General features: G+C 45.1%; 37 protein-coding genes, 2 long non-coding RNA genes, 4 other non-coding genes and 1 pseudogene across 66 annotated transcripts in view; 21 read left to right on the top strand and 23 right to left on the bottom strand.

Annotated features, from left to right (window-relative positions):
• Positions 1 to 3,799: 3,799 nt before the first annotated feature.
• On the bottom strand, positions 3,800 to 12,035 carry adnpb (activity-dependent neuroprotector homeobox b). Its single transcript, XM_076163404.1, has 4 exons — positions 11,603 to 12,035; positions 8,757 to 8,865; positions 8,082 to 8,174; positions 3,800 to 7,949 (listed from the first exon to the last, which is right to left on the bottom strand). The coding sequence occupies exons 2-4, from the start codon at positions 8,862 to 8,864 to the stop codon at positions 4,959 to 4,961; spliced, it is 3,192 nt and encodes a 1,063-aa protein (XP_076019519.1). The 5' UTR covers position 8,865; positions 11,603 to 12,035; the 3' UTR covers positions 3,800 to 4,958.
• An 845-nt stretch (positions 12,036 to 12,880) lies between these two features.
• dpm1 (dolichyl-phosphate mannosyltransferase subunit 1, catalytic) lies at positions 12,881 to 14,933 on the bottom strand. Its single transcript, XM_076163405.1, has 9 exons — positions 14,750 to 14,933; positions 14,495 to 14,594; positions 14,277 to 14,310; positions 14,074 to 14,150; positions 13,931 to 13,956; positions 13,725 to 13,820; positions 13,530 to 13,598; positions 13,317 to 13,431; positions 12,881 to 13,151 (listed from the first exon to the last, which is right to left on the bottom strand). The coding sequence occupies exons 1-9, from the start codon at positions 14,878 to 14,880 to the stop codon at positions 13,047 to 13,049; spliced, it is 753 nt and encodes a 250-aa protein (XP_076019520.1). The 5' UTR covers positions 14,881 to 14,933; the 3' UTR covers positions 12,881 to 13,046.
• Positions 14,934 to 15,752: 819 nt separating this feature from the next.
• LOC143010797 (collagen alpha-1(XX) chain-like) lies at positions 15,753 to 38,027 on the bottom strand. Its single transcript, XM_076163326.1, has 42 exons — positions 37,900 to 38,027; positions 35,025 to 35,153; positions 33,473 to 33,577; positions 31,378 to 31,521; positions 29,056 to 29,229; positions 28,043 to 28,270; positions 27,120 to 27,287; positions 26,311 to 26,430; positions 26,042 to 26,206; positions 25,736 to 25,900; positions 25,343 to 25,518; positions 24,928 to 25,057; positions 24,643 to 24,788; positions 23,823 to 23,952; positions 23,375 to 23,514; positions 23,119 to 23,245; positions 22,860 to 22,999; positions 22,586 to 22,718; positions 22,309 to 22,454; positions 21,982 to 22,111; positions 21,734 to 21,850; positions 21,478 to 21,624; positions 21,094 to 21,147; positions 20,767 to 20,805; positions 20,535 to 20,673; positions 20,244 to 20,386; positions 19,860 to 19,969; positions 19,434 to 19,592; positions 19,150 to 19,227; positions 18,845 to 18,931; positions 18,695 to 18,748; positions 18,489 to 18,584; positions 18,307 to 18,360; positions 18,158 to 18,211; positions 18,012 to 18,065; positions 17,733 to 17,804; positions 17,614 to 17,649; positions 17,465 to 17,531; positions 17,130 to 17,318; positions 16,894 to 16,971; positions 16,586 to 16,747; positions 15,753 to 16,461 (listed from the first exon to the last, which is right to left on the bottom strand). The coding sequence occupies exons 2-42, from the start codon at positions 35,131 to 35,133 to the stop codon at positions 16,430 to 16,432; spliced, it is 4,797 nt and encodes a 1,598-aa protein (XP_076019441.1). The 5' UTR covers positions 35,134 to 35,153; positions 37,900 to 38,027; the 3' UTR covers positions 15,753 to 16,429.
• LOC143010802 (uncharacterized) lies at positions 29,953 to 33,090 on the top strand. Its single transcript, XR_012964868.1, has 3 exons — positions 29,953 to 30,062; positions 30,430 to 30,486; positions 32,898 to 33,090. It is a non-coding gene; the product is annotated as an uncharacterized LOC143010802 (long non-coding RNA).
• A 1,487-nt stretch (positions 38,028 to 39,514) lies between the features above and the next one.
• On the bottom strand, positions 39,515 to 43,890 carry LOC143010798 (solute carrier family 35 member C2-like). The gene is made up of 10 exons (XM_076163328.1): positions 43,550 to 43,890; positions 43,095 to 43,290; positions 42,770 to 42,920; positions 42,230 to 42,293; positions 41,885 to 41,957; positions 41,578 to 41,746; positions 41,376 to 41,459; positions 41,080 to 41,255; positions 40,856 to 40,985; positions 39,515 to 40,677 (listed from the first exon to the last, which is right to left on the bottom strand). The coding sequence occupies exons 2-10, from the start codon at positions 43,203 to 43,205 to the stop codon at positions 40,532 to 40,534; spliced, it is 1,104 nt and encodes a 367-aa protein (XP_076019443.1). The 5' UTR covers positions 43,206 to 43,290; positions 43,550 to 43,890; the 3' UTR covers positions 39,515 to 40,531.
• A 164-nt stretch (positions 43,891 to 44,054) lies between these two features.
• taf13 (TATA-box binding protein associated factor 13) lies at positions 44,055 to 45,017 on the top strand. The gene is made up of 2 exons (XM_076163331.1): positions 44,055 to 44,293; positions 44,420 to 45,017. The coding sequence occupies exon 2, from the start codon at positions 44,421 to 44,423 to the stop codon at positions 44,793 to 44,795; it is 375 nt and encodes a 124-aa protein (XP_076019446.1). The 5' UTR covers positions 44,055 to 44,293; position 44,420; the 3' UTR covers positions 44,796 to 45,017.
• A 438-nt stretch (positions 45,018 to 45,455) lies between these two features.
• On the bottom strand, positions 45,456 to 47,904 carry LOC143010800 (troponin C, skeletal muscle). Its single transcript, XM_076163330.1, has 6 exons — positions 47,819 to 47,904; positions 46,900 to 46,951; positions 46,532 to 46,675; positions 46,308 to 46,422; positions 46,079 to 46,215; positions 45,456 to 45,972 (listed from the first exon to the last, which is right to left on the bottom strand). The coding sequence occupies exons 1-6, from the start codon at positions 47,819 to 47,821 to the stop codon at positions 45,941 to 45,943; spliced, it is 483 nt and encodes a 160-aa protein (XP_076019445.1). The 5' UTR covers positions 47,822 to 47,904; the 3' UTR covers positions 45,456 to 45,940.
• Positions 47,905 to 49,680: 1,776 nt separating this feature from the next.
• LOC143010799 (troponin C, skeletal muscle-like) lies at positions 49,681 to 54,124 on the bottom strand. The gene is made up of 6 exons (XM_076163329.1): positions 54,045 to 54,124; positions 52,557 to 52,611; positions 52,251 to 52,394; positions 51,501 to 51,615; positions 51,049 to 51,185; positions 49,681 to 50,017 (listed from the first exon to the last, which is right to left on the bottom strand). The coding sequence occupies exons 1-6, from the start codon at positions 54,045 to 54,047 to the stop codon at positions 49,986 to 49,988; spliced, it is 486 nt and encodes a 161-aa protein (XP_076019444.1). The 5' UTR covers positions 54,048 to 54,124; the 3' UTR covers positions 49,681 to 49,985.
• An 8,185-nt stretch (positions 54,125 to 62,309) lies between these two features.
• LOC143010859 (troponin C, skeletal muscle-like) lies at positions 62,310 to 68,585 on the bottom strand. The gene is made up of 6 exons (XM_076163425.1): positions 68,364 to 68,585; positions 65,263 to 65,317; positions 64,921 to 65,064; positions 64,074 to 64,188; positions 63,621 to 63,757; positions 62,310 to 62,592 (listed from the first exon to the last, which is right to left on the bottom strand). The coding sequence occupies exons 1-6, from the start codon at positions 68,418 to 68,420 to the stop codon at positions 62,561 to 62,563; spliced, it is 540 nt and encodes a 179-aa protein (XP_076019540.1). The 5' UTR covers positions 68,421 to 68,585; the 3' UTR covers positions 62,310 to 62,560.
• A 2,598-nt stretch (positions 68,586 to 71,183) lies between these two features.
• On the top strand, positions 71,184 to 77,757 carry LOC143010858 (phosphatidylinositol 4,5-bisphosphate 3-kinase catalytic subunit gamma isoform). The gene is made up of 12 exons (XM_076163424.1): positions 71,184 to 71,522; positions 72,316 to 73,505; positions 73,602 to 74,283; positions 74,545 to 74,610; positions 74,727 to 74,952; positions 75,399 to 75,487; positions 75,741 to 75,884; positions 75,965 to 76,055; positions 76,129 to 76,259; positions 76,385 to 76,496; positions 76,630 to 76,787; positions 76,908 to 77,757. The coding sequence occupies exons 1-12, from the start codon at positions 71,295 to 71,297 to the stop codon at positions 77,163 to 77,165; spliced, it is 3,375 nt and encodes a 1,124-aa protein (XP_076019539.1). The 5' UTR covers positions 71,184 to 71,294; the 3' UTR covers positions 77,166 to 77,757.
• Positions 77,758 to 78,764: 1,007 nt separating this feature from the next.
• LOC143010880 (uncharacterized) lies at positions 78,765 to 81,040 on the top strand. Its single transcript, XR_012964872.1, has 4 exons — positions 78,765 to 78,989; positions 79,265 to 79,362; positions 79,787 to 79,875; positions 80,224 to 81,040. It is a non-coding gene; the product is annotated as an uncharacterized LOC143010880 (long non-coding RNA).
• A 2,410-nt stretch (positions 81,041 to 83,450) lies between these two features.
• On the top strand, positions 83,451 to 112,361 carry lamb2l (laminin, beta 2-like). The gene is made up of 35 exons (XM_076163389.1): positions 83,451 to 83,607; positions 90,870 to 90,945; positions 95,795 to 95,964; positions 99,128 to 99,263; positions 99,502 to 99,575; positions 99,658 to 99,846; positions 100,057 to 100,120; positions 100,420 to 100,622; positions 100,894 to 101,014; positions 101,310 to 101,498; positions 101,631 to 101,810; positions 101,958 to 102,070; positions 102,227 to 102,306; positions 102,533 to 102,689; positions 104,115 to 104,255; positions 104,792 to 104,953; positions 105,060 to 105,181; positions 106,337 to 106,457; positions 106,668 to 106,860; positions 106,971 to 107,114; positions 107,249 to 107,480; positions 107,591 to 107,754; positions 107,940 to 108,164; positions 108,300 to 108,514; positions 108,610 to 108,706; positions 108,842 to 109,214; positions 109,320 to 109,504; positions 109,675 to 109,922; positions 110,002 to 110,217; positions 110,430 to 110,574; positions 110,689 to 110,896; positions 110,993 to 111,134; positions 111,299 to 111,475; positions 111,600 to 111,765; positions 112,075 to 112,361. The coding sequence occupies exons 2-35, from the start codon at positions 90,915 to 90,917 to the stop codon at positions 112,206 to 112,208; spliced, it is 5,517 nt and encodes a 1,838-aa protein (XP_076019504.1). The 5' UTR covers positions 83,451 to 83,607; positions 90,870 to 90,914; the 3' UTR covers positions 112,209 to 112,361.
• A 1,258-nt stretch (positions 112,362 to 113,619) lies between these two features.
• lamb2 (laminin, beta 2 (laminin S)) lies at positions 113,620 to 142,819 on the top strand. The gene is made up of 35 exons (XM_076163442.1): positions 113,620 to 113,785; positions 114,199 to 114,256; positions 123,502 to 123,671; positions 123,809 to 123,944; positions 127,099 to 127,172; positions 127,280 to 127,468; positions 127,601 to 127,664; positions 130,618 to 130,817; positions 130,970 to 131,090; positions 131,244 to 131,432; positions 131,553 to 131,732; positions 131,851 to 131,963; positions 132,564 to 132,643; positions 133,055 to 133,190; positions 133,290 to 133,448; positions 133,708 to 133,835; positions 133,920 to 134,052; positions 134,145 to 134,337; positions 134,712 to 134,855; positions 135,229 to 135,460; positions 135,546 to 135,709; positions 137,677 to 137,901; positions 138,219 to 138,436; positions 138,558 to 138,654; positions 138,849 to 139,030; positions 139,263 to 139,453; positions 139,532 to 139,716; positions 139,931 to 140,172; positions 140,268 to 140,471; positions 140,619 to 140,763; positions 140,909 to 141,116; positions 141,205 to 141,346; positions 141,605 to 141,781; positions 141,874 to 142,033; positions 142,190 to 142,819. Exons 2-35 carry the CDS (start codon positions 114,226 to 114,228, stop codon positions 142,324 to 142,326), a joined length of 5,349 nt encoding a protein of 1,782 aa, XP_076019557.1. The 5' UTR covers positions 113,620 to 113,785; positions 114,199 to 114,225; the 3' UTR covers positions 142,327 to 142,819.
• Positions 142,820 to 143,852: 1,033 nt separating this feature from the next.
• Positions 143,853 to 163,954, top strand: usp19 (ubiquitin specific peptidase 19). Of its 4 annotated transcripts, none has more exons than XM_076163343.1 (26): positions 143,853 to 144,164; positions 145,174 to 145,540; positions 147,702 to 147,830; positions 148,022 to 148,158; positions 148,308 to 148,910; positions 149,458 to 149,860; positions 150,244 to 150,400; positions 150,513 to 150,584; positions 150,900 to 151,015; positions 152,582 to 152,814; positions 153,279 to 153,471; positions 153,626 to 153,759; positions 153,938 to 154,096; positions 154,294 to 154,404; positions 154,530 to 154,640; positions 154,775 to 154,876; positions 155,077 to 155,217; positions 155,310 to 155,428; positions 155,829 to 155,972; positions 156,110 to 156,480; positions 156,578 to 156,688; positions 156,793 to 157,009; positions 157,147 to 157,299; positions 157,405 to 157,571; positions 157,796 to 157,965; positions 162,676 to 163,954. In XM_076163343.1, exons 2-26 carry the CDS (start codon positions 145,333 to 145,335, stop codon positions 162,808 to 162,810), a joined length of 4,596 nt encoding a protein of 1,531 aa, XP_076019458.1. In that variant the 5' UTR covers positions 143,853 to 144,164; positions 145,174 to 145,332; the 3' UTR covers positions 162,811 to 163,954. The 4 variants fall into 4 exon arrangements, with proteins under 4 accessions (XP_076019458.1, XP_076019457.1, XP_076019456.1 ...); XM_076163342.1 differs by having other exon boundaries at positions 152,576 to 152,814; XM_076163341.1 differs by lacking the exon at positions 162,676 to 163,954 and adding an exon at positions 159,607 to 162,669.
• A 780-nt stretch (positions 163,955 to 164,734) lies between these two features.
• On the bottom strand, positions 164,735 to 164,806 carry trnad-guc (transfer RNA aspartic acid (anticodon GUC)). The gene has a single exon. It is a non-coding gene; the product is annotated as a tRNA-Asp (tRNA).
• A 2,027-nt stretch (positions 164,807 to 166,833) lies between these two features.
• LOC143010893 (transcription factor HES-5-like) lies at positions 166,834 to 167,401 on the top strand. The gene is made up of 2 exons (XM_076163480.1): positions 166,834 to 166,899; positions 166,991 to 167,401. Exons 1-2 carry the CDS (start codon positions 166,834 to 166,836, stop codon positions 167,399 to 167,401), a joined length of 477 nt encoding a protein of 158 aa, XP_076019595.1.
• A 1,403-nt stretch (positions 167,402 to 168,804) lies between these two features.
• Positions 168,805 to 169,612, bottom strand: LOC143010890 (transcription factor HES-5-like). The gene is made up of 2 exons (XM_076163477.1): positions 169,550 to 169,612; positions 168,805 to 169,215 (listed from the first exon to the last, which is right to left on the bottom strand). Exons 1-2 carry the CDS (start codon positions 169,610 to 169,612, stop codon positions 168,805 to 168,807), a joined length of 474 nt encoding a protein of 157 aa, XP_076019592.1.
• Positions 169,613 to 174,141: 4,529 nt separating this feature from the next.
• LOC143010881 (transcription factor HES-5-like) lies at positions 174,142 to 174,839 on the bottom strand (annotated as a pseudogene).
• A 4,224-nt stretch (positions 174,840 to 179,063) lies between these two features.
• On the bottom strand, positions 179,064 to 179,171 carry LOC143010904 (U6 spliceosomal RNA). Its single transcript, XR_012964873.1, has one exon. It is a non-coding gene; the product is annotated as a U6 spliceosomal RNA (small nuclear RNA).
• Positions 179,172 to 180,642: 1,471 nt separating this feature from the next.
• On the bottom strand, positions 180,643 to 217,990 carry ubr4 (ubiquitin protein ligase E3 component n-recognin 4). 7 transcript variants are annotated; one of them, XM_076163415.1, is made up of 105 exons: positions 217,849 to 217,990; positions 215,320 to 215,417; positions 215,036 to 215,139; positions 214,655 to 214,784; positions 214,418 to 214,563; positions 214,192 to 214,291; positions 213,958 to 214,099; positions 213,452 to 213,576; positions 213,157 to 213,281; positions 212,956 to 213,015; positions 212,639 to 212,829; positions 212,152 to 212,251; positions 211,844 to 211,981; positions 211,604 to 211,721; positions 211,014 to 211,055; positions 209,460 to 209,647; positions 209,220 to 209,376; positions 208,875 to 208,960; positions 208,601 to 208,770; positions 207,928 to 208,207; positions 207,619 to 207,751; positions 207,447 to 207,526; positions 207,224 to 207,352; positions 206,839 to 207,021; positions 206,526 to 206,648; positions 206,204 to 206,433; positions 205,843 to 205,961; positions 205,634 to 205,731; positions 205,337 to 205,494; positions 205,025 to 205,231; positions 204,830 to 204,931; positions 204,648 to 204,748; positions 204,151 to 204,538; positions 203,974 to 204,037; positions 203,700 to 203,891; positions 203,452 to 203,522; positions 202,844 to 203,036; positions 201,921 to 202,154; positions 201,594 to 201,764; positions 201,203 to 201,385; positions 200,925 to 201,083; positions 200,645 to 200,797; positions 200,215 to 200,442; positions 199,909 to 200,066; positions 199,570 to 199,744; positions 199,270 to 199,471; positions 198,838 to 199,001; positions 198,377 to 198,593; positions 198,007 to 198,223; positions 197,166 to 197,229; positions 196,945 to 197,079; positions 196,645 to 196,819; positions 196,205 to 196,333; positions 195,954 to 196,075; positions 195,756 to 195,867; positions 195,471 to 195,601; positions 195,180 to 195,357; positions 194,950 to 195,054; positions 194,632 to 194,787; positions 194,373 to 194,541; positions 194,080 to 194,284; positions 193,864 to 193,977; positions 193,562 to 193,771; positions 193,323 to 193,472; positions 192,888 to 193,115; positions 192,706 to 192,784; positions 192,359 to 192,589; positions 192,019 to 192,187; positions 191,597 to 191,741; positions 191,340 to 191,425; positions 191,152 to 191,239; positions 190,853 to 191,046; positions 190,493 to 190,732; positions 190,144 to 190,282; positions 189,893 to 190,018; positions 189,622 to 189,750; positions 189,040 to 189,389; positions 188,845 to 188,935; positions 188,639 to 188,723; positions 188,372 to 188,499; positions 187,975 to 188,104; positions 187,694 to 187,854; positions 187,407 to 187,516; positions 187,145 to 187,286; positions 186,951 to 187,032; positions 186,676 to 186,849; positions 186,443 to 186,564; positions 186,034 to 186,231; positions 185,846 to 185,926; positions 185,602 to 185,689; positions 185,329 to 185,456; positions 185,096 to 185,203; positions 184,902 to 185,018; positions 184,621 to 184,811; positions 184,300 to 184,473; positions 184,106 to 184,205; positions 183,673 to 183,891; positions 183,461 to 183,574; positions 183,214 to 183,356; positions 182,999 to 183,124; positions 182,675 to 182,869; positions 182,326 to 182,550; positions 182,135 to 182,225; positions 181,836 to 181,998; positions 180,643 to 181,690 (listed from the first exon to the last, which is right to left on the bottom strand). In XM_076163415.1, exons 1-105 carry the CDS (start codon positions 217,968 to 217,970, stop codon positions 181,626 to 181,628), a joined length of 15,564 nt encoding a protein of 5,187 aa, XP_076019530.1. In that variant the 5' UTR covers positions 217,971 to 217,990; the 3' UTR covers positions 180,643 to 181,625. The 7 variants fall into 7 exon arrangements, with proteins under 7 accessions (XP_076019530.1, XP_076019533.1, XP_076019531.1 ...); XM_076163418.1 differs by having other exon boundaries at positions 194,632 to 194,769; XM_076163416.1 differs by having other exon boundaries at positions 195,474 to 195,601.
• Positions 217,991 to 218,443: 453 nt separating this feature from the next.
• emc1 (ER membrane protein complex subunit 1) lies at positions 218,444 to 226,673 on the top strand. Its single transcript, XM_076163423.1, has 22 exons — positions 218,444 to 218,579; positions 219,238 to 219,365; positions 219,483 to 219,548; positions 219,636 to 219,729; positions 219,813 to 219,941; positions 220,122 to 220,248; positions 220,374 to 220,529; positions 220,656 to 220,823; positions 220,931 to 221,002; positions 221,107 to 221,205; positions 221,355 to 221,451; positions 221,599 to 221,715; positions 222,228 to 222,427; positions 222,540 to 222,689; positions 223,143 to 223,304; positions 223,532 to 223,651; positions 223,768 to 223,905; positions 224,315 to 224,488; positions 224,652 to 224,862; positions 225,091 to 225,175; positions 225,252 to 225,381; positions 225,687 to 226,673. Exons 1-22 carry the CDS (start codon positions 218,488 to 218,490, stop codon positions 225,864 to 225,866), a joined length of 2,895 nt encoding a protein of 964 aa, XP_076019538.1. The 5' UTR covers positions 218,444 to 218,487; the 3' UTR covers positions 225,867 to 226,673.
• Positions 226,674 to 226,829: 156 nt separating this feature from the next.
• errfi1b (ERBB receptor feedback inhibitor 1b) lies at positions 226,830 to 234,533 on the bottom strand. Of its 2 annotated transcripts, XM_076163391.1 has the most exons (5): positions 234,380 to 234,533; positions 232,574 to 232,684; positions 230,400 to 230,568; positions 229,863 to 229,930; positions 226,830 to 228,864 (listed from the first exon to the last, which is right to left on the bottom strand). In XM_076163391.1, the coding sequence occupies exons 3-5, from the start codon at positions 230,444 to 230,446 to the stop codon at positions 227,930 to 227,932; spliced, it is 1,050 nt and encodes a 349-aa protein (XP_076019506.1). In that variant the 5' UTR covers positions 230,447 to 230,568; positions 232,574 to 232,684; positions 234,380 to 234,533; the 3' UTR covers positions 226,830 to 227,929. The 2 variants fall into 2 exon arrangements, with proteins under 2 accessions (XP_076019506.1, XP_076019505.1); XM_076163390.1 differs by lacking the exon at positions 232,574 to 232,684 and having other exon boundaries at positions 234,380 to 234,532.
• An 8,162-nt stretch (positions 234,534 to 242,695) lies between these two features.
• LOC143010840 (putative oxidoreductase YteT) lies at positions 242,696 to 247,644 on the bottom strand. 2 transcript variants are annotated; one of them, XM_076163393.1, is made up of 15 exons: positions 247,572 to 247,644; positions 247,073 to 247,158; positions 246,503 to 246,611; positions 246,160 to 246,244; positions 245,998 to 246,071; positions 245,843 to 245,902; positions 245,583 to 245,690; positions 245,394 to 245,450; positions 245,179 to 245,309; positions 244,815 to 244,869; positions 244,344 to 244,494; positions 244,158 to 244,243; positions 243,939 to 244,040; positions 243,550 to 243,708; positions 242,696 to 243,426 (listed from the first exon to the last, which is right to left on the bottom strand). In XM_076163393.1, exons 1-15 carry the CDS (start codon positions 247,587 to 247,589, stop codon positions 243,265 to 243,267), a joined length of 1,443 nt encoding a protein of 480 aa, XP_076019508.1. In that variant the 5' UTR covers positions 247,590 to 247,644; the 3' UTR covers positions 242,696 to 243,264. The 2 variants fall into 2 exon arrangements, with proteins under 2 accessions (XP_076019508.1, XP_076019509.1); XM_076163394.1 differs by having other exon boundaries at positions 242,697 to 243,426; positions 244,158 to 244,292; positions 244,402 to 244,494.
• A 216-nt stretch (positions 247,645 to 247,860) lies between these two features.
• Positions 247,861 to 249,929, top strand: taf10 (TAF10 RNA polymerase II, TATA box binding protein (TBP)-associated factor). The gene is made up of 5 exons (XM_076163395.1): positions 247,861 to 248,064; positions 248,874 to 249,031; positions 249,187 to 249,251; positions 249,373 to 249,487; positions 249,602 to 249,929. Exons 1-5 carry the CDS (start codon positions 247,938 to 247,940, stop codon positions 249,689 to 249,691), a joined length of 555 nt encoding a protein of 184 aa, XP_076019510.1. The 5' UTR covers positions 247,861 to 247,937; the 3' UTR covers positions 249,692 to 249,929.
• Positions 249,930 to 250,447: 518 nt separating this feature from the next.
• Positions 250,448 to 260,802, top strand: ppih (peptidylprolyl isomerase H (cyclophilin H)). Its single transcript, XM_076163402.1, has 9 exons — positions 250,448 to 250,648; positions 258,042 to 258,106; positions 258,265 to 258,288; positions 258,743 to 258,787; positions 258,964 to 259,006; positions 259,496 to 259,588; positions 259,781 to 259,868; positions 259,969 to 260,009; positions 260,393 to 260,802. Exons 1-9 carry the CDS (start codon positions 250,583 to 250,585, stop codon positions 260,459 to 260,461), a joined length of 534 nt encoding a protein of 177 aa, XP_076019517.1. The 5' UTR covers positions 250,448 to 250,582; the 3' UTR covers positions 260,462 to 260,802.
• Positions 252,890 to 255,210, bottom strand: LOC143010844 (putative G-protein coupled receptor 160). The gene is made up of 2 exons (XM_076163400.1): positions 255,074 to 255,210; positions 252,890 to 254,146 (listed from the first exon to the last, which is right to left on the bottom strand). Exon 2 carries the CDS (start codon positions 254,103 to 254,105, stop codon positions 253,005 to 253,007), a length of 1,101 nt encoding a protein of 366 aa, XP_076019515.1. The 5' UTR covers positions 254,106 to 254,146; positions 255,074 to 255,210; the 3' UTR covers positions 252,890 to 253,004.
• Positions 260,803 to 262,909: 2,107 nt separating the features above from the next.
• On the top strand, positions 262,910 to 267,462 carry ybx1 (Y box binding protein 1). 2 transcript variants are annotated; one of them, XM_076163334.1, is made up of 8 exons: positions 262,910 to 263,185; positions 264,867 to 264,930; positions 265,183 to 265,216; positions 265,310 to 265,399; positions 265,500 to 265,775; positions 266,129 to 266,214; positions 266,482 to 266,771; positions 267,128 to 267,462. In XM_076163334.1, exons 1-7 carry the CDS (start codon positions 263,080 to 263,082, stop codon positions 266,723 to 266,725), a joined length of 900 nt encoding a protein of 299 aa, XP_076019449.1. In that variant the 5' UTR covers positions 262,910 to 263,079; the 3' UTR covers positions 266,726 to 266,771; positions 267,128 to 267,462. The 2 variants fall into 2 exon arrangements, with proteins under 2 accessions (XP_076019449.1, XP_076019448.1); XM_076163333.1 differs by having other exon boundaries at positions 262,910 to 263,215.
• Positions 267,463 to 268,142: 680 nt separating this feature from the next.
• arhgef16 (Rho guanine nucleotide exchange factor (GEF) 16) lies at positions 268,143 to 277,868 on the bottom strand. The gene is made up of 15 exons (XM_076163332.1): positions 277,646 to 277,868; positions 275,283 to 275,883; positions 274,895 to 274,946; positions 274,156 to 274,322; positions 273,692 to 273,748; positions 272,779 to 272,939; positions 271,024 to 271,176; positions 270,792 to 270,921; positions 270,618 to 270,692; positions 270,432 to 270,524; positions 270,076 to 270,227; positions 269,017 to 269,202; positions 268,650 to 268,720; positions 268,380 to 268,481; positions 268,143 to 268,301 (listed from the first exon to the last, which is right to left on the bottom strand). The coding sequence occupies exons 2-15, from the start codon at positions 275,832 to 275,834 to the stop codon at positions 268,162 to 268,164; spliced, it is 2,091 nt and encodes a 696-aa protein (XP_076019447.1). The 5' UTR covers positions 275,835 to 275,883; positions 277,646 to 277,868; the 3' UTR covers positions 268,143 to 268,161.
• Positions 275,996 to 276,077, top strand: trnas-gcu (transfer RNA serine (anticodon GCU)). Its single transcript has one exon. It is a non-coding gene; the product is annotated as a tRNA-Ser (tRNA).
• trnas-gcu (transfer RNA serine (anticodon GCU)) lies at positions 276,588 to 276,669 on the top strand. Its single transcript has one exon. It is a non-coding gene; the product is annotated as a tRNA-Ser (tRNA).
• Positions 277,869 to 279,634: 1,766 nt separating the features above from the next.
• Positions 279,635 to 312,056, bottom strand: espn (espin). Its single transcript, XM_076163489.1, has 14 exons — positions 311,286 to 312,056; positions 309,042 to 309,235; positions 303,683 to 303,869; positions 303,200 to 303,382; positions 302,603 to 302,734; positions 301,698 to 301,937; positions 300,875 to 301,138; positions 296,368 to 296,526; positions 293,522 to 293,745; positions 288,795 to 288,913; positions 288,147 to 288,442; positions 281,663 to 281,746; positions 280,858 to 280,865; positions 279,635 to 280,561 (listed from the first exon to the last, which is right to left on the bottom strand). Exons 1-14 carry the CDS (start codon positions 311,583 to 311,585, stop codon positions 280,417 to 280,419), a joined length of 2,535 nt encoding a protein of 844 aa, XP_076019604.1. The 5' UTR covers positions 311,586 to 312,056; the 3' UTR covers positions 279,635 to 280,416.
• A 12,767-nt stretch (positions 312,057 to 324,823) lies between these two features.
• On the top strand, positions 324,824 to 325,657 carry LOC143010897 (transcription factor HES-2-like). The gene is made up of 3 exons (XM_076163486.1): positions 324,824 to 324,913; positions 325,024 to 325,207; positions 325,314 to 325,657. Exons 1-3 carry the CDS (start codon positions 324,824 to 324,826, stop codon positions 325,655 to 325,657), a joined length of 618 nt encoding a protein of 205 aa, XP_076019601.1.
• A 5,857-nt stretch (positions 325,658 to 331,514) lies between these two features.
• On the top strand, positions 331,515 to 332,455 carry LOC143010899 (transcription factor HES-2-like). Its single transcript, XM_076163488.1, has 4 exons — positions 331,515 to 331,604; positions 331,719 to 331,814; positions 331,926 to 332,013; positions 332,118 to 332,455. The coding sequence occupies exons 1-4, from the start codon at positions 331,515 to 331,517 to the stop codon at positions 332,453 to 332,455; spliced, it is 612 nt and encodes a 203-aa protein (XP_076019603.1).
• Positions 332,456 to 333,491: 1,036 nt separating this feature from the next.
• Positions 333,492 to 367,162, top strand: acot7 (acyl-CoA thioesterase 7). 5 transcript variants are annotated; one of them, XM_076163434.1, is made up of 9 exons: positions 333,492 to 333,960; positions 337,812 to 337,929; positions 338,974 to 339,130; positions 345,186 to 345,280; positions 345,380 to 345,494; positions 345,730 to 345,816; positions 353,905 to 354,021; positions 358,678 to 358,862; positions 366,778 to 367,162. In XM_076163434.1, exons 1-9 carry the CDS (start codon positions 333,917 to 333,919, stop codon positions 366,868 to 366,870), a joined length of 1,011 nt encoding a protein of 336 aa, XP_076019549.1. In that variant the 5' UTR covers positions 333,492 to 333,916; the 3' UTR covers positions 366,871 to 367,162. The 5 variants fall into 5 exon arrangements, with proteins under 5 accessions (XP_076019549.1, XP_076019550.1, XP_076019551.1 ...); XM_076163435.1 differs by having other exon boundaries at positions 333,493 to 333,960; positions 345,189 to 345,280; XM_076163436.1 differs by lacking the exon at positions 333,492 to 333,960 and adding an exon at positions 334,759 to 334,910.
• A 14,870-nt stretch (positions 367,163 to 382,032) lies between these two features.
• On the top strand, positions 382,033 to 408,764 carry gpr153 (G protein-coupled receptor 153). The gene is made up of 6 exons (XM_076163325.1): positions 382,033 to 382,397; positions 395,155 to 395,740; positions 398,991 to 399,420; positions 402,513 to 402,702; positions 405,383 to 405,567; positions 407,618 to 408,764. Exons 2-6 carry the CDS (start codon positions 395,370 to 395,372, stop codon positions 408,443 to 408,445), a joined length of 2,004 nt encoding a protein of 667 aa, XP_076019440.1. The 5' UTR covers positions 382,033 to 382,397; positions 395,155 to 395,369; the 3' UTR covers positions 408,446 to 408,764.
• A 5,339-nt stretch (positions 408,765 to 414,103) lies between these two features.
• her3 (hairy-related 3) lies at positions 414,104 to 415,072 on the bottom strand. Its single transcript, XM_076163366.1, has 4 exons — positions 415,022 to 415,072; positions 414,835 to 414,930; positions 414,661 to 414,742; positions 414,104 to 414,570 (listed from the first exon to the last, which is right to left on the bottom strand). The coding sequence occupies exons 1-4, from the start codon at positions 415,070 to 415,072 to the stop codon at positions 414,104 to 414,106; spliced, it is 696 nt and encodes a 231-aa protein (XP_076019481.1).
• Positions 415,073 to 421,114: 6,042 nt separating this feature from the next.
• On the bottom strand, positions 421,115 to 424,793 carry LOC143010902 (taste receptor type 1 member 1-like). The gene is made up of 6 exons (XM_076163492.1): positions 424,612 to 424,793; positions 424,043 to 424,340; positions 423,121 to 423,846; positions 422,497 to 422,700; positions 422,231 to 422,351; positions 421,115 to 422,046 (listed from the first exon to the last, which is right to left on the bottom strand). Exons 1-6 carry the CDS (start codon positions 424,791 to 424,793, stop codon positions 421,115 to 421,117), a joined length of 2,463 nt encoding a protein of 820 aa, XP_076019607.1.
• A 741-nt stretch (positions 424,794 to 425,534) lies between these two features.
• On the bottom strand, positions 425,535 to 430,824 carry rer1 (retention in endoplasmic reticulum sorting receptor 1). Of its 2 annotated transcripts, XM_076163411.1 has the most exons (8): positions 430,716 to 430,824; positions 429,319 to 429,400; positions 428,644 to 428,748; positions 428,451 to 428,547; positions 428,242 to 428,320; positions 427,539 to 427,674; positions 427,279 to 427,333; positions 425,535 to 426,060 (listed from the first exon to the last, which is right to left on the bottom strand). In XM_076163411.1, the coding sequence occupies exons 2-8, from the start codon at positions 429,397 to 429,399 to the stop codon at positions 426,050 to 426,052; spliced, it is 564 nt and encodes a 187-aa protein (XP_076019526.1). In that variant the 5' UTR covers position 429,400; positions 430,716 to 430,824; the 3' UTR covers positions 425,535 to 426,049. The 2 variants fall into 2 exon arrangements, with proteins under 2 accessions (XP_076019526.1, XP_076019525.1); XM_076163410.1 differs by having other exon boundaries at positions 425,535 to 427,333.
• Positions 430,825 to 431,129: 305 nt separating this feature from the next.
• On the bottom strand, positions 431,130 to 445,668 carry tp73 (tumor protein p73). 2 transcript variants are annotated; one of them, XM_076163344.1, is made up of 12 exons: positions 445,379 to 445,668; positions 444,256 to 444,504; positions 437,093 to 437,279; positions 436,832 to 436,947; positions 436,128 to 436,237; positions 435,887 to 436,029; positions 435,634 to 435,722; positions 435,394 to 435,521; positions 435,094 to 435,248; positions 434,862 to 434,994; positions 433,239 to 433,332; positions 431,130 to 432,997 (listed from the first exon to the last, which is right to left on the bottom strand). In XM_076163344.1, the coding sequence occupies exons 1-12, from the start codon at positions 445,397 to 445,399 to the stop codon at positions 432,578 to 432,580; spliced, it is 1,845 nt and encodes a 614-aa protein (XP_076019459.1). In that variant the 5' UTR covers positions 445,400 to 445,668; the 3' UTR covers positions 431,130 to 432,577. The 2 variants fall into 2 exon arrangements, with proteins under 2 accessions (XP_076019459.1, XP_076019460.1); XM_076163345.1 differs by having other exon boundaries at positions 435,890 to 436,029.
• Positions 445,669 to 453,885: 8,217 nt separating this feature from the next.
• wrap73 (WD repeat containing, antisense to TP73) lies at positions 453,886 to 465,014 on the top strand. Its single transcript, XM_076163346.1, has 13 exons — positions 453,886 to 454,012; positions 455,073 to 455,161; positions 455,342 to 455,494; positions 456,443 to 456,559; positions 461,911 to 461,983; positions 462,710 to 462,813; positions 463,026 to 463,112; positions 463,209 to 463,343; positions 463,439 to 463,516; positions 463,605 to 463,707; positions 463,836 to 463,961; positions 464,088 to 464,279; positions 464,638 to 465,014. Exons 2-13 carry the CDS (start codon positions 455,093 to 455,095, stop codon positions 464,748 to 464,750), a joined length of 1,350 nt encoding a protein of 449 aa, XP_076019461.1. The 5' UTR covers positions 453,886 to 454,012; positions 455,073 to 455,092; the 3' UTR covers positions 464,751 to 465,014.
• Positions 465,015 to 465,331: 317 nt separating this feature from the next.
• On the bottom strand, positions 465,332 to 468,680 carry tprg1l (tumor protein p63 regulated 1-like). The gene is made up of 6 exons (XM_076163348.1): positions 468,270 to 468,680; positions 467,639 to 467,730; positions 467,420 to 467,470; positions 467,193 to 467,318; positions 466,865 to 467,018; positions 465,332 to 466,618 (listed from the first exon to the last, which is right to left on the bottom strand). The coding sequence occupies exons 1-6, from the start codon at positions 468,489 to 468,491 to the stop codon at positions 466,424 to 466,426; spliced, it is 840 nt and encodes a 279-aa protein (XP_076019463.1). The 5' UTR covers positions 468,492 to 468,680; the 3' UTR covers positions 465,332 to 466,423.
• Positions 468,681 to 469,466: 786 nt separating this feature from the next.
• LOC143010872 (uncharacterized) lies at positions 469,467 to 471,046 on the top strand. Its single transcript, XM_076163444.1, has 5 exons — positions 469,467 to 469,755; positions 470,008 to 470,079; positions 470,225 to 470,308; positions 470,473 to 470,604; positions 470,683 to 471,046. Exons 1-5 carry the CDS (start codon positions 469,494 to 469,496, stop codon positions 470,955 to 470,957), a joined length of 825 nt encoding a protein of 274 aa, XP_076019559.1. The 5' UTR covers positions 469,467 to 469,493; the 3' UTR covers positions 470,958 to 471,046.
• Positions 471,047 to 472,321: 1,275 nt separating this feature from the next.
• On the top strand, positions 472,322 to 473,866 carry LOC143010873 (caprin-2-like). Of its 2 annotated transcripts, XM_076163445.1 has the most exons (5): positions 472,322 to 472,622; positions 472,875 to 472,925; positions 473,027 to 473,110; positions 473,293 to 473,424; positions 473,503 to 473,866. In XM_076163445.1, the coding sequence occupies exons 1-5, from the start codon at positions 472,361 to 472,363 to the stop codon at positions 473,775 to 473,777; spliced, it is 804 nt and encodes a 267-aa protein (XP_076019560.1). In that variant the 5' UTR covers positions 472,322 to 472,360; the 3' UTR covers positions 473,778 to 473,866. The 2 variants fall into 2 exon arrangements, with proteins under 2 accessions (XP_076019560.1, XP_076019561.1); XM_076163446.1 differs by lacking the exon at positions 472,875 to 472,925.
• Positions 473,867 to 474,654: 788 nt separating this feature from the next.
• prdm16 (PR domain containing 16) overlaps positions 474,655 to 502,170 on the bottom strand; it is a 161,958-nt gene continuing 134,442 nt past the window's right edge. Inside the window, exons 4-17 of one of the 5 annotated variants that reach the window (XM_076163463.1) lie at positions 496,822 to 496,962; positions 491,662 to 491,764; positions 488,090 to 488,291; positions 487,843 to 487,990; positions 487,472 to 487,625; positions 485,258 to 486,860; positions 485,051 to 485,138; positions 483,048 to 483,220; positions 482,864 to 482,941; positions 482,543 to 482,712; positions 480,612 to 480,783; positions 478,470 to 478,715; positions 477,872 to 478,052; positions 474,655 to 477,514 (exon numbers count right to left, since the gene is read on the bottom strand). In XM_076163463.1, the coding sequence (XP_076019578.1) occupies positions 477,380 to 477,514; positions 477,872 to 478,052; positions 478,470 to 478,715; positions 480,612 to 480,783; positions 482,543 to 482,712; positions 482,864 to 482,941; positions 483,048 to 483,220; positions 485,051 to 485,138; positions 485,258 to 486,860; positions 487,472 to 487,625; positions 487,843 to 487,990; positions 488,090 to 488,291; positions 491,662 to 491,764; positions 496,822 to 496,962 (3,594 nt within the window). In that variant the 3' untranslated portion in view covers positions 474,655 to 477,379. Of the gene's footprint in view, positions 477,515 to 477,871; positions 478,053 to 478,469; positions 478,716 to 480,611; positions 480,784 to 482,542; positions 482,713 to 482,863; positions 482,942 to 483,047; positions 483,221 to 485,050; positions 485,139 to 485,257; positions 486,861 to 487,471; positions 487,626 to 487,824; positions 487,991 to 488,089; positions 488,292 to 491,661; positions 491,765 to 496,821; positions 496,963 to 502,170 lie in introns of all 5 variants that reach the window. The other 4 variants (XM_076163460.1, XM_076163461.1, XM_076163462.1 and 1 more) reach the window with 4 other exon arrangements.

The following is a 502,170-nucleotide window of genomic DNA, read 5'->3' as shown; positions in this document are numbered from 1 at the left end:
TCCCTCTCCCTCTCTCTCTCTCCCTCTCTCTCTCTCCCTCTCTCTCTCTCTCTCTCTGTCTCCCCTCTCTCTCCCTCTCTCTCTCCCTCTCTCTCTCTCTCTCTCTCTCTCTCCCTCTCTCTCTCTCTCTCTCTCTCTCTCTCTCTCTCTCTCTCTCTCTCTCTCTCTCTCTCTCTATCTCTCTACCCCTCTGTGTCTCTGTACTGATGTTGTGGTCCCAGTTTACGTGGCACCCTGATCTTGATGACCTCTAGCTACATGCAGTACGCAGAGGAACTGAGGCACCTGATGACATTTCCTACCACACCATCACAGCTCTGAACACACACACACATACACATATTCAAATCTCATTATTTATCATTACCCATGAGGAATCTCACTCTGACTCCTGCCACTTTCCTACAGGGGGCGCCATTAGTAACTCCACTGCATTCATTATTAGATTACAACTTATACGCAACCCCCTCCATCAATCTGCTCTCCCTTTCTCTCATCACCCTCCCCTATTGCTGTGTGTCCCCCCCCTTCCCCCATCTCCCTTGACTCACCCTCCTCTTCCTCCACCCTGTCTCTCCCTTTCTCCCCCTCCCAGCCTCCCAGCCTCCCAGCCTCCCAGCCTCCCAGCCTCCCAGCCTCCCAGCCTCCCAGCCTCCCAGCCTCCTCCCCCTCCTCTCCTCCCCATTGTCCTGTGTCTCTCCCCTCTCTGCAGCTGGTGCTGTCATTGTCTATTGGTTGGTTGGGGGCTTTGATCAGCGTATGATCACCATCAGATCAGGTGTGTGAGTGTGAGTGTGGGTGGCTGCTCACGTGGGGGCAAATGCTAAATTGACCTGTGGTTGGTTCAGGCAATTAGTCTTTTCCCAATTAAGAACAGGGGCTGTTTTGTCACAACAGCCTGTACCTCTTTGTGTCTGACAGCAGGGAGAGAGACCAGGGCCTCTCTCTCTCTCTCTCTCTCTCCCTCCCTCCCTCCCTCTCCCTCCCTCTCCCTCTCTCTTCCAGCTACAGGGGGCGCCAGTCGCTATTCCGCTGCTGCCATGGCAAAGCTTCTCTCCCCTCCTCTCCTGTCTTCCTCTCTTGCTCTCTCGCTCTCTCTCGCTCTCTCTCTCTCGCTCTCTCTCTCTCGCCTCTTCCCCTCCCCCCAAGCTCCACTCCTCCTCTCCCTACCCCTCTCTCTCCCCTCTCCTCTCTCCCTCCCTCTCCCTCCCTCGCTCCCTCTCCCCCCCTCTCCCTCCCTCTCCCCTTGCCTCCCTTCCCCCAACACCCCTCCTCTGTCTGCCCCTACCCACTTCCTCCCTTCTGTCCTCCTTGCCACTCGCTCTCTTTTCTGCCCTCTTCTCTTGTCCAGCCTCTCCCCCCTATCCTGTCTTTCGTGCGCTGTCTTTCGTTCTTTCTGTCTCCCTCTCCTCCTCTCTATTCCCCCTCTCCTCTCTGCTTTTCCTGTTTCTCTCCTTTCTTACTGGATCTCCTCTCTTACTCCCCTTTCCCACTCCTCCCCTCCCCTCCCCCAGCGCCTTTTGCCACCCCTTCCTTCCATCTCTCTCCCTGTCTCTCTCCCTGTCTCTCTCTCCCTCTCTCACTTTCCTCCCCTCCTCTTGCCTCCCCTCCCTTCCCCCCTTTGAAAGGCTGTTAAGCGCTCCTTCTGCACACAGCACTGCAGATGAGGCCTCCGCCTCCCCCACAATGTGCCAGGCCTCTCTCTCCTCCAACCTCCCCCACCACTCCTTCCCTCCCTTCCTCCCTCTCTCGCTCCTTACAACAGCATAGCAACACTGTGTAGCCAGCCAGGGAGAGTATTTTCTTGCTCTCTCTCTCCCTGTCTCTCTCTCTCACTCCCTCCCTGTCTCTCTCTCTCTCTCTCTCACTCCCTCCCTGTCTCTCTCTCTCTCTCTCTCTCTCTCTCAATCTCTCCCTGTCTCTCTCTCTCTCTCTCTCTCTCTCTCTCCCTCCCTCTCATAAGAGGGGTAATTTCCCTCCATTTTAGATTTCTCATCCCAGGGCAGCAAAGGAAGGGATTAGAATGAAATAATTGGATGTAAAAATACATGTATTGAGCAAACACAGCGGATCTCATTCAATTTGTCTAGATTGGTTGGAACAGTGCAACTCAGTGGCTCCATCTTAGCGAGCTTTGATTCATACCTATTCTGGGAGAGTGTATTTCATCTAATGGTGCATCTCAGGAAAGGGTTAATAATGTAGAGTTCTATTTCTAACCAAGGCTTTTCCACACCAGCTATCTAATCATGGGAGTCCATTTGGTGTAGCCGTCTAACGTGGCTGCAGGAACACGTGTGGTAGCTCTCTCACAAACACATCATGTATTCTGTTTCATCTTCACTCAAAGCCCCTCAAATCCACTCTTTGTGCACCTGGAAAATGGGGATGTTCATACGTGGTTTTCAGGTTGTCAAAGGTTACGGCAACTACCTGGTCACGGAGAATGCACAGTATTTACATAAGGTCGGGCAGGTAAAGCCATACAAGCACGGTCATACTAAATAGAAAACTTAGAGGCACAATCTGTGACTCAAAGGGGTTAAATCACTGCCAACATTAAAATTTGTGGATTAGACAATGGAATTCATCTGAACGGAGAGATAGTCTAACAAAGACGACACCACAAGACAACTAAACGTTTTCTATTGTTGCTCTTTACAGGCGTGAGGCCGTTAGTATATAATCCAAACATAGTAATTGTATTCTCAATTGGCAGTACAATTTCCACCTCATCATTGTCTCGTCTCAGCAGTACAATATGGCCCTGACCTTGTGGGGTTACATTGTAAATGCAACATGGGGTATCCCTGGAGCTATTTTAGGCTTTGCAAGAAACAAATCTTTCATGACAAGCCTAACCTTGATACCGGCACAATGAAGGGTCAAGGTGCGTGTACATTCTGTCTGTGGAAGGAGAGTACTTTATGTGATGAGGTGATAAACTGTAGGTGAGGCACACTGCACACATGGACTATATGGCAGTCTGAAGACTTTTTAAAATGGACTGACAGGAAAGGAAAGGGAAATTCAGCCGTACAAGAAGGCTTCTCCAAATCAATCCTGAGCCCAACGCACTAACAGCATCTTCAGGCTGAGATGATCTTAGCCCATAAACTTACACGTCCACTAAGATCATCTAAATGGACATAAAATGCTTTTGCAAAATGAATCCTGACCTCTGAAATGAAATGGTCTATCTAGGTACACCATTAATCAGCCTGAATTAATAAGTTATGTATGTGGTGGAAATTAAAAAACATTAAACCTTTTTATCACTATATACAGCAAATTACAATAAACCACAAAGAAATACAAATTAAATTGAAACGCCATGAAAGCTAGCTTACCAAATTAGACGCCTTTGGGGCATTCTAAATTTAAAATTGATTCCTTCCTTGCAGTACCCGTCGTGGCTCTTTACATCGCTGGCTGCTGGCCAGGCTTTAGCGTCCCTGAACACAGAAATTATTCCTGCAGCTAAACACTACAGAATGCAGTGCATTTCATTAAATTCAGTATCCGGTGCCAACACGTCAGGGTGAACTGACACATGGGAAGTGTACTTTGCTATATTCCCTATAGGAATACTGATGGGCCACGGTTTTGACAGGGAAAACACGTTTAGGCAGTAAAATGCTTGTGAAGTGTGTTTTCACAGGAAGGAATCATGATCATCATCATCTTATTGATCAGCACCAGGAATTCCAAGAACATCCACCCATTCAATCTTTAAATTAAGCTCGTCAGTCCCTTAAACAAAGTGCACGTGTTTAGCTTGAATAATAACGAGGCCTGGTCATGGTTCTGTGAGAAGCACAATTACAGCACTTTATTGTTCAGAAATGCTTAAGTGAAAAATGAAACCATAAATCAAATACACACAATTCAAAGATCACAAATTAAACACAATGGTCTTTTTTTCTTTTTTTTGTTGTTGGAAAAAAAACCAAAAACAGCTTTCAGTTGTGTTTCAGTATTCGGTTGTTGTCCAGTCTTGTGGGGCAAAGTTAGATCAAGTTAAAACTCTAAGAAGAGACAAAGCAAGTACAGTCCAGGCTCCTAAGCACAGGGCTGTGTATCGGTTGGTGAAATGCTCCTTTACACCCACAGAGTGAGCGGTCAGGCGTAGGGGGGAGCCATTCTTCCTTCAGCGGAACGGAACTTATTAACTAAAAAGGAAAATAAAAATCTAAACAAGTTAACAGCAAAAACCAAAAAGATCAAATCTGTTATTTCATTTTCATTTATATAGATATATTATTTAGCAAAAAAACTAGGTTTTTGTTAAAAAATAAACTTAAATATACAGGGAAAATACCAGCCACCAAAGCGACACCTATCGTTAAGCATACCAATGTAGAACATATGAGGCTACCTTACACACAGGTAATAGCAAATATTTAATGGTACATGAAGGGCAACGTCTGTCCAAACATGTCTAAAAGACTGTACAAATTTACAAGACCTATACCAGTATAACTGCATGAAAAAATGAAGGATTATCTGGTCAGCTTAAAAGCTCGTTAACTCACAATTCAATGTTTTAAGCCACATGTTCATTTTTCAGTGGCAAACTCAACATTAATAACTCCTTATTTCAATGTAATAAAGTACGTAGAAGGCAAAAACAAAACATTTTCTATTGTTTGGTGTAACTTCACGTCCCTCTTGTATCGGTAACCCCATCCCTCCCCCCTTCTGATCGGGGGAGGAAAACTCAAACTTTGTTCGCAAATCTTTACATCCATCCCGACTGCGGCTCGTGCCAAACACCTGGAAATGTCACTGGATGGCTTGTTTTGAGTGAGAGGTCAGAGGTCCTTCCTCATCGCTCCCCCCTTCAGAGATGCCCAATGCAAATGGGCAGAGTCCTTCAGATGAGGAGAGGCAGATTTGTTGGCATGGATCAAAACTTCGTCTTTGTCCAACTTTGTAAGTCTATTTGCCATTTTCAGTCAGACTTGCTGTTTGCCCAGTTGGGCTGCGTCTCTCCCCCTCCGTGCAGACGATGGTACAAATTTAGGAATAATGATGGGCAGAGTGTCTCTTGCTTCAGCGGTCTGCCTTCCTGAGGTCTCTGTGGGCCCAAAGCCGTTCTCTACGTGCGCGCCCTCTTCCTCGTCATCCTCGTCGTCTTCATCGTCATCATCCTCGTCGTCTTCATCGTCCTCGTCGTCCTCATCGTCGTCGTCTGAAATGTCGTCTAGATCTGAAACGATCTTGGCCTCCATCCTCAGCTCCACTGTCTTCTTAGATCCAATAAACCGTTCGTTTCCGTGTAGACGCACCTCTCCCTCTTCCTCCGTCTGCTCGTCCTCGTCGCTGTCAGAGTCAATGGCAATAGGTTCAGAAAGGTCTAGAGGCATTTTCTGTGGTAAGGTGCTGTTGATTGTCTTGGTTTGGTCTCTGCTGACCCTGTTAGGTTTGGTGACGGGTCGTGTCTTTCTCTTTGGCGGCGGGGCCACACCGCCGTTAGCAGCTATGAGCTCCCTGCGTCTCCCCAGAGCCTGCTCTGACACACCTATACAGGTCCTAGATGTCCTTGTTCTGCCTTGTCTGCCCTCAGACACCCCGTCCTGGGTGAAAGACAGGTTGTGACTCAGTTTGCAGAGCTCATGCATACTGAACCCGAGCAATATGCTGGCGCTTTGCGTTTCGCATTCCTGTGCGCATTTCCTCCTCCTATTGACAAAGTGGCTGGAGATGTCAGACTTCCACAGCCACAGATTGGCTGCCAGCTTCTCTATTTCCTGCCGTTTGGGGTATGGCTCTCGGTTGAAGTATTTTGTTAGAAATCCCTTCCTGGATTCATACGACTCGTTCTCGTGACCTTTGGGGTCAAGAGCCAGGACAACCGGCTCGTCTGGATTTTCTACAAATGCAGAAGAACCGTTGCTACCAAGGGGGTACGCTCTTTCCCCAGGGGGCCCGGGCCTCCTGCGTTTTGGTGGACTCGTGTCAGAGCCGTCAGAATTGGCCCTTTTGAGGGCGCTGGTCTGGCCCTGGCCGGCCCGAGAAGTATGTGCTGTCCGGCTCTCCTGTCCGTTCTGGGTTTTCCCAACACCTCGGCAATGCACCAAGTGCAGGGTGATGGTGGAGGCCGTCATGTTACTGGTATAGACCCCTAAGCAGTGAATACACTTATAGGTCAGTTTCTTTTCTACAGGATGGACAGTCTGAATCACCTGGTGCCTCTCTCTCAGGTGGTGGGCCAGTGAGTCTGATATGGGGCCCTTGAGGATGGAGAAGCAGAGAGGACAGAGGGTCTTGCCCACGTCTCTTTTGTAGGGCACAGTTGCCTGTGGGAGATTCTTGTTAGGAGCACTGTCAGCCGCCCCTGAAGGCATCTTGGCAGGGCGCTGAGGCAGTAACCTCTTGCCTGATATTGGGGAGGCAGACATGGACGATGACACAGAGGTGTTGTTGTTCTGGGCATGAAACGCCACCGACTCCTCCGGGGCGTCTCTCATGTTGTAGGTAGTAACAATCAATTGAACATTCTTAGGGTTACCCTGCTGCAAAGTGAGGTCAAAGGTCAAGGGGGAATCCGTACGCGGGCCGACGGTCTCGTCCGGATGAGAGAGCCGCATGTGCGTCACCATCTTCTCGACGTCATTGAAGGTAGCGCGGCAATGCGGGCAGGACAGCCCGTGAATCAGCATGTGATTTAGCAGCGTGTCACTGGGGAGATATCTGTTGCAGTAGAGACACTTGCTGGTGAAGTTGTGTATTTTCATGATGTAGTTGGCTACAGCAGGCACCTTCTCTGCTTTGTGCTCCTTCTCAAAGTGAGAACTATACACATTCTCTGGGAAGAGCTCATTACAAATAGTGCAAATTTTCCACTTTTGTGTGTACGATGTGCCAAGGACTGAGGAGCCACTTTTCTTAACTGAGGCAACAGTAGTGGCTGCTGCCTGGACGCGAGAGCCCAGGGGGTTGGATTTAAGTGAGGAGGAGATTGAACTCCGCAGGCTGCCAGAAATTAGCTGCTTTGCTGCATGCGACTGCTGGGGCACTGAGACCTGGGCGTTCCCCGGTAAATTAACCCTCACCTGCTGACCGCCGATGGAGAACGGCTGCGTTGTCCCCGACTTTAAACTTAGTCCTTCGTGTTTGATTCCTGCCAGGAGACCTTGGGAGTTGAAGCCCGTCTTCGAAGGAACGACAACCCGACCCAGCTGCTGTGAGGCCGGAGACCTGGTGGTGGCCATGACCGCTCCTTTAGGGCCCATCCCGATGATGGTTTTGTCTCCTAGAATTTTGGGAGGAACCATGATGATGGGTTTGGGACGGGGAACGACCACGCTCGTATGCCCGATCATGGCGGTGACCTGGTAGCCGATCCGCTCGTGGTCCTCGATGACGTGTTGTACAAGAGCCTCATAGGTCCTTGGCACAAATAAACACTTCTTGCAGTGAATCTGGTTACTGGTGCCACTGTTGACATTGTTTGTGTTGTTACTCTCTGTACTCCCCGGGCCGTTCCCTGTGGCTGCTGCTGTGCCGCCATTTTGAGTATTTGTTTTTTCTCCTGGTTTCACCAGATATGGCTGTGCCACGTGCTGGAAGTGTTCCCTGTAGATGTGCTTTCGCACAACATTGTACAAGGGGTCCCTGTATGTGCACTTCTTACAGTAGTACACCGCCTGCTCCACGTTGTCCCCGCTCCTCTTCAGCATCCCATCCTTCATCATCATCATCCCCCCGCTCCCGGCCGCCATCCCGCCGTGGCCCTGCCGCACGGCGGTGTTAGGCATGTGAAAGAGTTTAATGTGCGTCTCCAGAGTCTTCTTGTTGCCATTGTAAGTGCAGTAGGGGCAGTTGAGCAGGATGTTGTTCTCAAAGTCCTCACTGTGGACATTGCGAAAGTGGCTCTTGTAAGCAGAGAAGTACTTGGATGAGAACACACAGCCGGAGCAGCAGAAAGGCTTTGATCTATAGTCCTGCAAACACACAAGAAGTAAGGTCAGACTTTTTTTCGGTGCATTTTCTCCATACAACAAAACAGATCATTCCCTACACATAATAAAACCAACAATAGTGTGTGTGTGTGTGTGTGTGCGTGTGAGTCTCACCTGGACTTTGGTATGTGACGGTTCCCACATGCACACATCATCCCATGTGGTGTGCTTAATGTACACTTCTGGGGGGTTGTAGTCTTTATAGTCCTATTGAAAACAACAAGAATCAATATTTGATGACAAAACAAAGCAAGAATAAGCCAACAGCACGCTCGTTGAAAGATGAACCAAAGTGTTCACTGTGCTCTGCTTGTGAAGTGGATGTCCCACTCTCTGCTCTGTGGCCCCTGATAGAGGGGAAACAGCTTTCTGGTGAGGTGTTGTGCATGTAAACCGGTTTCCATAGGGAGACAGAGAGTTGCTAATAAGCATGTTTCAACATTAAGACATGTCATTTCATTATTATTTTAGACTTTAGAGTCCAAACACTAAATGGTTCTGCAGGCAACAAGACAGAAACACCGTCCTCTACATCTGCTCTGTTCTCTGCATCCATCTGCCAAAGTTATTCAGAGAGCAAAGTGCCAGAGCCATTTGAAGAACTGGACTGCACTGCTCACTTTGTGCCGAATTTGCTCCCAAATTTGCATAAATAGCCATGTGCTGACATGACACATATCCAAGAGTCATTCTGAAACCTCCACAGTGTTTATTTGAGCGGAGCCATTAGCAGAGAGGCAGAGAGATGCAGTCATGGTGATCTACATGCAGAAGTCTGTGCACGCTCACCTCTAGGTGATCTCTACAGAACTCCAGGCCGATGTCTCCCAGGACCCTCTTGACATTTTTCCTAGCTTTCCGCAGACTGCCCAGGTTATTGACAGGGAGCTGGAACATTCTGTCCACGTGGTGAGAAGAGACACATAAAGCATAGCATCAACAGGTGTTATGGTTACACAGCAGGAACAGTGTGACGTGAGAGGGAAGCCGTATCTGTGGTTTGCCAGGCGGCGCTGTTTAGATACAGCAGCCTTGGCTCAGCTCGGCTGTCCCGGCACAGCCAGATGTGTGCAACAGGTTCGCACACATCTGTGGCTCGTCAGTCGTTCACATCAGTAGCAGAAAACACTAATGTTCTGGTTTACCTTATTGAGCCTAAATGACTCTTTTACTACAGGACGGAGATCTGCAGCAACTGAGGGATCAGACATTTACAAAGCTTCCATCTCCATAGAGGTTTATGTCATACATGCAAGCAAAGACTGGGCTTCCAAAAGAAAATCACAAGCAACATTCCATAGATCCATGATGACGTCAATTTAGATACAAAGATTTGGTTAAAGCCAAACGGACTCAAGCTCATTTAGGCGACCATATACTAAACAGCCAAAAGAGGCAAGACATTCAAATCTACTGCTCATCATTTCATTCATTAAATTATTTTGGGGATCATTTGTGCATTTTGAACCTCTCTTTACTGTTTGTTTTGATTTGTCCTGACCAGACCTCACTTTGTTCTTGAGCTAAACAAAAGGTGACAAACAGACACTATAGAGATCTGTGTCTCAAACTAAAATGCAACTTCAACATCCTTCAATTGACGCGTCTGTGTCAGCTTAATTAAGAATTTCATTTACTAGTCAAAAGAGGTTGGCCCGACATCTTTACTAAGCTTCATTTGGTAAGGTCAAAGGTCATTGAGCCATGATGACCTAGAAGCAGTTCAGTGACAACAGTCCTCCACCAGCACGCCTCACTGTCGCTCTAGAAAACAAATATGTGTTGTTCTACCAACTGTTGGCCTACTGAAGAGCCACACGCACGCACACACACTGAACCTGACTCTCGTTCTCACTTCCCTGCCTGCCTGCCTGCTGTCTCACATCAGGGTGGGCTGGTTGGCCGTGCACATGGCAAAGAGACACAACACACTTCCCCTCTCCATTCAATCCCTTTCCTGCTTCCTCCCATTTCTTGTAGATGGCGCTAGAGAGAAGGGCTACTCCATTATGTAAGCTTCCCTTTACTCTGCCTGCCCCCTTTTTCTCCCTGCCTCGCAATACCATCACAGAATGGCGCCTCCTATTGAGTCAGCAGCAGCCCCTACAATATGTCTGCAGTGGAGAAGAGGGGAGGGAGGGAGAGATGTTGAAAGGGAGGAAGGGGAGGGACGAAGGGGAGGGAGAGTGAGGAAGGGGGAGGGTGAGGGTGAGTGAGTTAAAGGAGAGGATGGGGGGGTAGATGGGAGGAAGAGGGGGGGTGGAGGGGAAGGGAGCAAGGAGTGTGAGAGGATAAATGAGAGGAAAGGAGAGGGCAGCGAGTGAAGGAAGTGGAGGGGGAGGGGATGGGGAGACGGGGAGGTAGGACAGACAGACAGGCTCAGAGGGGAGGGGAGGGAGGGGGGAGCAGACTGGGTGGGGGGGGGGGGAGAGAGAGAGACAGAGGGTGAGAGAAAGAGGGGGCGAGGGATCCACACAGAGGGATAGGGGGTGGGAGGGAGGAAAGGAGAGAGAAAAGAAGAGCCATGCGAGGCCGAGTGAGAGGAAAGGGAGGGAGAGAAGGAAGGAGAGGGAGGAAAGGCAAGAAGGAGGCTTTGCTCAGCCCTTCATCTCAGGCATAAATAAGGAAAAAGAGACTAAATGAAGGCCCAGAAAACCTTAAACACCTCCAAACACAGATGATGTCCTCCACGGGGACATGATGACCTGTGTGATCAGAGAGCTGCTCCTGTCTACATGTATGCATCCTGCTGCACAATAGTGATGTTACAGCTGGTGGGGGGAGGGGGGCGGGGGGCTTCTGTGGACATTCACGTTGCTATCTTAAAAGTTTGAGATGTGTAAAACGAGTTGAAAAGTGTGTGTGTGTATACGTTTCCACACAGATTCGTACTGTGTGTGTGTGTGTCACTGATTGAGTGGGTGTGTGGTTGTTATTGTTGTTGCTGCTGCTGCTGACCAGGTGACAACCCCCTCATCACGACACCGGGCTGCCAGACGATTATAGTTTACAAACTTCATATCTGATGATCGCCATTGTTGTATTTGAGGTTTATAAACCCGTGGTTGTGAACAAGTGGAAGCTTCGGACTAAACTCGCTGCACTTTCACGTTTACTGCATTTCTCTCAATGAAAACGTGAGCTCGTAAATGTACGTAGTCGTGGTTACAGATGTGCACCAGCAAACATACCCGGCGGAATTATTGTTGCTGCGAGTCTCATCTCCGATCAACATCTGGAAAGATCCGGATCGATAGCTTTAGTGTGAAGCTGCTGCCACTGACAAAGAACTGGGGACACACCGCGCTACGTTAGCATGCTAGGCTAGCCGAGTCGCACCACCAACAACATGGCTTTAACAAGACTATGGCTGCTGTATGTGTTCACTTACAACACGTGAGAACGGCTCGAAACATGATAATTCCACCGCACGTTTGGAAAAAAAAGATGTCACCGATATTCCGGTTACGCTGAAGCCTCTTAGACGAGACAAACACATCGTTTAGCTCCCACGGCTGCTAAGTTACCTCGGTTGTAGTTCACCGTCACCCAGCGCATCACCGCAGGTAGCCGAAGCTAACACCGCCCCGCTTGCTTTGAGTCTTATTCCGAACATTAATGACAGACAAGTTTACCTGCTTTCACATCCAGCGCTCCCCGTCCGAGTCAAACGTGTCCCCTCAGAGTGACACTTTCACTTCTTTTTCCGGGCAGGTTTCTCTCCGTTATGTCGGTCCAGGTGACGACGAGCTCCGGTGGTGGAGAAACAGACCGAACAGACCCGTCTCTCCTAACGCAACTCTTCCTCGCCGACTCGGGCTACGCTTTCCTCTCTCCGGTCGGCAAACGAGAGGGGGGGTGGAACAGGGAGCCACAGCGTCTTACCGGACCATTTAAACCTCCATTCCGTGTGGTGTTGGCGGCGGACGCGGCTCCAGACGCTGTGAAGTACTACCGGCGTCCCTCCTCTGTCAAATAATTTGCCTAAACTCTGCCTGTGTGTGCGGTTGACGCGCTGCCCATTCTTTTCCTCCTGACAGACAATACACACATCCAGCCTAGAAACTGCCCTATCCAAAATGGCGCAAATAAAAGGAGCGGAAGTGACATCTACTTGATTAGCATAAATAATCTCATTGTGAGACCCTCGCGCGCTACAATACAAGTCTTGATTGGTCTGTTTACCAATTTGCCCAATTAATTCGCGTTCTAATAAAAAAATTAAAAAAACACCGTCCCTTCTCTGAATGGCTTCGTGTCTCTCGTTTTCTGTGTCAGTCTGTGGGGTAAACAAGACGGCGGAGCAGTTTACACATTTGGCCGACAGCGGGCGTCCTCCTGGAATGGGATGCTCAGCTTTACGCGCATGCGCCGTGTGGCTGCATCTGGTGGCCCCTCAGCCCAGCCCACTCCACTTCGCTCCGCAGAGGGGTCGGAGGCACACACTGCCTCAGTCAGCGTGGTGTCTGCTGTTAGACAGGTAGGGGGCGCTACACCGGGGCTGTTTAAAGGGCCAGTAGTGTGTTTTGACTGATAGACATTGTTGAACAGCTTCTTCTTTTGATTGATGTCTGCAACATCGTCGTCATCAATAGAGGCTATCTTCATCTTGTGTATGTGAGCTGCTTTTATTATCCTCAGATGGATAAACCTAAAATCTGAGGCGACCCTCGTCATCATCATGAGACAGGGATGCCCTATGTCACCCTAGAAGCCCTCAAAGGTCAGCTTCCTTGTCAATGACAAATCACCTGAGAAAAGCGGAACGTGGACTTTGTGTTTTGCACATTTTGCACGTTTTTTGTTCAATTTCTCCTTTGATGCTAACAGATTGAAACATGGCGTCCTATCTTTTGCATATCAACAGCAAAAAAATGTACTATCTGACAAAATAGAGCCAACAACTGCACATGTAAGCAAACATTTTAAACAGTTTATTCTATACAAAAACAATCACAGGCCTAACAGTTGAATGTGTTAATGCTGAATTCAGTCGACTCTCTGACACTATGCACTGTTCTAACTACATACAGGAGGATGACGGGAATGTAAATCACTGGATTCGGCAGCTTTCCCCCGTTATGTCGTCGCAAAGAGTGTGATCAGTCCTTTCACAAATGATACAATCTCATTCCCTCCCAGTTTGGACTCTCCATAGACTCGATCCACAAAGGTGATTGGTACCTGTTAGAGGAAGAAGTAGAAGATGACTTAGTCTACTGCCATTACACTCAGGTGAAGAACGCTGTAATACTACTAACAGTATAATACCACTACAATAACAGATATGACGAAGAAGTAACCAACAAAGGAACAAATGAATGAATGAATGAATGAATGAGGCCTCACTTCTCCGATGGAGTAATTGAGCTGCCTGGCACGGACGATCATCTCCATCTGAAAGACGTAGCCTTTGGATACGCACCGCTCCACCAGGCTCTCCAACACCTTCTTCTTGTATAGCCTGGTGTTAGTGAGACATGACAGCAGGTGTGAAAAAGCAGAAGCATACAAATACGTCTCAGCGTCACCGGCAATGATTTTGCTGTGAGAGCCTCTTACCTGAAGCTCCCCGTGAGGTCTGAGGCAGCAGGTCTCAACAACACTTGAGTCAGAAAGTTGGCTCCCCGGCTGTGAGTTAGACAGGGAGACAGATGAGAGAAAGGAAACTGTAGCCTCTATCTCCGGCCTGTTGTCGTCAAAACAGACAGTGGATGGACAAGTGTAAATTGGAGTACAGTGTTGGTTTGTAGTCACCTGATGAGTTTCCTGCGCAGGTCCCAGCCGTATACGCCTCCGTTCCCTCCGTATCGAGTGCCAGACACCAGATCATAATCACCTTCCTTCTGCATTCTATCAACAAGAGGAAACACGCTTCATTCAGTCAAATCAATCAAAGTTTAATCACTTTGAGAAACAGAGATATCCACAAAATCAGAAGAAAAGAAACTTAAGAGACTTACGCTATAAATTCTGGAATGAATTTCGGCTGAAAGCAAAAACACAAAGCAGCATTAATTACCATGGTGACAAAATCTACAATAATATTTTGCTGTTTGAATTGCAATCCAGCCATCCAGCATCCAAACAGTGACGCTCCACTTACATGATGAGAAAGATCGGCGTCCATTATGATGATGAAGTTCCCTGTGGCGTGTTTGATGCCGTGGACGTAGGCGGTGCCTTTGATGAGAAACAAGAGGTCATCAGCAGCCATAGGACCTTCATTACACCGGTGGTTATCAATACTAGTGAAGATCACAAGAACAAGATACTTCACCTGCTCTGATTACACTCTCAGACACTTACCTAAACCTAATTTCTTTGCTCTTGGTCGCAGAATCTGAAACACGAGAAAAAGAAATGGAGCTCAAGATCTGCTCTGCAAAGACCTACGGTAGTATATATGACATTATCGATAGCTGTGATTGGCTATCAACAGTTAGTGAAACTGATTTTGCTTTAAATGTGCCTGATTGTTATTAAGTAGCAGTACTTTGTGGGATTATTACTGTTTCTTGACTTACAATCTTGTCCCCTCCATAAATCTTCTGCAGTTGTTCTGCCACCTCAAGGGTTCCATCTGGGCTTCCGTCATCGATGACTATTATTTCGTAATTGTATCCACTGTAAACAACAACAATAATAAATAAGATAAATCTTGTTATTGCCGGCCTGTCACTCTCTGAGTCCGGAGGTTTAGTGACAGCTCATCGTTGGCTCCCATCGGAACACAAGCTAACGTTAGCTCAACAGTTTCGATAGTGTCTAAAAGGACAAACCTTTCGCCGAAATATTTCACCAAAAGCCAGATTATCAGAGGCAGGTTCTCCCGCTCATTGTAGGTGGGCAATAACACGGAGTATTTGTCCTCTTTGTCCCGGTTTGGTGGTGAAGTTTTCCGGCTTGCCATGTCTGCGTGAATCCGATGAATTCGGCGTGAAGCGACAACTCGATTCAGGTGACTTCCTGTTCATTTTTTTCAAAATAAAAGTCTTCCTTGTTTAGGGACATTGACGAATACTACTATATTAACATTCTGTAAATTCTCCAAAATGTTCCTATGAAGATATCGTTATTCTTGGGACCCCAAAGAATATGGGACTTTGAGGTTAACAAATATCTATCGGGAAGAGAAGAAATAATTAGATTAATGTAATTGATCAATATTTGTTTTGAACGCATCATCTATTTTGAGTAAGGACTCTTCTAATCAGGCTATCTGTGTTGTGTTGAGACAAATGCATCTTGCTTTTAATTTATATAAATGTAACTAACTATTTCTACAACTACTGCTACTAATAATTATAATAATAATCAGGGGCATTCGAACTTTAATTCGGAAAACAAACAGATGTTGTAAGTAAAACCGGAAATGCTAACTTTAACTTTACAAAATTGGAGTACTCTCCAAAATAGACATTAGTGGAAACAATTCTCCCTCCAGCAAGGTTCCGCCAAAAGATTGTACACAAGTAATCATTGTCATTACCGGCTTCAGCCTGTCTGAGTTAGAAGAAATTGCCCAAGGGCACTCCAGTACAAAGCAGATGTTTGCTGTCATTACCCTCCATTGTGAACACATTGTTACAAAAACTGAAACTCCATTTGACACATTAAATTGAATTTTATTAACAATGTTTTTGACACAATATCACAAAGCTCTCGCTCTCTCTCACACACACAGAAACAGACACACAAACACACACACACACACAGACAGACACCTCAAGATACACCATGTAATGCTTGTCACCTAAACCCCAGGGTATCAGAAAATGTAAACGTGAATTATCTGTAAGAATGCATATAAAAATATAATAAACAAACAGCTGCATACTATAAATGTAATCATAATTAATAATATACAAATCATCATACACATGTACTAACAAACATTCTCACAGTATCATTTATATTATGGAAAACAATGGTTTTTACACCGTGGATGACACATTTCCATTATTCTTGAGGCAGTTAAGGTTAGAAGAGCAAATAAAATAGGTAGAAATTCAACTCTGAAAAAAGAAAGTTATAGGCTATTTGGCATTGATACAGTGCATGGATATATAAATATAGTAACAAAGATTTTCAGTGCGGAAATGGCATAAAAAGATAAGATAGCACTTAATTAATCCCAGTGGGGAAATGTTTTACTATATCTCATTAATTTTATTATTTAATATAAACTTTATTAAGTTTATATCTCAGTCATTTTGATGTCAAAGACAGAACACTGCTCCTTTTCTCTAACCCACAGGTGGTGGAGTTGATGAAGCTCCACATCAGTCACTGGTGAGTACAACACACTCATCTTCTTCAGCTGTGCTTTCTGAGCTCCATCCCCAGTCTATCGTTCAGCTCCAAAGGAACCATAGTCACTTCAAACAGACGAGGAACATGATGGGAGATGCACCTTACTGTCATCACTTCACCATCACTCCCTGTGTATCAAAACACACTCATGGCTGGTAGCCATAATAAGGATCTTCAGCTAGAACACAACACACATGACATGTAATCAACCTCAGTGTGAGTTGTCTCCTCATCATAACATTTCTGGCAGTCTTTGTGAAATGGGCACATTTTTCGATTTTCACTGATTTATACATGCGTACCTGTTTGCTGGGGAACTCTCTGGCAACCTCCACTGCTATCACACACACCAGGGGGTCCACTTTCACCTGGCTGTCCAGAAGTTCCAGGGATCCCTAATGGTCCTAACTTACCATCCTCTCCTATGGAACCCGGGGCTCCCAGTTTAGACTCACCTGGAAGACCTACACACACACACACGCACACGCACACACACACACACACAGTACAAACATACTTTAAATGCACATTTTCACTGAGTACTGTGTAGATATGCTTATGTTGTTGCCATTATGTCATCATTTCAGTATAGATGCAAAAAGAGAAGTACCTGCATATCCTTTGATCCCAGGAGGTCCGTGGACATTGACCCCTGCCTCGCCTTTCCCCCCTGCCATACCTCTCCTTCCTGTAGAGGAGCAAGAGTTAAACATTTGGAAGCTGTTTTATTCATTATAATGGGATATAACATTTGAAGATAGACTCATTCATAAGGAAGTATTTTCAAAACAAGTGGAAATCAAGTGACGTCTCAACCAGTACAAATGCTGCAGGATGTAGTCTTACCTTGTTCTCCTGGATATCCAGGCCTCCCTGTTCTCCCTCTTGTGCCAAGACGCCCCTGGGTGCCCCTTTGGCCTGGTGGGCCCTTGGGTCCTGGTATACCAGGCTCCCCTGGGGGCCCCACTGGCTCCTCAATGGGAGCAGGCTTGCGACTCATCTCATTTATGAACATGTCCAGCTTCAACACCTCCTCTGAAAGACACACACAGTACTGGATAAAGTGTGTGTAGGAGATTGTGCTGACATTTGCTAAACCGAGAATATACAGATGTGATTACTGCCGTCCAGCTTGTTCCCTTGCTTGCTTCAGGAGAGAGAGAGAGAGAGCCAGTACTTACTGTGCACTAGCTGCTCACAGGCCTGGGTAACCAGTTGGTAGATCATGGCCATAGACTGAGGCTCCCCCTGTTAGACAGTCACAGTTGATTTTGCACTCTGCTGTCAGAACATTAAATGGACTCTTACACTGGCTCAAACTGTAACTCACCTTCTCCCCTCTTTCCCCTTTGTTCCCTGACAGACCCTGTTAAAGTGAATCATACAAATGTGATAAATATCACGTGAGACAAATACAGCTTATCCTATGGTGAGTCCCTCTTGCCTTACCAAAGGTCCCACTGGCCCAAAGGGGCCCCTCTCCCCCGTAGGCCCTGGGTGTCCTGGCATTCCTTGGAAACCCTGAATGAGACATTCACAGAAGTCAAGAGAGAGAAAAACAACAACAGACATTATGATGCTTTAAACAACAAGTATCTAATCTGAAATTCCATAACTCATCATCAGTGAGAAGCCCAACATTCTTATCACACCAAACAAACACACTTCCATTTCTCACTATTATTCAACATTTCAAATTAAATCTGATGTGCAGCTTTGGCTCCTTACCCTGGTCCCTGTAAGGCCTGGTGGACCAATGCTACCTTCAGAACCCCGAATCCCCTGTGAAACACATGTTGTTGTGAGAGTTGAGAGCAGAAGAGGGGGAAAGGGGGCGACTGCTTTTGTCAGACCAACAGGATTAAAAATTTTACCTTGGGACCTGGAATCCCAACCTCCCCTTTTGGACCTGGAGGTCCTGGTAAACCCTACAGAGATACAGTGAGAAACAGTGACAGGCAAGTTGGAGAGACAGAAGTGAGAGGCCGATATCCAAAACCTTGTGTGCTTTCTTTCGACTCACCTGGACTCCAGGTCTGCCAGGGTCTCCCTTATCCCCCCTTCCACCTGGTGGACCCTTAAAATGGATAAATCCAGGCACTCAGAAACGAGTAGATTCAACAAAACAGACACTCTTTGAGCTTGATATCTACAAAAGTTGCTCTGACTCTTATTTTCAGGTCATCATGTTAAATGGTTACACACCACTTTTCCCTGCACTGTCATCCCTCGAGGACCTCTGTTACCCAAAGGTCCCAGGCTGCCCTCAGTCCCAGGCTTCCCTGGAGGACCCACTTCTCCCTGAAATACAGAAATTACCCAAAGGCTTAGAGGCAGAAGGTGAGGTGTTTAGTGAAATGAAAGAAAGTCAGATATTCATGAACGCTCCTGTGTCAACACAGACGTCTCACCTTTTCTCCTAGCTCTCCCTTCTCACCTTTCTCACCACGAGGACCTGGCTTCCCCTGAGATAGAAAAGGAAATTAAAAATCAACAAGATATGGAACTTTTTAACCACACAAACTTGTACTTCATCTATATACTATACTATATGTCCGTACTATAGGTCCGGGGGGTCCAGGGGCTCCGGGGATGTCAGACGAACAGGTACAGGCGTAGGCTGGAGCAGGACAGCTCTCCTCATCTCTCTGAGGCACACGGGAGGATTACAACAATAGGATTGAAATTACGATGTGAACCCTTATTAAACATACAAGACAGTTTATAAAGTTGCAATCCAAATTTTTGACTGTGAACAGTTTTACAATGAATCCCTTCATGGTCAACAGTCATAGTACACAATACAATCACGCAGCTCACTGTACTTTGTATTTAGATAGAGAAAGAAAGGGAATCTAAGACGGACCAGTCCAGGCAGGTCACAGCAGGTGTCCTCTGAAGCCCACGTAGTGTTACAGATGATCTCAAATGACTGCAGCTGGAACTGAATATGATATGGAACAAAGGACACTGATTAACAACAGCAGGGTGTTAGTGACACTGCAGCTGAAGGTTTCTATAGATCCATGGAGATATTCTGAAATAAATGCTTTTATTTATATGGTGTTATGATGTTAAGTTTATATTTGGCCTCCTCATGTCCTTTTTGAGTATAAACTAGTATTAGAATAGATCTGGTGTGGATCGTACCGGGGCAGATCCACTGTTGGGTCCTCTGGTCTTCACTAGCTTTCCCAGCATCTCAAAGCCGTCGGTGGGTACATTGCCCAGAGGACGTGCCGGCCTCTCACCCGCATGCTGGCAGTCCACAGACAGGGACACGCTCACCTGGCTGACTGACAGGTGAACCTACCAATCACAACACAAGGAGAACTCATCGGTTTATAAACACAACATGCAGTGACCGGTGATAAACTCTGGCATCAAATCCAAAATTGAGAAAGCATTTGGGATCATATATCACGATACCCAAGTGCCCATGTGCAACACAGCTTGGGCCACATTCCTAGGTATTAGATCTACATATACATCTCTCCTTTTTCAACTGTGAGTGAGTGATGGCAAATTTGTGAAACTTTACTTTTGTTCAGCCGTGCTCAGCATAAATGATCTCACCTTGTGGAAACTCCCATAGAAGAGCCTGCGGACCTGCGGCTGGTCGAAGGTCAACTCCTGCACCTCCCCCCTGTAGTCCAGACTGAAGTACACCAGGTGCTTGGTGGTGGCTAGAGTGAGCACAAACACAGAGCATATCTGTGCCTGGCAGATGCATAGTAAAACACATTCCTTCCTTCATTCACTCCCTCATAGTCCATTTGCCCTTTTGCTCAAACAAAAGCTAGACAATACAAGGATTTTAAACGGTGCTTTAATGCTCATCAGTTAACTCCTGTTGGGAGTTATTTCAGGGGGCCCTCATGGCACAATAAGATCTTATAATTGAACATGAGAACCATCAGAACATGTGGGAGATGGAGTGAAAGCTGAAGTGTTACTCACGGTCCAGCACCACTCCCATCTTGGGCTGGAAGTCGTTGTCGGTGAGCTGCCAGAGGGCAAAGGGTTCCCTGGGTGTGTCCTGTAGCACGCGGAAGGCAATGCCGATGGTGTGCTCCGGAGAAAAACCTACTGGATGGATGAACCTGCAAGGAGAGAGGGAAACCTTGAAAAATGAGCAGGACAATCTGAAGGGGAGACGAGGAGGCAGTGCTCTGTGGAGATTTATGCACGTTTTTGCAAAGGAAAGATGCAAAAAAAGAAGATAGTAAATTAAAAACCGGAGTTTCTTACCTAGTGCTCTGTGTCAGCTGGACGTCTTTATACAGAGTGTAGGTGGGTGCGGTGTTGAAGATGAAGGGTTCTGCTGCTACTCCTTCTACTGTGGAGTGAGCTTTCTGGGTTAGACCAAAAGCTTCCATCATGTTAAAACCTGATTGAAACACACACACGGAACATAAGTAAAATCCCTCCAAGGCAACATGGTTTATTTCTTTATCTTATATGGTGACCTGGTTTACTTCACCTTTCACAATACTGTTTCTGATGGTGACCTCGGGACACGCTGAACACAAGAGGGCAGCGTGGAATCATTAGAAACATGGCAGACAATGCGTGAAGCCATTTCCTGTTAGTATTCTTTGGTTTTATTAAGTAGGTATTTTGACATTATGATGTACAGTAATTAACTTATCCTTCATTTAGATAAAAGAAGTGGGAACCATGATTCATTGATTTTGCCACGATCAATCATCATCATCATCAATCATCATCCAATCAATATAAGAAAAACACCCTAATGATTGCTGAGAAACACATAATATACAGTCAATATGGTATGCTGATGAGTTACCTTCGTTATGGATCGAGTACAGATGGGGGTGGATGGGGATTCTGGCCTGAGTGGCTGTGAAGCAACAAATAAAAACACTCCTGACATTAATGCATAGAAGTTGTGAATCTGTACATCTAGAAAACACACTTTTTATGTAAATTTAGAGGATTTGTTCCACTTTTTATGACACCAACTACCTCAATATCGATCAGGCTCATTTCTAAATTGAACAGTGTTGTAGATTTTTATATCGGTGTTGTGTGAGAGAATCTAGAAGAATAAAGAAAACACTGCCCCCAACCTTAATGTTAATCATAACCCTTATTCTAAAAATGTGTGCACTTTTTGGGGAATGGAGGTTTGAAATGTCCTTCCAGACTCTCCGGTGTGATCCTGTCAAACCTGTTGGATGGAGAATGGAGACAGCAGCGCCCTCTGCTGAGCCAAGAAGGGAATGCACACTGATGCGATACACAGTCTCTGCTTCCAGATCAGTCAAACAGATACTGCTGCTGGACTCATCTACTGTTTCTTCTTTTGTTTGCTTATCTAAACACACAAACACACAATACTTGAACAATATGCGCTTTATGACTGAGACTAAAAGTATCAATTACATATTGCTTTAAAACAACAGCTGCCAGTTACTGTGACTGACCTTTGACAGATTGTATGACGATGCGGTATCCATCAACGGCCGATACGGGCCTCCAGGACACACAGATGCTGGAGTCGTCCGACCTGACCACGCTCACACTGCTCACCCTCAGACTGGCTGGAAAGAGAGAGAGTGAGACACACACATGGGTGGATTTCACTCTGCACAGTTTGGGACTAATGTGTTAGAATCTAAAGAGTAAAGAGAATTTGTTTGAGTTTTCCAGCAGGCCAGTATGTTTGGCTCACTTGTTTTTCCTTGAGCTGATCCGCTGCCTCCCTCTCTGTTCCGATACTCGGCAGTCACCAGGATGCTGTACCGTGTATCTGGCAGCAGAGACTGTAGCACCACCCTCTTTTCACCGCCGGTAACCAACACCTGAAAAGGATAAAGCCAGAAAAGTGACACAAGGCCTTCAGGTCATCAACTATCCATCACTTCATCTATGATCCAGGGTTACAAATGAGGGCAGAGACCTCGTTTCCTTAAAGATCTTTGTATTGAGGGATGTTTTACTGTTTTACTGTCCAGCTAAAAGAAGATATTTATGATGATGATGATGAAAGCCGACTCACTGAGCTTTCCTGGGCTTCAGCTCCAGTCAGTGCAGAGTAAGAGACACGATACTGAAGAACGTGAGCGTTGGGGGGAACCCAGCTGACCAACATGCTGACTGCTGTCTCCTCAGAGACAGACACGCTAGACGGGCCTCCACCAGAGACTGAAGAGACAAAAGAGTGTTTTAGTATAAACAATATACAGGTAAACTATCTACTGATGGTGATAGTGTAGAGATGTTCAATTCAATGCATTAGATGTGCATTTACTGGTTCTTGTGTGTGTGTGACTCACGGGTGCTGTATCGTATTGCCACAGCTTCACTCTGAGCTCCATCTCCATACAGAGCAGACAGGGAGATCTGGTATTCCTTGTCCTCCTCCACACCCTCCAGGATTGCGCCCTCACTCTGACCACTCACCCTCAACTAAAATATACACAGAGGGAAACACTTCACTCACATTGACACTGATTTAATAAAAGATCAAATAGAATTCATACTCTTAGAGCAGCTGATCATTATTTGGCAGCATGACGATAAACAATGCAAACATCTCTGCTGTCCCACCTGTCTCAGGTCTCCTCCACTGAGGGAGATCCACTTGATGAGGTAGGAGACGATGTCATCAGCTGCTGCCTCCCAGCGCACTGTGATATCACTGCCTGAGAAATTAGCCACCCTGAGGTCTGACGGGGAAGGCACCTTCACTAGGGTTGATTGGAGAGGAGGAAGAGGAAGAGGAAGGGGTTAGTTTCAGCTTGTTCCTTCTATTCGCTGTCAGACATCCATTTGTAACAATGGCGCAGTGTTTGCTTGTGCGTCTTACATGTGGTGGCATTGCTGGTGAGCGCTGCAGAGAGGCCTTGTGGGTAATGAGACTGAACTGAAACCAGGTACTTGGACAAGGAGGACAGGTTCTGTACCAACACTGAGTTCAGACCCGTCACCTCCACCTGGAAAGTGGGAGAGAATGAGAAGAGATGAGCTTCACACAATGTAAATGAGTGTGTGAAGAAATGGGTGTGTGTTTCCCTCTAATCACTGCTCTCATTTGAAACCATGTAAGCGCCTTTTTCCTGTACCTGCTTGATGTCACTGCCATGATTCGTGCTGTAGGTGATTCTGTGACCGGGGACGTCCACAGCGCCGGGCACCCAACTCACCCTCATCACGCTGTGGGTAACCACTGGGAACTGAACACTCACTGGTGGTGGGAGAGGGACTGCAAGGAGGTAGAAAGGAGGGAATGTGAGAGAGGAATTATGAGGGAGTTGACTCCAGTTGTGGTGATAGAGGAGAAGATGGAGGGATAGATGAGAAAGAAAAGGACAGGAAATGAATGGAAGGAGAAAGGGGGAGATGAAAAGAAAAATGGAGAGAAAGGAAAGAGTTAAGAGGGTGGATTTAAGAGAAAAAGGAAGGCAGAGGAACGTAACAAAGAATAAGAAGGAAAGTGGAAACACAACAGAAACGACAAATGTAAAAGGAAAAAGGAAAAAGGGATGAGAAAGGTTTAAAAATTGCCCTTACAAGTGGCGGCAACGGTGGTGACGGGATCACTGGGATCTTCATCGTAGAGGGCGTAAAGTGTGACAGAGTAGTCTGTGTCTGGGATTAACCCTGCCAGCTCCACCAATGTCTGATCGGCACCAAATTTCTCCTAGAGCAGCAAAGGAAAACATGCAAAGGTGGGAAAAGCTGTCTTTGTCCAAATAACAAAACCACACATCTCTCTTATATATTAGCAGTAACAGGCCTGTGGTTATACTGGGTGTGACTCTACATTTCTATTCTACATTAGATCAAAATGTGTTATATTTCACGTTGAGTAGAAGTTTTGTTTTCCAGCAAAACAGTGATGTCTTGTTTAATATTTAATCAGATTAATGAGGTGCATGAGCGCGATTACACACACACACAGGCGGTCACCACTGAAAGGACAGCCAGCTGGATGCATCATACATCACATTCTGATGACTGTATCAAGGGTTCATCATCAGAGAACATCGGTTTGATTTTTCTTTAAACAAACTGAGTGTGTTTGTAGAAGTGTTGGACTGTGTTCCAGGTCGATCTCACTGTGGAACCAAAAGGCTGCACTGGATACTGTGGTGACGAGGCTGCTTTATTTGTAGGAGCCCTTGACCTGTTGTGACATATTGAGGTGACAGCATGACAGTTGGGACACAGCTGTTGTTCCCTCAAGCTGTCATTAGATGGACTCAACCCTTATTTACAATGCAGTGTCTTGTCACAGTACATTTGATGCAGCCCATCAGCTGCTGAACGGCTGCCTAAACTCTCAATTGGTAATCATACCATAAGGTAAATGTGTGTAATCCATTCTCACCTCCTTGGCATCATCAGGCTCCCCGTGGTTCAGAGCAGAGTACAGGATCATGTACTGTGTGGCACCGCTCACTGCGTCCCAGCTCACCTGCAGCGAGCTGTAAGAGGAGGGCGTCACCTCCAGGTTAGCAGGCATGGCCAGAGGCACTGAGGGGCAGACACACAAAAGGAACTTTTATCATACATTTATTATAAACAGCTCACCATTCCATCTATACAGTACAGTCCACAGAATATATCAAAGACCGGGACGTGTCTTCTAATGTACAGTGCTTGTGTGTCTTACATGTTGTGACAGTTCCCCTGAGTGGCAGGCCAACATTGTCTTCATAAACAGGAAAGATGGACACATGGTAAAGTGTCTGAGAGGAGAGACCTGGGAGCAACACGCTGGACTCTGCCCCACTCACTACCACCTGCACAAACACAATCAGTCAGACAACAACACCCAGACCTTGTTTTCCTTTGGTGGGGAAATGTAAACACATGATTTAGTCCCACTGCTTGTGTTGACATTCCACTTGTTTTCTGTAGCTTATCTCTCCCTTTATGTAAAACATTTAGATGAAGTTAAATGAAGAAAAACACAATGGAAAACAAGAAACTGTACTGAGATCGTTTCCTCTTTAAAGCAACTTTATAATAACTGTGTATGTCTTATTTTACACATTTCAATACACCTATTAGTAAACATGTCAGACCTCCTGTGGACTTTGACCCTCAGCACTGTGGAAAACCACTCTGTACTGCTGAACCGGCCAGCCTGGACTCGAGGGGCCGCTCCAGTGGAGCTTCACCTCCCTAGAGCCCAGTTCAGAGAACCGCAGGTCGGTAGGACTGGGGTAGGAGAGAGCCGGGTCGACTGTGGGCTCCATTCCTGCAGACACAGCAACATGGGATAGGTATGTTTGAGTCCTCCAATCCAACGGCAGTAAACTGATGTACTCCACTTTCTACTCAAGCAGTGACAGAGCCTCCTGTTTCAGCCACATCTCACTCAGAGGTGAATCGGGGTCACAATAGAACCTTTGCCAATGAAACACTGCGTCTGAGGGTGGATGATGAGTAGTGAGACAAACAAACAGACCAACAACTCTTACTTTTTGCGATGTTGCGGTCCTCTATCCTTCCACAGAGGATGTGCACCAGCCGTGCCACCAGCTTGCTGAGCAGAGGGAAGTCATTCACGTTATATACATTCAACTCCACTGGCTCAGAGGCAACTTGCCTTAACTCGGCCTCGTCAGCATTCTTTACTCCTGAATAACAAACACAAGAATTTGAAAGGCGTAAGACACTTTGACAGCCAGAGTGTGGCTAGAAATTCAGCAGATGGATGTGATTGGATAAAGGGAGGATATTGCAGCGTAAAAGTCTTCTCCTTTATGAAATTATCTCACCTACAGCGATGATCTCCACACCCGCATTCTTGAGCCGGGTGGCCGCAGCGATGGCATCATCCTGAGATTTCCCATCAGTCAACAGGACCAGGAAAAGCGGCGTGTTTGGCCTGGCTCCTGACTCGGCCCTCATGTTTTCCTCCATGACATGGAGCAGTGCCTGGCCTGGGAGACACACACACACACACAGGGGAGCACATGGATAGATATATGCACGCACCCACGCACCCACACACCAACACAGTATGAATGGAATCACGTGTGTTTACCTGTAAACGTGTTGCCACCCTTATATCGGAAGTTCCTGACTGCCTCCAGTAACTGGTCTTTGGTGGTGAAGTTATTGAGCTGCCATTCTGTACGGGGGTCTCCACTGTACTGGGTCAGACCTAACACACACACACACACACACACACACACACACACACACACACACACATCATGAGAGAATGGATCCTTACTCGATGCAGGAGAGATGAGACTAAGGGAGGAGAGATTGTTGTCTTAGTTTGAGAAATTGACAAAGTTTCATTGGAATTGGTTGATTGGAGCATTGATGGATGAATTCACTGTTTAAGTTAGAGTTAGTAAAGTGTAGGACAGTGTGATGGTCTTGTGGGGACATCAGTCTAAACAGCATTGTGGTTCTTATTGTAATTCCAATGCAGGTATTTCGTTCGCATGGGATCAGATCTTTTTATATTACTCACTACTACATTTTATATCAGTTTGATTATTTGATAGTGGCCCATCTGTCACACGCTCCACTTCTGACAATATAAGACACAGAGTTTAACCTCCACATCCATCTTGTCAACAGCAGGTCGATGTAGCGGGGGGTAGGCTTTGTGAGAATAATGGAAGCGAGCGAGAGAGAGAGAGCAAGAGAGAGTGAGAGAGAGGAAATGAAAGAAGTGATGGATGGACCTTTATGATATAGAACATGGTGTCATATACAGTATATATATATATCACTTCACTTTAGATTTAGTGTGTGTGTGGAATGATAGAAAGAAGAAACGCGATGACATCATACAAGAGTTCAACCCAGACCGGCTTCATCGCCTCAGGCCCTCACCGATCTGAACACGTTTGGGCCCGATGTGGAAGGGGGTCATCAGACCCTCCAAGAAATCCCGGACCCGTCTGAAGTTGGTGCGTCCGATGCTCCAGGATCCGTCCACCAGCAACACGATGTCAGCCGCCGCGTTGCTGTCACACTCAAATGGTTTCCGGGGGGACATTCCTGGATACGTACAGAGAAACACACACACACACACACACACACACACACACACACACACAGTCCAAATGTTTGATAAGATCTTGCATCTTCTTTCTCTTACAGTCAGGTGGGGTTTTGATTTCTCTCAAGCTCTCACATGTTTCTCTTCACATACGCTAGGCCAATCAGCAACTGTGTGCTACACCATACGTACCTTCGAGGTGAGAAATGCAAGCCACAGATGTATAGATGTGTATGTGTGTGTCTACGCGTGTCTGATGTATCATATGGCTGTAGCATATTACAGTTTATTAGAAAGGGAAACAGGATATAGGAGGGCACTCGTGAATGTGAAGAAACAGATGGCTCTGTACCTTAGGCATGCAGAGGATGTGTAGCTGTGCAAATGTGAAGTGTACATGTGTTGGCATGGTACATACGTGTTCAGGTGGTCTGTGTGTTTGTGGATTATGAGAGACGGAGAGAGGACTCATGTACCCTGCAGCTGAACAGGACGCCCTGTCATTATCTTTTACTTTACCTGTTCCTCCCTTTGTAAACACTGTCATCACACATGCAACCGGCACTTACTGCTCTAAAGCCACTTGGTCCTTGTCTAGGAAGAAGAGGTGAAGATGAGGGGGGGGGGGGGGGGGGGGGGGGGGAATTCTTAAGGATAACCTGCATACCTTCCTGCTTAAAGGAAGGATTACCTGGACTGCGTGTAGACCTGAAGTCAGCTTTAGGTTGATGTGGCTGTTTCTCTGGGAGCTTACCTGTGACTGGCGGCGTGTTGAAGGGTGTCTTCCGGGGTGTATCGTCCGCCGGGTTATCGTCCGCTGGTTTATTGTCCGCTGGTTTCCCCTGCGTCGTCCCCTGCTCCTCCTTATTATCGGCTTTGGCGCGATCTCGGTCTTTCTCTTTCTTCCTCCTCCTCTTCTCCTTGGTGATTCTCTCCGGTACATCATCTGGGGGCTGAGACGCAGCTTCTACAGCCGGGGGCTCTAAAGGCCGGAGGTGGAGGCACGTCGGCGAGTTGACACAAGAAAAACTCAGTTGAGAACGGAAATCAGTCATTACAGTCACTGTAAACACATCATCGTCATTTTATCACATTTTAATGACTAATATGCTTCTTCTTCTATACTTCTTGACATTTGCTTGACTGACAGGGAAGACAGACACCTGTGACTCATGATGCCTCAGTGATTGTCACATTCCTTCTCCCTCTCCCTCTCTTTTGCTTCCTACGTTCCCTCTCATTTGTCTGAACTACTCCACCTACTCCGCCTCCTATATTGGAGCTGTCAGTGTGTGTGTTTGTGTGTGTAGGCATGTACTCTTCACATACACTATACCGCAAGCTGAGACGTTTACAATCTAGCCAGTGACTGCAGTTCTACCAGGCAGGTGACGGTAGGAAATGCAATCATGTTGCTATGAGCGTTTTAGTTCAGACCCTGGAGTGTTGCCATGACAACAACGTCGTCTTATTAGCCATTGTCGGATTCATGATATCTGTGTTAAGTGGCTGCTGCTGCTGTGAGACTCTTGGATCAGTAAACACACTCTCTATCTACCAAATACACATTTAGCTCCAATACCACAAACACACACTCACACACAGGTGCCTTATATGACCTGACAGGCCTGCAGACTATAAGGAAAGATGTGCATTGCCTCTTAGACTGCACAAACACACAAAAGGCCATCTTACCGTGATGATTTGAAGGTGTGTGTGTGTGTGTGTGAGCCTGTGTGAATACAGTGTGGTGTTATTATCCATTACCTGGAGTAGGAGCGGCTGTGGTGTGTATGGGGTCCTGGAATAGGACGGTTGGAAGGCCCATGAGAGCCTCCGTCACATCGTCCAGTTCTCCCGATCCCGACCCTCCGGGCAACGTTTTCTTCTTCTGCTCTCGGCTGCCGCTGCGGATCATCTCTTCCTCCCGCAGACTCGCCACTGCAAGAGAGAAAGACTTGGAATGATATTGTAAAGGACTGCAGACACAGAAAGAAATAATCAGGAGGATGCTGATTAAAATGGATGGTATGCAAGTAGTAGGAGAAAAGGAGAAGCTAGAAATAACGAGTTGTGAAAGACAGTGTGCAGGTGTTAGACTGGGTGGGAGCCTTTAATATCTACTCCAGCATGAGGATAACTTAGCTTCCAACGCAAAACTATCATTTGTGCTTTAACTATAATAACTGCGAGGAAGATGCACTTTGACGTAACCACCAGAACATCACCAGTGGAAGAAGTATCGTCCAGGCAGATTCATCTATCAAAGGTCTCGCCAAACACTCTATTCTATTCTAAAGCACAGATTTCAGTGATGTTATCTGTCCTATTTGATACAGTTGACAACATCAGAACTTGCCACTTTCTTAAAGAATAGTTAGATCACAGCGTTGTCTGTAGTATTTAAGACAGCGATTACATTAAACACACGAAGAAGAAATCAGCTGTTCAGCAAAATGTCATCAGCTTAACAGGTTTGTAGGGCCTGGAGTTAAAAGATGCGCTCAACCTCAACAAACGTAAAATTTCCATGGAAATAAGACGTGGCCCTGGAGGGGCTGAAATCAAGGTGGAAATCTGAAGACACACCAGGAAGGAATTCCCAGACTGCAATCATTCCAGTATGACAGCCTGTGTTACAAACTTCCAAGTCGGCGTGTTTTTCCAACCTGCCCGGACACGAAGGACTCGACACAGTAACCTACTATCACCAGGTCGGCCTCGCAAGCAACCACAGGCGACGCCGCGCACGGAACGGATTCATATCCTCCTCGGTAAATACCAGGGGGGCTTAGATGGCAGATGGTAAAACAATAGTTTGTCAAAAGTGAAGGGGGCTCACAAATCTGGAGTAAACAAGAGATGGATTATCAGCATTGGGTTTCATTGTCATAGCTTTAGGGAGTAAGAGAGACGGATGCAGAGACACGGAGGACAACCGGAGGGACGAGGAGGGGGGCAGATTATTTATCCCTGCAGAGTCAAATCCTCAACAAACGCATCCAGATTTACAACCCAGGAAGGCAACTGAGTTCAAACACACACCAATTGTAGCCTGTAAGCCATATAGAGCAGTGTGTAAACTGACCCGTGATATGTGTGTGTGTGTGTTTGTGCTTGGATTTGATCTCATCTAAACAGGATGGAGCTTGTAGCCAGTCGCCCCTCACCCCGGAGAAAGCAAACAAGTACAGTGTGGTGAGTACATAAAAGAGAAACAGCAGGTTGCTCCAGTGTGTAGAGAGGGAGAAGTGTGTGTTGGTTTGGCTTTGAGGCCACATTCACACTGCAGGTGTTGCGGCCCGTCTGAGAGTTTTATCATGACCTCAAAGCACACCGCGGTCTTTAATTCAAGACATGTGATGGACGCAAATGAGACAGGAGTTATTAGACGAGCCTTTGAGGGCAATTCATAAAACATTACACCCAATCTAAGATGTCAGTGAGGCCCGACGACATCACACATGCACCCCGGATCATAAACATCTGCTGGGTGTTGGCTGGTTGCGGGTGGAGACGGAACCATTTTGCACAGTGGCCCACAGGGAGATGTAAGTTCGCCAACCCAGCAAAACTAACGTCGCCATGACACCAGAGGGAGCCGTATAAGGAGCGCCTAAATACGGAGCCAGGCCTCATTAACCTGCTGATTTTCATTGACTTTTCACTGTTCAAGGGACACCAGTGTGCTAATGAATGCAACAGCCGCTACAAAATGAGCTCCAGTCTTTGTGCTGATTTAATGTGGTGCAGTGTAGTTAGGGTGGATTCCTCATGAATACACACACACACACACTTTCCAAAGCATCCGAGTCAGCAAATGTTTGTCTTAAGATGCTTGTTGAAGTTTGGGGTGTGTGTAGCAATGATCACTCACTGACTTTGGCTGTGTGTAAGAGACCAAGTTACATCTTATAACGTGAGTCAGACTAGAACTTAAACTCTTATTGTTGCTGAGTATGAACTTCAGTTGCGTTGCCTCACGCTGATCCGTCTCATCTAATCTCTCGGCATGATCGGTGAACATCAATGGGTCTTTTGTTCCTTCTGTTATCAATTTGATTCTTTCAACTTGGCCGTGATTCTTACTGGTGAATCGCCTCTTTGCAAGGAGTTTCTCTGTGGTGCCGTTGAGCACGAGGACTTGGAGGGCGTATTCCTGACTGGAGTCCAGTCCGGCCACCGTGGCCCGGCCTCGTGTGGTCGTCAGCATCAGCTCGGGCTGTGGCACATCTGGAAAACACAGAGACAAGCAGCATTGATTGGTTCAGAGTTGGCCAGTTAATTGGGTTGCGTAAGTGGGACTGCTGAAATCAAAACAATCTAATTCTGGGTGGCAGATTCAGGTTAGTAAAACCAGTCCAATCCAGTCCATGCCTGAGGACGTCAGGATCATCTAGTGTTGACTGTAGCTTTCTGAAGGGAGTTTTCCACAATATCAAGTCTGATCCTTTAGAAACAAGCACCTGCCTTTAATCTTCTCAAACACTGGACGACAGGAAAGGCGCATGATCAAAGAGACAGACGATGGACAGACATACAGAGACAGAGAGATGTCTTGTGCTTTCCCTTCTGTGGAAATATCCTGTAGTCATGGATACCTTCATGTTTCCAACAGAGAAAGCACCCTAGCATCCTTAACAAAAGTAATTTTCTATAGCGAGTCTGTGTTACAATACAACCAAGCGTCTCCCCTCCTCTCCTCTCTGTGACCTCATTCACTCCAGAGTGGATGAAAAGGTAGAGACACATTTTCCCTCAGACGTGGACGGGCTGTGTCTGTAGATGCATACTGCGACCTTGAGTCACAGCCTCAAGGGCTCAGGCTGCAGACATCAGCATGGAAGCAGTAAATGAATGAACAATGCGTCATAAAAACATTCTGAAGGTCTTACTGGAACTACTACTAATGTACAGTACTATAACAGTAAATTGAACATTTTTTTACAAAGACAGCCAAGATTTGCTGTTGAACAACCTTCTCTGACAGCCTCTGGGTTACCTGCTGCCTCATTAAATCAAACTACTTGTTGACATGGTGATACACAGAGCGCATCAATCCCTCCTTCACCTACTTATGAGTACATTTACTTCACTTTAACATCAGGTGAACTTTGAGCACATCTCCTGTCAGGTCAGATTTATGCATGCTGGCGCAAACACGAGCACGCATGCACAGACACACACACACACACACACACACACACACAGGCAGGTAAAAAGCTCGGGGCCCAGGTGTGCTCTTGCAGCAACAGCCAACACGACAGGATGAGCTCTTATCCCTCACTTCAAACCCCCCGAGCAAACTCAGGGGAGGTCTCAGCGACTCCATGTCAGCTCCCCCCTTCCTCCCTCTCTCTCTCTCTCTGTCCCATCCTCTTCTGCACCCTGACAACATCTTTTCCACCACTTCCTCCTCTTCTGTCATTTTGCAAAGCTCTTGCTAATGTATTTTCCAGAGCTGTACTTTCCTCCTCTATCACATCTACACCACTTCCTTCACGCTCTAACAGCCCCAAACCTCTGAGATCTGCAATTCAAAGACGTTCTCAGCATCTCTCCTCTCCTCTCTCTCTCTCTCTCTCTCTCTCTCTCTCTATCTCTCTCAGACTTGCCTGGGCGCAGTGGCTCTATGTGGAATGGCAGATAAGAGGGTGAGAAAAGGAAGAGGAGGAAGAGCACAAAGAGAGGGAGCTGGCTGTCTTCCTATGAAACCAATCACCTGTGAAGCAAGAGAGCTGACACATTCCTGTGTTTCCCATGTTCCTATTACCCAGAGTGCTGTGTGTGTGTGAGTGTATGTCAGTCAGTAACAGATTAGAGGTCTATGATGGCATGCATCACTCCAACAGCAAAGAGCAAGAGAGCACAGAGACGGATGAAAGTAGGAGATTACAGGGGCATGGAGGATCAGAAACTCTAAAAGCCTACTTTCCTAACTTAGCAAAGTCTTCCACCGGGATTTGGGAGAGCCGCAACGCTGTTCTGACCTGTTTGGAGTTATCATCAAGCAGAAAACATTGGGACAAACATGCATACACAGTGTGGTAGGTGGGAAACTATCAAATGAGCTTCTTCAGATGGAAACTAGAATAAAACTTCACAAAACTAAAGTAACAATTTACACTTGATTGCCTCACGATCAGTAGGAATACAGAGTTTCTTTCACACACATCAGCCTCACCTGAGATGGGTCTCACTCGGACCTTGTAGCCCTGAACAGGTCCGTCAGCCTCCTTCCATTTCATTTGCAATCTGTCCTCAGACAAAACTGTCAGCTTCAGACGTCCTTAACACACACAGAGACAAAGGAGAGAGAGTGTGAAAGTGAATATTCAGCAGGACATACAGCATGTGTGGACGTGTGTGTGTGTGTCTAGTATGTGAGTTGTCTAGGCAAAGGATGGGGTCACGGGAAGAACCGAGGGGTCGGGACAGTCGCGGGCTTTTCAGAGATCAGAGAAACACAACTAAATGTGGAAAAAGCGAGTCTTTCTCTTGAAGCTGAGCAACGTTCTCTAGATGATGGCCTCATCCCATCTCGCTTCCTTCTCCTCAAATCAAATCCATCTCTTGTTTTGGCCCTCATCTACATAATTTCCAGCAGGGGTTTCCCAACAAGCGCTGCCTTTCATGTCTCCATCCTCCCACCCTCCATCCATCCCTCTCTCCAGCTGCCCATTCATCCATCAAAGCACACCCTGTCCTCTCTTCTGCTATAGAGAAGGATAGAAACAGGAACAGGAAGCTGGTCTGGGGCTATAGGGTCAAAGGTCATGTCAAAGGAACCTCACAGTGTTACAGTACGTCATGGTTCTGTATGTATGTGTGTTCCTGGGTGAGATATGTCAGAGGGGAGAGGAAGCAGAGAAGACAGAGGACAACGGGAAACACAGAACTTTGTCTTCATCGCTTCTGTTAGCGTATGACCCACATGCATTTATGTATGTATGTATGTATGTATGTGTATATGCGCATATATGTGTGTTTATGCGTGCGTGTGTGTTCAGCGAAGGGGCCTGTGGAGGGTCCTCATCTTCATGGGTGCCTGGCAGAGGATCAGATAGAGTCTGATGGGATTTAGTGTGTCTGAGGTCAAGGTCAGACAGACCCTCTAACATCAACAACAGGCCCTCTGCCAGAAGCGCACGCACGCACGCACGCGCGCACGCGCACACACACACACACACACACACACACACACACACACACACACACACACACACGTGCACACACACATACACAGACAGACAGACAACACCTCTGCTCCCTGCCTTGTGGGTAAAAGCAGCTGCCTGTGGCCACTTAGTTCACTTTGGAGACAATTATGTGCTCTCAGTTTGTGCTACAGAGCAATTTGGAAGCAGTTAAAACGAGCAGTTAGGTAGTCAAACAGGCTGAGTGGCTTCTTGCTTTTAGAAAATTAGGTCAAACGTAATGTACCTTAAAAAAGAAACAAAAAAAAAACACATCTAAAATGGTAAAATGAATAAGAAGCAGCGAAATTACACACAAAGATTCTTATTAATTAGTAATAATGAATTGATTATAACAGTAATCACTTATTTGGTAGGTATCAGAGTATGTACCACTATAGAATAAAGTATGTATTAACTACTACACCTGACTTGTTGTCCTTTGTGCCACATTTGTCTACAAATCGTACACGATTGTTGCCAGTCCCCAGTAATTACAGTAGTATTGAAAGTGTGTATGGGTCATGTTGTTCACGGTACCTTGGCCATGGACGCCTGAGGCCAGCAGCAGGAGGAAACTGAGCAGGAAACTCAACATTAGCGAGAAGGATGAAGATGGTGATGATGAGGGGATGAAGGGTGGAGACATGGAGAGCAGCGCCCGGAGTCCTGAAAAACAACAACAACATTGTCAGCGTTTGATCTAACCTTATATAGATTCTTAGAGAGAAATATATTCCTTGTGCCTTAGAAGCACAAAGTTCCTGTATGTGGACTTTTCCTTTGACCTTGTGTCCCGTCTCCTTTTCCCACGGGAACACTTTTATGGCTGACAGAGCACAGGTGCTTCAGGTGCTTGTCTCCATTACAGAGCTACAAACTTCACACAGCTAATGACACACACACACAAACACGCACACACACAGGGCTGTCATATTAACAGTCGCACACCATTCTAAGAGACCATAAAGCTAACACGCCTCTGTCTGAGAGGACAAGCACTGAAAGCACGACCGGGTGCTGCGTTTACACTCTTTTTAGTGAGCGCTTGTAATTTTGGTGCTCCAGGAATTTCAGTTATTCTGTCGTTACATCCATTTTACTGTCACTGAATCCAAAAAACACAATCTGATGAATCACAGATACTGTTTGTTCTCTGTCTCCTGCTACTTTCCCCATGTTTTCAAAGAAAGAATAACAATTCCTCCACGGAGTCGACTTTGTGCAGATATCACAGTGTAAACGGCATGATGCTGTTGTACTGGGCCGCTTCCAAGTGTTTGTGCAGTGTGTGCACATGTTTCAGCTTTCTCTCTAGCTGTAAAGACTTTTGGTCTGGTTTAAATAAAAAATCTGCAACTTCTGAAACAGTTAAAGGAGCACTGCTGGTGTAGTGGTAGCATACAAGAGTCCCATTCTTGTGACCCTGTTTCAATTCCTGGGCAGTGCACTCAACTTCCCTCTGGAATAAATGAAATTTTATCTTATAACCTAATTAATAAGAAATAGCCTCATTTGCAGGGGGAGTGGATATAAAAGGCTATGGATTGTTGTTCTGCCAGAGGTCATGAATCAAAACATAATGACCACAGTTGACAGTCGTACCAGTCATCCAAAGCTGGGTACAAACTGTGTGGGCAGGTGCCGCTTACTCTGACATTCTGCTCTTTGTGAATAAGAACATTGTTGAAGAAAAGGCAAGCTAGACGGAGCTCCAATTAACTGTGTGGTTGCTCAGTGATTGTAGAGAGAGAACTGTAGTACACATCAGAAATAAGCTCATGAATTTCCCATATGGGAGAATGGAGGTCAGCGGGTTGAGTTCAGAGTGATGACATGTTTCAGTGTTATAGAGAAAATGCAAAAGATAATAAAATAAATAAAAAAGGAAAAATGCAATACACAATGTATATATATGAAATGAATTTATATGAGTTTTTATTTCAATTTGTATCTATTAGTATATGTTACAGTTCTTGGTCATGCCTACACAGATGCCTTCCTCATGACTAAGCCCCACCTGACACACACCTCACATGTACAGTATGTGATGGGACCATGATGCTCTCATTGTGTTTGAATTTCATGCTTCACATGTATCTGCTTGTCCAATTGTTACAAAGTCTAAGTTTATACTTGAGTCCTATGTTACACATTCCTGTCTGCTAGCCTGCCTGTCAGACACAGAGGAGAGATGGGAACTGTTATGTAATGTTGATGGATCTCCATGTAAACCTGCCAGGGGCATTGTGGAGTTTCCTCTTTGCTGGATCCCCTTTAAAATGTACAAGAGAACTGATTACTTTTACCGCAAATGAGGTCAGAAAAATGTAGAAATGTAGATATTCATAGCACTATAATTAGCACCAGAATTAGATGTGAAGTTTAATCTAATCTCATCTTTACTTTGAGTGAAGATAAGCAAGCACAATACTACAAACGATAAGCATCATTGCCAATTTCACTATTTTGTTTTCCCAATCCACAGGTTCTTCTGTTCTCCTAAGCAAACACATCTCAGACATGCGCCACTTGCTCAATCCCAATCAGATGGGGATGAGAAAATCTTTACTTTGTACCTCTTATTATCTTAAATGTGTAGGGTGTGGTGTGTCATTACGGAATGTTAACAATTATCCATAAAAATGAAAGGGTTTGATTTACTAGGCGTTGTTTATCACACTAGAATAGGGTCAAAGTGGTCTAGTGAAGTTATTTATGGTCGTATAGTTTATCGTTCCACTGATCTCACCTGCAAAGAATGACACCTGCACAAAACTACTTGATTTCCAAAATAAAATGAAATAAAAAACATAAAGAGATTTACGTATGAATGTATTTTAAATAACAACCCGAGGGGACACAGCAGATATAGAAATAGATTTGACCATTATCTGACTAAATCCTCATTATAGCTACACAAATACTTAATAAGCGGAAATTAGAATAACAACTAATTATAGGTGTTGCTTCAAATTCTCATAAAAGCATATAGCCTCTGGAGTCAGTGTGTCAAAGTTATTACAGTTATAATCCGCAAACTACACTGCACTGATTTAAATCACGGTGAATTAAGTCACTTGTTGCTTAAGAAACATGATGTGTTTTTAATTTGAGTAAAAAATTAATGAAAAGTTTTGAATTGAATGTATGGACAATAAAAGTCTAATAATCTGAATAAATGGCATTTGCGGTGCGTTATTGTCGGCGCATTGATCCATCCTGCCCTCACTGAGTGCTGCGGTCACAGGTGAGCCCTCCCAGGGACTTTTCACAAATTTAACAACCACACGAGCCAATAGGAATGCAGCGCGAGACTACACTTTCTTTCATACCTGAACGGAGTCGAATCAATATACGGGCTACAAAACGCTTCGTAATGGCTTTCTCCGCTGCGGCAAGGTGAGGTCCTTACCTGGCAGTTTGTCGCGTCCAGGTGGTTCCTTCAGGACTCTCCACGGAGAATTCCAGAGGTGGGATGTCAACACGCACAAGTTCCGCTTAACTGTGAAGCGGCTCCCCCCATCACGTCCTATCTGAGGAGGTCTGCGGGGTGAAACCCGAGACGTGGCCGAGACAAAGAACCGCCCGCCGGCCCGACATGGGCGTGGTACCCCGCAGAAAACTATAAAGCCCTCTCAGCGCAAATAGTTCCAGAACAAGCAGGCGAGAGAAGGATATGTGATGGTGACGCATGATAGAGCTTCACAGTTTCTCTTTTTTGTTTGTTTGTCTGTTTGTTGTTGTTTTTTTAATTTTAAGTTAAGTTTGAATTGAGGTTTAACATGTTCATATTCTTCCTACCATCTTCTCTTATCCACAAAGGAGAACAAACGTGGCAAAACTAGGCGCAAAGATATTGAAATATTTGCAACATAAAGGTCAACATAAACCCTTTTATAATGATTTTCTGCAAATACAACTGAACTCAACAACCTCCATCTGTCATGTAATTGAACATCATTAGCATAAATGTTTCAAAAAATGTTGCTGTAGTAGACTTATCTCGCAGTAGTTGCTTCATTTTGTATGGCGCATCTGTCTAACTGCAGCGCATCTGTCATCTGTTAGCTTGAACCCGCTGCTGACATGTGGCAGATGATTAAAGAGGGTTTTATTTACAACATTTATCTGCAGGGGATGAAAGCATCGGCCTGCAGAGAATGTTGGTGTATATCATGTCGATCGCTGCATTAGTCTCTGCTGAAATAATTAGCAAACAGCTGCGTTGGAACAGGACCATAGTCTCTGAGGCTAAACTATGCGAGTGCAGGCTGGAAAATCTACCAGGTGCACAGATAGTAATTATGAAATTATGAAGCAACTTGTGTCATAAAATCTTAGCAATCCAATTACAGATACTTTGGAGGTCACACCAGCACTGATGGGGGGCTGCAGGACTTTGAGCTGCGCATTGGCTTTGATCCAGGCTTTCAAAAACCACTGATCCACGCGTGTAAGACAAATGTAAACCAACATCGGCAAACTGCAGAAGTCAGTCTGCGCATTACAAGCACCCTAAACAGTATAAAGTACCCGACTGTCTCAGCACTAGACTGGATGAGGCCCATCCTTCTGTGGGAAAGTGGGTAATAAGGTTAATAGTAAATAAACTCAATTAAAACAACGAGCGCTCGTGTTATCAAGGCATCTTAACTCCTAATGGGTAAATCTAGTGGGCAAGAGTTCACCAGAAATCCAATTACATTAGAGAGGAAGCAGGAGACACGCGCAGAATGAACAAGTGTTACACACATTATGTAGTGATTCATTCAACTTAGGCCAAAGAGGCTACTGCAAGTCTCAGCATTGATTTTTCCACTTTATTTATTAATATATTCAAACAGTGCTGTTTTGCATTTAAAAAAAGACATTTGGATGATTGATTTAAACATACAAAAACAGTTTATTTTTCTTAAATAGCTTTTTAATTGAAGCAGGTAAACAATTATGACATTAACCATTATTGATAATGAAAATAGCACTTAAGAGGAGTCATCATGATGTTCCTCTGCTATGAAATTAACAAGGCACATTAAGGTAAAGTCATTTTGTGTCCTAACATAATTAAATCACAGACCATTCATTTCATATTTAAGGAATGGTCTCAAGCCACAGCCCACTGAGAAATTAATGAAACGCATTCAAGCGTAATGATATCTATTGCAGAATTACCGTCATAAAACATTTAAAAAAAAAAAAAAAAAAAAATCACATTCAGACATGAAAAGAGAACGATGTGCACAAGCAGGTAATTTGTGCCCCTAAACGGTCTCATGGAGGACAGTAATGTGCTTATTATCTTCACAATAATGTCTATTCAGAGGTCTGACCCATATATATGATTACTCTTATTGTAATACGTTAGATTTCAAACTTCGTGATTACTGAATTCAAATCAAATCAGCAGATGCACCTGCAAAATATGAATATGAGCATGAATGTCAACGTGTAATGTTGAAGTCGTTAGTTTTGTTGGTATGTTTATTTCTCTGGGTGCCCTTTTCTTTAAATTCAAACGAAAGAACCCATGTGGTCTGGAATGACTTTAACACTGCTGCAACTGTGCAATAAAGGGGTAATTATACGTTTAAGAAAATACTTTATTTTTGGCCAACCTGAAACGTATCTTTGTGAAAAGAGCTTCCTATTGGTCCTTATTCTCTACAAGGATTACATCATGTAACCGAGAAAGCTATTTCCATACTTAAATCCGTCTCACAAAGAACTACAACTACACTACAACTCAAAGTGCCAAGGTGCCTCTTAACACCACAACACCCTTCCTATTTCCATACATCATATTTTCTTGATACTTGCATGTATTAGCTACATATTGCAAATTTTCATAAACAGCGTCATGTTCAAAGACCTCCCCAGACTGAGGGAGCAGAACTGATGACATCGTTTGCAGATGAGGAAAAACCCAAAGAGGCTTTTCCTGCTTTTCATGGCAGCAGGTCTCAAATACAAACAGGAGACTGAAGCACATCCTTCCTTCTGTGTGAAGGAGGGGATCCAAAACTACTGGTTCACATCTTGTGTTGTCAGTGCAGAGTGATTTCGTGTTCCTCATCTTCGTCAAGGTATTCGTCGGTAGCTGAACCTTCATCCTCCTTTCCGCTCTGCCCCAGTAACGGCAACTCCAGCTCCGGGCTTTTACTGTGGAGCTGTCTCAAAGAGGGGCCCTTATCTAAGGGGACAAGATCAAACATGGGTACTAGCTTTTACATCAAAACACACAAATGTATCAACTGTAATATACCTACGTGTGGGTTAATATTATATTCAGAAATTTCCAACTTTTTTTTTAAAAAGATATTTTTTAAAAACTTAAAAAAAATAAAAAATAAAAAAAATAAAAAACTTACTTTTGGCATAATAAGCCTTAAGCCCCACATGCAAGGAAATCCCTGACAGACACACCGCGAATCCCAGCCAGTTAAAAATGCTCATCTGGTCTCCCATCAAGTGTGCTGCCAAAAGCATAGTACAAATCTCCTGTGAATAGAAAAGAGGAAAGAATTCAGTCAGTTACCCAAGTATGCAAAAGTGAAGATACAGCAGATGCTACATTATCACCTTCATAGATTACCTTAAAGATCCCTGATATGGATAAAGTGAGGCTGGAAGTTCGGGAAACGAGCAGGAATTCTGAAAATCCAAGTCCAAAGGCCAGACAGCCGCCAATACTCAGTGTGAAAAGTGAACTCAGGAGAGGGGAGAACTCTGTCACCCTGAATAACTTTTCGGAGGTGCTGAGGCTCACCGCTGGAGACGGACACACGGCAGAGAATGAGGACAGAGATGACAGAAGCTTCTTGCAATAAAGATACTGTGCATAATAAAGGCTGCAGGCTTTTGCCAACTGCAGTGACTTCTATGTCTTACCTTCATTAAACATGAAAAGGGGGAAGAGGCCCAGGAACATGACAGGTTGTAGGTGGTACATGGTGTCTATTGGATTCTGAAGACCTGAGGAGGAGAACAATGTGCAAAGAGAATGCTCACATGGATGAAAATGTCAAACAAATGACAGCGAAAACAGACGTAAACTTTAATTTAACCTCCTTTAACTACTTTAAATACTCACCCAGCTCTGCTTTCTGCATGAGGACCTGAGTGAGGGTCCAGCGGATTCCCCCTATGAAGGACGCCATCAGTACCATGATAAAGCCCTCCAGGTTGAACTGGGTGGACTTGAACGTAGACATGAACAGACCGCTGGAGATCAGCCCAACCACCACGATCAGGAAGGGATTCTGGTCCAAAGACAGAAGGACAAAGAGTAGAAGATAAGAAAAGAAGGAGAAGAGAAAATAAATTTGTATCAGCCTAGTTTCTTGTATCATTAAACATGTATTTGATTAATTTTCAAGTTGAAACGTGTCGCCACTCACCGGCTCCTCTAGTTTAAAGACCAGGGAGAAGAAGAGAATAAAGAGCACTGCTGAGGACTTGGTCATGGTGTACCTCGGGACACAAATACAAAACATCTTCACTACGTTGCACAGAACATGAGGTGAGTTAAGTGAAACACAATCTTATGGAGCCATTACACGCTTTCACATAGACGACACGGAGCAGCTCACACAGATATAGAAGTGCTATTAATTGGGGGAAACTTACAGCACTAATGGTTTTAGGTTTGGCAGTTCCGCCTCTAATACAACCTTTTACACTCAAACCCACACTCATTATCATTCTAAGATCTACTCACATGCCTTATATATGCAGAAACTTACAAGCTGATGGTGATGAAAAGGAAGCTCCAGTTGGAAAGCCCAATATCCAGCGCTGTTGCTAAAGCTGGAGGACAAGGACAGAGTTCATGTCTCTATAAGGCACAACAACCTGATCCAAACTAGGACTTCTAAAACTTACAACACTATGAACAATAAAGATGAGCTTAAATGACTGAAGTATGGTGCATGTTTTACTATAAACTGCGACTAAGGCAGTATTATGTAAAGGTGAAAGGAGAGATTTGACAGATTTAAGGCTGTAATGTGAAGAACTAGATGGGACATTTTGACATATAGATGAACAGAAATAACAGGAAATGTGCAATCACATCCAAACTGTCTGCAATCGTTCAAACCCGGCTATATAAAATCAAATGTGCAGCTTTAAGACCAACACACATGTGATGTAATTGGTACTATCTCTATGGACTTCAGTCAGTCGATGCTTCACCAAGTACGTGAGTATGATATGAGCTGATTATCAGTGTCTGTTTGCTGTGTTTGCAGGTCGATTCTGGGTACTTTATGTGAAGATCTCACCTGTTGGAGCGACTTTACGGAGGTAGTCCCTCCAGCTCAGGAGGACACGGGGCTTCCCTGTCCAACACTGCATGGCCTGCCGGGTCAGAGCCGACAGGAAGAAGATGATGGTGAGATGCACCATCGTCATGAAGAGGGGATAGTGGAAACCCTGAGGAACACAATGTCACCATGAATCACTGAGTGTTAATGTGACAACACCAACAGCACCATGTGGCTCAGCAAAACACCCGATTGATCTTTTTTTAAATCATCATTAACTTACAGCAAGTTACTGGACAGCCAATGCACATTTATTTGCAGTGCTTTTGGAACTATCACTTACCTTCATCAGCCATTTGTTATAGAAGGTGATGCCTATAGAGAAGACATAGTAGAGAAGAACTAAGCCAACAGTGCAAAGACTCCGGCAGATGAACTGGACAGGACACGCCATCCATACAGCTGTCCAGAGAAGACAGCTACTGGAGTGAGACCATCTCCGAACCCAACCTCCACACCTCCCTGACCTCCATTGATCACTGATCGATATCGGAGAAAGAGAGAGAGAGAGAGAGTGAGAGCGAGACGATTCACTCATAATAGACATTTGCCGATATATGTAGCATGTTAGCATAAACTGAAGTAAACGACAACCACCACTTTAATACTATAGCTACAAAGCTAACGATAGATATAGAATAAGCGTCTTTGTGAAAGCATCAGAAGGTAAATGGGTTAGTTTTTTTTAACTTCCTCTGTTTGTAAACCAGCACGTCCATTATCAGCCCGTGAACTCACCCGTTTGCTCGCTGAAGTTTGACAGGTCTGGTGCTTTGGTTCGTTAAGTTAGTTGACGTCAACCTTTCACTGCCCGCCCGTAGTTTCTGTTGTTTCTCCGGCAATGTGCGAATATAAATAAATCGCTGTGTTGGACAGTGACAAAGTGCCACGTACCGGCGACTTCGTTAGTATCCGTAGTTACACATTACCCAGTAATCTTTAAGCCCTCAACGTGTTGCTGTCCTATGAGACACACAGAGGCAGAACTCCATCAAATGATCGCACAATTCAGCTTAATCATTCTTATTTATTAGCGAAATGTCCCATATAATACCTCAAGTAAATCTGTGTGAAATATATGTAAATTCGGCATTCTCATTATCCACTAAGAAGTAATCTAATTAAATTAAATTAAAACTTTTATTTTTGGTTCATATTGCTCACTACCGCCCCCATGGAGCAAACCGTTATAATAATATGGATAAAGTTTGCGCAAAGTTTAGCGTACTAATTTAATTAACATTTTGGCATGTATATTTTGTCAATGTTAAAGCGTCGTATTATGGTTTTGGTTGTGAGTTTATTTGAGTTAAATCGGCATGGTCGCATGTATTCTGAGGGCAGCGGAGTTTAAACAGCAGCCACTAGGGGGCGGTATGTCTTTTCCTCACTAACAATCGTGCAGACTTAAGGAGAGAGGAAGAAAGGCGGAAGTCAACAGAAAGCGTTGCTTGTTGTTGTTATCCACACCGAAGCTACAAGGTAAATTCACCATCTTTAACTACAGCTTTTATTTGGAACATACTACAACGTGACTAATGTAGCATGTACGCACTACCAAGTCGCGCTGCGTGTTGTTAAATGCAGGTTTATTGTGTTTGTGAGCAGAATGGCGGACGAGGAGGACGAGACCGGCTACGACGAGGAGCTGGATGACGGAACCAGCGGGGTGGATGTCGGCCACGGGAGGAGAAAGCGGCTGTTCTCCAAAGAGCTCCGCTGCATGATGTACGGCTTCGGAGACGACCAGAACCCGTACACGGAGTCGGTGGATATTCTGGAGGACCTCGTGATCGAGTTTATCACCGAAATGACCCACAAAGCCATGTCGATAGGGCGCCAGGGCCGCGTCCAGGTGGAGGACATTGTCTTCCTAATCAGGAAAGACCCCCGGAAGTTCGCCAGAGTAAAAGATCTGCTGACGATGAATGAAGAGCTGAAGAGAGCCCGCAAGGCCTTCGATGAAGCGAATTATGGCTCCTAAAGTCACACTGGAACACTTTTCATCAGCTACATTTCTTTGAGTACCGAGATACAAAATGCAAAGACGTATGTTTTGAAATCAGATTGCATTTCAAAATAAGTGTCCATGTCCAGACTACAATTTTCTGTATGTATATGTTTTATAGAACGAAGAGCAATGATAACAGTGCCATACAAGCATGATACTGTTCAGAACTCTTTAAATAAAGTTCCTATCATTATACTATAACGTCCTATTAATTTTATTATCATTATATGCACAGTCAAATGTGAAATAATCTAGAATTCAAACACTCAAAAGACAGAACTGGAGACACTTAACAGACCTAAGCCACTGAATCTTCAAACCAGGATCATATGTTTATAATTTGATGCCTTCTGATTGTCCAGGACATGTAATTGTTTACGTGGCCCCTGAAGTGTGTGTGTCCCTCAAACTATCAGATCAAATATAACTACAATACTGTGTGTGTGTGTGTGTGTGTGTGTGTGTGTGTGTGTGTGTGAATTCCGAAGGTATGAAAACGATCAAACCTCGATGTCATGATTTACATAAAGTGGCTTAAACAAAATGGACAAAAAGAAGAAACAAACAGACTTTATTTATTTATCCTCAAAACAAAATTTTATACAGACCATAAATATTTCAGACCAACTACAAGTGAGTTTATTCATTTATTCTGTTCAAGCAAATTACTTCTTTGTACAGTGAAGTGGTTGATTAGATTGGTCTATGCAGCAGGTAACAGGCTGCAGATCCTTATCTCTATCTCTAGATTAGAGCTTCACCAGCAGAGTGTGTATGTGTGGGGGGTCGCTGATGACCAGTGCCTGTTGCCGTAGCGTCCTCGCCGTCCTGTCGCCAGGAACAGTTTGAGCGCAGCATCAGTGTGCATCTGCATTCACAAGAGAGCCGGGGGGGAGGAAGTGTAGCCCGGTCAGCGACTCCCATCGGGTGCCCTAGCTGTCTGTCTGAGGATGTTTGTAAAGATGGAGAAGAGAGGCTGTGAACCAGGTGGACAAGTGGACAAGGAGGGGAGGATGAAGGTGGGGAGGGGAGAGAAGAGTGCATGGATCAGTGGAGGATCAGATGGATTCAGCAGGAGGTTCATGAGGGAGGAGGAATGTCCATGAGTCTTTCTGGTTTTACTGCACATTCTCCATCATCTTGAGGAATTCTGGGAAATCGAGACAAGCAGGGAAAAAGTTTAAGGTAGGACTTCAGGCAGCAGCAGTCATCATCATCATCATTAATCATCATCATCATCATCATCATTCACGTACCGTCAAAGTCCAGCATGCCGTCGCTGTTTTTGTCTCCATCCTTCATCAGCTCATCGATCTCGTCCTCTGTGATTGGCTCGCCGGTGCTGCGGATGATGATGGCGAACTCCTCTCTGTCGATGTAGCCGTCGCCGTTCCTGCGCAGAACGCGAAGAAGAGTGTAAATTTTAAAGAATACATACAGACGCATGAAAACACTTCATGACGTAAACCACACACGTGAACCTACTTGTCGAACACACGGAAGCACTCTGCCAACTCTTCCTCGCTCTTGCCGGCCTGGTCCTCCTTTAGCAGCCTCACCATCATGACCAAGAACTCCTCGAAGTCAATGGTACCGCTACCTGAGAGTAAACAACAGTCGGACATCATCAATATTTCGCGAGAACTTTCACATACAGATCCCTAAATTTCCGTGACAAACTCCACATGTTTTCCTTGTCCGTTGCTCACCATCCTCATCGACCTCCTCGATGATCTCATCCAACTCCTCTCTTGTTGGATTCTGGCCCAGCATCCTCATCACGGTACCTAACTCCTTGGTGCTGATATCACCGCCACCGTCAGTGTCGAACATGTCGAAGGCGGCTTTGAACTCTGGAGACAACAGAGAGGTAAAGTTACTATTAAGCCCCTTTTTACAAGTTGTAACACAGTGTTTGTATGGGACTTCTGTGTTGATCTGTTGGGGAATCTGATGGACATGTTCTAATCTGAAGCTTTGAGAGGGACATTGGTGTCTGTGTGTGTGTGTGTGTGTGGGGAGGGGGGCGGGGGGGGGGGGGGGGGCACATATGTAACATATACTGTGATCCACTTACCAGCCAACATCTCCTCGCTCAGGTAGGAGCGGGCCTCTTGTTGCGCGTCAGTCTGGAATCAAACAGCATTTTATCATTGATCATCATATCATATCATATAATGATTAATAATGTATAAATTCAGTGTTGACGAAATTAACTGCTAAAATCTATACATAAAATTGTAAAAAAAAAAAAAAAATGTAAAAAAATTGAGAATTCTAAAAACAAAACCCACAGATAATATCATGTAAGCAACACAGATCCATCATTTTATTATTATTTTATTTTAAAAATATTAATAATTCAATAGGGTATTAATCTATTCCTGCCATAGTGCACAATTAAGTCATCACTTCCAATGCTAAATGTGTTCTTCCCTATAGGAAATGGTTAATGTTTGTGATCAGTTGTAAAGAAATTCAGAGGCAGTAATGCAGGGAATGCGTATCAAAGAGCTCTTGAGCTGAGTGAAAATGAGCCCGGCTATTTCAGGCTCAACGCATTAGGCTGGCTGTATATGGCCATGCAGGCATCCAATCCCAGGGAATTTGACGCCCAAGCAGAATCTTCATCTCACCTGCTGCCATGCACCCGGCTTCCTATCGCCACTCAAACGGGACTTTCGTCAAAGTATTTGCAGTATAAATAACAGATAAAAACAGCCATACATTTTCAAATTATATTATGGATGCTCGGCAAATGTAAAGCAATTTTATTAAAGGCTTAATGCAAAAATATTCTTCTACCGGACAAACAAGCTCATATTTGTTGTATGTTTCAATGGAAGTCAACAGTGAACTTCATGCTTCTCAGACACTTTCTGACTTGAACATGCTTTTATTTTTTAAACACTGAAATAACAACTGTCATTATGGATTAATTGACCAAACATCTTGGAATATTTCAATGGCTCCTGTGCCTGAGTGAGTTTTCTTACCATGTTTGTGGATTAGTTTCCCCCCTTAATATCCACTGAAAAAAAAAGCCCAAAGGAGTGGTCAATCCGTGTGCACCCCAACAGAGAGACTAGACGTCAAGAGAAGGTTCAGACACACTTTAAACGGGACAGCCAGGTCCCGCCCCCTAACTCTCACAGGCCTTCCAGATTTAGTATCCTGAACTTTTAGGGTTCTGGGGCCATGACAAGCCAATCACACTTTGCGCTGGAACACTCTTGTTTTCTCAAAGTTGCAGGGATGAAAGCGTAAAAGAAGTAAAGCTTGAGTTTTGAGCATTTTCACTGTAGGAGTAGAAGTATGATGTTGGGTGAAAAGATAAAGATTTGAAAGGGATAAAGCAAAATGATATGGAATGCAAAGGTGCTGTATAGGATTTCACCGTGCGCTTCACCTTAACTCAGAGATTAGCAGGGTCAAGATGAAAGCAACTAGTGTCAGTTTAGATAATTACTCAAAATCAGAATATATCCTTGGAATAAAACCATTATTCATTCATGCAGACATGTTTCTCTCTCCATTCAAATGTTTTATAATGACTCTTAAGAAGACAGAAGTAAACAACGCACTCATAAACACTGGAACCTTTGAGGGTACACAGTGGATTTTGAGCAAAATGTTCAGATGTAGGATGTAAACTCTTAGTGCCTTGTAAATATGAGATAGTGGAAGAGGAGAGGGAGCCAAAGACGGGCGCTTTCTTAAAGTAGGTTATGGGTGTTGTGATGATGGTGTTTCAATCTGGGTGTGAAACTCAAACCGGGTGAAAAATGCTGCAGGGCTGGACCCTAGCTAGCCCCCACCGGACCCCCCCGCCCCCCACACACAACCCTCCGCACATCCACCCCTTTGGCTGTGCCCTGAATAGCAGGCAGGTTTCAGGCTGAGTGGACGCAGGCAGAGACTGCAGCACCATCGTCCTGGCGTCTCGCTGCTGATAAACACCACCTGATACTCCTTATATGGCAGGCGATTCCTGAAGGGAGGGCCGAGGTGAGGGAGAGAAGAGGTGGGATGGGTGAAGGGATGCCCAGAGGAGAGTATAAGGGGTGGGATGTTGTTTTTGAGTGGTTGTGGGGGGGTTACAGGCTATATACTCGGGGACAGAACGGCATTTTCCAAAGGAAGAATTTACTGGTCTGACTGCATGGTTCAAGACTCTGTGATCTCATACTGGGTGGCTGCAACTTGCTGGTCTTCACCTCCCACAAAGGGCCGAGCCGCTGGGGGGCATTGATGTCTCTGCTTGGATCCAGCTGCAAGAAGACCCCTGATATATGAGGGCAACATCTAGCTCGATAGCCTTTAAGACAGGCGGAGATTGAATTGAAAACGACAGAACAAAAGCTTTTTCAGATGTCCAGCATAAAGAACCGGCCTGAGATTGAACTAGAATAGGGAGATAAGAAGAGATCTAAATGAAAATGTGTGCGCAAGTGTGTGTGTGTGTGTGTGTCTGCTGAATGTGTATAAGAAGCGCTGGTAAGTATGAGAGCAGCAGCACATATACCTTTGATGCTTGTGCGTTGAAGTGCTGTTGGTGTACGTCAGTGTATGTGTGTGTGTGTATGTGTGTGTTATGATAACAAAGAGAGAAATAGTCCAATAAAGGGGACTGAAAGACTACTAAAGATGGGAAGCATGGCAAGGATGAGCAACAAGTGGAAGGAGATAGATTTATTTAGAAAGCACAGCACTCGGTGGAGGAGAGGAGAGAGATTCAGCCTCGAGGAGGGGTGGGGTGGGGGCCGGGGGGGGTCAAGGTGGTGTAGCGTTTCTGGAGGAGCAGCAGCTGCCAAGGGGGGACAGCTGCACGGCCAACGCAAGGAGGCGGCCCGGGGGAAAGTGCCTTCGTCTTAAAAGGTTTGAATGGATATTTATAGCATCCTAACCACGTCCCTGGACTTAATATGAGACGGGGTGGGAAGAGGGAGGGGGTGGGGGTGAAAAAGTTGAACTTCCATTTATTTTGATGCCTCCCATACTATACAATATTCATTATTTTATAGTATCTTCTCTCAGTTGGCAGTAGACGCTTCCTCAGTGAAGTTGAAGGAGATTTCCTTTAGGGGGCGTGCTTCATTTAAAAACATTTCATCCTGAGAAGAAGTCAGCAGGAAGGTCACAAGGAATGTTGAGCTGGTTTCATTACTGGACGTTCTCCATCATCTTAAGAAACTCTACAAACACAAAACAGGCAAAGGTAGAAATAGACATTAAATAAACAAACAAACCACCTGCAGTGTGCAATTTATCCAAGGACAAATGGATAAATTGATTGAGTTCATACATTTATATGAGGTGATTCAGTTGAAGTTGGTTGAACCGAACAGGCAGACACATGGTTGGAATGTATTTAATGTTGGTAAACACCTCATATCATCTAGTTTGCACAATAAAAATCACTGTCTTTATATAAACTATTTACCGTATCTTCTCATAAGATATCAGTAATAGCAGCAAAGTAACACATCACACACAGTATATACATTAATAGCCCTGAAGTCCAAATATTACAGAAGCTGGAATCTTGTGATATAGAGAATGCATTATTTTGTGTTATTTAGACATTTATCTTTACTAATCTAAAGATGATGATGAATATGAATATGATATTGGGATTAGTATTGATGACTGATTACAATAAAGTTTAATCTCTTGTGCAATTTGTATTTGCATCCCTTTGACGCAACACAACATACTGTGTGATTTGTGTTTAGGTGGGCAAAATCATTAAAAAAGTAATTTCCTTCCTGTCCTCCACTGATATCAATAATCATCTTGCTCATCCAAAACTTGTAATTTACAGCAATTCAAAATGTTTTCACAATAATGTACGGCTTGTTGATCAGTAAGCGCTACAGCTCACTAATGCAGATGTATGTATACATCACATTTTAGATGATTTGATTTGATTTTTTGACCCTGTTGTCACCCACCTCATTTCTTTTTGTAGGAAAAGCGCAATGCAAATAAAATGAGATTGATTGCACTAGAAGTGACCAGAATGTGCTCCTAAGAACACATCACATAGTCAGTCAGTCTATTTGTCTTGATCCATGTTAGGTTTAAGTGACTGTTGGCCTCACACAGTGATGGCTTGTGGCTTCAGTGGCCACAAGAGGGCCCCCTTAGGGTCCCTTAAAAGCCGGAGCCGGCCACTGGGCAGCCACCACTCCTCTCAGTATGAATATATGAAGCTTAATCTTACCATCAAAATCAATCTTTCCATCTTTGTTTGTGTCAGATTCCCCAAACATCTCATCAATATCTTCTTCTGTGACTGCTTCTCCAGTCATGTGGAGGATGTCTCCAAACTCCTGGCGGTCGACGAAACCATCGCAGTTCCTGTGGCCATGAAATAAGATTTAGCTCATTATGTGAAGACTCATCTTCATCCACCACACAAATTCACAGAACCATAGATGTTTGTGAAAAGCTCTGCTGTTGTTTTCTAAAAGCCGTTTGACCATTTGGCCCAAATTGCAACAACTGATGTTCTATGATGGGACTGTCGGCCTTTGAAATGACTGTATTCATTTTCTAGATTTTTCTTGATATGATTTCCTGATAATATTCCATCATCAACGTATGACTTCAATTCATCAATACACGTTGAAATCTTCAAAACATGTGTATGAGGTTTTCTTTCAGGTGTCATACTTGTCAAAAATGCGAAAGACTTCTGATAGCTCTTCTTCTGACTTTCCATCTGCATCTTCTTTTAGCTGTTGCACCATCATGACCAAGAACTCCTCAAAGTCTATGGTACCGCTACCTGAGGAGGTGGGAGGCAAGGAAAGAGGATGAGAAGTGAAACAAGGTGAAGTGACGAGCAGATGCTTGAGTGTGAGTTGATAGATTGGGAGGAGGCAGCATGCAGGGTGACTGTAAAGGAAAGTTTCTGCTGTTTATTTTGTGGAGCTCCCCGACAGCCTTCATATAAGCCAAATACTGAATAACGCAGAACAATAAACTCAGTCTGACGTGTAAAGCCTTTAAAATTGTCTTAAAACTATAAGATATGTCTGTATTTGAAACATCAGTGAAATAAATAAATCCACCTGATCATCTTAATAATGCTTAAGCCACATTGATAATAATGAGAAAATCATTAATGATACAATAGCCGTCTATGGGAAAGACAGGGCTGCGATCACTCAGTGTCTATGGGCTTAGGAAGCACCTGATTGATCACGACACGGTCAATATGTAATGACCTGCGTACATTAAACTCCAACTTAAACCTCAAATAGCTTTGTGTACTGGCCTGACTTGATGTGTGATGATGGGACAAGAGGCCCAACAGAGAAATGTGCTCTGTGCCCATGACAGAGTTACACCCCTGTAATCTTATACATGACACACATTTTATTGCAAGATTATATGTCTGCTTTGCAAAAAAGATCTTACCATCTTCATCCACCTCTATGATGATGGCATCCAACTCCTCCCTTGTTGGATTCTGGCCCAACATCCTCATCACGGTACCCAACTCCTTGGTGCTGATGTCACCGCCTCCGTCAGTGTCGAACATGTCGAACGCAGCCTTGAATTCTGGATGAGACAGACAAAACAATCAGAGAATCAAATAGAATACAATAGAATTTCCGTGTGATAATACAGCACAAAGCAATTATTCAGATGCTTGTTCAGTACAAATGATGAACCTTCAGATATGATTAGGTCATCATGTTTAGTGATTGATGGACGGCTGACCTGAAATCATCTCCTCTGTCAGGAAGGAGCGGGCATCGCTCTGGGCGTCAGTGGGCTTAATAAAGGTGAGTGGAAGAACATTGTGGGAGCAGCGATGTAGGAGTGGGAGGACAGAAACAGAACGAGAAACAATCAAATTCAGAATTTGCACAAACTGATTTTCATATCATAGGGACAGCATACTATAGAGGTTGGTGGTTTAGCAATCGCTGGTCTGACCTAAATAAACCTGTTAAAACGCGCTATGGTCCTTTAACAAGCAGTATTACATTTCCAGTCTATCTCTTTATAGTTAAGCCCGGTCCCTCCAGAGAAAACCAAAGAAATCTAATGCCCGAGAGAGAGAGAGAACTATCATTGACCAAGGGACAGCCAAGGAGTGGAAATAGCCTTACGTCAGGTAAGAATGCATGTTTAATCCTCTGCCAACTGGCTGCACTTGTAAGTAAAAACACTTGTCAGTGACAACCTTTTAAAGGGCAATGATGCCAAAATTTTGAAGGATTAGATCTGACCTTATGGTGAGGTCAACATACTGAAACTTGTTGTGGTTGTTGTGTTTCAGTGCGAAACCACCAAAGTGGGTAATGCAGCTGGGGGTTCTGCTCTCCTTTCTTTCTCTCTTTGTAGTTTATTCTTATTAGACCATAGCCACAGAGAAGAGAGAATATTTGCTAGTTTGGATATATGAATCCCCATTGGAAGCCATTGGAAGCATTGCTATGTGTTTACAAATGAGAGTTGTTGACAGTCGTAGAGTAACTACATAATTTAAGTTCTGGAGCATGGTCATATTTTCGTTTTTACTTTTTCTCTCTCACTGTCACGACAAACCTGCTATAGTAACAGTTTTAGCTTAACATTAGAACGTCAACTTTAAATAGCTTTTAAACTCATTTAAAAGCTATTTTTAAAGTGGGATTTAGGGGAGAATTTGTGGGTGGATTTTCCCAAGGTTAATGTCCCAAGTAAGGACACACACAACATGTCTTCTCACTTTACTCAGCTGTGTGCTCTCTATCTTTAGTATTGCTCCCTCCAATCGTAACATCGATCCTATTTGGTTTCATTCCAAAGTGTGAGAGTTTCCAAAGGAACTTAAAACACCCCAATATGCAAGGAAAGAACGATGTAGAGGAGGTGCAGAAGTCGGTCTAAAATGATCTTCCTACAGCCAGGAGAGTAAACTTTCCCTCCTGTAGCCAGCATCACTTTAGACAGAGCAATACATCCAATCATTTTAGGAATTCCAGCAAAGTATAGAAATCCAGCTGTGACTCCAGCTGTGCTGCAGAACAGCGCTTGCTGGCTAAGTGTAGATGAGCAGAAGTCCGTATTCATATCAGAAAATAGTCTCCATCTTCTGCCAGATTGTCTTTTTCTCCCTCATTCATTGAAAATGACAAAGAAAGTAAAAACAATCCACAAAGATGAACTCAGGTATGGTGGTTTTCTTCTCTTTTTCTTTCCTTTCACCATTTCTCTTACCATGGTGGCTGACTTTGCTTCACAATAGACACCAGTGGAAACGATGGACAGCTGGGGATGAAAGTGTCTCTACTAACAGGAAGCTCTAGTTCAGGAGGCTCTGTGGCATTGTCCCCTCCATAAGTACCCTCTCATCCTAACTCACTTTTACTGAAAATGATCAGGATTGGGTAAGAGGCTCCCTGCTCGGATATACGATGGCCAATCAAATCCCCTCTTACGTTCTCTGCCATCTCCTGATGGACACCCCCTTGTGTGTCACCCCTCCAACCCCCATATTTAGATAAAGGACAAGCGGTGGACTCTGGGTGACATTTATTACAAAAAAAAAAAAGACGGGGTTATTTTGGCACAGGATCAACAAGGCATCTCAGTGTAGATGGACAGTCTTGATGTCACATACTGTACATGAGCCATCGCGCGCGCACACACACACACACACACACAACGCACTCTTTTCCACACACATATCACATGCACAAACACACACACACAGCTTAGCACCTCCCTGTATGCAGATTCTCAACCACCACAGTGTCTGTTGACCCATCTATCCGCCTGTCTCCATGTCCACACTGCCTATGAGTTGTCCTTGCACTTGTGACATCTGTAACTTAAGAGGAGTGCAAAGAGACCTATGATAGTTCTCACACAGCTGTCGCCTCTGTAACCATTATACCCATCGTTTTCTCACTTCATAAATAAAAGCCTCATGGAGCCACAAACAGGACCTGCGTCATTGAATTAGAAGAGCATCAATGAAAACTATATCTCATGCAGTGCAGGTCTTTAAACTCTCCTGCAAGAGACAAACTATCACACACACTACTGAAATAAAGTGTGATGATTCAACATATGGACATTAAAGCACAGCTTATGCATCGCAGCCAAAAGCCTGCTGCATTTGTACCCATGATGCATTTGTCCCTTTAAATCCAACAGTCAGCTGATGGAAACAAGCAAGTTTAATCCAGTGAATTGAACTGGACAAAGGTCTGTCAATCTTTGTCTGGACACAGTCTATGACCTTTTTTGCTAGGAAATCTATTTATGAACAGTTTGTGTACAGAGAGCAGCTGGAGTAGCTCATAACTTTATTACCTTGAGATTACAAGTCACATGATGCCTCACTGTGCTATGTATGTGGTATTTGTGTTGTTTCCATTAGATATTACAAATATATATCCATATAACACATTTCCTGTGCACATAAGTAGTAAAGTAGTGTGTAGTATATGCAGACAGCTGTTGCTACACTGCCCTCTATGGGTTGAACCACTCGCTGGCTCTGACGTCACTGATTAGGGTCGTTTAAAAAGGTTCAGTGTGAGATGATTGCTGAAGTCCTGATCTCAGGAAAGCAGATCAAGAAGTTATAAGAAACTTTGGCCAGTTTTGTAAAAGAGCGGAAAACAATCAGTTCTTCAGTTGTGCAGTCGTGGCACACACCACACAAATGGTACAGGCCTTAATGCTTGACCCCAATAGTGACCCTCTACCATGAGCTAACATGTTCTGGTGGCTTTATCCTATGATCCTTTCTGTCCTGATGGGCGGGGTCTTCTGTAGGATGACATCACAGCTCCAGTTTACTTATTTACCTGTGATGAGGATGTGAAGCATACATGTACAGGTGCATTAGACACAGTAAAATAGAATATGGTAGTGTTCCCCATGTGGCCTACTGTGCAGGTGATTTTAGTTAATTAGCTGATTGAGTGTGACAACGTGAGTCTATAATATTGAACTTTATCACAATATTAAAATTTTTCTGAGATACTGAACTTGTTTTCATGAGCTATAAGCCATAATCATCAAAATTATTAATAACAAATAAAGGCGTGAAATAACTTTGTGTAATGAATCTAAAATATATGAGAGTTTCACTTTTCCACAATATTCTAATTCATTGAGCTGCACCTGTATGTATGAACTGTGATGGGCCAAAGGGAACAGAACTTCTCCACTTCACAATTGTTCAGCTTTGATAGAAATAACATCCCCCAACAAAAACAACACCATTTTTCAAAAGTTTTCTTTATTGTAGTTCTATAATTTCATAAATGCAAGAAAACATGGTATTATTGTAATGGAATTGCAAAGTTTAAGTACCAAACGATCATATGTAGCCCGCTGCAAAGTCGTCACATGTGGTAAAACTCTCTGGACCCTGTTCCCTCCTCTCTCCTTCAGTCTGCTGCACCGGATCTTCTTCCCTACCTGACCCACGTCATCAACACGTCTCTGGCCTCTGGCTCTTTCCCCTCTGCTTTCAAGACTGCTAAAGTCACTCCGCTTCTAAAGAAACCAACTCTTGACCCTTCAGACATCAAGAACTACAGACCGGTATCCCTTCTACCCTTCCTATCTAAAACTCTTGAACGTGCTGTCTTCAATCAACTGTCCCTGTACCTCCACCAGAACAACCGTTTGGACCCCCACCAGTCCGGCTTCAAGGTGGGCCACTCGACCGAGACGGCCCTCCTGGCAGTGACCGAGTCACTCCAAACTGCTAGAGCGAACTCTCTCTCATCTGTCCTGATTCTCCTGGACCTGTCTGCAGCATTCGACACGGTGAACCACCAGATCCTTCTCTCTACCCTTGAGGGAATGGGTGTCTCTGGCTCTGCGCTCTCCATGTTCGCGTCCTACCTGACAGGTCGCTCCTACCAGGTGACACTGAGAGGTTCTGTTTTGAAGCCACGTAGGCTCACCACTGGGGTTCCGCAAGGTTCAGTCTTGGGCCCTCTTCTTTTCTCCCTCTACACAACATCTCTTGGTTCGGTTATCCACTCCCATAACTTCTCCTACCACTGCTATGCTGATGACACCCAGCTGATTCTGTCGTTTCCTCCTTCTGACGCCCAAGTGGAGGCGCGCATCGCTGCTTGCCTGGCAGACATCTCGGGGTGGATGTCGAAGCACCACCTGAAGCTCAACCTGGACAAGACTGAGATGGTGTTTCTCCCAGGGAAGGGCTGCCCGCACCGAGACCTGGCCATCACCATAGATGACTCCGTGGTGACGTCTACTCGGACCGCGAGGAATCTGGGTGTGACCCTGGACGACCAACTGTCGTTCTCGGCAAACATCGCTTCGGTGACGCGTTCCTGCAGATTCCTCCTCTACAACATCCGGAGGATTCGTCCCTTCCTCACCGACAAGGCAGCGCAGGTGCTGATCCAGGCTCTTGTCATCTCCCGCCTGGACTTCTGCAACTTTCTCCTTGCTGGCGCCCCAGCTTCCGCCATCAGACCTCTGGAGCTCGTCCAGAAAGCTGCTGCTCGTCTGGTGTTCAACCTTCCCAAGTTCTCCCACACAACTTGCCTTCTCCGTTCTCTACACTGGCTCCCCGTAGCTGCTCGCATCCAGTTTAAAACTCTGGTGCTAGCCTACAGGGCAGTGAAAGGAACAGCTCCTTCATACCTCCAGGCTATGGTCAAGCCCTACACCCCCGGCCGACCACTTCGCTCTGCTGCCTCCAGGCGACTGGCTGCCCCGGCGCTCAGCGGCCCCTGCTTGCGATCGATGCGGTCACGGCTTTTCTCTGTTCTGGCACCTCAGTGGTGGAATGATCTCCCGACTGATGTCAGGACAGCGGAGTCGCTGCCCATCTTTCGCCGCAGGCTGAAGACCCATCTCTTCAAGAAACACTACCCGGATCCTCCCTCTTAGGACATCACCTACTCTGTCCTAGCTCTTCTGATGCTCTTGTTTTCTAATCTTTCATTTCTAATCTGTCCTTTTTTCTCATTCATCATAGTACCTTACTTATTGCACTTCTACTCTAGCTCTAGTTATGCTCTTAGCTGTTGGTTTAGGAAGGAAATGCGCTTACGATTTCTTGTGACCTGAAGTTCTTTTATCTACCTTTGTTGAACACACTTATTGTAAGTCGCTTTGGATAAAAGCGTCTGCTAAATGATCGTAATGTAATGTAATGTAATGTAATGTAAAACATTGTATTGAATGCTCATTTACAATGATTATTAATGTTGATAGGCTAATTTAGACTTAATAGGCTGTGATACCTTCATTAAGAGGCTCAATATCAATATATTTTGTGGCTCCAGACAGATTTCATTTGGCCAAATTGACTAAATTTGTCTCTTTTGATAGTAAAGGTTGCTGACCCCTGGGAAGGGGGATACTGACATCGTCCAGAGACAGTGCCTCCCTGCAGACATCAACCTCACCACCACCAGTGGTGGTTGCTTGATACTAGGCTTCTAGGTTGCTTGATACTAGACTTCATCTGCGTATCAAGCACCCAGAAATAGCACTTCAAAGGCTGAACAGAGCACAAGGACAGCAAAATGTTTTATCTCTGGGTGGTAAGTCGACGTGCTGTCAAACATATCATGTTCTTGATGACTGGAGAATTTGTTCCTTCTTCAACAGAATGAGGGATATGCAGACGTCCTTGTGTATGTAAATCCATATGCTAATCTCCCCCTCTGCCTCACTCTCACAAGGAAGAGGCAAGGCAGATCTGATTTCATCTTTTAAGCCCTGAAGTACTAATGTTTCGTCTGCTTTGCAAGTATAAATATTCCTAAGGCCCTACACGGTCTCGAGTGGCAATCAACAACTAACATATATGCAGACCCCATTTTAACAAGTGTGTGTCTGTGTGTGTGTGTGGGGAGGGGGTTCCATATATTCCATGTATTTTCCATACATTGCTCGAATGAATGGAAACCCCCCTGAAAACATGTCATTCAAGGTCAATTCTGAGTATTCTGTATTTTAGTGTTTAGAATCAAACAATCCCACAGAATCTGACCAGACACAATAAAGGGCAACACAGCAGGGCATGTAAATGTTGACATCCATGTTTCCATGTCAACATTCTCTCAGCTAGAATACTGCTAGAATATGGAATAATTTGCACACTCACCGGACCAGGCTCACCCTCATCCTCACCCTCACCCTCACCCGCCTCACCCTCACGTGTCAAACCACATCCAGAAGCACAGTACGGTACAGAACGATCCACTCTATGGTCGACCCATGGTCCCGCACTCAACTCTTAAACAGCTGACTGACTGACTGACTGAGAAACACTGACCAATCTCTTTGCTTAAATATTACTCTCTCCACCTACAATAATTTGATCACTGTCAGTGTCATCCAATAGTAGATCTTCTAAGCTTTTGATTAACATCTCGTTTGCTCCTATCAGGCCTTGTTTCCTGGACTCAGCAAGTTTGACTGACCACCCAAATTTAAAGGGCCAGCGGTCGGGCCTTTCTGAAGCCAGTCAACGGGGGCAAATGATTGTTCCATCTTCAAAAAGGAGTTACAAATGCAGGTTTTCTGCATTGATTTGGTAAAAATATGAATTTTGAAACACATTTAACCTTTCTGAAGAGTATTCACCACAAACTCTCAGAAAATGACCACACAGTCTACATTGCTCAAATCTGGTACCAACTTAGACAGGAGCATTTGGAGCACAGGTGCATTGTTTCAAGGGAGAAATACGACTCCTGTGGGAAGTTATTGATATAAAAGTGCAAAAATTACATGTGTTTATTGAAAAACTTGTACCTGTATTTTGAGTTATAATGATACGTTTTGTGATTCAACACATGGAATCACATGGTGAAGGTGTCTACTTCCTGTGTTTGGCTGTTAATGCTTCTCTGATGTGTTTTATGAAGAGTAATAACCATAAAAAAAAATTACTAAAATTACTTCTTTAACAGGTTAACTAAGCATGAAAGTGATGAAAATAAATCTCTGGGCTCTATGCATATTAACCAAAGTATAATAATGGGAGACATGAAAGGAAGCATCATGTTACAGTTGTTAATGACATCATGATTGGAGTGCACATGACATGGAGAGACATGAATGGAATGCCATTGTGTCTCCCATAATGACATCATGAATGATGTCACAGTTGTTAATCACATCGGGGGTCAGGGGAGGATAGGGATGTGGGGTTGAAGGTGATTAAATATCATGGGGGAGATGTTACTGGAGGGTGCTTGGTTTCTATCACCCTTCCTGCCTCCATGTTTTCAGCTCCAGTTCAACTTCCATGCTGTACGACTGATGTCTCCTCCTTCATCAAATGTCTGACTGACAGCAACAGCTGATGGGCGGCGTTAGGAGAGATCTTTCAGCAACACTCCTCGTGTCATTGGGTGAGAAAAGATGTGTGAGGGGTGAGAAAAGGTAGAGCACGATGAGCGAAACAAACCAAGGAAACATCATGCTGCTAACCCTAACCCGTAAGAGAATTATGGATACGTAGAGCAGAAAGGAAGATGACCAAAATAACACGCTTGTTTCTCTCTCCCCCCCCCCCCCCCCTTCCCCTCCCCCTCCCTTCACCAATCTTCTCTTCTGCCTCCAATTTTCCTCCTTCTATTCCTGGACATTCCCTCGTGGAGCAGCTGGACCCCTAGACAAACACACCCTATAAAAGGCTGGAGGCATGCCATCACTCCTCCCCCTGCTGCCTTCTGCCCTTCTATCCTCACACCTCCATTTCAATGATCCCTCCTTTAATCCGTCCTTTTTCTCTCCAATGTCAGGAATGGTATCATTTCATTTGACCTCTGGACACAGGTGCTATAAACAAAACTGCTTAGTGCTCATGCTGATTAAGAATGCTCATTGTGTACATATTTGTGTACTAAATTTAAATGTTTTAACAAAACACAAGGAACTTGGAGTTTGTATGATATAACCTGGAACACAGCAAAAAAATAAAAAATAAACCCCATATAATTATAAATGATCTATTTTCAACATGAACTCTTACTGTTTAATGTAAATCTAACTTTTATTTGCATTTTTATATATATATAAATATATATTGATGAAAACTGTTGGAATGTCAGAAATCTATTAAGAAAGCCTGGAATATTGATAAACTGTGTGAGAAGGAAAATTTGCCTTCATGTCTCAGCTTGCACACAAATGCCCAAAATAACCTCCAGCCGATAAAAAATAAATCTTTATCATGTCATTGCCAGCTTCTGCAGCAAGTGATATGGGTGTGGTCAAGCATTTAACCGAGACAACAAACCAGCACATGACAGAGCCCTGGGTAACATCTGCTCCCATCTTCACCTTCAGTGTTGCAGCAAACAAGCCCAGTCACAACGCTGGGGTGACATGTTTGTTTGTGACATAGTTTATTACTATCATTATTATTATTAATTCAGTTTGTTTACGGCTGATAACCTGTCGGCGCTATCACTCAACACACATGCAGGTGCAAATGAGTGGGAAGTTTCACATTAATTGTAGCCTACTGCGCCCATAAAACTGTTTCATTCAATTGTATCGTGTCAATAAAATGTATACAGGAGATGACAGGGGTTCTCAAAGTGTGGTGGGTGTACCACCGGTGGTACGGCACTTGACTCTGAGATTTCTGGTTAAAATTGATGGAAATGCACTGATTGTGGAAAATTGTTCATAAATAAGATGTGTGTCATTAAGAAACACATTGAAGTTTGATTGTTATGGTGTTTTTATTGGTGAATATTATTATTATATTACATATTTTTTTCATTTTTCCTCTTAATATTAATATTTATTTTTCTCTACATATCTTTACTGCACCAAACACCAAAGCAAATTCCTTGTAAGTCAAAACCTACTTGAAAACAAGTATAATGAAGTGGCTTGTTGTTGAGGTGGTACTTTGCTGTCCTTAGCAACAGTAAAGTGCTTTTTCATTGATGAACATTTAGCAGTAATTTAGCAAATAATGAAAAAAAGCAGTGCAATGCTTCACTTGATTACCAAGTCTAAGGACAGAGAGGGTAAAAGTTTGCCAAGGCCTGCGGTAAACTACAAGACTACAATTGAAGTTGAAAGGTTTTCAGGATGAGGTAATCCTCCTAAGGTGACTTGTGGTTTTATGCGTGTGGACACCACTGGTGCTTACTTGTAGATAAACGTTCCCATGGCCCTTGCAGGCTTAGTCTAGCATTAATCTGCTCAAGGACCTGGCCTCTCGCCCTACTGCTGAAGATCAACTCTAACCTGAAGGGTTAACAGGATCCGCAAGTCAATCAGACCTCAAATGGCAGAACTGATGATGTGGGAAGGTAGGAGAATTGTTCACGACAGCCATGTCTTAGCAATCATTGACTATAGATAGATCAGGTAATTGATTTTGCTGATAAACTGTATATAATTGGAATTTGTAAAAGTACTGAGTGCTGAGTACTTCATAATCAAGTTTCAAGTTTCAAGTTTATTTGTCATGTGCACAGTTAAACACAGGTCATACTGAGCATTGAAATTCTTTATGACGTGACAACAGCAGCCTAGGACTTCCTTGAAAAAGTTGAACTTCCATTTACTTTGATGACTCCCATACTATACAATATTCATTATTTTATAGTATCTTCTCTCAGTTGGCAGTAGACGCTTCCTCAGTGAAGTTGAAGGAGATTTCCTTTAGGGGGCGTGCTTCATTTAAAAACATTTCATCCTGAGAAGAAGTCAGCAGGAAGGTCACAAGGAATGTTGAGCTGGTTTCATTACTGGACGTTCTCCATCATCTTAAGAAACTCTACAAACACAAAACAGGCAAAGGTAGAAATAGACATTAAATAAACAAACAAACCACCTGCAGTGTGCAATTTATCCAAGGACAAATGGATAAATTGATTGAGTTCATATATTTGTATGAGGTGATTCAGTTGAAGTTGGTTGAACAGAACAGGCAGACACATGGTTGGAATGTATTTAATGTTGGTAAACACCTCATATCATCTAGTTTGCACAATAAAAATCACTTTCTTTGTATAAACTATTTACCGTATCTTCTCATAAGATATCAGTAATAGCAGCAAAGTAACACATCACACACAGTATATACATTAATAGCCCTGAAGTCCAAATATTATAGAAGCTGGAATCTTGTGGTAAAGAGAATGCGTTATTTTGTGTTATTTAGACTTCTAATATCTTTACTAATCTAAAGATGATGATGAATATGATATTAGGATTAGTATTGATGACTGAAGTTTAATCTCTTGTGCAATTTGCATTTGCATCCCTCTGACGCAACACAATCACTGTGTGATTTGTGTTTAGGTGGGCAAACTTCCTGTCCTCCACTGATATCAATAATCATCTTGCTCATACAAAACATGTAATTTACAGCAATTCAAAATGTTTTCACAATAATGTACGGCTTGTTGATCAGTAAGCGCTACAGCTCGCTAATGCAAATATATGTAAACATCACCTTTTAGATGATTTGATTTGATTTTTTGACCCTGTTGTCACCCACCTCATTTCTTGTTTTTTGACTCATTCAGTTGTTTTGTTTCCATGTAGGAAAAGCGCAATGCAAATAAAATGAGATTGATTGCACTAGAAGTGACCAGAATGTGCTCCTAAGAACACATCACATAGTCAGTCAGTCTATTTGTCTTGATCCATGTTAGGTCTAAGTGACTGTTGGCCTCACACAGTGATGGCTTGTGGCTTCAGTGGCCACAAGAGGGCCCCCTTAGGGTCCCTTAAAAGCCGGAGCCGGCCACTGGGCAGCCACCACTCCTCTCAGTATGAATATATGAAGCTTAATCTTACCATCAAAATCAATCTTTCCATCTTTGTTTGTGTCAGATTCCTCAAACAGCTCATCAATATCTCCTTCAGTGACTGCTTCTCCAGTCATGTGGAGGATGTCTCCAAACTCCCGGCGGTCGACGTAACCATCGCAGTTCCTGTGGCCATGAAATAAGATTTAGCTCATTATGTGAAGACTCATCTTCATCCACCACACAAATTCACAGAACCATAGATGTTTGTGAAAAGCTCTGCTGTTGTTTTCTAAAAGCCGTTTGACCATTTGGCCCAAATTGCAACAACTGATGTTCTATGATGGGACTGTCGGCCTTTGAAATGACTGTATTCATTTTCTCGATTTTTCTAGATATGATTTCCAGATAATTTTCCAGAATCAACGTATGACTTCAATTCATCAATACACGTATTAATCTTGAAATGTATGTGTATGAGGTTTTCTTTCAGGTGTCATACTTGTCAAAAATGCGAAAGACTTCTGATAGCTCTTCTTCTGACTTTCCAGTCGTGTCTTCTTTTAACTGATGCACCATCATCACCAAGAACTCCTCAAAGTCTATGGAACCGCTACCTGAGGAGGTGGGAGGCGAGGAAAGAGGATGAGAAGTGAAACAAGGCGAAGTGACGAGCAGATGCTTGAGTGTGAGTTGATAGATTGGGAGGAGGCAGCATGCAGGGTGACTGTAAAGGAAAGTTTCTTTTGTGAAGTTCAGTTTAATTTAGTAAAAGCAATTTACGTTTAGTCCTTCCTGTTTATGCCTACCAGTCATGTCCAAAATGAGACCCAAAATGCAATTGCGAACATTATTTAAAGGAGCACTCCACTAATTCAGCAAGCAAAATGCTGAATAACGCAGAGTAATAAACTCAGTCTGATGTGTAAAGCCTTTAAAATTGTCTTAAAACTATAAGATATGTCTGTATTTGAAACATCAGTGAAATAAATAAATCCACCTGATCATCTTAATAATGCTTAAGCCACATTGATAATAATGAGAAAATCATTAATGATACAATAGCCGTCTATGGGAAAGACAGGGCTGCGATCAGTCAGTGTCTATGGGCTTAGGAAGCACCTGATTGATCACGACACGGTCAATATGTAATGACCTGCGTACATTAAACTCCAACTTAAACCTCAAATAGCTTTGTGTACTGGCCTGACTTGATGTGTGATGATGGGACAAGAGGCCCAACAGAGAAATGTGCTCTGTGCCCATGACAGAGTTACACCCCTGTAATCTTATACATGACACACATTTTATTGCAAGATTATATGTCTGCTTTGCAAAGAAGATCTTACCATCTTCATCCACCTCTAGGACGATGGCAGCCAACTCCTCCCTTGATGGATTCTGGCCCAACATCTTCATGAGGTTACCCAACTCCCTGGTGCTGATGTCACCGCCTCCGTCACTGTCGAACATGTCGAATGCAGCCTTGAAATCTGGATGAGACAGACAAAACAATCAGAGAATCACATTGAATACAATGGAATTTCTGTGCGAGAATACAGCACAAAGCAATAATAGCAATCCATTCATTGTCTTTCTGAATGAATCAATTTCAGATGCTTGTTCAGTACAAATGATGAACCTTCAGATATGATAAGGTCATCATGAAAAGTGATTGATGGACGGCTAACCTCTAATCACGTCCTCTGACAGGTAGGAGCGGGCATCGCTCTGGGCTTCACTGGGCTTAATAGAGGCAGGTGAAAGAACATTGTGGGAGCAGCGATGTAGGAGTGGGAGAAAAGGAGGACAGAGACAGAACGAGAAACAATCAAATTCAGAATTTGCACAAGCTGATTTTCATATCATAGGGACAGCATACTATAGAGGTTGGTGGTTTGGCAATCGCTGGTCTGACCTAAATGAACCTGTTAAAACGCGCTATGGTCCTTTAACAAGCAGTATTACATTTCCAGTATATCTCTTTATAGTTAAGCCCGGTCCATCTAGAGAAAACTAAAGAAATCTAATGCCCGAGAGAGAGAGAGAACTATCATTGACCAAGTGACAGCCAAGGAGTGGAAATAGCCTTACGTCAGGTAAGAATGCATGTTTAATCCTCTGCCAACTGGCTGCACTTGTCAGTAAAAACACTTGTCATTAAATCACTTGTCAGTGACAACCTTTAAAGGCCAATGAAGCCAGAATTTTGAAGGATTAGATCTGACCTTATGGTGAGGTCAACATACTGAAACTTGTTGTGGTTGTTGTGTTTCAGTGCGAAACCACCAAAGTGGGTAATGCAGCTGGGGGTTCTGCTCTCCTTTCTTTCTCTCTTTGTAGTTTATTCTTATTAGACCATAGCCACAGAGAAGAGAGAATATCTGCTAGTTTGGATATATGAATCCCCATTGGAAGCCATTGGAAGCATTGCTATGTGTTTACAAGTGAGAGTTGTTGACAGTCTTAGAGTAACTGCATAAATTAAGTTTAAATAAGTACCCTCTCATCCTAACTCACTTTTACTGAAAATGATCAGGATTGGGTAAGAGGCTCCCTGCTCGGATATACGATGGCCAATCAAATCCCCCCTTACGTTCTCTCCCATCTCCTGATGGACACCCCCTTGTGTGTCACCCCTCTAACCCCCATATTTGGGGGTTGGAGGCACATACTGTACATGAGCCATCGTACACACACACACACACACACACACACAACGCACTCTTTTCCACACACATATCACATGCAAAATGAAAACAATCAGTTCTTCAGTTGTGCAGTCGTGGCACACACCACGCAAATGGTACAGGCCTTAATGCTCGACCCCCAATAGTGACCCTCTACCAAGAGCCAACGTGTTCTGGTGGCTTTATCCTATGGTCCTTTCTATCCTGATGGGCGGGGTCTTCTGTGGGATGACATCAACCCTATGGGAATGATATAAATCATGTTGGTGTGTGTGCAATCACCACATCTCAGCTCAGTTGAACTCTTGAGTGATTTTCGACAAAACACAGCTCCAGTTTCCTTAGTTACCTGTGATGAGGATGTGAAGGATATTGAGCAGACATATACAGGTGTATTAGACGCAGTAATGTAGAATATGGTAGTGTTCCCCATGTTGTGTGGCCTACTGTGCAGGTGATTTTAGTTAATTAGCTGATTGAGTGTGACAACGTGAGTCTATAATATTGAACCTTTTCACAATATCAAATTTTCTGAGATACTGAACTTGTTTTCATGAGCTATAGACCATAATCATCACAATTGTTAATAACAAATAAAGGCTTGAAATAACTTTGTGTGTAATGAATCTAAAATATATGAGAGTTTCACTTATGATGTTTTAATTCATTGAGCTGCACCTGTATGTATGAACTCTGATGGGCCAAAGGGAACAGAACTTCTCCACTTCACAATTGTTCAGCTTTGATAGAAATAACATCCCCCAACAAAAACAACACCATTTTTCAAAAGTCTTCTTTATTGTAGTTCTATTATTTCATAAATGCAAGAAAACATGGTATTATTGTAATGGAATTGCAAAGTTTAAGTACCAAACGATCATATGTAGCCCGCTGCAAAGTCATCACATGTGGTATTGAATGCTCATTTACTATGATAAGTAATGTTAATAGGCTAATCTTGACTTAATTGGCTGTGATACCTTCATTAGGAGGCTCAATGTCAAAATGTTTTGTGGCTCCAGACAAATTTCTTTTGGCCAAATTGACTAAAATGTGTCTCTTTTGATAGTAAAGGTTGCTGACCCCTGGGAAGGGGGATACTGACATCGCCCAGAGACTGTGCCTCCCTGCAGACATCAACCTCACCACCACCAGTGGTGGTTGCTTGATACAGGCTTCATCTGCATATCTAGCACCCAGAAATAGCGCTTCAAAGGCTGAACAGAGCACAAGGACAGCAAAATGTTTTATCTCTGGGTGGTAAGTCGACGTGTTGTCAAACATATCATGTTCTTGATGACTGGAGAATTTGTTCCTTCTTCAACAGAATGAGGGATATGCAGACGTCCTTGTGTATGTAAATCCATATGCTAATCTCCCCCTCTGCCTCACTCTCACAAGGAAGAGGCAAGGCAGATCTGATTTCATCTTTTAAGCCCTGAAGTACTAATGTTTCGTCTGCTTTGCAAGTATAAATATTCCTAAGGCCCTACACGGTCTCGAGTGGCAATCAACAACTAACATATATGCAGACCCCATTTTAACAAGTGTGTGTGTTGGGGGTGGTGGTGGTGGGAGGGGGTTCCATATATTCCATGTATTTTCCATACATTGCTGGAATGTATGGAAACCCCCCTAAAATTCATTCAAGGTCAATTCTGAGTATTCTGTTACTGGTAAGACAGTACTGTCCCAAACCAGACAATTGGATCAAGAATGTAATTGACCCACTGGAAATGGCGCTTTCAAACTACTACAATGCTACAAACACATGGCAGAAGTTTCAACCTTATACCTGCCAGGGTTCTGTTGTAAAGACCCTATATAGAACCACTTCTTTTTACACACCCTATGACAACACACACACACCAACTTCCAAACAACAGCCATAAAAGTGTTTGGACATGTTATTTTACAACAGAAACTTAGCATCCTAGACGAGCAGGCTAAGTAGCGTTTAGAGTCAAACAATCCCACAGAATCTGACCAGAAAAGGCCAACACAGCAGGGCATGTAAACGTTGACATGGAGATAACTCCATGTTTCCATGTCAACATTCTCTCAGCTATAATACTAAAATATGGAATAAATTGCACACTCACCGGACCTGGCTCACCCTGTTCCTCACCCTCAGCCGCCACCTCACCGTCTTCACTCATTTTCCCAAATGTCGTGAAACTAAATTCAGAAGCACAGTACGGTACAGAACGATGCACTCTATGGTCGACCCATGGTCCCGCACTCAACTCTTAAACAGCTGACTGACTGACTGACAGAATTACTGACCAATCTCTTTGCTTAAATATTACTCTCTCCACCTATAATATTTTGATCAATGTCAGTGTCATCCAATAGTAGATCTTCTAAGCTTTTGATTAACACCTCGTTTGCTCCTATCAGGCCTTGTTTCCTGGACTCAGCAAGTTTGACTGACCACCCAAATTTAAAGGGCCAGCGGTCGGGCCTTTCTGAAGCCAGTCAACAGGGGCAAGGAGTTACAAATGCAGGTTTTCTGCATTGATTTGGTAAAAATATGAATTTTGAAACACATTTAACCTTTCTGAAGAGTATTCACCACAAACTCTCAGAAAATGACCACACAGTCTACATTGCTCAAATCTGGTACCAACTTAGACAGGAGCATTTAGAGCACAGGTGCATTGTTTCAAGGGAGAAATACGACTCCTGTGGGAAGTTATTGATATAAAAGTGCAAAAATTACGTGTGAGTTTATTGAAAAACTTGTACCTGTTTTTTGAGTTATAATGATACGTTTTGTGATTCAACACATGGAATCACATAGTGAAGGTGTCTACTTCCTGTGTTTGGCGGTTTATGCTTCTCTGATGTGTTTATGAAGAGTTATAAACATAAAATAAGAAAAAATTACTAAAATTACTTCTTTAACAGGTTAACTAAGCATGAAAGTGATGAAAATAAATCTCTGGGCTCTATGCATATTAACCAAAGTATAATAATGGGAGACATGAAAGGAAGCATCATGTTACAGTTGTTAATGACATCATGATTGGAGTGCACATGACATGGAGGGACATGAATGGAATGCCATTGTGTCTCCCATAATGACATCATGAATGATGTCACAGTTGTTAATCACATCGGGGGTCAGGGGAGGATAGGGATGTGGGGTTGAAGGTGATTAAATATCATGGGGGAGATGTTACTGGAGGGTGCTTGGTTTCTATCACCCTTCCTGCCTCCATGTTTTCAGCTCCAGTTCAACTTCCATGCTGTACGACTGATGTCTCCTCCTTCATCAAATGTCTGACTGACAGCAACAGCTGATGGGCGGCGTTAGGAGAGATCTTTCAGCAACACTCCTCGTGTCATTGGGTGAGAAAAGATGTGTGAGGGGTGAGAAAAGGTAGAGCACGATGAGCGAAACAAACCAAGGAAACATCATGCTGCTAACCCTAACCCGTAAGAGAATTATGGATACTTCGCCAATCTCCTTCTCTTCTGCCTCCAATTTTCCTCCTTCTATTCCTGGACATTCCCGCGTGGAGCAGCTGGACCCCTAGACAAACACACCCTATATAAGGCTGGAGGCATGCCATCACTCCTCCCCCCTGCTGCCTTCTGCCCTTCTATCCTCACACCTCCATTTCAATGATCCCTCCTTTAATCCGTCCTTTTTCTCTCCAATGTCAGGAATCGTATCATTTCATCTGGACCTCTGGACACAGGAGCTATAAAGAAACTGCTTAGTGCTCATGCTGATTAAGAATGCTCATTGTGTACATATTTGTGTACTAAATCTAAATGTTTTAACAAAACACAAGGAACTTGGAGTTTGACTGATATAACCTGGTACACAGCAAAAAAAATAAAAAAATAAACCCCATATAATTATAAATGATCTGTTTTCAACATGAACTCTTACTGTTTAAAGTAAATCTAACTTTTATTTGCATTTTTATATATATATAAATATATATTGATGAAAACTGTTGGAATGTCAGAAATCTAAAAGCCTGGAATATTGATAAACTGTGTGAGAGGGAAAATTTGTCTCAGCTTGCACACACGTCCCAAAATTTAACCAAGACAACAAACCAGCACAAGAGTCCAGAAACACCCAGAGGGATGCAACGAAAGACAAAAGTCAACATGCCCAGGGAGACAGACAGGACAGCGGCAGGAGACAACACAAACAAGGCGGAAGCAAAGTAGGATTTGAATGGAAATAAAATACCTAAAATATCAAAAAGCCCCTTAATGGCTGTGAGGTCTTCACATCTCACAAGTCAGGATATTGTTATGGTCCTTATATTTGTTTGCAGATAAAAGGATATCAGTCTCTTCCAGAAATAAAGTTGGATTTGAAGATGAGTGAAACAGCGCAGTCAAGTGTCATGAGCAAGTTGAATGAGTTACAATTAAAATATGCACAACAAACTATCACCTACACCTTCTGTTACCTACATGTACAACATAGTAGAGATGTGAATGGCATGGAATTATTGAATGAGGATCAATCTAATGGCTCCAACTCAAAGTGCAAAGAACCAGTACGACGTTGTCTGCTCCATAACATGAACACTGGGATGAATTTAATAAGAGCCAACATTCTGTTCTGCAATGTCTTTGCTGACTGTCTCTTTCATTCACAAGCCAAAGAAGTCAAACCGGTTTTGCTGTGAGACATAAAAACACCCACATCTTCCACCTGTTTATGACCATCACCTGTGACTACATCACAAACATTCACTGGCACCTCATCAGAAATTCCTTTCCATGTCAACTTAATTCTCTGTTACTGGAAATTATGCAGCAACTGCAAAAGGGGAACATGGATGTAAAAAGCCATAACAATGTCATTATAAGCTTTGTATGTGTTTCTTTCTACTCTGGTATGTCAACCAGTTACAAAAGAATGAGGAAGTCCCTGAGGAGTCAAAAGGGAACACATTTGTGTACTCATACAGTCAAACAGGTATAGATTCACACACTCTCTGTCTTAGTGTTAGAGAGCAGTAACAAGAAACTAGTCCAGTTCTAAGAGAGAATCAATGGATCCCAGATTGTTCCGGTATCAGCCTGCTGGATCAAATGCAGCAGGGCTCCTAAGCTGCTCTGAGAACAGCCTGAGGTTTACCTGTGAGTTTCAGCCCGGTCCTGGACCGCCACAGGGGCCTGGCGATGAGGGTTACAGTGTTGACACGGACTACGACTCTGTGTGTGTCGTCCTCCCTGCACAGTGCAGCGTCCACCAGCTGCGGCTACGCATCTGCATGCAGGTAATCAAACCAATGTGGAAGTATGTTCTACTGAGGTATTGCTTGAATGTTTGATTGAGCCTTAAAGATCATATGAAACAATTCAGAGAAGTTTCCCTATCTCGACACCCTTCTGTTGTTAGTACATACACTAGAGCCGTCATTCTTTGAATACTTTGGTAGAGGTACTTTTGTAATTGCTTTGAAAGTGGTGCAAGGTCATTGTAAGGTTGAACATGGTCGTTAACTAAATCTGCAATTAAAACTATAAGAAAACATTTACTTGTACTGAAAGTGTGATTGAAATGCAAAAAAACTAAATAGCAATTAAAGTAACACACCCATAACTCATCAAAATGAAATTGGTAGAATTAAAAATCTGTCCTTTCTATTTTTGAATTTTACACCCAACAACCTGTTTTATTATTGCACATGAGTTGGCTGTGCCATATTTGGAACCAGAAGTGGAAAAACTGCTTTGCAGACAACAGGGCTTTCATATCAGGTTTTAGGTTTTAAATTAGAATGTTCCCTTCCAGTCTAAATACTTCCTGATTTCAGGGCTGTAGAAAGCGGCTCCACTGTTGCCTGCTTTGTGTCATATAATGAGATTGATTGTTCAACATTGGACTCAGTGTTGTTGTTCAAGTACAACTATCTATCCCTCTAATACTCATCGCTAATCCAACAAAATCTAATGAAATAGTTTTGAATTACCTTGAGGTGGTGGTAGTTGGGTGTTATGAATCAAAGTTGCAGAGGCTCAGGAAAAGTCTTATTTAGAGGTGTCCAATCTTTCTATCGATGCTTGCAGGCCCAGGAGACCAAGTGCCACCCAGACCTACTGGCAATACTTGACCCGAAGAAATACACTCTGCTGTATGCTCGGGGGGAAGACTGGTATGAGGCCTATGATGACTGTCAGGTCATCAGGACTTTAGACATCCCATGGTCATCTGATGACACGGGACGTCTGTCAGCTCAGATAGTGGCCAAACCGCAGGTGATGGTTGAGTCAGAGGAGACGCAAAAACAGTGGCAGACTCTGGCTTACCTGATCGGACACGACCTGGACAAGGAAGCATCCGACAGACTTGGCGAGGTCACCTTCACCCGCAGGAAACTGGCTTCTCCAAGAAGACAAGAACTAAGGAATCGGGATGAAGAGCTTTATGTGACAGAGCCCTGGGTAACATCTGCTCCCATGCCAAAGGACCTACAGGACCAGCTAAATAGAAAGTTGTCTGTCAACCTCCATTACATGAGCATGATCAGCTTCAGCGTACAGGTTGATCTCAGTGTGACCCCAAATGTTCTCTTCAGGGTTTTTGGAAGGGTGATGGCTGACCAGGAGCTTGAATTTGACACTTCTGACAGACTAGTTTTAAAGGTTTCAGGAAGGGAGGAGTTTCTATTTGGAGATTTACCTCTACATGATTTCTGCTGGGTCCGTCAGTGTTTGGAAACCGGTGAAGACCTCCACCTGTCTGTGGTCCCTGTGTCACAGCTTGTGGAAAAGGCGGTGAATATTACAGACTTGTTGCCGCTTGTTGATGATTTCACTGGTCAGTTCAGCTCCCATGAAGATCTACGCCTGGAAGGGAAGGACCTGGACGACATCTTCATGATATCTTTGTTGGATTGCAACAGGAAATTCAGAGTCAAACTCCTTGGCTTTGACATCCCAAAACTTCCAAGCAAATACCTTCAGTCTGTTTTTGTAGAAATCTCAATACTTCATGGTAACAAGGTTCTCTCATCAGTTTCCTCCACCTCCAAGGCTTTCACAGATGAAGTACTGTGGAACGAGTGGCTGGAGTTTGATGTCCTCCTCAGGGATTTGCCACGTGGAACCAAGCTGGGTTTCAGTGTTAACGCCTGTACTAATGACAGCTCCCCAGTGACCAAAGACTCAAAGCCCACAGCCTCTTCTAAAGCTCCAGATCCACAGAAAGGGAAGGGGAAGGTGCTCTGGTTTGTGAATCTGCTCCTCATAGATCACAGGTCAGTTTTTGACAACTCTATTCTATATTAAAATTCTTGTCAAACTATGCAAAGGTTGGAAGCAAAGATGAGACTGAGCACTTATTCCCTCTGCAGGTCTGTCCTAAGCCAAGGCTCCTACACACTCAACATGTGGTCCCACCCTGATCAGGAGGATGAGGCCTTCACCTACCAAGCAGACAAGCTGTCATCTGCTACCAACCCAGACATCGCTGAATCCATGGCCATCAGCTTCCTCCTGGACAGCTACAGCTTCCCTGTGGTCCTCCCAAACAGCTTTAGGATGCCTGAAAATTCTTGTAGTCCCACTTCCAACCCTTCTCCCACCAAGGGTAGTCCTTCCTCTCTCTCACCAATTCCAGCCTGCTCCGTGTCATCCTCACCCCCTTCTTTACCGATCAAACCCAAGCCCCCCACTCCGACTGAAACCCCAGGCAAACCCCTCCATGGCCAGTCTCCTGACTCTGTGACCTTCAGATCTCAGTCACGTGTGTTAGGCAAAAACTTCAATTCCCTTCAAAATTTTCGGGACAAGAGTGTCCGTTACGCCTCCATGTTACCCCAGTTCCTACGTAGCGTTGAATGGATGAACAGTAGCGTAGTTGATGAAATCCACTGGCTGCTGTCACAATGGGATGCTGGGGAACTGGACCTCACAGTGGCCTTGGAGCTACTCAGCTTGGATTTTGCAGATGAGGCAGTGAGGAGACTTGCTGTCCAAAGACTGGAGAGCCTGTCAAATGATGAAGTTTTGAAGTATTTGCTGCAGCTGGTGCAGGTATGTATGTTTCTATTGAAGCAGACTTGTGTTGAAATAAGACGAGGAACTGTTTGCTCCAGGTAAAATGTTTCTTTGTGCACAAACCCATATTTCCCCAATGCACAGCTTCACTCATCAGTCAGTAGGATGAATAAGTTCTATTCAGATGCTCAAACACATTACGATTTCAATTGGTATTAACGCTGTTCTTTCTGTGTAGATGTTATTGTGATTGTATGTTGGTATGTTTTTTCTCTATCCTGTTTCTTATTCCCACAGACGCTCAAAGTGGAGCCCTATCATGATAGTTACCTGGCTCGGTACCTCATTCAGAGAGCTCTCAGAGTGAGTCATCCAATATGGAGGCATCCAAGTATACGTGCAGTCATTCATTATTAACAATTTAAGATTAACAATGAGAATAAGAGTACATGTCTTCCTCACTGACTCACTCATTACAGAGCAAGAGAATTGGCCACTTCTTCTTCTGGTACATTCGCAGCGAGGTGGCAGGGTGTCCATATTTCCGTCAGCGCATGGCTGTGCTCCTGGAGGCCTACCTGCTGGGCTGTGGTCAGGCCATGCTGGACAGTTTCACCCTGCAGGTCCAGGCCGTGGAGGCTCTACAGGGTGTGGCCTGTGAGATTAAGAGGCTGTACCCTGAAAGGGCAGACATCCCTCCAGCAGGTAGCTCATCCAGAGAACATTTAATTAAGGAGTTTACAGCTCATGGAAAGTCCAGGCTAAAGGAAAGAAGTATAAGAGATGGGGGTGTAAACTAATGATGTCCCTCTGTAGTATCATGGATAGGATGAGTATAGTGCAAGACTTTACTGAAAGAAACAACAACAAAGAAACAAACTAGAGACAAAAAACTGAGGGCACCTGGTGGACATGTGCAGTATGGCTGCTTCTGGGAAAAGCCCAGTGAGGAGGAAGAGGAATGAAATCCAGACACAATAGCTGTAAAAGCTAACATGTATGTTTGGAACTTGAGTCATTTGAAAATTGTGGATTATTTGTTGTCCTGTCCAGAGAAGGAAGGGCTGTTACGTTGTCACCCTGACCTAATTGAGTAACCCTGGCAACATGCTGAATGAGAGATCTTTTCTCTGTTATGTATTTGTTTTTAGCTGTAGTGCAAGAGCTGCTACGAAATTGTGACCTGCCAAATGAATTCCTGCTGCCCCTTAACCCTCGCATTAAATGTGGAAGGATCCTGGTAGGCTTAATTAATTGCCTGATTGTGTATGTGTGTGTGTGTGTGTGTGTGTGTGTGTGTGTGTGTGTGTGTGTGTGTTTGAAGCATAATGTATTCAAAACAAACTGTTTCTTGGATGTATAGTTTTTCTGTGTAGTACTCATATTACTCTATATGTTGTCTTGGTAGTCACATAGTATTATTGATAGAAAATACCTGGAAAGCAGCTCAAACTAAATAGATTTCCATTTCATTCCTTATCTCTCTCATCCAGATTGAAAAATGCAAAGTGATGGCGTCTAAGAAGAAGCCTCTGTGGCTGGAGTTCGTTCCCATGCCGTCGCCCACCTCCACTACACCTGTAGGAATAATCTTCAAACAGGGGGACGACCTCAGACAGGACATGCTGATCATTCAGGTCAGAGAGATCTCTTGAGTTGGCTTAGTTATTGGCGCTGACTGGTGTTTAATTTGTGTCGTTTGTGTCTCTGCCATTAGACCTTGGTGGTGATGGAGTCCATTTGGCAGGAGATGGACCTGGACCTTAATCTCGTGCCCTATGGCTGCATCTCCACAGGACATAACATCGGTACACTCAGCTCACACTCACGGAAGTACTTTTTTAAATCCATTGTAATCTTAAATGACTTCATATTGATCAGGTATGATAGAGATTGTGAGGAATGCTGCTACCATTGCAACGGTCCAGAGGAGTCAGGGAGGAACATCTGGAGCCTTCAAAAATGACGCCCTGTTTGTGTGGCTCAAGTCCAAATGTCTACTGCAGGAAATTGTAAGTAATGTCACAATGGACAGAAATGCTTTGATTCAAAGCCAAGAAGGGCTTTAACATTATGGTCTCCATAAAGTCTTTCAGCTGTAATACTGCTCATCCATGATGCACTCATCTGATTACAGCACTACGAGACTGTGGAGAGGTTTGTGAAGTCCTGTGCTGGTTATTGTGTGGCCACCTATGTGTTAGGAATAGGAGATCGCCACAATGACAACATCATGATCACAGACCAAGGTACGCAACCCCTGTATGTCATCCATCACAGACTGCACTGGCTGGTTATACAGTATATCAACATAAGTTAAGGAATATGTAATTATAAACCCTGATGGACAGAATAAACATTATTTCTCTTGGTGGCTCTTAGGAAACCTGTTTCACATCGACTTTGGCCACATCCTGGGTAACAGGAAGCACTTCCTTGGTGTAAACAGGGAGCGCGTACCGTTCGTCCTCACACCTGACTTCCTTTATGTCATGGGGAGGGTCAAAGGTCGCAACAGCCTCTACTTCCAGCGGTTCATTGTAAGAAGGACTCATACTTATAAGAAGGACTGATTCATATTTGTAAATATTTGAATTTCTATGATCCCATTCATCTTTTCTCTACCCTTCTGCTCTTCCTTTATTTTCACCCACATTCAGGACACTTGCACTCAAGCATACCTCGCCCTGCGCTCCCACTCTCGTCTGCTGGTCACCCTCTTCTCCCTCATGCTGGTCACCGGCATCCCAGAGCTGAGCGCCGCAGAGGACATGCGTTACCTGCGGGAGGTGCTCCAGACGGAAGTGGGTGAAAATCAAGCCCGAGAGCACTTCCTGCAGCAGATCGGGGTGTGTGAGAAACAAGGTTGGCAGGTACAGGCCAACTGGTGGATCCACATGCATTTAGGCATTCATTAACTCTTTTGTTCACAATGAGACTGTGACACTGATAAATCACTCCTAATTACAGATATTAATCGCTCGGCAATCCCATTTGGTGCCATTTTTTTCCAGTATGCTTTTTGTTTGTCTCCTCTGTCAATTGTTGCTCCTTTAGATTTCTGTATCACAGATTTAAATGTTACTTATAAGAATTATCAAAACCTCCTAGATAACAACATTCATTACTGGCAGCCAGTGTGTGAGTTATGGAAAGATGATGAAATTACTTTACATTATGAGCACAGCAACAGAAAATGCCAGAGCAGAGCAATACTATTAGGAGAAGTAATTGGGTAACATATTCAAGTGCAATTCTGAAACCACATCAGACAATAAAGATGGACAAATTAAGTAAAATAATAGAAGAATTTGTGTCTTTATTTGTATCCTTGGCCCAAAAATACACAATACCAGGTGTTTTCACACACATTCACACACACAGGGGCAGAGAGTGACTCTAAAATGATCAATCAGACACACTGGTAGATGTGTGCGTGTTTGCCATGTCATGCTGTTAATTCATTAAAGCAATCATGATCAAGACAAAAATGAACTTGAACAATCATTTGGGAATTTTACTTTCTTTCTTGTTGTGTTCTTCTCATGTCTGATATTTTCCCACAGCACAGGTCTATGTCGTCACATTTACATTAATAGCTCAGCCATCATCAATACAGTTGTGCTTTCGCTACTATGACAACAAACTGTCCATTGTGAGAAGGTCTGTTTTCTGTTTGGTTGAGTGGTTGATTATAATTAGAATAGTTTCTAGTTAATTATTGCAGCAGCACCCCCCAATCCACTCTGTTATTTTGGGACCAGCTTTTGTCCTCTGCCTTGACATAGCTGTTTGGCACTGGGAGTAGCTGAGCAACCTTCACCCTGAGGTGCCACCTTTCACCCTAGTGGGATTGATCACATGACACCCATGGTCTCTGTATAGTCCATGGTTAAAATGTTACACAAGTAGAAGCTGAGCCAAAGCAGTTATTCTTTCCAGAATAATTGGCCTCTTTCCTCACTTCGCCTCAGCTCCATGCAGACAGGTAAGGATTATATTAGTATTTCCACCAGAGACAGCTACTGGGCTCCAGTTTACCTTTTAAGTCACTCGGATGAAATAATTCAGTGAATTCTCTTATTTTTTACCAGTCTAAGTGCTGAAGTGTTCTTATTCTTATGGTGTCGAAGCGCATTTCAAATTCAGATGTTTTCATTTGGGCAAAATACATCAAATACAACATTTGCAATACTTCAGATTATAGAAAGTGTATCCGTTCAAATTAGAAAACAGGAGAAATGGAACACAATTTTCCACTTAATATCCATCAACAGAACAGAATGTGACATATTACTTCAACTACTAACAAACCAGCCCTCAGATATTCAATGAATGCTAGATGTCTTATAACGTTACTCATATTTTGTCATTTTTTAATAGAAATAGTGTGTCCCCTGCACATGTAGTGTTATTTTTAAATATTTGGCAATGCATGTCACGTGTCAATTGTTTTTCAGAACATGACGACTGTATTTATTTGTCTATGTGTTTCCACCTCCTATAGAGACGATGAGCTCAGCTGATGCCTTGCAGTGTAGGAGTGAGTGGTCTGAAGTGAACGGACAGGCAGACTTACCTGAGCCTGTCTCATCTGAACCCATCTTATCTGAACCATCTCTGCCCAGTCTGATCTCAAACACTAATTCATCAGAATCAGATGTATTGGACTCTGAACAGTACAAACCTGATGGTCAGGCTGTGAATGAAACTGAAAAAGACTATCGTCAATACCTACACAGGTAAGTCTCAATGTGCTGGGATAAAACTAAATGTCTGCCTGTCACATACAATTCATGTAGGTTTGTATCCTGTGTCTTAAATCTAATTACCACAGCTGTATAACACTATCAGATAGACATTAAATGATATGTACAAGTAAAAAGAGAATGAGACTTTTTAACCATACAGCAGTGTGTGTGTGTGTGTGTGTGTGTGTGTGTGTGTGTGTGTGTGTGTTTGTGTGTGTGTGTGTGTGTGTGTGTGTGTGTGTGTGTGTGTGTGTGTGTGTATGTAGGTTGTTTGGGAAGGAGGCAGCTGAATCCTTCCTCACCCCTTCTCATGTTCACACAGAGGTTTCCGACTGGTATGACCAGGTGATCGAACTCATGGGAGGTAAATCACAAGCAGTGCTGATCAAATGTCTGCTTGTGGAGTTACGTAGGTCTTGTATGGCTACATAATTGGTGTAAAGATCAATCACGTATTACGAACATGATCTGGATTGAGATCTATAATGATTGACTGGCTTTACCACCAAAATGTTAAGTGGTCCTCACTGAATCACACTCAACCTACCTGCCAAGCTTCATGGAAATCCTTCTAGAACGTTCTGCTCTCTTCCTGCTAACAAACACTCTAACAAGCAAACACGAAACCTGTGAAGTGAAAGTACTCACCACTGAGAAACTGAGCCACACTTAGTTTTGCTCAGCTCATTATCAGCAAAGAGTTCCAGTATGGAAAATTTCCAGCAGTTGTAAACTTTTGCTCCTATCTAACTAAAATAAGATTTAATAAGAATGTTGTTTGACTTTAGATAAGGTCAGTGCTGTGGCATTGTGGGAGGTGCTGAGAGAACAATCTAGACTTGCTGAACTTGAAGAGAGCGGCCCGTGCTGCAGTGAGGTCAGTGCCGAGCACACACACACACACACACACACACACACACACAGACACAGCAATATGCACACCTGGGGAACCGGGCAGATTTTTCCCTCTCCCACTCTCTGTTATGCTGCCGAAGTGCATAGCTCCATCTGCCAGACTGTGCTCCATCTCTTCATTGTATAATATAACTGTTACAAATACACTGCGTACACATACACACACAATGTAGAGGGGCAGTAAGTACACAGGAGTTAGTACACAGGAACTCTAACAGGAAGTCTAACCCGATGTATTTGGTTTTGTCTTCATTCCACCGTCCCCAGTTTGAATCCAAAGTCTGTTTTTGCTTTGTGTTTTCTCTCTCAGGTCTTAAAGGCATGTGATGACGCTGAATGCCAGAGTAAAAAGCATCGCCTACGCCGCCTTGCAGGGATTAAGAAAATGTTTCATCTGGCTCAGCTTCGCCAGGTTTCCTCAGTACAACTACTTGCATCAAAATCCTTATCCCTACCAAAGGAATCATTGTAAATACACCTTAATCAGAGCACCTTTTCTTTTTAACTTTAGGTTAGAATTGTATTGAGAGGTGTTCCTAATATTTCACCAAATATAATACTGATTTATATAACAGCACCGCTGACTATGGCCACATTAACTACCCTTGGGTGAAATCAACACCTGCTCTCAGTATATTCTGACTGTAGAAGTACACCTGTCTGCTCACTAGGGGGCAGGCCTTGATCATCCTGTGCCAGTGGTGGTGTGTGGTTTAGGGTTGACTTTTGCCCCGTGAGGTGTAACGAATGCTAATGGAGTTTGTGAATTATAAACTATGTGTGTGAGACCCTCGGTTAGACTCTAGATTAGCTTTCAGCTCTAAATGGAACAGTCAGTGTGTCACCATGAAGGATCTGACATGTTCGTATGAGAGAAAAGTGTTGAAATGTGGCTATGTGTACTAGAATGAAACTGGAATATGAGTTAGAACTATGAAAGGTCAAAAGAATTAACCTCTGACCTGTGTTACTGTGTATTATAATGTATTGCGCTACTCAGTGTTGCTACTCCCACCAAAGTCCACAGATTTAAGGGGATAAAATAGTTTGTTTTTTAAAGTAAAGTGTAATTTTTTCAGCAGTGTATTGTGGAACGTCACCAAATGAAGTCAGTTAACAGAACAGTTTAAATCACAGCAAAATAATCAAATAAAAGTATCTATATCCACAATGAAGTCGATGTTTGATGTATCTGACACCTTCAGAAGTGTCTGAAAACAGTTCCCCCCCCTGTAGAGAATTCCTCCTGTTCAGAGAGGTTGTAATAGCTCCACCGGGCCTTTAACTAAATACACACGTGCACACTCACACACAGGAAATTACACGAAAGCACTTGTAGTATGTAAAGAAGAGGGTAACGTTGCTTTTCAACTGTTCATTTTCGCTTTCGGAGTGTGTGTACCATCCAGATGTTTCCCTGTCCAGAGTATAGCCTGCACCTGTCAAATTATACCCTTCACCTCTATTCTCCTCTGACTTGGCGTGTCCCTCTTTCCAAGTTCCTTTGGTCAGTTTATTTTTATTTATGAGAATCTTGTCTCTTATTGGTAGATTTCCATGTTCCAATGCTTACATTCAGCTATGACCTACAGCAGGTGTGCAGTTTTTGACCTGTTCATGCTGTTTACTTTATGTGTTTGCAGTACATGAGAATTGTGCTGCACAAAGGGATAATTATGAATTCCAGCCATTCCTGGGCTTCACCTTACACAATCTACACTGACTCCTGACACTGGGCTTTATTGATATTCCACTCTTGTGTTTTCTTTCAATCATCCCTCTTGCTCTCATTGCAGTTTGCGCCGACAAATACATTCAAAGCCCCACTCACTTTCATGTCTCTACTCAGCATGTTCTCCATATTGCACCACAAGATAATCAGATACTCACAGATCATGTCACACTGCAAAGATACACCGATGCACTTCCATCAACCCCTCTACAAAGGAGACTGTCCCCTTGTTAAGCGGCTGCTGGGTGGGGATATGTGATAGGTATCTGTTGGCTGGCACCAAATAATGAGCTTGCTGAATGAGATTGTCATCATCTCTTGATAACTCCCATGCGACAACAGCCATCAGTGAGGAGCCATCCTGCTACCTTCCCCTCATACCTGCTGTCATCCTCCAGTGAGAGCCACGGGTTCGAAGAAGCAATGCGGGAAGAGTACTATAAAGTACTACTACACTGTAAAATGTGTAGGAATCACATGGTAGGAGTTATGGTATGCACACGTTGCACCAAAACAATCACATGGGCTCAGTGGACAGGAAGAATAAGATTATCCTGCTGTGTTCACCTCTCGGTTTACATGAAGCCTGGAGAACAGACAGGTCCTGAGAGTCCTACAGTCCTGAGACCTCAGACCATTACCAGGTCTTAAAATCTCAACTAGAAATGCATTTAGTATAAGAGAGGAGCATCAAGGTCCCATGATGGCATCTACCATATATTTATTTATAATTCTGTAAATGCTATTTGGTATGTGAATTCATGAATAAGAATATTGATCTTTCTCTGTTGGGCCTTGAGTGCAGTGTACTGTGCTTCAATGCTGGTGGGGACGGGGGAGTGTTAGTATAAAAGCTCAGAGTAAATCCAAAGTCTCTCTCTCTCTCTCTCTTCTCTCTCTCTCTCTCTCTCTCTCTCTCTCTCTCTCTCTCTCTCTCTCTCTCTCTCTCTCTCTCTGCACTGCCTATGCTGAGTGAGGCACACAATCACTGCATTATCAAAAGCCATGACAATGCATGAATGGGCAGGCGAGTTAATGTTTCAAGATAAAAAAAAATGGAAGTGTGTGTGCTCAGTCAGTAGTAATCTGCATTTTTGGACACTTGTGTTGTGACCTGATAAATGCTGTGATGAAACAAAACAATATATTCACTGACTATGTGCATATAAACGGAATGTAATTTTGTCCTTCGATCTACAAATTAAGCTTTGAACAAACCAAAACATCTACCACTTAATTATAAGGCCACCAACTGTGAGGCAGATCAGGTGTGCATGTAAGCCGCATTAGTACGCATTCAGGAAGGAAAATACTGAAACCTGTGTCCTCTCAAACCCTGCTCTATGGCAGAGGGGATCAATCCTCTCACCAATGACTATGAGCCCTTCTGTCCTGTGTGCAACTCCCTCTCTGTGCACATCGCCAAGTGGGCAGCTTATCAACTTCAGTTTGTGATTTACAAAGTCGTCCATTCTTATTAAAACACCTGAATAAGTTGTTTCCATATACTTCAGTGCCACCAGAGGGCACTTTAAGAGGAACATGAACCACCGTTTGAGAACCACTGAATTAAGCCAAATTATGATGCAAACTTAGAAAGTTATTCTGAAATAACACTTATTTTGTAGGTGGATGTCTGTTTACGGTTCATTCAACAGTTTAGTGGACGTGTGGCGTGATTCACATTACAACTTTTCTTCTCCAGAGCAGCAGTAAGAGAGAGCCAGGGCGGCAGTGGGCTGGCCCAGGCGGGACTGGGTGGGTCCAGCAGCGCGGCGGTGGGGCCTACCTGACCCCGTTTCACTCCCAGGACTCGCTTCACCTCCGCCCGGTCTGAACACGGCGGCATCCGCTGCACACCGGGGAGCGAGCTCACACAGGCGGGGGAGCCGGTGTGCGACGGACGGCGTGTGTTAGTGACAGAGAGAGAGAGCGCGCGGGGAGAGGAAAAGTACCGAGCAGGTGAGCTCCATCTTTATTCCTCCGTCTTTTCAAACATTTATCGCCGGTAAATCGAAAGTAGAGCGCTTTATCACCATTTGATTACAGCTGTAATACACACAGGCGGAGTTTTTCCCCGGACAGTTACTTTGTATGGAATTTGTGTCTGGCAGTATTTTTCCAGTATAAGTACCTCAATTGTTACTTTAAAGAGACTTTACAGCAATGCCTAATGTTTTGCTGTAATTTAATGCTAGGCTAAGTGCTGTTAGCTATATATATTTATTTTTTTTGCCGGCATGTTTTAGTAATGACCTAAGTTTCCATGAGTAAACTTCACCTTCAGTGTTGCAGCAAACAAGCCCAGTCACAACGCTGGGGTGACATGTTTGTTTGTGACATAGTTTATTACTATCATTATTATTATTAATTCAGTTTGTTTACTGCTGATAACCTGTCGGCGCTATCACTCAACACACATGCAGGTGCAAATGTGTGGGAAGTTTCACATTAATTGTAGCCTACTGCGCCCATAAAACTGTTTCATTCAATTGTATCGCGTCAATAAAATGTATACAGGAGATGACAGGGGTTCTCAAAGTGTGGTGGGTGTACCACCGGTGGTACGGCACTTGACTCTGAGATTTCTGGATCAACAGTTAAAATGGATGGAAATACTGTGATTGTGGAAAAGTGTTTATAAAAAAGATGGGGTTCATTAAGAAACACATTGAAGTTTGATTTTTTATTATAACAGGTGTTTTTCATGATGAATATTATTATTATATTATATCATTTTTTAATTTTTCCTCTTAATATTTATTTTTCTCTACATATCTTTATTGCACCAAACACCAAAGCAAATTCCTTTTAAGTCAAAACCTACTTGAAAACAAGTATAATGAAGTGGCTTGTTGTTGAGGTGGTACTTTGCTGTCCTTAGCAACCGAAAGTGCTTTTTCATTGATGAACATTTAGCAGTAATTTAGCAAATAATGAGGAGAAGCAGTGCAATGCTTCACTTGATTACCAAGTCTAAGGACAGAGAGGGTAAAAGCTTGCCAAGGCCTGCGGTAAACTACAAGACTACAATTGAAGTTGAAAGGTTTTTAGGATGAGGTAATCCTCCTAAGGTGACTTGTGGTTTTATGTGTGTGGACCTCCTCTCTGACTGGCACCACTGGCTGCTGGAGGGCAGATTTCTTAGTTACAGTCATACCAGACTTTCTAACAACTACTTTAATGTGGAGAGAAGGAATAGTGTCATCGATCAGTGAAAAGGATGAGAGTAGTTGTAGAAGGCGTACGCACAGTGATGCACAATGATTTTCAGATGTTTTGCTTAACAGTGGTGTTCTAAGTTAAAGGGAGGTTGTATTTGTCTGACTGCCTATTTTGTCCTGTCTGCCATCTTTCTTCCATTGATAGACGGGTGCTTACTTGTAGATAAACGTTCCCATGGCCCTTGCAGGCTTAGTCTAGCATTAATCTGCTCAAGGACCTGGCCTTTTGCCCCACTGCTGAAGATCAACTCTAACCTGAAGGGTTAACAGGATCCACAAGTCAATCAGACCTCAAATGGCTGAACTGAGGATGTGGGAAGGAAGGAGAATTGTTCACGACAGCCATGTCTTAGCAATAATTGACTATAGATAGATAGATCAGGTAATTGATTTTGCTGATAAACTGTATATAATTGGAATTTGTAAAATATCTGGTGCACTCTATTGACTACAGGACAGGCAGGGAAAGAGACTGGTTTGATGGATAGATAATGGGGGTGTGTCGAAATTAGCATTAGCAGTTATTAGTGCAGATTAGTGCCACAGTGTTCTTCATTTCCTCCTGTCATACTTTGCTTTTCCTCCCTTCCTCTTGTCTCTTAACTTGTCAGCACTAAAGGCCTCTCCAAAGACTTGTGGCATCCATTGGTGACCTAGCACTGTAACGGTGTGTCTTTGATATGTGAGCCTCTCTCTGGGCCTCTGCGGGCTGAGTTCCTCATAATCATGTCCCCAGATATCAATCAAACCCTTGTTCGCAGCCCTGTGACAGAGGGACTGATTACCTCTGCACCCCCTCTTCATCTCTTTGTCTCTTTGTGTGTCTCTCACTCGTCTCTTTCACTGCTTTCTCCCCGTCTGTCTTTCTGTTCAAGCAAGTGTCATGACAGTTAATCAACTATTACTATTATGATTTTCTGTTAGCCCGAAATTGTTTTAACATTAGAAATAAGAATAACTTGTGTAACATTTGTGACCTCGTTTCACATCAGTACAGGACTTCAACAGGACTTCCATATAACTGTGGAGGTTTGAAATTCAGTACATCGTCATTTTGCGGACACTTTGGTTCACTCTTTCTGTGACTCCTTACTCTGTCAGCTTTGAACCTCAAGGAGATCATCGAGACTCAGACTAAGTGATAAGCACTGACAGTCAGTTTCTCTGACTGTCTGAAAATCATCAAAGGTTCATCTGCTTCTCAAAACGTGATCATATCAGACATTTTCTTCCCCCAGAATCTGATGACTTACAGTTACTTCCAATTATCTGGATAAGGATGAAAGAATCAGCTCACTCCTCCACCCGCCCTCCCACACACACACACACACACCCTCACACAGTAAACATTTACAGGGGAAATTGGTGATTGCATTTGTCGTTTGACCACTAACAGGAACTGCAATTTCCTCAGATGTGCTATTCTAGGCCAAATTTCCCACTGATCTAGTATGTCATTGGAAAAATATTCTAAGCACTGATTTCCCATCATGCTGGGCCATAAACCCAAAGTTGTCCTATTTGCCTTCACCTAATGACTCTTTGGCTTTCTAGTCCAAACATGAACTTGGTGAGTGTGTTGGTCTGAGTCTGAGTGTGTGTGCATGTATACACTAGATATAATCACCTCAATGGTTTCCCACTGGCTACTGTCTGGTCATGCCCTCCCTCACATGGGGTTTTGTAGGTTTTTCAGGTGTGCCGCTGTGTGTTTGGTTAAAGATTAATTTCTCAGAGATTTCACCTGAAGACTTCAATGGCACCGCTGACGTCAGACTGGATCTGATACAGAGCGCTGTAGATTGGTTGAGTGGGCAAAATGAATACATATAGGAAACTACATAGAACACGTGTAGGAATGTAGAACACACACACACATACACACCCATTCATTTGTACCATATATGTTTGTGTATGTAAACACAGCAGCACATGTCATATCATTTGTGCTTCATTGAAAATCAAGGTCAATAACATGACACATCCCATAAAAGGAGCTTCAACCCTATACTTTCTCAAAATGGACAGTTCCTGTACCTGTCAGGTTAATCTTGCTTCTAACTTGTCAGTAGAAAGAAGGTGAAGAGCCAAACTGTATTATGAGATTTCCTTTGACTCCATAGGAGATGATCTGGCGACGTCTGTAGCGGATTAGTTGTTTTTGTTTGAAGGGTTGTTTCATTGTTAGACACTATCGTTAAATGTAATCCTCTGGGTTGAAGTTGTTGTATGTGGGTGGTCTGATTTCTATTAAATTAAGCATGTTCGGATTGTTGACTGGTAGAATGTTGATAGTAGATCATCTCATCTGCAGAGGCTTTTGATGAAATGAACAAACAGTATATTTAATAGATTATATTGCAACTCCAACATGTTGCTGTCTGAGTGTTCACTTTATAAGAACTGGCATTGGAGCTACAAGTTCTCTGTACCTTGTTGACTTGAGACGGCAAATGAAAGTCTAATAGACCATTTGTGTGAATGTTGTAGCTCCAGGAGCACGTGTTTTCTTTGTGTACTGTGTATAGATGCCAGAAGCTCTTTATAGTGAGTCACCTGCATGAACAAAAAAGCAAACTTCCTCCATGATCTCACCTCAATGATCAGATCCCATCTCCAGCCCAGCCCAGCCCTATTGCACAATACCTCACCAACAGTGTGTCCGTTTGACATGTACACACACACGCACACGCACACACACACACACACACACAGTCAGGCTTATCATGTTATTATGTTCATGGATATGGGAGCCAAGGATTGTTTGGACTAGAGTCTTGAGATTCCTTGGCTTTGTCTGACACAAGAGATATATATACGGGCGGCGCTGTACTTTCTGCACAATTCCTCTTATCTTTGTATTCCTGACTGTGTGTGTGTTTGTGTCTTTGCTCAAGGTCTTAGCTTCTCCATTCATTCACCAAACCTGTAAACTTTGCAAGGCTTGAATTCCTGCACACAGACATGAGCTTAAGACACCAAAGAGTCTGGAGAGAGAGAGAGAGAAGTGTTGTGAATCGAGCATGTGAATTACACCCTTTGATTTGAGTTTGTATCATTTGTATGAATTGCCTCTTGCCACGTAGGACAGTGGGCAGTGACCCTACATTCCCACAGTGAGCTCAGCTGACGACAGCGTGAGAAAACCTCACTGTGGTTTATTTCTGCGACATGTGCGATGAGACGACTGAGCTTGAACTTTCACCAGTAGCTCCGCTGGTCTCCCCGCTGTGGTTCCTGTGTCTTGTGCGGAGCCCCGGTCTGTTCCTCCAGTCTCCCTCTTTAGCAGAGGTCAAAGGTCACATCATGAGAGGGCTGTGGGACTTTGTTCTCTCCTGTGGTTTTTGTTGTCTTGGTCTGGGTCACACATAATTGTGCATGAACCATGCTCGCAGAGACACACTGAAAAATGTTTGTGTGCACGAAGCAGAAACACACACACACACCTTCTCACTGCTTTCTCTTTCTTTTTCCCCCCCATCTCCCTTTCTCTAAGCGGTTAGCTGTCAAAGACTTAATCACAGCACAACAGCTCCATCTCTGATCACTTCATTCTGAGGGTAAGGAGGGAGTATCAAAGAGGGGAAATATGGACTTCCTACATAATCACACCTCACATTGTGTGCTGTTTATCTACCTACATCTTTTACATTTTCCTAAGCTAGCATGAAGACACTATTGCTTTCTGTTTGAGAGTGGAGCTGGCGGCCAGTGGTCATTTCCCCGGTGGTCATAGAGCCTGTAAAGTATGTTTATATGATGGTGGTGGCTGTGCATTGTACTGAAGCTCTGTGACCTAGTTTACCTCAAAGGTCTCCCCCCCTCCACGTCACTGTTTCTCCCCCTCTCATTACTTCTTCATTCCTATCTCCAACATCATTTTCTCCTTTTCTCCTCGGTGCTCCATCCTCCTTTCTTTTCTCTTCTTCTCCTTCCTTCCCTCCCTCTCTCTCTATCTCTCTCGCTTCCTCCGGCCTCCTCTCTCCCTCGCTCTCCCTCAGTGTCCAGAATAAAGGGGTGGTGCATTCCACCAGCCTAGAGACCGTTCCCCTCTTTCAGCCAGTGGCTCACAGAGTGACAGAGGAATTAGAATAAGAAAAGCTGTCCTTTCACCCCAGTGCCCCAGTGACGAGGCAGGGGAGGGATAGAGGGAGTGAGGGAGGGAGAAATTGAGGTAGCCAGAGAGGCATTGAGGGAGGAGAGGAATGAAGGGGGTCCCGCACATACTCTGTCTTCTGATTGGCTATTAGTATTCCCTCTGTTTTTACATCGTCGCCGTCAGTTGTGCTCTGAAGTTTGTTTTACACACGCTGGCTCACATAGATGCGACGCATGTGCATGCACGCGTAAATACACACATTGGGGTCCAGGCCGGCACACGTGCACAGTCGATTATGCACACACACATGCACTGTCAAACCAAACTGGCCCGCAGAGACGCTGAGTGACTGATTCAGACCACGCAGAGCAGAGGAGAGTGTGGTGACCTGTGGCTGTGTGAGTACCAACCAAAGCTTAAATCAGCCTTTGTTAACTCTGGATTAATGTTGGTTATGTCATTGCTATTTTACTGACCTACGGATTAGCATTCATTGATGTCTGGCAGTCTGTTTGTTCGGTATTTTGGACTACTTGCTATTGCTTTTGTATGAAGTATTCTGCTGTGTTGTGCTACTTCTTTGCTGAGGATGCATATTTATGCCTTGTATCATATTATTGGCTGTTTGGTGGATTAGAAAGCTGCAGATTTAGTTCTAGAATCTGACCTTGTGCTGTCACCACCATGCATGCTGTAAACTTTCTTCTCTGTTAAGCTGTTAAACTGTAACAATAGTGCAGTAGTTCAGCATTGCAGCAGTTGGTATTTTCACTTTGAGAGGCCATAGCTTGTGTTGTTGTGGTGTATTGTAGTGTAACCTAGATAGAAGTAAACACTTCTGAGCAGCTGATCTAGATTTCTCAACCCGTTTCCTCTGCAGAAGCACTTTCAGATAGCGCTAAGTCCATGTTAGGCAGGTCCTCTTTGCGGTCCTCTTCACTCCACAGACAGGGCAGATTGCACACTGCGGGGCCCTCAGCACCCTCTTGAAGACGATCAGCCCCCATCCAACCAGCCAACCTGCTCTGTCAAACAGCAAATATGACATCAGTAATCTAAAACCAAGCTCATAACACAGTTCTATATATTTTTGTTATCTTGTGAATGCACTAACAGCACTAAACAGCACTGAAGCTGCTGCAGAAACACTGAGGCCCCTCCTGGGTGCTTATGCCTGAGCAGCATGAGTGCTGCACCACGTGGGCCTCTTATTGCCATGCTGAGTATGAAAAATGCCTTTGAATACATAGCAACTTAAGATCACCATGTCATTAACTTGAATCAGAGTCTTAGGTTGAGTCTAAAGACGTCAGTTTAGGCATTTTAACACAACAAATGTTGAGCTTATTGACACAGCCAGTAGTAGTGCTTGCTTTGGAGTGCTCTCAAACTACGGCCTTTTCATTCCCTTGTGTTCTTTTTTCTTCATGTACCTACATTTATTTGTTTGAGAGGTCACATCGACTCAGTGCACGACATGAATGATGTGTGTTCTTGCCCAACAATGTATGAGCGTATAGACACACACACACGCACACACATACTGCCCATTCAGTGAACAGATCTGGATGTTTGTGGAGCCTGAGTAAACAGCAGATCTTTCTTCTCCTCTTTGTGGAGGTAAAGCCCCGAGGCCACTGTACCACAGTATTCATTTCATTATGTGTGTATCATATAAAGGCTCAGTGTGTAGCATTGTACTGGACAATTACATCGGAGAGATTAGAACGTCCACTGTAAACAAATCTTCAACATGAATCTGAAGGCTCACCTTTGTAGGTGATTGAATGAGATTGGGCAAGAAATTAAAATCAAATGTGTCAAGCTTTTTGTGGGTTAAAGTAATCAACAATTGGAGAATTGTAGATTCCTTCGAGCTGACAAACTTTTCTGCTTTACAGCCAGAGAGACAGACAGACAGACAGACAGCCAGGCTGGTGACCGTCATGGCCGTGTATCTGATCCTCCTGCTGCAAGGTGAGTCAAAGTCTCTTGTGTCTGTTTGTCTCTTTTATTCATTCATTTAGTTTTATTTCATGAATGTGCCCCAGCTGTAAACATTGCAAGCACACATTCTGTAAGCGTTCACACATAACAAGAATAATGTGAGCTGTAAAAGGAGCCTAAAAGATATTATTGCTTTTGATGTGAAACCTGTGTGACACTTCAGACAGTGTTGAGAGTGTGTGCATGTGTGTGAAACCAACTGGCCAGAAACCGTTAAAACAGCAAACCTCCAACCCTGTGATGTACGACATGTTGGTGTTGATTTTGCCTTTGGAGAAATCCTCCCACACACATGGAGCCAGTGTACATTGTCATTAGGTAATCCATTATTATTTGATCCATTCTAATCATAGGATTGCGTTCTAACCACAGATGTTTACGCTGGATTGTGTTTAGTGAACAGAATGTAGCAGGAAATGGAGCTGGCAAATAGGTGCCACCCGACCACCATGTTAAAATGATTGGGTCGCACCAATAAAGCCTCATATGGTGATAAATATAAATGATTGTGCTTTGCTCAATGACAATTCAGATTTTAATAAGTTCCCCTGCAAGCCTGCCAATTCTTTGAATATCAATATACATTATTAGATTCACATGATGGAAATACTTAATGATATCTGATCTGTCATATTTAAAAGTAATTATTCTGAAAGATGTGTTCAAAAAAGTATTCACAAACTCCTTTCTGTCTGAAATAAATAATAATAATCATAGATAAGTCGGTGGTTGCAGAAAAGAGGCAGAAACAGACAGACACAGTGAGCTGGAGCTGGTTGACCTTCAGCCGTCAACATCCACAGTTATAAAAATGTAAAACAGTAATTCATATTGTGATAATGGGATGTTGAGCAAGAGACAATTAGCAGAGAGATTCCTGTCTGTAGAGAAGATGCATGTGTGTGTGTGTGGGTGTCTGTCCGTCTGCTGTGGGAAGCCCGGTCCTGCCACCTTGGATCTGGAAGCTTATCAGGTCAACTATCAGGATTTGGAAAATTGTAAGGATTGTGCTGAAAATCTGCTATTTAAGTCCATCAGAATCTGGAGTATTTGTGGAATGTGCAGAAAATGATGGGTCCACTGACAGCAGGGCTGGATCTGAGACCAAACGGGCCACGGGGTTAATTGATGACTGAGGGGTATTTTCAAAAAGGGCCACACACACACCCACGCACACACACACGCACACACACAGTCACGCACACACACACACGCACACACACACACACGCACACACGCACACACGCACACACGCACCGCCACTGTTTAAAAGGCTTAACAGGAAGGGGTCCTGCTGTGGTCACCCACCTTGGTTTAGGACTTTTGGAGGACTGAACAGGGATTTCATTTAATTCTTCTACTTTGAGCCACTTCACTTATCGGTACCTGGGTCATTCAGTGTGTTAATGATTAAGCCCGGGAGATGTATTCAGGTGTGTGTGTGTGCTGATTATGCTGATACAAAAGCTAGAGATACATGCCTAGCTGCACATACACAGATTTTGTTGACGGACTGAAACACACTCTGATGGTGCTGATTCAACAGGTTCAATCAAATGTCTGAAGTACAGTAAGTGCTTCAAACACACAGATACTACACTGATACTACTACTACAGTAGTTTGCAGAGAACACTCATTCAATGGAGTGTGTGTTTGCATCCATTGTGTCCGCACGGACACCTGGAATGTTTTCATAATGAATAACATTTTCCTCCTTGTCCCTGCATTCCTGTCATAGCACATAGTACAGAGATCGGATACGACACACCGCTAAACCAGCTGGTGTCAACAACAGCTGTACAAGCCACTTTACAACACACATTTGCTCATGTTGTGGTCTTTGTTTTTGACATGAAGGAGTGTTGTGCAAGGAGGAGAGTAATTGACTGCTGGGCCGTCACAAAAGTGTACAGGTACACCATCTTAGCACGTAATTGGTCGCTTTTCATAGTGGAAGATGAACACGTTAACAGTCTTTACCCCTTTTTCATCCAATTCTCCTTTTCAAGCCGGATAGAAACGCCACAAAACTGATTTTCCAAATGCAGTCTCACAATGTAATGAGACATAATCCATCCTCTGCTCCTCTGTCTGCCTCGCTGAGTGACACTTCTCTGCTACTTGTTAGTCATTGAGAGTGATTACTGGATTTTCCCAGTCTGATTAAAGAGATTGGTTACTTTGCCCTTAGGCTACTTTTCCGTACTACATTACACAATTGAGAAGGTCTGAGATCATATTGCCTTATTGTTGTTTTAGTCGTGTCTGCTGAAAAATGAGGAATGTCCCAAAAAAGAAGGCAGCAGTTCCTCACAAGGATCAGAATATGTGAAGAACACACCTGGGGACGCAACAGACTGCAGCTACAAAATACAAAGGCAAAATACTAAGATCTTTATGATACTTCAATGCTAAATACACAAGACATACAGTGAAAATGCACATTCTCTATGCTAGTCGGGGCAGGTGGAAACAGAGTAAACGATCCGTTAACCACAGCCCACACAGAGTGAAAGATGGACAGGGCCCCTGTCGAAAGCATGTTTTGAAAAATGAGGTTCTTTCACATGTCTTTTACTCTGTGTGTGTGTTTGTGTGTGTGTGTGTAGATGATGGTGTTGCCTTGTAATTATCAAGACAAGCACCAGTCTTTTTTTTTGTTTCTGTCTCAACACACACTGGCAGACAGCAGAAAGCCTTTCCATAGAGGGATTCTGTTCGTGGCTAATTTTACAGGAGGAAAATTGCGTGTGGGTGTGGTCTGTTTCCAAACACAACCTCAGTCATCAATTAAAACTCTAAAAAAAGAGGGTCATTGAGCCGTACTTGGTGGTACATGTCTTGAGAAGTATGACTAAGGTGAACATGTCCTACCACAGCTGGATCTGAAATATTGCCCTAAAAATATTGGAAAATAAAACAAATATTGTGGGAAAATGAGGCTGTAATCTGCTGCTTAATAACAATTGTACAGTGGATTATAGTATGATGAGCTGAACCACCGCTCCGTGTGTTGCTTCCCATGCTGGAGACAGTGCAGTATCCTTATTTGAGTAGTAGGGTGTGAACACATGTACTGTCATACCTGTAACATGAGGTCAGATGGAACACAGACACCGTTTCTATGGATCTTTATTCTTGCAGGGTTTGTTTGAGTAGAGGTGTGGTGGATTTGGGTTGGTGCAGTTTTAACAAAGGCAAACATTGGAAGGCTTATAAATGTTCTACTTTTCCTGTGTTACATAAAGAGGATGTGTCTTCTTTAAATGGACCTAAACACGGCTTTGTGCCCCGTCTTTCCTGCGCCGGAGTCGGTTGAGTGGAATTGTCGCGGCCTTGCTTTTTATATGTCATGTTCAGTCGAGGTGTGTTTGATTGTAATCTACAGTCCAAAGGTTCACATTCACCCATTTATTGTATATGGGTGTGTGTCCACCTGCCTACGCAATATTGTGTGTTTTACCTTGGTGTACCTCTTCCTGCCCATTGACTGTGTATGTTGTAGAAGGTTCTAGAGAAGATAACTTTCGAGACGTTTGTGTAATCATAAATGAATTTAGGATTTTGTGTAGCCATTCATGTGTCCAGTTACATTTTGTCATTGCTGAAGGAGCCAGAGGCAGAAGACTGTGGCTGTAGTGGGCAGAATGCAGGCATGAATGTATAGAAAAGTGAGAACATACGGCGACAAAAAAGAACACTTGTACAGTTGAAAGGATTAAACTGTAATCGTCTGTAACTGTAAACACATTAGCTGTATCTTATCCCCTCTGAAAACTAACTACATCACTGAAGTCGGCTCAGAGCAACCAATATTTCACTTGTAGTATAACATAAGTCAGTGCTGCAGAACTCCCCTGAGTCTGTTTAGTGGAGATATGTTGTTTTGCAAACAGGATGCTTATGATTCCATTTCACAACCTCCATTTTGCTCCCATCGTGCCTCGACATGCAGCTGCTGTGTTGTTTTCTGGAGCTCTACAAGGATGAAAGGATCCCAGACATCTCTCTCAGTATCTCCCATCTCTTCTCCCTTTCCCCTGCCAAGTCTGTGTCTTCTCTGCCCAACACGCTCTTGTTCTCAATGATTTTCAGTCTTGTATAAATTTGGGGTTTAAGAGAGAGAAAGGGAGCAACAGAGCAGAGCCACAACATTTTGAAATCTACTTATGTGGTTCTGGTCTTTTGTTATTTCTTCATTTCATTCTCCTCCATGACATACGTACGACAAGATTGTGCCTTGTGAATTGTGACGCTCAAAAAAGTCCAAAGTAGCATAACCTCTGAGTGTTGTTAGACAGTTAGCACTCTGCCCACATGCTTAGAATTCCAATAAGGGAAATAATTGCCAGGATGTCACACATTGTCTAAAAGCTGCCAGTAGTTTAGTTACTACAGCCTAACAGCAAAGGATTGAAAAATGATTAACATTGAAAGTCTCCTTTAAAAGTGTGTATTTTTTGGTTTGCCATCTGCGCTTCAGTTCTTTGTGCACCATGTTCCATTGGTTCACTACACAAGCATCCATCCACCTTTACTCCAATATATACATTCATCTATTCATCCATTCTCTATCTACTGTACATGGTCACACACCCTAATCCAGCATGTTGATGAGATAGCCAATTCCCACTGTCCTGCCCACTCAGTACATCAGTATGTCAGTATGCGTTGTGACACACACTTGTAATGGCACCAGGGAATGTTGGTGACAAACTGTTATGTGTTTCTACATTGGTGCTAGTGTCTTACAAGTCTGCTGTGTGGGACCACTTACTGAGTAATTTCTCCATCTTCCCTCCATCCTCCCATCTTTAGCACTCAGTGTGTTTGCACAAGAACTCCCATCTGGTCCTCATGGCTGTACGGAGGGAAGCTGTTACCCGGCGACAGGGAACCTTTTGATCGGACGAGCCGTTAACCTCACTGCCACTTCCACCTGTGGCCTAGAGGGGCCGGAGCACTACTGCATCGTCAGCCACCTGCAGGTCAGCTCACACATCTGTCTCTCACTCCCATTCACAAAAAGGTTTTTTGTCGTCATCAGCTCTAATGGCATAAACTTGTCAAGCTCAAAAACATCTAATAAAACATGTTTTTGCATACCTTCTGACTCATTCTAACTAATCTGATAATGGTCTCAAGATACATTTTCCACCTGGTCTTATCCATATTGACTTTACTACAGTTTGGATTTGGAATTTTTGCTACAATGCCACTCATTTCCACATCTTCAAAAAGTGTTGTGTGTATATTCAGCTTCACGCTCCCGCCTCATATCTCTCACCACCCGACCCCACCCTGCTCAATGCATGGCATGGCAGGGTAAGGCTTATTTGTTCCCCCCTCTCTTGTGCGTTCATCCATCTTCGCCTCTCAATCCCTCCTCTTCCACTGTCATGTATGCATCTGTCTGTTTGTTTGGAGCCTGGTTTCCATGAGTAAGGCCCCCCACAAGCCTATCCTGCTGTCGAACATCAGGCCCCAAGTGTAGACACATTGTCAACCCTCAGCCCCCTCTCACTCTCGCCCTTTGGGAGCGCAGAGAGAGAGAGAGAGACTGTGAACATAATACACTTATCATTGTTCTGTTCCTGTGAAGAATACAACAAAGACTGCGTACATTTGTTTAGCTTAGAGCTGGGTCAGGTGCACTGATCACGTCGATGAAAGCTGACCACAAGATAAACTGTACAACAGGAAGGAAGCACTCTTGTTCTGTGTAATCTAGTAAAGGAGAGCTTCTTTGTTATTTCCATATTCAGTTAAGAACAGGAACTCTTCTACAGAAACTTCTACTCCAACTCACTTCTCTCTTGTCTCCCTCTTGTCCTTACTGACATGATTCTTGACATGTTCCCCATCATGTTGACCTGCTCGCATCCCTTACACTACATCGATTTCTGTGCATCTACATGTATGTGCCTGCACCTCCATGCCTTAGGGCTGGGATGTCCCACAGGCTGAACTTCCAGGTGAAACGTGATTGACACCTGGTGATTGGTGACAGGCTCTCTACCACTGTAGAGAGCAGGATAGGGTAACAAGCTGTCAGTTTGTAAATCCAGGTGCAAACCATCACCAGTCACTCAGCAACTACTTTCCACACCAAACTCTCTCCCATCAATCTTAGAACTTTAGTTTTTCATCAATCATTGGTGTTTGACTTCTCTAAGGTAGCTTTTGTCCTTGTGAGATCGTATTGCATCGCTTCCATGCGTGTCCAAGGAGAAGCAGTTGGTAGGTGGCAGCAGTCAAGCCGATTGTTTTGAAGACCTTTAAAAGGAGCCCTGGTTTGGCCCTTAGACCCGCCCGGTAGAGTGGAACCAAAGCTGTAACTCTAGACGAGCTGCGGCGATGAGAGCGAGGAAGCAAGGACGGACGAGCAGTCAAGGGCAAGTGAAGGAGAAGAATGAAGTGAAAGACATTGGATGAGCTAAAGATTAAGAGAAGGGGAGAGAAAGGCAAGGAAACGAGGAGGGAGGGCGGAAATTTGAATTAGAACAGGACAAATTTGATTCAGAGGTGGAATTGAGGGAGGAAAGGGAAGTGGATTAGGGAAGTAAGGGGGTGTGCTTTTTGTCCAGCCACCATCGTAGTGTGACATCTTACATCAGTGTATTGTCGCAGCAGAAAGCTTTATAGTCGGGCTTACCAGGCTTGACTAATGGGAGATAAATAAGACCTCGGAGGGGGGAGGGACTTATGTCCACGGGCCTCATTTCTCGCAAGTTCAAGCACCAAATGAACCTTTACAGTAGCAATCCTGGAGAGAAAGACACACTTTTCTTGTACTCGATCAGGAATCCTTTATTATATCAAGATGTTTCATATACTCTTTTATAATTGGGTTATGTTTGTACCAATGAATGCCTTATTGGAATTGCAGCACAGTAACAAATAGGACAAGAAACAAGCACCAACCATAAATGTGTTGCTGCTGATGATGATGTTGATTCACTTTTGACAAATCTCTTACAGTTACAGAGATAAATAGGATGTTAAATGATACTGTAAAGCTGTGGTGTATTGCTGTATTGCTGCTGACCTTCCAGGCGTTTTGTGATGGCACACGCCTTTAAAATGGATGGGCTACTGTGCATGAAGGAATGCTGGGGGTTTTTTCAGCAACTGGGCTCTGAGATGAGTGTGTGATCAGATTTATGCCTGGATTAGGGAGGGTAGGTGAAAAAGCTAAGTGTGCACGAATAAACACACACACTAGATTTAAACACACATTCACACTTGTACAAATGGCCGTATGTGCACATGTGGTGGTGTTTGTGCAAACACACATTGAGCACAGCCACACACACACTGCACTTGTAACATGCTGTTGGCATTTCTCTTTAACAGCCATGTCCTTTTTAGCAGCTTAGTCACCCTTGACAACAACCTAGTTAAGAAATACTGCGCTGGAATCCACTTTTACTCTGTGCCAACTCACCCTCATCTGACTGGTTAGCCCTCCTTACCCTCCCTGGTCCCCTCTTCTAATGCGCCCCCTCATCACGCCCCTCTCCCTCCCCGGCCTCCTCGCCATGCCACTGTTTCATTGTACCCTGACAATTGCTGTGCCATAGTTCCTTCTTTACTGCGAGCTCTTCACATTCCCTTACCTGGGCCTTCCTTTCTCCTCCTTTTTTCTATCTTTTCTAGCACACTGCTTCATTCAATTCTCTTGGCCTTGATCCCTACATTGTTGTCTTATCCACATTCCCATGCCCTCTCCCTTCACAGTTTCGCTTTCTTTCCTTCCCTGCCTGCCCGCCTGTCTTCTGCCACAGCCATGTCATGTTTCTACCAACCAATTGTTATATCTACATCTCATAACCTCCCTCTTAGTCATGAAGATGTTGATGAATTAAGACTTCATTTACATCCAGACCTCAGTCTTGAGCCAAGATCCTGTTACAAGATGTAATAGATGGCATACCATGCTGCCTCCTCCTGCCTCTCTCCCCCTTTTTTAATCTTTTCATCCCGTGGAGATAAAGTCCAGTCCCCTCTGGCTTTCTTTCACGAGTCAGATAATCTTAACTCATCTGTATCATAAGTACAGATGGTGAAGTGTCAGCCATGTATAATGGATATCACAACATTTCTGCTACTTGTATAATCTGTAAAAGTTTGTATTTTCTTCCGTGACAGGAATCAGACAAATGTTTCCAGTGTAACTCCCAGCATCGCTACGACCCACACCGCCACAGAAACAGCCACCGTGTTGAAAATGTGATCTACCTCAAGGACAGAAATGGAGACTACACCTGGTGGCAGTCTGTTAATGGTGTGTAAATGCATGTACAGTATGTAGTGTATGTCTGTTATTTACATATACAGTATATATAAAACACATACTGTAGAAATTGCATTATACAAACAAAATTTGTAAGTGAATGTTAGAATGGGGATACAACTTTATAGTCTTACCGAAAAGGAGGCAAAACAAAGCCAAAAACAGGCAGAGAGACGTTTTGTGTTGCTTTGACACTGCGTGACTGTGACCTGACTTATTTCCTCCACAGGACAGGAGACCGTCAGCATCAGACTGAACCTGGAAGCTGAGTTCCACTTTACTCATCTCATCATGAAATTCAAGGTGTGTGCCTGTGTGTGTGTGTGTGTGTGTGTGTGTGTGGGGGGGGGATACATTTCAACATTGAATTCTCTCTGTCTCTCAGACATTTCGACCTGCAGCCATGATCATCGAGCGTTCCGCAGATTTTGGCCGCACATGGCGCCCATATCGATACTTTGCGTATAACTGTACGCGGACGTTCCCAAGCATCCCCGCCAATGGCCTGCATCACATCAACGATGTCATTTGCGAAGAACGCTACTCTGACATTGAACCCTCCACTGAGGGAGAGGTAGGAAGCTGACTTTTGCGTCGAGTTGACTTCTGCTTAATAAGGTCATCTTACTTATACGATTCTAGCTGCAGACATCAATATGGTGACCAACCTGAAGTCCTAAAATTGACTTGGCTGACTGAAGTCTCCCAGTCTCTCCTTTATTTGTCTGTTTAGGTTTCTTTAATCTGTATTTTCATATTCATCTGTATGTTTTTTGCATTGTAGGTGATTTATAAAGTCTTGGATCCTGCCATTCATGTGAACGACCCCTACAGCTTAGATATTCAAGGTCAGTGAAATATTCTCTAGAGTTTTTATCATGACAGAAACCCACTCACAGACAAGAGAGGTTTTTTTGCAGACAAAAACACAACATCACATGTTTTTCTATGTCCGTCATAAAACCATATTCAACAGAATCATGCTAGAGTGAATTTCAATAGCTGCTGTAGCTAAAGTCATTCAGATTCTTTTCATATAAGTTGCATTGACAAGTCCATACTAAAGCTTTTGAAGTGTTTGATATTCATGTAAACACACCCTCAGAAAGGGCCTGAAGCGTTTCTTCCCCTGTCATCTCCGTTGCAGAACTCCTTCGCATCACTAACCTGCGGATCAACTTCACCAAGCTTCACACTCTGGGTGACGACCTGTTGGACCGACGCTCTGACGTCCTGCAGAAATATTACTTCTCCATCTATGAGTTGGTTGTCAGAGGGAGCTGTTTCTGTTACGGACACGCCTCTGAATGTGCCCCGGTGCCAGGGGTCAACATCCGGGAGAGTGGCATGGTGAGGGTCATTTCTTGTGTTGTCATTTAAGATAATATAAACTCATGATACTGAAACCTTTTGTCATAAATTATTTCAAATTCTTATGTAAAACACAGCTTAAAGCAACAATGTGTAGATTCTCAGCAGATATTCAGTAGATGCACTATTACACATCTGACCTTGACACACTACTTCATGTTGATGAGTGTGTTCTGTTACTTGTTTACATATCTGCCTGCTGTGAACTGCAGTGGTCTCTCATTCATTTTGGTGTCTTGTGATTGGACAGATTCACGGACGTTGTGTCTGCAAACACAATACAGAAGGTCTGAACTGTGAGCGCTGCCGAGATTTCCACCACGACCTGCCATGGAGACCAGCTGAGGCAGACAACCCACACACATGTAGAGGTTAGACACCATGAAGACCCCCCCACACACACATACACATCATCACCTTTCAAAGTCATCTCTGACAAATAAGTGTCAACTCTGAAAGAAAGGTCAATTGGTAAAAGCAAAAAGGTAATAAAAAGGGATTATTTACAGAATATTTACCTCTTACTTTTTACTTAAAAGGCTACAAATCAATTTTAATGACATTTGTTGGGCCGGCCGTAACTGGAAGACTGCTGGGCCTTGGCAGAGGTACAGTTACACTCATGAGCGCACCTCTAGTTTACCTTGTATCTTTCTGTTTCTCCAGAGTGTAACTGTAACAGCCACTCCAACGTGTGCCACTTTGACATGGCGGTGTATTTGGCCACGGGCAACATTAGCGGAGGAGTGTGTGACGACTGTGAGCACAACACCATGGGACGCAACTGTGAGCTGTGCAAACCTTTCTACTACAATGATCCCGCCAAGGATATCAGGGACCCACGGGTCTGTGTTGGTGAGTTATAATGAAACCTTTGATAAACCTGTCAGTAGAATTTGATCAATTTCATCTCTCATCTCATATCTCCATTCATCTTTTATTCACTTTGTCGTCTCTTACATTATCCATCTGACCTCTGACCCCTAGCCTGTGACTGTGACCCGGTGGGATCATTGGATGGGGGAGTGTGTGACAGTCACACCGACCTGGACATGAGGATGATCGCTGGGCAGTGTCGCTGCAAAGCAAACGTCAAAGGCACACGCTGTGACGACTGTAAGGAGGGTTACTACGGGCTCAGCCAGAATGACCCACTGGGTTGCCAGCGTAAGTGTGTGTGTGTGTTTCCTGCTGAAAGGTTTTTGCGTTAGAACAGGGATTGGAGTATAAAACATTCAGATCTGCACCTATGACCCATAAACAGCACATCCACCATCACCTTGTCCTGTATGTGTGTGTCTTTGTCGTTATTAGCATGCAACTGTGACCCTCGTGGCATTATTATGATGGGAGCTCCCTGTGACCAGATCAGTGGGGATTGTTCCTGCAAAAGATACGTCACTGGGCGCTACTGCAACCAGTGTCTGGTTAGTACTAACTGTTCTTCCTTCATGAGCTGATGCAAGAGAATACTGTTAGTTGAGTTCGTCGTCTTCTTTTGTTAAAATGAAGATTTGTGAAATTTTAATCTGATAATATTCACAAAATGCAATGAAATTTAAAACAAATGTCCATCCCTGTAGCCTGAATACTGGGGACTCAGCAATGACCTGGCTGGCTGCAGATCATGTGACTGTGACTTTGGGGGAGCCTACAACAATAGGTGTGTTAACATTCACTTTTACATTTACTGTGATTGATGATTCACGGTGACAGTCTATTCTCATGCACGCTGATTCATGCACAAAGCACATGTTGAGTCTAGTGAGCTATAAAGTCGAGCTGTGAATGATTCAGTCTTTTTTCACTGTGTGATTGCATGACTGAGCGTGAAAAGTTCTTGATTCATCAAAAACAGACATTTGAAGTTCCTGTTTCTCTTACTACAGGTGCATGATGGAGAACGGCCAGTGTGACTGTAGGAGACATCTGATCGGTCGACAGTGTTCCGAGGTGCAGCCTGGGTATTTCTGCGCTCCGTTGGACTACTATAAACATGAAGCTGAGGATGCTACTGGGCGCTCCCCTGATGACTCAGCACTGCCGGTGAGGATACAGAAGTGACTCAGTGTTACTCAAACTCATGAGCAGCTCTTTCACATAATGATGGTGAGCGTTGCAGCAGTTCCCTGATTATGTTACTGGGAGCTGAGCGGTGACTCCCACCCTCACAGAGCGCTGTGAGCATCAAACGTCAACCACATCCAACTTTGATCCATCTGCTTGTTACCTTTAAAAAAAAAGAAATAAGTAGCAGGCACTCTGAATAAAACTGCAGTCTTGTAAGAAAAATCATGTTGGGAAAAATAGGTAGAGGTAACAACTCCACTCAAACTGCCTCTAACAAACCCAGGACTTCTGAGTGAGGCTAAGGTCAAGGAGTTGTGTAAGATCAGGAAAATTCTTCTCAGATTAAAAAGGAATGTGTTATGAAGGAAAACAGCCACTGCATTCTTGGAGACTTGTGATGTCTTTGTGTCCTTTGATAGTGAACTGTTTGCAAGTTTTTGCAATGCCAGAAGTTTAACGTAAAGTAATCGGCTGATACCTCCCTCTTAAAGAGCTCCCATCACGTTACAAAAAGATCTGCCTGGTTGCGTCTGTAAACACTTTGTAGGCTTTGTTACAGATAAATCCATCTCAAAGAAGTGTCTCTGAAAATGGAATGACCTACAACAATCCCATCAAGTTTGTAGTTGATACAAAGTCATGCTGACAGGTCCATTCTCAAGTTCAAAAAAATAGAAAGTGATTGACCAACTAGAATTAAACGGTATAGAGAGCTGTATAATAAATATCCATCCCTCCCTCCCTCTATCCTTTCCTGTAGCCCTGATTTATTCCACAGTGGTATAGTTCTGAGCTCTGACCTCACTAACATGGGTCAAAGTGTGTAAGTCAGTAATAAAGGAAAAAACTGTCTCCTCCCCTCCCTGGGGAGGGGAGTTTCTAACGCCTTTCAGCCCAGTGGCAAGCTCAGGCAGTCCTTCACGACTACAGGAATGTGGAAGTAAGGGACATATTGAAACAGAATGTTTTAGGAAGAAAAGCACGACAGGTAGACATGAGGCTTTGTGGTTTTGACATGTGAGGCTGCTGGCTTCAGGGGTTTGCTTGAATTGACACTGAACATGCCTTTGAAATGCTGTGTTGTTTCCTGCGTGGAGCTGACCCTCAATGTAAACTGGCTTTGCGTTATTTGCCACAGTGATTTTCACCGAGACACTGCAGCGATTAGAAGGACAGAATATGGACGGTACAGTCAAGGGCATCTGTTAGTGCACAGTCCACAGCTGAAGTGACCCATAAACACCCCACACAGTGCCAGATACCACCGTGTCATGATGCCTTAGTGCTGCTTGATACATACGCCCACACATACCAACACTAAAACACACGCTCACACTTTTATCACAACATTGGCGATATGAACGATATCAATGTGTGATCTCCTCTCCTCTCCTCTCCCAGGGCAAAGCTAGGCCTCAGGCAGAGACTGAGTGTGTCCAGCATCTCAGCAACCAGCTGAGGAGGCAAAGACGTCACCGCCGCATTGCCAATACACAGCAAGAGAGGGCAGCACTGAGACGCATCCGTCAGCTTCAACAAACAGTGCGATAATCCCTTTGATTGATGGCTTGAGTTTATGTATAATCCTGCTTTTATTTTACTTTATACAGGGTTTGCCTGGTTTGACTTAGTCCACATTTGAGGGGTACGGATACATTGAAGCTGATGAAAATAAAGAAACTCAAATATTGTTTTGTAGTTGGACAGCAACAGTTGCCAACAGCTTTAAATGTGCTGTGTAGAGCCAAGTGGTCTTGTGATGCACGCACCATTGAGTAATGTGAAGCTTACTTAGCCAATTAAAGGGGGCGCTGTCCATGGAAATTAAGTCAAGTCAAACTAGTCAAGTTGAAAAAGACCTGAGAATATGAACTGTGAACTGAGAAGCGAGAAGCGTCATAAATAGCAACAGTGCAGGATTATAATGATATAATTAATTGTGTAGCTTGAGCAATCAAATATCAGTGTTGTTGAAGTTGAAATCATCATTACTTTTCTCTTTCTCTCTGTCTCTGTCTCTCTCTCTCTCTCTCTCTCTCTCTCTCTCTCTCTCTCTCTCTCTCTCTCTCTCTCTCCAGCCCGACGTGACGACTGTGCACAGAGAGCACAGTCCCAGCCACATGGTGACGTGGACCGGTCCTGGTTTTGCCCGTGTCAAAGACGGCGCCGGACTAGTGTTCACTGTGGACAACATTCCCTATGCCATGGAATATGACATTATGTTACGCTATGAACCTGAGGTGGGTATGTGTGTGTGTGGAGCAGGATTTTCACTTCAAAGTTGTTCACCTCCTCGTTGAAACAGATGCAGGTTGTATACGTGTGTGTTTCTGTGTGTGTGCGTAGTCCACAGAGGACTGGGAGGCCATTGTCAGTATCACCTCTGTCCTGCTGCCCTCCAGTCTCAGATGTGGAAACCTGCTGCCAACTGAACAGCTCTACACAGTTACCCTCCCACACCACAACAGGTAATAAACTAGAGTGTGTGTGTGTGTGTGTGTGTGTGTGTGTGTGTGTGTGTGTGTGTGTGTGTGTGTGTGTGTGTGTGTGTGTGTGTGTGTGTGTGTGTGTGTGTGTGTGTGTGAGTGTGTGTGTTTTTCTTTTCTTCTTTAATTGAAGAGCCATTGTTTCAACGTTGTTAGTTCAAGTCCTTAAAGGATTTGTTCAGGTACCCCAGGATTTGACATGGTTTCCTCAGGAAGAATGACATCATTGCATTGTTGTAGCTCAAACCTGCCCTGGCTTGCATGTACAACGTGAGCCAGGTCTGTGTTTGGATTCTCATTTCACCGTACCCTGAGGAATTGTTTATTATTGATGCAATGATAGGAAGGCAAATGGAACATACCAGACGCCATTGTTTTTAGATCGCACTCAAGTGATAAGAAGGAAAGGTAGCAGTTCTGTTGACTGTAGATCTGTCCGAGACGAGCAGAGAAAAGCACAGATATGGCAGAGAAGCTGTATGTATAAATACATACAGTACATGTGGTCTTGGTTGATTGATTGTGTTTACTTTCCCTAGTATCTTTTAAAGGTTAATGGATATACGAGTGTGCCAAAAATCACACCGGTGGAAAGATTCCATAGTGTGTTGCGACACAGAAGGAAAAGGAGGGACAGATGAAGAAAAAACCCAATGACTTAAGACTTCTGGAATTGCAAAAGATCAATCAGTGAAGTTTCATGTAACACTGCTTTGACACCTATTGATACCCAGTTGCAGAAAATTGGTGGACTAAAAGTTAATGCTGCGTAAAATGTGGAAAATTAGGCAGCAGAGAAAAGGTTTTTCGATTTAAAGATATCAGGGAACTTAACCCAAGCTAACTGCACCGACAATACAAACCTATTGAAAAGCCTTTCAGATTCTGAACTCATTCGGAACCAAGAGGTCACCCAGCCCACTGGCTGTCTCAGCAGACCATGACTCACCCTCTGCTCCTTTTCTGTGATTGGTCTGTCAGCCACAACCAATTAGCAAAGTGAGCCCAGAACACAGACAGAGGCTGGGTGGGGGGTGATGGGGGGGGGTTTGCTACACAGTTATAGAGGAGATGCTTAATGCCTTTTCTTTTTTAAATTTATGATGGTTATGAATGTCTCATGTTGTTTGTTTGTAGGTATGTCCAGATGCCCAGGCCGTTCTGTTTTGAGCCCAGCAACCGTTATGTGGTTGCGATCAGGTTCCAGCGTCATGGAGTCTCACACAGACATCTCACTGCCTTTATCCATATTGATTCGGTGAGATAACACACTCCTCCTCTCTCAGCCTGCCATTGTCATTTCTGATCTCTCAGTCTCTTCAAACATTTGCAATTGTTAGTGATATCTTTGGAAACACTTGTACTTCTACTACAAAGTTCAGGAAGTGATTGTGCTGATTGTACAGTTTATAATCCCTTGCCATTAAACTTTAATTCATAATTTTATTTTCTATTTTGTCCCCAACAGCTGGTTCTGATCCCCAAGTACACTGAGCTTCCTGGTTTCCAAGGTAACGAACCGGAGGCAGAACACCGACGTGAAGAAATGATTCGCTACATGTGTCTGGATTCTTTTATGATCACGCCGATGCCTGCCTTGGCTGAGATGTGCTCTAAACTCATCTGTAGCATTTCTGGCATCATTCATGACGGTGCTTTGTGTGAGTAGGAAGACGAACACACAACAACATTCCGCAGTGATGTAATCATTATATCTCCTTCATTTCTTTAATTTTGCTCAGCTTCCTGTATTTGTGTCTCTTGTGTGCAGCCTGTCAGTGTGACCCCCAGGGCTCCCTCAGTGCTGAGTGTGATAAGATCGGAGGTCAGTGTCGTTGTAAGCCCAATGTGATTGGACGGCGCTGTGACCAGTGTGCACCAGGAACTTATGGCTTTGGACCTTATGGCTGCACTGGTGAGTCTGTTTGGGCAACGATAAAGTGTTCCACCTCATTGTGACATTTCATAGAAAAAAGGAAGACATTTCATTTAATTTCATATTGACTCGTTCAATATTTTAATACCAAACCCTGTCTTTCACCTGCCCAGCCTGTGACTGCCATTCCCAGGGCTCCTTGAGTCACCAGTGTGACCCAGTTACAGGACTTTGCCCTTGCCGGCCCGGTGCCACTGGCCGCCAATGCTCAGACTGCCAGCCGGGCCAATGGGGCTTCCCCACCTGCAGCCCCTGCCAGTGTAACGGCCATACAGACAGTTGTGACCCTCACACCGGGCAGTGCAGAGAGTGCAGGGACTACACAGCAGGTCACTTCTGTGAACGGTAAGGATCACTGAAGGTATCAGGAAGACAGGAAGGGACAGAGACAAGTTCATGTCAAGTTTCCTCCCCTGGATATCACAATGATGATGAATTTATCTCCTTTTGTCAAGTTGTATGGATGGATTCTTTGGAAACCCAGTGCTCGGCTCAGGAGAGCACTGTCGGCCCTGTCCCTGTCCCGGGAACCCAGGGTCAGACCACTTCAACGGGCTCTCCTGCTTCTCTGACCACTCCTCTAACCAGATCATCTGTAACTGCAAGCAAGGCTACACAGGTGAGAAGTTGAACTACAGCGGAATTTAATACAGAGACATGATTGTGTCCGGAACGCTGCAACCTGCCATTCATTTTGTTTTGTGCATTGTCTATCAATTATTTGACCTTTCAACTGACCTTCACAAAGGGAAATACATAGCAGACTTGAATATCTAACATCACAGCCGTCCCTTTGCACGCCAGGATCCCGCTGCGACCAGTGTGCCCCTGGTCACTATGGTAACCCAGCCCAACCTGGAGGGCAGTGCCTCCGGTGTGAGTGCAACGGCAACATTGACACCCAGGACTCTGAGGCGTGTGATCCAAGGACGGGTCAGTGCCTTAAGTGCCTGTACCACACTGACGGCCCCTCCTGTGCCCACTGTCAAAATGGTTACTACGGCAATGCTTTGTCCCAGGATTGCAGACGTGAGTGATTGCATTGGAGTTTCGTTTAATGTCTATTTAAATTTATTTAAGCACAATATTCACATGTAATTGATGGTCTGACCTGTCAGTGTAGTTGTAGAACCTTAATGTCTTCTGTTTGTTTCCCCTCTGTAGGTTGTACCTGTGTGACTGCTGGTAGCATCCAGTCTGCTTGTAGTGATGGACAGTGTCAGTGTGACAGGCAGACCGGGGCCTGTCCTTGTAGGGAGAACGTTGTCGGCCACAACTGTGACCAGTGTGCTCCTAATCACTGGAATTATGGTTTGGACCGGGGCTGTGAGCCCTGTGGCTGTGACCCACATCATGCCCTTGGCACTCACTGCAACATGGTGAGAGAGCACAAAGGAATCAGAAAGTGTTTACTCATGTTTTATATCTGTCTGTCCCTATATGTCTGTCAATCTGTCTTTTGTGTCTCTCATAGTTCACAGGTCAGTGTCACTGTCGACCAGGCTTCGGGGGTCAACATTGCACTGAGTGTGAGCAGTTCCACTGGGGTGACCCACAGGTGCAGTGTCAAGGTAACAACACATTCCATTCTACATACTGTATATACTGTATATCAACGGGCTTCTTCTACTCTGACAAGCATTGACCTCTACTGGTGACTCGGCGTATTGCAAAAACACAGACCTGTTGTTTTGGGTTTTTTGCAGAGTGTAACTGCCACCGTCTGGGCTCTGAGACGGCCCAGTGTGACAGGTTAACAGGGGCGTGTGTGTGCATGGAGGGAGCAGCAGGAAAGCACTGCGATAAATGCGCTCGCGGCTTCACCGGCGTCTTCCCAAAGTGCAACCAGTGTCATCCCTGCTTCCAGCTGTGGGACGACGCGGTGTGCCAGATTAAAAGAGACCTGGAACACATCCAGTACTCTGTGCAGAAGATCCAGGAGAGCGGCGTCACGCCAGGAGTTGGTGATACACGCATTCAGGAACTGGAGAAGAAGCTGAAACAGGTTCAGGATCTGATCAGTGGAGAGAACAGTGACAGAATCCACCAGCTGATTGGACAGAGCATCGATGACCTCAGGTGAATGTCTGCATTGTGTCAGGACTCCTGCCAGCAATCAGATCTTTCACAGTTTATGTATGATAGACCGCATCGCTCTCACCGCGCTCCGTTTGGGTTTTCCAGGGCTGAGATTGCCTTGACTGACGGGCGGCTGATGGGCATCACTCGAGAGCTAAATACGACCGCAGCACGGGACGGAACACTGCGTAGCACACTGAGTGACCTGGAGAGAGAGCTGAGGGACATCAACACCACTGTGGCTCACAAACGGAGCCAGCTAGAGAACTACCTCAGCTCAGGATTTATAGGTAGGAATCTGTCAAATCACTCCAGATAAGCTGTCATGTTCCGCTATGCATGACACTTCGTTTGGTTACGCTCCTTTGGCCGGGACAGTTAAATTTAAAACTGATTCATGTAAGACTCAATGTTAGAATGTGTTGTTTCTTAGCCCATCGTTTGTGTTTTTCCCACACAGATCAGTATGAGAGTGTGAAGAAGTACTACGGGCAGTCGACAGAGGCTGAAGCAAAGTGCAACGCTTCAGTGTCTGGTCCCTCCAGCCCGGTGGAACAGTCCAAACTCACACGCACAACCACTGAAAACCTCCTCAAGGTCAAGAAAGACAAATTCCTCCGCACAGTGGCGGCCCAGAAGAAATCGTTTGACGAGCTGAAGCATAAAGCTCACGACATGGATAAGAAGGTCCATCACCTCAGTCACAAGGTGGGCAATGTTGAATATGTTGCCTTTAACGTGTATGGTTTTAATTTGGTTGCGTAACTGAACATCCTGTGTTTTCTAGGTATGTGGAGGCCACAACAACGCCAGCGCTAATGGCAGTTGCCCAGACCGCCCATGTGGTGGTGCTGGTTGCCTTGATGATGAGGGCAAGCGTGTCTGTGGCGGAGAAGGATGTAACGGCACTGTGAGCGCGTCTGTGGCAGCTCTGAAACATGCCAAGGACGCCACCAACAATCTGACTGCTGTCAGTGAAGATCTGCAGGGCGTGACCAGAAAGGTGAGGCCATTATAGGGTTAAGATGACCGTATTGGTGTTGAATATAAGAGTGATGGTGCTACATTTTGTATAGTTGTATTAGTCGGTCCACTTGTAACGGCCTAAATTGCTTTAATTCGTTTGTTAATTAGTGCTGCTACCTTCTTCCTGGTTCAATTCTATAAATTGTACCATTTGGAAGTTTCTTACATACATTGGTTCCCTGTGTTCAGCTCCAGGATATAGCCTCTCTGACCCTGGATGTGAAGAACCAGGCAATGAACACCCTGGAGAAAGCACAGAGGAAAAAGGACCACTTTGAAAACTCCAACAAGAAGCTGAAGGATTTCATTAAAAAAATCAGAGACTTCCTCACTGGTAGGTTGATATTGGTTCGCTTTGAACCAGCGTTATTCCTGTTTGCCGTTCTTCTGCCTGTTCCACTGCATCTCGCCTTCAATTGTCACCCTGTCGCCCTCTTTTGTTGTCCAGAGGAGGGAGCCGATCCAGAGAGCATAGAGAAGGTGGCTCTGCAGGTCTTGTCCATCACTCTACCAGTCAACAGGACGAGTCTGGACAAATTGGTCCGGGAGATAAAGGACAGCCTCGCCAATCTCACCAACATCCAGGGGATCGTCAACCAGACCTCACAACATCTCAGCAAAGCCAAAGATCTGCTGGACAAAGCTAAAGATGCCAAGTGAGTGGGATGAAGAAGAACTCACTGCATAGCACCATTAAAATAACATCATTTAGCTCCAGTATGAGCATGCTGATCTGTGGTGCCTCCTTTCAGGATCCGAGCGGAGGAAGTGAAGGATACAGCCAACGATACCAAGCGGGCACTGGATGTGTCGGAGAAGGCCATAGAGAAAGCAAGAAAAGCCCTCGAGGATGCACTTAAGAACCTTAACAACACAAGGAATGCTACTTTCACGGTACAGTAAAGGTTTGATGTCTGTGTGTGTGTGTGTTACTGTGTTAGCTGTGATGTGTAAAACTGCACTTTTCACACTCACATGGTTGAGTTATTTCCAGAATATGTAGAGCAGTTGTATCTGTGTGTCTGTGTGTCACCTTTGCATACCACTCTTTTCTCCAGGTGGAAGAGAATCTGCAGCAGCTGGGGGACAAGCAGGACGAGGTCATGATGCGCCTCGCCAACCTCACCATGGGCGTGGAAGCCCTCAGGAATAAGACAGCGATGAACAGGGCGATGGCTAAGGATGCCAAGGCCGTGGCGAACAATGCCACGCTGTTAGCATCCACCCTGCAGAATGTGAGTATGAGTATTTTAAAGGACAATCAGAGTGTAGACAATGTACTGAGTAGAGTAGACGTCCTAAGTGAGCATAAGAATAAGATTTAGTTGAACACTCGCCTGCAATCGTGTCTTTTCCCAGAGCCTTAACAAGACGGAGGAGGAGTACCGTAAGCTGCAGAAGAAGGTGAAATCTCTGGGTGAGGAATCTGGAGGCCTGGGCAACATCAACCAGAAGGCAAAGGATATGAAGAAAGAGGCAGAAGACCTCCTCAGCAAAGCCAACAAGGGGATAGAACAGCTGAAGAGTGAGTACAGCAGGACATAAAGATAAAAGGATAAAAGACTGAGCTGCATTTTCACAGTCGTTAAACTTGGAAAGTTTTTGAGGGCAAATAAAAAGTTAAGTTTTGAAATGTTAACCTTTTGGAAGTTATATGCCATCCAAGACTTAAAGTAAAACAACACATTACACTTTATGATGCCTGAGACGCACATGAACTTTGATGGGATGCAGCTGTCGACGTGTCTCTGCTCTTACCCTCTCTGACTCTCTGTCTCACTCTCTCTGCTCTTACCGTCTCTGACTCTGTCTCACTCTCTCTGCCGGGTTGCAGAACTGGAGAAAAAATTCCGGAATAACGAGCAGCGGATGCAGAGGCAGCGCGACGAGCTGACGGAGCTGGAGAGGAACGCCACCCTGGTACGGGAGGAGATTCGAGATCAAGTGCACAAATACAGCAACTGCTAGTGAGGACGCTTCGGTGAAGGTGTTTACTGTTTGTTGCTGTAGTTCTTAAATATGAGTCTGAGTTATGACTGATGCTGTGATTGGGTTAGGACAACATCTCCCCCAGGAAAAGAAAAACACTCCATACCTCCGTTATTTCACTGGTTATTAAAGTTTTACACATTTACCTGTCACTGTGCTCCGTTCTGTCACACAAATGAACTTCTCTATCCATGTACTGTACTACTGTTTGACCCAAGGATATCATCATTATAGCTGTGGTGTATATGTCTTTAAGCTATTGTAAATGGTTGATGAGAAATGGGACCTGTTTTTTTTTACTGTATAGTTATTGATGATTGATTTCCTAAACAATAACAGAAGAAATATAATAGTATAAATATGTTAATCCCAAATCTATTTGGACCAACAGTACGTTGATTTTGACTACGATTCTGTAACTTGACCAGATAAGTATCGTATTTACAAGATGTGTTCAGAAATCCATGTGAAACTGATTTGAGAAATTGAATATGATGTTTATTTTTGTTACATAATGTGGTCTTGATTGAATATATATGAATGTGTATGCAAATATTATCCCATTCTGATGTGTTATTACCAGTTTGGTAAACAAATAAATCGGATCCCTTTTATGTAAATGTATAATAGTGCTGTCCTGGATTTGTGCTGTCTTGTTATTTCAGATCATCGCCACTAGGGGGCGCCGTAAACTCAACAAGGCAGGATGAGAAGCGTTCCCTGTCTTTCTAGCCACTGTGTTTAATCTAATCATACATAATTAACAATACTTTTACTACTTATGGATTCTATATTGGCGTTCATATTTTAAGAATTTTATTAGTTTTTTTAGTTTTTTCCTTGTGTCATTTCCCTGTGAGTGTGATGTATTTCTACAGTGAATCAACAGTGAATTAACTGTGTCTGCTTCCATTCACTGCTCTGGTGACCATCAGTCTGAAGGAGCTCTGCTATTATCTGATGCATTCTGGCAGCGGATGGTGGAGCCTTAACAAAGAGAGGCTGTCCTGCTGCGGCACAGGGAATGTGTAACATGACAGAGGTTTACAGCAGGCCGTGTTCTCCAGGAAGGGAAACACCTGTTTCATATATTAGAGAGTGACGGGGGTGAAATGTACTTGTTTAATATTACTGATAGACAGATAAGGACCCCAGGCCTTTTTCAACCTAAGGAATGATGTAAACTGGCTTTCCGTTATGATTTATTCAAGACTCCAAACTCAAACTGTAGGATTTGAGTGGCTTAATTTAGAACGAGGGAAAACAATGACCTCTGCCATCCAAATGGAGTACTCTCACCATGTCACCCATCCGGGGATTCGATCCCACGCACCTCCTGTCTCCTCCTCCAGCTCCGCTCCGTGAATCCAGCTCGGGCTTTCCAGAAGAGACGCGCAGGAGTTTGAGGACTCCTCGTTGCGGGAACACTGAGCTCCAGCAACTCCGGCAGCAAGTGGAGCAGGAGGAGGAGGGAGACTCATTGATAGAAAACACAGGCGCGAACATCCCAACAGATTCATAATAAGAAAGAAAGAAAAGGGAGCCAGACGGTGAGTGTTTCCCACTTTACGAACCTTTTCACGGCTCAAACTACGCATGTGGACTGTGTTTGAAGAGCTCTCGCCCTCTGTGTGACTCTAATGCTGGCTTTCAGGAGAGAGCACAGAGGCTTTATGTAATTCTATACCTTTGGAAACGTTTTGCGAGCAGGAGTAAGACTCATATCTCCTCAGTCCTCCACCAGGTCCGCTTTTTGTCCCCAAACTAACTTTAAACCCCCCTAACCGACGAAAAGACGCAGACTGGACTTTAGAAACTGAAATCAATTGTTACACCATCTGTTTAAATACACTTGAGGGTTTGTTTTGTTTTATTTTCAAATCTCAAAGTTCCATAATTTGTCAATGTTTGCTCAATACTTGTGTGTTGTGTGTGTGTGTGTGTGTCACTTGTACACAACAGGTTGCAGGTTCAGCTTGTGGATGTGCGCACAGTCATGCTCGCATCGCTTCTAACACTCGTCTGTGGTGAGTAGAACTGGAACTCTTTGATGTCCATTCATGTTTTCTGCTCCATAACAAATCCTTAGAAGTGATTTAATGGGCGAGTGTGACAGCTGAGAGCCTTCTTCAGGTCACTGGGCTTTCTCCTGCAAAACACAAGGCGCATATTCAGCTTAAGCCATGAATCCTGAAACATATTCCCCCCTTAAACTCGGTGAAAATTCCATTGAGGTGAGATAATTCGACATGTTTGAGGTGAATCAAGAGTCATTTTCTGGGTAATTGTTTCAAGATACAGAGAGGGGAATCATATATGAAGGGGGAATGTTTTGGGGAGGAGGTAGCCTGTATTCTTTCCATTTGATTGGTAGAAATAAAGGTAAAATAAAGCTTTGACGACTCTTTGCAAAACTTTACTTATACTTATATAATATGCATGAGGTTGTAATGAGGCAGTATATAGGGTTTTACCTGCAGATGGAATAATATGGTGTAAACAGGAGCCTGAGTGTGATGGATGTGTGTGATGGGAGCACTGGTCCCCCTCCTCTGCACAGATAAAATAACCAATGATTCTTTTTTAGGGCCCCTGGTGCCCTTCAGCTTATAGGCTTCTGAGGTCATCCTTCTCTCTCTTGCGCTCTCTTGCGCTCTCTCTCTCTCTCTCTCTCTCTCTCTCTCTCTCTCTCTGTGGGTGGTGTGGCTGTGTTTATGGTCCTCCTAAAACAGCCCAGCTGAATCCGCAAATAGAGACACCCACTTTGCTCCCATCTACAGCACTGCTGAAGACCCTTCGTGTCGTGTGTGTGTGGGTGTGAGTGTGTGTGTGTGCCCACTGTTGCACACTCACATACAATCTACAACAGTATATACTCAATAGTAGAATACATAGAAGCAGACACAGAAGGACAGAGAGGTGTGACATCATTAGTTGTAATAACATAAACAGAAAATAACCAAAAGTATATGAATGCGTTGCAATGGTTGCTCTCTGGATGTTTGCCACCTTGAAGCAACAGTCACTACTGTCCGTGAACTGATGATTCATCTGCTAAATGGGCTCCAATGAAAGGATCCCTAATGCATTGTTCCCCTGAAGTGAGGAGACAATGGGCTCATTGCTCCAGTAAAAGTCTATTAGTGCCTGCTGTTATCACTCAGGGTGTCCCGTCTATCTCAGCCGGTGTCATTTTCACACCTGCAGCTCTTTATGGGGGCCAGCGGAGCGTTCTGCTGGTTTTCAGGATACGCCGTACTTGCAGAATGTTCTTAGACGATAAATCTCTCTCAAGGTTTCTCCCCCGAGTGAGTTTGACTTTTCCTCCGCTCGTTACGCAATCGTGTCACAATCTGGGCTTAGAAGAAATGTAAGAAAGTAAAGAGTAAAAATAGGCCGGAGCGAGGAGATCAAAGGTCAGAGACGCAGATTGAAAGGAGAGGTGTTTCAGGAAAGGAAGTGAAGTGAAGTGTGTGTGTGTGTCTATAAACCTGCCACATGTCATTATAGAGATAGGAGCTGTCTTTTCAGCCTCCTGAGGTCTCTTGGGACACACTGCAAGGTCAAGGGTCACTTCCATACCAGAGATGGGGTAATTGGCATGCGTACAAATTGTCTGTGCGTGCGTGTGTGTGTGTTAGTGTGTGTGTGTGCATATGAGTGAAAAAAGGGAGAAAGTGAAAGGACCTAGACTGATTACAGGGACAAAGAACCACTAGTGCCTCTCTCTCTCTCTCTCTCTCTCTCTCTCTCTCTCTCTCTCTCTCTCTCTCTCTCTCTCTCTCTCTCTCTCTCTCTCTCTCTCTCTTCCTTTTCAATTTCCATTTCCATTCTTCTTTTTTGGGGGTGGGGGTGGAAGAAGGACCTGTATGAATCCACTATGCATACTTGTAGTTTGTGTGTGTGTGTGTGTGTGTTCGCAAATATCTGACACTAGATTCCTGTGCTTTAGAGCAGAAACCTTTCAGGACAAAACAGCGACCTTAGCAGATAAAAACAGATCAAAGATTGTCCTGCGTGTGATCACATCGTGCGTCGCCCGGCTCGTTGCTTTTCCTGAAGTGATGCGATTGAAGTCAGCCGAGGAAGAAACCACATCTTAATTATTTCAGAGGCAGGAAGGAAGGAAGGAAAACTGAACATGAAAGAGGATCAGGTTTGCCTCGTGCAGTAAATCCTCTGTAATTCACCTTTCTTGCAGGCTTCTGTGAGTCCAAACAGGGATTTACTTTACTACTGACGACCTCCCCCAGATGTGTGTGTGTGTGTGTGTGTGTGTGTGTGTGTGTGTGTGTGTGCGCGTGGGTGCGTGTGGGTGCAGGTAATGGCTGGTATTAGGCAGGCAGAGTGAGAGAGTGTGTTCCCGGGGCCTTTGTAAGCGACAGCCTCCGGAAATGTGCGGATACCAGAACAATGGCGCAATAAAGCCTGCTAACCACCAGCACTCGGCAGAGAGAGAGAGAGAGAGAGAGAGAGCGAAAGAGAGAGAGAGAGAGAGAGAGAGAGAGAGAGAGAGAGAGAGAGAGAGAGAGAGAGAGAGAGACATTAGAAAGCAGAGAAATGCTTGGTTAATATAGGGACAAAGAAAATAGAGTAAGAGAGACGGAGGCACAAGAGAAGAGGTGGTGGGGGGACAGAGAGAGAGAGAGAGAGAGAGAGAGAGAGAGGGAACAGGTTTGTTTATATGAAAGGATGGTGAGTTAGGTTTCCCATCCTGTAGGTAGGGGCTTTTCTGGATGAAAAGAGGAGGTGGAGATTAAGGAGGAGTAAAGGGCGGGTGGGCTGAAAGTGGAGGAACTGGAGATGGTCTCATTAAAAACAATGGGGAGACTCATACAGTGGTAAACCTGGCTGATGCTCTCAAATCTACACACTTCACCCTGAAACACAATTCTGACACTCTTAGTAACTTTATTGACTTCCCATCTTGAGCAAGGCAGCCTGAGTCATAAAGGAAGAAGCACAAACACAACACTGCAGCCATTCAGTGCGTTTCCATGCAGGATGAAGCTCATTAGATCTTTGGCGATAAGTGGAATAAACACCGCAATCAAGAGCTTTTCGCAATTGCACATTGTTATACTGATTGCACACACACTCTGCGTTCTCATTCTACGCCTGCATTCCCCCACCTGCTGCACTGATAAAGCACAGAGTCATGTTTATTCATCCAAGGCTCATTCTGCATCTTTGCCTTAATGGCAGCGCAGGCAGAAATCTGCAGCGTGAGAGAGAATGTGCTGACTCTTCATGCACAGGCGGTCAAATTTGATCAAAGTGTGTCAGAGCGATTCATCCAAGGAACTTATTGTGTCATTTAGTGTGCAGTGTATCAAGTTACATCAATAATTCAGCTGATGTGGTCTTGATGAACGGTTGCATTAAATCAAAACAAGTCCCAGCAAGAAGAGGAGACGGGTTTAAAAGTTCTATGCTATTGCAGTAAATCCTTTCTCACTTCTTTTGGTGATTTTTCTATAAACGGTATTAGAGTTTTATTCCCCTCTGACATTTGCATTTCCTCCCCACTTTATTGCCTGCTGCCCTAATAACAGGTTGGGCTGTGCAGCTTGTTAAAAAGCACTCTAAGACACCTTCCGCTCCTCTAATTACCTTATTGTAGACAAGGATAAATTACAGGGAATGGAGGTGAAGATGATGAGAGAAGGAGAAGAAAAAAAAGATAGGAAATGACAGGAAAGATAATGGAGAATTGCTTCCAACGTGTCGTGTGAACTCATAAGTTGCTCATATGTATTTTAAAATACAAGGGAAGAACGTTCGCCTTGTTTGATGACTTGAGCTTGATTGTCCTGTAATTACACATGCACACACACACACACACGCACACACACACAGATCCATAATGACTGCAGTATAACGGAACAATACACCATTACTTATACAGTATTATGAAGCAGGAAGTGACAGAAACCCTATGATGCAATTAATTCTAAACAGTCCCAGCGGTGCGGTTGTTTCTGTGAGCTTTCCCTCTTAAGTGGAGCCAGATTTGCGGTGTGAGAGGTTCCGATTAGCACCTACAGGGAGCACATCTGGCCCCCGCAGCTCCGTGAGTCCCCGAGCAGCTGCTGAGCTTCACTGCAAACACCGCAATCACTGCGTAGATCAGACCCACAGCGACTCACCCTCGCTGGCCGGCTTGCTGATGGGCCAAGCTGGTTGACCGACCGGGTGCATGCAACATCTGTCGGCCATGTGTGCCCCTCATCTGGTGGGGTCAGCGGTTTAGTGGTTTAGAGTTTGTGACCGGTAGCTGGAGATCATTTTGGAGATGTAATCCATATAATCACTCATAATGAAGTCCCGTTGCATTCCACCATCAGATGGAGTGAAACTATGACTTTTGACAGCACTTTAGGTGAAAAACTGCACCTAATTAGATTGAACAAATGTGGATTGAGGTCTGGCACTGGACTTAAAGTTTCCTTAGAATGTGCCGGAGCATCGGGGGCTTAAAGGTTCATGTGTGTGAGAGGTAAAACCAGCAGGATGAGGCTGGGGTAAGAGGCGACGGTGTTCCACGTGCTTGTCGCGTTCTTCCCTTCTGTGTGCGTTCCATCCAACACCACTCTCCCCTGCCCACCTGTTGCTTGTCCCCTCTTTCCTCTTTCGTTCTCCAGGACAGAACAGGAATGCGAACGCGTCTCCTGTAGCAGAGACCAGCTGCTTCCCAGTGCCGTGCCTTGTTAATCTAACAGGCTGTGTAATGGGGAGCGTCTGGCCTCGCTCTTGTCTCTGTTTGACAGCCGGGCAATCGGTCAGTAAAATACCCAGAGACAGCTGAGCGGCAGTCTGAGATCCTGTCAGACCAGGTCAGAGTAGCAGAAGGAAACAGTCAGAGTATATGAAGAATGACAAGAGTTACAGTGTATCTATGGCGATGAAATGTGTTTCCCTACCAAGGTGAGAAAGGGATTAAAGGATCTTGTTGTGGAGCCTCTTTTAACACAGTAATCTGACCGGATCTTTTTCTGGAAGGCCTCTCCAGCTGTGAGCACCGGTATCACCAGTACTGATCCATGACGCTGAGGTCAGAGGTCATTCTTATAAGCCAGGGTTTTGGGCTCCCGTGGAAGAAAGGAGGATGAAATAAGGGAGGAATGCGAATAGAGAGGGGGAGTGAGAGACGGGAGAAGGGAGACGGGAGGCACGAGAAGATAATTAGGAGTGGAGGAGGTCGGAGAACAGCTGGATGTTTGGTGGTGGGAGTCCATCGTCCATCATCTTCATCACACAGAGAGAGATGAAGAGGGAGAAAATGTAAACTAATTGGCTTAGAGGAGCTAAAAATACAAGGACGTTGACATTTCGGACGGAGCTGTCGGGTGGCGAGCTCTAAACATATCAGCCCTGCCTCCCGGTCCCAGACTCACTCAGGTCAGGTATGCACGGCAGTGAGGAGTCTTTAAACCAAGCTATTCCAGTCTGCAGTCTGCTGCTGGCCAGCTGATATTAGATCTCACTATGCTGTCACTTTAATATTCCTGCCAGTGTGTTTTGTTAATGGAAAAACAGAAGAACTACTCAGTCAGTCTGGCCTCCTCCGTGTCCTTGTCCAAATGTGTGTGTGTGTGTGTGTGTGTGTGTGTGTGTGTGTGTGTTTGTCCACTTTGTCCACGTGGGCCTTCGATGTCCATCTGTTGCTTGTTTGTCTTGGCAATTACTGTCTTTGTTTACGCTGATAGATGTGGCGGCAAACCTTTCTGTTGTCTCTGTCCTCCTCGGGTCTTTGTGAAATGTGTCGCGTCGGTGCCACATCCGCCAACACTACACACACACACGCCCGCACACACACAGCCACACACACACACCCACACACACACACACACTCAAACTACACACAAACAAACTACTACCAGCTTCATGTCCACAAATTGCATTACAATCAGTGTCACAGCTTATATTTCTCAAACCATTTCCAGAAAGCAGAGAGTTAGAAGAAAAGCAAGCATGTGAAGACTTTGACATTCAGGTAGAATAAAGCGACGGGGCCTGAAAGAAGCATTATCTCTCCCCGACCTGCGCCTCATGCATTACACATCGCGTTTGGCAGAGATGAAAGAAAAGCACTCAGTCTGACCCGTGATGGCCGCCGTGGCAGCTTGGGCCGCCCTTACAGAGTGAAGTGCGGCCTTGTGCGGCGGCGGCGGCTCGTACATTCTATTCACCGATGCCGTTAGAAAGCAGAGAGGGAATCAAAGGCGCAGATCAAAGGCGGGAGTGAAGGCGTAGTTCACCTGAGGGGATGACGCGGGGGTGGATTTCATTTTGTGATGTTTTGCAGACTCTTTTTCATCTCCCCCAGAGCACAGTTACTTCACGTGGACGACCTGTTGGCTCCGGGTTTTGTTGTGTTTACCATCTTGCAAAATGCTTAGAAGCATCTCACAGGTTCACTTTACACACGGTGAAAGCGTTCTTCGTTGTTAATGGAGGTTTGTGATCTAAAAGGCTGTGCGGTGTGTGTGTGTGTGTGTGTGTGTGTGTGTGTGTGTGTGTGGGGGTGCAGAGGCCAGGCAAGCTGAACAGCGCACTGCGATGAAGACTTACCGTACATAGCTTCCTCTTACAGGTTAATGGCTTGTTGAACAGCGGTGCTTTGTGAGATGAGACCCCAGCCTCAACGCACAGACACACACACACACACACACACACACATACACACACCCACACACACCGCTGCCTACACCGACCCCCCCTATCCCTTTCTCCTCTCTCAGCTGTCAGACTGCATTCCTCCCTGCCTCTCCATTTATGGCGAGAGAAGAGAGAAAGAGAAGAAGAGGAGGATGGAATCGTTACTCTATCACACCTGTGCTCAAACCTGACAGGATGAGTTAAATCAACTTCCTGTCGCCTACCGCTACCTCAAAACAGACTCTATACACTCACAGCACTGTAAGGCGCTTTGGATACAAACATCCACCTAATGGCAGATGACGTCACCTTTCATTTATCTCCTCTGCGCCCTCGCCGCCCCTTCTGCTTCCTTCCCTGCCTCGCATCAGACGGCGTCCTGATCCCTGTGAGCTGTGCGACGCGTGAACGCGCTCACGTCAGGCCTGTTTGTCTTCAGCCTGATATTAACAAGAACCGAATCCTCACGCTCACCGTTTACAGCGAGGCATCATTTCTAGGCGTGACTGTTTATTTGACGTGGTTCTGAATGAACGTCGGCTCTTCTCTCTTGGCAAACGGGCAGAGATGTAGTGAGGTTTATATTTAGCTCAGCATGCCTCACTGTTTACAGAAGCCTCTTTGTAAACTACACTCGTATTACTCGCCTCAGTAACGATTAAAATGAAGTTAAACCCAAATTAAAACTCTGATTTAATAGTGCGGTTGTTTACGTAACGAACAGAAACGATGATTGCCGCCGTCTTTCCCCTTTGCTGCTGCACCCTGGGTGTTAATGAGAAGCAGAGATGTGAAGCCTGGATCGCTGCTCGCAGACAAACAAACACAGGCAGACACACGGAGATAAAAGATGACAAGAAACCTAGTGATTATGTGATACATCAGACGTCTGTATCTCCCCTCCGCCGTGTCCCCCACCCCTACACACACACACACACACACACAGACCTTTGAGTGTGTGCCAGTAGTTCCCCGAGTGGATATCAAGTTGTGTCTGGATGGGTTTTCTCTCTCTCTGTCTATGCAGAGGCTCTGTACAGCGTCACAGCACTTCTTTGTCTTTCTCCCTCCATCTTCTTTCACGGTTTTGAAGTTGTCGAACCTTCTTCCTCTCTCTATTTGTGTTTCTTGACAATCTCCTCCCCTCCCTGCCAGGGAAGATAAAAGATAAAGAAACGGCTTCAGACAGTTTTATCATCGTCTGTTAAGTCAATCACTATCTGCTGACTGATGCTGATGCGAAACGTGAAGGAAACGCTGCGATTGCTCCTATGAGAGTTTCCCTGAGCTCATGTGTGTGTTTGTTGTCTAGATGCCTGCACGCTCACTTGGCTGGCACCGACGTGAGACTTGTGCGGATGCCAGGCAAACACAGGTTTCCAGAGTGTGTGTCAGTTTAGTGTCCATGTGAAATCCTCCTCTGCACTGTTCCCAGCAAGCAATGGGAATATTCAGCTGGCCTCTTCACAGCAGCGTCACAGTGAGAATGCAACGTCCCTGAATGCAACATCCCTGTCTGCTGTAACCAGGCAGGCTGACACTGGCAGGTACAGCAACAAAGCTCTCCTCAGTCCTGGCAGCATCTGGATTTAGGAAATATTACTGTTATATCATCTGTAGAGACTCCCAATCATAGAAAAGACTCACAAATACTCATCACCAAACTGAAGATGAACACAAATTAACTCAACACACAAATTCTCTCCCCCTCTCTCTCTCTCTCTCTCTCTCTCCCTCATACACACATGAACACAGACACACTGCACAGGCATGTAGGAGGAGAAATCCACATAAAGATGTCTCCTGGAATGTGATGGCTGCTGGTTGTCATGAAGTTTTATAGAAGGTTTATTTTAACTCCCACATAACTCAGTTACTCAGTCACAGCGAGGCTCGGGTGCTGCAGAACCTCGGCTGTCACTGACGTCAAAGAGCGCAGCCAAAAATATGATATACAGTATATACACGCAGAATACACACTTAGACTTTATATACATTTGGCTTTGCTATAATTTAATGTGGCGGTGTAGATTTGGATGTTTTATGGTCAACATCCGTCCATTGCTCGTCTTGGTTGACCTCGGTATGACCAAGAGGGCTTAGTCTTCCAAATGTAGCCCCGTAGCTGGGGCCTCTGGTCAGGTCGGCCGCCTGTTAACCAGCAGGATGGCACAGAGTTAATCCTCCTCCCGATGGATGTTTTCTCAACACTGAATTGGCTCTCGACTGAGCAGCAGCAGTCTGATCGCTGGAGGTCCGGCGGTCCGGCGGTCCGGCGGTCAGCACAATGGCAATCCCTCTGTCCCCGATTTAAGCTGTACAGACATGACTGTAAACTGAAACTAAGTTAGACAGTTTGGTGAGCAGAGCACTGAGATAAAGCAACATAATAAATAAATATGAAACTAAATAAATCAAAGACCTGGTTAAGATACACACTTTCTACCAAATTTCTAACCGTGGACTTTTGTCCTGGACAGAAAAAGAGTTAATGATCGTCAAACTGTTAGCAAGCACAAATGAATGAGTGTGTCCTCTATTCAGGAGCAGTGCCACTTTACAATGTTGTTTCCTGTCCTGTGTAGTCAACCTCCCGTTTCTCCTCTTCCAGCCCTGGCTGCCGCTGCCGGCCAGGAGCCTGACCACGCCCACGGTTGTGCCCATGGCAGCTGTTACCCAGCAACAGGGGACCTACTGGTCGGACGAGAGAAGAACCTGAAGGCCTCGTCCACATGTGGCATGAGGAGGAAAGAGTCCTATTGCATCGTCAGTCATCTGCAGGTCAGCGTGCGTGTGTGTGTGTGTGTGTGTGTGTGTGTGTGTGTGTGTGTGTGTGTGTGTGTGTGTGTGTGTGTATCATTCCCTCGTGTGGATTCCCATTTAACCCTGGACCCTGACCCTGATTTGTTCCGCTGCAGGATGAGAAGAAATGTTTCTACTGTGACTCTCGGCGGCCGTATGACCCCGTCTACAACACTATCAATCATCGCATCGAGAACGTGATCACCACCTTCAAACCTCACCGCAAGAAGTCCTGGTGGCAGTCAGAGAATGGTGAGATGTTTACTGACCACTATTTCCTGTGTGCAGAGTCGAGCCACAGAGCTTTGATAGACTTCAGCTCATATTAAAGAATTCGGCTTTGTCATATTCAGGGGAAATTTGAGGTCAGACGAAGGATTGATTAAATTCCTAGAAGATGAGTTGGTGGCTGATTGCAGATTGCAGTTAATTCCTTTCCCTCTGCTTAACTCCGATTGGATGCTTTTCCAAGTATCTATGAAGCTTAAATGAATGGCATTCTGCTTACCCCGTAGATTTTTGTAACGAAAACAAGAATCAGAATTGCCTCTCAGTCTGGGCTCCACCCTGCTCTAGCCAAATCATATTTAATACAGCTGCAAATGAGTTTCAGGAGCTTTTTGTTCAAATTCAAACGGCCGGATTCTCCTCTCTTTCATAATCACAACAAATCAGCATGAAGAGAAGAGGCTTTGTAGATCCTCTGTGGCCATGACCTTCCGTGTTTTGATTTGAAGTTCTACGTGCGTCACGCTACTCCATGTTCGTGTCAGGTCTTTATTTAAAGATAATTGCTTGGCAACCATAAGAGCAACACATATACTGTGTGAACAGCCTGTATATAAAATGTCACCTGCAGGTTTGATTGAGCCTTCAGCTAAACGCATTTGCAGTAACAAATACACTGATGTTTCACACTGTGAGCTAATTTTTGCTTGGCAACCGCCTCCACCTGTGGTATGACCTCAGACTCAGAGGCATGATGGGGCTAATGTTAGTTGAGCTATTAGTGTTTAAGGGAGAGGAATGGATTGATGGCTGTGCAGTGTGAGGGGACAGTGGATTCAACTGGAAAGAAAATGTTAAAAAAAAGAGAAAATATGCCCCAATGTTATTAAAACCACAGGCAGTAACCATCTGGGAGATCAGGAGCACTATAAAGTACAAACACACACTCACACACACTCAACGGGCTTAATAACAGAGTAGGAACTGCTGCGGCATTTCAGCAGAGGGAGAGGGGGATCACAGCTCAAACAAGTAAGAGGATCCAAGTGAAAGTTGAGGGAACTGTTTGGATGAAGGTAGAAACAGTGTCGGAGTATAAACTGCTGTGTTTCCACTCACTCCTGTCACAATGACTCACTGTAAACACAGACGGAGACTCGTGAGGCTTATTTCAACCCTGTTTGTGAGCCATATGACCAAAATGGAGTGTTGTGGGTGACAGCACTGTTCAGCATCACCGGACCCAGAATAGAACAGTGAGAAAGAGGAGAGGGAAGAAGAAGATGAAGAAGGGGGACAGCAAGTCTGAGGACTATTTTTAGTCCCGGTTCCCGTTGTGTTTCCATGGCATCTTACTGGCATTTCCATGGTGTTGGTGACAGGGTGTACAGTAGGCCTATTGGATTTGGAGCACAGAGGTTTAGTTGTGTGTTAATGCATGCATCAATGGCAAAAAGGTCAACGTCTAGGACTGCATGCAAACAAGCATGCAACAAGACCCCTGAGTGCAGGAACAGGTGTGTGTTTGTTGTTGGTTGTGTGTGTGTGTGTGAGTTGTTGACATTATATTTGAGTAGTCTTAACTGCTTATGAGTAATTGTGTTCTGTTAGTCAGGCTCTCTCTCTCTCTCTCTCTCTCTCTCTCTCTCTCTCTCTCTCTCTCTCTCTCTCTCTCTCTCTCTCTCTCCATCTCCCTCTGTTTCCCCCCCTGCTCTTGCCATGTCACACCCTTCCTCTTGTTTTCCTGCTTTTTCCTTCCTGTCCGTTGTCCAGCTTCGGACTTGTGAGAGATTGTGTGTATGCATGGATTTCTTGGGAACAAACAGACATCAGCAGACATAGAAACTCCTCACCAAAGTCACCCATGCTCTGTGAGAGCCCAGACTCACTGAATGTGATGAGAAGCCGTGTGCTTGAAAGGCTCCTCATGTCATTTGTGTAGGGAACAGATGATCACCCTGGGGCCTTTGGGTACACTCTACTTTGCTTACTGATTAGATTTGATGTCGCGGCTGCTTTATTTTTAGTGTTTTGTTTTATTTATGAGTTTGCACTGCACCTGTCCTCTCTGCTCTGCCCTCACCTTGACTCTCTGGCTCATCTGCAACAAAGCATCTGCAGAGCAACGGAGAGAGAGAGAGGGGGAGAGAGAAGAAGAGATACAACAGAAAGAAATGCTGCCTGATTTATGTAGAACCTTTATCTGCACACTATACTCTAATTACTGCCTGTGCTGTGATTATGGTGAAAATTCAGAACAGGACAGTAATTCATTAATGTAGGGATAGAATTCTGTCTGCTGACTTGATGCCTGAGCGGATTGTGTGAGGAAACTCGCCAAATGAGGAAATGCATTCACTCTGATTACAAGATGGGATTTGTTACATAAATGGACTTAAAGTCTATGAGTTGGACTGAGACAGTGTAGATTTATGCAGCTTTGAGTGGGTTTGAAAAAGTTCCCTGTTGAGTTCTACATTGAAAGAAGTGATTATGGAGGATGCATGGATGACAGGAATATATTTTTCTTTCACTTCGCTTTTCTTGGAGTAGATGAAAGAAATGTTTTGGTTTTTGCTTTGATCTGCTGTGGGACGTCTGATCACCAACAGTTTCACTTCCTCTTGCAAGTTGAGTGTTAAATTCTTTAAATATATAAAGTGAACCACAGCTCAGCACACACACACACACACACACGAAGAGAGACGACAGAGGTCATTGAGTTGAATAGTTGCTGCTCCACTGTACATTAATAAACTGAACATGGAATGATTTTTGCATGTCCTTGGAAAAATATCAGGAATTGAGAAACAGCCCAATTTCCCAATTCTCTATTTGAAGGTTTTTGCTGTAGTAATCACAAAGTTATGGTGAGGGATCCAGGAAGTGTGTGGGCTTTTCAACATGCTTTCTACCTCTCTCCTGCCAAGACATGAGGCCTTTTCCCATTAAGAAGCCATTTCTCCTGCCAAACACGTGGCTGCTACTTTACTTACTCACTGCTGCTGCTGTTACACTCTGGTGAATTTATGAGGGAATTTGATGACATACATGAAAATAGAGTGCAAGTGGTGGTGTACGAATTATTAGAAGCCTACAATCCTAGTGTGAATTGACCCAAGCTCTCTCTCTCTCTCTCTCTTTCTCGCTCTCTCTCTCCCACACACACACACTGTAGGAAAGTCGGAGGTCTTCATCCAGCTGGACCTGGAAGCAGAGTTTCATTTCACTCATCTGATCATGACCTTCAAGGTGAGTTTATAAAACGTTTTGCACTTGCTGGCACAGTAAAGGTGTCTCTAATGTCTACACAGTGATCTTCCTCACATGCCCAAATCGTCATCATTCTTGTCTCGCAGACTTTCCGTCCAGCAGCCATGCTGATCGAGCGCTCAGCTGATTTTGGTCGCACATGGCAGATCTACCGCTACTTCGGCTATGACTGTGCTTCTGCCTTCCCCGGAGTCTCCCAGGGGCATTTGCGTAAGGTTGATGATGTCATCTGCGAGTCCCGCTACTCCGACATCGAGCCCTCCACCGAGGGAGAGGTGAGTGATGACCTGAGAGACAATAAGCCAAACTGAAGAGGAGTCGTTCAATTCATCTGTTTTAATCAGTATTTTTGATATCACCACTCAATCGATCGGTGTGTGTCTGTGTGTGTGTGTGTCTTTACTCAGGCGATCTACAGAGTGTTGGATCCAGCCATTAGTATTGAGGACCCATACAGCCCCAACATCCAGAGTACGTCTCATGCACACACACACACACACACACACACACACACCTAAACACAGCAGGATGATTTACGGCTCTACATGTTGACACCCTCCCTGCAAGATGCAAAGGTCACAATATACCAACGTGATATCTTATTCTGATTATCTGGGTATCCACTGTGCTGCAAAGACAAATATCAAACCCCAGCCAGGCCTGTTCCGCCTTTCAGTCAGGGGGATTCCCATTGGTCTCTATAAATCACCTTCTAACGGACACAGTAGGCTCATTCCCTCCAGCTGTGACAGACTATGGCAGCCTTTGTCTCTGGGGTGTGAAACATGGCCCTGCTGTGTGGAAGACAGGGACGGATGTGAAAAGCAGCTGTTTGTCTCCCACACAGCTCCACTGTCCAGGCCCTAGTGTTTAGACTGGCAGGCCATGAGAGCTTTTACCAGAAATGGGAGCTCAGTTCACGACGCAGCAGCAGAGGTCGCCTTGTGCCTGGATATAGCCGAGTCACATAAAGATGCTGTCATAGCAGGGCGAGCCGTATTTATTACTGTCTTTGTGTCGGGGTTCTAAGCAGTTCTTCTTGGGGCCTTTTTTCATTTTTGTGTCACATTTATGGTTTCATTGGCCTTAAATGCTCACCCAGAGAGAGTTTGTGCCTCGAGACAATCCTCCTCCTGGGATGTCTCCTCTTCTTCACCCTCATTGCTATGAAACAAAATGGGAAGAAGTGACTTGTGGTAAAACATCCATTGAACTGGGGCAGGAGAGTCGTTCAAATCTAACTCAGGCCTTTTCTGTGTGTGTCCCTGTGAGTGTGAATAAGTTTCTCTGTCTCCCTGCATTCTGGTCCTGTGATGGACATGTGACCTGTCCAAGGTATACAGTCCAAGGTTTACAGGTCTCCATCAGCTTTACAAGACTGTTAGGTGGTGAATTATGATAATAAACATGGATTTCGTTGTTTCTTTCCTTGTATTACTGAATGGAAAGTCAAAATGATCTGAGTTAGTCAGCATTTTAGTTGTGGCTCCATCCTCACTTCAGTCTATCTGATAGAAATGCACTAAAGCCTGCTGGAAGCTGCTGTTGCCCCCCTGCTGTGAGCTGCTGCCTGAGTTTACAGACTGTTGGCCAGTCTTCTCTTAAAGCGTCCGCAAAGACCGACAGCGTTAGTGTTGTGAAGCTGGACGCATTAGCTTGTGTCTGTTAGAGTGGGGTGGGGTCAGACCTCAGAATAAAGTCAAGATTCCACTTTAAGTGCAAATGCCTTAGGGTTTAACATGCTGGAGATTTGGTGGCTGCTTTTGAAATGCTGATCGACCACAACAGCCAAAACAGCAGCGCTGAGATAAATTGGGACATTTTGTGCTTTATACTCTCTGCAGCTGTATTATGATGTCTTCATGTTTATGTTGCTCATGCTGCTCATTCACTTCACATTATAGATACCTAATACTTATAAAGCCATAAAGAAATAGTTTGTCTAAGTACAATTAATTGGTGGAACTTGAAACCCCCTCTAGAAATTTGATTATGGTAGCAAATCAGTCACAGGTTGGTTCAAAAACACGAAGAACCACTAATCCAGAGATTTACTCAGTGTACCTCTGTCTGCTAAATGCTAAATGACACATGTATGATGATAATTAGTTCCAAATACTTCTTCTGTCTTCTACTGTTAACTTTGCACCCCGGTGTCAGAAGTGTGTGTGTGCGTACGTGTTGATAACTAGGAGTGAACAGCTGTACTGAACAGCTGGAGTGTAACAGCGAAGGATGTCACGGCCGTTAACGAGGAAGCAGAGTGAACAGATTGTTCAGGTCTTGACGGGCTAAAAGAAGGTTATCGTCCCTCCCCTATGTGAACTCCCTCTAAATCGTTTGGATAAAGCGATAGGATGCGGCCAGATCTGCTTCAACCCCACATTCCATAACTGACCATCATTTTCCACATCATCCTCAGCAGGGAATTACATCTAGATTGTGTCCTGCATCTGTTTTTCATCTTTTCTCAGTAGAAAGATGGAGCTGAGACGCACACTAATAAATTAAGCCGATGGATTTGACTGGAATTCACTTTAAAAGTGACTCATCACTCAGTATCTTTAGGCCGTTTTTCTTTGCCTTGGTTGATTCTTACAGAACATTCCTCTTTCAAAATTGAGAAACCACTCACTGATTTGAGACTCTGTTTGCTCAGCTGGTAGAAAGAAAGTTTGGTAACCCAGATATCACGAGTTCAAATGCTGCTTTATCCCAGATGTTTGTAGACTCGTCACCCCTGCTGATCAATAATGCATTGTGACATGCAGTGACTTCTATATTTTTATGTTTTTAAGACCGAAATAATATTAATAACAAGCCAGACTGGAGACTAGAAGCAAGAGTCCTCTATTGGAAAATCTGGCACTGCACCAACTGAACTCTGCACGAGGCCTGTACATGAAGATGTAATCATGTAATTACTTTGCCACAATAACAGAGTTTCCACATGATGGAATAGTTTTGATTCTCATGATTCTATGTAGAAATCCCAAGTCAATAGGGGGGAGGGGCTTCAAGTAACATGGGTGCCTCAGTTTGAGAACCACTGCCTCAGACCACCCGAGAGCTGCTCATGGTCATCCATAATGCCCTGCCATACACACACACACACACACACACACATACACACACATACACACACACACACACACACACACACACATACACACACACACACACACACACACACACACGTGCTGTGTCATGCTCCATTAGCACAGAATTCCTCTTTTGGAGCAAAGGAGCTTTTGTACTTTTGTGTATGCATGTGTGTGAGCCCGTGTGTGTTTGTGTGTTTGGAAAGGGTGGTTATCTGTAACAGTCAAGTCTCTTTCTGTTTGTTCCTATGAGGCTTTTGTATCCTCCTCCATCATCATCACCTCTCTTATTCCGACCCTTTATCCTTCTTGTTTCCCTTCAGACCAGCTAAAGATCACTAACTTGAGAGTGAACTTCACTAAGCTCCACACACTGGGAGACAACCTGCTGGACACCAGAGCTGAAATCAAAGAGAAGTATTACTACGCCATGTACGAGCTCGTCATACGTGGAAACTGCTTTTGCTACGGCCACGCCTCCGAGTGCGCCCCCATCGACGGGATCAGGGACATTGAAGGAATGGTGGGCGATGACACTTAAAACATTTACCAACTGACTCTAACATGAAGTGGCTGCTGTGATCGTGATCAAACATACAGGGAGATCTCTCTGTCAGTGCCACGCAGCTGCACGTCCCTCTAATTAGACCGTACACCTCCCTTCTGTCTGTCCAGGTTCATGGCAGGTGTGTGTGTAACCACCATACCAAGGGTTTGAACTGTGAGCAGTGTGACAACTTCCACAACGACCTGCCCTGGAGACCAGCAGAGGGACGCAACACAAACGCCTGCAAGCGTGAGTACAGAGCAGGAAGTGCGGGACAATCAGAATGCAAAACATCACAGTATTGCTGCTGAAAGTACTTCCCAATAAATACCAGTGTAATAGATCAATCATTGTACTTCATGGAGCGATGGAAAGTAAAATGTTGACTCTCACTATCTCCAGAGTGTAAGTGTAACAGCCACTCCAACGTGTGCCACTTTGACATGGCGGTGTATTTGGCCATGGGCAACGTAAGTGGAGGAGTGTGTGACGACTGTCAGCACAACACCATGGGACGCAACTGTGAGCTGTGCAAACCTTTCTACTACAAGGATCCCACCAAGGATATCAGGGACCCACGGGTCTGCATACGTGAGTGTGTGCGTGTCTGTGTGTGTTTATGTGTTTTGTTGTACGTTTCAGTCAATTGCATTTCCGTGTTCATGTCCTGTTCATGTGCATCAAAACACTTTTCCTCTCTCACTCCCCCAGCTTGTGATTGCGACCCGGATGGTTCAGAGAATGGAGGGACGTGCGACATCCACAGCGACACGTTCCTCGGCACGGTGGCGGGCCAGTGCCGCTGCAAGGCCAACGTGGAAGGGCCGCGCTGTGACAAGTGCAAGGCCGGTACCTTCGGCCTGAGCGCCGACGACCCTCAAGGCTGCCAACGTGAGCGCAGACACCAACACACTAACCGCACACCAAATCATCAGAATGTGATAGTGATAACTGCATCAATCTGACCTCATGAACTTTGCCTTCTCTGTCCCTGCTGCCCCTCCCCCAGCATGTCGATGTGACCGCAGAGGGACGGTGTCAGGGAACTCTCAGTGCGACCCAGTCAGCGGAGACTGCTTCTGTAAGCGCCTCGTCACCGGCCGCAGTTGTGATCAGTGTCTGGTAAGGCAAACACAAATCCCATGAAGAACTCCCTCTCTGTTATTATTCCCTCTCTTAACCTACCAAGCAACCCAGGGAAGTCACATTGTGGTCAGCTTCCTGTTATAATTTAACCTTAGCCAGGAATAGTGCCCAGGAATGGGAGCTCCTGCCTGAGCTCTGTGTCTAAATTTAGCACAGGGTGTTTTGGTTGTATGTGTGTGTGTGTGGTTGGTGTGGGTGACAGCAGGCCTAAAATGGTCAGGCCAGGACCAGGTCTCAAAGTGGATCCTGACATTAGATAAGCTTTGTGAAGTCCCCTTTTTACAACAATGAGGTGTCAAAAAGAAAAAGAAAATGAAACTTTCCCTAATGCTCAAATTCAATTTTGTTGGTACAAAAAGTCTCCTTGAGTGGAAGTTCCCCCTCATGTCTAATAACATGAAAACTGATACATCATGTCTGTCTGGGGCTAACTGTCTATCTTCTTGGTGGTTGCCTCTGTCTCTGTCTCTGTCTCTGTCTCTGTCTCTGTCTCTGTCTCTCTCTCTCTCTCTCTCTCTCTCTCTCTCTCTCTCTCTCTCTCTCTCTCTCTCTCTCTCTCTCTCTCTCTCTCTACAGCCTGAACACTGGGCCCTGAGCAACGACCTGCACGGCTGCAGAGGCTGTGAGTGTGATGTTGGAGGGGCTCTGGACAACCAGTGAGTCACGGTTTAGTCTTAGTCACATTATACATGAAATGACAATATGGAGCATACAAGCCCCTTTAAAGAGAGTCTATGTGTGTGTTAAACACAATATTTCAAAGCTGTATTATTTCCTTTTGAGGCTGGCTTACACACCCACACTAAGATTGAAGACGTCCAGTGTTCTTGGCGTCCTAGTTGCACTACTGGAGAATGTTGTTTTCTAAGAGAGCTTTGAAATGAATTTTTGAATAAAGTGCCACAATAATTAAATTTCAGTTGTGTCACTTATCTGCAGAGATGTCCTCATCTCCATTTTGAGAAGTAGTGCTTTCAAAGCGCTCAGCATCTCCAGCTGGGCGATATGTCAGTGTCACATGTTAGCAGAGTAATAACTGAAGTATTTTTTCATTCATTTTTCTGTAGGTGCTCCGTGGAGACCGGCCAGTGTCGCTGTCACAGTCACATGACAGGACGTCAGTGTGCACAGGTGGAGTCTGGCTATTTCTTCATGGCTCTGGATCATTTCCTATACGAGGCTGAGCTGGCCAAGATGGGACAGGTGAGAGCACCCGCAAGATGGAGTAAGATATGTACACGTTTGACTCAAATATGGAAGGTACGCATGTAATGAAAGCACATCTATGCTGTATATTCTCAGGGTTGTACAGTGGAGACCAGGGAGCACCAGCCGGGTCGCCCTGCCACCTGGACGGGCCTTGGCTTCGCACGCGTACCTGAGGGGGGAACCTTGGAGTTCCACATCAGTAACGTCCCTTACTCGATGGAATATGACCTGCTTATCCGCTTTGAGTCACAGGTCTGTATGTTTGAAGCTCACTCTGTTGTATCCGTGTTTGACAGGAAATCAAAGTCATGGGAGTGTTATTTGACCTCAGAATGATATTTTAATCCTAAATGATGGAATTTAAAGCAGAATGGTTAGAATGTACTGAAGCGCTTTCTCTTCTCTGCGGCCTAAGTTTCAGTTTCTATCTTCCACGTAGCCATGATGGTGTTATATTCTTTACAACCTTTAATATAAAGTGCATATAAAACTCACTTTCATGTCCGCCTAGATGCCCCGAGACTGGGAGGAGGTGAGAGTAACATTGATCCGCCCCGGGCAGATTCCTACCAGCAGCCCCTGTGGAAACACCATTCCAGCTGACGACAGACTCACTGTCTCCCTGCCTGCCGGGGCCAGGTCTATATACACACACATGCATATACACACACACGCCCACAACACACTTCAAAGCTGAAATAGTGTTCATGTTGTCTGCTCCAGGTTTATGGTCCCACCTCAGCCCGTGTGTCTGGAGAAAGGCGTGTCCTACACCCTCCGCTTTGAGTTCACTCGATATCAAGATGCCAACTACATCCTGAATGGTGCCGCCAACGCTGTCCTCCTTGTTGACTCTGTGAGAAGAGATTTTGTTCTCCACACTATGTAATACAACACCTGTCTACAGTCGTACACTGTGTTCAAACATCTCCTCTCCTTTTTGTCCAGATTGCTTTGATGCCACGCCACTCGTCCCTGGAGATGTACAATGCAGGCGATTCTGCCTCCAACACCAGGAAACAGACTTATGAGCGGTACCGCTGCCACGAGGGGGCTAAGAGTGTGACCCGCGCTCTGATGAGTGACACCTGTGCCAAGCTGATCACCAGCATGTCGGCCATCATTAACGACGGGGCTCTGCGTGAGTGCTATAGCCTAAACTATGTTTGAGTGTCCTCCGCCTTTTGGAAGGTCCTTAGGATGTTTAGAATGTGGTGGATTGCAGGGTGACATGACCCTGAGTTTGACCTCTGACCTCCCTATGGAAGGGAGCAGGAGAAAAGAAAATATTTCATTTTGGCATCTGCAATTTTGTGAGACATTTTAGCCCACAGAATAGTTTTGGAACTTAAGTATTAAAGTGAGTAACTGAGTGTTACATTCAGTGCTTCATCATTTACTTCTCCAGTCAAAGCCCACTTAACTTTTGGATGACTATTGTAGTTTTCAGTACAATGGTGCTGTCATACTTGAGGTTACATTGTGTTGATGTTTATGTTTCTTCTCCTCCTCCAGCTTGTATCTGCGACCCCCAGGGTTCCGTCAGCTCAGTGTGTGATGTCCGTGGAGGTCAGTGTCGCTGCAGGCCCAATGTGATTGGTCGACGCTGTGAGCAGTGTGCTACAGGAATGTACGGCTTTGGACCCTCAGGCTGCATAGGTGAGATGAAAAACAGAGACGAACACTCAAATGGAACTGCGTTTGCACCGAGGTTCATACTTTCATTATCCTGCTTTGATGGGACTTTATATCCATTATATCCACTGTTTTTGTTCTGATGCTTTAAACTAAATTTCAGTTTTCCCTACAAGGCTTAATTTCATTTTTGTTGTTCTTATGCTGTTCAGTGGATTAGTTAGACTGTACGTTATGCTGCTGGCGCCCTCTACTGTCTCTCAGTGCACTCACATTCATGTCCCTCTTTCTAAATTTCATTATGTTCCCTCTCTGACTCTGTCTTTGATTGTCTTCCTCCTTAAATGTCTCCCAATGATCTCGACCCTGTCCTCTATCGTCTTCCATGTCCTTACAGCCTGCGGTTGCAGCTTGGAGGGTTCTGTAACTCGGCTTTGTGATAAGTTTACCGGTCAGTGTCAGTGCCGCCCGGGTGCGTTTGGTCAGCAGTGTGACAGGTGCCAGTCGGGATACTGGGGCTTCCCCAATTGCCGACCCTGCCAGTGTAACGGACACACTGAGGAGTGCGACCAGAGGACAGGAGCCTGTGTTAACTGCAGGGACAACACTGGAGGAGAGAAGTGTGACAGGTTGGCCGCTGTCATTGTTTATTACCCATTTTAAGTGGACGCTGTCTATTGACCACTTGAGGTAACATCTTTGTTGAATGTGTAGGTGTGCCAATGGTTACTATGGTAACCCAGTCTTGGGCTCCAGCGGTCAGTGTCGGCCATGTCCCTGCCCAGAAGGGCCCAGCAGTGGACGCCACTTTGCGGCATCTTGCTACCAAGACAATCGTAACGGACAGATTGTCTGCAACTGTAACCAGGGTTACACAGGTAATGTTCATGTGATGGATTTACTCTTTCCTCGTTTTCTCTTCCTCTTCCTCAGTCCCTGCTTTTCTCCTATGTTTCCCCTCTGTCCCCTCCTTTTTTAGTGAGAGCAAGAAGCAAGCAATCATTACTTTCATAAATGAAAGTTTGGTGCTCGGGTGGCAAAGGGAACAAGCACATTTGGTTTGGTTTGGCCCCTCGAGGCATGAATATGTTCAGGAAATGTTATTGCAACTTTCGTATTGAAAACTTCTCAGATTGAATCCAACCTTTGGTATTACCGAGTGCAGTTCTACCTTTGAGAAATGTTCTGTACAGTATAATTTATTTCAAAAGAGGTATGATTCATGTTTGGAGTGGGTTGCTGGTGAATGGTAACCTCTTTCATTTCCTCCTCCACTGTATAACTGGCACAGGGATTGTTAAACGCTCCGGGGCAACCATTTTTAAGCGTGAGTAATGATGATGATGACCCCCATGGCTCCACCCACTCCTCCACCCTTCCCCCATTCTACCCACCCACTTCACCAGTCCTACCCGTGCATGACTCCAGCATTCCATCAATGCTGCTGTGCCACAGAGCGCCCCTGCCTGTAGAGACCTGGCTCAAAAGAATAATGTTTGGCATCAAATTCTTTTCTGCTGCTGAACTCAATACCCATTGAGACCTAAAATTTTTTTTTTAAAGTTTTGTTTAGTAATATCCAAAGCCAACTCGAACCAGGTCTGTTCAAATGTTCCCCATTCAAGGACCTGACTCAGAATCATTTGTGTCTCATACTGCACATCCTAACCTCACATACTTGGCTGACCGTGTTGTTTAATACTCAAAACACACGTTTGTCTACAGGTGTTGGTTGATTCTGAGTTTGAGTCAGGTTCCCTCTCCTGTGTGTAGTAGATTTTACTGTAGATAGAGCTTTAGTATAATATTACAGCTGGTATAAGAACATTGATGTCACACTTGGAGCAAAGCTGAAGCTGAAGCCTACTGGTTCTTTAACAGGCCCTGTCAAACTTTAATGTGAAAAATAAAAGAAGACATAGAGAGTAAGGGTGTGGACAGATAAGTGCCAAGCTGCAACAATCTGATAGAGAGACACTGCTTTAGGCTAGTTGACTACATTTATTATCTACCCTACATTCGCCCTTCCTTCTATTCCCCTCTGCTTCTACTTTGGCCTCTCTCTTGCTCCTTTTGCCCTCCCAACCTTGTAATACCTCCTTTTCTCCTTTCTCTCTCTCCACCCTTTCCCCCCCTATCACCTCATTCCAGCAGGACTTAGCTGTGCTCAAGTATTCCAAGTATTTCTTCCTTTGAGTCCAACTTAATCAGTCCAAAAAAGAGTGACAACTGTGACAAGACACGCCTCACAACCAAATGGAATGGTTGGCTGGCAAAGGGCCTCAGTACTACACTTGACCTTGTATGGTATATATACAGTACCATACACATAGCATAACATGAACTAAAGCTACTGTATATACTGCATACTTGGTTAAGTAGTTAAGTTAAGTAGCATATAATACACTGATGAAGGGTGTGAAAGCTTAACTAATAATGGCTTGTTAACCAACACACTGAACACTGAACACTGACTAAGAATAGAAATAACATACAGTAACTGTATTTCAAGTAACATTTTAATGTTAAGTGATGCTTCACAGAGATGAGTATAACCAAGTCCTAGACGAGTATGTTACTCAGGGGAGATGTCCAATAGAAAATTGATCCTTTCCAGTTCAGGACTTGAAAGGATTTGGCTCTATGATAAGGGTCGTGTAGTGATTGATGATACCTGAGATGGGTCTTCATTATTGTGACAAACCAGGTTGACTCTGCTGCTGTTATGCGGTTAGGATTCCTGAAAACAACTTGGTTAATTCATGGAGCACTTCACTTCACACTCTCCCAATCCATCCAAGTCTAATTCTCAATTTTGTTTTCTGTTTTTTGTTTCCCAACGTAGGCGCCCGATGTGAGGAATGTGCCCCGGGCTATTATGGCAACCCCGCTCAGCCAGGCGGGCGCTGCCAGCCGTGCCAGTGCAATAACAACATTGACATGTCAGACATGGACGCCTGCAACAGGCATACTGGACAGTGCAAGAAATGTCTCTACAACACAGAGGGTCCCAACTGTGGCATCTGCAAGAGCGGCTACCACGGTGATGCTTCCCGACGCAACTGCAGGAGTAAGTAACGTCCTAGTTGAAACTAAAATCTAAAATTCTTATTTTCCAAATTTTAATGTAAATGCTGAAAATCACAAATCAAACCATAATGTGTGAATCATTAAAGTTCTGTTATCTGTATGATTCAAAAATGGTCTCAGAGCCACATTTAATTTTTCAACACGTAGAAACGTTTCCAAACGACACAATGGAAGTTTAGGTTTGGAGGTCATGGAACAGTCATGGCAATCCATTGATCAGACTCTGTTTGAACCCTATGTGGAGTCTTTGACCTTGGAATAACTGTGACTTACTTCCTACACCTATTTCTTCTTCAGAGTGCACATGTAACTTCCTGGGTACGGAAAACAGCCAGTGTATAGAGCGTGAGGAGTGTGTGTGCCAGCGTTCTACAGGGCAGTGCCAGTGTCTACCTAATGTCATTGGCCTCACGTGTCACCACTGTGCCCCCAATCACTGGAACCTGGCCGGCGGAAGAGGCTGCGATACTTGCGGCTGCGATCCCAATAATTCTGTTACTTCGTCATGTAACGAGGTGGGGGACTCGATCAAATTGCATTGGAATGATCATTTGTCACATAATGTAAATATGTTTGTGTGTGTCATAGGTCTGATTATCCAGATTGGCAATTCCTTTCTTCCTGTCTTCCCCACAGTTTACTGGCCAGTGTCAGTGTCGTGATGGCTTTGGAGGGAAAACGTGTACAGACTGTCAGGAAAACTACTGGGGGGATCCCAGAACTCAATGCAGAGGTTCGGAACATAAATACCTTAGTAACTTTAGGCTACTTAATGCTGCTTCTGGGAACAATCACTGTATGCCACGCAGACTGCAAAAGTACCCAACTCTTGTTATGGGAATATGAGAGGTGACCAGATGTGTGAATAAATGTACTTTCCCTGATACAAACAACGCTCTGCCTCTCTCTACCCTTTTTACCTTCCAGCCTGTGACTGTGATTGGCGCGGCATTGAGACGTCTCAGTGCAACCGGCTGACTGGCCACTGTGTCTGCCAGCAGGGGGTGTCGGGAGTCCGCTGTGATCAGTGTGCCAGGGGCTTCTCGGGCCTTTTCCCCAACTGCCAGCCCTGTCACCAGTGCTTTGGAGACTGGGATCGTATTGTGCAGGTACAGTTGCATATGATGTCAATCTTTGATCAAGGATTCAAGGATTTGGATTCTTTTACTCAATAGGGGTAATTCATAAAAACGTTTTTAGAGAGGGTGTACAGAATTTAAATTTACATTATCTATAGATACTAAATCAGAAATGTGTGCAGTTGCAATATTTTGTACAACCAAAAGAGTCAATACATTGATTTTCCATGTTGACGGTGAGTTCTATTTGTCTCCTTACCAGGACCTAGCAGTGCGTACCAAGGTTCTTGCAGAGCGGGCTCATGAGATTCAGACCACAGGGCTCACTGGGGCTTATGAGAAGGCCTTCAAAGACCTTGAGGAGAAGCTGGCACAGGCTCAGGGCATCGTCAATGCCCGCAATGCCACTGCTGCAGCTGTTGCCACACTGATGGAGCTTATTGAAGAACTTAGGTAGAGAACAACACAACACATATGTACAAATTACTTTGAGCAATTTACTAACCAAAAACTGCTCATCTTGCCCTGCAGAGCAGAGATTGGCGAGACCACCGACACCCTGAACCGTCTGGAAGGAGACCTAACTGTTGTCCAGGACAGCAACTCTGAGGCAAGCAAGGAGCTGAGTGCCCTGGAGAGGGAGGCCAAAGAACTAAACCTCACCTCAGAGCAGCTGCACCGGCAACTGGACATCCTAAAGAACTCCAACTTCCTAGGTGAGAAACAAAGAGATAAGATGGAGTCCAAGCAACTTAATTAGTCATTCTATCCAATCCAACTTGCTTAACATCCTCCTCCAAGGCTCAGTACAGTTAAACTTCAGATTCTGGCTATTTTATCCCTGATTCTCCTGTCCCAGACTTCTGGTCACTTCCACTTCACCTCAAAACAGTGAGTGAATCTTTACATTTCCTCCTCTCTTTTCTCTAGGTGCATACGATAGCATCCGGACCTCCTACAACAAGTCTCGCGATGCAGAGTTGCGAGCTAATCAGTCAACAACCACCAGGCCCAGTACAGTCAGCCAATCGGCAGACACTCGCCGACGCACTGAGCGCCTCATTATTGCCAAGAAGGATGACTTCAACCGCAAAAACGCTGCCAACAAGCGTGCCCTGGGAGAACTCAACACCAGAGCACAAGGCCTGGATATGAGGAAGATCAATGAGATGGTTTGACGTTATTCCTCTACTTACTCTCAGTTACTCCCTGTCCTCATACACATGATAGCATGAATAATCGAGTGCATGTGTACCTGTCCCATCAGGTTTGTGGAGTCCCAGGTGATGCTCCCTGTGGGGAAAGCCCTTGTGGTGGAGCAGGTTGCCGTGACGATGAAGGGAACCGCCACTGTGGAGGCTTGAATTGCAAAGGTGCAACAGCAGTGGCCGACAATGCCCTGGAGAGGGCCAAGCATGCCGAGAAGGAGCTGAACAAAGCTATGGGCGAGGTGGAGGGACTCTTTATTAAGGTAAATATAGAGACAATTCTTGGTACACACTGTGGTTTCTGAAGTGAACTTAATGGTGTTATACTATATACCCAAAGCAGGGACAGTAGGAGGAGAGTTTCTTTAGGCTTCCAGGCTCCTTTGTAAACTGTTCTGCGTTTCACTCAGGTGGCAGAGGCAAAAACCAAGGCAGAGGAAGCGAAGGGTAAAGCACAGGCAGCTCTCGACAAAGCAACAGCCACCAAGAACCAAGTGGAGCGTTCCAACAATGACCTGAGAGATCTCATCAAACAGATCAGAGAGTTCCTCACTCGTGAGTGTCGCATACATTTTTCCACTGACAGGCAACTGGATTTTTACAATAGAGGATTCTGTCGTTGTATTTGCCCTTTTCTCATTTTTATCAAGGCATCATGTGCACACAAACCCAATGCTTCGCCTGTGTGTCTTTCTCTCAGAGGACGGTGCAGACCCAGACAGCATTGAGGCCGTGGCAAATCGCGTGCTGGAGCTCTCCATCCCCGCGTCGCCACTCCAGATCAGACACCTTGCCGATGAAATCAAAGATCGCGTTCGAAGCCTCTCCAATGTGGATTCTATCTTAGCGCAGACACAGGATGATGTCCGAAAGGCCGAGAAACTGCTGCTTGCTGCCAAGAGGGCCAGGTAGTCTGCCTGGTAGTCTAGACTAGCTACTCACCACCTAAAATGTCCTCCCTCTGATTCTCTTTTTTTGTATTCTCTTTCTATTCAGGCACCGTGCTGAGGGGGTGAAGACCACAGCAGAGACGGTGAAACAGGCCTTAGTTGATGCAAAAACTGCTCAGACATCCGCAGAGAAGGCCATAGCAAGAGCCAAAGTTGACATTGGGGAGACCGAGAATCGACTGGCACAGGTAAGCAACCAAAGGAAAGTCTTAATTAATTTGTGTGCTGAAATTCCTGTTAACAATGAACAATTAGTGAGATCTAGGTGGTGAGAGGGATTCTGGGGAGGCATCGGTTTTACAATTCCTAATAGTCAGCTATGGTAGTTGAAGTTGAAGTAGTTCAGAAGTACATTTAGGTTATTACATCAAAGTTCGGCTCCCATGTAGGCCATCAGTTTAGAAGACTTAGAATTCACCCATTGTTGATTGTGTAATGTCCCTCAGATTGAGTCGGAGACATCCAACAGTGAGAAGAATCTGAATGATGCCATGGAACGTCTGGGAACCCTGGGGAGGGAGATCAATGCCCTGAAGACCAAACGTGCTAACAACAGCATGGCAGCAGCAAGGGCAGAAGAGACGGCTACCATGGCACGAGACAAGGCAAACGAGGCCAAGCAGGTGTGTGTGTGTCTGAATGTCTGTGTGGGTGTGTCTGTGTGTGCATGAAATATATTTCTATCGATGAACTTTTCACCTGTCTTGACCTTCAGATCCTGGATGGCCAGCTGACAGATAAATACCACGAGGTGAAGCAGCGAGTTGACACCAAAGCCAAGGCCGTGCAGGAAGCCAAGAAAAAAGCGGAGAGCCTCAGAGACGAAGCCAAAGAACTACTGAGAGATGCCCAGAACAAGCTGCAGAGACTTGCAGGTATGTAACACTCTCTGTTTGTCTGTCTGTCTTTGGAAGTGTGTGTGTCTGCGTGTTATTTCAAATAGGAAGATATTATACCAGGCGTTGCAATCACAATGATTAACAATTGTAGGAATTAGTTGGAATGCCTGTGTAACTGTTTGGTTTCCACAGAGCTGGAGAAAAACTATGAGACGAACCAGAAGAAGTTAGAGGGGAAGGCTCGTCAGCTGGATGGCCTGGAGGACAAGATGAAAGCTATTCTCAGTGACATCAACAAGCAGATACAGATCTACAACACCTGCCAGTAAGTTCACTGGGATCCAGAGCCCTCAGAACGTCTTCAGAAACAATAACCTGGCAATAGACTTGCAGGGAAAAAGGACTGGGTCTGGATTTTGTCGCTGCAAGTGATCTTTATTTAGTGAAATGTGTAAATGTCATGTACTGTAAGTATTTAAAATTGTATGGCAATCCTAGTAAAACTTTACTTTGCAACAATGTGATTAATTTCAAGCCAAAATTCAGAGGAAATTATTACTTATTACAGAACTGACACTTGAACAGGGTTAAAGTAAAGCCACAGTAGTTGCTCTGGTGCTGCGAATTTAAGGATTTTTCTTTTCACTTTTGTAGTGTTTGTATCTACCCTTACACAAATTAGAGAGCAACTACATGATAAGTACATAAAACTCATGAACTGTTTGACCTTGCCCACAAAACCACCTCTACCTGGAGTACGAGGATGACTGTATGATGTAATGTTGGCACTCTGGGTCTCTTTTTTTTATCATCTTTGTGAATGTTCATGTGCAAAACCAAAGGTCTATAAAACAAATGATTGTGAATGTTGTAATTATGGTGTTACACATTTCAAATGAATATGGAAGAAGCGGCATACTGCATAGTATTCTACATTTATATACAATACAGTGTTTCATTGTGCCTTAAATTTGTCAGTGTCTTGAACATTTAATCATGTACTGTTTGCATGACAATGTGTGTGACAAGTTTCAGAAACAATCACAAAAAAACACATTTCCCTGCTGAGCTGATATCAGTTGGTGGTCACCTGATTTTGATAACTAATTGCCAAATACAGAATACCGAAGAAACCATTTGTAAAAGTTTTACCATGTACAACTTTGTCAATAAAGCTTGGCTCACTTAACATGTCTCCATGAAGATTCAATGTCCTTTCTTGAAGTCTCATGGATGGAATGTACCTGTATCTAAAAATGATGTCACATTTCTGTTTTTGCCCTCTGCAATGGTGGTATTGACCACCATTATACGCGTTTCTTATGACCTTTAATAAATCCTGCATCTATGCGAATTCCACCGCAGCAAATTCCACAATGTCAAAGCACCGATGACCAAGTGTAGCAGGTGGAAGTATTAACAGCAGAATGGGACCAAAGAGCAACAAGCACCATAAGAAAGAATCACACTCCATTTCCACAGACTAAGTTTTACTTTTGGATGTACATTTTCATTTATCAAAAATAAATCATTAAATGTGATATCAATAGACGTAACGTAACACATCCACACAAGTAAATTGAGTTTTTAGTCTTTTTTAATATCAATGTTACAGAGCCATGATTGTTATTTGATACACCTGTGCTGTTTCCATATACAAATGAGTGAATTAATTTCTCTGTAACTTCAAGGTAGATACCCGTATTGTCGAGACGAGAGTAATATATAACCACTAAATAAGTGAGCATTTGTCGAATACATGAATGCAGTGATGTATTCGGAGGGACGCGAGGTAGAGAAAGAGAAAGAGGAAGAGCTACTTGTCACGTGAACGCGCCAGGAAGCCTACCGCGCGCACTCGTTTCAGGTTTGGCAGCACTTTTTTTTCCCAAACAAAGTGCGAGTCACCTCACGGAGGCTCCGTGACTCAGACCGACTGAACACTTTGTCACTGGGTGTCTTAGAAACGACACATTGGCGTACATTGATCATCTCTGTCAGAAATGGGTCCCGGATAACAGAAAGAAAACAGAAACAGACTACAGGGTCTCAAGAGCGGAGAGAAGCGGCCCGCAGCCCGAGAAGGAGCTTAGCAGCCGGTGATAGCAGACGCCGTCGCCGGCCATTGTGTGTCGGGACCGGGCTTCTTGCGCCTAAGTAGAGCCTCGTAAGTCTCCCATTCCAGTGCTTTTGCTTAATTGGCGTTATAATTAGAAACGACCGTCTTGTTCTGCGAGGTGTCACGGTGTATTTTGTAAAACCTCTGGTTGTATCAAGCCATTGCGTGTCGGTTAGCCATAGCCCGGTTGCGGCTAATGTCATTAGCATTAGCTGGGAGCGTTTTATTTCCAAACCTGCCCCGCACTCTGCACATAGATGTGGTTTGGCAATGAATGCACCGATAACCTCATTATCTTAAGTCGTCTGTGTATCTGCCGAGACTAGACAATATGTAAAGTAACGTCGTAATTTCCGCATTATATGACCGAATTGTTGTAGCTTCACTAAGTAACCGTCTATAATATTATAGGGATAAACGGTGCTTATTCTAAAAACAACTAAGCAATAGAGGAAAGTGTGAACACAGTTGTACGCTGATGTAAACTTGTAAATGTAGCGTTACGAGCAGATAGTGTGTGTTCGTGTTCCTCGTATCTGCTGGCACATGACGGTTCAAACACTTGTGCCGTAACACAAACGAGCCTCCGCATCACCGGGAGAACATAACACTTCACCTAGTCCGAGCAGTTAAACGCTCAATTGTTGCTAGTCAACTAACCGACTGCCACACTAATCGATACGTAATAATCTGTACTCATTACCAAACAAAATGGCTGTTGTTGTTTTGTTGGCCTTTGTTTGACATTTGATTGTCTAAGCTAGCTAGCGCACTGACCGGAGCTATGCTAAGGAAAGGCTAAAGCTATTGTGTTGTTACAGCTGTGAGAGCGGTCAACTTTCTTTTGAGACATTTATTTACATGTTGTATTTGGCGTTGTTGTGGATATTTCAACCATATCCAGCAACTGTATGTATGTGTTGTCAAATACCTTACTGACCAACATGACTTGGTAACAGTTGTTTAAGACAATGAACATTCAGTGCTATAGATTGTTGTCACACACTCATCAGGTTCTTGTCCTAATTACTGCCTTTGTCCTTGCCCTCTCCTTTAGATCTCCTCCCCCAATCAACCATCCTGATTCTGTTCTGGGAGAGTTCAGACCAGTATTATTGCCAAGATAGCCAGGCCAGGCAGGAAGAGGCACACCTCAGACCCCATCAGCGGCAGTGACTCCGGCGACGGACGGCCCGTCAGTGCCAAGTGCTTTAAGATGGCCAGCAGCAGTGGCAGCGGCGAGGCGGCGGGTCGTCGCAATGGGACTCAGCAGCAGCAGAGAGGAGGTGGCCGGCGAGACAATAGCTCGGAGCAGTCCTCCAGCACCAGCAAGAAGAAGCAGAAGGATAGGGCCAACCAAGAGAGCAGAGAGGCCAAGAGGGCGGCTGCAGCAGCAGACGGGACCATCACAGAGGCCAAGAAAGGTTTGTACGGCTAACAGGCTGTTTCCTTTCTTGTTGATGCATTTCCTGCACATATGTTGGGTTTGGTATAGCATATAATCCAGATAAAGCAGTGAGTTTTAGAGGTTGCTGTGTCGTTTATTAAGGCTTATTTGTGTAGAAAATGTTTGGTGTCGGTCACAATGTTTGACATCCGGTCATGCTCTGCATAATCCTTGAAAAAGGTTAATGCAATTCAATTGGCTGTATCTGCTTCTTCAGTGATCTATCGTGGTTGGGTCCTAAAAGGTTTTGTTGTTGTTGTCAAACGGTTCAAAGTCCGTCTCTAAGTCTGTTCATTCAAACCACTTCCTCAATCTTTATCTTTTACACTGGGAAGCCATTACATTTTTTTGGTAGCAGTGTAAAAGCTGCAGTAGGCTTGTTCTGACACAGCCCGTCTGACTCGGTTAGAGAGCCAGGAGTCAGGAGGTCATTTGTTTTTACTTTTCTGGAGTAAAAATTGTGTCTTTGTAATCTGTAAAAAAAAAAAAAAGCTTTCACTTCTTTGGGGGGGTTAAAGGTGATCACGTGTCCAGGGTTATATCAGCACAGAGTTTCAGTTTCATTTCTTCACAAAGTGTAGGGCGGAGTGTTGTAAAGAAAACAAAGCACTTGAGAGAGAAACTTAGCCTTTCCTAGTTTTCACACCATGCCACAACCTTTCACACCTTGAGTTATAGATTTAGTTTTGCACAGACCCCTTGATTAGTCTCTGTCTCTCTCTCGCTCTCTCTCACACACCTTCTCCACCCGTCCTTTCACTCACCTTTTAAGCTTTTTCGCACTGATTGCAACCCTTTGCTGTCCCTGGTACCCTGTTCACTCTCATCCATGCTTTGAATGAATTTCCACACCGTGTACAAAACATCCTCCATGACCTTGGCCAACATTGTTGCTTGGGACAACTCCAGTATCTCAGGCCCCCCTCTGGGACACTTGACTGACCTCTACTGGCTCATGTCATATACATACAGCCGAAACAGTTGTATTTCTCCTATTTGTCCGTCTTCACCTACTAACATTGCTTTCTGTTTTCAAATCTCTCGCAAAATTCTAATGCAGAGTCTCCCATTCCGAATTATAATCGTCATCTGTTTGTGGACTGGGCGAGGCCGCTGTTTAATGACTTGTAGTTATGTTGGTTTTCTTGTATGATGGAGAATATGAAAAACAAAGCATGATCAGGCTTTATTGGTATAAGTGATGTCAGCATAAGACTCCTTGTGGACATAGAAATTTAAGCATTGCATTTCTGCCGAGGCGATGATGAATGTCAACGTGATATTTTACACGAGATCATTCAAGTTTGCTGTTGCGCGGCTGCGGTGGGAATAGAACACTCCAGCTGTAAGGGATTGGGTGTTGCTCGTGACCTTTCTAGAGAAGGAGAGTCTCTGCTTGAAGGGTGGGAAAGTTGAGTCTCTGTCGCTGTTTGACTAGACTGAAACAGATTGGAGTTACCAAGATCCACGTGTTACTTCTCCGAAAGCAGGGGATCAAATATTTCCTTTTTACGTCACTGCTGAATCTTTGAGGTCACTATGGAAAATGGTACACGTCTTTTGCTGTTGTTTTTAGGCTGTTTAGTATTGTAGGGTAAGATACGGAGTTGGGACTTGTTTAGCCGTAAATGTTTAGCTCTGTCAATGTTTTTAGTTTTAGGCATTGATTAGTTTTATTTGGCTTGGACTTTGTGTGTCAGAGATAATTTTAGATGCTTAGATTTGCTGAGTTCACTACTCTGTCAGCTTCAGTTTGCCTGTTTGCTCTTGACTGACCTACTTACATTTAGAAGTGCACTGGTATGAGCAGGTGGACAGAGTTTGAATGTGAGCAGGTGCATTTAAATGTGTGTGTTTAAGTCCGCTGTACCTTAGTCGTCCCTGCTTTTGCTAAGGGTGTTTTCAGATCTGAATTTTGTTTGCATTGTTGCAAATTGAGGAAAAAATTGCCTTGTCTGCAATTGCTTGTCTGATTGGCACGCTGTTTGTTGTGTTGGTTCAGTTTTATGTTTTCTTCATTGAAAGATCTATTCATTCAGTAGCGTCTGATTGTGTTTGAATGTATCATGATTGTGGTCACAGAGTTCCTTCTTTAATTTTGGCTCTAAGTGTGTGTTCCTTCCTTTGCGGTTTTCCAGATGCGTTTTTCGACTGGAAGCAGAATGCTAATGAGGTGATTGTCCGATTGCGCTGTGGGGAGGGTGTGCAGAGGGCAGATGATGTCAACACAACCTTCACCGATACACATTGCCATGTGTGCTTCCCAGGTAAGGCATATTAAAGCCATTATCATTCATTGAAATATCAGGTGTCAGTGTGTTAACTACTGCCTAGGTTAAGGTCAAACTAAATATTCAAATGTTTATATTCTCTCTTTGCATATTACCTTTTTTTCTGTAGTGTGGCCATTTGTTTTTCTGCTTTTGTCCTTAGTGTGTGTGTGTGTGTACATTTTCAGATGGGCGGCAGTGGAGCTGTCATTTGCAGGAGGAAATTGAGGGATCTTGTAGCAGAATCCAGCACAAGGAGAAGGGAGGCTTCCTGCTGCTCGTTATGCAAAAGAAAATTCCCTTTCACACCTGGCCTACACTTAAGGTGAGTCATGCACTACTAAGTACTAACATCACTTAATTATTGCAGCCCAGATATCTTATAAGATGACCCCCTTTTTTGCAACAGCAGTAGGAGTAGAAGTAGGAAAGAAGATTTTGTTTTTTTATTGTCATTTTTTCTGTCTGCTGCAGTCGAATAAGAAGGAGAAGGTGCCAGTAACCATAGAGACCAAAAATGAAAAGGAGTCGCTCCCTCTTCCTGCGACAAAGACAGAGACGAGACGTGTTCCCTTGGAGTCTGCGGAGGAACCTAAACTGTCCTCGCAGCCCCATCTCCAACCCCAGCCCGCCTCCTCACCAGCGCCCAGCGAGTCAAGGCGAGGGGGTGGCAAAGGTGACCGGGGAGTCAAGCGCTCCCTGAAAAGCAAACAAGCAGTTGACAAAGCCCCTGCAGATACGACAGAGGTGAAAAGTGCGCCCGGAGAGGTGTCGATCACCACCAGCAAGCCTCCTAATGTCACAAGGAGTGACCAACTGGGTCTGGAACCCAGTGCCAAGCGCACAACCGGACGGCAGACCAAGACCCCCAAGGATGTTGCACCTTTGGTCAATAGGGACACTTGCTCCGTCAAGTCTGCTGTAGCCAGTGATAAAACTCCACACGGACACCTACCTAGTGGACAGAACCCACAGACACAATGCACAGATGGAGACATTGCAGAGAGACTAGACAATGGACAGGAAATTGAAGTTGGACCTTCTGTTATCGCTGCCAGCCATACTATCAAAGCTCAGGTGAGAACAGCTGGTGTGCGAATATCAATATCATACTAGAGAATGCTGGATGGAAGTGCTCAAGCAGAGGAAGTTGAGACTTTTTACTTTACATTCTAATGTGGTTGCTTTTACTTTGATGTCTGAAAGGTTTTTTTAACATCTAAAATAGGATTAAAGCTATTGAAGTAACTTTCTGTTTGATGGTATCCAACCGCCACAGCAGTAGTACATGTGAAAAATACCTGTGACACATTCAGGAATGCAGACTAACCTGCCAACAGAACACAGACTGCTCAGTGACCTTCCTTCATGAAGGGAGGATCACATGTTTGTATTGATCATTATGTTCGTCAGATCCCAGCCACTGATGCTGTTATCATACCTTCACAAGCCTTGAGAAAACAACTAATTAGCTGTTTTTCATATAATAACAATTAATTGTAACATTTTCCACTTAAATCTATGTGTCTTATTGCCTGCAATGGAACTGGCTCTTTGTATTGTACACCTTAAAGTCTTCTTGGCATGATATATTTATAATTTCTCATGCCCTTTCCTGATTCAGGTGGAGGAGAAGCAAGACCAGTCTTCAGACACAGAGCACAAGTCTGGGACGACGACAAATGGCAGTGGTAGCCAATCAGGAGCTACCGTTAGCACTAATGACTCTCTCATTTCCGTCACCTCTAACGATGGAGTTGCAGTTGCTCCAGAAAGGCTGGGAGAGATCCACACGGACAGGACTGAATCCGAGCCAGAGAAAATGCCTGTTGAGCAGGACTCAGCACAGGATACTCTGATCCGCCAACAGATGGGATCAGAAGAAACTGCTTCATTACCAGATGCTGGTGCGGCCACCACGCAAGGACTTTCACCTGGTCTTGTCCAGAGGCTTGGTAGCTGTGATGGGGAAGAGAAGAGGGACCAGTCCAAAGAGGAGCCCCCTCTGGAAATTACGCCACAGGAAGGTTGGTGTCCGTCTATATTATATATGATTCACGTTGTTGAATTGTAAGGAGGATAGACTTTCAAAATCAAGATACCTGCCTTGTATTGAATGTCATGTTTTGCCAGAAAGCCGTTGTAGGCGGGTTAAAACAACCATGCACGTCCCGGCTTGTACACTTGTAAACTCAGTACCTACCAGACTCGTGGCACTTTTTTGGCACTCATTTTTATTCATTCTGACCTTTGCTTACAGATCTTTACTATTTAGTTCATTTTGGCATTCGTTTCTTTATTGCTAAATCTTTCTACTGTTACAATCGTGTTTGCTGCTCTTTAAGCAGGGAGTGCAAACATGCTCCAGTACCTAAATCAAGCTTTGTTGTGACCTGTGAATGTCCTGCAGCCCCAGAACCTATGATCAATCTGCAGTCGGTGAAGAAGGATTCGTACGAGAAGGGCACAGACCTGGTGGTGGTTAATGTTTACATGAAGGGGATATGCAGGGACACCGCCAGAGTCATCTTCAGGGAACAGGATTTCACCCTCATTTTTCAGACAAGGTAGTGCACATGACTATACTACAGAATACTGTCAGAATATAATTGTGGTAATGTTATGGTGAGATAACATTGCTGTACATGATGGTGATGTTTCTGTCTGATCTTTTTGCAGTGATACAAACTTTCTGCGGCTTCATTCAGATAGTGGAACAAACACGGTCTTTAAGTGGCAAGTCAAACTCAGGTAAGAGATGCGCAAATACATTACATTACATTACATTACGGTCATTTAGCAGACGCTTTTATCCAAAGCGACTTACAATAAGAAATAGAGAAGAGATTGCATACTTCATACATAACAAAGTCTATAATCAGGTGCCACGAAGGATAACATTAAGATAAATTAACTGCTCGCTAGCAGCACCTGCAGGCATTGAGATGTTCAGTCTTGATGTACACTTTGTGGGGTAAATTGCAACATTGATGCTGAGAGGCACCATTAATTTGGTCCCTTTGTCTTTGAGTTTGACCTGATTGTATTTCTCCTCTTGTGCTTCAGGAACCTGATCCAGCCTGAGCACTGCAGCTACTCCTTTACTCCATCGAAACTAGACATTACACTGAAGAAGAGACACAGCCAGCGTTGGGGGGGCCTGGAGGCCCCAGCAACACAAGGTCTGCTTCATGGCTCCTGCAGGAAACCCTACAACAAAATTGGCTTGAATGCACACATGAACATAGATATCCAAACAAATGATATGAAAATCTATATGCACTCATTTTATGGGCATAACACAACAATTGTGTATAAAATCTACCGTCATTTTCAGACTATAAGACGCACCTGACTATAAGCCGCAGAAGCTAAATTGAATGATGTGTACATATATAAGCCGCACTGGACTAAAAGCCGCCGTTTTTTTAATGTTTAATTACCATATGTAAGGGTTCGTGCACATAGGGGATTATCGGGAAAGAGGCGGCTGTTTGAGGAAGCTCCCATTTATTAACATTTCAACAAACAAGTTGCATATTTGCATAACATTTTCAAGTGTTACCATTTAGTGCAATAGTAGCTACAGAACATGTACTATGCTGTGTAAACTGTACTGTATCACATAGCGTTTCAGACACAAACTTTTCAACTTTCAAACTTAAAACGGTGCGCTCCCAGCGCACGTACCGGCAGTGATCTACAGCAGTGGTCCTTGGCATGAAAAAGATTGAAAACCACTGATCTACATTATAGCCTACAGTAGTACCATAACAAAAAACAAAGCTTACAGCGCTTGACGAGGCAACATCAATGGCTAAATTAAAAGTTTATTCAAAAGTGCAAAATAAAGTGCCTGTAACACGACAGTAAGCGCGTAAGCCTAAAGTTGCAGTAACACGGCTGCTTAAAATATACGGTAATCAGCCTACCAGAAAAGTCATTAATCCTCATCTTCATCTTTTAGGCTAAGGTGCAGTACACGGCCGCCTTCCGGAGGACTGTAAACCTGTAAAATCCATAGATTTAGGAATTCCCCTAGTGGCCGTTAGCTGTAAAAATCCATTGATTAGCCGTACCGTTATATAAGCCGCAGGGTCGAAAAATGGGGAAAAAGCCGCGGCTTATAGTCCGAAAATTACGGTATTTAAATTATTAAATTCTGTTTCAATATATTGATTGGCTGTCCTCGCATGTATGTGTATCTATTATCTGTATTTGTATGTGTGTCTATGAATTTGAGAACAAGATTGAGAAAAGATATACAAATAGTACCAAATTGGGTTGTTTTTCCTTCACACCTATTAGGCTGACACGTCAGGGTAACGTCCATGGATTACATAATGTTGGAACTGAGATTGAGGCAAATGTATGTGTGTCGTTAGGGTAGCTGTCAATGACAGGAATAAGACTGTAACTAAGCCAGTAAGTTGATATGGGTGCCACATTTGGCCGTCCTTACATGGCTTGCTCACTGTATGTCCTCCAGGCTCGATACTTGTGAGAATCCATGTACTGGTTGAAAATTAAATATCAAAACATTTCTTTTTAACTCGGCAAAAATGGGAAAATAAGTGTTAAGTGAATGACAAAGGAACAGTGTAATTAAATCTCACTGTCCTTATTGTATGATATGGTTCAATACTAAGTCAAATTTTCTGAACTTACTCATATTCACAATCCAGGAAAGTTAGGGTGAGCATCTAACTTCTAACCTCAAGGTCCATTCTCCTCTGTTTAAGGTGCAGTGGGTGGTGCCAAGGTTGCTGTGCCCTCCGGTCCTGCCTGCATGGAAAAGAGCCAGCCAGGCAGCAGCCAACACAACCTCCCAGTCAAAGAGGAGCCTCCTCGGGTTGGAGAAGAGAAACCCAAGCCTCCTAAGGCATCGTCCAGAGTGGAGGATGGCGGTATTGATACAGTAGCGCCTCGGTCCGTCTCTGAGCACGTTGCCATTACCAAGCCAGAGCCCGCCCTTACATCTGTGAGTGAAAAAAATGAATTAAAGAATTATTTGAACTGAAGAGGTGATGCAAAGGAAAAAGACAGTCTTAAAGAGTGGTTTGTGAACATATCATGCTCACTTATTCCATCTCAGATGTAGGGAAATCTGCACCTTTTGCTAAATTGCTGTACATACACACATACAAAATGTTCTTCTAAGGAGGCACCCTGCAATAACAAGCTGAGAATACAGTAGCGTCGACTGAGATAGTTGTGTAAACATCAGAAGAGGTAGTTCACTCAAAGGTGGATGAGCAATCACTGCTGGGTGCTGTCAAAGTGTAATTACACCCAATTCACATCACAATTTACTGAATACTTCCCTTAGTATGCTACAACACTGCAGCAGCCACTGGGAGTCTGACGGCTGCTAGATACAAGTGAGGATGAAAATGAACTTGGTCTAATTAGTAATTGCATTTGTGTCCCTCTGTCCCGCCTCAGCCTAAGCCCACCTGCATGGTACAGCCCATGACCCATGCACCGCCTGCCAGCAATGAACGGCATGAGGAAGAGGAGGAGAAGAAGGTGTGCCTGCCTGGTTTTACAGGATTGGTCAATCTCGGTAACACCTGCTTTATGAACAGTGTCATCCAATCCTTGTCCAACACCAGAGAACTCAGGGACTACTTCCATGGTAAGTGGGATGATTGACACATTTGTTTGGGACTGTTTCTTAATAAATGTTTTGAATTAGCATTATTAGCTCTTGTTGTAGGGGTTGTGTCATTTGGAATGCAATATGCTGAGATATGTTGTATTCTGCTTATATTTTCTTTTTCCCCCTACAGATCGAGCATTTGAGGCAGAGATCAACTGCAATAATCCCCTTGGAACAGGGGGCAGGCTGGCCATTGGCTTTGCTGTGCTACTCAGGGCCCTCTGGAAAGGAACTCACCATGCCTTCCAACCCTCAAAACTCAAGGTAGGCTCACAGCACGACGTAGATTTTCTCTGTAAGAGATATCCTACATCCTCTTCTTTGTCTTCCTTTCACTTTCTTTGTTTTTTATTAGCATTGCTTGAGTCTATGTTGTTTGAATCTTTACTTTCACTCTTTGCCAACACCCATTCCTTTCTCTGTTATTGTTCTACCTGAACAGGCAATTGTTGCTAGTAAAGCCAGTCAGTTTACTGGTTATGCCCAGCATGATGCCCAGGAGTTCATGGCTTTTTTGCTGGATGGGCTCCATGAGGACTTGAACCGCATCCAGAACAAACCCTACACTGAGACAGTCGACTCGGATGGACGGCTGGATGAGGTATGCCTTTTTCTTATTGATGAAGTCAACAACGTCGCATGAGTGCATCCTTTGTTGTTGTCAAATGTTCACGATCAGGTCAGATCAGTTTTGGGAACAAAATTGAATACTTTGACTTTTGAAATTTCACCTATTTACTTAAGTGAAGTGATTTACTGAATTCATCTTCGGCATGTTGTTGTGTTTTGTCTGTGCAGGTGGTGGCAGAGGAAGCGTGGCAGAGGCATAAGATGAGAAATGACTCCTTTATAGTGGACCTCTTCCAGGGCCAGTTCAAATCCAAGCTCGTCTGCCCCATGTGTTCAAAGGTAACACTTTATTTTCAAGACATCTCCTGTTAATTCTATTTATTTTCATTGTTTATTCATATCTAATGTTCTTTTCCTTTTTTCCATCCCATCACTTCCCCCTCTATTCTCATGTCCTGCCTCAGGTGTCCATCACCTTCGACCCCTTCCTCTACCTGCCCGTCCCCTTGCCCCAGAAACAAAAGGTTCTCACCGTTTTCTACTTTGCTAAAGAACCTCACAAGAAACCCGTCAAGGTATGGTGAACTAACTGGCTTCATTTCACAATCAAAATGGTCGTTCGGTAAAATATAGTATTGTTTCTGCATCTATTTGAGATTATGTAAATACTTATTCCACATAATCCAACCTCTAATGTTGTGTGTTTTAGTTTCTAGTGAGCGTGAGCAAAGACAACTCCAGCGCTGCTGAAATCCTGGACTCCGTCTCTAGGAGTGTGAGGGTGAAACCAGAAAATCTCAGACTGACTGAGGTCAGTGGAAAAGAGATTTATGACAAAGAAGGCTCAATTGAACCTTTTTCTGATCAACTTTTACTTTCTGCATGTCAGTTCCCTTTGCCAGGGAATCTTCAATAGAATTAATTCTTGCTCTCACAGTTGTGGTGCTGCAAGATGAGTGCTACACACTCTGATACATACTTGACCTCCACACATCTTTCTGTTTCCCACAGGTGTTGAAGGGTCGTTTCCAACAAATCTTCCTGCCATCCCAATCTCTGGACGCAGTGTCCCCATCTGATATGTTGTTCTGCTTTGAGGTGCTATCCAAAGACTTGGCCAAGGAGAGAGTGGTGCTGCTCCGAGTGCAGCAGGTAATGACCACAGTTCAGTCTTGGAGACGTTTTATTGGTTTATGAACATGCTTATTAACATTGTTTCTCTCATCTGTGTGTTTGCCTTTCAGAGGCTCCAGGTCCCCAATATCCCCATCTCAAAATGTTCCGCCTGCCTGAAGCCCCCTGTGTCAGAGGAAGACAAGCTGAAACGGTGCACTCGCTGCTACCGTGTGGGCTACTGCAATCAGTAAGATCTCACAGACAAAGCTTTTTCAGTTCTGCACACAATAGCCTCATTTTATCCACTTTTTTTTCTTTGCGACAAAAAATGCATGGAAAGCATCTGTGCGTTGTGCTGCCTCCAGCTCGTTTCCATCCAGTTTTAGATATAGTGGTGTCAGCTTTTGCATTACTTCCTGAAAAAAATCTGTCACATTTAGTTTATTTAGTCTAATAATTGAACGGATCGCAACCATTGCAAATATACAATGGTGACCATATTGAATGGAGCAATTGCGTGGCTGATAGGGCTGCAAAGTGTTTCCAACCATCAGTAATCCAGAATTTTTTGAGGCAACTATCTTTTATTTGTAAATAAACAGTTTAGTTCTTAAGTGTGTTTTTTTTTTTTTTTTTTTTTTTTCCAGAGCATGTCAGAGGAACCACTGGCCCAACCACAAAGGGTTGTGTCGACCCAACATGGACAATGTGGGTCTTCCCTTCCTGGTCAGCGTGCCAGAGTCCCGACTCTCCTATGCACGCCTCACCCAGCTACTGGAGGGTTACTCCAGGTAACGTACACTTCTTTTTTAGCATGAAGTAGACGTATAGCAAATTATTTTGTACACCAGTTTAAAGTAAATCATATCAGGCCTGTCTGAGCTGTATAAAGCAAAATGTAACTTCCCCTTTGTTTCTCTCTTTGCAGGTTTTCTGTCAATGTTTTCCAGCCCCCTTTCCAGTCAGGCAGGACATCCCCTGAGACATCACAGTGCAGGGCAGACATCCCCCCAGTATCGACTGTATCCCCTGAGGGTCATGGTGCAGGGGAGCAGGCCATTGGGGGCAGCAGTGCTGTGGGAGCAGGTGATTCTGAACAGGAGAGCCACTCTCTGGTGCCTGAGTCCCAGGCAGAGGCTTCAGCCCTTCACTGTGGGGATTCCGACTCCCAGACCTCTCTCTCCACTACCCGAACTACAGATTCAGGATTCTCTGAGGCGTTCTCCTCCACTTCGAGTAGTTCCCTCGACCCCCATGCTGAAAAAGAGACGTCTTGTGAGAAGGCGGTACGGCCAGAAGGTAACATCAAAATGATGATGCACTGCGGCCTCACAACAGGGCAATGCTTGAATATTTCTGATTGTTTACTTCATTCCTCTATATCTCCTTTTTGCAGCTGCTGTAACAGGGTATCAGCATTCAAGTGAGTCAGCATCAGGCCATGCCAGTCAGTTCTATATCGCTCAGCTGGACTCTAACAACAAAGAACAGAGGCTGGATGAAAAGGGTACAATCAGAACTCTCATAATATGCATGCATAATATATATATGATGTCATGTCCTTGTTGTCCTTTTTCAACATTCAAACATTTCATCATAACCCCTCTGCAGATGACTCCCTCGTGGAATCTCCTGAAGATGCCACGCTGGAGCTCGTGTGGAAAAATAATGAGCGTCTGAAGGAGTATGTCCTGGTGAGCTCCAAGGAGCTGGAGTACGAGGAGGACCCCGGCTCTTTGAGTGAGACAGCCAGAGCAGGACACTTCACCCTGGAGCAGTGCCTCAACCTCTTCACAAAGCCAGAGGTGCTGGCACCAGAGGAGGCATGGTAAGGATATACTGAATATCATTTATACGTATGTCATCTGTGAGAACAATGGCAAAAACTAGGAAATGGCCAGCGTTATCATTTATTATATAATGAAAGCAGGAGCTAACGGTCCTTGTTTATGCTCTGTTATCCAGGTATTGTCCAAAGTGCCAGCAGCACCGCGAGGCCTCCAAGCAGCTCCTACTGTGGCGTCTGCCCAATGTTTTGATCATCCAGCTGAAACGTTTCTCCTTCAGAAGCTTCATCTGGAGGGATAAGATCAATGACATGGTCGACTTCCCTGCCAGGTAAACATTTTAAACGCTCTAACTTATGTTTCACATTATTTTATTTCAGAAGCGTAACTTTTAGTCGTAGCATAGCATAACCACTGATGTCATGTTGTCCTCTAGGAATCTGGACTTAAGTAAGTTCTGCATTGGCCAGAAGGATGAAATGCAGCACCCGCCTATATATGACCTGTATGCAGTCATCAACCACTATGGAGGAATGATAGGAGGTCACTACACAGCCTACGCTCGCCTGCCCAGTGACAAGAACAGCCAGCGCAGTGATGTTGGTGAGTCTGAAAGCAATGAGCTTCATTCAGACAGGTTTTGACTTTCAACCTCCTTTTCCGTCCACTTTCAACCTTGCCTTATGCTTTTCATTTCTCGCCTGTCTGTCTTCTCTTGTGTCTTATTACCCTTTTCTCCCATTCACCCCCCTCCCCCTTTTTTCCCTCTTTTCCTTATCGCCATGTTGTCAACATCTCTCCCCTTGTCCATTCTTCCTGTCCGGCAGGCTGGCGTCTGTTTGATGACAGCACAGTGACGATGGTTGAAGAGAGCCAGGTGGTCACCCGCTATGCCTACGTCCTGTTCTATCGCAGGCGAAACTCCCCTGTGGAGCGGCCACCGCGCTTCCTCAACCCTCATCAAGCGGAGTCGACCGCCGGCGCTGCCGCCAGTCAGGTGAGAGTGCCGCTATGTTAAGAAACTTGCAATCTCCCTTCTGTAACATTTCACACCAGCAAATTGTTTAACCTATGGAAGAAAAATTGACCCCAGGCAGTTTTCTGGATATTTATTTTTTCCTCTATCTTTGTGAAATATGCAAGTGTGAAATGTTCCTCAGCCCAGGGTTTAAAGGAGTTTGTAATAAGGTTCATCTGGGGTGTAAACGCCATAAAATACATCAATAGCAGTGCCATAATGCCCCAAATGTTAGGAAAATATTTAAAATGAGGATCTTTGTGTGGGTGCATCCACCATCAGCGATGGTTCAGTTTGTGTCTGACAGAAGCTCAGATTTATGCTTTTATGCTACTTTGTCTGCTGCATTGTTAAATACATTCCTCCATATATTTCAGCAGCCGTTGTGAATTGTTTGCACCTGACATGTACTGTGTATGTTTGAATGAAAAGGAGGTTCCATAGATTTTAAATGCAGATCACTAGCCCAGCAAAGTGTCTCCATTATGAGCCAAGAAGCCGTTCTCCTTCTTGGTTAGTCTTGATGAAGCCCCGTTGGAATACAGCCAAGTTCTTGATTTAACCACGAGCCGCTGTCGGGCTTCAGTAGTATTTGTGACGTCCTTTATAAATGTGTTCTTTGTCATAAGTGTTTTTTATTTGGTTTTGTTGTTAAGATCTCCATGCCTGCAGTCAAACCATGTGTAGATGTCGGCCTCTATTGCCCCACCTTAAAGAGTAATTTAACACCAAGCTGAAAATGAGTTAGCTCCTCTGCTCTGTTGCACCTCTGTGTAACACCACCACTTACACCACAAGGATTCTTCTCAGGAGTCTCAGCACCTTTTCAGGATGACAGGAATGCCTCATGCCATGGATACAGACTTAATTTGGAACAAAACTATTTTGTAGCCTCTATTCCAGGATAGTTACTCTGATGGTCCAGGAAGTGCTGGGTGAAGCTCATGAGACTGAACATTGCTGATTGTTTGGATGCAAACTTCCCCTTTCCCATTTCTAAATGTTTGGGTTGAGCTTGGGAAGGAACGACTTTGGATGACGATGAAAAGTGAAAAGGGAGTGGCCAGGATGAAGAAGCTCTTCTATTGGAGTTGGTGGCGATCCAGAGAGATTTTCAGTTTTTCACTCAAAATGTCCAGCACAGTAAAAGTGAAGTGGCTCATGCAGACGATCGATCTAATGCACTCATTCTAATTTCCATCATCTTCATGATACTTGAAGCTCTGTGTGAACGTGAGCAGAAGGAGTCGTGTTCTTACTCGGGTTAGCACTGCTTAATGTAGTTCAGTCTAAAGCTCCTAATGATCAGCATCACTGCCCCAAAATGAATAAAACATCACTTAGAGGTCGGGGAAACCAAAAGTTTTCAGCTGGTGTTAACTTACATTTTACATTTGAACTTCTCTCCTGACCTGGGCCTTATTGTTCAGTGTTCAGTGAAGTAACCTCCCAGAGTACATCTCTAAAAAGCGTCTTATATTGCCTTCAACCTGAATATCAGGGGAAAAACTGTTAAATCTGGAAAAGTAGAGGTAGATATGCTGAAAGTTTAATTTATTCATAGTACTTGTTAGACCACGCCTTTTCCCAGAAGCTGACACCGGTTTCCGCCAATCGCAGGCCTCCCTAATATGGCAGGAACTGGAGGAAGAAGCGGAAGGGCAAGAAGCCCGTGGCGGACTGTTCCGCACTGGTCTGTGGAGGCGACCAACGCAGAGGATGGCAAACAGAAATGCGGGAGAGGAAGACAGAGTTGAGGTGCCGGTGCGGCGGCGCCCCAGGCAGAGGGTGTCGGATTATCCTGACGATGACTGTGTGCGATACTTTATTGTGGGCATCTTGGCAGCTATGCTGGCTCTTTTCGTCAATCTGGTTTACCTCCTGGTTTACAAAGCTAAATGGGTCTGAGCTCAGTCCCTCCAGCTTTACACCGCTCAGCAGTCTCTGGGTTTTATGCAAATTCAACAAAATGCAGCAATTTCTTCAAGATGCTGCATAATTTACAAAGATTATCAAATGATCTGTTTTATTTTCACATTGCGTACAGGGAGAGTGGAGAGCAGCGGAGTGTGAACGCTGTGCGCTGGTCTCTTAAAGTAACGGGTGCTATTTAAACTTTGTGAATATAAATAAAAAGTGTAGACGAGTGTCATAGAAACTTTGGCTTTATGGGAAACAAACTACAAAATTGGCCACAAAATGAGTGATTTCGATTGCAAAAAAATCACAAAAGTGAGGAGGGAGAACTGTGATCGGTGGCAGGCCGGGGCCTTAAGTGTATAAATATGAGATCAGTCAAACAGAGTCCTGATATGATCAAGAGCAAAAGAATTTAGTATTTTTAATGAAGGCAGCACGGGTATGAGGAAGAGCTGTCAGTCATCCAGTGGTCTTCAATTGGTAAAATGTGTGTCAGTTGTACTCAAAGCTTCACAGCACTACAAGTGTGAATAACAGATAAGTAAGATGCTCGGTAACAGCTTCGGTCATAATTACTGATAGAATTGTAATAAAATACTCTTGAGTGCCAGTTAACGCACAATATCAGCACATTAAATCTTCTTGTTCACTCTGGGCCCTGATTCAGAGGTGAGATATGCACGTGTAAGTCAGAGTTGATACCAAAAATACAAAACCATTAAACCATTCTTAACTCTGACATGCGACTGAAAACCTTTCTCACTGCCTCAAAACTCTGATTACTGCTACAACATCACTGCCACCGCCTCTATGGTGCTGTGTCCTCAGCCTGTTAACCTGAGTCAAACGGTGTGTTATATCATTATTGATATTGGGAAAACAAAATAACTCAGCATTTAGGTCAAAGGTCACAGCTTAGAAAGGTGAATTTGGGTCTAATTGCTTTATTCTTTGCTCTGGAGGACACAGGAGCAGCCACACTCTGATCAATCCATCCCTGATCTGTCCGTCCCTGCAGCATTTGTTTTTGATGCCTAGGCGCCACTCTAAAGTCAACACTATCATCTAAACAGTAGAATCAAATCAATAGGCTACACCAAATGGACTTAACCGTTTAGTGTCAGATACTTGTGAGCTGTGGAGAAGCTAAATTGAAGCCCCAGATGAAGACAGGAGCACAAAGATGAGCTGGATGTAGAGCCTCTGGTCAGACTCCTCTTCCTCTGCATGCCTGCTGCACTGCTGCAGCGTTGTTGCTCTTCACTTTAAAGTGATTTGACTACAACATTTCTGCTCTACTAATGCAAGACAGATGAATGTGTAATAATATTCCTTGCATGACCAAATTGTTGCCTTTCTGTGTCCTGAAACACAAATGATGGGCCTTGAAATCAGTTTCTGTCTGACCATAATGTGTGTGTATGGATCCTCTACTGAAGGTCACTTTGAGATTTGGTGTCTTTATTCATCTGATTCATAATATTTGTTGGTTTTATTTAAATGTATGTTGCTGTGTTTAGTTTCTATTGAATGTTTGTTTTTTTAAGCCGCAGCCCGGTGGGGATTTTTAAATACTCAGGATAAATTATTGTAAAACTGACCATGTTTTTGTTTCCTTCTCTGTAAACTGAGGTACAACCTGTAGTGACGGTGCGTTTAGAGCAGAGCTGAGGTACAACAGGAAACCTTTAATGATGGAGAATCCTGCCCACCTCTTCATCTGATAACGCTTAGTGAAGTGTCTGAATGTCAAAGCTCTTAGAAGTTAAACATCAGCACTTCTGAAGGCTGGAGCATTGAATCTGGATGTTTCTTGGTTGACTGACTAGAGTAGTAACATTTCCACACAGGATTCATTTTAATATTTCCATCCTGTCTCGTAGAAACACACTCACGATGCTGTAACATATTAGGCCGGTCGGCTGCATGGTGGTAAACGCTTCATTGTGTCCCTGCAAACCCAATCTGGGAAAACGGTGCCATCTCATTTTGCATGCACTTCTACTACCGACTTTTATCGCTGTGCTTTGTTGCGACTCCAGACCGCTGGAGGGGAATCCTGTCTGGACTCTGGTGCTGTGGTGACTGTTAGCAGCCTCAGGGAACTCCCAATGCTTTATCTAGTTTGACTGCAGTGCGTAGTGACCAAACTGTACACACTATGTTCAGAGATATGCAATCCTTCCTTTCACCTTGTTTTCATAAGAACTGTAGTGAAGACCTTGAAAATGTTAAATCACCAGATGGCCCATAGAAAGAGCAGAAGTGGGCAAGACGGGGTTAAACTGTCATCAAAACCATAACTTCAACAGTGTAAATCAAACTATTAAATGTAATTAGCTGTAAGATGTGGGCAGGTGGTTGATGGGACAGAAGAACCTTGGCCTGATTCTATGTGTGAAGGTAATGAAAGATGTTTAAGATGTTAAATGTGTGCTGTATATTTAAATAACCTGTTTAATGACATTGCAATAATGTATCAGATACCTCTGTTCAGATGCTGCTCTCTTCTGTGTAAGGCGCTGTACTGTTGGGGAAATAAATTATCAAACTAGTATTGTAACAGATCGTTGAAGTTATTCAGCCAGAGAAACCTTTTTTGTTTGTTTGTTTCCATTGCCCCGTTCTCCATAATGTATGAGATGAATGTTGATCCTTGAGAGAAGAAAGAATCCAGGCAGTTTCACAGCGACATGCTTCACTCTTCTCTCCAAACAGGCATCATTTAGCATCTAGCATGATTTACTGCAACACTGGTTTATTTTACAGGCCTCTAGCCAGGCACTATATGGGACAGACCTGGATCCTGAAGGACCAACCACATTGACCCAGGAGGTGCCCTCTGACCTCTTCCACTCTGGAGAGTGTGCGCCGTCCTACAGCAACATGGAGGAGGTGGACTAGTCCGGTCACGACCGACAGACGGGCGATATGCAGAAGAGTGGAAGTGAACCCAGGAGGTTCCAGACGATGGAGACCAACCAGCAGCTCCACATGAGACCATTCAGTGGCCTCAGCTAAAGACACATCAGTGCTTATTGATCACACTGACATCAGCAGGGTGTCAGGGTAACGGTGCAATGTGAGACCATCTCGAGGTGTGAAACTTGACTGCACTCACTTTTGAAAGACCTTCAAATTGACAGTTAAATGTGGATCCAAATGTAAGTAAACGCTACAAACCCATGATGCTTAGCTCATTCAGTGATATTGGTGTTCTGGCCTCTTGAGCTATACTGTACTCAGTATGTTCTCCCATTCATCCAGTGCATTTAGAGACGCACACACACATAGAAGCTAAAACTTTTCTGTAAATCTCAGAGCTCCTATTGGCAGCTCACGCTCTACGCTGCTGCTGCTGCTAATGAGATTCATCCTCGGCCACCTGATTGAGTTGGATAGTGCACTTGTTTGGTTTCAAGCTAAACCCTCACTGCTAACATTGGGAGAGATCTCTTAATGTCCCTGTTGAGTGATCTATGGTTGGTGATCAGGCGTATAGAGCCACATTTGGGAGGTTTTGAGTGAAGACTTCCTATGTGTGTATTTTTAAGGTATTTTCTGGTCTGGCGTGTTTGTGGCAGGCGATCCTGGAACTTGGATTGGAATTGTAGCAACTGATGTAAAGAGAAAAATGTGAGACAGGTTCTGACCTGCTTTTTTTTTTTCTTTTTTTTTTTATACAGAGGGCACATACTTTCTGTCTTTTGTCTGCTTTATAAGTCTCATTTTGCTTTTCATGCTTTAGTTAACTCTTTAATTTTTGTACTTCTTTAGATATTCAATCCTGTGGATGCAATTGTCAAAGACCTCAGTAGAAACAGAAATCTGCATGATTGCATGTTCATACAGTCTGTAAACCCAAACCAACCCCTGTCAGATAACAGCTTCTGCTGCATATTTTCTTTTGTTGTTTTGCGTGGGTTGTCTCGTCCTGCCCCTCCTTTGTAACGGACTGCCTACATAAAGTTGGGATGATTAAGAATGCTGCTGTGGATACATTATAAATGGTTAATATAAATAAAAAGGTTTTTGAGAATTGCTCAAATGATTGTGTTACCGTTTTAGTGGGTTTGGATGATAAGATGCTCCGCTCAAAGAAGACTGAAGACCCCAGTATGATGTCATCGGCCCAGTGATGTTACAGGAGGTTGGGCAAGAGGCGAGCTCTAGCCATCACCATGAACTAAGGACGAGGTGAATGGCAGCACGTCGGAGAGCAGCTCCCTCTTCTTCACCTCGCCGCACCTCACCTGCGATGACTGCGTGGTCATATTAAGCCTTTTTATAAGTAGTTATTATGGGATTTGAACTTTTCCTTTTCCTGTTGTTGTACTTGTACTAAAGAAATGTTTAGTCCACAATTATAAACTTATTTAAACCTAAAGTGGTTTGAATGTTCCCTCCATGTAATAGTTATAATCACTAAATAAATGTAGTTGTGTAACAGTCCAGTTCATGCCACTTTAAACCATGTGGCAGGATATGCTAGTAGTAACAACTGTGCTACTTAATGAATTAAACACTGTCCCTGCAATACAACAAACAATTGGCATTGGCTTGGCAGCAGCACGGACGAAGAATAGTGTCCAGAGTATCGATTAAGTGGAGCAGAACCAAGTCAAAAGCCAACACGGGCTCATGACCACAAGGGGGCGACGTTGTCCACACAATTCAGAGCAAAACCAACTGACCGCATCTGGACCGCAGGCAGGAAGCCATCTGATTACTGAAAGTCTCAGCTGATGTTGATACCGTATATGTTCGATCGATCGTTTTAGGTTGTGGGATCGATCGTCATTGAAGGGGAAATTCCTGTAAAATTGATCTCCCCGTCGGGGAATCGAACCCCGGTCTTCCGCGTGACAGGCGGAGATACTGTCCACTATACTAACGAGGAAGGCTGGTGTGGTGGTCGTTGTCAAACTCTTTCACATAGAGAGGAAAGGAGTTTACTTAGTATTTCCCCGTGCCTTCTTGTGCCTTCCCTGTGCAGGTAAGTTTTGGAGGCCTGGTCAGTGGCGTCTGTGCTACTGAAGAGTTCCACAAGGGGGCGATACAACCTCGGTAGATGAGCGTGTGAAACATGGCGGTTTAATTAAGAAGGTTCTTCACTGTGAACACAAGCTTCCTCTTCCTCCTCTTGTGTCTGTCTTCTCTTCTCTCTCCTGTCTCCTGGTCAAAAACAGATCAGATGCTCAGTAACATCTCATGTTTGTACTTTATGCTTATGGATCAGACTTCCATGGGAATAAAGAATGATGTCATGTAGTGAGCATAACGACGTTTCAGTGCACAATTAAAGTCACATTTAGTTTGTGTGTGTGTGGAGGAATTTCCTTTGCGGTGGACCTCCATCCGGAAGGTCAGAGGTCACACAGCCACAATGCAGCAGCCCCGCCACTGTGAGGGTCTGTGTGTCTGTGTGCAGATTTAAGGGCATGAACCAAAGACCTTTGTCTGCAGAGAGGTCATCCTCAGTGTTCCTGCATTGGATTGGAGCAGTTTGAATGATTTAAGATGATTGTATTTCACTTTTACACATTTAATCGTAAAGAAAAGAGAACATAATAAAGGGAAATATTTGAAATAAAGAAAATGAAAGTAGTCAATTTTACTGTTTAGAACAATAAGACTGATTAAGTAATTTAATGAAATGACTTGTGTGTGAGTGTGTGAGTGTTTTAGTTCAGTGCCTGAAAAATCAACTTTTAAAGATTCCACATGGAGTGGCAGATGGTCACATAAAAAGTTTCAGAACTGCTGCATGACATAATATCTCATTGCATATCAAATAAGCATACACACTCACACACGCACACACACACACACACACTCACACACACAGGGGGATGAAAGGGCCTTTTGTGGCTGTAGGTCGTCCCTATTGACCAGTAGATGTGTGAGTAGAGTCCGAGTCTGGCTTTCCCACAGTCCCTCTGTCCACTCACGGCTTAATACCCTCAGTCAACAATAGACGTGTGCCACGGGTGAACAAGCGGGAAGACTGAGCACCCAAAGGCCCACAGCCAGGGCCAGCGGGAAGACTTCAAGAGTTTCATTTCCCAAGAATTTTTCATAAATGATTCATATTCATCCTCATTTGAAATATAGTGTTCATGAAATGTCTGCAAACGAAACGTAAACAATCAGAAACAAAACACAGAAGTGGAAGTGGTTATCATTCTATCTATCTATCTATTTCTGGTGACTTTTAGGCAACTGTGACATTTTTATCAGTCATGCATGTGCCTGGGACTGAACCCCATCAGCTGAGGTCTGTATTTTTAATTAGATCCATCTCATGTGGTCTGATTTCAATAAAGCGCCCCCTAGAGACTGTTTGAGTCACATGACCACTCATGAATGCAGTAGACTGGAATGGATTCATCACAATTTCAATAATATCGCACTTTATCATATAACTCATCGCAAATGTTGTGGTTAAGTGAGTTTCTGCGGTTAATTGCAATGTGTTATTGATATCTTGAGAAGATCACACTGACAAATTGAAAAGTGTGGCTGCTATCAGTCCATGCATGTAATCTCTAGGAACCAGGCTATTGCTGTTAACACATTTTCCCATGATGCCACAGATGTGATGATCCCAGAGTCCTGCTTCAATATTCCCTGGATGCCCATCAGGTATCACCGCCTGTGTCCCCTGTGGACCTGGAGTGGGACAGATAAGAGACCATCAGATAAGAGCTTGACAGCCTCTAATTCACAGTCTGATTGATGTTTTTATCTCTCCTGCTCAGTCTGCGGCCGCTCCACCTCTCTGTTATTGATGCATTTTCTCATTGATGCAAACCGCAGCTTCACCTCTTGTTATGGTAATGTGACACTATAAGAGGAGCTGCTCCTCCAGTCACATCAGAGCAGAAGCATCCACAGAAGGAGCTGATCACTTCACCTGAAACACACATGGCTCCCTGCTCATCCAAACACTCCTGGCTTCCTATCAAGAAACTTGAGAAGGACAACATGAGGGTGAGTCCTTTTGATACAGTTATAAATGAAGTTAGTGATGTAGAATGTAAATTCTCTTCTTGTGCTTACTCACTTGTTTCCTCTTCCTCAGTTAAGAAAGCCTCTGGTGGAGAAAATGCGCAGAGATCGCATCAACACCTGCATCGAGCAACTCAAGCTCATCCTGGAGAAGGAGTTCCACCAGCAGGAGCCCAACTCCAAGCTGGAGAAAGCCGACATCCTGGAGATGACCGTGAGCTTCCTGAGGCAGCAGCTGCAGCCTGGCCCCAGTCAGAGGGACTACAGCCGAGGCTACTCTCAGTGCTGGACGGACTCTCTGCACTTCCTCTCTGCGAGCTCCAACGCTGAGGACTCCGTCTCCCCACTGCAGAGCCTCCAGCAGCAGGAGCAGCAGCTCCACCAGGCCCAAAGAACCAGGAGCTCCTCCCCAGTCTGCTCCACCCTCAGGCCCCTCACCCTGCAGGACAGCAGCAGCAAAGGGCCTGTGTGGAGGCCCTGGTAGAGACTCAGACTAACAGACTCTCTGAACCCTGAGGGGACTCAGACGCTCCCTCACTGAGCGGGACGTTGTTTCTCCTTCTTTCATCATATTGATGAGACGATGTGTGTATCAGGTATCCTGTCCTGTACTGGAGATCTCTCAGCACAGACGTGCAGAATGCTTTTTCTAGTAACTCATTCTATTTACTCCTCACACTGGGGCTTGTTTCATTATTTTAGACTAACAATGTTAGTGGTTATAAATGTATTTACTGAGTGAAGCTGCTTTGGTATTAAAGATTTATGTCACAATGAATCTCAATGTAGTTATTTAGTAGAAGTTTATAGATCCTACATGTTGTGACTTATTTGACTGCACATTGCATGTAAACAATGACAACAATTTGAATTCAGTCTCAAATGTCTGTAAAACATTAAGTCAAAAGTTGATATCTTTGCTTTCGTCACTGTTTAATAAACATATTTCTAGATTTCTGTCTAAACTGTGTTTGACTCATGGATCTGTTTCACACACTCAGAATGTGTTGTTTCAGTAACATGACCTCAGAGTTAATTATTGTAATTTAGTGAGATGCTTGTTAAATGTTTCCGAATTAGTAATGTTGAAGTACACAAGGAAAATGCGTTAGGAAGAATAATGATAAACTGGTGATCATAACCGTTTACCAAAGACATCCTGGTGCCTGTTGCTACATGACCTCTGCTGACATCACATGACCTCACAGGCAAGACAAACTGTGTCAGAGTGGAGAACTGGATTCATGTTCGGGTAGTAACACTGACTTCATTTCATCAGCTTACTATAAAAACATTTTCAAGTTTCTATGACGACACACACATTTATGTTGTTTTTTATGATTGTAGTTTTTATTAATTGTCTTACAAAGTACGGCTGAGTTTTAAGAGCAAGAGAATGTGACAGCGACACAGCAATAGCAACATCACATCTCAAGGGACAAACATGGACACACACACACACGCTCATGCACACACACAATCATGATCATCATCTTCATCATTCATAACTTTAAACATTTGGCATAGTTAAATCAAAACAGGAGAAATATTCTCAAAGACAGCTGTCAGTAAATGTCAGTATACACAAACATCAAGCAAACAAACATGAACTCCACTGGAGTAAAGAATCACTTAACAATACATCCGAGACTTGACAACATCAATCAAAAGCAGTTTCCAGTTTAAAGACAGTGGAGACAAACATATGAGATCAAAACTAAAGTCAAACAGGAACATCTTAAAAAAAAGTGAGAGCCGTCGCTTTAAGTACAACTACGTGTCCATCAATGTGATGAGACTTCAACCCAACACCTAATGCACATTTCCTACACAGTGAGGGAGCATCTGAGTCCCCTCAGGGTTCAGAGAGTCTGTTAGTCTGAGTCTCTACCAGGGCCTCCACACAGGCCCTTTGCTGCTGCTGTCCTGCAGCGTTAGGGGCTTGAGGGTGGAGCAGACTGGGGAGGAGCTCCTGGTTCTTTGGGCCTGGTGGAGCTGCTGCTCCTGCTGCTGGAGGCTCTGCAGTGGGGAGACGAAGTCCTCGGCGTTGGAGCTCGCAGAGAGGAAGTGCAGAGAGTCCGTCCAGCACTGAGAGTAGCCTCGGCTGTAGTCCCTCTGACTGGGGCCAGGCTGCAGCTGCTGCCTCAGGAAGCTCACGGTCATCTCCAGGATGTCGGCTTTCTCCAGCTTGGAGTTGGGCTCCTGCTGGTGGAACTCCTTCTCCAGGATGAGCTTGAGTTGCTCGATGCAGGTGTTGATGCGATCTCTGCGCATTTTCTCCACCAGAGGCTTTCTTAACTGAGGAAGAGAAGACAAGTGGGTAAGTTTGTGGTTCTCATCAGCGATACACAAATACAGGTAGACACTACACCAGACCTAAGATCTATAAAAGACTGGATTTGTTTTGTAAAAGCTATTTGTGTAATTTTTTGTCCTTCATACAAACTACTCAACTGATTTCCACGGGTTTAAGGTGGCAGCAAGTTTCAATTCAATCAGCACACGTTTCATAAAAACGAGTGGTTCAATATTTAAAAGTGCTGCAAAATCAGTAATAAATCAGAAATGCTACAAAAGCTACACTGATATCAACCACACAACCTAAACCCCTTCCGACCGAGGCTGCGCTCACCTTAATGTTGTCTTTCTCTGGGATCCTGATGTGAACAGAGTAGTTGGAGGAGCAGGGAGCCATGTCTGTGTGAGGTAAAGTTAGTAGCTCCTTCTGGGTGACAGCAGTGTTTAGATCTGACCCTGAGCAGAGGAGCAGCTCCTGTTTTATACCCAAGCATTAGCATAACAAAGCCATGTGGTGCAGACCAGGCTGGGGTTCCCACACTCTGAGAGCAGTGGGGCTCCCAGGACAACAATAGCAGACACGTCCATAATAACTCATGGCTAAGTGTCAGTGCACGGGAGGTTTCCCAAGATAAGCAACAGGTAATTAACCCTGAAGGTTATCTGGAGCTCCATCATACACAGGGAATCGGAATTAAACCGATCTGGAATGAAAAATGTGGAAGTGTGAATCTTCAAAGGTGCCATCAGCCGCTAAGAGCCAAATGCTGATCTGCAATAAGACAATATAAGTTGAAGCCTTTCATGGCCTCTCAAAGGACAACTGTGTTTCCTCCTTAAAGCAGCGCCGGGGGCATTTGGATGAATGAAAACGTGTTTGGATCAATGTTTACATTATAATTGACTTTTTACAAATTTGGTCACAGCGTCAAAGTGAAATGAACAGAGGAAGATTACAAACGATAATGAGTCACAGAGTAGAGAAGAACATTAAGGATATAACACTGAGCAGTTTAAAACATAAAAATAAAACAAAACATATCAACAGGCTGCAGCTAGACACCATGTACACTTTCAACCTGTTGCTTCCACTGTAAATTAAAAGTCTGAGTGTAAACGAATGAATTGAGCGATACAAATGAAGTAACATAATAACATAAGCTATAAATATGAACGTTTTTAAATCATATTATTGTTGTTATTAATACTCCGATCGGTTTATCTTATGTTGACTTTGAGGTGATGACGTAAAAACGGCAACATCTCCCTCTGAAATGTAAACATACTGAAATAGATCTCAGACAGTGAACGCAGCACGACAGTGTGCGGAAGTTGCGCCTCCGTGGGTTCGTTTCCCTCCCGCGTGCTCCGGTGCTGAGGCGTGAACGTGGGAGCGGCGCGTGAGCGTGGGAGCAGTCAACGAGTTAACGAGCTGATGGGACCACGCGGCACGGGGCCCAGGCGCGTGTCTCTCAGGTGCGACTTCCGGCATGTGGCGCAAGTGGCGCATGTGGCTCGCGCATCAAAGGGCAGCGCGGTGCAATTAAACTCGCGCGACAAACGGCCTCCAATTACCAGCGTGTGTGTGAGTCAACGTGTGAGAGAGAGAGTGTGTGTGTTTACTTCACTGTGCTGTTTCCTTTATGAGCTCAGACATTGTAAAGGTGATTTCACTGCACGTGTTCAACTCCCTAAAATACCCATAATGTGTCAACAACTCCTATGATGTCATCGTTTCATATAACACAGGTGGACAGCAGGTTAGACTCACGTTAGGTTAAAGCTCCTGCCCTTGCCCTTGAGCAAGGCTTTAGGCTGCAGAGTCGCTGCACTGTGGCTGCTGTGATAGTTACAATGAGTCAGATTCCACTCTTGGAAACACCCCTGGAAAATACTCAGTGTGCTTGGTAGTGATGCCCGGCCCTGTTAACAAGAGAAATTGACTTGTTGATTATTATGATAGATATTTCCAACTGAAATGAGTCCTCGTTCTTATCTGCGTTAGTCACACTCAGTGTGTGAGTCGTGCTGAGAAGCTGTCATCACGATGGCCGCCTGTGGTCTGTCCTCCCCCCGGGGTCCCGCAGCCTCTCGCTGGACGCACCGCGCCTCGTTAGTGTCAAGTTAATGGCATTAGTGGCGAGCTGGCAGCGAGCCTCTGAGGGCCCCCGTCGCTCGCTGGCCCCAGATGTGACGCCGGCCCTGTGGGTCGGGTGTGAGTCCTGCCGACCGGCCGGTTTCCCACCAGTACCCAACAAACATCAGGCTGAATGAGCCGGCCGCTCCTCGGCGCTCCGCTGGGAATGTTAATTGATCTTTTGTGGAGGGGACAAACAGAAACTCAGTGTGCGGATCCATCTGGGAAAAATCAAGTGGAGCGGCTCCAGAGGCCGTCTGCCTTTAGTCCGTGTCCACTGTTTACTTTTACATTTAATGCAGCTTGTGACGTCTCTGTTGTCCCGTCCGAAGCAGTCTAGTTGATCGCCATGCCAACCAGCGCCAGCCAGAGGGAAATGGACATGACAGCAAAGAATAAACATCACTTTGTCCTCACTTTCTTTGGTGTTATTAAGAATCAGAATCAAGTTCACCCAGGTTTCCTCTGATGTAAAAGCAATCTGACTCCAGCTCATCATATTTGGATTCTGGATATAAAAACACAAACAAAACTGTATTATTTATGTTTTTACAGCAGAACTTATGATGCTTTGTGACTTTTTAACTTTTATATTTACGTTATTTAGCTTTTGTCTCTTTTTGTTATGTTTCACATCCGTCCCTGTGTCTCTATTGTCTCTCTGTGTATACTCGCTGTCTCAAAGTCTCCAAATAAAGGAGGACTGTAAGAGAAACTCCCTCGGCTGCTTTCATGCTCTCCTCTCTATTGACTTCATTGTGGGCACGTTGGTGTGAATCTGTGCCTCCTCCTGAACGCTTGTGTCCCTACGCATGGCTGCTGGGGGCTTTTGTCTCCGTGTGTGTGCGTGTGTGTGTGTGTGTGTGTGTGTGTGTGTGTGTGTGAAGACGAGCGACCCACCCACCCACCCACAGGCAGCTCTGAATTCCTGCCATAAAGTCTCGTCCGCCGCTCAGACCTGCGGCGGGGCAGAGCGCCTTCCCATCAGCCATCTCTCTGTGAGTTTGGTATCTCCCGTTTCCCACACTCTCTGCCTATTCACCGGCCTCCAGACGGGGACAATGGAAGTGTGTCTTGTTACACATCACATTAGCCACGGTGTTTGATCTCTTGTTTGGGGGGTTAGGGTAGGGGGGGCAGCCTCAGCTAGACCATCTGGCCTGGCCCAGCAGACCCTGAGAAACTCCCAGGCACGCCGCATTCCCCTGCAACTTTTACACACACTACATAGTTGTGAACGACTTTGGCGGCACTTGGTGATAGAATTCAGACGCTGAGCAGTGAGGAGACACACGGTGACACACAGCCACTCTAAGCCAAACTGAGATTTGACTAAATTTCATGCGATTCTATTCGCGTTTAAGTCTCTGAAATAGTTTTTTGTTAATTGTATCTGGAGACTTGACTTGAATTGATTCACCTCTGACCTTTGACCCGCCTCCTCTATATGTAGTCATGGATCTCCATCCTGTAGTCTGTGCGATGTCGCCTCAGAACGTCAAGTAGCTGAGAGAATGTTGTACAGGTGTACATGCAGGGTGTCGTGAGGACAAATAGTAGAAGAAGAACATGGATGTGACGAGGTGTTAGCATCATTACATCACAGGCTGAGGTTCACTGGACTGCAACATGTCTCAACATGTCCACAGATGGACAGAGGAGCCGTTTCCCTTTTCCTCCATGGAATTCTATCAGTATTTAAGATCTGTGATCATCTTCCTCCTTCTATCTCACAGTTAGACTTCAAAATGTGAACATTAACGTTCATGATGAGTCTTACATGATGTGAATGTGTTTATGTTTTAGCAGATCAAAAGTGATAGTTTAGTGACATGTTGGACGCCCAGGAATCAAACCTCTTCACTTCTATCAAAACGCTCCTGCCAGTGTGCCCATGAGCAATGAACCTACAGTGAAGTTTCTGTGTGTTCTCACAGGTGTGTGTGAGCTTTTGTGTGTTGTTCCTCTGCTGAGCCTCAGTGCAACTCGGCTCCACCTGTCACAGTGTGTTTACATGCAGGAGGACACTGACTTCCCTCTGATTCCACTCTGATTAATCTCCTTAATCAGAATGAAATCAAAGTTTTAAAGGGCTGAAGTTTTACTCACAGTAAGAAGAAAAAGCATCAACATAGTTTATATTTGCAAAACTTCATGAGAAGTTTTCCATTTATTTTTCAGACATCTGAACTCTTCACAGTGAAGAAGTAAACACGATTCTTTCAGCAAAGATGTGAACACATGATCCCTTTATGAAAGGGGAAGAACTTAGAGATGAAGAACATCTACTTAACATTCAAACTGAATAATCATCATGTTACAGTGATGTACTCACACACAGACAAGCCAAATAATGGTTACAATGTAGTCATAATAAAGTATAATCATAATTAGATTTACAGAGACATTAGATCCATTGGATCCATGGATGGGATGATGGATCAGTCGGTGATACACAGTATCAAAGGTATAAACAGTGTCACAGACACTTAAAGAGTTAAGACTCAGTCTGAGTCAAACAACTGCAGGAACTTTCAGAAATATTTGCATAACAAACATATTCAGATTTCCTGCAGGAACACACACTCCTGTTACTCAGAGTGTGTGAGCTGAACACACACAGTGTAAATACGAGAGAATCTAGTAGAATCTGAATCAAGTCAGTTCTTCCAGAGGAATCCAGTGAGCAGATCTGCTCTCCTGGGCTGAAGGATCACACTCCTTCCACTTAGTGTCCATGACGTTCACAGACGTGTTTGTCTTAATGAGGAGGAGACGGCGTCTCCGTCCTACCAGGGCCTCCACAGGCCGCCTCTGGCCGGGCTCAGGCCCTTACTGGAGCTGAGGTGGGAAACAGGTGAACCAGGAGGAGAGAGGCTGCTCCTGCTGGAAGGCTGCTGGTTCTGGAAGTGGCTGATGAGCCTCCTGTGGGCATGAGTCTGGACCTCACAGTGGGACAGGAAGCTGATGGCTTCCTGCACGCAGTGAGAGTAGCCGTCGCCGGCTGTCATCAATGCGGAGGTGGCGGCCTGGTGCTTCTGCTGCTGCCAGCACCTCATGTATGAGACGGCCATCTCCAGAATGTCGGCCTTCTCCTGCTTTGAGTCGGGCTGCTGCCGGAGGAACTCGGGGCCCAGCAGGGACTTGAGCTGCTCGATGCAGGTGTTGATGCGATCACGACGCAGTTTCTCCACCATCGGCTTTCTCAGCTGAGAGGGAAAAGAGGAAGAAAAACATTTAGTATACTTGAAATCAAAGTGTTCTACAGTGCATGAAGTGGGTCTCAACCTAACAGAGCTAAAGTTTGGAGTCTGTGTTTACCTTATGAGCAGGGGTCAGGTGGTCCTTGGAGTAGTTTGAGTGTCCAAACACAGTGGGTGCCATGGTTGCAGAGTCAGAGCGTTCCTGCCTGAGTGTCTCAGTGAAGAGCCAGTTGGATCTGTGCTGCCTCTGCCTCGGCCCTCTATTTATACGCCCACATCACCATATGAATGTGTGGGTCTTGGGCTTGTTGGAGTTTCTCACAGTCATCAGCCAATCAGAGCGCTGGGAAGGGCTTTGAGGAACGCAGGGCTGCCACATGCTCAATGAAGTGTTTATAGCCGTGGGGACAATGAGTGTGTCTCCGGGGAGCAGGTGGAGGAATAGACCGGCGGGAGAAAGAGAGCGGGGAGGGGCTGCGTAGGGGGGGGGGGGGGGGGGGGGGGTGGCGGGAGACTGACCCGCCGCTTGTGTGATCTGGGAAAGTGGTGACCCCAGAGGGAAGCACGCCGCTGGCTCATGTCATCTCCACCGCAACGTAATTGAGCACAAAGTGGTTCGGCCACCAGGCACACGTGGGTGTTAACAGAGGGCCAACACACAGAAGGGAGCAACATACAGCCACTTACACACACACACAGCCGGACACGCAGACGTTTCCTCATGCAACAGTTGGGAAAGTAGCAGATGATCACATTTGGGAGCAGATATGTGCTGGATGAGAGAGAGTGTGAGAATGTTGAGGTTTGTCTCCGCACAGCAGGACGCTTAAAGATCAAATAAGATAGATTAAGACATATATGATAAGATAAAGCTTGGTTGATCTCCACATTGAGCTCATTCGGGTTCCAGCATGTGACTCAACAAGCTGACAGACATACAAAATAAAAGATTTAAAAAAAGATGATTTCATAGATTTCATATTTTTATCTTGTGGCCCTTTGATGGGTCCTCAAGCCACGGGTTGGGAACCACTGATTGAACAACCCCATATTATAAAGCTGTCCTACTTGGATACTTGAAGTACAAATTTACTGCTAATTGTTTTGTAACCGTGGAGAGTTGTGGACATTAAGTTATTTGCAGTTTTGAGATTTTGACTTCAGGTTTATTTTCATCCATGAATGTTTGAAGTCGTAAACTGCATCCTGCTGGCTTCATCCACACACGCAGACAAACCTCCACATACCCATACACACTGCCACACTCTCACCTTTTCCCACCCTCACACACGCAGACACAGACACACACACAGCTGGCCGCCCTGCCTGCCTGCCGCTGGCCACGTCTCAGTCACACGCTCTCTTCCTGCCTCAGTGGAACGTGGGAGCCTCTGTGGTCCCGGGCTTCCCACACTTCACTGTTAATGACACTGAGGGCGGCTGCACAAAGGAAGTGTGCCCCATCCAACAAAGACGGAGTGACCAACACCCCGCCCCCCCCTCAGACACACACACACACACACACACACACACACACACACACACTCAGGGCTTCCAGGCTCACCATCTGGACAGATCGGACGCTATTGTCAGCCAATCAACCGTGGGAGACGCTCACCGTGAGAATTGGAGATGCTGAAATAGAGACAGAAAGTTAAAGAAGAAGAACAGGGAGTGTGTGTGTGCGTGTGTGTGCGTGTGTAACAAGTAGGGCGTGTGTGAGAGAATTTGGGGAAATTTTGGGTCTGAGTTTGTTGGTCCAAGTAATCTGAAGAAAAAGGGAAAGAAATTGAAGAGGATAAGTTAGAACAGAAGTAACGTGTGTGATGAAGAGACGATAAAATATAAGTGAGAACAAACAAACACACAAAATAAAACGAGACTCAGGACATGAAGCTCTGTAACTACTGTTTAAAGCCACAATCTGTGATCCGGGTGTAAACAGGAAGTACAGAGAAACATGACATCAAAGTTATTCTCGTTTTCCGATGCAACTAAAGATTTGTTGACACCAGTAGTGTGTGTAAACAGGCCTGTGTGTACAATGAGGATTATTCAGCACGTCTTTACTTGTGTGTGTGTGTGTGTGTGTGTGTGTGTGTGTGTTTGGCACATATTTACAGGTCCAGACATTGAGGATCTGGACTTAAACTATTCATTTAAGGCCACTAAATTGATTTCTGTCCTCTAATTTAACGTCTTAGTCAGCATTTCTCCTCATGTGGAGGTCCGTCTTCAACCTGCTGGACGTATTCAGGCAGATGTCTTCCTCCGTGTTCCCACCACATATCACTCCCTGCTCACACAATCACCAGGAGACTTCACATCAGGACAGCGAGGGGCCCCTCCCACCTGTTTGTTTGGATTGCGGCCATTGTGCCCCATGAATCCCACTAATTCATCTGCATCCCATTGTCATAACGGAGCTTTGCGATTGGCCGAACACTGTGAGAACCTGCGTGGCATCGAATCGACGCGAGAGATGCCGCGGATATATAAGCGGGTGATTGTCGGGTGGAGTTGTAAACCCTGAACGCCGCCCGACGCCCCACAAAAGGCCTGAACTGCGTCTGACAGTGGATCCATCATGAGGGACCAGCACACGAGGTGAGGACGGAGGAGAAAACTGTTCTGTGTCAGATCTTAAATATGTTTTGGTGAATGTTTGGTAAGGTCACCTCAGCTGTGACCCCTGCACTCGTGGTGATACAGGAATTTAACCTCTTATGTTGCCACTTTTCGTTAAGCATTTCTCACTTTGACTTTCCATCGTGTCCCTCATTAACCCCATATCTCCCCTCCGTCTTCTCCCCAGTATGTGTAAGATGCTGAGTTTGGAGAGGAAGTGCACAGACGGAGCAGCGAGGGTTCGCTCGGCCCTGGAACACCAAGTCGGCACCGGGATCTCCAGCTCCGACGTTTGGGACAGAACCATCTCCTTCTTCACAGTGAAGAAGGCGCTGCTCTTCCATAACGGATACACCAGATCCTCCAGAGAGGCCCTGAGGCTGTTTCCGTCCCCGGCTGAGGACGTGGCACCGCTCTGCTGCCAGTGAGGACACACACACACATGCCAACATGAGACTGTGTGTACCTACGAGCTCTGATGCACTGGACAAACTAATCGGCACTAAGTGGACACTATTTTTTAGAGATGAAGAATTTATTTTTTTTATTTTTGTAAAAGGAGCGATGTAGTTTCTCTCCAAAGTGTTTAAGGTGGAAATTTGTTTTTCCTTTGTAGCCACGACACTGTGATCTGATCCGGTCCATAAATGGGCCTTGAAATGTGCATTCTATGCCTTAAGCCTTAGTTCTGCTTGACCATGACGTCAAGGTTTGATGAAACTCAAAGCCATATTCCTTTATATAAAGGGGAACGTTTATGCCAATGCATAGTGTGATGTACATTTGGAAAATGAAAATGTTTGTAATTTCCTCTGTAGTGGAATGTATCACTGAGAGCCATGAGTGAATGTGCAATGATGAAATAAACTTCACACAAAGCTTCTGGATGATGGAGAGGTTCAGTGTGAAGGGGATCATCCAGTCTGCTCTGCTCCTCGACCAGAGAAGCACGGGAGAAGAGAGACACGTAGCTGCAAGTGTCCCACAGCACAACTTACAACAGAATATGGAGAAGCATAAAAGATAAAAGCACTATATTAAAGAGGTGTTATCCAGATGAAGTATGTATATGATGCTGAAAGTAAAACACAAATTCCCAAAGTAACTCGTAAATAAAGTGCTGTAAAAAACAGAAGAATGAAAAGTTACAAGCCACCATAATAGACATCGAGGTCATTTGAATAAAGAATCAGAAAGCTACAAACTGCAGTCAGACATTTTGTTTTCAGTGTTTTCTGGATGATCAACAGCAAACACTAATAAACCACAAAATTCTCTATTGTTATTGAAACCATTGGGGGTGGATTTAATCCATCAGTTAATGCTTCAACATACGTTTTCTTTAATCATCAGCTCATCTGGTATTTTTGCAACCTCCGCTGGAACGGACCACAAAAGCAGTGCCAACAGGATGACAAATACTGAATCTATATAAAGTATACTCTGCAGAGGATTTGATTGATGATTGATTTTGATTTTGGAACATTCTTTTTTACACAAATGATGTTCTCTATTGCTAAGTCCTTTTAAGCGATCATTTTTGGATAAACGATGTAAAACTTTGAAATGGTTTATTCAATTCAAAATTCAACTTTACTTTATACAGCGCCAATCGCAACAAACTATCTATTACTATTATCTATTACCTATTATCTATTACCTATTACTTAATCTTATGCAGTGACACTTGGTGCTCTTATTAGTTTTGTTTATTTAAATGGTGTGCAGGACCAAACCGGAGGTAAACAAGGGCTGTACGAATATTTTTTATCTACCTTTGTTGAACACACTTATTGTAAGTCGCTTTGGATAAAAGCGTCTGCTAAATGACCGTAATGTAATGTAATGTAATGTAATGTAATATTTCTTTCTATTTAGCGAAAAATTGGGAACGCTTCACGATATTGCGTGTCATCCTTGCGCCAGGGGCCATGCTAATCTTCTCTGTATCGTTCCAATTTTAGTATATGTGTTTCCGAAGACAACACAACGTGACCAAGCGAACTCTTTGAATAAATACTGGGATCGATAATCATACACCTTAGGTGCTGGTGTGAACGTCTGGAGCATGCCAGTGCTTGGGAAGACGTTTAAAAGCTTACTAATTACAATAATGACGCAATCCAAAATGATGAACTCACATCGTGATTTTCTTTAAACTAATAGTTATAATACATACGTGTTAGGAATCTAGGTCCAGTTTGACCTCGCGTGCTGTGGGCATTGTGGGAAATCTATGATAAGCATGCGTGACGTCAGCACCGACGGATGGACGGCTATGTGGGTAGGACACAAAATTATCATATGGAATACTACATTACTTAGACTATCATGTGATGTTTGATATTTACTCCATGCTGAGTTTAAAGTGGTTTAGTGCTGAGTCAATGACTCTAGGACGTACAACACGCCAAAGGAAGTGTAGTTGAGTACCTTCACATTGTGCAAAGCGGTCTTAGAGTGCCATCTAGCGTTGATGGCGCTGCACTTCCATGGAGTGACTTACTGGAATCAGAAAGTCCACACTAAACACACGGCGTGCTGTTCACTCAATTCTCACAATCCCAAAGCAGCGCATACTGGGTTAGTGTATGCACATTCGGTGCAATATTCAGGGGGACCCCCGTGCCACTCCCCCGGCGGCTAGCGTAGTAGCAATCGATCTTATCAGTGTGGTGAACCAAAACAAAGAAACGACAGATCAATTAAAATGCGACTGAAGTTGTGTTCTTCCCAAACTTGATGTGTGTTGTTGAAGAAGAATGGAGTGAACAAATACAAGTGTGATTGGTGATTATACATTGAAGAATAAAATGAATGACAGTGGTTACAATAGGTAAATTAATAGAGTATAACTACCTGTTGCCCGCAGCAATATAAGTTGTGACCATTGTAGAATAGTGTTGGTGTGAGTGCGTTTTTGAAGTCCTAATATACAGAGAAAACTTCACTTTTATGTTAGTAACGTCAGTGGCCAGTCTGCGCATGTGGGTAAGAGAAAATAATATTGGCCTCTATTGTTCCACAGAATACATGGATTTGTGCAAATGAGTTTTGCAAACATGTACAACAACTAGTAAAGTCGCAGCTGCTCCGAGTGTAGCGTCGCTCTTTCCCCCTGGCAGCTCCTCGGCTAACGCGCTAGCTGTTACGCAGTTGGGAGTGTGTGTGTGTGTACAATCGGGCACGACAGGCGGAGAAGCGATGATGCGGCCGTGCGAGTGTGTTTATAAAGTAATGGAGGAAGGAAATGAAGCTTCTGTTTAACACGTGTTATTCTTCAATCCAAGGATACGTAGTAAACCCTGGAAATAAGTCCATATCAGACAAGAGCAGCGTCCTCTGGTGGTTTGTATAGAGAAGCACACATTCCGGGTGAACCTGGTGCATTCACAGTATAGACGCTGAGATGAAGCGTCAAAACAAACTGATCAACAAAACCATTAATCAGAGAAGGTCTGAAGGATATATTTAGGTCTGTTTTATTGTTTAGACAGGTTTGATATTTGAATGCGACAAATGGGAGTCATTCACAAGTCCAAAGTTCACTTTGTCACCACTGCATGGCCTTATGGAAAGAAATAAAATCAATAACCTTTATTTGTCATTTTGCCTCCCTTTTGTCTTCCGAGGTTGATGAAAGAAACCTTACACACACAAACAAAAACAAAACTTCTTCTGCCGGTCACTCAAATTCCAGTTAGAACCTACAAACGGAGACCAAACATCAAAACAACCCCTGGGAAGAAAGGGACAAAGTGAGCTCAGCGGCTCCATGCTGAAACCGTCAGCAATTTTAAAAAGCCCCGACCACAAACAGACGCGTTAAACCAACAAACAAAGGAAAACGAGATAAAATCAAATGCCACTCTTAATATGTGGAGGGTCAAATCCCCAAGTTATCTCAACATTGCACCCCAAACAACGGGGAGGGAAAAGCAAAATAAATCCACTCAAATAGAATTCACAAGTTATTCCTATCAACCCAAGTAATGAATATTCTTTATTATGAAGTTTCTGATTTCCTTCTCGAAAACTTCTGCGATGTCCTTCAATGTCGGAACGATGGCGGAGCTTCAGGTTTGTTTGTAACAGTTGTGAATCAAAAACATCATTGGTGGTGTTAACAACCTCCCAACGGTCCAAAAACACACATCGGGAGACGCTGAGTTTTCAGTTGCAACGCTTGGTGAGACGCCTGAACGCTCCAACAGCATTGTGTTCATCGTGTTAAATACTATAGAGATGTTGCCAAAAGTGGATGAATTTCTTAAAACTACACATACGAGCTTCTGCTTTAGGTTAATTTGTCATATGAGGAGGGAGTGAGTAGGAAGCATGGGTGTGTACTGGGTGTGTGTGTGTGTGTGTGTGTGTGTGTGTGTGTCCCAGTGTTATATGGAGGGGCCGACATGTTTTGGCTGTTGGGGAGACGTCAGCCATCACGGAACAGAGTTCAACAGATCCTGCAGGAACACGTCGGGGTCGGGGATTTCAGAGAGGAGACCTGGGAAAAGAGACGAAAGGTCAAGATTAAAATAAAACAAAGTCAATTAAAATTAAGAGTAAATAAATGTGTGATAAGAGAAATAAAAAAAAATTATGTAAAATGTGTTTAAATCCCAGCCTGTGGAGCGTCTCCTCATACTGACCTACAACGTCGAAGAATTCCGAGGTGGATTCGGCAGGCATGAGTTCGTCCTGGAAGGACCTGAGCACGCGCTCTGACGCCTCAAAGATGGGCATGTCGTTGTGGCGGACATACTCCGCCAGTGAGAAAGACCAGCCGCCCTCTGTGTTACTGGTGGGAACTTTCTGCTCAGACGGGAAGACAGAGAAGAAGAGCACACAGATCAGTTAGAGAGTGCGTAAAGCATACACATAATTATTCTTTTGTGCAAGAAATGTGTGGTGGCAACATGCAGCGCAGTTTAGGAAAGAGTGTGTTTACCCTGAACATGTCGTAGACGAGATCCACCAGGCCCCAGAAGAGGAGGGGGGAGCGATAGACTGCATATTCCTTTGGTGCTTTATCTGTGAGTCTGATTTGAGAACGAATGAGCAAAGGATTCATTTAGAGGCAGGAAACAATTAAGCTTTGACAAACTTCACATGGAAAAGGGAGAGAAATGTCTTCCTTACTTGTTGGTGTAGACGGCTGAGACCTTGCGGGTGTGTGCGGTGATCAGCAGCCTTTGGAGGAACTGTATGCGACATGTCCTCCAGCGCTCGGGTGGCATGATGTGCATGGCCAGGGTGGTGAAGTAGTGCGACCCTTCCACATCATACGAGCTCTCCACCCATTTCTCACACGGCTGCTCCTGGAAGCTCTGCAGGTTCTTCTCCTCCCGGGTCGTCGCCCTCGTGCTGAAGTCGAGCCAAATGTGGGAAGAGGAGATTAAAAAGGTAAGAAATACAGTTGAATATTTCCCGCCCGTATCAGGGAGCGAATGATTGACTGAATCATCATTCATGGCAAACGTGTACGTACGTGTTGAGCACATAGAGCACAGTGTGGATAATGTAGGGGATGAGGTGGATGTTGCTCTCTCTGCCGCCTCCTCCTGTGTCCACACTGAACGATTGTTCCGTAGCAAAGCGGAGGAACAATAGTTTGGTGTCGTGGATGTTGAGCTGGTATGTGGGCTCCCGCTGGCCTGTGCACTCCTGCAGATATGTGTTGTGCCTGTGTGAGGGAGAACAATGAGTAAGGAATCCATCAGTGTGCGCCATGTGAAGGAAACTCAAACTGTATATGTGTATATGTGTATGTGTTGAAGTTGATGGTTGTGATGAAGGAATGATGTGTTTTTACCTTGCTAGGCATGTAGCAAAGGCAGATTCTGGTACATGTGGCCCCCACACAGGAAGCAGCCCATTGCACTTGGTGTTGGCGTTCTGGAGAGCAGCACTCTCCCACTCCTCTCGTCCGCGGGCCAGCCTGCTCAGGGCAAAGGGAAGACCCCAATGCTCAGAATGGAAAACTTCAAAATGATGAACAGATTGTGCAGAATGTGTGTTTGCTCCCACCTGACAGCTGCCAGGTGGCAGTCGTAGTGGACTATGTTAAAGTGCGACACAGTGCTGTAGCCCTGCTGCTTGCGAGGTTTGTTTTCAAAGTCCTCCAAGGACACACGCTTCGTGAAAGTGTAAATACCCAGAACTTTGGTTGGCTAATAAAAGAGAAAGACAAGAAAGACATTCAACATTGAAAGTGCCATTAATAATGTAGAAGAAACTATTGTACTTCAGAGAAAGAGAATTTATAATTTTGTACCTGGAACTTGTAACCTTCTCTGCAGATACAGCAGGTCAGGCCAGGTTCCTCGATCAGTTCCTCCATCTGCTTCAACAGCGACGTCTTCGTCACCACCTGACCTTTCTCATTGGTCTGGAAAAAGAAAAATGGTGATTTAGCAAACACAATCCAGCAGTGTAACAGACACACACATTAAAAAAGCCATGAAGAAGAGAGATGATGCTGCGTACCGTCATGCCCAGTGTTCCCAGAGCCTTTTGTCTCATGGCCATAGCCATTCTCTTCTTCTCAGATCTGGTTTCCCTGCGGGCTGCGTCGATCTTCAGGTTGACTTCGCTGTGCTCCCTCAGTGCCTCCAGGAGATTCTCTGCCAGCGTACCGATGCCTTCGTCACTGGATACCTGCTCCAGCTTGTGCAAGTTTGGTATAGAGTCTGTACCTATCAGCATCTGTAAAGAGGACAGAGACACACAGACATTTGGTTCTGGATCTTTCACTGTTCCAACATCGAAGGTGCAGCATTGGGTGTGGATGTTTTCTACAGATCAAAACAAGCTGGTTTACGTCACAACTATGCTTTTTAAATATACTGGCAAACAAGTAGTTGAACAAAGCTTTTGACAAAACTCATCATCACAAGGGAATTAAGCGAACAATCCTCACCTGTGTCGGAGGATGCTGGGTCGCCAAACCACGGAGCAATCTGAGAATCAACGGCAGTGCTGGTCGAGAGAGGAACTTCTTCCAGACATCAGCGTCCAGACTAATGAGAGTTCAGAACAAAGATAATGGTTCAACAGATTGATACATACACAGATGTTAGTACTTTAGGCTGCATGCAGGTGTGATGAACCCACTTTTTGGCATTGGGGATATGTTTCCTCATGTAGTCCAGAGCGCTCTGTGAGATGCCCTTCTGTAGAATCAGATCTTTCAGCTGGTGCCCATTGCTGTTATTTTTGATCCCAGCAGCGATTTTACAGAAGCAATCCAAAAACACCTTATCATCTGCACTGTGCTCCTCGTCGTACCTGAGGGACAGAGACGCGTCACATTTGCTTCATCACCACAGCGGCAGATGTTTCCACATATTTAAAACGTGGTTGTCCACCAACAAACATCCGTTCTGTAACACTCCAATTATGAACTTATTGGTAAGTGAAAGATGAGGGGCCTACTTGTCAAAGCTGCAACATGGTTTAAAACGTTCCACCAAGATCCTCATCTTCTCCTGTTCCCCAAATGACAGGTATGGGATGATCCGCAGCAGCCCCTGCTGAACGCTGGGGTTGGAGCGCACAAACGGGGTGTTGATCTGGTCTAACAGCATCACAAGCTGATCTTTATCTCCCGTCAGCAGCAGGTTCCCCTGGAAAATAGACAATACAGGTAAGAAGGCCTTTACTTATACCCACAATGCTGGGAGTACATCAAAGTGAATTTGCGGTCAGACCCTCACCTTGTCCTCTGAAATCTCTGCATTGGCTTCATCCAGAATGATCTCCATAATGCTCAGAACCTGCTCTGCTATAGAAGCACCACCACTGTCCTTACTCTCCTGCTCTGCCAACAATGCCTAAAGGAAAATAATATACATTGAAATTGGTGTGTTCCAATAAAACGCTACGCATGTGAAAATGATGAGGCATTTACCAGGTTGAGAGTTCCCAACATGACGTTGAGTGTGTTCATCTCTGGTTTGACCAGCTGCTGTCGGTTAATCTTCACCTTCACACAGTAACTGAACAACTTCAGCAAAACCTGCAGAGTTTGAGACAAAGCCACACGTTTCACCTCTGCACATGGAGTCCACTCCACAGAGATCAGATGCACACAGAAGAGGTCATAGTATTTAGGATCTTGTCGTGAAGAGGCTTTTAGCTTACGGTCAGCAGATGTCTTCCTTGTTTGAAGTCTTTGATTCCAGACAGCCGGTTAAGCATACACTCCAGTCCTCCACACTGAGCCATGACTCCTGCCATCTTGTACACCTCCTCATCATCTTCTTCCTCATCTGTGCAGTGTACAGGTGAGGTACAAGGGTTATTTTTTACAACAACATATCAGATGAGGGTTATAACAAAAACTGTGACAAGGATACAAAACAAGCCATGTTTGATTTAGAACAAACCAATAAATAAATGAATGCAGAGTCTGACCTGTGGTCGAGTCCAGTGACTCGATGAATTCCTCAGTGGCGTCTCCAAGCAGACCTCTCATACGATAAATGATTCTCATTGGCTCACCCTTCAAAAAAAGTATGTGCACGATTGAACCATCATAAACATTACATGTAAACATCTAATTCACACTCCACAATTCTGTCAGTGACTGTAATACTTTGAGATTTCTTTATAACTTCCTTTCATTCTTTCATGCACTGAAGTCTGTGAAGTCTCTCACCTCATTTGTTGGGCACCAGACTTTCTTGTAGACTTCTGCCACTGACAGATCCAAGCTGATGATTTTGTTGTTGACCAAAAGCTGAGGGAAACAAAATGGATGAAATTACTACCGAGTTTTAAAAGAGGACGTAAAACTGCATAGTTTTTAACAAGAGATAGACAAAGCTCAATGCATGATCCCTTTACCTCCATGCCACTGTCATCCTCCAGCAGTGCTACCAGGTCACAGTCCTGGCAGATCTTGTTCTTGATGTCCCGCATCAGAGGGCCAATGCCGGGCTCGTTGTTGTTGTAGGGGTTCCCTGGCATGCGTCCCTGGAGGAAGTCCTCCTGCTGAGGGTCTTTTTCCAGCGTCACAAAGAACTCTGTCACCTCATTCTCCTCCTACACACGGGATGAAGCAGAACACTCAAATCAATGTGATGGCAAATTCACAGCTACACTGACACTTCCAGTCGTTTGTTGTCCAAAAAGTTGCTCTGAAGCTTTTGTCATTTTAATGTATTAATGTCTCTGTCCCTTTGTCAATGTGTTCTATATGACTGAATGTACAGTCTTGTGGGAACTCTGCTTAAGAATTGACATATTAACTCACAGGATAGATGATACTGCACAGTCTCTCAAAGATGAACACAGGTGTCCGGTAGTCATCCAGGCTGTAACGCTTTGCAGTCTCTATGCACACCGCCATGAAGGCTTTGGTTTCAGATTCAGTTCCTATGGACAGCAAAGATACAACATTGTAACGTTTATATCAAATTCTATATTACCGTACTTCATTTCTCATGAATTCTATAGAGATTGTGCCAAATGTGAGTCAGTGCAGACCTGTCGTCATGTCCTCCAGCATCTCCAGCAGCATGTCCTGAGTCTCATCAATCAGTTTAGTGCGTTGCACCACCAACTTCCTGAGGCACAGGTAGCCGTTTAGCACTGTGCCGACCAACCTGCTCTTGAAATGACGCTTTATGGACTCAACCTCCACAAAGGAAGAGAGCAGTCCTGTAGGAGCACAGAAAACAGGTTCAATGTTTTAAGAAATACACTTATTATAAAGAACCAAACAAATCAATATCAACACTAAATAGGAGAATGAGCTGTACCAGTCAAACTCTTGAGGGCATAGCCTTGTTGCAGGTCTGTACTCAGCGTAGCTTCCTCCAAGGCCAAGAGATTGGCAATTTCCTAGACAGAAAGGTTTGGTTTTATTTGTGTATTGGGATGGATGCTGACAAATGAATAGTTTTGTTGGAATATTTTATAGGAGTATCTAGTTTCAGGAATTGAAAGGAATTACCTTGGTGATCAGGTTACCGATGTAGGGCAACACTCCACGGGCAGCCAGGTAAACCTTCCAGTGTGCCGGCTTGATCAACTTCTGGTACAGACCCAGGTACTCCACTGCACACTCTCCAGCCACACTCAGCTCATCCAAGTAACTGACGAACACACACAGGAAATAACATCAAAGCACAGGCAACTACCTTAAGTCTACACATTACATTTTCCAAATCTTGGTCTTCTTGATTAGGATCTTTGCTGTCTTGAGTAGCTCTTACCTGGTGAGCAGGTCCAGGACCTGTTGTTTGCGGCTGGGGATCGTGGTTAAAGCTTCCACAATAGTGCAAGCTGCTTGTCTGGCTGCCTGAGTGGCAGGAGTGAAAAGGACCTGCACCAAAAATAAATTGATTTATAAATTTCATATAGGCTGCATTAAGCATATAGGGGAAAGATAAGAAGTAAGAGTGACTGTAACCAGAGTAATGAATAATCCTGCTTCATGGTTTGCCTCCAGAGGATTATGGTAACAAGCAGCGGTGTCACAAATTGAGGGGAGGTGATATACCTGTCGCAGCCAGTTATTGTGGCTCAGCTTGAGGAGACGAGGGAAAAGGACTTCGCCTTTTCTGGACCTCATGAACTGCTTCCACTTCCACACATACTTCTCCAGCAAGTACTGCTTTCGCAACTCAGTCTTGTTCTGAGATTTAGACGCACTGTCCTGGCCTGCAGTCATCAAGATGAAACCAACAGTGAGTAGGCTTATATTTTCATTTGATTTCGTTTACTGTTATAATAGCTGCAACTGTGGATTTTGTCTGAGAAAACATCTTCTGATACACTTACATCTAGCTGGGAGACACTTTTTCCAGGCCTCATAAGATGCTTTTGGATCCTTCTTCAGCCAGAGTTGGGCCTGGGCGTGGATTTCATTGCTGTAAGGCTTAACTGTAGTCAGGGATTCCACAGCAGCATCCTTTAAACAGACATTATAGTCATTCACAAGAGAAAGGCTGATGATATTTGAAACTATTCTACACATTTAATAACATAATATTCTCCCTTCTTCATTTTCTAATTTAAATGATACAGTAATACAATACAATACAGAGAGAAAATAGGCTCTGGTATTTGTGAATTAGCTCCTGACAGCTGCTATTCACTGCTGTCTCCCCCCCCCCCGTGTAAAGCTGTGATTAAGTTCCAAACCTCTGAAGGATGTTAAGACACCATGAGGGTTTACCTTGTTCTTCTTGCTGGTGGGAGCAGGGGGCTTGATCAGTTTTTGCAAGATTCTCAGGCACATAAGAGTGATGTTCTCCACGACCACAGGTGTCTTTATATTCACTGACATGAGGAACAGGCTGAGCGCTAAGTGGACATAAGATACAATGCTATTAGAAACAGACCTCACCCACAATGACCGAACCAGACAGGATGTTGCACTCAAGAGGAGCTAAAAAAACCCAAGGGAGTATTTTGAACAGATGAAACTCGATAACAGTCTTACCACAACGCAATCGTAATTCCCAGCATCCTCCCTCTTTGGAAATGGAGTCTGTCAGGAGCAGCATCTCATACTGCAGATTACTAACCTGTTGGGAAAACAAAGACATGGTATCGAAATCAAAATAAAAAAACCCCAAACAACTGTTACAGCAACTGGATCTGCAAATCCATCTCTTCTACTTATAGTGGGACATAAACGGGACATACCAGGTCAGGGTTGGCCCAATGGCCCTTGAGGGCAGCAGACACCTTAGCAATGATGAGGTCATTCATCTGTTGAGTGGCATCTGGGTGATCTCTGCACCAGGATAACAAGGGAGGACACAACATAAATCAACTGTTTGCTCCTTAAATAGGAGGTCCGAGAACAAAGTGAAGAATTCAGGGAAAAAGCAACTATACCTGGTGAGGAGACAGACCAGCTGGCGCACTTCTTCCCTCATGGCTGCTGTGCCACGCCGCAAATTGTACTCAAAGAGCTCACGAATCAGACCCTGGAGGACTAGGATCTGCCGGAGGGCTGGGTTAGTGGCCAGTGCACGGAGCAGTGTGATGCAGTGACCGGTGACAGCTGAGGCACAACCATAGCATTTGGTGGAGGATGTGTGGCCACAGCCTAGCACAGACAGGGCTCGGTACTGACTGGCGGTGAAAGTGGGCTGGTGGCTGCTGCTGCTGCGGGATGACTTGGTGGCAGCCTCTCTCTGCTGGAGGTCGTACTCTAAGAGCTCTTTGCGGGAGGCGAGCACTTTCTGTAAGCAAAGAGAAGGGGAAATCCATCAACTTTACCACTGCAAGTGTCTGCCTCCTAAGTCTGCTGTTCAGCTACTTAGGTTAGAATTAACAGCTTAAAGTATAGCTCTGATAATAATCTATTGTTTAAAAAATAAAATGGTCAATGTGACAGGGGAAGTATAACATGTAGGAGCACCTATCATAAACAGCTTTTGGAAGTTGGAAAATCAAGCCATTCTCCCTACTCACCTGTATAATCTTGGAGAGTTCATCAAATGATGTCTTGCAGTCGCCGCTGTATTCTTGAGCCAGCTGCTGAATGTACCTGTTCACGTTGGCAGAAGATGCACCAAGACCCGCTGCTGCTCCAGGGTCATCCTGGGAGAAACCATGAATAAGAAATTAGATCAAAACAGTGTGAATACAAGTCTTGACAAAATCTAATCTAATTTTAAGCAAACAGCTAAAATTAGACAGAGAAACAAATACTGGTGGGGACTGGTGGCCCTTTGTGACCGACCTGTGGCTTCTCAGGCGCTGCCTCGTTGACCTTTGACAGCAGACTCTCCAACTGGGGTCGGTGGCCCATCAGCTGGTGATACACCCGGTCAGCTTTGTCCAGTAAAGTATTGATGTTGGTCACAGCCTGCAGAAAAAAAGCACACAGATGCTTAATGTGCAGGAAAAGGAGTCTCTGGGTTCTTCTTTTTAAATATTCAAACCCCATAATGACTCTTTTCACCTCGCACACTTATATCATTATTTTATTACCTTTTTCCTGTCCTCCTCATTCTCAATGGGATCTACAGCACAGCATGGTTTTGCATACAGCATGAAGTCAAAGCGGGCATATTTGCAGAAACCACAGGCGTTGCACAGGAAGGGGTCCTTTTCATCATAGTTGATGGACCTAACAGAGGATACAACCAGAAAAGGAAAAACTCACATTTAAGGTTTCCAAGGACTCAAGCGTTAAGTTTAGTTGCAACTTAAATTGTTAAGTCGTTGTGATAAGTGTTGGACAGTGGTTAGGTAAAATTATCCATTTCAATTCTCAATTATTCATACTCCCCCCGGCCCCCACACATTACAGAAATACAGGAGGAAAGTTACAACTTACCTGCACTTGTGGCACTGGTAAACATTCTCGCCGCAGTTGCCACACACACCAGGGTTTGCTGGAACAGAGGCGCTGCAACGTGGACACTGCAGAGTCTCTGTAGAAGCCTGGTAGTTCTCGTAAAAATCGGAGAACTCTATCATCAGGTTGGACGCGACGATGGGTAAGGGCAGGTCGATCTTGACCTCCGTTTGTCCTGGCGTCAGCTGAACCTTCTTGGCTTTATGCCAGCGAGCAGGCCTGGGAACACAAAGAGCAAAGTGTTGATATTGACTGAATTTATCTTACAGGTCAAGACAATAAAAGACAAAGAGATAAATAAAGATAGTGAGAGACGCAAACGTCTCATCTCAAACTTACTTGTTCTTTAGCTCCACAATAGCCTGTACAGTCCTGTTGTTGTAGTAGAGGTTGATGGTACGGACCATTTTGGTGCGTTTCAAGTCCCCAATCTTCACTGTGACTTTGCTGATCGTATGGCTTCCAATGAGCTTGACAACCTGCTGTGTGGTGGTATAGCGGGTGTCCACCTTGATTGATGACAGCTTGATATTCTGAGGGGAGAGGAAACGCACAACATAAGGTTAAAACAAACACTTGCGCAGTAGAAATCTATAGGCTTTGGATTTTTATCCTTAATGGGTTTGGGTAGCACATACTGAGAATGGAACTTCTGGGTTGTTGCACACCAAGCAGGGGTCACTCTCCAGAAAAAAGCCATCAAACTCCACCAAACCTGACAGAGTGCTAAAGGAGAGAAGACAGATGTGAACAGGTGTGAGACATCATCTTAAGCTACTTTAAATTTTATTCTCTTGGGACACACAGTATGTTTGTGTAGACATACTTGTAAATGTTTGAGTTGGGGTGGTTTGTTAGGATGTGGTTCTGTGCTCTCAGGATCTCCACAGCCTTCTGAGAATACTCCTTCAGCTGGAACATGAAAGGGGAAAAAAGAAATCAGCACTACAACACAGGTCTAAGTTCGGTAGACTGAAGAAAATTCACAATAAGAAATGATCCACAGCGCAGTCAAGACACAAAGCACATGGTGATTAATGGTCTGACCGAAATCAAAACAATTCTGAGACATTTCTAACAAACCTTTTTTTCTGTCTGAGGGGTCTTCAGTGAAAAGTATCCAAGCAGATCAACAAACTGTGCAGCTTTGCGGCCATAGGCAGGGAGCTCAGGCCAGATTGCCCAGGTCAGTTCCAGCAGCAGCTCCTGTTGGGATTTACTGGAGTTCCTGCAGAGCAATGAACACATCAGCCTGCAAGCTTATCTTAAATTATTTCATTATTTATTCATGCATTCACTATCATTCACTATTACTATGGGGTGTTTGTTCGCATGTAAAACAACAGTCTGGCCATGGTTAAGCTAATTTAAATATAGGAAGGATAAAGCCTGTTTTGTTAAAACAGACATTTGCATTTGTGTGAGAGAGCTTGTCAACGTATGAAAATGAGAGGGCAATACTAAACTAAGATGTCTCTGTGTGGGAACATTGATTGAAACAGTACCTATAGATATGTAGTGCCAAGCAGTGGGCTTGCCAGCGCACAGCAGATGAATTTGATTCCAGCAGGAAGCAGCGTAAGAACTGGATGAGCGTCTCCTTGTCTGCAAACTTGTTCAGCTGACTGACCAGAGCCATACATAACTGGTCTTCCTGGCTGCCAACTCCATCACCTGTGGTCAGTCACAAAGACATACAACTGTTTATTTAATTGCCATTTAACGAGATAGTAACACATCAGCTAATCTGATCGATCTTCCTGTTCATTCATGTGGGCCATCTAATCAACTGCTAATATGAGAGTAAATCCATTTGGATGGTCAATAACTGTTTTGTCAACTCACCGTCTTTGTCTTTTTCCTTGTCCTCTTTCTTGCTCTTCTTACTAGAGGATTTGCTCTGAGAGGATTGAGAACTTCCTGTCTGCCCAGCACTACTGGAGCCTCCTCCTGATGAGGAAGAGGAGTTGGCCAGCACTTTACTGCCACACAGAGCACAAGACAGTAGCTGCAAGAGCACTGGGGAAACTCCTTCATCTACCAGGAAGCTGACCTGGAGCAGGAAGTACAAGACAGCTGGAGAGAGGAAAGCATGGGACAAAGAGGAGGGAAGAGAAATTAAGTCATTCTTAACTACTGGCTTTCAATGTTAATTTCCAACCGCTTCCAAAAAACGTTCAGAAGGAACTTACAGTCATCCTTCATACAGAACTTCTGCCAGTTGATCGTCCTCTGAGTAGCGATTTCAGCACAAGCTTTCAAGTGTTCCATCTGTCCAGAGAAAAGTGAGTTAACGCAGAAATGTCAAGTAAATTAATTTGTTTTTAATTCTGAAGAGGGAAAGTAGTTGAGTGTCTGTTAAATGGACACTCACCAGATTGATGAGTGTGTCATACTGTAGGGCTGAACCAGATGTGGCTGTGACCACACCAGCTCGAAGGAAAATGCCTTGCTCCTCCAGCAGCTTCTTGATGCTGCGCATATGAGAGTCAAGAGTGTGCAGATCTCGCAGCTGACGATATTTCTCCTTGGAACCACAGATGAACAGCAGCAGTTTCCGGACTTGCCTCCTGACAAATGGTGTCTGTTGAATCATCAAATACTGAAGAGAGAAGAGAGACAGAATTGGTGAACTGGATTCAAGTCATTTGTGTTGACTTCTAAGTGTTTGTTTTGAGATTGAAAAGGACACTTAAAAATAAGGAGATAACTATCATTGTAAAAATGCTTGGCATATTTTTTAAAAATCTGCAATTAATCCAGTGCTCCGTGCAAAGCAGTGTTTAATTTAGTAAAGTAAGTCAATTACTTCAGACAGGTAGTAGAACCATGAATGATCGAAGACAGGAGGTGGGATACGTGGGTTGGTATCGGCAATCTTCTTGATCTGATATGGCAGCCGGAGCACCATTTCAGTCAGCAGCTGGGAGTAGGCCTCAAACACATCAGCAGCATGGCCCTGGAGTCAGGAACATAGATAGCTCAAATCATCAGTTGCGACACAAAATCAGTTTGCTTAATACAAAAATGTTTCTTTTTGGGCAATACCTTAACATATTGCCGCAGGAAGAAAGGACTCATGTCTGGGGGAGAGGAGGCTGTGTGTGGGCGGAGGAGTTGGCTTGTTGTCGCAGGCTCTTCTTCACCCTGCTGGCTCTTCCAGAACTCCAGGAGGGACTTGAGCACATGTAGACAGTAATCAATGGCACCCAGGCTCAGCAAAGCAGTCGCTGTGGCATTGGAAATCAGCGAGGATGACTGGAAGACAAAAGGACACGTGTCATTTGTTAAAGCCTATGGAAAATTGATAAGATAAGAAAATGACAAACTGTATAAGAAAGCAGAAGTACCTCAGAGGACGATTTGGAGCCAGACTTGGTACGAGACATGAAGACACTGAGCAGTCTCATGATCACCAGGTGCACTTCGTTGATGGAGCTCCGTTCATTCTTCTTTGACACATCCTACAAGAAAGATATAAAAATGAACATAAATGCGTAAAGCATTGATGAGACATCAAGCCAAACTAGTCATAAAAAGACTCCTGAAAGAGCTGATGTGGTTACCTTCTTGTGCATGCCAAGTTCAGCGATGAGCTGTGACAGCAGGTCATCAAGGGCTCCCTTATCCTTGTCATCCTCTCCATCCAGGTCAGAGGTCAACATGAGAATGACCTGCATGTAAGGGATGGCTTGAACTCCACCAACATTGTGGAGTTGAGAAAGGTGCTGAAGCAAGCGCTCCAGCAGCATAAGACGAACCATGTGTAACCTGATGAGAAACAACACTTTGCTTTTAGTGCAAAGCTTTGATAAGAATTCAGTGGGTACAGGTCAACAAAGAATTTGGAGTGACTGACCTGTTACTTGTGTGGATGTCTCCTTCTGTCTCTCCTTCTCCCTCAGAGCCTTCGCCTTCCTGCTGCGCAGTGGTGGTGCTGATGGCACCGGTGCTGGAGCTCACGCTGCCTGGTCCTGCAGGGTGGCCCTCCACTGCTGTGTCCCCGTAAGCACTGCTGCGGCCAGACACTGCACACACAGAGGTACAAAGAGGGCATTTAATTATAATTTCCAAATGAAAGTTAGTTGTGCTTGGGGTCACTGTGTCCGATTACTGACCGCTGTGCTCCCCTGCTACAGAGTCGATGGCGGAGCCTCCACTCTCTGAGCCCACGCTGCCGCCATGCTCAGCTGGGGATGTCCGCAGAGTGGATCCATCAGTAGCTGCTGTGCTGCCCTCATCATCTGATGCCGGGGCTGAAATCATAGCAACAGCTGTAACAGTAAATACACTATAGTCATTTGGCCAGGATCTCAATCTTCATTAATACTTGTGTACAAACTACAGAAGAAACCTAAAACTAGCAACAATGAAACCGATTCTGTTGCAGTGCTGATGTAGGTAGTGCATTTCTTTAAATAAAAAGGTCTTATTACCTGATGCAGTGGTGTCAGAAAGAGTTCCAGCATCCAGTGAAGAGGAGCTTGGGGCCTGGCCAGACAGGCCGAGGCTCTGGAGGCCAAGAGCACTGCTGCTACTGCCTAAAGCCATCAAACGCATATACAGTAAGTTAAGAACTACTAAAAATGTATCTAAATGATGTTTCATCTGGTAAGGTGAATAATAGAGTGATAACTTTAGCTTGATTTTGCTTTATAGAGCTCACCCTGTTGATCCTGCTGCAGGCTGAGTGCAATCGCAAGCTCAACCATAGTTTCATCATCTGCATCAGGAGGGATATCCAGCATTGGGGGGAAACCTTCAGCTCCAGCCAGCAGAGCCTCCAGGGGAGATGGATTTCCATTGTTGACATTTTCTGCTGTCTCCAGGACCATAGACTCTGACTGAAGAGTGAGACAAACACGGCGTGTTATTTACTTCTAAAACATGGTTATCTGGAACAGTAATGTTTTTGAATACATATTTGAATGTTCTCTTATGTTTGTGCTTGTCTCACCACCATCTCAAAATCGCCATGGTCCACTTCGTTCTGCTCCTGACTCTCCCGTCTCCCCTCTTCTCCTCCAGTAAGCACGGATGACTGCATTTTGTCATCTGCATCATCATCGTCATCATCGTCTTTGTCTCCTAAAAAAAAGAGTTAATTATCAATACCTGTTGAAGAATTGAGGTAACTTGACTATATCTACTAACTGGTTGGTTTTAAAATAAAGCCCAACGTCCACAACGACCATCCCAGATCTGTATATGCACAGAGCTTTACAAAGCTGTGCAAACTTACCCATTGGTGTGTTGGAGCGTGGGGGAGAGGGAAGGGTCACATGGCGCCGTTTATTTCTTGGTCGAAGCACTCTGATGAGTGCCTGCTTGCAAGCAAAGCTCACAGCCGTATCCTGCAAATGGTTCAAACAGAATTATTGGTTACCTGCCCACAAACGTGAAATAATCCCTAACTTTATATTGAAGTCACTGAACTTACTGTGCACAGTAACATCTGCATATAGATTTTGGAGGCTAGGTTGATGTAGTCCAGTTCACATGTGCAGTATGCATGGATGATGTCCACCAAGGCATTTACTGTTGCTTCCACATGAGTTAAGCCTTAAAGGGACAAAGAAGGTGTTGTATGAAAAGCAGACACACAATTCAATACATTTATTTTCCAAACTCAATCTTGAGATCTGTTACAAATGTAGCTTTCACTCTGTGTTCTCAAAGTTTTGTACTTACCAGGCAGACAGGCAGGGGCGAGGAAGGCGTTCTTTGGTTTGAGGTCATGGAGTTTCCAGAAGTTATTCATCAGCTGTGTAATGAAATTACTCTCACCATCTGCGTGTTTTTGCCCATCTTCAGTCATTTCTGAATTTAGAGAAACAGTTTATGAATAAATAAAATCCGAAAAACAAACAAGCTGAAACTAAGAACCTTTTCAAACTATTCATTGATGTTTTCCAATTAAGATCAGAAACTCACTCTAGTGAATGTAATTTTCTTTGTATTTTACCAGATAAACGATCTTAAGTCATTCCAGACTCACATTTATTGTACATTTGAGTTTAAGTGCAATTAACAAACAATAAATGACAGCAAAAACAATTCCTTCCCCCATACAGTAAACCACTATTCTTTTGTATTGGTTAACTTTCACCACCAGCAGCACAACCTCTTACCAGAATCGTGGTGTGAGGACTTGGTCTCAGTGAAATGGACCAAGTTGTTGGGTCTCATGATTGCAATGGAGCGAGCTGTAATCACAAGTCTCTGGAAGACATCAGGATCCAGCTCCCTGCCCTCACGACTGCAGCTGTTCAGACACTGGACTGCATTACTCAGAAGGGACTGGTCCTGAGCAGAGGAGAGGTTTCTAATGACTTTATGCACTTCTAAGCTTTCCGTTTCAGAAACAACTGTGGAGTCATGTTAGTAGACTATGACTTCAGCCTAGTCTGACAGATGGAATTTTGTATTACCTTGTGGTTGTGATAGGCAGTGCGGCTGGTGTGCAAGCTGGCCAGTAACCCCTTGGTCTGCTGCTGCACGCCTGCAGGTGTTGGCATTGACAGGAGGAGTGTGGCCAACTCCAGTGCTGCACCTTTGTTTTTCTCCTGCAGATAGTCACACTTAAATAAGTTAAACACAGGAACTCTCACATAAACCTTACATTTAAAGCAAAATCTTCATCTCAGTTTACCTTCTCACTGGAAGAGCCCACAGCAAAGCAACTTTCCAAAGATTCAAGGGAGCTGACCACCAACCTGAAAGTGACAAACATGGTCAAAAAACATATTTCCACTGAACAGGGCTTAGAATCAAACACTGAACATACCCTGTTGCAGAGCGTTCTAATCTAAATGTCAAAAGATAATGAAATGCAAGAATAAAATGCCAGGAAATAAATTTGTATTGTTGTTGACAGGTGTGGTGATGGCACAAGTTATGGTCAGTCTCAAGCATGGACACACAAACTATCACACATGCACAAAACCATACAAACAAGCAGAGAAAGGGCAGTTACTAACCGGTCCAAGGTTGATAAGGACTCAGTTTCACAACTTTTTATTGTATTTTTGGGAGCAAAAGAAACAGAACAAAAAAAGTGTGAGGATCACAGAAAGAAACAAGTGAAATTAAATGATTCCGGTGAACAGAAGAGAAGCATGCAAGAAAAGATGACATCACAATAGCCATGCAAAATATCTTGCAGAGAAGAGCCCTAAACTGTTCCACTATACTGGTAAGTTACCCATCAAGAGGAAAGACGCACTGATGACTCTTAAAAAGTGTGATATACCGACATACTTTGATGGGTAACCAGAACTAAAAACACTAATCAATTACTTTAAGCCAAGCTTACTCAGTGAACATTTGCTTGTAGTAATAATAAATGTATAACTTAAGTGTATGTCTTATCTCTCTACCAACACCAGTATGTAAAAGAAAGGCTCACACTCTGCTGATAGGCCACATCAGAAAATGTGTGTAATTGAATATACTGCGTGACCTCATGAACCCTGAAAGTGGAAAGCCTGTACCTCTCCAGCACACTGCCGCTGGTGGTGGTAGGGGTTGCTGTATCCCCATCAGAGGTGCCATTGCCCTGGTTGAGGTTTGGGCTGCAGACGTTGTTGACTGAGGCAGAGGAGAAGTCCTCCGGTGGATCCTCAGGCCACCCAAACTGTTCCTTTGTTTTACCGTACACCTTGATGGAATCGAGCATGGTGACTCCAGCTGGGTCCACAGATGCACCAACTTCACATCAAACAAACAGATAAAACCCAATCAGGAGATTTCAAAAATACTCAATAGATCATAAATTGATAATTATAGAGGTAACAAACAAAGAACTGTCACGATGCCAACAAGTAGCCAGACATCATCATCACTGCACGCTCTTGCCCTTACTGAAGATGGAGAGCTTCTTGTCAGCCTGCAGTGCCTCCTCTCTGGTGAAGGGGAAGTCAAACCAGCGAGCTCGTGTCAGGTTAATCTGCATGGTGCGACCAAAGACCTCCACGTAGGAAGGCGCCCTCTCGATGGCCTGGGTGCCGACCTGCACTCGCATGCCCGTCATCACCATTGAGCTATTGTTGTTGACCGCTTCCACTGTGAATCCTCCAGGCTAAAAAGACAGAATCGAGATCAGATGAGGTCATATTGAAAATGTATATTGATTGATGATATTGGTTTTCAAATTAATTTCAATACCTAGCTTGGATGCAATGTAATGCTCTAGAACAAGTACATGCTTACAATGTGGATGGCAACAGTTGCACTACTGAGTTGTAAGTACTTGCGAATATAGTGCCAAAACTTTCAAAAATGCAAGAGCATTACCAACATAAACACACAACAGCTAATCTTACCTTTGTGTTGGCCACATACATTCCTGTGGAGTTGAGCCTGTGTTTAATCTGCTGTCCATTGTAAACTTGTAGCAAGTCGTTGCCCCCAAACTCCACCTCTGTCAGCTGCTGGTTGTGTTCAAAGAAGTCCACTGGGAATGTCACCAGACTGGAAGTCCGAGTGGCTGGAAATGAAATCATGACTTTGAGCTACATACTGAAATGACTGAATGAATGAGTTGAAATTCACTTAACGCCTTGGTCCATGTAGACTGTTTGGCTGTATGTATGTGTATTGTGGAATAATGAACAGCGATGATGGTAAACGGTGATGATGATGTCATTTTCTAAAGCATTTCTGTAAGTTATCTATGATATTGTGTTTCTAATGTGTGGTCTGTTAGGGATCCAGGAGCTCAGAGAGATAGTTGTATTATGGGATCTTTGACTCACTGGTAGCAGCAGCCTTGCGTTTGCGGACCGGCTTCATGATACTGATCCCACAGCTAGGTTGGAGCGAGGGCTGGAGCCAGTAAGAGGTGTTGTCCACGTTGGCCATGTAAATACGCAGGCTGCCGTCCTCACACAGTAGAATCATGGTTGTGCGCTGCTGCTCATTACTGGCAGTGTGTCGGATGGCAACCATGTCTTGAATCTGTGAAGATATATAATTTTGTTTTATGACATTTGCGATTCACTATTTTCAAACGTCACAGGGCCAGTGGCTGCTGTAATACTGCGAGTACTCCTTACCTTAGCTTTAGCTGGAAGAGTTTTAATCTCCTGGATCATGAAGGTGTCTGGTTTGACCATGATTACCAGTGGTATGCCTGTTGTCTGCTGCACGCAGCACACCAGGCCTGGGTGATTCATCACCTCTGACCACTGACACAGAGCAGGGGACACTTTACTGCTGCCACCATTGGAGCTGAAAAAGTAAGAGACCAAGTGTAGAAAAACAGGAAAAGGGAGAGACATTAGAACAGGGAGAAAAAAAGATGAAGGCCACTTCAACTGGCCCTACCAGTTGTCAATTATTATTATATTATTATTATTATTAAGTAAATTGGGCAGATAGACCATTGTAATTACCCTTTAACGTTGATAGGAAAGAGCCTCTGCACCTCAGAGGTGCTGCGACTGACTGTGGCAGCAAAGGACTTGCCCTGGCTATAGCTGAAGAACAGCATCTGGAGCACGTGGGAGTAATAGACCGACACGCCGCCTCCAGCTACCTGCCCGTTGGTATCCTGGAATCACACAGAAAATTTACCTCAACACTGCTTTCTCTCCATAGTGTAGGATTTTTGATTCAAGGTGCATAGATTGCAATGTACTGATCAGATTTTGGTAAAACAATGAACACACCTCAATAGTATTAGTTTCTGTCCCTCTTACCTTCAAGTCTTCGTGGGTGATCTCTAATACATTTGTCACATAGAAGGGCCCATGTTGTGCACTACTAGATTCATCCATGACCTGGGTGTACATGTAGCCTGCTGAGGACATGATGACTATAATGTTCTTGCCCTCTTCATTGAAAAGGAACGTAGCATCCCGAATCTTTGAACTTGGGAGCAGGAAGTAGTACATGGGACTGAGGGCATCCACTGAAAGGTCATAAATCTGTTGGGGGAAAAAGGAAAAAAGACAATTTTAAGCAGACAAGAATAATAGCGCAAGATGAGATGGCTTGCTTTAGTCAAGAAAAATAGTTTCTTAAGTCATTGCAGTTGACGACTTGAAGTTCAGTTAACATACAAAAACATAAACACTTTTAAAGACAGTGGAGTTCAATTCAGCGTCACTGAGATACCAGAATATGTACCTTAACAAAGTCAGCAGTGATGATGGCAAGTTCAGTCTGTGATCCTGGCAGCCAGATAGCTTTGATGATAAAGTTGCCAGTAGCCAGTTGAGGGTGCAACACCAGGTGGTCTGAGACTGAGCCGGTGCTGCTGAAAGTTAGAACATGGCAGTCCTGGGAAAGAACACCAGAAAGTCAAAAACAAACTCTACAGAGCAGCAATCTGTAGAGGCTAAATACATTGACAACATTAAACAAGAAACAGTTTTTAGAGGACACAAACAGCAGCATGATTTCTGACCTTGAGGCCACACACAGCCAGGTAATCTTCATTACAAGGGTTGCCTGTGAGACTGAGGACAGTGAAGGGAACGGGAGCAGAGGCAAGGCGGGTCAGTGTCAGCTTCCTCTTGCTTGAATCAGCCTGCTTCAGGAGAGCAGATAGCTGCAGAACTGTTATCTGTCAAAAGGGAGGTAAACATGAAAACGAGTTAGGTTGACTGGTAACATTCAGTAGAAATCTCTGCACATACTATACAGCAATTAGCATTATTATTTTATTGAGTTAAGGACTCTCACCTTTCCCTTTTCATGGCTGACTGCCAGATGCTGGCGGCGACCATGGGGTGAGGACAGGACACACATGGCAACACGGCGCAGGACATGTGCACTGATGAGCTGGCGAATCGTTTGACCCTGGTCACCACTGTAGTTCATCCTCACATTCTCAAAGGCCCCTTCCTGAGAGCCAAGAGTGGGGACCTGAGAAACAGAGTGAGAGGTAAAAATCAATGAAAGGTTGAATGTGAATAAAAATTGAGTTTCTAAAAACACCAATCCAACTCCAACTATGATTATAATAGCTATGGACACAATAAACCGTATACAAAACATGATTAAGTAATTTGTATTTTATGTAAATTAACTAAAAATACTAAGTAGAGAGTAAATGATCTAGTGGTGGCCATACCATTAGCTGGTCGGTCATCTCCACATTTTTGTCTTGAGTGTGGAGCTCATTGAGGGCTTGCTGGGCCCGGCTGCTGCTTCCCACAGCTGATGCCTGCTGGAAGTTGGTTTGGATGGCATCCATGAGAAACATGAGCATCTCCAGGATGACTGCTGCAGTGGATGATCCCATCTGAGGTGGAAAAAGAGACCAAAACAAAAGTCGGACAATGAGCAATGTATCATAGCTATCTCACATTGAACTTAAAATGTTAAAATAACCTTTTCAGAAAAAACAGAGACCATAAAGTCAAGCTGCACAGAGAAGAACTCTAATAACGTTTCTTACCACTTGTGCTAGCAGCTCCTCCTGGCAGCCTTCAATGCTCTTGCACACGCTGCACTTTTTAGGTCTGTCCTCATCACCTGGTTTGCCATCACAGATGGTGACCTTGCCCTTGTCGGACGGTGAGGCATTCTGGTGGCGGATGGCACTCTCAGGCATACGCAGTTCACTCTGGAATGCAGAAGACTCTTTGACAGCAGAACTCATGCCGCTGCTGGGACTGCGCTTGACCAAAGCCTGGAGATGATATAACACACATCGGTGCAATGAGAACAACCACAGTGGAGACGTTCAGATATAAAGATCATGATGTTTGAGGGGGTCTGTTGGAAATGCACCTTCTCTAAACTGTAACTGATAATATATTGCATGTGGAAGTACATCAAACAAAAGCTTTTCTTCCACCTTTTTACAATTAGGGGACTATGTGTAGCTCCCTAAAATTGTGGTGCAAGATGTTAGTATGGTCACACTTTGTTTGAAGTGCATCTACACAACCTCAAATGGAAATTGTGGCATTATCAACTATTATAAACCTCAACCTTATTATCACAGTAAAATAAATTACATCTAAGTTCATGCTATGCACAGTTACAATAAAAAAAGAGGGAACACTGTGAATCATCACAGTCAAATTAACATTTAATAATACAAACACTCAGATGTGTATTTACACTTATAAACATTGAGCTAAAGAATAGCTAAAGGGTAAATGTAGTGGTTTTGCTTGGGAGTACATGCACATTTATAAATCTGTAAGAGAATAAATAGAAAATGTGGCCATTTCTGTGCACAGCATTTTTACAACAGACATGGACAACATGAATTCACTCAAATATGTCCACACCTGTTAGCTAGCTATAATTCTGACCAAATGAAATGATGGATGGAAGTCAATGGGAGAATGACTTGCAAGCCAAAGTTACCGCTGTTGTTCTCTTCCCATGATGACCTGAGGTATTCGGTCTCACCTGGCAGCTGCCATCCTCCTTGGCACCGCAGTCACAGAAGAAAGAGCCGTATTTGGCATAGGAGATCTCATGGTCTTTGTGACAGACCTTGGCGCACACTGTGCACACACCTACCCCATCGACCATCTTACAGGTGTGACAGTGGTACCTGTAGAATTAAATGAACAGGGTTGGACTGAATAGAGCTAAAGTTCGCTGTATAGCAGTGGCAGAATGCTACCTGCATGTACAGTTAGTAAGTGGTATGAAGATACAAGATGCAACTAATAATTTATCATGCTAAAATCTCCTGTCATATCCGGTACAATTTATCCAGATGACAAATGATAAAACTGCCACAAATTTTAGAATGAGACAAACCGCAACATTAAAGCTTTGTACTGTTTAAGTTAAGCACATAGTTGTGCATCAAAGGACCTGTGAACCACTTGAAATATCTCAAATGACCAAAGTAAAAATAAATTAGTAAAATAAATTAATAAAGCAAATTAATACACAACAAAGTCCAGTTTCCTTCAAGAAACAGAATGCACAGATCGAGTGGAGGAAAGAGGTTCTTTTACCAATGCTGGTTCATAAACTCCTTCTGAGTGATGGTGAAGGTGCAGAGTTTGTTGCAAAGAGAGTCTTCATCCTGTCAAACAATGACAAACATGTTCAAGTCCCATTATTATCCCATTATTTATCTTATCTTATTATGATTCACTACTAAACTGGCTTAATGATTTCATGGCATTTTATGTTTAAGTCCTCGTGGTGTGGATTGGTAAAACACAGGGCCCTGTTCAGGTGGAGAGAAAGAGCTCCTTACAGAGTCCTCTGCTTGAGAATCATCATCTTCTACTGCAAGTTCCTCCACCCAGTCTGAGTCCACTTCCATGGCTTTCTCTTCTCCCTCCATCAGCAGCGCTGAGGTTCCCTGGCCACTGCTCTGCCTTAGGGCATTCATTACATCTGCTAGATAGGAGATGATGTGGCACGAGCACTCAAGTATGCTGGCATGCTGAAATGAAAGACAAGGTACAACCACATCAGAAAGCTGTATTAAATGTTGTAGCACACGATGATTGAAAAAATGAACCTACCTTTCCCTGTGACAAATTTGCGCTCACTTTTTCCACCACATTCTTCTGTGTCAAATACTTCTTGCTGCATGGACAAACAATAACATTTTTAGAATAAATATTGAGCAGAATACATGACTCCCATAGTTTCTGATGTAGTTTCACTCATGTCTGTGAGCCTACAGACTCATTTCTTACCATCTAGTCAGCCAGTCAATAGCTGCCCTGTGCAGTTGCAAATGGCCAGCTCCTTGTCCAGCACTGGCAAGAGTGGCCATGATCACCATGAGCTCAGGAAAGCCGGTTCCATCACCATTGGCCAACATGTCTGTTGCCATGGGAATGAGTGTGCTAAGGAGGACGGTGCACACTCCTTCGCCCACCTGACTGTTGTCACGTACAATATGAGTGGTGAGCAGCTGCAGAAGCTGTCGGTTTTCCTGTACTATCTCCAGCTGCTCTGAGTCCTTTGGTGGGCTGGCTGTCATGCGGGTCAGCCAGGACTGCAATCGTGAAGGCTCCACGCAGGCTAGCTGGGCCAGAGAGCCACACAGACACAACAGGCTGGGGTTTGGGCTCTTCTCAGCTGGATACAACAACACAATTATTTGTTAAGTTTACTGATCAAGCAAGTGTGTCAGAAAGGGAATGTTTGTTGCTTTGATGGTGCACAAATTTGACAAGTGTATACTTACTGAGCTGGAAAAGCTTGGTGAAGAATTTCAGCACCCTGTTGCAAAACTTTGCCGACAGGTTTTCATTGGCTGTAACCATCATAATCTGGACAAGCTCACCACTGGGGAAAAATGAGTATAAAGTAAGCAAGGCAACTGTGTTAATGTGCCCAATCCCAGTATGGGTACAGGTGGCCAGTTACCTGAATGAAAAGAACTCTTCCATCGCCTTGCGAACCTGACTGCTCTCAAGCTGTTTCTCAAGGTACTGAAGACATTCTTCGAGGACAGACTCATCCAAACCACTGCAAATATGGAGGTCAAACAAAAGTGTACTTAAGACAAACTCATATTGTATGAGCTATTTGAAAGAAACTTCACATTGAGACATGTCGTACCTATTAGGGTCTGCGTGATTGGCAATGATGTTGTAACATCCAGTCACCAAACGCTCGTAAATGCGAGCTAGGAAGGCATCCGACTCTGATGGGCCAAGGATTCGCTCTAGAGAGGTGCTGCTAATCTCAGCCACACTCTCTGTGCTGCTCTCCAAGAGGAGAGGAAGCAGAGAGCGCACAACCTGTGAGGGATTCAGCTCCTCTGTGCTGAAATGACAGATGAGGCTAAATTAAATTCAAAGATTTACCTCAATACACCTTTTTACATTTAGTTATGGTTACAGATTCAAACAAGAGTAACCAAACACTTACACAATGAGGTCACCAGTAAGGCGAACCAAAGAGAGAAGGATGTGTTTGAGAGAAGAGGCCAGAGGCAAAGACTGGCAACTCAGTGTGCCCAGGTGAGCTGCTTGGATGGCACTGATGTAGCTCTCTGAAGGAATGGTGTCATTGGCAAATGCATTTCGCTGAGGGACAAAACACACCAGATTATTAGTCTCTTTACAGCTTGTACACAAAGCTTTATACATCGATAGTGAAATGTGACTATTCAGTGTGTCTAAACAAAATGATAAATAAGACATTAAAAAACTACTTCTCACGTACCCATGAGCCAATGTTGGGGAATTCATTGGTGTTGATGCTGCTCCAGGTCTCACATATCGTCTGCACAGCTGATGGCAAGTTCTGCATAATACTATGACCTGTGTGGAATAATGTGTTTAAAAATATTATACAATAATTATTTTAGTGACGGTAGAACATGGCTTGTTACGAGGTTATTTTGGCTACTGTCAAATCATTCTTTCACTTACCGAGCAAGTTGGCTTTGCAGCGTGTGGACCCAATTGACAGAACGGCTGCATAACCTTGAAGTTTTGCATCTGTCAGCTTGTTCTCTCCTTCCTCTGGAATATTCATCAGTAGGTAAGACCTGAAAAAGACAAATCTGGTTTAATACTGTGATAAGGCAATTTTCATTTTCAACACAGAAGGTTTAGCACAATAACTTAAAGTTAAATTGGAGTGGCTAATATTTTTCACTGCTTGAAAATCAAAGATTACAAGATTAATTCAGTTCTGAATGATTCAATGAATACAGCATTTATGGTCTAATTGCAAATGACAACTGCAGCACAATGCAGAAGTTGGGATGTATGCAGTTCCTTTTCTCACCTTGTGAAGGCAGTGTACACATCAATGAGCTGTAGCGTAGCAGGTAACAGGTTCTTGGTAATCTCAGAGGATTTGTGGGCTTCTGCTTCAATGGCAACTTTGGATAAATGCTCATCCAGAGAAACCTGCACTTTTGAAATGACAGCATCCAGTGTGTAGATGGCTTGTAGAGAGGGCAGCTGATGAAGTGGGAGAATCACACTGGAGTCCACACTGGAGAAGGTAGAGATCTGCAAGAGCATCACGACAAAAAACATTAAAAATTAGTTCAAAAATCAATAATCTTTATAAATTTAAACAGCAATTAGTTTATCACCATTACCTGTCTGGCAATGTACTCCTCTGCTAGGTCCACATCATACTTCACAGTGCTGCACTTGGTAGCAGTTGTTTCAACCAGCGAGGCTGCCTGATCTGCTTTCATACCCTGCTTTACCAGATGTTCCTGAGAGTGATCACATGGGCAAAATACATCAAAATCATAATCATAATGAAAATCATTCAAAAAAACGTATATTTAAACAAAGGTGAAAGGCTATATTGTGTGTATTGGTTTAAATACATTCCAAGAATAGGTTCTAACCATCTTCAGTGATAATAATAAAAATCAGTTTTCTGCGGAGCCATCAACAGACCTTGATCCAGGTTACGTAGCTAGACACTCTAAGACGTGAGGACCAGCGCAGTGTGTGCAGGATGTCGCTCTCAGTGGGCTCACTGCAGCCCGTCTTCAACAGCTCCATGTAAGCTTTAGATGGCGGCAAAACCCCCAGGATCCTCCACAGCACTAGGAAGTAATACTGAAGGGAGCAAGCCTCCTGTGCAGAATGACACAAATTCCTTCTAGTGTTTCTCAAACAACCAATCTTTAGAATCTACGCAATCTAAATAAAACACACTCAGAAAAAATTAGCCGTTATTTCTAATCCACAATCTATTCATTCCAGTCCAGTTTAACAGACCTTTAACATGGAGAATGAACAGTACTATTGAATATGATTTAGTTCAGTTCGTTCTCACCATTGGTGTGATAGGTTTGCTCTCCTGTCTTCTTGCTGTATCAAACTGAGAACCCGCTGCCAGGAGTGAGATGAGCCACGAATACAGTTCATCATATTTCACAGCTCCATTAAACAGCTTTGGAAAGACCTGACAGAAATATATGGAAATGCAATGAAACGTTACAAAAACTGAAACACTTGAATGAATGCAAGCAGCTTGGGTAAGAAGACAGAAAATTCACCTTGCTATCCAGTCTGCTGATATCGTCTTCAGATGCCTCAGGTGACAGAACGCAGTAGAATTTGGGCTGAATGTTTGAATCTACAAAAGATCACAGATGATAAGCTGTCATGGTCCAATGAAAGTTACAATCAACTGTTCCATTCTGAAAGTAAATTTCCCCTTGATGTTACCTGCTGAACAGTGTTTTGCCCAGTTCTCCTCCACTTCTTTGAAGCCGTAGTAAAGTGGGAGACCGCCGCGCTTGCCACCATCGTGAGCAGAACTTGGCCCAGTGGATGGTGGGGTGAGAAGGTTGTACTGCACCTATAAACACAATTCATGAGGGATAGAGGTTACAACTCCTTACCCTGTCAATGCGGACTCGTATGCATGATTCAATTTGCTTCTAACTGGTCAATATAGACAGGAAGTCTTTTACTTATGAATACAAAAATCTATGTATGGAAATCCTTCAAATAAATACAAGAAAAGCGGTTAACCTGTTCGAAAAGGTATAAGGGAGGCTTGGAGTAATGACGCAGCAGGTAGTCAAAGACCAGCAGCAAACGGGCCAGGTTCAGGGGAACAGCCTTAAGCTGAGAGTCTCTGCTCTGGGCCACTTCGGTAAGGGCCTGGGTGACCAGGGTGAGGATTGACCGTCGCCCACGCTCTGACAGATTGTGAAAGAGGAGCAGCAGGAGTTGGAGGTGCTCCACATTAAGGTCATCTTCCCCAGGAACAGAGCCCTGAATAGTGTGTTGCTTCAGGGTTCCCAAAAATCTAAATAAGGAAAGACCACAGAGAACAGAAACAATATTGAAATAAACGCTGCAGATTCCCATAGATATTGGTGGTTTTTGTAAGAAAATGTATTACAAAAATCTCTATCGAGTCTGTTTGACTCATGCAAGCAATGAAAATAGACTGGATGCTGCAACTTTCTTATTAGCATGAGGAAGTGTTTTCACTCATTTCTTAAAATGGAAGCCTAGGTGAAGCAGCACCTGTTGCTTTAGCTCTAAAAAGTCAATACAAAAGCAGCCATATTGAATTGTACAGTAAGCAAAAGCCATTTACAACAGCCTTTGGCCTGACTGACCTATAATTGGGTCAGTCTTCAATGGGCTATGATGATCAAGAGAGAACTAAAACCTCTTGTGATTGTTGCATTACCTTTCCCAGACCTTCGTACACTCTGGCACATCTGGTTCTCCTTGCAGAGTGGCTTTGTGCTGCCATATAAGGAGAAGTCTAGAGAGGACAGACAGTGACTGAGGGTGAATGTAAAGAGGCCAGGGACCCTCTGAAAAAGGTGCAACGCCTAACTGCTGAAGAAGGGTGCTCTGAGAATGACAAGAGAGACACAATGGTAAGCATATAGCAGAATCAACATTTATGGTCACATGTTCTTAAGGACAAGCTACTGACTAGCTAATTAATATCTTACCTGCAGGGCTGGGGATGGAAGATCTGATGTTACCAAAGTGTGGTTGAAGTGATAGAGAGCTAAAGAAAACACTTCATCTGAGGACCCTGAGGAAACACAGTCAGTATTAGATCTGCTTAAAGACACAGTTGCTGATACTTAGCAGAAGACACCTACAGGTGCTGAACTTTCCAATTAAGAAACCCTGAAGCTTTGAATACAGATATACATATAGTTTGTGGCACAGTAACGATGGCACATTTGCTGAGGTAATTTAATAGAACCGGGACTCAAGACTCCAAGTCATAAAGGACGGTTATAATAGGCATTATTTGACCATTTGCTGGTCAATTTTTCCATGCGTACCTTTGACATCTTTGTCCACGTCTTTGATGATGCTGGCTAGTGTAGCCATGTGTTGCTCTGTAAGTGACACACTCAGGTAGTTGCGGATGAAGTTGTTCCTGGACTTGAGCATGGAGGTGGTGATGAAGTTCAGGATGCTGGATGCTAAACTGAGGAACTGTAGGAACAAACAAACAATTGTGACGTTGGTGTTGTGTTATAACTGAAAACCTTCAAAACTGGGCCAGAACAAGTCCTCACCAACTCTGGGTCTTTGCGGCCAGCTAAAATGTTGCCATTCTCGCTTGGATTCTGCTTGCTGGGGCTCTTCAGCCTGGGCGATGTTTCCAGAGGCGGGAGAGGTGGAGGGGGTGGAGGAGCCACTTTGTCTTTGGTGGGAGAAATTGTCTCTTCAAACCAAAGACCCAAGATGGGTTCACTGTCATCGTCTGTAAAGAAAGGACATAGCGCATATAAGTGGAGGTAAGAAATGTGCCGCTAAGTATGACATTTCTGAGGGGTAGTGGTGTCGTCAAAGGGCAAAATATTGAAAAGTTAACAATGTAATAACACCTACAACACTTTTGAGCCAGCAGACAACACCCTGCAGCATATACTGATCATTGAAGTTCAATTGGTGAATATCCACTTAAAAATACGAGAGGATTCAGAAAAACCTTAAATGTTCAGGTCTCAGAAATCAATTGTATCAATAGTAACTTTACATTCTCTTGCACTAAAGTGATATCCCCTCTTACAAGATGACGGCAGAGTTGTATTTTCCGGCTACAAGTTCTCCATTTGACATGTTAGTCACACTAGTATAGTCATGTTACTGGATCATACAGTAACATCTCCATTCCAGTAGCTGTTAATCAGTGATCGTTTTGGATTATGATTATTTTATGATTTTCAGAAAAGGGTTGAAAATGTATGCAGACGTACGGCCAGCTGATTCTCCACAGCAAGACAAAATTCCAATAGATAATTAACAGGAAACTACTAAAGAATATCATTTTAAGTTGATATTCACAGTTGCATGCAACATACAGATCATCTTTCCAAGTGACAGCAAGACATAGCAGTGTGTTTAAGCCCAGAGTGTCAAGCACAAGTTGAGTTTATCAGATTGAAGGATAATACCAATGTTCAGACATGGGCCCTGTCATGATTCTTTTCATGAAACAATCATAAATCCAAAGTTAAGTTTTACAAAAACATCTGAATAGACATGAGGGCAATTATAAGGTTGTTTATATATAGATAGGACTAAACCTTTATGTAAATAAAGATTAAAAGGGCTCAGAAATACAGTTGGGTACTACCAGAGCTCAAAAAACAACTACACATCTGAATTATATTTTCGAAAGGCGTTGCTATAAATTAACCATAGCAATTAAGGGTTCTCTCAGTGTAAATGGAAATGGTGAGACATGGGAGACACAGACTGGATGGCAACTGTGTGTGTGTTGTGTTTTCTTGGATAGTCCTGACATTCACATTTGTGTAATGACCACAAAGACATTGTTGCGCAACCACATGTCAACACGACTGGTATTATCCTTTTCACCACCGAGCCAGAGATGAACCTCTTTGACAAATTATGATACAACACAGCTCGTGTCAATTCTAACACAAAGCACCTTTCAGACTAGAGGAAGTCTTGCCAAAAGCTCTTCATCTGTGGCTCTGTTATGTTCTTAACTATCAGGGCCACAGCTCAGAGCCTACATTGTGAGACATACAATAACAAAATGAGTCTAGGACAGTGAAGTGGACACGAAGTCTTTGACCTGAGGACAGAAAGCTGCTGACCTGAGACACAAGCTGCACTTGTCTTCTCCTGTCTTCTCTCTGCTGAAATAGTAAAAACTGTCAACTACACTGTCATTGTGTGAAGTGAACATTTTCAGTTACTGTGTGTGTGTGTGTGTGTGTGTGTGTGTGTGTGTGTGTGTGTGTGTGTGTGTGTGTGTGTGTGTGTGTGTGTGTGTGTGTGTGTGTGTGTGTTTGTGTGTGTGTGTGTGTGCTGTTCTCACTGCTGTCATAATCTGCCATGAATTCACAACCAGGAATTGAATCACTGGTTACTTCTTCCAAGATGAATCAATGGTTTAATTCTGGAATCCTTTCATGTTGAAAAAACTGTTGTTGTCGCTGGTTGCTTCTGTCTTACCTGTGCTGTACAGTGCCAATGCGTTGTCTCATACATCTTCTGTGCTCTTACTGTTAGAATTTAGCATCAAATAAACCACACAATGCTATGCCCTCTTTAGATTAAGCCTGCCTAATGTAACATGTTTACTTGGTACTTTTTCTATGTGGTTGCCTTCACAAGAATCATCTTAAACATTCAAGCAGGGCTTTGAAAGTGCTGAATTTCTGAGTTGTAAGTGATGAAGTACCTTGACTGCTGTCCTCCTCTGTGCTGCTGAAATCATCTTCATAGTAGGTGTTTGAATCTGTGGAGGCGCTGGCATCACTGCTGACTGAACCCTTCCTCTGCCGCTGGAGGACACAAGCCTAGTGAGAGAAAGAACAATAATAATAAATACAATACAAATGAGTAGAACACTTTGAACCCTTAATTAATTCAAGATACAGTAACAAGCTGAACTATGATATGCTTAGATAAACTATTTCACCTTTTTGTAGGAGGTGGAGAGAAGGGTAAAGAGCAGATTGGTCAGGGGCACAGAGTCGATCAGCCTTTGGACCCTCTGGATGGATGTGCTCTGGGCCATGATGTTGAGCTCAGCTGGGGGCCCGTCACTGGCCCAACCCTGGGGAAGGAGGGGAAAGGGGGAATGCAGAGAGACGATTTTACCTTTGAATTTCTCAGGCTTTTTTGATGGTGGTGTGAAAACCTTGGTCACTTGTTTACTAATACAACCTCACAGCTATTAAAAAAAAAGGATCCTTTAAGGTTGCATACATTAGTTGCTTCACTTACCCGCTGGAGGGCCTCAACCTGCAGGTCCTGGAAAAGTGAAGTCAACAGCTTGATGGCATGGTTGGCAAGGATCACAGACAAAACCCCAAATCCTTGGTGTCTAGAAAAGAAGAAAAACAATTAGGGCATTATAAAAAATAATATTTTAAGGGTTAGAAGTACTACATATGTGGCTTAAATACTTTGGACTAAAATGATAATCTACACTGATTACTACAGTGATTATAATTTCCAACTGTTTAGCGTAATTGTAAATGGAGGCCTTACATTTTATGACATAACACCATGCTTCTCTATTGAATTATGTGTTACAAATGTATTAGCCTCTTTGGGGTGTGTGAAAACCTTCAACAGAGGGTCAGCATATACTTATGTGTTACCAAACAAACTTGTGTAGTTTCATCTTTCAAAATGGTAAAAAAAAAACGAAAATCATTGAATCAGACAAGTGGCATATTTAATTAATCTCCCGTTGATTGACATGTACCCTTTCCCAGGGCCGAGTTTGGGTGATCCTGCTCCGTCCTTGGTGCGAGCAGCAATATCCCGGACACGCAGGGCAGCCAGGGGATCCTTCTCTTTCCCTTTATCTGCCAGTGCAGTGGGGCTCAGATTGAGAATCAGGTACAGGCTGTTTAAAAGGCACCAGGCTCCAAGCAGTTGAAAGTTCTGGTAATGCTGCACACGGAGAAATGTTAAAAAAATGTCATTACAGGGTGAATAAGTGACGGAAAAACTGAAAACACAAATCCTCTTAAAAGGCAATATGCCACTACCATATGTGCCCCTAGGCTGTGCACTCACCTCTCCTCCAGCTCTACGGGAGTTACTGATGGCTTGCCCAATCATTTCATAGATCTCCAGCTGTTGCAAACACAAAGCATGCACATTTCTTAGAACTGTAATGTATTGTGTTTCTTATGTTGTAGCTAATAGTCTAAGAGACTATGGACCAACCGTGACAGCTCTGCATGCATCAAGCCTATTGTAATGATGAATACTCACACATTTCTGGACAATTGTGGCAGCGTCATTTTCGTAGTCTTCCTCTTTGGTCCCAGTGGAGGCAGAGCGGAGCTGCAAGCCACTGCCTACCTGCAAAATGGCCATGCAGGTGGCCACACTCACACCTGGAGGATACAAACAATTCAATGTGAAACATAGAGCGGGATCATAGGGACCAAGGGGGACCATATATTGCATAGGCATAGATGTGCCATATCTTTGAAAACTATTGATAATCAGTGGTCTTTAAAGCATTTAAGGAGTTATCTTAATGATGGTATGGAGTGTTGCTTACCTGCATAGAGACAGCTCAAAGCAAGCACAGTCATGTCCAGTAATCTGCCTGGTGTCAACGGCTCCAGTACAGGCAGGGAAAGTGTGTCCAAAGCCATGGTTACATCTATCACCAGTGAATGAAATCTGGATATGGGTTTAAGAATGACTTAGTAAGTAATTCACAAACACAAACCGTAGTCATTGAATACATGTGCAGTAACTAGCATAACCTAACTTGGGTCAGTTTATCAATGACTTGACACATCCCTACTAATTGCAGTACATAGCAATACAATTAAGTTTCTGTGGACATTCTTGTTCAATCAAGCAGTCACAACACTCTGCTTTCAAATCTAGCACCTCATTTGCTCTGCTCTTCTAGGCTGAAAACAAACATCCTAACATTGCAGATGATACATTGAATCCACTCTCCATGTATCCCCTCTGATAAGACTAAAAAGGTTTATCAACACAAACAGTAGCACCTTTTAGATATATTGCAAAGTATATAAATTTTATAAATACCCGTTGCGGACAGCAGTGGCATCCGCCACAGTTGCTGGCATGATAAAGAAAGAGTTTGCTGATACAGCATCCTGAAAACGGTTGATGTAGCGCAGAAAGTAGGGCAAGTTGAGGCACACTCGCAGCAACTTCTCAGACCCACCTGGACAGATAAGAGCGTGAAGTGAAGAAGTAACTCTAACAGAGATTCTTAAGAAGTCAACAAGAGCCTGCCACAATACAAAGGGAGCTCACCAAGTTCCTGTAAGCTTGAGACATTCTGCGAGACAAAGGCATTTTTCATTTTGGCCTGAACAGCCTGATCTGTGGTTTGGTCATCGCAATCACTTTCAGCCTATAATTGGATAGAAATTCAGCGGTAAAACAACAACAATTAATTATAACAATCAAGGCACTGACAGTCTGCCTGGAGAGACTAACACAAACACTGATAAACTGCTGTGATGCTGTCAAGAGCTACCTGCATGTGCGATCCTGATGGGGAGGCTAAAATGGTGGTAAGGTCAGGGTTAAAAACTGAAGTCAGCTGATTGAAGAAGTTCATTTGGACTTCCTTTTGTCGAAGTTCAGGGTTCACAGCACTGGGCATCTCTTTCTGATCTTCCACTATGAAATGAGGGAAAACAGTTCTTAAAGATTCTGTATTTTTGTTGTGTAAGGTAACGCGACCATGAACCATCCCCTGAGGAAGACTTACCATCTGAAAGAGTCTTTACAGTTTGAGGCAACTTGGCAGACTTCATCATAGCAGTGAAAGTTATGATTTCTGTCCGATCGAGTCTGCTGCAGCCGGTGCAAAGTCCTTTTATTAGGAGGATCAGGTGTTTCTGAAGAAAAGTATACACAGGAAAACCACTTTATCTCTTAGACTTCTATCTAAATAATAAGAATCAATGACCTGTTTGAATCTGGTTTCCTCATTTCCGACAAGGTGTAAAACAAATACCAAAAATGCAGAATCCCTGCCCCTTGTCAAGTTAAGCAGTAGTGATCTGTCCAACTATATATTTACAGTAATACCTCGAAATGATGCATAGTTTAGTCTTCAAATTTCTTCAAATGAGTTTGTTGCTCTCACCTGTGACACCGCACATGCCTCATCTGGGTTCTCCAACCGTAGCAGTGAGAATTCAATCAATACTTTGCATGCTGCAGCAACAGACAGCAACTGATTTCTTGGAACTAAACAGGCAGAGAAAAAAGAATTGGCTTGCTGTTAGAATTGAAACATAGGTTACACCATTTTAACCAATTATCTCAACAAGTAACAGCACGCTTGAATATGAATTTACAATTAAACTTTTCAAACATACTTTAAGTCAATTTGGACAAAATTCAAAAGAAGAATAAAAAAATACATACTTTGTCCACATACTGTGGTGATGTAATGTGCAGAGAGTGCCACGAATGACGAGTAGAAAGGCTCATACTGTTTGTCGTGGTGAAGAATTTCTGATTCACTGTAAATAACAAGCAAAGCACAGTATCTCATGAAATACTACATTCTATTTTTCATACAACAGTCGGACATTTTTCTTTTCACTTCAGCAACATTAGAGGAATGGAAACCAGGACAGAGAGAGAATGACATGGAAAGATGGGATAAGATGAGTGTTTGTGAGACACACTTTAGATGGATGGAACTATAAACCTACTGCAAAAACAGTCCAGCTGAAAAACATGAGGAATACTGCAGTAGACTTTGGCAGTTTCAAATGCACTCCTACAAGAAGTGGAGCAAACTGTCCCAGCTGAGTGACACTTCAACCTGAGATCAGATCATATGCTAACAGGAGGCGCACAAACTGTGTTGCTGGAGCAGATTTATGTGAACAAGATGGTGCGAGCATAAAAACACTGAGCTGCAGAACTGGCCCTCGACATAGCAATAAACAGAAAAAGGGGACTGTCAAATATTTGGAGGTGACCAAACCAAACTGTTGGCATAACAAACGTATGACTTCAGATGGTTCTGCTTATGATGCATGTGCTCAGCTCAGAAGATCTCCAGTCATTAATCACCATACACAACTATGCAAAAAACTACTTCTGAAAATAGAAGTTGCAGTCAAATCAACACTGTGTACGTAGGCAGAGTGCTGGCAGACTGGAACTGCCAATGGCCTCATTGCAAGACACACAGAATATTCAATAACTCCAATGCTGAAACACATGGGTATGGCTACATTAGGTTTAAGTGTATGAGTAAGCAAGTGTGTCCATCATATACTAATATCTTCATGGTCTTTCTTAATCATTCATGGCTTAAATGACTAAGACTTTCTCCAGAGGCGACTGTTGGCAACTACTATATTAAGGATTGCATCCAAATAAGGGTAGAAAATAATTTGCATTTGTTGTGTTCATTACAAATGATTTGCATGCTTAATATATTCATTGTTTATGCAACAAAACATAAAAAAAATAATGACAAACGGCTATTGCAAGTTCTATGATCACAAAATGATGTAACGCTGTCCTATTGACTGAATTTTGAGGAAATATTGTCAATAGATGAAGACACACAAACTTATCTGCACTGATGGCACCGCCCAAAGCAGGAAAAAGCAAGACAATGGCGCACAAAAACAATGTCTCTAAAACATAACTTAACTGATTAAATATGAAATGGCATGGAAATATGCTGTCAGTTGGTTTGACGTTGACAGCATTCCCAATTTATTTGCTCTGCTTTTCAGGTCTGATGCTCCAATGTCACCCTACATTGAACCGCTTACTTGCATTGGTCAAATTGAGTTCAATGCAATGATTTCACAATACAACCAGACCAAACCTATCCCGTTTTTACTGATAAAGTGGAACATGAAACCAAACAAGCTTAGTATGAGACTGTCGTTTTCAAGTTGGTCGTTTCACTGGAAAATGAAACCAATATAAAACATGGCAGCTCTTCACTTGAAGGATCAGCTGATGTCACCTCTGCTTGAACAGGGGGGTGTAAAGTGACAACCTGGGCATAGACACACACACACACTTCCTCCTCAACCTAATGACATGTTACCGCATTGTGTCATGTGAGGAGCTTCAGCAAGTGGAATTTTTTTTGAGCTGGGATCACCTTAACTTCAAAAGGCTCTTCAAATAATTGTTACACTCTTTTGCCAAGAAGCTTCGTCACGGCACAGCTTTCTTCCACGTCGGACTTCCAAAAACACATTTAATCGGCAGCACTACAAACATTATTTATTCAATTTAAATAACATGAGCGGCGTCCCATCACCACCTCGCCCCAGAAAGGAGCACAGGGTCTCCGCCTACTTTCAGCTCAAACACCGACATACAGCCGACGAGCATTAGCCGCTGAATGTTAAAGGTATCTGATGACAAGACTAGTTAACGCCGGTGTGTGCGGCCAGCAGAGCCACTACCAACTGTAGTTAGCTGACGTTGTCCACTGTTGACGGCGGCTGACCCGTCAACACCTGCCAGTTTGCGAGGCCCGTTCGTTAGCTGGGCTGGCTAATGTTTGTGTTAGCTAGCTAATGATGAAGCAATTTTTTGCACACTGCGACGTAGACTAACATTGACAAAGCAACTTGTTACAGAGATTGTCAGCAATCCCCAACGACGCGTGGTGTCGCATGTGCACTAATTTATACGATATCAGATAGTGTAAGATTAATACCTTTTGAGTAAGTTTGCTAACGTTAGCCAAGTGCAGCAACTGAGTCGTTGACAGTGGAACTTGGGCTCATATAGCTCGCTAGCTAGGTAGCCGCTAACACTTGCTAAGCTAAATCCGTGCTGTTTCTATGCGATTTAACTAACCAGGCTAGGTTAGCAAGTTAGCCAGCCGACTGACTCCAGAGTGGACACGGCCAATATTCCAGCAAATAGAGAGTCGCAGCTTATTGACACGTAACCGGTTACCTGTTGATTATAGACCCAATAAGCTGAGGTAGCTCTTTAGTCTCAAAAGCGGTGTATGAAGCTGATAAAAGCGGTCGTACTGCCGCTGTCCATTCGTGTTCATCTCCTCCGCTCGACGCCATCTTGAAATCCCGTAGAAAAAATCTGGCTGCTGGCAGAAGGAACTTTCAAAGTAGATCACAGGGGGCGCTGTTGGGCCGATTTGGTATCTTGACCAGAATTATAGCCATGGTTTATATTCTTACGATATGAGTTATTATTTTATTCATTTAATATTATATAATTTATTTTGTATGATTCATTGTATATCAGGTCACTTATATTTAATTAATCAAATAATTAAATATTTTTTTATTAACCTCAGAGAATATTAGTTTTATATCGAGTTTAGATCTAGCTGGAAGACAGAGTGCAAAACCTCTGGTTAACAGTACACGTTTGACTATTTCGCTTTCTTCTGCTGATAATGCTCATTCGTTTGTAACCTTTTAATAATATTACTTCCATGTTTGAAGTATTAAGTAGTGCGAGTTTGTAACATAAGGGGGGCAGCACTTCTGTGTTACAAGAGAAAATAGGAAGCAGTCAACTTCCGGTTTCCTCTTTCCGCTGAAGAGCAAAGCCCAGGCTCCAGCCGTGATGGCCAAGCTAATAGCGTTCTGCCTTAAATTCATTCTTTTATGCGGCGTAGCCGAGGCTGTTTTTGAGGATCAAGTTGGGAAATTTGACTGGTAAGAGGATTCTGACGAGCGATCGAATCCCGGCGTAGTTTTAGTGACGTGTTTAAATGTGCAGATGCTAATGCTAACACCTGTCTCAGCTAGTAGCTCCGAGCCGGTGTGTGTGTGTGTGTGTGTGTGTGTGTGTGTGTGTGTGTGTGTGTGTGTGTGTGTGTGTGTGTGTGTGTGTGTGTGTGTGTGTGTGTGTGGTCTGAAATGTAGTGTAGCGAATGTGGATGACATGCATTTGCGCAAGTGACGAAGTAAACGCTGCCATTACACAATTTGTGAACAGACATACAGAAATCCGAGGAAGAGTGCAGCTGATCGCGACCTGACAGAAGCTGGACATGTTTCATTCATTCACTTTCACGATGCTGTGGAATTTATTACAATATGAACCCCCCTCCATTTTTATATCACGAACTGTGGTTATAAACATCAGCTTAACAATGTCACCCAGAAATGAAAATTTGTGTTTAAAAGCAGGAAATTGTCTTCTGGTCACAAAGCTGCATTGTTTCTCTTTCCTTCCAAATCATCTTCATAGGATGTCAGAACATATTGATCAACCCTGTAAATTGGGACATAATCCAGACTTTTCATGTGTTGAGATGTAATTCTAAAGAAGCTTGTTGACCCTGTGAGTGTTTGTGTGTCTGTCTGGCAGGAAGCAGCAGTATGTAGGGAAGGTTCGCTTTGCTCACTATGACACGCAAACGCAGTCGTCCAAGAAAGTGTTTGCGGCGACGGAACAGAACGTCTTTGCTGCACTCAACACTAGGACCGGAGAGCCGCGTAAGTGTTTGACCTTCAGGAGCGATTTCACCTTCACTTTAAATTAGGCCCAGATGGAGAAACAGGAGATGAATCAGTCTGACGCATCAACATATTTAATGTTAATGTCTGTTCCAGTCTGGCGTCATGTAGATAAGAGCGGGCCAGAGGGAAACATCGACGCTCTGCTGTTTCATGGACAAGGTCAGTTTGTCATGTCGGGCTTAAGGTGGTTGACGTTTCTAAGCTGATGAAAGACAACAACAACATAAACTCTGATTTCTGACATAGACGCCGTAGTGGTGGTTGGCAACGGCCGCCTGCTTCGCTCCTGGGAGACCAACGTCGGCGGTCTGAACTGGGAGATCGTTCTGGACTCTGGCAGGTGAGCTGCACCTCGACGGTTCAGAAGTTATAAGTCGTCTGTTATCCTTGCTCAAATCCTAAACTGTTTTCATGTTTTTTTAGCTTCCAGTCTGCGAATTTTGTCGGACAGCACGACTCTGTGAAGTATGTGGCTGTTTTGAAGAAAAGTACCGTCTCTCTCCATTACCTTTCCAATGGTCACCAGAAGTGGCTGGAGAATCTTCCAGAGAGGTAAACAATCACATGCGCATGTGTTTAAGAGATTTAAATGAGCTAGAACTGTTAAATGAGCCTTGTTTTTGGGTCTGTTACATACCAGTTATGCATCGTAGCATGTGTTAAATGCCACATAAAAAAAATTGTGTGCATGATAAAGAAGTTGACATTGTCTTTGTCTTTCTGTCTCTGTAGTGAAACTGTGGAGTACCAGACGGTCTATTCTAATGGAAACAGTGACGTGTACGTGCTGGGAGTCGTTCCCAATTCCCACATCACTGTCGTGGTTTACAGTGTGGAGGACGGAGAGATCATCCAACAGGTATTCTATTCATGTTTCCCCTCTCTGGGTCGCCTCGCTGCTCCATACTGCTCGCCTGTAGATGAGGTTGTTCCAGAACCGTCGTACATTCCCACACCAAGCTTTGTTCCCTGGCGTCCTCTCAGGTCACCGTCCAGGCTCCGTGGCTGTCCGACCTGCAGGCCAGCTGTGCGGTGGTCAGCGACGGGATCCTAATGTGCGCTGACTCGGGCACTGAGTCCCTGTACATGCTGGACTTACATATGCAGACATATGCACAGATGACCCAGGTCACCCTGCAGGTACCCTCCAGACTTACTAAACTCTTTCATGAAGGATTCTTCTTACTTATCTGTATTGACTCTGATTTTCTACACACACATCTTACTGTCTAATACCACGTTTGACCATTCTACTGTCTCTTGCAGTCACTGGGGCTTGAAATGTCCCCAGGCTTCCACCCACGGCTGGTGTCCACTCAGCCAAACTCAGCTCGGCCGCCGCTGTCAGAGTTCTTCCTCCAGATCGGACCGGACCACCATCTGCTGCTGCAGCTCAACAACAGAGAGATCGTCAACCTGAGGGATTTCAAGCCTGTGCGTCCCCTTTCCTTTCCCCTTCATTTGTGTATCATAGGTCTGGACAGTTATCCATATTCATTTATTATACAGTATTAAAGGAACAGTGTGGGTTACATTCACAGGCCATGTTGGTTTCTTTTGCCACCACTGGAGAGAAGACCGTCGCTGCCGTCATGTCACCAAAGAATCAAACGGTGAGTCGCTGTGAAGCTTTGCTCTTTCCATTTGATTTAAACGTGATCTTCTCTTCAGTGGTCCTGGTCTCATTGTCTTGTTTGCCATCTGTTTTCCTGTCTAGGCTTGCAGTCTTAACCTCTTCAGTGCAGAATCGGGGCGCAGGCTTCTTGACACGACACTCATTTTTAATCTGGACCCTAGCGGTGGGAAACCAGAGGAGGTGAGCGTAAAGCTGAAGAATATTATGGGTTTACAGTTTGGATTTCGTTTAGAGTGGATTTATATGCTTGTTGTCGATTGGTGATGATGTGCTTTTTGTTACTGTGCTCTCACTAGAAGCTAACATAAATCAAACCCGTTGTCTTCCAGCTGTTCGTGCAGGCGTTTCTGAAGAAAGACGACTCTGTGGGCTACAAGGTCATGGTTCAGACCGAAGACCACACGCTGACCTTCATACAGCAGCCAGGTGAAGTAGATTGCTTCCTGCTTGACTTCTCTGAAGGAAAGAAAGATACACAGGGGTTAAAAACTCCTGAAGTCATGTGATTTCTGTAAGGTGTCACAAGAGGCCCGGGTGATCTCAGAAACACTAACGCTGTGTGTTGCTTTGCAGGGCGTGTCATGTGGACGCGAGAGGAGGCCCTGGCTGATGTGGTAACCATGGAGATGGTGGATCTGCCTCTCACGGGGACGCAGGCGGAGCTGGAGGGAGAGTTTGGCAAAAAGGCCGGTAAATATCAAACTAATGTCCCTTCTACAAATTCTAATATCCTGCTTTGCATTGAGTTTCAGCATCTTGTATGTCGTCTTTAATCCTTCTGTCTATTTAAGATTCATGTCTGCTTAGCTTACTTACTATGAAGCAATCAGAGCTGCTGCAGGCTTCTTGTTCTAACAGATTTCTTCCTTGATGGCCAGTTTCCTGCTGAGCATTGGGGTTATGCATTTGTCTCATTTGCTGCTGCTGCCACTTCACTTTGTTTTGTCTTTGTCTCGTTTTATTGCTGCGCTTGGATTTCAGCCATTCAAGGTAACAGATTTCACTTCTCTGCTTTCTATCCTCTCCTCACAGCACTTGATTTAACTAATGTGAATTATTTTGTATTTCTATAAGAAGAGAACACCACAGAAAATGATTTTAGTTCATCTTTGGCATCGTCTCCTTAAATGTCTGTAATCGTCAGTTCAAAGTGATCCTGTGAAAGTTGCTGAGCGCGGCTCTGTCCTCCGTTTGTCTTCCAGACGGCCTGTTCTCCATGGTGCTGAAGCGTCTCTCCTCTCAGCTCATCCTGCTGCAGGCCTGGATCTCTCACCTCTGGAAGCTCTTCTACGACGCGCGGAAGCCCCGCAGCCAGGTCAAAAACGACGTGACCATCGAGAATCTGTCCAGGGACGAGTTCAACCTGCAGAAGATGATGGTTATGGTCACCGCATCTGGCAAGGTACCAAAACACCGATTCTGTTCTTGTTCCTCTTCAGCTTTGGGTGGGATGAAGTTCAGGATGTCTTTGTTTCTCTACTCTTCATCCTTTTGCCTTTTTCTCCTCTGTAAAGCTCTTTGGAATCGACAGCAAGACGGGCTCTATTCTATGGAGACACTACCTGGACAACGTTCCGTCCAACGCCGCTTTCCAGCTGATGGTGCAAAGGACGACCGCCCACTTCCCTCACCCCCCTCAGTGCACACTGCTCATCAAGGACAAGGTATCTTCTTCTATCCATCAACGCAGAAGCAAAACCAAATGTTTCCATAAGCTGCTCAACAGCAAACTTGTTCCTGTGCACATTAACATCCTCAATAACGTCAACAATCAGAGTCTCTGTGCCAAACTGAGTTGCCTACCTGAAGTAATTTCCGCTTCAGTTTGACTATTGGCCACCCTTCACCTATTTAAGATCACCTGTAATCTGATCTCTGCCTGTTATCTGTGAGACATTGTTAAACGGCTCGTAGCAGCAGAGCTCTTGAATATCACAGACCCGTTTGCTGATGACGCAGGTTTATGCTCTTTTATTTTATTGCATGTGCTCACAATGGCCAATGAGTTTTCCAAGTCCTAAATCCAGCTAAATATAGCAGAAGTATGCCTTGAGTTGAGTTTTAATGTCCTTTTTACTATGGCTGAGAACTTGTTCCACTCTTTATTCTTGGCCCAGGACACAGGATTGACTTCACTCCACGTCTTTAATCCCATTTTTGGAAAGAAGAGTCACATCACGCCTCCCACTCTGCCTCAGCCAATACTCCAGTCAGTCCTGCTGCCTCTCATGGACCAGGATTATGCTAAAGTGCTGCTTCTGGTTGATGACCAGTACAAGGTGAGTTTAAATACCTGCTACTTTTATTTATTCGTAACCCACTCTCACATCCTCATAAGGAAACCAGCTAGTTACAACCGATTCTGATTCCACTTTCCTCTTGTGATTACTTTGATAAGCACATAAGTGTAGAAACCCTGACAGACTGTCCGTGTCCAGCTTGCAGCTTTTTTGTTTCACAAGAACAAATTTGAGTCGTTGGTCTGACGTTGTGTTTGTTTCTCCAGGTCTTTGCGTTTCCCTCCACTAAGAACGTTCTGCAGCAGCTCCAGGAGATGGCCTCGTCCATCTTCTTTTATCTTGTCGACTCCAGCCAGGGAAGACTGTCCGGCTACAGGTTACGCACGGTGAGCCAAACATCTACTTATGATGTTTTAGGAGATCTGTTTAGTTTTCGTTTCCCTTGTGTGACACCTCTACCAGTTCATTACAATGGCTGACGCAGGCTGTCTTTGTGTCTCAGGACTTGTCCACCGAGCTGATCTGGGACGTCGTCCTGCCAACCGAGGTGCAGAAGATTGTCACCGTCAAAGGGAAACGGCCCAACGAGCATGTGCACTCTCAGGGCCGAGTCATGGGAGACCGCAGTGTCCTGTACAAGGTGGGAATCTCTGGAGAAGTCACAGCGGTGTAGAAGCGGCGTCGATGTTATTGCTCCAGCTTACTTGTCACCCCCCCACCCCCACATGGTCTCAACTTTTCTCAGCTTTTCTGGTCTTTCCCACTTTAGTCAGAAAAGCAGAGTCATCCTCATCTCCAGACTCATGTCACTGTTTCCCCAGTGAATCATTCCCTCGCTCCGGCGCTCGCTCCGAGAAGAAAACATCTCCTTTTTTTTCTATACTAGGACTTCATTCCTTGCTTCACTGCTTGATCTTTGTGATCCTTTAATGTAATCGTATTAAACTCCTGCACTAATTTATGGACACAAAATAAGAAATAATTTTTTAGGTCATAGACAACCATTCAAACGGGGCTAAGACTGTATACCTATGCGTTCATTTCCGCAGTACTTGAATCCCAACCTGCTGGCCGTGGTGACGGAGAGCACGGACACACATCAAGAGCGCAGCTTCGTCGGCATCATGCTGGTCGACGGCGTCACCGGTCGCATTATCCACGAGGCTGTGCAGAGAAAGGCCAAGGGGCCAGTGCATGTGGTGCACTCTGAGAACTGGGTGGTGGTGAGTAACGTTCACAGCTACACTTCAACTCGACGGTGACGGTTAACGTTTGTGTTAAGTGTTTAAAGCCTAAATCAGGCTGTAGTCAAAACATTGTGCAAAAGGAATTGTAAACGGATCTTGAGATTCATGCTTTCTTATTTGTGTTTTGTTTATTCCTCAGTATGAATACTGGAGCACCAAGTCACGCAGGAACGAGTTCTCTGTCCTGGAGTTGTACGAAGGGATGGAGCTCTACAACAGCACGGTGTTCAGCTCGCTGGATCGGCCTCATGCTCCCCAGGTGCTCCAGCAGTCCTACATCTTCCCCTCCTCCATCTCCACCATGGAAGCCACCCTGACAGAGAAGGGCATCACCAGCCGCCACCTGCTCGGTGAGTGTCGGAACAGGAGATCTCCTGGAGGTCGCACTCCTTCTGTCTGTAGTCTCACAGTACAGCGGTACATTTAGGAAAACAATAATCCTTTCTGCGGTGCAAACTTCCCCTTCGATATTTACGAGCAGTCCGCCGTTTGGTTTCTCGTAAACCCAAAGATCTTTCCATCGTTGCTCAGCACGTTCCGCCTCTTAATGTGTTTTCTCTGGGTACTCTTTGTCACAGTTGGCCTGCCGTCAGGAGGAATTCTGTCATTACCGAAGATGTTTCTTGACCCACGGAGGCCAGAAATAGTAACGGAGCAAAGCCGGTAAGTCTGATTCGCTTTAAAGTAAAAAGATTGACTGATTGTTTTCGTCTACTGAACTTCTGTGTTGACTTTCCAGCGAGGAGAACCTGATCCCCTACGCACCAGAGCTGCTGATCCGCACAGAGTGGTTCGTCAACTACAATCAGAGTATAACAAGAGTGAGAGGAATTCACACAGCCCCCTCTGGACTGGAGTCCACATGCCTGGTCAGTTTAGCTCCCCAGTATTGATGCATAGAAACTACTACAACACAAAGTAACATGTTTTCTTGATACTGATTGATCACAACAGTCATAACATTAACATGTATTCTTGTTTCGACTCACTCATCACTGGGCCCATCTGATATTTAGGATACAAGATAATACATTTTACAAACATTCATAAAACCGAGAAAAAAAAATCAAAAATTCAATAAATTGAAATTGATTGGTTATGCCTTGATAAATACAGCTTCTATCTAAAAATCAAACACAGAGGTATATAAAGAAAAATGTGATTTTTCTCCCAGGTTGTGGCGTACGGGTTGGACATCTACCAGACACGCGTCTATCCCTCCAAGCAGTTTGACGTACTAAAAGACGATTACGACTACATGCTGATCAGCAGTGTCCTCTTCGCCCTCTTCTTCGCCACCATGATTAGCAAGCGCCTGGCAGAAGTCAAACTGCTGAACCGAGCCTGGCGCTAAACGCGATCAGCAGAATCCCGTCTCTGATAAGCCCCGAGGCTGCACCGAGGGTCTCAGCCCGAGGAGATGAGAAGCGCTGAGGCAGCGCCTGTTTGAAGACCACAGGTCAAAGTTCAATAAGGCCCATAACGAACTGCAGGGGTGAGGGGATCGTGGGGTGGGGGTGAGAGGAGGGATTATTGATGGTTTTATGTTTGTTTTTTTTTAACTTATTTTGCAAAAAAAAAGAATAATGTATGTCTGAGTATGTGTGTGTGTCCGCGTGCCATGTCATTTTGATTAAACATTTAACAATTAACTGTAATTAAGAATGAAAGAAGCAGAATTCCTGCCCATGTGAAAGATAATGCATTAATGAATGAGTTTTGTTTGTTTTTTCCCCCCAAAAAATGATTTTCCTAACATTTCTGCTCCATTAGATAGATTTTAATGGCGAGTTAGACCACGGCGACAGAATGACATGAGTCACGTGAGCACAATGACCCGTTGGCCTCACAGCTGGACGGTTTGTACCTTTTTAACCTGCTGAGATCAAAACTGCCACCGCTATGGGTGGCAGTTAAACTGTGAAGTGGAAGCACTGAGAGATAATGTAGCCTGGACAGGAAATGGTGAAGATTCTCCCATCGGAAACGCCGTCACGCCGTCCATCCACGCCACCATCATCATCTCACCATGGATAAAGGAATATTACCAATATTATCTTATATTTGACATCAAGGCCTCGCTCAGCTTGTATGTTAGCAAGCTGCTCCAGCCTCATTATCAGCTGCTCTTGGTGCACCATTAAAGATTATATGTCAGAAATCTGGATGTAATGTTTGTGTTTTCATTTCAAAACTGACACAATGGACCTTCATTTCATCTTATAGGACCAACTTAGAAGCCCAAGATGTTTCATTAGAAGCACAAGCTCCTGTAAGAACATCAAGGAGCCATAACACACAGACACGGAGCCAACCATAGAGTGAATAAGTTATTTTATTTCTATAAATAGATTAAAAATACATCATTTTACAAGGATTTACTTTTGACACGAACATTAGGAACAAACAGCCTTTTTTCTGAACTGGACACAGAACCTTCATGAGAACTTCAAACCGCTTTTATGTGTAACGTGTGTAAACGTGGGTCTGCACCTTCTACAGTATAAAAAAATGTAACATGCTTTCCATGCCCATAAATAAGAAGACACGACGGGGTTAACGCCAACAGCTGGTCCATAAATAACACACTGGGGCACAGTGGGCAGAGAGGCACGTGTGTGAAGTGAAGCCTGACATGAAAAGGTGGAATATTTTGCAGTTGGAATGTAGCTTAGTATAACGTTTCATTAAGATAATCAGAGATACTAATATGAGCAAGTTACACGTAATTTGTCAAGATTGAATGGAACTCAACCTAAATGTACCTTTGAATAGAAATGTGTGTTTTGAAAAGAGGCAGCGAGGAGAAGTGCAGTTAAACTGAGCTTTAGTGTGTTTTACTGTGCAGATCAAAGCCTTCAGCTGCGTCGTGTCGTTTCAGTCTCAGCCACTTTGTTCACTGTTAGAATTAGCAGAAAATCATTATCGTCTAACCCGTTAACGTTCTGAAAATCAAATGAATCCATCCTTTGATGTTGTGATTTGAAGCAGCATTGGAAAGACGATGTCCATTACGTAAATAGGACAAATACTTTTGTACAAAACCAGCTTGTACCTACAGTAATTATATTCACTCACGTGTGTGAAATCTAGTTTCACTCATGATATCGGATCAGTTTGCTTTTTAGTGATGTGGGATTTCAGTTCTCGTAAATGGACAAAATACATTTCCATCTTAAAACTGGAAAACCTTTGAGGAGGTCATTAATTCTCCTATGTTGTGGACTGAACATGCTGGAATGTTTAGTTATTTCCCACGTCATCACTGAAAATACGACTGGCAATGTGTCGACGTAAAAGAGCTCACAGTGCTGACATCATCTTCAAACACACACACCACACCGGCATGACATCACACACTCATGTAAGCATGTGGCGGTAGGTGATGGCAGTCACAGCGGCATATGTTATATGTTTTTATCTGTTCTGACAGAAGGTGGCGCCGTCCTTCTTGTCTGGTTCGCAAAAGAGTCTTTCCCGTCTGTCGGCGTACGGCGCTCGACCTGGGAGGAGGATGTAGTGTGTGGCGCTGTCCTGTCTGCCGTCCCTCACGATGGGAACAATGCAGGGAGAAGGCTGAGCTGCAGGTGGCGCCCTTTCACTCTGCTGTCTCTGTGACGCCCTGCTCACATATTCCGGGTTAGCAGCAAAACTCTGAGTGGCGGGCATCACCCCATTGATGTAAATGGGAAGGCTTTTAGGGCTCGGGGTACGCGGAGGGCAGACTGGGACTAAGGGGACCCTCGGAGGGATTTTAGGAGGTCTGTCCTCGTCGTTGGCGCTGGTCCTCGACAGAGACGAGGGCTTTGGAGGGATGGGGACACGAGGGGGGATCTGTGGCCTGTCAGTGCTGCCGTGAAGGAGATGAGAAGGAGGACAAGAAAATCTGTGTCTGGACGATAGGTGGTGATCGGGCTCTTGCTGAGCTAAAGTCCACATGTTGGCTCCAAACCCACTTCCTCTCCCGACCCCTCTATCCTCTGCGCCTGGCCATGAGAACGCGCTGGAGCCCGGCCCGGTACTGCCAGCCCCCAGCATGCCCTCTTGGTAGGCGTAGTTTACTTGGCCGCAGCCTCTGTAGCTGCCCCTGCACATGGCCTTGGGGCAGCTTTTGGGCAAAAGGCGGCGTCGGTCACTCGTGTACAACTCCACCTCGCTATCTGCTGCTTCGTCCGACATGAGCTCCTCAGGGTCGGGTGGAGGCGGGAGGGGCTTGGCTTCCCTCTGCTGGCCCCCAAACAGCGAGCGTCTATGGGAAGAAGGGACCACCTGGTCTCCCTCGTGGGACCGCAGCACATTATCAGGCGTGAGGCGGAAGGTGTCGGTGTAGAACGGAGGCTGGGAGATGTTGGCTGCAGGAGGCACAAACAAAGACACGTTACAGAGGTCCTCACAACTCCTGACACTGCTGCTGTGTATACAAGGTTTTCCCATCACTGGAGTGTCACTCGTGTTTCCTATCACACAAGTGGTGTTTCCTTCAGAAACTCTCAGAGGAAGAAACGTGGAAAACAACTTGAAGTGAGGAAAAAAAACACGAGTCGGTGTTTAGAGATGATGGAGGAAGGACAAGCAGACGGCCCACTCTCCTTTAATAATAAACCCTCCTGCTTTGCTGGCTGTATCACGGAGGAAACGGGAGTGAAAACAAACTGAAAAACAAACGCTTAACCTATCACCCCGTTCGTCAAACATCAGCCACAACACCACGATTACAACCGGAATCGTCATTATCTGTGGGGCAGCGCACAATCTGAAGCAGCTTCCCATAACCTTCTGCTGAGCTCAGCCTCCATGGAAACATCCAAGACTGCAGGAACAGCTGGTGACCAGGGGACCACAGCTCCTCTTCCTCACTCTCCTCTGCTACACTACTCAAGCCCAAACCTCTTCTCCTAGTTTGATGGGGTCTAAACTTGCGGCTGTTGAAAATGTTAATTTCATAATAAAGGCAACCTAATATGAAGCCTGGCTCGTACTACAGGGCTTCATATCAGATGCTGAATATGCGAAACATCCCACACATGAGGACTCGCATTGTTTTCTTCCTCTGGTGTGTGGAGAGGAAACACACAATCTGCAAACCACACAGATTCCATTCACAATCTACCAGCCAGAGCTCCGCAAAGCGAAGAATCCCACTAAATCTAACGTGACATCAGGTGGTGGGTGGTCTCCAGTTTAGTGTTGAGCATTGAACCCATGGTCCTCTGGAGGTTAACTCTTACGTAATTCACTCGCATTTTCAAACATGTTTCTGCAGCAATGGACCATTTAATTCAAATGATTTTAAAGACATTAACACATCAGGTGTATTAAGTGTAAAGCATAGAAAGCATGGGTGACTCACTCTTGAATTCTTTGGCCATCTGCTGCGGCTGAAGCTCCGTCAGGTTGTTCTCCACGCCGAAGCAAAGCCTGCAAAACAACACAAGTTAAGAAATCCATACAGTCCAATGTATGGATGTCAATCATTCCCCAACGTAACCTGTCATGAGTGAGTCATTATAAGTGAAATAACAAGCATGACAACAGCGCCGCGACGCAGTTAGTGCTTTTTTGGTGTTTACATTAGGTGACCCCTAGAAGATGATGGATACATGGAAACAGGTTGATGATTACTTCTGGGAAAACTGTGGAAGTGGACGAGGGAAGGTCTTTATGTTTTTATCGTTGTAGTTGTTTTTTGGAAATATGAGATGCTGAACTTTGTTGAGTTTTTGTTCCTTCATATATCAGACGCTGCAAAATTATTTGACAGTGACTGGAACTCAAGCCCTGAGCCATTCCCAAGCACAAATAGAGGATTTAGTCATCTATGCTTCAGTTATTCTGGATTCAAAGCCTGAGTGTAGTACTTGTATAGAGATCTATAACTATATCTTACCTGTTCATGTCGTGTTGTCCCCAGTAGTTGTTCTGACTCCCTGCCATGTTGCAGCAGCAGGTGAAGTTTTTATAAAAGGCTTTAAAGTCTCTTTGCTTATTGGCACTAAACCACCGACGCGGCTCGTCTCCGTCACGTCCATCACAGCATCGTCGTAGCCATTGGAATGCTGCAGGAGACAAACGGAGGAGCGGATCATTAGAGCTGCTGAACTGAATATTGTATGTCCAATACTTCATCTCCTGGTTCATTCAGCTTTAAACTCTTTGTCTACGTAACCAAAGCCATGCTGCTGACCTTCCTCCCCTCTGTGAGTAAACTGAAAGAGGCTGTGTTACAGTCAGCTTAGTCACCTTCCACATGAAAGCAGCGTGACCTTCACCTGACCCAAAAACTGCGTTCATCTCCGTTCAAACGTGATATCAGTTGGTGTCGTATCAAAGGGACGGGAAGCAGCTGACATCCACTTTAGAATGGGAGTATTTGATCGTGGAACTTTGTGGCGGTGATTCATAGACAATCAGCAATTCCGTTTAACGACCTGATGAGTAAGAATGACGTGGGACTTTATTGAAGACATTTATGTTCCGGCATGGAAATACACAAACGTTTAGGCTACTTTATTGGTTTGTCTTTTTAGTTTATTCTTGTTTCTCTTAAATAGAACATTACTAAATGACTATAGTATTCACAACATAATCTGATCAGATGTGTTTGTGTGTACGTGTGTGTGTGTGTTGTGTACTCTGGTGTGCTGTCACAGTAGTGGAGTAAAGAGTTTGTCATCAGGATCACAGGAATGCTGCACAATTATCCCCTGTTGTCCAGGCGGATACTGCAGGGCTTCATGGGCACAAAGAGGAGGGAGACTGAGGCCCGCCGCTGCCCTCCCACATGTGACCCAGAGGTTACGTAATACCACGCTCATCAGAAGTGCAACCACAAAGACACACACATGGCAGAGCTCGTGGAGGTTGTTGACTGGGGTTTGTGATGGCAGCGGCTCACCTTTGGTTTTGCAAAAGTTTGAAACTGTTGGGACAAAGTTTAAGGGGACCTGTGCAGATTTTCCTGTTCCTATTTTCCTTTAGGGCCTATGTCCAAACATTTGCAATGTTTTAATGTGCAAATAACAAATGGCTCTGTGACTATGCTCCCTTTCTGTATCACCTCTGTGCTCACTGAGTGAATATATAGGCAATTTTCAGTATTGTCTCTTTAAAGCTAAGCCCACTGTACTCTGAGGCATAAGTATTATCATATAGATGAGAGAATTGAAAAAAAATATTGATAAAGGGGACTTCCAGGTTCCATGTAATAAAGATTGAAACCCTGACTATACACCTAGTGGCACTGTAGCTCTAGGTCGCAGTATGTAGTATACATTTTGTCCCCATATATGGAATTGCATCATGGTGCCTTCACCAATCACACTATTAAATCCCTGCCCACTTTTATGCCTCACTACAACCCGCCAATCACAGCACCAAGCAGGCATGAGTGGCGGAGGGCCGGGGTCAGAAAGTTACCACGTTCCGACAGGCCCGTCAGATGAAGCAGACACACTCCTCCTACCCCGATGGAAGTCAATGAAAGATCTGTATTTTAATCGTATAATCACACTGCAGATTTAGTCTTCAAAGCGTACGCAGCACAAAATGATCCTGCTTTGTTTCATGTAACTCACAGGTCCACACGTGATGTGGGCTGCAGAGAAATGCACAGCATGCATAATGCAACAAAAACCCACAAACAAACAAAACAGTGACTTATGCATCTATTTGAATATTTATGTCATTCTTAAAACAACCGTCTGTGGCGTCATTTCCGTCAGTGAGCCTCGGAGATGGAAGAAGCTGAACAATCGTGAATTCTACCGGCAATTACTCAGTGTCCATGAATGGAGCCACTCTCAGGCATGAATGGGCCTTTGTGTCACTTTGGTGCACAGTGAAGCCAGCCTGAAAATCCAAGTGAACTCTCCCATGAGGTTAGGACTGAAGATACGCCATGGAGACCAGCAGCCATGGCCGAGGTATGGGCCTGTGCTGCTGAACCCCCCCCCCGGGCAGCCGGCCTGGGGGATTCTGGCACGGCTGCAGGGACACGCAGCAGGCAGAAAACAGTTTGTTTATGTCATGAAGGAGCCGCGATGTGTCGGCCTTGGCACTCACCATCTCACTTGTTGGTTTTTAGGCAACGGGCCATTCGCTGGGCCTTTGAAAGTGATGTCATTATTGGTCCTGGCATGGAGTGTCTGATTTACATCACAGACGTGCAGCAAACTGTGGGTGGAAGTCCAACTTTAACTGCTTCACTGACAAATGATCATTTTCATTATTTAATAATTTTTAATAACTTAGAAAATTGCAACAGTGGCCATCACAAGAATGTTTGTTTCATCTGAACAACAGTGAGAAAACCCAAAAGTGTTTCATTTGCAATCAAATGAAACCGAAGCTATGATCAGGTGACATTTGAAACTGAAATGTCAGTTGACTCATTGATCAGTCCTATCAGCACTACTTCAGTGAAAACACAACCACAAGGACACACTACTTTACTTCTCCACAACAACAAGTGTTCTCAACGAGATTAAATATTCACTGACAATTCCAAAAAGAATATTATTTGTTATAAGTTTACTCCACCATTTGCTTTCAGTTTTTAATAATTTCCTCCATAGAGCCTGAAGGAATGCAGTGAGCCAACATTGTGGCATTTGGGGAAAACTGCAGTATGTCAGACTAAATGCTCAGTTTGTAGTGTGATCGAGTAACTGAAACACAGTTTATTTGTCTTTCTCATCAGTGAAAACAGTCATTGCTTAGTTACTAAGTTGCTTCATTTACCAAAATCTAAAACAAATACATGTGACCAGATTCATCTGCCAATAAAACTGAAACATCCCACTGATTTCATGAACTCTAATTTGCTCAAGGGCAGTTGTGAAATTTCTAAAATGATACGCAACAGATCATGAAAACACTGATGAGATGAAGTCATATTCACTCTGTCCAGTGCAGCCAATTCAGTAAGAATGATGACACATTCACTGGATGTGACCCGGAATGTTGCTCCAACCTGAAATGTTTGGACTCAGTCATACTGAATGACATTACTCACTTTGCCTATTCATCAAGCTGCACTGTCACCTGTTGACCAATAACCCAGCCCTTTTGTACGTCATATAACATATCTAATTTCCTAAACCAGTCGATATAATATAAACAGTGTATAAATATAAATGAATAATAAATAAATAAATTCTGAGCTATTCTCCTTTCAGACTCACAACTCAAACATCATTCTATACAACTCTGTTCTTATCAAAGGGGAACAGAACACTTACATCTATAAATATAAAATGGCAACCCTAAAATTTTTGTTGAAATAAATTTTAGTTATATTATGTCAAAATGATTTTTTCTGAAAACGTGCCAGAAAATGCACAATTTAGAAACTAAAATATTATATACATCCTATTTTTCCGCGGGTCGACTCTTGCTGGTGAGCGCCCACTAGCGGCCGGATGAGGCGCTGATCCTTGTGGAGCCCAGGCAGCAGCTCCGCCTGAAGTTAGCGAACCTCACAGAGGTCTGCAGCGGGCCAGGAGGGCTCCGAGTCCCGCCACACACAGGCACTTACCCCGGACGGGTCAGTCGGTGTGTCGTTCACCCCACACACTGATTAACTACGGACGAACATTAACTAAATTCACTCCGAGTGTCGCGTTAAAGGAGCGAGAACCTCCATAGCGGCTTTGGTCGAACGGGTTCGCGTCCCGGTTTCCACACCACGGTAACTTTAACTATTGAGCCTTTCCTCTATTTCGCCTTCTGGCTTCGATAGAGACATTTAAAATATTATAAAATACTTAAATTACACGCTGAAACAAGCGGCGTCCAGTCTTTATATCACACACTCATACAGTTTCACACACCAAAGCTTCTCCGTAGATCTAAACGAGCGGCTCCTACCTCGTACATGCTGCCTGCGCCTCCATCGCTCGTTCGCCGGGTCTCTGAGTCCGTTTTCAGTCAGTCCTGAACCATGTGCGCCTCCTCTGTCAACAACACAGGGAGGTGAAGCTCATTTTGTCACTGTGACGCTGTTTTCCACATCTCGTTATAAACGCACCCAGCAGCACGTCAAACTCCACCCCGCCCGGGCGGACTTAAAGGGAAAAACGAGCCCGAAACACATCGCTGCGAGCCACGAAGCGTCAAGTTCATCATCTCACTGCGTGTGTTCTCCAGAAATATGACTGGAAAGTACAATTTACATTTTGAAATACCTGTAATTAAGTATTTAAATTAGTTGGAGTTGATTCCCACCTTGTTGAGTGCGAGTTAATAATTTAAAATCGCTAAAATTAAGATTTTCAAAACTTTCACACATAAATTGACACAGACAGAGATGTGCAAAAGCTACAATATTGCTTGACACAATGTAGCATTACTCATTTTGAAGGTTTGATTGAAAGAATCTGAGCCTTCCACATGTAACATCATTCTTGGGTGTATTTGAACATCAGCTGCTTTTGTCTCACTGGTTAATAATTATACAGTATATTAGATGTGTCCCAAAGGTCCACTCCAGTCTCTCTCAGGTGGACAAACTCAAGATGTCCCAATATCAGTGCCAGAACATTATTTTGGACTGACAATGTTTGACTCAGAAGATATCAATCACCCCGCCGAGGCTCTGGAAGGTCCCTGGTTGGATTCTGGGCTCCTTCTTGAGAGCCTGGCCGAGTGCTGTTGAGCAAGACACTGAACCCCTAACTGCTCCTGATGTGCGGGTTGGCACCTTGCATGGAATGAACCTGCCAGCAGTGTATGAGTGTGTGTATGAATGGGTGAATGTGAGGTCCAGTCCATTTACAATTTGCCCCTCACACCTTGACAACAGTGTACTGCAAAGGGAAGTGCTGTACCTTTTATGACACCAACGTTATTTGAAAGCCATAAATTACATGCAGATTATGATTTTATGTGCAAAGAACGACTGAGTACATATAATGGTCAGGACTGTTTAAGGCAACATAATTCATAAGCACTAAAGTTAGTCTAAAGCAGTCTATATATCATCCTGGTTTTAAGCTTTTGCAAATAATAATTCCTCTGCATAAAGTATTTCTGGGGGTCAATGGCCAAAAATGACCAACGACCTCCAGGATCAGAATTAGAACCCTTTCATCCGCCAAATGTAATAAGTCTATGGGAAATTGCCCTCCGTAATGTAGTAAACAATTTTGGTGTGACCTGTGTGGGAGTGTATGTGGGTGGCTTTTGGCGTCTGTACAATAATATGACAGACCGAGAATAACAAGCACACGATTGGCGGAGCAGTCGTGGTGGATGAGTTCTCTTTTTCAAGGCTGAATCTCGCATTGGAGTTCACTGTCTGTGTTTGTCCTCGCCCACGCCGAGAGACGCAGGAGGACAATACAGGAGGACATTTAGCAGAAAATAACAGGGAAGTGAGAGCAGGCTTTTTGTTTTTACCAAACCACATTAGGCCTGCTGCTTGCCTCAGGCTGCACTGCCCAAACATAGTAAAAACAAACAACAAAAGCCATCAAGCCCTTAAGCAGAACAGCAGAATAGACACATTATGTATCGTAAAGTACTGAATAATACCTAATTGACTCAATCATAAAACACAGATAGCAAATAAACCTGTGACCTTCATTCAGATGAGCTCCTTCCACTGTAGTAATACTCCAATAAAACTCCATATAGGGCCACACTCATGACATAATGGGTTTAAGACGCGCCGTATAGGCATATACACGAATCATAAAGCCACAAAATAAATGTACTATATGTAATGTGCTCGTGTTGCTGCAACAATCATTTGTCCTTGTTCCAGTCTAAGGGTTTGTTTGCTCAAAGGAATACTCATACTTTTTAGCAAATACTGTGATTGATCAACTTCCTGTTGTGCAACCAAACCATGGCCTGCAGTTTCACCAGTCGCTCCACTTTGCCTTTGACAAAAAGAGGTGAAACCGGTGTCATTCACCCGTACATAAACTCAGATTTCGCAGCCGAACATGGCCAGAAACCACAGAGCTTTGATGTGGATTCTAGCAGAGATCTCAAAGTATCCAAACATACCGAACATGTCAGGATGCATTGTGAGAAGAATGAGCACATTGAGAACAAAGGGGATTTTAAGGGAAATGTTCACCACTGTAGCTTAAAACTGGTAAATGTTTCCATAAAGGCATTGATTCATGACATTTCTAACAATTAAGGGATTTATAATGCCTGTGCATGCTTACATGTTACTTATGTGAGAACACTCAATGTTTGTTTTTTTAAATGACCTTGGACTGTTTACCTTAACTGTGCATGATTTGATTATTACTGTTATTCCAATTTACCATATTAAAGAGGTTAAAGATGAACAAAACAGCTCTCGTCTGTGTTTTCAAACGGCCCTAAAGTTAACTGAATTACTTTTCTCATAAATTAACGTCATGCCCTTAAAGGTTTGAGTCTGCACAGCTTCCTGTTGGCTCTGTTTTGTACCTCTGAAGTTATCGCGACCCAGCACATTTCAGGTTTTTAGCCACCTGCACAGGCCGACTCTCTCACTGCATCCCTCTGTGGGCGCGTAGTGACCCGGGATGCTCAGAGCTGTGGGGGTTGTTGTCGGGGTGGGCCAGGCTCACACAGGGGAGGTCAAGTCATTTCCTGCTCTGAGAGACCTCCGTCCCTCACAGCTGTCAGCGCAGTCAGAAGAAGTCCACCTCCCACATCTGTACCCCCCCTCCCCTCTTCCTTTTCCTTTTTTTGTTTTTTAAAGATGTGATGGATCGCTGCGGAGGAGGAGGAACTCCCTCACACTGCTTCAAAATTAAAGATGGACCATCAAAAGGGAACTGAAACTGAGGAGTAGTGTTTGTGGGTTGTTAGTTCCTCTCACATGAAGGAGAGGAGCATCAAAAGTTGAAAACAAGAAAGAAGAGTATAGAGAAGAATGAACACTAAGCAGCTCTAATCTGAAACATCCAGCTGGGGTTGATTGTGTCTGATATCCAAAGTCAGATTGTTACCTCAAAGTGGATCAAAGTGGATCTTGATCTTCTCCTCTGTTGGTACCACAGTATATAAATGTCCGCACACTGCAGGAATGGGTAGTAAAGTAAGTGGGTGTTAACATACGTGTTCGATGGTAAATACATTTGTGTAGGTTGATGTGCTGACATGGCATGGAGGGGAATTCTCTTATAGAGGAACCAGCTGTGTACTGTAACATGTAATAGTAATTAGAGCCTGGATGCAGACTGCAGACAGATGAGACTGCTGTCATTTTCAAAGTCACAGTCTGTTAAACTGTTAACGCTTACAGGCACACACACAGCGTACACACACACACACACACACACACACACACACACACACACACACACACACACACACACACACACACACACACACACACACACACATGCAGTATACATTATCCATAACAGAGTTTACTATGTGTATTTACTTACTTTACTTTTTCATCTCTAATCCACAGCAGAAAAGAAGGAAAGAAGAGGAAATTGTTTAGAAGTGTCCACAAATCAGATAATCATGAAAACAAAACATTGTACAAAGGAGTTCCTTTGTCCACTGGTTTGTGATTTCCATTGAATATGTAATATACAAATTCACCTTTAATTAGCCTTTTCCTGGTGGAACACAGATGTAACAAACAGACCAAATGTTCCCTGTTCCTAACCTCCATAAGGTCAGAATGAGGTCCTTTTGGCAAACTTTTCTATGTGTTTTTAAGAACGTAATGAAAATGAGCTGCCAATGATGACTGAGTCTAGTTCTGTAAGTGTGCTGCCTCCCAATGTGTCACAGCTGGAACATCATCTTCAGGCTTATATGAGAACGTTCACACTCTATAGTGGAAAGGCAGTCTCTCCTGAGGCAAAATGTTTTTCCAAACATTTGTCACCGTCCTCAGGGACCGACCACCAAACGTTTCCACAGCAACACAAGCGCCACACACTGACATCAATCTTTTGATTTCTCATTGCTTGTATCCTCATGTCATCTTTCCTCGCAAATTGATGTTACAGGCTCAACCACAGAAATGATTGAACGGTATAATGTAACATTTATGACTTATATAAATTTGAAATACATCATTAGATAGAATGCTTCCATTACAGCTGCTGCATAAACAGGGGCCGCAATAAATCAGAACAAACTCAACAGCGAGGCAGCTAAGGAGCAACAAAAGGCTCTGAAGAACTACAAAGCTCCTATGAAATTCTTATGTTGACTTTATTGCTCCTCTTTGTTCCCACCCACCATTTCCTTCAGCCTGACATGGAGCAGTCATGTTTGACATTCTATTCCTGCGTAGAAGTTCAGGAAGCACGGAAACGCTCCACGTCTAACTGAGAAACTAAAGGAATGACTATATGTTGTGTTCCTAAACACAGTCTGCAGACATACACGTGGGATTTACTAAATGTTACATTGCTTTAATTTATTAACTCTGCACATGCGGCTGCCCCTGACAAGATGGAGGCGTCGGGCAGGAAGCAGACTCCTCAAATGTCTGAGTGGGCTCCTTACCGCAGCCTTTGACCTCATCCTGTGAGGAGACAGCTCAGTTATCAAAGAACCAACAGCCACCAGGAGGAAGAGGAGGAAGAGGAGGACAGACTGAGGGATTTATGCTGCCTTGTGAATGTTAGCGCAAAAGGAAAAACAATAGAGTGAAATTTTGAAATGTGGAAGAATCAGATCGATTGTTCATCATCAAATCAAATGTCATCAATTGTCTGGTCTCACTATGTGAAGGAATTAAAAATAAATGAATCCTGGATGTCTCTGTCTATAACAACTATGATCAAATGAACCTATTAGTGGAAAACACAGAGACAAACGGTGGATTGTGAAGCCGTTTTTTCCCAGGATCCCCACCAGACAAACCAAACAGAGCCTGTGATCAAAGACGTGTTGAGGATTAAAGTGATTTAAACGCTGTGACATCTGATTTCATGGTGGTGGCGGCAGGGAATCCAGCATGAAAGGAGCGATTCTTGACCCAGGACATAGAGCTGGAGGCCTGGGCAGATTGGCTACCCGTGGTCCCAGGCCTGAGAGTGGGCCGAGGCTTTGCGGGCCCAGCAGGAGGCGATACAGCTGTAATGTGTAAGACAGAAGGTGCCGCGGGTCGTTCCATTATCTGCCATTCTGACCACACACTCCTTCATTCTTTCGCTTATCAGGTCATGGGCACACAGGGGTTTTATGAGAAATCAGGAGACATTTCATTGAAGTGGCGTGAGACATTGTCAATATTTGCGTGTTTTCCCAGTGCCCATGCGTCTGAGGTCAAAGTCGACCTGAATCACTACACCAGGGGCTGGGTGACCTTTCAGGGCCCTGATGGAAAACTACTCAACAGCAGGAATATAGCTTGATGGCTGATTATTTAATGAGCGTGTGTGTGTCATGGCTCTGTTGTGTAGGGGGCGGAGGTTTATGAGACCATCTGTGATGTCACTGCGCACAGAGTTCTTCAGAAGAGCCATGGCACAAGTCTTCAGCTCCCATCACTCCTCACCACATATTTTGGAGTCTTGAGGCATGACCAAGTCAATCTTTCCTCTCCTCTCACTCCCACCCTCCTCCCTTTCCATCTCTTCCCCTCTCCCTCCCTCCCTCTCACCTTACTTACTCCGGCTCCATCATTTCCTGTTGAGTCACCGACTGCGCAGGATCATGCCGTGTTTTACAGTTTTACCGTCCGTTCCTCGCTTCCCTCCTCCACTTCCTTGTTCACATCTGGCCGTCCTGTAAGAGATAACAATTGTACAATGAAATTTGAATGGGCCTCAAGCAACATATTACAGCAGGTAGAGTCCTGAAAGCTGTGAGACGCAGACGTAGGAGGAATGAGCCTCTTCCTGGAAACACTGCTGATTCATACAGTGAATGACGAGGAGAGGATTATGGATTATGAGCTTTACATAAAACAAACCACATCACTCACAACAACATGTCATCAGATTGGGCTTTAATTGTTTTTAATTGGCTGTAAAATCAATATGGAGTCATTGACAATCACCCTGTTTTTGACTCTGTGTGGAAATGTTGACTGACAGGTTCTGAGCCCGCTGTGCTCTTTTCACCTCATCAAATCATCAAAGACTTATGACTGAATTGTCTCAAGGCTTTTCAGGCTCACACAGCACCCTTACTTAACACAAAGTCCGCTATAAGAAGACATGAAAGAACTCCCTAAAGACTGTCAAATATAAGAGATCAATTCTAGTTTTTGATCAACTTTAACCACACAGGACCTTCAGCTTGAGAGATAATTTCTTTTAGATGTGTCTTGAATTGAAATAATCTCTAAACACAAAAACAAATGATGAAGGGGACTTCCAGGTTCCTTAAGACCAATAACCTACCCAGAAGTCTCTCCGTACCAGCATGGGACACACTGCCCCCTGGTGGAAGTAAGTCCAGAAAGACCTGGGCAGAATATCAAGCACCCCTCACCCAGAAATAGCAACTCACCATCCACAACAGAGAGATAGAGCAGCAAACAGAGCTGGGGGTCTGCTCTGCTCTGGACTGGGCTGTTAGAAACCACAGCAAATTCACAAATGGTCAGATTTTTACAAAAATTTACACGAAAGCCCAAAACACCCATAGGAAACATACATTTTATTTTCTCTCTCAGGTTTGCCTCTTCACAACCAGATTTATTACTTTTCCCATTGATCACTGATATGAATGAGCTGAATATCTGGGGGAGTCAAACAGTATGAATCTCTATTGCACGCAGCACTACACACAACCTCCCAGCACTGATTTTCACGTGACTGGGAAATATATCTGTATGGCTTTTGGCTATTTGCGTTTGCTGATTCCAGAGTAAAGTGGGAGGAAGTGATGCTGTGGTGAGGTAAGACCCCGCCTTATCCCGGGCAGCACGATTCTGTGTGTGAAGGCAGAGGGCAGGGCTGTGAGAAACGAAAGGGCTCTGTGGTGGACTGGTTGAGTCACTGCAAAATACAGCTGCTGACTCAGTTTGCAAACTCGTCTGCAGCAGCAAGACGCCAGTGTGTGTGTGTATGTGTGCGTGTGCGTGTGCGTGTGAGACCTTCTATTCTTGTTGAGGAGTTATAAGGATAATTTTAGAGAATGACATTCTTTAGCTCTGATTCTGAAGAGTACTCAGGAAACAGTTTGATTAATGATTTTGATGGAATTTCATTAGAAACTAATTGCAGGTCATTCATCCATAATAACTATCACAGTTAAAATCCTTACCTCCAGGGATAAACCTATCCAGAAACTTTGAAAGAATGGCATGAATAATTACCGCACAGATTACATCAAATGGAAAATTAAGCTTTGCCAGAAGGAGTGCCTGTCCACGCTGCTGATGCAATCCCAGCCTGAAAAAAAAGGAAAGATTTGCTTTCTGCCAAGTCATTTCGTCAGTTTGCTCTACACACCCTTATTGCCACAGTAGTCGTAGTAACTGTCGGTCCGTGATCCATCTGGAAGTGTGGACTCTGGGCCAGGGTCCAGGATTAGTCATCCTGGACGTGTTGCAAGGAGCAGGAATGCGGTGCTCTTGTTGACATTATTGTCTTCACATGGTAATTAAGGAGGACTCCTCCCTCCCTGATCAAATCCACGCAGAGCTGATCACGTCCACATCGAGTGAGTCATATTCTGGATATTCTGTGTAGGGACTTTAGAGGCAGGTTGTTAGAGGCAAGTCTTTTTTGGGGCATATATTCTACGCCGTACAGTGTATAACTGCGTGTAACCACACGGAGAGGATAACGCAAGAAAGTCAGAAGATTCATTTCCATCGTTGTCCTGCTCTGACGTGGGTTTTAGGTGGTTTAAATGTGGCAAACACAGGATAACAGTAATGATAATGCTATAAATATTTAAAAAAAAGTCAATATATAACATAGAGTATGATTTGCCAGGAGCCCCAAGTCTGTACCTGTGAGCGTTTATAGCAGACCTGTGGAACTCTTCACCCTGTGGAAACCTTCACTGTAGCAAACACACTCTCATTATTTACTCTACATGCTGTGGTCCATTAAGGGGCCAACATAAGGCAGTCTGCAGAAGACAGCCTTACGTTGCCTGGTAATGAGCCATCACCCACACATGTGCCTCACTGACAGACTGTACTTTGTGCCCATATAAGCATATTGTGTTGGAGCGCTATTACAAACCTGCTGTGCCCATCTTATCTGTGAGGCAGGGACACACCATGTAATAAAAACAGAATGCAGCGTTCATTCAATAAGTCATGTTTATATCTTGTGTTTTTTTGCATTCTGAATACAAATTATGTACTCAACCTGAATTTGTATACACACATGTGCATGTGTCTCTCTCTCTCTCTCTCTCTCTCTCTCTCTCTCTCAGTATGCTTTTCTGTAAACACACCTCTGTCTTTTCATGTGATGCATTTTAACATGTGATTTATGTTATGAAGCTTGTGGTGAAAAGTCTTTACGCTTAGGTGAATTACGACAATAAGTTGGAGTGAATAGAACTTCACAAAATGCATGTTTGGCTAAATAAATTAGGAAGCACCAAAATATTGATCCGTCGATTCGTTTTGATAGAAATCAAGTCAGTATCTTCATTTGGAGAAGCTGATCTGAGCCAAACTGTGTGTGGGTAAAATATTAAGAGAATCTGAGGAATCTGTGGTCCAAATAACAGCAGCAGCTTTATAAAAACTAAAGCTATATAAAACAATAAAATAAATCAATTGTTCAGAAACTGATGATCTTAGATTTTGTCCTTTGTTCGTCATCGTGATGTGAAGTCAATCGTTCATGTTTTTAATCTTTGGCTGTGATTTTCAGGCCGTCTTGTCGTGTTTCTCTCTCTTCTTCGCAGTACACCACCCTGCCCTCCAACCGAGACCGCTCCGCTTCAAACACCAGCATGTGGCTCATCAGTGTCTCCTCAGGCCCCGAACGGATCAGGGATGGGTCGTTGTTCTACACACACAAATATCAAGTTCTCAATGTAGCAATACAACTGCAAATACAGAGAAAGTGACTAGCCCCTCTCTGTGTTCAGCACATGTATACAGTATGTATGATCTTACTATGAGTACTCACCGCCACAGCAGAAACGAAGGCGTCCATCAGGTGGTAGTCTGCTCCACCGTGCCCGCCCATGCCGAACGAGGGGTTGTTACCGTGTGAGTTGTGCGTGGTGGATCTTTGGGTCAGGAAGTCAAACACACGGACCTCGTGGCCATTATACGACAGCTCCCCCTGTGAAGAGACGACGTGTGTAACACTCTGCTGCTGTACACATGTTGGAATACAGTCTGTGCTTGTGAATGTACTTGGTCCTTACAGTAGTTTATTTGTTTATCTGTTTTTAAAGCTTGAATTGGTCGAATTAAACATATTTCTGAGCTTGTTTCTCCATTTTATCTGAAAAAGTGAAATCAACAATGTGTACGTGCATCAAAAATGTATATTACTCCCTACAGTCCCACCTTGCTGCCAGAGATGGTCGTCTTCCTCTTACATAACTCTTCTGTGAACGCCACCATGCTGAACGCTGCCGTCACCCCACCTTCAAACTCCATGTTCACCACCTGGGAAAGCAGAGCAGGTGAACTCATTATGACCTCAATGCAATGCATCTTGAACGCCACATAAATAAGATGAAGAGGAGCTGAAAGCGAGGAGGGGCTTTGACCGCGTTCTCTAACCTGGTTGGTACACACGTCATTGTCACACTCGTAGACACAGCGGCCATATGGTCCAGTCTTCAGCGCTTCTGTGACCGATTCGATGTCTGGGACGGAGTTGGGACATATGACTGACACCGGCCAGCCAGTGTGACCCTACCACAAAAACAAACACACAGATACAGATACACATTTCTTATGGCCAACCTGTGCAGCATAACAGGAATGTAAAGTACAGTAGAAGTAACCAGTTGGAGATGGTTACCCATTTCACTCTATCCAGGTAGATCTTGCGAGCTGAGTATGGACAGGCTCCCTCTACTGGACAGTCCAGGCAGCGACTTGCAGCGCCTGGTGGCTGACACAAAACTTACAAGGTTACAACCACAACAACTACAGTCACTTGATACTTAAAACCGCATTTTGACACTTAGATCATTTTGGCTCCTTGTTTGGTGCCAGTGCCAAGTAATCACTCTGTCAGTGTGCGGCGTGTGTGTTTGAGGTGTATGTGAGAGAGGCCTGTGTAAGTGATGCACCTGGGGTAGTTGTGGAAGTTATCTTTAAAAGCACAAAGATGAAGCTGAAACTAAAGAGGGATTCCCCCCATAACACCAAATGCTTTCTTCCTATCTGGTTTCCTTGGTTTCCTATGAGCCATATGAGCCAAATACACACCTTGCTTTCTTTACGGAAGTGGCTGACAGATCCAAATGATGACACCTTCACACACCTGGCAAGCACAAACTGCAATGTTAATGATTAATATATCAGGAAAAACAGGAAGGACACTCAGCAAACAAACCATCACCACCACAGCTGGATAAAGCCATGGAAAAACACCAAGAACCTTTAGAACCTATGAGGCAGAGGGTGAGGTCCACTTTGGTTATGCTGGTTCAGATATTACAGCCTAACCAAAGATGCTGGCGTGACTTTGGGCTCACACGGACATGCAGCTTGTCAGATTGATCAGTGTGTGTTCACTGCATCAACAGACTTTGTCTTTGTTGACTTTGATTGTCGGATGTGCGATGTTTACCTGCGAGCTCCGGCCCAGTGATGTATGAGGTCGATGTCATGACACGATTTAGCCAAAAGAGCAAAGGAGCTTTCAGCTTCATTCCTCCAGTTTCCCCGAACAAACGAGTGAGCAAAGTGATAAAAGCCAACCTGAGAGAAAAGTCACACAAACAAAGGAATCAGGTCGTTTATGAACTGATGGATGACTTGTTGTTTCACTCGCTGCATTCTTACCGGCTCAAGGTGCTGAATGTGGACCACTTCCCCTATGACCCCGGCGTCTATGAGCTCCTGGGAAAAGATCACTTTAACACTTTAGAACATTATGAAGTGAATAGCTGCAGTAAGTTTGTCGTCTCAATTTTACTTTATAGCAGCGGTGGTGTTTGTGTGTGTGTAGTGTGTGTCAGATCTTTTTTTCACCTTTATTTTGTGGATGACAGGATCATAGCGGAGAACATGACACACAGTTAGCATCACACCGCTCTGAGTGCACGCCTCCACGATAGCGGTGCAGTCTTCAGCAGTCGTCTGGAAATCAAATCAATCTCTTAACGCGCAAAGGCGACATAAACACACCGACGCATACACACATGGAGAGGGAGAGAGAAAGAGGAGGGCGGACAGTTTTTAATATCCCAAACAAACTGATAATTCCCATGTTAAAATCAAAGCTCACTCACTGCCATTGGTTTCTCCAGCAGAACGTGGTAGCCTTTCATTGCAAAAGCCACTGCAGGTTCCTGGAGAAGAACAAATTAGTCGTAGCAAATGGGTAATGATTAATACCAGTAATGTCAGAATTTGCAAATGATATACTTTTAAATGTTTTATTCACCTTATGAAGACGGTCTGGAGTGCAGATTGCCACAGCATCTGCAAACTTTTCTCGTTCGATTACATCGTGCCAGTCTTGAGAGGACAGACAGAGGATTCAAATCATCTATCATGTCGCAGAGATAATTAGACATTTTAAAATGCTGATCTCCCTGATGCTCACCTTCAAATACATTCCCTTCTTCAATCTTGTGTTGCTGTTGAAGTTTTGTGCGAGCAAACTTCCTCGGATCAGCGACTCCAACAACCTGAGGTGAAGCAATTGAGTACATTGCATTGACATAATAACAATGACACAACACAAGACAATCCTGTTTGGAGTGTAGCCTGTCTCACACCTAATGCTAAGTTAAATGTTACAATGATTCTGATGTGCTGTATCTTTGCTACTTATCTCATCAAAAAATGGATCATGTGGCTAATTATAGAAATGTCACAGTGCCAAATGTTTGATACATTGATGAACATTTGATTTTGACCAGCAGGTCAGTTGAACCTCTGCTGACCTTCACACGTTGGGGATGGATGCATGCAAAGTAGGAGTAGATCTCCCCTCGACTTCCGGCTCCCACCACGATGACACTGACCGGAGGAGTCATACTAGCAGCCTGTGACCTTTCACACAAGTCAGACAAACATTTTGACAAACATTACACACTATCTGACCAGGTGACAAGTCAGAGTGGAGAGTGATTAAGCTTTATATACTTATACTTCATAATATAAATGACTTCATCAGTTGAGACCAGAAGTTATATTGAAAACACAACAAACCATTATTACTATTACTAGTATCACTATCTGAATATGAAAAAATAACCTCCACCTATGTGACAATTTTCGATTTTATTCAACAACGAACATTTAAATGGGGAAGTCAACGAATTAATCAAGTTCACATTTTAATCACCGACCTTTCTGTGCAGACCTGCTTGTAAATAACACCGACAGCACAGTAAATAAATTCAGACACAATTTAAAATGAATGAACAAATAATGAATGTTTTCACAGTCTCAATAACTGGGTAAATAACTAATAAGTATTTGTTAACCGGTGAGTTTGTTTATCTCATTACCTGTTTTGTCCCATGCGAGTGTGTAAACCGGCTGTCTCGTCTTCCGTGTTGACTAGCTCCGGTCCGCTGTTTACGAGACGGAACATCTGAAACCACCGACTGGCTGAGGTCACGTGATTGACGGAAATAGCCGAATCAAATAGGCTACGATAGCGTTGCCGCTTTTCCTCCTGCTTCTTTGTTAGTTAGTGCTGACTCGTCTATTTAATCCGAATGTTAATCATGTGTTATATTAGAACCTCTGGACATGTATTGTATCCACCCAAGTTCTTTTAATGAGAGCCAAAAACAACGACTTGCCAAATGAGCTAGCATGACTTGTTAGTTATGCCCTATGCTAACTAGGGGTTCCTCGGGTCATAACATCCGGGCAGTTCTTCGAATCTCACTGAAAGTTGTCTAATATTGTCCGTCTTCTTTGTTCCCTGCTCCTCGTACAACACTGATACTAGTAAAGTAACATATTGAGTCATACTTCAAATTACAATGGTATACGTACACAGCTTTTTTGCAGCATTATAGCTTTAATTAAGGCATTTGCAAATCTTCGACTATCTCCGTCAGTTCCCAAAGTCACGTGACCAACACGGCGGCGAGATTTCCGTTTCCGCTGTTGGGTGCAGAACCGTTCTCACGTTAGCCAGTGTGTGACTCTGCGATTTTCACTTCATCTGAACAGATAAACTCGACGACAAACTTCCACAGAAACCGACCGGTGTCGTAATACCGCAGCACAGCGTCGCACAGGGGGGCGTATTTTTGAGTTTCTCTCTGCTAGCTTGCTAGCTAGCCGACGTTAGCACTTTTGCTAACGCTGCTAATCTGCTGCCGACCTGCAAAGGACGAAAACAACAACAACGCGAATATGGACAGCGTGAATCAGTCCACCGCGATCGTGGTGTCGTCTACGACGTCTTCCACATCGAGCAACTGCGTTACAAATGATAACACAGCAACCAACGTCAGCAGCATTCCTCCGGTCACGAGTAACGGTGCGTAACTTTGGGCATGTTGCAGCGAGGGAACCGTCTGGTCAAAGTATCTAGTCGATATAAATGGTTGTGTTTGTGATTTGCATTCCAAGAGTATTCTGTTCTTATTATTCCTTTTCTTGATAAGTCATGGTCAAACTCTAGAAAGGGTAAGGTTAAACTTTTCCCCATCAATCTAAACACAACAATCGGAAGAACAAAGGAAAGTTAACGTGATCAATACTCAAGACACATTGCGGTGACTACATCCTCAACTCTTCAGATGATTGGCACATTGTACATCGTATTTCGTGATAATTTCGACCAAGTGTGTCCACAGGTTGTTTATCCTTATCATCTATATCAACAAGAGCTTCCAAACCAGCATTACTGGTTGCGACTTTACACACCTCCATTAAATGCTCGTCGATACCGCCTTCCTTCTTCTAGTTTTTCTCTCCGCGCACTACTACACCTGGTGACTGTTGCTTCCATGTTTACAACAGCATAGGACTCTGAAACTGCTTAAATATATGATAGTGATGCATTGCGCTAACAAAGTGATGTCATCGATATTAACAGTGATGCCATGGAAACCTTCAAAGTATAAATATCACATTACTAAATTGTACATCTTCGTCTCACGCAGTCCATCTATGGCTCTTACAATGAGGAGAAAGTGTAGGGATCTAAATGCTTTCTGAAGGCCATGTGCACAGTGTCACAAAGGTTTAGGCACTGATCAACTTTCCCTTCTCGTTGAAGTGTCTTGTTTTGAACATGTTCTGTGTCATTGTACATTTTTTTATTGCGAACATTTTGTGTTACAGCTTCAACTTCAGCTTCCATGGTGACGCCCTCGTCAGACACATCTGTATCCAACGGCGTCTACGTTCCTGGTGGGATCACTAATGGGGACGTGAAGCCTGTCGTCTCCACCATACCCCTGGCTGATTTCCTCATGCAGCTGGAGGATTACACCCCCACTGTAAGCCCCATTTTGTCTGCATTGATCCAGAAAAATCTGAGGTTTATGAGATGCAGCTTTCTTTCTTTACCAGTTTGCTTAGTATAAATGTATAAGTATAAAAGATTCTGTCCTTCATTTTGGTTTATTCTATTCTTTCTTTTTATATTCACCAGATTCCTGACGCAGTAACAGGGTACTACCTTAACCGGGCTGGTTTTGAGGCTTCTGATCCTAGAATGTAAGTCTGCATGTTGAATGCAAATATGATAAATTCATTTATTTGTTTCAGTGTGGATCAGGTTTGCTGGGTACAAACAGACCAAACAAACAAAGTAATGCTTTTCTCTTTATTTCTCTAGAATCCGTTTGATCTCACTTGCTTCTCAGAAGTTCATCTCAGACATTGCCAATGATGCACTGCAGTATTGTAAAATGAAGGGCACCGCCACAGGAAGCTCAAGGAGCAAGACAAAGGTATGCATGTCTCAAAATAAGGGTTGAATAAGAGAAGAGCAGCCGTGTGGTCGGATGAGTGTAAAATATCAGATCATTCAGTGTTTTCATGTTTATTTTCCTCTCCATTTGTAGGATAAGAAGTACACTCTGACCATGGAGGATCTGTCTCCTGCCCTTTCAGAATATGGCGTCAATGTCAAGAAACCATATTACTTTACATAGGATTGTATTTGTCTGTTTGTTTGTTTTTTCTTTTGCTAGTTTTATCTCCCTGCTGATTATGTAGAATCTGTCTCCACATTTTTTTTTTCTCTAAATGTTTTGCCGCATTAGTACAGCATTGACTTCTCCACAGTAATTTTGCCATTTGTTACTCATTGTTGAGCCACCTTTACATTTTGTTAAATTCTAAAATTATTACAATGTTTTATTCTGAAAATAAAATACTCCACTTTAACTATCATGTCTGGTTGATTTTATATGTAGGTAAGCTTTCAGCTGGAATAAGTGAATATATAGACGGGGCATCGCTCCATCAATGGACAGAAATACTTTTATTTTGGAGGAAGTAAAAGCACTTCTCAAAAATATTTATGTAGAGACTATATTTATTACAGAATTATTTAAAGTTGATTTAAGAAAGTGGACTTTGTTTATTTTTAAGTAAAATAAGATTTTCAAAGATTTTTGTTCTTAATTAGTAAAAAAAAAAAAAAACTTTTAAAATCCTTGATGTCAAAACAGATGTATCTGATTCTTTGCTGATTGTTCATTGCACATTTCTGCTGTATTACATACATTTTGCTTACAGAGGAAAACTGTAAACAAAAATATGTAAAGTATACATCCCAGAATCACAGGAACATAAAACTGACCCACGCAGGAGAACAGATCAACAGCAGAAAGGGAGATTGAAGAATAAATACTACATGTAATACTACCTACCGCCACTAGACGGCAACATTTAACACGCATTTTGAAAGTTTTTGTCCCTCGTCGAGAGTCGTAGCATCTCGGTCATCCTCAGAGCACATTTGGTGGATGCTAATTTGAGTGTTTAAACGTCATTACAGCGTGTGGAATTTTGTTTTTAAAAGCTTTGAAAGAGTAACTATGTCCGTTCAAGCATCAAACCCCAGCAACCCCGTTATTTTCTTCGACATCACTATCGGAGGGCAGGTGAGTAATGAAAGAAGCTGCTAGTACCAACTGGCGCGGCTAATGTTAGCATATCTCGACATGTTCACTCTTAACTTACACTACGTACGTCGGCGGGATTTTAACTACTTTTTTACCAATATGAAAATATTTGTGCTCCTAAAACGCCCCATTGAATGTACAAACGGACTCGAGCTCCTAAGTCTTGATGCAGCTCCTGTACCGCTCAGTTCGTTCACTCATTCACCTATAGACGTCAGGAAGTTGATACATTTGAGTAAAAAGTTGAGTGATACGCGCGTCCTGAACAAAGACACACAAAAGGAGTCGCTCTTGTAATATAATGACGCGAGTTATTGTATTTTAAATGTAGTCAACAGCTGCAGAAAATTGTACATTCGTCTTTGAAGTTATTACCATGGCCACTATCTGTTTTATACACCAGGGGGCGCTGCTGTGTAGCTCCGCAGCACTGATCCAGACTAACCGAACTTGATCAATAATAGGAACAAGATAGTCTTTACTATTTTTGTAGTGTGAGTGTCTTTGAAGTTTGTGAAATACAGGCGCGACTTTTGTCTACAAGTTCCTTTTACAATAATTTTCACACTGGATCTGAGATCTCTCATGATTTTTTTTTAATAGAGTTTTGGTCTTTGTCTTGAATTTTGTTCTTTTTGAATCACGTTTGGACAAATACTGTTGCTGCAGTCTTTGATACGGCTTCACTCCAAGAGACAGGAACAAAATCCACATATTTGGATATATTATATGTTTGACATATTCAGTTTATTTAATCCAGTGAAAATACATGAAACATTTTCCAGCAGTTACACCAAATTATACAAGGAAAGGTTCATAAAGGACACAAAAGCTAATTTTCTTCAAATATACAGATTTATTTAATCCCATCATTTCCTTCTCTCATTCCAATGGTATATAGAGAGATTTGATAAGATTTTCCCTGAGATAAATCTACCTTCATATAAACATGAATGTGCTCCCGCGTTATCTACAGGATGCACGTATGCAGCTGGTGGTTTGGTAAATGTGGTGACAGTGTGGAGACGGTTCCCTAGTTTACACTTGCATCCATTGCAGAGAGACGCACTAGAGCCTGACCATGACCATGGCCATGTGCTGTTGATATTTAAGAAGAAATATTTAATTTGAAATAAAATTATCTGTTTCTGGCAACCATCTCCCTGATTTATAAAAACTGTAGAAGCAAAGCAGGATAAAACACATTGTACATACAAAATGGCAACCGATGCAGTAACTAACTGTAGTTGCTCCTCACTGGTTTTGAAATCCCGAGATTACATCTTCAATTGTATTGTTTTGTCGTCAGGATGTTTATACTTAAGTGAGACAATGAAAAGCAGCCAAGCCTCATATTTGACAAACCGGAGCCAAAATGTTTTTCCTTCACTATGACTGAAGCCATTAATAGATGAGTCCACCTACTCTGCGTCATTAAACTGATCCATTTCAATAACGGCTGATAAGATAAGCGTTGACACGAGTGCCGTCTCTGATCAAGTATCTGTGTGGCTGTAATGTGAACAGTATGTTCAGCATGTGTCAAACATTGTGCAGCTATAGGAGTCTGAACACAAATGAACGGCTGCACCCATAGATGTGATTACATGGGAGGGGACCGGCCTGTCAAGATGAACCGGTGAGAACTTGTAGGAGCCGCATTGCATAAATTTCTGGCTTTAAATCCTTACAGCGCAACAGGCTGAGGTTAGACCTTGTTTTGCGGTGGCACCATTAGGTGGAGGAGGCGGTGCGTCATGGCGGCGGTGGGAGCAGCAGCAGGATTCAGACAGTCTGCTCTGATTCCACTTTGGTTTCATGCTTTGGCCTCAGGAGAACAGATTTTCACGGTTTAAGCAAAAGGTTTCTACTTTACAGGGACTAAAAAAGTTTGACCTGCCTGAATCCTGCTGTCCTCACACGTGGTCGCACTCATTCTGTTCCATTGAGGCCGACAAGTTTAAGTTACATTCAGCTAATGTGTTAAAGTTACGCCACATCTGCAGCGTTTACTTCATGTGTGGAAAGCAGTGAGGAGTGTTAGTTTCCCCTTTTAGACAATAAAGACAAACCATTGACCCTGGATGTTGTCTCTGAAAGAGTAGAAATGTAGGAAAGGAAGTTATAGTTAAGTGTTTTATGAACCCACTTGCCGTAACATGCATTTCCCTGTAGTCTGAACCTATGGGACATGAGATGAACCCAGAACGTTGCCAGGTGACTACACTGTTTAGTCCTTCGTGTGCTCATCCTGTCAGTCCCTGTGCTTCTCTTATAGTTGCGTTTTAAGTCTGCTTTAGAGGCCTAAATGGACCAAGTCAGTGTGTGCATTCCCTCATATGTAGTAGAGTGTGCTCCTCTTCTCCCTGGACGGGTTGAACACGGCGGTGGGGAGCGGCTGCATGCGCGCCCCTTTGCTCAGGTGCCAGTAAACGTTCCACGGGCACACGTTCTCTGGGAGGTTACTGTACGGCCCCAGCCTGTCGCTCTTCATCCAGAACATCAGGCCCACCAGCACACTGTTGGTGCACTCAAACCACAGCAGGTTGACGGAGAGGTAGGCAGGCACGCCGAAGCCCAAGACCAGACAGGTCACCGATATGACCAGGTAGGGAAGCCAGACGGAGCTGAAGCAGAGCACCATGCTGAGCCACAGCCACGGGCGCTCTCCGTTGACCCGGAGCGCCAGGGGAAGTTCTCCCACCTTTGTCTCTGGGTCGGCGGTGGCGATGAACAGCAGGTCGCTCTTCTGGTTCTCCTGAGGTTCCTCCCTCTGGCTGGACAACCTTTCAGCCTCTTTCATCCACTGAACAATGGAGCAGCCATATGGCAGCAGAGTGCAAAATACGATTAAAAAAAGCCCTAAAACAAAGTCGATGATCAGCGTGGATTCCTGGACTTCACACACCAGAGCCTTCGTCCCGCTGGAGTAGTAAATTTCCATCAGCTCGGGCTTCACCGAGTCAGAAGCGTAAATGACGGCAACCGTCCACACCAGCGCGGTCAGGGCAATGTTCCTCAGCGCTCTGCAGCAGCTGCGCTTGTTGCCCATGCAGGTGTCTCCTAAGAAGTAGTCCAGCAGAGCGAAGGAGAGCACGGGCAGCGGCACGGCGGCATATATGGCCGAGGCGGTGGTCAGGAGGAAGCAGAGCGACACGGGAGTGTGTCGAGGCCCCAGAAACCACACCGCCGCCAATGAAATCGCCATCAGCACGTCGGCCAGAAAGATGGACAGGCTGCATATGCTGATGAAGGACGAGTAGAGCTTCCGCAGGCACAGATACAAGACGGCGGCGTCCAGGCCCGCCTTCACCAGCACCAGCAGCAGGTACTGTCTGGTGTTGTCCATGTGACAGCCTGTCTCTGTCCATTGCTCGATGATGGCCAGCATTTTGACAGCGGGCGGTCCCTGAGGCGACGGATGTTCGGGCAACATTTAGGCTTATCAGCGTCGGCGTCTCAAAGACCCAGGAAGTGCTGTGAAGAAGATGAGAGGAAACGCTGGTTAGGTATACAGCCGTGGGAGCGGTCACATGTCCCAGATAACAAACACGTATGTTTACAGGCCACAGTCATCTGTTGAGCCTCAAAGCAACCAGAGGAGAAACTGTGAGGGGATCACATGCCAGACACGGACAAAGCTCCACCTAAAGAACCGACAGTCAGACACGCTGTGGATTCATTTACTGCTCTTCCTCCACTCTTGTTGCCTTTTCTTGCTACAACTCGTCAACATTCCTCACTTCCTGCTTGTGGGGGAGTTTGCCCCCCCCCCCGTCGTCGTCTTCAAAGCGAGCCTGAGCCGGGCAGGAGGAGATTCTATGCGATTCTGTCTGCACGAAATGAGTCTAGTGAAGGGCGGCGCTTTGCTCCAAACACGGCGTGGAAGTCTGTGTCGGTCACTGCGTTCTCCTCCTTGTTGTGTTGGTTTAACACAGACTTGTTACACCGGATTTCAGGTTTGCTCGCTTCAATAGTCACAAGCTCACTTTGAGTTATGTTCTTTTAATCACTAATCAGATTTGTGACGCCTCAATCTTATCTCTTGGCCAGATGATCAGCCCAGCCTGTTGGTTTGGGTGAAGTGACTCTTTAAACAGAGATGATGTGTTCTATTTAGATTCTAGATTCTATCTGCATTTGAAAGAATAAACAAACGAGGAACACACGCATTTGACTAAAGCTCCGCACACGTGACGTTCAGTATCTCAGAGCCACACTGAGCGCGTTTAAACATGAAGTCTAATTTCCCTTTGCAGCTGAGGCGTGTTTGGCTTCTGTGACTTCCCTGTCTCCGGCTTCCTGCAGCTCTAATTATAACTCATCACAGGTGTAAACAGGTTTAGAACAAACAGCCTCAGAGCTGCGAGCGCACACGGGTTGAAGAAGTCAAACCAAAACTACCTTGACGTCCAGGCTTGGTCTCAGTCCAGCATGTTCCCACAGAGAATCCAGATCCTGCTCCCGCTTTGTAAAGCCAGACTCCAGAGGCGCTGCGTGCTGCCTTCAGGGTCCCAACAGGCAAGGTGTGCAAGCGTGTGTGTGTGTGTGTGGCTGTTGTCAGGTGGAGCTTCACCCTTTCAGGCAAGCTTCCTGGTTATGACTCCGCCCCTCCTATTGTTTGTGTGTGTGTGTCTGTGTGTGAGAGGAGGTGTCTCAGGTGCCGCAGAGATGATGGCTGCTTGATTTGCGGGTTCTGCTGGATGTGCTACAACAATAGCTGTTGTTGAAACTGGACCCTGTCACGACATCATCACCAGGGAGGAACGCCTCTCTCCCTCTGTTTGTCTAACACACTTAACACACTGAGTGGAATTTGTAAATAAGTTTTTTGTTTTAAGGAAAGAAAGGAATCTCAGTTCAGTGGGAATTAGAGGTGCTGTGTGTGTGTGTGTGTGTGTGTGTGTGTGTGTGTGTGTGTGTGTGTGTGTGTGTGTGTGTGTGTGTGTGTGTGTGTGTGTGTGTGTGTGTGTGTGTGTGTGTGTGTGTGTGTCAGACATGAGACCTGCTGGAAGCTCACACACGAGCAGGAAGTCACATTGAATCCAGATTAGGATAGAGGGAGAATAGTATCAATCAGCTGTAAACCAATCAGGTCTCAAAGTGTTGAATCCAGAGACTGAGTGAGTGGGTGATTGATTGATTGATTAATTGATACCAGCTGTGAATAATGTAGCTGTGTTGACCCGTCTGATCACCTGAGCAAGTCGATTGTCAGTTAATTTGATCAAGTCAACGTGTGTGTGTGTGTGTGTGTCAGTTACACAGTACACACACACAAACACCACCTTTGTTTACTGTACACTCCGAAGTGTGTATTTGTAACGCCTCTCCCCTCTGTTCGCCGTACGCAACGTTGGCTTACCCTCTGCCCTCACACACTCCGTCCATCTCTGCTGCACACTCCGTCCATCTACACACTCGTCCCATCTCTGCTCCGGTCTGTCTGCCGTGTTTGCTCGCCGCGTTTGCTCAGGGTGTGATCACTCACACCGCTGTTTGCTTGTGGGTCCACTTCCGTGCTGGCTGGGACTTTGTATCCTTTGGCCGTGAGGCAACCAAACAATGGCGTCGTCTGGTAGAACGGAGCGAGCGGAGCACCTGACACCGACGCCTCTGCGCTCGCTGCTCGTGGTCGCCTCGTTTCCTTTCAGTTCCTCGACACAATCTCTCACATGTGACACCGTTATTCCTCCATTGTGAAAAGAGTTAAATTATTTATACAGGAGTGTTAGCCTTGACGCCGCGCCCGTGTAGTCAGATGAAGTTAATGATCACACAGAGGCGTCTTACCTGTCTGAGGCCCAGTTTCAGTGGAAGTCCCGGCTTCAGGGAAACGCTTGGCGGTCGGTGTTTCTTTCTCCTCAGCCGTTTCGTTTGGTTTGGTTTTGTTGTCGCACAGATAAAGAAAATAAAGACTGCGAACGCGTCCAGAGGCAGTTTGACACGAGCGCAGGGAGGTTAGGCAAAGCTGTGTGGTGAGGGCCTCGTTTTACAGCAGCAGCTTTGTTTCACACACCCACACACACACACACACACACACACGTACGTACGTTATTGTAACAGCCAGTGATACGTACGCCTCAGTCTTCTGTTTTCCGCTTGTTCACTCCTCGGGGTCGTTACAGGCCTGAGTGACACCCATACTGCTGAACCAACACACACACACACACACACACACACACACACACACACACACACACACACACACACACACACACACACACAGTATATGGAACACAAAGCCCACAGAGGATTGTATGTCCAAACGTGTTGCATAAAGATCCCAGTAACCTCTGGCTCCCTGCGCTGCATTATGCATTCTATAACCACTTGGCAATCAAGCAGAAGACGTCTTTTATTGTCCAGATGAATTTAGAGTCTTCCTCGTTGACGAAGAGGCCTTTTCGTCACATCCTGGTTTTGTTTTAACCGAGAACAGAAAGTTCCTGATCTGTTTTGTGTCATATCCGCCACACACTCCGCTCCCTGGGGTTTAGAGATACATTTGTATGTTTATCTGTAAGAGCAGATAATAAATCAGATGACAAAGGTCTGCATTATTCTGAAATGTAGAACTTTGTAATGTTGAGAATGCAGTAAATCTTCCTACCAGCCATATACAATGGGGCTGGTGAAGGAAGTTAAATACCAGGGTGTAGTGTAGGAAGCTTCAGAGGAAATGCAAAGACAGGAACACACGTGGAAAACCCTTGCACCGGCGGGCGGCGGGAGCTGTAGCATAGCAACCGTTACATCCTGAAGCGCCACCAGCTGGTTCAACCAAACTGCTATTACGACGCCCAAAGTCATGGCATAATGGTGGATGAAACCACAAGGACGTTCACATGGACCTTGAAGAGAAACAAGAAACCAGTTTTAAGTTTCATGGTTGATGGGAAGAGTTTGGGTGGTAAATGTTGATGGGTGAAGTCCTGTGATCCTCGGGCCAAACCGACAACAACCCAGATGTCAGAGCCAAAAGGCCTGCAGGTTGCTGGTTTAAAGCTGTTTACATTTACACAAGAGGTGACAAATGAGTCATGCTGCACTCACACACACACACACACACACACACACACACACACACACACACACACACACACACACACACACACACACACACACACACACACACACACACACTCTCAGGCCCTGAGTCCTAGCAGCTTTAATTTGTAGGTCGCGTCTTTGAGGTGCAAAGGGGCGACAGGCCATGCAGCTAGACAGGTTAGTCTGGATCAGGTGAGCTGTGTCCGTGGTTAAACAACCCCTTGTGTTTTGCCTGCAGGCCGAACTGCCATATCTTTCATGGTAATGCATCTTCACTCTCTGCTGTTTTATAAAACGCTTCCACCCCAATTGTTTTCAGGATGTCGGGCGGATGAAGGTCGAGCTGTTCGCCGACGTCGTTCCAAAGACGGCAGAGAATTTTCGGTAAGGAGCAAATCAGCGTAATGACCTGCAGAGTGGGCGTGTAGTCACGACAACACCTCTCTCCATACAGATATTCATCATAGACCATTAGAGATATTGTGTTATCATGTAAACTTCATGCAAATCTCCCCTAACTTGAGTTTTGTCTTTGTTTACAGGCAGTTCTGCACAGGAGAGTTCAGGTGGGCGACCCCGTGCGCGCGCACACACACACACACACACACACACACACACACACACACACACACACACACACACACACAGGTCCCCTTCATTCTACATGGCTCTGGGCCGTCACGTCATGTTAGCGTAGGAGCGTGTCACTGTTTACCTCGCCTCAAGCTCAGAAGCTGCCTCAGTGCCCATTCTCAGGAGCGAGACAATCAGTCTTTGTTGTTGTACATGTAGACACCGTGAAGTTGAAACTACAACGGGACAGAAAGTTGTGTATTTGATCAAATATAAACCTCTGTTGCTACAAAATCTCTTGCATGTTAATCTTGTTTAAACTACAGATAAGGTGTGTGTGTGTGTGTGTGTGTGCGCATCTCTGCTCTATGCTTTGTAGCCGATGCAAATCAGAATATGGAACAGGTGCGTTGTTTACTAACTTCATTTGTCTCACGCATCCCACAGGAAAGACGGCGTCCCCATTGGATTCAAAGGCTGCACGTTCCACAGGTACGGACCAGAACCCTCCAGAGGCCAACCAGATTAATGAGGGGAATTAAATGCCCCAATTCGCCTCTTTGTCGAGTCAAATTGCAAGAGTCACCCGTCCTCTTATACAGATAATATGTGTGTGTCTATGAAACCTCCTATTGAATGTAAATGCAATGTTTATCTCTCATTGGCAGGGTGATCAAAGACTTTATGATACAAGGAGGGGACTTTGTGAACGTGAGTACACACACGCACACACACACACACACACACACACACACACACACACACACAGACACACCTAGACACACCTACACCTCTAATGGTTACCTGTTCACCATGAGGTTAACCTGATGTGAGCACTCTGAATGGTCCAATAGAGGAATTGAGCTTCAATCTGTTGAATTGGTTTGATTGTTTTTGAGTAAAAGCAGACATGTGGCGCTTGTGGGTCAAATCCATGAATTTAGATGGAGGTGTGAAGATCTATATTGTGATAATCTAAATGAAGGAAGTGTTGTATAGTAGGTGAGATGTCTGGTGTGTAATTTACTGCATTTTTAACCCTTTCTTGAAGCACCTAAACTGGGTTTTAGTGCCCATAGTCTCCTGAATTCAGCAGTAGGAAATGACTTGTCACCCTGCGCCACTTGGTGGGCATGTGGTGAATTACATCAAAATGACTGCTGTATGAAGACCTCATGAACCGTTTGTGTGTGTGTGCAGGGCGACGGCACAGGTATCTGCAGCATCTACAGAGGTCCGTTTGCAGATGAGAACTTCAAAGTGACGCATGGTGGCGCCGGGCTTCTGTCCATGGTGAGTGTGGAGTGTGTGTGTGTGTGTGTGTGTGTTCAATTACTTTCACGTAACTACTACAACCTGAGCAGACGCAGGGGCCGGGCTTAAGATATTAAGACTAAAGACTAAAAACCAGGAAATAAAGACCTTTTAGAAATCATGAATCCATTCAATGTGAAGGTAAACTCACACTCTTCACACACTTCTCAGGCAAACAGCGGCCCAGGAACCAACGGATGTCAGTTTTTCATCACCTGCAGCAAATGTGACTGGTTAGATGGAAAGCACGTGGTGTTTGGTGAGTTAGAATGATACTTCAGTCAGTTTGTATGTAATATTTGTCCGTATGTCCGGATCATTCCATCATAACCTGAGCGTCTCATTTGTGACTGTTGCAGGTAAAGTGATCGAAGGTTTGCTGATCATTAGAAAAATTGAGGTAAGAAGTCGTTCTCAGCTCTGTGCTTTTCTGCCCTCTGCTGGTCAAAATGTGCCACTTCAGTGATTGACCTCCTTTCAAATGTTTGCATTGTGCTTGTTGGAGGGAAATAAAGCTGCACTGACAAGTTCATTGAAAAGGGGTTTGTGTTTTGATGACAAATTTGTCCTCAAAAGCTTCCCTTATCAAACGATTGAGAAATGTTACACAGCAGTATTATTATAGAAGAAGAATGAACAGAATGTGATTAATTGGGAGAAAGACAAAGAAAGTACACTACTACTACTACTTTGGTCACATCTCAGTAATAATTCCTCTTTAAAGTTGTGTGTTATGTTCATGTTGATGTCTCAGAGTTGAATGTTGTCTTACTTTTCTTGCAGAACGTTCCAACGGGACCCAACGCCAAACCCAAGCTCCCCATCCTCGTCACTCAGTGCGGGGAGATGTAACGGCATTACCTCGCAGCAGCAGCAGCAGCTTCGTCGCCACGCGTGCATCACTGTCCCGTTGCTTTTTAGTTTCCCCACAACAAACATGGACCACAATAAGTGACTCAACTGACCGTGAGATTCATCTGAATGATCCTTCTTTGTGATTGTTGTTAATGATTATGTATTGAGTTTGTTGTGTCTGGTCCCAGGTTAACGGGTGCAGAAATCAGAAATGAGATGATTAACATCCCAAGCTGAGTTTTTCACTAATGACTGACTTTGTTTAACATGTTCGTTTCAAATGGAATTGTGCATCCTGTCATGAAAGATGAATAAAATCTGACCGTTTTTTAAGTTTACATTCCATTCTTCACACTTCAGTCTCACTTTGTATAACATTTATGATCAATAAATCTTTAAACATTTATGTAAACTCTTGGTAGAAGATCTTGTGTATTTTAGAAAGATGTTAACCGTGTGTAAATGGCAGTTTTGACAAATGACGGAAGTGCTTAAATTGTGTAGTTGGATTTGACATTGACAGTGAAGCCAAAATATACACATTTTAATATAAATTCAAGACATTAAGACAAACTACAAGCAGTTACAAAAACATTGAAATATGTCTAGCACATTTTTGTCTGTTAATTGTGTTTAAGAAACAAGTCACACATCCACGACGGTCTGGAGCCTGCTCTGATTAACGTCATGCTGAAAGAACATTGTGTACCCAGCAGTGTCATGCGGAGGGTTTCAGTTAGATGAGTGTGATTTCAGCACTGCGGTTTCCCCTCCATGTTAACCAGACCCCTGGAGTGTGCGTGTGTGTATGTGTGATGTTTTTCCTTTCCGTCTTCTAAACAATTGAACCGATCAGTTTGGAATTCTGCAGGAATGTTCAGTCTGCACGGGCGATACACAAACAGAGCCTCGTCCTCGTGTTCCACAGGGGGGAAACACTCCATGGAGAAAGGCATTTGAGTTTCTCCGGAGGGCTCTATCCTGTGCCAAGCGATCCTCTGCTGAACTTATGTCTACCTCTTCTTCTCCCAGCCATCCATACAAATCCGACCCACAGACCCCCTCCCCCACCCACAGCCTCTCTCTCGCTCTGCCTTGGACGTCGTTCTCTTGGCACAAAAGAATCCTTTCAGATGGAGGCTCTGTTCTTATGGAGGCAGGAAGAGGCTTTTTTCCTCCTTTTTTTTTCTAGAATGGGAGGAGGGAGGAGGGGGGGGGGGGTCTGTTCGTGGGGAGGCTTTCTGGGGTCAATGCTAAAGCCCATCTTTGTGTGGGGGAATGGTGCTGGGCCATTAACGGCGAGCTCTTCACACATCAACCAGCGCTCCTAAACAGTGCCAGTGGAGCATTAACATGACAATTGGTGGAGGGGCTGTGGTGGGGTTGTCTCGCACTCAGTCTGGGTCTGTCTGGAAGTGGCGTTTGTGAATTTATAGAGGATAATAACTGAGCTTTGTTCTGTGAGCAGATTGATTTGATAATGAAAAGTCAAATGATATGTTATTACACACGGATTGTGAGTGTTTTTCTGTATCTTTGTAGTTCAAGAGGTGTAATTATCTGGGAGACCATTGACAAAATGTAAGGCAGACAACAATTGAAATATCCTCACAGTAATCCCCGGTAATTTCATACTATAAACAAGTGTGATATCATTTAAACAGTTCAGGAGCTTAATGATTACAGTTAAGCCTATCCCAAACAGGCAAATTATTAAGGAGCTTTACAACTGCAGTGCTTGCTAGCAATTGTCTGTGCTAGGTGTTAATGAGCAGAGTTGTTGGTGTGCAGGTGTTGCATTGCTGCTGTAAAGGAGCCTATAGGCTGCTGACAACACTCAGGATGCTGCACTGGATTGACCTTTCAAGGTGTTATGCACGGCGCACTGCAACTATTACAGCAGGAACGCAGTGAATCAATTCAATTCCTTCCCTTAATATGGATCACCCCCCTGCGCAGAGATGCTGTGAGTGCACATGAGGTGACGGTGTTTAGAGAGCGTTTGATATTGACAGCAGCCATGATTACCACCACGTTCAAGTGCAGTTAAACACAGCATTGGAATAAAGGAGCCCACAAACAAAGAGAACTGTGTGAATTGAATTAAGAGGCATTTTGTAAGTGGGTCACGATATTTATTCGAGACAAAGAATGTAATATTATTTTAATTACTGAGAAGTCATTCGGGGAAACAGTGCGGGTAAGCAGACAGTCTGTCCCTGAACGTGTCCCGGCTGTTTCTCTCCGGCATGTCTGGTTTGTGCCTCGGCGTGGGCGGTAACGAAGAGCAGGTACACGGTGTCCAGCCAATCAGCTCCAGGCGGCTGGGCTCTGCGGAGAGAGTGACACTTCCTTAAGCCAATGGCGGAGTGTTGTGTCTGCCGCTCAACATCCTCCACCAATGCGAGGAGTCGTTGGGCGGACCGCCGACAGGGAACATTCCCCGGCACAGTTTCTCTTTCTGCCCAGTTCGATCGGCAACGGGAGCGGAGAGAGGAAAGCAGAGAGCCCGAAGGCAGTAGCCCCCACCACCGCCGGCCCAGGTTACCATCTAGCACCGGGAAACACAGCAGAAAGCCGCCGCCGGCAGAAGCCATTACCAACCAGAAGTCACCATGAGCAGCGAGGCCGAGACACAACAGCCGCCGCAGCCTGCTGACGATGTGGAGAGCCCATCCAGCCCGGCAGCCGCAGCTTCCGCGGCGGATAAGAAGGTCATCGGTGAGATTACTGGAAGTGATCTAACTGGAAGTGAGCTAACTACTTAGCCATGTTCGTTATCATGAGTGTTGGTTACTGATGTTAACAAGCGAGTCACTGGGGATGCTAACGGGTAGCTTGAACGCTAATGGTGATAACGTGAAGCTGGTTAATCAACGTTAATATGAAAACGGGTTATAACGAAATATGTATAGTTTCTGATGTTTTACCCACGAAAATAAGCGAGACTGTCTTGAGTTGCCAAACGCTTGAATACGTTAACTAAATGAATGCCGCTGTCATTGAACTTCTTTGAGTGGGGGAAATGACTAACTTGTGACAAAATGTGTTTAATAGCGTTGACACTGTTTTACTGTGCACTCTCCATTGTGTTTAAAGTCTTGTGATAATCTCATCCAGTCTCCGAGATGTAACGCTGAACCCTCAGTTTGCGTGTATATTAGCCGGTTAGTCTCCCGGGCCTCCAGGCGACAGGCAGCCTTCCTTCCCTCCTTCGACCCACCGGCCGTCACATGCGGGCCGTTAAAGTCGTTCCTGGTTCCGGGTTTCTCTTAACACTATAAGCGCCTCCGATGTACCGTGATAGGGCCGCGTGAAGTCGGTAATCACCGAATCGATTAGCACCGTGTGTGAATTCCCTCACCGAACATGGCAGCGTGAGTGGGAGAGCGGAGTTGTCTCACGCCGCTCCGCTAGCATGGTGCTGTTAGCTGCTAGCATGGCAGTGTTAGCTGCTAGCCACCGGCCGTCTTCTTTGTTCGCGCTGCGCTGTCTGTGAGAGAGGAAAACCAGCTAACATAGAAGATTTGACCCGGTACGCGATATGAAACCGTTATATGTGCTTTAAACAATGTTAAAGCTTGAAGATGGAGGTCCATGGTGTATTTTTCTCGTATTTAGTGCGTCTCTCCGCGGCCTACTTACAGGCGACATTAGCCCCGACGCTAAAGAGGCTGCGTTAGCCAACATAGCTAACGGTGGCTATTTACATGGCTGAAGGGGCCACCCAAAATGTCCGCCTCAAGATTCCACTGATTTATCTCGTTACTTCACGTGTGCGTGCTGTGCGTTACGGTTGTTGGAACATGTTTCGCTGCCTATTCATACATGGGTCGATTGATTTAGTTCGTATGTAAGTGATTGTGGTAGTTTCCGCTTGCTGGCTCGGGTCCAACCACATGGTTGAGCCCGTTAGCCACCGCGCTATGCTAACGAGCCTGCGGGACGGGAGCCTCGCTAACGTCTCCGGGCACGACAGCACCACGTGTGTCCGCTCACGCACGTAGCAGGCCGCGTAAAACGGGCCAGTGGGTCTCGGCGTGGCCGGAGCCGCAGAGTACAACTGTGCCGTCACCGTGCGCGTCTCACCATGTGTGTGTGTGTAACGTGGTTTATAAGGACACGGAGACCTGAAATGGTGCCGTCATGACTCGTTTCTGGTTCATGCCTCAGTCTGCAGCTGACAGAGCATCGGTTATATTTAACACACAGTTGTGGGTTAAATATAACTCGTTATCTGCAGCCTTGGTCAGTTTTTCATCATCTGTCGTTATTTGACCCCTTCAGTTCGTCATCTCCTCCTCCCCCCGCATGGCCTGTCAGTGTGTTGTCACAATAATTATGCAATAATAGTTATTTTAATGAATGAAACTCAAGATCTTTTTATGGTGTTTTGTTACAGCAACAAAAGTCCTGGGTACAGTGAAATGGTTCAACGTCAGGAATGGATACGGTTTCATCAATAGGTGAGTAGACCCTCTCCTCCCTGAGATACAGCCATTATCTATCCGTATGTGTGTGTGGTGGGGGCCTTCCCAATCCTATTATGGTCTTAATATGTCACAAAGCTGACCAGACGATTTATCTGCTGGTGTCCATGCTGTTATAACATGCAGTACTTAATAAGTCCTTAAACACTTGCTGGCTCACCTGCTGTCAGTGAGTTGAGTGCGATGCTGCTAACTAAATGTTACTGAAGGCTGCTTCTTCTTGTTCAGGAATGATACGAAAGAGGACGTATTTGTACACCAGGTAAGGGGCCACACTTGTTATTGACCATTAAAAAACAACAATATGGATAATGAATATTTTGGACAGGTCTCATCTTTACATTTGTAATTTCAGACAGCCATCAAAAAGAACAATCCGAGGAAATACCTTCGCAGTGTTGGAGATGGAGAAACTGTGGAGTTTGACGTAGTCGAGGGGGAGAAGGTGAGCCGAGCGCTTATGAACTAGATGGTTGCATGTGGAGGAGCAGTTTGATGATCCGGACCTCTCATGGCTCATGTTAAAACGATCACGCTGTCCACAGGGAGCGGAGGCAGCAAATGTCACTGGCCCGGGAGGCGTCGCAGTCCAGGGAAGCAAGTACGCCGCTGACAGGAACCGCTACAGGCGTTACCCCCGGAGGAGGGGCCCACCTCGTGCCGGAGACTATCCAGAGAACTACCAGAGCGATGGCGAAGGCGAGCCACCCGTCGGTCGTGAGAAGAACAACAACCGCGACGGGGGAGAGAGCGTCCCCGAGGGAGAGACACAGCAACGCAGGCCCGCTTACCCTGGCAGACGGCGCTACCCCCCATACTTTGTACGTAGACGCTACGGCCTCCAGCCCCCCGTACACCAACACACCACACAGAGATGACTGAGGTATGCAGTCAGAGGGCCATCGACAATCCTGACACTGGCACCCAGGGGCCATGTAATCCGATGGACCCCTGACACGTTGTCACATGGAACCCAACACATTTTGCCGTATTGGTGTATATTTTTCAAGTTGACCGACCCAAATAGGCCCTGAACCTCAGCTCAGTCACTTGAAGCAACACGACCAGACCCCTGACAGTTAAGGGAAAATTTACAGCTTCCTACAGTTTCTTGGGCCTCAGTGGACATTGTGTGTTTGTATGTGTTGGCTAATGGTACCTTTCTTGCTTTCAGGCAGGTGAAAGTGATGAAAACCAGGGAGGTCCAGACCAGGGCAACAAACCAGTGAGGCAGAACTACTACAGAGGCTTCAGACCAAGGTTCAGACCAGCGTTTAGACCAGCGTTTGCATGTTGGCATCATTGATGCAGGGCTGCAACAACAGGAGAGCAACACACCAGTCTGTGCTCAAGCTCTCCTCTTATTGCAGCCTAACCTCAAACTATAGCTGAACATACATGTTGGGCTTATTTTGAACATTTTAAGCCCTTTTTGTTACTTTGCTTCTGATCTCTGTGGCCGTTAGCCATTGTGGATCTTAAGCAATCACTCTGCACACCGTCAAGTTTGCCTTTTCTGATAATTAGCAGGGGTCCACCACGTCCCAGACCGGTGCGGGACGGCGAGGAGGACAAGGAGAATCAGGGCGGCGAAGGTGGTCAGAACCAACAGCCCCGCCAGCGACGCTACCGCCGCAACTTTAACTACCGCCGCAGACGCCCACAGACTGGAGGCAAACCCGGTCAGGAAGCCAAGGAGCCCAAAGCAGGAGGCGAACCATCCACAGAGAAAACGTCCGCTCCCGAGGCCCAGCAGGGTGGGGCTGAGTAGGAAACAACCTGCCCACCGGCACCTACCATCTTTTACCATCGTCCGGGTGAGTCTGAGGTTCATTCAGACTGAAGTCAAGCCACAGAATGTGATCTCAATGTAATGTAGCTAGTTCAAGTTAACTCTGCAGCATGTTTGTCCGAAAGCTGCTCTGTCGCTTCACATTTCTTTAGTAAAACTACATTTGCCTCTCAGCGACGCAAAGATATCAGAGTGTGTAAGAGCAGAGTCCACTCTGTTATCTGGCTTAAGAATGAGCAGCAGCTGTTGACTTTGGATTCATTTCCTGCTGTCTGACGTCTCAGTGCCATGAGTCAGCTCCTCTGAGTAACACTGTTTGATTGTTTGATAATGCTGAATTCAGATGAACCTTGGACTCATTTTCTCTCTTTTTCCTTGCAGTTTTTTTGTCAACAAGAAGAAACATCAAAGATCTGAGCAATAAACAGATTTGACTTGACGACCGTCACAAGCTTGCACCATGCATTTGACCAGATTTACCACCGATTGCCTGCAGAATCTATGCAGACCTGTTTTTTTCCATTATTTTTATGTGACAGCTACAAAAGTTTTGGGGAAACAGCAAATGTTTTTCTAAATCGGTCCTAAGTTTGTACACCAAAACGTTTTTAAAGAAAAAGAAATTTGATATCTGGTCAGTTTGACATTTTTAAATAACTTTTTATGTATTCAAACATTTTAACAAAATGCAAGCTCAAATAAAAGTTCAGAAACCAGCCCGTGTCCTGAGTCTCGTCTTTATTTTATGATTCAAGTGTGCCGAGCGGAACATGAGGACATCCACATGAGAACATCCACTCGTTTGGCACGAGCAGACAATTCACACTCCATTCATTTCATTAAAGTCGTAAATTCCATTAAACATTCCTATATTTAGACAACTGCTTTTCTCAATCTGTATATAGACATCAGTTTCTTCCCAGAACCTAAATGTTCTAGTAGTTGTAGCTCCAGGAAACTACAAACACACACACACACACACAGCAGCACGATGGAGACAATATCTGTAATAAAACGAGCAATGGAAACATTTGGCTAGAACTGAAGTCACTCGTAATAAATGCACTGAACATAGTCTTCTTTGCATGTGATGTCATTACTGGTGTGTGTCTGTCCTCTGCAGCTCTCTGGGTAAAACCCTCTACTGGTGTGTGTGTGTGGTTCATCAGTCACACCCAGCGAAGTTAACAAGGGGGGTTTGTGGGCAGACTGGACCGGAGCTCACAAACCCTTCAAGTGTCCAAACTTCCACCTCATTGTTACAGAAGCCCTGCAGTGTGTGGCTCTGATGCCTGTGGGGTGTTTGGCCAGTTTGATACTCAATGAATAAACAAAATGAACCTCAAACTCTATTTAGCTCCAGGCTGTGGTATTGTTGGGACTTCCTGGGTGGTAAAAAAATCAAATCTGGTTGTTCAAACATTAGTTTCTTTGCGCAGACGTTTCATCCTCTGCACGTTGTTCTCCATGGCCGTGGGGTTTGTGATCTCTGTGGCACAGTCGGCAGGAAACCAGCCCCTCTCCCCATCTCGCATCCTCTCGCCGTAACACCACGCTGGGGGAAAGACGGGACGGTTTGAGTCACAGTGAAGGAACGTGGATAAGTCAGGACCGATGTAAGATGTGACCTCACCTTCCTCTCTCTGGAGCACGATGACGAGCTCGGCCTGCTTCAGCCCCAGCTCGTCCAGCTCTTTGGGCATGTATGCTTTGGTGGCCTCACACTGCGGTAGACCTGCAACACATCCCCCATAATACACTGTGGTTCATGGTCACATTAGAAGGAGCAAACAACTCCAGTCATCTTTAATCACCAGAAATAAGAACTTTTTAGGTGAGCTTGATCTGAGGTGCATTCACTGTAATCTAATGCACCCTTGGTAAATAGGTTTAGCTGACTCACCGTCTTTACAGGTGAAGACACCGGCGTGCTTGTGCTCAGTGAGGGCGACCATCCAGCGAGCTCGATCCACCCTGGGCACCAACGACAGAGAGAAACGATGTGAATGTGACTCCAAACTGGCACCGGTGATACATTTCAATGACAACTTCTGTCTATTTCTGTCTGAACAGTGTAGAGATCTGTCACTAGAGGGAGCTAGACTCCTCACATTGGGCCTCCAGTGCTGTGTTACATCACAATCACATCTATCAATCTAGAGAACCAATAATCCAGTGTTGACAGTCAGTGATGATGCCGTGTCCCACAGCAGAGGATCACAGCTGAATTCATGAGTGAACACGGTGACAGGAGCTCAGAGCTGCAGTACCTGGACTCGGCCACCAGGGTCATCTGCTCCTGCTTCCCGTCGCTGTTCTTGCTCATCAGCAGCCTGAAAGACAGCAGGACGTGGGAGCTCTTGGGCGACGAAGACGTCCGTCCCTCCGCGTCCTCCATGACGTCCACCTGCACGTTCTCCAGGGTGGCGTAGTCCATCACAACAAAGCTCTCCTCACTGCACCAACACACAACCCCAAGCTCTCACAACAAGATACTGACATTTATTCATTTCATATAAGGAGCCACTGCATCAGAGCATCCCTGTATCAAAAACCTCCAGCCACATTCCTAACATACTGGATGCATTCTTCAGATATTGCGACCTGAGGACTCGGCTGGAGTCGCTTTTGAAAACAGATGAACATCTTGTGTGTTATTGGTTCTATGAATCAAAAACACACAAAGCTGGACTCCATCAGGCCGACATGTTGGAGGCAAGACTGAAGAATCTGGAGTGGAATGTGCGTGCGATGACCTCACGCCCCCCCCCCCCCTCGGCCACCACAGCTGGACCGGATCAGTGCCCATGGAAATAAGCATCAGTGAGAGAAACGCAGAGAGACCCCGGCTGTGATCTGTGTGTTTATCTGCTCTATCAACCGAAACATACACACACGCACACACACAGCGGATATCAAACCAGCTCTGTTCTCATCTAAGAGCCTTTTGTTGATGGAATAACACCGTTTCTGCTGCTCTGTGTTCATGTTTCAGTGCATTACGACTCTAATCTATACAATTATTAGTTTCTATCTCTACATAGTCAACAAAACTCAAATATGAACTGTCAGCGTTTCTATTAGGTAAGGCAATGAGAGGAGGCTCTCCTGCTGTTTCCATGCTGCACCCTCCAATACAGCAGATGGCGCCACAACATACAAAAAGAGGCTTTGGTCTCATTTGGTGATAAACACAAACCCGGCACACGTGGAGCGGACTTTCAGCCATCTTATAACTCTCTGCACATTCATAATAGTTACGTCCTCAAATCTCCTCCCTTGTTTCAGTCAAAACTGTGGAAATGCAACAGGAGCTCATGAACTCTGACCTCTTCTTCCTGGTGACGATGAGCACGTCGTTGAAGAGGAACAGGTAGTAGTTCCTGTTGCTGAAGGCCTTCCAGATGCTGAGCTCCTCAGAGCAGATGGAAAGCTCGCCACGCTTCTTCATCCACCGCGACGACGACACCAAAGGGAACGGCTGAGGACACACACACACATGCACACGCACACACACACACACACATTTGTGAATCAACAAATCATTTCATAGACAGAGAAATGGTCCTTAGATTTGTCCTGGTTGACCCTTTCTGTTTCGATTCACACCATAAGCTGACTGCAATGTGTGTATTTGTGTGCGTGTGTGTGTGTGTGTGTGGAGCCGCACATGCTTGGATCTTACCTTTATTTTACCAAAGTCCATCTGTTTCTGGATGGTGTACATCTGCTCTGTCCTCTCCATCCGCCTCGCTCCATCGTTGCAGCTAGCCACCAGCTGTTGACGAGAGCAATAACCATGGCAACAGTAAGAAGCATCAAACTAAACCATGACATCAAACATCATCAGAAACAGATTCTTCATCGTCACCTTGCTGATGGCATGAAACGCCCAAACCGCCGCAAAGTACTCGGCTGTGTCGTCTGGCGTTTTCTGACAGATCGTCTGCAAGGAGGAAACAGAAAAGGTGAGGAAAGGTTTCAAACGTGATCTGACGTGAGAGCCGACGTGAACGCAAGAGGAGGAGGAAAGTTTGAGACTGACATCCAGGAGCAGCGGCAGCCTGGTGACTCTCTGCATGGGGAGGATGAGGAAGGAGATCATGGGGAGGCCTCTACAGTCGCCACTGCCTTCAATCTGCTTCAGGGTCTCTTTGAATGCAATGTTGCTGGTTCTGAAACAGGGAAGATGGCGAGAAGGGCGAGAGCGGAGAGGTCAGTCCAGCAGGTCAAAGCCAAACATCGTCACTGTCTAACTTTGAAGTTCCTTTACTCACAGCAGCTTCTGCAGCGTCCTCTGCTGGAAGGTCTCGTTAGAGCAGTAGACGATGTACGGGTCAAAGTGGTGGGCAGCGTGATTCTGCACAATGTCGCTGATGTCACGGATCACAGGGTCGTCATGGTGACGGCGCTCAAGGTCCTCAAAAAACCTAAAAAGAGAAAGAGAGAGAGAGAGAGAGAGGGAAAATAAGACAAGATGTTAGTTTAAGTGCAAATGTATTTTAATCTTACGCCAAAATAGTGTTGATTGATAAGTTATGAGCCCAACTTAAGGGCTGTGACAAACTCTGGATGTGCTTTGATACTTCAGGTGTTTTTGCTTTATTTACTGCGCCCGTCTAAGCTCAGTGATAAAAATGTAAACAAAATGTCAGAGGCACCTGAAGCTCTGCGAGTTGAGCCTCAGATTTTCCCCTCTTTTGCACAACAAAGAGATTTTAGCTGGAACCTGTTTGGCCTCTGTTGTCTGTCTGTTGACATCAAATCCACTATGGAGGAATTTGACAGCTGAGAAAACAACTTGGCAGAAGTCAGTTGAGTTTTCAGGAAATTATGTCGAAAATTTAGATAAATAAGACATCTGAGTAAGGAACTTCAATGCTAGGCTCAGAACTTATCAATCACCTGTTGGCTTCTCACTGTTCATTCTGCCAAGGCTTTGTGAAAATCTATTATTAGTGAGCTTCATACACAAATGCAGCCCCGCCCCAGCTCAGCTTTTGCTTTTAACAAAATGGGAGTAAAATGACACTCAAAGAGCAGCCCAACCCAGGAAGCAAAGACACACACACACACACATACACACGTACACAAACACACACACATAGTCAGAGCTGTCATATTCCAGCAACTGATACATCTTCTTCTTACACGTCAGCTTTTACACACCGACACAAACCACTGCTACTGACACAGCGTCTCATTTCATTCAAAACAGAGTGACCCACACACACACACACACACAGTACACACTGCTTTTCACTTTTAACACACAGGACGTTATCATTCTAGAGCCTGGGAACACGGCTCAGAGGGAGAGAGCAGCAGAACCAGTTTGTCCGGCGTGTTCCAACAGGCCGCTGCAGCCTACAGGATACTAAAGACGCCGCGCTCAGGGCAAATACTCCAAAACCCCAAACTTAAACATCAAACTGTTCCACCTCCGTCCACCGCCGCCCTCAACACAAAGGAACCATGTGGGAAAATCAGTGAAGTGAACCTGCAGATTCACTCAAATCTCACAAAGAGTGCAACAGATTTTTTATCTCTGTGGTGTAAAACTCCCACACACACTCTTTCCCCTCTGGTGTAGATATGATGGCACATTCCTTTTTCAATTCCTTCACATTACTTCTTTTTATATATATATCCTTTTCTTTAACAACCTACATTTATAAATATGTTTAAAATTTGTATGTATGTGTCTTCAACATTTTCAGTATTTTTATATTAATGATTATTATTACTTGTATAGCATTTCCTTTAAAGACAAATGAATCTTTATATTCTGCTGGATTTTATTTTTATATTATTCATTCTTATATATATTTATTTTCCTTGTTTTTGTGTGATTTCTTCTATTTTTTTTTATTATTCTTGTATTTATAAATATGATCTAATGTTTTATTGCTTGCTGTGATTTTATTTATTTTCTTCCCAGTGTTTGTGGTTTGTTTTAAAGTCTGACCCTTGAGTTTCATCTTATTTCATTTAGTCAGGAGGGTTAAAGTAGAGCCGAGTGCTGCGCCGACCGTTTGCTGACTTGTTGGATGACGGCGATGTTGGAGAAGAGGTGGTGATGCTCCGTGGCCGTCATGGTCTTCCTCAGAGCTTCGCTGTCCTTGAAATGCTTCACCAGGATACCCAGGCTGTGCTGGTACGAGTGCTCCGACGTGATGATCTCAAAGATGCCCTGTCCAACACACACGCACACACACACGCACAACGATCAAAGGTCACTGGGCGCACAGGTCAGAAAGAACGTCATATATAGTATGATTTACCATAGTTTCATTTTCTGCTGCTCTGTGTCCAGTTTAACCCCAGGGCAGCGATCAGGAGACAGATTTGTCTTTATAACTTCTTAGATAAACTCAGATAGATACGCCAATCAAACCTCCCGTCCTCCTGTCTCCCTCACATTACTGCAACTGTTCATTCTCCACTTCAACTTAAATGTTTTACGTCTATAACAAAGCAGCGCTGGTGACTGCTGAGGGTCTCTGGTGCTGTGAGACAAGCAGCTCCAGCTCAGCACACCTGTGAGCCGCTTTAAGAGCTCTGGCAGCACCTGAGTGGAGGTTGATTACACTGCAGGGTGTGTCTGAGTGAACACAGAGACCTTTGCTATTGACACAAGGTCTGATCTCAGTGCAGCACAGCCGACAGATTGTACAGGAAACGTCTCACAGGCGAACCCTCCATATCATTAGTCTGTTGTTGTGTAACGTTCACGTTAGGTCGTGATTGCCTACATTTCCCAGAAAGCCTTGGGGCAACAAATGCTGAACAGGTTTGAACAGGTTGATGTCAGCCAATAGTGAGTAAGTGGGACGATGATCCGGACAGAGGGAGAACCTTTACCCAGAAACACAGTTTGGTTTTCTTTCGTCTTCCAGTCACACACACACACACCCACACACACATACTTTATGCTGTACTTACTTCCTGCCTCTTCCTCTCCTGGGGTGAGATCACTTGCAGGATGCCTCGGTCCTTCACCTTTACACAAATACATAAACATCACCGTCAGACCGATCCAACAAAAGGAAAAATTCCAAATTGAGAACTATTTACTTGAACCTAGAACAGGAAACTGGAAAAGTTACTGTGTAAAACGTTTCCTCCACTGTTCCGCTGTGTTGTGTCTTGAAATCGTTCTGCTGACGTTTCATGTATTCGTACAGTGGCACACACACACACACACGTTTATTTACACGTCCGGCCATGTTTCTTGTTTACGTTTGGGGTCAGATTCTCTTGACTTTGACTAAAGGCAGCATTAATAATGCTTATTTGCCACCCTTGATGAGTAAAACATAATAGTATGTCATCAGTGTGCTGAAACAAATGATGACGTCTGTATTTTGTTCTTCTGTTCTCTCCGTTTCCACCCTTAGGAGGCTCACCTGAGGCAGCTGGCTCCAGGTGAGCTGTGCGGGCTTGTAGCTCTTCACCACGATGCCCTGGTCCTCCACAGGAACCTCCTCCACCACCACAAAGTCTTCCAGCAGCTCATCCTGGTTGGTGGAGTGCAGCCCGCGCTCACGGATCTCCTGGTAGAGGTGCGGCGTCGCTGAGCGGCACACGGACAAACATCACGGTCAGCATCACACATCTCTTTCCCTACAACGTTCACACCTGACCCAGACTTCTGGATGAACCGCTAAACGTCTTGAATGAATCTATGCGTCTATACACGCAGGAGTGTGTTGTTATTTAGGTGTGAGTCACTCCGAGTTAATAATGGCTCTGATGTTACTGTAACTAATGACAGGATGAGTCCTGCTCACACACACACACACACACACACACACACACACACACACACACACACACACACACACACACACACACACACACACACACACACACACACACACAGGACACGACGAGGAGCTGGGTGAGTGGGAGGCGAGGATGAGTCGGATAAATCAGATATTTAAATGCAGGCCAGTGTGTGGAGCATTTTCATTCATGGGATGAGACACACACACATACACACACACACGACTCCCTGTAGATAACCTGCAGTCCTTTGGGAACAGAGAAACAATGAAGTGACTCTGCACGTTGTGATTTTCCAGCTATTTGTATCTCTGCTGGCAGCTTTGAGGAAGTGGACACAGTGACACATTGTGAACGTACCATCTTTGAAGGATCCACCGTGCTTCTTGTTCCTCCTTCTCCCCAGCGTTCTCTGGAGGGGAGACAGCAAAGCAGCCTGAGTGTATCAGCGTGGAATGCACAATAATCTCTCTCTGTCTCTCACTCTGGTTAAATACAGTCTCAGTCTTAGTCTGGTATTTGGCTGTGCAAACGTGTCCTCATCTCCGTGACTACGGGAGAATTTGACAGAGGTCGGCCGGACCTCTGACCTCTGAGCCCACGCAAGGAGCAGATTGGTTTGTGAGATGAAGTGAGATCTGATTGCATAACTGGCCTGTTGTGATTGTTCCTCTGTAGATGTTCTGAATGAAGAACAGCTGAGGTGTGACAGCTAAGTGAGTCACAGAGTATTAAAATCTCATCCTACCTTGCGGCCGTGGCTGGTAGCTGGACTCGGGCTGATGGCTCTGTTCTCTCTGACGGGCTTCAGCGTGTCCTTACCGCTCCTCGCCATGGCTTCAATGTCCAGGCTGGTCACAGCTGCTCTGTAGGATTTATTCCTGCGGTTCGTCCTCAGAGCGAAGCCGTCCCCGTCGCTGTCATAATCGTCCCAGGACACGTCCGGCCCCTGAGCCGAGTGACGGCTCCGGCTCTCTTTGCCCGAGTTCTCCAGTCCCACGGGGAAAGTCACCACTGTGGTGTGGTGGCGGTGTTTGGGCCGGCTGGGTGCAGCCAGGCTCTTTGGGAAGAGCTGCTGGGTGCCGAGCTTCATCATGGCTGGACTGTTGGTGCTTAAAACCACATGTTGAGTCACCAAAAGTCTATCTACTTCATCTTGTTGAGACAAGGAGGTGCAGGGCTCGGATGAGGGTGAGAGTTCATCGCCCGACTCGACTATTCGGAGCTCGGTGGAGAACTGGCTCTCCAAAATATGAGGCACCTGGTCACCCACAGAGTTTACTGATGGGCTGTGAGACATGATGTCGTCCGGCCTGTGACCCTCCCCTGTCCACTAGATCCTTCAGCAGCTACAACATGGGAGGAGACAGTAGAGAAAGAGACGCAACAGTGAGTACATACACAGGAGATAAGGTGTTTCCAACTTCAGCTGAACTCATAGAGTCCACAGGTAACGTAAGAGACGAGGTGGCCGAGTGGTTAAGGCGATGGACTGCTAATCCATTGTGCTCTGCACGCGTGGGTTCGAATCCCATCCTCGTCGGGAACTCAGTTTTCGCACCGAGTGAATTTATGTCACTGTTAACGTGTTACACATTCCAATGTTAACCAAAGCCAGCCGGATGTAAACATTGTGCCCCTGTCGCTTTAAGAACTCCAGGAGACGAGCACACAGACTTTACACCCAGCTGCTCCCACTGTGTGATATGAACACACACAAACTCAGAGAAACTAAATGTTAATGCCCGTTCTTCTTTCATATTCAAGGTTTGTACAAATATTTGGGTTAGGTCAAAGGAAGTGAAATCAAACAACAGCACATTTTTTTCACTTCTGTTTTACGTTGCATTCAACTTTTGATTGACTTACGCTCTAATGCCTTCAGTGTGTGTAGGTGCTGTGTGTGGACTTGATGAGCTCGCCCTCTCTCTCTCCCTCCCTTCCTCCCGCTCTCCCCTCCTCTCCATTCCTCTCCTTTCCTTTCCTCTCCTACACGCTGCTACACGCTGCACCAGTGTCGCCCCCACAACACCTCCCAAATATGGGCATGAAGGACGAGGTGGCCGAGTGGTTAAGGCGATGGACTGCTAATCCATTGTGCTCTGCACGCGTGGGTTCGAATCCCATCCTCGTCGAGGGCGGCTTTTGGTGTCATGGCACTTTGACAATTCATGAAGTGAGCACAGACACTGGAAGTCAAGTCACTACAAACTGAATTATAGATGATTTGTTGAATTTGACATGAGTCAGTTTAGTCACTCAGCTTCTGAAATGAGTATCAGAGCCCAGATGGGGGATGAGTGCTCACTATAAAGTTCTAGTAAATCTTAAGTGCTGCAGTGAAATTATACAAAATACACTCAAAGTTCTTTGTATGCAACCATATTTGTTATTTTAGAGTGATCTAGTGTTGCCTGCCTGTGATCACTGTATTGAACTGAGAATCGATTTTGAAACCTAACCCCCAAAGATTCCCCGGGCGATGCAGAGTTTAGATCACACACATTTAAGTGACTTACAGAAACACAGTCGGGGGGGAACATGAGTCTCTCTCCTCTGGGTGACCCTTAAATACCAGCGGTGACCTCCAGCGGGGCGCTCACATATCTGCCCATCACAGAGAGAATCAAACTACAGACCCATGACCCGGTCCCATACAGGCACTTAATAACTCATATCATACACACACACTCACCCCGTGACTCACTGCTCACTCCTACGCTACACTTACAGCCCACACACAGACACACACACACAGACCAGCACATCTGAGACTACAGGGACCAAACTACAGCTGTGTTCTTATGGTAAATCTGCGCCATACATGTCAACAAATAAACAAGCTTCAACTCTGTCAAACTGTCACACACACACATGCACACGCACACAGACACACAGACACACACACGCACACCACTCCACCCTTCGCGGACCGACCCTCTGCTTTAACTTCATGTATGTCTGAATAAAATGACTCATACGCTTCTTATCGCCTTCATGCCTGTGCAGTGGGATTATGGAGGCACAGGGAGAAAAATGTCCGCCTCGCATTCCGCTGCGTCCTAAGCGGGTGAGGCGACACCCAACCCACCGAGCGAACCGCGTCCTTACCTGCGTGAGGAGGCGACGGCAGCGGCAGATTGATGAAGAAATGGAGGCGCAAGGTTTAATGGAAGCTGCTGTCCGGTGAATGTGTGTGTGTGTGTGTGTGTGTGTGTGTGTGTGTGCATGCGTGAGCGTGCGCCTCTTTCTCTCTCTACCTCCCTCCCTCTCTCTCTCTCTCTTTCTGTGTGTGTGTGTGTCCTCTGTCACATACTTCTTCTCACTTCCTCCTTGCAGGGACCCTTCATCTGCTCCGGTGACGTCACAACAGGTGAGCGCCGAACGAAAGAAAGTTACACCGCACAAGTGCGCAGAAGCAGAACAAAGTTACAAACAAACATCTGGAGGTTTAGTTTACTAACTGAATGTTCACGGGATTATTTTACTGTATTAAAACGGCTCAAATTAAACGCGTTGAAATTGTGTACAAGCGTTCCGCTTTGAACGGAACGCATTATTATGCACTTAAAGCGAGCATATCAATAAAAAAAACACATTCGTTACTTTCGCGTTTCATTTTATTTATTTATTTTTCCAAAAAAGTTTTTCCACCTGCTGTTTGTATACACTCTGCTTCAACAACCGATAGTCACTGTCGCCCCCTGGTGTCTAATAGGACGTATTGCACCTCCGGGACTGAGCGGGTCAGTTTAGTGTTTCGTGGTAGTATAGCTGTTTTCTATCTTATTATTGTTTTTCGTCTTTAAAATGTAATACGCAATAAAAAAAAAACGAAAATTAACATCTTGTTAGTTCCATTAGTTGAAATAGGTGTAACTAATGAATTAAATAGGCCCATGTCTAACACCAAAAGTGAAAGTATTATAACCCTCAGACACGTTGAATGTGGATGGAGGCAATGCAAGCACACCCTAAACACATCTGTGATTATAGTTTTTATTTTCCTTATCTTTAACAGTCTGAAAATATAATTACACTTGAATTAGCCAACATTCTATTGAAGCAAGGCTGAGACGTGTAATATAATGTAATATGGAAACAACAAAACGACAAAGGGTCACTATATACAGACTTTATATATAGAAAATCAAATGGCAATGACGTTTATATCATTTTCAATTTCAACATCATATGGCATCTGATGAACATGAATTCATATATCCCTCCATGACATGAGGTGCACATTTGTTAAGCTACATTTGTAAAAATGTACATCCAGCTTAGGTGTAGTAAACATATATTTTCCTTCATGTGGGGATGCCTCAGTGTTTCTACACATTCAGAAAGACGAGCTTCATTCTGAGGTCGGTGGCAGTGCAGATTCCTGCTCTAACAAGAGTGAAACATGAAAACATCGGATTTCCCAGAGTTTAGGCCAAATTGATTAAACGTGTCCAAAAATGTGTCAAACCGAAGGATGGTTAGAGTGTTAGGAGCTATTCAGGCCGGGGGACGTTATGAATTTAAACTGCTACACATTCTACCTGATGCTTGTGCAGATTCTGTCAAGCAATTGTCTCCCTGAAATATCAAAGGTGATGTCGTCAGCGGGGCCTTCATGTAGCTTCTCTCCTCAGGATGGGACTGGCAGACAGAGAGCGCTCCCTGCAGGCTGTAAGCAGAGCTGCTCATCAAAGATTGATCCCGCAGGTTAGTGGGACAAAGGCCAGAGCGGGACGGCCGACGACTTTTCTGGAGTTTTGCAGTATTCAGTGTGCAGAGGAGCTGCCTGGTGTAAACAGCTGCTCTCTGTTCCGTTCCTAATGTGCAAAGATACAAACCTAGCAGGGTTCCGCCCACTTTGTGTGTATGTTTACTGAACTCCGGGGCACCAGATTATTTGTGCTTTGTCAGACATCACAACATGCATGATACACATTATGCAACACATGCACACAACATTCACATTCATGATCACAACATTTAGGGCATATATTAGAAAATGAAACAGGATCATTGCAGCTTTTACTCCAATGATGATTCAATTCAATTTGCACAGCTACACAATCTATCGCATATCATATATCAACATTACAAATGAGAATAATCTTAACTAAAGAAACACAGATTAGTTCCAGCATTTGGGTTCCAGAATGATCAGACAGTGCTGCTTCGAGCTCAGATCAAAACATCCCATCGCTAAGTAGACAGTGACAAAGCCAATAGAGACAGAGAGATTCTGTCCAACCAGAGAACACACACATGCTGCTGGGATGAGCTGCTGTGTCTGAGTGTGTTGGTCAGCGAGTCAGCGTTAAAGGAAAACCCACACCACTTACCATTACACAGTGATGAATGTGGCTAATAAAGGGGATGGGGTGTGTGTGTGTGTGTGGAGGGGGGGCACGTGGCAAACATGCCCAGAAGCTTCGTCCCTCCATTTATCACAAACATGTCTGAGTGAATCTTACATCCATCTGTTAGGGAAGTAAAGCAATCGGAGCCATTAGAGGATATGATGTGATGCTAAGGGAAAGTTTCAGTTATTCTAGTTGTAGTTATTGCAAATGTCTCGATTGAGGAGAGCGTGTGGTGGGGTGGGAGGTGGTGTGGGGTCGCTGGTGTCCGTGAGACGTTGGATGGGAGGCAGAGCGTTGTACCACTGAGTTTACAGGCCTGTGGGACAGCAGCGGCCACAGTGCCATCTGATGTTTCTGGAGGCCAAAGCGTAAGAGGAGGTTAGGTGAGCTGACACATGCCCACCCCCCCTCCACCCTCGCGGTCCAGTGTGCGGTGCAGGATAGGAGCTCTCTGGGAGGGGGGAATGGGGGCAAGGGGGGTTGTGTGTGGCGGCAGAGGAAGGGACGTGACCAAGTTGGCTATTTGGCCATGTCCCCTTTCTTGAGAATGAGCTGCCGCTGCCAGGGGGCCAGCTTGGTGTCGTCGTAGCCGAGGGTTCGTAGCCGCTCTTGCTCAGTCTTCTCCTCCTTCTCCTTGGCCTGTTTCGCCTGCTCCTCCACTTTTCTACATGCAGACAAGAGAGAGAGAGAGAGAGAGAGAGAGAGAGAGAGAGAGAGAGAGAGAGAGAGAGAGAGAGAGAGAGAGAGAGAGAGAGAGAGAGAGAGAGAGAGACAAGGGAGCACAAACAAATGGTCAAACAGAAACCTTAACTTGGGAAATTAGTTAAAGCACCTCCAAAAGTAGATTTCTGGCCGTTTGTAGAAAGCTCCCAACACTAAAAATAAACCAATGACTTTGTTTCGCCACTAGATGGAAACCTTGAGCTCAGAGTCAAAGTCAAATGATGGACTCTTCCTTACTTTTTCTGCTCCATTCCGCGCCTGCAGGAGGAAAGAGGAAGAAGAAGATGAAGATCAACATGTTAAACAGAATTAACAGCTACAGCACAAGGTGACATGATTCAGACCTGCGGCTTGTTTACTTTGTTCCGGTTCGGGGAATAATGTTTGTGTTTTTCACGGCGGTCCAATATTTGTAAACTAACGCCACGCGCTTGTAAACTGTTCTGTGATTGGTCAGAACTGAACAGGAAGTGGAAACCCTTACCTGGGGCACGAGCCCCTTCACCCCAACACAATCCAAAATGGCGCATCAGCGGCGCGTGAGGACGTCTGAGAGTTTGGTTCAACGACACTTTAATTTGGTAATTTTTCATCCTCTGCAGTCGCACCAGGTGAGATATTTATCGTATTATGACCCAACAGATACATTATCATCAAACTCTCCCTCTGAGCATAAACACTACAGCAGGTGAGTTTCTTTCTCACTCAAACGAGCGACTACAGCCGGGCCGAGACCCCCCCACCTGGGTGGTCCGGACCTGAGTGCGGTTGAGGTGGTCTCACACGACCTAACGAAGGGCGAAAACGCTCCTGGTTTCGAAATAAAAGCCCCAGACGAGCAGGTCTGAATACACACACAGGTTGAGCCACTAACAGTATCAACATACAAAACATATATGCTTATAATACACGATATCATGTAGTCATCATTTGATCTGGATGTCACAAAACACACACACACACACACACACACACACACACTTCCTCTGCTGTTTGATACTAAATGATTAGAGGAGAGGTTTAGACACATATGCAGATAGACATACTTCTCTTCATCCATCTTCTTCTTCATCATGTCTCTCCTCCAGGCCGGCAGCGCAGCCAGGCGGGCTGTCTCCTCGTTCTCCTGAGAGAGAGAGAGAGAGAGAGAGAGGGAGATAACAATTATAATTAACCTTTTGGGCTGACTTGGAATACAAAAACATTTTTTTAAAGTATGAATGAATTAAAACATTTTCTTGCTAAATTAAATGACTTCATCATAATCACTTGCATCATTGATTATGTTTCTAGGTTATTTGTAATTTCAGTTTATTGTTCAAATCGCTCATATTCACCATAATCAGTGGATTGATTACAGTCAGTAAGTAAATAAGCAACTTAAACACTGGGATCCTTTTTAAAGGTTCGCTGTTCGTCATGTTAAGTAACGATGCAAAATAATGACTCCAGTGTCAGTGCTGTAATTAGCATGGCACACACACACACATTGTACTTTGACTTTGGATAACCAGCATTGGAGAGCAAACAGAGCCCATAGGAGGCCTTTGTTAGCTCAATATGCACTCAAAGCAGCAAACACGGCTCACAATATAGCGTCTCCTCGTGTTTCTTTAACATAAAATAAAGAGATCTCAGACACGCACAGTAACCGGATCCTTTTCTCTCTCTCAGCCTGTAATCAGAGGTGGAGCCGGGGGAGAGAAAGAGGACAGCCATCTTGGATTTCTGCTCTTCGCCTGACGTGGATAGATTACCCTTCACATTCCTCTGACTGAAGCATTTCACTCGCCCGCCAAACTGAATCCAGGTAAGATTATCTACACCGTCAATTATTAATGATTCCCTTGGGAATTACAGGACGCGAAAAAAACAAACAAACCAAAACAAATGTGGCTTTGGAAACTTTTAATTGATAGAAAAAAAAATATGGATTTATTGACATGGTAAGCTGGCGTCTTCCTGATCCGACAGATAAAGGACATGTGGACACAAGCAAGAGAGACGGGAGCAAGGCGCCCTGTCCTCTGTTAGTCAGATGCACCACAAAATCTACCTGAAAATCGTTTAAAGTCAATTCTACCGAAACATTTTTCTTTCAAATAATGAAGGAAAAGGTTTCACTGTTCATCCAATATTTTAAATAAAGGTTGCCATGGAGATAGAGCTGATTGTTGGTGTTGACCTTTTTTTTTTCTCTACTTGTATCTTAAGGCCCTCCACAATAAAATAAATGCAAAATGTGATATGATTTACTAATTCTTACTGGCTGAATGCACACAATCACAAATCCATACAAACGCCTTGAAGGTGACCTGACCGCCCCCCTGCTGGGCTGAGAGACCATCAGGAGTCACTGTGACCTCCTTACGGCTCCTGTAAGCTGTGGAGAGCGTGACAGCGGGTGGCGCTAAGAGGGTTATTTGAAGGTAATCTCACTGCTGGAGACACTATGGAAATAGTACGGCGAGGACAAGTGTGGACGAGGGCGCGTTCAAGAGCTCAGTGTGTCACCGAGGCTCTGTCTATGTGGAAGTTCGGTTTTATTCCACGACAGGCTCATGTCAATGTAGCTAATTCAGTTTAGTAATTTAAATGCTGCATTGATGTAGAATTAAAAAGGAAGGACGAGCTGGAATCATGTCATCACAAAAGGCCAACCAACTTTATTTCTCACAGATAGTGTAGAAACCAAAATAAACACGGAGCACAAATTAAACAATGAAAAAGGTCGAGCGACGACCTCAGCAACAGCTGTGTAAAATTATAAATACAGTAGCAAAAATCTTGACAGACTTCATGAAACAATAAAAACACTTTGATGTTTCTGGGCGCTTGAATTTGCAAAGTTGCTGTAAAATCACATTTTTCCAACTGAGTAACAAATCTGTGCACCAAAGCCGATAATCTTTGTAATCTATACTGAAAGGAACACATTGTACATACATAATTATAAGGTCACTGACTTAAAGAGGAGCTGCTGCGTAACCGTAAACTCTTGCAAACCAACACTGAAGACCTACTCTCTTTACCTTTTAAGTTCAGATAACAAAGATAACTTCAAATACCCGGAAGCTTGCTCACTGGGTATCAAAAGCAAAGCATCGGTTTGTATGGAAGCGTCACAGGATTCCAGGAGAGAATCTCTGCCTTTCTGACATAGACACGACATCACTGCGTCTGTCTTACGTGCTGAATTTAAGTCAGGTTTTTGCTTTTTATTTGTTTCTTTTTTACAAAGATTTTCTAAAACAAACATTAGTTTTTGTGGCTAATCTTTTCCTGGAAAAACGTATTTTCTTAGAAACAATGTACCATGGCAATCCATCGCGTTTGACTCGTCCAACTCCAATTGGAACATTTGTAGCAAGTTTAGCATAAATCACAACATAACCTTTCAGCCACTTGGACTCACGTAAAGCTCGCACAGTCACAGGCGGGTGAGCAGATACTCTTTGCTCTAAGTCCCTGAAGTGACATAAGGCCGAGAAGCTACTGCCTCAGATGGGCCTTCTCTCCCAGCATGCTCCACTGTGGAGGCCTGGTTCTTTAGGTGTTTCCTTTGCTGGATGTTTGGTGGACTAATAATCCAGATTTCAGATATCAAAGAGCTCCTTCTCTTTTTCTTTCCAGAACGCAAAGCTGCGGTCGATGTATCTGATGATCTCCTCGTTACTGAACTCCTTCAGTTCGTAGATGACTTTGATGGAGTCTTCATTAGGTTCTTCTCTAGGTGGAGGTTTATCAACAGGAGGCTCCTCTATTATCTTCACGGTAGCAGGTGGGACGTCCTTCACTGGGTCCTGTGGTGCCGTGCTGTCACATTTACCATTAGAAAGCTCCCCCCCCTCGGCAGCTCCCTCCAACGAGGCAGCAGCAGGCTCTGGTGGTGGCGATGGGGGGGCTGAAGGTGCAGGGTGCGAAGGAGGTGCAGGTGGAGCAGATTGTGTGTTTGGAAGTGGTGGTGCAGTGTGCGTAGGTGGTGGAGGAGGTGGAGGATGAGAAGGTGGAGGAGGAAGTGACTCTTGTATTGGCATAACGGACATGTCAGGGGTCATGTTCTGTATAGAAGCAGTCATCACTCCTCCCTCTTCACTCGACTCCCCAAAATACTTCAGCTTTATGTCTTCAAATCCATCTAACCAGTCTCTCTTCCCTCTCTCAATCTCCTCCATAATCTCTTTGTGAAACTGCCTAATTACCTCCCATTTATGGGTACCGAGGCGGTCAAACATCTCATAGCACAAGAGGTGGCGGAACTTGCGTTCTTTGCGAGACATGTTCATCTCCAGCAGCTGGAAGTACCCAAGCATGAAGAGGTCCAGAGTTAGACTCTCGTAGCTGACAGGAGACCCGTTGATGTGGGGCAGGAAGTGTTCCGGCCAGTAGATCATCTGGGCACGACTGAGCCTGCGGATCTGCCGTGTGGGCACTTGGCTCATGATTGTCCTCCAGTGTCCAATCAGGTTTCCTACCACCTGTTTTGACTTCATAAAAAGCAGGAGCTTGTCGTCTTCACTCTGCATCTCCCCGCAAATCTTTTCACTGAACTGGTTGTAGTCATCCCACACTGAGTCCTGTTGGTTTCCTTTCCTTGTGTATTTAGGCCGGTATGATTCAGAGAGGGTGTACTTCCTCCAGTGTTCAAGGAACAAGAAGACAATTCGCTCTTTCCTCATTTCAATGCATTCCTGGACGTAGCTTAGATCTGTCTGCACCTCCAAGCTTCTGGTTAGTTGATCGTCGTTTAGAACGGGATCTGCAGAAACAAAGTGGTTAAACTGCTCAATGTTAGTAGGAGCCATGGCCGCAGAGGGAGCATGTGTCAGAGGGGCCTGAGATGCAACTATCACTGGCTCTTCAACAAGAGGTAAGTTTGATTCCTCGACTGAGGGTAAAGGTCCATTGGTATTGGATTCGTGCGAACAAGGAGCTCCATCCTCACCAGTTGTCTCAGGACGATAACTGGACTCACTAACCACAGGGAGCGACCTCTTACGTTTGTACACCCTGTTGGCTCCGTTATCTGCTGCCTGTGACTGACTCTGGATTTCATAATTTGCCTTGAGGTTTTTCACTGACACGCCACACTGCCGTATCTCGTTTTCCACATCCTCTCTTGTGGAGAAGGACTGAGACCTTCCCATAAATGCAGGGGCCACCGATCCTCCAGTGCTGGACTGACTACTGTTTGCATTCTTTGCCACTTCTGGAGAATATCCAGGACATATAAGATCCAAGATGTCGATCTCTTTCCCCCCCAGGGTGGCTAGAAGAATGGCCATATTCTTTAGCAGGGTAGAAATCTTGCTGCACCATTCTGGAAGATCTTCAGCTTGGCCGTGCACTTGCTTTGGGTTGACGGAGAAGTGGCCTTGGTTGAGGGCAGCAGAAACTGGTAGAAGCTGGTGAAGCTGTCGCTCCAGTTCTTCCAGCTCCTTCTCCACCTCAGAGACCTTGTGCATGACCTGCAGATTTTCAATTTGCTGTTCAATGCGGATGAGGTCATTCTCGGTCATCAGCTCCCCGAATGGGCCCAAAATGGCATTGTGGACGTGGGAGTAGTGCCATTCCTGAGGCTGGTAGTGCCCACAAGCCGCAAACTATATCAGAGATGAAGGGAGACCAAAACAGAAGACAAAAGGGAGGGAGGGGGGATTCCTTCAGCTTGGAGGTCCGCTTGTGAACACACGTTTCAGTGCAAATCCTTCTTCACACACAGGATTTACATGGATTTAGTGGTGCAATGGCACTGCCTCATTACAAGCAGCAAACTACCTACTTTAGATTTGAGTCAAAGAGAACAAAGGAAACTTATGTCCTTCCTGAAGTAATGAGGATCCTACTTATTGATCATATTAATACCGATGAGTAACATTGATCAAAGTGTTACAGGTTTACAACACATTGCAGGCACCTGAAACTGCAGATCTGTTACCAGTGTGATGGTGCATTGTCCTGCTCTCAGTTTGTTAAATGTTATTTTATGCTCCAGGTTAGTTTAGAGTAACTACCTGGAGGCTGAAAATGCTGCTTTTACTGACATCCAGCAGTGTTGCAGTTTTGCTCTGTGCCCAACCAAAACAAGATGTAACCCTGCACGGCGGTGCAACGTTACATCACAATTGGAAACAGCCACAAGTGCAACACAGCACACTCCTGAGCACGCCCAGCAGCGACGGTGACCTGACACTGGGCGTGCTCAGAGGCGTGGCACAGTTGAATCTGTCAGCCCACAGAGATCAGTGCCACAGTGTTTTTCTGACTAAACGATGGTGTCGAGTTACTCTTTGCTCGCAAAAACAAAATCTGTGAAAGAGATGAAATCAGGCTTTTATTGGGATTACATGCAATGTTGCATCTTATGGCAATATAGCATTGCATGCAATACTGGGAGTATCTTTTTAATAAAAGTGTTATACATGTAGTTATTATTATGATCACCATGTTTAGTTTTATGATTATTTTTGTTAGTATTAGTACTGGTTGACCTGTAGTGTGAATGGGCCCAGCATCACACCACTGAATCAGCATGTAACCACTTGGAGCTGCAAAACTCCATCACCAAGCAGCAAACACCGGACCACACCGAGGCTCCGTCAGTGCAGCCACGTGTCCATCACACCGCACCACAAACTCAGTACACAGCTGAAGAATATGAAACCAAGAACATGCACAGAGACGCTTACAGCAACAACGTCAGGATAAAAGATGTTAACATAGAATTCCTACGTTTAGTTCAAACTGCATCCCTTTAAGTGAATAAGTCGTTATGTGACGTATTCATCACTAAAATGCTACACGGGAGCCTTTACACAGATAATCTTATCAATCTGAACCATTCATTGCGTGTCAGCAGCAGACAATGATCCTCTAGGTGCTTTTGCTTAAAGGGAACATGCAGATTACACTGACTCCAATGTTCTTATTCTCAATAATGTTTGGTACTGTCTCTTAAAGCTGCCCTCTCAAAAACAGCTCTATTCTGATTGGCCGGCTGTGTCTTGCCTGAGCCAGCAACACCTACAGATGCACAACATGATTACTTAAGAACAAGGTATGAGTACGAGGCAATACCACGTCTATATGAACACAGTATTATGATACAGGCTCTACGTTACGTTTCTACTGAAGAAAGGTAGCAATGTCAGCTCATTTGACAAACCAGAAACAATCCGCTTCAGTTTTCATACCTCCAGAGCGCAGACGCTAAAATAAACAAGTGAGCTTTTAATCTCCCCGCCTCCCTGGATCTTTCACCCTCATGTAAATGTTTACCATTCAGAAAAAGCAGCAACACTTTGATCATGCGTCAGCACAAAGAATCCTTGAAAAATCTTCAACATTCCACAAAAACCCACACGCAAATCCAAGCCTCAGCTATCTCATTTGTGCTTTCATTTCATTTTCCTAACTGGAATCATATCTGATCAATTTTAAAGACCATGTTAAAATTTAAAATGAGCACAAACGTGATAGCCTGAACACGCCAAAAGCTCCCATGGACATTCCCACATTATTCCTACCTTACGCTTGTGCTCCTCCTCCTCTTGCATCTTGGCTTGAAGCTTCCGTACCATCACCTGCCTCTTCCACTCAGGGATGGCTTTGCCCTGTTCGTCGTGAGTGGGCACCAGCGCCTCCACGTCGGCGACGCTCACCTTCCGCCCCGAGTCCGCCCCTGCCGGCACATTTCCGTTGACTACCGTGTTGGAGGGCTGCTGCTCAAAGCTGGCGGAGTGCGGGACGGTCTTGGCACGTCCGGGGCTGGTCGGGCTCGGGGCTGGACTCGGGGTGGGACTCTGGGCGGCGGGTTGGGAGGCTGCAGGTGGTGACGCGGCAGGCGGGGATGCTGCGGCCGGGGAGGCAGCGGCAGGGGAGGCAGTGGCAGGGGGTGCGGCGGCTGGGGTATTGCTGGGTGGAGGTGGAGGTGGAGGGGAGGGTGACTTGGGTGGTGGGCTGGAGGGACGGGTGTCTGGTGGACTTGTTGTGGTTCCCTGGAGATGTAAATAAAGATTGATAAAAGTGATAAGCAGCAGCTTTGATGTTTCAATCCCATAATCCAAATTCTATCCTTTATAGATCCGGCTGGTTTACTGTAGATACAAAAGACTGATGTTGTGATGTTAAGGTACATTCTGTGGTTGGAGCCAGTGGACTTACGTTGTTGCCGCTGTTGGAGTAGACGGTGGTGAGGCCTTTACTGTGGGGCGTGGGCTTCAGGCTCCTGCCTGCTTTGATCTCTGCCAGCAGCTCAGAATTGTCACCGGTGGGGGACATCATGTTGAAAGATCTGGAGCCTGCGTACAAAAGTGTGGAGCAGAAAAGTGAGACTCGGGTAGAGGGAGACAAGAGAAAGAGAGACAAAGATACGCTGAAGAAGAGAGAGCGGCGGGCGGGTTGGGTGGCATTTGGGTGTTAAATATTTCATCCTATCTGGCAGGCGCCAATGGCGACTTGGAGCATGTTGGAGGTTATCATGGTGCACCGAGCCTCTGCTGAGCTCGATGAGGCTCTGTACTGATCCCTCTGTGACTCACACATGTGTTTCACCACACGGGTCAGAGTGCAGAAGCCAGTTTGGGGCAGAAGTTGTGAGTGAAGTAGTATCTGTTTACTTTACAATCAACGTGTCTACATCCTCACTGCAGCCAATACATGAACTGTTTGCAATATTCTCAAACATGAATACTGTTTATAACACTAAGCTTCATCCAAATAACACACTCCATTCAATGTGTCTCAGCAGGACAGTGAAGATTCAGAACATTAATACGCTCTGAGTTTAAATTTGAATTTACATCTGAACATTGTTGTTTTTAGAAGTTGTAGCATTCTGGAGATATCGGTTCATTTATGGATCCATGCTGCTAGTTCTCCCAACAGCACAAAGGTTAAAGTTAAAAGCTTAACGTATCTCCTGCATTCCTAAATAGAAGTGTATTGTACTTAAGATTTGCTTTCAACAGTGAATATATTAAATCTAACTAAACTAACTAAACTTCTCCCGTTATATGAAAGACAGGCCCTGTATCTCCAAAATGCTCCAAAGACAAAGTCAGTGATCAAGATCTGATTATTTCCTGATAATCATTGATGACTAAATAACTGTAAAATTGCAGACTAATCATTTTAGTATCTGCAGCGTGCGGACATTGAGATGGAGCAGAGGGTCCACATTAATCTGCTCCAGTGAGCACAGAGGGAGGAGGGACACTATGTGGTGAGGGACACTATGTCGCCAAAGGGTCACCTGACACAGATTTACACAGCAAACTGAGGTTCAAATGTGTAAATTCTAATGTATATGTCAATCAGCTTTAATCTGCTTATAGTGAACAAACCGACGAATTTAGGCAGATTGAAAGAACAAATCTACTAAACAATGACAAAGGAACAAAGTGTTCTGAAACTAAAGTCATGTGACGATGAAACATCCTGGTGCTGTGCCACATTCCCCGCTAGTTCAACAAAAGGATTCACTGAGGCAAAGATGATTCCAAATGTAAAGAAATTAAGTTTCTCAAATAGAAATTACAATAAAAAGCAGTAAAACAATAAATAATGAAGTCAAATCAACCATAGAACAAACACCCAGTCAGTGTCGATAATAACTTAACCATTATTATGCAAAGTTAGAGAAAGCACAAACAAAACAATGTATGATTTAAGACACATCCCTAAAACTCTGCTTTGTTTTAGTTTTTTGCCCAAATATCTATTGATGACCTCACCTGCTCTGTGGAATTGAACCTGCAGTCTAACAAGCTTCCTCAGGCCTTCATCAGTCTCTCATTTTGAGTTCCGTCCTGTAAAAACGTCCGCTGCCGAGGCAACAGTCCTCTAACTGGACACACCGCTCTGCCACCCCTCCTCCCTCTCTCTCGCTCTAGTTTTCTCTCTCTCTCTCTCGCTCTAGTTCTCTCGTTCTCTCACACTCATTCTTTCTCTCTCTCTTTCTCTCGTACTCTCTTGCTTTTTTTCCTGTTGAGCAGAGAGCGGCTTTCCAATAAAGACCATCATCACAGTGGGGGCGGGTGGAGGATCGGGGATCTAACGGAATCAGCACTAACTGGAAGTGACAGCGGGAACGGGAATTAACACACACACTCACACACACACACACACACATTCACTTTTCAATCCCCGGTGTTCCAATCCTCACCTCAGAAAACCTCACACACAATTCTCTCTCTCTCTCTCTCTCTCTCTCTCTCTCTCTCTCTCTCTCTCTCTCTCTCTCTCTCTCTCTCTCTCTCTCTCTCTCTCTCTCTCTCTCTCTCTCTCTCTCTCTCTCGCTCCCTTTCTCTCTCTCCCTCTCCTTCTCCCTATCACACATACACTCCCCCCTACAGAGAGGCTCATGTTCGAACCCCTGTCATTGTGCACATGTACTCGCTTGTCTACACACTCAAACTGTGGCAGGTGAAAAGGATGTTAAGGATAAAAGGAAACGGCAACTAAACAGCTCACGCACTTTAATGAGATGACGATTAAACAGATTATGCTTCCCCCAATGCTGAACATACTGTATGTATATTAGCCAACAAAAAAAGCATAAATGTCCCATAATGTCTTGAGACTGTCTGGACGTAGATCTACACTTTAAACTCCAACCAGCCAATAAACAGACAAACAGGCAGAAAACATCACCGGCTCACTCAAAGCGTTCTTCTCTGCTGAATGTGACGCTTACATGGACTCCTGCGCTCTACCTCCACCCATTTCTCCCTGACAAATCTTCATGGAGATCATGGTGTTTACGCTGCAGGTGCGGAGGGGAAGGTGGAGCTGTGACAGGTGCAGAACATTTGACAAATTGCCTCCTGTGATGGAAATTGGAGCACAATAGCTTTAGAGCCCTACTGCTGAAAGCTTCAGAGGCGTTGTTCCGCCCGCATCTGTTGGGCGTCACGGCGTCACACAGATCAGGACGCAGTACAACTGCCCTCTCCTGCGCCTGTCAACCACCAGCTAATCACCGTCCACACTGTTACAGCACCATGTTCAATCAGCCACCTGCTCCATTGCTGCGTTCTGTACTGTAAATCCATAAACGCCGTCAGCCTAATTAATTTTATGACTGCTTAGCTGCCTGTTTACTGCCTGCTAGGGTCTTTAGCACCAATCGTTACATTAGCGTTCACTTTAGCTTTAAGTGTTTTATTGCCTTTTGTTTTTTACCACTAGCCTGCAGGTGGAGTATAAATGGATCATTGGGGAAGGAAGCTTAAAGAGCAAGATCAATTAAACTTTACAACTTTACTGCTTATTTCTGATTTGTAAAGGAAGATACTGCACATTGTTCTAGAGCTGCTTGTCTACTGTGACACGTATTATATTATATTGCAATTAATCCTTGAGTTTAATTGTTTATTGTTGGACCTTCCACACATTCCAGTGGAAGTCTGGAAATTATATGAAATTATAGACGGCTTTCAATGAAACTTGGACTACTCTACCATGGCGGAGGTATGATAGGCACATTTAACAGAAAGCAATATTGCAAAATAACTTCAATGCGACAGGGTTAAAAGAAGGAGAAGAAAAAAGGTGGGAATGAGTCCTGCCCTCCCTGAGTGATTCTGCTGAGATGTTTGGTGTAAACAGAAGCTCGGGATGGCAGCTTGGTACTTACTCTTCATCTGCCTGAGCGCCCCCTGCAAGTCTGCCAGAGAGACAGAGAGACCCCCGCCTCCACAGAGCAGCGAGAACAGAGAGAAAGAAGACGAGGTGGAGCAGGAGGAAGGAGGCGTATGCAAAGAGAGATACACATGAAAGAGTTAATGATCAACAGGAGGCCGCTGTCGCATCTTTAATCAGTAACAGAGAAGCAAACAAAGTCACGTTTTTCTTTGTTGCCTTCCTTGTAACTTTACAGCTTTCTCGAGGGGAATTTGCCTAAAAGTTGCACGGAATGGATGTCTGGATGTGAGGCTGCGCCGGAGTGTCAGACAATGTTGAATTCGGAATGAGAATGGAGTGACATTGTCGCATCAATGCTGGACCGAGTTTATGTAGAGTGTCTAGAGAAGTCTTTTCTTATTCCCGATTCTCCTTTGTGTGGAAGCAACAGATCATGAATGGATCACAGATTGACTTCTAATTGACTCACAGCAATTTGTCAAAATAACCTAAGATCTTTCAAGGCTGATCTGCCATAATTCCAAGAGGCCTTATGTTTCTGATGTTCTTGTCGACCTGTCTGACCTCATGTCCTCACTCAGGTCATGGGCTCCAGTAAATACATCCCTCTGTGTTTACAGGACTGCTACAGGATGCATGTGTATACAAACACAATGCCCGGTAAAGATCTGGCAGTGTGAATAAACCAAACCAAGCGATGCTGGGACAGAAACTCAAACAGCTTATCTGTCAATATTTCACAATACAAACAATACAACACAATCCAGACCTGTGATGTGTGTTGCTGATGCTCCAATGATTATTATTTCTTACTTTTTCCACAAATCCCCAAACTTTCAACCAATTAAAGCCGATGGCAACATTGGCTGGCTGTTTTTTCACCAGTAACTAAGTAATTTTGACTTGTGTTGTGACTCAACACTGCACTTTTTCTTGCAATAGAGCAGCGGCCTGTTTGTCGGAGCGTCCAGCGTCCAGGCCGGAGGGGCACTTAAGGAAATAGCTGAACACTAAACCAGTTCTCAGGGTAACTTTACCCCTTTATCATTAATTTATAATCAGTTATTTAGGATGCAAGAGTCGCTCTCGACTCAGCATAATGCAGCGAGATAACGGTGTTCTCATTCAGAGCAGGAAGTTGGTTTTTGAGGAATAATTGCGCAGTAATGAGCAGGAGAATAACAGGGTCTCATAGGAAAGGTAGAACAGGTGGACATACAGGAAATGAAAGAGAAAGGAAAAGACTACGGGACACTTACTTGCTGAGGAGGAGGACGGGCTCCTCTGGTGGTTATTCTGGGTGGTTGGCGTCTCCGGGGGCAACGGAGGAGGCGGAGGGGGTGCTGGCGTCGGGTTGCTGGGGGGTAGAGGGGGAGGAGGAGGAGGAGGAGGCGGGGGCGGGGGCGCTCCCTCCGCAGTACCGTTCTCTGCCGAGCCGTTCTCGGTGGGGGCGTGGTCGGGGGCGGGGCTATCAGCAGGCTCCTCCGCTAACACAGAGCCCTGATCAGGGAGGACAGATAAGTGAGTCAGTTCTTCATTTAAACTTTCACAACTACACAGGTTTTTCCAATAACGTCTCCTCAAACTGGCCGACACCTAAAAAGGGTAAAACTTTTTTTTCTAAAACACAGGCCTCAACTTTTATATAATTTAGGTTTAAAACACTCTTTTTATCACAGTATGTAAAGGATCTTTACAGTGCTGCTTTTTGGAAATGTAACGGACATTAACAATACAGAAAATATGAAAAAAATATGACTGGTAAAAAAATATTAGAATGAATACTTTTGATTAATAAAACAAACTAATAATTAAAACAATAAATATGATGAATTTTGATATATTAATCATTTAAAACATCACAGCACATCACTTGTCCTGCTGTAACACAGAGACGGGACAGATTTTGACAGATGTATAAATGTTTGACAACATAGTGTCCTGCCTCTGTTTCCTGTGGTCTTTAATCGTCCCATACACACACAAACACACACAGGCCTGAGCTCTATGGGAATGTGTGAGCCGGACCATCTGTCGCTGTAAACGATAGGGCTTTAACCCCCCCACAGCCACTGAGCCCCCCCAGCACGCACGCGTCCCACACGCTCCAAAAGCGTGCCGTTACTCTGCTGGAAGACGCTTAATGGGCCGTGACAGTTCACCCCGCCCCGCCCCCGCCCAGTCCTTTATTCTTCAGGCGCGTGCTCATCATTGTAGACCCCGTTCCTCTTCACACCCCCCAAGAGAGTTGGGGGGTGCGGAGTCCAGACGGGTCTCGGGCAGCACGCGCCGTTGCTGCTGTTGATGACTGGGTCCATCTGTTCGGGTCCCTCAGAGAGATGCAGGGGGGCCCCACTGAGGCCTTAATTGGCTCAATGTGGATTACACCCTGTATCAACCATAACCCCCCCATTCCTAATGCCCCGGAGATTATTGGAACACCCCCCCAGGGACTCTGATGAGCCTCCAACAGAGTGTGCTCACTCGGCTGTGTGTACCGGTATGTGATACCACACACAGACACACACACACATTTTAACACATCATCTCAAATAAAGGCACAGTCAGAAATTTTAACAGATGGGCAAATACTGTATATCAAAGGATTCATTGGTATTCATTATCCAATCAGGGGTCTTGAATGCTTTCAATCTGTCAGTGCTAAACAATAAGCTGATTAACTAATGACCAATTCTGATGATTCAGTCATTAATTAGTGATTAATTATGTAAAACTGCCCAAATTTGCTGTTGTGAGGATTTCCTGTTTTCATCTTTTTTTTAAGGCTCTTTAGCTATTAATGAAGAGGAAGGTGTCCACAAACATCATCATCATCATTATCATCATTGGGCCTCAATACCAACTTGATCCAACATAACATGATTTTTACCATTTTATAAAACAAGACACTCTTCATTAATTTAATTTCACAGGTTGCAAAAAATTTAGATTAAACAGAATTAAATAATAATAACAAATTAATACTATAAGTGCCGTGTGCTTTTTGCCTTTGAGTCAAACACATTGAAAATATCCCATCTTCTGTATTTAAATCAATTTAGTTTGTTTGAACGTGTCGTCTTATTCTCGCATCTGCGCCGACACCGGCCTCTCACATACATTAATTCACTTTAATAATCATTTCCTGCCCTGCTCGTGCTTCATTGTCCTGCCTGCATTGTAGCCTCTTGGACAGTTTACACAGTGGGGTGGAGACTGAACAGGCGATGGAAATGAGGGAAACAGTTTGCATCAGGTGGCAAACAAAAGCTCAAGAGGACACAAGGTTATGCAACACACAGAATGGATCAATGTATAGGCAAATAGTGCCCAGAGGAAACCTGACACCAGCACGCTGCCACCCAACCAAACTCCTGCCAGACATTTTTACCTTATAAGGTGCGCTGTCAGGGTGTGTGTGTGTGTGTCTGCGTGTGTGTGTATTTTAGTTGGAAAAACAGCAGTCAAAGTAGTTGGAGCCTGTTTGTCATTATTTACATTTGGTTTACAGAAGCTTTAAATCGCTGCTTGATTAAGCACCTGCAGTAAAAATCAATTTAGACAAATCCAAATTTAGTTTTAGTGTTTATTATGTAATATGTGACATTTATGACGTATTGTAATACCAATAAATAGAATAGTATGTTTATATGTGTAGTAAAACTTTGATTAAAGCCAACTGTCCTAAAGGGAAGAGATCCAGGCTTTTGATATCATGTATGTGCACCTGCAAGTGTCTACATGAGGCTTCATGTATACATGGAGAACGGTAGAGTCGTGTTCATGCATACAGCTTCATCACAGCACAGTCAAATTGTGTGTGTGTGTGTGTGTGTGTCTGATCAGGATGTTTACACACCTGAATACATTGATTTGCAGTTCAGTAATCTTGGTCTGTCAGTCAGAGTGAGAACACCTTGATTGACGACGTTTTGTTACAGTTGGAAAAACTATTTGCTGCCTTAATCGCAGTGTGAAAGTTTTGTAATGTTTGTGTGTGTCCATATGTTTTATTCATGTGTGTGTGTGTGTATGATATGACTGACTGTGACTCCACCTCTTAACTGTGTCCTATTTGAGTGTACTTTTAGTTTGGTTTACCTCCTCGTTGGGCGCCATGCCTTTGCTCCCGCTGGGGTCGGCTGTGTCGCTGCCCAGGTTCTTGTAGTAGTCCCCAGTGCTGGGCTGCTTGCTGAAGCTCCTCGACTTCCTGTTTGAGTCCACGCGTCGCAGTCTGTCGTGGTTTTCTCCCGCAGTCAACTGCTCGACACACACAAAACAAATGTGTAAATGTGAGTGGAGCCAATAACATGGGGAAAGGAAGTGGACGGAAGGGACTACGTTGTTGTCTTACAGGTCAGAGGTCAATCTCAAGTCTTGGTGCTTAAGTAAAGACAAAACCATCCTAGTGTGCTCTTTGACTAAGGAAAATCATTTGTGTTTAATTTTAGAACACTATGGATGTGTTTTAAAAGATGAATTCCTTTCTACACAAATGATCAAAACTTAATTGTGTATATTTGGTTTCCAAGTCGAAGCCTTTAAAAAATGCCTTCTTTGATCGCCTTTCTCAGATTTAAACACTTTCAACAAATCACATAAAGGTTATAGAAATACTGGATGATGAATCACAGCACAGTCTTTCACCCTATATGTTATTCTGTGATTTAAGTTTTCATTTGCCGGTTAAACACAGTTTATTACATACTAAGTAGCTTTTCTTCCTAGCTCAGCTCTCCCATGTGACCGGAGCCAAAGCAGCTTTATGTGAAAAAAACACACAACAAGGCTTTAATCTAGCTGCGGTGAAACGTCCCCATTAAAGTTTCATGTCAGGGCGACCGGACCAAAGAGTTCACATGTCACTTTTGGTCCCATGTAAGAGAGACCCTTCTGACCATACAGCGGGGGTCAGAGGTGGCTCACCTGGCCCGTCCACTGCAGCACTCTCACTTTTCACTCTGCGTTTGTCCCGCCGAGGCCTGACAGGCTGCAGACCCGAGTGTCACTTTCTGCACCATTTAAAAAAGCCCAAAGGTGGATGTGAGGGAAGAAGAGGATGAGTTTAAAGCAGCAGCAGCAGCAGAGATTCTGAGAAAGCAGTACGTCTCTCTCATTTTCCTAAAACAATAACATTTGCATTCTGCACCGCCCCAGCAAATCTTGCCATCCACTTCTCCGACAATGTCTAACACAAAATCGGCCGGCGTAGATAGAAAGGAAGTAGGTTTTTTTGTACATTTTCTAGAATAAGGCGTTGAAAGGCAGAGTCCTCATAGAAAAGTGAACTGGGTTGCTTTGCCTTTCAAATGCAGGGATCAGCGTCAGACTGGGCCTTCATTTACATTCACCACATCTCACGGAAAGCAGGCAGAAGCTCCAGCAGCTGTGCAATATCGCAGATAATGTTCATGTTAGCGGAAATAATGGCCCGGTTGACCCCCGACCCCTGCTCCCTTTGTGGTGTCGTGTTCTGAGGTCTTATGAGCACGTTTGGGTTTTGTTGACTCATGTCGGCTGTCAAACGGGACGGCCCCTGAGCACTCATCAGGCGGGAGCGTAACGTGAGCAGGCCGGCGCTACAGATGGTTTGATTGTCGTCCTCCAGGGAGGTGGGCTGACAATAGCAAGCGTACAAAGCATTTCAGCTGCCCCCCCTTCCCAACACACACACACACACACACACACACACACAAAGTGATCGGTCCCATTATAAACATCCGTCCATCAACATAAAGTCAATGTTGCATCGTTGTTGTTTTTTAGGGCTTTTGCTTTTGTGCTCGTACTCAAAGGCTGTGCTGCTCGCAAATGATTGAGGAGATTCATATGCGTTAAGCACAAGCCGCAAAATGAGAAACGCTTCATTCAGGAGGCAAAACAGCAGTGTTGTAAAGACGTAACACTCCACGCAACACGTTCAACAGTTCCCTGCAGCTCCAACAGCGACACAATCTGGCGATAATGAGCAAAAATAATTTTTCAAACAAATCTTATTCTTTTTAACGTCTTACCTTTGGTGCTAACAATCCTCTCCCACAGCTCTCCTCCGCTCTCCACTCAATCTCATCCACAAAAGCCGCAGAGCTCCGAGTTTAGCTGTCACCAGATCCAGAGCGACACCTCCTCTCAGCTCAGAGCTACGTCTGTCACTCTACCTGCCCTCTCACTTTACCCACAGGCCTCATCAATAACCTATCGGGCCGTGGCCACAGCAAGCGGTGATGATGTCACTGCCTGCCCGCAGACCAACCACTCCCCAACCAACCCTGCCCAGTGCCTCTTATGCAAAGCACAAAGACCCAGGCGCTGCCCTCAGCATGGCCGGACGCGCTCAGATCGCTCCGGACTCCGGGCTCGACAGAACCAGAACGTCACGGGCTCCGGCCCTCCGAACGAGCAGAACAAACGGAGCAAAAGTTTTACAAATCATAGCTGAGAGCTTAGAATCCGACGAGCGAAGAAGTCTGAAGGTACAAAAGCAAAGAAGCCGAGAGGCAAAGCAGTCATTTGTTTGTCCAGCCCACACGAAACATTTGATTTGACACAAAACAAATACACACAAATGAGATGGGGAGGAAGACTCCGCCAGGACCGAGTCAGCAACCAAAAACCTGCGTTCTCACAGCTCCACTGCGCCGCCCTGACAAATAATTAACACTTCTCTTAATTAGATTGTGCACCAAAGCTCTGATATGTGTTCAGGTTGTGAGATTGCTCCGTCTGATCAGCCGTATCTCTGGATGGAGTTACACTGCCCCGTTACTATGGCACCACAGGGAGATTGTTTTTCCCTGAGTGTATGCCGCACGCCAATCTGAATTGTGTGTGTGTGTTTGTGTGTGTGTGTGTGTGTGTTTAGTTTAATTGTTAATGAGGGCGCGCCCCGGGTTGGGTCACCTGGGTATGGAGGAGAGGAGAGGGGGGGGCTAATTAAAAACTCTCCCCCACATGGCTGAAGGCGCATGCTCACACACACACACACACACACACACACAGATCACCCTGGAGACAATCTATAGCAACAGAACGCTATAACAGCTTGTGGACTTTACAACTAGTAACAAAGCCTTTTATGTGTTTTTCTTTTAGGCTCTCTGATGCAGATCGCTCGGCCGTATTTCCTGAGTGAGAAAAGGCAGCGAGCACCTTAAGCTGGACGCGTTAACCAAATGTCATGATTTTCTGCAGGTGTCTGCCGCTCGCTCACTCACCAGGTCTGCGGGCCTTTCGATGGATCCCTGTGCTGAACATCTAACATCAGAAAGCTCCTCTACATGACTGTGAGTTTAGATGCAGAGAAGTAAGTTCACCGCTGACACAGAAAGTGTATGTCTGTATTCTTAATGTAGCTGAGAGGAAACAGTACAGTCATTAATGGTTTACATGGTTCCAATTTGGAATCCACAAGATACGTATGTTCTGATTATGTCCATCAGGCTTACAGACCTGGTAAATTATCTTCAGAATCAAACCAAACCACACCAAAAACAATGTGAGCGACTGAGTTCAAGCCTGAAAATCATGACATCATCTTTTAAACTAAGGACTGATCTGCAGGACTAATCTGGTATGGAGGAACAATCTGTGATGAACCATCTTGTACTTATATGTGGATGATTGACAGCTCAGTTGACACATTGACATGAAGAAGAAACTAAGTATAAAGTTTGTCACACCACTGATCTGATGTCTGTCTTGCTTGGTCACTGTGGAGACGCAGTAACAGTGGTGAAGTAAAGCATGGTTGGGTGAAAGTGATCTCTCACGCAGGTTAGCTCAGTTCACTGCAGTGAGAGTCACAACTGCACCTCACAGCTTCACTGCACCACCAGAGGCAAAGAGTTCATCTATTCACACTGAACTCCATCCTGCAGGAGAGTAAAACTACTAAAAGTAGAAAATGAAAGCTCCATAAAATTTCATACTGCTTGAGCTAAATAATTACTCGAATTAAGATCAAACTCATCACATCAGTCATTGTCTGTGACAAACCAGGGGCCGGCCTCGGTAATGAGCGCTTTGTTATCCTCGTTACAGCCAAGCTAACACAATAACAACATTGTGGGCAGCCTGACAGGGAACATTGTTACATAAGAGCAACAGGCACACTGATTAGACACAGGGGAGAGCATCCCCAAACAGCCCCAACAGCCTGGTGATCTGCTCCTTATGATGTGTTCCATATCATGACAGAAGATCAGCAAACAGTGCTAATGACAAACTTCACACTGGATATCCACTGTAATAAATCTACAGTGTGGTGAGTGGAGGAGGTCAATTTTCACCCACAGTGAGACAATTTACTACAAAATGTATGAATCATCCCAGATATGAATCAGAGGCGTGACTCTGCAGTCTGCTCGCACGCAACACATCAGATCTAATCAGTCACAGTGCTGACAGTCCTGATGATGATCTCACATGGACGTCAGTATCAAATCATTTACTTGTTATGGTACAGTGACTCATGCAATGTCGGACTGGAGAATTTGTCTTGCAAATGGAGATTAAGATGAGACTCTCTATGCCATTTTGATATAAAAGCACCATGAGGAGAGGAGCAAACACATCACTGCACTCAGTGAGCCCTTCATCTCCTCCTCACCTCCTTGTTGCTGCTTTCCACGTGTCGCAGGTTGCTCTTCACCTTCAGGAACTCGGCCGACGTCCCCTCCTCCCCGCCCTCCTCCTTGGAGCGATGGGGTGCCGGGTAGCCGGGGTGCGGAGGGGGCTCCTGTTGGTCAGACTGTGGGGGAGGCGGGGGCGGGTAGGTCGGCGGTGGCGGGGGGTTGGAGGCATCGGCGGGGGGTCGCTCGTCCTGCTTGGAAGGCCGGGAGCCGATGTCTGGGTTCAGCATGTCCATGTAGGCCTGCATGCCTGTAATGGCCGACTCAGATGCACCTGTGACGACGACATCATCCACATTAAAAACACATCTCCATTGTTTAGTTTAGTTTAGTTCACTTACTGTAATGGTACTTTCTGATCTTTCTCCTCTCAGGCCACTAGGGTGCAGCACCAGTATGACATGCAACCGTGACACAGAACCAAAGAATGCCAACTGTTGCACGTTATTAAGTCCACCTCAGTGAACGGCGACGGTTCCCACCGACGGCACAGCTGCTATTTGTGGCAGCGGGCAAAGATGAAGGCATGCGAACAACGAGAGAAGCTGTTTCCTACCGACACACGCAAATGCTCAGGCCACATAATGACTGTTTGGTTTGCTACAACCATGAATTTGATTATGAGGATGAGGGAAAAAAATGCTCTTTTCATTTTGTGTTGACTTTGACGGCAGAGCTCACAGGCCGTTAGATTTCTCTTTTAACAAAAGTCATATGTTGTATTGTTATTGCATTATTATTTTTCCATACAATTTCCTGTCTTTCTTCTACTTTCAATGGGAGCTGCAGACCTGCGTGTGCGTTGAGCTGAGCCGGCGGGCCGTGCGACATGGCCACGCTGCTCCTCTTCTCGCCCGTGCTGGTCTGGCTGGAATTGGCCGAGTCGTAGTTGGACAGAGAGCTGGAGGGCGAGCCGATGTCAAAGTGCGGCGCCTGGCCGGCGGGTGGCATGGTGGTATTTGGGGACGACAGCCCCGAATCCGGCTGCTTGTACTCTAGGTCCGCCGACGGGTCCCGGGACAGAACACGGTGCTCGACGCTCTATCACAGGAAGTAAGTTTGTGAGAAGAAGAAGAAGACAGAAGACGTTCATTTGACGAAAACTTTAACATTGATAGTAAGTAAGTAATGGAGCTTCATGTGTTCCCTTGGTTTCAGAGGAGCAGCAGGGAATCCAGACCTGAAACCTTAACTCCCACTTCCCCTCCGTCCCAGATGATTTACACAAGGGGAACTGTTGCATTATGGTTTCAATTACAGAGCTGTAATGAAACATCTCACAGTTGATCAAGCAGGCTCCCGGGAGGACCGGTGCTTTTCCCGCAGCGCAGGAAACACCATGTTCTCCAAACGCTGCAGAGGTGTTTTTATTTTTATTCCTCAGGCCCCTCGGGGAATTCAGAGAGTTCAAGCGTCGGGGACAGGAGCCACAGTTTGCACCTCCAGTCATTAGCAGAGAAAAGCGATGCCAGTTAAGGGATGGCGAGTTTTACAAAGTAGAATATAAAACACACAATCCATTTAGAAAGTCCTGACAAATAATTTGCATGAAGTTTAAATGTGGAACGAAAAAAGCAAACGTGGAAAAATACCAGAAGAGCGAATGTTGTGATAAGGGTTAGGCTTTGTCACGTTGGAGCTGTCAGTGTTGTTTATAATGTAAAAAGGTGGATGTGGAGCTTTGACTCTTGAGGTGTGACTCTCACCATGTTCTCCACATTGCGCAGGTATTTGGCAGACTGGGAGTGTCCGTTGTACTCGGCCAGGTCCGCTGCCGTGAAGCCGTCCTGGTCTCTGATGGCCAGGTCCACGCCGTTGACCACAAGGATCTGACAGCACTGTGAAGGTGACGGAGAGAGTAAGAGAGGGGAATCCAGAGTGACCTTTTTCCCTTTGCTGTCGGCTGATTCAGTTGTATTTTGGGTCGAAGGCTTATCAGTAATCTGAGTCTGGGCTACAGAAACCTTTTTCTCTTCATCCTATCTAACAAAAAACGAGCTCAAGTGTCCAACTTTTTACTCTTAAGCCGAAGTTCAGGTCAATTCTCAAGAGCATTTCTGACAAGTTTCACACCTGCCAGCCCAGATCAATGTCCTTTGTGATCAGTTAATTAGCTCCTATTGGCTGAAGCCCAGATTGGTTGAAAACATCAGACTGCAGCTGATTGTGCTAACTGTTATAAAACATCATGTCAGTCAAAGCAGGAGGTTTGTGTGGCAGAAAAACCAAAAGCCAACCAGAACCAAACTCAACCCAGCATGAAACCCAGTATAAGAGTGTGTGTGTCAACAGGCAACACACACCTCCAGCTCTCCATTCTCCGCGGCATCGTGGAGCGGCGTCCCTCCCCAGTTATCGGTGACGATCTCCCCGCCGTGCAGCAGCAGCCAGCTCAGCACTTTGGTGTGGCCGCGGCTGACTGTGAAGTGCATGGCCGTGGCCCCGTCGTTGTCCCTGTCAGACAGGCTGATCTCTGTGAAGCTCATCTGGAAGAGGACAACAAAACCGGGTTACTGTCATGTCCCGGAAGTCCTGTTTGCTTAAGTCTGGAAAAAGCTTTGAGAATATGAACCATTTGGGGTTTTTGCCACTAGGGATTTGATATATGGTCCATTTTCTTTAAACATGAAGACAGTGGGACAGGATTTGCAGCGGACACGACAAGTCAAGTATTAGTAAATACAGGATCAATCATTTGACTGATTACAGAGTATGTGTGTGTACTTTATGCTTTCTTGTATTTGAGATATAGGTAGATAGACCAAGTACGATCCAGTCCAACACACCAGCCAGACGATGACGCTGCTGTGGCCCATCTGAGCGGCGGCGTGCAGAGGTGTCATCCCATCACTGGCTCTGATGCTGGGATCTGCCCCGCAGTCCTGGGCCAGGTACTGCACGGCCTCCAGGTGACCCTCCTGGCAGGCCAGGTAGAGCGGAGTGGCACCATTCTTTGTTTGGGAGTTGACAATACTGCAGGGAAGAGGAAACACAACAGTAAATACAAGAGCTCGCGTCCGTCATGAAGATCGTGTGTCGCTCGCAGCGAACCTGCCGGGATTTCAGGTGCGTGATGGATTCTGCTCCATAGTATTTTGGTCCGAAGAAGACTTACAGAATGAAATTAAATGGTTAAAAACTTGTTTCATGTTCAGGCCCACAGTGACTTATGAGTTCTGTATTCCCATAGATTGGTTTGTTCTCTTTCTAGATGTTTCGCACGCAATGAGGCATTGAATGATAAATAGATAATAGAGACTTCTTCCCTACCTATGGGACGAGGGAAAGAGGAGATAAGCTTGGTTTCCACCTGCCGGCGTGACATTTAAATACACTTTCAATTCACATGCAGCTTTGTTTGCACCTGCCGGCGTGACATTTAAATACATATTCAATTCACATGCAAACTTAAAATGCAAACACCGATGGTTGGACTCTGCCGAAAGACACAAAACACTATTTTGCCCTGAGTGCTGTACCAGCTGTTACCCGACTCTTCTACATATTCAAGTTTTGTGCTTGTAAAATAGAAATGGGTTCTTTTCAGGGCTTTCACTCACAAAACACAAAAACACAAAAAGACGCAACTATGAAACAGCACATACATAAGACCAAAACGTCCCAGCTTCCTACTTCAGGACTTGATGCGTTCAAATTGCTACTGTGCTGCGACATTAAGCATGTGTAGCTAATTTAGTTTATTCATCTGCAGTATTTCGAATGGTTGAGTTACTTAATACACTATAGTATAATCATTTGGTAGGTAGATCAGTAAAGTCATGGAAGAATTTAGCAGTTTGCAATAGGCGCATGCGTAAACTTAAAAGTTGGCCAATATTCTCAATGGTCACAAAAGTAGGATGCTCTCAGCTGGTGGGTGTGTTGGTGTCACACACTCCTCTTCACTATACGGCGCCCGTGTCACCCCCCTGTCCCGCGGGAGGTCAGGGAGCCAACCAGCGCTTCCTCCCAATAAATAAATCCCATAAGGTTGCTCTTTATTTGGACACTGACAAACGAGCAGCGCAACGTAAGAGGATTACTAGAGAGAGAGAGAGAGAGAGAGACTGAGTGAGGGAAGGATAGAGGAAGGGCTTAAGTGTGTGTGTGTGTAAGGGGGGGGGTGGTGTAAACTTGACCCTGCCAAGCTTTCTCTGAAAAGGCTCCGGGCCAAAAACTGAAGTGAGTGTACAGTGAAGCCACATTACAGCTGCTATATGTGGAGCAGGTTATGATCTGGGCCAAAGCCAACACCTTAATCTGCAAGGGGGCGTGTCTGTGGAGGTGAGGCGTCGCGTCCTACAACTGCATGACCTCAGAGTGTCCGAACGTTTGGTTCTTTCCGTCTACTAAGTCTTCTGGTCTGCTGTTGTTTGTATCTCAGGTTCGCAAAACAAAATAACGATACAGTGATGACGATGTAGACCAGCGATCAGATACGACCATCACATCACCACTTTGTTTGCTTTTCTTACAGCCCGTTTCCACGTTTGGTGTTGCTACCGCGGCTCGCTTGGCCACGTGGGTCGAGGAGAACTCTCGCTCTCTCTCTCTCTCTCTCGTTGCCCCTAGAGACTGGGCCCCTCTGCCTCTCAAGTGATATGGGGCCTTGTTTGAAGTGTGGCTCAGTCTTTGGGGGAAAGGATGACAGCGTGGGTGAGGGAGGGGGAAAAGCTCCAGACAAAAACAAGTATCTCTAATTGTATATTTTAATTTTCAAAATAAGAAGAGGAAGAAGAAGGGGAAGCTAACGGCTGTTCTGTTATCAGGAAGTGGGCAGATGGCTTCATTATTCATGAGTGTAACCAAAGTGGGCTGAAGTTCACCTGCACACCGGGGTCTGTGCAGGGGGGAGAAGACGCCATTTATCATTCATAGCAGCAACCGCGTGCGTCGCAAGAGTGGCTGAGTGGAATGTGGGCGAGTTAAGACGGGACGACTCGAACAACACGAGCGCCACCATTGTCGCGACCCTTCAACGTGAAGAGGCCTCACTAAAGAAGAGCTTTTGGAGAACAGGTGTTGATTTCAGGGGGCCGAAGAAAGAGATAAGCCTTGTGTGACCGCGTGGCTACAGAGCGCCGGGCCTCCTTCCGCCGCTCTGTCACTCAAAAGGAAAACCACGCAAACTCCTAAGAAGTCGACATGTGATATATTTCCAGTTCAGCTCGGATGAGCAATTTACCTCAGTCATTATCTGGACACCGTTCCCCCCCCGCCCAACAAAGACTGAGGTTACCTTAATTACCAGCAAAGTAATTGATGTCACACTAACAATCTCCTCCCCTGATCAAAGCTTGTTGCCTTATTAGTGTCTTTTCTGGTTTGAATAATGAAGGAGAATTTCTACACGGCGGTCAAACCTCAAATCTCCTTCCTCATTTGTTGCTGCTAACATAAAGGGATTTTACAGGCTCGTTACAGGCTCAGGCATGTAAATGTCCTATAGTGCAGTGTGTACCTTGTATTTACATGTACTGTGATGAAGGTAAACACTGCACACCTGCAGTACAACAAGGGACCAAACCTGCAGGGCCGTAAAGCTGCTAGGTTAGGTCTAGGTTTAGTTTATGTTATAGGTTTACCTTTGTGAGGAGCGCCGTACCGCAGCGTACAGCATGACCTATGTTCTGCTGCATTCTGGGATTAAACGTCTCTTATAGGATTTTTAGCCCAGCTTGTACCAAGACGTTATCATAAGAAGATTAACCGCAGAAAATAAGTGCACGCCGTTGTAGCTCAGCCACTGGAGAAATGCTGCTCTGTCTAATTACCTGCTAATGTTCAGTGTGTGTAGAGTTTAAGCAGATACGCATAACAAACCTCACACCCTTACCTGTCACCTTCAGGCGCAGGTATGAGGATACATTCATGTGTTGTGTAAGAGGCTTACAGGTGTGAAACTGATGGCTGGAGTATCACTTTAACTTCACACCGTTGCTGTGTTGATATCGTGTTTGTTGCTCTGTCTTGTTTACCGTTTACTTTGCGTTAATGTTACGTACTGTTAGCCTCTCTTGTAACTCTTCTCTGCCATTAGGCCCCCGGTTATTAACGCGATGATGTAACACCGGAGGGGGGTGGGGTCATGTTATCCTTGTGATCGCTCAAGCGGAACAAATGCTGAGCCATCCAATTACCTCTTATAACTTGCCAGCGTAAATTTGTGTGTGGTAATAAACCCTGAGAGCAGAATGTTATCTCCCCGCTGCAAACTTCCATCCCAAACAAAGCCGGGGACCAGAAAGCAGCCCCTCTATTCAAACGGATTTGTTTTCCTCATTATGTTATCGCTGGTTGGCGCTACTGTGTGTCGCCGTGGAGACGGTGGTAAACAGCGTGAGGGGGAGGGGGTGGCAGAGAAGAGTGAATGGGGCCCGGCTATCAGGGAGCTCCCGTGTCCCAGCGGATCATTAAATTTTCAGCAGCTACGCATCGGTCTGGGGTCCGCCACCGCATTATTGGACGTGCAGGACCCGAGGACGAGCTGCGTGTCCTCCCCAGGTCACCAGAGTCAGCGCCGCTCTGCACACATGGCCGCTCAGGGTGCGGTCATAAACTAATATCCTTCACTTTATGGCTGTTTGGTGTTGAACAGCTTCATGCTTAGCTGCACAGTTCCACTGAGCAGAATAGAACGTTTCAGGGTCAAAGGTCATAGGAAAACCTGAGGCAAAGCTGGACACTTGTATCTAACTCTACTTCTAACTTCACTTACAGTAACTTTTAGAGGATTTTCTGTGTTTCCCTGTAGGTCCATTCTACTGCTATACAGGCCAGAGTGTGCAGCTGTGTGAGTCACTTTGTTTGGTTACAATTTCCCTGAAAATCATTGGATTTGGGAAAATATGTAGTATCACTTTAAAGGCAACATCTTATATTATCCCTCCACTGGTCTATTTCACACATTTACAATGTAAAAGAAAACACATTTACATTCTCCTGCTGACACCAAACCTATTGAAAACAATAAAGGTGTGTGTGCTGAAGAAAGCTCACACAGTCCTTTCGGCTCACCGCCTCACCCGTGTCCATGGCGATCACACCTATAGCCCTGCGTTATCTCTACGGGCACAAGTGGGTCTGAAACCACCTTGATTAGCAGTGACATTCATCACCAGGTAATTGTCCTCACACAGACACACACACACACACACCTTATTTGGTCATACACAGCTCAGTCTGGCTACACGCTCTTGTTTTGCTTATCCATGCAGCACTCCTGCAGCCTCACACGCATATTCAAACGTTATTACACAAGAGGCACACATGTGTGGCGCTGAGCATTGGGGGAGCATTCAAACAGTAAATCTAAATGGGATTGGAACTCAAACTATCTGGATTGCTTTGCATGTATCAAAAAGACCAGATGAGATTTATTCACTGTTACAACAGAACCAATAACCTACTGACTGTGTTTCTACGTCAGCTTTAATTATATTTGGTAAGATCACATCCCAAAAATCAAACTTATGATGTGTCAACAATCGCAAATCTGAGTTCAGTTTCCAACCAGCAGTTATGGACCTGAATGGACTCCTGCCATAGCTCTGAAGTAAACTTTGGGCCCAGTCCTTTAAGGGTTAAAATTAAAGAAGTGGATTGAAGTATTCATCCAACCAGCACATCCCTTCTAAATGCGCCAGGCTCAGAACTTATCAGTTAACCCTCGAATCCTCTCTGGTTTGTTTGTGTCGCCATCGAGAGGTTCAGGATGCAGTGTGTGACGTTCACACGGAATGTGGTTTGCATCAGAACAAACACAGTTGTCCTTCTAAGAATTGACTGAAGCGTTTCATCTCAATATTTAGACATTAAATTATCGGCAACACACAAAACCTCACTTTAAATAACAAAATATGATAAGGAGGCAGCTGATTTTAGCACTGAGCAGCTGTCTGTTCGCTCACAATCCATGAGTGATGCTGAATAGCACTGATATTTGGAGAAAGACACTACGCACGACACAGGCACGCCATCGGTGCCACTTTGTTGTCAACAAGAGTATTTGCATCGCCAAGAAAAACAACAAAAAGCCTTGAAAATGACTCATATGCACCAAACTGTGGACGCACTACGGTCGCACCCCTGTGATGTGACGCTCACACACGCATTTGCATAGAGAGGAAGGTGCCGGGCTCTTACTTTGGGCTGTGACTCAGTAACAGGCGGAGAGAGGGCAGGTCTCCCTTGGCAGCAGCGTAGTGAACGGCGAGGGCGCCAGTGTCGGTGGAGACCCCAGGATCCACCTCGCCGCTCTTCAGGAGCCAGTCGGTGAGCTCGTGGTGGCTGAAGCGGGACGCAAGGTGGAGAACCGTGGCACCAGAACTGTCTTTGTCCTGCAGAACAGAAGAAGAGAGAGACAGAGAAACTTTTGAACCTGGAGAGATTCATGAATTAATGAATTCCTGTCCGCAGCAGGAATCACCACAGAAACTTTTCCTTGTCCTCTCTCTTTTGTCACCTCTTGATAGTTTTCAACGCCAATCTTAATCAAGTAATTCAGCCATGTGTGTCTTCTGACAGATTGGCATCTTCGTGTTACAGAAGTAGGAACCGTGTTACAGAAGTAGGAAACAACCACACTTATTCCAAGAGCATCCACTACAGATTCCTCCCAATCCCCTCTCCTGACCCAAGTCCAAGCTCTTGTCTTGTTTCTTGTCTTAGATTTGAGATATTCAGCTGATCAACAACCTCCAAAGTCCTTGGTGGAGGCATTGGCGCTTGGACCCACATCTACAACACAACACAGCAGGAACTCGCCCCAACATTCTAAGATCCGGTCGTTGCTTTTGATGAGTTTGGGCTTCCAGTTACATTTCTAATTGATGTGACATTTGTAGTCTGAGGCAATTGAGCGTCTCAAACTAATCTAATTTGACGGATAGAATCGTGATTGCGGTGTTATAATAAGCATCAAAAGACACAATGGCATGAAGTGCAGGCCCACGCTGACCGACCATCAGCTAGATTGCGTTGTGAGTGGTAATGGAGAGGTTTTACTAAATGTCAGCCAAGTAGCTTATCAGCTGGTCGGTAGCTCGCCGCTCTTTGTCGCGCTTCTGTGGTCCGCCGGGCATTCAACCCTCGAAAGTGATGGAGACACACTAAGTAGATGAAACAGCTCTTATTACTCACTGCTGCAAATTTAGAATTGTGGATTACGTGAGGTCAGATCCAGTGCCTGATTGACTGGAGCCTGGACCCTCTGTCAAGGATTCGCTGTCAGAATTCCTGGATCTGGGTCCAAATCGCCAGCACAATGATCAGTATTCTTCCCTGGCTCGTACCCAAGCAGCTCGCCAAGTTTCATGAAAAATCCTCTCATAAATGATTGAGTGACACAGCTGAATGTCTGACAGTGTCTGCTTTGTAACTTTTGTGTACAGATGGATCACAGATTGAGCTGTTATTGCCTCCTGACATTTTGCATCCTTTATCCAGCAGGAACATGCAAACTGAATTGTTTCATCATCAGAGACCGACAGCTTCAGCATGTGAGCATAGAACAATTTTTCTCTCTAAACTTCTTTTCCAGCATCTTATCAAACTCGACCTGTGTGATGTCTTCCCGTGCGTGTGTGTGTGCCCCATAGAGTTATGCGTGTATGTCGTTATTAAACATGCAAAAGCAGTTTTGCATTATGTCATTATCACTGCTGTAACCAAAACTTAGGTCTCCAAGGGCTGTGTTCACTTTTCCAAACAAGTGTGCAGATCATAGGTTTATGGCTCTTTGATGTTCTAAATGATCAACAGTTCATTGTGGATGTCATCACCATAATCATCACCAATAATAATAAATGAATGCCATTTTAGGGCTCTTGTGAATGGTAACACCTTGTTTCAGTCTCTCCTCTCTGAAAGGAGTCGTGTGTATTCGTCATTCAGAGTCTGAGTCTAAGCTCGGACTGTTCCGTAAGTGAACTTGAGCGTCGTCATGGGTGACATGAACCATGTCATTGTCGGTGAAGAAGCTTTTCAGCATGTGAGTAAACAAATGTGTGGTTTGATGGTTTCAGAGAGCGTGTAGAGAAGAGGAAGTGGACATGGACCTTAGTGGCATCATACGGTTCACTGCTGACACCATCACACAGCAGACCCCCCCCCCCCCCTTCTCCCTGTGTTATCTATGTATTTGTAAATCAACTCTTGATAGTTCAGGCAGCATCAATAAGCTGCTTTAACCCTTTAAAGGTTGAGCTCAACTGTAGTGCCCCATGATGTCTACGTGCTTCCTCTTCTCAGGGGGTCTGCTGGGGTGGAATCAACCATGGGAATTATGAAATGTTTTTAAAAGAATTCCATCTACACCTGAGGTGGGACAGACGGGGCAGTGATCAGATATGAACAGTGTAGTTGAATGTGTCAGGCTCACGCTCTCACCTCTGCCTGGCAGCCCCCCTGGGTCAGCAGCCACTGTAAGCACGCCAGGTTGCCGGTTGCCGCCGCATCGTGCGCCGGGCTGGCCCCGTTGTTGGCCTGGCAGTTCCCCGACAGACCGGCCTCGTCCACTAGGAAGCGCAGACAGCTGAGCTTCCCGGCCCGGGCGGCGTGGTGCACCGGCGAAGCCCCCAGTGAGTCTCTCACGTCTCCCGTGAGCTCCTTCGCCCCCAGCTGCGCCCTGAGAGCCTGCACGTCCCCCTGCCGGGCGGCCAGCAGCGCCGCGTCCCCCTCCACCACCATGACCGCTGCAGCTTCAATTCAGTTTCCTGCGTTGATCCAGATCAGTTCACCGTATATGATGATGATGATGATGATGATGATGGGCTGACCATTCTCTCTCTCATCTCATCTCCCTCTCCAGGTGCGATGCGCAACAAAAACTCCCAAAGTGCCTCGGTGTTGTTTCACACGCTGCACATGTTTACACTAAAGTCACACAGTTTTACATGTTGGGGGAAGTCGCAGATCTCAGTCCATCTTCATCAGCGCGACACACTCACCTGCCTCAGTATTTGGCTCCTCTCTGCGGCTCACCTGAGTCTCCCTGCAAGATGGCGAACACCTGGAAGCGCTATTTCCTCTCCCCCTTCACTTATTTTCCCCCTTTTTCTTCAGTTATAAACTCACTCCGGAGGTTCTTAACGCGTTTTCTTGAGCTCCTCGGAGAATTCCCCCTCTGTGTTGTTCCTCCTGTGGCAGATGGCGACATGGGACTCGCCGCCTGTTAAATAATCCATCAGGGGGAGGATCTCTGAGCCTGTTACCGGCCGCTGCTCGGTGGAAATCGGCTCAGAAGTTAAAGGGCCAGTGCGAGCATGCAGGCAGCCCGGAAACCGCCCGAGTTTACACCGGGGAAACGGCGTGTAGGTTGGGAGTCAAGTGCAGCAGAGCTAATCCGGTGATGGAGGGTTTGAACACACGCCCGGTCCTCCTTGCTCAGCGGCACTAATGTTACATGAGGCAGTGAAACCAGCGACGTAGGAAGCTCCCATGCAGTCCGGGCTGCAGAGGTCCACCTGGTGGCTCCCTGTTCAAATTACCTTCTGCTTAACTGCTCCCCAAGTTTGTTTACATGTTGTTTTTTCTGAACAATTGATCCATTCTGTTTTCATCTTAGTTTCGAGATTGATTCTACATTATGACATCGATCGAGTTTGCAATAATATAGACCCAACAAGTACGATTTGATTAAACAACACAAGTTAATTTCCTTTATTACGATTACAACAGACAGCAGAGGTCCCCCTGGTGACCTTTGACCCACTCTATTGTAACAGTTTTTACTTGATTTCTCTTTATTATTTGTGTAGTATTTACAGCAAACACCTCTCTCATTGAGAACCTGTAACAATGTTCAAAACCAAGAGTAAATTCTGGATAATGGTTCAAATATTGTCCTCCAGAAAACCTCTGAAACCTTCCCAAGCACCTCAGTAACCACCTCAACAACCACCTGTGTGATGGAGGTGGCCTGGTCCTTTTTGACCGGTAAAGCGACAGCAGTGACCCTGACGGGCCTTCTGAGTGTTTCTGGGGCGCCGTCGTTAGAGCGGCACATGCAGACGATGTCAAACTCCACAGGCATCAGCTCGTACTCGCAGTCGAGTCGTGTCCTCAAAATCCAGTGATACTCAAGAAGCCTGTTGACCATCTCAGATAAGCGCGTGAACGTCACCATGACAGCAGTACAGTCACCACTCCGAATACTCGGCACACCTCTGGCTGATCTTGAATGTGGGTCAAAGAAGCCGTACCTGCCAGATCTGTTTCTGAACACTGCAATGGTTAAACCGCTCATTACCAGCAGAGCATACTGAACATCAGATACCAGACAGCAGAGTCCCGCCCCCAGCTGCTGGTATTCTTTCACATATCCAGGCGGAGGTTTCCCCAGGGATCCGTATCTGGATAATGTCTCTTTGACTCTGTACACACATTTGCGAGACCTAACTCTATTTGGCAACTCATCAGTAGCCAGAACATCTGGACCTGCTCTCACTGACCTGATCTTGTTGTACATTTCATCACCCATGTCCAAGACAAGATTAAGATCTTCATGTGTGATGCCTTCACTCTCATGCAGGAATGCAAGAAAAACAAGAGTGTTACAGGCGCACTGTCTGTTGCTGGACTTCCCATATCGAAAGGAATCCTGGCTGTGGGATGCTTTCACAGATGTTTCTCCCAAGTTTACTCGATCTGTCCCAGAGGTCCGTTGTGCACACGGCTTTTTATGCTGTAGTTTTCCAACAGTGGCATTTGGAACGTGTGCTGCACATGGAGCGTCATCACTCTTACCCGGCCGTCTCACCTTCTCATGAACATGAGAAAGTTCAGGTAAGCGTGGTTCCTCACTCTGACATGCTTTCAGCACATTGGCATCGACCGCATTGGCAACTTTACTTTTTTTGTACTTCACGCTGTTGGTCAACTCTTTCATCCATATATGTGTTTGGGCTTGAGACCCATTTGTTGTGTTTGCAGCGGTGACAGTGTAGCAATGTATCATACCATGTCCTATATTGATGTGGCAGATAATGTAAAACACATTCTACAGACTCACTCGTGTACAGCTCTTGAAAAATTAGAAAATGTTCAAATTATTGTGAGGATGTCATAAATCATCCTCACATGTGCAATGACATCACACTTTAAACTTCAACACACAATCTTCAGTATACTTTCTGTTAATCGATGACATCACAACTGCAAAGCAACAACCCCAGCATTTTTTTCAATTTTCCTACTTTTTAACCCCTTCAAATACATTCAAAGCCTTCAGTCATCACGACTGACATCAATGACATCACACTCCAAGTAGAAACAGTTACCATTTTACAGTCTACCCCAAACAGAGACAGATACTACCCGCATTCTATACAAACGTGATGATGACAACAACGTGTAACATAGCACCATGCATATATATGTATACATTATATAACATGCAGAGGGAAACTGATCTTGACCCTATAGTTCCCCTGGGATTTCACAATGTTTTGGGTGATTTTGGTGATCAAAAGCATACATTTTGCTGCGATGATTTCCTGAAATTTGCAGCAGATTTTTTGCATTTTTCCCCCGATAATCACAACTTTTACTTGGGACTGCATAATGATTTACACTGAGCTATTGCACGTATACCCTTCAGCACATACACATATTATATAAAGCCTGTCCTTGACTCTTCTGCTTGTTGATAAGTTATTGTGATTGTTGTTTCAGAGAAGCTTAAAATATCCAACAGTTTCCACATTAGCAACCCCTTTCTAGTTCATTCAATGTAAGCCACAGACCCTTGCCCTCACATAACCATGAGTTAAATACAGAGCTGTCATCTTTAGACTAATGATTACTGAATTAGTTACGTCTGCTTTCTCATCTATGCTTCAGGATGTCTGCTGTGAGAAAAGTGTATAGTAAATGCTTCTCTACCCTCAGAATGCTGCATGAAAGGTCTTTATGAAGCACACAGACCACACAGCCTAATGAGGTCATCTGCCCTGCTGCTGAACTTGGCTCTGTTATGAAGTGTAATACTTTCTATCACCAAATGATGGCAGGAAAGCTTCATATGTAGGTAGGCCTCCTCACCTGCAGAGGTGACTGAGAGTTGATCAAGTGTAGCCGGTTTATCAAGGCCTAAAAATCCTTCCTTATCAGCAACAGTCCCACCAGCTGGTTGGGTGAAAGAGGTGCAAGGCAGGACGCCGTGGCGAGAGTTGCACAGGTTCATGTAACAGTGTCTGGCACATGGACACGGCTCCTTTTGGAGAAACGGATCTCTCTGTCAGCTTTTATCACCTCTGCCCTCTTTCTTCTTTGCCTGGATCAGAGTTTTCATCATCACTCAAGTGTAACTGAGCATCCCCTGAAGTGTTTCAGCTAGAGTCCCACTTGTTGTGTTTGCCATGGCAACAATGAAGAGAGAAATGTACTGTCAGTATAATGTAAACTGTATCATTCTTCATCCTTGTCCTACAGACTCATTCATGGTTAAAAATATGAAATGGTTGAAAATCTGATGACCTGATCCTCCATGACGTCATCAGATGTACTTTCTTAGCTTGATGGCATCACTATTGCTTAGTTGTAGAGCCTAACTGGTGTAAGCAACATGGAAGCATCAGTTTTTGACCACACAGAATCTACATTAGACATTTTAATTTTGTCTTCTGTAGTTAAAGTTATGAAGGAGACGAGCCAGGACAGTAATAATCTATAACTGTTTTTGAAATAGTAGTTATCATGGCGAGAAAACATCTTGAAATGTTTCCTCAGGTTCATTCACCCTTTCTGTCTGATTACAGGCTGAGATTGATGTTTCCTCTCCAGTGCCTCAGGTCAAGTGTGTGTGTGTTGATTTGGGGGGCAAGGGTGGGAGGGCAGGCTCGTGTTTGGCGCGTGCCTTCCAGTCCCATCTGTTGCTCCCCTCCTTCACATTAAAGACTGGGGGGGGTTTGATTCCCTAGAGGAGTCTGACTAATAGAACAACCCCCTGAGGGGAAAGAATTGATAATGAGGCTACGACACCTTTAATGTGGACAATATCACCACACAGCTACAAGGCCCCTGTGCTATCATACCACAGGGGCCTTATACAACAACACTCTGAAATCAAACCACACACACTCTTTAGAAGCAGACTACAATCAAATAATATATATAAATATTTTTGTCATGAATAATTGGTTCTTTTATTTTTTTAATTTTAATTTAATTTTTTTTTCAATTCATTGACTAACTCATTTATTTTATACAGCATTTCTATTCCCTTCTCCTCCGGTAAACTGGGAGCGGCTAAAACAAAAAGAAGCCACATTTACTACTATTAAACAGCAGCTTCATGATGATGTCATGTATTCTATCTATATGGTTGTAGTTTTATTGTCTACTGAGAAAATACCCAATCATTTTATTTTGTTCACTTTTATTGTCAGTCAGATTTAAAGAGGCTGCTCATAAATGATACTGTCAGCCTTTCTAAAAACAGCATTAAAGCTTTCAGAGAAGTATTTATGGGTTCATGTTGTTTATAGAGAGAATCCTTCAATCAGCAGCATTTATCCCATTCAAACATTTCAAATGTGCAAAAAATAATGATAATCAGGGTTTATATCATCATTTCTCAAAAATGGCATATTGGAAATACAAAGTTTAAACCCAGTGCCTGACTTTGTAATATAAACTAAAGTACTCTGGTTGTAATCTTGTGTTTGAGCTCTGTGCTTGGATCTCTGCATTATGGCAGCCTGACGTGTTTCTGTTTCTCATGTCCAGGTCTTTTCCCAGGGTTCATTAGAGACGCTCCCATTACTCCTACATCAGAGGTTCAGTCCCCATTGAATAGGACGGGAGAGAGGCGCGGGGGAGGAGAGGGAGGGGGCTGCCAACGGTTTTCCCATAAAGCCTTCATGGGAAAGTCTGGAAATTTCTTGCACGCGTCCGACGTGCGACAGTTATTCAAATGACGTTCAATTATTCAGCGTGCCCCCCCACCCTCCCCTCCCCTGCATTGTGGTCGCATCTGCTGCTGCGCGGGAACGTGGAAATCAGGACAGGATCCAGGTCCACACGGGCTCCTGGAGGTTTGGGTTTCCAGTTAAGCGTCTCTGCTGAATGTGCAGATCGAGTATGAACGTAAAGCTTTTTTTGAATTTATTCCCGTTTGTCCACGTTGGATAATAACAGCGATCGTGCAATAGAGGCCATTTAAAGGCCATTTCAGTTTGAAATTGCGTGAATTATAGCTTTGTTTCGTTTAGATGCGCCCAGGAAAAAACACAAAACCGACACAAAGACATTAAAGAAACCGAAATAATTTTATTGAGCATCTGAATGAACCCTGAGGTAATGGTGGAAGCAAATTTGAACAAATTGAAGGAACTGAGGTTGAGGAAAAATACAAATTCCTCTTATCATTTCTGTTTTATTTGTTTTTAATTTCTCAGATAATATAATTAGACTCCAGAATGATCCAGAATGATCCAGATTCTGGCTTGTTTGAGTCTCCTCGCGCCTCAGCTGATTGGCGCGTGCCGACTGCAGCCTCATGCATTATTGACTGAATAATAAACCGAGCAGGCGCGTGCAGCCACCAGCACTGACGATGACCCTTATCATGAAGAGCAATAATTACAACAATAATGACAACAATAGACCTCCCTAAAAAACATGCTGACACGAGGAAAAAATCATCTTTATTCAGAATAAAGTAAAACCAAGACACACAAAGGAAAATACTTTATTACACTTATAACATGTTTTCATGTGCAGGTCTATAACATGAGCTTTCTTTCTTTCTTTCTTTCTTTCTTTCTTTCCTTCTCCTCAGCTTTCTCTCTGTCTCTATTGCAATTAAATTACTCATTTAAAGCTTGAAGTATCTGAAATGTCTAGATCACATTTTCACACATTTAAAGCAAATTTAAAGCAAAAAGTGCACGACCTAATTCTAAATTTCATACATTTTCCAAATATGTAAAGCTCATTTCACAGGTTTTTTCAGGTTCTCAATATGATCTGAACCTTTTCAGATCTGGACTCATGAAGGTCTGTAACTGTGGACACGTGTCAGGATTTGTTCTCTGTTGATGTTCTTTTGCTAAAATGAAATAAAATGATGTAAGTCAAAATCCCTCCATCATGCCTCCACTTTCATTTAAAACCAATGTTCTTCATATCATCGTCTTATTTGACTTATATGCTTACAGAACAGAACTACAGCAGAACTATTTATTCAGATTTGATGCTGACATCTTAAACATACAGATCATACAAATGTGGGTAAATCAAACTAAATGAGGGCAGAACATAAATCAGAAGGTGAATAACCTGAAGTTCCTCCTGCTGCTCCTCTGTCTGGCCCCCTCAGACCCCTCACACCCCTCAGACCCCCTTAGACCCCCTCAGACCTCCTGTCAGTCAGTGAGCTGGTGAGAAGTTCCACCGTCAGACTTTCTCACACTATACGCCTTGATACACACACACACACACACACACACACACACACACACACACACACACACACACACACACACACCACAACTAACTAACAGCGTCAAAATACGAGGAAGACGTGACTAACATTCACCAATATAGAGCTGAAATAATGCTAATAACATGCTAATGATAATAACATGTCTATATTACAGACACGTGTCAGTATCAGAATAATCCCAACAGTTCAATCTTAATGTCACGTTTCAATGCAGTTTTTGGTATTATCTTCTGTATTTTCAATGCCATTTCTATGAACAAATGTCCTTATTCAAGCACATAAACATCATAAATAACGCAATTCTTTATAACTCCACACATTGAAACTACTAGATATTTCACACGAGTCGTTTACTTTATAGAGTTTATTTAGCTGACACGCTAGAAACGCAGTTAAATGAGTGAATCGAGAGCGTAATGAAAGCGTTAAACTGTACCTTCGGTCAGGCGTTCGAAGCCCCGCATGCACGCTGCTCTCGCGGGTCGCTGCCGGTGGTTGAGGTCCGCAGTTGTATTGAGCGCCTTTTTACAACATGAGGCCCGAGGCTCAATGACAGGGACGCGTTCTCTTTGTGGGCGTTGACTACGTGTAGGCCACGCCCCCTCCACCTCGCCCTGCACACACATGCAACGAAAAGTGAAGCAATTAGAATTAATATGAATTTTTGTAAGAATTATTTCTAAAGTTGTTTGATTCTGGGTGATCAAACATTACAAGCTGGAGTGAAAGAATATTACACAATATATATTATTTATTTGCATCATTATTGGAGTTATTTCCAGTTTAAAAGTCTAAATTCTATCAATATATACCTATATTTATTTATAAAGCACATTAAAAAACACATATATAACATGTACAAAAAATAAAACAAAATGCTACAAATTTAACAAGTAAGTCAGCATTACCTCATAAATACAGTCTATCAGCATGAGCCCTTCCTCTCCTCTGCAGCTCTTCTTCATCTTCTTCTTCACCATGATTCATCGCAGCATGGAGGCCATCTGCTGCCTTTGTCTGCTGGCTCGTGCTGTCCTCGTGCCCCTGATCAGACCAGGGACTCCATGACCACATCCAATATTCAAAAAAACACACATCATAAAAAGCCCCCTCCAGCAGTGCGCATGCGCAGCGAGGCCGAGCCTGTGCCTGGGCTGAACACGCACTGGGCCGAGCAATAACAGCTTCACCTTGTGCAACTTTGGAGACGTAGACAGACGCCGCCAGATGTGATCTCTGTCCCGCAGCTTGGCTTCGGTTTTGGGCTCTTTGGCTTCTCTGAATATTCAAATCCAGTCTGAGCTTTATGGCAAAATAACAACGTTTCTCCGCTTCTGAAGCTGCAAACGACGCCAAAGCTGCAGACGCGTCACCAATATGCTGCAGGACGAACCAGGATCGATCAGTCTCACATTATGGTCATTTATTTTTAAAGGATATTTTAAGGACAAATACACTTTTATAACACTACAGACGCTTCAGGCTTTGTTACACATTTACCTTCTGTCTTTGTTAAACTTCAACAACGATGGTGTATTGTGAAAATATATTAATACAAACATTTTAATGATGTAATTTCTTCTTAATTCTGAATCTTTGAACTCGTCGAATGACCTTAATTCATACGAGGACCTTTCAAATACCTTTTAGTAGCATATAACTGTAGTTTTAGTAATAACTTAACTCGAATAATGACTAAAATGCTGTTCAGTCACTTTGTTATCCCAGAATAATCACACATTATTTGACATTTTGAAGATGGAGGGCAGAGTTTCATGAACAAAGTAAAGTCTTATTATAATTGAAGCAGAACACGGTGATAAGATGAATCATATATAACAAACATGTGAACATTTAATATGAATCAAAACTCATAAGCACTCACTTTGCTCCGTCCAAATCCCTGCATATCGTGCAGATTCAGAGCTCATATTGAGACTCGTTAATGCTCATCTATAGAAACATAATATTCGTGAGCTTCCAACTTCATTATTAACACAATTTGAACAATGCATATTAGGTTTTTAGACGATAAGAAGGAAATAAAACCATCGTTTCTCATATATCAGTACAGCTGCATGTTTATGACGTAATTAACCTAAAATTGTGAACACCAAAATGAATCAAACTTGAAATCTAAAGTCTTTGTGCTCAGGTTGATCCCTTTAATGATCCCAGACGCTTCGTGTTCGCGTCTTGAGTCTCACGTGACCCGCTGAGATGCCGAGGCAGCGTGACAGCGAGGCAGACAGGACCGGTGACGTCACACCCACTTCCCAAAGTTCGCGTTCTGCTGTGTCGGTCCCGGTGCGGCAGATGCTGGATGGACGCGTTGGTTTGGGCGTTAGGATGCTGAGGAAACATTCAGTCACTCAGCAACACAAACACACAAGGACGCTGAAGTCTGAGGAGGCTTCACGTAAATGATTTAAGGCAAATAAAACACACAGGTTTGGGTTATATGTTATTTTTGTTACATGTGAAAAAGTGCAAATACTGTGTAAGAGATATATGAAGAACAACAGAATGGTGGCCTCAGTGTGTGTAACTTTGTTTAAATAAATGTGCTATTTTTATTTTATTTCCATATATTATTGCACAGAATTGAGGCAGAAGTGTTCATTCATTCCGTCTCTCCTAAGTGCTCAACACTTTTGTCCTTTTGCTCAACATGAAAAGCAGCAGAGCCTCAATGTGAGTTTACACTTTAAATTGACACATAATCAACCAATTGTCCTGATTATGTGGTTCTGGTGAAGTGTGTGTGTGTCTTTGTGTGTGGTTAGTGTGTGTGGTTATTGTGTGATAATGGACCACAGACCACATGTCCCCAGACTGGCCCCATACAGACCTGAGACTCTTCAGGACTGCAATACATCAACAGTGGGAATTTCCAAACAATTCCCAAACAGGGAATTCCCAAATGAAACTCTGCTAACGGCTTGTAAGGTGTGTATAGATTTTCTCAGATATACTTCCTGTTTCATGGTTACGTTGAATCTAACTAAGCTTACAGGCTTTTCACAGGTCTCATAAATGTCGCTAGATGTTCCAAAGACAACATCAGCAACCTTTTTGCACATAGATGACCTCAAACTCATGAACGTTTATAAAATGGCCGCCTGGTTTGCTTCTGACTTGTCATGTCACATTGTTTCATGTCTCCTTTGGTGGATGTGGGTCTTCTTCAGGTAGACGTTTCTAAGCATTAGCCACTACGTTCTCATGGCTACACCGAGCTGCTTTAGCAAAGCAAACAGGAAACAGCAACTGTGCTACTGTGTTAATAAAACCTCAGACATAAACACCAAACATGTGACACACCGGCCCAGCATTCAGTCTCCTGGGTTGGGAGCATTAGATCACCAATACATGACAGTTTATAAAGGAGAGAAGGTTTAAACTGTAAATACATAAACAACTTTAAGGTCAGACAGGTGTGTGAGAGTCGGAACTCTTGACTCATATTGGATCTGTTGACATTGCAGGGTTACAGACAGTTTAGACTGAGCTGCTGTGACGTTCCATGAGAGGTTTTCAGGATATAAGAGATTGTTTAACACTTTCAAATGCTTTTATGAGACATTTGCTCTGAACTGTTGGACAACATGTTTAACTTCCCTGAGTTTCACTACTTTCCCATTCAAATTTGTGCAGTTATTCTTATTTTGCCAACCACATTGTACAGATTTTTTTATGTGTTTAATGGGAATATTTGACTACAACTTTCTATGAATCAAATAGAAGTAAATCAGAGGACATATACTGTCTATTTTATTCAGCATGTTTCAAATATTTACAATACAAATCTATTCAATCGAAACCCAGTTGAATTGAGTTTCTGACAACATGGTCAAACCCTCTGTGAGGCTGGTTTGGGTTCTGATCAGGTTCTGGTCAGGTTCTGTCTCGGCTTTACCTCGATGTGATGGAACACTCGGTGTGTGTGTGTCTGTGTGTCTGTGTGTGAGTGTGTGAGTGTGTGAGGGCGCAGAGTATCTCAGGGTCCGCGGACGCTCCTTGGTTCTTTCGTTCACGCCTGAGGGACCATCGCGTCCATCTGTCTGCACGCTGCGGCTCGTGTCAGTCACACGCCGTTTATATGAACACGTCACCCTGCTGCTGTGCTCCAGAGCTGCACGAACGCAAGATATGGGTTCAGAGATCGAACAAAATGATGAAATATGATCAATAAAGGATCTTAAAGGATCAATCAAACGTTCTCAACCAGAACGTTTGATTGATCCTTTGAGATCCTTTATTGATAACTGAAATTAGAACTTAAGTTTGTCTTGATCCTCATTATTCGAACCTATTCTCATTCTAACAACTCCAGTCTTTCTTTGTGTTATTATAGGAAGATCTGATGAATTCTATGACACCAAAATGAGGCTGCATGCTGGTCACTTCTCTTCTGACCGAACTTTCCAGCTCTTCAACAAAGGCTCGGTGTCCCTCGCACAGATGGAGACCCACGCTGAGACCGGGACAAAAAGCCTCCTAACCGAAGCCTCGCTATAGCATGGACTTACGTGTGTGTGTGTGTGTGTGTGTGTGTGTGTGTGTGTGTGTGTGTGTGTGCAGTGCGTGTGTGTGTGTGTGTGTGTGTTATCTCGACGGGCCCGGCCCCAGACTGGACGTGCTGGCGGTTATTTGGGGCCCCATGGGACAGCAGGACGCGTGCAGAACAGAAACCCCCGCATCTATAATGTTGTAGAAAAAAAAGAGAGAGAGAGAGAGAAAGAGGTGAAGGGTCTCAAGCTTACAGCGGAGCAGCAGGTACCCGGAGAGGAGAAACGAACCTGCTCTCAACTGTGCATCAATCCGTTACATTTGTCTTTATATCGGTACATGTTGCTCCTGCACACACAAAGGGAACTGACTGAGTTTATAAACTGTATTCTCATTTCAAACGGGCTCTTAAAACTACAATAAACGGTAAAATAAACGTTAAAAGAAAACGTCATCCTTTTATAAATCCGTTATTTGTATGATTATATGATTCATTATAGTGTTTGTGTGTCCATGTGTCACTGTGTTGAGGGATGAAGAGACTCGAGAACACGAACCGTGATGCTGATGGGAGCAGCAGCGGAGCGATGCAGCGCTGGGATGGTGTGTGTGTGTGGATGGGGGAGGGTGTGTGTGTGTCCATCTGTCGAGCAGTTGCGGCGCGTGCCGAACGCGTGAATCCCACTGTCAGCTCGCTGCGCTTTTTGCTTCGATGGTCCACTGAGTTTATACAGCAAACATAACCTGGAACTATTCTGTGATTATATGACGAAAGGTGGTTTGATTGACGTGCAGCTGCAGAGCGTCAATGTAGAGAAAGAAACGAAAAGATTTATGCATAGTCAAAGGGAAATAACAAACTTTGAACCTGCAGTCCTTTGTTATTTACAGTATAAATATCTTCGTTTTGGAGCAGATCTGTTGTTGGTTTAATATGTTTATTCACACACACACACACACACACACACACACACACACACACACACACACACACACATATACACACACACACACACGCAGCATCCAGCTCCCCCACACGCCGCAGGTAAACACCGTGTCGTTGAAGTTGGAAACATGCAGCTGATGTCCCATAAGCAGATGTTCCCCCACACACGGCGTGGCGTGGGTTTCTGCTTTATGAATGTGAGGAATAGATTAGTGTCCCGTCACCTCAGCAACAATCACGTGGTTCTGCTGGTTTTGTTCAGAGGCAGAAACAGAATCCAACAGAAATAAATGGACGGAATTGATCTATTTTAGAGTTCAATCGTAGCTGTGTGATGTTGTTGTGATCTATGTGTCTACATAACGTGATTCTCTTTTACCAGAGCTGTTTTGTGCGTCATTTTGAATGAAACAGCCCCAAACCTGAGACATATGAAGTGATAGATGTTGCGTGATGATCGAACAATGAGCAGCTCGCATTAGATTACAGCAGATTTGTGGTGACGCCTTAAAGCAGCGTGTGTGTGTGTATGTGTGTGTGTGTGTGTGTGTGTGTGTGTGTGTGTGTGTGTGTGTGTGTGTGTGTGTGTGTGTTTGTGTGTGCGTGTGTGCGTGTGTGTGTGTGTGTGTGTGTGTGTGTGTGTGTGTGTGTGTGTGTGTGTGTGTCTGTGTTTGTGTCTGTGTGTCTGACCGCTGTGCGTCTCTGCGTAATTGAATCTTGGAGAAGCGTTGGAGCTTTAAAAATTAATCAGAAAAAAAACGCCACATCAACACGAAACTCTGCATACCAGCGGTAGAGACCCGGCGCCCCATCAGGACCAGATGGTCTTGACGGGACCTGCGCTCATCTCCCAGAGGCATCGCCCCCCTCCGCCCACCCTGGCTTGTGTTCCCGCCCCTCTGACGCGACGGGCCAGCATAAATACGAGCCTCCCCGATCCTCTGGCACACTTCAACTCAGCCTCTCCGTGAGCAAGTATCACCCCGCAAACAAGCACCGCAACACGTCACAGAAAACGACATGAGTCCCAGTGTGAGCGCAGAGGAGAGCCGGCTTCTCCCCGCCAGGTCCACCGTGGCCCAGAGGAAACAAGCCAACGAACTGAGAAAGGTAAGGACGACACACACTCTCACACACAGGCCAAGCAGTCTTCACTTAAAATGGGTTAGATTGTTGTTTCTCGGTGCAGCTGGTTGATGATTTTCTTGTTTCCCCTCCAGACTTTGAAGCCTCTGCTGGAAAAGAAGAGACGCGCTCGTATCAATGACAGCCTCGGCAACCTGAAGAGCCTCATTCTGCCGCTCGTTGGCAAAGACAACGCCCGTTACTCCAAGCTGGAGAAAGCTGACATTCTGGAAATGACGGTCCGCTTCCTCAGAGATCTTCCTCCCTCCCCAGTCAAAGGTGCGCATCATCCCCTCACTTAGGCGTGATTTTACGATCATTTCACAAATCCTATGTCTAACTTTGAATCAGATCACTGACCAGCTTTCTTCTTCCCTCCGTCCAGACTCCGCAGACAGTTACAGAGAAGGTTACAAAGCCTGCCTGCAGCGCGTCTCCACGCTGCTGCCCCAGACCAGCCTGGACCAGGGCGCCTGCCAGCGGGTCAACGACTTCATCCAGCAGTCCATGTCTGCCAGCGTCACCCCCACCTGCCTGAACTGCTGCGGCCAGAGCTCCAGAAGCCTCCCTCAGATCCAGCAGAGACTCATGAGCCTCAAATCCAGCTTCAGCTCCAGACCGGAGAGCCAGAGCCGCAGCAGCAGCGGCAGCAGCAGCAGCAGCTCGGCCCCCGGCAGAGCGCAGCCAAGCCCGCAGGCTTGCAGCGCGGCCATGTGGAGACCCTGGTAGATTAGATGGACACTTCTCTCATGTGTAACTTATTTATGACTTTTGTATTATAATACCTCTCTTATTAACTGTACAGACGAAAAAAGAGGAAAGAAGAATTGATGAATTGTTGCTGTATGATCATTTGAACTCAGCGCTTGGCTCTTTCTGCGTGTAAAGCCACAGGAGCACAGATCTCAGAGACGCTGTAAAGTCTCTGAACTTTTAAAATGCAATCCTCTTTGGGGTTTCAAAGATACGGGTTGTAGTCAACACTTTTGTAAAACCCCAGGGGTTATAATGTTTGAGGTTTGCACGATGGACTTAAAAGTATTTTGGTCTGTGCAAAAGAATAGTCTGTAAACACTATGTGTTAAAGGATCAGGAGCTGATTGATTGATCACCTGTAAGGAAAAAATACGTTGTGACATTTCAAGTGTTTTGTTATTAATCAAAGATTTTCCAATAAATTTTCACTCAACAAAGATGTTTGGATTGTTCCATCTTTATTTTTTGTGTTCTGATGTGATTGCAAATTAAATTCAAATCAAATCTTCATGATAAATCTCTCATGAGGGGATGTTGGAGTAAAAAGGCGCGCAGTCTGCAGCTCATTGATGCTGACGAGCAGCTGCTCCATTGTTGCTGCTCGGTGCTGAGGCCCCTCGCTGCTTCCCGCCAAACTGGTGGCAAGCAGAGGAACTGGTTGTTTGTTGGGACACACACGGAGTTGAAAGCATGAAGAGGATCACAGTGATCACACACATGCAGCTCAGAAACATGAGTAAAATAAATAAATACACAAGACCAGAGATGATAAAATACAACACAAAATTACAAGCATTCAAAAACAACAAGTGGAGATTCCAAGCAACAAGCAAGCAACTGGCAACATAAAGCAAGGCAACGTAAAAACAAGCAGACTCATAACACATCAGATAGAAAAAAGGCAGAATGGTTCATGTGGCACAACAACAACAAAGAGCACACAGAAAACAAGCAAACCCAGTATGCACAAGGATGAAACATGAGGACGAAGCGAAGAAGATGGACCAAAACAAGATTATATTAAAAAAGATCAATATGATAGCCTGTACTGCTTATAATTATAATATTCTCTAATATTACCAAATAGCTAATTCAGAGTTTGTATACATTGACATCAACTGCCCAAAATAAGCAATTGCGAGCGACCCAACCCATTGCATTGTCTTCACCAAGAGTATCATGGTAAAATGTAAAATGCAGCAACAACATAGTTCAGAATATAAGTTTGCATTTATAAGCGTTTATGTTTCCCACAGTTCATCCCAACATGCATGACGTTTCTCTGCTCTTGTGTCCGTGCAAATCCCTCAGTCTTCCTCATCCTCTTCCTCTTCTCTGTTCTCCTCCTCCATGTATGCTGGTCTTTGCTTCAGCAGTAACTCTGAGTTTAAAAGGTTCTGGGGATCAACAAAGAGCAACATCCTAGTTTTTGCCACATTTTTCATCTGTTCATCTATGGCATTGCTAAGATGTGTAGTTTCTCTGTGATTGTGTCAAAGTTGGTGTATGTTTATCAACCAATGGAAGCGTTCACACATTTCCTCAGAGTTGATCCCAACAGGCTGCACATCCAAAACCTTTTCATTCTTTGATTCTCATTTGTGTCAGCATCTCAAAAACCATAAATGTACTTGTGGTCCTGCTCCTCACCCGTTTGCTTCCTAATATTGTTTGATTAGTGGAGGATCCCAGCTTCTCAACAGATCTGAAACTGGGCAGAAAGAGACTTTTTAGACACCCATACACATAAAGCGAGTCCTGGTTACAGGAAGCACCATAGAGACTCCAGCAGTCGGATCCACACAGTATATCACTTTTGTATGATGACGCTTGTGATGGTTACCTGATAGTAACTCGATGACACAGTGCAGGACAACCAAGCAGACACAGAGGAGGTGTGAGCAGGTGTGGATTGCAACAGCAGGGAGGATGGAATATGTGGAACATCACCTTGTTGGACATCTGGCAGCCACACCCAACGTCTTGAAAAAGGCTTAACTTCGATGATTTGGGAAAGGGCGAGGCAGCGTTTTGCTCCCTTTGCTCTGAAAGAGGAACACTTTGGACAGCCGCCCAAAATCCCTGGAAGAATGCTGCTGCTGTGCTAAAAGTAGGTCGTGTCTCCTCAGCCATCGTCACCATGCGAGCACCAACGGCTTTTCAGAAAGCTCCTTGTTCTGTCTAAGCTGAGGATCAGAACCCTATCAACCCTTACCCTAACCTGAACGAGTCAAGTCAAGTCAAGTCAGTTTTATTTGTATAGCCCAATATCACATACAAGGTCTCAAAGGCCTTCACTGACCCACAACATCAAGAAAAATGCACTAGAAAATAGCAAGCAGAGAGGGACAGAGAGAAGGACAGACGAAGACCGCTGTGACCCAACAGTCAAACCACCAGAAGTATAGGAGATATTAGAGCAGTGCTAGAAACAGGATGGAAGGTACCTCAGCTTAGCCTTTGTGAGAGCCGGTTTGCCTTCACATCATGGTAGCTGAGAGAACAAAGCCATAATCAGTCCAGCATTTCTCTGCTACTTTTGCTAAGGATTCTCTTATGTTGGCGGCACTCCTTCTATAACTTCTTTCAGCCTACTGTATATCATCCAAGTTCTCATTCCTCACCTTCTTCCAGCTCACCTCTAATTTCTTCACGTGTCTTCTTGCTCATGTCTCAGGAACGCTGCTAATCATGAACAAATTGCACTTTAGCTAAACTGTTTCTTTGCTCCAGACCAACAAGTGCTTGGAGCTGATTTCTGGAATTTGGAAGTGAAAACACTAAGAATGGTTTTCAGTTTGGCTCCAGCTTTGACACCATGCCACTGTGGAAGAATACAGAATGTTTGAGATTATTGCAAAGAGAGAAGCCAGGTGCTGCATGATGCTGCTGGGGTGCAAGTTGAATGCCTGATGCTTTGTTCTGCTGTGTTCTGTTCCCCAGAGCTCCTCATGATAGATTTGGTGTTTTTGGGACCAGAAGGCACAATTTCACATAAAACTTCATTAAAATGGACCCATTGGTGGTTTGTCAAGAGGTTATTGGCTTTCATTTAAATCCTTATTATGATTATTGGTTCATACAGGAGCTGCAAACTGTGGTGTGTTTTATGTGCTTGTTGTTTCTCATCAAGTCAAGTGTTTTTATCTTAAAGGCTCTAATATAAAGATCAGGAGTATAACTGTCACCATCTCTCTCTCACACACATCTATAAGGTAACATGGAGGAAAGCGGTGCACATCTTTGCCTCTCAGCTCACATCAGGAGTCATGTGTCTCATCTCTCTTGTGTTGAACTACGTGGGACTCTTAATTCCCATGAAGTGTTGGGACATTTTCAGACAAAGGCTCCCTGTTATCCTGCCTGCACAGATGGGTTACTGACGCTGAATTTGCTTGCAAGACAAAAGGGGGGACTCTAACTGTAAGAGCTAAAAACCAAGGAGACGTGACACTCACCCCTCACCCATCACCCCCACCCAACCCACCCATCACCCACCGGCCCCACCCACCCATCACCCATCAGCCCTGCATCCCACAGGGGCTGAGAGGGACGCGTGCAGCAAGTGTGTCTCTCAATTTCAGGACAATGCCTGTGGTTTCACACACACACACACACACACACACACACACACACACACACACACACACACACACACACACACACACACACACACACACACACACACACACACACACACACACAGGATCATCTGTCCTTTTTTGAACAAGGCAAATTAACATTTCAAGTACACACACACACCCCTCCCTGTATAGTTTATGTCCTATTGTGACAAATATTGGGTTAACAAAACAAATATAATCGAATATATCATAAAGTGGACAGAGTTCGTTTGTTTTAATCCTGTCTGTGAAGGTTAATCCAGTTTCATTCATCCTATTTTACCATGATACGTGCAGGACTCAGTGTTTGTCTGTAAATTCGAGGAAACCGCGTCTATGCAGTGTGACGTCATCTGCATGAACCAGACAAACACAGCGCATCCACCGACAGATTGAGTTTTGCGTGTTGTCATATAATATTGATAAAACAACATGCGTGAAAGCTTGGACGCTAAAGTGAAGCCGGAGAGAACAATTGGAGCGCGGAGTTCCTGCCGGGGGGGTGATGATGATGATGATGATGATGATGATGAGGATGATGATGATGCTGTGTTTCAGTTGGACGAGACAGAAACTCCGTGGAGTGATGGGGTGAGAGACGCAGATGGGACAGCCACGCCAAAACTGCGTGAAGATCATGTGTCGTGTTTGTATGATAGAGTTTGTGTGTGTATGTGTGTGTTTGTGTGCGTGTGTGTGAATGTGTATGTGCGCGCTTTTGGAGATGCAGGGACGTTGGCTGCTCAGGGTGCTGATGTTGTCCGGGTGGGCGTGTATGTGTGTGTGTGTGTGTGTGTGTGTGTGTGTGTGTGTGTGTGTAGGGTGGGGGTGGTCGGGCCTAATGGCTCGCTAACAGACAGCCATCTGGTCTCCGTGGCGCGTGCTGCGCGCGTGGTTCCCCTGAGTGTTGAGGCATCTGATGGTCCGTCATCTCTCACTGCAGTTTGGGTTTAAAATCGGAAGAACTTCACGCTGTAACTTCACGTTTGATTCTTGTATCAGACGCGGAGGCTGTAAGGTTGAGTTTGGGATGAAACGAGCCAACGCCACAGTCCTGATGGCTCCCGTGCCCAGAGCACAGAAACATAGGTTTATTTCATATTCTGTGGCTCCTATTGTTGATGAAGCATAAGCTCCCTCTTCCCCCCTCCCTCTCTCTGGTTTTCAACCCCCCACCTCCCTGTGTGATGCGTTGAAGCAGCGGGAAACAGCCCACAGGTAGCGACTCCCCCCGGGGCCACAAAACTGCATAAAACGTCATATGCAAAACTATTGTTGTCCAAATTTAAGAGCAGATGTTAAGAGTAAGATAGCGTGGCTTGGGTCTGATGGAGGAAGAGTCTGGAACTCGGTGGTCACTTCACCATGTAACCAAGCCTGCCCCCTGCGGCAAGATGCTGTACTGCACCCTGCAACTCAATGTTTCCACTTTTATTGAAATAAACGCATTGTTCTTAAACATATACAAGCAATATTTGGCAAATAAGCAAATCATGACACACTGTAAAACCCCAGAGCTGCGAAAAAGCAAGAGACACCCAGCAGGCACAACACCTCTTAAAGGGAGGAAAAACTAGGTAAACTTTGGGTTTATAAATAAAATTAACATACATTTGAAGTCGTCTGAAATGTCCATTACAGATTTATATCATAACATCATGAAATGTTGAATATGCTTTATTCCTGGACACTTTCTGGCTCTGCGTAATTGCACGCGGATATCTGTACATTTCCAATTACAAATACGACCAAAATCATTCATCGATAAATATAACAACAAAATAAGCAAGTTACATCGAATATATATCTATTTAAGGGTTTTTCACCATTTTACTTAAGCACAGCTCTGCAAACAGCATCCTGTGTTTTCATTGGAGAAGCTTCTTTACGCACACATCTCCGAGGCTTCCTGACGCAGGTTTTGTTTGATTTATTCTATAGATCTGAACATGGACACGCACTGCAGTTGTCACGCTCGGATTTTAGTAGAAGACAGATGGTTATCAGCCTAAAGTGATGCTTTTGTCTTGTTTCTTTCTCGAATACGTGGTCAGACAAATGGTGTCGTTGTGGCTTGGGGGCGTATCCATGACGCACGGTGACCCACGCCACGGACCTGGATAAATAGCAGGGCTCTGGGCTGCTGGAGTCACTTCTTCTCTGAGATCAGTTTTGAACACGTCTCTCACACAAAGACGACGCTCAAAATGTCTCCAAACATGACCTGCGATGCTATTCAGACTTTTTCACCGAGACTAACGGTGGCCAAAAGAAAAGAGGCTCTTGAGCTGAGAAAGGTAAGAGGACTCACTGGATTTTACTGCTTTATGTTCTTTGTTCATATTTAATATTACATTCAAACCTTTGGTGCTTTGCTGTGTAATAACCAGTCCTTCATTTTTGCCTTTCAGACAATAAAACCTTTGATGGAAAAGAGGAGACGCGCTCGTATCAACGATAGTCTCGACAACTTAAAGACCCTCATACTTCCCCTCACAGGCAGAGATGTAAGTTACTATATATTGCACTTTATATATGATAAATAACGTCTTCAAATCACAACAGTCACGGTGGCGTCCAGGCTCAGATCTTTAACCTTTGTTCCTTTCTTTCTGCAGAATACTCGCTACTCCAAGCTTGAGAAAGCAGACATCCTGGAGATGACTGTGAGGTTCCTGAGCGACATTCCCCCTGTCAACACGAAGGGTGAGTCCTGTTTCTTCTCAGTATTTTTATAATTGTAATGTTCCACAAAGCACTTTTTTAAAAATCATTTTGAACGATATATTAACATTTCCTTCATCTTTCAGGTTCCGCAGACACTTACAGTGAAGGCTACAAAGCCTGCCTGCAGCGCGTCTCCACTCTGCTTCCCAAGTCGAGCATGAACAAAGACGCCTGCCAGCAGGTCAACGACTTCATCCAGCAGTCCATGTCTGCTACCGCGACGCCAGCCTGCCGAAACTGCTGCGCTCAGAGTCCCAGGAGCTTCCCTCATATCCACCAGAAGCTCCAGGCTCTCAAATCCAGCTTCACCCCCAAACTGGAGAGCCAGAAACGCTGCAGCAGCACCAGCAACTGCTCGGCCCCCGGCAGAGCGCTGGCTGCTCCTCAGCCCGCCAGCGCCTCCATGTGGAGACCCTGGTAACATGCTCAAGCGCTCCACGTTTTGTACTCTAAAGCCTACGAACAATGTCTGATACGTAGGCAGCATGTAAAGACAGCCTCACTTGTAAATACGCAGTGAATCACCGCCTCGTTTCGGTGAAAAGCTAGAATCCGTCGTTTAATCGTATTGGTTGAGTATTATATACTTCCGTTTCGCGCACGTCTGTTGTCCTGTATAAGTCGGCAAGTTTAGACTGTGTATATATTTTAAAAATCTGCATGTATGTAAATGTTCAATATTTAGTCTTCCTGGAGGACTGAGTGATGAGGGGCCATTGAAAACGCCCTGTAAGACCCAACGGGTCAGTGTATGTGAGTTTGCACCGAAGGCTCAGTGAGTCTGTGCAGATGATCTTAGTAAACATATCATGTGTTTCTATCAAGTATCTCTGTGGGGATGTGTGTTCGTTTTTGCTTTTTACAGCAAATGTTGTATATATGTTATATAAAACAAATAAAGCTACGTTCTTGTGGTAATAGTGTCTCCGTCTTCTTCTCTTATTGTTGGACACACCTGCTGTGATGGTGGACGCAGCTGTCCAACAGACTGGCTCCAGAGTAAAAACCGTTAGTTACTCTGCATGTGTGATGAAACGAGCGATGTTGTGGTCCGTAGCGCCACCAACAGGCAGCATGTTGTAACATCACCTCAGGTTTGCTAGTGTCGAACTAACAGGTCTCTGCTGCCCCCTCGTGGCTCGTGCAGGTTGAACGTCCTTGCTCATTGGAAATGGCAGCTGTTTGGGTCAGTACCGTTTCAGTCTGCACTGAAACGTTCATGTTTACGGTCTGGTCTTTGTTCAGAGTGATATGTTACGTGTTTAAAAGCAAAACAAAGGTATATTATCATTATGTGCTTTATTAAATAGACAATATTTAGTATGGGGCATTGTGTTGAGCAGTTATGCAGAAAAAAGAGAGAGAGAAAGAGAGGGAAAGGGGACACGAGGCTGTGGGGTGAGAGTAAGCTTTATCCTCTCACTGCAACCGGAAACTCACACCGTGTCAGCGTGCTGAGGAGCGGAGTTTGATGCATAAATATCACAGATATCAGACATCATCCTCCTGAAACCTCAAAATCGTGGAGGATAACTCGGATGCACTTAGAGGACTCCGGTACTGGAGAGACGCGGGTTCAATTTGGAAAACTTATTCTTTACACCAAACTTCCTCCGGAGTTGAGTTTACGTTCCGTGAACGAAAACAAAACGTCAAAGTTCCGGACGAGTTAAGACTTCAAACAGGAACTACTACGTGTTTGCATTTCCGCCAGTCGTGTAAGCTCGGATCCCCTTCAGCCTCAGCAGGACAGATGAGTCGCTCCTCTGAGCCGCCGGAGGACACCGGAGCTGTGTGACATCCTCTCATCATCACGACACAGGAAGCGCCGAGAGACCGAGACGGACCGCAGCACCGCCGGACACCGAGCGCACCGGTCAGCATGTCGTTACCCGAGGCAGCATCCTCTTCCCTCCAGCTATGCAGGTACGCGGACTGTTTACATTTGGGCTATAGTTGTTGCTGACGGTTAAATGAAAGAACTAAATAGTGGACGTGACGCAGCGTCTGGCGTCCATACGTCGACGCTCGCGCGATAACGCTGATAAGCCGCTTCCATGTTCCGTTATTAGCGTTAGCAAATACGGTTATAATGCTGCTGGTGGCTTGTAATAGTAATGTATTGTCGAATTAACACAACATGTATACATTTATGTATGTATGTAACGGGCTTTCACGTTGTTTAATCCGCGTGGGTCCCGTAGACGTGAGATGTTCACGTAAGAACGCGGCGAATTCGGTTTTACACAGGTATGTTGGACACACGTCTACGTCCAGGACCCTCCAGAACCAGCGGGGTCCCGGTGTACACGGTGCCCGGCGTTATTGTTCAGAGGCCGGCTAGCTGACCTCCTCACCTCGGTGATGAACGCCGGGGCTCATACTTAGGGACAGTCGATAAGTTACTGCCTCAATGAATCCTCCTTTTGGGTTCATTTGAGATATCCTGTGTAAGCTATTACATGTTGTTTTTTTAAATGTCATATGTGCTCATTAATGTGATTTGTAATTGGGTCAAATCACTCCAAGTAATTTTAACCAGCTGCAGAATCCATGGAAAGCTAAAGATTAGGGTTCATGGAGACAATAACTTAACGACAGTCCCTAAATGCTCTCAGCTCCGCCCGCTTTCTGACCGCGCGCGCCAGTCAACCTGCTTTGACGCTGCGTTCATTGTGACGGCAGAAAAGAAAAAAACATCAACTTCCGTCTTTCACCCAAGAACCACAACATCCGGTTTGTCACGGCGGTAAAGTTTGGACACCTGGACTTCGAACATTTGAATACAGCATCAGACTACTGCGCTGAACCCAGAGGGTCTCGAACTCAACCTGAAAGTGATTTTGACTTGTAGTCTTCGAGATGCAAACATCGCGGTAAGCTCGTTACTCACGTTGAGGCCATTGGGACTGTATTTGATTCAAACTACCATCACATTTTAAAGTAAACAACTTGATTCCGTATCAGCGAGCCTTTATTCCTTTGCTTGTAGGCTCGTAGAGGCAACAAACACAGACATTGTGTCAGGAGAGAGCAGTGTGTGTAACTCTGCTGTGACTCAGGCCGATCCAGCGGGTTTATGGTTCCACTTCTGAGTTTCACAAAGCTGATAAGTTTGTTCATTTACAGCTGTCACACCCTAAACTGTGAGGGGAGAGAGAGCAGAGCTTGAGCAACATATTGTGCCTGTAAATAAGTGCAGCTTACTTAATTTACACAGAGAGAAGCTGTGTTTGCTTGAGGTCTGGAAGACATAAGCATTGTTTGGAAGGGTGTTTGGGCCATGACTGTGTGTGTTATTTCTACAAATTATACATATTTACAAAACGAATTGCTGTCTGAATAGTTCAATGTGACGCCAGATGGAGACATCACACAGAAATCAGTAAGTGAACCTAAGTAGCTCAGGTTATTAGTTCTTCTAGTTATTAGGTTGTGTGTGTTGTTTATCAATGTGTGACACGGCTTGTTTTCGTCTGTATTGTGTATGTAGGCCGTGTGTTCTAACCTGAGAGCTAAGGGAGCGTCAGGTTTGTCACACATAGATGCTGGTTGTAATTTCATCAGGACGTTTGGACGCCAAGATAGCACGTTGCCATGGAGTTAAATGTAACTGGTTCTCTCGCCTCCTTCAGCAAACATGCCCACTCTGATCAAAGTCCTCAACCGCAACATCTCCAAGCTGCTCAGTAACGGTGCAACGTTAGACTGGGCGTCTGTGTGAACATGTTTAAAGGAAGAACACACCCTGTTATGGTCATGACTCTGAGGGTTAAGCTCAAGGATAAATTTGGGAGGATTAATATAGTCGCACCTCTTTGTCCCGCATATGCAACAATGAAACACCAGAAGTGTACTGAAGTTGTTGGCGTTTATGTAGAACCTTATGTGGAGCGGACACTGAGGCTGCACCGCTCTTACATTCCACCAGAGAGCAGTCACAACTACATCTGGCACAAAACACTTTCTGACATCACATTATTCTTTATAAGGGCCGTAGAAAGCGTGTGTCTTCCAATCAGTCGAGTCGTCCAGTTGACAACAGCGGTACCTGAGTGTGTGTGTGTCTGTGTGCAAACATAACGTAGGAATGAGCTATGTGTTGAGTGCGTGTTGAGCCATATACTGTTCCATCCCGGTTTGCGAGGCAGAGCGTCTCTCGTCGTTCTGTGGCACCAACGCTCTCAGTGTCGTGACCGAAATGATTCCCAGGTGGCCCTTTGCTAAGCTGGTCCAGGGCTTTCACCGCCATCTTCTTCCCCCTTGCAGGTAAACGAGAGGCGTAGATTTAGGGCTGAATCATTGTGATGCTTTATTTTTGAGAAAGAAGAATTTTATCAGAACTTCCATGTTGCAACTGGTCCAGTTGGCACTAATTCTTTGGGTCGTGTAGTTTGTTCTGGAGCAGAAGAAGCTGATGGTCGATGTTTCACAAACATAGCGGATCTCATTTTAGTATTGTGATTTGATTTGATTTATTTTATTTTGATCCCCGAGGGGAAATTATATATATTTTATATTTTATATATAATATTTCCTCACTCAGTTGTTATTTTTACATACATCACTTATACACGGTACACACAACATGCAGACACCCACACCCCACACAGTCCGTATACAAGTAGATGATGGTAGAGAGATGCAGAGTGAGGAGGGCTGCCCCTTGCAAGCGCCCAGGAGCAATTTTGGGGGTTAGGTGCCTTGCTCAAGGGCTCACCTCGGCAGTGGCCCAGGAGATGTGCTGGCATCCCTCCAGCTACCAGCCATCATCCATAGTTTTTGGTCTTTGTGGGATTCGAACCGGCGACCCTCCAGCTTCCAGCCAAGTCCACTCCAGACTGAGCCACTGCCGCCCACCTTGTAAAGTTTTTACTCCAGGACGAACAACGTCGCTCTTCTCTATTTTCGAGAGCATAACAAGGAAGAGACGACAAAGCTGACTTTGACTTGAGGGCTCATCCTTACCTCTGTGATGGCATTCTTCCTCTCTGTCTGTCACGGTAACCATGGAGATGAGGGCTGTCTAATCTCAGCATCGGCGGGCATGCTGAGATCCAGTTAGGCCGGTCATCACCTTACATCACTCGCCGTGGCAGTGATTGTCAGACGATGTGGATATCTGAGAAGGCAACAGGAGCCAGAGTGAATGAGAAAATCGGCCGTGCGTGTGTGTTAGCGTATGTGTGCGACCATGAGTTGCTTTTGGATTCAGAGCAGAAAGGCGGCAGATGAAGTGAAAAAGAGAGCGCGACTGAATGGAGAGACTGAAGCTGAACGGGGCCTTCAACATCAAGTCAGCAGGTGGTTCATTTCTGACACACACACACACACACACACACACACACACACACACACACACACACACACAGACACACACGCTGCTGGCTTTACTCTCCGCTTTACATCTCCTCTAGTGTTTGTGTGATTTAGTTTTTTCCCCCAGGTTTCTTTAAATTCGTACTTATTGTTGTGATCATAAGTGTAACATGTAAGATGACTCATACACAATCCGTCCAGTGGAAAGTCCGACCTCAGCTTCCTGTAAGGAGATCACTACTGATGCTGCTGAAATGTGGAATTTCTGGATTTTATTATAGAAGAATGTCTTTAAAGTTTCCCTGTGTGCTCTGAGCTGAAGTGAGTTGTTTGATGAGTCAGTTGTGTCTCACACTGTGACATTAAGATGTTGGTTTGTTTGTCCTGTCTGCATCTCTGTGGTTAATAATGACTTCTCTGGAGTTTGTCTTAATGCTGACTCTGTCCCATGTTTTCAGGATCATGTGCCCCGATGACGCCAACATCGCCGGCAACGTCCACGGCGGCATCATCCTCAAGATGATCGAGGAGGCGGGAGGCATCGTGGGGACGCGACACTGCAACACACAGAGTGGAGTAAGTGACATCGTGCTGACGTCTTTTACTGCGGGCAGACAAAAGGACCTGACTGCTGAGGGAATGTCTTGCGTGTGTGCGTGTGTGCGTGTGTGTGTGTGTGTGTGTGTGTGTGTGTGTGTGTGTGTGTGTGTGTGTGTGTGTGTGTGTGTGTGTGTGTGTGTGTGTGTGTGTGTGTGTGTGTGTGTGTGTGTGTGTGTGTGTGTGTGTGTGTGTGTGTGTGTGTGTGTGTGTGAGAGATGGCAGCAGAAGCGAGAATGGAGACTTCTGGAATCTAGACACATCTGGATTCTTGCATTGTTTTTCTGTGTTCTTCGTCTTTCTCCTGTTACCTTACAAGCTGTGACCTTTACCCTGCTTTTGAATGACATCATTGCCATATCGTGTCATCGCAGACAACATTCCTTACATACAACAACATCGAGCCACTGACAAGTTTCATTTTCACATAAAGAGAGAAATCCTTTATACTGTGATCCTGCTTATACACAATAACATAAATTCTGGTGTTGTTGTTTTTAAGTAGCAGAAACCCTGAACCGATCGTAAACAAAACCAGCAATTTCATCATTTTGGTTGCCACGGTTACACCCAGGCAGCTGCGTTTGGCAGTTGGCAACATTTTGGCAATTTCAATCTAAACGACTCCGTTTACAGAGATCAGTGTGTGTTTCCTTCCACACCAAAGGCTTTGTCCTTTTGCACTTTTGTGACTATTTGGTCAGAGGAGGAGCCGCACCTGTTATCTGACCACAGATGTATGTTGTTCAGACATTGTGGCATCTGTGTAATGTTTCAGATTGTAGATCAACAAGATCTGCTGAGATGTGAGACGTCCTCAAAGAGAATAATGACATTCTTCTTTGGTTGTGTTGACTTAGATTAAAGCAGCAGGCGACTTTTATCCTTCTGTCCTGCACGAATACAAACTAACCAACAGATAGGGACGTTTTGAAGATTCCAGCTATGTTTCAATGGAATGGACAAAAGATGTAGGACCTTCAATCTAAAGAAGGTGGGTGTGTGTGTGTGTGTCTCCTGCAGGACCGCTGTGTGGCAGCGCTGGTTCGGGTGGAGAAGACGGAGTTCCTGTACCCCATGTTCATCGGCGAGGTCGCCCACGTCACCGCCGAGATCACCTACACCTCCAAACGCTCGCTGGAGGTGCAGGTCAAAGTGGTGTCTGAGAACATACTCTCAGGTACCTGCAGCCTCACACGCTCACACACAACACACACACACACACACACACACACACACACACACACACACACACACACACACACACACACACACACACACACACACACACACACACACACACACACACACACTCCTCACTGTCTGATTACTTGTGAAACGCTGCTCCACCGACACCGCCGCTTTCACCTTTGGCCTCATTCAGACCTGCATCGCTGCAGACCAGGCGGCTCAACAATCACAAACATCCAGGCTGACTGACAGAGCGGAACGATACAAAGAGCTGATTGTCTGACTGTTGTTTTCCATTCTGTGTTTTGACGTCTGTAGTGAACGGCCCCATTAGATAAAGCAAATTAATACAAATAAACTATAAAACGACGTCAAACTTAGTATTTGTTGTGAATATAACGAAATAGAGATCTTTGTTTATGTATAGAAACTATATTTTTGTTTCCGGTGAGTCCATTTGTAAATTTCACTTTGTTTCCATTTAAAGTTTTGCGCAATTTAATTTGTTTTAAATACCTGAAATGTCTGTGTTTCCATGACACCAGCTCTCTTTTTTTACCCCTCAGCCCCTCGATACTCATGAGCTCAAACTTCATGATTTCCAGGTCATTCCCGTCACAAATAGGTCACCGGCGCCGTCCTTTAGTGAGTTGTAGCATTCTGGAGGTATATTTAGCGCCTCTCAGTGCACTCGGGGATAAACAGGTTAAAAGCCTCTAAAAGCTGCTCTACATAGAGTTATGCCTTTACTTGGATAGAAAGTTTGTTTGTCTGGAAACTCCCACACAAGCGACTCTGTTCTCCCTGCTCTTCCCTGCTCTTTGAACGACCCTGTTGTGATGTTCTCCAGTTTGGTCAGTAGAGGGCAGCACACGCTCAGCCGTCAGCTCTGATGAAGATGGATGGCTGCTTTACGAGCTGCTGTGTGACACAGGCTGACATGGGAACAGAGACAAGAGCAACGATGTTTCCACTTTTAGGATGTCTGGTTTGGAAATTTGTGCTTAAGTTCTAGCTGGCTGCCAAGATTTGTGCAATTTTGGTGTGTGCTGTCTCCGTGTTTGTGTGTTTATGTACACAGAGAGCACTCGCACAAACACACACACACACACACACACACACACACACACACACACACACACACACACACACACACACACGACACACACACACACACACACACGACACACACATCTCCCTTGAGACACTTTACTGACCTGGTTCCACTAAATGGCCTGATAGGAATAGCCTGAATTCCTATCAAATTGTGTGTGTGTGTGTGTGTTTTTAAAGTATAAAGTAATTGCACACATCACACAAATGACTGAATGAATGTAGCGGCCCGCTGTAGTGTGATACGCTAACATGTTGCTGGGTCGTTCAAACTGTAGCCTTTGTTTATTGTGTTTCAGACGCTTACATGAGAGAAGCTCCATCGCTCAAAGGAGATTAAAGAGTGGAGAGAGAGAGAGAAGAGAGAGGGATGGAGATCGCGAGAGAGAGGGAGGCATGGAGAGAGCGAGAGGTGGAGGTGACAGACAGAAGTGACAGAAATGCAAACACAAGGTGGAAGACAGGACAGAAGAAGCAGATAGAAGGAGGAATGGAGGGAAAGGAGGTGTTAGAAACAAAAGCAGTATTCCCCCCCACCCCCCATGACAGCCGTTTCCCTAGCAACAGGCTTGTACTGGTTGGTTGGCTGGTTGCCGGGTTGGAGGCAGGTTGATGGAGGCGGAGGCAGAGATGTGAGGTGACAGGTGGAGAGCAGCGCAGGCACCAGCAGGGACGGCCCGGCCCCCCCCCGGTTAGGAGAGGAGAGGACAGGACCCCCCAGTGAGGAGCCCAGCAGCTCCAAGGACCTCACTGACCCGAGCGCCTTTAAAGGTCCAAACATTCTAGAGTAGCGGTTCAGGTTACGTTGCCCGAAAGCACAACGAGACGGCCGCATCCTTACAGAGTGGAGACAGAAGTTAGAGGTTTGGTGACGTCCCAACTTGGCGGCTGAGACGTTCCTCCTAGTCTCTGAGGAGGTCGTGTGGTCCAAGCTCACACTCACGCTTTGTTCTGCAACCTCCTGGCGAACCAAACTGTGTACACACACACAATAAAAAGACATCGTGCGACATAATGTACGCCCAGCCAGAGGAGTGGGTGTGGCTTTGGCGTCCTTTAGACCCCAGCTATAGGATGGTGTGTGTGTGTGTGTGTGTGTGTGTGTGTGTGTGTGTGTGTGTGTGTGTGTGTGTGTGTGTGTGTGTGTGTGTGTGTGTGTGTGTGTGTGTGTGTGTGTGTGTGTGTGTGTGTGTGTGTGTGTGTGTGTGTGTGTGCGCGCGCGCGCGCGCGCGCGTGTGTGTGTGTGTGTTTAAAGGCCTCATGTTGTCTATGTGGCTTACTGTCGAGGCAATTGTTTCTGTGCTGTGTGTGTGTGTGTGTGTTTCAGCAGTGTTTGGCCCTTTAAAGGTTCCTGCGGGGCCGAGGGGGAGAAGATAACGGGAGCAGACATTATGTGCTTCTGTCAGGTCGGCTTAGCGTCAGACCTCACACACTGTGGCCCAGTCTGACACGGACGCCAAGTGGGTGTACCTGCACATGGTCCAGCATGACACACACACACACACACACACGCATGCACACACGCATACAAACACATACACACACACAATCAGTCACAGTTAAATGGGGACATGCACACACACTCTCCCCCTCTTCCGAGAATAAGTAGGGCCTGTAATGTAATGTGTGTGTGTGTGTGTGTGTGTGTGTGTGTGCTTGCATCTCTGGTTAATGTTTTTATGTACGTCTGTCGATGCTCAGTGGTGTGTGTGTGTGTGTGTGTGTGTGTGTGTGTGTGTGTGTGTGTGTGTGTGTGTGTGTGTGTGTGTGTGTGTGTGTGTGTGTGTGTGTGTGTGTGTGTGTGTGTGTGTGTGTGTGTGTGTGTGTGTAGCCATGCATGCCTTTACAGCAGTGTGTGTCTGTAAGCGAGCACGTGCTGTTTACTGCAACAGAGTGTACAGCAGGCTGTGTGTGTGTGTGTGTGTGCTGGATGTGGAGGAACTCATCCAGGTTCCACAGTCAGTCAGGCAGCATCTCATCAGGCAGGCCTCAGTCACGGCCCCCCAAGGGAAGGAAGGCTGCCTACTGAGGGCACGAGTCGTGATGATTGTCCCCGCTGGGTGGATCACACATGCGCACTATCATGCATGTACACACACACACACACACACACACACACACACACACACACACACACACACACACACACACACACACACACAGACTCTGGTAGTTTTGTGTTTCACATCTGATCTGGTCTTTGTTCAGATATGAAAAATTTAAAAACTGTACATACCATGTGAGTTAATGTTTGCACACACTTGGGCACACACACTCACACGCACACACACACACACACACTTCTCACAGCAGGAATAATGCCTGGGTTACATGCACACTCAGGCACACATTTGCATAAACACAGAATGCGCAGATTGTGGCAGTGTCACTACTACACTCACACACACACACACACACACACACACACACACACACACACACACACACACACACACACACACACACACACACACACACACACACACATACGTGCACATGCAGAGACGGAGCAGAGAGCAGTGCATTATGGGTGAAGGCTTAAAATAAGCACGACAGCTCTTGCCATGATCCTGCTGGGTCGCACGCGTATACACACGCGCTCCCACGTACGGCTCTGATGTGTGTGATGTGAACATTCAGGCGAGCTCACGTGAAAACACACACACACATGTTATAAAAATTACAGCAGGGATCGTTTGAAGCTCAGCAGCACATCGCACTCGCATAAATGTATTCAACCAGGACGTGTGGAGGTTACCGGGGACAGATCACATCTCTGCAGGCGTAAACGGACGGTGGAGAAGGTTTTAGTTCAGGATTTATTAGTCTCGTAAAAATTGAAATGGATCACAGCTATTCCGTCCCTGCACTTTGCTGCGCCTGGCCGCTTACTTCCAGTCTGTAACGTCCCACTGCCGAAAGTAATGGAGGCTTGGCTCAGCGCAGTGGAAAATCTGCTCTTTAATTACATGTGTCCGGGCTCTAACGACGGTCGGTGAGCCGGGGGAAGGAGCCGGCGTCCAGGAAAGAGCGAGTGAAATAAGGGTGAAGGAGTAAGCGAGAGGCCGAGAGGGGGGAAGTGATAGATGGAGTGAGTGCAGAGAGAGGAGGAGGAGAGGAGAGGAGACAGAGTGGAGATTCTGTCCTGTTTAATGTTTGGAGGAAGAGAAAATTTCCATTCAGACAATTTATGAACTCTGTACAAGGTGATGATTGATGCCTTAAACTTCCATGAAGCGTGCGAGATGATTCATGGTCCACCGCTGCAGCTTCGCCTGCCAGATATCAAAGCCGCACCGATGCTCTCTCATTCAGTCAGACACCAGGAAGCACGACTCCAGCTAAATACACTCCCACTTTACATCTTTATTTTATTTTATTTCTGCCGGTTTAAGTTGGGCTTCGGTCAAAAAGTGACTACAGGTCAGAAAGCGACTCCAGCTATGCCTCTGCACCGCCGTGTAGCTGAGACGGAGCTGATTCAGTCGAGTACCAACAGCTTGATTGGATCATCAACAGCTGCAGAGCTCCATCTAGAAGATTTCAGACATTATTGAATTATTGATTTCCATTAATACCTCGCCATCTTCAGTTGATTGAAATAGATTATTATAGATTATTCAAGTTGCTATGGAGACGGATGATAAAAGTGAAGTGTAGAGATGCAGGTCTTTGCTCTTACGGCCACTTAGAGAGAGAGATGTTTGTCCTTGGCAGAGGTTTGTGCTCTCTGAGTGCTCTGTTGTTTCCAGCGTAATTGGCCCTGGGTGATAATATTCACCTCGAACTAAAACAACAATGTGCTCCCTTCACCAAGAGTTCAAGAGTTGATGCCCCACAGATTTTCAAAACAAACCAAACACACCTCATTAGGCTAATCTGTTGTGTGTGCGTAGAGCAGGGATTGATGGGAAGATACGCAGCGGCAGGGCGAAGAACGGATGTACTCCACGGTGGCTCTCAGGTCTTCTGTTTGCAGGAGTGTGTGCTGTGTTTAAGATCCTGCGAGTCTGCAGACGTGGCTGGAATAAGTTACGGTGAGGTCGGGCGTAATGCGAAAGTAAAGAGGTCACCGTCCAGCTCAGCCTGACGACGCCTTCAGTCACCGACACGGTCCTGACTCCACGCACAGGGACTTCACACTGAAGGCCATTTCTCCACTTCCCTGATCGCGCGTCGGTCCGAAAGGTCACCGCCTTCATTCCCTCACTTTTCCTTCTCCTCTTCCTCCCTCCATCCTCAACACCGCCCACCGATCACTTACGAGACCCAGCAGGAGCTAATAATAGCCTGGAGTCGCTCTCTGTGTCCGTACAGTCAAGGATATGTGAGTGTACCTACTTGCTCCTGTGGGTGACTTCCTGGATGCTGGAAAAGGCACAGTTGGCATGGTAACATGACCCGAGTCCCTGCACGGTCTTAACTCAGGTATAAAATGTAAATGTTGATCCCAGGGAGTAGATTCCCATAAACCACAGCTTTCTCTCTTAACCGCGCCACGAATCAAATGGAATTGTGATTACTGCGACACACACTGCACATTACGCTTTGAACTGTGACTGTTTTCTCTGTTTGCTCATTTTAGAGCCTGAATACGCCGCTGCTTCCACCCTACTGCACACTACTGAGGTCTTCAGCTGGTGCAGCCATAAGTAACTTTCTGAAACACTTTGAGAACGTTGATTATATGATCGCCATGACAACTCATCTCAGAATAGTCGCTCTCTCTACCAATGAATTAAGTGTAGGCAGGGTAGAACAGATATCACTATGACAACCTCGCCGTCTTGCCGTGAGATGTGATTTTCCACAAGTTCTGTCTTCTGATCTTCTGCTGCTTAACTTTCTGCTGTAAGAATCCAACCCCGGGGTAAAGATTTTGCTTGGGAATACACAGAAATGAGTTTATTAGATTTCTGTCTGTGTGCCAGCAGGAGCCAAAAAGCTGACCAACAGGGCGGCGCTGTGGTACGTCCCCTGCTCCCTGAAGAACGTGGAACACATCATGGATGTTCCACCCATCGAGGTACAAGCAGGAAGGGAGATACTTTACACTTACACTTTCTTGATCAATCTGTCAATAATAAGGCATTGATTATTCCTTCCTTTTCTGTCCTGTCTGCAGTATTCCAGCGCAGAAGAAGAGGAGGAGGGTAAGAAGCGCTACGAGGCCCAGAAGAAGGAGAGACTGGAGACCACGGCCAAGGTTGAAGAGGTGATGCCGGCTCTGCTCAACCCAGGTAACGTGTCCGCACACACACACACACACACACACACACACACACACACACACACACACACACACACACACACACACACACACACACACACACACACACACACACACCTCAAATGAAGTCTTGTCAGTTGTAATTGCAAATTTAAAATTGTCGTCATAGAAACAGAATCCCTTTCTCAGGTTCAAACTAACTTTCTCTGTGTGTGTGTGTGTGTGTGTGTGTGTGTTAATTGCAGAGCGGTACACGGTCGGCTCCAGCCAGTCCAGCCTGATCCATCTGATCGGCCCGTCTGACTGCACGCTGCACGATTACGTTCATGGAGGTGAGTCCGAGCGCTGCGGCCCGGGTGCCATGGGATCCTTAGGTGAGCAATTAGAGGAAGTGAACTCAGAGGAGCTGCCTGGACTGCAGTCCGGCCTGTCAGGGCGTCACCCGGGACGACCCCCAGTCTGTACGCTTTGTGAGCCAGAGGTGCTTTAGTTTAACCTAAAGTATTTTCTGAAATCTCCTGAGGATTGCTCGTTGAACGCTAAAAAGGATGATCCTATATGAAACCCTCTGAAGGGCAGAGAGAGAGAGAGAGAGAGAGAGAGAGAGAGAGAGAGAGAGAGAGAGAGAGAGAGAGAGAGAGAGAGAGAGAGAGAGAGAGAGAGAGAGAGAGAGAGAGAGAGAGAGAGAGAGAGAGAGAGAGAAGGAGAGAGAGAGAGGAGAGAGAGAGAGAGAGAGAGGAGAGAGAGAGAGAGAGAGAGAGAGAGAGAGAGAGAGACACAGACACACACTTGTCAATATCACACACCTTCTATTCCGCCCAGAGCGCTTTTTGCTAATGAATACTTAGCCAGCTTCCCTCACGCTTTGTGGCCTCGGGTGTGTGTGTGTGTGTGTGTGCGGGACGGCGCTGTCTTCTGTTATCAGCTTGAGTGTTGAGGGAGAACAGAGCAGTGAAGCAGGAGACAGACGACTATAACAGGAAATGGAACGTGGCGCTCCTCTTTCCGATGGAGAATTGACGTTTAGATGGCGTTTCCAAATTTTCACTCCTTCCTTTTGATGTCTGGCGAGGCTGTGTGTGTGTGTGTGTGTGTGTGTGTGTGTGTGTGTGTGTGTGTGTGTGTGTGTGTGTGTGTGTGTGTGTGTGTGTGTGTGTGTGTGTGTGTGTGTGTGTGTGTGTGTGTGTGTGTGTGTGTGTGTGTGTGTGTGTGTGTGAGTGGAAAATTCATCTCTGTAATATTTCCATTTTAACTTTTCAAAAACAGAGGAACAAAGCACAGAGTCAGAAGGAGATGAGACTGTTCAACTTGTTTGATGTGAAAATACCGTAAATAAATCCGTGCCGTTTCAGTTTTATGCCAATTTTCATGTTTACATTTCCTGCTGCTAGGCGACAACGATCAAAGCGAGCGACATTTCAGCGAACAGACGCAAAGAAAGTTGCGAAGAGGAAATGGGAGGAAAATGCGAACAGAACGTGTAACGATGTCGCCGTGTTCCAGTTTGTCCTCTGAACTTCACCTTTTTCTCTGTGGCAGTAAATCGTAATTATAAGAAGCTTTGAAACGTAAAGGAGCAAAAGGACGACGAACAACACAAGACCTGAACGGAGGCTTATTATCTGTTGAGGTGAAGGGTTTCTGCCTCGTGCTGCCACTTTTATTGGGGTCAGCGACGTAAAGAGGCCACGAGGGAGTCGTCACGCAGCCGGGGTGGAGGGAAAATAAAGGAAACGTAGGGCGAGAACGAGGGAGGAGGAAGAGGAGGTGAAGAAGAGGAATGGGAGGAATGTGGGAGAAGGAGAATAAGAAGTGTCTCGCTGAGAAATCTGGGCAATTTGAGATCAAACGTGGAAGATTCGCGCAGGTCATTTAGGCCAAAACACACACACACACACAAACACACACACACACACACACACACACACACTCATTCCCGATCATTAGGCTTCTGTGTGTCGTCTTCTTCGCCTTGTTTGTTTACATAACAGTCGGGTCAGGCTGCCAGTCTGCAGCAGACTGATGATTTCTTCACAATACTGCAGGACTCCGTTTTCCTGTTGCATTGTGGGAAAGTGGCCCTAATGAACAGAAGCTTGAGGAGGAGTGAACACAGAAACATTCACAATCACACACACACAACACCTTCTGTCACTGTGTGTGTGTGTGTGTGTGTGTGTGTGTGTGTGTGTGTGTGTGTGTGTGTGTGTGTGTGTGTGTGTGTGTGTGTGTGTGTGTGTGTGTGTGTGTGTGTGTGTGTGTGTGTGTGTGTGTGTGTGTGTGTGTGTGTGTTTGGCCTAAATGACCTGCGCAAATCTTCCACGTTTGATCTCAAATTGCCCAGATTTCTCAGCGAGACACTTCTTAGGACCACAATGCTTCAGTGACGCTCGCTCGGTTTCCATCTACTTTGGTTTTGCAGGTTTTGAGGAGAGTTTGGTTGTCGTGAGAACCACAGAGAGATTTGATGACGTTCTGATTGTTATTTCCCCCCAAAGCGACAGTCCGCTCTACATTTGCCGGGGTTTGTGTTTTATCACCAGTTGAGACGGCGAGCAAGCGAGCGAGCGTGGTGAAGCATGAAACTCGTCTCTTCTGTGTGTTTTAACGCTGCAGCTTCTGTTTGAATGAGATCTGAAAGTCTTCAGTCGACTGCACAAACACCTGGAGAGACTCTGAACGCCGGGAAAGATCAGAGGAGCAGAAAGTTTGGCTCCAGCCCGCCGTGATGCCCATTCTCTCTCTCTCTCTCTCTCTCTCTCTCTCTCTATCTCTCTCTCTCTCTCTCTCTCTCTCTCTCTCTCTCTCTCTCTCTCTCTCTCTCTCTCTCTCTCTCTCTCTCTCTCTCTCTCTCTCTCTCTCTCTCTCATCTTTCCTTCCCTTCATGTTGTAAGAAAGCTTTCCACCTGTTTCCATGGAAACAGCTGTTGATTGCCACAGGTGGAGACCCCTGCTGCCTGATTAAAACAAATAAGCCAAAAAGCAGGAACACACACACACACACACACACACACACACACACACACACACACACACACACACACACACACAAAGTTTCAATTTCAATTCGATTTACAATGTAGATGTTCCATAAAAGTGCGTTTGTTCCTTTGTACAGGCATCAAAAGTGTGTGTGTGTGTGACAGCGAGGGAGGGAGGGAGAGAGAGGGAGAGAGAAATATAGATCTGTGCCTATAAAAGTGTTGTGGGTGCCAGGATGTGAGGCGCCGTAGAGCGCAGGAACACATCCATCACCGTCGCTCTATATGAGCTGTCCTCCGCTCTGATCTCCGCTCTGTGGGTTTATAAACATGTCAGCGCCAAGCGGGGGGGCGAGCACACGTCCACTGGAGCCTGTGTGATCGACCTTTATGAAGAAGTGTGTGTGTGTGTGTGTGTGTGTGTGTGTGTGTGTGTGTGTGTGTGTGTGTGTGTGTGTGTGTGTGTGTGTGTGTGTGTGTGTGTGTGTGTGTGTGTGTGTGTGTGTGTGTGTGTGTGTGTGTGTGTGTGTGTGTGTGTGTTAGCTTCTGTCTCTGTATTCCTCCTCTTGTTGTGAGCGTTTCTTTTACAGGATGGAGGCAAACAAACACGTGACATTCCATGACAAAGAGGTCAAACTCAAACTGCTGCTCCTGGTCTCTGCGCTCAGTCGGGTCACGTGTTCGGTGAGGCGTTCCGTGTTCTTCTGCTGATTGATATGATGAAGTCAACTAAGTGTTCCCCTGTGATGTCATCCAAACACACAGTGGAGACGATGCACCTGTGGTGACTTGAGGCGGTCCTGTCCTGTGTGCGTCTTTAAAGTCACCTCCTGGCCGTTTACACAACTTTGTGCCACACGACTCTGTCCAGCTTCTTCAAACGCTCCATTACTGCCTGCCTGGTGGCCAGCAAGGCTCAGAACAGCTGGAGTTGGTAAGATACATATGAGAAATATGTGGCTTACAGGACTTTCAAAGAGTATGTGGGTGGGTTGTTGCGTGGCAATAATGTTAACAGGAGCTGTTTCTATAGTAACAGCTCATTAGGAGGCAGTTTGAGGCTGTTTGATTATACTGTCCGTGATTAAAGCACTCGGGCAGGGGATGAGAAGGGACAGAAAGAAAGAGAGAATGGCCAGAGTGGAGGATGAAATGAGGGGGAAGAGGGAGGAAGGAGTGAGTCAGAGGTTTGATGTGGAGAGACTGGGATTAAGTAAGAGGAGCAATGAGAGAACATGTGAGCGAGGCAGAGGTCATCTCTCCCTCTCTATGTTCTGCCCAATCTTGTAACGTGCCTTGGTAGCCGTCTGTGATTAAAGACGGCGGTGGCTGGAAGATGACGGCGCTCGTCGTTCTCCCGACGCTCGCCCATCGACTGCGCTGTCGCCAAAAACACATTTGGGGGAAATCGTCAGAAGGAATCTGATCACAGACCTCCTCTGCCCCACAGCCAACTGGGCTGCACTGGGGAGCCGCTTACTAATTGCCACTTTTTCCCCATTTGAAGTGAGCGCTCCCTCTTTCCTGTTCATACACACATATCCCCCCCCCCCTCGCTGCTGTTTGTGTTCCCACCCTACGGCTCAGAGAGAGTCATAGTGAGCCGTGTCACCCTGTGAATGTGTAACGCCGCCCCGCGGCAGCTTTGGCCTCACATGTCCTCATTTGTAGTCTCACACAAAGCCTCACTTTAACCTTTAATGTCGACTGGAGGAGGAGAGGAGCTTTGTGGGAGTCGCCTCAACGGTTCCACGTGCGGAAGGGATTCATCAAGGGAGTCAAAACGCTAAAGTTTGACCATATCTGCTCCTGTTTGGATATTTGGTATTTCTGTCAATCGTGTTAACATTCACATTGCCTGTAAAACTTCAAATGTAAACACTTCAAGATAAAGCAACGTCTCATCCTGACGGATGATGGAGACTTGTGATAGGTGCAGAGTTACAGACGGATGTGTTCCCACGCATCCTCCCCCTCATTCTCCTGCTGTGGATTATTGATATTCCTCTCTGGACCACAGACCGCTACAGTCGCTGTGGTACTGACGGTCAGAGGAGCTAATAAAACATTTTATTGGGAACCGACCGAGCATTTTCCCACAATGTGACACGTCCAGCGACAACTTGAGATTGAGTGAAGCATAAACGTCTTTACGGTTCATTCTGCATAGTCGCTTCTTGGCACCGACAGAAGAATGTTCTATTTGTTTTCAAACGTCCAAACCTGCAGCTTTAACTACTTTTGGCAACGCTGCCTTCTAAGCCGTTCTCAGTCTCTGTGGGAGTGTGATGGAGAAGAGCAAATGGAAGTGAAGCCACCAGGGGCTCCTTTTCCCAGAGCGTCAGGGGAGATGATGACTCTGGGGGGGAAGCTGGAGCTCCGTCTCCTCGCTGCTCCACACGCCACAAAACCCTCAGAGAGTCACAGCGTTTAGATTAGATTACCAAGTTCCAGTTTTCATGTTTTCATACCTCAGTCCAGCCTCATAGCACCACAGCATCGCCCTTAACATCCTCACACATTGCATTCAGACACATGGGATGATTTTATTATTTACCATTGTCTCATTGATCATCTCTGTTATAATCAAGAATTAAATCTTTAACAGAGACGTTTGTGTGGAGCGTTTCCGGTGCAGAATAGATTCAGCTGCCGGAGGGTTCATCTGGACTTTACACTGATGAGAGGCTGTGCAGGAAGCCAGATGGTTTGTGATTGTAGTTACTTTGGAAACTCGCTCTTAATGAAGGAACGTTAAAGTCTCCATCCTTCATTGGTTCCCTGTCCTTGTTTGAGAGAAATCCTTATAACTTGGAGCAGCTTCAGGAGTTTGCGTCCATCGCTGGAACGTGATTCATTTCGGAGCGACTGAACCGTAAAGGTGCCGTCGCAGGAATATGGGAGCGGCACTGAAAATAGATGTTACAGCAACGAATGACAAAACATTCACGTCCTCGACTCCAGAAACGCTTGTTAACTTGCACTTTAGTGGTATAATTAGAAAACACGGGTCGTGATCTGGATTGAAATGTGGGGATGTGCAGCTTTAAATGGAATCAAAACGTTCCAGTTCCCCTTTCACGTCAGTCAGAGTCTCTGCTCAGTTGTGCCCAGGTCGTGATCCTCCTCCATTAAGTGTTACATGTTCAGGCACGACTGCTCCGGGTCGCCAACAGCAGACGCCCGCGGTGCCTCACACCCGGGGGAAATCTTCAATCTTAGGTGAGATCCCATCAATTTTCACAAACACGACGGAGATGACGAGAGGGAGGAAAAACAAGACAGGCTTTTGGAAAAATGCCTCCCACAGGCTTTAGGTAGGAAGTGGAACGATTCCTTGCCCACACACTTTTAGCGCGACTCGCTGCTGGCACCTCTCTGAACTGTGGCGCCAGCATATCAAAGAGAAGCGACACGTTCGCCAATCAAAAAGCTTTTTAGGTCGAGCTTAAAATGACAGATCCTTTCACGACTGAGTGCAAACGATCCGCCGCAGCTTAGCAACGTAATTACACATCAAAGTCAGGAGGACCAACATTAACCCACGTTCTATTGAAACCACCGGAACAAGGTTTTACCTCCCAGAAGTAACTTGGCAGAACTTTTCACAGATATCAGACTTTTCTCAGCGTGATCAGTTGGCCGTGACGACGGGGAGACGCGGGGCTGAAAGCGCGTTTTCATTCTCAATCAGCTCAGCAGGAGCGTTTCACAGTGAAAGGCTGCGTTTGGGAGCAGGCGGCACATTCTGTTTGTCCTCCCACATATTTGGCTGTCATAAATAGAGCGGCGCAGTGCAGATGGCAGCAGCTTTTGCGACGCCAAACCGAGCCAGCGCCGCGTAAAATACCACTCAGAGGGGAAGACGGCGGGCAAATGCAGCGTCGGGGAACAGGGTCAGAGTATTTAAAAAATCAGTTTACATTAACTAACTCACCCTTTCACCCCCAATGAGAAAGGCTGATTCACACTCCATCCCAGACGCTCCACTTCCTGTGAGAAATGCAGCGAGCACTGTGTGACTCTGGCTCACAAGGCCGCGAGTCTTACAGCACATCCGGCGGCTGATTTCCTGTCCACTTTGTGTCCTCTGTTCCATCAGTCACCTTGAGCTCTGCAACGGTTTGATTCTCTGCACAAAATGTTGCTGTTCCTCCTTCAGTCAGCTTAAAGCTTTTAAAGCCTGTGAGTTCCAAACTTCTTGAACAGTACTGCTGTTTGAGCTACTTTATCTTTACTTCAACAGGTTAAATTGAAACAAAACTTGCCTTTGGATAGCAGCCTCGATTCTTTTCACCTTTCGTATGTTTAGGACACGTTGTTGAGTAATCGTACGCAAACAGCACATGTAGAAGTCGCATAGCACCCAAATACCTGCGGCGTCCACTAACAGGAGGAAGCAAACATTTTACAAATGATCCTATCACCGCCGTGCAACTTCTGCGGCTGTTGTTCATTAGTGCTTTTTGCTATTTGTCCTAAATTGGGTTCAGTTTCATGAAGGAAGGACGGAAAGAAAACCAAGCTGAAGGAGCGCAAAAGTCCATAACAGTTTGACAACATTGTGATGCAGTCGCGTTTTATTTGGGCGACTGTCAGGACGACTCCAAACATAGCGACACGCTCGGCCGAGCACCGCCGCAAGTGTTACAGCGTATTTCATCAACGCCTCTCCTCGGTGTGTAAGTGGACTGAGACTGTTCTAGAATCTGAATGAACTAATTTTGCCGACTAAGCTGAAACATACCTCGACATCGACATTCTCAGGTTAATAGTCAGATCACTGTTGATTGGTTGAAGAACTTTTATTGACAGTCGGCTGATTGATCTTAGCCCGGGGGTCTAACGATGCTGAAGGAGAATCAGATTTTTGCGGCAGGAAATGGAGCGGTTTCAGCTTCGGGTCGTTCTTGTTTTTGGCTGTCGGGCTGAGTCGATCTCATCTCAGTCTCAAGCACATTCCAGTGAGATAATGAGCGCATTAAGGCTGAATGGCTACCTTTGATTAGCAGAGAGAGAGAGAGAGAGAGAGAGAGAAGCTTGTGATGGCTGGAGTGCTTCTCGCTACTAAAAAAAGGCACTTTGATTCTCAGATGTCTCACCGCCGCTCTGGAGGCCTTTTCATCACAGCGACTCAGCTGATGAATTCTTTGTCTTATCAGATCCTTTTATAATTTCCACTTTTGTACTAAATCCTCAAGTCAAATGAGGAAAAGTTTTAGCAATTCACTCAATGTCGTTGCTCTGAACGGTTTGTAGAGTTTGGGTTCCTGGAAAACTCCTCCCCAAAGAAATCTGTGAGAGAAATATTCTAGAAATCATAGAAGTTCCACACAACAATCTGAACAATCTTGGATTAAACCGATAGTTAAACAGCTTAAATTCGACGTTGTATGCATGTATCTGAGGTCAAATTGTGTGTGTGTCTGTGTGTAACAGGTGTGACCATGAAGCTGATGGACGAGGTCGCCGGTCTTGTGGCCGCTCGCCACTGCCGCACCAACGTGGTCACCGTGTCCGTGGGCGCCATCAACTTCCACCGCACCATCAAGAAAGGTGAGGCGAAACTCTGTCACACGCTACAGAACCCCCGAAGCCTGAGGGGAGGAGATTGGTCTCAAATATAAACACATACACACACAAACTAGATGATAAAGGGGACCTCCAGGTTCCTTGAAATAAAGCACAGAATACCTTAACTTTTTGTGAAGTTATAATATAGATACTGAAGGTTTGTTTATATCTGCCTTATATGCATTATGCTGACTGCTAGAACTATACAGACAGTGTAAAAGTAGTGTTTTCTTTCTTTCAACCACAACTGTGTTCTATGCAGTTGCACAGGTTGAAGCGTAGCGATGCACACAGGATGAGATCACAGCGTCACTTATTCCAAATCACACAAGCTTCCGATCGGGCTGCCAGGGAAAGAATCCGCAGATTCTAAGGAAGCCTTTTCCAAAACAAGCTGATTAGCGACGGCAGAGATGCTGCGTTGCATTAAAGCCGGGCGTGTGTATGTGTGTGTGTGTGTGTGTGTGTGTGTGTGTGTCATATTATAGCAGCCACTGGCTACAGAAAGCTGTCTCAACGGCTTCACACAAGGCGAAAGCTGCTTAGCCATTAATGAACTGCACTGTCTAAATGCCCAATTACAGCATAATGTGGAAAAAGCCAGCAGCCCATAAAGTCAACCTCAGACGGTGCTACTTCAAATTGGGGTAGCAAACATTAGCAGCTGTCACATTGTTGCTAATCAAGAGCGGTTGTGTTCTGTGGAGGAAAACGACTCAAGAGCTCATTTGCAAAAGTGCTCTAATTTTTATTCAATGGTAAAAGTAGAACACACACACACACACACACACACACAAACACACACACACACACACACATACGCAGGACAAACTTTACCGCTTTAAATTTCATAAAGAATGGTGGTTTTCTGTTTTATCCGTCCTGTAAGATTGAACCTTTTCCCATTAGCAGCGTTTGTTTCTGAGCTGAAGTGTTTCTTTGCTGCACAACCGAGACAATCATCGACGTCCTCCAAACTCGTCCCAGAGAACATTGTGATTTGTCCAAATTCAAAGCCCCTAATTTTAAAGGTTAACCTCTAAACTCCCCCGGTTATCAAACACTTAACCTACGGCATTGAACCAGCTCAGCACATTTATATGCACTTTAAAACTTGGATTATACAGCCATTAAGGCAATAGATGCTTTCTTTCCCTGTCTTCAGGGCAAACCCTGTTGAGTGCATGTATACGTACAGAACGATGACACAAGTCTTAACACGCCTTTCCTCTTATAGCTGAAAACTGTGCTCATATTTTAATTGGTTGCCATTGATCCAAACTTTACAAGACAGCGAGGAGCAGCAAAAAAAATACCAGTAGAGCAACACATCCAACAGAATGTGAGCCCAAGATACAGCCGACACACAGCTACACACACACACACACAAACACACACACACACACACAGGATCAAAACACTAACTGTGCACTCCTGTCGGTTATTAAAGGAATAAACTTCCCAAAGTCTCCAGAGAAGTAAGGACCCAAACTCTGTCCACTCAGAATGAGCAAGAATTCCCACAAGATTGCGACAATGTTTCTCCTCCAATTCTATTAAAAACAGAAATACATGAATGGGACCTTGGATACAATAGACGGGCATGAAAAGAACCCAAGTAAACGGTACAAAGTGAGTTTTTGAACCCCAAACCCTTAGGTCAGTTGCATCAGCTATGGTAAAGGCACATCACTCAGCTTGGCGTCTGTTGATGCAACCCAGACGCCCCTCGCTGAAATCTCAATGTTATGATTAGCTCAGGATACGATGTTAACAGTGGAGCGGCCACCCCTCTCTCTCCGGTGCCAGCGGAATGACGAGGCGGAGCGGCTGTGCCAGCTCCGCTCCGACGCTCCTGCCAAGCAAAGGTGAACGTATTCAAGCGGTATAATAAGTGAGGAAGCGTCATGTGGGAGGAAGCTGCCGGTTCTTCTGTGAGTCGGAGCAAGTTGGCTTCACGTTGGCATTGACGGAAAGCTGAGCAGATTGGTCCGAGTCCACGTCTGCCAGCTGCTGCCAGTCTCTCCAGTTGTCTGTCCGCTGAGCTTAGGTGGCGCTGACATGATTTCCCCTGGCTTCTACACTCACAGAGGTGTCATGTCACCCGTAGATTTCCCATTTTGCTTAAGGTGGTCAGACAAAAACTCAGCAGACCTGCTTTGGGAAATGAGGGTCAGGGAAAATCTGCACCAAAACATCCTCTGGCCCTGCGGCCTCCACCTGCAGCTCTGCTCTGGGGTCTGCAGATGTGTCTGAGTTGAGGTTAGTTGTTGGATTTTTGTAGCCTGAACTTCCATCTATGCTGCCATTTTCGCACAAAACCAAGAGAGAACCACAACAACACTGTGTCCCGTGATACCGCCAAATACCCGCTTGCATTGTATTTCATGGGCGTGTAGGCGGATAAATTCAGTGTTTATGTGCTGACATGTTACTGGAGTGAAGGACCAATCACAGACCAAGCTGTCAGGGCAGTTAGGATGTATGGGTTTGTATGAGTTTGTCTCCCAGGATGCATTTCTATCGGTGTGAACCCCCCCTTCTGTATATTATACCATAAAAATGACATCAAATAACTAAAGGCCCCCTTAAGTGCCTGTCACAGCCTGAGCCAACGCTTGTCCTCCATATGTCACGTACACCTATGTGAGGCCCAGATGGTAGCAGGCAACGGGGACACGCTGAACATTAAACACATCAGGAGGGCAAGTTAAGACCTCGGACATTAACCAGCGCATGATGTTTTGTTTATGAGTGTGTGGAGGCCCCTCGGTGTCTAGCCTGAGCTAATGGCACATATTTACAGCCGCACAGGGCGCAGGCACAGACCATCACCGTAAAGCAGGGCCGCCTCACAGAGTCCCATACTTACAGGATCTGTTCTTCATCGCCCGCATCATCCTTCAGACACGGCAAACACAATTAAAGCCATGGAAAGTTAAAGCGGACTTCTGTCTCCAGGTACGCGTAGTACGGAGAACAATGCTCGTCTTCAGCTCTGCTCTGGGACGCAGTTTGGTATTGTAATATAAACCTACAGACTGGAAAACAACCCGGGGTCTGAGTCCAGATGTGGGTTTGTTGTACCGTCACAGTTGATCTCTAACTGTAATCTGGGGGGACAACATTCGCTAAAAGGAGAGAGAGAGTGAGAGAGGGTTCTTTTCTTCTACAGTTTTCTTCTACTTCTTCCTGGCCCAGGAAATGAACCCATGGTGTTGTGGTGCATCCAGATACATTTAGCCAAACTACAGTTATAAACTTAATTCCTGTTATTGTGATACCTGCAGTCATTTCATCTGGTCTCCTCTTTAAGCATCCTTAGCTGAGCTGTAAAGTGATCGTGTGTGAGGTATTTGCTGTGTGTTCCGTCTTGGTGGAGCTGAGTTCTTGCCCCTGTAGAATCGAGTCCTTTTCCTTTAAAGCTTGAACCTGAAAGTTAACGTGCAGCCTAGAATCTTGAGTAGAGTTTTGCTCTCACAAAAACCCAAGAGTTGGAGAGCTCACAAGTCACCGGAGCGAACCGTTTAACTTTCCTCCCCAGCAATGGACTTGAAATGGACATGAAAAGCAGCGGTGATGTCAAGGCGAACAATCAGACGTGTTACCGAGGAAATCAGTCCCTGACGTAGCAGGCGTGCAGCAGGCGCTCGCCTCCATCACCAATCACAGAATACCCAGAGGCAGACGGGGGGAGAGGCGCAGAGTGTGGAGCAAACTGCAGAAGGTGAATGAAATGAAAGGAGAGCGAGGGAAAACGGTGAAAAGGAGAAAGACGAAGAAAGAGAACTACATTTTCCTTTGTGGAGTTTTCAGAAGATTCAGGAGTGAAGGAATTGAACCATTGAGTCTTGGAAGCAAACATTCCACCAATTCAAAGACGTGCCTGCACCTCACATATGAAGCTGTCTGTCCCAGTAACAAAGTGAACACGAGTTAACCTTTGACCTCCTGTGGAGCCCTAACTCACAGCCTCATGTGCAGATTAAAGGGTTTCCTCAATGGATGCTCCATCTTTGAGCCGACACACAGAGCCTTGGGGTCTGCGTCTTGATGATTTGAGACGAGCCTCTAACGTCAGAGTGCTGCTGGGATGAAAGCCCTTCATTTCCCACGCCTGTGTTTTATTATTTAAGACTTTGGCGGTTTTATAAGATCTGAGTTATGCGCTCCGGAGCTGTAACCGTGAACGCCGCCTCTCCTGGTTTCCATGGCAACCGGCGGTAATAATAGAGCGCAGACACATCAAAGAGCAAAGGAACACATCAGCCGCTCCCCGTTAACGTCAGCTGACTGTTATTTCACTTCTTAGGCGATGATGAGATGAGCAGAGTCGAACGCATCAGACGGATCAGAGCAGCTCAGGCTGAGAATGAGACCCGGACATGAAACAAGTGTAACAAGATTATAGTTCAACACCGACTTAGTTCGACACGCTTCTTCACATTTTCTCACCTGGGTACAATAATGTAAATGCTCAACTGTGTCTTTTAAATTGTCTGGTTTAATGTTGTGTGTAGTTTATAGTTTCCTAGTTTGATTTAGACCTGCAGTGTTCATCGACGACTCTCTCTCTATCTCCCTCTCTCTCCCCCTCTTTCTCTCTCTCTCTCTCTCTCTCTCCCTCTCTCTTCTCAGGCTGCGTGGTCACCGTGACCGGGCGTATGACGTTCGCCAGCAACAAGTCGATGGAGATCGAAGTGTTTGTGGACGCCACCTCGCTGTTGGGCACCGACCACGTGAAGTATCGGGCCGTCTCCGCCTTCTTCACCTACATCTCGTTGGACAAACACAACAGGCCTCTACCCATCCCTCCTCTCAAGGTTGGTGGCACACAGGACCTGACTTCACAGATGCACCCGTGTTCTGTTTGTCCCTGAGTTACAGCCCCAAGTCACACTGGGTGAACGTTGAGACAAAGAACCATAGACATAGAACCTGCATGGAACCAGGATGTGGGAGAGACGTCACTTTGCTCTCAGGTTCATTTCAAACTTTGGTTTCTCTCTCTTATGTTTTGGTTTGTTGATGTCTGGCTCAGTTGTATCTTCTCTCTCTCATCTTTCTGTCGAGGCTTTGATACAAACATGATGAAATATACACAAAGTCCAAAGTCCATCTATTTTCCATGAGGTCATTCCCGGGCCTGATGGGTCGTCTCTCAGTTGGACGTACCTGAATCGAAAATCGGTTTTATAAATTTCAAAGCACATTTCCACATTAAAGGGAATGTTGACATGGACTTTAAAATTTCAAAATGGACTTTATTTTTATCCATTTTTTATACAGTTCATTAGCACAGTAGCACGTAGCTCCCAGTAGCTAACCTGCTACGCTATTTACTTCGTTTCCCTGGCTACACTGAGCCGCCTGAGCTTAGAAAACAACAGAAACACAACAGCACAACTTTGTTGCTGTTCGTTCTGCACAGAGCCAAATGGTGCTGCGAGGAGTTTCTGTCATTTGTTTACATTAAAACTTGTGTTTGTTAGTCAAAAAGTGGCCGACTAAAGCGTTACTTCCTTTCGTAATCATATGATCTGAAACCTGTATGATACGCTTCGCTGCTTGTCGTCCCCTGGAGTTTAACGCAGCGTGCTGAGGTTCTCCGCCCTAACGCCAGAGTGAAACAGGAAATTAGCGAGTGTGAGGTGGTGCTTGTCAGTTTGGATGAGAGCGAAGCGTGGAAAGGGCTTGTTGTAGTCACACACACACACACACTCACACACACACAAAAAGGTGTTCAGCCATCCTATAACACCATGACATGTCTATTTGTGAAGTAGGACTCCCGCACGGTCCTGAACTTCTCTGCTTCCCCGCCTCTGCGTCGCTGCTCGTCAGCCTTTTCAAATCTCCACATTTCCATTTCAGACGAACCTTTGCTTTGTTTGGCCGCCGTCTCCGTGCATTCGTTAGCGGCTTTTTCATCTCACACACGAGCCGCCTTCATGCCCATGATGATGATGATGATGATGATGATGAGAGTCATTGTAATTCCTGCCTCACCTCCATTTCATGAGAAAGGGAGGCTTCAAAAATTTCCTGGTGATTTTAATAATTCATCCGAGACTCTATAAATGGAAATCTAAATGGAAAACTGGGCTGCCAGGGGTTTGATGTAGCACTGCAGACAAACAAAGTGTGTTTGTGTGTTTGTGTGTTTGTGTGTGTGTGTGTGTGTGTGTGTGTGTGTGTGTGTGTGTGTGTGTCTGTGTGTGTGTGTCTGTGTGTCTGTGTGTCTGTGTCTGTGTGTGTGTGTCTGTGTGTCTGTGTGTGTGTGTGTGTGTCTGTCTGTGTGTGTTTTTTGAGCGACAACCAAAACACAGAAAACCTTGGCTGGAGAAATTGGACTTCATGTGTTTTTCTGTTAAAGCCAAACTAATAGAAAGGCAGAGTTGGAGCCTGTGTGTGTGTGTGTGTGTGTGTGTGTGTGTGTGTGTGTGTGTGTGTGTGTGTGTGTGTGTGTGTGTGTGTGTGTGTGTGTGTGTGTGTGTGTGTGTGTGTGTGTGTGTGTGTGTGTGTGTGTGTGTGTGTGTGTGTGTGTGTGTGTGTGTGTGTGTGTGTGTGTGTGTGTGTGTGTGTGTGTGTGAGAGAGAGAGAGTGATAATGGCGTGTGTGTGTGTGCACGCACTGGAACAGATCATTGAGCACAATTTGCGCGTGTGGTTTTATACGAGCGAGGCTTAACTGTTTACTGAGGCTTTAACACGGAGACGAGATGGACGGAGACGAGACGGACGGAGACGAGACGGACGGAGACGACGTCCGTCCCTCCTTGTATAAACCAGGAGGAGACAGGAAATCAGATCTAACACGTCAATCCAATTAACACCTAACTTTCCCCTCAGAGTGGAGATGTGGAACTGTGAAGAACGCAGAGGAAACGCTGACATCAATTAGCCTCATGAGGCAGAATAATAACGAGGTCCGATCGTGTCAAATGGCGCCGAAGCCTGTTTGTTCCCCCGTCAGAGAGTCAGCTGCTCTGGAAATCAGGATGAGTCCAATTTGACTCCGGCGCCATCATGGCCTGGTCTCTTTGCATCCAACTGAACCAGCATCATAAGTCAAATATGCTAGATTGATTGATTGATTGATTGATTGATTGATTGATTGATCAATCGTTCCACTTTGTATTTTTATTTAATCTTCAGCTGTTATTCTGCTATTTTATTCTCTTGAGTATTTGTCTCAGACGTCTCCATGGCGCTCGTTGTCTTTATCTTTATGTTTACCGACTTGTTTTGATGTGATATCGGGTTTTTTATTTTCCAATCACAAACTCCTGGAAAGCTCTTTGATTCACTCTCTAAGTTCAGTTCAGTTGATTCTATGGATCGATCTGTGAAATGTGGTGGAAATCCTCCTCCTCCTCCTCCTCTTCCGTGTTTTAAAGCAACACGCCTGAGACGACACTCAGCCTCTCTGTAGACGGATGAGTCCTAAGTGCTGGCTGACATTTTCATAATGGACGAGCTTGAGATCAACCTACGCTGCCGCCTCTCTGTTCAAATGTATTTATTCTTAAATGAATCCACGCGCTCTTCGCCCTCTTCACACTTCTTGGCAGCGCATTTCCACTTATAGACACTGAATCCATTTTCTCTGAAATGTCACAGGATCCAGGCCCAGTCTGGACTCTGATGTGTCTCCTCTCTCCTCTCTCCTCTCTCCTCTCTCCTCTCTGTATTTAAACCAGCGGCCGCAAATCTCTCCCCGGGCAGCCGAGCATGTAAACAACAATAATCACCCTCCTCTATACCGCCAGAAAATGTCAAACCGTCACCGATGTCATTTTTAGAGCCACTGTGCTGATTTATGCGGCCGTTGGATTCTAAGAATCTAAGAATAACCCGATTGAAAGGACAGCAGCTGCTATTTCTGACTGCAGGTGATTTTCCCTCCATTCTCTCATCATCCTCGCTCTCTCTCTCCAGCCTGCACGCTGCGATGGCTATTTTTAGCCTTTCCCTTTTTAGCTCCACAGGGGGTTAGGGACCGAGTGTGTGTGTGTGTGTGTGTGTGTGTTGGGGGGTGGGCTGTCACTACTGTTAGCGTACGGTAGGTAGAGAATGAGGGCGACGAGAGGAGAGGAGAGAAGAGGGAGGGAGGAAGGAGTTAATGGCTTCCCTCTCCACAGCAGTATCGTTGAAAAGTGCTGGAACAAAGAATGTGCTCACCGGTCCTCTGTAGAATCGTCCAGAACACCTGGCCAGACCTTTGGCCCCTTTGCTGTAGATCTCTGTTAGAGTTGTAATGTGTAATCATGGAGCTTCGTCAAGGTCAGATGAGCAGGCTGGTGTCTGCAGAGGTCGCACAGCGCCCAGGCCTCAGCTTGTGGCAGCTGCTCACTGGACAGACGTGCACGGTGGTGATGCTCTAGCTGCTCTAGCTGCTCTGTGGTCTGACTGAGCACAGCTAAAGGGTTGTGTGTTTGAAATGAGGCTGTGCAACAACACGTGTAGCTCCTTTCTGTAGCGTGGGATTGAGGATATTGAGGCGTGGCGATGCAGATTTATAGCATGCACAGGAAGAAGAAGAAGAGGAGACTTTGTGTGACTTTGTGTGTGACAGCCGTCTGAAGCCCAGCTCTTGGTTAGGCTCCATCCACAACATTCCAAAGTATTGGAATGTTGGAGCAATGAAGTATTTGGGTTCGGTTTGCTGTCAGCGATAACCAAGTATAGACAGGAAACAGAGAAACAGATCTGCCAAGCACGGTGATGAACATGACGTCTGATGATGATGGTGTGTGTGTGTGTGTGTGTGTGTGTGTGTGTGTGTGTGTGTGTGTGTGTGTGTGTGTGTGTGTGTGTGTGTGTGTGTGTGTGTGTGTGTGTGTGTGTGTGTGTGTGTGTGTGTGTGTGTGTGTGTGTGTGTGCGTGCGTGCATGGTGTACTGAGCAGCAGCAGCTTCTCTCTCTGAGGACCTGGTAGCTATTTTTCACACACACACATGATCATCTGACCAGAACGTCCCCACATGGTGACATCGGTCCAAAAAGGACTTCTCTCAGTGTAGCTGGAACTTTCCACACGTACGCTTCTCTCCTTTGCCCTCTTTCCTCCAGGAGCAGTTTGAGCTTTAATGATCAGGATATAAAAGCCTAATTAATAATCCATATGAATGTAGAACAAAGTGACTGATCCATCACAGTATGAACCCCGAGCAGAGGACAGACTACAGTGAGCAGGAATGTCTTCAGTAAAGTTTGAGAAGTGATTTACTTCCCATCGACCTTCCTCACGTTGACCCTCCTCCTTCACTTTTCAGTACCAAACTAAAAAGTATTTTGTGAAGTGAAGATAAGCGATGATTGAAACGCCCTCAGCCTCCCTCCAGGCTGTACCTCCCTCTCTTATATGTTTCACTTTTTGGACTCCCATCTCTCCCTTCTCTCCTCCTTATCCTCCTCCTCTTACATTACATTACATTACGAGCATTTGGCAGACGCTTTTATCCAAAGCGACTTACATTACATTACCACCCTACGCAACGATTTAGGGAATAAAGGAAGCAAACTCTGCGTAATGACAAACAGGGAAAGGTCAAATGAAGCGTGTGTGATTTCCTCCTGTGTCACTAAAGCTCCTTTCATGTCCTCATTTATTTTTACTGCATTTTGTATTTATAATGTCCGACTACACCAGGTTTGGCTCCTCAAGCAGCCTCCTTTTCCTCTGCTCTCTCCTTCGCCCCTTGCTCACTCATTAATCGCATCTCTCCATGTCTGCTTTCACTCTCTTTCATCGCTCAATCCAAACCTCTCTCTCTCTCTCTCCCTCTCCCTCTCTCTCTCTCCATCTCTCTTCCTCTCTCTCCTCTATCTCCCTCTCCCCCAGCACACATTCCCCCCTTAGCCTCTTTTCCTCATCTCTTTCTCTCTCTCTCTTTCTCTCTCTCTTTCTCTCTCTCTTTCTCTCTCACTCCCTCCCTCCCTCCCCCCTTCCTCTCTCCATCCCCCCCCCCCCCCGGCAGAGACTCAGCTGGCCTCCCTTGTCATGAACAACAAGCCCGGTTGCCATGGAGACCTGCTGTAGTCCACACGAAGCGATGCACGTTTATTTTTAGACGCCTCCCATTCAAGACAATCAGCAACGGGTTAACGGCTCGGCTCGTGCCAGAGCTGCAGATATTTCTCCCTCTGTGGTAATCTGAGCATGCCAACGTTCTCACAGTAACACGGGAGGAACAGGAGGGTTTAGAACGTTCACAATACCTTAGAACCACTCTATTTAAGAAGGTTCTGTATTCAGTAATGACATAATGTAAAGATTTGTGCAACATTCACTCTCACAGATGTTTGCTGTGCAGGTGAGTTCATAGTGAAAATGTTCTCCTGCAATATCCAACCATTTACACCCAAACTAGGTCACTGATATTGTTTCTATATGTTGGAGCTTTTGCCGTTCACTTAGCCGGTCCATAGTCTGTAGAAAGAACCCTTATGGATCCATGGAAACGCCTCTGAAAGCTCCTCTACATGGAGCCGGACTCTAATATCAGGGTTCAGCAAAGAGAATATGAAGTTGTTTGGTTCGATGTGTTTCATCCATGTTTCAGATGTACATGGTATCTCTCTTTGCGTCACACGCGCACGCACACACACACACACACACACACACACACACACACACACACACACACACACACACACACACACACACACACACACACACACACACACACTCACACCACACCACTCACAGATGGTTATTGCTTTCCTCACGCTTCTCATCTTTGTTCTACTTTTGAAGACGCTGGCATTCAGCTCTGCCCCGTGCCGACTCTCATCCCAGCTCGTGTCGGCACAAAGGAACCCTTTTGGCATTTAGCTGGTATTGTCTAAGCAGGACCCATCTACAGGCCGTGTCCCTGTTCCACGTTCACGCCACGCTGCCTCCTCCTCCTCCTCTCCTTCCCGCACTAACAGCACTTTCTCCTGGTTCCCACTTCAGCACCTCTAATGTGTTTCCAGTGCAATCATTGCCCCTGACCTTCACTGTTATGGTTCACACTGTGTATGTTAGACACATACTATTCTATAAACCCTTCTATCACACTAAACCTGGACAAGTTAAGGTTTGTTATGTAGTGAAACTGTCCACCGTGTTTTATTTCTCTCCTGCTGGCGCCTGAAGAGTGCAGATGAAAGATGATAAGGGAATAATATCATTTTTCCAGGTGAAGGCAGACTGAGTGGCTTTCCACAGGGAATCTTAAAAGCTGTAGGAGTGGATAAATTCATTTTGGAAGACCTGATTACAAGTTGCTCACATATCCTCACATTGTCACATGGCAGAGCCCCTGCAGTGTTTGATCGTCCTGCATAATCATAGTTATTAAAGCAGAGCCACTGTGGGAATAACAATTACACCAGGACACCAAAAGGACATTTGGAGTGTGGCACTGAAACGCATCGGTGGGTTGTGCAATTGGTTCATTGGTGAATGATGTAAGAACCAAAATGAATACAGACAAAGATGGAGGGCACGGCGTGAAAGCTGAGTAAAAGTGAAGCTTCTATAATTGTTTTTTGTGACGTTATTGCAGAAGGAATCTCATCATGCAGGCCAAACTGTTTAAGGACAGTAACTACCCCCCTCCCTCTCCCTTCCATTTGACCTGTGGATCTACATACTAGTTTAAAATTGCATCACTCTCATTCTTCTCTGTCTTCACACAGCTACATTCACACACTCGCTCTTCTCCCGGTGTCTCGGAGCAGAATCACCTCGTCTCTCCGCTTCAGACTAAACGATAGCGGGCCGTACCTCACGTTGTTAGGAACCGTCCATTTTAATTAGCAATAGTCGAGTGTACAGTTTGTTTTAATTGGCGTGTTCATTAAAAGAAGATGCAGAGTCATTACCACCTCAGAGCTGCAGCTCACATGGCTTTAAAAGTGTAATCAAATAAGGGTTAACTCCTTAAGGGCTGGACTGACAGAGGGAGGGAGAGAGACAGAGAGAGGAGTGAGAGAGAGAGGAAATGAAAGGCAAACAGCTCACAGCCATTGTTAATATAAAGATGAAAGACTAATTGTACCATAAACTCAAGTGTACTCAGCTGTATGTTACTACTTTCATAATATTTCATGTGTTTGTGCCATTTTAGTGGACAGAATGCTTTTAACCAACGCTGCATTCCTTCTCTCATAAACCTTAGAGTTCTGTCAGTTGTTGTTCTTTTCACTTTCTCGCCACGTTTGACTCGTGACCTCCGGGCTTCTTCCTGGCATTATGTTTATTACTTCCCTGTCAGTAGACCTTCGTCACCATCTGGCAGCTTTGCGTCTGCGCTCACACTGAGTGGCAGGTGCCTCTGAATCTGCTGACCACCTGCTGTGAGCGCCGCTAAGAGCCTCCATCTGAACATGTGGGGAAAGGAAGATTTACCACCAAACCCTTTTAGACACTTTCACTCACTGGGAGTGCAGCGTGATTCTCCAGCAATATAGAAGCTTTAGCACCTGACTAGCTGAAGACTCTGATGAAGAGTTGATGACTACATTACATTATCTTAGCCTGTTATGCTGCTTGGTTTCCAAACATCACTGGTATAAACAATTTCCCAACAGAAAACACGATAAAGGGGAATTCCAGGTGGCATTATAGGTATGCGTGGTATTCTTCCCTCCAGGTGGAAGAGGCCAGCTGTTTTCTCTAAGACACATTGTGATGTCAGAATGGAAACTGAAACTGAATCTCTTTGTTTGTTTGCTCTCTTCCTCAGACTGAAGGAGAGGAGGAGCAGAGACGTTTGGAGGAAGGTAAAGCCCGTTACCTCCAGAATAAGGCCAAGAGGGAGGTGGAGAAGGAGCAGTAGTGACGCCCAGTACACAGTATCTACAACACACTACTGTACACCTATGAAGGGACTCAACACAACATCCTCTCTTCTTTTACTGTAGCCTTCTCTCAAATGCAATGTGTGCTACACACACCATAGTGTTGGCTTTAAACTGTACATGTGTGTAAGAGTAAGATTTTATTTACGTATGAAGACTTTTGATGCTCATTGTCTGAGTAAAAAGGTTTTTATTTGTTTTGTTTATTTAAGTGTGACGACTTTGTGATCACTCTCAGAGATGTGATGAATAAAGGATTGTGCTGCGCTCGCCTCGTGTCCGTGCTGGTTTGATGATGATGATGATGATGATGATGTCATATTCTGGGGCATGCCTCGGCAGAGAGGGAAAACGTCATCCATCGCTTCAGCACTCACTTCACTTTCACAGAGGGATCGGAAGAGCTGGGGGGGCGTGACTCAACTGGCAGCTCTCCCACACGGCCCCGCCTCCTCCTCTCCTCTTCCTCCTCTGTATATCTGTCAGCCTTTGCTCCTCTTCACCGCTCTCTTTTCTCTGTCCCGTGTCGTCATGCCCTCCTCCATCTCCATTCTCTGCTATGTCAGCTTCTTCCTCCTCTCAGTTGATCCATTCATCTCCTCCAGCCTCCTCTCTCCTTTTCTCTCTCTCTCTCGCTCTCGCCCTCGCTCTCTCTCTCTCTCTCTCGCTCTCTCTCTCTCTCTCCTCATGAGTTGATTAGAGACACAGCTGGAATCTGAACTGGAAAGATGTGTGTTTGTGTGTACATCTCAAACAAGCAGAAGCAGCTCATGTTAAAAGAAAAAAATCCTCTTGCGTATAAAGCAGTGACACTACAACACAAATCTTCTATCCTAATATTCAAATGAAGCATATGTGATATTAAAACACAATCAATATGTGTGTTTAAAGGCATCTTAGCATTGGCGAGAAAACAACCTCAAACATTGAATTGAATTTGTACTACTTTGAACTCATTTTGGTGGCTTGGGTCTGCGATCTCCTTCTTTGGATCTCAACCCAGAGCCTGTGAGCAAGGATAAGAGTCTGAATGCAGAACCTCCAAGTCATGCTCGAGTAACTGTACCTCCATACCACCTGTGATATTCTCCACAACAATAAAGAATCCATATCAACACCACCATGTCAGGACTGAAGAAGCTGCCATTTCTAGCTTGGCATTAAAAATTCTCTATCTATACAACTGTTAGCGTAGATTTGTCTTGAAGTCCCCTGGCTGTGCAGCAGATGGTGAGAGCTAATTTAAGCTTAGAAGTGATACAGTAAAGCCAAGTGAGCAGAAAAAGCATGCAGCCAAGCAGGTCTCCACCCCTGCAAATGTCTTTCTGCCCGGCCCTTTGTACCTCCTCATCTGTTTGCCTCTCGCACAGACAAACACATTTGTCATTGGCTCTTGAAGGTTATTGTTTTTTCCCTCAGTCCCTTCAGCAGCACAATATGTGTGCTTTTCATTTCCCTGGTGAAAATAAAGTTAGTCTCAAGCTGCACCGGGGGGGAAATGTCTATTTTTACCCCAGTGTAGTCCAGGCATCTTGTGGGTGAAGGGAGGGAGAGGAGGGAGAGGAGGAAGAGCGGGATCAAGACTTCTGGGAAATATGAGCTTATTGAAAAGCAGCATACCTCCAATGTGCAACATCAGCAGAAGTGTGTGTGTGACTGTTTGGTCTGACAACGCTCACAGGGAAAAAGCGTGCATTGTTTCCTGTTCTACAAACTGTATTTCTTAATGCTGTTTCATCTGGTAGCAACTGACACGTACACGTAGGGACACAATATGGTAACCATGGTTACTTATGTGAAAGGACAAAGCTGAAGCGGAGGAGAGAAAATCCAAAATAGCTGTGTCTGTTTACAGATGGGGGACAGAGACGTTTGACGAGGCTTTTAACGGCATCATGCGGTTCATTGCTTTCAAATAATTCATATCTTGTTTTGTCTCTTAAATATTGAAAACCTTGGCAGGAGGAGAATCTTCAAGTCAAACTCCTTTGCTTTTGCCTCACCAGGCTACAATAAAACAAAGGAGAGAACTGTGATCCTGTGAGGCTTCATGTGTCTTCTGCATCTGAATTGGAGGACCGGCAGCTCAATCACTGCTGTATCCCAATGTAGAGCGACTGACAGGGCTGTTTAGGAGATGAATGATCCTCTGGGGAAGGAGAAAGCCATTAGCCGCCGAAGGAAGGATAAACGATTAAGGAGGCAGTGTTGAGAAAGCTCTTCACTTTCATTATTCAGTGACCCGTTTTACATTTTCAGCTCGTCATGCGCTCGGCTCAGAAAGGTCTCCATCATCAGTCATTGTCTGAAGGCAGACGTTTGAGTTCCTCACAGGAGGAGCGGCCCTGAAACCTCAACCCTGCATGTGTATATTAGACATCTTGTATGTGAAGGTCACACGTGGAAATAAATCCATCAATATTTTGTATGAGGCAACGCACGTCTTGGCAGAGGTTGCAGATCCTCAAAGAAACGCAGAAATGCACGGTGTCACAAACAAAACAACTACAAAAGTGTGTTGTGTTTATGCCTGGAACACCTTCACAGAACAAAGATGCGTGGCCTACATTCAGTACTCCTCTCTCTCTGGGCTCGGAGCCAGCAGGGCTTCCCTTGCAGAGGAGAAGGTGATGTGGTGGTTTGTCTGGCCCCCTTTTTCTCAGCCTCAGGGGGGACCTCACTGGGAGAGATACAAAATGAGGCTACCAGCAGCTGTGAGGCACACAAGCTGCTGGGCGGGGGGGAAGGTGGCAACTCTCAGAGGACACGGAAAAGTAAACGCTAAGTATAAAACGGCACATCTGCAGGGTTTTCCAAACAGTGTTGAGCATAAAAGTGCTGCTGCTGTGTGTGCACTCGCGCGTGTGTGTGTCAGATATTTATTACATTCTGGGGTCATCTATTCCGCTATAGAGACAGTCAATCTATTTGTTTTAAAGGTTACAACGTGGTTTTGGAATGAGGATTATAGGCTGTGGTAATGGTTTAGGGAAAGCCGAGAGCAAACTACAAGACCGAAGCTCGTCTCCCTTTGACATTTGAGTTTGAGACAAACATCCCCAGTAACCAACTGGCACCAGTCTCACACTATGCGCTTGGCTTGAGTTATACAGCACATTTTGGTTATGGTTTGTGTTCATCTGTCGTAATAATGAAGTCAGACAGTGTCCCCATTGGTACTGTGGTACAAGTGTGTGTGTGTGTGTGTGTGTGTGTGTGTGTGTGTGTGTGTGTGTGTGTGTGTGTATTAACTACATTGTGGGGACATAAATCTGGCCATAAGCTACATTGTGGGGACCTCTGCAATAACAGAGATATTCAACCAGTGCCAATAGTGCAGACATTTTCTAGAATTAAGCCTTTGTTGTTGTGTTGTTATTGTTGGATTTTGGCATATAGTGTCTGTGCTGAGTGTAAGCCTGCAGTCAACCTCAAGTCAGTGCAATGTCCCCCAAGTAATGCAGTACAGGGTTGTGTGTGTGTGTGTGTGTGTGTGTGTGTGTGTGTGTGTGTGTGTGTGTGAGCTCGGTGCCAGTGGAGCCAGTGGGCGGGAATGCCTTCTGTTGCTTTTTACTTCCAGGTCACCTAGCATCACACAGGAGAAAGCTGGAGATGAACAGTCAGATTCTTTACTGCCAATCATTTCCCTCTCTTGATACTCATTTATACGTTTGTTTGGGTGATTGGATTTATGATGATGAGGAAGAAAGTATTCTCTCACATTGCAATTGATACGCATGCTTAGTGTGACACGGAGCTCATTGAAACATGCATCAATGTTTGATTTAATCAGCAAGGCCATTTATTGAGTATAAGAGGGCCGGATTAATTGCTCCTCCTTGTACTGCAGTCAATGGATTGCTAATTCATTCACCCTGTGACCGATTTGTTCTCCCTTCACATCGCCCTGATGATTCAATAATGAAAATCTTAAAGAGCCTCTGAGTTAGTGGGGGCCAGCTCCTCAACGGTCATGCTCATTCACATTAGGCAGATGAACATCACCTTAGCCTGCAGTGAGGCTAAGGGGGGATCGGAAGAGCACGTCTGTCTGTTGTCTGTCTGTCTGTCTGTCTGTCTGTCTGCCTGTCTGTCTGTGTGTGTTTGTGTGTGTGTGTGAGAAGGGAGCTCATTTAGCAACTAAAACAATTACGACTTTGTCATTGACACACCGCCATGACCTCATGGTTCTGCATGAAGCCCTGGAAAATGGAAATATCTATTATCAATTCGTATCAAATCAATATCATCATGACATCACAGAAAAGCTGACATCATATTAAATATATCAAAAGATGAGAAGTTGGAGTTCACATCAATCAACGCACAAACTGGTACAAAATGGTAGCGCGAGAACAACATACACACAACAACAATATTGGTGAAATTTCACCAATCAGGGCAAATAAATTTGGGCCGTTGGTGGTGTCCTTCCTCTCCTTCTTCAGCCCAGAGCAGCTGGAGAATCTGGATGTCAGTAAGATGGACAGCGCCACATTAGCTCTGCTGGCTACTTTGGTTAAGGAGCTGATACAGAGCGTGTCTGAGACCATCATTCAACCAATGTTAAAGAAGAACATCGACACTTCATCCAGGGCTTTGCAGAAGAACATCAAGGCCAGCATGGGAGGCTCCATCTCTAAGGCTCTCTCTGAATCTTTCTGTCTGGATGACGTCAATGATATTGAGAGCTGTGAGAAGCTGACAGAGCTGATCAGCAAGGAGGTGGCAGAGACGGTAAACTTTGAACTGTCGCAGGAGAAAATGCGCTACTCTGAACGAATGAAAAGCAGTTCTGTGACTGATTTTAAGCTTATGATGGATCACTGTGCCAGACTACTGAATAGCGGCTTTACAAAACGAAAGAGTGTGTTTGATCCATCCTCCCATTTCAACAGTAAGAAACCAACAGGCACCTCAGGGTCATCAGAGGCCTCAAACCAGGAGCAGCCGTCGTCATTGCAGGAGTCATCAGCAGATTCCACCGCCGTTCAGAGAGTGATGAGCATCATCGAGAAGTGTGCCAGCCATATCACTCTTGACGGCGTCAAACCAGACCATGTGGATACTCTGCCTATCTGCTCTGACGCAGTGCTGCATGACATCGCCAAATCGCTTGTTGAGGATGTGAATCAGTCTGAGCAGAAACACACTGAAGCATTGACAAGTGACGATCACAGAAATAAACTTAAGACTCTTTTCACCAAGCGTTTTGTCAGAGAGTACGTTCCCCACATGCTGGCACAGCTGAAGAATCGCTTTAAGAGGTTTTGTGAGAAAAGCTCTTTCAGCAAAACCAAATTTATAAAGGTCAAATCTCCTGAACGTGATAGTGATGAGGGCAGTGAGAGTGCCGTTGCCTATGCTGACCGACTGGTGGAGGTGATGTTGCCTGAAGTGTCTGGATCGCCGACAGGCATGGATCAGGAAAAGAAGCTACAGAAAAGTTTGATCACTTTGTGCAAAGAGCTTAGCGATTCCCTCTTCAATCAGGTCATCAGTGAACACACATTCCAAATTCCTGTGATTCATAAACCTGACATCCGTGTCACTCAGCTTGACCCAATAGACAGGCTTCATGCCATGTCCTTTGATGAGGTCATGTATTTCAACCGGCTGGTGGGTATCTTCACGGGAACTGTGGCTACTAGTCTTGAGTCTTCTGTATTGAGCAACATTCTGGATGTCTTCAAAGAGACGCAAAAACCACCATTGATTACAGAGATCAAACGCCAACGCATTGACCCCAAAGCAGACCGGCCAACAGTGGTGCCACAAACACACTCAAAGACATCGCACTGTGCTGATTTCAGGCAGTTCATCACTGAGATCCTCAAAGGCCTGTTAAAACAGATAGAAAAGGCCACCAATGAGTACGTAATACTAGATGAGGCATTGAAGGCCAAGACTATATCCCGTCTCTCAGAGAAGATGTTAAAAAGGATCGACTGCTCTATTATTACTGCGACACATGATGTCCAGACTGTGAAGAGAATTTCCAAGGCTGTGTTCAAAGATCTGCGTAAAAAGTTTAAGACTCCCACAGCTGTGATGGTTGCCTTGATCTTGCAAGAGCCAGATTTTGACGCAATTCTTGTCGACAGCTTGGCGCATAAACTGAGGGAGAAGAAATCAAAGATCCGTAACTTCTTTTCACGTTTAGGCTGTGTTGACTCTCACAAACTTCGTGCGCGGAGCCTTTTTGCGTAATCTTTGCGTGTTATTAAATCCTCCATTAAGAGGGATTATGTTTACCAACAAGTGTATGCTGTCTGCTTGCAAAGATGGCGATCACAGATATAAACATTTTGCCAATTATGGCTGCTGACTGTACTGTGTGGAAGCCTTAGAATCAGTAGGACAAACCTCTTCAGGCATTTCACCCCACTGCTTGATAATTCCCTGTGCAAGGGACATCTTTGAAAGACCACACAAGTCTTTATGATGAGTATAATATGAATGAAAACAATTATGCTGGAATATTGACATAGTTTAAGGAAAGCATATTTTACTGTGGCCTTAGGAAGCTCCATGAACCTGGTCAGCCTCCTTGTCTGGTGATCATCCTCATGGCTGTTAGTTGAAAAGTCAGATGGTTGTTTGAAATGAGGCACACAGAAGCAGTGGCTTTGAGTTATTACCCTAATAATGGGACTTAAGAAGAATGTTTATATATGATACACAAATGACATTGTGTGACCATAGTGAACACCATACATGAAAGGGTTAGTGGGAAAGTGTTGGCCTCAGATGGTTCCAATGTAAGAAAATAAATAAAACAGGCAGAGGAGTTTCTTATTCCAAGGTGATTTATTTAGAGTCAGATTGCTTCTTTTTTAACACACTCTAAAAAAGGAGAATGTGACAAATCCCACATACAGTCTTACTCAGGATTACATCACAGCTATGAAGTCTTACAACTATAGCTATAAAACACAGGAGAAACTCAATAATTGTAATTGGAACATGAAATGTGCAGGATAAAAATTACAGCTGCCAAAATGTTAGGTCTGTTACAGCTGAACAAGCAGTCGACCAGGCTATCAACCAGCTGAGACATCAGCAGATAGTAGGGTGGTTGCAACCAAGCAGGGCCGTGCTTAGGTGAGAGCAAGCTTCCAAGATGTGGTCCAAAGCCAAAAAGAAGGAGAGGAAGGAGTTGGTGGTCTCAGAAGTGACAAGAATGGAGGACAAGGAACAAGGGAGGTCGACAAACTGGCAGGCAGTCACCTACAGGGTCCAAATGTGGGCCGACATACAGGAGATCCCTCAAACCAAACTGAGCTTCCTCATTAGGTACACATACTGAATGACACCCTCCCAAGTGCTAGAAATGTGCGTCTCCGGAAGGACACATAAGTAAATTGTCGTCTCTGGGATGCCCAGAACCCCAGCCTGCAACATATTCTATCAGACTGCAGGTCAGCTATCACCCAGGGACAGTATCAATGGCACCACTACCGGGTCCTGCGGAAACTAACTGAGGTTTTGGAGACATAAGGAGTGGAAATGAACAAAACTATTCCGTCAGCATCCCAAAGGTGAGTACACTTCGTCAGGCAAGGAGCTGGAGCTAAGCCAGAAGGACTAACGCCTGGAAGTGAATGGAGCATGAGAGTTGACCTGGACCAACAGCTGAAGTTCCCATGTTAGATCACCCCAGCCTCTCTACAGCCAGACATTGTGTTGTGGTCCACCTCTACTAGGGCGATGACCATGGCTGAGCTCAGTGCCTGTGGGAGGAAGGCATGGAGGTATCCTTCGAAAGGAAAAAAGAGCAACATAGTCAGCTGCAGAGGCTTTATTAGAAAAACCACACACCGATTCCTAAAAGCCCTTGGAATTACAGGGTCCAAGCCGAAGAAAGCATGCAAGGAACTGGCTGAGGAGGCGGAGCAAGAGAGTTTCTGGCTCAGAAGGAATGATGCAAAGTGGGAAAAAGGATGTTAGGGTAGGCTGCAGGGAACTGTATCGAGACGTCTACTGTTGCCTCAACAACTTGAGGTGTTCCGAGATTAAAGGTGCAATAAATCCGCAAAGGGGAGCTGCCAGCTGACCACACCTGTGCTTGATCTAAACGTTTTTTTTTTACTGTTTTGCAGTTTACAGTTTTTAACTGGAGAATTTTTACGAAAAATAAACCATTAATTTCACTGTCTTTCTTTACAGATTTGAAACTTTCGTAGGACTTGACCATAATCGGCTTCTGGCATTTCACAAAGAGTCTGCTACCATTGCTGAGCGGGTAGGTGGTAGGGGTCTGGAGGCGGGACAAGGCTCCTCGGGTGTTCAACCTGATCACAAGGGTCCGGGCATCGAGTTATTTCAATCTAAATTTAGAGGGATTTAGCAATTTCCCCCATATCTGATACACTGGAAAGATGTTCACACATCCTTCATGACCACATCAGTGACATCTCTCACACAAACTGAGTGAGAGTGGAGCTCATTTGGTAGTTATCATACTGGCCATGAAAATTGTAGGTAAAAACTGCCATGACGTCATGGTTTTGCATTAAGTCCTGGGAAATGAAATGATGACATCATCATCATGACCTCAAAGAAAAGCTGACATCATATTGAAATATATCAAACAACGACAAATTGTTCAGATTACATTCAGCTGACGAAATGGTATCAGAAGAACGACATACAGAGAACAACATTGGTGACATTCCACCAATCGGAGTAAATAGATTCGGGCCTTTGGTGGTGTCCTTCTTGTCGTCCTTCAGCCCAGAGCAGCTGGAGAATCTGGCTGTTGGTAAGATGGACAGCGCCACATTAGCTCTGCTGGCTACTTTGGTTAAGGAGCTGATACAGAGCGTTTCTGAGACCATCATTCAGCCAATCTTTAAGCAGAACATCAACACTTCATCCAGGGCTTTGCAGAGGAACATCAAGGCCAGCATGGGAAGCTCCATCTCTAAGGCTCTCTCTGAATCTTTCTGTCTGGATAACGTCAATGATAGTGAGAGCTTTGAGAAGCTGACAGAGCTGATCAGCAAGGAGGTGGCAGAGACGGTAAACTTTGAGCTGTCGCAGAAGAAAGCGCGCTACTCTAAACGATTGAAAAACATTTCCGGAACTGATTTTCAGCTTATGATGGATCACTGTGCCAGACTACTGAATAGCGGCTTTACAAAACTGAGTGATTGTGATCAAACCTCCCGATTCAACAACAAGAAACCAACAGCCATCATAGGGTCATCAGAGGCCTCAAACCAGGAGCAGCAGGAGACATCAGCAGATTCCACCGCCGTTCAGAGAGTGATGAGCATCATCGAGAAGTGTGCCAGCCATATCAGTCTTGACGGTGTCAAACCAGACCATGTGGATACTCTGCCTGTCTGCTCTGACGCAGTGCTGCATGACATCGCCAAATCGCTTGTTGAGGATGTGAATCAGTCTGAGCAGAAACACACTGAAGCATTGGCGAGTGAGGATCACAGGAATAAACTAAAGACTCTTTTCACCAAGCGTTTTGTCAGAGAGTACGTTCCCCACATGCTGGCACAGCTGAAGAATCGCTTTAAGAGGTTTTGTGAGGAAAGCTCTTTCAGCAAAACAAAATTTATAAAGGTCAAATCTTCTGAACCTGAAAGTGATGACAGCAGTGAGAGTGCCGTTACCTATGCTGACCGACTGGTGGAGGTGATGTTGCCTGAGGAGTCTGGATCGCCAAAAGCCATGGATCAGGATAAGAAGCTACACAAACGTTTGACCACTTTGTGCAAAGAGCTTAGTCATTCCCTCTTCAATCACGTCATAAGTCAACAGACATACCGTATTCCTGTGATTCATAAGCCGGACATCCGCTTCACTCAGCTTGACCCAATAGAGAGGCTTCATGCCATGTCCTTTGATGAGGTCATGTATTTTAACCGGCTGGTTGGTATCTTCATGAGGACTGTGGCCACTAGTCTTGAGTCTTCTGTATTGAGCAACATTCTGGATGTCTTCAAAGAGATGCAAAATGTACAGCCAAAAGGACCATTGATCACAGAGATCAAACAACATGGCATTGACCTATTTGAGCTCACAGCAGATGGGCCACTAGTAATGTCACCTATCGCTAGAAAGCCATTGGAGACATCAGAGAGAGACGTCACAGAGACACACACAGACTCTGGGACATTGTCACACAGAGACATCACAGAGACACACACAGACTCTGAGACATTGTCACACAGAGACATCACAGAGACACACACAGACTCTGAGACATTGTCACACAGAGACATCACAGAGACACACACAGACTCTGAGACATTGTCACACAGAGATGTCCCAGAGACACACACAGACTCTGAGATGTCACAGTGTGAGTGCAGTCATCTCGTCACTGAGATGCTCAAAGGCCTGTTAAAACAGATTGAAAAGGCCACCAATGAGTTCATAATACTGGATGATGAACTGAAGGACAAGACTATTTCCCGTCTCTCAGAGAAGATGTTAGAAAGGATTGACTGCTCTGTTATCAACGTCACACATGATGACCAGACATTGAAGACGATCTCCAAGGCTGTGTTCAAAGAGCTGCGAAAGAAGTTTGACTCTGCCACAGCTGTGATGGTTGCCATGGTCTTAGAGGAGCCAGATTTTGACCGAATTCTTGTCAACAGCTTTACGCATAAACTGAGGGAGAAGAAATCAAAGATCCGAAACTTTTTTTCACGTTTGAGATTGATGACAGTGTTGTCCCAGGAGCAGAGATCAAAGATCCGCAATTTCTTTTCCCGTTTGGGAGTGATGGCTGTGTTGACTCTCACAAGCTTTCTGCGCTAATTATTTTGCGTGATCTTTGTGTGTTGTAGCACCTTCACCAGGCACTCTGGTTTCACTGTATTTTTAAAAAAAGTCCTCCATCCTAATAATATATAAACCAAGAAGTGTACGTTATCTGCCTGTTGATGCAAGGACGGAAATAAACATGTAGAGAATTCTACAGAGATTAAGGTTTATTCTTCTCTAAATTCAAGGGAAAAGAATGGGGACTGCTGACCGTACAGTGTGGAAGAATTAGTCTTAAAATTTACTTTATTTTTCTCTTAATTATTTTTTATTTTCTTTGAAATTTTCTCAGGAAAAGTCTCAGGACTTTTCTCAGGAATCAGCTTCTGGCATTCCACAAAGTTTCTGAGGAAGCATTGCTGAGCAGGTTGGGTGGTGGGGGTCTGGAGCCGGGTCAAGCCCCTCAGGGGATCCCCTTGAGTGCAGAGATATTTCAATATACATTTTGAAATATTCAGCAATTTTACCTTCAAACATCCCAACCGAATTCATTGGAAAGTTCATACATCCTTGACTGCATCAATGACATCATTCTTCAAAGTATCCATTTAAGCAACCACCCCATCCACCATGGCAACCACTGTATGCACTACAGCAACTGCCCCCCTCATGACCTTCAGTGACATTATTTTATTAAGGAAAATGCCCTGTCACTTTTGTATCCTGCAGCAGTGACTTTGAGGCTCACAGCTTATCAGATGAGCGTGCATTTGTGTGTGTGTGTGGAAGGGGGCAAATTCATTTGGCAACTAAGGCTGTATTCAGACCTGTAGTTTGTTTGCTGTTTACACTTGGCCCCTGGTTGCTTTGGTCTCACACAGAAACACTTAAAACAGCGGACCAAAACTCGTAAACAAAGGCCACAAGCTTGCAAACTGGTTTGTGATTGGTCAGCATTGTACGGGGAGTAAAACCTTATCTTGACAAAGTCACAAAAAAACTCACAATGGAGCATCATTGTGTGCACAACGGCTTTGCTTGCTAATCCCTGGTTGATTGACCAATATTCGGTATATCAACAGCACATTCCATTTGAGCATCAAGGGAAGGTCTCTTAATCAGACATGTCCATGGGAGAAGACACACACTGATGAATCCTTACAACGACAGGTTCACCAAACAATTTCTGTCTAAAGACGCATCAAGTAAGTTTGTTGAGATATTTATCACATGTATAAGCCGAGGCAGATGGGAAAGGGTCCACCTTTCAGAACAAGTTAGGTCTAACACGAGCTAAGTCTGAATGCAACTTTGGACAATTATGACACTGGTCATGGAAATAAGGAGTAAAAACTGCCATGAGATCATGGTTCTGCATGAAGTCCTGGAATATGCAAATGACGAAATCATCAACATGACATCATAGAAAAGCTGCCATCATATTAAAATATATCAAAAGAGAGATGTTGGAGTTCACATTGCATTCAACTGACAGACAACATGGTAGCAGAAGAACAACATACACCTGATAGCAATTCTGGTGATATTCCACCAATTAGGGCAAATAAATTTGGGCCATTGGTAGCATCCTTCTTGTCGTCCTTCAGCCAAGAGCAGCTGGAGAATCTGGATGTTGGTCAGATGGACAGCGCCACATTAGCTCTGCTGGCTACTTTGGTTAAGGAGCTGATACAGAGCGTGTCTGAGACCATCATTCAACCAATCTTTAAGCAGAACATCAACACTTCATCCAGGGCTTTGCAGAAGAGCATCCAGGCCAGCATGGGAGGCTCCATCTCTAAGGCTCTCTCTGAATCTTTCTGTCTGGATGACGTCAATGATAGTGAGAGCTGTGAGAAGCTGACAGAGCTGATCAGCAAGGAGGTGGCAGAGACGGTAAACTTTGAACTGTCGCAGAAGAAAGCACGCTACTCTGAACGAATGAAAAGCAGTTCAGGAACTGATTTTCAGCTTATGATGGATCACTGTGCCCAACTACTGAATAGCGGCTTTACAAAACTGAAGAGTGTGTGTGATATACCCTCCCGATTCAACAGTAAGAAACCAACAGGCACCTCAGGGTCATCAGAGGCCTCAAACCAGGAGCAAACATCGTCATTGCAGGAGACATCAGCAGATTCCATAGCTATTCAGAGAGTGATGACCATCATCGAGAAGTGTGCCAGCCATATCACTCTTGACGGTGTCAAACCAGACCATGTGGATACTCTGCCTATCTGCTCTGACGCAGTGCTGCATGACATCGCCAAATCGCTTGTTGAGGATGTGAATCAGTCTGAGCAGAAACACACTGAAGCATTGGCGAGTGAGGATCACAGGAATAAACTAAAGACTCTTTTCACCAAGCGTTTTGTCAGAGAGTACGTTCCCCACATGCTGGCACAGCTGAAGAATCGCTTTAAGAGGTTTTGTGAGGAAAACTCTTTCAGCAAAACAAAATTTATAAAGGTCAAATCTCCTGAACGTGATAGTGATGAGGGCAGTGAGACTGCTGTTAACTTTGCTGACCGACTGGTGGAGGTGATGTTGCCTGAGGAGTCTGGATCGCCATCAGCCATGGATCAGGATAAGAAGCTACACAAACGGTTGACCACCTTGTGCAAAGAGCTTAGCGATTCCCTCTTCAATCAGGTCATAAGTGAACAGACATTCCAATTTCCTGTGATTCATAAACCTGACATCCGTGTCACTCAGCTTGACCCAATAGGCAGGCTTCACGCCATGTCCTTTGATGAGGTCATGTATTTCAATCGGCTGGTGGGTATCTTCACGAGAACTGTGGCCACTAGTCTTGAGTCTTCTGTATTGAGCAACATTCCAGATGTCTTCAATGTGACACAAAGCAATCATCCTAAAGCACCATTGATCACAGAGATCGAACAGCGTGCCATTGACCTCCAGGCAGATGGGCCACTAGTAGTGCCAGACATTGTCACAAAGACGTCAGAGACAACACACACAGACATCACATATGCACATACAGACTCAAAGACAATGTCACAAAGAGACGTCACAGAGACACACACAGACTCTAAGACACCATCACACAGAGACGTCACAGAGACGCACACATACTCACAGTGTGAGTGCAGTAAGCTGGTCACTGAGATGCTCAAAGGCCTGTTAAAACAGATAGAAAAGGCCACCAATGAGTTTATAATAATGGATGATGAACTGAAGGCCAAGACCATATCCCGTCTCTCAGAGAAGATGTTAGAAAAGATCAGCTGCTCTGTTATTACCGTCACGCATGATGTGGAGACTGTGAGGATAATCTCCACTGCCGTGTTCAAAGACATGCGTAAGAAGTTCAAGACTGCCACGGCTGTGATGGTGGCCATGACCTTGGAGAATCCCGAGTTTGACACAGTTCTCATTGACAGCCTGACGTATAAACTGAAGCAGGAAAAGTCAAAGATCCGTAACTTCTTTTCGCGGTTTGGCTGCGTTGACTCTCACAACCTTTGTACTCGGGTGTACGAGTGATCTTTGCACGTTGTCAGGTTTTCACCAAGCACTCTGGTTTCCCTGTATTAAAACAATCCTCCATTCAGAGGGGTTCCGTTTACCAAGAAGTCTACACTGTGTGTCTGTTAACACAAAGATGGCAATCACACAAATAAAGACCCTTGAGACTTATACCCTGAGATTTATGCTTTATTTTTGTAATTTCAAGGAAAAAGAATTGAGACTCCTGATTGTACTGGATGAAAGAATTAGACTTGTTGTTTTTGGAAGGGGGGGCGGTGTCTACATTTAGGCTCAGGCTTGATTAGGTCACTCTTATACAAGCCAACTAACATAGAAGACCGACAAGAAACAAGGCAAGACATCAAATGAAACCCGAAACTAAACAAGCAAGTGGAAACAGAAACATGAACAATGAGAATAAAAGTGACTCATCACCAACAAACTAGACTAACAAGAACAACAGGGAACAAAAGCATTTATGCTTTATTTATTCTAAATTCAAGTAAATAGATTTGACACTGGTGCCTGTTGATGAAGAGATTTAGATCTAGAACATATTTTCGGGAATAGACACTCAAATGTGGAACATGTGGGAACAATATTTTTAGACATATTTTCTTGATTAGGCGCGTGTGAATGGAGCCTTCTCGTTATTAGAGAATCAGAGGTGATTATCACTTTCAAACCTTTGATACAGTTATTGATCACGATGCAGCCTCGGTGGTTTTGTATTGACAGCAAAGGGCCCGTGAATGCAGCAGGAGCAGGAGCAGCAGCAGCTCTGCCTCGCTCTCCATGAATTATTCCTCCTCGCTGTCTCTGTCTCTGTCCACTCCCACGTCCACGGTGAGCGACGGACGCGTGAGCGAGCGCGAGCAGCCGGGAGCGCGCAGCAGTCATGCCTCATCCATCGCTCGGCTCGCCAGTGTCGGTACAAACTGCAGAAAATCGCTTTTGATTGAACGCACGAATTTATCAGCGCTTTTGTGTCTCCGCGCGGCAGCACGTTCGGAGCGGAAGAATGTGAGGTATTGATCACAAATGAACGATTATGTATCATGTTTTCTTCCACTGAGACAAAGAGGGCAGGAAAGAAGCTCCAACAGTTGCAGCGGTGCTGATGTGCGCTTCCTGCTCCCATCCGCGCTGCTTTTTCCTACAGATCTTCCATTTGTGGATGTAAAACCTGGAAAACGACTTTTCCTGACCCGAGACAGCAGCAGAGTGTTTGAATAAGCTGGAACAAGGAGGTGAGAGGAGCCTGAACGTCTCCAGAAAGGTGAGACCCATCAGATCACCTCATCTAATTCTGCTCTTATTAGCTGATTAATCATAATAAACAAGCTTCGTCCAAACAGGTGATGTCCTGCCGCACGAACACCCAGCGTGTTTTAGTGCAAATATAAACATCTAGATACAAATGTAACATTCCTGTGGATGTTCCGTGCAAATGTGACCTATTTGGAGCGTTGCGTGATAATTGAATTAGCCCGCATGCGAGTCATCGGAGGGTAAAGAAACGCTTTAATTGTTTTCAAATAGATGAGACATATATGAAGCACAGTGTATTCTCGTGTGTTACATTTGTGAGGCTAAGTGAATAAAGGTGGATATTAAGGAGACTGTCAGAGGCGCAAAGAAACGTAGGAAATGACAGAATTGTAAGTAGCCCGGGTTGTTTTTTATACGGTCATTTGTATTACATTATTTAACATTATCATGACGTAAAGCAGAGTGATAACCTGCCGTCTTAAAGCTTTCCACACAAATGAGGAAGATGCTGAAATGCACTAAGCAAAGTAAAAACGCTCTACACTTTTATATTACTGTGAATTTACGTTGTCTTTGTGTTTTTTATTTTTATATTTAGCTTAACATTTAATGTGAAATTTCAGAAAGCTTTGTAATTTCCCTTATTGTCGAACCTCAGATGAGCAAAGATGAAATATGACAAACGTGGAAGAGTTCAGCCTCCAGTCAGACTGACAGGTTTGAATCTTTATTCACATTTGGATTCACATGGATCCTGCAGCGTTCGTGTGAAGTGCCAGAGCCTCCATGAGACCTGACACAGGCCAGGAGCCCGCGTCACAGACCTACACACACTTTGTCAAACAAACTCTGCCAGCCTGGCGACTCCTGGTCTGTGCTGCTGTGAGGAGCAGACTCCACCTGTTGAGTGCAGCTTGATTGATTGAACCTCATCGCTATCTGAGGCTGGGCTCACTCTCCTTTTTTTGAGTGTCAGAAGTTGAAGTCTTAACTTCTGTCACAGTATACAAGTCAGATGTGTACTTATACTGTCAGTGTAGTTCTGTCTTTGCACAGTTAAGTAACTGCATTTATTGAGAATACTGTATGAGTATAAGTCCTGAAAATGATGTAGTGGAAGGTTTGCTGAAGTAGTGAACAGAACCTTTTGTTGTATTGACCAAGAAGTATTGGTGCGACCTTTAGGAACTTACCTTAGCTCTGTCATCAACACCTCAGCTTGGTTGAAGGGTCTTGGTAGAACATGATGTCACTGTAGACCTGCTGGGGGACTTTGCTCTTATTCTGTCCCAAGCTTTTGTCCTGTCTGATCTGTGAGAAACACAAATATATAGTTTACATCTGATGTGAACATGGTCGGAGGAGAAAAGCTAATCTGTATCACTTCCTCTTACGTCCACACAGCTAGTGATCTCACTGTGATTAGGAATGCTCACCACATCCCGTCCAGCTTCTAACCTTCCCAGCAGCACTGCATGAAATCTTAATGACTTTTATTGACAAAGTAACAGAATGATGTTGTATCCCAAAGGGACTCCTGACGTGAGAAGAAACGAGCCAAGACACTTGAAAGCTTTCTCGCCACCGCACAATAGACACAACAGCTTTGAGAAAGCATGAAGTCATGTTGTGAATATGTAAAGAGGTTCATTAAGAGTGTTTTTGATGTGCAGCAGAGCCAACAGTTTCCTGTCAGCATGACCTAAATGACAGAGCAGAAAATGAGACTTAAGACTTCATAGATTATAACAGCCTTTGTATTGTACAATATTTTAATACCTCACGCCTTAGCAAAGTCCCAACAGACACACACACACACACACACACACACACACACACACACACACACACACACACACACACACACAGCATGGTCACACTCGGTGCTCAGTTCTGCACGCGACACTTAATGCTGGACCACAAAACCTTGAGCAGATCTCAGATTTCACAGAGCAGACTGTATGTGACATTTTGTTTGTCACACGTCTGCCTGTGTCATTTTGTGACTGTGTTCACACTGATCCGTCTCTTTATTCACTGAGAACATACTGACCACAGTCGCCGGGACACCAGCCGATAATGAGGCACGAATGACAACAACAGTATGTAAACAGAATCATTATTTATAGTATACAGCCGCAGTCTGAAATCAATAATCATATCGTAGCTGTTGATTAGTGGAGCCGTTGATACCTTAGCATGCTGTTCTGTTTATGCACTGTAAACCATCTGCCATATGGCCGCTTGTGATCCACACCCAGCATATCTGGAGGGAATGAAACGTAAACAGGAAGGGAGCCTCTCCGGTTACATTTGTGATGGAAAATCCAGCGACTTTCTTTGACATGCAGATCGTTCAGCCAAGCAAAACATCAAACAGTGTGTGCGAAATCTGGCCTGTGATCTTTGAAGTCCTTTTCCTCATTTTCCGAACAAACGTGATTGTCAAGTCAGTAGGTTTGCAGGTTTGCAGCAGGCAGGCAGTCACACACAATCAATACCACACACATCTCCCCTCTATTAGCTTAGCACCTGAGCTCCATGGCTGCACACACTCGTTCAGTCAGTGATAAACCCAAACAGTCACTCTGGGAATATATTCCTGTCTGATATATGATCAGGAACGGCCTCTTTCTACCTCTTAGCCTCATATAGAACAGCACCAAGCAACCAGGCTGTGGAATGAGGCTGTGCATTGCAAAGCTGATGACATCACAATGTGCTGCTGATGACATTGGAGGATTTGCGATAACAATATCATCTGTGATTGGTTTATACAAGTACATTTTATTTTATGAGTATTTGAGAACAATCACAGTTTGACTTTGAATGAGGCTCTACAAGAAACACAGGAACTCCACCAGCTCAACCAACACAGATGGTAGGGAGAGAGGGTCATGATGAGGACGACTCTCACTCTGAAGTGAGAGAATCAAAGCTTCAAAAAGAAGAAGAAAATCAAAGCTTTAAAAAGAAGAAGAAAAGGAAAGACATTAGAGACAAAGACATTAAGCTTGAAAAGAGTTTGTGAGGCAGGAAATTGCTGCTCTGAAACATGAAATCTGTGTGCTCCTCCAAAAACACAAAGTTGGAGAAGGAGGTCATGAGCAAGGAAATGAGCCAGGAGATGGATCCTCTGGAAGATCTCAGCAGGAGGAGGAGAACCAGGCAGTGGCCCTGCAAAGCTACACCACGAGACTCAACACCAACCACCTCCATCAAAACCGAAGCTGGTGATGAGGTCAGGAAACAGGAAGTTGATGCTCTGAAACATCTTGACCAAACGCAGGAGGAGGAGAACACGGACTGCACTGGAATGGAGACACACAGAGAGAGAAACTCCATCACACTACAGTTTTATACATCTACACATATCTAAACTTCCATTCCGTTTGGAACTGGAGTTAGTCATTACAGTTCATACCCCCACCAAGTCCCAACAGTCCTCCAATTATGTCACCAATTACGTCTCTCTAGTCTTGCTTAGACCATGATCACTGATAAGATGCAGTACTGCAGGACTCAAGGACCAGCTGCTCTAATTAAAATAAAGTGGGTTCTGAGAAAATCACAGTGTAAATGATCTTAAATCTCTGTGGAGAGAGAGACCACAGACTGCAGTTCTTTACCCACTGGAGTTTAGTTTGATTTGGTAGCTGTGGTTTCTGCTCTGAGCCATCAATGATCTTGATCAATGGTTCATTCATCATTCATCTAAATCTATTGGATCTTTAATCATGCTGCACCATTGTGACTTGCTGTACGTGCCAGTCGGGCTCAAGTGGAAAAGTAAGTAGGCTTCAAACTCCTCAACAGTTGGTTATACCTCTGCCAAGGATGTTATGTTTTCAGCTTTGTTGGTCTGTTTGCTGGAAATCTCAAAAGACTTATTGACAGATTTCCTTAAACCTTGGTGGGCAGTTTGGACACGAACCAGGAAAGAATCAATCAAAACACTCTTTGGCTTTAGAATCCTAATTCTTTCCATTTCTTCCAAAGCTGCCACAAATTATGCAATAAAATGTTGATCAATATGTAAAACATTTAATTAGAGAATGAAAAGTCCAAGATTCTTCTGACACGTTTTTGTATGTCACGTTTTTCCCTACTTGGTGCAAAGAGTATCGGCGTTCAATACCCAGCAGTACATTGATTACAGAGACTGCAATGCAATCGATAGCTTGCTGACTTGATCTATGATGTCATCATTCGCCAATCCTGCCATTAAGTGCAGGAGAAGCAAGAGCTGGAGGATATTGATCCAGTTGAATAATTCTCTTTGGTGACAGGATAACTGGGAGGCTGATGGGGCAACACTGTTTTGATTGTGCTGACACACAGACGGACAGACAGGCAGACAGACAGACAGACAGACAGACAGACAGACAGACAGGCAAGCAGGCAGGCAGGCAAACAAACTCCATCTCCATTTCACAACCCTGAAAACCAAATCCTGAGTGCCTGCGACCTCTGCTCTCCTGGCATTGTTTGGTTGTTGTAATGTACCAGCCAGTGCCAGCAGAGTTGAGCCTTCTGTTACCCATAAAAGGCTGAAACGAGCTGTTGATGTGAATATAAAGCTCTGTGATAATGGATTTGAGTAGCTTTTATTCTTCCAGGATGCTGCCGTTGAGTATGTTTGTGGCCATTTACTGAGGTCTGAAAGAAGGGCTGGGACGTTGAATACATGTAAACAATGTTGAGTAAAATAGCTGATGTGTCCAGAAGTTTCAGCGAGGCTCAGTAGGGCGAGGGAACTTTGATTGGCCTCATAAGTTCACAAACATGAGAAGCAGATGTCATCATTTGCTACAGTATAGTAGAGCTCAGTATAGCAGGAACAATAAGGCCAAAATGGTTTCAAATGTAGAAATTAGACAAGTTTGCCCTTTAAAGGTTCATTCTGTTTGACAAGAACCTGTGATGAAGAAGAATCAGCCACCATATGTGATGAGAACCATAGAGACTCACTGATGTTTCATAGACTCACAGGCCTTCATGCTCAATCTGATTAGTTCATAATGTGGAAACATATTTTCCCTCTCAATCAGACTCTTGATCTTTTTCTAATTGTTTGTAAAGTGGAAACACTGGTGTGTGTCCCTCACAAGTCCCAGCTTCCTGTTTCTTTGACTTGAACTTAATGAGCGTGTAGTTGATGCATGACCAAAATCATTAAGATTCCTTATAAGAATTGTTGTCCGTTCCTGTTCAGCATATCTAACATGTTGATCATTGTCCTCAGCTCAGCAGTGCCGGTAAAGAGGATCTGTACAGTGTATTACTGTTAGATATTAAGTTTCAGTCTTCAAGAGTGATGCAGTTGCTATGCAACATACACAGTAAGAGACTGAGTCTGGTTGTGTTTCCCAGTATGACAATGGTTTACTAATGGGGATGATGGCAGGGGTGAGTTGATTCCAATGATGTGAGTTGAAGTGGCTGCTGGGAGCTGTGGTGACTGTGATGGGACATCAGAGCGAGAGGAGAACTTTACTCTGCTGTGCTTCATCTTCACACTGTGAGGAAGACCATCAACCCCACAGAGTTTAGGATTCAATCATATTAAAATGTATTGAAGGCAGACAGAGACTATGATCTAAGTTATTTACTTTAGTCATTTGCTGAGTATGAGAACTCATAAATTCATTTTCTCTTTAATTGAATCTTACAACTTTTATTTTATTCAATATTTCTTTCATTAAAATCTGTATAAAAATAATTTAAAACAATGAAACTCTATAGTTCTGTTCCCACTATGTCACTGGTTGTAGATGTTGTTGTTTCCACTCACTGATGCTCATTTTTCTCCTGGAAGATTCTTGAAACAAGTCAGGTTGTGTTGTCAATCTTTTAATTAAGAGTCAAGACCAAAATAAAAGTAGCGACTCAGCGATTCAGATTCTTTTGGAGCCGTTTATGAGTCCAGCTTGTTTACATCAGCGACGCTCGTGTCTGTCAGTCAGTGCATGTAGCAGAGTGGGACCTCACTGATATACAGACGATGAGCGTTCACTGCAGATGACTGAGGCTGATGCTGCTCTGGGCCTAAACATCTGAGTCACAGCCGCCTGCTCTCATGTGCACTGGCACTAAAGAAGATACAATCATATAACGTTTCATATAATTTCTCATATCTGTCTCTACCTTATGTCTTACAATTCTAATGCTATGAATTATTGTGTCCTTGGTCTTTCTGAGCCCCCCTGGTGTGTGTTCTGTTCTCTTATCGCTCTTCTTCCCTCTCATCAAGCGGCCTTCGCTTCTACAAACGTCTGCCAGGCCAGATTAGATGTTACAGCCATGACTCAAACCAAGGAAATGCTTCATCCTGGCGTCACAATCCACACAGTGAGGAAACAGAATCATTGCTGACGTTCATGTAAAGGATTTTGCAGAGAAATGTAAGGTTAGGATTATTTCTGTGTGGCGTTCCTGCATCACGTGGCAGAAGCGTGGGACAAGGAGTAAAAGAGCAGGCGGTTCTCTTCAGCAAGTTTGAAACTCAACATAAACAGACAAATGAATGAGAATCTCCTTATAACCTATAAATCATGAGGGTGAAGAGGTTCTGTGCTCTTGGATTTGCTTGTAATTGCTTTTCAGTGCGGTAGCTGAAGTCAAACACTTTGCCCGTGATTGGGCGTGCTCGCTCTCCCCTTCCCTCCCCTTCCCTCCCCTTCCCCTCCCCCGCCTGACTCAACTGTGGAAGCAAAGCGCCTGACATGTGGAAGCAGCAGAGATGTAATATCCAGCGTCGGGGTTGTGCTGTGGGAGGAACCGTGTCGCCCTGTGGGCCAGAGTGTTTTCCTCGGTGCAGTCGGGCTTCATGCATCACACCTGACAGCAGGAGTGCCGCCCCCCCCCCCACCCCTCTCGCCAGCCTGCAGCTCCGGCCAATTTGAAGGTGAGAGATGCAGGTCAGCGCCGCATCTTCTCCCTGCCACACCCAGAACTCTGACTGCTGTTTCACTGATGAGTGTGGGCAGGTGGAGCTGCTGATCGAATGCAGACACACTGTGGTGATTTTGGGCCTGATGTATGTGTGTTTATGCCCTGGCTGGCTGATTTGGAGGTGAGCTTCCTTTGATTATACGATTCCCACCCTGGCTGCTCCCTTCTGTCACAGGTTTCCTTCTCTGGATTTGTCAGCTGGAGGTGTAATTGCAGATCGCAGAACGCATTGTGATCGTAACTCCATCCAACCTGCCTGGCTGCATATGTTTGTGATCGGATCTCTGTCTCAGGTGTTCAGGTGGTGATGCTTTGTGTACATTGTGTCAGCGTCACCCATCCTCCTCCTCTTCCTCCCGTCTCCGCTCGCTCTTATTCTTTTATAAGTGGGACTTGGGACTCGCTGTAATTGGGGACCTGTGGCCTGAACACAGACAGTTTTAGTCATTATTTTCTGAATGGCCGATGATCCACAGAGTGAGGAGGAAGGAGGAAGGAGGAAGGAGGAAGGAGGAAGGAGGAAGAAAGAAGGAGAAAAAACGTAAAGGATCGACTGCTGAGCATCTTAATACTAAACATTACCACAGTCCACAGGTCATTACAGCATAATCCCATCTGTCATGACTAATGCTAGTGTTGAATGATAACTTCTGAGCCGTCTTCCTCAGAGGCGTTGCAGGTATTGATCCTCTCCTGCCAACGATCCCAGAGGGATTTGATCACCACCTGATTTATTCTTTCCACTCCACAGATGATTAGAAGCTCTTGGCTCAAATTGATTCAGCTAAAAATGTGAGCGCGAGAACATCCATCCACTCTGTAGCCCTGCTTATCCTTGTTCAGGGTGATACAGTGAGAGTTTGTTGCAGTGATCATAGACAAAGTTGAGGCTAAGTTCTAAACCAGTTGGAGCGTACTTGTTGAGCACATGCCGTATCTATGACGATGCGCTCCTCCTTCATCTTACACCCACACATCTCCAGTCTCATCACTTACAGCAGATTGTGAGCTAAGTTGATTCGTCTCATTTATCAAGCCGGATACCTTCACGATTTGGAATCAAATTCCGCTGTTTATGTCTGTCAGTGGAATATTTGTTGTGGATGAAGAGCGACTGAAATCCTGATTGCCACTAAATCAAAGCCATTGTTCCTCCATCTCAGCCTGAGCCACTCCGCACCAGCTCAGGTGCTGTATGTTACGTTATAGTTGGACCCTGTTTGGATGCAGATTGAAGCCATTTGTGTTTATTAAGAAAGCACCATTAAAAGTGGCATCACGGCGTCCTGTCTTGTCCCATTACCTTTGTGTGAGGCTGAGCTCTTCTGTTAACATGCATGATGCCAGCGTTACAGGGGTGTAATTGTCAGTGTTGATTTCCCCTGTGTAGAGGACACATTTGGCTCCGAGGCCGTGGGGGATTGTGGGTAATCGGGCTGTTAGGCCCACAGTTGTTAGAATGCACGTCTGTCAAACATTCACACAGAAGCACTACTGCTGCGACCAGCACTAATACTACAGTACTGCTATCACTGCTCAAACCAGTAACACTCATATACTTGTGCTCCGTGTGTGTGTGTGTGTGTGTGTGTGTGTGTGTGTGTGCAGTCGTGTAACACTGTAGGTTGTGGCTATTTTCATCTTTGAATAATTACATCATCTATCTGCTGTTAAGAATCTAAAAGTGTTGTACTTGCTCATTATATTTAGATTGTAAAGCTTTATGAAAATGTGTCGTGTTTATGTTCGATCTTATCTCAACCAGAGGATTTCATCTTTTTAATAATTTTCCAGACATCACTGGAATCTGGAGGGGAAACATGAAGGGTCACTAATGAGCCATTTGCATAGCTGAGTGCTGCACGTCTCCTTTCTGCTGATGATTGTGGGGGTTTTCATGCGGAATTAGGTTACTATAACAATGCACACACACACACACACACACACACACACACACACACACACACACACACTCACACACACACACACACACACACACACACACACACACACACACACAGTCCATTTCTGAGCTTTTGTTTTAAAGACATTATGATTATGATTTCTCACATTGTGATGGTAGTCCAGGGTTCCATTCATCCTCTCAGCTGGACTGAGCTGGATCCCTGAAATTCTCAAATCCCTCCATGTGGATTTTTTGCATTTCAGCGTTTTCAGCCATCTAAATATTTCATGATATGCATTTCTTCACCAGGAGGACAGTTCCCTCTTGTTATAATGCCTCATCGCCGCATGCATGCTACCACAACGTGCTGGGAACTGTTGGGAAAACGTTTAGCCTGATTCCAGTCTTGACTCAGACTGCGGTATGTGTTTCGGATCTTGGTCTGACTGATGGTCTCGGTCTTAATTTGAATCTGTTGAATCATGTTGTGCTTCCTTCACATCACAAACACCTCTGACTCCTTCCTCACCAATCATCCTCTCTGTCTTGTACTTGTTAATTACCAGCTCCCATGTGTAAAAATAGCTTCGCTCCTTTAACTTGTAGCTTCGTTTCCTCCTTCGTCTCCATTCAAGTCCCACAATTTGCTGACATTTAGCACATTCATGATTTGCTCTTCCCACCATAAAATATGATTTTCTCGACCGTGTTTGTCATCGAGACAGGCGTTGCATTTTGAGTTTTGCGCTGTGTAACAACATTTGAGATATAATTAATAATTGTTGTCAGCGTTTTCCATCTGTGCTCTGCTGTTATGCACCGTGTTAAATCGTTTAGAACGTAGCACAGCCTCAGTCTGGGTGCATTTTAAGCTACATTTCACCGATGCTGTGGCCTTGTTAGTTGTTCTTTGAGACGACTGGCTGTTTTAATTCAATTTCAGTCAGGCATTTGCAGCGCTTACAGATGTGTGTGAGGGGGCTGGGATGTCACTGGAGACGGTGGAGCTCCATTAAAGAAGGTGGAGGCTCTGGTTTGCTTTCTGTAAGTTTGTGGAGAGAAACGTGACAGTGTTTGTGAGAGTGGAGGATTGTTTGCATTACACATTTTTAAATGCAAATGAATGCAAACCCCAAGAAACACAAGAGCAGGGGAATGTTTCAGTTTACAAATGTATGTAACTTCAATAGGCGTACAGACATCTATACCTCAACCTCCTGCCAATGTGATCCAGCACACACAGACTCATCTCTCAGAATAGCAGTGAAGGCCTCTGAAAATCCAAAATTAGAAGCTGACATCATCACAAGGACTGAAGATACCACTTGTCCATCCACGTCTCCTCTGAGGCTGGCGCTGCCCCTCGGGGTGGACGGACTGCGTCTCCTCTTCAGTGTCCTGGCGTAACCTTGTTAGGCCTTATTGCAATTTCTTGTATTTAATTGAAAACTGCCATTGTCTCTCTCCAGCTGCATGAGTCACCCAGGCAGAAAGGCTCCGAGTGCATTTTCTCCTGCCTGTGTTGGTAAATTACCAACACAGTTGGATTTGATAGAAAAGGGAATTGCTTTGGTCTGTTGTAGGCGAAGATGAAACACAAGTTATGTTCCTTCTTCCCTGCAGTGTCGTGATGACAGACGTGACTCACACAAGAGGCCAGAGGAACAATTCCATCACTGGGTTTAATCTTTTCCTTCTCCACTAGACTCATGTTCATACTGAAAGGCTGTTTTCAGAGTCCTTTGTTTTGATGATGTCATCATTAGCTGACCTTTGTTGACGGCACCAAAAGCAGAACATAACAAAGACGTCCTCTGGTGAGGCGGGATGTAGAATTACGCAATGCAGAATGGATTGAGCTCTTTTTCTGTGGAATCCTGTCCGATTTTCAGGCAAGGTCGTCCGTGTGTCTTTGCTTTTGTGTCAGGGTAGACCGGGACGTCCATGTTGCTCTGTTAAGGAACCTATAAACACCTCGGCTGCCTTTTCCTCATGATTCTTGTATTTAAGACAGCAAGTGCCTGAATGTCCCCGTTGTTATAAGTTATAAGTCTGTAAGACATTTAGCCACTCGTCTAAGAGGCTGTTGGCAGCTCTCCATTGACTTGGACCTGTTGACTGGCTGGGTCAAGTGAGACAAATGTGCGAGTTGTCTGAGTTGTGAGGGTGCGTCTCCGATCATGTGACCTCAGCGTCTCTGACCTCCATAACCAGTCCTGGTGGTTATTGGAGATCCAGCAGTGGACGCTGTGAAACCAGGTGGCTGCTGGGTCACGTGGCAGTAATGTGAGAGACACAGCTCAGGTGACTGATGGACAGTTTGAGCTGCTGGATGAATCTGTCACACTGAGTGGAGATACAATTAACTGTGTCTCTCTGTCGCTCTCTCTCTCTCTCTCTCTCTCTGTCTGCTGTCTCACTCACAGTCCCAGTTGCCATCACTAGATCTGCTCCTTAAACAAATCCAGATGTTTATCCACACTGAAACATCAAACAGGACGAGCTATAGAAACACACATTTAACCGACCGAGCTGCAACCACAAATCACAAACATTCACTGAGTCTCAGAACAACACAGAGCTTCAGGCCTGTCGGTGCGTTGCGTCCTTGTGTTGGACCTTCTGTCCGTGTCGGCCTATCTGAGCTGTAGTCCAGCTCACAGCACCAGATCGGTGAACTATCAAGGGTTTGGATTGGGATTTCAGTGTGTGGCTGTTGGTTTCACTGTTTGGCTCAGTTCAGGTTTCAGTCATCAGTTAACTGCAGCTCCGTCTGTCCCAACCTCCCAGGGATTCCTGTATCAAAGCGAAGAATTGTTCTTTTTATATCTCCCCGCTATTTCTGTCGGTGTTTGGGGTGTTATAACACTTCTCAGAGCTGTTTATTGTCTTTGATCTGCTCTGCTATTTGGTTTGTTTGGATCCACACAGGCCGTCTAAGCCTGAGCTGAGGCTTAGCAGTGGGCGAGGGGGATTAGAGCGGAGGATACCAGGGAAGGTTCGTGGCGGTGATGTCGTCCTTGTCATTTCCAGCGTCCTCTCTCTGGTCCTGCTCACGAGGCCTAAAGACAGGAAGTGGATGTGACAGCGCTCTCCAGCTTTGCCGAGCAATGTTCACTCTGCCAGTGGGGGAGCAAACAAACGCCCTCCGTGATTCTGTCTCGTCCTTAGAACGCAACAAAATGAATTATTTATGCTGCGTTCAAGGGCTACGGGAAAATGTCAGCTTGGAAATGGTCGCCAAAGTCATACAAGTGTTTTCCAGTTGTGACGTGTAACCAGAACCATAAACCTGGTCTCTGTACTTGGTCTCTTTAGAAGAACTAACTCACAGCAAAAAGGTCTGGGGTTCGAAGCTCTGTCATCTCTGTGTGTGGAGATTGTGTGGTTTTCCTCCTGGACTCCCATCATGAGCTGTTGCCTTTAAGCAAGGCGCTAAGCTGTAAGACTTCTGGTCTCAGTATTTAAATGGATCAGCTCCAGCATAAGCAATGATCGAAAACAGACAAAAGCTCTTTTATTACGATCATTTTACATTTCCTGTAGTATTTTGCAGTCGTACTGCGGTGCCGCCTGCAGCATTTGGAGTCTATATCTGATGGAGTCCTGTGCTAAACACTCCCATCATGTCAGAATTGATCACTCTGGCGTCGTTACTGCAGTTTGGATTCACTCCTGAGCGCGATGAGGTGCAGCTGCAGTAAATGAGCAGTAACAAAGTGCAGCAGCCGGCTTGTTTATTCGCTCTTCCGCCTGATTCCTCTGCTAAGCACACAGAATAAATGGCCTCTGATGTCAACAGTGCTGTAATTACATAAACCTGTTGGGGTTTTTCTGTGATGAAGGATCTTTTTGAACTGGACTGACTAAGAGAATGTTCCCTCTTTTCTCTCTCCTGCTCCAGGTCAAGCGCCGCCCTCTTCACCCCGCCCATCCCGCCCTGTGCCGCGCCCGCCCCATGGAGAGTACACGCCCGACCAGATAGGATGCCTGCCTCGCCCGGCGCCCTGCATCCCCTCCTGCCCATCACCACCACTTCCTCCTCCTCTTCCTCGTGCGTACCCGCTCTAGCCAACAGCTCCGCCCAGCCCCCCAGGCTCCGCCCCGCCCCGCTCCAACATGGTGGATGAGGTCACCATGAAGGATGACGTCATCAACGCCAACACGCTGGCGTGGCTGGTCTGCTCGGGCGTGTCCATCCTGGCCAACACTTGGAGCATCCTCAGCGTCAGCGCCAAGCAGAAGAAGTGGAAACCTCTGGAGTTCCTCATCTGCACGCTGGCGGGCACGCACATCCTCAACATGGCCATCCCTGTCACCATGTACTGCGTCATCACCCTGCGCCGCCGACACTCCAACTACGAGTGGAACGAAGGCCTGTGCAAGGTGTTCGTCTCCACCTTCTACACGCTCACGCTGGTCACCTGCTTCTCCGTCACCTCGCTCTCCTATCACCGCATGTGGATGGTGCGCTGGCCCGTCAACTACAGGTAAGGGGAATCAAACCTGCAACCCAATTGATGTGTGAATGTTTGAAACTCTCTCCTCTGTTCCAGCTGCCATGTTTGTTTACTCTAAAGTCACATTTGTTTTGTGTTTTCATCGCAAGAGATTCAGCAGATCTCCAGTACGCAGAGGGATGAGTCATTTCGAGTGGGATGTCACACACACACACACACACACACACACACACACACACACACGTGTTCCACCTCTGACGCCTTTTGAAAAGTGGTGTAGTGTGAAGCGAGCCTCAGAGGGAAGTTCGAGGTGAAGATTCTCTCTCTTCTCTGCCGACACATCTGCTGGCTGCAGGTTTTCTTGGGGTAACAGCCTGCAGACGGAGAATCTGCCGCCTCCTGCATCCTTCCGATTACAAACCGGGCCGTATAATGGAGATGAAGCTCACCGCCGTGTGACAGTCAGCACCCTGCTACAGTAACAGCAGAGCCGCCTCATTAGATTCGGCACACATCTGCCATTCACACATCATCAGGTGTCCAGGAACAACGGTGCTGCTCCATTTCAATCAGGATTTTCGTTGCGATTGTTCTGTTTAGCAAATCGCCATCATAACAGGTGTTGAAGCAGCCATTAGGTTCCGTGAAACAGTATCACAGAACAGAGTCAGAGCTACAGAATGACTGCACTTAATCACATTGAATGATTCAGTGCAGTCTCTCATCCTTCTTACACAATCTCACCTGCTTGTGCATTCCAGAGGACACAGCTGGACGTGTGTGAAACATCATGAAAACTAAATATCCTCTCTCGGTAAAGCAAACCTCGGCGCCCTTCGCCTGTGCACAGCTGCTCTTCCATTTCCTGGTCATCAGATGCAGAGCGTCACAGCACACACGGGGCCTTTACAACATGGCAGTTCATGGCATTCATGCAGAAGACGTGTAGTTGCTTTGTCCCTCTCTTGCTTCTCACTGAGGGCACAGGGCGGCTCGGCTGCCTACACACCAATTTATGCGTTGCAGCAGCAGTTCAGATAAGATATGCACACTGCCCATTAACCTGATCTGCCTCATGTGACGCTCTACGTTGCAGAGCAGCTGCCACCGCTGGCCGACGCTCACCGAGTGATATTATACTTTACAGGCTCGTTATCGCTCTCTCCTGTTCCTCCTCGCCGTCTCCCGGCGTCGACTCCCAGCTCGGCGGCTCCTCTTCTTCTTTTCAATTCTCTTTAAACAACGACACGGTGGAGTGATAGCTCAGGTGATGAGCCGTGTAATTGCCATTCACCTTTCATTTAAATCGCCTCTCGTCGCCCTGCTGAGCCAGCGAGCGACTGCTTCCTCTCTGACACTAACACACACCGAAGGCCTGAATTATGAATTCCAGCGTTGTATTCGGCAGCTGTTCTCTCTCTCTCTCCCTCTCTCCCCCCCTCGCTCTCCCTCCCCCCTCCTCTTGCCCTCTCTCTCTCTTTCCCTCTCTCTCTCTCACTTTCTCTCTCTCTCTCTCTCTCTCTCTCTCCCTCCCCCCTCCTCTTGCCCTCTCTCTCTCTCTCTTTCTCTTTCTCTCTCGCTCTCCCTCCCCCCCTCTCTCTCCCTCTCGCTCTCTCCCCCCTCCTCTTTCCCTCTCTCTCCCTCTCTCTCTCTCTCTCTCTCTCTCTCTCTCTCTCTCTCTCTCTCTCTCTCTCTCATACTCCCTTGTGACGTAACCTCCCCCATCATATGAACCCCAGGCACATTCAGCAAACGCCAGCGTTATTATTCACAGTGACAACGAGACCTACTTGTCTTTGCAGAGCCGTAATTCAAACAACAGAGGCGAGTGCTGCTGCTGCTGCTGCTCTGCCTCCTCCGTGTCTCTGGCACCGTGTGGTCAATGTCAGATAAAACAACGTGTGAGATTCACCCTGTATTGTTTTTGGAATAGGTTTTTGTTTCACCGTCTTTATATTCTTCATGCAGGCAGAGGGTTTTAATGAGGGAGAGGGTGATGTGCTCTGTGTGCTCTGTGAGCTCTGTGTGCTCTGGATGGAGACGGCTTAGGTTTCCTGGCAGAACTGATCCTTGACAACTGACATGTAACAGAGAAGTTACTGTAGCAGCAGCAGCGGCTCGTTTCCTGTAAGCGAACCGCGGCTTTGTTGTACGTGAACATAAAGAGGCTGAACTGAGGTGAAGATCAGATTCCACAGCATGTTGATCTTTGGAGATGGATTGTAACGTCTGAAACTGAACGTTGAACAGATTGAAATTAAAAATGAAGTAAGATTAAATATTCCAACATTTCCAATCCCCAAATTATTTTCAAAACTGAGCTGTTGTTGCCATAGCGCTCCCGTCAGGTCGATTTTTTTGCAACTTTGGCAGCCAATTATATCAAAACGATGAGGAGAGGAGGAGGAGATCAATTCAGGAGATCAATAATTACAGTGCCACCATCGGGACGACCTGTAGAATGTAATCGGTTTGTACCTAGTTGTGATTGAAAAATGTTGCGGCTGTAAAGATACATTTCAAACACAAACACCGGCGAGGAGGAGCAGGAGAACACATTCACCACCTGACATATTTCTCAATGCCCATGCCAGAGGACGTAAACACACTCTGCAGATTGCTGGACTGTAACAATTGTGCGGCCTTGAGGGTAAAATGGAGCTGGATGATAAATAGGTGGAACGGTGGCCTTTCAACATCCTCCTCTTTCTTCCAGTCAGCACCGGTTGATCTAAGTGATGGTCGCCCGGCTGGGATGAAGACACGCTTTGTTACTAATTTACCGCAACGTCTAGCAGCTAATATATGTGTGCATCAGCTCCTCTCGCCATCGTTCACTGGCCTCCATTCATCCATCCATCAATCCATCCATCCATCTATCCATCCATCCATCCATCATCTCCATCGTTCTCTCTCTCTGCCTGCTTGATTTAGGCTCCATGCTCACAGCACTAAAATGTGCTGCCCTTTTATGGAGCTTTGGGACATTTGCTTGTGCTAATCAACAGCTTAGTCTGAACGCACACTCAGTTAAGGATCAGGTGGGATTCATCAGCGAGTCCGCCAGGGAGCCGTCACACTGAGCGCCGTACACATGGACGTTTCTTATTCTGTCTGCAAGCCCGCGGCGTGAAATGTGAAAGAAAAAAAAGGCAAATATCGACGAACAAGGGCCATTTTGTGTGATTACATATACACTTGACTTTCTCCTTCCTTTACTATCTACTGTAAATTTGGACACCATCTGAACTCGTGCCCTGTGGCTTGTTTCTACCCCCAGGTTGAGCAACACAAAGAAGCAGGCAGTGCACACAGTGATGGGCATCTGGATGGTCTCCTTCATCCTGTCCACGCTGCCCGCAGTGGGATGGCACGACACCATGGACCGCTTCTACACCTCCGACTGCCGCTTCATCGTGACGGAGATCGGCCTGGGCTTTGGCGTGTGCTTCCTGCTGCTGATCGGCGGCAGCGTGACCATGGGGGTGATCTGCATCGGCATCGCTCTCTTCCAGACCTTCTCCATTCAGGCCGGCCACAAGGCAGACAAGAACAAGTTCAACGTCCCCACCATCGTGGTGGAGGACGCGCAGGGGAAGCGCAGGTCGTCCATCGATGGGTCCGAGCCTCTGAAGACGTCGCTGCAGATCACCTACCTGATCAGTGGCATCGTCTTCATCTACGACTTCCTGACCGGTTTCCCCATACTGGTGAGTTTCAACACTCAAGACACAACGGCTGTATTACAATAACATCCTGTATTGTTGTCAGGCACACACACACACACACACACACACACACACACAAGCACACATATCCGCCTCAACCCCAGGACTTGGCATACTTCAGTAAATCCAAAACATTACAGTATTTCAGTGAGTTCCTCCTCATCCATCCCTTCAGGCCCAGCAGCTGGTGCACTTACAGAACCAACAACCCACTCTAGAGAGTTATTGATCCGTTCATGGTGTCTGCATACATCAGCATAAATAACTTATTTATGGATGTTCAGATGTTTTAAATAAAGTATCAGGCTGATTTCTACATGCTGGTTTCAGGAGGTTTGTTATCTTCCTGTGGTCACACTCTCACAGCCCCGCCCACTTTATAATAAACGTCACTTCCTCCTGTAAATAACAACACAGGTAAAGAAGTGAGGTCGTGCTTTTCATTCTGGCTTCTGGCGCGCTGGCGTTGAAAACGAGGTCGTGTTTGTCTGACATGATTCCGTTCTGCCATCACAGAGAACAAAAATGAGCTCAGCCGTGTGCGTGTGTGTGTATGTGTGTGTGTGTGTGTGTGTGTGTGTGGAATTGTGGGGTAAGCAACATTACAGCAGACTCTGAAGCAGACAAGGATTGTAGTGTCAAAGTTATTATCATTTTTTATCATCATTTTCAGGCTATAGACGACCTTTTAGGCAGCTTGACCCTATAGACACTATAGATTATCATTAGATGGCAGCAGAGGACGGCACTGCCAACCCTCAAACCAAAACACTCTTACATTCCATGAGCGTTCAGTGGGCACACTTGTGTAACCATGATGATGATAGCTGCACTTGATTGGCCTGGACTTGCGTAGTGTCACACAGGCTTCACTTTGGCAGCCATTTCTGTGACCTCTGTGATCCGCGCCCTAGTGAAGATGTGGTGGGGGTGGAGCTTAATCGGCAGCAGACATGGTGAACGAGGACGAAAGGGAGGGGGGGGTCTGGGTAAACATAAAAAAATAAGTTGACAAGTAAATGTGTGTGTGTGTGTGTGTGTGTGTGTGTGGGTGGGTATAGTCGCCCACAGGGGGCTCCTATAACCATATCATGCTGTTTTATTATTTACATGAACTTTAATGTTTCTGCTCGTCTGGGGATGCAAGTAGGTCAGGCTGAGTGAGCATGTCTGTGCTGGTGGGTGGTGTGCGTGTGTGTGTGTGTGTGTGTGTGTGTGTGTGTGTGTGTGCATGTGTGTGTGCGCGTGTGCGTGCGTGCGTGTGTGTGTGTGCGTGTGTTTGCGTGTGTGTGTGTGCGTGTGCGTGCGTGCGTGTGTGTGTGTGTGTGTATGCAAGACTGAATACATTCTGCCCATGCTGTGTACAACTCAACAGAGCACTGAGGAGCTTATTGATATTCAGTACTGAAAGGTATAGAGAGGCAGAAGCTTTGTTAAATAGTATAATGTCCTGTAAGACTGTTCAGAAACTGTATGTGTATGTGTGTGTGTGTGTGTGTGTGTGTGTGTGTGTAATGAAAGTATCATTTTAGATCAATCTTAATTACAGTGTGTGATGCTCACCTGATGAGTGTGTTTCTATAGCAGTAGTACATCTGAAGTAGCAGAACGCTGTGGTGAAGCCTCCATTAGTCTGTGTTACATGGCCTCCGCTCTGTCACCGCTTATACCAGCCAGCTGTTAATCGTCATGTGGTCACAAAGCAAAACTTTTTAATTAGGCGATGTACACCTGAGGCAGCCTGAACTCCACACACACACACACACACACACACGACGCTCAGCTGTCTCCACAAATCACTACAGTCTGCAGCGCTCAGCAAGTCAACCACCTCACAGGAAGCCCGTTCACCTTAGACCTGTTTAATACCTCAGCTTTTTGAGTGTTTGTATGTGTGTGTGTGTGTGTGGTTGTAGGTTTGTAACTGAAGATGCAGTCACAAACCTCCGGGGGGAAATGTTTGGATAATAAAGGGACACAAACCTTTTCTTTACCTCCATCTCAGACGTGTGGGCTGTCTCAGGTCTAAACCCAGGGAACAGACGCATGCGGTGCAAAGAGATGGAGTTGTGTAAGGGGGCCTGCAGTGAGTCATGCAGTGATGTACCTTTGTGTGTGTGTGTGTGTTCTTACACTGTCAAAAAGCAGTGTGTTAACTGTTTTGCTTTTCTGTGACTTTCCTCTTCCTCCTCCTCTCCAAGAGAAGGTGGAGAGGTCACCAGAGAGGGAGGAGGAAGGTGGGGGGGCAGGTCATTAAGGCCGAGCAGATCAAAGTCCAAGTGTGTGTATGTGCTCAGTCCGGCATAATCATTTTTCTAGCTACAGACTTCATGTTTCATACGCAGTTTGTTGAAGCTTCTGTGCTGAGTGAAAACAGCCCTACAAACATTGTAATAAACAAGCTCATGTCATACTTCATCCCATTTGGTAAGGCGTGCTTGCACACACACACACACACACACACACACACACACACACACACACACACACACAGACACACACACATGCGCACACATTTTAAAAAGACATGAGCTCATCTTTTGTCTGAGTAGACTGGTAGCACTTTCACTGCTCTGTGTCCTGCATTCATTATTCAGCTCCCTGTGGTGGACGATGTGCTTGCTATTCAAAAAATAAATGAATAATAAATGATAATGCTCATTATGAAAACATGCTTTATAATGTGATGTTTTTTTAATGGAAGGCAGAATCTGTCCAAGGGTCAAAAGTGAAACTGCTACCAGTCTTCTCTCTGCACAAGCTAGAAGATGATCCAACGGCTTATTTGAGAGGTTGTTGGTGTGTTACTTTTACAAGTGTGTGTGACAGAAACAACAAAAGGTCTCGTTCCCGCTTTATGTGCTGATGTAATGAGCCATTTAAATGCATGGGGAGCACTAACAGCAGCAGTATAGTGTTACACAGAGAATTACTGCAGATCCGATATCAAACCAATTTAGGAGCTACAAATATACACTGTGGAATTATTTATAAGAGCCAGAGTGTAAATTGTGGAATATATGATGAAACATTTAGCTCCAAACGTTGATTCCAGTGACTTCCCCCTCTGCCAGGTTGTGAGCTTTGCCAGTCTGAAGTACGACCGCTCCTACAACTGGATGGTCCTGTGTGTGCTGTGGTGCTCCATCGCCCAGTCCATCCTGCTGCCCATGTTCCTCTGGGCGTGCGACCGTTACCGCGCCGACATCCGCATGGTGTGGGAGAAGTGCGTGGCCATCATGTCCAACGACGAAGTGGACGAAGGTAAGCCGCTGTCCGGCTCCTCCCGCCCGTCCTGTCCCCTTGTCCCTCCTCCTCCTCCTCACCTCGTGTTGTGGACGTGCCCGGTGGATCCTGCTGCCTTAGAGTGTTTTGAGGTACTGACTGAGCCGTCTTTGGCCAAAAGAATTACACTTCAACATGTGGCTTATCAAACTGAGTGGCCTTGGGGGCTCTCGTCCCGGGGATATGGAGGGTGCTTAGGGAGAAGGTAATGTGAGGCTAAACATGAGAGGGTGCTTCACAGAGAGAGCCGTCTCTCCCTAGGTTTGATGGAGGTCTGAGAGACGCTGTCACATCTCTCATTTATTGTCCTCTGCGTTTAATCCACAATAACGACGCTGTCACTCTCTAACTGAGCGGCCAGCGTTTATGATAACAGAGGAGAGCACCACAAATCTTTTTGATCCAAAAACCTTTCTCTCCCAGCCAGTTAACGTCAAAGATTCATGACAAGACAGAGCCATTTTAGACGTCTGAGCCTGAGATTGATCACACGCTTTGACTTTTAGATGGTTGTATATGTCAGCTGAATGGTTACAAATCACCAACGCAAGATTATAGATGGAAAACAAAGAGAATTGGACAGAAACTAAAGAATTGACAGATAAATCTCTATCATTGCATCTTAAATAACTACTTAACAAGCACTTATAACCCTGAATTTATGGACACAAACCCTATGAGTTTGTGCGTTTGCTCGCGTTGAAATTACAGTCTAAGTGACGTTAATAACGGTGATTACACGTCTCTGGAATTTAAAGATGCAGTTACATGTTTGTTCCAGCGGAGGAGTGGAGACGCCAGCTGCTGCACACACACACACACACACACGTGCACATGACTGCAGTAGCACACACCGCGCACACACACTCCAGAGAGTCCAGCTACGACGTAAACCCAATGATCATGGAGTTATCGTTGTTATGGAAACGCTATGCAGTACATCGTGCTATAGCTGCGTTGGCGTGGACGGGGATGTGTGTGTTGGGCGTTTGCAATTGGGTGCTGTCTTGTCCCGCCTCTTTGATCTGAACTGGCCTTTATGCAGAATGACGTCATACATGTTTACATTATTTGTTGTTCCACGGCTCATGAAGGTTTCTCCAGGGACAGAGTTGCTAAGACCTTAAAATGAGTGTGTTTACACATGTTGTCCTAGCTTCAGGTCTTTGATAAGCGGTCAGATGTTATCATGTGACCCATCATGTGGCCTTTGTCGCCAGGAGATGAAAGTGAAGTGACAAGTGTCTGTGTAACGTAACTCCATCACATACTGGGAGATATTTAGCCGTGTTTATGTTCATGCTGTGTGCTTTGTAAGATGCTTTGCTTCATGGTGCCTTGAGACTGATGCCTTTATCACAAAGGAATCATTTCTGAGGATGTCACTAGTAAAGGACATGTTTACCTTGGAGCACTTTTACGTTTATTTTCACTTCAATGCATTCAAGAGTGGGCAATCTTCCTCTCGAGTGCCCGGGCATGAGAGGAGGATGGAATAAATGAGGAGGACAAACGCAGGAAAGTTAAAAAAGCACTTTCATGTCCTTTTGATGGTCATATTTCCCTTACATCACAAAGGGACGCACTCAAGGTGCTTCTGCATATTAAACATGATATCAAAGGATATTATTCTACGCTTCCGTCTTATGGCCACAGTGTAACAACTTAGAGACCAAAATATCTTCCAAATAGCTTTTGCCCATTAAATTGCAGCGACTGACTGATTGAGTCCAGGAAGAAGTCGTTCGTCACAGAAATGAAGATGAACTCCAGAGAGGCTGAAATCGACCCATTTCACAGACACTTCAACTAAATTTGCTCCCAAAATGAGGTCACATGATAATCATAGAGAAGTTCACGACCCGGGTCCATGACCAGATCTCCATCTTTAGGACAGGGTGACCCTCTAATCCTCACTAACTCACTGTTTAAACTCAGCCTGGTCTCTCTCCCTCCTCTCCTGTCTCCAACCCCCTCAAACCTTCTGATCCTCTCCCTGCACACCTACACACCCATCCTGATGAGCCATGAAACCACATAGGAAAGTCCCCATTCTGTGTGATAATTAACGCTGCCAGTTCTCTGTTTCTTTCCAGAGGGCTTGCCATGTATAACCCACCACAGTTGTATGTATAAGGATTGTTTTCTGTTCTTCCAAAGCTACTGACATGCATGCTGAGCTGCCTGTGCAATTAGCAACTGTCATCCTTCATCCTTTTTGCCAGCATTTGCCTCCAGATCAGCATTTTACACCCATCTCCAATTGACCTGTAATGAACATGAATGCAGTAATTTGGAAGAGTCAACCTGACCAATTGGTTATTTTTGCAATTACAAAATTTGATATTTTTGTGTAGCGAGATGTAAGCCCTTTGCTTTCACGGATTCTTAATGCAACTTATCCAGAGTCTCAGAACTCACAATCAACCTGAGGCTTTTTTTTCTTCAGACCCCTGAGTTTGGTCGTTTTTTGAATCCAACCCTGTTTTGTTCCCTTGATTAACTCCAAATTTCTGATCAGACCCATTAGGAAAAGACAACAAAGCAGAGAACAATTGAACGTGTCTCTCTTATTTATTCGTCTGTCTGTCTGTCTGTCTTGTGTATCTGAGTCCGTTGCTCTCTAATCCTGACGCCCGTGCTTTTCTGCACTTTGCAGAAAACAGCCAAGATGGAGGAATTCATGCCGACTTAATATTTGACAGACCATATGACTATAGCTCGGCGCCTGAAATCGTGACGATAGACCGTAATGCCAAGTATGAGTTCTCAACCTTAGAAAGGGGGGTTCTGCAAGGGTATCCATTGAGGGAACAACAGGAAGATAAAATGCAGTATTTGCAGGTATATTTTTTTATTGATTTTCTTCATTTCTTTTACTTGATCAATTGAACCATTTCTCAGTGACATTTCATTGCTAATGTGCATGATGAAGCGGCCTCCTGGGCCTTTACACTATCTGCTCTAAAATATCCTCTGATATTTTGTGATGCTATATCTCCCAGAATTCTTGTTCTTTTTAAATGAATCAAACGTTTATTCAGGCTGACTAATGTTTGGTAAATATGACCATCAGCAGTTCTATGAAAGTATTAGATGTGCTTCAGATACCAACCAGTGTGTCCATGATACGGACCAACACGCAGTTTGACTGCATAGTTTTGTTAGAGGGTAAGAGTTTAGTAAGTGACTTACCTTCTATATTTCAGGAAACCAACGATTCAGGAAAGCAGTGTAACTGTGTGCTCATGTTCTGCCCAAAGCAGTGTGTCATTGGATCCAGCATTCATCCCAGTCAGTTGCAGAGCTGTGAAATGCTCTTCAGCACACATTAACGCCAAAGCTTACTGACTACATGCAGCCTTCTAGGGCAAATCAACAGATTATTCATTTATATTTTGATGGAATCAGATGTTTAAAGTCGTAATTCCTCGATCCATGAAAACTTGTTAATCACATGAGGTCAATATTGGTGACAATAATTGAGCAAAGTAGCGATCAAAGTTTGCTGGACTTGGCCTGGAAGACTGTTGTGATGAGATGAAACTTTAGACTCAACTTAGCTGCCACCCACACAACGTTAACATCTTAACACTGTGTCATCTTTTCCATGAACAACAACAGCTTAACAAGGGCTTCAGTCTGTCAGCACAGCCTGCAGCCTGCATGAACACTATTTACTTATAAATAGACGTATTTGATTTGGTATAACAACCTACAATTGAGTACAAAATCCTGTTATAGGATTGGATCTCTATTCTATTTGAACAAAAAGAGATGTATAAGATGTATACAGTAGCTCTCATTTCATCCAACCACATCATTCCTCCACCCATTGTGTGTGTATGTGTGTGTGTGTGTCTCCATCTTGACTCCGCCCATGACAGTAATTTCATGTTATTGTAAATCAATATTTTGCTGTTTTTCCATTGTTTTATATTCATGTGATGGTGAAATGATTAGTTGCGTTTTTTGGATTCAGTTTTCAGGATGACAGGCCGAACTGGGCTGCAATCACATAATTACAGAGTGTTATTGTTGCTGTTGGAAGGCTTAAGTCCCGGATAGGGCGTGAATCAACAAACCCTCCTGAAGTTTCCATTTGAGAATTGTTGTGGCACTTCTCAACTGGCTTGATTGCAGAATCGAACCTGTTTACCTATTGGCTTGTTGTCTGATCCTGTGTCTCCATCCTGCCAAGTGTGTCCCGCATCCTTACTCATTGTGATGCTTGTGCTGCCCTCTGCTGTTTCCACCGTCCTCTCATTTAAAGCTACTGTATCGTCTGCTGTCTCATTTCTCTGCATTTACAAAAAGCCACCACAGGGGGGCAGGCTGATATCAATCTTATGCCTCTTGACTTCACCCTGACAAACCCTGTCTCTCTCGGATAGTTGTCAGAACAAACTGGAACGTGAGTATAACATTCAGGAAACTATTAAGCTTTGTAGTCAGTATTCAACTCCAAATAATGGAACTGAATACTACAAGAATTATAGCCGTGTAGATGTATGACAGCATGCTAAACACACTTAGCTCATTTAAGTCCTAGCAACTTATGAGTTCCAGACATTCACAAAGGATTTAAAAGTGCTACATGTAGGATTTTCTTGCCTATTGTCTTTAATCAGGGTCCTAGAATGCAGTCATGTTGATGCTGACCTGATTACTCCTCATTGATTCCAATCAGTCTTATTCCATCACAGTGGTTTGTTCAGCCACATGTCCATGAAGAATCCTACATGTGATAGCCTTCATATGTACTTAGATTGCTATGTTATAATCTAATATAATGTCCAGTACCAGCATGATGACTGACTCTGTACTTTTGGAGGACAGTGACTGTGAATGCGTTTTATGCATTGAGATGCTTTGGTCTGTGTCTTGGGTCCAGGTGCCCCCTACAAGAAGATACTCCCACGACGAAACCGACATGTGGACCAGCGACCGGATCCCCTCATACCTTCACCGATGGGGCTCCACAGAGGACATGATAGTGACAGCCCACTACAGCTCCACCTTGCCGCGCCACGAGAGGCGCAGGAACAGCCTGGTCTCCTACCACGAGGAGAGCCACCACCATCATCATCCTCACCGCAAACGCAGGCGCTCTGAGGACAACATGCACTCCCTCAAGCACCTGCCACGCGTGGTTTGTAGCGGGGAACGTTACGAGGACGACCTGCGGTGTTTCAGCCGTGACGAGGTGATAAATTTCATAGACGAGACGCCGGTGCCGAGCCCCAGGAAGAGCCCGAGGCGCACATCCGCCATCTCACTTATCCCTAATGTGTACGAGCAGCACACAATCATCTTTCCTCACTTCCCGCTCACAGACTTTGAGAGGGAGCCGCAGGCCTTGAGGCGGCTCTCAGAACACAGACGCAGCGGCAGTCGAGTGTGCTCACCTGAAAGTTCTCCAAAGCCAGACAGATCACCTGGCAAGGGGAGCCCCCGCGCCTGTGGCTCAGGTAAAGGCTGCAGGGAGCGCCAGCGAGACGGGAAGCAGCAGGGACGGCCGGTGTCCCCTGGGCGCAGCCCGCAGATTGCAGGACACTCCTGCAGGCCCAGGACAGGCCAGGGGTCCGGGGCTGACAGGGGTTCACTCAAGCACCTGGGCAAGGCTGAGAGTAAAGGAAGCACAAACAGTTTTGTAAGCACACCCTCTGCGTCGTCAGGATACATCGCGTTTCGCTCTGATTCTGTAGGCTCCACCACCTAAAAGCAACATTTTACTTGTTAATATAAACTTAATCACTGAAGTTGTCAACATGAATCCACAGGCCTCCTCTAGGAAAGTGACATACTGGATTACAACCATGATCCAGCGTCTGCTCCGATAGTAAAGGGGCTGTGGAGGGTCTTTCTGCCTGGTGCTTGTGTGGTGTGCAGGCTGGTGAGAGGGGTGAAGGTCCTGCTGTTCAGATATCACATAAAACCCACAGAGGAAACTTTTTCCACTCTTTCACAAGTCACTGTTTATGATCAGAGTGACCATTCCCACACCTTGTTTTTGCTGTTTGATGTTGTTTCCTCGAAAAATGCACAAGGAATTGGGGGGGGGGGGGGGGGGGGGGGGGGCGGGGTGTTTGGAGGTGGTGATGTTACTTTTCCTTAAGAACTGAAAATTGTAAAGATTTTTTTGTCATTACATGGAAACATTTGCTTTTTAAATCAAACTGTACCAAATACTGGCCACGTTCTTTTAACACACATGCAGAAAATACACATTTATTTGAGCTCGTTCTCAACTGATACACAACCTTTCTATTGTTGTTATCATTATGATTAACTTTTGCTTCATAAACCTCCCAAACTCTTCAATGCGGAATACTTTGACATTTTCTATGTGAAATATTGAGATATGACACAATGACCCTTCAATGAACATATGTCAGTTTCCATGCAGATTGACCTTTTTTGTGTGTATATAAAAGGTACTGGGTTTATGGTTCAGATGTTGTGTCTTACATTCAGAATGCTTCGTCACACGGCCTATCATTCCTAAATGTGTGTTAGCTGTAGGGATCAGGAGGGACAAAAGTTGCACACAACATTTTATATGAATAGAGAAGGAAATTATGCTTTTGCAATCAGCCTGTGACACCTTCATCGATTTTGACCTTTGTCTTCTACAGCAGTTAAACTAAATGATGCCACGGCAACAGTGTAAAGCAACAATTTCAGCTTTCAGGATGAACCGATGTAGCACCGTTTAAAAGAAAGCCTGATTTAAAAACTAGCAGGAATGAGAAACATTGTGAGACTTGTAAAGGTTTTAATGTTTCAACAAAGGCTGCTAATACTTCTGTTTGTTGTTTTGTTTCAAGGCACTGAAAGTTTTTAGAGTGTGGAGTGATTTCTGTTTAAACTGCAACCCCCGTGAAACAATGTAAATGACAGGTAAGCATGCTCCAAAACGTCAGTCAGGGACACAGTGGGGTCAAACTAAGATTTATTCATTTCCTATATGTACTGTGTGTATCTGGAGAGTGCAGAGGAGGAGGATTCCCCATCAGAAGAAGCTAATAGCACTGAATATAAATTCCTTATAACCTAGTCACTTAAACCCAAGGTAAAGACAAATTTATATTACTAGATTATCAGTTTAGTGCCCCTTAAATTCTCACTTAGTTACCCTTATTTCCCAAAATGTACTTTGACCATCAAGACTTAGAATCAGATCCTCTTGTGTTTCACTTAAAGCTTCACAACACAATTTACTGACATTGACACAAATGAGCTGTAAAAGCAAGATGGAGGACTGTAACTTAAAACGGATTTGCACAAATTTGGGGAATGTTTGCCAAGAAATTAAATATAAAGTGTGTTGACAAGAAGAATTATGATATGAGGATACCCCCTTGATAGCCTTATAAGTAAACATGTATTTGCTATTACTATCCAAGTAATGAAGTTGCACGTGTGTGGCTTTTCATTGGATCTCATCCACTGTCATCTGTTTGGTTGTGATGCTCATGTACTAGTGCACCTCACTCTCACAGCCTCAATTTATCTTTGTTTGGGAGCATAAATCATATTCCCTTGTCAAAGTTTGCTATTTCATAGACCTTTTGGAAGATGTTGTGTTTACATTATTAAAATATCATTTTGTAACATATTCAAATTCATTTATTGACTCAAATATGAATGATGTTAAATGTTATGATTTTCTTGTTCAGATGATGACTTTGTTTAAAAAGATACAATGAATTAAACTCACAAGATCAAAAAACTGGAGTCTTTTTTCCTCATAGTTTTGCTTCATATGCATTATTTGGTACAATTTCTCCTCGTACGTAGTCTTGGCACATAGATAGATAGATAAATAGATAGATAGATAGATAGATAGATAGATAGATAGATAGAAAGATAGATAGATAGATAGATAGATAGATAGATAGATAGATAGATAGATAGATAGATAGATAGATAGATAGATAGATTTGTGTATTTCGTCTGCTTGCCTCCATTTCGTGTTCGGTCGGGTTGAGCGTGTATAAACAGTGCCCTCTAGTGGCGCCCTTTTGCCCATTTTAAGGTGGACCGGTAAATTCGAACGAGAGACTTGTGACCGACGCGTGTGAATAGGTGAGTAACGTCGCATAAACTCACAGGTGACTGAACTTAATAGCAAACCTCACAGATGAGCACAGATATCACACACACACACACACAGGCACACAGCTATGAACTTCATTGTAGATTTGTTGAACTGTGGTTGTAACTAGCTTAGCTTCGTTTGAATATGTTTCCCTTGTGCTCCCTTAAACGTTGACATCTTGACACACTCGGTTGTTTTAAACGTTGCGCTGAAGTTGCGCTAAAGCGGCACCGAAGCCTTCAAACATTTGGTGCAAATATGGAGTTTGTTTAGCTAGCATGTTTGCTAGTATGTGTCAGCTAACACGGTGTAGCACGACAGTGTGGCTGTTTATAACCGCTGCGTTTCCCGTTGTGTTCACCACAAGCAGAGTGGCGCAGCGGAAGCGTGCTGGGCCCATAACCCAGAGGTCGATGGATCGAAACCATCCTCTGCTAGGTTGTGTTTTTTTTTCTTTCTTTACGTTACTTACAACTAAATGGCGAAATCCGTACAAAATAGGCAATCTAACTTTTAGCTTTTACGGGAGATCGAGCATAAATGTAACGAGTGCATCTTGCTTATCATTTTTAACGTATTTTTAATTACATTTTATTCTGTTTATTCAATCTTATTTTTTTTATCCATATTTAACTGATGTTACCGGTCCCTTTTAGTTGTTTGTGTGGTTGATATATTGGAATTATAGAGGAATGTATGAGCTTCATGAATCAGGTGTGTGTGTGTGTGTGTGTGTGTGTGTGTGTCCGACCGCTGACTGACTCTGCGCTGCGTGCTGCTTTGTTTTGCTTAAAAAGTGTAGAAACCAGCGTTTTGTCCCGCGTTATAGCCGCAGCAGTGCGCCCGGACACGGTCCTTTCTCTGAGCTCAAAGGTGATTCCACGGTGTGCTGGAGGTCCAACAGGAGACAGACAGCAACCAAAGACCAGGGCTCTATTGTAAAGAGTTCACGCTCTATTATGAAGCTCCGGCTGAGGCACATTCGTGTTGTATCAGTCTATAAAATCACGTAATGCCTGGTGACTGTATACAAAAACATCCTTAACATCTCCAGTATAAACTTGTGTTGAACCAGACTCAGCAGCTAAAAGAGCAGAGGCTCAGGGCGCTCTGGAGGCTCTGGAAGCTCTGGAGCGCACTTCATCCACGTCTTCTCTTCTTCTCTTGCTTGACTGGCTCCACTCTCATGCAAATCCCGAATTCCCTCCCCGCCTTCGGCTCGCAGCTCTAATACGCGTCGCTATTATGGTGGCGAACTAAAGTAGGATAGTTAAACAATACTGGGAAGAGTTCATAGAAACTGTTGGAAAAAAGTTGAACTGCATTCAGTGTGGAAGTCACGTGGCCTCTTCCTTTATTGGATAAAACAAACTTTCCTTGTGTCGTGGCCTCTGGTCGGTCTCATCAAAAGAGCAGCTTTGACTTTGAGGGCAGAGATTTAGTGAGGCTGCAGGTTTATGAGCTGATCAGGCCCCGAAGAGAAAAGCTGGAAGAACAAATACTCAGTCTGAGGGGGGATGGGGGAGTGTGTGTGTGTGTGTGTGTGTGTGTGTGTGTGTGAGTGAGTAAGGCTGCTGCTCATTTTACTTTGCTGCCAGAACCTTGAACCGGGCAGAATGTTGTTGTTGTTGTTGTTTCTTTGGCCCTCCTTCATATTCTTCTTCTTCTTCCGTGGGGCAGCAGCGCCTTTCAGCATCCCTGCACCGTGTGAAAGAGCCGGGGGCGTTCCAGCGATTCTCCTCGCTGTGAGGTGCCATCCTCTGCACAGAGCGGCGGGGCTTTATGACACCGATGTGCTGCCAAACACTCACACAGCAGCGGAAGAAGCTGCAGGCCACAAGCTGCTCTGCTGTTTAGAGGCTGATGCTGGTTTATAGCCAAGTTAACCAAATCCCCCCAAATATATGAAGAAGGCCTTTTAGTTTGATTTCGCTCTGATGATGAAGATGATGACTGAACCTGTTTGCTCATTTAGCAGCAGTGAAACCTTCAGCTCCAGTAAACAGCAGTGTTTGTCGGATCAGGTGTTGTTGGTCAGTTATATATTTTAGTAACTAAGATCCTATTCCTATTCCTGTAATGGAATCTTCTGGATCCTGCAGCGTGTCACTAAGGCAGCAGATCCCAGTCTAGTTCAGGTATAGAGACCCTCTGGGGGTCCCGTGTGTGTGTGGGGTGGGGGGACGTGCATGAGAGCGTGGCGCGTAATTAGCAGCAGAAAATTGTGCCGCTGTCCTACAAGAATCTAATTTGCGCGCCACTGTTTCGGTACTTATGCGTAAAACCAGAGGATAATGGAAGAAATGACAGGGGGGCTGTCAACCACCAGCACCCCTCACCCCCCTCACACCCTCTGATGTTCCCTGTGAGGCAGGAAATCACTGCAGAATCATGAAAAGGAGAAACGCGGAGTGACGAACTGAATAGTGTTACAATAAATCTGTGAAATCTGGCGCAACTTTAGATAGATAGATGTTATTAAAAAGAGAATTTTAAAATAAACTTTCCTCTGCTGTGTAGTCAGTGCGTAGGTTGTAAAAACTTGAAACTTGTAAAAACGGAAAAGCAGTATTGTGTTGAACATTATTTTTATTAGTTATATTTCTTTTGCAAGCTCATCAATCAAGCGTTATGTTACACAAAAGTCTTTTTTACGTTTATGTGATATCAATTCAACATCAGTTTGATTGATGTTTGGGAATGCACAATAGAAGCTAATATTATGTTACACAAATAGCTCGTGTAGAACTTTAAAACCAGGTTACGTCACATTTTATAACTGCCAAAATCGAGCCTCATATTTTGATGTCCCATTATATCATTAATATATATCATATATTATAAACCCATGAGACATTGCTGGACAGATTTTCAGCCCCGCTTATTGCCTCCATGTAAACAATGATGGACTATTTATATTAGAACTATTCAACTAATCGATCTGACTGATCTGACTGCAGCTCAGCAGGTGTGTGTCGAGTTTTATTGCAAAACGTTGATCTGAGCTAAATGATTGAAATTTCGCAGGTATAGTTAAATAATTTGAATTATTTTTTAATGGTCTTTTATTAGTGTGGATGATAATAATGTGAACTTTTACATTTGGTTTCAGACTCCATTCCTTTGATTGATCTGTATCCACTCTGATAAACAAGACACGTTCCTTTATTCATCCGTTTTATTAAGAAAATAAAATACATTTATGCAGCAATAACAGTGTCTAAATACAAAACAGTGCAAGTCCAAAGTTCATTCGAGGCCCTGAGTCTCACAGCTCTACCAGGGCCTCCACATGTCCTGCTGGAGGCTCCGCTCCTCGCTCCTGTGGCTGATGGCGGAGGGGAACTTCTTGCCAGTGGGCGTTTGTTCTCGGCTGTGTCTTGTGGGCGCCGGGATGAGGCGTGTGTGTGTGCGTGTAGGTGTGTGTGTGAGTGCAGAGGACAGCTCTGCCTCGCTGGGTGGAGGCTGGAGTGTGATGGAGCTGCTCTGGGCCGCTCTGTGGTCCTCAGGTGCCGCTGAGGCCGGCTCGAGTCTGGGCCTGGGGGAGCTGTCCATGGTGCTGTCCGCGGGGCTGCACGCCTCCGCCGGACCCCGAGAGCAGCGGAGTTTACCGGAGAGCTGCGATAACATCCAGCGGTCGCTCGCGTTCAGGTTGTCCGCCATCAGCAGGTACCGATTGACGTTTGCCAGGCAGTTACGGAAGCCCATCTGGTATTCAGAAAGCTCCGGAGCAGCTGCGGCGGCTGGTGACAGGAGGAAGGAAACCAGAAGATGAGAAACACTGTGCACACACACGGGAGGCCCGGATGCTTAATCATGAGGCTCCAACTCACCGCTCTGGATGCTCTGGAGGTTCCTCAGGTGCTTCACGGTGAGCTCCAATATGTCTGCTTTCTCCAGTTTCCTCTTTCGAATCTGAGTGAAGAAAACGCAGAATTTCACATTTAACCATCAGCAGACATGTAGAGTGTAGGTGAGAATGTGTGTAACCGCTGATCCACACTCACGCTGTTGGCGTAGTAGCTCTCCAGGAGCGTCTTTAGCTGCTCCAGACACTTGTTGATGCGAGCCCTGCGCTTCTTCTCCATCAGGGGTTTGGACACCTGCAGAGAAAAAGAGGTCACACCTTTAAACACTGTGGCTCTCATCCTGTGCTCTTCCTCAAGTGCTGCTCTGCCGTTCTTCCACACGCACCTTATTTCCGGTGCTGCTTTTGGACTTCACTGCGCACTCTGACGCCACCATTCTGTGTCGTAGTCCTGTGTTGTTCTGGTTCCCTTACTGAGGTTTATCTCCTTTCTGCTCTGGCGCTAGACTGGAGGAGTCCTGACCCCCCCAGTGGCTTTTATACAGGGACACCCACTTACCATCTCAATGCCAAACTGGTCCCGCCCGCCTCCAGCAGCACCCACAGACTCACACCCACCACCAAAGACAAATCTACCACAGTATAGTCACAGTAAAGTTACTATCATGTGGAGAATTTTTTATTTAGCTAATTTTGATTGAAGAACAAAGAGGAAAGAAATGAAGATATTGTTCCTGGGGATCCCGGTTGCTAAAATGTGATGGTGTAGTGATTTAATATGTGGGATTATATGAACCAAATGCAACACACAAACACACAATAAATGTAATTGCAGAATGTAGCGCGTAATGGCTGAGTTAAGTGCAAATACAAGAGACAACGTGTGGGGCAAAAGAAGTTAAAGAGGAGCGTAGAAATCGGCACCATAATGGGCCTCGGGGTGCTGTGAGATGCGCTGTTAGAGGCGCTTTGAATCTTTTATATCTGCGTTTCACGGAGTGCACTTGAAGGCAGCACCGTGATAATTCCTGCGTGTCCACACAACATCTCGATTTTCTGGTCGCTCCGTGAGGTGAAAAACTCGCCACCGGCTGCACAGATCAGAACTGAACAGCATAGGGCAGCACAGAGCAGCACAGAGCAGCTCAGCAGGTCTGTTTGTTTACACACAACAAACACCAAACACGTAGAAGAGAAAAGCACCAAGAGTTTGTGTAAAATAGTGAACACCTTTGTATTCTTCGGCCATTGTGAGTCCCCAGGTTTTGTCTTCACCAGGCGCTGCAGTGAGGCGCTGCAGTGAGGCACCGAGGAGAATCGCGGGCCGCCCCCTGTGCCCGGACCCTCGCCCCCCGATTCTCCACACTGCGTCCTGAAAGGGTCGCAGGCTTGGGAAAGTCGCACCAGCACAAACAATGTATGGACTCTATAGGCTCTAACTGCAGCTCACAAACAAGCACCAGCTGGAAATAACTACATGTGTAAACTGTGACCGTAGAAACACGTTTGGGTATCGATTTCAAAATAAAAGCTCAACAGGTGGAGAGGACATTGTTTCTCAAATCAATCAACATTCAGTTAAATCACCTGATTTGGGATTCCTCATTCAATATCACTTAACTTGATTAATAAATAAACTGCAATAACAATGATCAAAACGACAAAATCTCCACTTAATTCTGATGTTTAATTTAAAAATGAATTAAAGCCACTTACACGTCCCTATAACAATAGAGCCAGAGCATGACTGCTTTAGGAAGCAAAGGCCTGATTTCCACAAGATGATTCCACCTCAGCATGTCACTCAACAAGTTACATTTTCTGATGTCACTTAGAATTAGTGCAATTTGAAAGAGTAATAATTACTAAACGTAATAATGTCTGTTGATGATTAGACTGATTGCACAACAACATTTTTGTTTTGTTAAATAAAAATTAACTGAGTGAAGCCTGTATAGGTGTGTGTGGTGGGGGTGTAGTGAATATGCATGTGGCTTGTTTGACTCATCGCTGGATTTTGAGTTTTGGAAACTCGTTGTTGGCTGAGAAAAGTTTTCCCTCCAAGTCTTCAATGCGTAACAATGACAATAGTGGACCCGGATGAGGGGGGGGGGGTCTCTCCATGCATCAGTCTGCAGGCAGAGCCATTGATCTTTTGTTTGTGTGTGTTTTGAGCACATCTCTCCTCTCCAGAGTCAAGTGGTCTGATGCATCCAGGCTGCAGGGACGAGATGAATCTGAGACCTGAGCAATCTGCTTCATTTAACATCTGAAAACTCTGTGATTCTACCTTGTAACGTATATTAACTTGCTCAGTGGCGGAAGTGTTGCGTGTTTGTGTTTGTCAGTCAGTCAGCCAGTCACCTGTGCGTGCAGGCAGCTCGTGCTTGGAGACTTGCAGAGGCTAATTGCGTAAAATGCACCGAAACATTGCGTGCAACAATTCTGTCGCTCCATTCTGAAGCGTTTAATCGCTATGAAATCGGCCCTGATGTAGGTAGCGGCGGTGTGCGCGCCTCTCTGCGCGCCGCTTTGTCCGCTCTGCGCGCCGCTTTGTCCGCAGTTTCACGCTCGGCTTTGACACAAGACCGCGCCGGGCCACAGGGGGAAGAGCGCAACGCTGATTACGCGCTATAATTTCAATTAGTGTTGCTTAGTGTTGGTCCTCTGGTACAATAAAACAGGAGCGTTTGTGTTTGGATGCAGACGTCTGCAGGCTTGTAAACATGGCGGCCTGCAGCCTTTCAGAGTGTCTCTCCTGTACTTGTCTCCGGGTCCTCAAGTGTTCATAAGAAAGAGAAACTTGTGTCTCAATTGGACCTAATAATGACAGTGCCGTGTGTGTGTGTGTGTGTGTGTGTGTGTGTGTGTGTGTGTGTGTGTGTGTGTGTGTGTGTGTGTGTGTGTGTGTGTGTGTGTGTGTGTGTGTGTGTGTGTGTGTGTGTGTGTGTGTGTGTGTGTGTGTGTGTGTGTGTGTGTGTGTGTGTGTGTGTGTGTGTGTGTGTGTGTGTGTGTGTGTACTGCAGCCTCGGGTCATTCATTAACCTAACGGGCCTTTGTCATGGATGCTGGGCCGTAGGGGAGCGGACAAAGCGCCGGTAATAATTGGACTATTGGGGAACTTGTTAACAACAATTAGTGAAGCAATTACGCAATTACTGCAATAAACTATTTTCTTCCTGAAGGGAAACTAAGATGCATTAGCAAGCCAATGGACACAGAGAGGAGCCAGTGGAGCTTATTGGAGAGGAAGAGGAGGAGAATCTGAAACTCTAGAAATACACCAAAAAGGATACTAATGACAACAACAACAACAACAATAGTGCAGTATTTTTCCACATTTGTCCCATTTTAAATATGAATAGTATTCTAATATGGCCCATGTTATCAATGGAAGCAGGTAATGTTGTTTTTGTTCCACTTAACGGTTAATGTTGTGAGTGGAGCTGTTGAATATACGATTACGTTAATTCAGATTTTCTGCCCTCATGTGTGTAAATAAGTGGAATCGTAGAAACACCATCAGGGAGTCATCTTGGGTGTCATCCTGGGCTTGTGCAGGTGTGTCTGTGGCCACTGAGGGATCCACCCTCTGATTACAAATGCAGACCATCACGCATGCGGCGTCTTGAGCGGAGCAAATCGATGAACCGCCTTCCATTCACAGATCCTGGCAGCGCTGCGTGACCGGTCCGCTCTTTGTGCGCCGCAGCAGCGCCGCAGTCCAGAGGAGCAGGTACACACACTGCAGGTGGAGAAACTGGAGAAATATGACATAAGCAGGCCGCGCTGCTGCAAGGCCACGCGACGAAGCTCTGATCGAACATCAAATAGAATCGGCTATCATGAATGTCTATAGACTGGAGCTCGGGTTATTTAAAGAGCTGAGGCTTTGGTGCGGGGACACAATGGGGCTGTTTGCGTGTGTGTGCCGGGGTGAGCGGCTGAAAGAGGCTGAAAGGGGCAGAGGTGCACATTAACATCGCTGAAGGTTTTCTCAAGGGCCGAAATGAACTGACTGGAAAGTAACTTTATAACTCGCTGGAGGATGAAGCCTTTGTGCAGCTCTGAAGTGAAAGACACAAGGGCCGAACAAAGGAGGCGCGCCATTGTTAAACACTAAAGCGCATGCGGCCATTGATGCGCCTTGAATTGCAAAACATCTGCCATTTACTCTGGAGCACTTGAAGCAGATTTAAATGAGAATCAACCCGTGTAACTTTCTTGGCGCATCGTCTGTATCCGCGCGTAAACACCATGCAGTCACCGAGTCACCGAGTCAGGCTCTGATGGGAGATCGATCACTTCTAAAGATCATATCAGCGTATTAAGATGACTTCTAGTCTATACTCGTCCTTATTGTTCCTAACGGCGTTTGGTTGGATGAGTAAAGTGTGTTTGGTTGGCTGGATCTCTGACTAATGAGCTGATCTGCGGCCCTAAACGCCTCTGCAGACCTAAACCTACAGTTTGAGAGAATGGAGAGAATGAAACGGAGTAAAAATTAACTCCTCTGTATTGTCTGAGCTGAGGCAGACGGGCTGCACTGACAGTCATGTGATGTAAAGGCATTTAAGTTCACTCAAACATGGATTCAGTAGGTGATATACAGTTTAACCTGTTAATCATCTGCAGTTTCTACTTCATTTAGTGGCGTTTGAGACCAAAGCACCCGGATCATAGGCTCACTGAGGGTGATGGGGTTGATGTGTAGATGATGAAGAGGAGTGATGAAGCTATACAGACTGCAGTGCAGGAGTGATGGTCTCTAGATTAAGAGGAACATTGTAGGAGTGAAGCCCATATGGCACCAAACCTGGCAGCAGCCACTTAACTGCGTTTTGTTAGTGCGTGAGTGTGCGGGACCAGTCGGGTTTCCCAGGGTTCCTCCTTTTATCTGCGGCCCAAGTGGAACATTGGAAGGTACAAGTCAAAAGCCGCGGGGCGTTCCTGCGATTTTCCTCGCTCCATATTTTGTAAAACACAAATTTGTGTCCACTCAGCACAGAGAAGCACTTAGATGGCAGAAGTGTCTTTAAAAGAACATTTTACTCTATGAAATAAATAAATAAATAGTGTCACGTGCAGGACTCGCCACTGAAAATGTTGTTAAAAGTTATGAATTACTTGGGAATCATGTTTATTTTGACAAGAGATGTAATTTGCGTTAGCCAATAAATTATTCAAATCTGAATCCTTAGAGATTAACAGTGAAACGGGCCCAACAACTGCATGAAAACGTTGAAACCCAGGCTGAAACATCGTGTGTGGCGAGTGTAACTCTGAAATTGGTATGAAATTGTCAATTTGTTGGTGTCGCTGTTCAGCTCTGCAGACGCGCCATATGCCGCTAAGTGGCTCCATTACCGATTCGTTCCTACTTTCACGGTCCGTCCTCCTCTTCCACCCCGCCAGGAGGCTGAATAGCGCGCAACAAAATGGCAATTTACCCTGAGGAATGGCCACATGCCCCCCGCAGGATCAGGGCCTTTCCGCTCGGCTACGCGGGGGCGCCGCAGTTTGAAACTTTCGCTTTTCAAATGGAGAAGAAAGTGTCAGTGCAGAGAGAAAGAGTGAGAGAGTCTGCAGCCAAGTGGATTATCAGCATAAAGTCAAGCTGCCACAGAGACACAAAGGCTGCAGAGTGCACCTGACACTGCAGGGACAAGGAATTACAGCAGAGGTGGGGGAATATTTACACACACACACACACACACACACACACACACACACACACACACACACACACACACACACACACACACACACACACACACACACACACACACACACGCACGCACACACGCACACCTAACCTGTGGTGCCAATAAACAAATCCAGTATAGATATCTGAATAGTTCCTTGTCAGGTTGTCACGTGTAAACTCACATTTGATTTCTTTATCTCAAAATAAGTTTGATTCAAAATAAAAAAAACTCAAATCTTGGATGGTAACTTCAGTTCCAGCAAAGCGAACAAACACTTCTGCTTGCAGTAAACTCGTATATTGAGGAGAGGAAGCAGACAGGGAAATGGCGCCCTCACGTGGACAAAATTGGAAAAACAAACAGGCGCGTTCCTTGACAGTTACGTCTTTATTGACTCACTCAACAAGCCTACGGGAGGCCAACGTGTAACTATTCAGCACTATACAGCAGTCAGGTAACTTTATACAGCAGTAAACACACGGAAATAAAAAGCTAAAGCACTAAACTCTCCAGAAAAAGTATTAAAGTTTAGACAAAATCTATCTATCAATATTTCAATCTATCTCTGAACTCAAACATCCCTCTGTTTTTATGTTTTACCTCTTACTGCTTTTGATCTTTTTAATGTTTCCTCACCAGTGTGTTACATAGAGACAATGCAATCAGTTTTGATGCAGCTTGGCCTGATGGTGGCGCTGTAATAATCAGTTTTACATCTATATTACTTCTGTTGCTGTGGCAGCCAAAGCTGAATGATGGAAGTATGCGTCTCTAGTTGCTGATGGTTTTGGTGTAATTCTGAATGAGACCTTGGAAGTACTGCTGTGTGTTTTTGTGAGGCTGGAAGATGATGATGTAACATTTTGGGAGGAAGTACCACATCAGGAACCAGTAGAGGCTGCACAGCACCGCCAGAGCGTTGAGTGTTTGGATGTACTTGCCGTGGTAAAGTGTGTATTCTGTGGCAAAGACGATCCAGGTGAGGATCAGCAGCAGCAGGCAGAAGGTGATGGATTTGGCCTCGTTGTAGTTTTTGGGGAGATCTTTCCCCATGTAGGAGAAGATGAAGCAAAGGGCGCATAGCGACGCCAACAGAACCAGCGAACCAGAGGACGCTTCTAAATGACCCATCTTACAGCCCAGTATGATCTTATCAGGGTACCAGAATGTTTCATTGAAGGGCTTAGGGGGTCCGTAGGTGTAGCCAATGAAAAGCAGCAGGGCCTGAGCAACAAACGCCACCGTGATGACGAGCCACTGTCCGTGATACTTCATCCACCAAGCGTAGAGCCGGGGGAACTTGGCAGCCATTTTGAAAACGCAAACGATTTGAAAAGAGCGCACGACAAAGGAGGCCAGGCAGGGAGTGTAGAACAACAGAAACGGCAGGTAACGCAAGATACAGTAGGAGGGGGTGGGCTTGCCAAAGTAGAAGAAGATGCTGATGCTGCACAGACTCAGGCAGCCCAAAATGAGGAAGCACATGGGGCCCCCTGCGGATTTCACCACGGGCGTGTCGTACTTGACGGCAAAGAGGACGATCGTGGCCACAGAGAGGCCGACCAGGAGCCAGGACGCGGCCATGATCGTTATGGCCGAGCTGTCGGTGAAGGGGACGTACTCCACCACCCTCAGGCTGCACGAGGTGCTTCCTTCCGCCGCCCACTCCGCCTCCTTGCATTTGAAACAGTGGTAGGGATCGTCTGTGTTACAGGAGAGAGGAGCAGCGTCAGCGTTAAGTTAAAGTGCTTACGTGGCTCAGTTTCATCCGCCTTGAGCTGCATCATTGCATGCCACGCATCTTTGAAGGACGCAGAGGCTGTTTGCGTGACATGTAGGTGAGTTTTTCTCTGCAGGAATGGGAGCATGTGGGTCAGGATCATGTACCTGTGCTGTTGACGTACGTTTCCCTTGGACAGACCTCACAAGTGAAGCAGCACATGTGGATCCCATCTTGCCTTTTGGCGAATCCCACATCACATTCAGGGGAACAGCGTGAGATCGGCACCTGTGACAGACATAAGGAGTAAAGGAAGTTAAAGTGCAGAACATCTGAGGGCCGTGGAAGAAGCTGAAAAAGGTTTTGTGAAAATGTAAACAGCCACATTTCCCCTGTTAATGACTCATAAAGTAGATGAGGAGAAACTGCTCACTTTGCCCTTGTGCCACACAATCTGGCTGTTGTTGATGTAGAAATGGGCCGATGGGTGAGTTTCGTAAGAGCCGACCCTCTCTGCTTCGCCGCTCTCCGTCCAGATGTTTACAGCGTAGGATCCGTACTTGCGGTCACCGCTCTCATCGAACTGAATGAGCCGGTCTAAAAGTGTAAAGTTGGAGTCCTTCAGTGCTGTCAGAATCTGGAGGACAAAGATTTCAGTATTTGTTAAGTGTAGTATTCTGCAAAGGGGGAGGAGCTACATGTATGTTTACCCTGGAGGAGCCCGGTGCCTCGCAGGTGTTGAGATCAGACTGATTCAGTGCCGTACCAACTAGTCTTAGTCTAAATGTGTCTTCAACAGATACAGGTAGTGGTCTGGCAGCAGGGGTGTGATTGGTCAGTTGATTGATTGATCATGTGACACTGAAAGGTCAGGTGTCATTTTTGATTTTGTTTAAATATGGCTAATACTGTAGTTTTAAAGTTTGGCCTACGAGATCTTTCCTCTATACCGGTGACCCCAACCACAACCCTGAGCCCACACATCTGTAAACATTGATTTGAGACATTGTTTGTTTTGTCAGGAGCATAAAGGGTCAAAAGTCAGTTGTGTACTCACCATGTTGGGGTACGCTATAATCTTTTTATCACAATGGCCGTGGTCACACTGTAAGACGTGGTGTAAGGCGTGAGCGATGGCGTATGCGGCCGTGTAAATGGCGAAAGAGTACGAGGGATCCTCTCTGATGACGTCCTCTGGATTCAGGCTGCTGCAGTTACATACCTGATTACAGAACGTCTCGCCTTCTGCATTGTCACAAGACTTCTGCTTTTTGGAGGAGTAGATGAAAGCGTTGAAACCAGGAATGACCGTCACCGGTTCAGAGACGCCGAACACTGTGCCGATGTTCCTGACTCCTTTCATCTTAGGGAGCTTCTGGTTCAGGGCCCAGGTGTCTCCTGCTATCCACACCTTGTCCGTGACGTTGAGCCGCACTGCCGCCTCAATAAGCGTCTCAGCGTACCTCTTCGGCGTGAAGACGACGATGATGGGGATCCTCTGCGACTCTATCTGCTTGAACATCAGGGAGTAATCCGTGCCTTCCTTCAGCACTTCCCTGTAGGCCAAGCAGATCTCTGTGTCCTTGATCATTTTTATGAACAGCTCCAGGCCGTCTTTGCTGTAATCGTCGTCGCTGCTCAGGAAAGCAACCCAGCGCCAGTGGAAATGTCGGATGATGTTCACGATCACTTGTATGATGTCTTTGTTGGTGTGGACCGTTCGCAAGAAAGACGGAAATCTGGATTTCTTTGAGAAGATGGAACTGGACGATCCATAGTTGACCTGTCATGGGAGAGATAAGGAAGGATTTAGCATTTACAGAAGAAGTTTGTGTTCGGGTAAACAACAAAAGCCTCTTGGACTTTGAGATCTTGCACTCTTTGACTACTTTTCTGTATTAAAACTGCATTTGAGTCACACCAAATATCACCAAAAACCACAAATGTTCCCCCTGTGTGTTACTAAAGAATCCCTGTACCATGGGGATGTAACTCCTCATGAACAGCGAAGCCACTGTGAGGGTCTCGGTGCTTCCAAACGGCCCCACCACCGCCACCACTTTGGACCGGTGCTCGTGCTGTTGCTTCCACGGCTGGATGGAGCCGTTCACTGAGATAAGCCTCAGGATGCCCGGGAAGTTCAGGGTGTCGGAGCAGTGGTCGAATACGTCGTAGCCCAGCGTCACGTTGGGCAGCAGGCCGGTGGAGTTGTTGATCTCCTCCACGGAGAATCTCAGCACCTGGAACATCCGATAGCTGGGCAGAATGAAGTCTTGACTGTGGGCAGAGGAGACCATTGATGGTTTATAGCTGCTGTTTCTTTACAATAGTTGTGCTTTATGTTGCATGTCGATATCTGCCGAGACGGTTGAATCGTACTTGTAACATTTTGGAGTCCAAATTGAAGGTTTAAATCTGGACATTTTTGACATGAATTGTTTAAACTTGATTTTCATTTTTGAATTGTTGAGTGGTGTAGATTGAAGTTTAGTGTGCTTGATCTGCTGTCACCTTAAACTGAACGAGGATGATCGTACATCAAACTCACCTTGAGCAGTCGATGGCCTCTGGACGGTCGTGAACAAAAGACGGGCTGGCTTGATGGACGTTGAACAGTCCACCTATCAGAAAGTCTCCCTGCAGCTTAAACTCTGAGGCCGGAACGGAACACTGAGGCCACACAGGCACAAAGTGCTGCAGCAGGTACACACAAGCCAGGAAGAATTGCATCGCCATAGTTACCCTTTACAACAATGTGAAATCCCTTCTTCCTCTTTTAATAAGTGAAGTGATGACACACCCATCAGGGTCATTTCCATGCCAGTGGCCTGAGATGTCGTGACCATACTGTAGCTATAAATGGTTAGGAGAGAATTTACAAATGATTATGCAAAGGGAATCTTAACCGCTGCTCTGACCCAGACCTCCTGTGGTGAGCAGGCAGGATGCAACGAGCACGACTGGAGAGCCGGGTTTATTTGGGTCCTGAGTGAATTCCATGATACAAAGACAAATGTGAGATGCAACTTTTAGTATTTGCCATTTTACTGCGATTTAAGCGTCTTTTTCGAAAGCTGTCTAGGGCTTAAATGTGCCAAAAGAAACCCACACTGATCTGCAGTACCACCACTGGGCATGCTGAGTGAAAAAATGCAATTTTTTCAGAAAGTCTCTCGTAGTGCGTCTCATTACCTTCCATTTTTTTGGTTGTTTGTTTGCCTTTGGATGCTTTGCCCTTGACCTTGTGATGTCGTATGAATCAGTCTCTGCACAGCGCCCCCCACAGGCCGTGTTCCCCATGACCACTAAGGGAATTTAACAGGTATTTAAAATCTGTGCAATCTCCCCTTAAAATATTATAATTCTGATACTGCATCACTTATTTGATGACAATATTGATGTAAAGTGTATTTGTACTTATTTCAGTGTTGCCTCGCCCCATAAAAGCCACAAAGTTCACACACGTCCACGTCGTTTGAAGGGACACAGCCTCTTTAATAGCATTTGGAGTGAAAAATTACACTTAAGTTATTAAAATCAAGTTTTTTGTTTATAACTGTAGCACAAGAAAACAATAACATGCAATCAATGAGAAACATATTTTAATTAATCAATTCTAGAACCCAATTAACCAGTTCTGCTTAATCAACTTCAATTTCAACTGACAGGGATTGGAACACTTGGAAACAGTATGTGGTGGTTGGAAGAAAAAATACAAATAAAAATAATCTCAAAACAATTTCATATTTTAAAATATATATATATGTACAAATCCTCCAGGCAACCCTTTTGAAACAATGGAACTTTTTACAGGAAACTTTCCGATCCCTCACTACAGTGCTGATCAAACGTTTAGTAATGACAAAAGATCCCAGCATGGTGATCCAAACCAATAAGAAACAACAAACAAAAAAGCTTACAGGGTTACAGAAAAAGTCAAAAGTGTGATCGTCACCCACTTCATCCATTTGTTTTAATAAAAGCTCTTATGTTTCTTCTGCAAAAGAAAGAAAGAGAACAACGTTTTTGCTTGGAATGACTATATTTACCAGAAGTAAACACAGAATATCAAGGAGTACAACAGCTAGACTACATGAACCCAATGGAACCCAATGGCTTCAGTGAAATAAATACACGTCTCCACAAATTATCTCAGGTTTCTTGATGAGTCGAGTTTATGAATACTGTTTACGTTACAGAGCGGTGTTAACAAATCTGTGGATAAACAATCTAATCAGTTGTTGACTTTGCCCTTTTTAAATGAAGAGAATTTGGTTGGTAACACATGAACTCATCTGTTAAACTATACAAAGCGCAGAAACAGAAGTGATATAAAGCAGGACTATGGGCTGCAGAGACTAAATGAATCAGGGTTAGTGACACTAAACTTGAATTATGCATCCAGTGATGTGTTGTTGGGGATCGAGACACACACCCACACGCTCGCATTATGAGCCAATTCAAGCTGAACAATCAAAACGTAAAGTTAGTTTTTAGTTGTTTTTGTTTAATCTGAGAGTTTTGAAGGGTTCATGTGCATCATGAATGCATAATATTCAAGTGAAATGTGACTAATGAGCAAACCAAGCGTCTGCGTCTGGCACAGAGGTCGACTGGCTGGGGACCCCCCCGCCTTTCCTTCAGATCTCACATCACTAATCAGTCATGGCTGCTAACACTACTTTACTTTCATCAATATATATATATTTATAGAACTTGTTAGAAACGAGCAGGTACCAATATATTCATCAAAAAGTTGGCAGATTTGTGAGACTGGAATCGAAACAAAAGGAACACTGCAAATCTCTGTGTGATTCCTGTGTGATGACTTCATACTCACCCCGCGGGGTTAAAAAAAGGCAAAAAGGCAGCACTGTGTCTCACCTACTACTGAACAAAACGCCCAGTCCATCCCAACGCCAGGACCGCCACCCTCAAAAAAACATCCCACCCAACCCCCCCCCGACGATAGAATAGAAAGGCAACGCTCAACGCTAATTTGATCCGTGCCGCTCACACATCCGCATCCAAACCTGCCGACGGTGGATCCAAAACTACTTCTCCTGTTATTGTCCCCTTTACAAAATCAAAAGACAAATCGCTGACCCGTGCCGCTCCCCCACTAGCTGTGACTGTGAAACTTCAACATGAGAGGGAGGGGAAGGGGAGGGGGGAGGGGTTTAACTAGCAAATGGTTTCCCTGTGTCGTCCTTGCCTTTGTACGTCCTCTTCCCGTGTGTGAATGGAAGGTATCTGTACTTGACCATATGCTGCAGATGGAGAGAAGAAGGAGGGAGAATTAGAAACAGTAGCATGACATCAGACAGACACGTTAAAGCTCTAGATTCAATGCAATGTTATTTCTGAGGTGTTGTATCGGAGTGTGTTGTCCAGCTGCCTGTGCGTGTGTGCGTGCGTGTGTGTTTGCAATATGCTGCGGTGCATTAGTCAGTGTGTGTGTGCGTTTGTGTTCACCTTGATCTGCCTCTTCATGGTGATGCAGAAGAGCATGATGAAGTACATTACAAGTATGGGCCAGAACACCGGCACGTTGAAGGCATCAAAGAATGTGCAAATCATAGCGATGACGATGCCTTTTGTCGCTGAATGCCTGAATGCAAGGAAAACAACAACAACCTCAGTTAAGACAGCACGAGGGAGAGAAAGGGCTACACACCACTACACACTACACACACACGTCACAACGTAGCTGAGAGACGAGCCACAGTGTGTCGATTCACACAGCAGGCAAATCCAAAAAAGCTGTACGTTGACTGATGCAAAACCTCTTTTCACTCTTTCTATGTATGTACAGGAGAGCACTGGATTTACATGAGGTGGAGGCTGAGGAGGTAAACACACACACACACACACCAGAGGAACAAACGTGGCTTTGACACTTCAACCTCAATGTACAATCACTAGAAAAGCTATAACTGTAGAAACTAACAATGTCTTCCTGTTCTAAGGCAGGTTTATCAAGCCATGTTTTCAAAAGTCTAAAGTTAGACATTATGTCATAGGGATGACATCACCGATGTCCTAAGGCCACATAAGGTCACAGAGACTAAATGAATTCAGCCACAATCTTTGGTTTTATGCTAAAACGATGGCGCCTCTTCCGACCGCTGCCTTCTGACCACAGAGGTCGTTTGGTTGTTCAGTCGGTCGCTCTCACCAGAATTTGAATTCAGGCAACCTCCTGATGAAAGGGCGGAACTCCTCATTCTGCTTGGTAGGCAGGGACGGACCGTCGTCTGCGTGTCAGACAGGTTGTACACAGAGAGGAAGTGGTTAATATGAAACGTCACGCCACCAAACCACTGCCAGGTACACAACGTCACTACACTACACACTGAGGAGAGGGAGGGAGGGGAGGTAACTTGCCTTCGTCAAGCATTGACGGATCCACTTTTGGCGATAGAAAAGCGATGAAGAGGTTGAGATGGTAGATTCCCAAAGCATATGTTACTATATACCAACCCTGGAACACAGAGGCAGAAAGAAGCACACGTTACAGCCGGGATCACACCGGGTATTGATGGAATTAGATGAGACTTTCAGAGAGAGATATTGTTACCTGTAGTATGTACACTCTGATCATGTATAAAGCAGTAAGTAGCAGAGTCGATGCCCACCGCACTGCATAGAACGGTGTGGACTTGTCCAGCCATGACTGATAAATCTGTAGAAAACACACAGGAAAGAAAATGCCACCATGAGTGTTAAAGACTGAGAGGAACACAACCAGAAATAACCCACAACAGTTTCACTTTCAGTTTGAGGACATGTAACGACTCTAGTATCTATCTATACAAACACCGTCAGTGATGGGACCACAGCTGGTTGAACTTCACTCTATGCACCCTATGATTATATAAACTAAAACCAAACGGCACCACACTGCATCATCCTCTGCTGTGCTGCTCTACATATTGTGACTGTTGTAATTTAACTGCAGCTTTAAATGTTAAAGCAGCTGGATAGCATCTCCTCTGTGTGTGTGTGTAACCCATATGCACTCTGGAACTGGAACACACTATCAGATGAAAACTGTGATAATGGGAGTGACGTCACACCAGTCCAGTTACATTCCAGCACACCCGAAATATTTACACAGAAAATGGCAGTGACGTGACATTACAACAGTCTTAAGTGTGTTTAACGATGGGATAAGACCGATCAACAACGCTCATACAAATACTGAGAATTCAACCATTTAATGTTGGATTAATACGCCCCGATGGCGTCTTACCTGTCCGAGCCGCGTGAAAAAGCCAGCAACCGCAGATGTTTTCCCGTGGATCGACTCCCCGACACTGTCCCCTTCTGACATTCTGCCAGCAGAGACAAACACATGGTTACCAACAGTGTCTTTCATGTGAGAAGCTACTTAGTTGTCTGACAGGCGGGCGTCTCATGCTGGAGTAACATCTGAAACATGAGCTCCTGCATCTCTGCTCTGTTTATTAGAAACTACACTCAGGATTACATCATGGCTACAGTCAGGAGGGAGTCCAGTATAGAAGCTTCAGAAAGACAAGTACATGTTTAAACAACAGATTGTGCTTTGGTTTGGAGCAGAAGGGGAAAAGGTCTCTTCTGAAATAGAAACATTTACATTTAATAACTGGGCCTCCATGCTTTGATTAAGATCGAGGCTAAACTTTGAGCTCTACGTTTTTGCCTATATGCTTCTGATACTTCCGTGACATTGGACTTTGAACTAATTCCGCCATTGACTTCATTGATCATCACTTCAGACTGAGCTGAGCAGAGATGATGGAGTCCAGACTGAGGATCTCATTCCATCTGAGAGACCAGGGAGAACACATTACACCGATACTCACGAAGGAGGAGAACACGGAGACCCACCGGGGGAACAACTGCTTTATTGAAACACTAAAACTGTCGCGCTACATTAACCCTGACGTCAGACATATGGCGACACCGACATTTAATACATGACGTTACACAATCAACGTAATTGCCCGAAGAATTGTTCGCGATTTGCTAGTGTTAGCTGCACAGCTAGCTATCTCGTGATAAGACAGCAGGTCAGCTTTAGCACAGTGGGGGTAGCCGCTGCTTAGTTAGCATTGACACAGCTAATGTAAGAAACTGTTACAGGCGTTCATTCCGTGATATAAAGTCGCCAATGTCAGCTAACTAACGAGTTAGCTCGAGAATTGCTCACTAGCTGCCTAATTTGCTCTTTGGCCCACATTACCTCTGTATGGGTAATGTAGTTTTAGTACCGACACTGTTAATCTATTCGGTCGAGTAATGAAGAATGTACACTTAATTTCCCAGAATTCCACAGTGCTTAACCTTAAAACTCAAAATAAAAGCTTTGTAGTCTCTGGCGCTTCTTTCCCAATTGGGATAAACGGCCACCAAAGAAATACGGAACTACAAGTCCCAGCGCGCAAGGCAGTAATTTGACAACTCACTTCCGGAGACACGGCGCTGCGTTGCCAACAGTCACAGTTAGCTTAGCCCATTTAGAAATCACACTCCTCGCTAGTGGTATGAACGGCTACTAGCTGATAACACAACTTTTAAAAAACGTATTTAACGATTTCACTTAGTGTGTTCGTCCATTGTTCGTGTCCATATATGGTAAATATGCTGAATGACAGCGCTTCTCACCTGATGCGGCCGCTGTGTCACTGCCCGGCTCTGCCTAGCTAGCTACACTAGCCTCCTCTCGTGCAGACTGCTGCTGTGAACACGTCAGTGTTTCCGCACAGACGCGATTTACGGCAGACAAAGCTAGTAGAGCCCCGAACACGTCCTGCCAATGAAAGCACACGTCCCGATCGATTATTAAAATACAATAATCGATTTTTACTCTTAACGTAGATTATGTGCTTTAGATTTAGGCTGCATTTAAGATACAATTTAACTATTGTCCATATAAGAGAAAAAGAAAATGACAGCGTTGTTTTAATAGCCATTGTTTATAAGACACTGTAAACACTGTACTTAACATCAAAAACGAATAAACATTGGAGAACATCAATAGTTACACTGATACATTTCTTAGCCATTTTTGAAAACAGATAATAAAAGCTCACAATGAATATTAAAACAAATGACAATCTGTATTTACACTGTGATAATGCATAATACTGATCATAAGCACAGATAACTCTAAATTGTTTTCCTTTTCAAAGCATTAAAGTGCTCATTCTTCGACCAGTTGGTGGCTAGTGGAGGGAGGTGTGTGTGTGTGTGTGTGTTTCACACAAGTGAAATTTCATTCATGTGCTGCTGTCCTCATGCAAGTGTACACACACCAAATAAGATCATTAAAGCCAGATCAATAGATCTTTTGTGGTCATCATCAAAACAGTCTTGATGGAAAACATAGATTTCCTAATTCCAGGACTACACTGATGGCTGCAAAAAGGTCCAAGTTAGTTAGAGTTACAGAACAAAGTCAAGAAACCACTAACTCACAAATCATCTGGACACAGATACTAAAACTGTATTATGCTAGGAAAACTGGAATGTTGCTATTAAACATGTTAATATCCACAAACAGTTGCCATGGAGACACATAGCCTACTAGTTGCACAGCTATAATCAATACATGAGGACCTCGCCCCGCAAGGGTTTTAAAAACACACATATAGGAAGAAAATGCTACTGTCCTGCCAAGTATGTAGATAAACGGGGAATCTTACTGAATTTATGATTTACAGTTCTGATTAAATCCCAATATTAATACTGCTGTTTAGTTTCACAACTGATTCCTGTGCTGGCATTCTGTACAAGAATTACAACTGTGACAAACGTAAAGGATGCAAAGCTTAATTATCTACTCGTGTTCATGAATACGCACTGTTAATACCAAAGTCCCCCTTTACAACAAAATAAAGGACATGCTGAACTATAAGTCATTAAATTATCAATAGGTCATTCAAAATGTACATAACTGTTACATAACTTGTTGCTTGCTGACATTTTGATTAACATTCAAATGTATACATCTGGTTTTAACTGGAGATACATGACTTTGAATCTAAACCCTTTACAACCACACTACCTAGTACAAAACATTTACAAGATATATACATTTGTACAACGGAAGGAAAACAATAAATAAGTGAACTGAGAATGAAGTTTGCGTCCCCTCTAACCATCGTCTGTTGAATCACCAAAATGCAGCTAATGTACTGCAAAAGCTGTAATAAACTGTGACAGTGTTCAGGGTACAGCTGCTACAATTTGTGCTCACCATGAGAGAAAAAAATCCAGTTTTATAGAGATAATTCACATTGTCCTCCATCAACACAATCCACTATCAGTCATTATTCAGTGTCATCTTGTATTTGTTTGCATTGACAATGCTACTGTCACACCGTTATTATCCCACATTAACTTGGTACGTACTTTTTTCTCAGAAATCCCTCTCTAAATGTGACAGAAACCTTTAAAAACCTATCTACACTGCATTGCTCTGTAACCTGGTGCTGATAATATTGGCAAAACAGTCCCAAGATGCTTCAGTGAATGTCACTATCCATGAATTCCTCTTTGATTGAGTGTTTGCTACGTGACACTTTGCAATCAGGCATGTCAAAACCAAAGTCAGCCCACTCATCAGTCGCCGCCGCCATCCCTGATGTCCCAACCACACCTGGCCTGTTGGGGATGGTGATGGTGTGGCGGACGCGGAAGTGCACAGCCTCCATAACACGCTGACGTTGGAGTTCCCCGCCGGCGGCCCCAATAGCTGCCATTGCCGTGGCAGCCATGTTGCTGCTCGAGCGAATGAGCTGCTGGCCATGGCCGTGGCTGTGGCCGTGGTAGTCATGGTGATGGTTAGAGGAAGGAAGAGGGAGAGCAGTGCCTTGCTTCATGTCCTGCAGACCTCTCCAGATGGCTAACCGGGACTGCTCTGGTATCTTCAGGGCACCGAGATCCTGGAAGATGGAAAGAAGGTGAGTGAGAAACATCAAAATCAAAATAGATCCTTCCTCTGCCTGACCCAATGCTATCACTGGTTTACATTTAGGTGCCCTGTTTTTGTGTATACATTAACATGACTTGTGTGCCCCTTGGTCCAGTTTTAGGCCTGTGTTCTGTTTATGTATGTCTTTCCATCTATTACAAATAGATCCTCCCAAAACCTCGCAAACATGACTTGTGTTGTGCATGAGTTACCTCCATGGAGAGAGTCTGGAGATGGTAGATGGTCTGCAGGCCTTGGGAGATGAAGTAGTCAATGAAGTTCTGACAGCCCAGACTGGTAAGAAAGCTGCATGGGGAGAGAAGCAAGGCTGCTTAGACTCATTAGAGCATAACTATAAAGATGAATATAGAAGTGCTAAATAAACAACTTCATTCACAGTGATTTAAAGTGCAACGTGGAGTTTGCTACAACAGAGAACACTGTAAGATGATCGTCAGTGTGTCACATAGTTATAGGCAGAGCAGAACAGAAAGAAGCATCAGTCACTTATATCACATGTCGCTAAGCCCCATCACCATTTATTCACCTGGTTTGTTTTAATTCAGCATGATTATGAATTAGATTTAAGATTTAGCCTAAACTGTTCCAAAACGATACATCTTGACAGATTTAGTAGAAGTGAAACCATAAGCATGCATTTATATTAATGATTCATAAGGCAATTGTTGCTTTGATGAAGAATCTTTATTATAAATACATGAAATGTTATTCGTTTGGCAACATACAATGTAATCATGAGCGACGTTAGCTGTACACTTTAGCTGTACAATAAACATAATATTCTAAAAAGCAAAAACTGTATCAAAACTGTTAAAATTGCAAAAGCAAAATATTAATCCTATGGTAATGACACATATTCTTAGAAAAGTATGAAAAAAGTTTTAAATTAAATAGAACTTAGAAAATAAACAATGGAAATTTCTTTTAAAGAAAATTAATAGTGCATGGCAAAGAGTTTGGTGGCTGTAAAAAGAATGACAGTATGAATGGTTGTAGATGTAACCGTTTACACACAGTTTGGGGTTTGGGGTTACACAACACACCTGTGGCAGCCACGCGTCTGGAACTGCATGTCCATGGTTACTCTGCCATATTTGTGATGCAATCGACCGTTCACTAAAACCCTCCCCTGAACTTTGACTGTCCAGTCATGGCTTAGCGACTGTAGCTATGCACAACAGGTCCGTCAAGCTTTCTCCGTTTGCCAACATGCCAAAGCATTGTGCATTTGGGTGCGTTTGATACTCAGGATCTGAAAATGTGGTGGGTGGTGCAAAACAATACGAAGAACTTTGCAGGGAATGAATGGTTCAAACAGTGGGAGCTCATAAGTAAGAAACAACCATCCAAATTCCCAAATGTCTGCAACTATGTGGGAATATTGAGACTGTACAACAGTGAAACGACTAGCTGTCATGTAGAGGTTATATTAGAGAGATACAGAGAGGAAACAGGAAGGACACACATCTGTCCACAGCTGAGAGTATGAGTGTATCTGACACCATTATCATTGCTATCTCCTTTTGTGCTATTCTATAACCCGAAGCTTGACAGACAAAGCAACAGTAACTAATGGGCGGGGCTTAGTCAAGGGTGACTTGCGTTTACATAGCAGCTGTGCTACACTCCAACTGACTGCATAACACACTTCCATCTAGTCACATGTTGCTGCAAGGGAGAACTTTTGATCAAACAAAGTGTCTGTTTTTGGCACAAACAAGGCACCCATTCATGTCTAACCCAACAAGTGCATCTGATTGTCTGCTGACCTTATACAGGGGTTAAAGAAGGAGTGTCATTGGAGGGTGAGGTACCTGACGAAGCTGGGGTCAGGGTTATATGGAGGGGGAGGGCTGCAGTGGGCAGCAGACACTAAAGTCTGACTGCCGTGGCCACCGTTCATATCACCATTGGCCTGCATGTGGTGGCTGTTAAGCATGTTGGCGCCTGTGAGAAAGGAAGGAGGAAGGGCGATCAATAACGTCATGCTTTCACGCCATTGATCTGTCTGCAGAATAACAAGACAGGTTCACAAAGGACACTCACCCATATGAGTGATGTTGTTGGGGGCAGAGAGGTTTTGCTGGGGCTGCTGCCCCACCAGCTGATTGATTGAAGGTGGTCTGTTGAGGCCTGCATGGGCATGAAGCTTGTTCATGTTGGACATTGGAGAGTAAGAAGAAGGCGACGCTATGTGGCTCCTACACAAAACAGGAGAGCGTACAAGACGTCAGACAACTCTGAGGAAATACTGTTTGTTCTCTGACTTCTGCTTATTTATCTTTCAATCAAACTGAATCATCAAGCTTGTGCGTGTGTGTGTGTGTGTGAGAGAGAGAAACTCACGGCCTCTGCAGTAGCTGCTGCTGTGTTTGTTGTCTGTAGGACTCCACAAGTGGTTGTGGCACCAGCTCCACCAGCTCCAAACTGTCTTTAATCTTCATCAGCAGCTCAAAGTTATCTCTGCCACGAACCTGCACACAAACACCACATATAAGGCAACGTAACAATAAGTGACCGTCAATTTGTTTTGTCTGAAACCTGTTCATAGTAATTGCATTAAACAAGTGTGTGAGAGGCTCTTACAGGAATATAATAAATCTCCTCCTCTCCGTGCCGCCTCTTCCTCATGTTAATGTTTGGGCTGGGAATATTAGGCGGGCTCTGTTTGAAGTCTGCAGATCAGAACAGAATCATTGTCAAGTATGGATCCCAGCTTTATAACGAAAACCTAAACATATATGTAGTCATATACAATACTTCAGATTGGCCAGAACTAGGTTGCTCCAGCAACTCACAAACTTTAGGTTTTAAATGTGGTGAAAACAAAACGACTCACTACGTTTATTGGCGTTGCCATTTTTGGCCACGCTGTCATTCAGAGCCTGCTGCTCCCTGAAATGGTCCTCGTCTGCTTTCCGGTCACGGCCTGGACACGCACATATCCGACCTTCAAATGACCTCCTGCCCAGGACCTGACCGCTGCAGAGATGATTAAAGAGTTAAAGTCTGCTTTGAGAACAATTCACTTTGCATCATTCCTATACATCTTTGCTGGTCATTGATGACACGTAACTTACTCCCGGGTCTCCAAAGTGATGATGATGAGGATGGGTCTCCTGTTCATGCCGCCCACACAGCTGCTGTTGCACATGAAGTTATACAGGATGGTGGTGAACTCAGTCCCCACCTGCAACACACAATAAAGGACAGCCGCCTCAAATTAGATTTTGATTTCAGATCCAGAGGGCTTCACTCCTCTTTATTATTTCTCATAAGTTTTACACATTCATCCCTATTTCACAAAGCGACTGACTGGTTTCCCGTATTTCACTCGCTCAAGACTGAGTTGCGTCTTTACAATCCACCACCAGGGGGCAATGTTGCAAAACACTTTGGATTAAGAGATGAAGGCTGCATGGTGTTTTTCGTTGATTTCTTCAGGTGCGATCACAGATGTGATGATTTCTCATGCCTGTGCTTGTCTGGACACGCACAAACTGGAACACCGTTATTTACAGCTGTGAAGTATTTAGATAAAAATGACTTTTTTTCAGAAACAAACTCGGCCCATCTTGGAAAATAACATTTAGGAGAATCTAAATCCAGAGCTTAAAAGTTCATCTGTTTTATTCCACCACTTTTTGAACACAGTATTTGTTGTTGGTACGTTGATCAATCTGTTATTTTAGCTCAGACTAATGCTTCTCACCATGTTTGTGTTCATCAGAATCCAGCCTCATTCCACATCTACTGAATATGACGTGGACAAGCAGCCACTGACCTGTGGAGTCTCGTATGGGACCATGACGCTCTGTCGGCCTGTGACCGGATCGTCCACATACTGGCTGAGGTTGTTCCCCTCCACACGGATCAGGTGACTGGCAGGAGCAACTTGGCCTGAGGAGAGGGTGGATAGAGAAAGGGAAAGATGGTGAGGATGGAGGTTTACTTGAGCCAAAGCACCAGGAAGTCACCAGAGTAAAGGTAAGATGCTTGAATTGAAACTAAGTTTTAGTCAAAGTTCTTCACTGTCCGGCCTCACCGTCGTTGAAGTCTCGTCCCAGCTCGTGGTTCGGGCAGCGTTTGACCACTTCGGTGATGTGCTCGGCCTTCTTGAAGACGGGCATGGCCCTGATGATGCTGCCATGTGGAGGCGAGGAGGACAGTTTGATCTGGATGGGACACGTCTTGGCAATCTGACAGTAGAGTTTCTTCAGCAGGGGTGAGTACTACGAAACACAGCACCAGAGAGGATCAGAACAGGGATGTGAACTGAGGAGCAGGAATCAAAGTTTGGGTCCTCATGACCTTGGATTTTGGGTTTTATACCAATTAAGTTTGGGGTTGAAATTGTTCCTGCAAAGTTACATATTTAATTAAAACCACTGAAATGTCAAGAAGAGGGGCAAATAGACAAAATAAAAGAGCAAGTAAGAGCTGAGTGATAATACGGCGTGGAGAGAGTGGGCTGTGAACACGGGGAGTCATTATCACATCAAATAGCAACTGCAGAACAAATTGAACAGACGTAGCAAATGAATGGAAAGGGAAAGCACACAACTACATAGCATTAAGTTTTATACTGTGTCGTAAAGGTGATGACTGGGTTATTAGAATGAATAAATGACTGTTATCCAGCAGAATGAGCCGGTGGTAACATTAGCAACGTGGACTGTACAGCTGTGTGTGTGTGTGTGTGTGTGTGTGTGTGTGTGTGTGTGTGTGTGTGTGTGTGTGTGTGTGTGTGTTTGTGTGTAAAAACTAATGGATGGTGAGAATGTGCTGAGCTGTGCTGAAGCAAACCTCCATGCTTCTGTAACGATTCCTTATTTTGAAAGCAGTTGCTCACACGCACGTGCACGCTGACGCTGACGCCGCTTATGGGCGGATTCACGCAGACGACACTAGGATGAAAAAGCCTTAACATGCCCCGACACAATCACAAAATCTCAAACATCTTCCTCTGGTAATCAGACTGGGCTTACAGAGAACACAGAGGAGACATTTGTCCTGTGTGGACTTGCAGCGAGACGTGACTACAAGAGCAACAATGCAGAAATTTACAGTATACAGCTCAATGTATACAATTCACAGTGACGAATAAGATAAATACGTACATACTGTACCTACAGAACCATATTCCACATGTTTAGAATACTTATTTTTCCATATTTATCATTTATTACTAATCAATATAGGTTCAATATAGGTCTCTTGCTACACTTATGTGTCAAAATGCTCTGCAAGGTTCCAGGTCAGGTTCCCAGACCAAACTGGAACCTGCTGACGTCTCTGGATCCTGCTTGAGTGTCTGGATTTCGGCCATATTATGTATTTCCCCCCCATTTCTCCAGGCTTTTTCTCCAGGCTCTCCACTGTATCCCACCAGCCCCACAATACTGATTATGAATCTCAGGAATTTAAATCTCACGCTTCTGTTTTACGACTCTGCGTTTGAGTCTCAGCTTGAAGTCAGTCGTCCCTCCAGCTGCAGGCAGAAGCCCAGTTTGATAAATGTGCCTGATGATGGACGCTCAAACAGCTCCGGCCTTCCAACAATCACGGCTTCAGTTCCTTATTGTGACAGAGAGTTACTAAGCCCCTTCTAAACCACTCACACATTGCAACCCCATGCACACTAAAACACACACACACCCATAGCCACAAGCGCTCCCTCTGGGCTAATGGAAATACCTGTGCACATCACCTTTTCCCACCTAGTTTTCCCTGACAAGTCTGGACAGCTCATCCATACCATGAATAAATCATTTTCTGCAATAAACTGACAGATTTATTCACAGACGTCAGAGCTTTTCCCATTGGATCGCCGCCGATACATTATTTGATTCCCATCATGATTACAACAGGAAGATTTATTTAATGAGGTTTATTCCCTCACTTTTCAAAAAACAAGCAACTCTATGTTCCAAACACTGGAAGTCTCCTATTAACAGGACAGTTTTATGGAATTACTTTGAAATGGTCAAGCAGTACAACAACTTTTTCACCTCAGTTTGTGTGTGTGTGTGTTTTAACAACTACTACCATCCTCTAGTCCTCATTCATTTATCTTCAATAGCAACAGAGCTCATCCAGAACAGTTCCACCATTATTTAATTGTCAATTTCCATTAACATCTCCAAAGTTTATAAAGATCATAACGAACTTTCCAACTCGGCCACTCCACCAGGCGAGCGGCAGACTCACACAGATGCTGCGTTTACACACTGAGGTGGCCAGTTACCTCACAAAGAGAGTGGGAGGCTGCTGTTGATACCATGTTATCAGGAGGTCAACAGCCACTTAAACTCCATCAGTGTAAAAGTGTGATTGACTGAGCAGCTGTTGCTTTTCTTATCCACAGTAACACACTTTGTGTTGATGATTTGTGGGAGCAGCAGGACAGAAGTTGTGGTTTGTGATTTGCAATGTTTTTGAACACATCTTCAGTTCAGGAAGGTCATAAATTTGTCTGTTTTCAGTTTTTCTACGTGCAGATGTCTCAACTCGTCCACAGCACAGACTGGTGAGCACAAAAACACACACACACACACCTCTGACAGGTCATATATAATTGTTGGTGCCAATTGATAAAAGCGCGTCCTGTTGTATCTGTCGGTGCAGATGAGGTAAGATAAGATAAGTGTGATGGACTGACGAGGTTTTTTATGTTTGCAAGGATGAAAGGACGGAGAGAAGACAGAGAGACTGAACCAAAAAGAGAAACTTCAGTGGTCATTGGCTTTGAAGATGAGACAGAGGTGGAAGAAGGTAACAGGAAGTGACAGTTACACAGAAAGGGAATGAAGTGTAAAATGTGGGTCATGTTTGGAAGAAAAAATAATTTGTGGCCAGATGACATCAAAAATATGAAATCTATTCAAGAAAAAAAACGTGGTAAGATATGAAAAGTTACAGAGAAAGAGAGAATCTTCTTCTTGCTTTCACCCACATTTGTGATTATGTTTTGGGGCCATCACAGCAGCTATCAACCCCCCCTCTCTCTCTCTCTCTCTGCAGTGGACCAGTGGATACAGGTCCTGACAGGCTTCTGGAGACAAAGTGATAATTGCCAGACTCATCCATACACGCAAGCAACAGCATGCCCACCGCAAATTTGCTTAACTGTCCAAATATCGAATGCGTTTACACGCACGTGCATGCACAAGCACACACTCGCACACATAAATATGTATTGGTTCACTGTATTCCGCTCAAACTATGCAGGAAATGTGATTCTCTGTCTCCCCACTCTAACTTTGAAGTCCAGTAATTGCTGTTTGCAAGTCTCAGTGCTACTTTAGGAGATGAGGGGAGATTTAATGACCTCTAGGCTTTGACTCGGGATAACAAAAGCTATTATCTACACTGCATCACTGTAGTTATACATCTAATCCTGAAACGATCACATGGAAACCAATGGAATGTGATCAAAAACACTCTGGTTCTGTTCACTTCAGCCAAACTCTGCCAGCGTTTGACTCATTTGTGCTGATTTCATCTTTTGGCAAAGATGCGAGCGGATAACAGAAGCTTCTGAAGCGCTCAGGTGGTGAAAATGAGCCGGAATGAAAACAATCTCCATCAAACCCACCAATCACAGGCTGCTACTTGCCACTGGCAGGCATTTATACTCCAAGATGCATTTACTGTAACAGACAGGAGTGCACACACACACACACACACACACACACACACACACACACACACACACACACACACACACATACAGTGTTATGGGACAGAATGGGCAGAAGGCTGAAGGTGTTTCCTTCCTGCAGAACTAGAACGTTTGCAAACCAGTGGTGATGCTGGACAATGCACAGCTTTGGAGAACAAAAGGAATGAAGATGTAGCTGAATGTTGCTCAGACGCAAGCTCCTTTGTTTTAACCCTTTGTCTTCTGGGTAAGTATATGATAATAAGTGTATATATTTACAGGGAAATGACATCCTGGTGGTCGCTAAGCAATGAAAACACCTTCTGAGGCAAAGGTGAAGAAACAGTATAAATGTCGCTGAAGTATCACTTTGAATTCAGTTCAAGTTAATCAAGTAAAGTGTAGATTTCATCCTTTCGCTTTCCAGCATCAGTCTGTGTGTGTTGTGTGCTCAGCAGGAAGCCAGTGACGGCGTGGCTGCGGCTGACGCGTGAGGACGGAAGTGTGGAGCCGGGCGAGTTGGGACCTGTGCCCGAGCGGAGAGACGTTAATAGCTGGGAAGAGCAACTTCTGACAGGCCGCCATGCAGTGCAAGCTCCAGCCTGCACCCGCATCACAAACACACACACACACACACTTACACACACACACACACACAGAAGTCTGAGTGTTTGAGAGAGAGAGGTGTCATTATTTGACAGGGCTGAGGTGTTAGATCTCATTTCCAGCCGCAGTGAGGCTCGCCCCTATCAAAGCCAAGGAATCATCTTCATCTTCCTCATCATCATCATTTCAGGGCTTTATTCTCTATTGTAAGAGAAGACGGGGGTAGAGCAGTTTAACCAGGTTTTCATGTGGAAACTCTTCTCTTCTTCTCTTCTTCTTTTATTGTGGAATACCTGATGTCTTAACCAACAGGCAAAAACTCAAACTCTTTTCTCATAATCCCCGAAAGCCCTGTAACCCCCCACCCACTCTCTCTAGGGAGGTGTGTGTGTGTGTGTGTGTGTGTGTGTGTGTGTGTGTGTGTGTGTGTGTGTGTGTGGGGGGGGGGGGGGGGGGGGGGGGGGGGGGGGGGTGAGTGAGAGAGATTATAGTCCATATTCCCCTGTGGCATTTCCCTCTGCCTGAAGCTACAAGAATCCCAGCAGCAGCAGCAGGAACGCCCGACTCCTTCACCTAAACACACTGACTCAGTCTGGTCACCGCAGTCATCCTCTTTGTCAAGCATGTTCAAACACTGAATCTTTACACACACACACGTTTAACACACACACACACACACACACACACACACACACACACACACACACACACACCCTGGTATTACTTTGGGGGATTCCCCTCACATTAGCAGGACCTGATTTGTTCCGAGCGACTCGACTGTAATCCCTCGTCTTTTCAGAATTGACAAATGCAGACAGGATCTGAGTGCTCACAACATTTTTCTACCGAGCCCAAATGATAACCAGATTGTAGAAATACTTATTTACTGTAGTATATCTCAATAAAAGAACTTGTTAACTCAAAGTATCCACTACGGCTCTCAAAATAAGCACTTCTCTTCTAGTTAGAACTTCAACACACAAATCTTTTCCCTCCTTGTGGTTCAGGGTCTCTTGTCTCTACCGCATTGTCTTTTTAGGACCAAAGATATATACAGTGTCTGTGCATAATCACACTTGGATCCATTATCTGACGCTTTGCCAGCTTTCTAATCGTGCCTGAAGGTTACAAACAAAGAATTACGGTGAAGTTCAGAAAAGCTGCAAACAATCATCCAGCCTCTTTCTTTCTAATCCCGCCTGTTTTATGGCATCATAAATGTAATCTTAATAATCACAGGCTTCCTCTCCATCCTGCTCTGCTGTGAGCAAAAGCAACAAATAATCCATGACTCTTTCCTCTATGTAGGGCCGTGTGTGTGAGACCCCCTGCTGTGGCCTGTCCCCCCAACTCCATCAATGAGAAACAGTTATGAAGGACCTAAGAAGACTGCAACACTACAGATATATTATTATTATTATTGGTGAGTTAGTTTGCTAATCTGGGAAAACCTCTCAAAGCTGGCGTTACACAGATCATTAAATAAGTTAAAGAAGCTTTCTGTGTTTTGTTCCAGATGAATGGATGAATTGCAGTGAGTAATCAGGAAAGAGAAACATATTTCCCTCCTGTGTTTCTTGGTTTCTGTTGCTGTTTGGCCGTCAGAAGGAGCCCAGCCAGAGCGGATCTAAGAGCGAGGAGATGACAGACGTGTTTCAGGAGACGACAGAGCGCCCTGCAAGCTCTCGGCGCCAGAGGTGACAGCCACGAGTGTGTGTGCGTGTGTTAAGACCAGAGAGAGAAGAGAGAGAGAGAAAGAAAGGCAGCAGGTCAAAGACCACCACTCTAATGTCCAGAGAGGGATCCTCTTACATCACGGAGAGCCAGGTAAAGGAGCCCACCACGCATGATTACCTCCAACAAACACAGCCGCAGAGGAGCCCCTCGGTATGCGCACACACACACACACACACACTCACACACACACACACACACACACACACACACACACACACACACACACACACACACAGCAGAGAGGAAGTGCAGTTTGTCTCTGGTTTCTCTTGTTTGGTGGAGGTCAACTGTGTGACGATCAGAGGCAACACCTCCAACACCCACATCAGACTGCTACCACTACACCCACATGCCCATTGTGTGTGTGTGTGTGTGTGTGTGTGTGTGTGTGTGTGTGTCTTTAAATACTGTATTAATTAGTTTCAGTCTTAACCCTAAGTTACATATCAGGTTATTTTATTTCATTATTCATACAGACCAATATACTACTGCTCCTCCTCCTCCTACTATACTACTACCAACAATAATCATAATAAAAAGCAACAAATGTGGTTTTGTTTTTGTAAATTTAAACTTATAAATCATAAGAAAAGAAGTTACTATTTGCTTTAAGTAACTATTAAGTAAACAATTAAGATATTGAAAAAAATGGCCATGATGAAAGGCTTAAAGAATCTAATGAGACCAAAGGTAGAACTTCATGAATTGATCTCAACGTAACTCTGTGTGAACAAATACCTTAATGACTTTGCAAGGGATTATTGAACTGCGTGATTAAATACCAGATAATATTATTAATAGTCCAGAAAGTCTGAACACCGCGAGAGGAAGAATTGTTGAGAAGCACAAACAGAAGAAACTAACTTCTGTCCAACGCTTCACCTCCTGAGCTGAGAGGTGAGAAGAGGACATGAATCACTGCAGGAACCGCTACTCTCTCCTGTACGTGCAACAGGCCTGTACATGTGCTGGCTTGATTGAGCGTGTGCAACTGTGTGTGTATGCGTCTGAGTGTGCATGAAAGAGCGTCTTTGTGTGTGTGTGTGTGTGTGTGTGTGTGTGTGCTTTTATGTACGTACAAGAGTTATTGAGTAAGACAGAAATTAAGACAAAGAAAACGAGGGCATCACTACACTATACATCACATACACACACAAAAGAGTTACAAGCGTGTGTGTGTGTGTGTTTGTGTGTGTACTCACGGTCCATGTGGCGGACTTGGCAGTGCTGGACTGCTGAAAGGACACCTGGAAGGCGTGTGGCCCTGGGTAGTCTGTGTTGGAGGGGATGGCCGGGGCCGGCGACAGGCCCTCAAAGGTGGAGTTGGGCTGCGAGTAGGGCGAGGGGGTGGGCACGGCCGACGAGGAGGCGTTCTCCGAGCTGTAGGGGCTGGCGGAGGTCGCGCGGCTCCCCAGGCTCTCCATGCTGCTGCTCAGCAAGTTGTACTGGGACTGTGAGGAGGAAGACAGAGGGACGAAGATGAGCGAGGTGGAGTGGGAGGGAGGAGAGCGGCAGAGGGAGGACACAGGTAGAGGTGTTGGAGAGACGGGGGGCTCAGAGGGAGGTCGGATTACACTGGGAGGGAGATCTGTGAATGGTGTGTGTGTGTGTGTGTGCGTGTGCGTGCGTGTGTGAGTAAGAGAATAGAAGGTGTTCTTGCTTGTGTGTTTTCTACATACCAACACAAGCTTGAGAGTTAAACTTGACTGAGATTCAGCCGCAAAATCGGCAAAAGCGCAAACACCTCTACCTGTGTGTGTGTGTGCGCTTGTGTGTGTGTGTTGATCAAGCGTGTGGTGGTAGCAGTCAGTCTCCTCGGGGCTATGAGCAGAGTTGTAAAACACAGGCGTAATCTGTGCTCTGCCTAATTGCCTGCCATTCCCCCCTTGTCCTCTCTGCTATGTTTGAAAAGAGGGAAGATTTGTTGCACTGAGGTGTGTGTGTGTGTGTGTGTGAAGTGTGTGTGTGTGTGTGAGTGTCAATAGAAGTGTCAATCCTGGCACACTCAGGAGCCATAAACTTAGGAAAACAGCTTCCATTTGTTAACCAACAGCTTGTTTATCCAGATTGATTTCAGTCATGTTACATCAAAACACATAGGAACTGCAGACAACAAAGCTCATCAACATCGAACAATAAACAACAAACAACATTCAAGTCCAGTAATCAGCCCATATGAGACCAGATTTACTCTGATTCAACCCAAACAACAAACCAGACAAGAAAACAGACATGGATGAACATATGTGTGAAGCAAGAGCACATCCATGTACGCACAAACCAACACACATAAAGAGTTTATGTGCAGAAAAACAGAATCTTTACCTTCTTCTTTACGTAGTACATCCTCTAGTGGGAGTGCTTTGGTCTCATATGTCAAAAAAAATGTCCAAACACAGAAAAGCAGAGAGAGCAAGGGATTGGACTGATCAGGCGAAGTGTGCATCAGTGGAGGGACAGTGGACCGCTCACTCTCACACACACACACACACGCTGACACATGCACTCACTCTGCACACACACACATTCACAGAGACAGCCAGGACAGGGGAAAGGTGAGGACTGGCGTGGAGCGAGAGGAGCGACAGACTGAGGCGAGCAGAGAGGGAAAGAGGGATGGGAACCCAGAAAACGGTACGGAGTTCTAATTATGGCATGTCCGGACATAGACGGCAATGCCGGGGGCGCATGTACACACACGCTCCAAAACACCTTGTGAAGGCCTGCGTTAGGTAAACACTGTCTGGTCTGACACACAGAGCAAGACAGAGTGTGTGTGTGTGTGTGTGTGCCAGAGACGGGGAGGGAAAACACGAAAGAAGTTCAAGGGTCAAAAAGAAGAGATTAGGTGACTGTTATACAGAAACTGTGATCAATATGTCCAATAATACCAAAAACATACAGATAAGGAGGAAGAACGAAGAGGAGAAGCTGCACAGAGACGTTGAGGTTAAACTGTGACAGTGTCAATGATTTATTGAGCTGTGGGTTTAAATACAGGAAGGTTTGTTCAGAGAAAGGTATCATGTGATTGATTGTCCCATTTTCTTAGGATGTGAGTTTTTTTTATCTTTTAATATTTCCAATGTCACACAAAAATAGTTAGAAATCCGCCAGAAAAAATGTATATTATCAAAGAAGGGAGGGTCAGATTTGGAAATCAATTATTTTTGATTTAGATGATTGAATATTTTCCATAATTCCATGAGACCAAGCCACCCGAGGACACCGGGGACCTCAAATGTCTCCACAGTTTAGCTGAGGACGAAAAGCAGGGGACAGGTCAACGCCCTGGACTCAACCCAAACTAATGCATGCGTAGGGTGCATGGATCTATACATCTGACCCTGAGTCAGAGACACGCAGCAGTAAATAGCACAAGGCACCGGGTTCAATGCTTCCTGGACACGTTGTTTGTTTGCCTGTCTGTCAGCAGGGCGTCTCAAACAGCCTGATGGTGGCGCTGTAACTGCCACTTTTATGATTTGACCTACAAATTCAGAGTCACAGAATAAAATCAGATAAATTAGTCGACTGTTCCCAAACTTAGTGGACTCCAAGCATCAGTTGACCTGATAGTGGCGCTATGGCAACAACGGCTCAATTCTGTCACTACCTTTAGGACAGGACATGGTATAGAATCAAACATTGGTAGGCTTGCTTAAACTTCACCACTGAGATGCAGAGTTATGATTTGAGGACTGCTCGACCTTGGCAGAGGTATGAACCCCTCACTGACGGACCCCCATATTGTTTAGTAACCTGATTTCCAGGTTCTTCTCTGTGTAACGTAAATGTTCCTTGCTGTAGTGTTTTCCACAGACAGACAGGCTGTTAGGAATCTGAGTCAGACCTGGTTCAGGGTCAACATGGCCAGATAACCAGGTTACTCATAGACTCTTAACCCGGATACTGAAACCAGGTTAGTGCTGAACGTGTGGACTAAGCGGCTTATTAAAGTGCATGTAAACACATTGAGTGTAAGAAGTATTCAGCCATTGTGGTTTGAGTCACACTGAAAAGCAGGTCAGACAGCCGCACAATGTTAGATGAGATACAAATGTTTACTGTGATGGAAAAAAAAGTGAATATCATTTCTTTGACGTTCACATCCTGATGATCAGCGAATAAAAGAATCATCCTGCTTGTTCACGGCCTTTGAAATCTCCCTCTAAAAAGCCTTTGTCAAGGAGGTTTTACAGAGACGCGGAAAGCCCAGGTGCTGGTGTCGACAACAGAAAACATTACACACGCGCGCGCACGCGCGTGTGTAATGCGCACGTGCTTACATGGCACATACACATACACACATGCGCTCACAGGTGTGCTTGGTCTTAATACCTAAACCCAATCCGCAACAAGTCGAAACAGAGCGAAAACCTCCGCTGCCACTGTGTGTGTGTTTGTGTATGTGCGTGTGTGAATGTGTGTGTGTGTGTGTGTGTGTGTGTGTGTTTGTGTGTATATGTACTAACCATCCTGAGATCATCTCATGTCCCCTATGGGCAGCCTTCCTGGTAGCTGCCACTCAAAGGTGCAGCTTTAAAGGCTCGGAGTGTTTAGAAACGTGGTTAAGCCGCCACAACACCCCTCACTTGTCAGGATGAGTGAAACATAATAGAGTGAGGAGCGGGCGAGCGTTACCCCGCTAATGACCTCTGTGCACAACCGCCTATCAACCGGAACTACACACCGTTACTCCTCACACATTCAGAAAAAAATATAAACCCTCCTTACATTAATGACACGGCGTCATGTGCCAAAGCGGTGTGTGTCTTGGCGAGGTGAAGATGGGACCTTTGATGTGTAAGGTCGCCCCCTGTTGGGAGTATTTGGAAAAGTCCACAAATGTGATTGGGTCTTTGGGTACTGTGATGTTTTCTCCTAAAATTGTAGTTTAGGATCTAACTCTGATTTCTTTTGTCTGTTGTTTCAGCTAAATGCAAAGTGAACTGACCTGCTTGTTTCTTATTGGTCCAACACTGTTGATAATACAATAATATTAATAATAATAATGGTAATCCTGTGCAGCACTGTTCATACAGCTCAAAGTGATTTTACATTTGAGAATAATAATAGTCATAAATACATAAAAACACAGATTATGATTGCGGATTATTATGATGTTTTTATAGTATAAAGTAGAAACAAAGCTACGCATTGACATGGTCTGATGAGTAAACATCACTGATTTATACACACACACCTTCAATCATCTTTTCAAGTCAAAATCCAGATTTTTTTAAATGTAGTACAAACACACTTTTATCACATTATATATTCAACTTTGACTCCTAGTCTGTTTTTTGCCTTGTGGAACTAAAATGAGAACCAGTCAATTTATACCAGTATGCATTTTCCCCCGACTGGCCAATCACCAGCTTCTGAGGGAGGAGCTGCAAGTTAAAGTGAAGCATTTCCAAGTAAACAAAGGAAATTACTGTTTACTGCAAAGTTGAAGTTGAAGTTTTGCGCAAACAATCAGAACTCAGAAGGTAATAAGACGCCATATTCAAATATTTAATAATGTTCTGAAAAAGAGCTTCATGCTTACCATGCCACACAGCATCTTAGTGCTCCGGTTTCTACAGTGTCTCCCTGCTCTCTGGCCTCAAAGAAACCTAATGTTCAGCCTGTGGTCATCACGCTAAAGTCTGAGCGTCCACCTGCCCGCTGCCCACTGAGCTGCACATGATGGAGGGATGCAGAGGAGGTGCAGCCTCTCCTTCTCCTGCACTTGTTTCCCTTTCCTGTCTGGGCCTTCTCAACTTGCCCCTGCATCTAACAACAAATCTGGGCTCCGCCCCTTGTCCCTGTCATGACTATTCATTAACTGGCCAGGCAGGTCCAGGCTTGCCCACCTAGAGATTAGATCCCACCAATACTCCAGATCAGGGGGGGACCGAAGCTTGTGTGTGTGTGTGTGTGTGTGTGTGAGAGAGAGACGATAAAGGTATAATCCATAACTTTTCTTGTTTTCAAAAATTTTAAATGTAACAGCAATTTTCTGTGGCACTTCTGTTGTATAACTGATTCGACTGATTCTTTGTTTTCACATACATGTCTGCATGTAGTGTGACTCTGGCATACCTGGGAGAAGGGCCCAGGCCATTGTCTTTTAGTGATGAATGAGAAAGTGAGAGCTACTCCAACCCACCAGGGGGTAGCATTTTGCTGTTTTCGCTAGTCTGCAAGTCGGAAACATTGTCATAGAAAGAAGAAGAGATAAGTTTGTTTTGTAAACAAAAGTAAAAAGACAATGGCAGAAAAATAAAGATGGAGAAGCAACAACAAAAAAATCTGACACCCAAAGTGGAGGTGGTGAATGACCTTTTGAACTGATATGTTAAGCTAAGTTTATATTTCTTCATTTATATTCAGAATTATGATTATAATTCAGATGTCAGAGGAGAGGCGTGAAAAGGATCCTCACTCCAAGGGGAGACACAAGGTGCACACATCTGCAGACATTTGCTCGTTTGAACACACACATGCAGGTACAGAGACACACAGATGGCGTCACAGTGGAGCAGCAGGGGGTCCTGGCTTGCTGACTAATTAGCCCTTCCCCCCAACACACACAAAACCAGCAGTCCTTACAGGCCACTGTGCAGGGTGGAGGGAGGGAAAATGATGCTGAGGAGAGGGAAACTAAAGGAGGGAATCTCCTCTGCAGTGGAGGGAAAAGTAAAAGACACCAGATGCAGGCAAAATGTAACGAGTAATGTCCCTGTGAGTAACAGATGTGACGCCAATCCCTCAAAAAGGAAAAACAAAAATTCATCCAAACCAAACCAAACCCGCTCTCTAAGCTGTGTGACTCTTTGTGTTCCTACCATGACGTTGTCGTTCATGTCCCTCATGTGGTACACGTTCATGGAGACCTCTGCAGTGCCGCGGTGGCTCCCTGGGGTGCTGGTGGAAGGGACCGGGCGCTCGCCAGGCTGGCTGCCCGGGGGAAGCTCGAAGTAGGTGCTGTCTGGCTCCCTGTGGGGACACGACACCATGGATACAAGGGGAGAGACCAGCTTCAGAAAAGGTACACATAGCTCAGCTCAGGTGTGTCTTTGTGATGCAATAATAAGATGTCTATATGCAAGGAGGTTAATAAGGGAAAGGCTTTACGTTTTTAGTTTTAGGCTAATTTTTTAAAAAGCCTAACTAATTCCAAATGTAAATTTTATTTTACAGCCGATCCACAGCTATTATAATCTGTAATGTGATGTTTCCTTGCTGGAATGAATATTAATCACATTATATTATTATTATTATAAGAGTTAGTTTCACATTTTAGGAGCGATGTTAAAGTTTTTCATCAGAAAATATTGCTGATGTAATCTCTTGTGTTTTAGATGAGACCATTTTTATGCTGTTTTGGATTTAAGTCTTCCATCTGGAGACCTATATAAGCATGGAATGTGTGATGTCATTGTTAATAGATGTTTACACTCACAAGGAGCTCCACAGGTGCTCAAAGGTGCCTCCTTCTTCAGTGACAGCTGACTGGGACATCTTAGAGGATGGGTAGTCCGGTGAGGGGCAGATCACTCTGTACACACACACACACACACACAGAAAGATGGGGTGGCAAGAATTAGTATGATGTTAACATTTTTTGGGCATTTGACTACAGGCATAAATTAATAATTAATAATCATTACTGTCACTGTAATCACATCACTGTAAAACACACACACACCCACACACCCACACACACACACACACACACACACACACACACACACACACACACACACACACACACACACACACACATTTCCATCCATCCAGGTGTGATCACACCACTGTGGACCCACTGAGGTGGCACAGGGCTGTCACGGGGCCTGGGCCTGCCTAGACCTGCCTGCCTCATCACGTCTCACCCCGTGTGTGTGTGTGTGTATGTGTGCGTGTGTGTGCACTAAACGCACTGAACATCAGCTCCTCTTCCTCCTTCAGTCTCAGACACATTATTGTTATGTTTGGTTTAAAACCAATCGATCTCTGCTCTGCATTGTTCTGAATCCTCTGCTATTAACGACAGCAGATTATGGAAAAATGCACGTGAAAAGTTTCTACATGTACAGGCAGAAATGTGAGGCCGCACAATTAAGCCAAGACCAGCTGATGCTCTGCGTCCGGATGAGCCCGCATTCTGCCCAGCGTCCGGCCCTCCGTGTCGGCCCCCGCATGTGTTACAGTGGAGCCTGCTTCCACCTCAGCAGCGTCATATCTCCTTAGTAACTAACCCCTTTGTAGGATTGCAGGGGAAACTGTGGCAAAGGTGCTTCATAGACATATGACCGTAAACTCAGCGTAACATGCGCGTTATCTGACAACGAATACGCAAACTCTATCGCGTTGGTACTTAAATTCGACCCTGTGAGTTAAAATGATCTTTGCTGTTGCATTATCTTTTTTTGTTGTTGTTATCTGCTCTGAATCGATCGGAGAAGTTCTGTAGCTTAGTAAACACTGGAGGTGACGTCATGCTGTTTTCAAAAAGCTGTTTGTTTGTCCCCACAGCAGATCCTTGACTGTTACTTTATTTAATTTATTTAACTCCAAATGCAATAATAATTTTACGCATTTTATTACAATAAAGTTGGCATGACAAACTGTGTCGCCTCCTCTGAACGCGACACAACAAAAGAAATCAAGGCCCATGGACGCAGAACCCCTCAGAGCCCCGCAGAGTACCGCAGAGTCCCGCATGCAGCTGGTTCATGTCGCTCGGTGCTGCTCCCGCTGCTCCCGGGGCTGCTGCCGCCTCTCAGCTCGGGAGCTCTGAGCGTCTTATTCCTCCTGGACTCTGCCACTATTTTCACTTAGGCTGCACCGCAGGGGAGGAACCGCTTTTTCCTACCTGACAGATCACTTGCTCATAAGATTTTGGAGCGTCGAGAGATGATTGTGACCGTCCAGCTGGACTTCTGTCACATCTATGCGGTCCTATAGCAGACTGCAGGTAGTCATTAACTATAGGCTCTTATAGTGAAAGTATCTCACTAAATTAAGGCCAAATCACCACCATAAGATATGTTTTACTTTATAAAGTATAGCCTATTTTATGTTTAAATGGCATTTGCAAGTAGTGAATCGTGAATAGCAAAATTTAATCTGACAGTGCTGAACCCTTTTGATATAAATTTGCGTTCATATGTTCGCCACACACACACACACACACACACACACACACACACACACACGCGGCTCTCTTTAGCTTCAGTGAGCACGGCCTCTGCTGGCCTTCTGTCCAAACGTCTCGCCGCGCTCTAAACCTGACACTCATGCCTCTCTGATACTCACCTGTCCGTCTAAACACTGTGTGTCTCCACTCCCAGGTTACAGCACCCATGACAACACACACACTCTCTCTTCCACACACACACACACGGCCTCCCTATGGGTAATTTCCTGCATGAATACAGACCCAAGTGACAGGAATAAATTGATTTTAATGTCTTATCTGAGATTCGACCTTCAGGCCCTATAAGTGAAAAATGTGTGTGTGTGTCATTGATGGGATGAAAAGCCTGTTGACCCGCTTCAAATTCGTGAATCAACTTTCTATTAACAAATGCTTTGATTATAAGTGCAGGACCTGTTAATTCTGTTGAAAAGATAGAAGGATGATGCTTACAGCTTTCCAATTTGCTTGATTTCAAATGTAATGTTTTAAAAATATTCTTAATATATATTTAACCCACGAGATACTGTCATAGATCAAATAAGAAATATGTTTCAGAGTTAATATTTACATTATGTTTTGTCTGTATTAAATGTCCAGACCTTCATCAGTAGCTTCAAATTTAACAAAGAACGACGCAGAAATATTTTTTAAGTCCTTCATGCAAGTCTTCAAATGATTATCTTGTCATATGTTGTAAATCTAATGCCAATATATGATATAAAAACGTAATGAGAAACTGCAAGGCCTGCTGATGAAAATAAAATAAAACATCACTTAAATCCCGTGATCTCCGCTTCTTTTCATGCATTAAAATAAACCATCTTACCTGAAACGTGTGCTCCAAATGCAAAAGCCTGGTAGTTATGTTGCGCAGAGCACTTGCGTGTTTGTCATCGAACATGCCAAGAGAGTGACCCTCCATAAAAAACGACAAAAACATGAAAAGTCGACCCTCTTCACTACACTTGATAAGAACGATTGGAGATTATTGACTTTTCGGGGTAAAACTATCAGCGGAGGAAGAGGAGGGCCGACTGATTAGCGAAGCTGTCGAGGGAAGAGTGAGCCTGGCTGGGGGAGAGGAGGTGAAGCGAGGGAGAGAGGCGCAGGGAGGTGGTGTAGCCGCGGTTTGGGCGCACATAAGCGGGAAACCTTCTCCAGCTCAGCAGAAGAATGACGGAGGCATAAATATAGGAAATATACCAACGATTCCAATAAGTGACACATTTAATGCACAAACTCTTTTATACTATTATTTTAATATTGTGTCATAACTGTGTTGTTCATCTTTGGTTATGTATGTATCAGGTCTCGCAGCATTGGCGTTATGTTTTATTATCCATTTTTGTACACTTTGTATTTGAAACGTTAAATAAAATGGATCATTATTATTGTTATTTTAACAGCGATCACAGGTCACATTCAAAAGAAGGAGCCGCGGAAATAATGTTTGGTTTAAAATAAAATATAAATCAGATTGTCCTACAGGTAATGGAAGAAATGATACGAAGCTTATATGACAAATAATGTATTCGAACACATAAAGAAAAAGAGGCAGAATGGTTGACAGAGATAACAAGCTGAACTGCGTTTCCCAGAATGCAACGCGATGCAGGCAGCTGTTAATTGGTCAGCGTCACCCGCCGCTCATACAAACAAACTAGCCGCACGCGCAGCCTGATCTCAGAAACAACAACAATGTCAAGAATAAAAGTTGAATAAAGGACAAAGTCTCCTATAACTGTTTGATTCGTCTTCACTTTGAGGTAAGTCTGACCGCAGGCTGTAAATTCCGCAAACATGAGCCCTCTGTTAGCTTTGGTTAAACCGTGGAGGAGTTAATCGTTATCGTAGCCGTTAGCACGTTTATTGTCCTTCATCAACATACGACGGCGGTTAAATAAAATGCACAGATAAGAGGATAACGTTATTGTGACCTCATATTCAGTTTGTGTTTATGTTCAGTTTTGTTTTGCTTTGTTTTATTTAATTGAAGTTAAATTACGAGCCAGCTAGCAAGGCTCGTTTGCTACCTGTAGCTCTCCCTTTGTCACAGGTGTATGTAGCTTTAACGCTGGTGTGATGTAGCTAACTACATTACTTCACCTTTGCGATTCACTTAAAAACACGTTTTACTTTATAATTTCATTTGTAAACATACATTTTATGTCCACAACTAATGTAGACAAACATACATTCAGGCACATTCATTTCACAGCTAAACACAACAGAAGTGAAGTTGCAGGCTCAAGAGTTCTTAGTAAAACAATATTCCATGACTGGAAAGGAAAATCGGTTTTATAAAAAAGTTTCCAAATATTATAAGACAGATGGGAAACATTGAAGCTTACTGCAATCACAAGTTTTCCTCGCATTAAGCTACAATCTGGGCACATCTGGATCTGAATGCACATCCGTTGTTACTGCGAAGTATTAGCGCACATAAATATATGTACTTATTCATTATTTTTAATAGATTGGGTAAAAACACATTTTTGTTTTGTCCGTGGACACTCAATGTCAGTAATGGATCATAAACCAGGAAAAAAGGTACGAATTCCTTTCCGGGAAATGACAGACAGCTTATTGATGTTCGATTGATGTTTTAAAAATGTCTAAAATCATTGTTAATGTGGGGTTTGTTTGCTGTGTAAAGTGTATTATAACTTCAGACTTATGGCTCCATCATGTGTTAATATGTGGTTACTACATCATTTCAGTGTCACCCTTAGTAAGAAATATCAACAGTTTTCAACTCTTACTGAATATTTGTAAACCTCTGTAGAGGAAATACATTTATGGTCACATTTTGTTTTTTCTTGACAGACAGATCCACAGGTCAGAAGATGAATTTCTCTGAGGTCTTCAAGCAATCTAATCAACTCTGCAAAATATCACCAGATGGGAAATATTTGGTAAGTGGTTGAGTTGAACTTAGATACCTGCCACTGCATACACACGTGTTCTGTGTGTGTGAAACGAGCATGTTAAAGAGTAAAATGAATTCCCACTAATATTGCCTGTTACACACTTGTAATAATTCTGATCCGTAGCAAAGTTATCCATCAGTCTGTCTCTGTCTGTGTGTCTCTCAGGCTACCTGTGTGCAGTACAGGCTGGTGGTGCGAGACATGAGCACCCTGCAGATCCTGCAGCTCTACACCTGCCTGGACCAGGTGTCCCACATGGAGTGGTCCTCGGACTCCCTCTTCATCCTCTGCGCTATGTACAAGAGGGGCCTAGTTCAGGTAGGACGGTGAGAATTATGAGCCTGAGTGTGAGATGTGGCATTTGTGTCAGTTGTGAGATTACAATGTTTCATGTCCCTCCTCATCTTCATATTATTGTAAATTGAATAGTTTTGACACAGAAACGCATCACAGTAACAAGTAAGTGATGAGCATTTCTGGGATGATGGTTTTATTACACGGCAGAAAAGCTAAATGTATTGACTTTGTAACTGAATTTCATCTCCTTGGAAAGACGTACATACACACAGTATTCTGTGTCTGAGAAGATGTGAGACTTATGGTTTTAAATTGTGAAATGTTACGATTAAGCAGTTTTAAATCATTTTGAAGTAGAGAAAGGGTAAATGATGGATGAAGTTTTTCTGAAATCTTAGAATTAAGCGTTTGTTTATCTGGCGTTGTCTCTTTTATGAAAATGAATCTGGCAGGACGGGAATATGTTATTTGTTGCCGTGCAGTAGTCTGGAATGATGACGCTGAGTTTGTTTTGAGTCCTGAATGTCGACATAAAAAACCCCAGATAAAACAAAGTCAGAATCAGAAAGTATCAGAAAGATTAAACATGTGCACAGGTCAGAGATAATAACTTCAAAACAATGTAATCCACTGCTGCCACATTATAGCAGACATGGGTTGTTAACTTTCCTTCAACCGTTTGCACCATCAAGATTTTTTTTGCTTATTTTTGCGTTTTTCAGATATAAAAAAGAAAAACTTGCTAAATGTTTCTCCATTTCTTGAAAAGTGAGTGAGTTCCACAGCATCTTACCTGTGAAGGGGTAACCACCTCCAGTCCTTCATGGTCTCTGGGCTTTCTTACTTAATGCAGTTTAAGGAGAACAGGATGTGTGTGTGTGGTTGTCATCAGTGATGGCTGACGGTCGTGGTCCTGGTGTTACTATCTCTCTCTCTCTCTCTCTCTCTCTCTCTCTCTTGTCTCCTCAGGTGTGGTCACTGGAACAGCCCGACTGGCACTGTAAGATTGATGAGGGCTCTATAGGTCTAGTCTGCTCGCGCTGGAGCCCAGACGGACGTCACGTTCTGAACACCACCGAGTTCCATGTAAGTGTGAAGTCAGCGTGTGTGTTCATCCGCAGGCATGTGAGTTTTTGTGTATGGCCGGCCCGGTTTCAACTGTTGCTGGCCCGCAAGGAAGGGAGACCTGAAAATAGCCAGACACCAGAGCCTTCCTTGAACACCCCAGCACACACACACACACACACACCTGCTGCATGTATTCAGCCTGATTTCATAGCTCCCCTCCTGTTAGCGTCCTGTCATACATGAGTCTCGAGTACGTCTGGAACATTGGTGCAATGCAGCTCTGGTATTTCCTTTGGCAGTGAGGCTGTTAACGAGGCTCTGTCGCTCATAAAAATATAATCAGAGGAAACCTCATGTAAACCTCATTCATAGCTTCCTTTGCTATACAGACAACCTAATATCAGTAAATGATAAGAAGCAATTTCATGTTTATTGATAGATATTTGTGATGTAACGAATAATCTTGACCCATCGTCTCGGACAGAATTCGGTCTGTTTGAAATGTCTGATTCACCAACAAACAAAGAAAGTCAGGAGATGCTGTGGGCACTTGATTTAGTTTAGAATCATCTGCAAAAGGAAAAGCAGTCTAATAAAGCTGCGTTGAGCCAGACTCCTGTTTTATACTTTATTCTGCAGTAAGCACGTGTTGGCAGGGGCGAGATGTCCCAGCCTGCTGCCTCCAGCCATGTTGAATATGACAGGGGGCCGCTGTGCCGGGCCCCCCGCCACCGTGGTTCCAGGAATCATTTGACAGGTGCTGCTGGTCCGACTCTGTGTCTGGTCTGCAGGAGGGTGCAGGGAGTGCGAGCGTCTGTGGCACGTCTGCTTTGTGTCTGTCTGCATCTTCAGGAACACAGGGAGACGTCTGCCTGCACAAAACACTCAAACAAACCTCACTCTCTGTAACGTTATGAGACGAGTGTATTTGTACGGCCTCATATCGGTGTATTGACCCGGTGCAATGCTCTTATATAGGATGAGATCATTACATTACATTACAATTACATGAAAGCTACAGCCTGGTTCTGAGGCTGTGCTGTCATTTAGGTGAAAATTGAAGTAAGTCAAACCCGTGGAGCAGATTTCTACTCCACCGTTCTCCAGGTGTACAAGGAGCAGTGTGTGACCAGAGTGACTCAGCTGCCAATCCCGTGATATAGGTCAACCTGCTCAGATCAGGTATACTTCTACTTTGTTGCTTTCAATCACAACATGCTGTTAAATAAAAGCTAACTTCCCCTCAAAGTGTGGCCTGACTGGAGACTTTAGATCCGTGTCAGTGCTTCCTGTTAAAGAGCATGTTTTTGTGATTGATGTGAGTAAACTCATGTAACTGAGGTGGACGGGTCGGTGCCGCCCGGCCGAGGGGCCCGGTGAACTCACCTTCACCCCGGCCCAACATTTCATTAAGGCCGAGCCAGACGAGTGTTGGTGTTGAGTTTCAGCCCCGCTCATAAACAGCCTGCTATATTAACTTGTTTAGGGACAGCTGCCTGCGGTGTGGACCTTGCCTGAGTGTGTGTGTGTGTGTGTGTGTGTGTGTGTGTGTGTCTGTCTACGTGTTTGTAATTCTGCTTAGCTGGCTGTGTGCATCTCTGTGGCTGTTGTATTTGTATTTTATTCTTAACTCAGGACAAAATTGTGTTTAGTCTCTCTTGATCTTTGTGCCTGTAGAGAGTTATTAGTTATTTGTTATTAGTGTGTTGTTTTGTCATCAGGGGAACAGCACAGTGTGTACTGACAGGGCGGGACAGGACAAACAGACCTTAGATGTGAGGGAGAGGACTCATGGTAAAAACAGCTGTTTTCAGAATTGGCCACCGTGCCACAGATTTATCAGAACAGCACCGCGATGCATCGTGAGAGACGACGCCTCTCCCACATCCACGTTAATCCACCTTTACCAGAGTAGCGATAAAGCGAGGGCGGAAAAAACCTCCAGCCAAGGCCGGCAGTGAGCTGGAGCCCTCTAATGGTTTTCACATTGTTGGGGTCAGATTAGGTGGAGCATTCTTGCGTAACACTGCCGGAGCCTCGCTAACATGTAGCATTGTTGCCAACAACAGCACCGATCCGAGCTGCAAACGCTGCGGGCAGCTGCTGAGCGCGCTGAGCCGTGACGCGGGACAATAGCTCAGCCACACTATGTCTGGCCTGTAAAAGGCTCCAGTTCCTTGGTAGAATCATGAGGCTGTAACAGGAGGAATAGGCTATATTGGTTAGAGATGGCTTTCTGTGTGGAATGCCCACAGTCTAATCCTCTGCTGACAGATAGGCCTACGTGGCACCGAGCGAGCGAGCGCACTCACTCACTCACCCACCCACTGCTGCAGCATTCAACCAGGAGCCCAGCAGGAATGGCTCATAGATGGCTCTCCTTCCAGGTGTCTGTCTTCTTCATCATGTGCTGCTCTGTAGGGAGCGTCCCCCTAAGGCTGCGGTCATCTTGTCGTGTGCTTAAAATGAGCTATCGTCCCACTTGGCCCAACGTCTTAAGGAGATCCTGTCATAACACGTCAAGTAAAGTGTGTGTGTGTGTGTGTGTGTGTGTGTGTGTGTGTGTGTGTGTGTGTGTGTGTGTGTGTGTGTGTGTGTGTGTGTGTGTGTGTGTGTGTGTGTGTGTGTGTGTGTGTGTGTGTGTGTGTGTGTGTGTGTGTGTGTGTGTGTGTGTGTGTGTGAGAGAGAGAGAGAGTCTCTGTGGGCTCCACAGTGGTCAGCTCCTCCAGCCTCCTTTAGAGAACTCAGAACCTCCCACACTCTGAGGAATCTTTATGACTGACTTTATGAAAACGATACTGAAATAAAAATGGAAGTATTCAGTCGTCAATGCTCTCCAGTTGAACCTACGCTGGCTGGGCATGGACGTGAAGTTTTCCTTTGCTGATGGCTCAACAGCAGCTGCTGTGATTGGGTTGTGTGGTTTCATACCAGCTTCAGTCCCCCGAGCTGCTGCTCACCTTAGTGAGGAGACTTATCTAAAGTCTAACTTTACCAGCTTGGGATCTTGTTGCATGCCAGCCGACACGGAGAAGAATCTCCCACCTATTTTCCTCAAGCTGCCCTTCCTCCTGCAGTTTAAAGTTACACTGCCTTTTGGGTCTTGATCTCTCCACATCCCCATGTGGTGGGTTCAAGGCATTTAAGAAGTGTTTGCGTGTTTGTGTTTTGAGATATGTTGATGTTGGTTGCCATGGCAGCATGTCTCTGGGGAAGTCCAGGACGCGTGCAGCGGGGTGTTATTACAGGGCCGCACAGCTGGATGTCTGGACACACACACACACACACACACACACACACACACACACACACACACACACACACACACACACCCCCCACACCCCGGACCGGTGAGGAGACAAACATGGACTCAGTCTGTCTGGGATTGTTTTCAATGCCTTCATCTCTAAAGCTGCTCAGTCATTTCTAAATGTGAGGCTGCATCTGAATTTACACCAAAAACAATCAAAGTTTCCATTCCGTGCCGATACATTTGCCTTTTCTCCCTCTCTTGTTGTGTAGTAAACCCCAGATAGCAGCCAGGAGGTGTGTGTGTGTATCAGCTTACTGTGAGCTGTAAAGGAAGCTATGAAGGCCATGCATTTAGCACCTCTGTGTGCTCTCACTGTTCTGATTGTTCCTAACCACTTCTGTCCTCTGCTGTGTTTAAGAGAGGAGCATTAGGAGGAATAACGCCACTGCATCTCGACACATTCCAGCCGGGCTTCACAGCTCTGACCTGCTCCGTGTTCTTCTGGCCTCTGGGAATGTCATCGTAGGGATTCAGAGTAGTTATTAGAGATTACATCGGGTAAACGAGGATTAGGACATGGAGGCAAAATGTGTATTGTAGGAACAGAAGCTAATTATGTTACAGATTTTAGTTTTACTCCGGTTAAGCTTTGGATCCTGCTTCTGTTAATCCATTCACTCAGCTGATCTGTGTCACCGCCACACACATTCACACTTTCTCGTACTCTCATCTCGTCTCACACTCTTTATCTCTGGCCTAATTGCAGTACAGATGTTTAGGTTATTTGTGTAGACATGAGATCTGTGAGCAGAGATGCCCCAGTATGACAATACGGGATAAACATCAAATATGAGTTTATGTAAGTTTGTAATTATACAATCAAGGAAAATCAACAGGAGCTTTTGTTGATTGTCACTCATAAGTAGTTGGATCACACTAACACACACACATCCAGACAACAGCAGTGCAGACAAACCTCGTCCACGCGACTTAGCCGCACACTGACGCGTCCCACTGCTGGCTCAGTGCCACACACAGACACACACTGTTGTTGGCATGGATCTTGTTGACGGGAGTCTGGCAGGTATTCCAACGTCCCCTGTCAAAACGGAACATTAACACATGCAGGGGCTTTTTTAACGCTGCCTTGTGGCCGCAAAGGTATTCTTTGGCATTGCTTTCCATTTGTGGGACTACACACACGCACACACACACACATGCTGGCGACGCAGCGTGCTGTTAATTTGTCACACTTGTAGCGAGCGTGTCTAACATTACATCTTGGCCGGTCCCAGTTCCTTCTTCCTCTGTGTGGAGACGATGCTGTGGATCTGTTCATCAGCGCTAACGTGCTTCAGCCCTGATTTAATACAGGCTAATCTGTCACAGCCCCGTCAATAAGCACTAAAGCTGTGTGTGTGTGTGTGTGTGTGTGTGTGTGTGTGTGTGTGTGTGTGTGTGTGTGTGTGTGTGTGTGTGTGTGTGTGTGTGTGTGTGTGTGTGTGTGTGTGTGTGTGTGTGTGTGTGTGTGTGTGTGTGTGTGTCTGTCTGATAGATCCTCCACATAGTCAGGACCCGACAGGCCCCGGTGCTAATGACGGATCTGAGCGTGGGTCAGTGGACGGATGCATATCAGAGTCTCATGTTCCTCATCTGTGACCTCTTCAAAGACGGACGGCGCTCGGCCCCGGGTCATTAAAGGTCACGCTGAATCATGCCGGTCTGCATTGTAGCCTGGATCTGCCAGCTGATGGACAAATGGTGGTTGATGAGGAGGAACACTCAGAGGCCTCATTAGCCCCGCTGTCCTGGCTGATTGAGCTCTTATTAATAGGCTGCTGTTGACATCCAGTCGCCGTCCTCCACACTCGTCACAATCTCTGCCTCACTTCTTCTCACAGAGTGGACATGCTACTGAAAAGGACAATCTGTAGATTTTAAAAACTGCATTCTCATCTTCAATCTCTTCATTTTCATGCATTTGATGCGTAGAGAGACAAGTTAGCGTTCCCTAATCTATGGTTCATGTTGCCCCTGGGGTCACGGTGTGTATTTGTGTACGTAGGATCTGTCAGTCTTGTAACATTGTCTTCTCTCTCCTCCGGTGCCACGACAGCTGAGAATCACCGTCTGGTCCCTGTGCAACAAAGCTGTGTCCTACATCAAGCATCCTAAAGCCTGTCAGAAGGGTGAGGCTCTTCTTTGATTTGTTGAGATGAAGCCTATGAGAGTGTATTTATGAGCGGGAGTACCTGAGGACAGGGCCGGCGGGCCGAGCGTCAGCGCCATCCTTCACATGCCGTCCTTTACCTCACGCTGCTGCCGCCCCCCTGCTGACAGCTGTGCGTCTCCTGGGTAACCGGGCCGCGCTCCTCATAACGGACCTGTCAGCAGCATCGGGAAATATTATTGTCTGTGGCTCGCCCGCCCGTCGCCCCCGTGTGACCTTTATATCAGCAGGGCCGCCGCACCGACCATCAGATGGTGAAATTTGAAAGTCTCACATAACGGCAGCAGGGTGAGACAGGAGCAATGGAGCGACGCATGCAGTTAGCAGAATGTCCAATGTTAGTGATTATGTCCTTGATGTGAACATGGCACCATAAAGTCAGTGTTTAGTGATGTTTGTGTTGTGTTTTGTGTTGTTTAGGACATTCAGGAACATTCTAGGTGATGTTGAGGCAGAGCTGCTCTCTCTCCAGAGTTTCCACATGCTTGTGATAGCGCTCTAGTTATTCTTCATCTCCTCATAATCCCCGCAGCTTCTAAGTTGACAAGCTTAATGTGTTCTATTTTAGATTTTCCCCGGGGCTTTGGACGCACGCCTGTTTGTCACCGTGTCACTTCCTTCATCACACTTGTGGCTACACGCCGGCGCTGGTTGTTACCTATGAACGTCTGTCTCTCTTCCACAGGGTTAGATTTCAGCAGAGACGGACACTACATGGCCTTGGCCGAGCGCCGCGACTGCAAAGACTACATCAGCGTGTTTGTGTGCGATGACTGGCATTTATTAAGGGTGAGTGAGACACAAGCAGCTACCTGACTTAAGCTGTGGTGTAACCGTTACTTTCTACAGATAAGAAGTGTGTGTGTGTGTGTGTGTGTGTGTGTGTGTGTGTGTGTGTGTGTGTGTGTGTGTGTGTGTGTGTGTGTGTGTGTGTGTGTGTGTGTGTGTGTGTGTGTGTGTGTGTGTGTGTGTGTGTGTGTGTGGTCCACTCTGTCTCACAGCATTTTGAGACGGAGACCCAGGACCTGGCGGGGCTGGAGTGGTCTCCTAACGGGTGTGTGTTGGCGGTCTGGGACAACTGTCTGGAGGTGAGCTCACTTCTGCTCTCCTCACTCAGTAAGAGCTGATGTCACATTTACTGTATATGAACCTGCTGTTATGTGTGTGTGCTTGTGTGTGTGCAGTACAAGGTGTCGCTGTACTCTTTGGATGGCCGCCTGTTGTCCGTCTTCTCTGCCTATGAGTGGTCACTGGGCGTCAAATCTGTGACCTGGAGTCCCAGCAGTCAGTTCCTGGCCATCGGCAGCTACGATGAAAAGGTACGAACTGGAAGTGAACGGTCACACTTGAGGGGAAAACTGCTTTATAAGCATCTAAACTCAAATGTCATGTGTGTTTAATCTTATCCAATCAGGTACGTATCCTGAATCACATCACATGGAAGAAAATCACACAGTTTGAGCACCCAGCCAACATCAACAACACCAAAGCTGTGAGTATTCATCCTAAAGGTCATGTCAGGTCAACAGAAACATCAAACTGAGCAAACGGATCTGACCGGCTGTTGTTTTTGTCCCTAGGTTGTGTATAAGGAAGTGGAGAGGCGGCCAGCTGTTCCCACAGACGACCTGTCCATCCACAACATCTCAGTGGGATCCTCTCTCTTCAGCAGCCAGAGCAAATGTATGTCGAGGCCCCCGATCAACACAAACCAGCCTGACCCGGTGTGGGCTGGATGTATTTAAAGTGTAGTCGCAGAAGTGACGGAGCACAGAGTAGATCTCGTTCATGGTGGCGTCGCTGTGTTCCAGATGAAATCTCTCCACTGCCGGTCCAGCTTCCTGTCGTCAAACCGGACCCGGACAGAGCCAACCCTAAGATCGGCGTCTCTACTCTGGCGTTCAGCTCGGACGGCCGCTATCTTGCCACCAAGAACGGTATGAAACCACAGCTGAACCCGAGATGACTTCATTATACTGACACCTGCCACCACTTTGGCACAAACACGGCGTAGGCTTTGTACGATTACGTTGCGTTGGTTTGGTTGTCGTTTCTGGCCGCAGACAACATGGCGAGTGCGGTGTGGCTGTGGGACATGCAGAAGATGAGGCTGGAGGCGGTGCTGGAGCAGACCATGGCCGTACGCTGCTTCCAGTGGGACCCTCGCTGCCCCCGGCTGGCGCTCTGCACCGGGAACTCCAAGCTCTACCTGTGGTCGCCTGCAGGCTGCGTCTCTGTCCAGGTCCCCACTGAAGGTAACACCATGTGTGTGTACAGAGCAGGGGGAACACACTGAGGAGGGATGAGCCATCGTTTACTCTTCATGTAACACCCTGATGAGGAGCTGGCTGAGGAGTTTGTCTTGCCATCAGAATATGAATGTTAAAGTCGCCCTAATGACTTTAAAGAATCACTTCATGCCCTCTGCTTAAAAATATTTAAGATTATACAAATCTGTGTAATGTCTTAGCTGAAGACTATTTTATAATAAGAGATTTGTTTAATGGACCTGCATGCCTCTTAAACTCCAGCAGAGGGCAGTCAAACTCTCCAGTCAGAGCCCAATACACTCTCTCTCTCTGTGTGTGTGTCTCTCTCTCTCTCTCTGGTCAGGTGGTTTCCAGGTCCAATCACTGATGTGGCACTGCAGTGGTGATGCTCTGATCCTGATCGGCAAGGAGCAGCTGTGTTTGTGCTACATGGACACTGAGCAGGAGGACAAGTGACACATACACACACACACACACACACCTCTTTAAGGACCACATCACGTGAGGAGGGACTTCGTTCTCCGTTTCCATGGTGACCTTCCAAGCCTCGAGCAAAGCCACTTTATCCTGATTATTGGTTTGTTGTTGAGTCAGAATGTGGTGACGTCTAACTGAAGCACCAAACACTGTGACAAGATCATTCAGAAATATTTATACATTTCAGTGTACAAACTTTTAGTGTCGTGTTTTTTTGTAATACATTAAAAATATTTTGAATAGATTGTGGAATACTGTGTCGTCATTTTGACATCAGCAGGCAGAGTGGGAACCTCAGAGCCGTCTGCTGTCTGAAGTTAGAACACAGACGCACCTGAACAACCGTGTCCCAAAACCGTCTCACTGTCTCCATTCTATACCTGTGGAATTAATCTTTGTCTTTGTGACGATTTCCTAAACTTACCTCAGTTTCTAATGAGGCTCAATCTGCTTGCAGGGACTGAAAACAGAAGCAAAGTGAGTACAGGTCAAACTGAATAAGCGGCCGGTTTGAGACGAGCAAATCCTTGGAAGAATTGAAGAGTTGACCAGAGTCCAAATAAGGGCAGATAAATAAAAACTATTTAATATTTACAAATCCAATCAGATTATTCCTTTCAAAAGCAGCCATCATGCAAACTTAACGTGCATGCATACACACACACACACACACACACACACCAACAACTGAACACCCAACACAAACAAAGCATTTTAGATCATTATTCATTGGAATTGTGGAGCACAAACATGGACTTCATCTTATACACAACATCCATCATGTGTAGTTAGGTTGAAATCCATCCATTATTCCCACGGCACTTCCTTACATGTCCTCATGACTCAAACTGTTAACAATTAACGGTTAAAATCAATGTGTCAAATCATTAAGGCAAATGAAAAGTACACGGGACCAAAGTATACAAGGTCAAGTTGCATAAACACTAACGCACATCTAGAGTCAGAAGGATTAGCTCGTGTGCTTTGTGACATGATTTAGTCAAATGGCACAGAAACGAGCACAAAGCTGTCACAACGTCTTTGTTACAGTAAAGTCACGTGGCTCCTCTCACCGACGCTCACTGACGCTCTTCAAACACGCCCAAAGCCCCGAGCGAGCAGCAACGGTTTACATACTAAAGCAATCATGTGACTGCTCAGCTTAATGCATGACCTGCTCATATTCTCTCAAAACCACAATCTCTCAGTTTCATATTAATGGACCAAGCGTGTGGATCAAACTTTTAAGTTAATGTTAGTTTGACTGCAGAAACACCTCAAACCTGAAACTATGACCTCGTTAGAGCCTAAAGGTCACGTTACTTTCTCTGATGAACCCTGCAGCCGCAAAATACAAGAGGCTCAGTGCCCAAAACGAACATGGAGGTGATGAACTGATGCATGCATGGTGCCTTCGCTCTCCACCTGAAGCTACATGTGCGTAAAGTGCAGAGCCGCTGCGAGCGTGGCAGCTGTTTGTAAGAACGACGACGCGATGACCTCATGAGAGGATGACCAACCATCTGTAACACCTGCTGACTTCTACACAGGTTGTCCTGGAGCAGCAGAAGCTTCCCTCAAGTGAACACAGTGTAACACACACACACACACACACACACAGGCTGAATTGTTGAATTTTGAGAAAGTGAATTTCAGAATCCGATCTTGCCGCGGGTCATGGAGTAGCCTAGCTTAGCCTCATTGTTGATGAAAGACATGATGCCCAGGTAGGTCTCGATGAGCAGGGGCCTCTCCAGGATCAGGACGCCATTGGCCCGTCCAGGGATGGGGTGCTCCCTATGGGCCCTCTTCACTGCCTGCACCAGCTGGGTCCGGAAGTTCTCCATCTTTGTGGAGAGAAATGACTAAAATGTGAAACTGCAACACCTGAGAACCTTCAACTACAGAACCTGGCGTCAAATTAAAAAAGTATTATTTGAAGGAAAGTCATGTATACAAACTTTTAAGTTCTGTTACTCAACATTTTCAGGTCAGGATGGATTTAAAAAAAAGCAGGACATGATCTTTCAGATGTCCTAAACCTCTCAGTGATCCCTGAGCTGAGTTACTCAACATCTCATTTTGGTTCGTACCTGGCAAAGAGACGCCACCTTCTCGTCTGCGCGGGCCATGGGGTGATCTGTAAAGGTGGCGTAGGGCATATCTGTGGACCAGGGGTTCCAGCGGTTTAAGAAGGAGGCCCGAGGACGTTTGTCCCACTGGATACGAATCCCAAATCCTTCCCTCCTACAAACAAACAAAGCTGTGAGGTGTGATGTCATGGAGGGAAACAGGAGTTCATTGAACAATAACGCACATCTACACATCTTTGTCATTATTTATAATTCATGTCACTATGTCTTGTCGGGTCTACAGATAAGTGACTGCAACAACATCATCTGTTATAACTTGTCGTCTTACTTATTCAGGGATTTTGGTGGGAACTCAAACTCTCCCACTGAGATGGTGTCCACGGCGTTCAGAGAGATCCTGACCACCTGCTGACACAACAGGTTGATGAAGTCGTACTTGCACACCAGCAGGGACCTGCACACACACACACACACACACACACGTGAGCACGAGAGACTTCCACGTCAGATCACGCCAACAATAACAATGAATGAGACGACAAACTGATGAGTTACCGATCAGTTATGAGCACAAGCCGCTCCCTGTCATTGTTCCAGTGGTCCACTCTAGAAAGATCCACAGAAACAAACACGCCCGTTACTTTTTGGATCATCCTGTAAGACTAACTTGATGTAGACAAGTGAATCCAGGGACGTGATTGGCTAAACACACCTGCTCTAACAGCTCAGGTGTGGGAAAGATGGAAATTAACGTGTGTGTGTGTGTGGACTCACTCGGCCAGCAGCCACACGCTGAGCACCTCTCCGTCCTCTGAGGGCAGCGCCACGGTCCTGATGTCACTCACTGCCTGCTCGATGGTTCCTGGCTGAGATCAGCATCCAGCTTATTACTGTCAACTACAAGCTACAGCCAAAGCTACAACAAAAGCTTTATTATCTTTTTTGACAAAACACAGACATGGGGAAGGCTGAAAACTACAATTAAGTATTTTAAACTCGCGATATCTGAAAACATGATATGTTTATAAAACGCTGAATGGGCTGAAAGTCTTCAATTGTTTCTCTGCCTGAAAGTTTGAAGTGCCTGGAGGGAAGTTGAAGAGGTTTGAATGGGTTTAAGTTTTCATCTGGAAAATGCTTAATATTGCAGAAAATCTGAAAGATATGAACACGAAAATATCAATAATGTCCTGAATACTCTGAACAGGTTGATGTGTGAATGATGTCTGCAGGGGGAGGAATGCAGAAGTATGTGAGTGCCAAAAACATGGATGAAAGAGAAGAACAGTACCTGGATACAGGACTGGCACCAAATATAGAAACTCAAATAAAAACTCTCCAGCCAGCAGACTGACACTTGTGCGTCTGCGTGAAGTGTCGATGGACGGCATGAAATCAAACTCACCCTGAAGACGAAGTAATCCTTCACCTTCGCCTGCATCGTGGGGTTGTGGATGTGAAACGGCGTGAGCGTCTGCAGCGGCGGGCAGCAGGACGCGGCGTGTCCCAGGCTCCGTCCGGCCTCCGGCGGCGTGAAGGCGACCTCCACCCCATCGTCCGTGTCTGCGGGGTGGAGGACCGCAGCGCCCGGACTCTCCGCGTCCACCGCGTCGTTCAGCTGCAGCATCGCGCAGAGAGGCAAACGAACCAAAGCCTGAGAATCTGCGGCGACTGTTAGACGAGGACTTCTTCTTCTTCTCCCCGGAAGGAAGATGCAGCCATTGCGCACGAATGTTTTGATTCTTGGGGGGATCCAGGAAGTAGCCGGTGCCCCCTCCCCTCCCGACTTCACTTCCCTTTAATTTCCTTCCCCTTAAAGAGACAAGGCTTCGCTCTAATGACCGGAGAAGCCGCCCAGAAGGAGATCTGTACAGAGCTCCAGGGGGCCCTCTAGTGGTGGCTGGGGCGCAGGACCGTCCTCGCAGTATGAGCGCCTCTGTGTTACATTAGAAGCAGCACAGATTGTGTTGAGATACAAAACAATTAACATCACAAACAAACATCAAGACACACGAACACGTCTGAAAGACCTATTGGTGATTTCAGAACTTGATCTTCATTTATTCCAGTAATTCCAGTGACTTATTAAGCGTAAACTTAATGGGCGAATAAAGCTATTCTAATGTTTTTGTGTGCCCAAGTGCGCTTAGTTACAATGGCTTCCTCGTCATGTACGCTCATCTGAGGCCATGACACAGCACTGGATCCACACCACTTTGCACTTTGGATGTTTAACATGATGATAAACTTGTGTTAATCATTCAAGTGAATCTGGCGGATAAAGTAGATAAAGAGATAACGCCTGACAAACAAAACAACCGGGAAGTTTGTGTTGACGATTGTCAAACACATGATGAGGCTCCCATATGTACACACAGGTTATATAGAAAGGTCAAGATTATTTATCACACAATTTAGCACTAAGTTCAGGGCAACACGAAATACACAACTACACAAAATGATGTAACACGTTCAGCATCAAAGCTATGTTGAGGAGGAAGTGTTTTGTGTCTAAGCAGTTTTATCTAAAGCTTATAGAGACCCATCAGCTGATATAAATGCTGCCAATGATTAAACAGTCTGAGAGCTTATTTAAGGCTGAGATGAACGCAGCCAGAGAGCAAAGTTCATGGATCTGAAGATGGAAACCACAGTTGTTCTTCCTCTCTTGTTGCTGCTTTGCTCTAATGGGGTCCATCTTCAAATGGTCCACCAACAGAAAGTCCTACTCAGCGATCACAAAGCCAGCTCCGGCAGCTCTGGCAGCTCTGACAGCTCTGGCCTCCACCAGCAGCACTGTGTGTCCGACACCCAGACTGTGCTGAGGGAGATGAGCGCCTTAATGGCCGAGCAGAGGGTGGAGATGAAGCACTTACAGGCAGAGAACAAAGGTACGAGAAACCCCAAACCATGTGACTCCAGAGGTCAGAGGTGGAGACGGTTAATAGCAAAGGGAGGGACTCAAGTGTCACCTGCATGTTTACTGAGTCTGCTTCCACCATTTTGTACAAGAGCCAATGTGGTTTGTCCCTTTTGTTTGTGCTGCATTGCATTTTCTCAACGTGAAATACATTGATGGTCGCTGCTCCGTTTGTCTTCCTGTGCTGCTCTACGTGACGTTTACATGCTCCGTCCTCCTGCAGCACTGGGGGAGAAGGTGGCAGAGCTGGAGGAGGACATGAAGGAGCTGGGCCAGATGAGGAGGAAGCTGGAAGGTATCAAGGCTCAAACACAGAGAAAGATGGACATTTCTTCATAATGATCAATCAATAATGGACTCATGAGAAACACTGACTAACATGATAACATGTTAATAACATGATGTGACTTTGTGTTTCTGCAATAATAATTTGATTTCAGTGCAAGAATCCCAGCTGACCTCCCTCGCAAACCTCTCAAGTACAGCAGGGAGCCAGGTGGGGGCGCTGTGGGCAGAAAGGACAGGTGAATGGAAAGAGTTCAACTGTGATGTACATTTGCTGTTCAACATTTCTTCCCCATGTGAAGGGTTAAAGACTCTTTAATATTCAGATTGTTGCTTCATTCCTCATCAGAATAAATCCAAATGCAAACAAATCTCTCTTGGCAAATCTTCCGTTGTCTCTCAGCCCGTCAGGTTGCTTTCTCAGCCTCTGTAGCAGCAGCATCTGAAGTAACCGTGGGACCCTTTAACACCGACACGACTCTGATCTACAAATACGTTGCCACAAACATCGGGAACGCCTACAACCCACAAACAGGTGTGTTACAGACGCAGTGATGCATGCTGACAGATGTTGCATCAGTTCTTCAGTAAACATGATGAAAACACTCCACAGGTTTGTTCGTTGCCCCGGTGAGAGGAGCGTACCACTATGAGTTCCACGTGGGTGCACATGGATTCGCCTCGGCGGTCCACCTGGTCAAGAACGGAGAGCAGATCTTCGCTGCATATGAGCACCAGACGGCTGGTTATGGAACCGCAACTAACAGCGTCACTCTGGCTTTGGAAGCCAGAGATGTTGTATTTGTGCGTCTGGTAAAAAACTCAAAGGTGTATGACAATGTTAATCACCACTGCACCTTCAGTGGCCACCTGCTGTTCACCCTGTGAGAGGAAACACAACAGGACAACGCCTGAGTTAGTGTGTTTGACCTGATGTAAAGTTTCTTCTCTTAAGAAATACACTTCATTAAATCGAACATTGCAGGTCAACCAGGTTAATGTTTTATTAACAGAACCAAACACACAACAACAACAACAACAACAACAACAAAGCACAAAGCTCCTGCTCGGAGATCTCTGCTACCATCTAGTGGTGACTAAGTGTTAACACAGGACAGACAGACTGAGCCTCCTCTTGTTGGGTCTCCTCCTCCTCCTCCTCTTCCTCCTCCTCCTCCTCCCTGATCACCAGGAAGAAAACAACCAGAATTCATTTTCTGTTTGTTTGAAAACTTCTTTTTTTCAGGTTTTCTCTGGTTTTACAAAACAATGACCGCGGGGTCAACTTTTTCCGAATTTTGTCAATATTCCCCAATTTTCCCCAAATCCACTCAAATCATTGCCATTGCAGCCTGGATGCTGTGTCTGAAATTTGAGCTCTCTAGTTCCTTCCATGTCCAAGATATGGGCCTTTTTCAGGGTTTCTCTAGTTTTACAAAACGATGACCGCAGGGTCAACTTTTGCCCCATGTTGGATTCATGTTAATGTGTATTTAAAGACATTCAAATTTGTGGGGAAAAAATTGGTTTAATTTATCCTTTCAACCACAAATTTCGCCACCCCCCTGCAGTACCTCCGCGGACCCCCTAGTGGTTTCGGACCCCCTGTTGAAGACCTCTGTGCTAGAAGATGTACATTTTTGTATTGTCAACATTTCATTTCGTTTTCATTGTTTGCTTTCTGAACATTTCTTGCTGAAGACAGCAGGGGGCGCTTCGCTTTTCTCTCATTCTGCTGAGCGACTCATTTAATAGAAGGATCCAAATGAGATTAACATTCCAGAATCAAAACTCATAGAAACATTTACCATGTTTAACCGTGTCTGCTTTGTGCCTCCTCCATAAAAACGCTGCAACGAAAGCAAACACAGTGAGCATTTCATATATACAATAATATAGTATGTAGCACTGTAGAAGAGCATATACTCTTCTACCGTCTGCAGAGAGGAGCAAACACAAACACTCAGACTGAAGCATTTTGGACAACTTCAAAGTACAAACCCAGTATTTGGACCTTGATGTGGTTTGATGTTGTTCCATCCTTTTTCTCCACAGTTACTGGCAATGACTGATATGTCTGAGTTCAGGGCAACACTAAATACACAACTACACAAAATGATGTAACGCGTTCAGCATTAAAGCTACGTTGAGGACGAACTGTTTTGTGTGTGTAAGCAGTTTTATCTAAAGCTAATAGAGACCCATCAGCTGATATAAATGCTGCCAATGATTAAACAGTCTGAGAGCTTATTTAAGGCTGAGATGAACGCAGCCACGGAGCAGTGAAGTTCATGGATCTGAAGATGGAAACCACAGTTGTTCTTCCTCTCTTGTTGCTGCTTTGCTCTAACGGGGTCCATCTTCAAATGGTCCCCCATCAGAAAGTCCTACTCAGCCATCACCAAGCCAGCTCCGACAGCTCTGGCAGCTCTGACAGCTCTGTCCTCCGCCAGCAGCACTGTGTGTCCGACACCCAGACTGTGCTGAGGGAGATGAGCGCCTTAATGGCCGAGCAGAGGGTGGAGATGAAGCACTTACAGGCAGAGAACAAAGGTACGAGAAACCCCAAACCATGTGACTCCAGAGGTCAGAGGTGAAGACGGTTAATAGCAAAGGGAGGGACTCAAGTGTCACCTGCATGTTTACTGAGTCTGCTTCCACCATTTTGTACAAGAGCCAATGTGGTTTGTCCCTTTTGTTTGTGCTGCATTGCATTTTCTCAACGTGAGAAACATTGATGGTCGCTGCTCCGTTTGTCTTCCTGTGCTGCTCTACGTGACGTTTACATGCTCCGTCCTCCTGCAGCACTGGTGGAGGACATGAAGGAGCTGGGCCAGATAAGGAGGAAGCTGGAAGGTATCAAGGCTCAAACACAGAGAAAGATGGAAACTTCTTCATAATGATCAAGCAATAACATGATGTGACTTTGATTTTCTGCAATAATAATTTGATTTCAGTGCAAGAATCCCAGCTGACCTCCCTCACAACCCTCTCAAGTACAGCAGGGAGCCAGGTGGGGGCGCTGTGGGCAGAAAGGACAGGTGAGTGGAAAGAGTTCAACTGTGATGTACATTTGACATTTGTTCAGCGTCCGCTGTTAAACATTTCTTGCCCATGTGAAGGGTTAAAGACTCTTTAATATTCAGATTGTTGCTTCATTCCTCATCAGAATAAATCCAAATGCAAACAAATCTCTCTTGGCAAATCTTCCGTTGTCTCTCAGCCCGTCAGGTTGCTTTCTCAGCCTCTGTAGCAGCAGCATCTGAAGTAACCGTGGGACCCTTTAACACCGACACGACTCTGATCTACAAATACGTCGCCACAAACATCGGGAACGCCTACAACCCACAAACAGGTGTGTTACAGACGCAGTGATGCATGCTGACAGATGTTGCATCAGTTCTTCAGTAAACATGATGAAAACACTCCACAGGTTTGTTCGTTGCCCCGGCGAGAGGAGCGTACCACTTTGAGTTCCACGTGGGTGCACATGGACACGTCGCCGGCATCATCCTGGTCAAGAACGGAGAGCAGATCTTCTCTGCATATGAGCAGCAGACGACTGGTTATGGAACCGCAACTAACAGCGTCACTCTGGCTTTGGAGGCCAGCGATGTTGTATTTGTGCGTCTGTTTAAAAACACAAAAGTGTATGACAATGTTAATCACCACTGCACCTTCAGTGGCCACCTGCTGTTCACCCTGTGAGAGGAAACACAACAGGACAACGCCTGAGTTAGTGTGTTTGACCTGATGTAAAGTTTCTTCTCTTTAGAAATAAACTTCATTAAATCTAATATTGCAGGTCAACCAGGTTAATGTTTTATTAACAGCACCAAACACACAGCGACAACAACAACAACAAAGCACAAAGCTCGAAGATCTCTGCTACCATCTAGTGGTGACAAAGTGTTAACACAGACTGAGCCTCCTCTTGTTGGGTCTCCTCCTCCTCCTCCTCCTCCTCCTCCTCCCTGCTCACCAGGAAGAAAACAACAAGAATTCATACTTTTCTGTTGCCGGCCCTTATTCTAGCAGATAAGCTCAGTTAAACATCTATGCTGTAGCTTCACATCCACTCACAGATAAATACTACATTTGCTGGTTAAACAAGATCAAAACAAACAAACACCTTGACCTTTGACCTCGTTGTCTTGTCTGGTTTTTGCCGCCGGGACACAAACTCACTGCGGACACTTGCGTTAAAAAGCACACAGGTTTTATTGCATATCAATTTCATGTATAAATTCTTCATAGCATTGGAAAGATTACATTTGGTATACATTGCTATTCTACAGAATTAACATCAGAGTCATATCTTTTCAATGAAATTTCTCTAAAGTACATCTTCAATAATCACAAGCATCAAAAGAACTGCAATTTCAGAATGGATCCATATGATTCTACAATCCTGTCTTCTTTTTTTTTTTTTTTTTAAATCCTGGCGTCTCTCCTCTGCCAGACGTTAGTCCGGCCCGAGAGCTTGGAGTCAAACGTTCTAAACCTAAACCACATGAACAATAAGTGCATCTACCCATTTCTTTTTTCTTTTCTTTTTTTTTTTTTTATGTTGATTTGATACACGTTTTCACAAATGGACATCATTATGACTGCTAAACACGTCATGCACAATACCTTTTTTTTTGTTGGTTTGTTTGTTTTCCATAAACATAACAGAGGCGATATACAACTCAGATCCAAACAAAACAAGCACCATCCATTTAAACCCATGTTTGTTTTCTTCTTCAGACAAATGCACCATTGTTGTTTTTTCATTCTTTAAAATACTATACAGTTAAAAAGAAACAATATGTATATTTTTTTTATTTTATCCTGTAACAGTGGGTGGGGGGGCCGGGGCGGGGGGCGAGGGGGGGGGGGGGGGGCGAGGGGGGGCAGCAACCGTGTTCTCTTATGCTGAACCGTTTCTCAGTGACCATCTGCCTGAATACTTTCCAAAGTTGGCAGGATGGAATACTTCAATGTGACCCCTTTGCTTTTCCACAGCGCTTATTTACTTCTTACAGTAGTCCATGACATGAGTTACTACATAGTTAACCAAAACAACAAACCCAAGTCTTTACATTTTAAAACCACGTGTTGAAAAACAAATGCTTTACCGTGAATGAGCTCTCATTCAGTAGAATTATAAAAACAGACGTCTGTCTTTAGAAAAATGAGATGATGCAGCAGTCCTCGCATCACGCCGCCGCCACCTGCTGTCGTGAAGAAAAATTACAGTGCTTCCGTTTCCGGTTTGACTTTCCTCTCTCGGCGCCCACGAGCGCCGCCGCCGCCGGCTCGCTCGTCTGCCGAGAGCCAAAGCCGTCTGGAGATTTCTGGGTGTCCTATAAGCTCTAGAGACCAAAGCCTGATCGATGTATGGCTTGGACCCGTGAATGGTTTAAGTGCTAGATTGAGAGTACAGCATCAGGCCTGGTTCTGACAGTCCCAGTACGCAGGGAGGACCAAGGCAACAATGATCAACAGTGCTCACGCCCGCCTCGCCTGTCCGTATCTACAGTATCTACAGTAAATGACTCACGCCACCTCGCAGACCATACGACGGAATGAGTCCTCCTATGATCTGGGATGACAAACAGGGGAACACAACGTTCAAATAATCATCAAGTCCAAGTCCAGAATCAACTAGAAACCATTGACATGTGTTGGAAGGCCTGACCAGCAGAGATATGAGGTCCATATTAATACTATTTGTGGTTACTTGACTCTTCTTCTTCTTCTTTTGTTTGTTGCGGTGAGTCTTTGCCTTCCTTCCTTCCTGCCTGATCGGCTCATGCAAGATCTGTTTGGGAGTTTGGTACCAATGAAATATAGGACAGCTACTCTCTAAGGATATCAATGGGTTACACAAAATATATCATAATGAGGGGAAATGAGCTCCAAGTGGTACAAATCAGTCCGACTCATCAAACCGACGACGACGACGGCGACGAGACCGACGTCTGTTAGCGACGCTCCCAAAGTGAACCGTCCCCCATAATACTGGAACCAATTAGAAGTGGAGACATTCAGCATACTGGATCAAAGGGTTGAGACAGATTAAACACTGCAGGACCGTACGATGCCAAACAGGAGCTAAAGCTAAACTACAGCTACCGGTAACTATAAATTAAAACACATCATTTTGTGGGAACTTTGACATTTTGGCACGCTAACGTCATCAAAAGCCGAGAGATTCTCAATCTCCGACCCGCCGCTCCTTCCTTCGGCGACAAGAGAAGAGAAGGGACCGAACCGCTTTGCTTCATGTGTTCGCCTCCAGTCGTGACAAAACAACCAAAAATAAATACATACACACACTTTTGAAATCAAATATATAAGTGTAATAAGAGAAAAACCGATGACAGCAAAATGCAAAGCCCCTTGGAAATGAAATGATTGTCAGAGAACAAAACATCTTCTATGGGTTATTTGGCACAAACCACTCTCTCTAGGAACATCTAGGTTATTTTGTACATCATATGACAATATCATACAATTTTGGTCCTTCTCTAAAATAATTATATTACACTGACAACGCAAAACAATACTGAGGTGTCTAAGAGGACAGAAGGTCAAGAACATTAAGAGAAGAAGCAGAGAAACGCTTTCCTTCTTCTTCTTCACTTTGATTTAAATTAATTTTCTGCACAATCAAAATGGAGTAATCAATTAAAATGGCTAGAGTCCTCTGATCACTAAATCAATCCAATCACCAGCTGCTGTGCACATCTGAACATTGTAATCATTTATAAATCAACTTCAATCTTCGAGTGGAACGCTTTTGTTTCCTCCAGTAACATTTCTTGTGGTTCTATCGATGATTCTGCGAGTCGACGTGAGACCGGGAGCCCGCAGACGCGTGGCCGCCGCCGCTCCGCCGTGTGGACATGCAGTGCTGATGCAGTGCTGATGCTGCAGTGCTGTGAAGCGTTTAGTGACAGACAGGTCAGGACGAGTCTCTCTGAGCCGCCGGACGAGTCGCTCAGCAGCTTTACGTCCAGTCCGTCACATCAACAGGGGCTGAGCAGTGCTTCCTCTCTGACAGAGTCTTTGCCAGACCCCCTAAACTAGGGCCAAACTCACCCCCCCTCCCTCCCTCTCCCTCTCTCTCTCTCTCACACACATGAACACACACATATACACACAAACACATTCTTTCAACCTTGAATGTTTGTGACAATGAATCTGGCCTCCTCCTCCTCCTCGTCTCCTCACCACTCCTCTTCCTCCCCGACTCTTTGTTTTCTATCCGTTTGTGATACTACTGTTCCTCCTACTCTTCCTCCCTCTTCTTCCTCTGTCGTCTAGATGTGGTTGAGTGGGTGAAAGCCGCTGGTCTCAGACGGTCCACCTCCCATGCTCAGCCAAGCGTCCAGAGAGTTCTGGGAGGGCGCGTGCAAAGGGTTGTTCTCCGAGAGAGACAGCATCATTGCATAAGCCTGCGGGGAGAAGACGGGACGACCTTTAACCTTTGACACTCAAAGCCCTACATCAGAATCAGAGCCAAACTTTCATCTCTTTCATAGAGAAGAGGAGAGGCGACGTCACATGACCACAAACTCCTCCAGTCTCATTTATGTGCATTGCCAGCGTGCGACTGAATGACGACGCCCAAACTAACGCCGCTAACGCCTCACGATCCTGTTTACTCTTATCTCTTATCTGAGTCGTGGCCACGTGTTTGGGCGTCGCCTCTCCTCCTCTGTGGAGTCAGGAGGAGCTCAGAGGAGAGAAGGGTAAGGAGTTAGTGGGTGTGGTTAGTGAGGGCAGGACGTGAGAGCTGAGCCTGATCTCACCTGCGTCTTAGCCTGCCTGTACAAAGTCTCTTTCAACGCCTCCGACTCGAGCGAAGCGTTAAATATGTCTTTAACGTCAAAGGGCTGCTCGTCGCTCGCGGCCTTACGCAGCCCGTCCAGGCTCTTGGGGAAGCTGGGCAGACCCTCCAGGTCCAGGAGAGCCCCCTCCTCCTCTATACACCTGCACAGGTGGATGGATGGATGTGAGGGAGGAAAAGGAAGGACACAGGGCGAGGAAGAGACAGGATGGTGACAGGAGGTTAATGTGATGGAGGTGACGGGGAAAAGGAGAAGAAAGGAGTCGGGTTAGAAAAGCCAAACAAAGAGGAGAAGAAAAAGTTGAGTTAAAGTCAGAAGAGGAAGAGGAGGAGACAGCTGAGCGAAGGAGCAGCGGTTGAGCTTCATCCATCCATCCTGACAGCACCAGCTAAAGCTAAAGCTAAAGCTAAAGCTAAATTCAGCGCTGGGTTCCTCATAAGTCTTCACGTGTTTGTCTGAGAGAAGCCGGTGAACTCCAGGGCCATGAAGAAAATGGAGGAAGAGTGGAGGTGAACGCTGACACAGAGAGACCGTACATGACTAATCTCTGGAGACGTACCTGCGAGTGTGTTCGTAGCTCATAGCTAATGGGGCCGCCTCCGGCTCTTCCTCCTCCTCATCCTCCTCATACGCTCCGGTGGTGACGGGGGAGGGGGACTCTGGCGCCTCGTCGTGAGACTTCTCCGTCAGGCTGCCTTCCTCTTCCTCCTCGTCGTCGCCCTCCGCCTCCTCCTCCTCCTCCTCCAGGCCTCGGAGCGTTAGCTTGGAGTGGCTGGGTGGGCGCTCCTCCTCGGCCTGCTCTGACCTGCGGGGGGCAAAGGTCAAAGTCGAGAGGAAGTGTTAATGATGTTGGTAGCGAGTTTTGTGCGTTTATTTTATCTGATCCCACATTAGTCACAGCGGCGCGCAGCAGTGTTGGAAACGTTAGCCGTGGTTTTAGCTGGACGGCCTGAATCATCACCAGCAGCCAGCCAAACATAAATAATCATCCGGCAGCACGAACAGGCCGACTCTAGTGTCCACAAACAACACGGGCGCTGACAGTCGGGCCTGGAGCGCTTTTCAAACGGGCCCGACATGATTAATGGGCCGCGTTCTCAGAGAGATGAGACGGCCTGTAATGGAGCCGCGCCGTGTGAGTGAAGGAGGAAGATGGCCGATCTGCAAACGGGCTATCAGCACGCCGCCATTACGACCTGCCATCTGTACATTTTCCAGCCTGCCCCCCTGCCCAGGCCCCCCCCCCCACCCAGACCACGATGTCATGGCTCATGATATCATTTCCTCTGGGAAGGCAAATTTACCCCCTTCCATTTTTTTCCGCCGTGCTGTGGACATTTATCAAATCAGACAGATGGACCTGAGGGAGTCGCTGCACGGGGACAGGATTGGGTCACACACAGCGGGCGGATGGACGCGGGCAGGGGGACGTGGAAAAAAAGACTGGCTTCTCCTCTTTCAATCCAGATTAAATATCACCATAATCAAATTGCTGGGCCGGTGGGTGCCTGCGGGGGAGAGCAGCAGGGCTCTGACACGGGGGCCCTGGGGTTTGTCATTTAGTCTAAACACGTCAGCTGGGTGTTTGTGTTAGCCGGGCTACGGGTACGGCGGGCGGAGAGGGGAAGAGCTCCGTCATCAGTGGATCTCCTAGATAAATGCCTCAACCTGAGTTCCCCTCGGGGGTCTGAGCTGCCAACCCGGTCCCAGACCAGGATCCAGACTAAGGCCTGGGTCCTACTCACGGCCCTGATGATGACCTGGGTGAATATCCTGAAAGGACAGACACATCCAAAACACCCAAAAGAGAGCGCCGTCTGTCCCTGCCTCAGCATCCACGACCTCCGAGTTTGGAGATCTGTGGAGCGAGGAACGTTTCTGACCGGCTGTGATGTTGAGAAGGAGGGAAAACGGGAGAGAAACTATGTTGGTAGAGCGGTTAAGAGCGATTACAGACAGTCATACGCGAATGTGCGTCTGCTCTCAGCGTTTGACTTCAACCGGTCAGAGGGAGAATAAACACCCACCGTCTGCTGCGAGGACAGGAAGCATAACACTTAAGCCTGAATTACAGATATTAACATGTCAGGCCGTCTTGTTGTGGATGAGACTCAGTATTGATCCCAGATGGCAGAGCGGCTAAACTGCCTGCTGGCTTAATGTGTGTGGACAAGAGGGGGGGGGGAGTGAGACTATCAGAGAGGAATTCACAGAGAGAGAGAGAGAGAGAGAGACTGAATCTTTTCCGTTTCGTCTACAGAGCAGATAAAAATCAAACCCGTCCAGACGTTTTCATTATTTAAGTTGTGGTTGTTGTTAGAGGGAAACACACACAGACACACACTTCAGGACTACAAACACCTTAGTAAAGCGTTTCATGCCAAATAGCAACAGAACAGACTCAGGGGTGAGGTCTGACTGGTGCTAAGCCACATTAGGCCACTAGAGAGCGCTGTGTTACCACTGGAGAAACGTTCATCACTTCCACACTAAGAAGCTGGAGTTGATTTGATCCATCAAAGTGAGGCGGTTTCACAACTCCTTGCTTCTTTACAGGGCTCATATGAGACTTAGATTTAGGTTTGGGTTAAATATTACAGATTAGCGTTTAAAGGAAAGGGGCGGGGCTTAAGGAACCCGATCATATCACATATCTCCCTTCGGTGCGGTGCGTGGGAACGTGTGGTTCAGTGCGGCGTACCTCTTATCCGTGGAGCTGGACGCCTGGTTCATCTCACTGTTGGAAATGAAGTTGCGGATTTCTGAGAAGTACGAGTCCTCCTTCTCGTCTAAAAGTGCATGATTGTCTGGCTCCGAGTTTGGCGAGGAGATGGTGGTTCCTAGGTTGGAAAGCATCCCAGACTGTTGGCTCACTGTTTTGGGGAAAGCGTGCGGACACACACACACACACACACAGATGTTTAGTTTGATGATCATCAGACGTGGGTAATAGATGAGTGTAAGAGAAATCTTAAATGTCTCTCACACACACACACACACACACACACACACACACACACACACACACACACACACACACACACACACACACACACACACACACACACACACACACACACACACACAGTGCAGCAGTTATGATTGTGATTAGTTTTGGTTCAATTGCCAAACTGAACAAACTTTTGACAACCATGTTAATGTGTGAACGCTCCAGCGCTCACACTCTGCTGGACGTTTATATTACCTTCATCTTATATTTATAAGTAACCGCCTCGGTGTCTTTCATCTAACATGACATCACTGTTATAAATAAAGGATCAGCATCATCATCATCATCGGTTATGTGACACTAGAGCACCTCACGTCAAACTGTCTGTGTTTTCATTTATAATCTTGTGTGTGTTTGGGTTCTGAGAAGGTTCTCCTGAGGTAGAACATCTCCAGTTAGGTCCTGATGTTTGTCATCACACTGATCCGTCCACGTCTCATTATCCTGACTGAGGCTGAGGAACATAAACTGCTGCCTGCCCAGTGTGACCACAGCGCCTCCCAGTGTGTCGTCCCACTTCAGCATTTAGGGGTGAAGTGCTTTCACTTTAGACTCCGGCTGTATTTATAGCTTTATACAAATATTTTCGATTCATTTCTATTTTATGTCTTTTTCCTACAGCGTTTATATTCTACTGTGGCTCTTGGATGCAGTTCAGCCTTATTTTAGGATGTAACTCACAAACGGTAAGAATAGCTTGAAACAGGGGGATGGCACATTCTGTTTAAAAGCACTATCAAAACAATCACCCCTCTACTGTGTGTGTGTGTGGAAAGAGTGTGTGCCTGATTTAGTGTCTTTCTCATTGGAGATTCATCACAAATGGCTTTAAACGACACTACACATTTGTAACCTCCTGAGACCCTGGACGTTATATTTCTCCTTCCCTTCACCTTATACATCATTGTGCTTAACTTAAACCTGCTGTCCTCATGTCTGGACCTGTTTCGCTGCCCCCTAGTGGTATAAATACCACTAGAAAACATAGCAGACAGGAAGAGTGTGTATACTTATTAGGTCCCACTAATCCCAAATAGAGTTATTTAAAAAAAGAAAGACAGAATTTTAAATAAATCTCTGCATCTCAGGAGTCTGAAGCTGCTGCTCTTAGTGTGGCTTAAAGTGTGTGAGCGGTGTCCAAATGGGGACGCGTCATCGGTGTGTCGCTTAACTGAGCTGTGTTTTCCATTGGAGGCCAGTGGATGTTGGTGACATCACATCACTTTACTGCCCACTGAGGATTTGTGGCACACGTTTGAAGACGCGACCGACCCTCATTTCAGTTCGTTATTTGTCGTTCAGAAATGTTCGCACCACATTGCACAAAGACTTTGTTCCATTAGCGTTCGATGGCCAGCGTCCATGCTGGATGTATAACTATACTGTGTTTGGCAATACGGTAGGAAAAAGGAAGCGTGAACTCTTTCATTAAGTGGTCCTTTCCCCTTCAAATCACTCACTGCACCAAGTAAAACATTTATTAAGCTCAAGATTTAAAGGGTTTGTAAAAATTTCCAAAGAGGTAAGGAGCACCATCCATAATTCAGTCTATTGACAACACAGCAAACATCAAATCCCTGTTTGGTAGCTAAGGCTGCAAGTCGAAGGCACCGCAAACTGACCAGGAATGTTCTCGTGCTCGTGCTTCTTGAGATGGCGGTCCAGGTTGGTTTGCTGACCGAAGCAGCGGTTGCACAGGTGACACTTGAAGGGCTTCTCCTTGTTGTGGATGTTGCGAACGTGCCGCTGGAGGTTGGACGAGATGCTGAAGGAGCGGTCGCAGTATTTACACCTGCCGAGGGACGAGAGGAGGACGTGGATGAAAGATGGCGAGCACAGACTGAAGCCGGCCAGAAACTCATTATTGTGGAGCTGATCCCACTGCACACTCGGCACTTTTTGTGTTTTTGAGCAGAATAGAATAGAAAAGCACAACAACGTACCTGTAGGGCTGCTCCCCTGTGTGTGTCCGCAAGTGTCTGGTAAGGTTTGCTGAGCGAGGGAAGATTTTCCCACAGTACCTGCAGGAGAGAGCGAGTAGAGGCGCAGGATGAAAAATAAGAACAGAAAGTAAACACAGTCAGAACTGAGACGTGAGGAGCACAGCCGGGGGGCACACACACACACCTGCAGGCGTAGCGTTCCTTGCCCTTGCGGAGGATGGCGTCCGAGAGGGACGGCGGCGGCGAGCGGAAGTTGAACAGCGGGTGGGCCGAGTGCTGCAGCGAGTTGGGCGGAGCGTCCAGCTTCAGGGTGCCGAAGCTCTCCAGCTTCTCCGTCATGTTCTCCATGGCCGACATCTGAGAGGGGGAGGAGCAGGGAGAGACGGGGGGAAACCACTGAGGTGAGATGGAGGCAAGTCTGCTTTATCTCAGCTAACAGCCACAGAAACTAGAGTGCATGTGTGTGTGTGTGTGTGTGTGTGTCTGTAAGCACAAACAAAGATACAATGTCAGAAGAAAAATAGAGAGCGAGGGAGCGAGAGCGAGGAAGTCTTGAGGAAGCAGTATATCAGAGGTTAGCCTTGTTGATTGTGCTAAAGGGTGAGTGACCTCCATGACCTATAGCACACTCACAAGTACCAACCCCCCCCCCCCCCCTTCAATGTCCCCCGACCCTCTTCCCTCAGCCAACACTTTGTTCTCTACCTCTTACCGTCTTCTGCGCCTACTGTCGCAGGCCAGCACACCGGCTAAATGAGGCATTCAAGGGCCCCGATAGGAGCCGTACAATATAGTTTGCGATACCCCCGACTGATAGCCGCTTCCCCTCCCCGAGAGGCTTTTGAACAAAGGCTACGTGGGGAGTTTATTTGCCAAAAACAGCTTACATCCTTCCTCTTCAAGCGACCACGGGACGGGGGAGACACAGGACAGACGCTGCGTCTCGATGTGTTTATACGCAGTCTGAGAACGGGCGGAGGGGCAGCGGGGAGATTCCGTCATGAGACTGAATTAGAGGTGGCATTGTGTTTGGAGGATCACGGCTGGGAGGCATTCCACTGCCATGTCTCTCCAACCTGACGATCTGGATCAATGTATGATTATATATATGTATCTTTACACACTGCTGTCAGAGATTCACTGTTTGCTGCGTTTATTATTTATTAGGTGAAAGCCAAGACAACAATGTGCTGCAGATCAGTGAGGCTCATGTTTATGAGCGTGTTCCTATATAAATATTCTCCCTGCAGGGAAAAACAAATCCTATGTTCCTTCTTGTGTACTTGCGTCCAATCAAGAATCTATACATACATGTCCTGTGTCGCATAAGACAACAAGCAGCACATGTGTATCACAGTGTAGATGTATCTGTCTGCAGGAGCACCGGTGAATGTTGTGCATTGCAAAGTCACAGTTGATGGAGGACACAGATTTTAAAGTCAGATTAAACTGTTTCCCTCCAACGAGAGTCCCCCCCCCCCCACCCACACCCCCTATTCTCCTGGACACAAACACAGGATGTCCTTGATGGACACGGTGCTATTATCTAGCCAGCCAGCCAGAGAGAAAAAATCCTAAGAGGGGGGGGGGGGGTTATTAGCTGGCCAGTGGGCTCCCACTCCATGAAACAATGCCACAACTAAGATTAGCATGGCCAAGCAGGGCAGTTAGTTACAATTCAATTCAAATGCTTATTATTCTTCTTTTATTAATACTATCATTTCTTGTAATCAAGACTCGCAGAGGCAGGGAGGGTCTGGGGACAGTCGAACAATGTGACTGATTATCAAAGCGGGCGGCAATAACAGAGGGTGTCTTCTGAAAAAAGGTAGAAGTGACTCGCTACACAGGCGCCATTCAGTAAACAAAGGAAGAAATCATACAGAACCCTTGAGAAAATAACATCAACACTGTGGAATGATGGTGCGCTGGGCCCTATCAATCCAGGCTTCAGGAGCGTGGGAGGCAGGAGGGACGTATTTTCACATAATAGATGTTATGAAAATAATAGTTGATAGCATCTGGGAATAATCAGCCTGTATGCAATACCTGGAGGACAATTCCCCCCGCGTCCCGGCCGCTTGTTGTGCTTTTTGTGTTCAAAGAGCGTCTAGCATTTACAGTTTTTATCTGAGATTATATTTGAGTGTTTGTTTGTGTGTGAGAGTGTATAAGCTGTAGGCCTACCTGAGGATGGAACAGCGGCGGTGACGGCCTGAGGAACTTCTCCTTCAGAGCTCCCACAGGGTCCAGTAGCTTCCTCTTTTCCACCCTGCTGGACCAACAGCAAGGCAGAGGGTTACGAACCAAGGTCAGAGTTCCACTTCAACAGTTACATTCACATGTGTTCAGATACAGATTGTGACAATTCTGTTCTAATCGGGGCTGAAATACCTGTATATGGGGTCCATGAAGAACGCAGAGGGCTTGGCGTAGTGCAGCGGCGGCGGCTGGGGGGGCTGCGCCTGTTGCTGCTGGTGCTGGGCGAGGGACTGGTGCAATGACTGGGAGAGCGGATGTGGAAACCCAGCTGCCATCTCATCCTTGATGGAGACCCCCTTGCCAACTCCATAGATGTGGTTCTTTCGAATGTGGGGCTCTGCTGACACTCCGTTATGACCGCCCCTGCTCCGCCCGCCGATGCTGAGGTCCAAAGGCTGTTCCTCGCCACTCGGCGTCGCTAAATGTCCACCACTGCTCCCAGTGCTACTGTTGGGGTTTGAGGGATTTGTCGGGGTTGTAGGAGTTAACTTGGCCTCCTTAGACTTTGTGGTGAGATCAAAGGGTGACTCTGTGGTGAGAGCAGGAGCTCCAGGGGCTCCAGAGATGATCCTCTGCAGTTGTTCACGAGGTGACTTGGGCTCAGGCTTAAAAAACATGTTAGGATTCAGAGTGCCTCGATCATTGCTGAACTGATAGAGGGGGTTGTGGAAGTTGGGCAGGAACGGGAAGGGGAACATGGAATGGTAGGGCAGCGGACCCATCTTCTTCTCCTGATGGAGACCAAAGTATTTCTCAGCAATTGAGGCGATGGCTTTGATGGAGTCAGTGGCGGCGTTGGCATTGGTGGGCGGGAGGGCTTGTTCATCTGGTGGAGGGAAGAAGGAGTGCTGGGATGACGCCGAGGAGAGAAATGGTCGGTCGATGGCGAGGTTCCCCGAGCTTGAAATTGCTGATGCCAAAGAACTGTTTGTGTCTTCTAACCGGTTGCCTTCTTGACCTGATACCCCCCCGGAGGATTTCCTTCTTTTGCTGCTTCGTTCACGTTCACTGTCTCCATCACTCTCCAGGTCAGAACCATCGCCTGAAGCAGTACCAGTGGTCGTGTCCAAATCTGTCCCGCTTGTAGTATTAACGTCTTCAAGGTCACTACCATCAGACATGTCTGCCAGCTTGGGTTTTGGTTTAGCTTCTCCACTTGAAGACAGATCTAGTTTGCTCTCTTTGTCTTCCGCCTGACTGTTGCCTCCATTGCTGTTTGTGGAGTTTACCAAGGAGAGAGAAGGAGCGTCGAGTAGACTCCGGGGAAGCTTCGCCTCCTGACTGCCCAGCGGACTCTTCAGCGAGGGGCTGGGGGGCAGTAATGGTGGTCGTGGATACAGTGACGGAGGGAAGATGCCTGGGAAACCATGTGGGAGCGACGGGAAGCCATGGGGCACTGGAGAGAAGGGCAAGCCTGCATGAGGGTGAGGTCGGGAGGGAAAGTAGTCAGTGAAGCCTAAACCTGACTGGTTCAGGCCTGCAAGGTGGGGATGGTGGGACTTGGCCTTGGCCATGATGGGGCTGGAGCTCATGGGGATGCCCGCAGTGAACATTCCTGCTGGAGAACCATAATGATTCTTGCCCTCACAGAAGCGTCTGTGCTTGTTGAGGGAGGAGGTAGTGCTGAACAGCTGCCCACAGTCCTTACATTTGATCTGGGTGCGGCAGTCAGCATGCATGCGCTTGTGGCGGCAGAGGTTGGAAAACTGGGTGTAGGATTTGTGGCACACCTCGCCTGAGGGAGCAAGAAGAGGGAGCCCGTCAGGGCCTGGTTAAACCCATTTTAACACTGTCTCTTACTCTGTGTACCACATCAACAACACATACATCAAGATGCTGATAAAACAGATTCAGACAAGGGACAAGTTCATTCTGTCAATTCAGTTCTAGAACTACTGTAGAGACTCTTGATTTGGCTACAGACTAACACACACTAACACACTAATGACTAAACATGTATTTATGTTTATGCTTTTATTGGTATTTCTTTTAGGACTGCAGGACATGTTTCTGTGCTACATGTATGCATGTTTCATGATAATGATTCATCTACTGCAGTAGTTTGGCTTTCAACACTTTTCCAAGTATGAAAAGGAAGAGTGGAGCTGAACAGATCAAATCTTTTATCTACACTGTCGCTTCCACAGCAATGGTAAGATGACACTTACGGTCACATGAATTGTTACATACATTATGACTCCCTGGACCAGTGTGTTTGGTCCAGAAGACGTTTAAAGGAAGGTAAAAGGTGGGGGGGGGAGGGGAGAAAAAGATGGAGTGTAATGGAGCCGTCCATGATGGGAAAGGTAATAAAAAAGATGGACGTTAAGATGAGCTCTCACTTACAGATAAAAGGTTTGACACTGCTGTGGATGTGCTTATGCTGCTTGAGGCCTGAGGAGGTGGCAAAGGTCTTACCACACTCAGGACACGTGTGAGCGCGGGCTCCCACGTGCTGCGAGCGGATGTGGCGCTGGAGGTTGCTGGGATCCGTGAACACCTGTAGAGGCAGACAGCAGACGTTTGAAACGCACCAATCACAGTTACCACAACTATGTTACAGAGAAAAAGGTGTGTATCCTCATTCTACATAACAAACAGTAAGCTGAGTGCTACAGAATGATCCAGTCTAAGGCTAAAAACACACCTTGCAGAATTTCTGAGGCAGATAAAACCTGTGTGTCCTGTGCACAACTTACGTGCGGGGTGTGCTGTACCTTATCACAGTTTTCACACTCAAAGCGCTTGCCACTGTCATGTGACATCTGGTGTCGGATGAGGTTGGACTTCCAGTTGAAGGCTTTGGGGCACTGGTCACACTTGTATTCCCGCTCCTCTGTGTGGACTATCATGTGCTGGCCCAGACTTGACAAGGAGAGGGCAAGTTCATCAGTGAATACGTGACATCACAGGGGTATTTGGAGGTGATGAGGTGTGTGTGTGTGTGTGCGTGTGTGTGTGTACCTGTACTCGTTTGGAAATATCTTCTCACAGTCTTTGCACTCGTGGATGGGCTCGTCACTGTCCTCGCGCTCCTGTTTGAAGTCGTCTTTGAGCGCGTCAAAGATGGAGCCGGCGCTGGAGCAGGAGTACTTCTGGTGCCGCCGCAGCTCCAGCGCCGTGGTGAACAGCTCGTCGCAGTCTTCGCAGCGGTACATCTGCTCGTCTGTGCAAACACACACACGCCATCAGAATCCTCCCGTCTTAACTTTTTTTTAGTTTTAATCAAGTAGTTTAACGAGCCGCTTCCACGTGAGCGCAAATTGCAGACTTGTTATGGTCGATGTGGCGTGTTGTCTAAATGAACTGGACAAAGAATCCAGGAGACGTCGGTCGGCTGAAACCGTTGCATCCAGATGTTTGCTAACTCTGCCAACGACGCGGTGCCAAGCAACCAAACGCAAAGCCAAACTGTTGAGCAGAAAAAAATGTATGTGCGTATTTCCTCCTCTGTGTGTGTGTGTGTGTGTGTGTGTGTGTTACTTACAGCTAATCACACTCCTGTTGAAACGGTAAAAGAAACAATCGCACCATTGGCATCCGCATAAAATGGAAATCAATTAGCGGTGAAATGCGGCCTTCATTAACGCGGCTAATTGCTTGTTAAAGGCGAGTGGTTTGCGGGGGCTGGAGGTGTAATAGCACACGGGGGGAAACAATAAGGGCCGCTCTTCCTCTTCCATGCTGATAACCTTTACAATACTTCTCACCACCAAGGTCAAACACATAAACGTCAGGCCAAGTTTTTCAATGGCGAGTTCCTGAGTCGTACGCCAAGTTCAACAGCTCAGGGGAAAGCCCAGGCGGAGAGTCTTTGTGTGTGTCTGTTTATGCAAGCGCCGTCCAAAACAGAGCGAGCCGTGAGGAGCAGTAGTGAGCAGGGGCACGGTGGCGCCAACCCCATGGTGATTCTAGAGCCAACCCGCCATACCCACTTTGCCATGACCCAGGCAGGCATCACCCGAGACGCCACCCCCCCCCCCAGGTGTCCCAACAAACCACGCACACCCATCCATCATTTCAAGCTGCACTAAATGAGTTTATCCAAAATGACTTACAGTGCACGGCTCACCTGTTTTCTACTGCATGTGACCGTTTATCCAGCTGGAACTTCTTGGACACATTAAAAGGGCATTAGTGTAGCTACATCAACGTGTCTAACCTTGGGGAGAAGGATAAATGACCTTCTGGTCAATGGGCCATTACACCAAAGTCAAAAGCTAAACTAACTGGCCCTCTCTGACACCAGCAAGCACATATTTCATGGAAAGAGTTGGTTATGATTCACCATGGAGCTCAAACATCTCCAAACGTTTTTGCGTTGAAACGTATTCAGAGAAAGTGTCATACGTGCTCAGTGTGGATTAATTACATGTGCAGTAAACTGTGCTGCCTTTAAAGACATGTGAACATATGGAAGAGGAAAGCTTCTCATCCTACAGGTCAACAGTTCACAACACTCTGGCGTGACCGTCTTTCACTGTAGGTGCGTGTAAATAAGTGTGTGTGTGTGTTGGGTCGTGAGTGTGTGTGTGTGTGTGTGAGCGTGCCTGTGTTGTTTCAGTTCGTCTGGTCTGGGGGGTGTGCTTATAAAGGGGAGACTAATAGCTCTCTGGGAGACGAAGGGAAGCACAATTATGTGCAGTTTAGCAGCTAATCTGGGAGCATGGGTGAGGTCTCGGGGGACTCCTCAAGTCCTCTACTTCAAATTCCTTCTCCGATAAGCCAGACAGAGAGAAGGGTTGCACTGCCAAGCTCCCACTCAGCCCGTCTACCTTTCTCTTTCTCTCTCTCTCACACACACACACACACACACACACACAAACACTTGGAGAACAGCCACGCTCATCCACAGAGTAGCCGTCGACTCTCTGTCTTCCCTTCTTGATAGATTCACACAGAGGACGTCTCTTTCTCCATCGGTCAGTGTCAGACGGACACACAAGTCAACACACCCAAATACTCTGGCTCTGATACACACATTCCTGCAGGTGGACCGTTTCTGTGTCTCCCCATTTATCTCCCTCTCTCTCAGACAAACACACACGAATTGAACCAATCATTTCTGAGCCTGCTTGATCTTTGACACTTTTCAATGTGCCAGTCTGCTTCTTTTCACTAAACCCTCTCTCTTTCCTCTCCCATCCTCCCTGTTGTTCCTTTGGCAGATCGGTCTGTGCATAAACTATCATACAGGGGAAAGAACAGAACATCTCATGAACACCATGTTCTCTCTCCACCATTTTATAATCCATGACAATCAAAAGCAATCAGCCTTTTTCCTGCCGTGTATCCAACACAACGACACAGTGTTACCTGACAACAGCACTTCAGCACAATAAGTCCAAGATGTTTAAAGAAATCCAGCGGAACTACGGCCCCTTTTCCGCTTCAGCGAGCTTTGAGAGAAAAGCCCAGATCGACGGTGAACGGCCGTCCGAGTTAGATGATGAGATAAAATATTGGACATATTGGGTCTGACGTGGAGGCACACTGAAAGGTCGAGCGAGCGGTGAGTCGGGTTACGAGCTCAGAGGGGAGGACGGCTGGATGAGAGCACACAGACATGTACGCGTTCTGAAACGTGAGACAATTTGAAGACAATAGTGCAGAGGCCTCGAGTTCACACAGCACAGTCCAGAGCAAAGATAACTAAATATACACAGGAATATAGCAGCTGGATCAATAAATGAATTTATACATAAGAGATCATCTAGGCACCATAATTGTGCTTTATTTTCTTACAAAATAAAAGCATAATAATAAAGCAGCAAATAGTCAATAGAATTATCTTTTTTTTTAACATTTAAAAATTATGTCTCCTGATTTTGATGCAACTGAACAATCAGTTAATTCTGAGAATATGAAATATAAAATGTAAATTAAAGAAACATATTTATATTTAATATGAGAACAATTTAACCCATGTGCTGCTTCTTTCATTATTATTGAGAATTCCTTTGTGTCAAAGTCAAAAAAAAAAATGTTTTTAATAAAAAAAAAAAAAAATCAAGCTTTGAATCTTTGAAGGCGCGTCAATCAAACCACCCGAGCTCCGACAGAAAGCGCTTAGGTCATCGGCAACCAAACAAAAACAGCAATGACTTCGGACGGACTGACGTGATTTTTTCATTTCGTGATCCTCTTTAATGTGTGTAATTATAATCCTGACATTTCCGGTTGGTGCTTTTCGTTAACGCCATATTTCTTCTTGCATTTTAGCCAAACGGGCCTCGACTGGGTTTAACTCTGTAATCGCACAGTTAAAACGGAGCCTCATATAGGGACAAATCCCATCATCACCAGGCCTGTTTAACATGACGGGCTTCGACCAAAAGCTCTGATGCGGGATTTAATCCCACCTGGATCTTTAAAACTCCAATAATTGACGTGTTTTTGGGAGACAGTAAACGGTGGAGGGGGTGAACTTGTTCCTGTTTGTCGTGACGTTGCGGAGTGTGTTGACCGTGAACGCAGCACAGGATGCTGGTTGAAGTTTGTTTAAAATGTGCGCTAATGACCCGCATTCATCTTACCTTGCAGGTTGGGCGCCATGGATCCCTCCGGGAATATGCCCTCCTTCATATACACCAAGAGCTCCTCCCCTGCTTCAATGTCCCGGACAGCTTTATAATAGATCTGAGCGAGAGAGAGGGAGAGAAAGAGAGGGAGAGAGGGAGGGGGAGAGAGAAAGAGAGAGTAAATAAAGCTGCACCCTCATAAACTCAAACCTATCACATGTTGAAATTCATCACATTAACATATTAATAGGATATTATTTTGCAAAATAAAAAAATAACCTGCATGTCTTTAATAAACTGCAGGTGTAAAGGAAAAATAAATAAATATGATCAATGATCACAATGATTTATTTTTAAGATTTAACAAAATAAAAGACAAACCCTCAAAAATGGTTCTGACATAAATAACACAGGAGGAGGATTTGTATTAAGAATTGTTTACATTCAGTAAAACGCTGCAAAACAAAACAAACTCGTTCAAGAAAATTAATAATAATAAAATTCGTTTTATTCTACAAATAAATCACTCAAACCTTCACAAAGAAAAAAAACGGGATACAAATCTACAAGATGTTGATTTTTAAAAATGTTGCTGTAATCGATCAACACAAATAAACGAACGGCTAAAACCCATCACCTCCACAGAACCACTGATGTGCGCATGAGGTGACTTCCTGTGTGTGTGTGTGCGTTTGTGTGTGTTAGATCAAATTTAAATGAGTGTTGATGCATTTTGTGCTGCAAGTGCAGAAGAAAGAAAAGCGAGAAAAAGAATAAACAAGGAGGCCTGAAGCAGCCAGTGTGGCCCAACACACACACGCACACACACGCATAGCAACATTAAACTGGCTCACAATTACGTGTGTTATTTTCCAATAAAAAAAAGTTACAGCCTCATTCATCCCAATAAACAACAGCGTAAACATTTAACCAGCTCTGCTTCAAGGTGCACGGACGTTGTGAGCTGTGGCCGCATGGGGGCGCTCTGCACCAATTCAACTGAGTCCCACTGCACGGTAGACACACACACTCACACGCACAAAGGCTGGTGAAACTAACTTCCAAGAGTTAGTCCCTTTAAGATGAGAGAAGAACAAAGGCCTTCAACGCGAATACGCATTATTATTATTATTATTATTATTGTTATTATTATTATCGCGATATTTAGTCCGAGCTGACCTTTCTTTTCTCCGTGAGGCGGAGCAGTTGGGAGAGTTGCGCGGCGCTTCGGAGAGCCTCCAGCTGCAGTAGAAGTTCGGTCCCGGTGGAGTTGGCGACGCAACCCATAGTAGGTGTGCCGGGGCGCTGCAGCGGGCCGGGCCGGGGAGAGGGGGTCGCGGGGCGGCCAAGGAGGGCTGCGGAGTGCCGGCGATGCTTCGCTGTGGCTGAATGGAGGAGCCCGACGCTCCTGTGCGAGACTCTACTCTCTAATCTAGTCAGTGAGGAAGGAGCGCGTCTGTGATGATGATGATGAGCCCCCGTCTCTCTCTCCCCCTCTCTCTCTCTTCCTCCCTCTTTCTTTCTCTCTCTCTCTCTCTCTCTCTCTCTCTCTCTCTCTCCCTCTCTCTCTCCCTCTCTCGCTCTCTCATTAGTGATTCCCTCTTGCCCCTCGGTGCTCTCTCGGTTACCCGTCGGCCACTCCTCCTCCTCTTATCTCCAGCCAGAAGCAGCGAGGCTCCGCGGCGCAGACCCCTCCCCGTCCCCGTCCCCGTCCTCGCATCTCCACACCCCTGCTTTTGACCGCTATGGATAAATCTATTATTGATGCTATTATGGATGTAAATAAAGCAGCCCGGCAGACTTTCATTCACACACACACACACACACACACACACACACACACACACACACACACACACACACACACACAAATAAAATAAGAAATTGAGGACTTTTATTTGATCTTCATCACGCGTCTTCTCTTCTGTCTCGTGACGTCGCGGCCTGTGAGTGAAGCTGCGAGTCAAAGCGACGTTTTCAAACAAACGATGGATCGCGGACAGCGCGATTCCAAATATTAATTTAAGTATAATAAAATAAATGCTGTCTATTTTATAATTAATTTCAAGTTAAAATTTCAAGCTAAATCAAAAGCAATCAATGCGCTGAAAGCTTCACACACACACACACACACACACACACACACAACCTGCGTGACAGAAAAAAGCTTCTTATCAAATATAAGCCAACACGTTGACACAATCAACCGTTCAAATAATTTTATGGCTAAAATAATTTTGTATTCCTAATTTATCGGACAGACTTAATTAGTTATTGATTATTTATCTTCCTTCATTTGCTTGTAATCATCGAAATTTAAATCATTTTCCTAACATTATTGAGACACAATCATTTGGACTTTTATTATTTGTCAAATGCAACAACAACAAATTCATATTTCTGCAGCTCTTTCACACACTCTCTCTCTCTCTCTGAGTGTGTGTGTGTGTGCATTGTCCAGCTGTCTACAGTAAAGCTGAAACACTCGGACCTGTCTTGACCTCTTCCCGTCTCTGTCCAGTGTTCAGGGGACAGATCCCTCATCTATCAATGCCAGCTGGAGGGCCCACAATAATCCCCCCCTGTGGCCTTACACACACACACACACACACAGTCTATTTATTGTGTTTGCGTGTGATGGACCAGGGAAGATCAAACAGTGTTGCAAAAGGCTCCACTCCAAAAAAGAAAAGATGAAGGACTTGAGTGACAAGAAGGTGGACATGGTTCATCTTCTCTTCAAACTGCCACTTGCGACACACACGCACACGCACACACGCGCACACACACACACACACACACACACGTCCCACCACTTCCTTCTCTGCATGGGCCTTGGCCTCGGAGCAACTGAATGGGCTCAGAATGTTAAGCCCAATCATTTTTGGGTGATTGTTGGTTGTGGCATTCAAAATGAACAGAGACTATTTTATTTGGACACACACACACACGCCTCCTCAAGCATTAACACACACAGGCTTGAAGGCACAGACACACAGAAAAAAACATTAGGATGAAATTGCAAGTGAAAAGAGTTGGTGAAAAGTGTGTGTGTGTGTGTGTGTGTGTCTCTCTCTCTCACACAGATTTTTCTCAACCAAACTCAGCCACCAAATCACTGATACTCAATCCCTGTCTCAAACTCATGCAGTGTGTGATGCATATTAAGAGAAATATGTATGAAATAAAGCAAAAAGAGTGCAGGACAATAAATGGCTCTAAATTATTCATGATCCTGCAAACACATCTGTTCATATCCTACAACATTAACGACAAACAAATACACAAATAAATTATCCACTTGTTTTTTTAAAAGGTTACTGTGCACATTAGAATTTGCCCTGTGTGCACATATTTCCATACACTCATACATTCTGCATGCCAACACAACAAAACAGAAATCACCAAATAGCACACAAGTCTGTTAAATTATGCATTTTAGTGCTGAGTGGCTGCATGCGTGCGTGTGTGAGTGTGCGTGTGTGAGTGTGTGCGTATGTGTGTGTGTGGTGTAAATAAATGATAGAGTCCCGCCTGTGAGCCTCGACACCAAACAACCGGTCAGGCAAACAAAAGCAAAGCCGCTCCGCAAAGTACAAACAACCACCACACGCATGAGGAAGCGGCGGTGCTCGCGGCCTCTGCAGCTCCCACAATCCTCAGCATCTTCGCCGCCGCCCTGGTTCTCTCCTTGACATTGTGTGGCAGTGGCAGGGGGCACTGATGCGAGAATCTTAAAAGGATTAGGCGGGTTGGCGTTACTAGCCAATTGGCGCTTGTCAATCTAGGAGGCCCCTTGTGCGTCTCCTCTCGCTCGCCCCCGTCCCAGCCGCCTTTCTCTCTGTCGGCCGGGCTTACTGTCCAAAAGCTTTAACGGACACACACCGGCCCGTCCCCTCTGTGGGGTGGAGTGACAGGTGGCAGATCGAGACGCGAGGACACAGAGAGGCGGACAAAGGCGGCGAGGAGCAGGCGGCTAGGGAGCGAGGCGGGAGGGGGGAAGGAGCCGTGTAGGGATTAGGAAACAAATAAGAGGCGAGTGACAGGAATGTGGACACACGGCCGCTCATATGGACGTATTAGGACACTGTCACACTGCTGTCATTTACATTCTCTTATGTAAGTCAGGTATTTGGCATGGTGCTCTCTCTTGTTCAGGATGGGTCGCACATTTTCTTCTTCTACTGTTCCTCCTAACGACACCCTAACACACATTTGTATCTCCACAACATACTGTCAGTGACTTCACGTGATAGAGCTGCAAACTGATGTGAAGAGGGGGAGGAGGAGGAGGATAGGGGAAAGAAAGAGATCCGGAAGCTCCAGGGTCAAAGGTCAGAGGAAAACAGCTTCTGTTCTTATTTTGATTGTCTCTCAATAGACTTCTCTCTTAAGAGTCTTTTGTTTGCATTCTACACTGCAGGGTAAGTGAAGCCAAATATCACTAAAACTTCCCCAAAAATAGAATAAAATTAAAAAAATATCTGTGACCAAGTTCTCCCAAAAATGATAAAATTTCGTAAATTTGTTTGAGTTTCTTGCCTCTTTTTTATTGTTTCTAATCCCCTTTATTGCCTCGTATGCTCATATTAATTGTGACCAATCACAAGAGGCCAAACTGAGAGGCTTGGTGACAGAGAAGCTGCTGCTGCTTCCTTCAGACAAATGTCAACAAAGCTAAACAGAAGAGCGTCCTCGGCAGCATAAACAGCAGAGCGAGCGCGAGGCCGGGTCAGGGCCCAGATAGGCTGTCGGGGCTTTATGGGGACTGGACTGGCTTCCTTTGAGAGGGGGGGAGAAGGAGGAGAAGGAGAAGAAGAAGAAGAGGGAGGGGAGACTAGTGCGACCACAGAAGAAGACTGAGGCTGGGATAAAGGTTATTATGGGAGTCAGGAGTGTCGGGCTATTCTTCAGCCTCTTTACATGGGTCATTTCCTAACAGCGCTGGCAACCGGCCCGGCCGCCGACACACAATGGAGCCATTCCTCGCTCATTACCAGCACACACATTTTACCAACACAATGGTAAATACACACACATACACACACGTTTGAGCACAGCGAACCAGTCCATTCTGAGTGGATGTGGAGCAGGCAGCAGCGGCCTCTCTCTCTCCCTCTCCCTCTACCTCTCTCCCTCATATCCAGAGCAGAACATGGCGATCCCGTCACTCACCTGGTCTCCAGTGAGGTGACACGCGGCGAGGTTCTGCTCCTCGAAGGACGGGGCCGAGCGGACGTATTTGAGCCAGCTGTTGCCCGCGGGGTCTGGGCCCGTGTCCAGCGTAAACTTGACGTTGCCCATGTCGTCCACCACCTGTTGGGAGAGCGACAGGTTAGATGTCAGCGAGAGGTGCAAGAGAGGGCGAACGGGTGACAGAGACAGAGGAGAGAGAGAGAGAGAGAGAGAGAGAGAGAGAGAGAGAGAGAGAGAGAGAGAGAGAGAGAGAGAGAGAGAGAGAGAGAGAGAGAGAGAGAGAGAGAGAGAGAGAGAGTCGCGCCTTCATCATCTAACAAATCCTGGCGTATTCCTGCTAATGAGGCGTTTTACACCAGCAGTTTGATGTCAGTCAACCTTAGGACACACAGAAGAAACATGTCTGCGGGTGTGAGGGCCCCCTAACCTCGTCAAATCCTGACAAGGAGGAGAGGAAACAGGGAGAGGAGGAGAAAGGAGGAGGAGGAGGAGGAGGGAGCAGACAAAGTGCGGCTTCTTTCACTTGTCTAAAGACTTTCTCTGGCACATATTGATCACCCTTTGTAACCCCTGTGGCCCCCCAGAGACCGCCAGAGCCGGTTTCGTGTTACCCGCTCTCACAGAGAATGGAGGAGGAGGATGGAGGTGGAGGTGAAGGAAGAGGAGGAGGAGGAGGAGGAGAGGGGAGAAGAGGGGCTTATTGTGGAGCAAAAAAAGTGAGGTGAAATCCAGGAAGGAGCAACATTCCTTTTGTGCGGCCGGAGAAAACAAAACGGAACCTCATTCTCCATGAGGCTCTCCATGTAAGCTGGACAAGATTTTCACTGTCGCTATGGCAACGCGCAACATCAGATTTAAAAGGTGTACCTAAGATTTCAGTTTGCGTTGCTCACTTTTTTATGTTTGTATTGCTGGTTGGGGTCAGTGGATTTGGGGGGGGGGGGGGGCGTCTGTGACCCCTGACCTCCTGCATCTCCACCGAGCTCGGGGTCGAAGCTCGAATTTCGCCCGTTCCCCGCGTGAGTTACTGAGCCCGCGTAAATCCTCGGGGAGGGGGGTGTGGTGTGTGTGTGTGTGAGGGGGGGCGGGTGAGACAGAGCCGACACATCCGACCTCCACCTCCGCCCGCCGCAGGAAGTCGAGGTGCGGCGGAGAAGAACCAACTGAACCGTCTGACATTTTTAGATGGGCAGAGTTCGTGAACTTCTCTAACTGAGGCACGGTCTTGTTACTTTCTCCCCCCCGGGCTTGTAAAGTGTGAATGGCCGTGTTCTTGGCGTGTGTGTTGTCACGGGTGGGGCCGCAGGTGCTATAGTTTGGTGAGTAAATATATAAACGCTCTGCTGGAAGGTGTGTGTGTTCGCTTCTATGAATATACCGACCGACGCGTCTAATCCGCTCACGCACACGTGACGTAACGCCTCCGTTTTAACACCACCGGGCTCGCGCACTACTTCTCCACGCAGAGGTGAGATACGAGCCGCGCGCCGCTTTACAGTAACAATAATAATAACAATGCCTGTTAGCGCCGTGGGTAAATAGAACCCGTATGTATGTTTAAACACGCGTGAGAGAGAAACTCAGTCAGGAAATCAGGCCGGTAGAGATCAAATCACGGTTACATCACGGCTGAAAAAAAAAAAATAAGCGAAGCGATTTAGGTCTTCATATTTAGAGAAATATTTATTTATTGTTTATTCTGAAATTGATTTCATGACACAATACGTCTGTTTGTACTGTACATGCTATTTCACCAACGAGTGCAGGAACTTCAGCTTTGCGTCAAAATTCCACATTCACAGCCGTCCACACTCCTGATCCACTCCTGATCCACTCCAGGCCTTTACTTTATGTGCGAAAACAGTCACACACACACACACACACACACACACACACACACACACACACACACACACACACACACACACACACACACACACACACACACACACACACACACCTCTCCCTGTGAGGAGTCAGAGTGCACTTGTTGCCTTGGTGCCGAGCAGCTCGACAGGTATCGTCCAGTGTTTTTATGAACACAGTGAGGAAACCAGGTGGGCCCCAGACGCCATGCTGTGGATGGGTGTGAGTTAGGAGGTGGGGGCCAACCCCCCCCCCACACACACACACCTAGGGCAAAAGTCTGATCACGAGCTTAATGAGCAGCAGACCTGTGTGTGTGTGTGTGTGTGTGTGTGTGTGTGTGTGTGTGTGTGTGTGTGAGGCCTGCTAACACCCTGTCTCCGGGCAGAAGTCTGATTTATAAGGCTTCAAATGAGGTGCAACAGAGAAGGAGAGGCAGAACACAGAACAAGCCCTCGGCTGATTGTTTGTTTATTTACCTTTCTTTTTCACTCCCCTCCTCCTCCCTACGTCACAGGGTGGGGGTGAGGGTGAGGGGGGGTGGTTGTGAGGGTGGGGGCCCCGGCTGGAACTCATCAGCTCCACGTGCAAAAGCGTTTCAGCAAAACAAAGCAAATCTGAGTGCTAACCCCTCCAGCTTCTCTCTTTACGTTTACAGGGAACAAACGACCACAGTGGCGCCTGGAACGCCACCGGCCACCAGCTCACACCCCACAACAGCCCATATCAGGTCAAAATGTTAAACTAGAAACACGTTGTATGTTGTATTAGCTCATTGTTACCTGGCATTTGCGGAGATTCATCCGCCCGAGATAATCACAGAAACTTTGCATTGCGCGACTCGCCAACAATGAGGGTCGCTACTTCTGTGGTACAATGCAGGTGATCTGATGACGACATTAAGCCTGACATGATGTCCTTATAGTGTCAGGTGACATCATTCATAATCACAATCAATATGACATCATTCAAAATGACATAACCAATGGTAAAATCATTCATAATGACATAACCGGTAAAGTTGCCAGTTTGAATCCCTGCTTTGGTTTGCGACACAAAAAGGGCTTAGAAACATCATGAAGCTCAAAGTGACTCCAGAGACTCACAGACACAGTGCCTGTCCTACAAATGCTATGGTCCCTTCATACAAAAGGCTTAGCTCATGTATGTGGTATGACTGAACACACACACACACACACACACACACACACACACACCAGGGCCAAACATGTTCCATCTTATTCATACACCATTCATATATGAACTCATGCTTCTGCTGAACAAAAAACATGCTAAAACACAGCTTGACCTATAGCCGTAATGGATCAAAGAGCTTGAGAAAATGACACACACACACGCACGCACGCACACACACACACACACAAACGTCAGCATGCACGCGCACACAGACACAATGAGACTTCAGTGTGACTGGGTAAAAGAGAAGCGGCTCTGAGTGGACAGGATGCAGAGCCAACTCCACAGGAAGCTGTGATAAGAGCACGACACTTATATCGCTCCTCACAACACAAAGGGGAACCTTTGACAGCTAGGAACCTTTAATGGATGTCTCGGCATGCCCTCTCCTCTGCCAGTTATGTCTGACGGATGTGTGTGTGGCATGCGGGGCTGAATTAGTGGAGGAAAGTTGCTTGTACGGTTGGATGTTGGTGACAAGGTACATATTATTTTCTGTTTGACGGAGGGCAGAAAATGGAAGCGAGTGCGGCGCTGACGCTGATTTTGATGTGAGATGGAGATAGGAGCAGCCGTGAGACATAAATGTTAGGTTAGCGTACGTCTGCCAGGGAATATTTTTATGAAGTGTGATCTTAGCTCTTTGTTGAGCGGCTCTGCTTTAGATGTGTGAACACGCCCTAGTTTGCATGTATTTGTGTGTGTGTGTGTGTGTGTGTGTGTGTGAAAGAGAGTGAGAGAAAAAAGTTGCAGAGTTCCTGGTGAAAACTACACAACTGATGTAATCTCCTTCTGCATGGACAAGTTCAGCGCAATAAGTCAAACATGATGGAGGATTGTATTATGGTCAGAGATTTAATAATGTAAGGATCTGATAACAAGGAAGGAAGGGATAAGATTAACTCTGTCCAAGGGTCCAAACAGGTGAAGAGAGAGAGGGGGGGTGGGGGAGTGGGAGAGAGAGAGAGAGAGAGAGAGAGAGAGAGAGAGAGCAGTGAGGAACAGAAAAGAGAGGATGCACGGGGGCGTGTAGTTCCCTGTGCAGCAGCTAGGGGGCAGCCTGGCATGAGAGCTGCTCAGGTGAAGGAGCAGAAGTGGAAATGAAACTTCCCTCCGTCTCTGCACACACACACACACACACACACACACACAAGGCAGAGATTGTGGACAATGCGAAAATGAGTAAGAAAGGAAGAATTACGCGTGCACACGCACACACACGCACACACACACACACAGCAGTGACAGTGACAGATGGAGTGGCTGTGGCTGGTTGTTAGAGGTGTTGCAAATTAAGGTGCAGGACAGCTAACAAGAAATAAAGAAGTGTGTGTGAGAGTGTGTATCCTTTCTGGAAAAGGGTCTGTTTCCAGCAGGGAGGCCCCCTTAACATGCATATACACACTCAAACTCTCTCTCTCACACACACACACACACACGCTGGCTGACTAATAAAGCGACTGACAGAGTGCAGATCCCCACAGCCGCTGATGTGTTTGTGCATGTTCACATGTACCGGTGTGTGTGTGTGTGTGTGTGTGTGTGTGCGGTGTGTGTGTGATGGATGGGGCCTGCAGAGATGACCCTACCCTGCCACATCGCTCAACAGTCTAAATGAGTGTGTGTGTGTGTGTGTGGAGGTGAGAGGTGGACAGGCGTACAAGGGGTCCTGTCAATAAATTTCTTCTTATAGAGAGGAAAGGAAAGAGAGAGAGAGAGACACAGAGAGAGAGAGAGAGAGAGAGAGAGAGACAGAGACAGAGACAGAGAGAGAGAGAGAGATTCATCACATTTTATTAACTTCTGTGGTCTGTGGCTGTGGGTGAGGACGATGTGGGAAAGAAGACAGAGAGAGAAAACGAGATGTTAAACGCAAAAAAAGAGAAGATGAAGAGGAGGAAGATAAAAGAACACAGAACCCCTCTCACTCTCTCACACTCACTCTCTCACACACACACACAGGGCAAATAATGTAACTGATGCACCTCATGTACACACACAGTACATGTGTACAGGTCACTGCATCTTCACAAAAAGATCATTACTACACAAAAATAAGTTACATTCACACTTTAAAAAATTCATTCTTACATTAATAATTCTTCTAAATCTCCTTTAGACTTCAGACTTTACAAACTAAACTGAAGTCTTCTCTCGCTGCTAAATGTCTCTACTTCAATCTGCAGTGAGACAGCGGTAAAGCGTTTGGTCAGAAGGCGCCGCCATACTGTGAGCGTAGATTGGGCCCTTAAAAAGAGTTTATGT

Source organism: Genypterus blacodes, unplaced genomic scaffold, assembly GCF_046128005.1.
Source record: "Genypterus blacodes isolate CSIRO-AG114 ecotype Tasmania unplaced genomic scaffold, CSIRO-AGI_Gbla_v1 ptg000131l_1, whole genome shotgun sequence".
NCBI classification, from domain to species: domain Eukaryota; kingdom Metazoa; phylum Chordata; class Actinopteri; order Ophidiiformes; family Ophidiidae; genus Genypterus; species Genypterus blacodes.
This window is presented reverse-complemented; position numbering and strand designations above follow the sequence as displayed.

Coding starts and splice junctions, on each gene's coding strand:
- adnpb (XM_076163404.1), bottom strand. CDS start 8,864: ATGTTCCAGCTCCCTGTCAATAACCTGGGCAGTCTGCGGAAAGCTAGG. Junction 8,175..8,756: donor TCTGTAGAGATCACCTAGAG/GTGAGCGTGCAC, acceptor TGTTTTCAATAG/GACTATAAAGACTACAACCC. Junction 7,950..8,081: donor CGTCACATACCAAAGTCCAG/GTGAGACTCACA, acceptor GTGTGTTTGCAG/GACTATAGATCAAAGCCTTT.
- dpm1 (XM_076163405.1), bottom strand. CDS start 14,880: ATGGCAAGCCGGAAAACTTCACCACCAAACCGGGACAAAGAGGACAAA. Junction 14,595..14,749: donor GTGAAATATTTCGGCGAAAG/GTTTGTCCTTTT, acceptor TGTTGTTTACAG/TGGATACAATTACGAAATAA. Junction 14,311..14,494: donor TTTATGGAGGGGACAAGATT/GTAAGTCAAGAA, acceptor CTCGTGTTTCAG/ATTCTGCGACCAAGAGCAAA.
- LOC143010797 (XM_076163326.1), bottom strand. CDS start 35,133: ATGTCTCCACCCTTCATCCCCTCATCATCACCATCTTCATCCTTCTCG. Junction 22,719..22,859: donor GTGGAGGAGACCTGAGACAG/GTGGGACAGCAG, acceptor TGTATATTTTAG/TTGAGGGTGAGTGGTCAGAG. Junction 20,387..20,534: donor CAGCTGACACAGAGCACTAG/GTAAGAAACTCC, acceptor CTCTCCTTGCAG/GTTCATCCATCCAGTAGGTT.
- LOC143010798 (XM_076163328.1), bottom strand. CDS start 43,205: ATGGCGTGTCCTGTCCAGTTCATCTGCCGGAGTCTTTGCACTGTTGGC. Junction 41,256..41,375: donor CCTTTTCATGTTTAATGAAG/GTAAGACATAGA, acceptor GTCCGTCTCCAG/CGGTGAGCCTCAGCACCTCC. Junction 40,678..40,855: donor TAAGGCTTATTATGCCAAAA/GTAAGTTTTTTA, acceptor TTGTCCCCTTAG/ATAAGGGCCCCTCTTTGAGA.
- taf13 (XM_076163331.1), top strand. CDS start 44,421: ATGGCGGACGAGGAGGACGAGACCGGCTACGACGAGGAGCTGGATGAC.
- LOC143010800 (XM_076163330.1), bottom strand. Junction 46,216..46,307: donor TGCTTCCGTGTGTTCGACAA/GTAGGTTCACGT, acceptor CGTTCTGCGCAG/GAACGGCGACGGCTACATCG. Junction 45,973..46,078: donor CGGCATGCTGGACTTTGACG/GTACGTGAATGA, acceptor TCGATTTCCCAG/AATTCCTCAAGATGATGGAG.
- LOC143010799 (XM_076163329.1), bottom strand. Junction 52,395..52,556: donor GACAGAGGAGATGATTTCAG/GTCAGCCGTCCA, acceptor TGTCTCATCCAG/AATTCAAGGCTGCGTTCGAC. Junction 50,018..51,048: donor TGGAAAGATTGATTTTGATG/GTAAGATTAAGC, acceptor TTGTGTTTGTAG/AGTTTCTTAAGATGATGGAG.
- LOC143010859 (XM_076163425.1), bottom strand. CDS start 68,420: ATGAGTGAAGACGGTGAGGTGGCGGCTGAGGGTGAGGAACAGGGTGAG. Junction 64,189..64,920: donor CCTAGAGGTGGATGAAGATG/GTAAGATCTTCT, acceptor CCACCTCCTCAG/GTAGCGGTTCCATAGACTTT. Junction 62,593..63,620: donor TGGAAAGATTGATTTTGATG/GTAAGATTAAGC, acceptor TTGTGTTTGTAG/AGTTTCTTAAGATGATGGAG.
- LOC143010858 (XM_076163424.1), top strand. CDS start 71,295: ATGGATCCCAGATTGTTCCGGTATCAGCCTGCTGGATCAAATGCAGCA. Junction 73,506..73,601: donor CTGCTCCTCATAGATCACAG/GTCAGTTTTTGA, acceptor TTCCCTCTGCAG/GTCTGTCCTAAGCCAAGGCT. Junction 76,260..76,384: donor AATGTCTACTGCAGGAAATT/GTAAGTAATGTC, acceptor ATCTGATTACAG/CACTACGAGACTGTGGAGAG.
- lamb2l (XM_076163389.1), top strand. CDS start 90,915: ATGGCCGTGTATCTGATCCTCCTGCTGCAAG. Junction 101,811..101,957: donor TGACCCACTGGGTTGCCAGC/GTAAGTGTGTGT, acceptor TGTCGTTATTAG/CATGCAACTGTGACCCTCGT. Junction 107,481..107,590: donor GCAGGTCACTTCTGTGAACG/GTAAGGATCACT, acceptor CCTTTTGTCAAG/TTGTATGGATGGATTCTTTG.
- lamb2 (XM_076163442.1), top strand. CDS start 114,226: ATGCTCGCATCGCTTCTAACACTCGTCTGTG. Junction 131,091..131,243: donor CAACACAAACGCCTGCAAGC/GTGAGTACAGAG, acceptor CACTATCTCCAG/AGTGTAAGTGTAACAGCCAC. Junction 141,117..141,204: donor CTTGCTGCCAAGAGGGCCAG/GTAGTCTGCCTG, acceptor CTTTCTATTCAG/GCACCGTGCTGAGGGGGTGA.
- usp19 (XM_076163340.1), top strand. CDS start 145,333: ATGGCCAGCAGCAGTGGCAGCGGCGAGGCGGCGGGTCGTCGCAATGGG. Junction 150,585..150,899: donor AAGTGGCAAGTCAAACTCAG/GTAAGAGATGCG, acceptor CTTGTGCTTCAG/GAACCTGATCCAGCCTGAGC. Junction 157,572..157,795: donor CAGCCAGCGCAGTGATGTTG/GTGAGTCTGAAA, acceptor CCTGTCCGGCAG/GCTGGCGTCTGTTTGATGAC.
- LOC143010893 (XM_076163480.1), top strand. CDS start 166,834: ATGGCTCCCTGCTCATCCAAACACTCCTGGCTTCCTATCAAGAAACTT. Junction 166,900..166,990: donor TTGAGAAGGACAACATGAGG/GTGAGTCCTTTT, acceptor CCTCTTCCTCAG/TTAAGAAAGCCTCTGGTGGA.
- LOC143010890 (XM_076163477.1), bottom strand. CDS start 169,612: ATGGCTCCCTGCTCCTCCAACTACTCTGTTCACATCAGGATCCCAGAG. Junction 169,216..169,549: donor CAGAGAAAGACAACATTAAG/GTGAGCGCAGCC, acceptor TCTCTTCCTCAG/TTAAGAAAGCCTCTGGTGGA.
- ubr4 (XM_076163415.1), bottom strand. CDS start 217,970: ATGGCGTCGAGCGGAGGAGATGAACACGAATGGACAGCGGCAGTACGA. Junction 208,771..208,874: donor TTCCATCCCCAGCCCTGCAG/GTAAGATATTAA, acceptor TGTCATTCTCAG/AGCACCCTTCTTCAGCAGTT. Junction 203,523..203,699: donor ATTCTCAAGCAGAGGACTCT/GTAAGGAGCTCT, acceptor ATTGTTTGACAG/GATGAAGACTCTCTTTGCAA.
- emc1 (XM_076163423.1), top strand. CDS start 218,488: ATGGCCAAGCTAATAGCGTTCTGCCTTAAATTCATTCTTTTATGCGGC. Junction 219,549..219,635: donor TCTGCTGTTTCATGGACAAG/GTCAGTTTGTCA, acceptor TTTCTGACATAG/ACGCCGTAGTGGTGGTTGGC. Junction 219,730..219,812: donor ATCGTTCTGGACTCTGGCAG/GTGAGCTGCACC, acceptor ATGTTTTTTTAG/CTTCCAGTCTGCGAATTTTG.
- errfi1b (XM_076163391.1), bottom strand. CDS start 230,446: ATGGCAGGGAGTCAGAACAACTACTGGGGACAACACGACATGAACAG. Junction 229,931..230,399: donor GGACAACACGACATGAACAG/GTAAGATATAGT, acceptor GTTGTTTTGCAG/GCTTTGCTTCGGCGTGGAGA. Junction 228,865..229,862: donor GATGGCCAAAGAATTCAAGA/GTGAGTCACCCA, acceptor TGCCTCCTGCAG/CCAACATCTCCCAGCCTCCG.
- LOC143010840 (XM_076163393.1), bottom strand. Junction 244,041..244,157: donor ATGACGTGTGTACCAACCAG/GTTAGAGAACGC, acceptor CTGCTTTCCCAG/GTGGTGAACATGGAGTTTGA. Junction 243,709..243,938: donor CGACCATCTCTGGCAGCAAG/GTGGGACTGTAG, acceptor GTCTCTTCACAG/GGGGAGCTGTCGTATAATGG.
- taf10 (XM_076163395.1), top strand. CDS start 247,938: ATGGACAGCGTGAATCAGTCCACCGCGATCGTGGTGTCGTCTACGACG. Junction 248,065..248,873: donor TCCTCCGGTCACGAGTAACG/GTGCGTAACTTT, acceptor TTTGTGTTACAG/CTTCAACTTCAGCTTCCATG. Junction 249,032..249,186: donor TGGAGGATTACACCCCCACT/GTAAGCCCCATT, acceptor TATATTCACCAG/ATTCCTGACGCAGTAACAGG.
- ppih (XM_076163402.1), top strand. CDS start 250,583: ATGTCCGTTCAAGCATCAAACCCCAGCAACCCCGTTATTTTCTTCGAC. Junction 250,649..258,041: donor ACATCACTATCGGAGGGCAG/GTGAGTAATGAA, acceptor AATTGTTTTCAG/GATGTCGGGCGGATGAAGGT. Junction 258,107..258,264: donor AAGACGGCAGAGAATTTTCG/GTAAGGAGCAAA, acceptor CTTTGTTTACAG/GCAGTTCTGCACAGGAGAGT.
- LOC143010844 (XM_076163400.1), bottom strand. CDS start 254,105: ATGTTGCCCGAACATCCGTCGCCTCAGGGACCGCCCGCTGTCAAAATG.
- ybx1 (XM_076163333.1), top strand. CDS start 263,080: ATGAGCAGCGAGGCCGAGACACAACAGCCGCCGCAGCCTGCTGACGAT. Junction 263,216..264,866: donor TGGAAGTGATCTAACTGGAA/GTGAGCTAACTA, acceptor GTTTTGTTACAG/CAACAAAAGTCCTGGGTACA. Junction 265,217..265,309: donor AGGACGTATTTGTACACCAG/GTAAGGGGCCAC, acceptor TTGTAATTTCAG/ACAGCCATCAAAAAGAACAA.
- arhgef16 (XM_076163332.1), bottom strand. CDS start 275,834: ATGTCTCACAGCCCATCAGTAAACTCTGTGGGTGACCAGGTGCCTCAT. Junction 269,203..270,075: donor ATCGTCACCAGGAAGAAGAG/GTCAGAGTTCAT, acceptor GTGTTGGTGCAG/TGAGGAGAGCTTTGTTGTGA. Junction 268,721..269,016: donor ACCCTGGTGGCCGAGTCCAG/GTACTGCAGCTC, acceptor GTTGGTGCCCAG/GGTGGATCGAGCTCGCTGGA.
- espn (XM_076163489.1), bottom strand. CDS start 311,585: ATGGTGGTGGAGGGGGACGCGGCGCTGCTGGCCGCCCGGCAGGGGGAC. Junction 296,527..300,874: donor TGGAAAGCAGCAACAAGGAG/GTGAGGAGGAGA, acceptor TGTGTCGAGCAG/TTGACTGCGGGAGAAAACCA. Junction 281,747..288,146: donor AGGAGGAGCACAAGCGTAAG/GTAGGAATAATG, acceptor TCTCTCTCTCAG/GAGAACGAGGAGACAGCCCG.
- LOC143010897 (XM_076163486.1), top strand. CDS start 324,824: ATGAGTCCCAGTGTGAGCGCAGAGGAGAGCCGGCTTCTCCCCGCCAGG. Junction 324,914..325,023: donor AAGCCAACGAACTGAGAAAG/GTAAGGACGACA, acceptor TTTCCCCTCCAG/ACTTTGAAGCCTCTGCTGGA. Junction 325,208..325,313: donor TCCTCCCTCCCCAGTCAAAG/GTGCGCATCATC, acceptor CCCTCCGTCCAG/ACTCCGCAGACAGTTACAGA.
- LOC143010899 (XM_076163488.1), top strand. CDS start 331,515: ATGTCTCCAAACATGACCTGCGATGCTATTCAGACTTTTTCACCGAGA. Junction 331,815..331,925: donor TTCCCCTCACAGGCAGAGAT/GTAAGTTACTAT, acceptor TTCTTTCTGCAG/AATACTCGCTACTCCAAGCT. Junction 332,014..332,117: donor TCCCCCTGTCAACACGAAGG/GTGAGTCCTGTT, acceptor TTCATCTTTCAG/GTTCCGCAGACACTTACAGT.
- acot7 (XM_076163432.1), top strand. CDS start 337,217: ATGTGTGCGACCATGAGTTGCTTTTGGATTCAGAGCAGAAAGGCGGCA. Junction 337,339..337,811: donor CTTCAACATCAAGTCAGCAG/GTGGTTCATTTC, acceptor CCATGTTTTCAG/GATCATGTGCCCCGATGACG. Junction 345,817..353,904: donor GCACGATTACGTTCATGGAG/GTGAGTCCGAGC, acceptor TGTGTGTAACAG/GTGTGACCATGAAGCTGATG.
- gpr153 (XM_076163325.1), top strand. CDS start 395,370: ATGGTGGATGAGGTCACCATGAAGGATGACGTCATCAACGCCAACACG. Junction 395,741..398,990: donor CGCTGGCCCGTCAACTACAG/GTAAGGGGAATC, acceptor TTCTACCCCCAG/GTTGAGCAACACAAAGAAGC. Junction 402,703..405,382: donor CAACGACGAAGTGGACGAAG/GTAAGCCGCTGT, acceptor TGCACTTTGCAG/AAAACAGCCAAGATGGAGGA.
- her3 (XM_076163366.1), bottom strand. CDS start 415,072: ATGGTGGCGTCAGAGTGCGCAGTGAAGTCCAAAAGCAGCACCGGAAAT. Junction 414,931..415,021: donor AAAGCAGCACCGGAAATAAG/GTGCGTGTGGAA, acceptor TTTTCTCTGCAG/GTGTCCAAACCCCTGATGGA. Junction 414,571..414,660: donor CCTCCAGAGCATCCAGAGCG/GTGAGTTGGAGC, acceptor TCCTGTCACCAG/CCGCCGCAGCTGCTCCGGAG.
- LOC143010902 (XM_076163492.1), bottom strand. CDS start 424,793: ATGCAATTCTTCCTGGCTTGTGTGTACCTGCTGCAGCACTTTGTGCCT. Junction 422,701..423,120: donor TTATAGCGTACCCCAACATG/GTGAGTACACAA, acceptor TTTGTCCTCCAG/ATTCTGACAGCACTGAAGGA. Junction 422,352..422,496: donor TTGTGTGGCACAAGGGCAAA/GTGAGCAGTTTC, acceptor TGTCTGTCACAG/GTGCCGATCTCACGCTGTTC.
- rer1 (XM_076163410.1), bottom strand. CDS start 429,399: ATGTCAGAAGGGGACAGTGTCGGGGAGTCGATCCACGGGAAAACATCT. Junction 428,749..429,318: donor TTTTCACGCGGCTCGGACAG/GTAAGACGCCAT, acceptor TGTTTTCTACAG/ATTTATCAGTCATGGCTGGA. Junction 427,334..427,538: donor CCATGAAGAGGCAGATCAAG/GTGAACACAAAC, acceptor CTCCATCTGCAG/CATATGGTCAAGTACAGATA.
- tp73 (XM_076163344.1), bottom strand. CDS start 445,399: ATGTACTACGTAAAGAAGAAG. Junction 436,030..436,127: donor ATCACTTTGGAGACCCGGGA/GTAAGTTACGTG, acceptor TCATCTCTGCAG/CGGTCAGGTCCTGGGCAGGA. Junction 435,723..435,886: donor TGGCAACGCCAATAAACGTA/GTGAGTCGTTTT, acceptor TCTGATCTGCAG/ACTTCAAACAGAGCCCGCCT.
- wrap73 (XM_076163346.1), top strand. CDS start 455,093: ATGAATTTCTCTGAGGTCTTCAAGCAATCTAATCAACTCTGCAAAATA. Junction 455,162..455,341: donor CACCAGATGGGAAATATTTG/GTAAGTGGTTGA, acceptor TGTGTCTCTCAG/GCTACCTGTGTGCAGTACAG. Junction 463,962..464,087: donor CTATCTTGCCACCAAGAACG/GTATGAAACCAC, acceptor TTCTGGCCGCAG/ACAACATGGCGAGTGCGGTG.
- tprg1l (XM_076163348.1), bottom strand. CDS start 468,491: ATGCTGCAGCTGAACGACGCGGTGGACGCGGAGAGTCCGGGCGCTGCG. Junction 467,471..467,638: donor AGCGTGTGGCTGCTGGCCGA/GTGAGTCCACAC, acceptor GGATCTTTCTAG/AGTGGACCACTGGAACAATG. Junction 466,619..466,864: donor AGGTGGCGTCTCTTTGCCAG/GTACGAACCAAA, acceptor CTCTCCACAAAG/ATGGAGAACTTCCGGACCCA.
- LOC143010872 (XM_076163444.1), top strand. CDS start 469,494: ATGGATCTGAAGATGGAAACCACAGTTGTTCTTCCTCTCTTGTTGCTG. Junction 470,080..470,224: donor GATGAGGAGGAAGCTGGAAG/GTATCAAGGCTC, acceptor ATTTGATTTCAG/TGCAAGAATCCCAGCTGACC. Junction 470,309..470,472: donor GCTGTGGGCAGAAAGGACAG/GTGAATGGAAAG, acceptor GTTGTCTCTCAG/CCCGTCAGGTTGCTTTCTCA.
- LOC143010873 (XM_076163445.1), top strand. CDS start 472,361: ATGGATCTGAAGATGGAAACCACAGTTGTTCTTCCTCTCTTGTTGCTG. Junction 472,926..473,026: donor GATAAGGAGGAAGCTGGAAG/GTATCAAGGCTC, acceptor ATTTGATTTCAG/TGCAAGAATCCCAGCTGACC. Junction 473,425..473,502: donor CGCCTACAACCCACAAACAG/GTGTGTTACAGA, acceptor AACACTCCACAG/GTTTGTTCGTTGCCCCGGCG.